At 41.4% G+C, this 491,898-nt stretch overlaps 4 protein-coding genes and 2 long non-coding RNA genes across 71 annotated transcripts in view, besides 43 other annotated features; 3 read left to right on the forward strand and 3 right to left on the reverse strand.

Annotated features, from left to right (window-relative positions):
- Positions 1 to 13,678, reverse strand: part of CA12 (carbonic anhydrase 12) — a 60,469-nt gene extending 46,791 nt beyond the window's left edge. For all 4 annotated transcript variants that reach the window (NR_135511.2, NM_001293642.2, NM_206925.3 and 1 more), the window contains exons 1-2: positions 13,468 to 13,678; positions 7,490 to 7,510 (exon numbers count right to left, since the gene is read on the reverse strand). Coding sequence is in view for 3 of the 4 variants with exons in the window: in NM_001293642.2 (NP_001280571.1) it covers positions 7,490 to 7,510; positions 13,468 to 13,552 (106 nt within the window). In the remaining variant the exon portion in view is untranslated. The remainder of the gene's footprint in view (positions 1 to 7,489; positions 7,511 to 13,467) is intronic.
- Positions 13,362 to 13,882: an enhancer, noted in NCBI's record as "H3K4me1 hESC enhancer chr15:63673729-63674249 (GRCh37/hg19 assembly coordinates)". NCBI's record gives its function as "activates a minimal SCP1, AML or CMV promoter by ChIP-STARR-seq in naive and primed H9 embryonic stem cells {active_cell/tissue: H9 hESC(naive and primed)}" and the evidence as "EXISTENCE:reporter gene assay evidence [ECO:0000049][PMID:30033119]".
- Positions 13,883 to 14,402: an enhancer, noted in NCBI's record as "H3K4me1 hESC enhancer chr15:63674250-63674769 (GRCh37/hg19 assembly coordinates)". NCBI's record gives its function as "activates a minimal SCP1, AML or CMV promoter by ChIP-STARR-seq in naive H9 embryonic stem cells {active_cell/tissue: H9 hESC(naive)}" and the evidence as "EXISTENCE:reporter gene assay evidence [ECO:0000049][PMID:30033119]".
- Positions 22,062 to 69,368, forward strand: LINC02568 (long intergenic non-protein coding RNA 2568). Its single transcript, NR_120375.1, has 7 exons — positions 22,062 to 22,093; positions 26,683 to 26,743; positions 27,433 to 27,513; positions 30,219 to 30,299; positions 63,037 to 63,174; positions 63,984 to 64,220; positions 68,795 to 69,368. It is a non-coding gene; the product is annotated as a long intergenic non-protein coding RNA 2568 (long non-coding RNA).
- Positions 105,231 to 105,290: an enhancer, noted in NCBI's record as "active region_9529". NCBI's record gives its function as "activates an Ori minimal core promoter by ATAC-STARR-seq in GM12878 lymphoblastoid cells {active_cell/tissue: GM12878}" and the evidence as "EXISTENCE:reporter gene assay evidence [ECO:0000049][PMID:35858748]".
- Positions 106,211 to 106,520: an enhancer, noted in NCBI's record as "active region_9530". NCBI's record gives its function as "activates an Ori minimal core promoter by ATAC-STARR-seq in GM12878 lymphoblastoid cells {active_cell/tissue: GM12878}" and the evidence as "EXISTENCE:reporter gene assay evidence [ECO:0000049][PMID:35858748]".
- Positions 107,111 to 107,230: an enhancer, noted in NCBI's record as "active region_9531". NCBI's record gives its function as "activates an Ori minimal core promoter by ATAC-STARR-seq in GM12878 lymphoblastoid cells {active_cell/tissue: GM12878}" and the evidence as "EXISTENCE:reporter gene assay evidence [ECO:0000049][PMID:35858748]".
- Positions 113,251 to 113,400: an enhancer, noted in NCBI's record as "active region_9532". NCBI's record gives its function as "activates an Ori minimal core promoter by ATAC-STARR-seq in GM12878 lymphoblastoid cells {active_cell/tissue: GM12878}" and the evidence as "EXISTENCE:reporter gene assay evidence [ECO:0000049][PMID:35858748]".
- Positions 119,103 to 119,152: an enhancer, noted in NCBI's record as "active region_9533". NCBI's record gives its function as "activates an Ori minimal core promoter by ATAC-STARR-seq in GM12878 lymphoblastoid cells {active_cell/tissue: GM12878}" and the evidence as "EXISTENCE:reporter gene assay evidence [ECO:0000049][PMID:35858748]".
- Positions 119,183 to 119,252: an enhancer, noted in NCBI's record as "active region_9534". NCBI's record gives its function as "activates an Ori minimal core promoter by ATAC-STARR-seq in GM12878 lymphoblastoid cells {active_cell/tissue: GM12878}" and the evidence as "EXISTENCE:reporter gene assay evidence [ECO:0000049][PMID:35858748]".
- Positions 122,062 to 122,191: an enhancer, noted in NCBI's record as "active region_9535". NCBI's record gives its function as "activates an Ori minimal core promoter by ATAC-STARR-seq in GM12878 lymphoblastoid cells {active_cell/tissue: GM12878}" and the evidence as "EXISTENCE:reporter gene assay evidence [ECO:0000049][PMID:35858748]".
- Positions 126,495 to 126,554: a silencer, noted in NCBI's record as "silent region_6515". NCBI's record gives its function as "represses an Ori minimal core promoter by ATAC-STARR-seq in GM12878 lymphoblastoid cells {active_cell/tissue: GM12878}" and the evidence as "EXISTENCE:reporter gene assay evidence [ECO:0000049][PMID:35858748]".
- Positions 129,080 to 129,169: an enhancer, noted in NCBI's record as "active region_9536". NCBI's record gives its function as "activates an Ori minimal core promoter by ATAC-STARR-seq in GM12878 lymphoblastoid cells {active_cell/tissue: GM12878}" and the evidence as "EXISTENCE:reporter gene assay evidence [ECO:0000049][PMID:35858748]".
- Positions 129,869 to 130,048: an enhancer, noted in NCBI's record as "active region_9537". NCBI's record gives its function as "activates an Ori minimal core promoter by ATAC-STARR-seq in GM12878 lymphoblastoid cells {active_cell/tissue: GM12878}" and the evidence as "EXISTENCE:reporter gene assay evidence [ECO:0000049][PMID:35858748]".
- Positions 134,705 to 135,498: an enhancer, noted in NCBI's record as "NANOG-H3K4me1 hESC enhancer chr15:63795072-63795865 (GRCh37/hg19 assembly coordinates)". NCBI's record gives its function as "activates a minimal SCP1, AML or CMV promoter by ChIP-STARR-seq in naive H9 embryonic stem cells {active_cell/tissue: H9 hESC(naive)}" and the evidence as "EXISTENCE:reporter gene assay evidence [ECO:0000049][PMID:30033119]".
- Positions 134,977 to 135,026: an enhancer, noted in NCBI's record as "active region_9538". NCBI's record gives its function as "activates an Ori minimal core promoter by ATAC-STARR-seq in GM12878 lymphoblastoid cells {active_cell/tissue: GM12878}" and the evidence as "EXISTENCE:reporter gene assay evidence [ECO:0000049][PMID:35858748]".
- Positions 135,499 to 136,291: an enhancer, noted in NCBI's record as "NANOG-H3K4me1 hESC enhancer chr15:63795866-63796658 (GRCh37/hg19 assembly coordinates)". NCBI's record gives its function as "activates a minimal SCP1, AML or CMV promoter by ChIP-STARR-seq in naive H9 embryonic stem cells {active_cell/tissue: H9 hESC(naive)}" and the evidence as "EXISTENCE:reporter gene assay evidence [ECO:0000049][PMID:30033119]".
- Positions 135,499 to 136,356: a biological region, named in NCBI's record as "NANOG-H3K4me1 hESC enhancer GRCh37_chr15:63795866-63796658".
- Positions 136,017 to 136,356: a silencer, noted in NCBI's record as "silent region_6516". NCBI's record gives its function as "represses an Ori minimal core promoter by ATAC-STARR-seq in GM12878 lymphoblastoid cells {active_cell/tissue: GM12878}" and the evidence as "EXISTENCE:reporter gene assay evidence [ECO:0000049][PMID:35858748]".
- Positions 136,425 to 226,465, forward strand: USP3 (ubiquitin specific peptidase 3). 10 transcript variants are annotated; one of them, XM_047433393.1, is made up of 17 exons: positions 143,808 to 159,972; positions 160,461 to 160,524; positions 160,846 to 160,998; positions 164,479 to 164,539; positions 168,857 to 168,988; positions 185,547 to 185,630; positions 188,499 to 188,580; positions 189,938 to 190,020; positions 191,689 to 191,802; positions 194,727 to 194,840; positions 202,265 to 202,411; positions 205,878 to 205,984; positions 206,155 to 206,235; positions 220,137 to 220,255; positions 220,534 to 220,647; positions 220,776 to 220,843; positions 222,493 to 226,465. In XM_047433393.1, exons 3-17 carry the CDS (start codon positions 160,974 to 160,976, stop codon positions 222,656 to 222,658), a joined length of 1,497 nt encoding a protein of 498 aa, XP_047289349.1. In that variant the 5' UTR covers positions 143,808 to 159,972; positions 160,461 to 160,524; positions 160,846 to 160,973; the 3' UTR covers positions 222,659 to 226,465. The 10 variants fall into 10 exon arrangements, 8 of the variants coding, with proteins under 8 accessions (NP_006528.2, NP_001243631.1, XP_047289350.1 ...); XM_017022763.2 differs by having other exon boundaries at positions 143,808 to 158,869; XM_047433395.1 differs by lacking the exon at positions 143,808 to 159,972 and adding an exon at positions 165,635 to 165,750 and having other exon boundaries at positions 160,506 to 160,524.
- Positions 136,707 to 136,816: a silencer, noted in NCBI's record as "silent region_6517". NCBI's record gives its function as "represses an Ori minimal core promoter by ATAC-STARR-seq in GM12878 lymphoblastoid cells {active_cell/tissue: GM12878}" and the evidence as "EXISTENCE:reporter gene assay evidence [ECO:0000049][PMID:35858748]".
- Positions 136,887 to 137,086: a silencer, noted in NCBI's record as "silent region_6518". NCBI's record gives its function as "represses an Ori minimal core promoter by ATAC-STARR-seq in GM12878 lymphoblastoid cells {active_cell/tissue: GM12878}" and the evidence as "EXISTENCE:reporter gene assay evidence [ECO:0000049][PMID:35858748]".
- Positions 137,157 to 137,236: a silencer, noted in NCBI's record as "silent region_6519". NCBI's record gives its function as "represses an Ori minimal core promoter by ATAC-STARR-seq in GM12878 lymphoblastoid cells {active_cell/tissue: GM12878}" and the evidence as "EXISTENCE:reporter gene assay evidence [ECO:0000049][PMID:35858748]".
- Positions 162,767 to 162,816: an enhancer, noted in NCBI's record as "active region_9539". NCBI's record gives its function as "activates an Ori minimal core promoter by ATAC-STARR-seq in GM12878 lymphoblastoid cells {active_cell/tissue: GM12878}" and the evidence as "EXISTENCE:reporter gene assay evidence [ECO:0000049][PMID:35858748]".
- Positions 171,382 to 171,676: a silencer, noted in NCBI's record as "tiled region #15501; K562 Repressive non-DNase unmatched - State 15:Elon". NCBI's record gives its function as "represses a minimal TATA promoter and a strong SV40 promoter by Sharpr-MPRA in K562 cells {active_cell/tissue: K562}" and the evidence as "EXISTENCE:reporter gene assay evidence [ECO:0000049][PMID:27701403]".
- Positions 191,517 to 192,070: an enhancer, noted in NCBI's record as "OCT4-NANOG hESC enhancer chr15:63851884-63852437 (GRCh37/hg19 assembly coordinates)". NCBI's record gives its function as "activates a minimal SCP1, AML or CMV promoter by ChIP-STARR-seq in primed H9 embryonic stem cells {active_cell/tissue: H9 hESC(primed)}" and the evidence as "EXISTENCE:reporter gene assay evidence [ECO:0000049][PMID:30033119]".
- USP3-AS1 (USP3 antisense RNA 1) lies at positions 219,542 to 232,659 on the reverse strand. Its single transcript, NR_034080.1, has 3 exons — positions 232,421 to 232,659; positions 226,527 to 226,618; positions 219,542 to 220,932 (listed from the first exon to the last, which is right to left on the reverse strand). It is a non-coding gene; the product is annotated as a USP3 antisense RNA 1 (long non-coding RNA).
- Positions 222,297 to 223,496: an enhancer, noted in NCBI's record as "MED14-independent group 3 enhancer chr15:63882664-63883863 (GRCh37/hg19 assembly coordinates)". NCBI's record gives its function as "activates an origin of replication core promoter dependent on BRD2, BRD4, P300/CBP and CDK7 cofactors, and independent of MED14, by STARR-seq in HCT116 cells {active_cell/tissue: HCT116}" and the evidence as "EXISTENCE:reporter gene assay evidence [ECO:0000049][PMID:35650434]".
- Positions 226,538 to 226,587: an enhancer, noted in NCBI's record as "active region_9540". NCBI's record gives its function as "activates an Ori minimal core promoter by ATAC-STARR-seq in GM12878 lymphoblastoid cells {active_cell/tissue: GM12878}" and the evidence as "EXISTENCE:reporter gene assay evidence [ECO:0000049][PMID:35858748]".
- Positions 229,219 to 240,348, forward strand: FBXL22 (F-box and leucine rich repeat protein 22). 5 transcript variants are annotated; one of them, NM_001367809.1, is made up of 3 exons: positions 229,219 to 229,577; positions 230,986 to 231,028; positions 233,128 to 235,264. In NM_001367809.1, the coding sequence occupies exons 1-2, from the start codon at positions 229,225 to 229,227 to the stop codon at positions 231,023 to 231,025; spliced, it is 393 nt and encodes a 130-aa protein (NP_001354738.1). In that variant the 5' UTR covers positions 229,219 to 229,224; the 3' UTR covers positions 231,026 to 231,028; positions 233,128 to 235,264. The 5 variants fall into 5 exon arrangements, with proteins under 5 accessions (NP_001354738.1, XP_047288356.1, NP_976307.2 ...); XM_047432400.1 differs by lacking the exons at positions 230,986 to 231,028; positions 233,128 to 235,264 and adding an exon at positions 240,050 to 240,348; NM_203373.3 differs by lacking the exon at positions 230,986 to 231,028.
- Positions 231,776 to 232,493: an enhancer, noted in NCBI's record as "H3K4me1 hESC enhancer chr15:63892143-63892860 (GRCh37/hg19 assembly coordinates)". NCBI's record gives its function as "activates a minimal SCP1, AML or CMV promoter by ChIP-STARR-seq in naive H9 embryonic stem cells {active_cell/tissue: H9 hESC(naive)}" and the evidence as "EXISTENCE:reporter gene assay evidence [ECO:0000049][PMID:30033119]".
- Positions 232,561 to 232,850: a silencer, noted in NCBI's record as "silent region_6520". NCBI's record gives its function as "represses an Ori minimal core promoter by ATAC-STARR-seq in GM12878 lymphoblastoid cells {active_cell/tissue: GM12878}" and the evidence as "EXISTENCE:reporter gene assay evidence [ECO:0000049][PMID:35858748]".
- Positions 232,561 to 233,573: a biological region, named in NCBI's record as "H3K4me1 hESC enhancer GRCh37_chr15:63893123-63893940".
- Positions 232,756 to 233,573: an enhancer, noted in NCBI's record as "H3K4me1 hESC enhancer chr15:63893123-63893940 (GRCh37/hg19 assembly coordinates)". NCBI's record gives its function as "activates a minimal SCP1, AML or CMV promoter by ChIP-STARR-seq in naive H9 embryonic stem cells {active_cell/tissue: H9 hESC(naive)}" and the evidence as "EXISTENCE:reporter gene assay evidence [ECO:0000049][PMID:30033119]".
- Positions 233,271 to 233,400: a silencer, noted in NCBI's record as "silent region_6521". NCBI's record gives its function as "represses an Ori minimal core promoter by ATAC-STARR-seq in GM12878 lymphoblastoid cells {active_cell/tissue: GM12878}" and the evidence as "EXISTENCE:reporter gene assay evidence [ECO:0000049][PMID:35858748]".
- HERC1 (HECT and RLD domain containing E3 ubiquitin protein ligase family member 1) lies at positions 240,450 to 465,780 on the reverse strand. 50 transcript variants are annotated; one of them, XM_047433240.1, is made up of 79 exons: positions 465,654 to 465,780; positions 406,526 to 407,481; positions 395,928 to 396,023; positions 390,007 to 390,201; positions 388,269 to 388,580; positions 387,061 to 387,157; positions 386,337 to 386,480; positions 384,790 to 384,917; positions 381,479 to 381,623; positions 381,199 to 381,370; positions 379,556 to 379,690; positions 378,750 to 378,915; positions 366,556 to 366,681; positions 364,756 to 364,977; positions 361,329 to 361,481; positions 361,068 to 361,200; positions 359,479 to 359,670; positions 357,124 to 357,345; positions 355,014 to 355,187; positions 350,615 to 350,729; positions 350,406 to 350,526; positions 348,134 to 348,305; positions 345,185 to 345,524; positions 344,607 to 344,727; positions 338,612 to 338,663; positions 333,970 to 334,035; positions 330,560 to 330,828; positions 327,956 to 328,171; positions 326,606 to 326,726; positions 326,144 to 326,381; positions 325,796 to 325,989; positions 324,243 to 324,398; positions 322,373 to 322,479; positions 321,421 to 321,531; positions 318,191 to 318,364; positions 312,369 to 312,608; positions 311,909 to 311,992; positions 309,677 to 310,197; positions 306,174 to 306,925; positions 304,328 to 304,526; positions 301,370 to 301,530; positions 298,188 to 298,304; positions 297,751 to 297,982; positions 296,302 to 296,426; positions 294,837 to 295,036; positions 293,585 to 293,853; positions 292,805 to 292,857; positions 291,568 to 291,768; positions 290,376 to 290,550; positions 287,920 to 288,190; positions 287,574 to 287,787; positions 285,951 to 286,156; positions 284,246 to 284,373; positions 283,085 to 283,212; positions 281,557 to 281,757; positions 279,901 to 280,031; positions 277,315 to 277,514; positions 276,824 to 276,929; positions 275,236 to 275,382; positions 274,789 to 274,890; positions 273,302 to 273,475; positions 271,984 to 272,277; positions 270,543 to 270,608; positions 270,243 to 270,368; positions 269,337 to 269,475; positions 267,793 to 267,974; positions 266,565 to 266,720; positions 265,680 to 265,802; positions 264,541 to 264,643; positions 262,298 to 262,467; positions 260,509 to 260,647; positions 257,817 to 257,986; positions 255,990 to 256,159; positions 255,557 to 255,722; positions 254,647 to 254,723; positions 248,262 to 248,514; positions 247,600 to 247,752; positions 244,083 to 244,388; positions 240,450 to 241,098 (listed from the first exon to the last, which is right to left on the reverse strand). In XM_047433240.1, the coding sequence occupies exons 2-79, from the start codon at positions 407,453 to 407,455 to the stop codon at positions 240,913 to 240,915; spliced, it is 14,631 nt and encodes a 4,876-aa protein (XP_047289196.1). In that variant the 5' UTR covers positions 407,456 to 407,481; positions 465,654 to 465,780; the 3' UTR covers positions 240,450 to 240,912. The 50 variants fall into 50 exon arrangements, with proteins under 50 accessions (XP_047289196.1, XP_047289176.1, XP_047289195.1 ...); XM_047433220.1 differs by having other exon boundaries at positions 294,816 to 295,036; positions 306,174 to 306,949; XM_047433239.1 differs by having other exon boundaries at positions 318,191 to 318,367.
- Positions 297,820 to 297,990: a silencer, noted in NCBI's record as "fragment chr15:63958187-63958357 (GRCh37/hg19 assembly coordinates)". NCBI's record gives its function as "represses an EF-1alpha promoter that drives an FKBP-Casp9 reporter gene in an ReSE screen in HepG2 liver carcinoma cells {active_cell/tissue: HepG2}" and the evidence as "EXISTENCE:reporter gene assay evidence [ECO:0000049][PMID:32094911]".
- Positions 346,084 to 346,585: an enhancer, noted in NCBI's record as "H3K4me1 hESC enhancer chr15:64006451-64006952 (GRCh37/hg19 assembly coordinates)". NCBI's record gives its function as "activates a minimal SCP1, AML or CMV promoter by ChIP-STARR-seq in naive and primed H9 embryonic stem cells {active_cell/tissue: H9 hESC(naive and primed)}" and the evidence as "EXISTENCE:reporter gene assay evidence [ECO:0000049][PMID:30033119]".
- Positions 346,586 to 347,085: an enhancer, noted in NCBI's record as "H3K4me1 hESC enhancer chr15:64006953-64007452 (GRCh37/hg19 assembly coordinates)". NCBI's record gives its function as "activates a minimal SCP1, AML or CMV promoter by ChIP-STARR-seq in primed H9 embryonic stem cells {active_cell/tissue: H9 hESC(primed)}" and the evidence as "EXISTENCE:reporter gene assay evidence [ECO:0000049][PMID:30033119]".
- Positions 353,806 to 353,982: a silencer, noted in NCBI's record as "fragment chr15:64014173-64014349 (GRCh37/hg19 assembly coordinates)". NCBI's record gives its function as "represses an EF-1alpha promoter that drives an FKBP-Casp9 reporter gene in an ReSE screen in K562 erythroleukemia cells {active_cell/tissue: K562}" and the evidence as "EXISTENCE:reporter gene assay evidence [ECO:0000049][PMID:32094911]".
- Positions 396,964 to 397,721: an enhancer, noted in NCBI's record as "OCT4-NANOG-H3K27ac-H3K4me1 hESC enhancer chr15:64057331-64058088 (GRCh37/hg19 assembly coordinates)". NCBI's record gives its function as "activates a minimal SCP1, AML or CMV promoter by ChIP-STARR-seq in primed H9 embryonic stem cells {active_cell/tissue: H9 hESC(primed)}" and the evidence as "EXISTENCE:reporter gene assay evidence [ECO:0000049][PMID:30033119]".
- Positions 398,537 to 399,037: an enhancer, noted in NCBI's record as "H3K27ac hESC enhancer chr15:64058904-64059404 (GRCh37/hg19 assembly coordinates)". NCBI's record gives its function as "activates a minimal SCP1, AML or CMV promoter by ChIP-STARR-seq in primed H9 embryonic stem cells {active_cell/tissue: H9 hESC(primed)}" and the evidence as "EXISTENCE:reporter gene assay evidence [ECO:0000049][PMID:30033119]".
- Positions 433,841 to 434,030: a silencer, noted in NCBI's record as "silent region_6522". NCBI's record gives its function as "represses an Ori minimal core promoter by ATAC-STARR-seq in GM12878 lymphoblastoid cells {active_cell/tissue: GM12878}" and the evidence as "EXISTENCE:reporter gene assay evidence [ECO:0000049][PMID:35858748]".
- Positions 447,526 to 448,287: an enhancer, noted in NCBI's record as "OCT4-NANOG hESC enhancer chr15:64107893-64108654 (GRCh37/hg19 assembly coordinates)". NCBI's record gives its function as "activates a minimal SCP1, AML or CMV promoter by ChIP-STARR-seq in naive H9 embryonic stem cells {active_cell/tissue: H9 hESC(naive)}" and the evidence as "EXISTENCE:reporter gene assay evidence [ECO:0000049][PMID:30033119]".
- Positions 453,755 to 454,255: an enhancer, noted in NCBI's record as "H3K4me1 hESC enhancer chr15:64114122-64114622 (GRCh37/hg19 assembly coordinates)". NCBI's record gives its function as "activates a minimal SCP1, AML or CMV promoter by ChIP-STARR-seq in naive H9 embryonic stem cells {active_cell/tissue: H9 hESC(naive)}" and the evidence as "EXISTENCE:reporter gene assay evidence [ECO:0000049][PMID:30033119]".
- Positions 464,936 to 465,801: an enhancer, noted in NCBI's record as "NANOG-H3K27ac-H3K4me1 hESC enhancer chr15:64125303-64126168 (GRCh37/hg19 assembly coordinates)". NCBI's record gives its function as "activates a minimal SCP1, AML or CMV promoter by ChIP-STARR-seq in naive H9 embryonic stem cells {active_cell/tissue: H9 hESC(naive)}" and the evidence as "EXISTENCE:reporter gene assay evidence [ECO:0000049][PMID:30033119]".
- Positions 465,169 to 465,598: a silencer, noted in NCBI's record as "silent region_6523". NCBI's record gives its function as "represses an Ori minimal core promoter by ATAC-STARR-seq in GM12878 lymphoblastoid cells {active_cell/tissue: GM12878}" and the evidence as "EXISTENCE:reporter gene assay evidence [ECO:0000049][PMID:35858748]".
- Positions 465,802 to 466,665: an enhancer, noted in NCBI's record as "NANOG-H3K27ac-H3K4me1 hESC enhancer chr15:64126169-64127032 (GRCh37/hg19 assembly coordinates)". NCBI's record gives its function as "activates a minimal SCP1, AML or CMV promoter by ChIP-STARR-seq in naive H9 embryonic stem cells {active_cell/tissue: H9 hESC(naive)}" and the evidence as "EXISTENCE:reporter gene assay evidence [ECO:0000049][PMID:30033119]".
- Positions 465,839 to 465,968: an enhancer, noted in NCBI's record as "active region_9541". NCBI's record gives its function as "activates an Ori minimal core promoter by ATAC-STARR-seq in GM12878 lymphoblastoid cells {active_cell/tissue: GM12878}" and the evidence as "EXISTENCE:reporter gene assay evidence [ECO:0000049][PMID:35858748]".

Here is a 491,898-nt window from a genome sequence, read left to right on the forward strand (position 1 = left end):
GCAACTGATAACAAGATATATCCCAATTTCAGAGATGCTAAAATGTGGGGAAAGTGGACATCTTAGGACCAATAAAATAGGACCTTTGACTGTAGCAGGTGCTATCTCTCTTTCTTGGCCTGGTGGTGTGGCCCCTGGAAGAGACTGGCCATGGTGCCTGCGCTCCACCGTGGTGCCTGCACCCTTCGCCCAGCAGTTGCCCCTGCGAAGGAAGAGAGTAACAGGCCAGGAAGGAGGCCCCTGCTCCTTCTAAGACTGCAGGATCCCGAGGAAACATTCTCTGACCTATTCTCTTCCTCAAGGAGAACCAGGACTTCCTCCCTCCTGCCCGCAGCCACCTTCCCACTCATGCTTTGAATTCAGCCTTTTTACTTGAAAGATTTATTTTGAGCAGGTTCACAGGGCAGCACACTGGCTCCTCTTCTTAAGGGGATGCGTTGCCAAAAGCTCTGGCCAGCTCTTGCAGAAGCCATGCCCTGCCCTCACCTGAATGCCCGGGGCTCAAGACCAGCAGGTAGCAGAATGGTCAAGTCGGAGCACAGCCAGAGGCCTGAAAGGCCCTGGCAGGACAGCCCCACAGCTCGTCCTTCCTCCTCACCTGCCAGCCCGCTGCACCTGCGGTTCCAAGGCTTGATGCTGCCCCAGTGGGAAAAGGGCGCTGCATGAGGCTAGGCTGGTGTCAATCCCAAATAGCTCAGCCCCAAGTTTCTTCCTAGGCTCAGGCCTCCACTCCTGAACCCCAAACTAGGCTCAGCCCCCATGGGCTAGACAGGGAACCAGAGAATTTGCCTATTTGCCTGCTCTCTGGGAGACTTCAGGGGCTTGGCTGAGGAGGCCATGGTTATGGAACCAGATATCTGGTTCCTGGATGCCAGGAAAGCACCAGGGAGATGAGACCTGACTTCACCTTGGTCTGAAGAACCAGGCTAGAAAGGACATTCTGGCCTGTGAGGCCCTTGGGACGAGAGCTTGCAGTCCTTGTGTTTTTTAAATTCCTTTCTTACTCAAAAAGGAAATACCCTTTGTTTATTGAAAATATAAAAGGAGTATTTCCTGGCTGTAAAAACTCACAATTCAGAAAAGTGTGAAGAAGCAGAACCCTTCCTAACAAAAATAGAGCTCTCATGCGTTTGGTGCTGTAGAGTTTACAAGGCCTTTCCCTCCATATTAGTTCATTTAATCTGCACCATAGCTCTGCGAGGCAAAGAGAAAGAAACTACAGTTAGCTTTGTATGTGCTAGGCCCTGTGTGAGCCTCTCTCCATGTGTTATCTTATTTGATCCTTACCACAACCCTCTGAAGCACAGCTGGGATTCTCAAACTTGAGTGAGCAGCAGAATCACCTGGAGGACTTGTTAAAACAAATTTCTGGGCCCCGCCCCCCAGAGTTTCTGGTTAGGAGGTAGGCCTGGGATGGGCTGAGAATTTGCATTTGGCTTAGGTGATGCTAATGCTGCTGGCCCAGGGACCACACTTTGAGAACCACTGGTGTAGATGCCATGATTCTCATCTTGTAGCTAAGGAACCAAGGCTCAGAGAGGTCATTACTTTCCTAAGGCGCACCAGACAGAAAGTGGCCTAGCAGATATTTCCATGGAGGTCGCCTGGTTCTGGGGTCTGTAAAGTTTCCGCTTCTTCCTCCTGGTTTTCTGCCTCATCCTCTGTTCCACTATGCCTGTCTTTAGGAACTAATGCTAGCTTCCCTATGTTTTTACTCAGCTGATGAGGCCAGCTGTGAACACAAAAATGTAGGCATTTTGGCAGCCACAGGCCAAAAGCCTCCAGGATACGCACAAACCCCAATTCTGCAATTCAGGAAAGATGAGAAGTAACTATGAGTAGGCGGGCCACACCACATCCAGACAGACCCTAGATGTCACAACTTCAATTAGAAGTAACTGAAACTACAACACAGATTTAATTCAAGATAGGGGGTCGGATTTCTAACCCCAGCAGAAATCCATGGGATTTGGGGATAGGAATTCAGTGTGCTGGTATGAAAAACATGTCTGCCAGGCACGGTGGCTCACCCTTGTAATCCCAACACTTTGGGAGGCCGAGGCGGGAGGCTCATTTGAGGCCAGGAGTTCAAGACCAGCCTGGTAATGTAGCCTGTGTCTACTAAAAAATTTAAAAATTAGCCTGGCATGGTGGCATACGTCCTAGCTACTTGGGAGGCTGAGACAGGAGAATCCCTTGAGCCCAGGTGATGGAGGCTGCAGCGAGCAGTGATTGTGCCACTGCACTCCAGCCTGGATGACAAAGCCCTGTCTCAAAAAAAAAAAAAAAAGAAAAAAAGAAAAGATAGGAAAAGCATATCTGGGCGGGGCACGGTGGCTCATGCCTGTAATCCCACCACTTTGGGAGGCCAAGGCAGGTGGGTCACCTGAAGTCAGGAGTTCGAGACCAGCCTGGTCAACATGGTGAAACCCCGTCTCTATTAAAAATACAAAGATTAGCCGGGCGTGGTGGTGGGTGCCTGTAATCCCAGCTACTTGGGAGTCTGAGGCAGGAGAATCGCTTGAACCTGGGAGGCGGAGGTTGCAGTGAGCCAAGATTGCACCACTGCACTCCAGTCTGGGTGGCAGAGCGAGACTCCATCTCAAAAAAAAAAAGAAAAAAAAGAAAAAAGAAAAACATGTCTGGCCTTTTCCGGCTCTCCTGAGAGTACTTTGTGCCCCTTATTCATCCTCAGGATGGCAGCTGGGAGTCGCGAGAAGTGGCTGGAATGTTTTGAGATGGCCAAGCCTCCCTCCCTTTGATAGAGACAAGAGCCCTCGGTCTATTAATTGCAGGTGCTCCCTGCTGTTTTGAGTCTCCCCTGAGCTCTCACTGCAGCCTGCTTTTTATATTGCAATTCAGGTGTGAGGTCACACAGTGCCTTTATCACTGCTGAAGAATAGAAAGTCAAGAGTTTGCTTCCTGGCCTCCTTTCATGTGTTCCATTTCTAGTTCTGTGTGGGAAGAGGCTGAGAGGGTGTCTGGAGCCCCAAGAAAGTTCATTACAGAAAATAAATATTTCCGCAGATACAGGACAGAAGGCGGGTGGAGGTGTGGGCCTGGAGGACTTCAGGGACATGAAAATGAGGTTTGCCCCAGTGGAGGATCTCCCCCTGATTTCCAAAGGAAATTCTTTAAGACGGACAATGTATTATCTGGGAGAGGAACCAAGGAGTGCAGCAAAAGGAATGCACAGCACTGCCCGGCTCACACCGAGTCCTGCCAGAGCCGAGGGCCACGAGGGCTGGCCTGCCGCAACAGAGAACTGGGCAGGCTGACCTGTAAGCATGTGCGGCCACAGCCACAGCCAGCCACCTGGCACCCCCGTGCCAGGCCACCTTCTTTCCAAGGTTTCCTGAACAGGATGGAGGGGCTGGCCTCGCGGGTGCCCTGTGGGGCTGTGATAGGGGTTGGCGCACCCTCCAGGAGGAAGGCTTGTCATCCATGTTCTTCTGCCATCCCATCGCGTTTAAGACTTTGCAGATCTTGAGCAAACAGGGGTTTTCATCTATTTCTCAACCAGCTCACATCCAAGAAGCAGCAAGCCAATATCTGATATCATCAGGGATGAAACACCACGCCCATTCTCAGCTAACATGATGTGCTCTCGGGTCTAGCTCCAATACAGTCATTCTTTCTGGTTGCTCTGTTGTTTTGAACACACTAGGGTTTTTTTTGTTTTGTTTTTGGGTTTTTTGTTTTGTTTTGGTTTGGTTTGGTTTTTTCTTGGGGAAGGACTAAAAAAGCTATCAGAGTAAGGATGAATCTCCCAGCCAGCTGGAACTTTGTAACTCTTTTATTGAATATGAAATATATACCGAAAAGTGTGTAGACCATAAGCAAACAGCTGGATGAATGCTCAAAAACTGACTGCAGCACCCACACCAAGGACCTGAACGTGCCCACAACCCTTCCTGCCTCCTTCCGGTCATCTTCATCCCCCACAGGGCACATATTCTGATACCTTAGCAGGCTGGAGTTTGTCCTTAGCTCACATGACAACCTGACCTGCAGCTGTCCTCAGTTCACAGCAAGTGAAGCTGCCGGGCTCAGCGGGATTGATGCGGGACTGATTTCCGGCGGGGAAGGTCCATGTCACATCATCCCCAGCCTCTCTCTCATGATGCCACCTCAGCCATGCTAAGCCCAGCAGCCATTCAGCTGCTGTTTCAGCACCCTAGGAGGGGCTCAAAGAGGTGGCGCTGGCCCCATCTTGGCAGTCAGATGGTCCTCCTCTCTCCAGGGAGGAGCCATCCATGCAGTCAGCCTGGTGACTCAGCTATGAGGATGTAGGGGTAGAACTCCCTTTTTTGTACTTCTAAAAGTCCTACCATGTGTGCCAGACAGTGGGAGGCCCCTGGAGAATGACTCAGCAGTGTACGTGCAAAGAAGCTGAGTTCTGCACATGAGCCACCATGCCCAGCACGGAGCCTTTGGTTGGACTTGCCCCATTCAGTGCGGCCCTTATTGCTTGGAAGCCGTTTCCCTCCAGCACTTATGCTGGGCCCTCTGTCTACCTGTGCAGCCCTGAGCACAGGTGCCAGCTGCCAGCCAGGACCTAAGGAGGAGCTAGCCAAGACCTCAGGAGGAGTTTGCCTCCTTAGCTGTCTTCCATCTGTCCTCTCCTGCACGTCCCCTCTGAGGGCTGACTCCACATCACACATGCCCATGTCACTAATAAAAACCAGACTTGCCTTTGTGCTTACCCCATGCATGTCCATGCATCATTAGACTCTGCCCTCTGCTTCCTCAGCAAAGAGCTGCTCTAATTATGCAGGGTAGGAGGGACAGAGGGCTGGCCAGAGCTAGTGGTCAGGGAGAAATGCTTCTGGACAGGTCAGTGTGGCTGCACTGAGAAGCCCGCCCTTGGCGAACACCACGTCATGATGAAGAGGCAGTTAAGATTCTCTTCCCAGCCAGTCATGGTGGCTCACACCTGTAATCCCAACACTTTGAGAGGCCGAGGTGGGCAGAACACTTGAGATCAGGAGTTCGAGACCAGCCTGGCCATCATGGTGAAACCCCATCTCTAATAAAAATACAGAAATTAGCCGGGCGTGATGGCACACCCCTGTAATCCCAGCTACTTGGGAGGCTGAGGCAGGAGAATCCCTTGGACCCAGGAAGCAGAGGTTGCAGTGAGCCAAGATCACGCCACTGCACTCCACCCTGGGTGAGAATGAGACTCCAAAAAAAAAAAAAAAATTTGTCCTCCCACACCTTCACACAATGTCTCTGTTCCCTGTCGCCATCTCATTCTGCCCAGGAGGGCTGTAACAGAGAGATAGGGATAGAGGACCCCGTAGAGATGTGATCTGTGTTTCTATCATACCTGAGAGGCCAGCAGAAGAGGTGGGGCAAGCTTCCTCTCTCTGGATAGACAGGTCTTGGGAACCATGGGTCAGTGATTCTCTGATAGAGTGCAGCTAAGAATCACTTGGGGAGTGCGTTAAGAATACAGGTTTTTCAGGCTCCCTCCCTTTCCCAGGTCTAGCCCAAGGCCTAGAAATCTGCATTTTGGGGAAGTATTCCAGGTGATCCTGATGTGGGTGATCCCAAGCCGTAGTTTGAGAAACACTGGTCTAGACAACCCCTCCTCCAGGTTACAGATGGGGAAAGTGAAGTCCTGGGGCTGAAATGGCTTACTGGGGATCATATGGAATAAAGCCCAGAACCCAAGTGCCACCTTCTTTCCATGCCTGTCACCTCCTACACACGGAACCTGCCCAAGGGGCCCTGTGGCCCAGATTCTGCGATTCTTACTTTGTCAGTTCTCTTATCCTGGCCTGGCCTTCCCCCTCACTGCCACCACTGTAAACTGGATGTGAAGACACGGAACGGGGTTTCTCCACAGGCCAAACACCTTCCTGCCTCCCTCCATCCTTCCCCCTCCACCTCCTACCACCAAGTAACTCTTCCTAAAACACAGACTTACTCCCTGCCCTGCCCCTCCAGGAGCAGGACAAAGTGGGAAAGGCCTGCCCTGACCCTCCACACCTCCCCTGTTTGACCCAGCCTATCTCTCTGACCTTAGAGCCCGTGACTCCGCTATCAACCCTTCTCCACATGCTTTCCTCGAACACCACCTTGCTCTTTCTTGCTTCTGCTCAACATCACCTTAGCCAACAGCACCCACTCCCCACTCACCGAATCCTCCTTATCTTCCAAGGCCCAGGTGAAAGCCCTCCTCCTCCAGGAGGCCTTCCCTGACCATCTAGCCCTAGCACACTCGCCCTCCTTTGAGCACTCAGATCTCTGAAGCATTTGTTTATGATGTTATTATTACCTATTATGTTCTGCTTTGAATTGTGAGCTTTAAGTAATTCCCAACTATGGACCACAGCCTACCCTTCTATTACCCACCCACTTAGCAATGTGCTGTGCACATAATCAGTACATAAGGGATGTTAGCAATAACGGAGCCGTGCAGTGCTGGGGCTGAGGGGACCTTGGCCTGTGGGTAGCTGGTTGGTCAGTTCAGTGACTTTTCTATGCATCTTGGGCTGGTGAACCTCCAAAGGCTGACCTATGCAAATTGGTGTCAGATCTTTCTCTGGACGGTGCTTCCACTGTAGTAATCAACTTCCCGCCTGTCCCCGCCCACAGCCATTGCATCCTGTGGCTTTAACTTTGGCCACAACCCTGCTTGCTTAAAATGCCTCCTGTGCCAGTGAGTCAGTTCCACCCTTCTGCTACCAAAACAATCGATCTTGTGCATCTTCTGTGGCTGTGCCCCAACAAGACATTATCAACATTCCCGCACTGGCCAGGGGACTCAGGTGTCTGGCCTGCCACATCCATTCCAGCCAATGACCAATTTCTAATTCACTGCAACTCTCCAGCTAAGCTGATTTCCAGCTGCTTCTCTGGCAGGCCTGCCAGATGGGGCTAACATGCTCTTGGAGACCGTCCCACAGAAAGCCCAGGCAACAAGCACACTGGTGCTCCTCTCGCTTCATTTAAGACAAGCATCCCTCTTTCACTAAGCACTGACCAACACCTCTTCATCCATCGCTAGCTTACAATCACGGCAACAAGAAGTTAATTCTAGACATACTGACAGCTTAAGTTCTGGGACCTCAGCCAAACTTTCAGAGAGGAGCCCTTTCTTCTTTGTTTATAATAGGATATGTGTCCTGCAAGGGAGAAAGGCTCTCTCCTGCCCAGGACCCTTGCAGTCCGGAGGTGGGGCAAGTTACCTCCAAATCTTGGAGGTTTGGTAGAAATCCTTGCAGGAATCTGAAGCCTGGACACTATGACTCACAGTCCTGTGCCTGGAGCAGGCTCGCCTGCTTGGAGAAAGTGCAGTATGCAACCCAAGTTGAAGTGTTCTTAGGAGATGCCTTTGTACTCTCTTTCTACAATACAAGAACTGTGCTTCCGACCCTTCAAAATCACCTCCACAGAGCATGAAGTTTCTGTTTTTCTCATTAAATACAACCATTTCTATTTTCTTTTCAACAAAAAAGTATTTAAAATCTCTACTTACCAAAATAAGTCCACTTGGAACCTACAAAGAACAAAACACAGTAAGTAAGTACAATGGAACCAGATGAGTAATGGAAAACACTACAGATTTTGTTTTGATATGAGCGAAATTGAAAAGGAGGTCGATGCCCAGAAATTGAAACTTTTTCTTTTTCTTTTTTTTTTTTTTCAAGGTGGAGTATTGCTCTTGTTGCCCAGGCTGGAGTGCAGTGGCGCGATCTCGGCTCACTGCAACCTCTGCCTCCTGGGTTCAAGCAATTCTCCTGCCTCAGCCTCCTGAGTAGCTGGGATTACAGGCACGCACCGTCACGCCTGGTTAATTTTGTATTTTTAGTAGAGATGGGGTTTCTCCATGTTGGTCAGGCTGGTCTCAAACTCCCGACCTCAGGTGATCCGCCTGCCTTGGTCTCCCAAAGTGCTGGGATTATAGGCGTGAGCCACCATGCCCGGCCAAATTGAAACTTTTTCTGAGTCTGCATCAGAACAGCAGCTTCTCAGGGCAACTGTGCTCCAGTCAGCAGCACAGGCAGTTGGTTCATGCAGAGGCTCATGGAAGCAGGAGGGGGTTCTTGAGCAGGTGCCTTCCAGACATCTTAGAGAAGCTAAACTTTATTACCTGAATAGGCAATAATTTCATGTGGCTCAAAACCCAAAAGCCATCAAATGGTATATACAGTAGAAGCTCTTCTTCCCACTCTACCTTCCCTGCTTCCATTAGACAAGGAGGTTAGCTGATGATTGGGAGCCCTTTCATGGCATGGCTACACACACATATGCATTGATCTCCCTCTTTCTCCTCACACAAACATTGGCATACTGGAAATAGTGTTCTGTGTCTTGCTTTTTCCCACTTTACATTTTCTCTCTCTCTCTGTCTCTCCCCTCCCACTCTCTTTCTTTCCTTTCTTTCTTTCTTTCTTTCTTTCTTTCTTTCTTTCTTTCTTTCTCTCTCTCTCGCTCTCTCTCTTTCTTCTTTTTCTTTTTCTTTCTCTCTTTCTCTTTCTTTTTGTGAGACAGGGTCTCACTCTGTCACTGGAGTACAGTGGTGTGATCGCAGCTCACTGCAGCCTCAACCTCCTGGGCTCAAGCAATCCTCCCACCTCAGCCTCCCTAGTAGCTGGGATTACAGGCGCGCACCACCACACCTGGCTAATTTTTGTATTTTTCACAGAGATGGAGTTTCACCATGTTGCCCAGGCTGATCTCAAACTCCTGGGCTCAAGCGATCTGCCCACTCCAGCCTCCCAAAGGGCTGGGATTACAGGTGTGAGCCACAGCACCCAGCTGGGAAAAAGTTTCTCTTTGAGGAAGCTGCTACCCACATCTGAGTTAGAATTCCAGGGGTAGTAGGAATGTGTAGGCAAAGTTCTGCCAGAAAGAGAACAAAAGTCACCCACTACTTCGCACTCCACACTCTTCATGCATAAATGTTCTTCGTTCCTATGTCAAAAAAGGTCTTTTTCACAAGTGCAGAGCTGTGCTCTTGTGACCCTGCCTGCCGGCCTTCCTCTTCACCTCCGAGGAAGGGACCCTGAGTAGAGAAGCATCCCACTGTGTGTCTCAGGTGACTCATCCAATGAGGGGACTGTGCAACTCCTAAATCCCTGCCTCCCAACTTTTCCCAGGGTCTCCGTGGTTCTCGACCCACAAGGGTACAGATGGAAAAGCGTACCCTTGTGGGGAAGCACCTCACATCCCCTTTCTCTCGTGGGAATTAGTTTGCAGTAAAACTTAAGTGACAAGCAATCTGGTCACTTATCACTCCTGGCATTTCCTACTTAAGGAAATTGTGTTTTTTAAAAGTTAAAAAGTGAACTTGGCTTTTTTTTTAAAAAAAAGCCGGTTTAATCTCATATTTTTTGTTATTCTGTTCCATTTCTTTGCCTCAGTGTTTGTAATTAATTTTGTTTTTAATTTTCCAATGTAATTGGTAATTTTTATCAAATTACACTTGCACGTGGTTTAGAAAGTCAGATGGTTCTACAAAGCTGTGTAACAAAAACCTCAGTTCCCTGACATTCCCTAACCATGTACTGCTCCCTAGAGCAACCACTTTGGATCTTTTTAAAATGATTCTTTTGCTATTATCTCCATATCTCTATATAACATGCTAATATTGTTTTACCTTGATTGTTTTATGTTTAGGCATTATTTATTGACATCCCACCCTGGAAGAGAAGAGTTCAGATCTCTTTCTTACACTCATAGCCCATCTCCTCCTTTTGTAGGTGAGGAAATGAAAGTCCACCAAGGTGAAGTGTCCTGACCAATATCATATTCCCACTGGAAGGAGTCCCACCGCATTTACCATTAATTTAGCATTAGTGCCATGAACTTAGGGAATCTTCAAGTCTCCTCAATCTTTGGAGTAGTTAAGTGGAGGAGTCCAGACCCCCTGGAGTATCCGATGAGTATTATGGACCTCTCCCAGTAAAAATTTCCCTAAGCTGGCTGGGTACGGTGGCTCACCCCTGTAATCCCAGCACTTTGGAAGACCAAGACAGGCAGATCGCCTGAGGTCAGGAGTTCGAGACCAGCCTGGCCAACATGGTGAAACCCTGTCTCTACTAAAAATACAAAAATTAGGCAGGCGTGGTGGCGGGTGCCTGTAATCCCAGCTGCTGGGGAGGCTGAGGCAGGAGAATTGCTTGAACCCGGGAGGCGGAGGTTGCAGTGAGCTGAGATTGTGCCATTGCACTCCAGAATGGGTGACAGAGCGAGACTCTGTCTCAAAAAAAAAATTTCCCTAAGCTTAGACACATAAAGTTTTATATACAAGTCATTTCAGAAGGTCCACAGACTCCCCTGAAACCAGCTATGGGTGCATTGAGAGTTGAGGGTCCCAAGATCAACCTCCCTTGAATTAGTAATTAGACATTCAGAACCACGGGGAAACCAAACTTGTATGTGACCCCCAAGTTTACTGCTCACCCCTTTGCTGAAACAACAATGAAAAAAAATAAAGAAAGCATTGCTTTCAAACCAAGCTATAGAAGACATAAAACCTCTTCTGGACATTTTCTTCAGTCTTTTGTGTGAGAGGTTCATTATTAAGATGTAATCCCAGACCTTAGAGATATAATAAGCCAGATCATTACCTCTTAGCAGGCAGAACAGTTGGAGGCCCAGGATGTAAAATTCCACAAATAACAGAGGAGTTCACCCTTACTTTTCCCCTGAGGAGGCACAGGCCACTCCAGTGATCCTGGAGGCCACTAGAAACACATCTGCTGCCTGAGCACTGCTGCCTTGCCAGCAGTTTGCATTGTACCTGCTCACATTCAAATCATAGCCTTATACCCTACATCTTCTGCTACCCTCCCAGGGCTCGCTAATCAAGGTTTTCCCTGTTGTTGGAGTTCTCATCCTCAGATGAGGCCTCAGCATCACACTCTGGAAAGCTCAGGGCTAAAAGTCATAGAGTGGACATCTGGGACTGTGAGGTCGCGGTGGTGACATAGGACTGGGGACTTGTTGAAAGGCAGCAGCCTCCAGAGCAACATTCCCTGCCCTCCTCTCTGTGAGTGAGCTGGCTTGGGACTCCAGACTCGGCACTTTGGGTATAAATGGCAGTGTCTGGAGGGGCTCAGGAGCTGGAGGGCTGGGGAGAAGCGGCGTTGTAAGTGAGGATGGTGAGTCAAGGGGGTTCATCGGGTGAGGATCAGGGCCCCAGCTCAGCTCTGACCTCAGGAAGTCTCTCTAAAAGTGTGTGTATGTGTGCGTGTGTGTGTGTGCACGCGCACGAAAGTGTGCTTTATTCAGGAATTGCACCCCCTGGTTCCCCACTTCTAGCTGTAAGAACAGAAGGCTTAAAAGGATTAAACTGATTCCACAAGCGAGGCCAGGCCAAGGCCTCAGTGGCATCCTGAGGGAGCAGGCCCTTCCTGGAGGGGAATAGTTTCCTTCCCAAGGAAGGTTATCTGTTCCATCTGGGAAACCTGGGAGGCTCAGCCTGAAACCTGTTAGAACCTGCAGACCCAGCTGGTACTGGGCAGGGAGGTTCCCCTGGAGGGAATGCCCAGAGAAAATGGTATTTACCAAGATCCATATCAGAGGTCCTGGGCCCTGCCTGCTTCCTGTGCTGGGTGCTAGAACTTTCCCTGAGTAACCATCTCCTGGGTAGCCCAAGACTGCCTGGCTCTCCACACCAGGTTTGGGCAGGGCAAGCTCTGCAGAATTCACTGAAATGCCCCCCAAAGCCACGGCAACTAAGAATTCCAAGGGTTTCTCCAGAAGACACTTGACTTCACATTATTATGCTCCCTCCTGGGCCCCTGACATTGTTCTTGAACATTCTCCAATGCTGGAAGTTTAAATGCACCAGGCAGAGAGCAGATCACACTTTGACCCCATTACTCAGCTTAACTCCTCTCCACCTCCAACTTTGGGTTCATGCTGACATTCTACACCTCAGTGATTTTTGCTTTGACCTGTCCTCTAAGGCAGTTAAAAACCCAAGGAAACTGCATGAGAATTTACAGAATAAAAGCTGTGCTCTACCCAGGGGTAGGCAGTCTCCTTCCTCAGAGTGAGGCGAAAGTGGAGTTTTGACTACAAACTTCCCCAGTCCCAACTTGGAGAATTGGGAGAGGAGATAAGGAGGAGGGAAAGGGAGAGGGAAGAGGAAGAGCAGGGAAAGTAGGGAAGAAAGGAAGGGGAGGGAGGGAAGAGAACAGGGAAGGGCAGGAAAAGAGAGAGAAGGGAGGCAGAGCTGCCCCAGAGTGAGAGGAGCAACCAGCTATAGGAAAGAGGGCCAACTAATGGCTGTTTCTCCCTTTGGTCTTGGAGCAACTTAGGACTAAAGAGATTTCCAGGGAAACTTTGGTCTCAGTGCAGCTTTCGTAAAAGGAAACATGTAAAGTTTGTGGTTTTAAAACTTGATTTTCACTTTTACATCGCTCCTTTCTCCCAACTTCTGTTACATCGCTTCTGTTTCTCCCTGACCAGATGAGGGAGATAATATCAAGCACATCATGCCAGCTAGTTGACTGGAATTTAATTAAGAGTTATCCACAGCCTGGCTCCCCTGCCCTTCCCCATGGGCACTGTGACCTCCAAGAGAGGAGGCTCAGAGCTTTTATGCTGCTGAGCAGGACACATTTCCCACCACCACTGCCTCGCCAGGAAGAATCTAGTTTCAGCCAGTAAAATCACTTTCGGTCCAAAATCACTTTCTTATTCCAAAAGATTAATGAACCAGCCTTGGCTGTACACGTGTTAGCTCACTGGCCCGGCGTGAGCCCACAGTTCAGGTCCCCTCTGCCACCTCCTCCTGTCACTCCACGGAGCCTCCATTCAGTCCCTCAGCCTCCAGCCTTTTGGGATTTAGTGTTCTAATTACAATCAGAAATATGCTGTGTGTGTGTGTGTGTGTGTGTGTGTGGTTTGTGTGCGTGCGCGCGTGCGTGTGTGTGTGTACGTGCACACACACGTACATTCAGCATAGTAGAGCCCTCCTGGAGAAAAACAATGATTAAGAATGGGATGCATCATCCCTTTGACTTGTAGGTAAGACTTAATGGTAAAGATCCTCTCCTCCAAAGAAAAGCGCCTACCACTGTCTGCGGGTTCTGCACAGGGGCACAGCAAACCTTTCTCTGTGCTTACCCCAATCAGAATGCCACAGTCATGTCTCTACTTTCTAAACGTGGATCAGGGGAACGCTGTTTTAAATCTTGGCTTTGCATCTCCTCCCTGGTTAGCAAGTTCCCAAGCCACATCTTCAGAGCTGGCGGTGCCCGGGAGTACACGCAAACATTTTAACACCAAATCTGCGCCAAGCGCCACTAGAAAGCAACGTGCTTCCCGACCCAACCTCAGCAAAGGAAAACGGAGCATCCTTTCTTGAGAATCTACTATTTGGTACTACACCTTCCCTGCTCCCCGCAGCAATGATTTTACTTTATCATTGAAGAGCCTTCAGCCCAGGGGCGGCTGAGCGCTCAGGAGTGTTAGGAAAGAAGCAGGCGGAAACTTTACCGTTCACTGGGGCCGGGCTGGAAGGCTGTTCCTTTAAGATCACCAGCAGGAGCACGGCCGCCGCGTGCAGGCTGCGCCGGGGCATCTTCGCGGGCTCCTGCGGGGCGGGCGCGGGCTGTGCCGGGGGCTCCCGGTGGCCGCTCGCTCTCCAGCTGCACACCGGGACCGCGTGCGCGCAGCCTGGGTGCCGTGGCGAGTACGTCCGCCCTTCGCTCTCCTGGCTTCCCCGGGCAGCTTTTATGGAGCAACTCAACGCCAAACACTTGATGTCATCGTGCGGGGAGGGGGTGGGGGAGGAGAACGCCCTGCCCACCGGAGGGCTGGCGCCCCAGATCCTAGGTGAGTTGTAGCCTTGACTTCAGCAGCACTCTGCGGGTCCCCGGCGCTCCTCTGGGCCAGGGCTGACCCAGGAACACAGTTCTCCGAGGAGCTGCTGGCAGGCGTGGGTGAGATCCGCCTGTCTCACATCCAGAAGGGTGCGTCTAGGGATTCCTTCAGTGGCATGCCCTTGGTCTGTCACTGGTCCTGTAACAGCCCAACGAGTTCACCTTGCCCGCTGCTTAGACAGAGCCCATTTATCAAGACAGGGGAGTTGCAATGGAGAAAGTAATTCACGCAGAGCTTGCCGTGCCGGAGACCGGAGGTTTTCGTTCCTTTGTTTGTTTGTTTGAGACGGAGTCTCGCTCTGTTGCCCAGGCCGGAGTGCAATAGCGTGATCTCGGCTCACTGCAACCTCCGCCTCCCGGGTTCAAGCGATTCTCCTGCCTCAGCCTCCCGAGTAGCTGGGATTACAGGCACATGCCACCATGCCCAGATAATTTTTGTATTTTTAGTAGAGGCGGGGTTTCGCCAGTTTAAGGCTGGCCTTAAACTCCCGACCTCAGATAATTCACCTGCCTTGGCTTCCCAAAGTGCTGGGATTACAGGCGCCCACCACCACACCCGGCTAATTTTTCTAATTTTAGTAGAGACGGGGTTTCACCATGTTGGCCAGGCTGGTCTGGAACTCCTGACCTCAAATGATCCACCTACCTTGGCCTCCTAAAGTACTGGGATTCCAGTACTCAAATCAGTCTCCCCAAGCATTCCGGGAGTTGTTTGTTTGTTTGTTTGTTCAGACGGAGTCTCCCTCTGTCGCCCAGGCTGAAATGCAGTGGCATGGTCTTGGCTCACTGCAACCTCTGCCTCACGGGTTCAAGCGATTCTCCTGCCTCAGCCTCCTGGGTAGCTGGGATTACAGGCACGCGCCGCCACACCCAGCTAATTTTTGTATTTTTAGTAGAGACGGGGTTTCACCATGTTGGCCAGGCTGGTCTTGATCTCTTGATCTCGTGATCCACCTAAAGTGCTGGGATTACAGGCGTTGAACCACTGCACCCTGCCTCTGGGAGTTTTTAAAGATAATTTGGCAGATAGGGGCTTGGGACTTGGGGAGTGCTGATTGGTCAGGTTGCAGATGGGATCACAGGGGGGTTGAAGTAACGTTTTCTTGCAGTCTTCTGTTCCTGGGTGGGATCGCAGAACTGGTTGAGCCAGATCACACACGGTCTGAGTGGTGTCAGCTGATCCATCCAGTGCAGGGTCTGCAAAATAGGATGTTAGATTTTACAATAGCGATGTTATCCCCAGCAGCAACTTGGGAAGGTTCAGACTCTTGCAGCCTGACGCCGCAGGACCCCTAAACCATAATTTCTAATGTTGTAACTAATAGATTAATCGTACAAAGGCAGACTGGCACCCAGGCAAGAAGGGGGTCTTTTCGGGAAAGGGCTATTATTGATTTTGTTTCTGAGTCAAACCATAAACTGAATTCCTTTCTAAGGTTAGTTTGGCCTATGCCCAGGAATGAATAAGGACAGCATGAAAGTTAGAAGAAAGACTGAGTCATTTAGGTCTGATCTTTGTCACTGCCATAATTTCCTCAGTTATAATTTTTGCAAAGGCTGTTTCAGCCCTACTCAGAATCCCCCAAGTATAGTGCCATTTGGGCAAAAGCCTCCTTCATGCTTTTTTTTTTTTTTCTTCAGGTGCCTGCCTGGACTTAGCACAGGTTAAGGAACTGGACAAGATAGTTACATTCACATGAGTTTCTGCCAATTGTTCAGTGCATCCTGATTAAGTTCTTACCTTCCAAGTTGAGATGCAAAGAGATGAACTGAGAATAGGAGAACAGCACAGTGGGGTACACATGAAGAGCTTATCACAATTCCCCTTAGTAACGGGTAAGTAGATGGGACTCATGCTGGTTCAATACATCATTCCATCCTCACTAGGAAGCTGGGAGAGAGGGTCCCTCTTTTGGGGTGGCAGCAGAAGAAAGGGACTTACATTATTTACTGAGCACCCGTTGTGTGTCAGGCACTTTTTTGGGGGGCTTAGAACATGATACCCCAAAGTATGGCACCTTGGCATGCTGAGTACTTTGAACTGAAGGAAACTGAAAAGGCCTCAGAAACAAGGTCTCTCTGACCTTCTCCCATCCTCCTGTCTCCTGCCCCTTCTTCTCCCGCTAAGTGAATCATAGAAACCAGAATCCCTCTTCCCCAGGCAGGTCATAGAAAGTAGAGCCCCTCTCCTCCACAGCAAGCCATAAAATCTAGAAACATCACTCTCTCCCCTCTCCCTTCTCCTTTAAAGACCCTCATTCGAGAGGGGTCCTGCCCCATACCCAGGAGAAAGCAATGCTACACAGAGAGGTCAAGAAGAATTGGAACGGACAGGCCTTGCTGGGTTCCCCTCAGTCTATCACTATGAGATCACACCCTTCTCTCCAATCACATTTCTATACGGCCATCCATGTTCTTCATCAAACCTAAGCAGAAACACCGTTCTCCCTGAGTCTTTGGGTCTTCATTTCTGAAGTCTCTTGTGTCACTTGTTGGCCTGTCTTTTGTTATTTGAGTGTCAACTGTGACCTTTATGATGGGGGAGGAAAGGGATCACACCTTTCTGTCCCTACAGGCTGTGCTAGACCTACAGGCTGTGCTAGAGAAACAGGAGTGTTTCTCTAGTCTTGTTAACCTGCTGCCCCAATACCCCCTAAATCTTCCCACTGCTGTTGCCACCACTGTAGTCATTTGTGCTTCTGGCTTCCCTGGGCCCTCCGTGTGTCTCTGCACCGCTGCAGGGGCCAGGCTCGGTTTCCTCCCCGCTCTATGATCCTACTCACTGCTGCCTATGCACACTGCTCAGGTCACATGGGCTGCGGAAGGGTGTCCACCCCAGTTCTGGTACAGGACCCCTGGGTTTGTGACCTGGCCTGTCATGCCCTCTTCTCTTGGCCACAGCAGCCAGACAAGCCCTCTCTGATCTCACATCTGTGCTGACCCTCAGCCTGTGCACACTCTCAGGCCAGCCTTAGTGACCAATGAAGCCACTTGTCCGTGGTGGGTTTGAAGGGATGGAGTAACTTCTCCTCCAAGAGCCACCAAAAAGCAGATGCCACCCACATTTCAAGGGGTGTTACTGCTCTGTCCCTACCAGCTCAGCTACTGTGTGGGTTAATAAAGGGCTTTGAAGTCTCCTTAAGGAAGTTGTTACAAAGACAATCTTGTTACAAGCACTTCCAGACCACAGTAGGCTTAGGGATCATCTTTTCTGCCTGATAGAGGGCCTCGAGTGAGCTCTGGAGTGGTGCAGGAGTGTTTCTCTTGTTCAGATTTGTCATCAAGGGCAGTCTGTCTGTTTAGAAGATTAAATGGACTAGAGGAACACAGAGCTTGGGGAGAAACCACTGCAGGCTCAAAGACGCAGAGACCGAATCTGTGGAGGTGAAATCACTTGTTGCGCATGTCACAACCAGTTAAAGGTAAACTGGGCCATGCACACATATTTTGGTATTCCCACTCCAGGTGTTCACCCATCATGTCTGTCTAAACATTAAGTTCATTGTCTCCTGGAACATGCACCTCTAAGTATTCTCCAGAGATCCCCAGAGATGGAGAGGTTAAAATGGCAGAAACAGGTGGACTTCATAGACCAGTAAGGCTAGATTGTGAACTGGGTTTCATAGACAGAATGAACAGGGCTGAGATGTTTACTGCATGGCTGTGTCAGAAACTTGGTTAATTAGTAAATAATGGATAGCAATTAAAAGGGAATTGAGCATGTAAACTGAGACCCAGAATTATTATTATTATTATGAATGGAATGACCACAGGTATTCAAGTTGAATGTCAAGGATCCCCCCCTGACAAACAGCACAGACCCAACCAGCTTAAGTTCCCAACTCTGGGAATCCTTTGTCTGCTTCCTCAGGCTTGTGCAGATGAACATGCAAGGGCTTGCTGTGCCATCATCAGCTGGGGCTGTTGTCAGCCAATAAATAACCCATTGCTCAATGAGTTAGGGTAGAAAGTAGACCTTCTGCACTCAAAATGTGGCAATTGGCCACCAAATGACATGCCTAGACAGGGAATGGTACCCCCTAGGATGTTACCATCTGAATAGACACAAGGGTGAGGCTGGTGAGTCAAGGGGCAGAGAAGCAGGAATGAACAAGGATTTGGTGTTAGGAAGTCTGGGTTGGCTGAAGTGCCTGCCCCACCACTTCCTCAATGGCTGACCTTGACCGTGATGCAAGCTTTCATCCTCTGTAAAATGAAGGTGTAATCCATACCCCTGAGTCATCATAGAATTGATATATGGCTGGAAGGTGATAAGGCCAGTGGACATTTTCTTCATTCATTCATTCATTCATCTTCTATGTGCCAGGCACTATGCTAGGCTCTTGGAGAGTGCACAAACATAAAACAAATAATCTCATGAATAACTATATAATTACAACTCTAATGAGTGCAATAGAAGGTTGAGATATGACTGAGAGGGGCCCACTCTGTCCTGGGGTGGTGAGGAAGACATCATCAGTATAAGGATTATGTTTTGTGACTTCATAAAACCTTTGAAATGCACAGCACATACCAGGCTCTTCTTTCCCAAACCTAGTGCCATTTGGTGGCATTTGCCCTGACATAGCTAGTTGTTAGCCTTTCAGGCATAAAGGTTAGAGTATAGAGAATTTTGTTTCTTAAGGTGATAATTTTATTTCTTAAGATAAGAATGAACTCTTCAAATGGTGTCACTCAATTGGGAATGCACCTTTATATGGAGCTAAAGAAAGGACTGCTGGGAGGAAAATAGACATTTAGTGAGCACCTACTGTTTGCCTGCCACTGTGCTTGACACTTTATTCTTACAACAACATGCAGGGATAGTGTTAGGTTTGCCATTTTATAGATGAGGAATCTGAGGCTTGGAGAAGTTGAATCTTTTCTAGTTCATGAGGAACCCAGATGATTTTGTCTCCAAGGCCCAGGCAGGCTCTTTTCATGGCTGTCCTACAGATACCTCAGATGGAGATGTTTTCTTACTGGGTGCCTCTAAGAGGAGGATTCTCCAGTTTTCCTTCTTTTCTTTTCTTTTTTTTTTTTTTTTTTTTGGACAGTCTTCTCTGTCGCCCAGGCTGCAGTGCAGTGGTGTGATCTCTGCTCACTGCAACCTCCGCCTCCCAGGTTGAAGTGATTCTCCTACCTCAGCCTCCTGAGTAGCTGGGACTACAGGCGTGTGCCACCACACCTGACTAATTTTTGTATTTTTGGTAGAGATGGGGTTTTACTATGTTGGCCAGGCTGGTCTTGAACTCCTGGCCTGAAGTGATCTGCCTACCTCAGCCTCTGAAAGTGCTGGGATTACAAGCATGAGCCACCATGCCTGGCCTACGGTTCTCCAATTTTCTAGATGCTGTGATCGTTTGTTTGTTGATCAGAGGCACGTGTACCGATTGTAGCAATCAAATAATGCTCAGCATGGGATATGGCTGTGTCTGAGGGACCAAGGGACCCTGTATCATACTCTGTGATCAGTGGATAGAACATTTGCCAAAAGAAGAGCTCAGAGCTTTGAATCGACGTAGGTCTCAAGCAAAGGAAGGAGAATGTGAGCCATACCAAATAGCTCTTCTGTTACATTAACGAGGTTTGCTTTGACTTAGGAAGGCCAGACAAGACAGAGGCAGAGAGGGAAGGGGGAGGAAGGGAGAAGAGGGAGGAAGGAGGGAAGAAGGAAGGAAAAGTCCACATTGTATCCTTTGACTGGGCAGTGGCTGAGGGAACCTCTAGGCCAAGACTCACATAGACCCATTGATCTGGGTACCAATGTCTGTGTTTTAAAATATAGCCAGTTTTGTAGTTTTATTCACATCTGCGTCTTCCCTTTCACGGTGATGGCTTGGAGGCGTAACCCCTGTGTGAACCCTCGCTGCCCTGCTCAGTTTCAGGCGGGATCAGTTGGAGGACAGTGTGACCTGGAGGAAAGAATGCCAGGCTTCTGACTCTGCCAGGAGCCAGCAGTGGAATGTCAGCAAGTCCCTTGCCGTGTTTCTGCTTCTGTTTTCTAATCTGTAAGTCGAAATAAGAATGTCTAACTCCACACAGGGTTGGCAGTGGGATGAGGCCGTATATGTGAGAGCACTTTGGGAAGAAATAAATAACGACATTTGTCGTACATAAGATGTCACTCCTAAGAGTGGACTTCACAAGAAAGGAAGTGTGTTTGATCTCAGCTTTGGTTTACTAATCTAAGAAAATAAAAACTGGATTCCAACAAGGGATTGTAAATTCTCACTGCATACCTGACACCAGTTACCATGATGACTCTTGTCTGGTTACTTGATCCCTGAGTCCTTCAGCTCCTACTTCTGTTGAGTGGGGAATAACAGCTCTTCACTGAGACTTTTATAAAGCACTCTGTGTGATTAATTTAAACATCATAATAATTCAAATTTCTATGCATGGGGAAACTTAGCATTTTACGTGAAGTAAACCTTGGTGCAATAGTGTCACCTCTTTCCAGGTGCATTATTCACAATGTCATGGTTAGCTGACACTCAGACATTTAGGAGATATAGTTAGACTGTAATAGCTTAAGGTTTCTCACAGCCTTCTCATTTTTCACACCTGCTGGGGAACCCACTCTCCTCTAGCCTCAGGGATTTGGTCCATATCCTTCCTGTTCTTCTTGTTCTCAGTCTGAAGCACTGTCCTCTCCTACCCGTCTTCTAAACCATAGTGTATTCACAGGCCACATTCCAGCAAGCTCACAAGTGCCAGCCTGACGTGAGTAGTGCTAATATCAAATCTGACAACTTCCGTTCGGAGTCAGGCAGGCAGAATGGTATAGGGGGCAGAGCTTTGGCATCATACGAACCTGGGTTTTGAAACTCCACCATTCACCACCCTGTGTGACTCTGGGCCAGTCATTCAACCTCTTTGAATCTTGATTTCTTCCTGGTTAAAGGGATGAGAGTCCAGCCAGGCACGGTGGCTCATGCCTGTAATCCCAGCACTTTGGGAAGCTGAGGCGGGCGGATCACCTGAGGTCAGGAGTTCGAGACCAGCATGGCCAACATGGTGAAACCCCATCTCTACTAAAAATGCAAAAATTAGCCAGGCGTGGTGGCGCATGCCTGTAATCCCAGCTACTCAGAAAGTTGAGATGGGAGAATTGCTTAAACCCGGGAGGTGTAGGCTGCAGTGAGCTGAGATCACACCATTGCACTCCAAGCTGGGCAACAAGAGTGAAACTCCATCTCAAAAAAAAAAAAAGAAGAAGAGAAAGAGAAAAATAGAGATGAGGGTCCTAGAGTAAGTATACCCCAAAGGGAGAAAGGGAGGAATACATTTAATCAGCTAGGCATATGAAGAACTTAGCACGGCGGCACATAATGAGTACTATGTCAATGATCTTTGTCCTCTGTGGAAACATCCTTACTGGATGAAGTGGGGCTGCTTCTCCCAAAGTTCCAACCCTGGTTTGGGCAACTCCATCAACTTCCATGAACCCTCAGGGAAGAACGAGTAGAGATTTCCAGATATCCCTTTCCCCCACACATTGGCCTCTCATAGAATGTAACTTTGGTCATAACAAACCCAGTCTTATTACTGAAATAAGTTGAAGCCTTCTAAACAAGTAGGCTTAGAACCTCTTTTCCACAGGAAATGCCTGATCACTGGAATTTTGTAGCTAGAAGGTATTCCTGAGCTCAGAGATGCCACATACTATTAAAATTATTGGTAATTTCCTCTTGCTTGGGCACTCAAGCTCTCTACCATTGCAGGAATTCATGAGCTGACTCCTTTATTTCAGGTGCTTCCAAACAAAACTGACAAGCAACACCCAGTTGCCTACATTTTAGTTTGCATTCATCTCCACTGGGTGTAGGGTACTAGGAGCATGCAGCACAATTGTGCTTCTCTTCCAGCTGGAGTCTGTAGACTGAGCCAGGCCACCTTGTTTAGGCTCTAGTGCCTGACAAAGAGCTCAGTGGGCTGGAAGCCTAGTGCAGTTAACACTGATGGCTTTGTAGCTTGGACAGGTGAAAGTCAGCAAGCTTCCCAGTAGACCAATTGATCTGAGTTGCCTCTCTGGCCAGAAGCCAGCCCTGGCAGGGATCCAACTTCCTCTCAAGCACTGAGAAAGGGCTCAGGTGTATCTGGTGGCCGGCAGAGCAGGTAGTCAGCCAAGGCTTCATAGTTCTCACCCACGGCAATTCAGCTAGCAAACTAGAGACACTTCCCCAAGAAGACACAGCGTGGCAAGACTGCTGAGACGCATAAAGAAATCTTAGCTGGTGAGTTACTTCTTTATGCCTGCCCCACTTGAAATAAGAGTTTGGGGCTCCTTTTACTGTGATTAAAACTGGATTATTTATGCTAGCATCTCTGTTTTTTGACACAGCTATGCAAAACTTTTTGATCTTACATGTCTCTGTTTTCTTTACTGTCCAGGATTTTGTGGAAAGTAGAAATGATAGCAAGATATAGTTGGAGTTCTTAAAGAATGTTCAAAGAATCAGAAAGTTCAAACCCCAGAAACTTGGCTTCTCTTTAGAAATTCTGTTTCCCCTGAGGACAGTGGAGAAGGAAAAATACCTCCATAACTCCATTTTTATGATAGGGATTATGCCACTTAATCCCAGTGAATATTTGTAAAATTATTTTGAGACGTTTAGGAACGACATCATAGTCCATAATTACAAAGTGTATTGGTGCTTGTAACTGTAGAGATGTTTGTTTTTAGTGGGGGAATCAGACCTGTCTGTGATAAGAAGGCTCCCTGGGTTCATATCACCCCTGAGATATTCCAGTTCGTAGGAAAGAAGTCAATTCAGAGGCAGTGAATGAGAGAAGTCCCATCATAATAGGTCTTATATAACTAGCCGTCAGCAGAAGGGAACTGCTAAAAACTGGGGGAAAGGGCACAGAAAAGTTATGGAAGGAGCAGTGCTAACTTGCTGCAATTGTCCCAACAAGAAGGAAGGTGCAGGGAAATGAAAGATAACTCTGTGGCCTCTTCCAGGGCGATGAGCAGCATAGTGCTTTTGTGAAGATTCCACCCAGAGTCTGATGCTGGGCAAAGCATGTCTGGCCAAGACTGGAAACAGAACTTTTTTTTTTTTTTTTTTGAGTCTGAGTCTGGCTCTGTCACCCAGGCTGGAGTGTAGTGGCACGATCTCAGCTCACTGCAACCTCTGCCTCCCAGGTTCAACTGATTCTCATGCCTCAGCCTCCCAAGTAGCTAGGATTACAGGTGCTTGCCATCACGCCCAGCTAATTTTTGTATTTTTAGTAGAGATGGGGATTTTGCCATGTTGGCCTGGCTGGCCTCAAATTCTAGCCTCGAACTCCTGGCCCCCAGCGATCCACCTGCCTCGGCCTCCCAAAGTGTTGGGATTACAGGCATGAGCCACTGCACTCAGCCTGGAAACATAACTTTAAACATTGAACTGAAACAGGGAAACATCTCAGCCAAGTGATTTTTATAAAGAGTTATTAACAGGGAACTTTTAAAAGAAAAAAAAAAGTGATAATCCAACCTACCAGATAATGACTCTTCATTCTTACATGTTCCCTTCTTCTTGTCCATGTCAGCAAAGAAATATACCTGGTTACTATGGAGAAAAGATACCCTATTGTATATACTACTTTTTTAAAAACTAACATTGGATTATAAACACTTTCCAACATTTCTACATAGTCTTAATTATTTTAACATTGATAAAATCTTAAGACAAGTTCCAAGAAGTCATGAAGCCCGGAAAGATTAGTGATCTAAAACAGGGAGTCAAATTTCTTAAGTGACTTCCTCTAGAAGTTCAGGGAACTCCTAGAAGAGCAGCAAAGCTCCAACTTGAAGGATCCAGATACATATGACAATAGGTAGACTGTTGGTAAGTCAGTGGCTTGATGGCTTAACGGGGACAATAACAGGAGGCGAGTATACCCACAGGGCCAGACATGCTGGGGAAGGGAGCCCACTAGAATGGGTCCAAGCCCATAGCCAAGAGCAGAAGCTGCCATAGCGGCGGTCAAGGAGGCTTCATTCTAGATCCACATGCTGAACAGTGCTTCATCAGCAGACTCTCTGAAGAAGCTTCTGCACCTTGGAGCTCCCAAAAGAGATCAAAAGCCATGATCAAGACCAAGGGAAAGGTGGGGGAGTTGTGGGAGCTGGACACAAAGGACATTTAACTCCTTGTCCCACTTCCAGCAGCTGCCAACCATCCTCCTCCCACTCACTCCTGGCTCTCTTTTGCTCTCTTCTCTTTTTTTTTTTTTTAAGACAGGATCTCACTCTGTTACCCAGGGTAGAGTGCAGTGGCATGATCATACCTCACCGCAGCCTTGATCTCCTGAGCTCAAGAGATCTCCTACCTCAGCCTCTGAAAGTGCTGGGATTACAGGTATAAGCCACTGTGCCCAGCCTTCTCAATTTTATTTACTTCTGTCCCTTTAACTTACTCCATCCCTCAGACTGAAGAGTCAATGGGCTGTGATCTTTAGTTCCAAACTCTACATGCTGTCCTGGGGGATCTAAGGCAGAGGTCAGAGGAGGAATGAACTCAGATATCACGGAGGGATAGGCGAGAGCATTAGGAAGTTAGCAATGAAGAGAGTGTTCTGGGGAACAAGGTGACATTTTTACTTGTTCCACTTCTTTATTGTTTGGAGTTTTTTAAATGGCAGATATGTTGCAAACTAAAACAATCACATAAAATTTTTTTTTAATTGAAGGAGGTAAATGTTTTGTTTTCTAAGAGAAAGAAAAGAAACTGTCGATAGTGCCAATAAAAGCAGCAGAGAGATCACTCAGCGCATGTGCAAAGACAAGGTCTTGGATAACAAGTTCTGCAAACCACAGAGTGCACAGAATCTAGAAGCCAGGAAGAAGAACGCTGAGACGCGAGAAACTGTGACTGAATGATATGAGAAGGGCCATTTAAAGACTTTTACAGAGAGGACAAGGAGAGAGAGCAAGAAGAGAAGGAGCTCCTAAGATTTGAGAAACTTGAGGCAAATAAACAGAATAAGGGCTAGGTGCGGTGGCTTATACCAGCACTTTGGGAGGCCGAGGTGGGCAAATCACTTGAGGTCAGGAGTTTGAGACCAGCCTGGCCAACGTGGTGAAACCCCGTCTCTACTAAAAATACAAAAATCAGCCAGGTGTGGTGGTATACACCTGTAGTCCCAGCTACTTGGGAGGCTGAGGCAGGAGAATCACTTGAATCTGGAAGGAAGAGGTTGCAGTGAGCCGAGATCGCGCCACTGCACTCCAGCCTGGGTGACAGAGCGAGACTCCATCTCAAAATATAATAATAAACATAAACAAAATAAGGACAGCAGCCATTTCTGAAGCCAGGAGGAAATGTTCCAGATGGAGGGGAGCGGGCAAAAAAGAGAGACAAGAGCAGTGAGGAGAGAGCCATTAGGCGGCACTGCAGAGAAAACTGTTTGGAGTTTTGAAAATTTTTTATTGTGGAAAACTTCCCAACCCATATAAAAGTGGAGAATACATACTCAGGAGGTGGAGCAGGAGGATTGCTTGAGCCCAGGAGTTTGAATCCAGCCTGGGCAGCAGAGGGGGACCCCATCTCTTTAAAAAAAAAAAAAAAAGGAGACAGTATGGTCATAATGAATCCCTATATACCCATCATCCCTTCCCCAGATTATTTTGAAACAAATTCAAGACATCACATTATTGTGGTGGCTCTCAAACTTCAGCATGCATTTGAATCCCCTGAAGGGCTTGTCAAAACATGGATTGCTGGGCTCCACCCACTGAGTTTCTGATTCAGCAGGTCTGGCCTGAGAATCTGCATTCTAACAAGTTCCTGGGTAATACTGATGCTGCTGATCTGAGGGCCTTGCTCTGAGAACCCTTGTAGTTAGTATTTCACCTATAGATATTTCTCTTTAAAAAGGACTGCCTTATTTAGACATAATCATGATGTTATCAGCACACATAAAAATCAATAATAATTCCTTAATATCATGTTTCCCAATTATCCTCTAAGTGTTTTTGTTAACCATTTGTTTGAACTGGGATCCAAACAAGGTCTATGGATTGCAATTGGTTAATATGTTTCTTTAGACTCTTTTCCTCTATAGGTAGAGTTTGAATGGGCAGCATGAGAGACAGTTTGAGCAATAGTTGAGAGAGATATGCAGATGTGTGTTGTGAAAAGACTATAGGCCGGGCACGGTGGTTCTCACCTGTAATTCCAGCACTTTGGAAGACCGAGGCGAGCAGATCACCTGAGGTCAGGAGTTTGAGACCAGCCTGGCCAACGTGGGGAAACCCCATCTCTACTAAAAAATACAAAAAATAGCCAGGCATGGTGGTGGGTGCCTGTAATCCCAGCTACTCAGGAGGCTGAGACAGGAGAATACTCAGAGGCTTGAACCCAGGAGGCGGAGGTTGCAGTGAGCTGAGATTGTGCCACTGCACTCCAGCCTGGGCAACACAGCAAGACTCCATCTCAAAAAAAAAAAAAAAAAAGCACAAACTTTGGTTTTGATCCCACCTCTACCACTTACTAGAGATACATGAAGACAATGAAGATAATAAGTCTATTCATGGACTACTTTGACAATTATATAAAAATTACGCCTGTAGAGTGGAATCCATACATATTACGGCTAAGGAATCAGAAGCTCTGTGACCTGGGGCAAGTACTTAACTTCACTAAGATCAGTTTTCTAATCAATAAAAAGAGAGATTATAGCAATACCTATTTTATAGGGTTGTGAATGAGCTAATGAGTGTCAACATCTTAAGCACACTACCTAACCTGTAATAAGCACTCAGACTTGGTATTGTTATGAAAATAACAATTATTCTAGCCACACAATGAATGTCACTCCTCTTCCTCCTAAATAGGAATGCCTTCTCAGAATCTTGATTTTCAAAGTGATGGATTGGGAGATCCCAAGCCATGAATGTGAGTTTGTGTATTTCCCTTCTTATTTATTTCTCAGTTCAGTTAAAGCCACCATCATCCTCCTAGTTGCCCAGATTAGGACCTTTGGGATCAACCTGAACTCCACCCTACATTCACCATATCAGCGTTTCCATCTTAAGGGGGCTTCTGGGATCCATCCCCAAACGGAATGCAAGAACCTAATGGTGCCTAGCACATGATAGGTCCTTAGTCAGCATTGATTATTTGTATTTCCGCTGCCTCTGCTCTACTTCCAACCACTGTCATCTCCCACCTCCACTGCCCCATCCCCTCTTCCCTGGTCTCTCCCACCCTAGCCTCTCAGTCATTGTCCATCCTGCCAGAGTGACACACTTTCTGTTTTTCCCACCTTCTCATCCTCTCCCCTCTCTTCTCTCCCTCTCTCTGTTTCTGACTGCAACTGTAGTGAGTGGAGTATGGGGCTCACTCATTATCCATCGTGTAAGGAGTTGCTCTTGTTTTATTTATTTGATTTCCCCCCCACCTTCATTTCTGATACCCATTCTCCTTCTTCCCACACGCTGTCACTCTGATATTGTGATAATGTATTCTTGGGTATGTATGTGAACTTACAAAATGTTAGAAATGTTTGTTCCCTGGTGCCACAAAGAAATAGCACTCGAACATACATTTAATTCTCTCAGCAAAGCAATTTTTACTTTCTGCAGAAAGGGTGCTCATCACAGATGGAACAATGGCGAGAGCACACCTGGACAGGGGAGGGGCAGGAGTTCTGATTCCTGACACAGGTAGGCCCTGCTGCTGTGTTGTTCCCCTGTTGGCTAGGGTTGGACCGCACAGTCTAAGCTAATTTTGATTGGCTATTTTAAAGGGGCAGGGGTATGAGTCAGAGTGGCGGAGTGAGTAGTTTGGCAGGAAGGACAGTTAGGAACAGGTAACCAAAGGTGACTTAGGTCAGAGAAGGTGACCAAGGGTGACTCAGGTCAAAGAAGATGACCACAATGAGTCAAGATGGAGCAGGTGACCAGGGGAACAGATGTGAACTACTGATTAGGACTACGGGGAAAGTTGTTTACTTAAACTAGAAGCAAGTGGGCAAAGAGAACCAGGAAGTTAAACTTTAAAATGGAGAATCAAAGAATAAGAGAGCTGAAACTACTGACGTGCTGATTCTTTGAAGAGAAATTTGCAGTTCACTATATTTAACAAAAATATGTTATTTTGTGTGGTTTGGTTTTTAAACCTACCTACCGCATTTACTTATCCATTCCCCTAGCAAATGCCCCAGCTCCCTGCTACCAGTACTACAGTGAGGTGAGTGTTTTTGTCCGTGATCCTTTAGGACCTGTGTAAGAGTTTCTCGGAAGCATATGTCTAGGAGTGGAATTGCTGATGCATATTTATTTTCACAAAGTACGTCTAGGTTGTGACTGCGAACTGCAGAACTCTCTGCCCGTAATGACTCTGTCCAAACCCCTGCACTAAGAGACTTGACCAAACCCTAGCATGGCTTCTAGCAGCTTAAGACCATGTCCCTAGGATGATACCAGCCTCCCTTAAAATGCTTGCCTGGAAGCTCAATGCTGCCAGGAGAATTTACTGTTTATTCTGGCCAAAACCTGGTGATAGGCAGATAAGCCCCTGAGCTCCCTCTTAGAGCAGTTATTTTAGAAAGCTTGCAATTATAAATCTTTCCTTTGCCCTTTGAGATGTAAATCTCCCACCCAAAACGGTCTCCTCAAGGATCTGAGAGCCCTCTCTTTGAAATGCAGATATTCAGGGAGCTATAGCTCTTCTCCCAGGAGGATAAGGGCCTAACTGCTATGGATGCCTTACTTTAGGAGAAGTGTGTTTATCCTTCGGATAAGCACCAGTGAACAAATCCAGGTGGCGCAATCACATAGACTAACCCTCCCTTAACACCCCACAGTGCCTTTCCCTTAATCTTTAAATAGTCTCCAGTACTTTGCATCAGGTACTCTGTTCACACTCTACTCTTTTTCCTTATTGCAGTAGTCCCTGAATAAAACCTGTCCTGGCTGCTTTAACCGGTGCCTGGCTCTATCTTTGACATGCCCTAGAATACAGTGTTTGTTTCCTTTCCGTTTTGTTTCCTTACAACCTGCCAGAGTTTGGTATTATCCAGTCTCCTAATTTTCCAACCTCATGGGTAAAAAGACTTAGTCTTGCTATTGTTTTAATTTTCATTTATCTAAGAACTAGTGAGGTTCACTTTGGGAGGCTGAGGCGGGTGGATCATGAGGTCAGGAGATCAAGACCATCCTGGCCAACATGGTGAAACCCTGTCTCTACTAAAAATACAAAAATTAGTTGGGCGTGGTGGCGGGCATCTGTAGTCCCAGCTACTCGGGAGGCTGAGGCAGGAGAATCACTTTAACCCAGGAGGCGGAGGTTGCAGTGAGCCGAGATCGTGCCACTGCACTCCAGCCTGGGCAACAGAGTGAGACTCTGTCTCAAAACAAAACAAAACAAAACAAAAAAACTAGTGAGGTTGAGCAAAACCAGTGGGTTTTTTGGGGTGAGTCACATATTCATATCCTTGCCCATTTTCCTGTTGTATTCTCTTTTTCTGATTGATTTGTAGGACTTTCTTATATATTCTGTATAATAATCTCTTGCTGGTCTTGGGAGTCTCAAATATTTTTTTCTCAGTCTATCACCTGTCTGTTCATTTAGATAACTATATCTGCCATCGTCATTATTGTTAATTTTGATATAGTCATCAATTTGAGGGGCAGGGAATACAGTTACACTTTTTGAATGTTTTTTAAAAAAATTCTTCCCCACTTCTAAGGTCATAAATATATTCTGACGTATATATATGCATACACATGCATATCTATGTTTTGTAGGGTGGTGTTTCACATTTATATCTTTAATTCTTCTGAAGTTCACCTTTGCTTATGGTGTTAGGAATGCAGCTTAATTTTTTTCCATGTAGTGAGCCAATCTTCCCTACACTGTCTACTAAGCAACCCATCCTTTCCCCATTTACTTGTTTTTCATACATCAGGTGCACATACAACAAAACACATAAGCATACCTATGAATTTCTGACACTTTCTCACCCTTACTCTATTTCCATGCTTCTACACCACAGTGCCGTAATGTTTTATTATATAGCATTGGAGTATACTGGGGCAAGTCATTCCTCTTTGTTCTTTTTCTGAAATTGGCTCAACTGATGGTGGACCTTGTTTTTTTCTTCTATATAAATTTTGAATATGCTTTTTTTATTCCCTCAAAAAATTCTGTTGGGACTATACTGAAAGTGCCTTGAATTTTTAGACTAATTTTGGGAGAATTGTTATCTTTACATGTTAAGTAGTCTTGTCTACCAATGTGGCATATCTCTTTCCTTAAGTCTAATGTCCTTTGATAGTTTTATATTTTTCTCCAAAAATTTATTTTGAATATTAAGTTGATTTTTTAGTTGTGTTGCTCTTCTGAAAATTATCTTATTTTCTATTAGGTTTCCTGGTTGAATGTTCTGTTGTAGAAGAATGCAACTGAGTTTTCTAAACAGATCTTCTTCTTGACATCCTTGCTGAACGTAAGTATTAGTTCTAAAAGTTTTTCTATTAAGTCTGTGAGGTTTTCTATGTAGATAATCAGATCACCTGTACATAACGACAGTTTTGCTACTTCCTTTCAAATCCTATACCTAGTACTTCTTGTCTTATCACATTGGCCAGGACCTCCAATACTATGCTGAGGAGTGGCAGTTCTTAGAAGGAATGTGGGTGTATCTTTACCTGTTATCTCCTTCCTTTCCCCTGATGTACCCACAAGCTTCATCTCCTGCTGGTGCAGGACTAGTGATACTGTTCTGTCTTGCAGTGGAGTTGGGGAAGACTATAATCTGCCCATGGAAATACAAGGGAGGAAAATAGTCTAAGATAAAATCTTCCCCACCTACAGCACTGTCCCTTTTCCCCTGCAGTCTGCAGTCGCAAACACATACACTGGGCTCCAACCATTTGCTGTCCCTCTAGAAACTTCTCACAATTATCACATTAGATTCTCAGATCCATCAGTTGCACCATTTCTGAGACACTCCCAGAACTAGGTTGACAGAGATAGCCAGGAGCCCCTGTTGGGTCCCCATTGTGTCAGTATCCAGAAGCCAGAATGACACTTCTAAAATAGTTATAATCATGAGAATGTTTTAATCAAGGGCCTTTAAAGCCCTCATGTAAGCCCTTTAATATCACATTCAAAGGTCTTAACAAGCTGGCCTCACTTCCTTTTCTACTTCCCATAACACACCCTACACTCCAACTACCCTGGGTGATGTTTTCCCCAAAAAATGCTGTGCACTTTAACCCTCTGTTTACCATACGTTTACCTCTGTATGGAATTCTCTCTCCCCTTTCTCACATTGAGAAATGCTACTCATTCTTCAAAGCTCGGAACAAAAGTTGTCTTCAAGAAGTTTTCTCTAGTTCATGCCATTGGTGTAAATCATTCCTTCTTCAATACTCCCTGGAGCACTTATCTGTCAGATTTGCCTTATAGTTTGTTGCCAGCAGAGCAAAAACTGTGTTTTATCCATATTTCTATCTCTAGTTCAGTTTTTCACGCACAGTAGATGCCCAATAAATGTTTATTCATCAGGTTAAATAATGAAGACCACGATTTGTAGGAAAGATAAGTTTTTAGTAAGAATGAAGTAATCCTTTTCTTGGCTAATCTCAGTTCCAGTAAGATTGAGTGTGAATTTCCAGAAGTGGTGTTATCTTCAGCAATTCTCAGCACCATGCAAATAGGAATGAAAACATATACTGTAGGCCGGGTGGGGTGGCTCATGCCTGTAATCCCAGCACTTTGGGAGGCCAAGATGGGTGGATCACTTGAGGTCAGGAGTTTGAGACCAACCTGGCCAACATGGTGAAACCCCATCTCTACTAAAAATATAAAAACTAGCCGGGCATGGTAGCGGGCACCTGTAGTATCAGCTACTCAGGAGGCTGAGGCAGGAGAATTGCTTGAACCCAGCAGGCGGAGGCTGCAGTGAGCCGAGATTGCACCATTGCACTCCAGCCTGGGCAACACAGCAAGACGCCATCTCATTAAAAAAAAAAAAAAAAAAAAAAAAGAAAACATGTACTATAAACTCCTAGTCATTTTCTTTATGTGATTAAGTCCTCCGAGTGCTATAACAGGTGTTCAACTTGTACAATGCTGAGCAATTATTTAAAACAAAATGTAGGCCGGGCGCAGTGGCTCATGCCTGTAATCCCAACACTTTGGGAGGCTGAGGCGGGCGGATCATCTGAGGTCAGGGGTTCAAGACCAGCCTGGCCAACATGGTGAAATTCCATCTCTATTAAAAATACAAAAATTAGCCGGCCATGGTGGTGGGCGCCTGTAATCCCAGCTACTCGGGAGGCTGAGGCAGGAGAATCACTTGAACCCGAGAGATGGAGGTTGCAGTGAGCGGAGATCGTGCCACTGCACTCCAGCCTGGGTGACAGAACAAGTCTCCTTCTCCAAACAAATAAACAAAAAACCAAAATGTATCTGCCAAGTCTAACATATAAGGGCAATTGTGAAAGTTATCCTGTGGTTAGACATTCCTGGGTCTCTATTCTCGAAGAATCCTGCTAGTTACATCCTTAGTGGGTATCCTTACACACAACCCATAAAATGTACCAATTTGCTGGTGAAAATTATGAAAACAAACAAAATTTTCTTTTGAAATTGTTACCTTTATTTTTGATAGGAATTTTCACTAAGTGGGATTCCTAATTGCCCCATAGATAGATTAGCCGTGCTGTGGACGAGACGTGAAAAAGGTAGATGAGTAAACTGAAGTAAGATGAATAATAGTTATGTTGTCCCTTTTCTTTGAATGATATACAGTAGTTTCTTCCATGTGTTTATTTTTTTTCTTTCCTGGCAAGTAGGTCAAGAAAGTGTTATTAATATTATCATCTTGGTAAACACTGAGATAAGGAGAAATTAAATTAATTTTTTCAGTAGATTGTTACAACACTGGTCCTTAATTTGTTCATACCTCTCTCTACAACATCCTTGGATAATACCTTTCGCACTGACTCAAGGCTTAGCCATGTATCTTTCTTTGGCCAATGGGACAAGAGCAAATGTGACACAAGAAGAAATATTCAAGCACTTGCACACTGAAGCTTGCTTTCTCTTGCTGCTCTTTTATACCCTGAGACCACCATGCTGAGAACATTATGTGAAGCCTGGGCTAGCCTAGTGGAGGAGGAGAGATCACATGGAGCAGAGACAAACCATCCCAGCTAAGTCCTCCTCAACTAACCAGCCTGTCAATTTCATGTATGTGAGGGAGGCCAGCCAACCCCAGTTGAGCCACCTACACACCTCCGATCTGCATACCAGCCTAGATCAGAACGGCTCAACTGACTCACAGAATCATGAAAAATGATGAGTGTTCATTGCTTTAAGCCACTAAGCTTTGGGGTGGTTTGTTTTACCCCCAACCTAACTGGTACATTCCCCAAGAAAGCCTAGTCAGGCTAGATTCTAGGGGTCCTGATCCCCAGATTCATGTTCAATTGCTACTACTCCTCTTCTGTTCAAAGGCCAAATTTAGATATGCAAAACTTAAGGATTTTATTTTGGATCTTATTGAATTTCCCAAGGGCAAAGGCCATGACTTGATTTATCCAGCTGGAATAATACTTTGCCTTATTAATAAAATAATGCTCAGGGAGAGGTGTTACTTCTCTGAAAAGGAACTAAACTTTAGTTGTTTTTACAAGGATAGAAGGGAAAGCTAACTGTTACATGTATAACTCTGAGAATTTATATAGGGCATAGATATTTCTAGTTACAAAGAAGGTTTTAGACTAAGGAACTCTCCTAAGAAATAGAACAGAGAGGATGGAAAAAGCAGGGCCCATATCTTCCTCATGATTTTGTCCCTGATATGGTTTGGCTGTCCCCACCCAAATCTTATCTTGAATTGCAGCTCCCATAATCCCATGTGTTGTGGGAGGGACCTGGAGGGAGATAACTGAATCATAGGGGCGGTTTCCCCCATACTGTTCGTGTGGTAGGGAATAAGTCTTACGAGATCTGATGATTTTATAAAGGGTTTCACCTTTCTCTTGGCCCCCATTCTCTCTTGTCTGCCACCATGTAAGACATGCATTTCACCTTCCACCATGATTGTGAGGCCTCCCCAGCCATGTGGTACTGTGAGTCCATTAAACCTCTTTTTCTTTATAAATTACCTAGTCTTGGGTATGTCTTTATCAGCAGCATGAAAATGGACTAATACAGTTCTTATGGCCCAGACCAGAGTCTTGCAGAGCTGCTAGGCTGCACAACTTCAGGAAACACTATTTACATTGAGGTCTGTGCAAACTGTGCCCTCTGCTCCCATCCCCAGAGTTGTGCAGTGTACATGGGGCCCCTGCATAGCACACAGTAAATATTTAAGAATGAATGTTAGCCAGGCATGGTGGCTCACACCTGTAATCCCAGCACTTTGGGAAGCCGAGCACGTGTGTACACACACACATTTGTGGTATTTAGCAGAAGTTTTTTTGTTTTGTTTTGTTTTGTTTTTTTTTTTAGAAAAGGTCTAGAGCTCTGTCTGTGCAGTGGCACAATTATGGCTCACTACAGCCTCAATCTCCTGGGCTCAGGGCTCAAATGCTCCTCTCACCTCAGCCTCCCAAGTAGCTGGGACTACAGTTGCACGCCCTCATGCCTGGCTAATTTTTAAAAATTTTTTGTAGAGATGGGGGTCCCACTATGTTGCCCAGGCCAATCTGGAACTCCTGGTCTCAAGCGGTCCTCCTGCCTCATACTTCCAAAGTGTTGGGATTACAGGCATGAGCCACAACATCCGGCCTTAGTAACTGAGTTTTAACTGCAACGAAAAATAAACCAAATTAGAATGAGTATCCCTATTGGGTAGCCTCCAGGAGCGCAAGCCACTTTGCTTTGTCTGTGACAAAGTAGGAAAATACCTAAATGAATTGTAAAGATCAACAATAGACCCAGAGAAGAAACTCACCAAATTCTGCAGGTTAAAAACGATAAAAAATAAAAGCTCATTTTGGCTAATGGTGACACCTAGTGGAGTATCAAAACTGTGGGGTTTTCTTGGAGTAAACTATTTTATTTCACACAATGGAGTAGGGGAGTCCCTGGGATTGTGTACCCTTGCTCCCTTCACAATAAGATAAGGAGATGAAGACCTACAGGCCTCCCAGGGTAAGCAAGTACAGTATTGCTCTAGAAGAGACTGTTTCTGTGTGCGGTTGCAGAAGACCTCAGAATCACACCAGAAGGTCTCAGCAAGTGAGATCAGGGGCCACTCATCACTTAAGACAATTATTCCTCTCAGTCTATGCCTTTCCACTTGAATGTCACTCTTTCTCCTGCTCCTTGCCCTCCTTCTTTCCTCTTCTGCTTTTATTTACCCCATGTTTATCCTCTGCCCCCTTTCCATTCTTAGTTCTCTAAGCCCATTGATGCCTCCCAAGATGTTACAAACCCCAGAGCAACACGATCTAGTATGGTAACCACTGCCCCATGTGGCTGTTTAAATTCAAATTAAGTAAAACAAAATTAAAATAAAAATTCAATCCCTCAGTCTCGCTGGTTCCATTGCAAGTGTTCAACAGCACTAGCGGCTACCATATTGGACAGCGCAGACGCGATCATTCCCACCATTGCAGACAATCCTGTTGGAAAGCATGGGCCTGAGGCTTTGTTTACCTCGCTCGGCTCACCTCTTTTCCTTCTCAGCACCTCTTCTCTAAGTGGCAGTTCTTGAGACGGTCTTTCTGCTCCTCCCTGTCCCTCCCTGCTCACTCCAGTCTATTGGGTGGCTTCCTGTTTTCTGTATATTATTATGTAAACTTGTTAACGTGACCTTGCCAAGGTACACACACAAAATATGTAATCACATTGGACAGTTTGTTCAGGACAATGATTTCAGACCATCTTGTTTTCCATGCATTGGAACACATCAAAATATTTTTAAACTCAACACATCAACACGTCATTTAAAACAATTATACCCCAGGCCCTTTTTTTTCTTTTTTAATCTATAGGTTCCTACTTTTTTACCTTGTCTTATGCTAAAGTAGCTTTAAAATTAAACAGTACATCTTCTTAAAAAATACCTAAAAATATATATTTTATGCATAGAACGGCTCTGGAATGAGACACGGGAAACTGGTAACACAGTGCTGTTTGGCTGGGATGGACATTTATGTGGAGAACCCTTGTATAGTATTTGGATTTGTACCAGGCGTGAGTGTACGTGTGCATATCTGTGTAGATATGTGTATATGAAGCTTTTAAAATTAAATTGAATTATGAATAACTTTTGAAAAGAAAAATAATACTTGAAAATAAATCTCACAGCCTTGAAAGGATCAAACTAAAATGATTCCAGGAAGATGAGCTCTCAGACACAAGGTCATTTCTGAATGAGGCTGCATGGTTTCAGTGACGATGTGTCTAATGCGTGGAGATGTGGTACTGTGTTCACTTTATGTGCAATGACGATTTGCTAAGAATTAGAATACTCTGGTAAGTGACACCTTCTGACTGCCAGTGAAAGTTTACATTAGAAAGAGAGCCTTCTGGCCAGGTGTGGTGGCTCACACCTGTAATCCCAGCACTTTGGGAGGCCGAGGTGAGTGGATCACGAGGTCAGGAGTTCAAGATCAGCCTGGCCAAGATGGTGAAACCCCGTCTCTACTAAAAATACAAAAATCAGCTGGGCGTGGTGGCGCATGCCTGTAATCCCAGCTACTCAGGAGGCTGAGGTGGGGGAATCGCTTGAGCCCTGGAGGCGGAAGTTGCAGTGAGCCGAGATCGCGCCACTGTACTCCAGCCTGGGCGACAGAGCAAGACCCCATCTCAAAAAAAAAAAAAAGAAAGAAAGCCTTCCTTTGAGCCTGTCACTTTGGTGCCCATCTCAAAAAGGACCTTGGAAAATGCTGAAAGCTAGATGGATCCTCCCTTCCTGAGGCACACTGAGTCACCTCTCTTTCAAGGGCTTAAAGAACAAAGTGAAAGTAACCATTTCTCTTCCTTTTCCTTGGCTCCCCTGGTCTAGCCATGGCTGTGTGTTCTTCTTAGGATCTTCGGGGAAGAAAAGAGAAGGGAGCCTGAGTTCTTGCCTCACTTCAAAGCTGGTTTTAGCCCAAAGGCACTTCGAACTTGGGATTTATGTAGCATTTATAGTAAATTCTCATGTTTCTTTAAAAAGAAATTTGGGGACTAGAATACCTACAAAATAAGAACTAGTTACACCGCCAATTTGAGAAAAAGGGAAACTGAGGTAGACACAGCAAATGTGTGAGCTGGGATTCACAGCACTCTTGACTTCCTGTAAGTTTCCATGACATCGAAACCATATAATCATATGCCCAGACCACACTATAGCACCTCTGTGTGAATTCATCTAAATAAAGCGATGCCTGGACCACGCCACCCAGGGGAGTTGGTTTGTGGTTCTTTCTGACTGTGGATTTCTACAGTGCCAGCCTGGCTTTGCGGGGAATCATCATCCTTCTAAAAAAACTAAGGTTTACAACTGGGCTCCCCAGGACATGCAGGATTGAGTTTCTAATGATGGGAAGACAAATGGCAGCCCATTCCTCAATTAGGTTTTTGAAAACAAGACATCTGTCACAAAACTACCCCCCTCTCCCCGCCGCCGTACAGAAGTTTACATTTTATTTAAACCTAGTGTTTTTTGTTGTTGTTGTTGTTTTCTGTTTTTGACGCAGGGTCTGGCTCTGTCGCCTAGACTGGAGTGCGGTGGTGTGATCACAGCTCACTGCAACCTTCACCTCCAGGGCTCAAGCAATTCCCCCACCTCAGCCTCCCCAGTAGCTGGGATTACAGGCACATGCCACCATGCTCAGCTAATTTCTGTATTTTTTTGTAAAGTCAGGGTTTCACCATGTTGCCCAGGCTAGTCTCTAACTCCTGGACTATGACCTACCCGCCTCAGCCTCCCGGTTGGGATTACAGGCATGAGCCACCGCACCTGGCCAAAACCTAGTGTTTTGTTTTTTTTTTTTCAATGACTGAAAAAAGAGAAAAAAAATCTATCTTTTAGAAGGAGTAACGAAACATAGGCCTAGAAATTGAGTCCCAGGCAGGAAGCATCTGCTACCACTTAATGTTTAATGGTGTAAGCCCCAGACTGCCGAGGATGGGCAGGATTTTATAGTTTGGAACTTACCAAGCACCATCTATTTTCTAAACTAATTTTGAGTTGATGTGGAATTCTATGTTTTAGGAAGGCAATTTAAAGGGCACAGAATAAGCTAAAAAGAACATAAGTGAGCAAAAGGGGAAGCAGCTATCGCAGAACAGCAGATGGAAGGGTTTCTGCCTCGGCCTGAGTGTAGCTGCATATTAATTAGATGTTATTGTTGCTCGCATTAGAGAAACAAAAAAGTGTCAGTTTTGCACCACAGACAAAAATGTATGAAAGAAAAGAGGAGTAGAGGCCTCAGCAAGAGTAGGAGAATATCACATTTAAAAAGTGCAACTTGTAAAAAAGCGTCCAAGAAAAAAGAAAATCAGCATAATGTTGGAAGAAACTGTTCTGGAACAACTGCTGTTTTAATCCTTCTCCTAGTCTGTTTGTGTTGCCATAACAAAGTACCATAGACCGGGTAATTTATAAGAACAGAAATTATTTCTCACAGTTCTGGAGGCTGGGAAGTCCATGACCAAGGCACTGGCAGGTTTGTTGTCTGGGGAGGGTCTGGTCTCTGTTTCCAAGATGGTGCCACACGGTGGAAGGCAGAAGGGCAAGAGGGACTTACTCCCTCCATCAAGCCCTTTTATAAGGGCACCTAGTCTCAGTCCTCAGGGTGGAGCCCTCATGGTCTAATCCCCTCTTAAGGGTTTCACCTCTTTTTTTCTTTTTTTTTTTTGAGACAGAGTCTTGCTCTGTCACCCAGGCTGGAGTGCAGTTGCATGCTCTCAGCTCACTGCAACCTCTGCCTCCTGGGTTCAAGCAATTCTCCTGCCTCAGCCTCCCCAAGTAGCTGGGATTATAGGCGCCCGCCACCACACCTGGCTAATTTCTGTATTTTTAGTAGAGACAGGGTTTCACCATGTTGCTCAGGTTGGTCTCAAACTCCTGACCTCAACTTATCCGCCTGCCTCAGCCTCCCAAAGTGCTGGGATTACAGGCGTGAGCCACCGCGCCCAGCCAAGTCTTCACCTCTTAATATCACTATCACGTTGGCAACACCTGAAGTTTGGAAGGGATACATCTAAATCATAGCAATCCCCAAACCTTATCCCCAGTATGCGAGACTGTATTCAGTTAAAGAAAACATGTCCTAGAAATGATATATATGCTCAGACCTCAGGAAAGGTCACTGATACAAGGGAGTGTGTGATTTTCTTCAGGAGAAAATGACTGATGACCACAGTGGATTCAAAGAGCATGGAATAAAATCATTGGCTTGGTGACCCAGTCTGAAAACAAGAAAAATGTTAAGCCAGGTGAAAATAGGCTTTTCTGCAGCCAGGCTGCAGAAAAGGGCCAATATCTGTACATGCAAGAATAAAGGGGAAAGGAAAAGGAAGATGCCGAGGCTTCATCAACCTGGACAGAGAGACAAAATGGGCCTATTTATTGTGAGTTCCAAGGCATGCTGGGTAGGGATGCTTAAGAGCCTGTGGTTGCTTTGGGATCCTGACAGGCCCCATCGAAACAAAAGCTATTTGACCTTGGGTGAATCACATAGTCTCTCTGAACATTAAGATTTTATCTGTAAAATGGGAGCGTAAGTTGATGTGCATAAAGCGTCTGGCAGGCAATAAGGGATCAGTACCTAAAAAGAGTTCAGCATTGGATTCCTGTTATTTTCTTTGGGAAGCTTAAGCTTGAGCCATGTTATCACATTTCCTGTCTTCTAATTAGCCCTGACAGGCTCGTAAAAGAGAGACCTGGCTTAGGCACAGCAGCTCTGGGCTCCCATTAGGAGTGGTGGATCGTTTTTTCCTTCTGGCCAGGATCCAGTTGGCCCCAGGTGGTAAACCTAAGAATGACTTCAATTTTTAAACATCTTGTTGCCTTAAGGGGCAAAGGTAAATAAGTCCCAAGAGCCTCAGTTTCCCAGATTCCCAAGTGTTGCCCGCATTACTGCATCTATGTTTCATTCCAGGTATAAAATGCTAGATTTCTGAATGTGGATTTTCCTTCCCAGGAAGCCTAAAGATAATATAGATATCTATTTAGTTGAGTGCCTTTTGCCAGGAGACAGGAGAATGGAGAGAATGATCTGTTGAATTTTATTTTTAAGCACAACATAATCCTTAGCAATGGTTAATTTGCTTAATAAATAATTGTTGAATATTATTACGTTCCAGGGAGATACAAGTGCTCAGGTGAGACAAAGAAAAGTAAAACATAGTCCTTGCCCTTGAAGAGTTTATGGTCCAAACGGGGCTAAAACTAGGACACAAATTATTACACTCAAGGCACAATGCAATAAGGACCACAGACCAGATGGGAACAAAACGAATCAGGGGTTTTGAAGGAAATTTCCTCTAGGAGATTTTTATTACATCAGCAACACTCTAATAAAAATAATACCCTAATAAGTAGTGATTTTCCTTTCTCTCTGTTCCCTTATATATCCTTATCCATACATTTATGTGATTTTTATAGTGTAGTCACAATAAACTTTGTGTCTCGTGAGCATTATGTTATAAGCATTTCCTTTGGCTAAATAGTCTTCATCATCATAATTTCCATCTGTCTGAGTGTAATTTCCTTTAGAGTCCCCTGCTGTGAGATAGTTGGGCTATTTCCAGTCTTTTCACTGTTAAAAATTATGATGACTATGATGCAAGAGGTATCTTTATGCACGTAGCTTTTTTTTTCTTTAGTGTCATTTTGTTTAGCTCAACTCTGCAAAATAGGATTGATGGGCATCAAGGTACAGGAACATTTCTGTCTCTTTTGAAATATATTACTTCATTGTTTCCCCCAGAAGTTTGGGCCCATGTATTAGGCAGGGTTCTCCAGAAAAACACAACCAGTAGGATACATATAGATATATAGAAAAAGGTTTATTCTGAGGGATTGCCTACTATGGAGGCTGAGAAGTCCTGTAACTGCTGTCTGCAAGCTGGAGGCTCAGGAAAGCTGGTAGTATAATTCCAGTCCAGTCCCAATGGTCTGAGAACCACGAAGCCGAAAGCATATGTCCCAGTCCCAGTCCAAAGGCTAGAGAACCAAGAACACTGATATCCAAGGACGGGAGAAGATGGATGTCCCAGCTCAAGCAGAGAGATCAACTTCGCACCTCTTCTGCCTTTTTGTTCTATCTGGGCCCTCAACAGATTGGATGGTGCCTGCCCACATTGGTGAGGGTGATCCTCCCTCGTCAGCCTGTCAATCCAAATGCTTGTCTCTTCTGGAAACACCCTCACAGGCACACCCAGAAATTATGTTTTACCAGCTATGTGGGCATCCCTTAGCTCAGTCAAGTTGATACATAAAAGAAATATCGCAGCCCATTTACAATGTCTCCAGCAATAGATGTACCTGTTTCAGCAAAACGGTGTCCGCACTGGGTGGGCTGTTTTTGGTTTTCTTATAATTTGCTATGATTTTATAACTATGCCATGATGCCTTGTTGTTATTTTAATTCACATTTCTTTGATAACTATTTTTCCATATTCTTCCTAATCGTATCTCTTAAATGAGTTGGCATCCTTTGCCTATTCAGGATAAACGAATAAGATTTCCACTGGCAGAGAGCCAGTGAATTGACATTTTGGGGACAAAAAATGGCTTAGTCAGGCATAGAGGCAGGAAAGCACAAGGTATTAAGGAAAACACAGACTTTTTGGGCTGGGATGTAGGTTACTAAAAAAAAAAAAAAAAAACTGGTGGAGGTGAGGCTAGAAAGGAAAGTAGATGCCAGTGTATGAAAGAGTTTGTTTTTATTTTTTATTATTGTATTTTGTTTTGAGACAGAGTCTTGTTCTGTCACCCAGGCTGGAGTGCAGTGGTGTGATCTGGGCTCACCACAACTTCAACCTCCAGGGTTCAAGTGATTCTCCCACCTCATTCTCCTAAGCAGCTGGGACTATAGGCATACACCAACACACCCAGCTAATTTTTGTATTTTTAGTGGAGACGATGTTTCACCATGTTAGCCAGGCTGGTCTCAAACTACTGACCTCAAGTGATCCGCCTGCCTCTGCCTCCCAAAGCTCTGGGATTACATCTGTGAGCCACCGCGCCTTACCTGTTTTTTGTTTGTTTGTTTGTTTTTTCTGTCACCCAGGCTGGAGTGCAGTGGCATAATCTAGGCTCACTGAAACCTCTGCCTCCCGGGTTCAAGTGATTCTGCCTCAGCCTCCCGAGTAGCTGGGACTACAGGCGTGCACCACCACGCCTGGCTAATTTTTGTATTCTTAGGAGAGACAGGGTTTCGCCATGTTGATCAGGCTGGTCTTGAACTCCTGACCTCGTTATCCACCCGCCTCGGCCTCCCAAAGTGCTGGGATTACAGGCGTGAGCCACCGCACCTGGCTGCCTGACCAGTTTTTAATCCTATAGGGTTTTCTCTTTTTTTTCCTTTAATTTGTACAATATTCCTCATAGGAGTGAACAATTGGGGTGGACTGTCTCTCTCTCTTAACTCCGATGAATCTATAGGACTGCCAGTCAGGAGCAGCCTTCTCCATATGCCCCTGTCACCTCTAGCCAAATTCCTGATCCTCTTGCTTCTTTTCCACCTGGAACCTGCTGATTCCTGGGGCTCCCACCCCACCTGGCTCCTGCTCACCTGCTCCCTGCTTCCATCATCGGTTCGACACTCCTGGAACCCCTGGCCCCACCTCTCCTCAACTCCTCGTGACACTCACTCTCAGTGCAGGCCCAGTCTACTTCTGATTTAAGCTCTGTCCACCTGATCCAGCCTAGGGCCCAACATCAGTTCCGGGCATTGGACCCCAGGTTCTGCACCCGTCCTGGGCTCACCCTGGCCCCCTCAGGGATGTGTTCCCTCTGTCTTCCAAGAGGGTTAAAAGCCATGAGGACTCAGAAGGAGGCATCCAGTCTTTCCTCCTCTATCTGGAGAAAGAGGGGCGGCCTCACAGAACCATAGAGAAGAGGGGTTGTTGCTCTTTGAGAAAACACCTAGACTTGGTTCCTGGGAACTGCTAACTGCAAGGGGTTGGCTGTTCCTGCCCCACGGCACTGACAGGCCTTCTGGAGAATCATCTTAGTTCTACCATTTCCCCAGCCAGAGCAACATGTGCTGCTGAAAGAGGAAAAAGCTGACAAAGTAGCCCATTTCCCTTCCCATGATAAGGATACTGCATGCCCAGCTCCAGGCTCTCACATGCCCAAGGCTGCTTTGTCCAGCCAGATCTGCAGACCAGAGATCCCTTTCAGACATTTGGGGCTCAAACCCCAAGTCTCCTGATGCCCACCCCGGTGAGGAGCAGCCATTCCTGCAGGGCAGGCAGAGCAGAGACACAACCCACTATCCAGGCCAGGTGCAGTGGCTCACACCTGCAATCCCAGCACTTTGGGAGGCTGAGGTGAGAGGATTGCTTGAGCCTAGGAGTTCAAGACCAGCCTGGGCAACATAGGGAGTCTCTAAAAATAAAAAATTAAAAATAAAAAAGTCCTATCCATGAAGTAGAAGCTCAGCAGCCTCCCCATGAGCAGGGTCTTGATGGGAAGGGCCACAGCTGGGGGCCCAGGGGTGGGGGTGGGGTTAGCCAGACTTTGTTTCCCTGAAGGCATCTGTGGCTTGTACACTTGTTAGGAGTCTTGCAGAGGATGGCACAACTGAGTCCCAGCAGCCACTTATGCACTACTTACTGAGAACATGGTGCCCTGCCCAACCCACAAAGCCAATGTCATTCTGTCCAAACCCCCTAAAACGGGAGTTTTGGAAATGCCAAGGATTTCGTCTCCAGGTGCTCCATGTGGACAAGCTCTGCTCTCTGTGGGAGGATGGCATGAAATCATGTCTATGCCTTTTGCAAATAACAAAGAGCTCCACAAAGTGTAAGGGATGATAACTGTGTTTCCCAGCACAAGCCACATCCCTTACAACTCCGCGGGCACTGAAGGACTATCCGCAGGTCTTGTGTTTTGATATTTGGGCAGATTGCCTGGCTCATCTGCGTGGTTTTTCAGCCTGTGCTTTCTTTGCAGACAAGACTGGGATTTAATCACATCAAAGTGGAGAGAGGCCTCAGCTAGGGTCTGGCATGGGCTGTGACAATGTCATTCAGATTCTGAACTTGTTCTTACACTTACCTGGTGCACACTCCTAAGGGAATTTTGGCAGCTCCAAAAAGGAGAAAAACATGGCTTTTGATCCTGGACCACCGTTTGCTCTCATATTGTGGGAGAGCAATTATTAACTTGTCTTCACTTGACATTTAAAAATGTCTTAGTATCTGGTTTTTATTAACAATATCCCACCAGACAGAGCAAGACAAATGAAAGAAAAAGCTTTGAACATTATCTTAGGGACCAGCTGGAGGAAAATAGAAAAAGAAGAATCTTATTAACATGTAATAATAGCTCCCCTCCACGGCACACATTCTCATTTTAGCCTCACAATCACATAGGGAGCTATTATCACCCTTTTAAAAATAAATGCACCCATTATTGAAATAACTAATATTTTATCTGATTTTTAAATGAAAAATAAACTAAGCTTCGTGTCCAGATTTATCAGTGCAGTGGCTTTGGGGACGCGTCTCTCACCACCAAAACAGGAGCTCTGGTAAATGTGTTGGTTTCATGATTCTTGTTATTTTTTCTGGAGATTTTCCATCTGTTCTTCCTTTGGCAGGCTCACACCTAACATTTGCAGGGGCTGGGATGAGAATGTAAATGGGGGCTCCCTGGCCCACGGCTCATGCCACTTCTCTACTTACCCCGGTTCCGTTTCTTACCACCGAGGGCTTTGCATGCATGTATGCAAACAACTCTGTCCAAGCTCCAACCATGTGCTTTCACCAGCAAACAGCTGTCCCTTGACCACCTCTTGGGCCCCTAGGTGTGTACATCAGATGCACTTCCCACCTTTGGGAGGATGGATTTGGGAAACAGTTCAACAAGTCCCTTGAAGAGGGCTTGGGGTCACTTCAGCAGAGAATGCCAGGACCCTCAGAGACCCCCAGGGATCTGGGGAGTGTTCCTTGTCCTTGGCTTCCCTTGGCTGCTTGTTCTCACTCCACAGCGAGGGGCAAAGCCAGAGAAATGCAGAGGGTGCCGAACAAGGACCTCAGCTGCCCTGATCTGGGGTTGATGCTGCCTTTGTACTTAGCACTGCCTGCCAATGGCAGGCCACCTCTGCTGAAAGACAAGGGCAGAGGGTTTGGCCACCTTAGGCCTAGCGACATCTCTGGACCCAGTGAGAAACTCCAATGTCGAATTCAGAGGGACTGAATGTCCCCTCCCGCTAAAAATTCTTCTGATGCTAAAACCGTGTCTGAGCTGTGTTTTGTTTGATAGTTTTTTCCCTAAGGCTGAAATGCCCTAGTTCTTACTTTGTATTAACAAGGCAGCTTTCAGTTGGAAAATCTCAAAGCAACTAGGAACCGCTTCACAGACAAAGCAGGGACAAGAGAGGCTCTCCAAGTTCAGGGATTGGGCAAAGGACAAGATGTCCCTCCTGCCCCTTCCTCTGACAATGAAGCCTCGCTCCCTGGGAAAGGCAGAAGAGTCACTGCTGGGTGCAGGTGCATGGTGAGCTCTGGGTCTGGAAGCCCTAAGACCTGAATGAGCACATCAGATTTTGGGTTTATAAGGACCCAGAATTTCCAAGAGAAAATAAGCCCTTACACTTTCAGGAGAACCAATGTGCAGCCATGGCAAGGAGCTAGATTTTCCTAAAGCAAGCAGCCTCAAACTTCAGAGCCTCAAAGCAGTAAGCCAAATCTATCAGTAGGAAAATGAGGATGGAGTTTCAAAAAGAAAATGGGAACTCATTTAAACTGGCCAAAGGCATTCATGTTTGATACCAGATACGCAGTTTCTAAGAAGTCAGTGCATCCGTGCTAAATAAGATGAAAGTACTTAACTCAGGGCTTCTCAGGGTTTTCTACTGAAGCGTCTCTAATGGCAGACAGAGCCCAGTGGCTTTGCACCCAGAAACCCAGGACCATGGCTCAAAGATACTTATAGAAAATGCAAAATTTCTTCCAAGGTTTGTGTTTTGTTTTCAAAATGTATACAATTGTACATTTAGTTTCGTTTTTTAAAAATCTCCATTTGGGCCAGGCGCGGTGGCTCACGCCTGTAATCCCAGCACTTTGGGAGGCTGAGGTGGGCAGATCACCTGAGGTCAGGAGTTTAAAACAAGCCTGGCCAACCTGGTGAAACCCCGTCTCTACTAAAAATACAAAAATTAGCTGGGCGTGATGGCAGGCGCCTGTAATCCCGGCTACTCGGGAGGCTGAAGCAGGAGAATCATTTGAACCTGAGAGGTGGAGGTTGCAGTGAGCCGAGACTGCGCCACTGCACTCCAGCCTGGGTGACAGAGCGAAACTCTGTCTCAAAAAAAAAAAAAAAAAAAAAAATCCCCATTTGTTTAGCGGAAGGCGTAAAGCTGATAAGTCCATCAGATCATCAGACATGAGGCTTCTACTTCTGAAGGGAGGTCTGAAACAGGTAAACGAATTCAGGTTTTTCTAACCAGGTATTGTGACTGATGAATGATCTAAAAAAGCTGGCTTCAACCAAGACACATGTGATGTCTGATGTTGAGGTTTCTGGTTTTTAGCTATAACTCTTTTATGTTTGCTTCGAGCCTTGGCCTGGTCTAGTACCCCTGCTGGCCTTGTCTGACAAGTACCTGAAGTCAGAGGGAGGCCTCAGTCTACCTTTGTGAGAAGGTGGACCAGGTGGAGCAGCTTGGAAAAGGGGTCCCAAGGTGGCCAACAGTGACCGATAGAGAGGCAGCAAGCCAACACCTGGCAAACAAGCTCAACATCACTTGAGAAACAGAAACTGTTCCCTTCTCAGGACTTCAAGAAGTACTGCAGAGGGGGACAGACTGACTTACTGAAGTCAGGTCACGTGAGAGTGTGGAGCATGTCAAGGCTGTGACTAGCATATATGATGCTCTTATGCAAACCACACAAAAGGAGCTCATCTGAACAATGAATTACGAAATGCACCCCTTTCTTCCACACTGCACATGTTACCAGGCTGGTTCAAGCCCCCACCTGTCCCCTTGCTTAGCTGCCTTTGTGCACTGCACAGCCTGCATTTGCAGAACAGTACTGGTTGGATGTTGATATGGATCTGTGTCCCCGTCATATCTCATGTTGAATTGTAATCCCCAATGTTGGAGGTGGGGCCTGGTGGGAGATGATTGGATCATGGGCACAGCTCCCTCGTGGCTTTGTGCTGTCCTTGCAATAGTGGGTGAGTTTTCACGAGATCTGGTTGTTTAAAAGTGTGTGGCACCTCCCTGCCACTGGTTCTCTTGCTCCCGCTCCCACCATGTGAGATGCCTGCTACCCCTTCACCTTCTGCCATGATTGGAAGCTTCCTGAGGCCTCCCCAGGAGCCAAACAGATGCCAGCATCATGCTTCTTATATGGCCTGAAGAACAGTGAGCCAATTAAACCTCTTTTTTTATATATTACCCAGTCTCAGATATTTCCTTATAGCAATGCAGGAATGGCCTAACACAGATGTTAAACAGAAGGTGACGCTAGAAATTGGAGACCGTGTAAAAACTTGGGTTTCAAAAATAATGTTTATGCCAGGCTCACGCCTGTAATCCCAACACTTTGTGGGGGCTGAGGTAGGAGGACTGCTTGAGTCCAAGAGTTTGAGACTAGCCTGGGCAACATAGGGAGACCCTATCTCTACAAAAAAATTTTTAGTTAGCCAAGTATGGTGGCACACGCCTGCAGTCCCAGCTACTTGGGAGGCTGAGGTGGGAGGACGGCTTAAGCCTGGGAGGTTGAGGCTGCTGTGAGCCGAATTCACACCATTACACTCCAGCCTGGATGACAGAGCAAGACCTCATCACCAAAAAAAAAAAAAAAAAAAAATTAGAAAAAAAAATTCCCTTGAAATCTTCCAGTAACATCGGTGCTCTAGACCAGGCGTCGGCCAGCTATAACCTGCAGACTTAAGCCTGCGAGGCTTAAATCCAACTTAGCACCTGTTTTTGTAAATAATGTTTTATTGGAACAACAACGATGCCTATTCACTTGGATATTGTCATGGCTGCTTTGACGCTATGACAGCAGTTAGATAGTTGCTACAGAAACTATGTAGCCTGAAAAGCCTAAAATATTTACTACTGGTCCTTTATAGTCAAAGTTTGTTAAACCTTGCTCTAAAGAGAGACACCATGTTTTTCCTGTGGCTTTGCATCCCTGTTGACACACTGCTGAATCCTTCTAGAAAATAACTGTAGCCCGTGGCTGGGCGCAGTGGCTCATGCCTGCAATCCCTGCATTTTGGGAAGCAGAGGCGGGAGGATCACTTGAGCCTAGGAGTTTGAGACCAGCCTGGACAACATGGTGCAACTCTGTCTCTACTAAAAATACAAAAAATTTTAACCAGGTGTGGTGGCGTGTGCCTGTAGTCCCAACTACTAGGGACGCTGAAGTGGGAGGATCAGTTGAGCCCTGGAGGTCGAGGCTACAGTGAGCCATGATCGTGCCACTGCACTCCAGCCTGGGCATTGGAGTGAGACCATGTCTCAAGAAAAGAAGAAAGAAAGAAAAAGAAAGGAGAAGAAAAGAAGAAAGAAAAAGAGAGTGAGAGAGGAAGGAAGGAAGGAGGGAAGGAAGGAAGGAAAGGAGGAAGGGGAAGGAAAGGAGGGAGGGCCGGGTATGGTGGCTCATGCCTGTAATCCCAACACTTTGGGAGGCCAAGGCGGGTGGATCATCTGAGGTCAGGAGTTCAAGACCAGCCTGGCGAACATGGCAAAACCCCGTCGCTACTAAAAATACAAAATTAGCCGGGCATGGTGGTGGGCGTGTGTAATCCCAGTTACTTGGGAGGCTGAGGCAGGAGAATCACTTGAACCCTGGAGGTGGAGATTGCAGTGAGTCACGATGTGCCACTGCACTCCAGCCTGGGCAATAGAGTGAAACTCCGTCTCAAAAAAAAAAAAAAAAAGGAAGGAAGAAAGGAGAGAAAGAAAAGGAAGAAAAAAAGAAAGAAAGAAGAGGAGAGGAGGGGAGAGAAGAGAAGAGAAGAGAAGAAGGAAGGCAGGGAGAGGGAGAGAGAGAGAGAGAGATAAAGAAAAGAAAGAAAAGAAAAGAAAGGAAGAAAGCAGGCAGGCTGGGCGCCGTGGCTCACGTCTGTAATTCCAACACTTTGGGAGGCCGAGGCGGGCGGATCACGACGTAGGGAGATCCAGACCATCCTAGCTAACACAGCGAAACCCCGTCTGTACTAAAAATACAAAAAAAAAAAAAAAAAAAGAAAAGAAAAGAAAGAAAAAAATTAGCCGGGCGTGGTCGCGGGCGCCTGTAGTCCCAGCTACTCGCGAGGCTGAGGCGGGAGAATGGCTGCGTGAACCCAGGAGGCGGAGCTTGCAGTGAGCGGAGATCGCGCCACTGCACTGCAGCCTGGGCGACAGAGCAAGACTCCGTCGAAAGATAGAGACAGAGAGAGAGAGAGAATCACAAAGCCTAGACTGACTATTGATCACTGAGCCTTGCTGACAGTAAGGAAACACCAAATCCATTGCTGTAGGTTTCACTTCCCGAATAAAGAATTGATGACTGGAGAAAGTAAAGTGTTTGCTTTAGTGGGTTTTGCTGAAAACCATTGACTTATTGTCTTTCTTTCTTCACTCCCTGACCCTCGGCCCACACCCAAGTGTCACAGAGCCCTTCCAACTGCCTTCCACATGGTGTTCCCATCACCAGCCAGTTTCAGGTCTTAGCACATCTATCCCCAGTCTATTTCTGGAGCCTCCTAACTAGTTTCCCTGCCTCCAATTTTCTTCCTTTCCCCTCTCTCCCTCCTACAATTGCCAAATTAATCTTCCTAAAACAGTGCTGTCACTCCCTTCCTTCAATAACTACGCACTCACTGCCTGCATGCCTACAGCAAGAATGTCAACCCTGCTAGGTGACAGAATGACCTAAATTCAAATTCCGATGCCCAGGCCCCACTCCCCATCCCACCATAGAATCTGATTCGTAGAACTGGTCTTGGACCCCAGCCTGTGTGTTTTTAAAAGATTGGGCATAAGTGATTTTGAGGCACAACCAAGGATGAAACGATTGGCTTACAGACATGGTTCAAACTCCTTAACCCGCCCTCAACCCACTCCTCCAAACCTACTCCCAGTGCTATTCGAATTAAGAATTAACCCCCGCCCCGAAGACTTGAATGAAGGGCTAGGGTTGAAGCAGCTTCTGCAGGGGCTTCACCCAAAGCCCCCACCAAGCACACACAACCAGCAAAGTGGATGATCAGAGAAAAGACCAGCTCGAAGATACAACAGATACAAAGACAGGAAAAACAGATGCCTGGACCCTGCTTCCGTTCCTGAGTTTATTATATCTGAAGAAAGGTGTTCACAGGCCTAAGATTTAGTGGGCAATGGAATCGTGAAAGTGCAGTGAAGGGACTGTTAACATTCCACTTAAGTCACTAACAACAGTTTCCTCCATTATAAGACGAAAATAATTACAATATCTGCTCCGGAGGACGTTGCAAAGTTTACATGGGATAATAAGAATGAAAACATTTTATGCTCATAAACATTTTGAATCTCAATTAGTTTCCAATAGAAATAATGCTATATAAATCTTGGTTAAGTTCCCAGACCAACTCTCAAAAGTTTTTAACCCCAAATAGAACTGAACTAGAGTATAAATACTGCCAGCCTGAATTCTGGGTCCTAGGAGGAGGAGGCCACAGGACATACGAGGCACGAGGTGGGAATAGGGTTTCCTTTCTCCTTTCCCAAGTACGGGATGGCCCTAGGAATATCTAGGAGATGGGAGAAACTTCCCTCTGCCGCTCTCTCTAGATCCAAGTGTGATCCTCGGATTGCCTGCATTAGAATTCATTTATTCAACAGAAATGTACTGAAAGCCGCAATGGGCCAAGCATCTGTTCTTGGCCCCTGTCCCACATTGGGAATCAATCTCTGACAGTAGGCTCCGGGAAGCTATCATTTTTAACAAGCTCTCCAAGAAAGTAGGATGCACAATAAAGTCAGATTCCTGTGCTGGGCTGAGTTTCCTTGAATTTAGGATGCCCTAAGCCATCCAGACCAAGGCCGGACAAAAGTATCTATTACCTACCTCCCCTCCAACCAACAAAATTCCCTTCCCCTCAGTGCAACTCCTGTCTGCTCAGTAATAAAAGGAACATATAGCATCTTGCACTGCTCCTGAACATCTCTATGTTTTCCAGATTTTCTTGTTTGATATTTTAAAGTTAAGAAGAGAATATAAATAGCAACATAGGCAAGGCTGGATCTTATAATTCCCTGTATTTCCCCGATCAGGGCTCTATTAGAATTGCATTCAACGTTTGTTTATTGTCTCTCTCCCTCTTGAACACAAGCTCCTTTGTCTGCGATATTCCTAGTGCCTTACACAGTGGCTGCCACCTAGTAGGTGCTCAATAAAAATCAGTTGAAAGTTGTAAAAGAGAACAGTAATCTCCGGAAGTTAAGATTCCCACATGGTTGCTGATACTCGCAGGCGTAGTCAAATTTTTCAGAGTCTGCCTTTAAGCCCTTAATGGATGCCTGATAATTCTCTGCAGTTTCTGACAGATAAATTAAGAGAAAATAAGAGTCCAAGCCATGTGAAGGAAGACGATTTGGGACTCAGAGGCCATTGTAAGGCAGGCTGGCCCTGGGAACAACCCTGCAACAGGCTCTTGCTTTACCGCCCCTTCCTGGTTCTACACCTGAGCGCTGGACCTACCCCGCCCAGGCCCACTGAGGCCCAGGCACCCCCAACACTTCTGACTTGGATGAAGTGCTATGCCATGGGCCACGGGATCTGGCTTCTCTAGTGGCCGTCCATAGGAGGCAGGAACTCCATCTAAAAATATGAGTGAGTTGAAGCCCCGTGGGTGAACTTTGACCAATGAGAGATGGGGGATAAGATCCTGCAGATAAATTCGTTTCTTCCTCACATCCCAAAAAGACTGTTTTGAGGCACAGTGGCCCCATGTGCCTCTCTGGAGATCTGCCATGTGAACCCAAATGCTTTGTGTTTCTTGTGAAGCTTCAGCCAGCTTGGCAACATCATCATGAGATTACTTTCCTGCCTGTTATGGGTTGAATTGTGCCCCCACAAACATATGTTGAAGTCCTAACCCCCAGTACCTCAGAATGTGAACTTGTTTGGAAATAGGATCATTGCAGATGTAATAAAAGACGAGGTTATACTGGAGTTGGGTGGGTCCTTAAGCCAAGGTGACTGGTGTTATAAGAAGATGAGAGACACACAGACACAGACACAAGGGGAGAACGCTATGTGACAACAGAGGCCGAGATGGGCATTACACCACCACAAGCCAAAGAACATCTGGGGCTACCAGAAACTGGAAGAGACAAGGAAGGATCCTCCTCCTAGAAGCTTCCAAGGAAGCATGGCCCTGCCGGCAGCTTGCCTTCATATTTCTAGCCTCCAGAACTGTGGGAGAATACCTTTCTGTTGTTTTAAGCCATCCCGTATGTATTAGCAGTACTTTGTTATGGCAGCACTTGGAAATTAGTACACCATCTCACTTCCATTTTCCGCTGACTCATGCTGTGCTCTGAGATTGTCCCTCCATAAAGTGTTAGCACAGAAACTTTGCCTTAGGCTTTGTTTTCTAAGGCAGTTAACAAGGTTATATATATGTATGTGTGTGTGTACGAGTTAAAGTCCATAGTGAACTTAGATCAATGATAGATGATTTTTAATATATATGCATTTACAAGCATAATATATATGCATTTACAAGCATAATATATATAATACATATAATGCATTGACTATATATGCATTACAAGCATATATATATATATGCTTAAATTATTTTTGAAGGGACACATAAGAAACTGGTAAAAAGGGTTGCCCCTAGGGAGGAGAAGTAGGGGGCTGTGGGACAAGGACAGATGAGAGAATTTTGTTTTCCTTTTTGTACCCTTGTCATGGTGGATGATATGGGTTTGTTAGTTGTTTATTTAAGGTAAATTTAAAACATTTTAAAGATAATGGCCTAGGAGGGTCTCTGAGGCTCTAAGAAGGACAAAAAGAGTATAGAGGGACTTGTGCAGACCTGGTAACAGGTAAGGGAGGTGTGTGGATGTCCCAAAAGATGCCAGCAAATTCTGGACCAAAGGCTAGTCAAGATGAATTAAGTTTCAGGAAATAAACAAGGGCAGGTGTCTCTCTCCACTACGGAGCTAACACTTGAGCAACCCCAGGACAGAGGAGAACTCCCCAGAGAGAAGAAAGAGAAGGAGAAAATACTGACTTGAGCAAGCTTAAAACTAAAATGACCAAGAAACACATTTAAGTGTCTGAATTTGCTTAGAATTGACTATTTTGTTATTGTTGTTTATATTTAATCAGTAGTTAAAATGGGAGCTCAAGATATTGTTTAAATTACAGAAAAACAAAATTCGATATTTGGGGGATACTCAAGGTTATAGCTTGGGAAATATTATACCCACACCTGTTATTTGGTTTAATCCTCTCAACCACCTGTATAAGGTTAGTATCCCCATTTTACAGATGAGAAAACCAAGACCTAGAGAAGTTCAATGACTTAATCAAGATTATACAACTTTGAGGACAGGCATAGTGGCTCACACCTATAATCCCAGCACTTTGGGAGGTGGAGGAGGGCAGATCATCTGAGGTCAGATGTTCGAGACCAGCCTGGCCGACATGGTGAAACCCCATCACTACTAAAAATACAAAAATTAGCTGGGTATGGTAGCACAAGCATGTAATCCCTGCCCCTCAGGAGCCTGAGGCATGAGAATCACTTGAATGCAGGAGGTGAAGTTTGCAGTGAGCCAAGATCGTGCCATGGCACTCCAGCCTGGGCTACTGAGTGAAACTGTCTCAAAAAAAAAGATTATACAACTTCTAAGTGTTAGAGCTGGCACTTGAATCTAGGCGCATGTAGACTCCAAACCTGATCCTCTCTTCCAGACTCCAGATTTCTTTTTGAGTGGGGTTTATTCCAGCATTTCTAAGAGAGGTTCACACATCTGTCAACTAAGAGGCTGGTTGGCTCTTAAGGACCAAATCATGCTCTTGGGTTGGGGGTAGAAGAGGCAGAATCAGGGGAGGAATGGAAGACATAGAGGGAGAGACGTGAACTTCCACTCCCATCCATCTCTGTATCCCTTCTTGAAGAAGGGTCTCTTGTCTAAATGGCTCCCTCTTCCTTCAACACAATTTGATCTAAGTATGTCTCTCATTCTACCCTAATTCCTGACAACCCAGTGTTTTGGGGGCCTGATTTAAAATGGCTTGAAGCCAGACGTGGTGGCTTACACCTGTAATCCCAGCACTTTGGGAGGCCGAGGTGGGCAGATCACTTGAGGTCATGACTTCGAGACCAGCCTGGCCAACATGGTGAAACCTCGTCTTTACTAAAAATACAAAAATTAGCCGGGCATGGTGGCAGGAGCCTGCAATCCCAGCTACTCAGGAGGCTGAGGCAGGAGAATCGCTTAAACGCAGGAGGGAGGCAGAGGTTGCAGTGAACCGAGATCGCGCTACTGCACTCCAGCCTCAGCAACAGAGACTCCGTCTCAATGAAAAAATTAAAGTTAAAATTAAATTAAATGGCTTGAGTTGACAGGATAGACCATTGTTCACACAACAGGATATCTGTTATTGCCAGAGCACCGCCCAAGGTACAATCTGTGTGTGCCTTGACGGTAATTTTCCTAAAGGCAAACTAGGTATGAGGTCTCAGTTATTCCTGAATAGGACTAAGAGTCAGGAGGATACAGATGAACTTTCCTCCACCGAGGTATTAATAATTATTTCTTAAATAAGTAGATGGATGGAGGATGGATGGATGGAAGGATGGATGGATGATGGGTAGATGATGATTAGACGGATGGACTATCTACTCAGGACCTCTGTTCGTTCTTCACTATCCTTTAATTTATGGTGGCTTACATCATTTCCTTGTTTCCGCCTTCTATGCTTGCTTCACTCAGAGATGGATCTAACACTGCACTAAAATGCGTCCCCTGTCTGTCACAGACTATTCTCTCAGCTTGACTTTATACAATTCAAAGGATTCTGCTTCAGACCAGTTCTGTGTGATTAAAGGGCAACAATATTTCTGGTGCACACTTGTAGATCGTTTATACAAAAATAAAAAGGATAACTGAGACTATGGAAACTGGAAATTATTTGTCCTAATTATGGATAGTAATAGGAGAGCTTTGTGTTCACTAAACACGCCCGCCCGCTTGGCCCCCAGAGTTACTGAGTTCATCTCTGTTTTTATGTTTTGGCCTGCTATCTGGCCCTCCAGGATAGTTAACTCATTTTCCATCACTCCTTTCTTGCACTTTCCATTCCCGTTGAACTGAACCACTTGGTCTGATTTTCTTTTTCTTCTCAGTTATCAAGAGAAAGGTTCTATAATCTCAAACTATAATTGTGGATCTGACTATAACTCCTTGCAGTTCTGTGAGTTTTTGCTTCATGTATTTTGAAGCTGTTTTGAGGTATATAAATCATTAAGATTATGTCATCTTGATGAATTGACCCCTTTATCATTATGAAATTATCTTCTTTATCTCTAGTAATATTCTTTGTTCTGAAATCTATTTTGTCTGGTATTGATATAACCACATTAGTTTTGTTTTGACAAGTGTTAACATGACATATCTTTTCCCATCCTTTCACCTTTAAGCTATTTATGTATTTATTTATATTTAAACTGAGTTATTTTCCTTCTTTTTTTTTTTTTTTTTTTTCTGGAGATGGAGTTTCACTCTGCCACCCAGGCTGGAGTGCAGTGGCCTGATCTTGATTCACTGCAGCCTCCACCACCTGGGTTCAGACAGTTCTCCTGCCTTAGCCTCCTGAGTAGCTGGGACTACAGGTGTCCAACACCACACCCAGCTAGTGCTTTTTTTTTTTTTTTTTTTTTTGTACTTTTAGTAGAGACAGGGTTTCACCATGTTGGCCAGGCTGGTTTCAAACTCCTGACCTGAAGTGATCCACCCACCTCGGCCTCCCAAAGTGCTGGGATTACAGGCCTGAGCCACTGTGCCTGGCCTAAAGTGGGTTTCTTACACAGAGCACATAGCTGAGTCTTGCTTTTTCTTATCCAACATGGCAGTCCCTGCTTTAGTTTCAATATTTAGCCTGTTTACATTTATCATGATTATTCACATGGTTATTATAAACACTATAACATTTATCATGATTATAACACATGCTATGTGTTTTCTATTTCTCCCATCTATTTTTTACTCACATTTCCCTCTTGTTCTTGTTTTTTTTAAGTAATTGGGTATTTTTCATGACTCTATTTTTATCTTCTTTGTTGACTTATTAGCTATAACTGTTTGCTTGCTATTTTAGTGGTTGTGTTCGGATTTATAGTATGCACCTTTAACTTATTGCTTACCTTTAAGTTATATCATATCACTTCATATATAAGAGTCTTACAACAAGGCCTGTCACGGTGGCTCATGCCTGTAATCCCAACACTTTGGGAGGCCAAGGCGGGTGTATCGCTTGAGCTCAGGAGTTCGAGACCAGCCTGGGTAATATGTAACCCCATCTTTACAAAAAATACAAAAATTAGCTGGGCGTGGTGGCGCATGCCTCTAGTCTCAGCTACTCAGGAGGCTGAGTTAGGAGAATCACTTGAGCCTGGGAGGTTCAGGCTGCAGTGAGTGGTGATCACACCACTGCACTCCAGCCTGGGTGACAGTTAAGACCCTGTCTCAAAAAAAAGAAAGAAAGAAAAGAAACTTACTACAGTATATTTCTATCTCTCCCCTCCGGGCCTTTGTAGTATTGTTGTTATAGATGTACCTCTACATAATTATTAAATTATTTTTGCTTTAAACAGTCAATTATCTTTTTTTTTTTTTTTTTTGAGACAGAGTCTTGCTCTGTCACCCAGGCTAGAGTGCAGTGGCATGATTTCGGCTCACTGCAACCTCTGTCTCCTGGGTTCAAGTGATTCTCCTGCCTCAGCCTCCCGAGTATCTGGGATTATAGCCACCCGCCACTGCGCCTGGCTAATTTTTGTATTTTTAGTAGTGACGGGGTTTCACCATGTTGGCCAGGCTGGTCTTGACCTCCTGACCTTGTGATCCACCCGCCTCAGCCTCCCAAAGTGCTGGGATTACAGGCGTGAGCCACCGTGCCCGGCAACAGTCAATTATCTTTTAAAGAGACTTAGCTAAGAAGAAAAAAGTATTTAAATTGTCTATATAGTTGTCATTTCTGGTGCTCTTTATCCTTTAGGTAGATCCATGTTTCCATCTGGTATCATTTTTCTTCTGCTTGTGAGACTTCCGATAACATTTCTTGCAGAGTTAAGTCTGCTGCTGAGGTTATTCTTTCAGCCTTTGTAGATCTGAAAAAGTATTTCACCTCTGTTTTTGAAAGACACTTTCTTTGAGTGTGGATCTCTCATTTGACAGGGCTTTTTGTTTTGTTTTCTGTTTAGTACATTAAAGATGTCATTCCACTGTCTGCTAGCTTGCTCTGCTTTCATGAGAAATCTTCTGTCATCCTTACCTTCATTTCTCTGTATATAAATGTGTCTTTTTTCTCAGCTGCTTTTGATTAAGTGTGATGTGCCTTGGGGTTGTTTTTTTTCATGTTTCTGTGCTTGGGTCTGTTAAGTTTCTCAGTTCGGCGAGTTTACAGTTTCCCTCAAACTTAGAACATTTTTGACTAATATTATTTTTGGCATACCAGCCCCATTTCAAGGACTCCATTCTCCAATTCCACTTACATTAGGCCACTTGAAGTTATCCCACAGTTCACTGATGCTTTGTTATTCTCCTCTGCAAAGTATACTGTGTTACTAGTCCTATTGAGTGCAATTTTTCATTTCAGACATTGTAGTTTTCATCTCTAACAGCTCAATTTAGGTTTATTTGATATCGTCCATGTCTTTCTGTCATGTTCAGTCTTTCCTCTAGCTTCTTGAAATATGGAATATGTAATAATAACTTTTACAATGTGTTATATACAAATTCTATCATCCGTGTTATTTCTGGGTCAGTTTTGACTAATTGACTTTTCTCTTCATTCTAGGTTGAATTTTCCTGCTTTTTTGCATGCCTGGTGCTTTTTGCTTGAATGCCAAATATTGTCAATTTTACTTTGTTAGATATTGAATAGTATTGTATTCATACAAATATTCTTAAGCTTTGTTCTGGGATGCCATTAAGTTACTTGGAAAGAGTGTGATCATTTCAGGTCTTACTCTTAAACTTTGTTAGGCCAGGTCAGAGCTGCATTTAATTTAGGGTTAATTTTCCCCCCTCCTACCAATGCAAGATACTCCTTGGTACTCTAATAAATGCTGCCTGAATTACGAGGTTTTCCACTCTGGCTGCTGGGAAGAGGCATTTTCTGAGGCTCTCTGTGAGTACCCTCTGAGTACCATTCCCTCAAATCCTTTTGGGTGGCTCTTTATCTGGTTATTGGGGCATCAGTTTCCAATTCCTGCTGTAATAAATACCACAAACTTAGTGACTTGAAACACCACAAGTGTATTATCCCCAAATCAAGGTGTCAGCAGGGCTACATTCCTTCTGGAGGCTCTAGGGAAGAATCTGTTCCCTGCCTTTTCCAGGTTTATAGAGGCTGCCTGTACTCCTTGGCTTGTGGCCCCTTCTATTTCAAGGCCAGCAGCATAGCATCTTCAAATCAATCTCTCTCTCTCTCTTAGTCTCTCTGACCGCTGCTTCTGTCATGTCACATCTTACTCCCTCTTATGATTACACTGGGCCCACCAGGATGATCCAAGGTAACTTTCCATCTCAATCTCCTTAGCCTAATGGCATGTGCAAAGTTCTTTTTGCCCCGTAAGAGATTCCAGAGATTAGACATAGACGTCTGGGGTGGGAGGGATTATCCAGTCTGTAAAATGGTCCATTACATATGATTCTTGATAGTTACTACACCAATGTCATCTTAGTCTATGTAGCCAACATCATGACACAAACTATTAGTATTTTTTTAAGTGATTTTGTTTGTTTTCTCAAACTGACCCAGTCTCACAAGTCTGTAACAGCTTAACCTTCCAGAAAGCATGCTCAGCATGACAGAGCTGGGACCATGGAATGCCTTTCTCTGGCAAACAATAGAGATGCCCAATGATGCTAATCTTCTGTGGTAGGAACAGTCAGGGAGAAACAGTAATTCTTTTAGGCCCATGCAACTTTTGAATGTTTATATAACTCAAGTTACTTAAGACAACTAATTTGGAGGGCAACTTGACAACATCTAACAAAATTGAAGACATACATACCCTCTGACCCAAGAACTCTGCTCTAAACATTGACCTTAAAACTCCCACATGTACACGAAGAGACTTATACAAGAAAGTCCATTACAACTTAGTTAGCAGTAGCACAGAATTGGAAACATTGATAGGAGGATGGATAAACTGAGATTTAATCATTGTCTGAGTTCTCTAAAAAACAGACTCTGAGACAAAGATACAAGTAGTTTATGTGGGACGTGGTCTCAAATGTTTGACAGCAAAATATGATACTAAGGAAGAAGCCAACAAGCCACAAGTTGTGTTCTTGTGGTAGACATGGATGTGCTGCCCAGATTCCCCTTCAGGAAGCTGCAGGGGTTGGCATCGGCAGAGGGCCTCCAGCTGTCAGCTCCCCCAGGGTCTGCCTCAGCCATAGACAGCAGCCTCACCCAAGGTCATGCCCACTCCAGGACAGCCCACAGCCAGGGACTGAGCAAGGCGGAGGTATAAAGACCCAGCCATTTGGGTCCACCACGAGACACTCTAATGGGTGCTACTGTACTTGCTCCCCAGCTCCCTGCAGGTTGGCCAAGGCTTTATCAGGCCAGCGTCACAGTTCTCCTCCTCCTTCTGCCCAGTCCTGTGTTCCCCCATTTCCTTTTGGAGGTGTTGATTCCTAATAAACATCTTACATCCCAAATTCCAGCTCAGTTTCTGCTTCTGGAAAACCTGGCCTGAGATGATTATCAAGGAAGTTACCACTGTGGGCAGTGAACAGCAGCTTAATCCTGCTGGGAAATTCTAGGAGGCAGTGTAGAGTGAGGCCTCAGAGTTATCCTCCCTAAGGAGCAAGGGAGCTGGGGTATTTATCTACCAACTTCCATCAGTCATTGGTGAGGGCTATTCCTGGGGGCTGTTAAATCCCAGGCTTTTGGGCCTGCTCCATGTAGCAACAGATCATGCTCCAACAGTCAAGAAAGCCCGTGGACAATGATGTGTGGGTGCTGGCAGTGGGAGCCAGAGAAATGCTGAGTGCTCAGAGGATATAGGCAGGCAAGACACCAACAGAGATTGCTACATTCACAGAAAGGAATATTAAACAGCAGTGATGATGAATTAGCTATTTGCATCAATATGGATGAATCTGTCTGCGGCCATACCACCCTGAACATGCCCAAACTTGTCAATATGGATGAATCTCACCAAAACAATATTGAGTGAAAAAAACAAGGTTCAGAAGAATCTAAACAGTATTATATAAATTGGAGAAAAATTTAAAACATGCAAAACAAGAATATTTTTAAGAAAGATACACACACACATACATATATATAGCAAAAGTAGAAAAATACGATGAACAGTAAATTCAGGAGAGTCATAGTATCAACAAAGAGGGAGGGATGGAATGGAATCAGGAATCAGGAGGAGGCCTTGACTACATCTTAAATGTTTTAAATTTTTTGCTGGGTAGAAGTTACACATATGACCATTATATTATATTCTAATTTTTTTTGTATGTCCAAAATTTAAAAAAATAAAACATTGTAATAAACAGGCCAGACTCAGTGCCTCATACCTGTAATCCTAGCACTTTGGGAGGCCAAAGTGAGAGAATCACTTGAGCCCAGGAGTTGAAGACCAGCCTGGGCAACAGCGAGACCCCATGTCTACAAAAACTTTAAAAAATTAGCCTGGCATGGTGGCACATGCCTGTAGTCCCAGCTACTTGGGAGGCTGAGGAGGGAGGATCACTTGAGCCCAGGAGTTTGAGGCTGCAGTGAGTTATGATTGCACTACTTCACTCCAGCCTGGGCAGCAGAGTGAGAACTTAAAAATAATTATAATAAACAAAGTAAAATCTTATTTAAAAAATTCAAATGATCTGAAAGACATGAGGATTGGCCATTGTGAAAAAAAAAAGACTTGTTTTGTTTTTAACTAAAAATAGCATTAAGGATATTTTTAAATGTAAAAACTCTTTCATGACAAGGGTATAAGAAAATGTGATAGGCGCTACCACTGGAGAGCTGAAATACTTTCAACTTCACTCTTTTTTTTTTTTTTTTTACTTTTATGTTAGGTTCAGGGGTACGTGTGCATGTTTGTTACATAGGTAAACTTGTGTCATGGGGGTTTGTTGTACAGGTTGTTTTGTCACTCAGGTACTAGGCCTAGGACCCAGTAGTTATTTTTTCTGATCCTCCCTCTCCTCCCATCCTCCACCCTCTGATAGGCCCCAGTGTGTGTTGGTCCCCTCTATGTGTCCATGTGTTCTTATCATTTAGCTCCCACTTATAAATGAGAACACACGGTATTTGGTTTTCTGATTCTGTGTTCATTTGCTAAAGATAATGGTCTTCAGCTCCCTCCATGTTCTTGCAAAGGACGTAATCTCATTCTTTTTATGGCTGCATAATATTCCATGGTGTATATGCACCACATTTTCTTTATCTAATCTGCCATTGATGGGCATTTAGGTTAATTCCACGTCTTTGCTATTGTCAACAGTGCTACAGTGAACATACATGTACATGTGTCTTTATGGTAGAATGACTTATAGTCCTTTGGGTATATACCCAGTAACGGGATTGCTAGGTTGAATGGTAGTTCTGTTTTTAGCTCTTTGAGGAATCGCCACACTGCTTTCCACAATGGTTGAACTAATTTACACTCCCACCAACAGTGTATAAGCATTTCCTTTCCTCCACAACCTCACCAGCTGTTATTTAACTTTTTAATAATAGCCATTCTGACTGGTGTGAGATGGTATCTTATTGTGGTTTTGATTTGAATTTCTCTAATGATCACACCTTTTTTATTGTTTGAATTGTTTTTAACATGAACAGGTACTGCTTTATTGAAAAATGAAAAGCACCTGTAATTCTATCAACCTAACACCACTATTTTCATTTTCATTAATCCATTTTCCAGACCTTGCTCACATGCATACACTCTTTGCTAAGTTGCAATCATATCACACATGTATTTTATACCGTTTACACTTAATCATATATGATATGTACATAAACGTTTCTCCATTTCTATGTAGTCTAAATAATCATCTTTTCTTTTTTTTGAAACAGGGTCTCATTTTGTCACCCAGGCTGGAGTGCACTGGCACAATCTCTGCTCTCTGCAGCCTCAATCTCCCAGGCTCAAGTGATCCTCCCACCTCAGCCTCCCAAGTAGGTGGGGCCACAAGCATGCACTGCCATGCCTGGCTAATTTTTGTATTTTTTGTAGAGATGAGGTTTCATCATGTTGCCCAGACTGGTCTCGAACTCCTGGGCTCACATGATCCTCCCGCCTTGACCTCCCAAAGTGTTAGGATTACAGGCGTGACCCACCACACCCAGCCTAAAGAGTCATAATTTTAATGGTTACATAATGTTCTGTCTTGTCAATGCACAGTAGTTCACCAACCATTTCCTTATTTGAGATATTTATATTGCTTCTAAATTTCAGATATTGAAATAACTTTTTGATAAATATACTTGTGGAGGTTTTTATGTTAAATATAGCCTTAGCAGAAACCCCACGGGTGCAATTACTAAGTCAGAGGGTGTGTCTTTGCCCTGCAACACACAAAGCTTTCCCTTTGATGACGATTGTTTACTTAAAGCCCTGGGGACTCCCAAATGCCTGGGAATCTTCATTTTAGACTTAACCTATTTTAGGCTTGGTTTTGTTTTACTGCATTCTCAGGAGAGCAAAGGAGACAGCTGGGAGCAGATGGGCAAATCCCAGTTTGCCCAAAGAAATGTCTATTTTCCAAGGGGCATGAAGAATTTAGGAATAAAGCAGATCTGATTTCTAATTCTGACTTTGCTACTGGCAAATTGTGTGGACTCAGGAAAGTGACCGGCCCTCTTTAAGACTCAGTGTGCTTACCTCTGAAATGGAGCTGTCAATCACATCTGCCTCACAGGCTTGTTCTGAGGATGAAGTGAGAAAATGCCCACGAGGTGCTGGTTGCAGCAGCTGGTGCATAGTAAGTACTCAGTGGATATGAGCTGGTCCTAAGTAAGGTCAGCAAAAACGCTCTTCCCACAGACCCCGAGAAAGCAGAGTCCTGAATGAGGGGCTAGGGGAGTTGCCTTCCAGCTGATATTTCTCAATGGCTGTAATGCTGGTGAGAATTAAATAATTGGAGGAAGCAGGGGGAGAGAGAGAATGGAAAGAATCTTCTCTGGAACTACCAGCCTGTATTCTTTGCATTTCCATATCTAGCATGGAAATGAGAGAAAAACTGATGTGTATTGAGCAACTATAATGTCCCAGGTGCTTCACGTGCATTTTCTCCCCAGGCCTCCCTGCAGGGGTGAGGGAAGACTGCAAAGGTACAAGAATGGATGTTGAGGCTGTCCAGGCATCTCGCGTCTGAATGCGCGAGATGCTAGCCCTGCATCTCCCAGCTGGAGAACTGCACTCAGTTTGTCTCCTCATCTGTAAGTTGGCGAATGATCATTGTGCTGGGAATAAATCATTTTTATAAAGCGCCGGGCACATAGTAAGCACCGGCAGTAGCTATAATGAGCAGCTTGCCCCAGGTCACCCAGAAAGTGGCAGCACTGAGACTGGGGCTGGGTCTCCTGCCTCCGGAGCCCACATTTTTTCCACTGAATCACATTTACCTCTATACAAATGCCCATGGTCCGTGTGATACAAAATACTTGAGAAATACTTCTATGGTGATTCAAGAAAAGAATTATTCTGGGCCCTTTGTACTGTGTTTCAAGTGCTCTGTAATCAAAGAATTCATCCCTCCAGTCATTTCTGAAAGCTTCCCTTCTTTTTCAGGAGCTTAAAAAGGATGCAGTCCCAAAACATAGAAGGATTTACTCCAGATCCAAGCAATGAGTCAGGAACAGAAAGCCTGATGCCCTCACCTGGAACTCTCCCTCCTCCCTGGATGAGGACCTTCCCCAGAATTGCAGGGCACCCACACAAGACCAAGCAAGTTCAGAGAAAATTGAAACCTGACTTTAGAGCCTCTGGGATGTTCACTACACCTCATTGAACCTGTTTGGTTCACAGGTAAGGAAACCGAGGCCCAGTCAGTCACTTTGGTCACGACTGCTCCTGGCGTTAGTGTCTGAGAGAAAATTACTAACCACCCTTGTGCTTCTGGTAAACAGTGTTTGAGGTTTAGTGTCAATGTGAGCAGTCGTATATGAGAACATCTCTGGCTGTGCAGCTAATTACCACCTTTCTAAAGTAATCTCTGCCTGAAATGTACTGTGGCTGGAGCAGTTCAATTTCAGCATTGAATATGAAGTGACCATGGGCTCCGCAGGCACACAGGGATCCAAATTAGGAGAAAGTTGTTCCACTTGTCAACATGGAAGGAAGCGTTGTGTATTTCTTCTTTGTGGTGCCAGATTTAGCACAGGGAGGCTTCTGCCGGATAATTCGTCTTTGCAGTCGTCCTTATAGGAGGGTCTTAGCCCACCACACTAGGTTATTTTCAGCCTGGTGAAGCAAAGAGGGAACACTAGTAGCAGAAGACCAGGCTGAAGGAATTGTCTCTGCCCATGATAGGTAACAAATGGGTTTTGTGGTTCTGAGCCTCAATTCTAGAAAATGGGTGCATTAATATTTACTGTATCTAGACCTAAAGCTTTAAATAACATCTGTAGACTGAAGCCTCCTAACAACCTAACACCACTATTTTCATTTTCATTAATTCATTTTCCAGACCTTGCTCACACACATACACACTTTGCTAAGTTGCAATCATATCACACATGATATATGTGAATCAAGTGTGATTCATATATACGACCGGATTCTAGATTCATACATACGACTGTCTACTAGACCCTGCTCTTGAGACCCAGCTCCCATCTCACTGCTGCCGCTTTCTTGATCTGGGGCAAGTTACCAATCACAGCTACCACTGGGCTCTACTACGTGTCGGGAGCTTTATAAACATGATTTCTTCCTAGCACAATCATCATTCCTCATTTTACAATAGTCAACATGCAAAAATGAAGCTTTCCATTTCCTGCCCCCGAAACCTGCTCCTCCCCTCATCTGCCTCTTCTCTGTGACACCATTGGTTTGCATCCACCTGCTCAGGCCAAAGACCCAGGAGGCCTAACTCCGCTCCCCTCCTCTCCTGCTCCACACTTTTAATCCATCTGCAAGTCCTGCCAGCTTTACCTGCAAAACACATCCAGAACCTGACCCTTTCTCGCCACATACACTATGTCCACATAACTCCTGCCACCGCTTTATGAAAATAATATTTTTAAATGCAAAAAATAACATACAGAGAATTATAAAGGAAACCAATCATATTAACATCTATTTACCAAAATATTTTAAAGAATAGATTTATGAGATATTAATGTATGTGCTTTGTTATTACCACATTAAATAAAAAGATCTGGTGGCAAGTCTAATAACTATTATAATTCCAAAGTAGTGATAAGTATAAGCAATATTTCCAGAGAGCTGCAGGGACTGGATGTAATGTGATATAAAAACATCTGTGATTTCTAGTGGTGACAAAGTCCCAGGCACTGCTCATATTATTGTAGTTTGTTGCCTACATTTATCATTGAAAAGAGTGCTAAAACCTAGTTAGAGGCCGGGTGCAGTGGCTCGTGCCTGTAATCCCAGCACTTTGGGAAGCTCAGGCGAGCGAATCACTTGAGGCCAGGAGTTCAAGACCAGCCTGGCCAACATGGCAAAACCCTGTTTCTACTAAAAATATAAAAATTAGCCAGGCGTGGTGATGCACACCTATAATCCCAGCTACTCAGGAGGCTGAGGCATGAGAATCACTTGAACCCAGGGACGGGGCGGAGGTTACAACGAGCCAGGATCCTGCCACTGCACTCCGGCCTGGGCAACAGAGCCAAACTCACCCTAGTTAGAGGTTCATGAAAATAGTCTTACATACACACACACACACACACACACACACACACACACACACACACACACAACCCCCACTTAGAAGCACATAAACACACACACTCATACACCCACATACATATTCCTCCACTTAGAAGTACACAAACTCCCTACAGTCTGGTTGAGAACACGTGACTGAGTGCACACCGCAGGCGTCCCTGGCCTGGGTGTTTGCAGCAACCTCCCGATGCACCTCCAGGCATCCAGTCTGGCCTCCTCCAGTCCATTCTCAGCTTGGCAGTCCCAATGACTCCCTCCCTGTGGATGTCATATTATATCACTGTCCTACTTCGAACCCTCCAACAATAGCCCATCACCATATGTAAAATCCAAAGTCCTCACCACAACCAATGAGGCCCCAGGTCATCTGGAAACCGCCTTTGCAAAAATTATATCAGTGAGAAAAATTATAACAGTAAGCTAAGCTAAACCTCCCCCAATCTTGCCTTTCCTTTAATTATTCCTGGACTGTTGGGCTGAGCTAAATTTGGAAGACATTTAGGCTACAGTGTAAATAATAGGCCTTGTGCCAAACTCAACTGCTTTTGTAAAGCTAATGGGAGGCCATCAGGCTTGGGGGAGGAGAGAAGCCTGAATCCCGCTAAGGTGCGGATATAAACATTGTCAGCCATTATTCGGGAGGTTATAAGATATGCAGCTTGCCCAATTAGTCCTGCAAATAACACCACTATTGTAGATTGGCCTTTTCAGATATCTTTCCAGGCTTTATCCATGTCTGACACCCATGGCTCCATCTGGACTGCCAACTCCACTCCTGTGGCCCCACCCAGGAGTGATTCAGCCTTTCAAAGGACAGCTTTGACCCCCACTGATTTCATTTCCACCCCAACAAATCAGCAGTAAGCACCTATTACCTGGTCTTCCCCCAAACTGCCTTTGAAAAACCCCTAACTTAGAAGCTTCACACGATTTGAGTCCAGATTCCATCTCCCACATGGCGTGGTCAGGCTTGTGTCTATCATACTCTTTCTCTACTACAATGCTGTGGTCTTTGTTTATGCAGTGAGCAGGAAGAACCCCTCAAGCAGTTACAGTCTGGACCCTGGCTACCTCCCCGTCCTCATTTCCACCACCCTCCCCTCACTCATTTCACACCCTTCTGCCCAACGCTGTTTCTCTCTCCAGTACCCACCTGGCTCCTTCACTCCTTTGGGGCCTCTGTTCAAATGTCACCTGCTCAGAGAGGCCTACTCCGATCCCCCCTTCCCCATGTAAAACAGTCCCCCCTCCCAGTCACACTCTACACTCAGACCCTGCTTTCTGGTCCTACTGAGATGCATTTGTATGTTTCTGTGTCTTTGTGTTACAGTGGGCAGCTAGTCAGGCATAAACAGGAGGAGAGAGCCACCCCCGCCTCACCACCAGGAATGTCAGGCGAACATTAGGTGATGGTCGGGCGGTTGTTAACAGTTTCTCTTAAGGAATCATCCGTCACAGCCAGCTCCAGGGAAAGGCAGTCTCCCTATAGATAGGAAAAAACCTGAAACAAGTGATCAGTAGCTTCCTGATAAGATCAGGAATTGGGTGAGTGGGCTCACACATGTGAGCTCAAAGGCAAAATGGTGGAGTTTCACTGGTATATGACCTTATAGGAACACTTGACTGGAAAGGGGAGAACATCTCAAGTGAGCATGCGTACAACTCTAGGAAACACACTGCGCATGCTCACCTCCCAAGTGCTGGCAGGCCACTGTGCATGCCAACAGGCAACCCCAAGGAAAGAATGAGGGGAGAAGGGACGCAAGATCCCGGAAGTATGCCAACGTATAAAACCCCAAGTCAAAAGCTCAAAGCTCACTTGTCTTTCAAGTCACCCACTTAGCCCTCTTCCAAGTGTACTTTCCTTCCTTTCATTCCTGCTTTAAAGCTTTTTAATAAACTTTCACTCCTGCTCCAAAATTTGCCTCGGCCTCTCCTTCTGCCTTATGTCTCTCAGTCGAATTCTTCCTTCTGAGGGGGCAAGAACTGAGGTTGCTGCAGACCTGTACAGATTCGCCGCCAGTAACATTTCTTGTCTGTCTACCCCACTAGAATGTCAGGCCTTATCACTGCTACCGGGATAATGTAGAGGGACCTATCATGTAGAGGGACAGGGTACACATCTGTAGATTTAGTAAGTGGAGAAATATGAAGTCCGGACTCATTGGCCATGAGAGTTCTGGCAAGGAAGAGGCCAGTCAGGACAGCTGCTGGAGGGCTGGACCATGAACAGGACCTCTGCCAGTTGAAGCATGCCCTCTGCTTTAGTGCCTTGTTACATATACCCTGGTCTACTCATCACTCATGGTGCCATCAGACACTCCATCTCAGAGCCTGCAGTGAGTCCAGAAGAGAACAGGGCCCCAAACAGAAGGAAGTCCTGCAGTCACTCAGCCCACCATCCCAGGAGGCATTGCACAAACTCTGCTGTCATCAACATGCCCCTGGGGGTCTTACACTCCCACCCTGGACTAAGACCTCCTCCTGATGCCTCACAGTGCTCTCCGTGAGAGGAGTGTTGAGAAACACACTTCTAGGGGGTTCTGCTGTCCCCTACAGACCAGCGCTCAGTCATTCCTCCTGGATCTAGCTCTGGTATGGCTTTGCAGGCTTCACTCACAGTCTTGCCCTGAATCTGGGCTCCACTGTCTCCCTGTCTGACACATCTGATCTCTCTGTTTCAGTAGAGCTCCAACTACCGTCTACTTCCTGCAACTGGCCTGCTGCCAACTCCCCAGATCTCTTGTGGAGCTGCCGGAAGAGACAGCCTGCCACAGAAGAAAGCAGCCCTCCTCTTTCATGGCCTCCCACATCTTGAAACAAACACAAGCAAACAAAACAAAAGCTTGAGTCCCAGCCTGATTCACCAGGTTTGGTTCCCAATTGTTGAAATTCCCTTCCCAGGGCTCTCAGAACCAGGGTTGGCTGGAGGGGTGAAAGAGGCTGGCCCTGAGCCCAGTAATAGGACACCAAGGGGGAGCTAAAAGCTGGGATCTGGGGTGAAGATGGGGTCTTCCAAGCTGGGAGGCAGACACCAGGCCAGAGCAACCGGCCTGCCCCAGCTCAGGCCTCTTAACCCATGCAGGGCAAGAGTATAAACAGAGGCCACGGACCACATGCCTCAGTATTTAAACTTATAAATCAAGCTAACATAACATGAAATCAAATATGTTCTATCCTCCTAGCTTGACAAATACTTTCATAACGAGATGGAATGCCAGGTTCAGATTTAGAATTTTCACACTCCTTAAAGTTCCAAGTCAAAATACAGCATTAGGGGAGGGCCCCCAACCTCGAGGTCTCCCCTCCCCCATTTTCTTTCACTCCCAGCTCTGTCTCACACCACGAGGGATCTTGGGTGAATGCCCCTCGATACCCCAGCCCCCCACAAACAGCTGCCCTTTCCCCCCTTGGCCAAGGGTAAGCACAGCAGCAGGGCAGTCTGCCCTTGGCTGGAGAGATGGAAGGAGAGGCCACACGGGCCCTGAAAATGCATTTGGGGACTCTTGGGCAGGAAACTTGGGAGTTTCTGGAGCCTCAAGGAGGGTCTAGTGGGACAGAGCCACTTGGGCCCATGAGATCCTTGACCCATGGAGAAGGGTAGGGCTAGAGGAGGGCCAGGGCAGGCCCTATGAACAGAAGAACCTAGAGTAACTGCCCTGTCCCCAGATCCTGTCACCGAGCAGGTATACTTGGGAGGGTATTGGAGGGTGGAACCCAAGGGAGCTTGCCCAAGGCACTAGGAAAGAAAAGTGTAAACCTTGTTAGAGAATGCTAAGGATAGCTGTTAAAGCCTCAGAGATTTTACTCATTTTTGGCTGTTTCTAAAAATCTTCCCCCAAAGGAAGATCTTGCTCTCATTGAGGATCTGAGAAAGAATTCTCTCCAAGTAGTTTCAAAACATTCTGATGTAAAAACTCTGGTGTGTTAGTCAAAAATAAATTTTGTTGCTTGATGGCTTCACCATTCACAAAATATTCTATCCATCCAATTTAAAAATAAGAGCAGGGTATTTAAAACTCTTTCAATAAACACAAATTAAAACAATGAAGCTTGAATTATTGTTTTAACCTTGTTTTTTAATTGTGATCAGCTTAAGGGAGAGATATCAGGGGAAATGGGAATAAAAAGATACAGTGATTCAAAAATAAATGAAATGGGGCCAGGTGCGGTGGCTCACATCTATAATCCCAGCACTTTGGGAAACCGAGGTGGGAGGATCACTTGAGGCCAGGAGTTCAAGACCAGCCTGGCCAACATGGTGAAACCCTGTCTCTACTAAAAATACAAAAAGTAGCCAGGCGTGGTAGCATGCACTTGTAGTCACAGCTACTCAGGAGGCTGAGGCAGGAGAATCGCTTGAACCTGGGAGGCGGAGGTTGCAGTGAGCTGAGGTTGTGCTGAGTACCACTGCACTCCAGCCTGGGCAACAGAGTGAGATGCTGTCTCAAATAAATAAATAATCTCAGCAAACTAACACGGGAACAGAAAACCAAACACCGCATGTGCTTACTTGTAAGTGGGAGCTGAACAATGAGAACACACGGATGCATGGTGGGGAACAACACACACTGGGGCCTGTGGGGTGGGGGCAGGGGGAGGGAGAGCAACAGGATAAATAGCTAATGCATTCAGGGCTTAATACATAGGTGACGGGTTGATGGGTGCAGCAAACCACCATGGCACACATTTACCCATGTAACAAACCTGTACATTCTGCACATGTATCCCAGAACTTTAAATTTAAAAATTTTTTTTTGGAAAAAAAAAGAATACTACGCAGATGAATATTCTCACACTGGTGCCTTTTAAGACACAGTTGCTACAGATTTTAAGACCATGATGTATTTTTACAGCCACAGGACCAACAGCGATATCATCTCTAGCTACTTGTCCTGTGAGTTGTATGAACTTGTTCTGTCATAGACTCCCAGTCTCTCAACCCTTCCTAGCACTGTCTGGGCATGAACTTCTAGCCTGAGATCAGGGAGGGGGTCCATCTTATTTGCTGGTTTCATAAAAGCATTAAGCCAGTGGTAAGAATCAGGCATCTGAATCACCAGGACTCTTTTTGGTCGCTGTATCAATCTGTTGACCATAATAACTAATTTTCAGATAGGACTGGAACCTCTTAAAATGTGGCATCCATATTGTCTCTCATGGTCCTTTCTATAGCCCTATAGTGAAGGCCAGGTGCCCATCCCTAGGTACAGAGAAGGAAACAAGGAACAGAAAGGTGGAGCTTCTTCCCTGGGGTTTGAGAGCAAGTTCGCTGCTGGCAGAGTCAGGATAAGAACCAAGAAGAAACCAGGTCCCTGCCTCCTGGTGCTCTGTGCTTTCCACTTGGCCTCCCTCTCGTCTGCCAGCTGCATCTGTTGTCACTGGAGAAGAGCAGGGTGTCCAGGCTCCTGAGCATCTCCTGACTCAGCCCTTGATGCACACAGTGACCAAGGGGGGAGTCATTCTGGGCCCTTCTGATGAGAAGGCATGGGTGGAACCAGCTGCGTGTGGCAGGGGAGGACCCAAGAGCTGACTCTGGGAGGACCCGTTTCTGAGAAGCAGAGGAAAAACAGGGCCCAATGGTGCCTTGAAATTAAACACATGGCATCCAGGTGGGCCAAATATGGAAACAAAATAACAGCCATACTCTGGGAAATCACCATCCTGGCCACATCTGAGGACACTGGTCCAGATTAAAAGGGAGAGAGGGAGGGAAAAGGGGCAAGCCAAAGAGGCTGAGCTACTGCCAGGTTTGCCCCTGAGGAGAGACGCCAGGGCTACTGTTCTAAGCTGCGGCTGTGACTGCTGGATGAGCCACAGGAAACTGTCATGGGGATGGCTGTAAGAGGCAGAGCTGAATAAACACATGCTGGATGACAGAATGACTGCATGGACGAGCAGGTGGATGACTGGAAGGAATGGGACAAAATGAAGGGAACCAGTGCTCAGTCATCCTTGTTTCCACAGGCAGAGGGTTCTGGTTGCATTTGCCTCTGTATTTCTGGAACTGTTTTTCGATTTGGAATGTTGGATTCTGGCTTTAACCAAATTTATTATTATTTGTATTTAACTGAAGTGGGCATGTAATGACAGCAGCCAAACTCCAGTGAAGAAACTCCCTCAATACATAGCTTGTTGGAAGACACCAAAGGGGGGAATACACTTGACCCCTCATCTCCTCTCTTACCACCTTCCCACCCACCACCAGCCCAGAAAGAGCACCCATTTCTGCCCTAGAGGAACTCTGAGGTCACCTTTGCAGAAATGTTGTCACCGGCCAGGTCACACCGGACCTTGCTGCTAACATTGGAATGGAGACCCACTATCCAAAAACCACATCTAAACCTATCCTTGTTTTTATCCAGTCCCTGACAAGAATTTACAAAAATACCGACTTGTGACTTGACTGCGAGGGGCCTTTGTTGTTTAATTTTAAGAGTACTTCTGTCCATGCAGCAGAGAAAATAGAGCACTCATCTTAGGGGCAGAAAACCTGGGCTCTGTTCTCAAGTGAGACATTTTATCACTTTGGATCTGAGTTTCCTTATTTGCAAAATGATATGATCTCTACCTCTCACAGGATGTTGTAGAAATCAAGTTGCAAATTAGATGATGCGTCTGAGCATTCTTTACAAAGATAAGCCACTCGTGATAATATTCATCAAGTGTCTGCTTGGTGCCAGGTGCAGTTTTAAGAGCTTTACATGAATCGGCTCATTTGATCTTCACAACACCATGAGGTGGGCACTGGTATTACCCACACCCTCAATGAGGAGACAAAAATGCGCTCCCAGGACCACTCAGCCAGGTAGGGGAAGCCCTGAGAAACGCAGCCAGGTAGTCTGGCTGCAGAGCCTGCGCTGTGAGAATGACACATTCTTCTGGGTGTCAAAGCCATCGTTAGAGTCTGACCATAACTTCATCAAGCCTGTCCATGTTGGAGGGGATGGTTGGGTGGTATTGGCATTGACATTCCAACCAAAGGCTGATTCCAACATGTGTACAAGGACCACCATTATTGCACATATTTGTCTGAAACCATTGGTAGAAATGTTTCTGTGGATTAGTGGCCCATGAAATTGTCACAGAAAAGGAAACGGAAGCTCAAGGAGGTTAACAGCCTTAGACCAAGTTCACCAAGCCAGGAAGCAGCATGAGTGGGATTTGAACCCAAGTTCCCAGAACCCACAAATCTGCCTTATGCCAGGTCACCTCACATACATCCTGTTTAGATGCTGAGCCCAGACAGCCTGGACAATGGGACAAAGTGAGGGAGCACACTGTTCTCCTGCCAATGGGGGTTCTATATGAATAATAAACAATAGTACAAAGACACAGGCGTGGCCAGGCAAAGGGATCATTTTGGAGTATGGGATACTCTCTGGGAAAGAAGACATGAACAGGACACAACAGTGGGGCCTGGGATAGGGCTGTGCAGTGATCATAGGGCAGCTCGGGACGCCAGAGGCAAATGCACAGACTCCAGAATCTTCCCTCAGGCCATCCTGGTGATGAACATACTTTCCCCACCCATGGCCCTGCCAAGTGGCTCTTCTGCCCAGGGGACCTCATCCCTGGTACACATCGCCTATGTGGTTCCTCAGTGGGGGCCTGGTCTCTGAGCTCACCTTGGCATGTCTGGAAGTCCCATACCCTATGCTTTGGAAGGCTAGAAACATACTTCTCTTTAAATGGGCAAGCCCCTCCCCGCACCATCATGCTGTTTAAAAATAAGAGTGGACCAAAACAGCAAGTTGGACTCTCAAACCCCTGTGCTTTTCATCCTGGGCCAGAAAACCATGGGGATGATTTCCAAAGCTCTTTCATTTGCCCAAATAGGGTGCCCACCTCACACTATCCAAAGACATTCTTCAGTATAGCCCCAGACAGGAGCTCAGAGCATTTTGAGCAACTTCGGAGCTCAACTGAGTCACAGCTTTGACTTTTTTTAGGTCAAGACTACTCATCTAAATAAGGCACAAGAGAAACTGGTGTTTTAAGCCCTTGTGACAAGATGAAAATAGCTCCCCCGCCTTCCTCTTCCCCACTCTTCCACCTTCAACACCTAACTTACAGAAGTCACCAGTCTGTGGCCAAGGATCGTAATTCAGACTGTGGTTAAGGGAATACCCGCCGGGGAGGCTCCTCTGTTAGCTTTGGACCAACAAGTGAGGCCAGGCTTCTGGCCGCTGGGCTCTGGCTTGGTCCTGGAGACCCCAAGTCTCTGAGATGTGAGAGATGACATGTGCAGGGTCTGATCACCGGCCATGTGAAGGCACCAGCTGACCAAACAGAGTGGCCATAAGCTGTGGCCTTGGAGAAGCTGCACATCTGGCTGATGGGCAATCATAGCTGCCTTTCCGGAGCATGTCCCCAGTAGGGATTCACATAGAGTCACTGCTAAGGTGAGGTTCAAGAGCGAGCACCCCGCACAGAAGAACAAACTGGAGACGAGAGTGAGGACCATGGTCAAGTTCCACTAAACTGGGCCCTGGTCTTGTTCACTGTTTTCTTGTGTGTCTTGTTCACTGTTCTTCCTAACATCTAACACGGTGCCCAGCTCATAGTAGTCTTCCAGTGGAAAAAGTTTCTCTTCTGGTGGCTACAGAATCAGTATGCTGTCTTGGAAATGTCAGATGTTTCAGTCCCAGTTCTGTTGAGTAACTTTAGTCCACAGTTTCTTTATCTATAAAATGGGTATAAGTCCCCCCAACCCGCCTTCCTCCCAAAGTTACAGCAATTAATAGGGGAATACTTTGAAAACTGAAAGCCTCTGGTAAACTCAAGGAAGTCTAAGTCTTGCTGATGGGGGGTGCTCTTCCTCTCAGCTCTTACGGTGCCCCAGTTTTAAAGCAGTTAGAACCTTGCAAGTACATAGCTGCGAATTATTTCTTTTGATCATTAAAGATAGGGTTGGGCGTGGTGGCTCACACCTGTAATCCCAGCACTTTGGGAGGCTGAGGTGGGCGGACCACCTGAGGTCAGGAGTTCAAGACCACCCTGGCCAACATGGTGAAACCCTGTCTTTATTAAAAATAAAAAAAAAAAATAGCCTGGCGTGGTCGTGCACATCAGTAATCCCATCTACTCCCAGCTACTGAAGCAATTGCTTGAACCTCGGAGGCAGAGGTTGCAGTGAGCCGAGATCACACCACTGCACTCCAGCCTGGGCGACAGAGTGAGACTGCCTCAGAAAAAGAAAAAAAAAAAAAAAAACTGGCCAGATGCGGTGGCTCACGCCTGTAATCCCAGCACTTTGAGAGGCTGAGGCAGGCAGATCACGAGGTCAGGAGATCAAGACCATCCTGGCTAACACGGTGAAACCCTGTCTCTACTAAAAAATACAAAAAATTAGCCATGCATCATGGTAGGCGCCTGTAGTCCCAGCTACTCAGGAGGCTGAGACAGGAGAATGGCATGAACCCAGGAGGCAGAGCTTGCAGTGAGCCGAGATGGTGCCACTGCACTCCAGCCTGGGCAATAGAGCGAGACTCCGTCTCAAAAACAAAAAACAAAAAAAAAAAAAAGAAAGATAAGATCTTGACATTGAACAGACTTTCATATCTGTTCTTGGTTATGGCACTGAAATGTGGCCCCTCCTGTGAGGGTCCTCTTGGGCCAACATCCACTGAAGGGACATTAACTGTCATGTTTAAGTAACTAACTGTGATCTCAATATTCACATCTCAGCAGTTAACCGTGAAGAAGCAGAAATTCTTCACCTCTCCTATGCACATTAAAATAGAACTGACCGCTGTAGTATCCTTTTTAAAAATAAACTGATCTTTAAAGGAAGATTTCTTACCCTTGAAAAGATTCAAAGGAAAGTGCTTACAGACATTGAAAGTATTTCTGAAAGGAGAGTTCCCCAAAGGCTTGGAGCATTGATTTTCAACCCTCTACACATTAGGATCATCTGCTGAGATTTGAAACATCCCCATGCTTTGTCCCCACCTTTGAGTCTTTTGTACGCTAATGAAGGGCCTGGCAAATTGGTGAATACAAACATTAGCTACTATTCAGTGCATGCCTGTCCCGTGGGCAGGCACTAGGACAGGTGTTTGATCAACAGAATTTCATTTGCTCCTTTCTTAAGTGATATGAGTTAGTATTATTCCCATTTTACAGATGAAGAAACTGAAGCCCACAGACACTAGGTAACTTATCCAAGATCACCCGCAGACTCCTGGGTTTATCCAGCAGCAAGGATGAAGAGGCAAAGAGAGGTTAGGCTTGGGACCAACCAACAGAACAACAGGAAGACCATGCTTTTGTGAACTGTTGCTTTCCTCCTTCCCACCTCAGGTTGTTTAACAGGCTGGAGCCACCTATAAGGTTACCATCCAGAACTGCTGAACCATGGTGCTAGGTCTGACTGCACCTGAATCCAATCAGAGCAATGAAATGAATCCAGGTGTGCCCCACTGTGTGTGCAGGGAGAGGGTGGAAAACTAAAATGATGACAAGGCAGTTAAATGGGTAGTTTTGAGCAATCACTTGGGAACTTAGCTCAGCAAACCATGGCTGCCCTTTTCACCCTGGGAGACTCCACTGATTCCATCAGTGGGTCTGAACCTTGGCACATTGGAATCACCTGCCAAAGTACTTTAAAATACTGATATCCAGTAGACCTGCCTCCCAGAGATTCTGACTGAATTAGGCAGGTGGGGTCAGGGCTTGGGGATTTTTCAAATCTTACTAGTTGATTCTAACATGCAGAGGGTTGAAAAATCACTGCGCCAAGCCTTTGGGGGAGCTCTTCTTGTAGAAATACCTTCAATGTCTGTGGCACTTTCCTTTGAAGCTTTTCAATGGTAAGAAATCTTCCTTTAAAGATCAGTGGGATTTTTGAAGAGCAGCTAAAAGTTATTCAGAACTGAATCTGCTGATTAAAAGTGAGCCATCCTTCTTTGTCCAAAACAAAGTGAGATGCCTGAAGACGTGTGTCTGGGTTCCTTGTGGGGGTCTGAGGTGGTTTCAATGGCAATAATTCACTAAGCGTCTGCTACACACCAGAAGCTTTCTGGAGCTCACGGCTGGTTCTAGGTATCAGTGGGGACCAGGATTCAGGCCTCCTTGAATTTCCTGCCACTGGGGCTTCCTCAGGCTGGTGTCCATTTGAGAAACTTTGCCTATGTCTCTATCTCCATGTGGAGTCGTGGCCTCAGGACCTTTGCTTCTGAGGCAAAGATGCTCTGGGGCCAGCTTCTCACCAGGCTGTATTTGATCCCAAGATGCAGCCTGGGGTTGAGGGTGAGTGACTGCCCCGTTCCCTCCTCTGTGCCCACAGGTCCTGCTCAGCTTGCTTTATCTCTTGATGGAGCAGTACCAGAAGCAGGTTAGAAAAAGAATCAAGTGTGAGAGAGGAACAAAGCTCTGAGACAAAGAGAAAGGGAGCCCATGACCCAGCAGCCTTTTGTGGGAATACTGTGCCCTCACCACTAACATGATGTAGCCTTAGCAAGAGTCTGAGCAACTCTAGACCTCAGTTTCCCCAACTGTAAATAAGGGAGATTAAAATGAGGTGGGCGCAGTGGCCTGTAATCCCAGCACTTTGGGAGTCTGAGGCGGAAGGATGGCTTGAGCTCAGGAGTTCAATAACAACCTGGGCAATAGAGAGAGACCCCATCTCTACCAAAAATTTAAAAATTAGCCAAGCGTGGTGGCACATGCCTGTGGTCCCAGCTACTCAAGAGGCCGAAGTTAGAGGATCGCTTGGGCCCAGGAGGTCGAGGCTGCAGTGAGTTGCAATCACACCACTGCACTCCAGCCTGGGTAACAGAGTGAGACCCTGTCTCAGAATAAAATGGATGAGCTTCAAGGTCCTTCTCAGCTTTACGATGCTGTGATTGTGAGATGCTATAGATCTGAATTTTAAAAATCAAGACTAGATGTTAAGATACATGTATTACAACTCTGGCTTCTGCTACCCAGGGGGAACAGCAATGGGTGGGCACAAAAAGTGGCACAAAAACATTGTGTGAAAGTCAGAGATGAATCTTGATGGCCCGTGTTTTGTTCTAGATGTACCCACGTGAGACCTTCCCAGAAAAGGCTGGGGACATTCCCATGATGCCAGAGTGAAAGAAATGTCTTTCTTTGATGCCATTTATGTAATTATCGTCATGTCTGTGGTGGTGGTCGTTGTGGACGTAAGAGGAAACCATTCTGGGTGGGGAGGCCTTTTGCAGGTACCACCTAGCAGCTCGATTGTTTCAGGTGGAGACAAGACTTGCTCATTAATCCTCATGCTTCTGAGGAGGCCTCACCACCAGAGGAGGTGGTGGGGCTGATAATGTGGGCCTCATGAAACAGTGTAGCTTCATGCTGAGAGTGGAGTCCATCAGCTCTATGTTTCCGATCTTGGTCTTGCCATCTACTAGCTGTGTAACTTTGGGCAACTATTTCACCTTTCTGAGCCTTTATCACTGGAAAATAAGTGGGGATAGTATCCACCTTGCAGAATGTAGGGCAGTTTAGATACCACAATGTCCATCAAGCACTTGGCACATAATAAATGATAATGGCACAGTAGCTGAAAAAGCACTACAACCTCCAGGTGTTCTGCCACTTAGGCGATTTGAATCACCTGCACTATTTATTGCAGCATCTACCTAGCAAACCTCATGCCAGGTGAAACTAGCCATTTACCTGGGAAAGGAAAGCTCCCCAAAAAGCAAAGGCAACTGCTCATGGAAGGAGAGAGGGATCCTCAGAGCCAAGACTTCAGGGTCTAGTTCCTGCTTTTCCTGCCACCCTTTTGACAAAGCAGGACTCTGCTCCCCATCTTTGGGGGCAGAAGCACTAAATTACAGCCTTCCCCAAAACATCCTAGCAAGAACATAATATAGATGCAAAGCTTCATTGTAATTCCTAAACCCAAATTATTCAAATGCGGGCTAGAGAACAGCCCAGCATAGGAGGACCTGGCTGGAGGGTGCCCACGTGGTCTCCTGGAAGCCTCTGGCTGACAATTCTAACCCCAGGCTAAATGCATAATGTGCTTATTATACATTTAAGTATATTGCTGATGTTTTGAACAGACAGCTTCAACAACATTTCGGTATGTAGCTATCATTAAGGAGAGTTTTTAAAAATAAGATCCTTTGTACTTGGGGGGGTGGGGTGGTAAGGGAGAAAGGGTATCAACATGATGCTGTAATCTGATCTTTTTAGCTTTCAAATGATGTCACTTAATGACTTGGACCTAAATACACTCAGGAAGCTTAGGCAGCCCCAGTGCGCAGCTGCCTGTGTTGGAGAGGATCTGAAAGTCCTGCCTATCCTGGAGTGCCTTCTTCACCACTTTGCACCAGGCCTAGGGTTGCCCCCATTAGTTACTCTTTTGGGTCATGGTCCCAAAGGGAGAGAAGAGAAGGGACAGCAGAAGTTAGCTTTGTTAGCTCACTTGACATTGGAATCACCTGAGAGCTTTAACAAATACTGATGGCTGGCCTCACCCCCTGGAGAGTCTGATAATTTGTCCCAGGTGCAGCCTGGGCATTGGAATTTTTTTTAAAGTTCCCAGATAACTCCAATGTGCATCCAAGGTTGAGAATCATTGCCCCTGTGCCCTCTCACCCCAACACTCAACCCTCACCTCTCCGTCTTCTTCTACTGCAGCCCTGGTCAGTCCAGCAAGCCCTGGGGCTGAGCAAACACAAATAACTCCACTGCGAGATAGGGATCGTGATCTCCATTTTGCAGATGAAGAAACTAAGACCCCAGAGAGTCTGTTACACAACTTTGCCCAAGGTCACACAAGTAATTAATAGCAGACTAGATCTCTCTGGCTTCAAACTGGTTCCCAGTTCATCGGGCTGCCTTGATAACTTGGGAGCATTAACTCATTAAGCTGTTAATACATCAGAGGATTTCATTTATGGTAATAATGGCCCCTTACATTTTTATGGAGCTGTTAGGGTTCACAAAGCACTTTCATATACTTTGACTTTTTTTAAGCATTATTCCTCCATTTTATTATTTTTAAAATTTATTTTAGGTTCTGGGATACATGTGCAGAACGTGCAGATTTCTTACATAAGTAAACATGTGCCATGGTGGTTTGCTGCACCTATCAACCCATCACCTAGGTATTAAGCCCCACATGCATTAGCCGTTTGTCCTGATGCTCTCCCTTCCCCCGCCCTCTTCCCCCACATATTCTTCCGTTTTAAAAATGAGGAAACTGGAGCCCAGAAACATTGTCTTCCTCATGGTCACAAGATAGAGGAACCAGAATTTGAGCTCAAATCTTCTTACTCCTCATTTCAAAGAAAGAAGTACAATGAGAAACTGGGAGCCTGGTGGGTGTAAATTTTTTGGATGTAGGGAAGATTGAAAAGTTTCAGAGCAGGGCAAGATCTCAGGTTCTCCAAAGGTGGGAACTGAAGAGACATCAACACCCAGGAGGTGCAGAGAGAGAGAGACTGTGGTCCAATGTTAACAACTGGTGAATCTCATCGAAGGGTATACAGGTGCTTGTTGTATGGTCTTTGCAACTTTTCTGTATGTTTTCAAATTTTTTAAATAAAAGGAAAAGTACGAGTAGTTTTAGAAATACCCAAATAGGGCCAGGTGTGGTGGCTCACGCCTGTAATCCCAGCACTTTGGGAGGCTGAGGTGGGTGGATCACAAGGTCAAGAGATGGAGACCATCCTGGCTAACACAGCGAAACCCCGTCTCTACTAAAAATACAAAAAAGCCAGGCGTGGTGGCACGGGCCTGTAGTCCCAGCTATTCGGGAGGCTGAGGCAAGAGAATCGCTTGAACCGGGGAGGCGGAAGTTGCAGTGAGCCAAGATTGCGCCACTACATTCCAGCCTGGGTGACACAGCGAGACTCCATCTCAAAAAAAAAAAAACAAAAAAAACCCCAAAAAAACCCAACAAATAATATTCAAGGTGAGCTGTGAAGAACCAGAGAAAATACTTTTTTTTTCTGAAACTTGGCTGTTGTTTCTAAAAGCACAAAAGTTACTGAATTGTTTGCCTATGTTACTGCAGAAGTGGGAAAATATTGTGTCAAGTAAGCACTGTACATGTCAGGAGTCACTGGGTGAGGTTTAAGTTAATCTTTTAATTGAAAATGCAAATAAAAATAGTAATTTGTGTTGACCTCGGCAATATTCTTCTATAAACATAGATTTATTCAGACTTTACAATTACTTAGTACCCTTTATAATTTAATAGAAATGAAAAAGTATATATAGCAGACTACTATATTAAAATAGCTGCACAAAGAATGTATCTCCTCTTAATTGTTCTATAAAATCCCATGGAAATTTTTGTTCTGGAATGTTGCACACCCTATAATTTTAAAAACAAGCGTTAGAAATGTAAAATGTTTAAACATACAGGCCATTGTAATACCCTTTATCATAAAGAGATAATATGCAAAAAAGTTGAAACAACACACATTTTGTTATGTTACTCTCCTACCTAAAGACTCTGAGTGCCCCTTTAAGTCAACACAAGGCCATGCCCCTTACTTGGGCAGTCATAACCCTCACAAGTGTCTGCAACCCACTTTCCAGAAGCCTCTCCCTCCTCTGCCCCCAGGCACTCTACCAGCCAGCCAGGCCAGGATTCCTGACTCTTCCCTGTCCTTCCTGCCAGGATCTTTGCAAATACTCTTCCCTGGCTGGAAGGCCCCTCCCCTCTCTGAGCAAGTGCCTGGCTTCTCCAAGTCACTGTCCAACCTCAGCCACGCACCACCCCCCACCCAAGCAGAGGTGGCCCTGCCCCTGTCCTGTTGGCAAACGTCCTTGGTGTAGCACTCGCCTCCTTGTATTTTAAGGACATGATAGTGGGATTTTCCTCATTTCCAGAATTTCCCAAGAGCCAACAGCTGGAAACCTTTAACATTTTTAGAGCACCTCCAGCTGCGGGGTCAGCTACCCCTGTATAAACTTTCTGAAAGGCACAGCGCCATTTCTGCAGCGCCAGTACCTCATTTCTCCCCCAAAACCCCACCACTCCACCTCCAATCTCTGCAAGATGCATTGGGATGAGGTTGATGATTAACTTTGTAGAGAGTACAGCTGATATAAAGTGAGACCATTCTTTGCTATCTCCTCCGATGGGTGGGGGGAGGGCAGGGTGACTGGATTGATCCCTGCTGTGCCAAACCCCTATCGACTCCACTGGGGAATGGCACCAGGCTCAAAAGGCCGAAGAAGAGACCCAGAGGCAGTGAAAGACACGTGGGTTTTTTTGTTTGTGTGTCTGTTTTTGAGACAGAGTCTCGCTCTGTCACCCAGGCTGGAGTGCAGTGGCGCAATCTCGGCTCACTACAAGCTCCACCTCCCGGGTTCACGCCATTCTCCTGCCTCAGCCTCCCGAGTAGCTGGGACTACAGGCGCCCGCCACCACGCCCGGCTAATTTTTTGTATTTTTAGTAGAGACGGGGTTTCATTGTGTTAGCCAAGATGGTCTCGATCTCCTGACCTCGTGATCCGCCCGCCTCAGCCTCCCAAAGTATTGTGATTACAGGCGTGAGGCACCGTGCCCGGCCCCACATGGGGTTTTATTAAGGGCTTACATACAGGGGAAAGAGTCCAGTGGTGGCAGGCTGGACAGGAGAACCGCAACTGTTTGCAAAAGGCATGTAGTTTACATAGCATTTTCACTTAGTACCCTCCCCCTAACAACCTCCACCTGGCAACCTTCATTTAAGCCAGAACGAAGGGCCTCAAATTCCTGTACGCCTTCCACAGGAAGGGCCAGGGGCTCAGATGTTGCTCCTAAATAAGGAATGACTCGGGTTGGCCACTCCTGGATTCCTTAGCTCGGAACTGCATTCAGGTGCGTCTGCCATACAGTGTCATTCTCAGGTTATGCATCGCCGTCAGGTGCGTCCACCATACAGTCCCATATGTTAAAGCCAACAATGTGCGCACCAAGATAATTGCCCCAAGACAATCTTTCATAGAGCCACAGAGATTTCTGCCCTGACCAGAGCTGCGGGCATTAGAATGAGATAGAAGGGGCCAAGGCCACCACTCGAGTCCCATTCTTGAAAGGTACTATTGGGGCTTCAGACCTGGGAACACCCTTCCCCTTCATCTCTTCATTTCTGCCTTTCTCCCCTTTTTTTTTTTTTTTTTTTTTTTTTTGAGACAGTCTTGCTCTGTCACCCAGGCCGGAGTGCAGTGGCGTGGTCTCGGCTCACTGCAAGCTCCGCCTCCCGGGTTCACACCATTCTCATCCCTCAGCCTCCCGAGTAGCTGGGACTACAGGCGCCCACTACCACGCCCGGCTAATTTTTTGTTTTTTTAGTAGAGACGGGGTTTCACCGTATTAGCCAGGATGGTCTTGATCTCTTGACCTTGTGATCCACCCGCCTCGGCCTCCCAAAGTATTGGGATTACAAGCGAGAGCCACTGCGCCCGGCCTCTCCCTTCCTCTTTTCCTTTCTTTCTACCTTCCACAAATAGTACCAGGAACTATGCTAAGTAATTTAAAAAAAGAAATATTAAGTGCATACATGTCTCCTACTTGCTCCCAGTCTGCAGGGAAACAGTTATAATTTGTCTTACAATCCAAGCGCTATAATGTGGGAGAGAAAAAGCCCCAGAGGCACAGAGCCAACTCTTCCCAAGCAGTGATATTAGGGTAGGGTTGCCAGATAAAGCACATTTTGCTGAAATTGGAATTTTTATTTTAAAAGATCTCAAATACAAATTTGAATATAGCACAGAACATGTTTGTACTACAATAATTGCTCAATGCTTACCTAAAATTCAAATTTAACTGGGCATCTTGTATCTTGTTGTTGTGGTTGTTGTTAAATCTGGCAACTCTATGAGTAGAGGGATATAGAATAATTGAACTGAATGAAATTCAGTTGCTTTGACCAGTTAGGAAAGCTGCCAGGGCTGGGCGGGATGGGGAGTGAAGTGGAATAGAAGGATGGAATCGGGTTGTTGACGTGAGCTTACATAGGAAGAAATGCAATTTAATTTGATTGGGTGGAATAATATGTAGAGTGGGCCAGCAGATTTAGGAGATGGGTGCTGGACCCCTCTCCTGCTACCGGTCAACATTTATTTTATTTTGTCGTTGCTGTTGTTTTTAGACAGTCTCACTGCGTTGCCCAGGCTGTAGTGCAGTGGTGCAATCTCGGCTCACTGCAGGCTTGACTTCCTGGACTCAAGTGATTCTGCCACCTCGGCCTCCCAAGTATCTAGGACCATGGGCGCCACCATGCACAACTAAGTTTTGTACTTTTTGTAGAGACAGGGTTTGCCATGTTGCCCAGTCTGGTCCCAAACTCCTGGCCTCAAGAAATCCTCCTGTCTCGGCCTCCTAAAGTGCTGGGATTACAGGCATGAGTCACTGCGCCCGGCCTAGTCAACTCCTGCATCCTCTTAGAACAGTCACCAGGGTGAGGAAAGTGAGGTGTTGAGGCTGGGAAATATAAAGAGACACTCATGCTCAGGCCATGCCATTGTGCTCTCTTCCCAGCCCTGCAACCCTTCAACAACCCACAGCCCCATTTCATAGATCAGGAAACTGAGGCTTAGAAAGGCTTAGCAGTGTGTCCGGAGTCACTAAATTAGTTAGCAGTGGAGTCAGGATGCAGGCCCAGAAGGCCTGTGCCTGTAACTCCCTCCCTGTATAGCCTTGCTAATAGCAAGTGGTGAAGCCAAGAGATGAACCATCTCCTTTCCAGCCCATGCTTCACACACGTGACCTCATTTGTGAGGAGTGGAATTTATACATTTCAATTCAGAGTGAGCATAATCTCTGTGTGTGGGACAGAGTGGATAGAAGTAACCCGCCTGTAGAGCAGGGTAGGAGGTGGGGTCTATTGAAATTCTTGACCATGGTTCAGCAGTTTGCCACCCTGGCTATATGCTAGAATGCCTGGGAAGCTTTTCAAAATCCCAGATTTCTGGGGGTGGGGCACAGACTTCATTTTTAAACCTCCCCAGGTTGAAACCTACAATGCTGAAAGTCATACTCTTAGACTTATGAATATCCAACTTATTGAGTTAGCAGAGAGAAACTCCAACTCTGAAGAGAGTTTGTTTTCCCTCCACTCCCCCTGCAAAGGCCTGAGAGTTTTCTGGAGCCTGCATCAGCTAGGCTGTGGTGTACCATCTGACAGGAAGGCTGGAGACCTGCAGCCTTCCTGCTTTCCTGTAAACAGCAGGGGAAAGAAGATAGCAAGATGGGTGTTTGGATCCCAAACATGCTTGTTTTAGTGTAGGCAAGACTGTGACATTTTAAAATTCTGAATTGTGGGGTGGGGGCCAAGGAGAGGAAGGGAAGAAATATTACTAGCTCTATTATCTTGCATATCTGAGGATACCCTTTGCTAGGGGTCCTCTCTCTTGCCTATTTTTTTTTTTTAGAGATGGGGTCTCACTACGTTGCCCAGGCTGGTGTCAAACTCCTAGCCTCAAGGATCCTCCTGCCTTAGCCTCTCAAAACATTGGGATTACAGGCATGATCCACCACGCCCAGTCTCTCTTGCCTCTATCCCCAAAGTTGCCTTATTTATATACCCACGACTAGGGTAAGATCTGAAGTTGCACAGAATCCTGTGACATGTCATGATAAGGGGGGTGGGCCCAGGTCTCAGGTACAGGGAGGTGTGGTCTTCCATGCGCCCCAGCTCAGCCAGGGACAATCTAAGTGGCCTTAATAGATCACTTAACCTACCTGAACCTCAATGTTTGTCATCTACAAAATGGAGATAATCACTCATACTCTGCCTACCTCCCAGACCTGTTCTAAGTGGAATAAAGGAGATTTTAGATGCAAGTTATACTTGGAAAATGTTGACACTTCATACAAGTATACATGTTGCTATTAATTTTTGTGGTTCAAATTAGAATTTCATGTTAACTCTGTACCCTCAGAGAAGGCTGCAGAAATTTCTGTGAATATCTAAAAGGAAATAAATTTTTTTTTTTTTTGAGACAGAGTCTCCCCCTTGTTGCCCAGGCTGGAGTGCAATGGCGCGATCTCAGCTCACTACAACCTCTGCCTCCCAGGTTCAAGCGATTTTCCTGCCTTAGTCTCTGGAGTAGCTGGGATTACAGGCATGCACTATCACACCCGGCTAGTTTTTGTATTTTTAGTAGAGACAGGGTTTCTCCATGTTGGTCAGGCTGGTCTTGAACTCCTGACCTCAGGTGATCCACCTGCTTGGCCTCCCAAAGTGCTGGGATTACAGGCGTGAGCCACTGCGCCCAGCCTCTAAAAGGAATCTTTAAAAAAAATTTTGACACTATTTTGGACTATATTTTTGTGAAGTATTTTAGTTATAAAACCCAGTTAATTTTGCTACTCAAGGAAGGTTCTATAAATCATTCTAGCTTCACATTTCCGGTGACATAGAACCATACTAGTCAGGTGTTTCCAAGGACCAGCAACAACAGCATTGCCCGGGAGATTTTTAGAAATGCAGAATCTCAGACTCCATCCCAGACCTGTGAATCAGATTCTGCATTTTTAACAAGATTCCCAAGTGATTCTGTGCACATTTTTGTTTGAGAAGCCTTGTACTAGTCACTAAACCTACAGAGTTTGAGAAAAGCTAAGGGGAAAGAAAGAACTCCAATGCGTGCTACAGTTTAAGAAGCACTCAGAAAAGTTTCCAGACACTGCTTGAGAGCGAAAGTGCCCCCAACACTGCAGTCTCAGGGTGACTGCTGACACAGTACATGCCATTACCTGTAAGAGAGACTTTATTATCCCATTTAATGGATGAAGAAACTGAGGTTGATGAAGGGTAGGTAACTTGACCAAGGTCATGCAACCAGTTAGTAGAGGAACTGGGATTCTAATTCACATCTGAGTAGCTACTTTATAAGGCAGGACACATTCCACCATTCCACTCCAGTTTTTAGAGTAGAAAACCTACTTATAAATGTTCTTTTTAGGCATTTAGAAGTCTAGCTGAAGTGTATATCTTCACATTGTAACACTTTTCTCATTGTGGATTTCCTCCAATTTCATTTTTCTTGTGTTTTAATCAGAGACCATCTTTTTTAAAATGTAATTTAGATACCATAAAATTTATCCTTGTTTTTTTCTTTTCTTTTTCTTTTTTTTTGAGACAGGGTCTCACTCTTGTGGCCCAGACTGGAGTGCAGTGGCGCCATCTCAGCTCACTGCAACATCTGCCTCCCAGGCTCAAGCAATTCTCCTGCCTCAGCCTCCCAAGTAGGTGGGATTACAGGTGTGTGCCACTACCACCTGGCTAATTTTTGTATTTTTAGTAGAAACGGGGTTTCACCATATTGGCCAGGCTGGTCTTGAATTCCTGACCTCAAATGATCCACCCGCCTTGGCCTCCCAAAATGCTGGGATTACAGGTGTGAACCACCACGCCCGGCCGAAATTCATCCTTTTGAAGTGTTGGTATATATATATATATATATTTTCACAGAGTTATGCAACGATCACCACTATCTAATTTTCATCAGCCAGTAAGGAAACTCCACATCCATTAGCAGTCACTTCCCATTGCCCCACCCCCAGCCCCTAAAAACCCCTAAACCACTAATCTACTTTTTGTCTCTATGGATTTGCCTATTCTGGACATTTTATGGAAATGGAATGATATGATATGTGGTCTTTAGTGACTGCCTTCTTTCGCTTAGCATAATGTTTTCAAGGTTCATCTGTATTGTAGCGTGGATCAGTACTTCGTTCCTTTTTATTGCCACATAATATCTCGTGGTATGGACATAGCACATTTCCTTTATCCATTCATCAGTTGATGGACATTTAGATTGTTTCCACTTCTTGACTATTATGGATAATGCTGCTGAATATATGAGTGCATATTTTGTGTGAACATGTTTTCGGTTCTCTTGGGTATATGCTTAGGAGGAGAATTGCTGGGTCATATGATACCTCTATGTTTAACTTTTTGAGGAAGTGCCAGACTGTTTTCAGAGAATATTTTCACCATGTATTGATACCATATTGGATTTTAAAAGAACAGAAGTTAGTCAAAGAGACCCAGGAAGCCACAAAACTGAACAGACAAGAAATAGACATGATTCAATGAACTTTAACCCAAATCACATCTGACTGTGTAGATGCAGCAGAGTAGGCAAAAAATGAATTTGACCAGAACCCAGGAAAGCCAATTGCCTAACAGCCTGTGACTAGCACAGCACAGAACCCTGGAGAGCTGGGCTCCAGTCTCACTAACTCACTGTGTGACCATGGGCAAGTGCCTTCCTCTTTCTGGGCCTCAGGTCTCTCATCTATAAAACAAGAAGTTGTATCTGGCTGTGATCTTACTGTCTATACTTCTATGGTCACTCCATGGCACTCCCACGTCTTATGCTCATGGTAGTTATGTGCTTTTCTGGTGTAGATATTCAGTCTGAAAATTGCTGGCACACCTGAAGACCTTTCAGGAATGATGACAGCAAGTGGGGAGGGTTTTCCAGTCATCTGCTCTGTGGCAGGCAGAGTCTGAGATCCCAGGGACAGAAGGTGCTCAGCCACTGTGGACTGCATCATGTAGGCATCCAGCTCTTGGATACTGCAAAAATGAGAATGGGATTCACCTGCAAGAAAGAATAAAACAATAGCAATGGCAACCACTGTACCAAACTCCACATGTTTATACTTTACTTTTGTGGAATAACATTTATTATATATTTTCACTATAAAAGTAATGTGTTCCTTATAGAAAAAGTCAAAACATAAAAAAATTTGATGAAAAGAAACATCAATGATAGTACTACCATCCAAAAATAACCACTAATTATACATATTTCAAAGCATGTTGTAATTGATATATACAATTTTTATTTGTCTATTTAAAAAATAACCACTATTTCCAGTTAGATGTTTATTCTTTTAGTCTTGATATTTTTATATTTCTTCTTTACTAAATTGATATTATACTCTATAGTTTTCTATATTTTCACTTATTCTGTCATTAAAAGTCTTCAGAAGTTGGATTTTAATGATTACAGAGTATCCTATCATAGGAATGCACTATCATTTATTTCTATGTAATCATTTGTTTATCATTGGTTGTTATTGGGAGGAGGTGTCTCTAAGCTTTGTGAAAATAAACGACGTTCATCTCTGTTTTGGAAATCTCAAACATGCTGGCATTCAAAGTCTATCACAATTTAGTTCCAACCTTTCTTTCCATCCTCAGCCACCATAAGTCTTTAACACAGGGCAGATGTTCAGCCTACATGCACTGATGGAGCCATTCTGGTTGTTAAAACACTGAAATACTTCGGCACAGGGGAGGGAGGCAAATTGCTAGGAAGCCTCTCTGACTGTTGTCCAGCCCTCCCTCACTCCGCCCCAGTCCCTCCATGGGAACCTCTTCCCTGGCCAGCAATCAAGAGGACTCCTTAGTGCCTGCACTTAACCAGGATTAACTCTTTCCTGCCTTCTCCAGTGTGACCTTTGGTTTATGCTGCTTCCCCCACCGGCAGAATAGTTCCTATTCTGTGGCTAAACCTTGCCCATCCTTCGAAATCCAATTCGAGTCCCACCTTCTCCATAAACCCTTATCCAACTATTCTGGTCCACTCTTGGTCCTATGAACTCTTACAGTATTTTTTGGGGGGGGGGGGCGGGGAGAGGGGGAGGGACGGAGTCTTGCTCTGTCGCCCAGGCTGGAGTGCAACGGCGCAATCTCAGCTCACTGCAACCTCCGCCTCCTGGGTTCAAGCAATTCTCCCGCCTCAGCTTCCCAAGTATCTGGGATTACAGGCACCTGCTGTCATGTCTGGCTAATTTTTGTATTTTTGTAGAGACGGGATTTCACCATGTTGTCCAGGCTGGCCTCGAACTTCTGGACTCAAGAAATCCTCCCGCCTCAGCCTCCTAAAGTACTGAAATTACAGGCATGAGCCACTGTGCTGGGCCTGTTTTTTTTCACTATTATTGCTATTTTCCGAATACTGTTGACACAGCATTTGCAATCATGTGTTGTGATTCAACTTTTCCTTCGAGTTGCTCTTTCTCCCCAGCTAGATCCTGAGATCCTCTGAGACAGAAGTCATACCTTAACTTCTCTTTATTCTGTGGTAGAGACAATGCTGTGTTTTCCTATGCAGTTCCTCTTCCTAGACACAAAGGAAAACTACTTTTCCTGGACTCCTTTGCTGTTAGATTGGGTTTGAACTTGAATTCTAACAGAGAAAATGTAGGCAGAAGTGATGTGGCCCTTAAAAGCTCTCATGAGAGCCGTCAATCCTCTCTGCCCCTTTCACAGTGACTGAGATGGTATAGATGATGGTTTCAGAAGATGAAGACAGCCGGGGTCCCTGAGTCACCACATGGAGGAGAGCCACTCGGGAGAACCACTGACCTGCACTGGACAATGATGTGAGCAAAAACACCCCATCCTTCTGAAATACAATATTTTTTAGTGCATGAAACCATAGACCTCATGCCTGCTTCCTTCATCTCTGTACCCCTATTGGTATTCGATGAATGTGAATATGCCTGGTGTTAGATGTCCTGGGAAGCAGAGCTTGCATGAGCACAAGAAAAGTGACAGGTGTACCAAATGCAGTCTACTCACACCACAGATCCACTCAGCTCACCTGCCTTTCCCATCCCGCACCTGGGCCCCTCACCCTGCTCCTTGGCCAGACTGGTCCTATTGAGAGGTGACAGCGTGCTGGCAGCCCTCGCTCGCTCTTGGCACCTCCTCGGCCTCAGCGCCCACTCTAGCTACGCTTGAGGAGCCCTTCAGCCCACCTCTGCACTGAGGGAGCCCCTCTCTGGGCTGGCCGAGGCCGGAGCCAGCTCCCTCTGCTTGTGGGGAGGTGTGGAGGGAGAGGCAGGGACCGGAACTGGGCTGCTGCAGGCGGCGATCGCTGGCCAGCGGGTGTTCCGGGTGGGCGTGGGCTCGGCGGGCGGGCGTGGGCTTGGCAGGCCGTGCATTGGGAGCGGCCGGCCGGTGCTGCTGGCCCTGGGCAGTAAGGGGCTTAGCACCCGGGCCAGCAGCTGTGGAGGGTGCGCTGGGTCCCCCAGCAGTGCCGGCCTGCCGGCGCTGCGCTGGAATTCTCGCTGGGCCTCAGCTGCCTCCCGGCGGAGCAAGGCTTGGGACCTGCAGCCCGCCATGCCCGAGCCTTCCTTCCTGTCCTTCTCCCAACCCCGCAGGGCCCGAGCCTCCCTGAGGAGCACCACCTCCTGCTCCGCAGCACACGGGCGGGACTGGCGGGCAGCTGCACCTGCGGCCCCGGTGCAGGATCCACGAGGTGAAGCCAGCTGGGCTTGAGTCTAGTGGGGACTTGGAGAACCTTTATGCCTAGCTAAGGGATTGTAAATACACCAATCAGCACTCAATCAGTGTCTAGCTCAAGGTTTGTAAATGTACCAATCAGCACTCTGTATCTAGCTAATGTGGTGGCGACTTGGAGAACCTTTATGTCCAGCTAAGGGATTGTAAATACACCAATCAGCACTCTGTGTCTAGCTCAAGGTTTGTAAACACACCAATCAGCACCCTGTGGCTAGCTCAAGGTTTGTAAATGCACCAATCAGTGCTCTGTGTCTAGCTAATCTAGTGAGGACTTGGAGAACTTGTGTGTCTAGCTGAGGGATTGTAAATGCACCAATCAGCACTCTGTCAAAACGGACCAATCAGCTCTCTGTAAAATGGACCAATCAGCAGGATGTGGGTGGGGCCAGATAAGGGAATAAAAGCAGGCTGCGCCAGCCAGCAGTGGCAACTCCCTAGGATCTTCTTCCACAGTGTGGAAGCTTCCTTTTTTTTTTTTTTTTTTTGCTCTTTAGGTTCACGCTGCCTTTATGAGGTGTAACACTCACTGGGAAGGTCTGCAGTTTCATTCCTGAGGCTGGCGAGACCATGAACCCACCAGAAAGAAAAAACTCTTAACGCATCCAAACATCAGAAGGAAAAAACTCCAGACACACCACCTTTAAGAACTGTAGCACTTAACCGTGAGGGTCCGTGGCTTCATTCTTGAAGTCAGTGAGACCAAGAACCCACCAATGCCAGACACGCTATTGGTAACTCACATTGTTCCTGAGGTCATGGATTCCTAACAACCACCACCATCACTGCATCTACTAATGCCACTGGTTGCTTCGGGCTCCCCTAAGGACAAGGGTCAGGGTGTGGTGCAGTTCCCATCCTTCGCGCTGCAACACGAGCTGCAGTAGCTCAGGCACCCAGACCTGAGGCAGGTCTGGCTTTCTGAGAAGTCCTCCAGAAGGGCTCCCAGGGAAACAGCCTAGAATGCAGGGGAATCAGCCTCCCAAAAGGTGAACTTTGATTAATGAGAGATAGGAGGTGGGCAGGCACTGGCAGGTAGAGTGCTCTCCTCTCCTCCAGGGTCTCCACGCAGCCTGTCCAGAGAAACCCCGCATGGCCCCTGATCTGCTCTGGCCCCTCCACACCTCCCTGGATCTGTGGTTCCTGCCTGCCTGCCTGCCTGCCTCATTTCTCTTTGTTCTCCACTCTTGCTTCCGTGAGATGAAACCAACCAAAAAAGCATTTGTGCCTAAGCTTGGCCTCTGGCTGTGTATTTTGGGATCTCAAACTAAGACAAAGAGAAACTAATATTTGTGGGTCCCTATTATGTGCCAGGCACCGTGAACCTTACCCAAGTTATCTTACTTCATCCTTACGAAAACTGTAAGGTAGTGATTATTAACTCAGTCTTCCAGATAAGGAAACTGAAGAAAGAGGAAACCGTGGAGCCAGCTATTAACTGGTGGAGCGGGAAATGTGAGGCAAAATCAAACATTGAAACATGCGGTGCCCCCTTCGGTTTTGTACCTTTTGTGGCTCCCTAGTGTCTGATCCTTTGGGGAGCCTGCAGTTTCGTCAGTTACATCCTGCAACAGTTTGGGATAGGTTGAAACCTCAGCAGCATCTGACCCATAAAAGAATGTTACTGCGGGGCCTCCCTAAAAGACAAGGGAGGAATCAAGAGAATTCCAAGAAAGGCGTCCGAGCAGGAGGTAAGACAGTAGATTTGAAAGCAGGACTGAGGGAGCAGGAATGGGAAGAGGGGCCCAGCCCCAGCGGGTCAGGGGCCGGACTAGGCTAGCGAGGCCCAAGTGCGGTGGCCCCATGCAGAGATCCTGGCTCGGTGCAAAGGAGATGCCGCTCCCACCGTCTGCAGGAGGCAAGGGCTCCCCTTCCCCGGCCAGGAGCCGGGTGCAAGAGGAGCCTGGGGAGGGAGCTCCAGGCCTGGAGCAAAGGCTCCTCCTAGGGGCCCGCGGTCGGCAGAGAGCGCGGGACACTCACGGCCATGGAGAGCAGCCCGCCCGGTGAATGGAGCCTTTCTCTGGGCACTTGGCAGAACTCGGGGGCCCTCTGTGCAGAGAGGAGGCCCACTGGAATAGAAATAACCTCTGGCTTGCAGAAGCATTTTGTGGAAAGATTCAGGAGCTCAGTAGGCAGAGCAGTCCCAAGAAAGACATTTGGAATGTTGAAACTTTTAGAAGAAAATCCAGACCGTTTTTAGGGCCTCGGGTAAAAAATCACTCTTAAACAAGACACCAAAAGTTCAAGGAAAAGAGGAAGGGTGACTTCACTAAAATTAAGAACTTCTAGTCATAAAAAAACATGACACAGAGAAGACAATCCAGAGACTGGACTCGATCACTGTAACACCTACACCTGGCAAAGAATTCCTGTCCAGAATCTATTTTTAAAACTTCGACAAATCAATAAGAATGAACAATTTAATTTTTTCAATGGGGAAAAGACATGAACAGGCATTTCAGGGATAAGGAAATACAAAAAGACCACCAACATATGAAAAAATGGTCAGCCTCCTTAGTAATAAGGGAAATGCAAACTAAAATAAAAATTAGATACAATTCCACAGCCACGAGGCTGGCAGAAATTTAAAACACAGGCAATCAAGCAGGGGCAAGGATGTAGAACAATGAGAATTCTCATACATGGTTGGTAGGAGAGTTGATTGTTACCACCACTTGGAACAGTTTGGCCTTATCTGATAAAATTAAAGACACGCATACCTTATGACTCAGTAATTCCACTTCTAGATAAATATTAACTCTCATATATAGGCAGTAGGAGAAATAAACAAGCATGGTTTAAAATAGTCCCAAATTGGAAACAACTCAAATGTCCATTTGCTGTAGGAGGAATAAATTCTAACACAGTCCCATAGTGGAAACTATGTAGCTATGAAAATGAATAAACTACAGCTGTACCCATCAACATAGATCACAGATGTGAAAAGCAAGTTATAAAAGAATACTTACAGTATGATTCCCTTGATAAAAGTTTAGAGGCAAGAAAAACTAGGGATAATACTTATAAGGTAAAGCTCTTTCTCAAAAGTAGGAGAGGCTGAATGCAGTGGCTCATGCCTATAATCCCAGCACTTTGGGAGGCTGAGGCAGGATTGCTTGACTCCAGGAGTTTGGGACCTCCCTGGGTAACATAGTGAAACTGCATCTCTAAAAATAAAAACAAAAAAGTAAACAGGTGTGGTGGCATGTGCCTGTGGTCCCAGCCACCTGGGAGGCTGAAGTGGGAGGATCAGTTGAGCCCGGGAGATCAAGGGTGTAATGAGCTATGATCACACCACTACACTCCAGCCTAGGTGACAGAGTGAGACCCTATCTCAAAAAAATAAAAAGCAAGAGAAAGATTAATGCAAAATCGAGGATAGGAGAGTGAAGAGAATGCATCAGGGAAGAACAATAGGAGCTTTGCAGGCACTGGTAGTATTTTTTCTAAAGTTTAGTGTGCGGTTTGTTTTATTGTTATTCCTTAAACTATACTTACACGTTATATATATATTCTTGTATGAATGAAGCTTTCACCAAAAGCTTTTTTTAAGAATGAGAGTTAGGCTTTTTTCAAGGGCAGTGAGACCACTATCAGAGATTTTTCTATGTAGCTGAGATCCATCCTAGTTGGACTGAGGGTGTAAGAACATCAGGACAAAGGAGCTGGGGTGGGGAGGGGTGCTAACAGGGAGGCCTCACTCTGTGCCAGGCTTTAATGAGCAGAATCTCAATGGGCATCAGATGCTGCCTTGTCAATAAAACACAGCCAAGAACAAGCTGAGTTGCTGGAATTCTGAATAATAATGAATTAGAACTTACTGCTGTATCTAATAATCCTTCTGTGACATTTGTATAGTGTTTCACAGTTTATGAAACACTTTTATCACTTTTATATGAGTTAACTCAGTCAGTTCCCGTAATCCCACTGAGAGGCAGGCAGAGAAGATTATTTTTATGCCTATTTTTAATGAGAAAGCAACCAAGTCACAGACAGTTGATGTGACTTGTCTGAGGCTACACAGCCAGAACTGCGTCTTAAATCTCCTGGTCAAGTGCTCTGCCTAGCACAGCTGCTGCCTGCCTGTTCCAAGTGTGGTGGACAGAGATTCTGCCCAGGTGCCCCCTCCCTGTCCCAAGCCCTGCCACATCCTCCCACCCCCAGCATCCTTCCTGGGAGTAGGTCAGCCTGTCCTGGGCCCTGCCCCCTTGCACCCTCCCACCCACAAAGCCTCTCCCTTTTCTGGCCTTGAGTTATGCTCCCCTTGCCCCAGTCTTTAGGATTCTTCTATTTTTTCTTCCCGAAGGAACTTTTCCAGATGCTCTTTTCTTTGGCTTTATCACAAACCCTCTATATGGATTTCTAGCTCCTGCTATACCTCATCAGTTTGTTGACACTTGTCCAGACCAGGACGTCTGTGGGGTGGTGTCCTGGCACACGACTCCTACCTTGAGCACCATAGGGTGCAGCTGTTCTCACTGGGAAACATATGTGAGCGCCAGTTGGAAACTCTCCCTGCCCCAGGTGATTCTGATCAGCCTTTCCAGAACCAGTGGATTAGCAAATGGTTCATAGCTGTGGGAGCCGATCAAGTTCCCTAACCTCTCTGAACCTCCACTTCTACATCTCTGACTTCATAGGTGTTTTTAGGAAATTAAGGGAGGTAGTGCCTACTACATGGTAAGTGTTAATCAAATGTTCTTTTCTCCATCTAATCTTCCCAGAAAATAGTAGTGAGGTGGGTTTTTTTGTTTTTGTTTTTTTAGATGGAGTTTAGCTCTTGTTGCCCAGGCTGGAGTGCAATGGCATGATCTCAGCTCACTGCAACCTCTCCCTCCCAGGTTCAAGTGATTCTCCTGCCTCAGCCTCCCAAGTAGCTGGGATTACAGGCACGCGCCACCATGCCTGGCTAATTTTGTAATTTTAGTAGAGACAGGGTTTCACCATGCTGGTTAGGCTGGTCTCGAACTCCTCACCTCAGGTGATCTACCTGCCTTGGCCTCAGAAAGTGCTGGGATTACAGGTGTGAGCCACCATGCCCAGCGAGATTTTAAACCAAAAGGCTTCCTGACAAAGTCAAGATCTCCCACCCTCACACAGGCGCAGCTTCTAACATCCGCAGTCCTCTTTGAGGAGAAGATCTTGTGTGCTGGCAAAATATTTTAGCTACTGCACAAAACACTGCGTGGCACAGTACTTTGAATTCCCAGAGAGAAAGGCCCAGGGGTCTTGTTGGAGGGTATGTAGGAAAAGGAAACCTACTCCCAAGGCAGAAGGCACTCCCAGAGCATGCTTTGGTAATTATGCAGGCTGGGAGGAGGCAGGCCATGGGTGGAAGAAGAAGGAATGGAGAGGAGAGGAAGCCCGGAAGGAGAGAATCACAGGTTCATTTAAAATAGATGCCAGCTAGGGGTTTAGTCCTTCTCTGGCTTGCTGTGTGAGCTTCTGCAAGTCACTTCACTTCTCTGGTTTGGGCCATATCTGAAGAGGCCTTCTCCAACTGAGACACTCAAGGATGCCATGCATTTTTCCAAGTCACTAGGAAACAACGCTCCAATCGCATACCTTTCATTTGCATTATTGTAACCTAGACTGGTGTCCAACTCTTTTTCATAAACAGTGAGAAATAATGTCATTTCCATGATTGAATCAAGCACACCAAGGGTGTTATAGAATCACTTTTCTTGCTTAGCAGTTCTGGGCAGCAGAAGAGACTTGCACTCTAGATCCTGGAACAGCTGAGCTTTCTTGGGAAGATTCCAGACAGTTATTAACCCAATGAGTAACACCCTATGTGCCATTCTGACCCTCTGGGCTACAGTAATGCAATCTTCTATTGCTTTTCTCTCTTTTAAGAAAAGCCATCAAACAAGGGACTCATTCAAATTTTTAACCACAATATAAACAGACATTTACACAAGAGCAATTATAAATAGCACATGTGCAAAAAAAAAAACCTGCCTACTGGCATCCAAAGATATGCTGCAGAAAGCAAATTTGGGACTCTATTTAAAAATCTTTTCAAAAATGCCTTGAAGCAACAATATTCAATGTACCTGATGTTGCAGCAAAATTGATTTACTGATACAATATTGGTGGCATTCGAAATTAGTAATAGTTCCTTTGGGAACTAATATGGAAACACATAGGAAGAACTATATCCATGATTATTCAGAAGTAATGCAATAAAAATCTGCATAAAGAGGCCAGCACAGTGGCTCACGCCTGTAATCCCAGCACTTTGTGAAGCCAAAGCAGGAAGATCACCTGAGGTCAGGAGTTCGAGACCAGCCTGGCCAACATGGTGAAACCCCGTCTCTACTAAAAATACAAAAATTAGCCAGGGGTGATGGCGGGCTCCTGTAGTCCCAGCTACTCAGGAGGCTGATGCAGGAGAATAGCTTGAACACGGGAGTTGGAGGTTGCCGTGAGCCGAGATCACACCAACGTACTCCAGCCTGGGCGACAGAGCGAGACTCCATCTCAAAAAAAAAAAAAAGCCTCCATAAAGAAGTCAACATCAACAATATCTATTGTAGCAAAAAAAAAAAAATACTAAACTTGAGGGAATTGCTATATAGATTTTGATACAGCCACACATTTGCCTCTTATACAGCAATAAGGATAACTGTGCAGATTGATAGCAGTGTAGAGATGTTTATTATCAGTCAAATACAACAAACTTCAGGATCACATAGGCATTATGATTATAGCTCTGCTAAAAGTGTGCATACGCATCTGAAAGGGCTGGAAGGTATTGAAATAAAATTGGCTGTAGTGTTTGAGAGGCAAAATAGTATGGTTTAAATTACTTTTAATTTTCTGTTTATCTCCAACTAAATAAAAGAAAGCATATCAGTTGAAAAAGAATTAACCTTATCACCAATGTTTCCCACTAGACAATGAGAGCAGGAACCCTGCCTGTCTCTTTCAACAGCGTTTGCCAGAGCATGTGTCTGCCACATGGTAGGCGCTCTGTAAATATTTGTGGACTGATTGACCACTGCTGTCAGCCTCTCTGAACCGGTTTAGTAAATTGCTGATATAGACCTCCTGTTTTCACAAAGATCCTTCTTGCCATCACCTCCACAGTCTCAAAAAGCACCTTCATTTACAAGCAGGCTTTCAAAACCCAGCATCTTCCTCTCTCTCAGTGTCACTGGCAGAAGGAGGACATCACCTTAAAGTACCAGACTCTAGGGCCAGCCTGTGTTGGGAGAACCCCCCCGCCCCTTCTCTTGCAGCTTCCCCCGGGGGGGACAGATCTTCATGGGGACACAAGGGAGAGTAGCTTGATCCCTAAATCATCTGGACACTAACATTTTGCACCAGAAGATGGCAGTCTACACACCTCCTTATGGTGCAGAACCCACACCTTCCTTGACACTTTGACAGTTAATTGTTCAAGTCAAGTTACTCAGCCTACCCTCCACAAAGGTGGGCCAGGGTGAGGGTGTGACAAGGATGGCCAGGGCCTCAGGCCAAGATCAGGAACAGATGTAGGCAACTGATGCCTGCTGTGCCTGATGCTGGGAGAGATGGCACCTCCCACGTTTCACATTTCACAGCTGGGGAAACCAAGCTTCACAGAGGCTAAGACACTGCCAAGTCCCCCACTCCTAGTAGAGAAACACTGCCCAGACCCGAGCCCCGCTCTCCTTACCCAGCACCCACCCTCCTTCCACCATACCGTACTGCCTGCCAGCTCTCCAGCAACAGGAGTCTGTGAAAAAATGGGCAAGGATGTTTCTGAACCCATGGTTAAATGCTTTTAAAAATCACCATGTCAAATTATAAAATTGATCAAACCCTTTGACCTTGGAATACCACTTTGGGAAATATGTTCCAAGGAAACAAAATATGAAATACATATTTATAAATAAGTTTATAAAATATAAAAATGAAACAAAAGCACATATAGAGTTGTGTAGAACTGAGCTTGATACTGCAGTTAAAACCAGAGGCAGCCCAGATGCCCGACCGTGGGGAAAATTGTGCCGTGGTCATTATACTCACACTGGAAATGGCTGTCATGCAGATTAGCACCGACGTCCAGCCTGTCACGTGGGGACTGTTATACTAGTTGTTAAAATAAGTATTTTCATACCAACTGGTAAATAGTAGAGCCAGAGTGTCCTCCAAGCCTCCCTTGCCCCTCTACTGGGATCCTCCTGAACTCCCCCTGATCTAGCAACTAAATAGTAAATGCCTGGCCCAGCAGCCTCCAGGATCCCACATGAAGCAGTGGTCAATGAACATCTTAGTACTAGTTATTAGATATTTTTTAAACCTCCCCTGGCTAAGATTCTGTATACTCATGGAAAAGCGACCTTATTTTGGAATGGGACAAGATATAGGAATATATAAAGAAAGACATTATGTGACTTAACGGTAAGTAAAAAGAAGCAGAAATTAATACAAGGAATAGCAGTGAGGCAAATTTTATTTGTATAAACAAGAGTTTCTAAGAAGCCACAGAGTCTAAATATTTGGTAAACTAGGAGAGGGGAGATTTGAAAAATTTTGTCAGTAGCCTATTTAACAACCTTTCCCCTATTTCCTTCTTAAAAGAAAGTTGCACGGTGGCTCACACCTGTAATCCCTGCACTTTGGGAGGCTGAGGCGGGAGGATCACCAGGTCAGGAGATTGAGACCATCCTGGCTAACACGATGAAACCCCATCTCTACTAAAAATACAAAAAATTAGCTGGGCGTGGTGGCGGGCACCTGTAGTCCCAACTACTCAGGAAGCTGAGGCAGGAGAATGGCATGAACCCGGGAGGCGGAGCTTGCAGTGAGCCGAGATCACGCCGCTGCACTCCAGCCTGGGCGACAGAGTGAGACTCCGTCTCAAAAAAAAAAAAGTTGCAATTTTGTTCACTTGCCTACTCTTCTGATGACCAAATGCTTTGGGGAAGGTTGAGCTCAGAGGTAGTCTGGAGTGGGGTAGGGGTGTGAGTCCAGAGTGCCTAAGCCAGGCATAGTGGCTCAATCCTCTTGCCAAGTATGGATTTAGGCATGGGCTGATGATATAGTTCTGGCAATGAGGTGGAAGGGAAGTCAGCCTGGAGGATTCTAGCAAGACTTTCTTTGCTCATATAAAGGGACAATGACAGGAACATCCCCTGTGTTTCCTTTGAGGATGTCTTGCTTAAAACTAAAGCAAACACCTTGTTGACCAAAGGAGAAGACTAAAAGAGTCTCAGAGAACCCAAACCTTAGCCATGACACCTTTGAGTCACTAAATTAACCAACCTTGAAGCTACTCTAATGCTAGCCTTTTTCTTGTTGAAATGACCTTAGCTGGGTTTTCTAGTATTTAGAATGTAAGCTGTTTATTCACTATTATAGCCCTGTTATCTATAACACCATCTGGTGCATAGTAAGCCCACCATAAATATTTGTTGAAGGGATAAATGAATAAAAAGGAAGGAAAAAATGAATCCTTGCTGATATAGAAAGGTGTTAAGTTTCTTGGTCATCTTGGTGTTAGATTTTTCTGTTTCATTAAAAAAAAATATTCATTCAAAGCATTGCATGATGTTGACTAGGTGTATTAGTTCCAGGGAATTAGTGTTATGGGAAGTGGCAGACAGATCTGGATTTGAGTCTGGATCTGCTACTTACCAGTCAAGTGTTCTTAGGCAAATTATTCATCTTCACTGAGCACACCTGTAAAATGAGGATAAATTATGGGGTCGCTGTGAGTCTTAAATGAGAAGCAACCACAGAGCTGGGCACGTGGGAGGGGCTCTGTAAGTGTTCATTCCTCACCTTCCAACATTCTAAGTACTCAGGTACCATGATGCCAGGATGAATCAGGCCGAGTCTCTCTTTGACCTTGAGAAGGATTTCATGGGCCAGGGGGAGGACTCAGACATAGCAACAAATCAGCCACGTGACCCACATTAACATCACGGGAAATGGAACAAATTGACATCACATACCTCCTGATATGACACACTGAGATGAACAGAGCATTACCTCTGGGATAGTTCTGCCAAATTAGTACAACAAGAACTCATCACAAGGAAACATCAAACAAACCCAAAATGAGGTACTTTCTACAAAATAACTGGCTTAGACACTTCAGAAATGTTGTCATGAAAAACAAAAAGGAGGCTGGGTGCAGTGGCTTATGCCTGTAATCCCAGCACTTTGGGAAGCCAAGGTGGAAGGATCACAAGGTTAGGAGATCAAGACCAACCTGGCTAACACGGTGAAACCCCGTCTCTACTAAAAATACAAAAAATTAGCCAGGTGTGGTGGTGGGCGCCTGTAGTCCCAGCTACTCGGGAGGCTGAGGCAGGAGAATGGCGTGAACCCGGGAGGCAGAGCTTGCAGTGAGCTGAGATTGCACCACTGAACTCCAGCCTGGGTGACAGAACAAGACTCCGTCTCAAAAAAAAAAAAAAAAAAAAGAAAGAAGAAGAAGCTGTTCTAGATTAAAGGATACTAAAGAGACATGACAACTAAATGTGGTGTCTAATCTTGGACTTTCTTTTGCTTTAAAGAACTTTACTGGGGCCAGGCACAGTGGCCCACACCTGTACACCCAGCACTTTGGGAGGCTGAGGTGGAAGGATCACTTGAGGCCAGGAGCTTGAGGCTGCTGCGAGCTATGATTGTGCCACTGCACTCCAGCCTGGACAACAGAGCAAGACCTTGTCTCTGAAAAGAAAAAAAAAAAAACTTTATTGGGAAAAATTTGTGAAATCGGAATAAGATCTGTGGATTAGATAAAATAGTTGGTACCAAAGTTAATTTCCTAATTTTGATGATTATCTATACTTATCTAAGAGAATGTCCTTGGTTTTACAAAGCATATACACCAAAGGAGTAGAGGGGAGTAATGTCTGTAAAGTAACTCACAAACAGTTCAGAAAAAGTAAAATTATGATTCTAGATACAGTACATAGAAAGATAGGTAGGGGCAGCCAGGCGCAGTGGCTCATGCCTGTAATCCCAGCACTTTGGGAGGCCGAGGCGGGTGGATCACAAGGTCAGGAGTTCAAGACCAGCCTGGCCAAGATGGTGAAACCCTGTCGCTACTAAAAATACAAAGAAATTAGCGGGCACCTGTAATTCCAGCCACTCGGGAGGCTGAGGCAGATAACTGCTTGAACCCGGGAGGCGGAGGTTGCAGTGAGCCAAGATCACGCCACTGCACTCCAGCCTGGGTGACAGAGTGAGACTCCATCAAAAAAAAGAAAAAAAGGAAAAAAGAAAGAGAGAAAGAGAGAGAGAAGGAAAGGAAGGAAAGGAAGGAAAGGAAGGAAGGAAGGAAGGAAGGAAGGAAGGAAGGAAGGAAGCAAGCAAGCCAGCCAGCCAGCCAGCCAGGCAGGCAGGCAGGCAGGCAAGCAGCGTAGTGGCTCATGCCTGTAATCCCAGCAATTTGGGAGGCTGAGGTAGGCAGATCACCTGAGGTCAAGAGTTTGAGACCAGCCTGGCCAACATGGCAGAACCCCATCTCTACTAAAAATACAAAAATTAGCCAGGCGTGGTGGCACACGCCTGTAATCCCAGCTACTTGGGAGGCTGAGACAGGAGAATTGCTTGAACCCAGGATGCTGAGGTTGCAGTGAGCTGAGATAGTGCCACTGCACTCCAGCCTAGACAACAGAGTGAGACCCTGTCTCAAAAAAAAGAAAAAAAAAAAGATAGGTAGGTAGTTGGGTGGGTGGAAGGTTAAGGTTAATGTCACAAACAATATTTAGGGTATCGGGCTGAAAGATATACAAGAATTATTTGTACTATTCTTGTAACTTTCTTGCAAGTCTGAAATTGTGTCAAAAATAATTTTTAAACAATTTAAAGGTGACAGTAGATCCAAATGCTGAAGGAGACTGGGAATTTGTGGGTGGGAAAAGGTGGGGAATGGAATTAATTGCAGGCCGAGTAAAGACTTAAGAAAGCATTCAGCTGGCTAGCACCTGAAGATCCAGCTACTCGGGAGGCTGAGGCAGGAGGATTACTTGCAATTAGAAATTCTAGGCTTGCAGTGAGCTATGATCATGCCTGTGAATAGCCACTGTATTCCAGCCTGAGCAACATACCAAGGCCCTGTCTCTAAGCCACCAGGAGATGGTGGCCCATTTCACAGAAAGCTGCATTTGAGCATGTTCTAGAAAGAGGTGCCACAATCCTCCAGGCAGACAATAGGAGGAAGGGCCTTTTAGTCAGTGGCCAGTAGGTATGAGTGAGTAGGGCACTAACAGGCAGGAGGCAGGTGTGGCTGAGGTACTGGATATGGGCACTAAAGATGGATATGTAGGTTGTGGCAAAATTGCAAAGGACCTTGAATGCCCTGCCAAGGCGTTGGGACTTCATCCTGTAAGCAGGGGGTGGGCAGTGACATGATGAGCTAGATGTTGTAGAAAGTGAGGAGGACGAGCCAGGTGTGGTGGCTCACACCTGTAATCCCAGCACTTTGGGAGGCTGAGGCAGGCGGACTACGAGGTCAGGAGATCGAGACCAACCTGGCTAACACAGTGAAGCCCCGTGTCTACTAAAAATACAAAAAATTAGCCGGGCGTGGTGGCGGGCGTCTGTAGTCCCAGCTACTCAGGAGGCTGAGGCAGGAGAATGGTGTGAACCCGGGAGGCGGAGCTTGCAGTGAGCCGAGATCGCGCCACTGCACTCCAGCCTGGGCAACAAAGCAAGACTCCATCTCAAAAAAAAAAAAAAAAAAAGTGAGGAGGATGAGTAGAAATGAGCACGATAGGAGTCGGGGAGACCCAGGAGACTATCGAGGTATCTGGAGGTAAAAGAAGATGCTGAGGGCTTGAATTAATTAAGCCCGTTGGGCCAGAACTGGAAGGGCAATATGTACATTCACACCCCTAGGAGGCAAACTGGCAGGACATTTTTGGTGCTCTCGTTCCAGTTTGCTCTGCATTGCAGAGGCCGTGGGACCAAGTGACTGGTCAGCAAGGGTAAGCCCCTAGTTGGTTTAGAAGGTGGGGAAGTGGGCTGGGCGCAATGGCTCATGCCTGTAATCCTAGCACTTTGGGAGGCCAAGACGGGTGGATCACCTGAGGTCAGGAGTTCAAGACCAGCTGGCCAACATGGCAAAACCCCGTCTCTACTAAAAATACAAAAATTAGCCAGGCGTGGTGGCACACGTCTGTAGTCCCAGCTACTTGGGAGGCTGAGGCAGGAGAATCACTTGAACCCGGGAGGCGGAGGTTGCAGTGAGCCGAGATCACGCCACCGCACTCCAGCCTGGGTGACAGAGCGAGACTCCGTCTCAAAAAAATAATAATAATAATGATAAGAAGAAGGTAGGGTGTGTCCAGTGTCCACTTCTTTTGAACTTTATTGGAGCTAGGGCCTTTATCAGGAACTGAGAGCCATAGCCATCTCATTGTAAATTCAGACCACCACCTACATGACCTGTGCTGGCCAGCTTGGTCTCATACAGCCCCCTCAGTGTCTGATTCCCCAAGATTTTTATATGTTACCCACATGGGTGCTACGGTCAGTCCCATCATGTTTCCAGCTCAGGAGGCTAAAGGCCCAATCACGAATTTGGTTCTTTGTATTGCACAACAGCAGGGCATTTTAAAGTCAAATTGAGCCAATCCACTCATTTGACACTCAACAAATATTTGCCCATTGCTACAGTGTGCTTAAGAGATTTACCCAAAAGGAACAGAGAAAGGGGTAGGGTGAGAAAACACTGAGGTCAGATTATAATGAGAGTGGTTTTTCTCACTGAGGTTTCACTTGGTATGTCCAAATTAGATAGAGATGTGTTTCTCATTGAGTTTGAAAAGGAAATATTATCTTTAAGTCTTTAGGTTCCCAACTTCATGAAGATGGAGCCAGGTGATAAGTGGCATCAAATGCCATTCTGAGCAACATGTTAAACACTCAGAAAGCAAGATGGGTCCCATGTGGCCTGGTGATTTTCCCTAAATGCATGCAGCTCTTACTCGCCCGGAGGCTTGTCCACAGCTGTGGTGGTTATGACGGTGGTGATGGAGATCACCCACTTTGTGCCAGGCACTCTGAAAAGTGCTTCCCTTACATTCTCTCTAAACCTAACCACCTAACCACACCCTGCAAGGTAGACATCTTACACGTGAGGAAATCAGAGTGCAGGGAGGTGGGTGGATTTGTCCAAGATCGTACTGCCATGTAGGGGCAGAGCCAGGATCTGAATTCAGATCTTGTCGCTAAAGGTTATGACCATTCCATCGTCATGCCATCTCCCACTGCTTCAAAATGGGAAGGAAGTTTCCCATTTTTGAACAAAAGCATCTGGCCAATGGATCTCAAACTTTAGTGTGCATCAGAGTCTGTGTTAATAGAATGCAGATTGCGGGGTCTGAGCCCCAGAGTTTCTGATTCATTAGGTCTAAGGCAGGGCCTGCTAATCTGCATTTCTAGCAACCCCAGATTTGCTGGTGTTGCAGCTAGCCCTGGGACCTTGCTCTGAGAACCACTGCTCTTGGGGTTAACAGAAGATGATGCTACTGCCTCCTCCTCCTCCTCTTTCTGTTCATTTTGACATCTCCAAAACCGATCCATTTCACCTGCCTGAAGAAGAGGGCCGGGGCGAATGCTGCCCTCACTTCTGCCCATCTGTTTCCTGGGAGTCTGTGTGGGAGGCTATAGGCTCCTCACTGACCCAGCGCAGAGGATTCCTGGCTAAGCCATTGGCTCCCAGTTGTTTACAGACACATCTACTCTCAGGTCACTGCTCTCTCTCTCTCTCAACCCCAGGGGGCATTCCCAGGCCTCTCTGGGCTTTCTGTTCTCTCACAGCTTCTCTGCAGACTGAACCTGCTTTCATCTGCTTAGTCAAGTGTGGTTTATGAACTCTGATTGCCTACAACACCCTCTCTTCATTAGTCAGACTTTGGACTGGGAATGAGAGATCTTTTCCAGGGTAATATGGGACACACAGGCTGCTTCTGTCACCTGGGATCCTTGCTGCTCTGGGAAAGATAAACTTTCTAGCATCTTGTTGACCTTCCCAAGTTATAGTTTGACAAGGGAACATATGTTTCAAAGGCTTGTGGACTTTTAGACTTGGAAGAGATCTTGGTGGAAAAAAAGGAAGGGAAGAGAACAAACACTTATTGAGAATCTGCCAAGTGTCAGGCACAAGGCCAGAGACTTAATATGTGCCACAGTATTTACTCTTCACAGTAACCCTATGAGATAGGGTTTGGGTTTTTTCATTTTAATCCCCATATATAGATGAGAAACTGAGATTCTAAGTTTAGCAACTGGTAAGGGTCACACAGCTAGCTAGTGGCAGAACCAGGATTTGAACCCAGGTCTACCCATATTCTCTCTTCTACTGCTCGCCCAGCAGTCCATAGCATTGATGGTCTCCATAATGTGATATCCATTGATTGTCCTGGCTTGCTAAGACACCGTGTGTCAGTCATACAGTGGTCAGTGCTGGGGAAGCAAGGACTAGTCCAGTTAGAGAAGCCGGTAGTGGGTGGTAGGAGGAACTGAGAAAACGGGTCATGGTTGAGTGCTGCATGAGCAGGTGGGAGGTGCCAGGAGTCTGTAGAGTTAGTAACAAGAGCTGCTGGGAGCAGGTCAAAGCAAGCAAGATGACAGTCATCTCCAAGGAAAGATGAGCAGCCAGCCAGGGGCCTCGACTCCGGCAAAGCTAGCCAGGGCTGCTCTAAAGAGCCAGGTGCCAGCCCTCCCGCCCAGGTGTGGGTCTGCTTGAAGACAGTCCCCCTGCCCTCCACGTCCATCAGTGTGTGCTTTGTGCCCAGCATTGTGCCCAGCATTGTGCTAGGTGTTGACGCTCCTTTTTTTTTTTTTTTTTTTTTTTGAGACAGAGTTTTGCTTTTGTCACCCAGGCTAGAGTGCAGTGGCACGATCTGGGCTCACTGCAACCTCCGCTTCCCGGGTTCAAGTGATTCTGCTGCCTCAGCCTCCTGAGTAGCACACACCACCACTCCCAGCTAATTTTTGTATTTTTAGTAGAGACGGGGTTTCACCGTGTTGGCCAGGATGGTCTGGATCTCTTGACCTCGTGATCCGCCCGCCTTGGCCTCCCAAAATGCTGGGATTACAGGCGTGAGCCACTGTGCCCAGCCTCCTTTTTAAAAATAAAATTAAATAAATAAAATATTCTTGTTTTCAAAGAGCTCACAGCTCAGGTATAGGTACAAGCAACTGACTACACAGCCAGATAAGTATTATTTTTAACACGGTGTTTCGTAGCTTAGACTGTCAATTCACATACCCACATGATGTCCAGCGACCCTCATGGGAAGCATTCCCGCAGGGGAGAGAGGAAGGGCCCTGTGCGAAGCATTCTGCTCTTCCACGCCTGACATCGCATGGAGCCTTGGCACAACCCCTTGAGGAGCACAAAGGAGGGAGTCCTAACATCTCCTTGTGGGGGATGGGCAAAGCTTCCCAGAAGTATGGGTAGAAGCTCTTCATGCAGAAACCAGGAAGGCAAGGTCACTGCCATTTCTTCCGCTGTGTCATTTCAGCGTGATAGGCACTTTTAGCTTTAGCTAGAAGGAGGGCAGGGGGCTTGAGACTGGCCTCTTGGCCTTTCCTTTTCCACTGCCATCTGAAAAGCCCTAACTTTTTTACATCTATCTTCCTGCAACAGCTCCCTCCAGAAAATCCAGATGTCTAAAGTGCTAGCAAGCAAAGGGCTAGTGGGTGTGCTTTTAGCCGACATAGTCTGGCTTGTGAACAAATGTTAAGAAGGTCTCTTTTTCCTCGCTCTCTGCCATCCATTTTTCCTCAATGACTATTTTCCTAGAGTTCATCATGTGATAACCATGACAGACCAGGGATAGATGAGGGAGGAGCCATCAATGAGAGACGTCATCTGTCCTCACTGAGTCAGTGAAAGAAAATGTTAGGCTGGAATCAATGACTTATTGAGCATGAGGTCAGAGGGGAGGAGATTTACATTTGTCTCTTAAATAGTGGTGAGTGAGAAAGCAAGTTCTGGATTGGAATTCAGCAGAATGGCTTCTCCCTAAGCAGCTGGAAGACCAGGAGCAGGGAGGACATGGGAAGGGACCCTCAAAAGGAAGCAGAGACATTAGCTAGGTGCTGGGGGTCTGGAAAGGCAAGAACCTTCAGGCAGCCTGGGTGGTCACTCGGCTGAGCCAGCACTGAAGGAGCTCTGGAAGGAGGGATAGCTAGTCCTCCCGCCCACACCAACACCAGCACCGATGTGGCTGCCCCCTCTGGTGTCCTCCATGGTGGGAGCCAGGTTGAATGCTGCTCTAGGACACTTTGTAGAGCACCCATGGGGATACTGTCTCTTCAGTGGACTTCTGACTGAAGCAGGTGGAGACCCTCCCTCTCCTCACCAGCACTGGGATCAGGCTGTGGCCAGGAGCCGGATGGAAAGGCAGTTTCATGTTTGCTCACATAAGGGTGACTATTCGGGGCCAGGGGCGGTGGCTCACGCCTGTAATCCCAGCACTTTGGGAGGCTGAGGTGAGCGAATCATGAGGTCAGGAGTTCGAGACCAGCCTGGCCAACATGGTGAAAACCTGTCTCTAGTAGAAATACAAAAAATCAGCTGGGCATAGTGGCGCATGCCTGTAATCCCAGCTACTCGGGAGGCTGAGGCAGGAAAATTGCTTGAACCCGGGAGGTGGAGATTGCAGTGAGCCAAGAAGCTGCCACTGCATTCCAGCCCAGGCGACAGAGTGAGACTCTGTCTAAAAAAAAAGAGTGATTATCCAGGCTGGTTGCAGTGGCTCATGCCTACAATCCCAGCACTTTGGGAGGCCAAGGTGGACTGATCACTTGAGGTCAGGAATTAGAGACCAACCTGGCCAACAACGTGAAACCCCATCTCTACTAAAAATACAAAAATTAGCTGGGCATGGTGGTGTGCATCTGTAATCCCAGCTATTTGGGAGGCTGAGGCAGGAGAATCACTAGAACCCAGGAGGCGGAGGTTGCAGTGAGCCTAGATCGCACCACTGCGCGCTCCAGCCTGGGCAACACAGCGAGACCTTGTCTCAAAAAAAAAAAAAAAAAAAAAAAAAGGCCAGTCGTGGTGGCTCACACCTATGATCCCAGCACTTTGGGAGTCCGAGGCTGGTGGATCACTTCAGGTTAGGAGTTCAAGACCAGCCTAGTCAACAAGGTGATATCCTGTCTCTACTAAAAATACAAAATTAGCCAGGTGTGGTGGCAGGCACCTGTAATCCCAGCTACGTGGGAGGCTGAGGCAGGAGAAGCGCTTGAACCAGGGAGACGGAGGTTGCAGTGAGCCGAGATTGTGCCACTGCACTCCAGGCTGAGCAATAAGAGTGAAACTCCGTCACAAAAAAAAAGAAAAGAAAAGAAAAGAAAAAGAGTGACTATTCAGACAAACCCACCAGATTTGCTTAATCCTCACAACAACCCTAGGGACTATTCTGTTTTTTAAGTGAGGAGAAATTCACATAACATAGAATTAACCATTTTAAAGTATAAAATCCAGTAGCATTTAGTACATTCAGAATATTGTACAACCACCACTTCTATCAAGTTGTGAAACATTTTCATACGTCGTTGAGGTTGTTTTTATGCCCATGTTACTGGTGAGCTATTAAGGCTCAGGAAAGTGAAGTGACTGATTCAAGTTCATCAGTGGGAGAGGTCGGATTTGAGCCCAGATTCTGTAACTCCTGTAGAAGGAGGAAATGTCTCTCTTCAGACTTTGATAACAGCCTCTGAACTGATTTCCTGGTCTCCTGTCTCCCTTCTTCCAGGTGTCTTACACACAATGAGATTCATCTCCTACCACCAGGCTCTAAGAGAACTATCTCCCTCCTTAGCCTCCCAATGGGCGCTCATTAGTATCCAAATAAAGTGCAAGCTCCGTTCTGCTGTAACCTTTATGTTGATCACCAAGCAGCCTGTTTCTCTGGGCCTGTGGTCCTTGGGAAATGCTTGTGAATCCTGGACTCTGACAATCCTGGGAGTGGTGGCTGATCCTGGCACAGCTTCTGCCCTTTATCCTATCCATCAGCTACCAGCCAGACTGCATGCCCTTGAGATTTCTCAAGCGGGGTCTGACACCAGCGTGGGCTCTGTGCACCTCAGTGTGTGTTGCCATTGGAACCCCGTCACTCGACTTGAGGGAAAGGACAGCAACCTCCCATCTCTCCACCTTGGTTGGCTAAGTTATTTTAAGGTCAAATAATGGAAGCAGTGCAGATATTAAATATGTCGGTGCCAGTTGTATATATGTGCTCCCTGAAAATATACTCATGGTGTATTTTTAGGTGCCAAAGGGCAAAATCCTATATGTAATATAATCTTGTTTCAGAAAAAATATGTTTATATAGACAGAACAAATATATATTTTAACATGTTCATCTATTTGCATAAGAAAACATTCGAAAAGATACACCTTTAATGGTAATGTTAACATGTTAATGGTGGTTCTCTCTGGCTGATGTGATTTGGAGTGATTTTAATTTTTTCCTTTGGCTTATTTTCATCCTTGCTAAGTTTCTTTCCATAAAAACATGACCTCTATATGAGAAAAAGAAGGCCGGGTGTGACGGCTGTCTGTAAGCCCAACACTTTGTGGGGCGGAGGTGGGCAGATCACTTGACGTCAGGAGTTCAAGACCAGCCTGGCCAACATGGTGAAACCAGGTCTCTACTAAAAATACAAAAATTAGCTGGATGTGGTAATGCACGCCTGCAATCCCAGCTACTCGGGAGGCTGAGGCAGTAGAATCATTTGAACATAGGAGGCAGAGGTTGTAGTGAGCCAAGATCGCGCCATTGCACTCCAGCCTGGGCGACAGAGTGAGACTCTGTCTTGAAAAAAAAAAGAAAAAGAATAATGAAGAAGAAAAGAGTTTCTGTAGGACTCTGTTTGCCCTCTCAACTTGGCCTTCTCTCACAACTAATTGTGTATTTGCACCTCTACTTTCTCTGCCCCTCAAGAACAGGGATCTCATCTTACTCATTTTGCCTTCTCTGCGACGTCTCCAAGACATGCTCAAGAATTAATTAGCTAGCCAGGGAGCGGACCCCAAGTTCTACTGTCTCTGACCCCTCCTGAGTGCAGGTCTCTGAGGCCAAGCCCCTCGAGCAGGCCTCCAGGAGGTGAAGCTCCTGAGACCTCCCAGGCCTAGGTTCCTGGGGTTTCCCACTAGGCACCTTGTCAGTGAGTAAAGCAGTGGTGGCTGCAGGCAGATGCAACATCAACAGCAAGTCTGCAGGCAAAGACGCTCTCTTGCGCTTGTGGGTTTCTTCTCAATATGATTTCATTACTGTAAGGCAGATGTTTCATTGCCAGGGCAACCAGGGGGTGGAATATGCACAGAGCAGCCTCCACTTTGAACTTTATTTTGTTAAACTCCCACTGGGCCCTGAGCTCACTTCCCATTTGTGGTTGCAAGAATGTAAACATTCTTCAAATCTGCTGGGGTTTTTTGTCTTGATCTTGTTTTGTCTCTTTAGAGGTCTGGCTGACATGTACAGTGTCTTCTGCAATTTACTAATTAGTGTAACTTGTTTCATTCTCACCCGCTCACCTTGATACCTCTCCCTACTGTCTTGTGATCAGACTTGCTCCCTCAAAATAGATGGATATATTTTTCAATGTATTTAAAATGAACTGGAGGCCGGGCGAGGTGGCTCACATCTATAATGCCAGCACTTTGGGAAGCCGAGGAGGGTGGATCACCTGAGGTCAGGAGTTCGAGACCAGCCTGACCAACATGGTGAGCCCTCATCTCTACTAAAAATACAAAAATTAGCCGGGCGTGGTGGCGCATGCCTGTAACCCAGCTACTTGGGAGGCTGAGGCAGGAAAGTCACTTGAACTGGAGAGGCAGAGGTTACAGTGAGCCGAGATCGCGCCATTGTACACTCTAGCCTGGGCAACAAGAGCGAAACTCTGTCTCAAAAAAAAGAACTGGAACGTCAGAATTGGAATTTTCCAATAGGGAGGATATCAAAGGGGACAGCTTTAACTGTTTCTCCTCTCATGATGTGCTCTTTTTCCCCTTGGTTTTCCTGCTCCTGCTCCGCAGCACACACAGGTTTCTAAACTACACTGAGGGGTGACTAGCCCTCTGTGGCCTTGGCCTGTTTGATGTGAATACCCTATCTCCCTGGTGAGGCTTGGAGGCCTCAGTGGGAGGAGCAGTCATGATCGATTCCTCAATCATGACAAAACCCATATAGCCTGCAGTTCCCTCTCCTTCCATTCCTTGTCCCAGTTAAAATACCTTTCAACTAGACTCCACTTTTGGAATTGTCACTGACAAAGTTGTTTTCTGGGGAGGTGAGCCTCAGAGGTTTAAACACACTGGTCTTGCCCAGCACCTGATACTTCATTGTTGGAAGGAATTAAATCTAATTGAATAGAATCAAATCCAAATTGAACGGGCAGGTTCTAAACCAGGCTTGCAGATCAGGGCCATCAGCCTCTTAAATGCAGCCCAGATGAGCCCACCGTTGTCTGGTGTCTGAGAGGAGGAGGGCACAGTGCGAGGGCCCATTCTGGTTGTTTGGGGATGTTTCTCTTAGCTCGTTGCTTGGAGGGTCTACCTGGTTTCTCATAGCTGCTGCCTGGGGTAAATGACTGGCTTTGAATCAAGTCCCAGAGTGCAAGTGTCTGAGGGGAGCCTGGGAGTAAATGGAGGAAGGAAGGAGAGGGAGGGAGGGAGGGGGGTTCCCCTACAGTTTCCCAATGAGGAGATAAAATGTAAGCCCTAGAAACATGGGAGAATTAATGATGTGGAATGAGCTGTGTCACTTGTGACATGAGTCATAGTATTGCCCTCTCAGGATAGATCTCTGCCCTGAAAGTGGCTGAGAACAGCCAAACCCAGAGAGGTGGGTACAGTCATCCTAGGGGTGTAGCCTGACCTTGCACTTGAAGGGAAGGAGGAAAGCCAACCCCTGTGCTAGGATACACGATTAGTGCTCATGACACATCTGTAAGATGTTACTCCCTTTTTACGGAAGGGAAACTGAGGCCCAGAAGGGTCAGCAAAAGCCATCACCCTTGGAGGAGGATAGATCTGGGTTTTGATATCACAGGCGCCATCCCCTAATGCCTGCATAACTTTGGGTCTCCTCCTCCACCAGACAGATCCTGCCACCTGTGGAGAGGTCAGCAGGGGACTCCCTGGTTTGCACAGGACCATCTGGATCAGGTAGGAAGGAGGAGAAAACCACTGGCCTCCACATTCTTTAATCCAGCTTTGCAGATAATAGAGCCTGGACTTTCAGCTGATCTGATTCCTGATCAGTTTCTCAATGAGCTGAAACTCAGAGGGAAGAGGAATGTGATTTCCACTCACAATCACCAGACAGGGAGCCTCTTGTGGGCAGAAACTGTTTCTTTCTTATTTTTAGTAAATAAGAAAGTATGTCATATTTAACACATATGAAAGAAAAAGGCAGCATATCTGTGAGTTATAAGGCATAGTACTAAACACTGTACCTCAGACCAGTCCAATCTGTCCCTTTTCCCTCCATCCCCCTGCCTCTCCGTGAAAGGTAACCACTATCCTACAATTTTTTTTTTTTTTTTGAGACGGAGTCTTGCTCTGTCGCCCAGGCTGGAGTGCAGTGGTATGATCCCAGCCCACTGCAAGCTCCACCTCCCGGGTTCACACCATTCTGCCTCAGCCTCCCGAGTAGCTGGGACTACAGGGGACCACCACCACGCCCGGCTAATTTTTTGTATTTTTAGTAGAGACGGGGTTTCACTGTGTTAGCTAGGATGGTCTCGATCTCCTGACCTTGTGATCCACCCGCCTCAGCCTCCCAAAGTGCTGGGATTACAGGCGTGAGCCACCGCACCTGGCCAACTATCCTACATTTTGAGCTTAACCTTGCCTATTTTTTTTTTTCAATTTTAGCAATCTGCATGCATTTCTGAGCTGTATAAAGTTTAGTTGTACTGCTTTGGGGGGCTCTATACAAATGATATCAAATTGAACTTAATCATCAGTGGTTATTAGAGTTACCATTTAAAGATGAATATGCACCTACGTCACAACTCCTGGGTATATATACCCTAGGGCACTACTTCTCATATTTTTTTGGTTTTAGGACTCTTATGTCCTTAGAAATTATCAGGATGTGCACAGTGGCTCATGCCTGCAATCCCAGCACTTTGGGAGGATTGCTTGACTCCAGGAGGTTGAGACTGCAGTGAGCTGTGATCATGCCACTGCACTGATAATAATTATCAAGGACCCCAAAAAGCTTTTGTTCACGTGGGCTGTATTTATTTATATTTACAGTATTAGAAATTAAAACTGAAAAAAGTTAAAAAGTTTAAAAAAGTTAAAATCAGCTTTAAAATAAAAAATAAACTCAATGGATATTAACACATTTTATGAAAAAAATTCTATTTATGTTAAAATTTAGGGAGATGAGAGGCATTGTTTCATATTTTACGATCTCTTTATTGTCTGGCTTACTAGAAGACAGCTAGAATTTCTATTTGTATTCAAGTGTTGCAATATGTTGTTTTGGTTGAAGTATATGAGAAAATTCCAGCCTCACCCAGATATGTAATTAGAAGAGGTAGGAGTATTTTAATAGCCTTTTCAGATAATTGTGGATGTGTCATGCAGCCTCCAGAAAACTCCACAGCATACCCCTGACAGGATGAGAGTGAAAACTATTATGAAAATAGTTTTGCGGCTGGGAGCGGTAGCTCACGCCTGTGATCCTAGCACTTTGGGAGGCCACAGTGGGTGGATCACCTGAGGTCAGTAGCTGGAGACCAGCCTGGGGTGAAACCCTGTCTCTACTAAAAGTACAAAACTTAACCGGGCATAGTGGCGCACGCCTATAATCCCAGCTACTCAGGAGGCTGAGGCAGAAGAATCGCTTGAACCCAGGAGGCAGAGGTTGCAGTGGGTCCAGATTGTGACACTGCACTCCAGCCTGGGTGACAGTAAGACTATGTCTCAAAAAAAAAAAAAAAAAGAAAAGAAAAAATAAAAAGAAAATAGTTTTGCTCGTGTGGACCCTCTGAAAGGGCCTTGGGGACCCCTGTGGGTCCCTGGATCACACTTTGAGGACTGCTGCCTTAGTGAAACTCTTGTACATGTGCACGACGGGGTTGTGCAAGATTGTTCGTTGCAGCATTGTCTGCAATAGAAAAGAACTGGAAACAACCCAAAATGTTGTCTATCATCAGGAGAATGAATACATGAATCATGGTTCATTCACACATCAGAATATTTGTATAGCAGTGAAAATAATGCCTCTTTTCCCCACCTTTGTACATGAGAAGCCTGTGTATTAACAGAGTCCTTGCAGTTTGACTGAGTAGCTCTTTGACTGGTGTACACTAGAGTGTTAAATGAGGCTGAGCATAAAGTAGGTATTTAAGAGATGGACAAAATGAATGAACATGCCCAAAAGCTGTGAATGGAGAGGCCAAGCCAGAGTCACCTAATTTCCTGTTGTGACTTTTGTCATGTTAAAGTCTCCTCTGGCTGAAGCCTTTTCATTTCTTCTGAAACACTTGATTTCAGACTAATGACTAAAAGCTAACTTCCTGTTTTAAAATGATGTTTATGCCACCACAAAATACTTTGCAAATGGTGGGAGTTAATAAACACAAACCCACAGAGAATCCAGCAAATTTATAAAAGATCTTCCCTTTGGAAGTTTGGGAGCACAGAGCTAAAACAAGTACATTTTGTGTTTAAAATTGAGCCTTCTTGCTGGAATAAAAACATCTCAAGGCAAAAGCATTCCACACTTCTGACCCCGGGTTAGAAAGAACAATGGAGAGCTTTGGCCGGGCATGGTGGCCCATGCCTGTAATTCCAGCACTTTGGGAGGCCAAGGCGGATCACCTGAGGTCAGGAGTTCAAGACCAGCCTGACCAACATGGAGAAATCCCATCTCTACTAAAAATACAAAATTAGCCGGGTGTGGTGGTGCATGCCTGTAATCCCAGCTACTCAGGAGGCTGAGGTAGGAGAATTGCATGAACCTAGGAGGCGGAGGTTGCCCTGAGCCAAGACCGCACCATTGCACTGCAGCCTGGGCAACGAGAGCGAAACTCCATCTCAAAAAAAAAAGAGGGAAATATACTCAAGTTTCTATCGAGGTCATCACTGATAAGACTGAAAGCCCTGAGCATTAGTATCCTAGCAGCTGCTAACCTTGTGTGAGGAAGACACTGCATACCTAGAGAGAGTCCCTCAGGGTTGCAAGTTCCTGCTTTTGATAGTTTTGTAAATATATGACCTGTGAGAAATATAAGAAAATAAATAAGTTGAACATAAAGTCATAGTTTCAAACTTTGATGTTTTCATTCAGCCAAAAATCAACAGAACTAATGGTTAAAATCAGACATTTAATGTGTATTTGCCTTATCAACAAAAAATATTATTCAGGAAGCCTTGGTTTAAAAAATCAATTTTTTGATATTTCCTCCTGAATCAACATCTAGTGTCTCAGACATGAAGGGACTCCACCCTTCCTTTCCTGTGTTCTAACTTCCAAGAGTTACCTATGTCAAATTTAGTAGTATTTATATTGATGACCCCATAAAATTGAATGCCGACTTCTGGTTAACAAAGCATTGTAGACTGAGAAATAGACAGATAAACCAACAGGAAAAAAATTCAGAAATAGACCCAAAATATATGAATTAATACTTTAAAGCTGGCATTTCAAATCAAAGGAGAAAAAAAGGGCTGTTCATTAAATAGTATTGAGACAACAGGCTACACATCATTTTCCATTTGGGAAAACCATTTAAATTATATTGCTACCTCACTCCTTATCCCAAAATCAATCCCAGACGAATAGAAACCTAAATGTCAAACATGAAACCATAAAAGTAAAGGGGATGGCACAGTGGCTCACACCTGTAATCCCAATACTTTGGGAGGCCAAGGGGGGAGAATAGCCTGAACCCAGGAGTTCAAGACCAACCCAGGCAACTTAGTGAGACCTCTTCTCCACTAAAAAAATAAATTAATTAACCGGGTGTGGTGCTGTGTCCTGTAGTCCCAGCTACTTAGGAGGCTAAGGCGGGAGAATCTTGGCCCCAGGAGAGGCTGCAGTGAGCTATGGCCACACCACTGCACTCTAGCCTGTGCAACAGACCAAGACCCTGTCTCAAAAAAATAAAAAATAAAAAAGGTACAAGAAGAAAATATAGTTGAATATGTTTATAATCGTGGAATGAAGAAGCTCTGTCTAAGCATGCCATGTAATACAGAAACCATAAAGGCAAACACTGATAAATTTGAGTGTATGAAACTTTAGCCAGGCGTGGTGGCTCATGCCTGTAATCCCAGCACTTTGGGAGGCCGAGGCGGGTGGATTACCTGAGGTCAGGAGTTTGAGACAAGCCTGGCTAACATGGCAGAACCCCATCTCTACTAAAAATACAAAAACCTAGCCGGGTGTGGTGGCAGGTGCCTATAATCCTAGCCCCTTGGGAGGCTGAGTCAGGAGAATTGCTTGAACCCAGGATAGGGAGGTTGCAGTGAACTGAGATCGTGCCATTGCACTCTAGCCTGGGTGACAAGAGCAAAGCTCTGTCTCAAAAAACAACAACAACAACAACAACAACAAAACTTTAAAATTTTCTGAAGAATAAACCTATAAACAAACAAAGACAAAAAACAAACTAATAAAACTCATTACAGTCCAGGTGCGTGGCTGACACCTATAATCCCAGCACTTTGGGAGGCCGAGGCGGGTGGATCACCTGAGGTCGGGAGTTTGAGACCAGCCTGACCAACATGGAGAAACCCCGTCTCTACTAAAAATACAAAATTAGCCGGGCATGGTGGTGCACGCCTGTAATCCCAGCTACTCCGGAGGCTGAGGCAGGAGAATCGCTTGAACCCGGGAGGCAGAGGTTGTGGTGAGCTGAGATCACGCCATTGCACTCCAGCCTGGGCAACAAGAGCAAAACTCCATCTCAAAATAATAATAATCATCATCATTTCTGGAAAGATAGAGTACTATTTGTTTTACTGTGGTAAAATACACATAACATAAAATGTATTATTTTAACTATTTTAAGGTGTATGATACAGTACATTCATAATGTCATGCAACCACCACCAGCATCCAGTTTCAGAACATTTCATCACCCAAAAGGAGACTCAATGCTCATTAGTACTTCCTATTCCTTCCTACCTCTGGCCCAGCAACTACTCATGTGCTTTCTGTCTCTTCGGATTTGCCTATTCAAGATATTTCATACAAATGAAATGATATAATATGTGGCCTTTTATGTCTGACTTTTTTCAGTTAGCATAATGCTTTCAAGGTCCATCCATATTGTAGAACGTATCAGTACTTCTTTCCCTTTTATGGCTGAATAATATTCCATTGTATAGAGAAACCACATTTTGTTTATTTGTCAGTTGATGACATTTGGTTTGTTTCTGCCTTTTGGGTATCATGCAAAGTGCTGCTGTGAACATTTGTATACAAGTTTTTGTTTGAACACCTGTTTTTCAGTTCTTTTGGGTATATCCCCAGGAGTGCAACTGCTGGGTCATATGATAATTACTGAAAACCTCTTAGTGATTTTTGGATATTGTGCCACATGTATATATTACCTAATAAAAATTGATTATTTTAATAAAAATAACCAAGTAGAGACAAATATATTGTTTTATAATCACAGTTTGGCATCCCTGCAAAATCAGCATTGGATCAATCAGTAGTCTCACAGGACCTAAAAGAAACTGAGGTGTAGGAAGTAAACATGTAATCCCATTTTTAAATATGACTCACAGAAACAGTAGGTCTTCGGGCTACAAATACTCCCCGTCATTAAATGTTTCAGCAGCATTGCCCTGGTGAATGTGGGAAGAGCTGAATATTTTCTAGATCCATGTTTTTTTAAAAGGTAAAGCAGCAATTGAAGTTGAATTCAAACCGGTGATTATGTTGACTTGGTCTGACAATTGCATGGACTCTCACTGGGAGCCCGGACTCACGCAGCACCACCTGTGTCCCCTAGGGGGCGAGCTGGGGAGAGACCGGAGTCCCTGGGAGAGCTCTGCGCGGAAGGCCCGAGAGAATTGGTCCCGCAGAGCTTTTACAAAGGCAAGAAGAGGATCACCGAAAAGGGATCACAGTGGGGAAAAAGGCAAGAAGAGGAAACACTGTGACAAAGAACCCAGCGCTGGGACACTTGGGAAACGTATTTTCTCAAGCACTTTATTTTATTATTTTATTATTATTTTTTTTGAGATGGAGTCTCGATCTGTCGCCCAGGCTGGAGTGCAGTGGTGCGATCTCGGCTCACTGCCACCTCTGCCTCCCAGGTTCAAGCGATTTTCCTGCCTCGGCCTCCCAAGTAGCTGGGATTACAGGTGCCCGCCACCGCGCCTGGCTAATTTTTCTATTTTTAGTAGAGGTGGGGTTTGCCATGTTGGCCAGGCTGGTCTCAAACTCCTGACCTCAAGTGATCCGACTGCCTTGGCCTCCCAAAGTGCTGGGATTGCAGGTGTGAGCCATTCAAGCACTTTATTTTTATAAACAAGGAGACCGAGACCCAGAGTAGCTGCTGATGGTCACAAAGGCTGTAAGCATGAAGTCTGGAAACCTCTGCTGTTGTGCAATGCGCAATGTGGGAAGAGAGGCTCTCCACCTCTGATGGGGCTGTGTTTGAGTCCCTCCTCCCTCCCTTTCCACCTCCCTCCCCACTACCACCACTTACTTAAATGTGTGACTCAGTGTCACTAACTTAACATTTCCCAGCCTGTTTCATTATCTGTATAGTGGGGTCTAATAGCATCTTCATCAGGCTGATGCAAGGAAATGACACCATGTATGCACAGGACCTCCCTTATGCTTGGCATATAGTAGATTCTCAATAAACATTTGTTGTGTGAATGAATATTCTCTCCTCTAGCCCTCTCAAAGGCAATCGTTCTGCTGCCCAACACATTTTTATTGATGACATTTCAGGCAGTATCCTTATGAACTCTCCATATCTAGAAGGCTGGGAAGGGAAGGAAAGCAGAGTTTGGGGTGTTCGTGCCGTTCCTGTTGTGGTAAAAAGCTCCTTTGTGAAGCCTGTGCAGCACCAGCCCCACTTGGAGGCTGCAAATCTGTCAGCCGGAGGTCCTCGGAGCTCCCAGGTCCTGGCCTTCTCTGCCAGCAAAGTGGCATACCTGGGTTATGGATCCAGGGGTCTTCTGAGGCCAACAGAGCCACACACACCCCATCCAGTTCCCGCCTCCCTTCCCCAAGCATCTGACAGAGGCCAGTTTGGCTGTTTCAAGTAATACCAATCACAGTGTTTTATGAGAATTGTTGGTCATGCCCAGCTACACAATCCTCATGCATATTGTCAGACACGTCAGAGTGTGGTAAACTTTATTTCATTGCATTATAAAGTTCAGGTCATGGTTTCTCAGTCTTCGTCATTTACACTTTACATGGCACAAGACTTTTAAAATATTAGGTTGTAAATTGTAATTCTCACAATTCCTTTTTTGGGAGGAAGGAAGGTGTGGATGGGACTAAAATATACTTTATTCATTATTAAAAATGTTGCTATAGTACACAAAATGGGAAAAATACAGAAAAGAAAGAAAAAGGCCAGGTACAGTGGCTCATGCCTGTAATCCCAGCACTTTGGGAGGCCGAGGCAGGTGGATCACTTGAGGTCAGGAGTTCAAGACCAGCCTGGCCAACATGGCAAAATCCCATCTCTACTAAAAATAGAAAAATTAGATGGGCGTGGTGGCATGCGCCTGGAATCCCAGCTACTAGGGAGGTTGAGGTGTGCTTGAGCCCAGGAGGCAGAGGTTGCAGCGAGCCAAGATTGCACTACTGCACTCCAGCCTGGGCGACAGCAAGACACTGTCAAAAAAAAAAAAAAAGGAAAGAAAGAAAGAGAAAGGAAGGAAGGAAGGAAGGAAGAGAAAAGAAAAGGAAATAACGAAAGATTTCCCAGAACTCCACCATTCAACTGCTGTTGGTATTTCTTTTTACAACTTTTTTTAAAGACGGGGTCTTGCTCTGTTGGCCAGGCTGGGGTGCAGTGGCACAATCACAGCTCACTGCAGCCTTAAACTCCTAAGCTGAAGTGATCCTCCTCGCCTCAGCTTCCTGAGTAGTTGGGATTACGGACACACTACCATGTCCGGCTTACTGTTGGTATTTATTAGTGGATTTTAGAAACATTTTAAAATGCACTTTTTACAAAGTTGTGATAATAACATTTACTATTTTAAAAATAGGTTTCCTCAGTGCTTAAAAATGATATTCATTCATTCAACATTTCCTCAATGCTTACTATGTGCCTAGCACTGGGGTACAATGATGAATGAGATAAACTGGACTTGGTGGCTCACACCTGTAATCCCAGCACTTTGGGAGGCTAAGGCAGGAGGATCACTTGAGGCTAGGAGTTCAAGGCCAGCCTGGGCAACATGGAGAGACCACATCTCTAAAAAATAATCTTAATAAAAATAAAAAATAAAAACAAAGAAAAATGAGACAGGGTCCTTTCCAGGGTGATGTGCCTTCTCTTGTCACCACAATTGCAGCTTGTTTACGCATTTGCTAAATGGTTGCTAGGGCTTGGATATTTGTCCCCTCCAAAACTTATGTTGAAGTTCAACCCCCAATGTAGCAATATTCAGAGTTGGGGCCTTTAAGAGGTGATTGGGTCATGAGAGCTCTGCCCTCATAAATGGATAAATCCATTCATGGATTCATGGGTTGATGGACTAATGGGTTGCTACAGGAATGGGACTAGCAGCTTCATAAGATGAGGATGAGAGAACTGAGCTAACACACTCAGTCCCCTCACCTTGTGGTGCTCTGCACCACCTGGGGACTCTTCAGAGAGTTCCCACCAGCAAAAAGGCCCTCACCAGATGTGGACTTTACAGCCTCCAGAACTGTAAGAAATAAATTTCTTTATAAATTACCCAATCTGTGGTATATGTTACAGCAACAGAAAATGACCTAAGACAATGGTGCTACTGAGTAGGGGGAAGCCCTCAAAAAAAAGGGGAACTCTGGATGGGTGTGGTGGCTCACATTTGTAATACTAGCACTTTGGGAGGCCAAGGCGGGAGGATGGCTTGAGCCCAGGAGATAGTGACCTCCTGGGCAACATAGTGAGACCCCACCTATACCAAAATAGAAAAAAAAATAGCCTGGCATGGTGGTGCAGGCCTGTAGTCCCATCTATTGGGGAGGCTGAAATGGGAGAATCGCTTGAGCCCAGGAGTTCAAGGTTACAATGAGCTATGATAATCCCCCTGCAGATTAAAGGCAGAGTAGGGAAGCATGCCTGGTGAGGACAAGGAACAGCAGGGAGACTAGTGTGGCCAGAGAAACACAGGTGCTCAAACAGTGCTTGCTGAGTGATTGAATTACCCCAGCATGTGGTGCAAACACTTTAGTTTGGTCCCCAGAGTGCCACAGTAGCTCTCAAATTGTGTCTCCCACTGACTCCTTTCTCCCAGGTTTTTAAAAAATATCATCTGTGCACATGTTATCGTCCCGAAATTGCTGATGGATTTTTCAAGATCTCATTCTTCCCGCTGTCCTCCTTTAACTCTGCTTTCCATTTAACTGGGTGTCTGCCCATGACTGAGTTTTCCTCTTCCCAAGTCACTTGCAATGGGTCTCTGCACCCTTCTTGGTGTGATTTCTCCAGTGCCGACAACTGAACCTGGTACAGAGTAAGTGTTCCGTTAAAGAGCTCTTGACTGAGTGAATGAATTTCCCCTGAGAGTTTCATCAATCCTTTCTACATCCCCATTATTTGAGCCTTTCCATTGGTCATACCCATGCCAGCTTTACTTACTTCTGCTTTTTTTTTTTTTTTAACTCATGTGAGTTACCATCATCAGTTTTTCACTCTGTCTGTTCCTTTTCCTGGATGGGTGCTGGGTGCCACCTCTCAGTGGCATTCTCATTGCACACCAGCGTCCTTTGATCCTAAAGAGGCTACAGATCTTTTAGGGAAGGAGGAAGAGAATGCCTGCCTACCTGCCTAGCACTCAAAAGAGCAGATCCTTCAAGTCAAAACTCTCACACCTCACCTTGGACCTTTCCAACTCCACCCCAGGAGTCTATCAGAGAGGAAATCTAAACACTGTTTGCACCAGTCCTCCCTCTGCCCACCCCTCCCCACACCACAGGACGAGAAGCTACTCTCAGGCAAGGAGTAAGTTGTGGCTTCAATGTGAGATTGAGCAAGTAGGACTCACACTTTCTAATCAAATCCAGATTTGTCCTTTTCAGCCTTGTTGTGACACCTGCATCATATCACAGCAAAATTTCTTTACGGGACTGTCATAGAGAAACAGGACAAAAACCCTGGACTGGGGTGAGATTTGGGTTTTCATCTTGGCTTGGGCTCTTTACGTCTCAGTTTCCTCATCTGTAAAAGGGTGGATTGGACTAGATGGTCTCCAAGAGTCATTCACGTGCCAAGAGCCTAGCCCAGGATCTTGTCTCCAAGGGAAAGGCTGCCACACAGGACTCAAATCGTCCACAGCAACTGCTCCGTCCCCGGCATCAATCCCCCCACCCCTCCCCCAATCCCACACCACCACCCCATCACAGGAACCTAGACGGTGGACAGGCCAGTGGGGATGGTATGCAGAAGTACATCGACTTATTCAAGGGAGCTTGGCCCTGAGAAAAGCTGGTGGTCTGCCAACATTCTCAGAGGCTGAAATATATCAAAACACCCATTTAAGAATGTACGCTGAGAACCACAGTGGCCAGAGAGAGGGAGGATACTGCTCTGCTCCCACCCACCCTTCCCTCCCCACTATACCTCACCCTCCATGGCCCCTGTCCAGGACTGCTGCTCCTGGAATCCAAGGAAAAGGATTCAATGTGTGTCTCAATGACAGGAGGGGCTCCCTGGCTTTCTAGAGTCCTGCCCTCCTGGCCTCTGTTCCCCTCAACCTCAGTGCCAGAGACACAATGGCCAAGTTCCTTTGAAAATTCCCTTTCTCCATGCTCCAGATTGCCTTTCCTGTCCTCCAGTTATTCAGGCTCACATTAAAAAGTATGAAGATGGCTTTGGGGAGGGACTCTGGTAGGTGTTAATCTTTAGTGTAAGGAGATTAAAGGAGCTGGTTTCCTAGGCAGTGTCTGATTTCTTTAGTTGGGAAGAGAGAGGCCCCGCCTTTTATAAGGGCCTGGGGCTGCCAGCGTTGTGCCCTTGATTTCTTTAGAATCCATTCAGACTTAACCATCCTTTCTGTAGCCAGGCCCAGACTGCATCGAGGTCATCTTTGTCTTTCAACATGAATATTCTAGTAACTTTCTCCCCAGTACCCACTCCAGAGGATCCAGGGCAAAAGTAAATCTCCGAAAGTGTTTGTAGGATGAAGCTGGTGACTCATGCCTAGTTTATGAGTGGTAAGTGTTACATTACATGTTCTGCACATTATCTCATTTATCCCTCACCACTCTATGGGGTAGGCACTATTTTAACCCCCGTTTTATAGGTTTTGGACCTAAGAGGTTTGGAGCGGGTAAGTCACTTGTCCAAGGTCACACATTAGGAGGTGTGCTATCCATTGCTAAAGCCAAGGCTCGCTCTGTCCATCGAGCCACTGTACCAAGTGCCAAACATTTATTAGGAACCTATTCCAGGTGCAAAACCCTGGGTGTGGCCAGCAGATGATCAATATGCACATGAATGAAGAATGGGTAGCTCTTCAATTCCAGGAGCACAATTTCTAACCTGGGAGGTGGTATGAACATGAAGAACTCTACTCCAAAGCAGCCTGAAATAAGTGCTATCTCAGAGGTAAAAGGGGAGTCCCATAGGAACGTGGCTGAGGAGGGAGATCAATACACACTCAGAGAGAGACAGAGAGAGAGAAACAGAGAGAGAGAGAAGCAGAGAGAGAGCGACAGAGAGAAAGAAGGGAGGAAGAGGGTAGGGAAGGAGGGAAGGAAAGGAGAGAGAACATGAATGAGATAAGTGCTGGGAAGAAGTTTTCAAGAAATGGGCTTTGTGCTAGGCCCTGGTAGATGGGTCAACTTCCCCAGGCTGGAGAGAAACAGGCAGAGGAAACAGCTCGAGCCAGGAGCCAGGGTGACAGCATTCAGGATCTGCTCCACAGTCAGGCCTGGGTTGGGCTATGGAGAGAGGCAAGCCTCGCAGGTCAGTCAGGATCAAATGCAGGAGAGTCCAGATGCCAGGGAAAGGTCTGGGCTTGCTTCTGGGGGCAGTAAGGAGCTGCTGAAAGCTGCTTATAGATAAAGCATGACAGGCAGGAAGAGATGATGTGAGCTTGCAGAGAAAACTGGTGATGGGAGGCAGAGATGAGGTCTTCACATGGTTCATCTCTTCTTTGGCCAAGGTCCACTGCCAGGCTGGACACTTCAGGGGGCAGGAAGAGGAGGGATGGTCCCAGCGTTGGGAGTGCTCTGAGCATAGGCCGAGCCTAAGGCCCCTCCAAGGCCTGTGGAGGGGCTCAGAAGGGCAAGTGGCCTAATTCTGAGGCGCAAGGAAAGACCTAAAGGAAACACTGAGGGTCTTAGAGTAGGAGGGGTAGTGAGCACGCACAGGGGAAATTGGAAGGAAATGAACCATTCTGGGACATGGGGAGGAAGAACCTTCAATTCAGCCAAAGGAAAATAAGTGTCCTTACCCCTTGCCCATTCAGGCTCATTACTTACTTTGAAACTCTTTTAAAGAAATGCAGAAAAAAACCTTTTTTTCCAAGTGCAGTAAAAACTCAATGAACTTGAGAAACCAACTGCCTGGAACATTCAAGTCACTGGGATTTTTTTTTTTTTTTTTTTTTTTTTGAGACGACATCTTGCTGTTGCCCAGGCTGGAGTGCCTCAAAATCCTGGGCTCCAGAGATTCTCGTGCTTCAGCCTCCCAAGTAACTGGGACTACATACATGCATCACCACGCCCAGCTAATTTTTAAAAATTTTTTGTAGAGACAGGAACTCACTATGTTGCCCAGGCTCATCTCAAATTCTTGGGCTCAAGTAATCCTCCTGCCCTGACCTCCCAAAATGCTGGGGTTACAGACGTAAGCCACAGCGCCTGGCCCTGCGATTGTTTTTTGATTCAATCTTCGAAGTAGAATAGGTAAATGACCACAGACAAGTTAGTATCAGGATGTTAATCACAGAAAGACCTACTATGGGTGACCACAGAGTCAGCAACATAAGCAGAAGGTGACTCAACCCAGGACCCATTTGAGGGGGATGGAGGAGGCAACCCTGACTAAAAGTTTGCTCCACCCTTTTAATGTTTTTGTAGGCCCTAAGTCCTGAAGACCTTATGGAATCCTCCTCTAATATATAATTAAACATTTTAAAATAAAAATAGGCTGGTGCAGTGGCTCACACCTGTAATCCCAGCACTTTGGGAAGCCAGGGCAGGGGGATCACTTGAGTCCAGGAGTTTGTGACCATCCTGGGTAAAATAGCAAAAAAAAGTATTTTTGTTTAAAAAACTGGGCAGGTGTAGTAGCATACATCTGTAGTCCCAGCTACTCGGGAGGTTGAGGCAGGAGTACTGCTTGAGCCCAGGAGTTGAAGGTTACAGCGAGCTATGATTGTGCTATGCTACAATTAAATCACATCCTCTGATTGCAAAATTCTTAACTTCAATAGAGTTCTTTCTCTTTCTCTCTCTCTCACCTGCTTTGCTAATTCCCTAACCAGCACTGCCCTCACTAGCCTGTGACCATATCCAACAGCCCATTATGAGAAAGACATTTCTTTGGATGTTGAAAATGTCTGCATTTCTAAGAATTCCTGATTGAAAGGAAGAGGATGCTAACAGTTCAAGGCAGCAGAGTAGAGGTAGGAAGAGCTGGGCTTGGGAGGTAAACAGCCTGCCTAAAGAACTAAAGAACTAAAGCAAGTTCTTCAGTCTCTCTATGGCTCAGTTTCCTCATATGTAAAATGGGGAGGAATAAAAGAATAATATCCCTCTTGCAGTGTTGTCCTGAGGATGAGTCCACACACAGCCAGAAAGCATTCAGAAGAGTGCCTGGCACATAGTGAATCTCCTAAGTGTTGCTGTTATCACTTTCACCTACATCACAATGCAGCGGATGCTCATTCTCCCCAACATAGTTAAGTAGTATGAGGCTCTGAAAAGCTAAGTAACTTGTTTTCAGACACACAGCTAGGAAGTAGTAGGATTAGCTGGAGTGAAAACTCAAGTTAGTTTGACTCTAAAGACCCACTTTCTCCCTCCCATTATCCTGCAAATTTCCCTGATTGGGGAATAACATTAGGCTTTAAATTTTTAAAAATATTACTTACCTTGTGATAACCAATGGTACAAAATTCAAAAAGAATAATATGGTGTATAGTGAAAAAGTAATTTTCCCCCTCTCTCTCTTCTCCCAGCCTCCCCACCCCCAGGCCAACAGCTGTTCCCAGTTCCTTGCAGAGCCAGCTTTAGAGTAAGCTTTTCACTGCTAATGCACATTTATTTTCCAGATTAATGTAATTCCCTGAGTGCCTCATCTGTACCAGGCACTCTATCCTGGTGCTACCGCTGCCTTCAGAGGGCTCCTGGGCGTGAGTCTGGAGGTTACTGATGGAGGGAACTACTGTATTGACTGCTGCATTTGGTGCTTTTCCCTCTGCAGCCATCTTTTCCCCTAGTAAAATCAGCTTGCATGGTTTGCACACTGGAAAAAGGCCAGTTCAGTGCCCCAAAACCTCTTCTGTAGCTTGCTTTGCACAGAACCTGGCAAGCAAGGAGCATTATGGTGTCAGGAGCTGACCAGAGGACTCTGTGATGCTGGATCTGGGATCAGCTTCCTCCTCTACGAAACTCCCGACCCTTCCAGTTCTGTAATTGCTCTGCCCCAGGGGCTCTTAGGAAGCATAATTTTCCATGAAGCCTTGCTGCTTCTGGGCTCCATTTCTAGCCAGAAGACCCCAGCTGTCCCACAGGTAACTGAGAAAGGCCAAAGAGCTCTAAGCCCCTTTCCTTACTTTCTCACCGTTGTTCTTTGGACAGTAGTAATGTTAAATATAAATATATTTTCCCCTGCTATTGCTGCCAGAAAATATTTATAATGGGGTCAGCACAGAGCTTTCTCAATGACTTAATTATAAAATATGCTTATAACCTGTGGTGTGATTACATAAATGCACAAAAGCAACTTCAGAACGTGGTGCTGATCATAACATAGAAATCCTTGCTCTCTCTTTCCAAACATTAAGTATCTGGCTGAGGGATATAAAGTAGGGATGTCACCATTTTGGAAGCAGCTAATGTTATTCCCATTTCAGAGATGGAGGCTCAGAAGAGGTCAGGCTGCTGGCCCAAGATCAGTGGTAGAAGCAGGACTCCAGCCTGCTTGATATTTGACTCAAAGCCCCACTTTTTTCCAATGCATCAAGCACCTCATGGAAAGGTCTGGGACTATGAAAATCTATGTTCTGGATGTTTGGGAAATTCATTTTCTGGTCAGCTGAATATTCTGGATAGAAGAATGGACACTGCAGATTAGGGTTAGGAAGGAAGAGGGGAAGACAGAGGTGGAGGTTCCCTAAGCCTTGGATTCTTCTTCCCATCACAATTCACTTCTTAAAGTCTATGAGTCTCTCCTTCTCAGTGGGTTGTAAACTCCTCTGGGACATAGTCTGGGAGAGATCTGGTAACGATAAGGTATGCGTGAGGCTGAGAGTCACATCTCCATTCTAACCCCTGTCTATTTGTTTCTAGCTAGGTAGGCACTGTGGTTTTTATTTGCATTTCTCAGATGACTAATACAGTAAAATTTTTTTTTTTTTTAAGACAGAGCCTTGCTCTGTCGCCCAGGCTGGAGTGCAGCAGTACGATCACAGCTCACTGCAGCCTCAACCTCCTGGGCTCAAGCGATCCTCCCACCTCAGCCTCCCAAGTAGCTGGGACTACAGGCGTGCACCACCACACCTGACGAATTTTTGTATTTTTTGTAGAGATGGGTTTTGCCATGTTGCCCAGGCTATGAACATCTTATAGATTTTTAGTAATTGTTAGTTTGTTTCTTTACTCTGTCTCCCCTTTCTTTCTGTATCTTTGCCCCCTTATCCCCTCTCCCAGGACCTGAAAAAATGCAACCCTGAAAGATGCCAGGGTCCTGGGATCCAGAATCCTCTACTCACAGTTCTCTGTGACAACCCTTTAGCAGCCCTTCATCATCTTACCTTGCCAGCCTCATCTCTCAGCCTTCCATCCCCTTGTACATGACTCTCCAGCCAGACTATCAGTTTCAATCCTCTCTGAGCCCCTTTGAGCTTTTGTAGATACTGTTCCGTGTGCCTGGGACACTATGCACCCTTCCCCACTCCTTCCCCATACTTTACCTTCCTAATGCCTAGGTCTCCGTCAAGTCTCAGGTCATATGCTACTTCCTCCAGGAAGCCTTGCTTGATGCTTCCCCCACCCCCACTCACCAGCCTGGGTTAGTTGCCCCTTGTTTGTGGCTAAGAAACATCCTGTACTTCCCCTTCTAGCACTTATCACACTGTGTTGCAATTGCCTGTTTGCTAGTCTGTTTCTCTTATACCTTGCCTCATCCCTTTGAGGCTTAATCTGTGCGTTGCACACTCTTCTATCTCAAAGCCTAGTGCAACAGTGATATTTGTTGAATGAATGATCTAGCTCAGATCTCTCTAAAATGACAAAAATCTAACCTTCTGCGCCACCTCCCACATCAATCCTCCTCTTTGCCAAGGTCTCAAAAAAACAGACATTTATGGACGGTCTACTGTGTGCCAAGCACCAGGCCAGGCCCTTTACTGGTGATGTCATTTTCACAATTAAAAGGCTTAAAGCTCCGAGTCTAGACAGCCCTTTGACTGAAACTCAGAGGTTCTGATGTCTAATCAGGCAACTAATGAGCAAGGGGAAATAAGTGATACCACAACATTTTCCATCTTGGTAGTGGCAAAGAGATGTCAACAGAATGGAAGACCCGTGTAGCCCTGAGCTGCTGAATCTTCAGTGCCTGGCACGTGGTAGGGCACAGACAAGATGTGCCGAATAAATGAATGTTCGAAGACAGAACACAAGAAGGGCAGACTACAAGCCTAGAAGACCTGTTTCATTCTAGGCCTGGCCTAATGTATTTCTCCTATTTCCTTCATGTGTTATTGATAAACAAAACTGGACACTGAAGTATTTTTGTCATGGGCAGCTGTTCACAGCCCTAGCCAAGGCTTTCCTTTTTTTTTTTTTTTTTTTTTAGATGGAGTCTCACTCTGTCACCCAGGCTGGAGTGCAGTGGCGCAATCTCGGCTCACTGCAACCTCCACCTCTTGGGTTCATGTTGTTCTGCTGCCTTAGCCTCCCGAGTAGCTAGGATTACAGGCGCACGCCACCACACTCAGCTAATTTTTGTATTTTTATTAGAGATGGGGTTTCACCATGTTGGCCAGGATGGTCTCCATCTCCTGACTTTGTGATCTGCCCGTCTCGGCCTCCCAAAGTGCTGAGATTACAGGCGTGAGCCACTGCGCCCAGCCCCAGCCAAGGCTTTCTTGTGATTTCTGCTCAGACAGCGTTGGCTAAAATGGCCACACCTAGCTACAAGGGAAGCCGAGAAATTTCGAGTTGTGAAACCAAGAGGAAAAGAAAGCACATTTGGTGTAAACAGCAGTCTCTTCCACAGCACACAAAGCAGTGTTGCCTCTGCTGGTGTCACTGGATGACTGTGAACTATCACCGGATTGCTGGATTCTCTCTCTGGAAAGGCCCTCAATGGTCATTTAGTTCAACCCCCGATTTTACAGATGGAAAGAAAGATTGGGGCCCAGAGAGAAGTGACTTATCTACTATCAAAGAGTTGTTTGGGGCCGGGCAAGGTGGCTCACGCTTGTAATCCCAGCAACTCAGGAGGCTGAGGCTGGAGCCACTGGAGACCTGGGCAACATAGTGAGACCCTCTCTCTACAAATTTTTTTTTTTAATTAGCCAGGTGTGGTGGCACATGTCTGTGGTTCCAGCTTCTTGGGAGGCTGAGGCAGGAGGATAGCTTGAGCCCAGGAGTTCAAGGCTGCAGTGAGCTGCGATCCTGCTCCAGCCAGGACGAAAGAGACCGTGTCTCAAAATAAATAAATAAATAAATAAATAAAAGTTGTTTGGTGCTAGAGCCACACTGTTTTGCTTAATCTGTCAGTGCTTTATCTGCAAAGTGGGTCTTTAAACAAGAAAACCCCCTCATCTCCTTCATAAAAGGAGATTTCAATGATAAAGAGGAAAGCGTTAAAAGCAGTATAAGTCAATATGTTGATGATGCGGTAATTACAACAATGGCACCGAACATAAATCTTTCTTCAGTTACTCAGAGGCTTGTCTGTGTCCTGTGGTCACTAAATGACTCCATTATTCGGAACTTTGGCTTCTCCTGTGTAATACTGCAAAATCATTGACATGACCATGTGCATGAGGGGTGAAACCTTACCTCTTTTGATAAAAGACCAGTTACTGATTGTGTAAATTTGTGCAATTATTTAACATTCTTTGAACTTTAGTTCTCTCACCAGTAAAATGGAGATGATAATATCCACCTCCAAGGTTTTGTTTTTGTTTTTGTTTTTTTGTTTTTGCATTGGTAGGGGGGAAGGATTAAAGAAGAAATAAAAACCATAGTATTTATTGGGTCCCAACAAGTTGCCACAGTATCAGACACCTAGTTGGGACCCAATAACATGTAAGTTTCCGTTCTCAAATAGTTGAGGTCCTTTCTCTGAATACTTAGGGGACCATATCATATAATTATTGCTGTAATCACTTTAAAAAGGAGCACTTCCAACAACATTCAGTGGACAAATTTTTTAAGATCTGCTATTGCTGAACTAGGTGCTGAAAATCCTCAGATGAAAAAAAAAAAACAAAACACCTATTCCCAAGACAGACTGAAATGTGAACAGAAAATAACAGCACCATGTGAGAAGTGTGCTTGGGTGAGTGACGGAGGGCTTCCCGGAAGAGGCTATGTGCTTCATGGGGAAGGAGTAGGAGCAGACCAAGTAGAAGGGGACCAGACAGGGGAGGACACGGAGGTATGAGGAAGCACAATTTCTATGAGGGGACTATTTGAAATACTTCTGTAACAGTTAAAAAAAAAAAAGTTATAATAAAAGGGAGGGGCCAGGTACCTGTGAGAGCAGTGGGTTTTGGATTTTTTCCAAAAGGTGGGGAACCACTGAAGAATTCCAGCAGGGAGATGATGTGAAAGGGGTAAATGGGAAGTAGTGGGGAGAATGACACCACCAGTATTCCTGAGTGGGGAAGTGAGAGCTGGGTGGTTGGAGCCCACACCCACCCCTCTCCATTTATTTAGTCATTCAACAAATAGTTACTGAGGGCCTGCCACCTACCAGGCTGTATTCCAGGGGCTGGAAATCAGGCAACCAACAGCACTGGCAAGATCTTTGTTCTCATGGAGACTGACAATAGATAAGCAAGTAAACATGCAAGGAAATATTAGATAGGTGCCACTAGGAAAATTAAACCAGGCAACAGAAGAGTCTCTGAGCGGCAGCGGCCCATTCCCTGCCCCCAACACTTACCAAGCCTCCTCTTGATATAACTTTGGTTTCCCAAGGAGGCGTTGCTCCTAGAACAATCTCTATGGTAAATATTAATAATTAAGCCATCTCTCGGAGTGTTTCCAATGAGCCTTCCCTGGGTGAGGATAGTCAGAGCTAGTTTTCCCCAGGGCCTGGTCTGCCTTGTAATTGTTGGTTAAGGACCATCAATTCTGCCAAAAGTCCTAAGTTTAAGGTTTTAGGAAAATCGCGGCAACCTTGAGACCTTTCCTGAAGTGGTTCCCCTGCAATATATGACCTTGCCCTCCCCTCACTACCGACCCCACTTCCATGTATATACACAATTATCCTTTAGGAGAGAAACATTTGATAGTACGGTTGCAATTTTGCATTCCTCCCCTTTGAAAAATGCAAACTTTTAGAACAGGCCCGCCGCTTCGGGCAGGTTTTGCCGCGGAAACCACCCTCCCTCCCCGCCCCCGGATGTCCAGAGGGCTGGGTGGGGAATCCCGGGAGCAGCGCACTCAAGAGCACGGGAGCTGGAGGCTGGAGGCTGGCTCGTCACCATCAGGGCTCCCTGGGATGTAAGTCAGAGCTCCTCAGTGCCAGAGGGATGCGGGCCAAGAATAAAAACGCGAATGTTGTATTAAATGCAGCTGAAGAAACGAGGGACTGAAAAGGCAGATTTCCCAGTGTGCCTCATGGTCTTCCCCCATTTGACTCATTTACTCACTGCGGGTTTCTTTTTCTCCACTCTTTTCTTATTATGGAAACTTTCAAAGACACAGGAAAGTTCACTATTTTAGGGAAATCTAGCAAACGCCCCAGGAGGGCCTCTCTGATTTTGCCCAACTTCTCTGGACTGCCTGATAGAGCTTGCCCTCTGGGGACTATCACAATCGGGACTAAATTAGGGCCCCTGCTCCCAAGGGTTTTTATTCTAGCTGGGGAGAGAAGTCACTAATGGAAACTTTTTTTTCCCTTAAAATAGCTTACACCTTACAAAGCACTTTCACATTCCTGATTCCGTTAAAATCATAAAGCTAGAACTGAAAGGAAATTTAGAGATCATCTCTAGGGGTCAAATATTGGCAAATATTGGGCCACCTGCTAGGCTCTTGCCCATGGTAGACATGGCTAACATACCGCACACTCACCCGTTCATGTCATGTATTCACTTACTTATCAGACATCCTCCATGTTCTACATTGCATGTTAGAAATAAAGCAGAAAACCAGACAGACTTGTTTGCTACCTTATGGACAAACAAGAGGAAGAGAGACATTAAACAAATAATTACACGCATGAAGAGTGTTTTTAGGCCGGGCGCGGTGACTCATGCCCGTAATCCTAGCACTTTGGGAGGCCTAGGCGGGAGGATCTCTTGAGCCCAGGATTTCGAGACCAGCCTGGGCAATATAGGAGACACTGTTTTTTTTTTTGTTTTGTTTTTTGTTTTAAGTGTTTTTAAAAGCCGGTGTTGGGGCAGACAAGGACATCACACACTGGGAGGTACCCTGCGGGTGGGAAAGGGTCGGGAAAGACTCCCTCAGGAAGTGATGTTTAAACTGAAGTCTAGGGGATTAGGAAACGGAGTCTCTGAGAGGGTGAAGAAATATTACATACCAGTATGAAGCATGGCCTGAGTGAGGTCATGCTCCAGGGCCGAACAAGGGGTTATGGATGCTAAGTGGGGGTGGGTGTCCGGAGGAAACAGAAGGTTGGTGGAGCAAGGCCTTAAAGACAAATAGGTTGACATGGAGAGATGGGTGGAAGAACTTGAGCCAAGGGCAGATATTATTGTTTCTCCTCCTCCCGCTTCCCAGGGAAGCAGCTCTCATCTAGTGTCAGTAAAAACAAATACAAAGTTATAATTTATTGGCCACCTAGTATGTGGTGGCAATTTTCATGAATTCTCACATGTTCCTTGCGAGACAAGTATTCTTCTTCCAGTTTTACAGATCTAGAAAAGGCTTGGAACGGCTAGAGACGCTTGCTAAGCCTGGCCGTCAAGTAGGCAGCAGAGCTAAGATTTGAAAGCATGCCGGCCTGCCTTCCTAGGCAGACGCACTTTCCACAACGCATCACTGCCATAAAAATCCCAGGCCGAGGCTTGCTCTAACAGCAAATACCACTTGGAAAAGGACAGATCTTTGAGGACCCAGAAATACTTCTGGGGAAAGGATGAGCAGAGGTGCCCCCGGTGGGTGGATACCATTAGGCAGAGGTCTATGCGGAAGAGGCCGACTTGTGGCGTGGGAGGTAGGGAGGAGTAAGAAGTGATTGACGGGGCGTCCCTGGCTGCTCTAGGACTGCATTGCGGGGAGGTGCCCGGCTCTAACCACTGCCCGGCCCGGTTAATCATTTCCTGACCTTCCTTCCTCCTCTCGCTCTGGCCGCAGGATTGCCACATCAGTCTTCCCCCTCCTCCTGCTCGCCTTCTGGCCCCGAGGCTCCTTCGCCGGGTTTTACAAGGAGCCCCAACTTGGAAGCAATATTTGTAATAGCCCCGGACGTCCTCAAGTGCCCCAGTGAGATCGCAGGCTCGATCCAGGGTATGCCGGCCCAAGCGGCCCCTTGAGGCTTGCCCTCTTCTCTAATCCCTCACTAAAAAGAGGTCAGAGGGTCAGGGATCCAATCTCCATACAGATCAACAAGTTACAGACTCGGTTTCCCCCTGCGGTAAAAAGGGGATGGTAACAGCTGGTAGGGTGTTGCGAGGCTTAAATGCGGTATGGGAAGTGCCTGGCTGGGAGACCTTAGGTATCTAACAAATGCTAGATCCCTTCCCTTCTTATCGCCTGGTAATGGGGAGTTTAGCTTGCCCAGCAATCCCAGGCTACGTTTATCTCACTTGAACTTCCTGGCTTGAAAGTCCTACGATGTGCTGGAGGTAACGCAGATGGTGAGTCACAGTGACAGGATTTGAACGTGGGTTCATGGGCGCCCCTGCGGGCCCACCCACGCAGCATCTAGGTGGCTGGCTAACGCCACGTGTTCAGAACCTAGAAAGGGCTACGGATCGCACCTGCCGCAAGGAGCCTAACGCTAAGTCGGGCGGGACTGCCCTGGCACCCATGAAACCCGCTGCCCGCCTCCCCCGGGGCCAGGCCCTTGGCCTCCCCAGCTTGTTTCTTCGTGTATAAAATGAGGGCCACGGTGCCTGTCTGCCCGAGAGGTTTTAAAGTTCTTCTTTACACTTTGCGGAGCGGCCGGATTTTTACCACGAAGCCACCGAGTAGTCCGCACCACATAGGTTCAGTATCCTCCGCCCACCGCAGGAAACGCCGCGGACGGCCCGGGGTGCCCTGCTCGGCGCCCCACCCTTCCCGGGGCCGGGGAAGCGGCGTGACTAGGAAAGTCACTTCGGAACACAGCCGGACTCTGCGCCACCAGCTGGAGCTCGCCGGGACCCCACCCCGCGGGCTGGGCGGGGGCGGACCCGGGGGCGGGGCGGGGAGGGGCCGGCCTGGAAAGGCGGAAGCCTCCAGTCTAGGGGTGGCTGCAGAACCCGGATCTCGGAGTTACACGTTCTACGGAGCGGGGCGCCGGGAGACGGCGGGCGAGAAAACCCGGCGTCCGGAAGCCCGTGCTTTCTTTGACGCAAGGGCTCGAGACGCAGCCGCCGTCGGCCGAGCGCCCGGCTAGAAGCGACACCAGACGGAGCCTCCGGAGTTCCTCCGCCCCCACCTCGCCGGGTCCTGGAGCCGCAGTCCTCCCAGCTGCCCTCCTCGTGGCCATGGAGTGTCCACACCTGAGCTCCAGCGTCTGCATTGCTCCGGACTCAGCCAAGTTCCCCAACGGCTCCCCGTCGTCCTGGTGCTGCAGCGGTGAGTGCGGCCACGGGCCGGCCCCGCAGCGCACCCGAGGCCGCGGCTCTGCCGGGCCTGCCGTCTAGGGGCCGCAGGCGGCCGGCGCGCGGACTCGGGGAGGGGCGAGGGCGAGCCGGGCCCGGCGGGCTGGGGAGGGTACGCGATGAGGCGGGCGCGTGCGGGAGCGGCGGCGGCTCCTTTGTTTCCCGAGGCCCGACGGCCGGGCCAGCGAAGGAGAGGGCCGCGAGGGGCGGGAGTCCGCGGAGGCCTCGAGCGCGTGGGGGCAGCGGCAGGCGGGGACCCTGGCCAGCTGCGTGCGCCCTTGCCCCGCCCTGCCGTGGCCGGGGGCTGTGCCCGTCCGTGTTGCGGGGTCGCCTGTGGGGCGGGTGTCCGGCCCCCGAGGGGCGGCCGCACGTGTGGCGGGGCCCGCGCCGCGCTTCTCCGCAGACAGGGCGGGAAGAGCGCCGCTCTCCGGGCGCAGCTTTGTCTGGGCTGCGGGGCGCGCGGGGCTCCTCTCCTCCGCCGAACCCGGCCCGGGTTTCCTTTCCCTTCTCCGCAGGCTCGGGCACCTCGAAACCCCGAGAGGCGCTGGGAGCTCGGGCGGCGGAGGTCGGGGTCTTTCATCCGTCAGGGATGGTGAAGTTTGAAAACAGGCTGCGGGCTGAGAAGCTCGGAGGCTGAGCCAACAGCTGCTTTGGAGGGGACTGCTCGAGTTTGTTTTTCAGACCTTTTGGGTTGTCCGAAAATGCGTTGGGATTCCCAGTTCCTGTGTTGTGAAACACTTATTAGATTTATATAAGGCTTTTGAGTAGCTTAAGCGTTTTAACTCCTGCTGGCCCCCTTGGAAGCCCCAGTGCCCTCTCATTGTCTGCTCTAAGCGACTTCTTAGGATCGCACCGGCCACACGGCTTTGCTTACTTCCTGGTAGGGCCCTGGTGCCACCGCTAGTCTTTGTTTATTAGCTTTGAGATGGTCACTGGTATCTTGGGTTATATTAATAGCGTACAATTCGAATTGTGCACTTCAGAAATCTGAAGTTCATTTGAAGAAATATAGAAAAACGGCAATGGTATGATTTAGCTGTGACATGTCTCATTGTGGGCCGGAGCTGGGAAGATAGTTTAGAGAATGCCTTAGCACTTTTGACAGCTTACTACTTAAATAGTGATTATGTTCTTGGAAACAACATCGGTAGGTCCACAAAGAAAAATGTACTCTGGGATAAGGAATAGAAATAACTGCGGTTTCCTGGCGCGCTCAGACGTCTGATGCTTTGCTTGCCTTTGTAAAGTCAGGTATCTTTTTCTGCATGAAGCCTTTGAAAATTAACGGTTAATTGGTTTCACAGAGCAGTATTGCAGTTCTTTTGTGAGGATGCAGAAACTTGTGTAAATTAGCTTTTACCTGTAAATCTGTCGGGATGTTGAGTATAGAACAACAAATAAGGTGTATGGCACTGCTTTACAAATTGGTTGGTGGTGGTACATTAGCTATAACTGTAGCCATTGCTGTGGTGCTATAATTGTAACTTAATTTTTTTCCCAAAAGAAATTTGAAGAAAAAAAAAAAGACCAAAGTAAACACTAGGAGAAGCCTACCTCACAGGGAATGGTGGGATTGCTCTTGCTCATCTGTAGTAAACTACAGAAAGACAACATGGACAATTAGCACACTTCTGGCATTTTTTAGGTAAAATCACATCAAACTTAAAAATGGCTTCACTGGGCACATACATCTAAAAAATGGAAAAGAACTGTGCAAGTGGCAGATGCCCTCTTGTGAGTCAGTCTTGCCTCTGTCAGTCAGGGAGTCCACTTGACTGTGAAAAAGAGATGCAGGAAATTGAGCATCTCTTGAGGAACTTAATAAGTTAAAATGGAGCATAACGAGATGTGCTGATAACAAGAATAAACTAGTATGTGGGGTGATTTCTGTTCAAGGGGTAGGATGACATCTTTGCATCTTGCAACAAAGTGTGTCTGACATATAGCTTTGCAAGCCTGGGTCTAGTCACTTACTTGGATTTGTAGAACCAATAAAGCGAGTTTCGCAACTTTGTGTGAGTCCACACTCTGAATTGAACCCATTTTATGTAGGCCTCCCGTCTTAACCCGTTGGCATCCATTTGTTGATATAATCTAGCGTTATTGTATTAAGCTTGATCTTGTTCTTGCGTGCCTGTCGTTTCAGTGATTAAATGATGAATCTGTGAGTCCTTAACTAACTCATTATCTTGGAGTGTTATATAGTCGTATTTTTTTTCTCCCACACTCTTGATTTTATTTTATTTTTGTTTTTTTCATAGGGGACCAAAAGGGTAGCCGATGTGTTGACTAATACTGTGACTGGGTATTGAATCTGATTATGTTCTTATTAAGGAGGGGAAAATCCCTGTTTTGGCACTGGGACAATAAAAGTAATGCCCTTGCCTTATTTTCTTTGCGAGTTTGCAATTATACCACGGTAAGACAGCCAAGCAAATTGCAAAATGCCACAACATTCTAGGTTCTACCAGTTAGCAGTACCTAATTGGACAAATAGTTCTATTTTCTTTGAGTATCAGTTTCCTTATATAATCTGCAAAGAAAAGGGTAATACTTTGCATTTACTTCACAGGTTGCTGTTAGGATGAACAAGGTAATTTTTTGTGAAAACTTTGAGAAACTTGTATACACTGTTCTAGTAATAGGTGGTATTAGAGGTCAGAACATCTTTGTAAAGAGGACTCTGAATAATTAAATATCCAAAGCCCATTAAATGGGGACTAGAACAGACTGGCTTTATGCTGAATGATGCTTTACAGGGAGATACAGAACTCAACAAGATTACAAGAAGTAAGAAGTAATTATACTTCAGAATTAGCATGAGCTTCTTATCCATGGAAGGCACTGTGTGTTGGGTTATATAATTGTGTATGACAGTGGTTCTTACACTTTTTGATCTTAGGACCCCTTTACACTCTTAAAAATTGTTGAGCACCTGAAGAGCCTTCGTGTAGCTTATATCTGTTGATGATGTTTATTAGAAATTAAAACTGAGAAAAACTTAAAATATGTATTTATTAATATGCTTACAAATAATAATAGACCCACACCCATAACATAAATTGACAGTTTATGTAAAATGTTTTTCAAAACAAAAATTTAGTGGGAAGAATGGCATTATTTTGCCTTTTTGTAACTCTTTGTTCAGCTTTATAGAAGACAGCTGGATTCTTACATTGCTTCTGCATTCAGTCTCTTGAGATGTCACATCATGCAGCCTCAGGAACACCCCACTGCATGCTTGTGAGAGAATGACTGTAAACAAAAGTAACATCTTAAATATTATGTATGAAAATTGTTTTGACCTTCTGGATCCCCTGAATGGGTCCTGGAAACTTTCAGGGGTCCAGGACCACACTTTGAGAACCCACTTGTGTAAGCTATAGTTAACAGTTAAGGATACCTGCTCATATCAAAATAACTTTAAAAAATTAGAGAAATCCTTAAGGCTACCAACGTTTATGTTTCTGTAGAGACCTGAGGTTTTTGAAATGTATTAGCTGGGAAATAGAGCATGGGCTCTAGTAGTCCTTTGCTGCCAAAAAAGTTAACAGTCTAATCTAGCTGGGGGAGAGACAGGAAGCTAACTAGTTAGAAGATACATCCATGTGGTTTAAGGTAAATGTTGAAAATAGCTATCTCCTAATAACGTAAAGGCTGATTTATGTCTAATTGTTGCTTAAGGGATTCTAGTTTAAAATGAAAAAGTTTTAAATAAAAGGGCATTCTCTCAAGCTTTTTGTTATGTGCACATACCAGATGTTATTTTCAGAAGTTGGAGGCTTGGGCATTCCTTATTTTTGTGGGTAAAAGAGTTTAACCAGTGGGAAAAAACAAAAATTGTTTAAAAAGATGCCCTGAATGCAAGTGTTTTGATAACTAAGGAAAGCCAAGGACCAAGCATTTGAACTTGAGGGTTTGGGTTAAACAGCCAGTTAAATTAGAGATATTTAGTAGGATAGGCATGCTAATTTTTCCCTGATTAATTCTTCAATGAGTTGAGAGTGCCTCTTTAAGTTTTCAGTACACACTTGCCTTCATATTACTCTACCCAAGAAAAGTAAGTGTAGATCAAGTAAATGTTCTGCAATTTTGCACCAAAAACTGCAGATAATTCCACCCAAAATACTGGAGATAAACCCTTTTTTAAGAGATCCATTCAGTAGGATGAGGTGTTGATTATTGGTTGTCAGTGGTAATAAATTTGTAATGGACTGATCAGGTTGTGATAAAGAGAAGAAATCAACCTTGATGGAGTGATGGGTTATTTTGTATCGTATTTCTCCACAACCTACATTTAACACTCGTTTGCCCAGTGGACTAAATTTTCTAAATACAATCAGTCATTTCCTTGTCATTAGGTCAAATGCTTTTACTGCTTTTTAGTAACATTCTATGATGTCTTTATTAAGTGCCTAATACTTAATAGAGCAATTAGTAAATATTTGCCTGATAAATAAAGGAACTATCACTTAGATGTGTCTGGCAGGGTCTTTATGTTGAAAATAAACGCAGAGTGAACTTTCCCCAGAATGCTTTCACTAGCCCGCACTCCCAGTATTTTAGTCAGTAAACGTTGGCTGGATTGTGAGCAAATGACCATCTGCAGTGTTGTTATCACAATGAATTTGTGTTCTTTTGGCAGTCTGTATTTATAGATGGGCAGGTGGACAATTTAGTTGTAAATGTGGATGGGGTAGTTAAAAATCAGTGGACAGGTGATACTTTTTTCACATTAATTCTAAAAAGTAGTATTTGAGTTTTATATATCCTTCTGAAGAATTTAAACTTTTTTGGTAATATTTATAAAGCTTAAGTCAAATGTCTTTCTAGTCTTTCTGCAGTATTCCTCCCCAACCCCGTCCCCCAGAATCTTAGAGCAATCTCAGCTTATTTCTAGAGTCTCTAAATGATTGCTCATGGATGTGAAATGTGTGAAATTTAGAATGTGCTCCATGTATGTGTTTTGTTTAAAGAAGCTTCAGTATAGAGATTGAGCCTAACATTTACTTGTTGTGAAGAAGTTTTGACACATTGATGAGAAGTTCTTTCCCTAATAATATGCTTAATAGTGTATACAGAACATCCTTCATGGTCTAAGCAGAAGAAATGATGGAGTTGGGGGAAGAATTCGAACTCTTTGGTGTGGTTTCCTGTTATTTATCCTCAAAATAATTTATTCTCATTCTTTGCTTGTACACCATTAGCCTTAGGCTCGTGTAACAGCCTCCTTTTTCCTCATTGAAATGTATGTAATTTCCTTCTCCACTGGAATATAAAAGATTGATTTTGGATCCTTCAAGCTAGATTTAGAAATACTTATGTTTTTATAGTGTTTGCAGCTCAGTGAGTAGACCAGTGAGTAATTTAGTGTGTAGCTCAGTGAGTCATTTAAATTCCTGTTTTAAAATTTGAGTCCCTCTTCCATCAGGAGCTGATTAACATGTACATTTCCCCTAACCTAACCTGCTCGTTTTTTTTCTTTTTGAGCTTTTCTCCCCTTCTTGAGCTTGTTTGTTTGTTTTTAATATTTTTCCTTCTTTGAAAACAAAATGTTAGTCTCCTTTGATTAAGCTGCAGTCTCTGACCTACATACATACAGGTTTGTGTTCAACCAAGGCATTGAAATAAATAGATTTAGTCGGTAGATTATCATTGTTTGAAGTGGAAAAGGTATGCTGTTTAACATATTTTGATATTTTATGTTTATTCATTGCCTCTTTAGACAGGAGAGCAATTGCATTCTAGGTGTGTTAATAGAGCTTTCCTGGACAGATGGCTTGGAAGGAAGTACTTTGATGGGTTCTCAGTAGGGGCTAGTACTTTTTGGAGGGTGTGTTTGTGATTAAGCTTACCTTGATTGACAGTTTAGAATGCTGAGAATAGCATTAACAACAGTAACAGCTTGTTCATCTTACCTAGAATTGTCTTGTGCCAAGACCCCTCAAGATGCTCTGAGATTTCTGTGTAGTGGTTTCTTTTGAGAATGTAGGTAAGAATAGGTGTCCTTGAGACTGAAAAGAAATTCACCTAAAATTGTTCATTGTGGTTGTATCTTAAAATCTTTGGGGTCGTTGAATGAACTTTGGCTTAGAAATTTGTAGAGATCGTCTTTTTAACTGCTGTGAGTCTGCAGATGTGATTATCTATAGTAATTCCAGATGTTTTCTCATCTATTAGTTTTACTGAGTAGGAAGATAACTGAGAACAACATAAAGTAACTTCAAAGCAGTTTGCTAGCATTTAATCCTGACTAATTTAATTAATTATTCATCCTTGTAGTTTTTCCTATTTTATTGATTATGAAACTGAGACAAAGGTTACGAGTTGCCCAAGATGCTTGGGGAGTATTAAAGATAGCCCAAAGCTTAAACTCTAACACTGTTCAGACTTTTAGCTTGCTTTTTCTTAAAAAAAAAAAAAAAAGAGTCTTTATTTTGTTATTCAGTAACTTAATGCTTGACAATTTAAAAAATACAAAATGTTTGGAACACATACTTTAAATAATTCCTTTGAAGATTTTTGATATGAAAATATATTTTAAGTTCCACATCTCAAAAATTACTTATTTTAAAATTTGGTCTTTTGTTACCCCCCTCACCCAATTTAATATTGAAAGTGCTGGCAAGTTGGAACAAGGAATTGGTGATATAGTTTGGAAGAAACAACTATTTTAAATGTCAACCTTGTTATACTCAGATCTAATATTTTTATAGGCCGAAATTCATATTGCATTAGTTCAGACATAATAAACCAGCCTCCTCACTATAGCTATGGATAAAATGCAATTAGCTTTTGGTTATTTTTAAAATGGGTTTCAGTTATTGAAGTCTCTCCACCCCCCTTATTTTTTCATTTTGTTTCTGTTAGAGAAGATTCTTCTTGGAGGTGGTTTGTTGTAGGGTGGAGGAAGGAGAGAATTCTTAAGGTATAGAATTTTGCATTTGCTTCTGGTAGCTCAGAGATTATTTGAAATCTTTGCTTTTAGTCAGTATACTTTGTTGATTCCATTTAGTTATTCTAAGATTTTCCAATTGTATTTCCTGTAAAAGTTATAGTCTTTAGACCATAAAAACTAAAACTAGTAACTGCAGATCTTTTTTTTTTTTTTTTTTTTTGAGATGGAGTCTCACCCTGTTCCCCAGGCTGGAGTGTGATGGCACGATCTTGTCTCACTGCAACCTCCGCCTCTCGGGCTCAAGTAATTCTTTGCCTCAGCCTCCTGAGTGGCTGGGATTACAGACGCACACCACCATACCCGGCTAATTTTTTGTATCTTTAGTAGAGTCAGGGTTTCACTCAAATTCCTGACCTCGTGATCCTCCTGCCTTGGCCTCCCAAAGTGCTGGGATTACATGTGTGAGCCTCCGTGCCTAGCCAGTAACTGCAGATCTTAAAACAGATTTCCCCTCTTCTTCTTCTTCCTCTTCTTCCTCTTCTTCTTCCTCCTCTTCTTCTTCTTCCTCTTCTTCCTCTTCCTCCTCTTCCTCCTCTTCCTCTTCTTCTTCTTTCTTCTTTCTTCTTTCTTTTTCTTCTTTCTTCCTTCTTCTTCTTTCTTCTTTCTTTTTCTTTCTTCTTTCTTCCTTCTTTTTCTTTCTTCTTTCTTCTTCTTCGGAATCTCACTCTTTGGCCAGGCTGGAGTGCAGTGGCACGATCTCAGCTCACCGAAACCTCCACTCCCAGGTTCAAGTGATTCTCCTGCTTCAGCCTCCCAAGTAGTTGGAATTACAGGCAGCCACCACCATGCCTGGCTAATTTTTGTGTTTTTAGTAGAGACGGGGTTTCACTGTGTTGGCCAGGCTGGTCTTGAACTCCTGACCTTGTGATCCACCTGCCTCGGCCTCCCAAAATACTGGGATTACAGGTGTGAGCCACTGCACCAGGCCTCCCCCTTTCTTAAGATACAAGGAAGTGTATCTTTTCAGTGTGTGCTCTTTATGGATGTATACAATGCAGATGAATTTAGGAAGGCAATTTCAGATTTTGAAAACTGTTGAAATTAAACTTGAACATTGAAAAATCAAATTTGCAGTTGTCTTAAGTGTTTGCATTAGTTAGATGCTTCACAATTAATAAATACTAGCTAATATAATTTTATAAGACCCTTTGAAGAGGGAATTGTGAGTTTATTTTTAAGATAAGCCAGGTTATATCAAAGATATTGTAACCAACTAGATTTTATTTGGAGACTTTGTACTCTGCTTTAGAATCCAGTAGCTCTATCAGTGTGAGCTGTTTCCATTCTTGAGTAGAAGTTTTCTCCTGTTATTTTTTCTTTGTTCTAGCTGGGTTTAAGACAGCCTTCTTTGTAGAAATTGTTGGCCTGTTTATCCTTCACCCACCCTGAAGACACTTAATTTTATGGACTGTTCTTGTACTGCCTCATCACCAGAAAAAGCAGGCTGGAAATTAACTGTCATATTCCCGCAGGTTTAATTTAACTGATTATAAGAAAGTACAGTTATTGTTCTACCTTCTTTAAATCTTTGTCCTTGATGACCAAGCTCAGGTTTTTATTTTTGCTTATTTATTTATTTTTTGGAAATGGAGTCTCACTCTGTCACCCAGTCTGGAGTGCAGTGGTGCAGTCATAGCTCGTTACAGCCTGGAACTCGCGGGCTTAAGTGATCCTTCCACTTCAGCCTCCCAAGTAGCTGGGACTCCAGGCATGTGCCACCACGCTCAGCTAATTTTTAAATTTTTTTGTAGAGATAGGGTCTCGATGTTACCCAGGTCTTGAACTTCTGACTCTGAGTGATCTTTCCACCTCAGCCTCCCAAAGTGCTGGGATTACAGATATGAGCCACCAGTCTGGGTGGGTTTTCTTTTTTAAATAATAGATTTAAATTGTTCATTACTTTGTTTTGAACATTTGTTGCACAATGCCGGAGTAATATTTTGATTAAAGTTTTTGAATATCAAGTTGAAATTTCTAGAAAACAAATTTCTGACTTGGAATGTTTCCCTGAGATAATCGATGGATGACATGTTAGAAAAATGTTCTACTATATTAGGCATTTAAAAAATAACTGTATAATATAGAGACTGTGGGAGCAACAATGGTACAAATTGCTGGTTGAGCAAATTTTAATTTTAGTTGCACACAGTAAAATGTTCTTTGGTTTCATTAAGATTAACTCTTATTTCCATGTGAATTATTTTGGATATTAATAGTGAGATGCTTTAGCATTGGAGAAATTGCTTTATAAAAACTGAAGGATCAGACTTCACCTTAAGTGTATGAAGTAGCTGCCAGACCTCAACATTCGTGCCATGAGAATTTAATTCTGAGAGCTTAAATGCGTTAGTTTCATTTTATTTGCTTTGAATGTTTTGTTTATATATAGTTTTTTTTAGAGCCTCATTTAAAAAATATATGTATTTCTAGTTTTTTTCTTCGAATATATAATACAGATTTTTGGGAAAATGTGGGTCATGTTTGAAAATTCTATCGATTGTAAAAAAAAATTCCGACTCTTGGTTTTGGTTAAATAATTAGAACAGCTATTTAGAAAAACTGAAATAGTTAATGGTTTTGGAGTTTGCAGGTGCCTGTTTTCTGAAATATTGATTATCTATCCCTCGGGCAGAGTATACGTATTTGCCAAGTTTGTATTTCTTTTTTCTATTTCTTCAAAATAAGTCCCGTTGATTTTAAAAGAATAAAGAGTTTCCCAGTAAGTACAAGTGTGGTACTTTTTCCCCCTCCACTTTGTACTTTAGTGTTAACCTTTATTACATAACCACAGAGAATGAGGAAGAGAATTGTACAATGCAGATATTAAGCCTATTGTTCTCCAAGGAAAGTCTTTGATGTTAAGAGGTCCCTAAACCTCTTAATTATTTTATTTACTTGTGAGAGGGGGTGCTTCCTTAAATATATACGAGTCTTTTCTTATATTGCATACACTTGCAACTATTATTTTGAAATAATAGTTGAGTGGTGTTTACATTTATGACCTGATTCATGTCTTTTGAAGTGCCACCACTGTTTCACCATGGACTTGCTTACTCAGGTTGTTGGCAACAGCATGGAATTGCATCAGATCTTGCTGTATTAAATAAATGAAGATATTAGATGTCAGAATTTTTAAGTAGTTCATGGCTTTTGTTTTTATTTTCTATATGATCAGCTTCATAGGGAAAGTTATTTTTGAAACAATTTGAGCTCCTAATAATTTTTTGAAGCTATTTGTGTCTGGTCTTCCAAAGGCAAAAATGGCCCATTTTGACTCTGATTTAGTAATCTCCTTTGGCTTTAGTGGTTTTTATCCTTCCTCCCACTATCCTTTCCCCTCGTTTAGAGGTAGGAGGAGCCCAGTTCCAGTATTTAAAATGAAGATCAAGAGTGGCATAATAGCTTCATTAGGTGTTTTTCACCAAAATAGGTCTGAATAAGTCTGAATTTGTGGTAGAAGGAACCATAACAAATTTGTTTAGTGCATTACAGTTTTTGAGAATATGTTGTTTCACACACATTGTTTCTATATGTTGTTTCCATTTCATGGTGAAAGCATAAGGAATCCATTTAAAAATAGAGTAAAATGCTACAGCCAGTTGGGGGTTGGGGGCAGCCCCGTGGACCAGAATTTGCCTCTGTGTGGGAAGTCAGCAGGACCAGATGCCCCTCTCTTCTTTGGCTCTGTAGGTATCTGGATCTCTTAACATATAGATGACAAGTTTTGGCCAGCTTTGAAATTACATTTGCTAGTGGAGGACACATATCATTAACTCTGCAGTGGGAATAAGGAATTCAGTAGGTGCCTGACCCCAAATGATAAACTGCTATTCTAATTTTTATGCTGTGTAATATATTTTAGACTTTTTAATAAAAAAGATAAAAATTGAGCAATTTCATGAATTGTTATGTTACATCAATTTACCATATGAAGATTAATTCATGTTTTCAGAACAGTAATACACATTTCTGAAATATACAGAGACAGGTAATAGTATCAAAGGGCTTAAAATAGAATTTTAGTCTTCCTCGCCTCCACTCTCAGTCCTGCTGTCCACAGACAATCTCTGTAGGCTCTATTTAGCATTCTCTCTCATATTTACCTGCATAATTCTAACCAATGCTCTGTTATTTCTTAATTTGTCATTTTTAGGTATTATTCCTTGATATCTTGCTGTGGTAAATGAAGACTTCAGTGTTTGCACCACTTGCCCTTCAGTCTCTCCATTTCCCAATATAATTAGATTACATATTTTGGTTACTATAGTGATTCATTTTTCTTTCTTGTCCAACATTTTATTTTTTCTTGAGTCAATAATTGCCTCTTTTAAAAATTGCTTAGTTTACCTTAGACACATTTTCTCTTAAATGTTCCTTTAAACCTGTCAAAGGTCTGTGAATATTATTTTTTAACCCATTCAACGGATTAGATAATCTCCAAGCACTAACTCTTTTCTAAAATCCTTTCCAGAGCCCTCTGACCTCTGCTGTCATTTGAAATAGTTCTCCAGGCTGGACAGTTTTTATCGTGTGATTCCCTCTGTTGTTCTCTTATAATATTAGATCCCTTATTTCTTGGATCCCATGTCTTGTTTTTCTTGGTTTATTTCATTGTTTTGCTGGAGTACATCAAGCTCCTTTCTCACAGGAGGTAATTTTTTTTTCTCTAATTGCATGGCACATTAAGGGAGGTAAATTTTTGAGCCTTTGCAAGTCTGACATTTTTATTTTACCTTTATACTTGATTGCTTGGCTGAATAGAAAATATTAGTAAGAAAATAATTTTCCTTTAGAGTTTTAAAGGCATTGTTGGTTTGTTTCTAGGCTCCCAGAGTTGCTGTTGAGAAACCTGATGCCTTCCTGATTTCCTCCTCCACATATGTCCTTTTATTCTTTTTCCTATAATTCTTTAAGGTATTCTTTTCATCCTCTGTATTCTGAAATTTCAAAATATGGCTGGGCATGGGTAGTTTTTTTTTTATTTTATTTTTAATAGGAAGTGAAGGGATTTTTTTATGTATAGGTTCACATCCTTGAGTTAAAAGACATTTTTTTGTACTATAAATTTGATAGTGTGCTCCTCCCCCCATACTTATATCCCCCAATTTATTCTTTTTTTTCTTTCTGGAACTCTTATTAGTTGGATGTTGGGTGTCCTGAGTGTAGTCTCTGATTTTCTTATTTCTTTGCCTTTTGGTTCTAGTTTCTGGTATATTTCCTTGATTTTTTTTTTTATTATATTATACTTTAAGTTTTAGGGTACATGTGCACAATGTGCAGGTAAGTTATATATGTATACATGTGCCATGTTGGTGTGCTGCACCCATTAACTCGTCATTAGGCTTATTTAACATTAGGTATATCTCCTAATGCTATCCCTCCCCACTCCCCCCAATTTCCTTGATATTTTTTCTTCCATTCCTTCTGTTGAATTTTGATCATTGTATTTAAAAATTTTAAGAGCTCTTTCTCATTTCCCAATCATTCCTTTTTCACATATCCTCTTGCTATTGTTTTGCAGTATCTTCTCTTACCACTCCAGCAGTTCAGAGTATGTTGGTTTTGAAGTTTTGCTGTGCTCCCTGTATGGTTTCTATTTCTCCTGGGTTCCTCTTTTTCTTTTTAAAATGATTCTTTCAGATTGGAGGTTTTCTATAAAGATCTGTTTTGTCTTTGTCTTTTCATATAACAGTGAACTTTTTCATGTAAAAAGCTTTGTAACTGGGTGGGGCTTGTCCACAGTGGGCTTCACTGTGAGGTGGGGAGCAAGTCACCTTCATTGGAGGAAGACACTCATATCTGTGCTGAGAATTTTTTCTGGTACCATTGAGTTTTTCGGTTTTCCCTCTGGGAGGTGGGCACCTGGCCACTGATGTTCTGAGATCAGATTGCAGAAGTTCCATGACTCAGTTGTCCTTAGAGTCCCTAGTCTCCTTGTGTTCAGTCCTGTCCTTACCTGCTGTCTGCTGTGTCCCTATACCTAGAGCTCCTCCCATCTGCATTCTTCCTGGCTGACACTCAGGCCATAGCTTCCTCTGCACTACTAAGATTGTTATTGCTCCCCTAACTTCTTTCTCACTTACAAAAAGCTGTTGAAATCTTTTGTCTGCTTTGGTTACCTCACACTGTTCTCTTTATCTTTGTGGGTTTGTATCTGTTTTTTTCCTTTATTGTCATTTAAGTGGGTCTTAGGTGGGAGAAGAGCTAAGTAGAATTTGCCACGTTTAGTTTAGTGTCCATTTTTAAATGTATATCATTTGTAATCCTGTTTTTAGGGCACAGTGTTTTGCCCTATCAGAAATGGATCTTATTAGTTACTCAGAGTTAAATCATTGAACTGAAATTTTACATTAATCTATTTGAATAAAAATTTATATTCAGATTTACCTTCTCTGATAAATAGAACAAAATATTGTTGCTGTTATCAGAGTCAGCAGAGAAAATAGGCAAGCCAGGGGGTTCGACCTTGCTTGGAAAGTCAGATCACAAGCCAGGCTTTGGATAGGTATATGCCTGTGAAAGAAAGTTGTAAGGTCATTGGGACTACTGCAGTTAATGCATTGTAATACTTTTATTGGACTAGCTCATCATTCATTAATGAAGGCAAGTTAGTGCCAGGTTTATAGGATTTTTGGCTCTGTACATTGGTAATTTAACCTTCTCCCTTGTGTTTTAGTTTTTAAAAAGTATGATCTTAATTGGAAGTAAAGGACACAGATTTTTAATCTCAGAATTTAAAAAGACTTTTGATTTTGATATAATTTTATACTCAGAGAAACACTGCTAAGAATAGTACATACAAAGAACTTCCGTATACTTAGATTTGCCAGTCGTTCACATTTTGCCTCATTTGTTTTATCATGTATATATTTACTCTCTGTTTATATATTTCCCCTTATTAATTTACAGATATAACACTCCTTTATCCATAGTTTTGTTTTTCCCCAAGAACAGGTCTCTTTTTTTTTTGGGACGGAGTCTTGCTCCGTTGCCCAGGCTGGAGTGCAGTGGCGTGATCTCGGCTCACTGCAAGCTCCGCCTCCCAGGTTCACAGCATTCTCCTGCCTCAGCCTCCTGAGTAGCTGGGACTACTGGCACTCACCACCACGCCCGGCTAATTTTTTGTATTTTTAGTAGATATGGGGTTTCACCGTGTTAACCAGGATGGTCTGGATCTCTTGACCTCATGATCTGCCCGCCTCAGCATCCCAAAGTGCTGGGATTACAAGCGTGAGCCACCGCGCCTGGCCGGGTCTTTCTTTTCAATCAGCAGAGAATATTGGTCAAATCAGGACAGTTGATACTGATAGAATGCTGTTACCTAATGCACATTCCATGTTCAGATTTCCTCAATTGTCCCAACAATGGCCTTCATAGCTATTACTCCTTTCTGTTTACCTCCCCAGCCACCCTGGATCTAATCCAGGATCATGTGTTATATTTAGTTGTCATAGCTCTTTAGTTTTCTTTCATCTCCAATAGTTCCTCAGCCTTTGTTTTTCATGTCTTGGCTTTTGGCTTTTTTTTTTTCTATTCTAACATCATAATGTCTTGTTATTTTTGAAGAGTTCATTTCAGTTATTTTATAAAATGTTCTTCAGTTTGAGTTTTCAGAGGTTTCTTCATGGTTAGATTCAGGTAATGCATTTTTGGTAGGAATACCACAAAAGTAATGTTGTGTCTTCTCAGGCATCATATCAAGAGTTGGTCTGTCTTGTTTTTGGTGATACTAACTTTGATTACTTTATTAAGGTAATATTTGGTAGGTTAATCAGCTATAAAGTTACTATTTTCTCCTTTGCTATTAAGAAGTAATTTGTGGGAAATGTTTTTAGATTATGTATATACCTCGTTTCTTACCAAAGTTTTACCCAGTAGTTTCACATCCATTGATGATTCTTGCCTGAATCAGTTATTAGTAGGATGATTGCAAGGTGATGATTTTCTGACTCGTAATTCTTTTACATGTTAGTTGGCATTCTGCTATAAGAAAGAACTTTCTCCCCTGCTTACTATTAATTTGCTTACTTATCTTAATAAGCACTCGGTTTTTTTTTATTCTAAGGTACTCATCATTATTTATTTTGAGGCTCAAATTAGCTTATATTTAGCTGGTGGGAGCACCCTTAAGCTGTGATTTGGGCACGCGCCGTCATTCTTTGAGCCCTTTTTACTTTCTCGCACAAGATGTTCCAGGCTCATCTTGTACTTAGCCTGTTGCAGCCTTGGAATTAGCCATTTCTCCAAGTAGCCCTCATTCTTTTTGGCTGGGAATAATGTTTATAAACTAAGATCTCTCAGCACAGTAGAGCTGAGAAATATAAATAAATAAGCATATCTACATCTGTTTATGTCTGTGTGTATTTGTGTGTTTATCACCATGATTTTATACTGATACCTACAATTTCATTCAACACCACAAGCCTAGTCTTGCCCCTTTCCATATTTGTAACACCTTTCTCCAACAGTAAGAACTGGTTCCCATTATCTACAATGAGTGTGTACTCATTTGCACAATTCTATAATCAGAGAAAATAGTTCCAGAATTGCTAACCCATACCATTGTAAAGAAAACCCCTTATAACTCAAGTTCAAATTTGTTTACAGTTCTTTTTGTCTGTATACTGAAAACATAAAAAGTACTATGTTAAAAAGCTATTTGGTTTAGTTTTAGTCTCCCTTTTAATACACTTATTTAACATAAAGTTTGTTCATTTGTTTGTTTGATTTCTGTTTTAGATTTTTTTTTTTTTTTTTTTTTTTTTTTGAGATGGAGTTTTGCTCTTGTCCCCAGGCCGGAGTGCAATGATGCAATCTCGGCTCACTGCAGCCTCCGCCTCCCAGGTTCAATCGATTCTCCTGCCTCAGCCTCCCGAGTGGCTGGGATTACAGGCGTGGGCCACCATGTCCGGCCAATTTTTGTATTTTTAGTAGAGACAGGGTTTCACCATGTTGGCAGGCTGGTCTTGAACTCCTGACCTCAAGTGATCTGCTCACCTTGGCCTCCCAAAGTGCTAGGATTACAGGCATGAGCCACCATGCCTGGCCCCATTTTAAGATTTTTAAAATCTCATCCTTACTGATTTTATTTTGCTTTTTGAGTATATAAAACATTATCATGGTTCCAAAAGTTAAAACTACACAAAAAGCTGTGCTAAGCAATGTCACTACCTAATGCCGGCCGCTCACTCCTACCCACCCCCTGTAGACAACCAATTTCATTAATTTCTGATTGATCTTTCCTGTGTTTCTTTTTGTAAAGAAAAGCAGGTGGGTATTTTCTTTTTTTCCCTCACAAAAGATAGCAAACTAGATACATTCTTTTGGACTTTTTTTTTTTTTCATTTAGCTGTATATCCTGGATGTCACTCCATGTTTGTAGGAATTTTCCTTATTCTCTTTTTTAAAACAGCTTCTAGTACTCCATCTGTGGATGTGCGACAGTGAATTCAACCCATCTCCTATATGTGGGCATTTAGGTTGTTTCCAATATTTGTAGTTACAAATAATGCAGCAGTTAATACCCTTGTACAAAGATATTTTTGTATTATCAGGTATCTTCAGGGAAGAACACACAAAAAAATTAACTTTTTAATTGTGTGAGCAGCAATATGTAAGATAATACTTCAAGCTATTTGTCTGCCTACTCCACACTTCCACTGTGGTCTTAGAAATGTATCCAAGGCTGTTGAAGTGAAATACTTATCTATCGTAATTATTTTTCTGTTGGGAAACCTTGAAATTAGAGAGCTGGAAGTAGCCTTGGGGACATTTTTAGTCAAGTAGTAGCCGATCATAGGCCCTGGGTCAGGGTTCATTTTAAGCAGTTAACTGTTCCTTGTACACACTCATCAGTGCTTTTCTGTCAGCTCGGCTCAGACCAGCTGTTTCGGATACTTCTCTCTTCCATTTAATTTAATTCACAAGAGGTTCCTTCATGTTGAACTGTTGAGTGGCCACTCCCTGGAGTTATAGAATGGCAGTAGGACAAGACAATTATACATGGGATAGAAATAAGGATTTCAGCATCTGTTTTCTCTGATAGGCCTCAGAGGATTGATGGTTATGAACTGTAGATCGTCAGAGGAATGGCATCTTGGATTCCCAGATGCTGCTGCTGGTCTCCTCCGGTGATTTGTTTATTTGAGACAAAATCTTGCTTTGTTGCCCAGGCTGGAGTGCAGTGGCGCTATCTTAGCTCACAGCAGCCCTTACCTTCCACGCTCAAGTTATTTTCCCGTTGTAGAGGCGAGGTCTCACTATATTGCCCAGGCTGATCTGGAACTCCTGGTCTCAGGCGATCCTCCTGCCTTGGCCTCCCAAAGTGTTGGGATTACAGGCATGAGCCACTGTGCCCAGTCCTCTCAGGCGATTAATGACTTCTAGTCTTTTGTTCCAGCTAGTGAACATTGGAGTAGAAGGGAGACGTCCTCCTGCATTGCTAGATAACCACGTAAAAGGTTGGCTAGCATAGCTTCCCATCAGAGGGGCCACAAGTGGATTACATATGTGTTGAAATAAATGATCCCCTCAGCCTAGAGGTGGCTGTGCTCCCAGACAAATCATTTCTGGCTGTGAGAAGCCTCTTCAGTTAATGTGCATGTGTCATACAGATATTTTCTATGCGTGCCCTGACATGGGAAAGGTTGGGAAAGTAGGCTAAAGCACAGTCTCAAAATTAGCCTCTAAGGATGTTGCTAAACCAAGGATATTGCTCCTTAAAGAGAACCAGGTAATAGAGTGAAGAGGAATTGAATTATTTAGGGTAGAGGTTAAAACCTACTTGTCCATAAAGATAAGCTGATAACCATATCTTAAATCTGGTGTGATATGAAATTCTTACTCACTTCTTTGCTAAAACAAAGTTAGAAATTAAAATGTATTTCTAAGTGACTTGGCTTGTAACCCCATTTTATTGGATATTGGAATATAGAACAGTTCACATTAAAGAACTTAGCATCTTTGTTCATTTGAATTTTGACATTTTATTCATTGCTATACTGATAATGTACTGGCAGTGCACTAAATGAAGTAGATACCAAGGGTATATTATGGTTGATGAGATTAGTGAACCAGGATTTAATGTCTTTTCTGAATACTTCTGAGTTTGATGTATTCTAATAAAGTTTTGACACTTGAGTTGCTTCTGTACTTAAATGTTTTACCTGAGTGGCATTCTATTATCTAAACCTTATCTGTTAAAATGTGCTTCTAAAATGCATTTTTCCTGAAGTATTTTACATTAGATACGTAAAATTTAATGATTCTGACATTTAAGGTGGTTATAACAGTTACATCAATTTTGAAATAAGCTTATTAAAATTGAGTATTTGGTGTTTTGAATATAATTTAATTTAATTCTGGTGTAGGAGGATTTTGAGGGAATGGAACTGACATTCACTGAGTGCTTTCCGTTGATTAGGCCCTGTGCTGTGTGCACTTTATGTAGTTTATCTCATGAAATCTTTACCATAGCCATGTGAGGTAGAAGGTGGGATTTGACCCATTTCACAGAGAGGAGGCAGGCTCTGGAACGAACTTAGCGTAAGGTCATAGAATAAAATAGTAGAGCTACAACTTTAAGACAGTTGGTTCTGAAGCCCGTGCTTGATACAAGTCACATGACCTGTATCATATTTATTTTGAGTCTGCAGTGGAACAAATTCCTACAAAGGCAACTCATTCTGTTTGGTACATTTTTGTATAAAAGAGGGAAGGAATTCTTCTCGAAGGGTTCAAGGGCAGGTGATAAAGGAATTTGGCTAGTTCAGCTAAAACAATGTGGAGCAGAGTTTCCTGGTCACTGTGCCCCTTCCTTTTTAGGTCAGTTGTGGAACAATTTGCTAGGAATTTTGTGAGAAAATTGTGAGTAGTTCCAGCTTACAAAGGCCTGGGATCAGGCATTGCTGGGCATGATGGGGATCAAGTCATGCTGGCTGAGGAATATGTCAGAACTCTTGGGGTAAAGAGAAATAGAAGCAGAATGAGTAATGTTCTCAAGTCTTGTAATTATTTAGAAGCATTTTTCCAAGTTCAACCTTCAGTAAAGCCTGGGGTTTCCTAGAATGCTTATTAAGTAACATAATCCAAAGAAGCAAAAGGAAGGAAGGATAAGGATTTGTGCCTTTTAATGAAGACAAAAGGAATTTCTGCCACTGTTTATGGCACTTTCTTAAGAATCTTTACCTAGAATTTGGGATTTCTATGGAAATAGTGCTTTTGAAAATTTGAAGGTTTTAAACTTACTTGTTACTGAGTTATTGTTAGGAATGATGTTTGTGCTCAAGAATTAGGTTGTCCTGAGATAGAGGTGGCACATCTAGATTTGAGTTATTAAAATATTGATGTGATACACAAAGATTTAGTCCAAAGGACAGTGGCAGCTTAGTTGAAGATAAATATCAAGTCTTTACTCTCACTACTTCTGTTGTAGAGGGAGTAGTATAGTCATTGGATAGCTTTGAATCCTACTGGGTAAAACCTTCTGAAGTTTCTTTTGCATCCTCACTTTTCCTAAACAACAGGTCAGTCATTCCAGTGAGTTGTTTGGTGGGTGTGGATGATGCTGCATCACTGATACTGCTCCCTCTGTTAAGTGGTGGTCTGGTTATCTGTTGCTGCATGACAAACAGCCATACATCCTAGAAGCCTAAAGCAACCATTTCATTTTGCTTATAATTTTGTGGGCCAAGAATTCAGGAAGAACTTGCCTGGGATTGCATCAGGTGGAGAACGTGGACTCACAGAGTTACCAGACGTGTGTTAAGAAGACACTTTGGAGGAGGATGTTCTGGAGTCTTCTTAACTCACCTGTCTGGTACCTCTGTGCTCCTTGGTGTCTCTCTGTCCCCCAGTGGTGTCATAATCTCCCCAGTCTCCCTGCACATGGTTTGGGCTTCTCTCAGCATGTTGGTCTCTGGGTAATTAGACTTCTTACATGGCGGCTGGCTCTCCCAAGAGCAAGCATTTCAAGCAATAGCAAGAGGGAGCTGTGGATTTCATAAGGCCTGGAGTTGCAGGTTGACATAGAATCACTTCTGCCATATTCAGTGCGTTGGGGCAGTCACAGAGCCTGCCCAGATTCGGAGAATGAGGACATAGACCCTGTCTCTCCATGGGAAGAATGTCAAAGAATTTGTGGCCATCTTTAATCTACCACAAGGCCATTAAGCAAAAAGGAGAGGGTTGTTACAAGAAATGCTGAACTGACTTTACCAGCAAATGTAAGCCTACTTTATATAATGATTCAGAAGAGACTGATTGTCAGGAATAAGAAAGGGATAGAGGCAAAAGAGAGCCCCCAGAAGGAGGAAAGTGGAAAAATTTTTCATGGGAAAGTGGAAAGGCAACCAAGATAAACTTTGCTTCATAATTTTATCTTTCCTGCCTTGGACCTGAATTCAGTCTTGGTTCTGTGATCTTGCCCTTGAGTCCCAGGTGGCCACTTCTGACCACTTTGGATTTGGTGCTCATGCCTGGTCTCCTCCCCAGTATCAGGACCTCTGGTTGGCTTCCCAAGCTCTATATTGGTCACCCCTTTGACCCTAAGTATCTCCTGTTGCCCTTTATGAGAACTCTCCTGTTGCCCTGTTCCCTGGGAACCTAACCATCCTCTTTCAGAATGAGCAGCATTGTTGGGGCTGGGGAGACATCAGACACTGATTTTGGCTGCCCTCGGACTGCCTGGGCACCTTGGCAGTTGCTTCATGTAGCTTGATTCCTTCTTTTCTGGATTACATTATGGCTCAGTTCTTGCTCTCTTTTTGTGACTTTACCAACTCCTCCCCCTAATAATTTCAAGGGACTCAAGTTATAGATAGAAGAGACTTCTGAAATTTCAGCATAGAATAGGCTTGTGAACATGCAGTTCAGAGAGGATTTATAGTGTACAGAAGATTTTATGTCTTGCTTTTAAGCATCTAAAAATGTTTCATTTGGAAGGTAAGTTAGGTCCGTCTGGAATATATTTTTACTTATATGTACTGGAATGTTTATAGAATTTTTATGATGATACTGCCCTATCCTCCAGTTTTAAGAGGAATAACAGTTTTACTATTGATACTTTCACGATGTATGTGTGTGTTTTAATAACTGCTGCAAAATTTCAAAATTTTCATTGATTATAATTTTACAAATCCATAGAGCTATAATCTTGGATTTTGATTTAACTTTCCACTCATGCTTGAAAATTTAGAATAAGTTCATTTTATTAGGACTTTATAATACCAGTATCTTTAAATTTAAAACACTTTAAATTTAATTTTTATTATAAAAGAAATAATGCTGTTTGAAAAACTTTTAACAGTATAGTGGCTCCTATCCCCATGTTATTCCTTTTACATAGCTGATAACAGCTACTTCCAGTCTTTAAAAAATTTATATGCCGGTATGTAGTACATACATAGACTCAGAAACACATAGCATGTTATCTTTTTAAAACAAAAGTTTTAGTTTCCTGGACGACTGCTTTGCAACAGTCAGTGCCTTGAAACACTCTATGAGTTTAATTTCCAGCCCTATCACTTAGTAATTTAGCAAGTTACAGTACTGCTCTGTGCCTCAGTTTCCTCTTCTGTAAAACAGACCAAATGATGGTCTGTACCTCATTGGATTGTAGAAGATTAATTAGCACCTGTATATAGCACACAGTATGTACTATATAAATGTTAACTAAATGAAAATGAACTTGCTTAAAAAACATATCCTAGATGTTTCCTTATGGGTTGCTAATATTTTTAGAGTGTTGCACTTTAAAAATTGTGTAGGCGGGTGGTTCTTGAGTTTCACTGTTGTAGCAGCATGTTTGTCTGTAATGATCTTGAACAGTGATTCCACATACTTCCCACACCCTTGTTGCAGTGAGTTGCTGTTACTGATGGGCAATGTGTTTGTGTCTCAGGGATGATGGGAGGCAAGAAAAAACTTGAAAACCATTGGTTTAGAAAATTATACTACATTAGCAGTTAATCTTTTTGTTAAGCCTTTTAAGAGACTTAGGCAGAAAGTAGAGTTGGAAGGATTTTATTTATGGGGGATGATGATATGATTGTTTCATCTAACTTTTGCCAGTCCTTATGTTCTTTAAATTATTTTACTTTGAGACAGGGTCTTGCTTTGTCGCCCAGACTGGAGTGCAGTGGTGTGATCTCGACTCACTGCAGCCTTGACTTCCTGGGCTCACGGGATTCTCCCGCCTCAGCCTCCGGAGCAGCAGGGACCACAGGTGTGCACCACCATGCCCGCCTAATCTTTTTTTATTTTTAGTAGATATGGGGTTTCCCTGTGTTGCCCGGGCTGGTCTTGAACTCCTGGGCTCAAGCAATCCTCCCACCTTGGCCTCCCAAAGTGCTGGGATTACAGGTGTGAGCCACTGTGCCCAGCATGTTCTTTGAATAATTTTATAATTTAGAGGGGACATGATCATCACCTACTCTTCATTTTACACTAAGGAAATAGACCCAGAATGGTAGTGATGTTCTCTCTTCTGTAGCTAGTAATGGTAGAGCCAGAACTAGAATCCCGGTCATCTGATCCTCATCTTTCTGAATTCTTGAGAAGAAAAAGAGCCTTCTCTCCCAGTTGAAACAGCTGTGAATAATGGATGCACTATAAATGGCTTACCTGTCAGTGCCATGTGCTTAAACTATTCTGTGTAGAGACAGTGATGAAGTTGTGTCATAAGCGGTCATGTATGATGTTTTGTCCAAAAATTTAGAATTCCAGACTTGTTGGTAGGCCTCGAATATCAAATATCCTCTATTATGAGATTCTCTGTATGCATACTAACAGGATATTGAAGATCAGTGGCTATGTAGAAATAACATATTCAGTGTGGATGTGCTTTTGTTTTAAGAACTCCTTTTCTTGTGAACACAACCTGAAAAGATGCATGGATTAATTAGGCCTCTATAGGCACAGAACTCCCTGGTTTCTGCTCCGGTCTCTCTTGATAAAGGGCCATCTGCCCTTCCGTATAGCACGGACTAAACCACTTTTGGCCTCTAGGTCACTTAGATGCCTTTGTGTGCCTTCGGTTCTCATCTGGTTTTCAGGAGAGTTAAATGTTTAAGTGGTTTTAGGAGGAAGACTTGAGTCTGAGACATGTTTTAGAGGCTGGGGCTCTTCCCACCCTCTCCATGGCCCAGCATATGTGATAGCTTCTACCTTCTGGAGAATGGCTCTAGCTCAGGAGAGGATAGAGCTTCTTCATCTCCTCCATGCAAAGGAGCCCTCCTGCCATCTTGAAGAGCTTGAGGCTGAGGTGAGAACAGGGACAGAGGAAGATTCTGAAGCCGTAGCTGAAGAGGAGGCAGTGAAAGGAGCCTAGTGAGTATCAGCCTCTGGACTGAGAAGTGAGACACTGCAGTCAGGGTTGGAAGAATCCAAGTAAACCGAAGAAATTTGCTGGAGGACGGGGTATCTTGGTTTGAGGAAATTTTACAATCTGAGTAAAAGATGAGTTTCACTTATGAGACTCCCAGTCACACCGCTATGGCCAAGTGTGAGAAATAAATTGCATGGCTTCCTTTTCCCTGACATCACCTTGAAGTGTAATTGGATGTATTAAAGAGCCCTTATAAATTCCCAGACTTAACTTTTTAAGCCTTCACAAGTGTCTATCCTTATCACCCTTTCTCTCATGTACCAGCATTTAAGACTAAAAAAATAAACACTTTGGTTTAACATTTTTATGTTTTGCTAAATAGATACTATATTCAGAGCCTAAAAATATTTTTATTACTGTGTGGTTTTATTGTGTGGGTATCAGTATGTGTGTGTATATGAGTATTTCAGCTATATTATGTTTCATTTAGGGCTTTACAGACGACCCTGGAAACCTTTAATACTGTTTCCATGGGAAATGTGTTTATCCTGCAGGTAAACTTTTGAATCTCATCTATCTATAAATTGAAACTACCTTTTATAATAAGATAGTCCCCCTAAAGGTGATTAAAATAAATGGTTTTAAGATTATCTGTAGTATTCTTTTATTTGTACAATTACCTGTTCTCTTCTTAACAATAATTGAGAGTTTAATTTAAAGCCAGTGTTTTTCAGTCTATTTTATATTTGTCCTGGGTACATTAAAGGTTCTTAATTTGGATGAAGCATGTATAAACAGAGTGAATATTCCCCAAAGCAATGCCATTTATTGGCTTCAGAATCCCTCATAATACCCTATCCTCTGTATCTTTCTAGCCTTCAAATGTTTATCTGGTGTGACTGTATTATGCCCTCAGAGAGTACTGTATGTTGCCCAGGCTGGCCTCGAACTCTAGGCTCAAGTGATTCTTCTGCCTCAGCCTCCCAAGTAGCTGGGACTACAGATGCAATCACCACCACACTTGGCAGGTAGTAAAGTGGTTTTTTTTTTTTTCTTTTTTTTGAGATATATTAAAAGGCACAGTCCATAGTCACTTGTTTCCAATGATTTTGGAAGTCAGTACTTTATTCCCTTTTACTTTCTCTCCTTATCATTACGTATCTGTCTGTCTAATTGATGCACAATTCACATAACATAAAGTTAACCATCTTAAAGTGAACAATTCAGTGGCGTTTAGTACATCCACAATTGTTTTACAAGTACCATCTCTATCTAGTTCCGAAACATTTTCATAACCCCAAAATAAACTCTATACCAATTAAACAGTTACTTCCCATTCTCTTGACCCCCTCAGTCTTAGAGTTTTTTGGTTTTTTAAAATGTGTTATTGAATTGAGAAATTAAAAAAAATTAAAGCCTTGTGAGATAGTTGATATTATAAGACTAGCTTTATAATACCCTGTTCTAAATGCAGGAACATGAAGAAATGTGTTCATGCACCTTGAGTGGGGAAAAGGAGATCACCAAATTGTGTGTACTGTGTGTAGGTTTACAACCCTAAAGTGAGGAAGAAAGGAACACTTGGTAGGAAACATACCCAAAGCAAAGTCACAGGGATTCTGCTCCAGATTTCTTTTTCCTCGTACAAAGGAGGGACAAAAATCCTCCATAATTAAAAAAATATCCTGGGTAGTTAAAAACTTGGGCCTAGGCCAGGTGCAGAGGCTCATACCTATAATCTGGGCACTTTGGGAGGCTGAGGCAGGGAGGATTGCTTGAGCTAAGGGATTCAAGACCAGTCTAGGCAACATAGTGAGACCCTGTCTCTACCAAAAAGAAAAACAGAAAATTAGCCAGGCGTGGTGGCAGATGCCTGTAGTCCCTGCTACTCTGGAGGCTGAGGTGGGAGGATCAATTGAGCCTGGGAGGCAGAGGTTGTAGTGAGCTGTGATCATGCCACTGCAATCCAGCCTGGGCGACAGAGTGAGACCCTTTCTCAAAACAAAACAAAAACACAACCTTGGGCCTAAACTTACTATTGTAACGTAATTATTTCAGGATAATATTAACCTATAAGAGTTTTTTTCTCCCAGATTTGAGTTACCGTCATCCTTCCTTCCCTCCCTCCCTGCCTCCCTCCCTCCCTCCTTCCCTCCCTTCCTTCCTTCCTTCATTCCTTACATCCATCTTTTTTTTTTTTTTTCCTGAGGCACAGTTTGCTCTGTCACCCAAACTAGAGTGCAGTAGTGCAGTCATATCTCACTGCAGCTTCACCTTCCTGGGCTCAATTGATCCTCCCACGTGGCTGAGACTGTAGGCACGTGCCACCACACCCGGCTAATTTTTGTATTTTTTGTAGAGATGGAGTTTCACCATTTTACCAAAGCTGGTCTCGAACTCCTGGACTCAAGCAATCTGCCTGCCTCGGCCTCCCAAAGTGTTGGGACTACAGGCACGTACCAGTGCACCTGGCCCCAAAGTTCTTAATATTTACTAAGAGAAAAAAGCTTTACTGGAGAAACAAAATATTCATAATATCTCAGTACTCCAAATCATACCTCAAACCATGAATAGCTGTTCAAGTAAGCTGTGTACTAGTTTACTTTTTATTTTGTAAGATACATTTTATTGGGCTTTCTCTTCAAACTGTAAAAACATCATATTCTCATTGCTGTAAGGCAAACACCATAGGGGAGTACAAATAAAAAGCCAGCAGTCTCCCTCACAATAAGTCTTCCCAAGTACCTGCCTAACAGAGTTGTTTTAGCAGTTTGGTAGGTATTCTTCCGCACCTTTCTGTCATGTGGTTTACGTGCACATGTAACAAAATTAGACCCAGTTGAGTAAAAAATGCCTTCAGTGCCTTCAAGGATGGCCCTCATACTGAATGTAAATATGCGAATGCACTAAGAAAAGGGAAGGCCTTTGGCAACTAGAAGGGGATTTCACCACTCAAAGCTTTCATGTTCAAAACTAAAGTTCTGTACTGGCCAAACTGTAGAGTCCCTCAGGCAGTAATCACTGTGCTCTCCTATTCTCACCTCCTGTCCCCTCCTCTCATGCAAATATAGGATGAACATAGTCAAAGATTTATTTAACTCATTAATGAGGGAACCAGTAGTAAGATGGTAAAGCTGGCTCCAAGAGTATTTGGGAACTGAGTGTGTATAGACAGTGAAGAAAAAAACATTGAAATAAAATTGGTAGGTTAGATACAAAACTGGTTAATATCCTACAGGGTAGTATAATTGTAACCTTTGGAGTCTGCTGGACAGAAATTATGTAAAAACTCCATTACCTGTAATTTCATAGAATTTGGGTCCTGGTCAAGTAAGCAGGTCAGTGGTACTATAATTAACTATCTTTGGGAGGAGCTATTAAACAGTGTTTCAGTGTACGCTGAAAGGGCTTACAGTTCTCCATTCACCTTATTTCCAGTTTCGGTTAATTTTTTTTTAACAGTGAGAAAGGCCTGTTGTGATACGGGATTGGGCAAGAGAAATGTAGGTAGAGATCAGATCTTGGAAGAGATGGGTATCCTAAACTAAGAAATTTAAACTTTCTCTTCCACAAATATTTATTGAGCATCTACAACGTGCTAGGTGGTTACTATGATCCTGTGTGGTTGTGCTGCAGTGCTCCTCCCATGCCTCTAGGAGGCTGACTAGTGGCTCCCAAGGGGCTGTATTAGGAAGTCACCTGGGAAGCTACTTTGCGCAAAATATACATGTTCTTTGTACTTCCTTCCCCACGCCAATGTAGATAACCTTGAGTAGAACATAGGTGTTTTCAAAAAGCTTTCCAGGTGATTTTGATATCCCTCCCTTTTAAATATCATTGTTACTTATATAGGACTTATTAAAAAATGAATGAGTAGACAGCAAGCAAAATTTTAATCAATATTTCATTTCCATACCTTCTTGCCTTCCCCACCACTATAATACATCAACTAAAATCATTAATGTCTTGATTATACCATCAGCAAGAATTATGTGCAGTTGTCATATATTTTATGCAACTAAGAATTACTTTGGGAAAACTAGGCTCAGATTTCCTAATTGTAACCTTATGTTGTGCCTCTTAGTAAATAAACTGAAAGAATTGTCATTTGTAGTGGTCTATGACCTACATGGCAATGACATGTGATTAAATGACTAGACTTAAAAAATGTTTTTTAATAGGAAAATAGACTGTCGTTAACTTGTCAGAGACTGTAGCAAAAGGGAATAAGTAATAAAGGAGACAAGTGTATATGTGTTTAACGTGGTTAAGCTATTTGGGTTGAGTCAGCAATTAAAATGAGCCGCTGTTGTGGACATGCATTTAAATTCTTTTCAGTATAACTTAATTAGGCAGCCATTTTGTGTAAATGCATTCACAAAGCACGGATTTGCAACTTCAGCATTCCTACATAGCCATGGAATTTATAACTTAATCACAGGAAAATGGGGAGAAATTGGGAAATAACATGATGCAATTGGTATATTGTGTATTTTTCTTTTTATTAGTGTGCCGGTCCAACAAAAGCCCTTGGGTCTGTTTGACTTGTTCAAGTGTCCACTGTGGAAGGTAGGTGACATACTTATTACTTCACTGACCTATTTGCTTTTTAAAATTTGTCTTTAAGCTTTATGTCAGAGTTTTATTGATTTGGATTTAGTACCATTGTTAATCATAATGCATAATTCCCTGTAGGGCTTCCTTCTCCAGTTGAATCCCTTTGTTCTGTGATACAACTGGGGAAAACATCTAGGGGAGAAAAACTCTTCGTATTGATACTCAGAAGAATTAGTTTGATGACCAAGACAATCTGCTAATAATATTTGAGTGGAAAGATGAGCTAAGGGAATTCTTGAAGTACAAATTTACCTAATGGTTGTTTTTTAAACCTTTTATTAGGGTAAAATTTAAGCACACACAAACATAGAGATGGTATAATTGAACCCCATGTCCCATTCACCCAGCAATTATCAACACATGGCAATCTTTTTTCACCTATTACCTACCCCATCCCCACCTCTACTGACTTTTGTATCAAATCCCAGGTATGATATCATTCTTCTGGGAAAGAAAAAAACCCTTAAAATATTTACAGATAAACGAATTCCTTTTGAAAATGATCTCATTGTGGAGTTCATTATTAATTCCTAAGATATACCAAATGTTTCATTGTTCCATTAAAATACTACTTTCTATGGACAACATCTTCTACCTCACCCCACCCCAGTTTAAACCTGAGCATTTCTTCCCAGTTCTTGGCCTCAAAATAATATTATTTAAATAGTAACTCTTCTAGCACAAACTCAAGTATATTGTCTGTGGTTTTTTGCCTGGTAGCAGCACATTTATTTCCACTGCTCTTCTAGCTTAGAAAATCTACTTTGAATTTACTTTAGAAGTTAATAGCTTAGCAGTAAGGAAATGAGAAATCATACTGAGTCCCATAGGCTGAAATCTATATTGTATTTATCCAGAATATTTCCCCATTGTTATTTTTAAATCCTCATTGCATGAAGAGAGCATCTTTCTTTGTTCAGTGAAGTTTTGATTTTTCACATTTTGAGTCCTGGAATTGAGTATTTTTTCCATGTGCACTTAAGAGTACCTTTGGAAAATGTTAACTGCATTTCTTAATTGTGGCTGTTGTGGTTTTGAAATCTCTAGGATTTGGGGAACCTGAAAATACTTTGTACAGATAACTTTTTTTTAAAAAAGAAGAAAAGTAGAAGCACTTAAATTCTGCAGTTGAAGAGACAGATTCCTCTCCTAGATTTTGAGAGGTGAGAATTATAATGCAATAAAATTTATGTAGTTCTGTTCTCCAGAAGTCTCGTAGTGCTCTACAACCTAAATCTTGATGGTCATGTGCCAATCAAAAGACCTGACAAACTCAAAAATTAGAGATTAATGTTCTTAAACAACAAACTAAAATAGGTTTTGGAAAAATAAATGGAAAAATTTCTAGCCTCTGCAGGTGGACTGTTGTCAATTGCAAACAAGCTTAAATTTAGAAATTTGACATAGTTTTGGAGAAATGTGATGAAGTAGATTAAACAGAAAATTCAGAATAGCCTGAATTTGGATCTCCATTTTACATAGCTGATTGGTTAATATTCTTTTATCATGTAATCCCAGGTGTTGATTGCCAAATTTATTGATTTTTTGGTAATTTTAGACTGCTTGTCTTTAGGGAAATCGTAAAGTGAATATTCTTCCCACTAGGAAACATAGTTTATCAATAGCATATATGGGTTATAAATTCTGCTGGTCTTCATGACACCATCCCATTTAAGTTATTTTTCAAATTTTTGTGATTGTTATTAGAAATTTGTGACATATGTAGTGAAATTTTTCCTCTTGTGCTGTAGACCAAAATGTCTAGTTAAAATCCAAAACTAGATGAGGGAAATATTTAATTTCCTGTTAGCTAGTTTATACAAAACTGTTAACCTCTTCGACTAATATATTTAGGTATCAGGCAAAACATTGCTAATCTTAATATCAGTATTCCTACTTCTTAGTTTATCTCTGATATGCACCGGAACTATTTAAACATCTAGTACATTTAGAAACTACAGCATTGTAGTTAAATGGACTATGTAAAGATGATGAGTTCTCAAAAATGTGCAAGTGGTAATGTGCTTATTCAGTATTATTACTGTAGCAATGAATTACTGTTGTTTTTCATGGTTTAGTATTATAAATATATATGATAAGAATAGGTGATTAAGATTAAGTATTGAACCTATATGATACCTTAGAGTTTGCCTTTTATTTGTTTATTTATTTATTTATTTATTTATTTACTTATTGGACAGAGTCTCACTCTGTCACCCAGGCTGCAGTGGAGTGGGGTGATCTCGGCTCACTGCAACCTCTGCCTCCTGGGTTCAAGTGATTCTCATGCCTCAGCCTCCCAAGTAGTGGGATTACAGGCATGTGCCACCAACCATGGCTAATTGTTGTATTTTTAGTAGAGATGGGGTTTCACCATGTTGGCCAGGCAAGTTTCAAACTCCTGACCTCAAGTGATCTGCCTGCCTTAGCCTCCCAAAGTGTTGAGATTACAGGCGTGAGCCACTGCACCCAGCCTTACATTTTATTAAATAGCGTTTCTTGACCTATACAGTTACATGTTATCTTGAAATATGTGCTAAATGTGCCCACCTTCTAAGCAATTGTTGTTTGGATTCTGAATGAGTAGTAGTTAAGCACAGAAAGAAGAATGCTAATAAAATGATTGCTAACATTCATTTGTTATGAACTATGGATTATGTAATCACCTAACAACCCATGAGACACAAAGTACTATTACGTCCATTTTACAAATGAGAAAACAAGTACAGAGAGGTTAAATAATTCATCCAAGCTCTCATGGCCAGGATGTGATAAAGCCTAATTTTGAATCCAGGCAGTCTAGTTTTTGAGCTTATCCTCTTAATCATTATTTGACTCTAAAATTCATTTTAGTACAGTTTTATGAACAGAGGACTCAGGTATATGCAAAAGTGTAAAGTACAGGGAAAAAATGGAGAAAGAACGTGATCACATTCCAAGTTGAGGTTAATAGTGCCTTGAATGTGCCCAGTTTTCCTGGGTAGAGGGGCTAGGTTTGAAGTTGATCCTTCCCAGTTACGGTAACTCTCCTACTTCCTCCAAGGTAAGTGTTTTTCCTGGTGCAGTTAAGGTGCCTCATGATGAAAATGTCATCTAACTCTCTGCATCTGTTTATTTTGGTACCATTTAACCAACATTTGTTTTGACTGAGTTTTCAAGTAGGCCTTGCCTTCCACACATTGGCTGCTTTCTAGGAACTGGGAAATGTTGCTTCTTAAGGGTCTTCACGTTGGTGGTTAGTGACAGAATTGTGCAGTCTCTAGACGAAGGTGTAGATGGATTTGGGTGTACACCATGTGCATATGGAGCCTTATTTCAGTTTCATTGTGCCTGCTGTAATACTAAATCTGAGTTGGAATGTGTTACACAATTTTTATGAACATAATCAACTTTTGATTATCTTTGTCCATGTAGAGAAATAGCAGTTTTTGTAAGCTTAAGGTGATTTGTGTTTTGTTTGGATTATTTCTAAACAAACATGTTTCCATATGAGAGGAGCTGATTATTCAGGCATTCAAATAAAAGACTGGAAGCTATATTGGTGAGAGATGGAACATTGTCCTGTTTCTCTGACTCTCACACTTTATGTTAAGCAGCAACTTGAGCAGAGTCTATGGCCCTGTGGGAAGTGGCTGAGTAATTTACTTAACAGAGCTTGTCTTTGATAATAGCCCAAGTTGGGGGTTAGTGGTCTGAGAGAAAAAAAAAAAAAGCTATAGTGAAAGCAGCAGCAAAGGAGTTTATAAATAATATCTATGGTACTGAAACCAATTTGCATAGATTATGCCTTTCCTTGCCTGAGCCTACTCTTGTATATAATTAAAAGTTGACTATAGTATTTGGTTGCAAAAAAGGAGCATAGGCGGGTGGATCATGAGGTCAGGAGATCAAGACCATCCTGGCTAACATGATGAAATCCCATCTCTATTAAAAATACAAAAAAAAAAAATTAGCTGGGTGTGATGGTGGGCGCCTGTAGTCCCAGCTACTCGGGAGGCTGAGGCAGGAGAATGGTGTGAACCTAGGAGGTGGAGCTTGCAGTGAGCCAAGATCGTGCCACTGCACTCCAGCCTGGGCAACAGAGCGAGACTCCGTCTCAAAAAAAAAAAAGAGCATATTTTAAGTATTCAGTATAATAAATCACTACATGATTGACTGCTGTTATAGGATTTCTTTATTTTGATTTGATTAATATTTAATTTCATCATTTCCTACTCCTTTAATTTCCAAAGCAATATTTAAAGTAAATTTTCATTTGGTTTTTGTAAGGTATGTGAATGGCCATGCAAAAAAACATTATGAAGATGCACAAGTACCTTTAACCAACCATAAGAAATCAGAAAAGCAAGATAAAGTTCAGCACACAGTATGTATGGATTGCAGTAGCTACAGTACATACTGGTAAGTTAACATTTTCTGGAAATGAGATTTCTTACTGTGTGCAAGTGTGCTCTCCTCCCCTCCCTTCCCTCAGTCTCTAAGCCAGTTACTACTGCTGTTACCTCCTTTTACAACTGTTAGGATTCACGGAGGACTGGAGCCATTGGGAACGCCTATCTTTATTCATTCAGATTTTACTTTGCATTGTTCCTTTCAACTTCTAGGCCTCCTTTTCTCTCCCACCTCCCGTTCCTCATCCATCCTAGCTTCAAGGAAATAGATCTATTTCTTTGTTATTATAATTTCTTTTTCTTGTGTTATTTTAAATTGAAGAACAATGTGATAACCCATGTTCAAAATAACTCAACAAACCCATGTTCCTCCTGTCCCTGGTCCAGTTAACATTTTTGTCATATAATCTTAAAAATTTTAACTGCTTTGTTTAAAAAAAAATTATTCTGACAGTCTCCCTTCTCCCAGTGCAGTTCCACGCTCCTCTTCTACTCCCCCAAAGGTGAATGTCAAGAATTTGGTACGTAGCTTTCCAGGCTATTTTTTCTTTTTTTTGAGACAGAGTTTCGCTCTTGCTGCCCAGGCTGGAGTGCAATGGCGCAATATCGGCTCACCTCAATGTCTGCCTCCCGGGTTCAAGCAACTCTCCTGCCTCAGCCTCCCAAGTAGCTGGGATTACAAGCATGTGCCGCCATGCCCAGCTAATTTTGTATTTTTAGTAGAGACGGAGTTTCACCATGTTGGTCAGGTTGGTCTCGTACTCCTGACCTCAGGTGATTTGCCTGCCTCGGCCTCCTAAAGTGCTGGGATTAACAGGCATGAGCCACCGCTTCCAGTGCTATTTTTTTTTTTTTTAGTATCCTTTAAAAAGAGGTTGGCAACAGGTTCTGTTCCCTCTTTGTAATATAATATTCATGTCTATTTCATATAAATGACAAAGTAGGTATCTATTTTTGTGACTACTTAGAACTAGGTTATTTAGGTTGTGAGTGATGCTTAATGATCCATATCCATTTGGTTATGCTCAGAAAGTATATTCTGCAGTTTTAACTTTGGTGTGAAGCAAATTTCTTTCTGTGACTAGTAAATTATGATGAACAATTCTTGTTTTAATCAGCTTTCCCTTGATTCAGAAGGTTGTTGACATTAAAGGAGGGGATATAAGCCATTTAAAGGATCACTTTGGAGATATTTTTTATTGTCAGACAGCCCTTGAATGTTACATGAAGGCATTACTGGGTAGAGATGGGGATTTAGAGAAGTCCAGATAACAATTTTAATTTACTTTCTACTGAAATGGTGTGAGAATCCTTTCCACATTGTCCTTAGTCGATAATTGTATGATAGGAAGGTGCCCATCAAAAGGAAGAAGAAAGGGTCAGTGGTTTGCCAGGTCTTTTACTTTTTTTTTTTTTTTTTGAAACAGTCTTGCTCTGTCGCCCAGGCTGGAGTGCAGTGGCCGATCTCCGCTCACTGCAAGCTCTGCCTCCTGGGTTCAAGCCATTCTCCTGCCTCAGCCTCCTGAGTAGCTGGGACTATAGGCACCTGCCACCACTCCCGGCTAATTTTTTTGTATTTTTAGTAGAGACAGGGTTTCACCGTGTTAGCCAGGATGGTCTCAATCTCTTGACCTCATGACCCGCCTGCCTCGGCCTCCCAAAGGGTCTTTTACATTTTTACAGGTTCAACACCATTAAATTTTGGCTATTGAATAGACATCTTAAGGGTTATTCATTCAGATCACTACTGTTTTTAGTGATCCTTTGTGTGGAAGATGTCCAGACCTGGAGAGAGAGAAGCTAGAGGTAGGTGAAGATTTCAGTAGAAATGAAAATCTTCCCAAGATTTTTACACAAAGGTTAGTGCTCAGTTTATTGTTATTTGCTGTTGTGAAACACACCTACCAAAGTTAAGCATTAGCCAGGCAGTTAAAGCGTTTGCATTCCCCTTTCCCTCAGGTTTTCTTTTTTTTTTTCGCCCTTTCCCTCAGGAAACTTATATACTAGAGTGATGTGGCTACGTAATTTGCAGAACTGTGTGTTTCTGTGTGTTTGTATTTCTGCTTTAGACAACAGAAATTAATATAATTCTTGAAGTATCTGTCTCACATTGTCATGGGTCACATCATCCTATAGTACCAGATACTGAGAACATTGATTTTTGATTTTCAGTTAGCAATGTGAGTGAATTGCTTAATGGAGGACTTTGGAAATACAATTAAATCGCTGTGTGCTATAACAAGTTTGCCATTGTTTTCTTGCTGTTGGTAAGATTCTGAGGAAACTAACTGTTAAAGAAAATTTTAAGAATTATCTTAATGGAATGGAATTATATTCAAGGCCCTTTAAAAATGTAGATTATATATTTTAATATCTTTATACATTGTATTTTAGGGGCATATTTTATTAACTAGAAATGGGAATTGAATTGGTTTTATTTCGCTATGGTCTGCTAAAGTATATGTCGTTTCATGGTGGAATTGGAATTAAATGGAAAATCTTGAACCTTGGGGAGTATACACTATGATGGAGTCTTCTTGGCCGATTGCCAGGCTTTTGTGTGAAGTTGTACAGAGCTGCAAGTGTGTGGACACCCAGAGCTGCTGAATTCAGGAAGGGAGCTGCAGCTGGTCACATTGTCGGCTCACTTGTGGGTTTTAGAATAAAATGCTAGGGAATCACCCCGTAGCATTACACTGATGGCCTAAAAGAAATCTGTGATAGTTGTAAATTGACGAAGATGCAGTTTAAATTAACATTCCTCCCACACCTCACTGTGATGAAGAAACAGATTTCCTATTTCTGTGTGGAGTGTGTGCATGTGTTGTTTCCTCGTGCCCGTTAGTAATTTTACTTCAATTTATTAATTTTCCTTGTACACTAATTTCTTGTGGTTAGACTGAATGATTGATTTCAGAGGTAAAACATTGGTGCATTAGGTTTAACATGTTTGATTATAAATATCTTGACTAAAGTCAAAGCCTTTTTTGCAGTGTGCTCTGTGCCCTAGAGAAGTTATAACATACTCTGAGGCTTGCAGTTCTTCTTTCCCTGCTTTCCCCTTGCCAATAGTCCCTGCCCTGTCCTATGTTTGCAATCCTTTATGAAGTTATCACTGAACTCTTCTCTTTCCCCAGCTCCAGTTGTAGCTGAATGTAATCTTTCCTGAACTCACAGCTCTTGGAATACTTATAATTTCATGCTGCATGTTAGTTATTTGTAAATGTCCTTGGAGACTGCAGATACCATATCTCAGATCTTTGTATTTTTCCCTAGTATGCAGTGTCTGGTGCAGAGTAGGTGACATACGTTTGAAAGACTGAATTTTGTTAACTGTCTTTCAGAAATGGGGAAGGTTACATCAGATCTATAATACTGTGTCCCCTGATCATCTTGAAGGACTAAAGAGCCACGTAACATTTTTCCTGCAGACAACTTAAATCATGATATAGGTGAACTACTTCATTTCCCTCCCAAGATGGACACCCTTGTAGAGCAGTGCCCCTCCACCTTGATGTAAACAGGAGCCCAGAGAGGAAGCATGCATTAACCAGGCAGAACAATATAAATCAGGTTACTGTTCATTAAGAGAGAAAGCAGTGCGAAAAGGAATGATTCTGATTTGACACAAACCCACTTCTTAAGGAGATAAGCACATTAACTTGAAAATGAAAGGTAAATTAAGATTTCGATGAAAATAAAAATCTTCCCAAGATTTCACACAAGAGCTAGTGTTTAGTTTACTGTTTGTTAGGTAATATTTCATTTGCTCCCATCCCAATTTCCCTCCCTTAACCAATACAAATGGAATTGTATGTGGTGTACATTATTGTGATTGAGAAGAAACAAAGATTAAAATTAGGAACTTTGGTTTTTTTATGGAGGTAGACCTTTGTATTTAATAGATTTAAAATACTGAACCAATAATTTTTGACATCTGACATAGTCTTGTCAACTTCGATATCCTTATCAATAATAGCTGAATTTTTGAGAATGAAGAATTATGAAAGGAATATTAAAAGTATATTCCTTCAGGGCAGGTAATGTTTTAAAGCATCCTTTCAAATGAAGAAATATTGTGAAATATGAATCAGTTGTCTAGAAAAGAGGCTTGAATTTCAGATTTTAAACACTTGTAATAAATGGCAATTTTAATTAAAATGAACATAAAGCTTTATTTGTGAGTTTAAATAGATAATGAATCATTTCCTACAGCAGTTGTGATTAAAAATTTTAAAAAAGGAAAATATTTTGTTGATGTTCTTATAAACGATTTGGACGCAAATTTTCAATGTAAAAAATTAGACAACAGGGAGAGTTTTGTTTATTTAAAAACAATATTTTGAAGTTTAAGAAGAAACTTTCTAATAGAGATAATCTTAAAACATAAAAGGCTCTTCCTTAAGATAAGCTGGTACTTGTCTGCTTTTAACAAAGGATATGGGTTTGCTCTGCAGGTATTCTTCTAATTTTCCATAATTGGCTTATTTGATGGCAATACATCAGAGTTTAGTAAGAGAATTTAAAAATGCTCTTGCTTCCTAAGCAAATTCTTTTAGATTTTAACCTTTCTCAGTTTGAAATAGGTGAAGTCACTAGAATATCAGCTTGCTTTTTCTTTTCAGTATTACTGTCATTTATAATAAAACCAGATGTCAAATTTGCCCGTAAATATCAAAATGTCTTAGAAGTGAATGAAAAGGAGCTGGTGAAACTTAATGAAGGATCTGTCATGTGTCAGGGGTGTTTGTTGCATAAGAGGTTTTATTTATTTATTTATTTTTGGTATTAGTGTTATGCATGGCTTACTGTATAAAGATAGCTTTGTTGCCAGTAAATTAAAGGACTTGTTTCTTTACTGTTGCATAAAAAATGTTTTATTTGTATGATTATTCCTCCTTGTTTCAGATGAGTGAAGAATGGTTTGCTTTGGGAATATTTTCTTAGTTCTTCAAGGACATGATGTGGAAGTCATGACTTGAGTAACTTCAATAGCACTAACAACAGGAATTGAAAAAAACTTAGAATTTTAAAGCTGAGAAAGAGGTAGAGATTTTTCTCTGTCTTGGGTATGACATATATGTTATTCAGTATGGTAGCAATTGAGCAATTGAATGTGGCTAGTGTGAAGAATTAAGTGTTTTTTATTTTAATTAATATTTAAATAGCACCATGTGACTGCTAGCTACTATTGGACAGTGCAGCCTCAAACTATTAAAATTTAACATTAAGTATATTAATGTTATAAACTTTCAAAACCTTAAGATAGAAATCTAACAGAAACTCCAAAAACAAAATAAGCCAATTTTACTAAATAAAATACTGTAGTTGGAAATAACTATAACTTAAAGCAAATCTAACCCAGTAAGCTATCAAAAAGAAAAATTATATAATTACCAAGTAGAGTTAATTTCACCTGAGTTCTATGAACATATTCATTATTAAAGGAAACCTCAAATTATTGTCCCATTGGAAGCAAAATATACATTTATAAATAGCCATTTCTCGTTTTAAAAAACTAATAACATTGAAATAAACAGAAACTTAAGCTCTTCTAGTTTGCCAAAAACCAGAAAGCAAACATCATATACTAAATGATGAAATGCCAAAGCCATTTCCATTATATCAGAAACGAGACTAATACTTCCTGTCATCATTTACATGATTGTCACTATTATTAAGCATTGTTTTGGTAGTTCTAGCCATTGCAGTAAGACAGTAGACAGAAAGTCAAATAATTGGCATAAATATTGGAAACAAAAAATTATTTCTACTTTGAAATGATACAATAGAATAGCTGGAAAGCCCAGGGGGACTCTAGTAGAAAACAGCAATGAGGATTAAATGTAAGACACTTTGGAAAGCTGATGTGTGAGAAATGTACACAAACTAATAGCTTTCTCTTTATTAGTAGTCATCAGTTGAAAATGGAAATGACCAAGCAAAAATATTCAACAGAATGACAAAACTATTGGTTACACCTAGGAATAAATGTGTTAAAGAAAGGTACAGAGTGAAGGTAATGACCCTTATGAAGAAAACTTGATATTATAAAAAGTAGTCCTTTTCTCCCTCAGTTTTTGTCTTCAAAATGTTTACTTGGGACAGATCGTGGTTTACATGATGGTCCTCAAACATATTGTGAACAACATTAAAAAAAAAAGACACATTTTACTCAATAAGTAACATTTTTTGAGAAGCTACTATGTGCTAGGGACCTAGTTTTTAGTGCAGTGGTCTCCAAAATAATGTACTGGCAGTATGGGAAGAGCGTTTAGAACACTGTACCTTTTTATTTGGGAGGAGAAAAGAAACCTTTGTCAAATATTTAACACCTGCTGCCAGAGGTCTGTAGATTTGATGATTGTGTGCCATGAGTTACACACAGACTCCTAAATCAGTTTCACCTGTGGTGTCCTCATTCTGTTTACTTTGAGCATTTTGCATTCTATATCTGCTTAGTTATATGGATTTATTCGTCCCATATAATATGTGTAGCCACATGGACACATGTTCTAAAAGGTTTTAAATTCTGCAAGATAGTGACGATGATGTAAACACAAGAAAAGGGCAAATGGATACATTTTCCTACTCTGTGCTCATCAAACATATTACAGGATAAAATTATTGGCTATCTAATAAAAACACAGACTAATAAGACCTGATAAGTTGGACAAAATGTTTAAAAATTAACATGAAGATGATAGGAAGTATGAATCTATATTCACTGTCATTAATGTCAAACCTTTACCTTATGGTATATTGTACTTTGAGAAATTATGGCCAGGCATGGTGGCTCACACCTATAATCCTAGCACTTTGGGAGGCTGAGACAGGAGGATCTCTTGAGCCCAGGAGTTCGAGACCAGCCTGGGCAACACAGGGAGACACTGTCTTTAAAAAAAAAAAAAAAGGAAATTAGTTTAATAATAGTATGAAGATATTGTGAATAGCAAGACATTTAATATAGTTTATTTCATCTCTAGCTCATTCTTTAAAAATTATTCTTTTTTGTAATATATAATTTAGATTTAATTGTATATATAATTTATTAATACAAATATATACATATATATATAGAATATATATAGAGAGGGTAGTGGATACTCAGTTTTGTGGTTTATTTTTTAACTTGATTAGGAAGCTGATGAAAATAGCTTGAAGGCTTCTTTTGTAACCAAATGCAGGTCTGGATGCTCACTGCTTGTAGAGTCCAGTTAATATGAGTGAGGTCTGGTAGAAAGAAAGTAACTTTATTAACCAAAACTAGTGAAAGGGGAAGTAGCTGGATTTCAATCCAAAGTTATTGTTTTGACTTTAGTAGACTAGTGTTTTGTCTTTTAGAATTAGAGGGGGCAAGTAGTGCAGGGCAAAAACAGGAAGGAAACGAGTGTTTCTAAAGTTAGAATTTTTTAAAGGAAGTAAACCTACATTAAATTTTAGGACAAGAAAACGATTGAGCCATGCTGTGTGTTTTCATTTTTGGAGAATGGGGGAAGAATGTAAAGATGGAGATGACCGAATGAGGAATATTGTTTTGCCATTAAATAAGTGAATAGTGCGAAATGGAAAATACCGAGGGGTAAGAGAGTTCATGGTATATGGGATGAAAGCTTAACTCTAAAACTAGAGCAGGTAACACTGAAGTGAAAGGGAAGATTGGGAGGGAAGGGGTAGGAGATAAGAATATCTAAGCAAGGCTGACATTGTGGGGACCATCAAATACTATACTTAGTTCAGTTACAGATAGCTATGGAATTGAAAGTTTCTCAGGGAAAAGGGAAAAAGATGTACCAAAGGAAATAACCAAAGTATAGAAAAGAATGTTCTTTGAAATGAAGAGAAAAAAGATGAGTTTTTGAGAGTGTATAGAAAGAAAAGTAGCAAGGTTTTAGGCAAGGTTAAATACTAGAAGTTAGAAATAAATCAAAATCTAAAAAGGCATATATAAAGTATAAGTGTAATGAGAAAATTGAGCAGTTTCATTTTTGTTGTTTATTAGTGTCAACAGAATTTGAAATAATTTTCAAGCTGATTTTATTCATTGTTTACCTCCTTAATTATATAATAGAAATAAGTAGCTTGTGTTTCTTATGAAAATTTACCTGCTACTTGATGTATCTTTTTTCAGTGCACGGTAGTAAAATCAGTTGTATATATCCTGTCTAACATCAGTATGCATATTATACTATACTGTACATTTAATTAGGAGTTTATTAGCTGTTGGCTTAAATGAGTTTAAAACTACTTTATGATCACATTTGGCTCAATGAATTTGGATTTGAGACTAATCTTTACATACCCAAGATGATAATGTTACTTGTCTGTCTTAGAAGTAAAGACACCAATATTCTTCTTACCTTCCTTTTTTATATCCTATTTCCTTATCTAACATCTCTAATATGTACCCTAGTACAATTTTCAAGTATTTTGTTTTTTTTTAATGTTCAGTGTACTTACTTTTTCGTAAATACTGCTTTCTTTCTATTAAATATAGTCCTTATCTGACAAAAAGTCCGTCAGAAGTAGAGCTTATCTTTAGGCCAGGCACGGTAGCTCACAACTGTAATCCCAGCACATTGGGAGGCTAAGGCGGGCGGATGGCTTTGAGCCCAAGAGTTCGAGACTAGCCTGAGCAACATGGCGAAAACCCATCTCTACTAAAAATACAAAAACTAGCTGGGCATGGTGGCACGTGTCTGTAGTCTCAGCTACTCGGGAGGCTGAGGTAGGAGTATGGCTTGAGCCCAGGAGACGGAGGTTACAGTGAGTTGAGATCACGCCATTGCACTCCAGCCTGGGTGACAGAGCCAGACCTTGTCTCAAAAAAAAAAAAAAAAAAAAAAAAACAGTAGAGCTCATCTTTTCTTGAAGAGTCATTTAAAATCAGTAAGTAAAAACTTGCTTAGGTATAAATTTTATAGCCTAAAACTTGGTCATATAATGTAGGTAGTTCCTGACTTCTGTTTATTACATGAAGTCCTGTGTATATGAAGATGCTGAGCCTGGACCTCCTCTCCTAGAGGCCAGTCAGATTATCTGAATCCTGCCTAGGCCTCTCCTGTCAGTTTCTCAGTGCCAGTAGTATATAAATAAGAAAGGAGAAATCGAGCTTTTTCAAATACTATGGATTTCAGCTACATTTTGGGAAACATGTATTTCTACCTAGAACGTTTAACTGTGTTTTGTAACATTTATTTCAAAGCAGGATATGCATTCTAGGCTTCAGAGGACCAATCTACACGTTTTTGAAACACAACCTATGAGTTACGTACTTTTTTGTACCACTTATTCTGGCATAATCTTCTTGAAGGGAAAATTAAGAAGAGTGACTAAATTTTTTTCCCAGTGTCTGAGGTATGCATAATTCTGACCAAAAAGCTTCAATACAACTGTAGCGAATCAAGAAAAGATTTTTAGAACTTTTAAATCCATCTGTTTGCCTTTATTTTATTTTATTTTATTTTTTGTGAGATGGAGTCTTGCTCTGTCGCCCAGGCTGGAATGCAGTGGCCTGATCTCAGCTCACTGCAAGCTCCACCTCCCGGGTTCACGCCATTCTCCTGCCTCAGCCTCCCGAGTAGCTGGGACTACAGGTGCCCGCCACCATGCCCGGCTAATTTTTTGGGTGGGGGGTATTTTTAGTAGAGACGGGGTTTCACCATGTTAGCCAGGATGGTCTCAGTCTCCTGACCTCGTGATCTGCCCACCTTGGACTCCCAAAGTGATGGGATTACAGGCGTGAGCCACCGCGTCCAGCCAATCTGTTTGCCTTTTTAAACACCAATATTAGTGGGACAATTTCCAGTTTGAAAGCTGTGTCTCATCTGAAGACTAAAGCAACCCGGTAACATTTACATTTTCATTTATTTGCCACCTTTGCTACTTATTTTCTTTTGACCTCTGACCACAGAGGAAAAAGAAATCAAACCAGGGGAATCTAGGTAGCTAGAGAGGAATGTGCTGTGAGGCTAGTTACACAGAGGAAGGAAACTAACATTTACTAATCCTCTGCCACGTTGACAGGCACTCTCACCTTAGAAGTTTTGACCTGTGGAAGCAGCTGTTTTCCTTAAAGAATAGCGGTAACAACAATCATAGTAATATATACAACTTGTATAATATGAAATTCAAACAGTAGAAAAACGAAAGTTACATTCTTGAAATAAATGTCCCTCTTAGTGACTGACTATAGGAACACCTAGAATTGGCTCTTGAGAAATAGAGATAGTTGTAAAAACCTAAAAAAAAAATTTTTAAACCAGTGAAAAACAAATCCAGCCAAAATAAAATTGAGTTATGGCCGGGCATAGTGGCTCAGTCTTGTAATCCTAGCATTTTGGAAGGCTGAGGTGGGAGGATTGCTTGAGCTCAGGAATTTGAGACCAGCCAGGGCAACATAGTGAGACCCTGCCACTACAAAAGTAAAAAAAAATAGCCAGGCATGGTCGCTCATGCGTGTAGTCACAGCTACTTGGTAGGCTGAGGCAGGAGGATCGCTTGAGTCCAGGAGGTCAAGGCTGCAGTGAGCTGTGATCTGTGATAGCATTGCTGCAGAGCAAGACCCTGTCTCAATAGAGAGAGAGAGAGAGAGAGAGGGAGGGAGGGAGGGAGGGAGAGAGAGAGAGAGAGAGAGAGAGAGAGAGAGAGAGAGGCATAGAGAGAGGCATAGAGAGAGAGAGAGAGAGAGGGAGGGAGGGAGAGAGAGAGAGAGAGGCATAGAGAGAGAGAGAGAGAGAGAGAGAGAGAGGCATAGAGAGAGGCATATAGTGGCTCATGCCTGTAAGCCCAGCACTTTGGGAAGCAGAGTTAAACAATTAGCCAAGCATGGTAGCGTGCCTGCAGTCCCAACTACTTGGGAGGCTGAGGTGGGAGGATCACTTGAGCCAGGGAGACGGAGGTTGCAGTGAGCTGAGATGGGGCCACTGCAATCCAGCCTGGGTGACAGAATGAGACCCTGTCTCAAAAAAATAAATATAGTTACAAAAAACTAAAAAAAAATCTTAGAGACAGGGTCTCTGTCACCCAGCTGGAGTGTAGTGATGTGATCACAGCTCACTGCAGCCTCCAACTCCTGAGTTCAAGTGATCTTCCCACCTCAGCCTCCCAAGGAGCTGGGAGGCATTACAGGTGCACACCATCATGCTTGGCTATTTATTTATTTATTATTTTATTTTTGCTTTGTTTTTTTTGGGGGGGGACAGAGTCTCACTCTGTTGCCCAGGCTGGAGTGCAGTAGCACGATCTCAGCTTACTGCAGCCTCCGCCTCCTAGGTTCAAGCGATTCTCCTGCCTCAGCTTCCCGAGTAGCTGGGATTACAGGCACACGCTACAACTCCTGGCTAATTTTTGTATTTTTTTAGTAGAGACAGGGTTTCACCATGTTGGTCAGGCTGATCGCGAACTCCTGACCTCAGGTGATCCACCCACCTTGGCCTCCCAAAGTGCTGGGATTATAGGCGTGAGCCACCTTGCCCAGGGAATTTTTTATTTTTTAATTTTCATAAAGATGGAGTCTTGCTATGTTGCCCAGGCTGGCCTAAAATTGAGTTCTTTTTTCTTTCTTTTTTTGAGACAAGAGTCTGACTTTATTGCCTAGTGGAGTGGCATGATCTCTGCTCACTGCAACCTCTGTCTCCCGGGTTCAGGCAATTCTCATGCCTCAACCTCCTGAGTAGCTGGGATTACAGACACATGCCACCACGCCCGACTATAAAATTGAGTTCTTATAGTTCAATAAAGTTAATTTATTATCTCTTTATGCTAGTATTATAGAATTTTGGAGCAGGTAGTATCTTAGATTCCCTACATTAGCAGTGTTATATAAAAGAGAAATAATTCAAGTCACATATGTAATTTAAAATATTTTAGTAGCCATATTAAAAAAGCAAAAAGAAACAGGTGAAATTACTTTTGATTGTACATTTTTTTAACCCAGTATATCAGAAATACTGTGTCAACATGTAATCAATGTAAAATTATTAGAGATAGTTTGCACTTTTTTATATGAAATCCTTGAAATCCATTGTGTATTTTACAATTTTAAGTACATCTCAACTCGTGAAGTTTTGATAAAAAATATTTGATCTGTATTTAGATTCATAAAAATTGCAGTTAAAAAAGTAGATTCACACTGTTTTAAACATTGTTTTCCAATAAATGGAGTACCAAACAGTTTTTCTCCAGTATTTGTATCTGTATTGAGAAAAATTACTCTTTTAAGAATAATTGATTTGACTCAGAAGAAGTGCAGCACTGTCAAAATATCCATGCAGGTTAATAAGTCCACTAACACTTGTGAAAACTTCTTATTATCAACGTCAAATTCAGAGGGGCATCATATAAATCGAAAATCAACTCTAAGTTTATCCAAATCAACAAAGCGTTTGTTGTATTTTTTTTCATAGGTTTTGCAGCCACTTTACACAGTGCTGGGCTGCTGCATGTTAATTCATGTTGAAAAATGTGTACGATCATTGATTTGTATTATAAAAATCTTCAATTTTAACGTAAATTGTTATACCTGTCTAGCTAGGTCATGAATAAGCTTTTTCTCTCCTTGGATCTTCAAATCTAGCTAATTGATATGCATTGTGATATAGGGGTAACAATGTAAATCACACTGAGATTTCTAAAAATCTATTCCTGGTTTACTCTTTGATTGTCGAATATTGGCAAGCATTTCTTTTGTTTTGAGAAAATCTGAATTAGAGTTAACAGAATTGTAAATCTTTGCAAAACTCTTCCTTGACTCAAGCAACCAACATTAGCTAATAATGTGGTCATTAAATTCACTGTCTTCTATTTCTTTTAACAGTTCCATAAACTGGTGATGATTTAGAGCATTTGTGCATATGTACTGAACAATTTTTGGGTCTTTTTGAGACGTAGTCTAGCTCTTTTGCCAGGCTGGAGTGCACTGGAGTGCAGTGGCATGATCTCAGCTCACTGCAACCTCCGCCTCCTTGGTTCAAGCGATTCTCCTGCCTCAGCCTCCTGAGTAGCTGGAACTACAGGCGTGTGCCACCACGCCAAGCTAATTTTTGTATTTTTAGAAGAGAGAGGGTTTCACCATGTTGGCCAGAATGGTCTTGATCTCTTTACCTTGTGATCCACCCAGCTCGGCCTCCCAAAGTGCTGGGATTACAGGGATAAGCCACCATGCCCGGCCTGAACAATTTTAATAGCTGCTTCCATGATACAGTCTGCCTTAGGGCACAAATATTTGCATTGTGTTTCCCACAGCAGAAAAAATAAGAGAAATAAATCCAACAAATACTGATGTTGGAACACTGTCTTGCTGGAAACTGACTTTTTTATATCTAGCTGAGAGTTACAGATGTAGAGAATTCAAAAATATCTACAACATAAGATCAGTTTTTAAATTTAAGGCTGCAAATAGATGAAGACATTTCTCTGTAAATTTGAAGGTCATTTGAGACAAATATACCCATAGTATTAATTAGGCATTATCTCTTCTAAAATTCATCTAAAGCTAAAAATACTTGTAACTTTTCAAATGCTGACTTAATTGGTCTTTAATATTGTTAGAAGGGACTTTTATTCACTGACAGTTGCTTGGTGTCTCAAAGATTTTTCACTTTCCGTAAAATATCTTTTTAACTTTTTTCCTCATAATTTAAAAATATAATTTCCTTAACTGAAATAATTTAATTTTTCATCTCATCACCTTAAAATTGTTTTCTACATTGAACAAGAATCTGAACTAGTCAGGCGCGGTGGCTCACACCTGTAATCTCAGCACTTTGGGAGGCTGAGGTGGGAGGATCGCTTGAGGCCAGGAATTTGAGACCAGGCTGGGAAACAGAATACCCTGGCTGTATTTTTAAAAAATAAAGAAAAAAATAATCCAAGCTGTTTTATAGCTGGCCACTTACAAGCTCAAGTTCTGTAAAATCTTCAGGAATGTTTTTGTTTTACATTTAATTCTGATTTCACTGATTGTGACTAATTTTATCAATTATTTTTTGACTGAAGCCAGTTCATATTAAATTGAAATGCATTTGCTGAAAATGTCTCTTAACTGTTGTTTATTATCTTAAAACTCTTTTTTTACCCAGCAGCTTTTTAACTTTGCTCTGCTGCAGCAAATCGCAATTGCCATTCTTTGTGAAATTTGTGACATACCTTGTTGAGTCTTTTTTCTTTTCATTTGATTCTTTCTCAGCAGTATACCTGCATTTGAAAGTAAAAATTTTTCTATTTTTAATTTTTAAGCTAAAAAAATTTAATTATAAAATAATTAAAATAAGTATTTTAATTTAATTGCCAATTATGATTTACATAGGTCACCATAACTCATGGTATCTGCATAAAATGTTCAAATAAACAATTACAATGCTACATTGTTGCATAGAAAAATCATAGAAAAATCACTTGAACTGACTCATTCTGTTGATACAAACTAGATTGGTGATACGCTTTTGGGTAATGCTAGAAATGACATGTTTACCCAGCTGTGCACTCCCACATATCTTGCACAATTTAATAATAAAAGCAAAAGACAATCCTACCAAACTATAACATTGTGCTTAATGGTAAAAGATTTTACACTGCTTCAGTTATTAAGAATTTATATTAATTAAAAGTTTTAAAAATAAAAATTGTATTCCTCAGTTGCAGTAGCCACATTTGCACAGCTCTGGAGTCTAGATCAACTTACTTTGGTGATAAAAGGGTAGAGAGGCAAAGCTGCTGGACCCAACTGGCCTGGAAGAACAGAGCAAGTCCGTAAATGAGTCTGTACTTTAACAAACGTAATTTTATGACCAAGGCTGACTTCATGTTATACCAGAAAGGATTACCTTAATAAGAAATAAATCAGTTATTTAATTTACTTTGAAATAATTTATTTGTTTAAACAACCACTTATTTGTGGCAGTTAGAGGTTCAGTTTTCAATTAGATATTAATGGCATCGTGTAAATATAGAAAAAGTGATCTGAGTTTGCTCTTAAGACTTCACTTTCCAGATAAATGCTAGCATTTCGAGTTTTGGACACTGAGGATTGTTTTATTCAAACTACATGCATAAATTTATGCAAACATAAAATAAAAATGTAAGCAGAAATTCGAGTAGAGTAGCAATACAATTTCATTCTTCAGTGAATGCTTAAGGTTTATAGAGGTACCAAATGCCCTAAGCCCAAATTTACAGACAAAGTAGATCTTATCCTCTTAATATTTATGCCGAGAAGGAGCAAAAAATTAAAACTTTTCACTAATTTAATTTCTTTATGTAGTTGTTATAGGACCAATGAAGAATTTTTTCTCCTGCTGGTAGTACTTTGATAATAGAAAATGGTCCAGGATATAAAAGACTGCTTTTGCTCTTTGTGGAAATGTTGGGAATTGACTTTAGACGCTCGGAGAATATGTTAGAGAAATCTTGATTGACTGCCTGGGTGATCAGTTAATGAGAGTGTGTGTTAAATAATTACATATATAACATTGTAGTGACAGTTTTGAGAAGCATTCACTTAAAATTTTCATTTCTCTGAATAAAAGACACAAGCATGCTTTTTTGTGTAATCTTCTAAAATTACTTTTCCCCACCCCTTTCTCTCTCTTTCTTTCTCCCTCTTTTTAATAAAATGGTTTTCAGATATGTTTTTGGAATCTGCTAGAGATGACCTAATTTTTACTAACTGCTGTGCTTTCAAAGTTTTGTTTGCTCAGAATGGCAGTGTTATTTTTATTATTCTTTGATAGTAATAACAAATGGTTTCATGCAAAGCATATTCAAAATAATATCTTAGTGCCAGCTTGTAAATTGTTTTTGTTAAAATTGGCCTTATCCCAGGAAAAAATTAAATGCTAATGTGAACAAGTTAAAGTTTATATTATGTGTGATTTCTTACATTATTTGCTTTTTGACTTATAAAACACACAGAGTATCGGTTTTTAAATATAGCTTAAATATTTTTCTTCAAAGCACTTATCAGTTGCCTGAATGATATAGCCACTATTTTATACTTTTGTTTTGTAGTGCCTCAGAGTGAAAGAGCATTCTTCTCAGCTCATCTGAATTCAAGCTATTTTAATTAAATTATGTTTAAAATGTGCAGCTTTAACTTTAGTTTTTCTATTCAGATATCCCTACAGGTTAATTACCTCTTCCCTGCTTTTCACTTAAATCTCTCCTTCCCCCAATTCCCCATTAATTTGGGTTGGGAAGTGTCAACTTAAAGCTTTAGGCTTAATGCTACATGAAAAGACTCGGTGCTTTTTATTTCATTTTCCATGTATTAGGCACCACTAAAAAGAATGTAACACATGTAGCAGCTTATTTCATTTTCAAAGGAGGAATTGAAGAGCTTTTGAGTAAAAAACGTGAAAAGAAGCTCATGTTCATTGCCTACGTGGCTTTTAAAAAAGACTCTTGAAAAACATTCCATTGTGAATTCCAGGTCCTCTTTAAACTTACCACCAGCAGTAACTGCCTGCAGAGCCATGTGATCATCTTGGCAACAGCCAGACCTTTTAGTGATTTCATTACTGTGGTTTCCTCAAGCTCTTTACACACATTGATTAATATTTTCCTTGCAGTTATCGCTGTGATGATTTTGTGGTTAATGACACCAAGCTGGGACTGGTACAGAAAGTCAGAGAACACTTACAGAACTTGGAAAAGTAAGTAATAGGCCTTTGGAAAAAGAAGGGCCTAAGAATGGGGTTGAGGAGTCTTTTAGAATTTTTGAGTGGGGTTTTTGTTGATGAGTTTAATAACTTCATGTTTATAATATGATTGAAATGTTAATAAAATAAACCTTGGCTTTGGATAGCTAAAACTTGGCCCATAGTTAATGGTCATAGCTGTGCATTTATTTTATTTAATATTTGTCATAAACCATATCCAAGGTCCCAAGAGCCTCTTTAAAAAATATTACCCAACAATTTATAAGCTACTCAATTTATTTTGAGGGTACAAGAAAAGGGCAGAAAAAGGTGTGAAATCATCATAGAGTTACTTTTGATAATAGAAAACCCCTGTCAAATGTATTATGAGGTCTACTAGGAAGCACTATGATTTATGCATCATTTTTAAGGGAAATTAGGTTTAATGAACATATTGTCCACTTTGCATCTATACAGTGGCACAGGATCCTAGTTTCTTCCTTGCTTGTTAGGGGCAGTTAAATATCAGTTGACATTACAAGGAGCTATGAATACTTTGTCATCATAAAGAAATGAAACTATTTATATGTGAACAGACTTTTATTGGTATAGTCAAATAGTTAGATAAAACTCACTGGACCCGAAATTGAAGCAATAAACAGAAACCCAGCTAGCCATGCCTTTGAAGCTACAGTGGATAGAAGCATGGCTCTGGAATGACTGCTGACTCAAGTGAAATCTCTGTACATCACACCAAATCATTAAGCGCCATCTAATTTATTTTGGCAGTTGATGTGTAGAAGGTATTGTGAAAACATCCACAAAGCAGGAGTCCCTTAGCAAACTTAAGTGTAAAGCCCATAGAATGTTTGAAAATTGCATACTGAAAAGAAATAACCTAACTTCTTTGAGGGCAGTACTGTGTAGTGTTTGTTAAAACCACAGACATTATGTATGTCTCATTGACTAACTAGATGATAAAGCCAATACTGGAAGAATAATGATTTCTTTAAATCTAAACCAATTAAAGTACTTCAGGTTTAAGTACTTCTTGGTTTGTCATCTTTTGGCTCTTTTTCAGAGTACTTCTCTTCTAATTTGATGAGTCCTATCTAGGATTAGAGACAGATACACACAGATCCAAAATATTTAATTTTCTCTGAAACTGTTCACAATAAACATGAAGTCTGAGATTCCTGAAGGAATGTATGTAGTATCACTCTTTGGTGTGGTGATGTCCTTCACCCTCTCAGTCTGAAATAATCAGAACTAAGTCAAAGGGAAAAGAGGGCATTTGAGAACCTGCATGCATTTATACAGTTAAAAAATCTTTTCTTTCCATTGATCACTTCATCAGATGAAAGGTGTCACAGACCACCTGTCTACATGTCTGCTTGGCTCCATGAAAAATCTACCTTACAGCCCATTTCCTATGTTGAAAAACATTACCTAGATTCATTTTTGTGTTTTGCAAACATTGGTTTAATCTGTAGTGGAATTTAGAAACTACGATCATATTTGTGTTTTACTTAACTTTCGACTATTCCGCATGCCCCGTGGAGCAGCACTGTCCAGCAGAACTTTCTGCAGTGACAGAAATGTTCTCCATCCACTCTAATATGGTAACACTAGCCATACTTGAAAAGTGGCTAGTGCAACTGAGACACTGAATTTTAAACTTCAAGTTTAATTAATTTAAATAGCCACATGGAGTGAGTGGCTACTATATTAGATAGCATGGATCTAGAAGATTCTGCATTTTGAGAGTCACTGAGGATAAAATTTAGTAACTTACATTTTTAAAAGGTGAAATGCCTTATTTATATAGGTTACAACTGAAAATGAACTCTTAGGCATTGTCATAAAGAGCATATATACTATGCTTGTGGTTTACCTTCCCCACTTCACAGAATTTGTGAAGGAATAGTTGAACACTATAGAGTATGGAATTGGTCTCTTCATCTTGTGGCTACCAGTACTGTAAGAGAGAGACACACAGTTCTGAAGAACATTTTGAGGTTTGAAGCAACTGTCACTAGTTCTGATGTTTCAAAGACATAATTCATGTGGAAATTCTGTAAGAAAAAAATAATTATTTACTTTGGATGAACTGGGTACTTTTAGAAGGTGGGAGAGAATTGGCGGCCTTAAAAGTCTGTGTTGTTTAACCATAATTTTTACTTCCTTTAGATTAATTTGCCTGAGACATAAAATTTTAAAGTGACCTTTTGAAAATAGAAATAACTTTCTGATAAATTTTAAGCAAAATATTTCTTACATCAAGAAAAATTTTGAGTGATTTTAATTCAGAATTTCCTCACTAATAAGGATGTGTTTTAGAATGTCCTTTGGAGCGTAGCTGCATCTAATGAATGTACATGTGCCTGTATTCCTGTAACTTATTTATCATTCCTCAAACTCAGATCATATCATCATCTATTAAGACAAATGAGCAAAACATGGCATCTTTATTGAAATTAAGAAAGAAATAGCATATGGAGACTTACTGTTAAATTTCAGAACAGTAGTATCAGACCAGGGTTTTCCTTTTCTTGTGAGGAATGAACCTTCTGGTCTGTGAAGCTTCGCAGTCAGTCAGACTGTGAGAGTGGTGGTGGGGAGTGTCCCACGGGCTGCATCTTCCCGGCCAGCTTTGCCAGGAGCAGTGTCCAGCCCACCTCTGCTGGAGGAGCAATGGGGATTTCCAAGGAAGTAGAGCTCCTCGGTTAACTTCAAATACGTGTGGGCCCCAGTAGGCCTGACGAAGCAGTCAGGGAGGTCTCCATGCCCTAGGTGTTGAGGGCAGCTGGAGTTTATTCTTTCACCTGTGGTGTAGCATGCATATATTAATAACTTTTTCACTATCTGTTTGTGTTTTAATAGCTCAGCTTTCACAGCTGACAGGCATAAGAAAAGAAAACTTTTGGAAAACTCAACACTAAACAGCAAGTTATTAAAAGTAAATGTAAGTAATTAAAATTTATTCAAATATAAGAGTTAGTTGAGATTTAATCACTGTTTTGTTACAACTCTAACATGTAATGTTACCTGTTACAGACTTTTATAAATGTGTGTCTTGGATTTGGAGTATTTTACACAATGTTTGCCACCTGTACTGTCGATTGTTGCCGTGACCCCAGTGAGTCCATCTGTCAGCACCTTCTTCCCATCAGCGTTACTGCTGTGCTCCTCTTCCCTAGAAAACAGTTCACTCTTAATACTTGCTCACACTCCTTCGTCATCAGAAAACCCAGCCTTTGTTTTTAAGACTAAGTCTTTAGCTTCAGGCGGCTTTTCCTTTTTTTGAGATGGAGTCCCACTCCGTAGCCCAGGCTGGAGTACAGTGGCGCAGTCTCGGCTCACTGGAACCTCTGCCTCCCAGGCTGAAGTGATTCTCCTGCCACAGCCTCCCAAGGGGGTGGGACAACAGGTGTACACCACCACGCCTGGCTAATTTTTGTACTTTTATTTTGTTTTTGTTTTTGTTTTTTTTTTTTGAGATGGAGTCTCACTCTGTCACCCAGGCTGGAGTGCAGTGGCACAATCTTGGCCCATTGCAACCTCAGCCTCCTGGGTTCAAGCAATTCTCCTGCCTCAACCTCCCAAGTAGCTGGGATTACAGGCACACGCCACCACGCCCGGCTAACTTTTTCTGTTTTAGTAGAGACGGAGTTTCACCGTGTTGCTCAGGCTGGTCTCGAACTCCTGAGCTCAGGCAATCCACCCACCTCAGCTTCCCAAAGTGCTAGGAGTACAGGCATGAGCCACCACACCCAGCCTTTTTGTATTTTTAGTAGAGACGGAGTTTCGCCATGTTGGCGGCCTGTCTTGAGGCGCCTGGCCTCAGGCAGCTTTTCAAGATTCATATCCCATTGTTAGGAAAACGTGTATTGGTCGTTTATGTATGGCTTAGAGTTAAAAGTTTGGGGACAAAAATACTTGGGGTGTATATATTTATATTTTTTCCATTTCTCTTAGTTTTTATAGAATCTTAAAAAGGCATTAAGTCTTAAATGTTATTTTAAGGATTTCCTGTTTTTTGCATTGTGTACTCCATGGTACTCATTAATGGTGATTTCCTCATAAGCTTTCAATAAGATACTTCTATTTAGAACAATCCCAGGATCAGAAACAGCCTTCTAAAAATATCCAGACATTTATACAGAGACTAGAGAGTTTGTTTGAAATATTCATTGGACAGAAAAGGACCAATTCCAAATTGGCTTGGTGCTAGATTTCAGAGGCCTTTCCTTAGCTTTGATGTTTGAAACAGTTGGCCTTCCCTTGGCATTACTGATGGCCTCTTCTTGCACCACTTACAGGGAAGCACCACTGCCATTTGTGCCACAGGCCTTCGGAATTTGGGGAACACATGTTTCATGAATGCCATCCTTCAGTCACTCAGGTAACGCTACAGTCAGAGCTTAAGTGTCTGACATTAAAGGTTAAGAGCACGGGCTCTGGCTCCCTATCTCGTCTGCCACTAACTCTAGTCATATGGTTTGGAGCAAGATACCTTAATTTCCTGTGCTTTTGTTTCCTCATCAGTAAAATTGGGGACAGTAGTTCCTACCTCATGGGGTAGTTGGGAAGATTGAATAATGTAATTTGTCTAAAGTACTTAGAGCAGTGTCCTGCAGTGAATAGTTGTTTGCGGTTATTTCCGGTTGCTTTTTGAATAGGCTAGAACTGAGGTCAGCAAACTTTTTCTGTGAAAGGCCTGATAGTAAACATTTTAGTATTTCAGGCTACAGTCTCTCTCAGATATCCCCCACCCCCCCGCTCTTTATTAAAACAACACTTTAGGGCCAGGTGCAGTGGCTCAGGCCTGTAATCCCACCAGCACTTTGGGAGGCTGAGGCGGGCAGATCACCTAAAGTCAGGAGTTTGAGACCAGCCTGGCCAACATAGTGAAACCCCATCTCTACTAAAAATACAAAAATTAGCTGGGCGTGGTGGCATGCGCCTCTAGTCCCAGCTGCTTGGGAGGCTGAGGCAGGAGAATCGCTTGAACCCAGGAGGTGGAAGTTGCAGTGAGCCAAGATGGCGCCACTACACTCCAGCCTGGGTGACAAAGCGAGACCCTGTCTCAAAAATAAATAAATTAATTAATTAATTAAATAAAACAACACTTTAAAAATTTAAAACTCGCTTTAAGAGCTGCCTGGTGGAGGGCTAGATTTGGCCTGTGGGCTACAGTTTGCAGACCCCTGGGTTACAGAGAGCCTTGTTCAGAGAGCTTATTTCAGTCATTAGTTAAGTTTTAACCCATTTATGTCAGAGGTTGCAATTTTTCTGTATGAAAAATCAGACGTTGGTGATGACCTCGATCAGTAAGATATAAATAACTCCCAGAAGCTTAGCGTTCCAATAATGGAACACTAGGCATAAATGGGTTAATCAAGGTCATAAGATGAGATGTCTTCAAAATATGAGACAAGTAGTAAAAATAAAATAGTCAACAAGGCTGACTTAAGTTTTGTAGAATAAATTATTTTGAAAGTTGCATACTTTTAGATTTTAATGAGACATCAAAGGCCAGAATAAATGATCTTCCCAAGGTTACATTGCTGATAAGAAGCAGAAGGCATATTTGATCTCTCCTGGAAGGCACTGCCTCTTAGCTTATCTCTTCTTGCTCAAAGAGGAAATTATAATTACTACTGAATTCTCCTTAGGATTCTGTATAGTGTATCAAAATAATATGGTCGGTTTCATGGTTTGTTTTTATTTGAGGAAATTATTGAATAACTGGAAACAAGCAACCGAAAAGAAAGAAATGGTGACTACCTATAGCTGGAGGGAGAATTGGGGATTTTTTTGAAAAGAGATTTTGTTTTCAGCTCTTTGTTTTTTGTTTTTGTTTTTTTACAAAGTCATCTGTCTATACTGTTTTCTTAGAGAGAAGGAAAAATCATAATGAAGAATCTGAATGCAAGAGATTGCACTGAGTACAGTTTAAATGAGACAATTGAAAAATGGCAGTTTCAAAATGTATATGTAGGCTTCATCAACTTTCTTTACAGTCCTATTCTTTTCTTTTTAAAATATTTTTCCCTTCCTTTTAAAATAGTAACATTGAGCAGTTTTGCTGTTATTTCAAAGAACTGCCCGCCGTGGAGTTAAGGAATGGGAAAACAGCAGGAAGGCGGACATACCACACCAGGAGCCAAGGGGATAACAATGTGTGAGTTATAAGAGTATGTCCTTTCTGGCTTTGAGTTACAAAACAAATTACTTTCACTGGTGGTTTCCATTGTACTAAGTGAGCTAACAGGCACATGCCTTAAAAAAAATCTTCTAAAAATTGTGTTTAAATATCTAGTTAGCAATCTTAATAATTGTTGGAATTCCGGCCGGGTGTGGTGGCTCACGCCTGTTATCCCAGCACTTTGGGATGCTGAGGCGGGTGGATCACCTGAGGTCAGTCAAGACCAGCCTGGTCAACATGGTGAAACCCCATCTCTACTAAATATACAAAAATTAGCCGGGCATGGTGGCGGGTACCTGTAATCCCAGCTACTCGGGAGGCTGAGGCAGGAGAATCGCTTGAACCCAAGAGGCAGAGGTTGCGGTGAGCCGAGATCGCGCCACTGCCCTCCAGCCTAGGTGACAGGGCGAGACTCCATCTCAAAAAAAAAAAAAAAAATTGTTGGGATTCCTTTATTTACCGTAACAGGAGGGATAAATTTAGCATTCTACTTATTGACTCTGCAGATTTGGGCATTCTAGAATTGGCATCTAGATATGAAGTGCAGTTCTAGGTGTAGATGACTATGAATCTCATTAGTCCATGTGAGTTGATTTGTCCGACAGTGTTAGGTAAACCTGTCTTGGATACTGAAATTAATTTGTAGTCAACAGATTAGTTGTGGGGGAATAAAGTCAATTTTTGGTTGATACGGAGAGGGGGGGAAGAAAACGGACAAGTGCTCATTAAGAACCAATCCTGTATCCTCATTTGGTGTAGACCTCCCTTATTTGTGGTTCAGAAGATCTTTCATTATGACAATTGTAGTGAGCACATTTTTCATAACTTTACAGCTCTTTTTCAGAAGGACTGTGACTCGTACTCCTTATATATTTAATGTTTTCTCTGTCTGCCTCCTCCACTTCCACACACTCCCATTCTCACTCATTCTGAAGGGGTGATCAGACACTTTCCTGCCTTGGTGGCTGAGGGAGAGTAGGACTGAACATGTCAGAATAATGGGCAGTAGGGCGAGAGTCACAGTGCAGGGAAACTGGAAAGCCAGGCGTGGAGCAGGGCTGGAATGACGTCACTACAAGTGGTGTTTGAAGGGAGTTTCCCTCACAGCAGCATCTAGGATGAGTTGAGCAGCATCTAGGATGAGTTGAAAGTGCCTGCATTCAAGGAGGCTTTGCACTCTACAGTAATCAGGTCAGAGGGGACAGCAGTGAAACAGTAGAAAAAATACATGTGTATGAGTTAAGAGAAGAGTTAGTAGTACTTGATGCATTCATGTCATGCAGGGTTGAGTTGCAGGCTGTAGAAATTGCCTTTGGCTGATTTAGGCAGCAAAGGAATTTACTGCAGGGCTATTGGTGAGCTAATCATACTGGGTGAGTGAAAAATCAGGTCTGGAGTCCGAGGCAGCAGCACCGCAGTCACAGTCACCCCACAGAACTGTCCTGTAAGGCCACCACTGCCTCTGGTGCCCAGCGCAGCAGCAGAGTTCCTGTTGCCAGCACTGCTGGAGATGGGTGCTGGCGGACACAGCCATGCTGCTGCCCTGCACTCCGGATGGTGCTCTTTGCCCCCCCTGCTACCAGAGAGGATTTGGTGCCATCCCTTCTTCTTTGTGTCACTAACTCCTGCTTCGGATGGGCAAAGCCCAGGCTGTGTACCTGTGCTCTGACTGCAAGGGAGCCTGAGAAGGCGAGTGTCTGGCTGTTTAGCTTCGGAAGTGGGAGGCAAACTCTTAAAAGTAGGGATTCTCCAACATAGGAAGAGGGTTCAAGTACTAGGAAGTCAAAAATATGATTTGTATTCCAGGGACCTATGTGATTGTGAGGGTTGAGAAAGAAGATATTGAGATTCTCTGAGATACCAATCAAGTATCCGAAAATATGGTGCTTATGTTGACAGCTATGGAAGTTGAAGTTGAGTTGGATCAGTTTAGCCACAGGTGTAGAAAACCAAAATTAAGTGACTTAAACATCCATGGTTTGTTTCCTCACATAAAAGTCAGAGGCTGTCTGTCTAGGGTGGTTTGACAAAGCCATCGGGCTCCTCCTGGCTTTCTTTTCCACCAACCTCCAGAGGCCCTATCCATCCACATAGTCCCCCATGGTGCTGGGGCTCCCCAACTCCGTCCTCATTCCTAGCAGGAAGAAGGAAAGGATTATTATAGGACTACTCTTTCTTTTTAAGACATTTCCCAGAATTTGGACACACTCAGTTTTTTATTGGGAGAGTTTATATGCCCAGGAAAAAAATGAGCGTTCTATTCATATGCGAGAAGAGTGTGGATATTGGGTGATAGGAGAGGTGTACAGAGAGCAGTAGATGCTGGAGCCGGTCAGTGCACATAGAGGTGAAAGTGACAAGAGGACCTCCCGCAGAAAATTCCTGCTGGAAACTGGAGAAGTTTAAATAAAAATAGTCATGAGAAAATCTGACTTTTGGAGTTGAGAGTCACTGGTGGAGAGCTGAGTGGTGAAGGTTAGTGACACAGGCTGGAGTCTGGGGGTGCTAGTGAGTGGCAAGAAGGACAAGGCAGGAGGGGGAGAAAGAAAGCCGAATGCTTGTTTTGCATTTTGAAAATGTACATTCTTAAGTCATTTGGCCTATAACTCACCCAGTGCTGTATGGTTTGCTTGCGTGTTTTAACTCAAAGTGTACAAACATGGCGGTGCATGGGCACACTCAGAGTTAACCATATGGTTACAAATTAGCTTTGTCAGAATTACTGCTACTTTTATGGGTTTTTGAGATGCTCTTATGTATCTTTCAGACTTTCTTCAGAAAAGACCAAATCCTTTTTAAGTGTTCATTTCCTATATATTAGGCATTTTAGATGGGTGGACGCTGTGTTGAAATTGTAGCCTCTCACTAATCTGAGGGCACTGTCCTTTCCTCTTTTGCAGGTCTTTGGTAGAAGAGTTTAGAAAGACACTCTGTGCTTTATGGCAAGGCAGCCAGACTGCATTTAGCCCAGAGTCCTTATTTTATGTTGTTTGGAAGATTATGCCAAACTTTAGGTAAGTATTATATGAAGATATTTTTAAACATTAATATTAGTGTTTATACTGTTCCTGAAATAATTCCTAATGAAGTGGTTGTATTCTAAATATTCTAAATACTTAAGACTGGTTTGGTGTTTTTTTCTTTTTAAGAAGAAGAGCTGAAATTGAATACATCTGACTAAACACATGTGTTTATTTAAATAATAGACTATAGAAATGTCTTTAACAAGAGGTGGGGTATTTTGTTGCTATAAACATAAAGCCCTTATAAATAACTTATGCGCACTAGGAAAACATACTGGACAAAATTTCCTTAATTCTTTCACAATGTAGAATAATTACCATCACACACTGTCTTGTTATTCCAGCTAAAAAAATTAATAAGATCAGTAGAAGTGCATGGTATTATATGAACTGTTCGGAGCTGAGTTCGGCAGCTCTGGGAAGGCTGTGGTCAAGCGCCTGGGATGCACTCTCCAGAAGGCAGCTGTGCCACATCCCGGTGTGGCCAGAGAGCTGCTGTGGTGCCCATGCTTTCTGTCTCACCTCGCTTGAGCAAAATACACCTCTGCTGTACACCTAGCTGTCAGAGGAATCCTGCCTTTTCTCGTAGGTCTGTCATCCCTGTAGGGATTCGGGTGATAGCAGCTTTGAGGCACTACAGGTGTTTGACAGCAGCCTTGGCCACCTTCTGCCGATTTTACCCTTCTGAAGCAAGTCATGGTTCTTACTAGTTATGATTTTGGCACCTAATATACATCCCTTCTACTTTTCTTTAAAAAAAATTCATGCTGTAGTAAACTTAGTCATCTATCTTGCCCTATTGCCTAAAAAGATGTAGTTAATATAGATAAATATTTAAAAGGTAATTAACTTCAAAGGACTTTAAATTGTTGCCTTGCTAAAAAGTCTAGTCTTGAGGATCTGACATGAGTAACTAGTGTTAACCCTAGTCTTGGTTTTGAAAGAAACTCCTTTTATGTATCATACTATTTAAATCTCCTGTCAGGAAAAACATAAGAATTTGAGAATGTCTTGACTTTAAGAAGGAAAGGCAGGAATGACAGTTAAGTTACCACTGTCCAGGTCTGGACCTAATAAAAAAATTTCTAACATAAATCACCTAGTAGACTCTTGATAGAAGTTTAGTCTTTGTGTTTTATTATTATATAATAATAGTTTACATTTATTGAATGCCTACTGTGTGCCACCCACTGGGTATTTTTTATCTGGTCTTCATTAAAAAACAAGCAAGAACAAAATTCCAGCCAAGCAGGAAATATTGCCCCCATTTTAGAGGAGACAAAACTGAGACAGAGAGGAGAAGCGACTTGTTTAAGTTTATACATCTCGTGGGGTAATGACCAAAATTAGAGTCCAGGTGTTTGTGGAGTTGGCTAATAATAGATTTGTTGACAATGATTTGCCCACATACCTTGAACAAGGCCCGTTAACTAATTTGATACTGTTTTCCTTGATCCCCATGGTGACCAAGATCCCTCATTCTTGAAAGCTTAGAAACATTATCATATTTTATACAGTAGAAATCTGCTTTTCCTGTAAATCTTTCCACATCTCTGTCCTTTCTAGCTTCTGTAGCCCAACTGTGAGCATGATGTAGTTTTTAGCTGTTTAATTTCCACATTGGAATATTCCTACTGATGAAGGAATAAGGTAACCAGGCTGACGAATGTAGCATGTGGAGTCTCTGGGGAAGATTTCAGATCATACATGAACTCTTAAATTTCTTGAATGGCTGATGAGAATAGGGTGCTTTTGTATTCTTAGCTGGGCTTGCTCTTAGTTCTGCAGTAATTGAGATTGTTCCCCATTTTTATGTAATCAAAGAACAGTTTTTCTCTTGGTCAGATCTAGATCTTGAGATTATATCATGGATAAAGCTTTAGTGCAGGTCACTGCACAATGCCCAGGTGTGAGGCAGGGAGGTGGGGCTTGCTTTTTACAGCTCTTACCCTGTGAGGTATGCAGGTAAGATTCTTATAACATGCCTGTGTGTAAGTGCATGAATCTTGATTTATGTTTATTTATAATCCCAAAGAAATTTTTTTTAGGTTTAAAAAGCCCATTTTCCTTGATTAACACATGACAGACAGTGTCTAGAGAACTTGATCCTTTGGGATGAAATATGAGGACTCTGAAATACAAACATGCGTGTAGAAGTAGAAACATCTTTCATCTATTAAATACACAAATATATATACATACACACACCCCCAAAACACACACACCCTCAATGTAATCAGCAGCTTTGGATAGAGAAATCATTAAGCCTATTCTTTCTTTTTTTTCCCCACTGAAACTAAAAGCCAGTTACCTAGCAGGGAAAATTTTCTTGAAGTTTTGACCTTTTCCAACATACATATGTACTTACCACACTTCTTATGATTTCTTAGTATGTTCAGCTCTTTCTATCCTTTTGCTTTTCATAAAAATACTTTAAAGTGTATTTTCTTAAATAGGCAAAAACATATGTGGTTCAAAATTCAAAAGGTAACAAAAGAATATGCAGTGAATGTTTTATTCTGTTCCCTAGCCATTCATTCTGTTTTCTGGAAGCAACCATAGTTACTAGAGTTTTGTGTATCCTTTCAGATATTCTGTGTGCATATACAGACAAGTGTGTGTGTGTGTTTATGTCATTTTTAATGTAATTGGTGATGTATCATCTTTTTTTCCCCACTTTGAGATGATTCATATTAGTATACAAATAGCTTCCTCAGACCATTTTACAGTTGTATCATAATTTGTGTCCAAGTCCCCTCCCAGTGGCTTTATGGACTGTTTCTAGTCTTTGCTGTTCTAAACAGTGCTGCAGTGAGTAGTATTTTACATACATGTGCAGGTATCTAAGAGAGAAAGTGCCGGGCTCAAGGAAATGTTCTTCTGTAATTTTGATAGTCTTTTCTGCTAGCCTTTGTCACTCCTTGCTTTTCTTAACACAGCTCTGTCTTGCTGCTTTGCTGTCTCTGTATGTCATGTGCTTCTGCCCACAGGATTTGCCTTGTGGTCCCTATCTCTTTGTCTAGGATCCCGGTTAAAGCTAACACTCTTCAGGAAAGTCTCTTGATGATTCAAATCAGGTCTTTCTGTACAACCTGATTTAATATATTTGTCTTGACTTCCCAAGATGGAACTTTATTTTTTTAAATCAGTTCTTGTTATAATTAATGTTTAAAATGATGGGTAAATAATCATTGGCACATAATTCTTATATTTGCTTGCTCTTCTCAGGTTTATAGACAATGTAAAGGATTTTTGTAGACAAAAAATAGATCTTTGCCTGTGATGCTTTTTTTTTTTTTAATTTTATTTTTTATTTGAGTCTCGCTTTGTAGCCGAGACTGGAGTGCAGTGGCATGATCTGGGCTCACTGCAGGATCCTCTGCTTCCTGGGTTCAAGTGATTCTCCTGCCTCAGCCTCTCAAGTAGCTGGGACTACAGGTGCGTGCCACCATACCTGGCTAATTTTTTTGTATTTTTAATAGAGACGGGATTTCACTATGTTGGCTAGGCTGGTCTCAAACTCCTGACCTCGTGATCCACCCGTCTTGGCCTCCCAAAGTGCTGGGATTACAGTTGTGACCCACCGTGCCTGGCCACGTGTGATACTTTAATTAAAGTTTTATTTAACAATAGTCTTTTTGGGATATTTGTGAAAAGATTTTAAAATACTATGCTATTGATATTTGATATTTAAACCATTTTCACTGTAGCCAAGAATTTTGCTATTGTATTTGTGTGTTTGTAAACACTAATTCATTTTTGTCAGTTTTGTTTTCTGGTGTTTTTGTTTTGAGGAAACTCAGTCATGATTGTTGCCAAATACTGAGTAGGAATACATTTAACTTATTTTCGTTTTGCAGATATTTTGGCCAAAACAACAACTTTAGAATTCTTTTTTTAATGTCAAGGATATTTTAAATATGAGCAGAACCTAAAATTCTAACATATCTTAGGTATTTTAGATTATACATATGTATATCTCTTTCTACATACAATATATACAGATTATATACTGGCACTGCCAAGACACAGAAAATAGTAATGTGCAGGCATGTCATAGTTAAGTATGTGGTGGGAACACATGAGTCCTTTTATGTGCCTATATTCTGGGATGTTAATTTCATTATTTGGAACGTCTGCTTTTCACACTCAAGCAGGTGCAAACTAACGTTTTATTTGATTTTTTTCGAGACAGTCTCGCTCTGTTGCCCAGGCTGGAGTGCAATGGCACAGTGCAACCTCCGCCTCCCAGGTTCAAGTTATTCTTCTGCCTCAGCCTCCCGAGTAGCTGGGATTACAGGTGTGTACCACCATGCCTGGCTAATTTTTTTTTTTTTTTTTTTTTTTGAGACGGAGTCTCGCTCTGTTGCCCGGGCTGGAGTGCAGTGGCACGATCTCGGCTCACTGCAAGCTCCACCTCCCAGGTTCACACCATTCTCCTGCCTCAGCCTCCCGAGTAGCTGGGACTACAGGCGCCTGCAACCACGCCCGGCTAATTTTTTGTATTTTTAGTGGAGACGGGGTTTCACCGTGTTAGCCAGGATGGTCTCGATCTCCTGACCTCATGATCTGCCTGCCTCAGCCTCCCAAAGTGCTGGGATTACAGGCGTGAGCCACCGTGCCTGGCCTAATTTTTGTATTTTTTGATAGATGGGGTTTTGCCATGTTGGCCAGGCTGGTCTCAAACTCCTGACCTCAGGTGATCCGTCTGCCTCAGCCTCCCAAAGTGCTGGGATTTGAGGCGTGAGCCACCACACCCGGCTTGATCATTTTTTATTGGAACATTTATTTGTCTTTAAGATTTGGGGAAATTTGGTTTGTAGTCATTGTGCCAAAACCTTGTGAAGAGACAGTTGCCGCGTGTTCCTGTACACTGTGCTTCAGCAGTGTTCGGAATGGATGGTTCAAGACCTTCTAGGCTTTCTGTGTTTGCAGTGTGCTCTCTCCCCCAGTGATTTGTCACAGCATCCTCATGACAGATTTAGGAGAAGGGGGTAATCTTTGTCTGACGTGACAAATGAGAGAAGGAACAGTGTTAAAATTGGAGCCATAGTTGGCTGGGTATGGTGGCTCATGCCTGTAATCCCAGCACTTTGGGAGGCCGAGGCGGGCGGATCACGAGTCAGGAGATCGAGACCATCCTGGTCAACATGGTGAAACCCCGTCTCTACCAAAAATACAAAAATTAGCTGGGCGTGGTGGCACGTGCCTGTAATCCCAGCTACTCTGGAGCTGAGTGAGGCAGGAGAATCCCTTGAACCAGGGAGTCGGAGGTTGCAGTGAGCCAAGATAGCACCGTTGCACTCCAGCCTGACGACAGAGCGAGACTCCATCTAAAAAAAAAAAAAAAAAAAATTGGAGCCAGTTATTTGCCTCTGTTTTCTTTTCTCCTGTACTTCCGGTCTGTCACAGGGACACTAGTTCTTCATAAATGCATTTCCTCACTAATTCTCAAACAGCTGTTTGGGTGACATTGCTGAAATGTGTATACAAAACATAAACACAGCACCCAAATGTGAGGACTGTTTCCTTTAACATGATTATAAAACAAGAGAAACTGAAGTTGACTACAGAGTCAATTCTGAAGCCCAGTCATACAACTAGAAAATGATTGAAAAGATAACTGAAATTTGTTGAATTTAATATGCTAAATAAAATATTAAGGCTTTCAGATAAGTCAATGAAGTTATACATTTAAATGTTTAGAAAGAGAATTGTAAATGTCTGTTTAGTAAGAATTAGAAAAAGTTCCAGTCTGAGCAGCAGGGAGTGTTCCCTGGTAAATTTCACAAGTTGAAATAGACTCATAACCTACCTTTATAGAATAGCTGAGTGTTCCGTGATCTCATGTAGTTTAAAGAAGATGTGTTTGTAATGGTATAGGAAACATAGAAAATAATGCATTTTGATATAAGAAAATCACGGTATGGTTGGACACATACATTAATGTACACGAGGCACATTGTTTTTTAAAATGGGATGGGCTTGTGTTGACTTGATGAAAATGCAAATTGGTATAGCTATAAGGTGCTGGTTTTCATGATACATTTTAGGAAAATGATGACTTAGATATTAGGTTATTTTGGGGAGAGAATGAAATTTTTTTGTAAGTGATAGAATTTCAGATACTAAAACTACTAATCTTACCTTTGAGTCATGAAAATAATGGATATTGTATTAAATAAGTTTAAGGTACCTCCTTAGATATACAAAGGAACTACCAACTTTGAATGCTTTTGGCTGAATTTTAACATTTTTATTGATGAGCCTTAGAAGAAATACTTGAACACATATATTGATATTTAGTTGCCAGCTAGTTTAGAAAAAGCTACAGTGAAATGCCAGAGTAACTTCTGACTTTAAGTTCCAAAGTTCCATTGGTTAGGGAGATTGTTTTCATAATTTATAATTTCCAGGAAAAGGGGAAAATATATATTGACAGAAACTCTGGTTGGAAGAAATTTTATGGAACCGTTGCCTGGAAGAGTAGTGGGAGTTTTGAATCTTAAGATGACACCAGAAAAACTTAATGATTTAGATTAATTAAAGAGACCTTCCATGCTGGCAAAATGCAGACAGAAGTTTTTTTTATTTTAGTTTTATAAAAGTACTTTATATAGCAATGCTTTCTTTATTTCATCCAAGTAACTTCCCAGACCTTCCACCTGTTCCAGTTTCATTTTGTCTGCCTTTGTTCCTGTTCACTGTCATTGATCTATATATTCGTATAAGAATTTCATATAGTTTCCTGTCTGACTATACTGTAAGAAGTAACCTAAGAATATGTTGTTATATAAATTCAAGTTTTAGGATAGAGCATAACTGTATATGAGCCAATGCATTTTTAAAAAGTATTTAACTCTTTCAGTAAAGTGTTTCTTCCTTTCAGGCAGTGTTTAAAAATTAGTATCTTTCAATCTAAGGAGTCATTAATAATTTTAAATTCCCCTTTCTTATAGTAGTGGTTCACACCTGGTTTTCTAGTGAGGGTAAGAGGTGAAGCTATGACATTGGAGCATCTTCTAGAGAGGTTATGTGGGCAGGGAGAAGAGTCAGAGTCCACCAGGAAACAAAGGTGTAGTCCCATCTCTGTTACTCTCTTGCTGTAGGACGTTGGGGAAGTCACATACCACCCCGCCACCTCCACAATTTCCTCACCTCTGAAGTGAGGAGATCATTGCAAATCCAATTAGCTCCAATATTTTTTGGTTTTCAAACCTATCTTAAACAGTAGAATTCATTCTTGAAGAGAAATTCTGTCACCTGTGGAGCTTTCGGGCATGAAGGTGAGGAAGCCTGGCTGTGCTTGTGAGCACGGGGCTGCCGTCCTTTTCCACGCCTTGGCCTCTTGCTGGTGTGGCTGGGCACAAAGAGCCCTCCACCCGGCCTTATAAGTGACTGTTTGTTTGCTTTAGGGGCTATCAACAGCAGGACGCCCATGAATTCATGCGCTACCTTTTGGACCACCTACACTTGGAACTTCAGGGCGGTTTCAACGGTGTTTCCCGCTCAGCAATTCTGCAGGAGAATTCTACTCTGTCTGCAAGTAACAAGTGTTGCATGTAAGATTTAGTTGCCTTCTGTTTTTTAGGAGGGCCTCAGACATTTCTTTTGGTGTTAATTATGTGTTAGATTTATAACGGAAGGTAGAGGGGTTTCTTGGACATTTGCTGGAACTTTTCGTGCCCTTGAACTTTGTGACCCAGTGAACTAGCACATACCTCTTGCTTCTAGACCAGAGGCATCTTGTATTTGCATCCTGATTTAGTTCTGACTGTGATTAATTGGTATAGATTATTTTAAATTTTGAAAAAATAGAAAATATTTGTACAGTTCAGCATTTAGAAGATTTCCTCCAAATATACTGAATGATAGGCAGGAGACTTAATTTTCATATACCAAAATAATATTTGTTCACTAAAAACAAAAGCTTAAAACATTTTGAATGTGAACTTTCCTAAAGCTTCATTATGGACTTGAACTTTCCTAAAGTTTATCTGTTCTTTAATGAAATCGAGGCATTTGTAAGTTCTCAGAAGTTTTTCTTGCCTCTCAATATGAATAAAACAAAGCTTTTGGATTGCTTTCCCATGTACTAGCAGCCCCCAAGTATACACTGAGATCAGGACACTTATTTTGCTTGAAGAAGGGAAGATTTAATGTTATTTTAGCCTGGATTTTGGTCAGTTGCAGCCTCCTTTGTTCAAATGTTTTGAAAAGTTTCATCAGTATTGAGCTTCATGGGAGAGATTTACAAGAAGACAAACTCCCCCCAAACAGAGAGAAAACAGTAAGTAACATATAGGTGTCATTGTATTGCCTGGCAGTCCATAAATCGGATGTGGTAGGACTACTTCTTTTTAATGGCAAAACAGGCTTATAGCTAACCAAGCAGTGTTAGAAAAGGGCAACCAATGTGAATTGCCATACTTCTCAAAATGATTGTCCCTCTAGGTCCTAGTAGCTGTGATTCCAATTAGAATCCAATATAGAAAGGGAAGGACCTGTGACCTGGGAGAATTGTTCTTCCTGCTAGCACCAAATTAAAAAGTATTAAATGAAAAATTCTGTTTTGTATTTTATCATGGCATATTCATCCACAAAGGATATTGAACTGGGCACTATCATGGATAGGCTGTGTGAGGTGAGAGAGGGTATATGTCTTTATGATTTTACATGATGCCTGGGCACCCTGTGGAATCACACTGTGTAATACTCAGAATGTTCTTTTAGTGCCTCATGAGTTTTCAGGATTAATCTATCCCTTTTCATGACATTTTAAAGATTAGGATTGCAAGTTTTATTACTGAGTTAGGGACAGAAACCAAACATTATCAAATATTAAAAATTCAGATTTCCTTCAGTGCATTGGAAAAGCCATTTCAGGATCTAAGAATATTTGCTACAACTAGAAAAAGGTATCTTGTGCAATGTCTTTGTTGACTTGTGCACACACACACCTACCCCTACTGAAGGTGAAGGTGAGGACGGTGGTATGGAAGAAATAAGTGGCAGATGTGATCTTTATAGCACATAGGAAATCATTAGTGCCAGCTAAAGGACCCTAGAATCATAAGAGCCTATCCAATAAGTATTCAATATTTAAACAGTTGTGGTTATAATAAATGAAACTCATTTTTAATATTAAGTCATGGTATATATGAAACTTAATATTAAACATGTCAGGCAGCTAAAATCTTGATGAGTATCCATTTCCCAGAGGAAGTGATTACAAGGAAGAACTACATTGAGTCTAAATGTAATTCTTAATGAAGCAGTTTCCATTTTAATTAAAGGCAAACTTGTATGTGAACATCAGCATGAAAGGGTCAGTTAGAGTCCCTTCATTTTCAGCAGGGTTTTGTTTTTTTTTTTGCTATGTCCTTTTTTAGTGACACAGATATTAAACCTAAAGCTGAAATGGCCACTAGGTCCTACAGCTCCCAATCCTTCTTCCCCAATGCCATCTTTTAAAAAAAAATTTAAGACAATATGTCTTACAAACAGTACTTTAAAAAGTAATAATAAAGTTACAGCCTATTTATTTTGTCAGTAAAGGAAGGAAGCCTTTTCCTAGAAAAGGAATCAAACTTTTCAAATAGAATTGCTCGAGTAGGTTTTGTCATCATTGCAGTAGGTTTAACTTAAAGTGGCCTAGAAAATACACTTCAGTGTTTAGGAGTAATTGATTCAAGTGACAGAAACTACCTTATATTGCTATTAGCAAAAAAGAGCGTGTATTGGCTCAAGTAACTCCGTAAGTGCACGAAGGCTAATAGACAAGTGTTCATGTAGTACTATTAATGATAGCAAACAATTGAAAGAGCTGTGTTAAGAACAGATATTCAGGCCAGACCAGCAGTATGACCTTGGACTAACTTAACCTCAGCGTCCTCATCTACAACATGGGGCTAACAGTAGCTACTTTACAGGTGTGTTGTGAAGATTAATTGATTGACTAGATGGAAAGAATGTGCTTGGAATGGAGCCTGCGTGTAGTAAGTGCTATTATAAGTGCCTACTACTCCTGGTCTCACTGGTACGCTTTCTCAGTAGTTCTTGCTTCCATTGTATGTCCATACTCTGACACACAGTGGGGCTGTCAGGAAGAATGAGGTACCTGTTTAAGATACACACTTAGGGAAAAACATAAAAGTAAGAAGCAGGTGTAATCTGACTTCATACTAATAAAATAGTGGCAAACACTTTAAGTGCTTTATTTTTGGTAAGTGCTCTTCTAAAAGCACTTCACATACACAACTCTCTCATCTACACACTGAGCCTCTGTGGTGGGTACTCTTCCTGTATTCCTGTTTTATATCTGATGGAGCAGAGGCATAAAAAGGTTAAATAACATTAGGGCAGGTGGTTTTGAAAATCGTTCTTAAAACAGTATATTCTTCATCTCCACAAGGAAATTATTTGCAATATTAAGTGAGCTTTTTAAAAAGTGTTCTCCGCAGTAATATCCAGAATTTTCAATTGTGAAGTCTTACTTCCAGCAGTAATTACTAAATCTGTATTAAATTCCTTTACTTCCTTTTCCCCAAATCTGACAGATGGCTGTATAAAAACTCTAAAACTATCTCAGATCAAGGATGTTCAAAGTCAAGTAATTGTGAGAGTTCCCTGTAATGTAAGAGGCCTTGCAAAGATTCCAATACAAGGCAGTTTCATCCTTTTGAGGCCTAACTTGGGGAGGAAATGGAAGGAGTCATGTTGCCCTGTGCAGAGTCATGCATGTGATCTGTGTTATGATAGCAAATGGCCAGTGTTAGTTACTCTTGGGGAAAGTAGTGGGATTGGATGAGGGCATTGGGGGAGGCCAGTGTAGCTTAAACCTTTTATTTAGTATGTGTCTGTATGGTTTTGAAATTTTTATATTATTTTTTAACTTAGAAATAAATGACTTAAATATTCCCTCAAAGGCAGTCATCTGTAGGGGCTTTAACAAATATTTGTAGTTTTTTAAATGTCAAAGAGATGGCTTCTTACTGAGATATTTTCCTGTGTGGTGATTTTGTTTAGAAATGGAGCATCTACTGTTGTCACGGCTATATTCGGAGGCATTCTCCAAAATGAGGTTAACTGCCTCATATGTGGGACAGAATCTAGAAAGTTTGATCCATTCCTAGGTAAGATATATGTGGCATGTGGATATATAATATTTTATTAAAATAAATTTAATGTTTCCTTCAAAAAATAAGTGTAAAGAGAAATCTAGAAATACATCAGTTTGTGAAATTATTTTGAATGGACATATATGCCTTTAACAGCTCTCTGTTTACCTCTCTCTCCTTTTAAGACCTTTCATTAGATATTCCAAGTCAGTTCAGAAGTAAGCGCTCTAAGAATCAAGAAAATGGACCAGTTTGTTCGTTACGAGGTAAAGATACTTGAATGTTCTAAAAATTTTTTTCTTTAAATAATTGAATAGATTGATAAGCTTCATCTATATGTGGTATCTTTAATTAATATCTTTAATGAATCTGTGTTGTAACTTAACAAAAGTCAAACTTGAATGTCTTTTCCTACTCCCCAAAATGTTATTGAATAAGAATGTGTGCCATAAGATATTGTGTGAAGCATAAAATATTTCTCACCTTTTTCTTCTTTGAAATACTGACTTTAAAATAGAAGGTCTGTAGCAAAAGTTTTTCTGACCAAATGAAACAGAAGTTATTCTGTGGTTATCCCACTAGCATCTATAGGAAGAAAGAATACTCAGCAGAGTTTTATAAATTATAGTATTACGTATTCTGTTGCCTAATAGTTTGAGAAATCTATGGATGATACAACTGCTGCTTAAGCCTGAGGCCCTGCTTTTAAGACTGTTAAAATTCACATGTATTTAGGGAGATTTGAACATATTTTTTGCTTGATGAGTACTAGCTACTGTAATCAAGGCAGAAGACCTTATTTAAAATTTTATCCTAGACCATAAGTGTACAGACAGGTCACAATTAAAATGACTAATTGTTCTTGCTAGTTATATAAAGAAGCTAGGATAGACCAAAGAGGCCGAGTCTGTATTTTATCAGAAACTCTACACTGAAGCTAACAGTTTCTACTCTGATTTGTATGTTCACTAAAAGTAATGCTCTTTTCTCTTCTCTATTTTAGGGAGTATTGTCATGATGGTTTTTTTTTTTTTTTTTTTTTACAAAACAAACTGCACTGTCCAATATGATAACCACGAGTCATGTAGCTATTAAAATTAAATTAATTAAAATTTAAAATTCTGTTGCTTAATCACACTTGAACCACATGTGCTCAGGAACCACATGTGGCTAGTAGGGGGCTCCTGCATTAGACAGCACTACCCTAGGATCAGATTATCCTAGTAGAAATAAAACTTTTGTTGGAGAAGGGCTAGGCTTCTCTGTGCTACTGGCATTCTATGTAATGTGAGGCATTTGGCTTATTAGAAGCAGCAGAGGTCTCAGACACTTGTAGCACTGTTGCTCAGGTCGTTTCTAGAAATCTGTCAGATGATATGTGGGATGACTAGACTACACTCCAGTAAGGAACCAGAGCAACTCTGTATATGAAACATTTTGTAGATGCTCTTAGTTTGTTCCTTACCTACACAACCAGTGTTGATTGTCTCCTTAACAGGAATACAGAAGAAAAAGCCCCACTCCACTTCTCTGCAAAATATATGGCTCTAGTATGTGTCTCCAAAACTGTTTTTGGCCTGTTTGAGATTAAGAAAATATCACAGTATGCTTGATATTGTCAAATGTCACACATTTTCTCTTTATATCTAGGGCATGTGAGTACATGCTAACTTAACCATAAATATCTGAATATCTGGTTATTTACAGTGGAAGTCAGTGAGAATTAAATTAAAGGAATTAGCCTCAAACTGTATCATTTTATAAACTCTTCAATAAGAACAGTAATAATCACATTAGTTTAAAAACTGTTCCTCGCTATAAATACATGGATATATATCTGAACAATACTTTTTTTTTTTTTTTTTTTGAGACCGAGTCTTGCTCTGTCGCCCAGGCTGGAGTGCAGTGGCGCGATCTTGGCTCACTGTAACCTCCGCCTCCCAGGTTCAAGTGATTCTCCTGGCTCAGCCTCCTGAGTAGCTGGGACTACAGGCGTATGCCACCACACCTGGCTAATTTTTGTATTTTTAGTAGAGACGAGGTTTTGCCATGTTGGCTAGGCTGGTCTTAAACGCCTAACCTCAAGTGATCCACACCCCTTGGCTTCCTAAAGTGCTGGGATTACAGGCATGAGCCACCGCACCCAGCCTGAACAGTACTTTCTGATGTTTAACAAAACTTAGTAAATCCAGATGATCTTTGGCTAGAAGACTCAGAGACACTAGTTTGTTTAGGCTTCTTTCCTTGCTTCCTTCCTTTTTTCTATGTTGTTTCCCTCATTCTGAGTTGGTTCTATATGTAGTTCTTATTGACTTTCATAACATTTCAGTTACGACTTATCCCAGAATAGTTTAATATCAAGCAGAGTCTCACTTCTCGAGCCCATCCAGGAGGAGAGTGCATGACACAGCTTATAGATGGCTGATTTTTCCCCAAACAAGAAAAGTGGCAAGTGGCATCTGCCTTGCATCCCACGGAGTATTTTTCTTGGCACAGAATCCTTGAAATCTGATGTGACTGGTATTAGCTTCAGGGGGCCCAGACCATCCCAAGTAGTTTAGGGTTTGGCTGGAAACATGTTTCCTGTATTCTCAGCTGGCTTTCGTTTGAATCCTCAGGCTTGATTTTTATTTAAGAGCTTATTGTCGGCTTTAAAAAGTCGATGACAGGGTCTGGTACCTCCTCACTGTGTTTTTGTTGACCACCCTTATCATTAAGGGCACTTCTCTTCTTGGACATCCAGAATGTCATGGACTTCAGTTGACTGATACACCTTTCTTTATTTACTGGAGATGGAGACTTGTGATTACCTAGTATGTCTTCTACGTGCTTTGAGTCCACCTGGCAAGAACTACTTGTGTACTTTTTGGATTTGTAATTGTTAAGCTTAGTTTTCCTTTAGAAAGGAAAAGTGATGGTGAGAAAGACCCATCTTAAATAACTTAAGTAACTTTTGAAATTAACTAAAAATACGCATATTGCAAAAGGCATTAAATAACCCCAGTTCTAAAACCTGACAGATACCATGAAAAAGAAAATGTAGTTTGATCTCACTTATATTATAGATCGAAGAATCCTAAATAAAGTATTAGCAAATACAACTCAGCAGTGTACTAAAACAATAATATTCAGAGATCAAATAGGACTGATTTAATACTAGAAATATAATTAGGTGAAAACAAATCAAAATGCCCTAATAGGCCAAATGCCTAGGCACAGTGGCTTATGCCTGTAGTCCCAGCACTTTGGAAGGCTAAGGTGGGAGCATTGCTTGACCCCAGGAGTTTGAGACCAGCCTGGGCAACATAGTGAGACCCTGTCTGTACAAAGAAAAGAAGGCCGGGCGTGGTGGCTCACGCCTGTAATCCCAGCACTGTGGGAGGCCAAGGCAGGCGGATCATGAGGTCAGATCGAGACCATCCTGGCCAACATGGTGAAACCCCGTCTCTACTAAAAATACAAAAATTAGCTGGGCATGGTGGGGAGTACCTGTAACCCCAGCTATTTGGGAGGCTGACCCAGGAGAATAGCTTGAACCAGGGAGTCAGAGGTTGCAGTGAGCTGAAATCGTGCAACCGCACTCCAGCCTGGTGACAGAGCGAGACTCCGTCTCAAAATAAATAAATAAAATAATAAGAAAAATTAACTGGGCATGGTGGTATATGCCTATAATCCCAGCTTCTTGGGAGGCTTAGGCAAGGAGGATCACTTGAGCCCAGGAGTTGGAGGCTGCATTGAGCCTGCACTGCTCCTGTACTCTAGGCCTGGGTGAGAGAGTGAGACCCTGCCTCAAAAAAAAAAAAAAAAAAGTCCAAATAGATACTGATAAAATCCCAAATATATTACTGATTAAAAGGAGAAGAAAGGGGTGGGTGCAGTGTAGTCCCAGCACTTTGGGAGGCCAAGACGGGCAGATCACTTGAGGCTAGGAGTTCGAGACCAGCCCTGGCCAACATGGAGAAACCCCATCTCTACTAAAAATACAAAAATTAGCCAGGTACGGTGGCATGTGCCTGTAGTCCCAGCTCCTCGGGAGGCCAAGGCAGAATAATGGCTTGAACCGGGGAGGGAGGTTGCAGTGAGCCGAGATCGTGCCACTGCACTCCAGCCTGGACAACACAGTGACACTCTGTCTCAAAAACAAAGAAAAGAAAAAACTTTTATTAGGAATAGAAATGTTAACTTGGCCAGGCGTGGTGGCTGAAGCCTGTAATCCCAGCACTTTGGGAGGCCGAGGCGGGTGGATCACGAGGTCAGGAGATAGAGACCATCCTGGCTAACACGGTGAAACCCCGTCTCTACTAAAAATACAAAAAAAAAAAAAATTAGCTGGGCATGGTGGCAGGCATCTGTAGTCCCACCTACTCAGGAGGCTGAGGCAGGAGAATGGTGTGAACCCGGGAGGCAGAGCTTGCAGTGAGCCGAGACGGCGCCACTGCACTCTAGCCTGGGCGACAGAGCAAGACTCCGTCTCAGAAAAAAAAAAAAAAAGAAGAAAAAAAAAAGAAATGTTAACTTGATGACAATTATTCATTAAAAGCTATCAGTGATCATCATAGTTAATGGTGAAGCACTGATGATTTTCCAGTAAGGCCAGGAATAAGCCAGGAGGCCTACTGAAATATTGCTCAGATGTCTTCTGGAGGAACAAGGCAATAAACTAGGAAAAGAAATAAGAATAAATTATAGAATGACCAAATTATTAACATTTGCAGGCAGATTGATTATATACCTAGAACATTTCAGGATAATCAGTTGGAAAATTACGAGAAATATTAACAACTATTGCCATGGAGAGTGAGACTAGGCAGGAGGACACCTGCTTTTCTAGAAGCCCTCAATTTTTAAAAAATCAAACACAAGTAATACTTTGATAAATATATTATAAACATGGAGCTAAAAAGTTCAGGCAAAAAGCCAGCTGGCTTTCTGTATGTAGCAAAATAATCTATTCACAGTAGCAATAAAAACTCAAAAGTACTTAATAAATTTAATAAGGAATATGCAATACTTTAATAAAACATTATAAAAGGACAGATAAAGCCTGAATAAAAAGAGCCACATCATATTCTTGGATGGGAAGACCCAATATGGTAGAAATGTCCATTTTCTCCCAAATTACTCCCTACATTTATTCTGATTTATTCAAAAATTCCTCTGTACGCAGAAATTCTCAAGAAGAGCTAAAGAAGTTTCTAAAATGAAAGTAAGGTAGAAACATAGCAGTGGGATAGGAAATGTCCTAGAACTACTAATATAGAGCAGGTGCTAATGTAAAATATTTATGCAAATTTACAATATGCCAAAGAATGTCAAATCAGTGGGACGAATAAGAAATTAGGCAATAAATGGTGTTAGTGTAAATGAAAATTAATTTGGGAAAACATTAATTTCCTCCCTGCCTCATATCCTTTCCCTGATTAATTTGAGGTTTCAATATTTAAATGTGAAACATAAAACCACAGGACACTATAGGAAAGCATCTTTATTATGATCTTGTCATAGGGGAGAGCTTTCTAAGCCAGAACCTATAATGGGAAACGTTTCATAAATTTAATTGAGCAATGGTAAAAGACCATAAACAAAGTGGAAAAGAGATGATAAACTTGAGACAAATATTTGGACATATATGAAAAAGGTGACTTGGGCAGAGTACATGAGTAAGATATAAATGATCATTATAACATCTAAAAAGTGTTAATCCTCACTTATATTCAAGAAAATGTAAGTAAAACAAGATTGGTGAAAAGGGTAAAGATGGATGTCAGTGGAAGAGGACACTCGTGTTGTTGTTATAAGTCTAAATTGGCATGGTTGTTTTTGGAGGTAGTGATCACCATTTTTAATAGGCATTTCCTTAGACATACTAATTTCACTTACAAGGGTGGACAATAGTATGTGTAAAAGATTTTAAACACTTTGTTATTGAAAAAAATCAAACAATTTAAATGTCCACCAGTAGGGCACTGGTTTAATAAATTGCATTATGTGGCAATTAAGAAAGATAAAGTTGACCAGTAACTATGCCATAGAAACATAGCTACAAAATATTGTGTAGTAAAAAACTGTCCATGGAAATATGTGTGTGGAATAATTCCATTTGTGTAAGATAAAAAACATTTATATGAGTGTTAAAATTCTTAAACAGCATACACTGTGCTGTTCACAGTGATTATCTCAGGGAAGTGGGATTCAGGAGGGAAATGGAACTATGAATTATTTTTTTCATTTGTTTTAACCGATGTGTGTCACCTTTATAATACCTATTTGGGGGATAGTAAAAAATGCATATTAACTTAATGTATACTTCCAAACTACTGCTTTGCTAAATTAAATTTATATAGTATATAAAGTTGACCTAATAACTAACTTCAACAAACCAGCTTTATTTCCTGCTTTCCATAGAGATGCTGTTTTAACAGTTTATATCATGTGGAAGACTGACGGTTGTGAAATACATGCCCTGAAATCTTTGAGAATCTTAAGAGTTTCAGAAAGTGGTGCATATATATATGAATATATAATATATATATGAATATATAATATATATGCATATATACTTATTTTAATATTTATATAAATATATATTTTTTCTTTTAGGAAATGCAGTAAAGTACAAATGAAATATTAAGCAGCTTCCTCAGATCCTTACTGAAATGTGAACACTGGATAGCTAGTAGACTCTTTTTGAGATGGAGTCTTGCTCTGTCACCCAGGCTGGAGTGCAGTGGCACAATCTTGGCTCACTGCAACCTCCACTTCCCAGGTTCAAGCGATTCTCCTGCCTCAGCCTCCCGAGTAGCTGGGATTGCAGGCACGAGCCACCATGCCCAGCTAATTTTTGTACTTAATAGAGATGGGGTTCACCATGTTGGCCAGGCTGGTCTCAGACTCCTGACCTCGAGTGATCTGCCTGCCTCGGCCTCCCAAAATGCTGGGATGACAGGCGTGAGCCACCGTGCCTGGCTGCTAATAGACTCTTTACAGGCCATATAATTCACTTCCACATGTGAGCTCTGAGGTGAAATTCACACTCATGCTGCTGCAAAATATTAAACTGAGGTACATTTCAGGGTCATTCAGGCTTTTCAAATAGTTAAAATAGCAGTTGCCAAATCTGTGAATGTTAAGGGTATGTTGTATCTAGATAGTCTTCCCCTTAAAGAAATATATTTCCATGTGTTTATATGTATGTTTGTGTTGGTTTTTGTGTGTGTGTGTGTGTGTGTGTGTGTGTGTGTGTGTGTGTGTGTGTGTGTGTGTTTAGATGGAGTCTTGCTCTGTTGCCCAGGCTAGAGTGCAGCGGTGCAATCTTGGCTCACTGCAACCTCTGCCTCCGGGTTCAAGCGATTCTTCTGCCTAAGCCTCCTGAGTAGCTGGGACTACAGGTGTGCAGCCACCACACCCGGCTAATTTTTTTTTTTTTTTTTTTTTTGGATTTTTGGTATAGACAGGGTTTCACCATATTGGTCTGGTCTCAAACTCCTGACCTCATGATCCACCTGCCTCGGCCTCCCAAAGTGCTGGGATTACAGGTGTGAGCCACTGTGCCCGGCCCATATGTTTGTTTTTTAAAAGACAGGGTCTCACTCTGTTGCCCAGGCTAGAGTGCAGTGGTGGGATCATGGCTCACTGCAGCTTCAACCTCTTAGTCTGAGGTGATCCTCCCACCTCAGTCTCCTGGGACTACAGGCACATGCTGCAATGCTTGTGTTTTTTGTATTTTTTGTAGACACAGGGTTTCACCCTTTTGCCCAGGCTGGTCTTGAATTCCTAGGCTCAAATGATCCTCCACCTCAGCCTCCCAAAGTGCTGGGATTACAGGCGTGAGCCACTATGCCTGGCCTGTATGTTTTAATAATGGTTTTCTTTATACATATGTTTATTGAAGAATTTGGAGAAAACTCAAAAAAGTAAAAAGAGGAACATATACATCCCTTATAAGCTTATCATTCAGACATACTGTAGTTCAGAAATTTTATGTTTAGAAACTGTGATTTAAAAGTTGATTTTTAGGGCCGGGTATGGTGGCTCATGTCTGTGATCCCAGCACTCTGGGAGGCTAAGGATTACAAATAGGCATTAGGTTTCTGGGGATGCTCAGGTAACTTTTTAAAACCCATGAAGAGATGACAGTGGTAGTGGAGATTGTTCTCTACTAATCCAACTAGGGTTTACTATAATAGCACTTTCTTAGGGGAACTCCCCAGGAGGCCCTACTGGGCACACCAGTCTCCTTACCTTCTGCTTTGGCTGTGATCCTGAGGATGTCCCCACCTCTTGGCAGGCAGTACCAAAAGGGAGAACAGAGAGGGGTTCTCAAGGCAGTTAGGGCCACCATTTTTTAAACTGAGGGTTTGAAAAACCAGGCTCAGCTTATATTGCCTCTTTATGAATCATCTTATGGGCCTGACCTGATCATGTCTATTCCTTTTTGGTATCTCATGTGGTCTTAGAAGAAAAGGACTAACTTTCCATTATCTTGTGCATAAATCAGCAGGGAGACCACTACATGGTCACCTTGTAAGTTTAAGCAACTCAAAAAGGCAGGGAGGAAGAAAATGTTGGAAAGCAAGAAGATGCTGGAAGATGCTGGGAGAAGGCATAAAGAGCCTCCTTTGCATTGGAGAGAAGATGAGGACAGGAAGGAAGGCTGCGAGAGGTGCTTTGGTTTCAGAAAAGGAGCAGGGTGATGGCAGGGGCTTTGCCTGGCAGGTAGAAGGAACAAGAGAGCAGTCTAGTATTTATGTGCATTTCACATAAATGCAGATGAGTTACTGTGAAATGTTGATAGATTCTTTCAGTAATCTCAGTGCTCCTCAGGGTATCAAATTCCTGAAATTAAAGCTTCTAAACAGTTACTAAAGGAGATTTAGAATACCACCTGCCAACTCAGTAGTAGCCCTCTGAATGACCCCATGCTTCCACACACGGGGAGACCCCTTCAGAAAGTGGGTCTGTACAGGTTAAATATAGGGGGGGGAAAAAGGCTTCTCTGCTGTTGAGGCATTTCTGCTTCTCAGTGTTGTGTGGCTAGGTAGCACAGGCAACAATGTCTTGCTGGTGAATCATAAACCATCTGGCTAATGGGATGGAGAGGCTGGAGTGACAGTATTTCAGAGTCATACTCTCCCTGCCTTCTTATTTGCCTGTGAAAGTTTCAAGCAGACATTGTCAATTAAAAAAAATGAGCTAGGCACAGTGTGGCTCATGCCTGTAATCTCAGCTACTGGGGAGGATTGCTTGAGCCCAGGAGTTTGAGGCTTCAGTGAGCTATTTTATACTCCAGCCTGCATGACAGAGGAAGAAGACCTTGTCTCTTAAAACAATTTTTTAAAAAATTGTGGTAAAATATACATAGAATAAAATGTAACATTTTAAGTGTCTTAAGTGTGTAATTCAGTGGCATTAAGCACACCCAAAATATTATACAACCATTACTACTTGTAAAAATTTTTGTCATCCTAAACAGAAACTCTGTACCCATTAAACAGTAACTCATTACTTTTCCTCTCTTGTTCCCAGTAACTCTTATTGTATCCTCTATGAATTTGTCTATTCTAGGCACCTCATATAAGTGGAATCATACTATATTTATCCTTTTGTGATTGGCTTAACTTAGTGTATATTCAGGGGTCATCCATGTTGTAAGCATGTCTCAGAATTTACTTCCTTTTTGAGGCTTAATATTCTCTGGTATGTATAGACTACATTCTGTTTATCCATTCATCTGTTGACGACACTTGGGTTTTTCCCACCTTTTGGCTATTATAAATAATGCTGCTATGAACACTGGTGTAGAAGTATCTGAGTTCCTGCTTCCAGTTCTTTTGGGTATATACCTAAGAGTGGAATCGCTGAATCATAATTCTGTTTAACTTTCGGAAGTACTGCCAAACTTTTCCACAGTGGCTGTACCATTTTACATTCCCACCAGCAAGGTACAACGGTTTTGTTTTTTTTTTTTTTTTTTTTTTTGAGATGGAGTCTCGCTCTGTCGCGCAGGCTGGAGTGCAGTGGCATGATCTCAGCTCGCTGCAACCTCCACCTCCCAGGTTCACGCCATTCTCCTGCCTCAGCCTCCCTAGTAGCTGGGACTACAGGCACCCGCCACCATGCCCGGCTAATTTTTTGTATTTTTAGTAGAGATGGGGTTTCACTGTGTTAGCCATGATGGTCTCGATCCTCCTGACCTCGTGATCTACCCGCCTCGGCCTCCCAAAGTGCTGGGATTACAGGTGTGAGGCACCGCACCCAGCCGGTACAAAGGTTTTAATTTCTCCACTTGCTAGCTAACACGTTATTTTCTGCTTTTGTTTTTGTCTTTTAAATAACAGCCATCCTAGTAACTGTGAAGTAGTATCTCACTATGGTTTTGATTTGCATTTCCCTAGTAATTGTGATGTTGAGCATCTTTTTATGTGTCTGTTGGTCATTTGTGCCTCTTTGGAGAAAAGTCTATTAAAGTCCTTTCCCCATTTTTGAATCAGTTTGTTGCTGAGTTTTAGGAGTTCTTCATATATTGTGGCCATTAATCCCTTATCCAGATACATAATTTGCAAATATTTTTCTCCCATTCTGTGGTTCTCTTTATAGTATCCCTCAATACACAATTTTTTAATTTTGATAAAGTTCAGCTTATCTATTTTTTCTTTTGTTGCCTGTGCTTTGGGTGTCATATCAAAATCATTGCCAAATCTAATGTCATGAAGCTTTTCCCCTACATTTTCTTCTAAGAGTTTTATAGTTTTAAGACTTATGTTTAAGACCTTTGATCTATTTAAATTTTTGTATATGGTGTAAGAGTCCAACTTAATTCTTCTGCATGTTGATACCTAGTTTCCCCAGCACCATCTTTTGAAAAGATTGTCCTTTCCCCATTGAGTAGTCTTGTCATTCTTGTCAAAAATCAGTTGACTATATAGTAAGAGTTTTTTTCATTGGTCTGTATGTCTGTCCTTATGCCAGTGCCATCCTGTTTTGATTACTATACCTTTGTAGTAAGTTTTAAAATTGAAAGTATGAGTCCTATAACTTTGTTGTTCTTTTTCAAAATTGTTTTGGCTATTCAGGATTCCTTGAGAGTCCATGTGAGTTTCAGGATGGGTTTTCTATTTCTGCAGAAATTTCTATTGGGATTTTGAGAAGAATTGCATTGGATCTGTAGATTGCTTTGGGTAGTAATAATCATGTTAACAACATCAAGTCTTCCAGTCTATGAATGCAGGATGTCTTTAAAAATTTCTTTCAGCAATGTTTTGTAGTTTTCAGGTATAAGTCTTTTGTCTCCTTAAATGTATTCCTAAGTACTTTATTCTTTTTGATGCTACTATAAATGGAATTATGTTAATTTCGTTTTTGGAAATACCTAACAATGAATACATTGTTAGTGTATAGAAATGCAGCTAATTTTTGTGTGTTGATTTTGTATCCTGTCTTTTCATTCCCTTGACAGTATCTTTTACAGAGCAAAAATTTTTAATTTTAATGAAGTCCAACTTATAAATCCTTCTTTCATGGATTGTGCCTTTGGTGTTGCATCTAAAAAGCCATTGCCAAATGCAAGGTCATCTGGATTTTTTCCTATGTTATCTTCTAAAAGTTTTATACCTTCAGTCCACTTTATTTGTTTTTGTGGAGGGTATAAAAGTCTGTGTCTAGAATTTTTTTTTTTTTTTTGGCATGTGAATGTCTTTCAATTTTGTTCTTCTTCAATGTTGTATTTGCTATTCTTGGTCTTTTGCCATTCCATAATAAACTTTAGAGTAATTTTGTCACCATCCACAAAATAATTTACTGGTTTGAGATTGCACTGAATCTATAGATGAAGTTGACATCAATATAGAATAAAACTGACATCAATAGTGAGTCTTCCTATCCATGAATACAGGATGTCTTTATGTCTTTTAAAATTTCTTTCAGCAACATTTTATAGCTTTCAGGTAGTTAACTTTTTAACTGTAGGGTTTTACATGAGATCATGTGATCTGTCAGCAGAGATAATTATACTTTTTCCTTTTCATTTTGGATGCTTTTTTCTTGCCTGATTGCTTTAGCTAAAACTTCCAATATTATGTTGAACAGAAGTGGCAAAAGTGAGCATCCTTGTCTTCCTGATCTTGGAGGCAAAGCTTTCAGTCTTTCACCATTGAGTGTGATATTCACTGTGGGTTTTCATATATGGCCTTTGTCATGTTGAAGTTCTCCTTTTTTCTAGTTTGAGTGTTCAAATGATGATTTTAAATGTGGAAAATTCTGTGTTTCCTTTCCTTATTTCTTATTCTCCCTATGACCCCCGCTGTCCCCGCCAAGGCCATAGCTTTTTACATGATGTAACAAATACTTGCTGAAGAAAGCACCCATGACTTCAGCTGCAGAGCTCACAAGCACCATAGTGATCAGTCTGAAGGGATTATTAGTGCCAGCCAGCCAGTCTGCTGTGTAGTCAGTGCTCTTTCTTTGTAGCCAGAGATGTAGGACTTGGGAGGCTCCTGAGAACAGCATCACTCTATTTGCAAGTTTGGTTGTAATGTCTGAGACTTGCTTCAGGAATTGTAATGTCAAAATATAATACATCCTTTCCCAGGAACCATCACTGACATAAAATAGCAGGTTGAGCAGGTTGGCAATGTAGTATTTGTGGGAAATTGAGGAAAGAATGGTTAACTGTCCACTGGAGGTTGAGAAAGTCTCAAAGAAGTGAGAATTGAATTGAGTTGCAGGGAGGCGAGAATTGAGTTGTAGGGAGGCAGGCATAGGAATGTGCCTTCTAGGTACTAGGATCAGGCAACAAAGGCATATTCAAGACTGTCTAGTCCTCTGCCACACCTTGCCTCCACTAACTTTCCCTGAAGGGGCGCTGTCTGCTACTGTCGCGGACACAAAGGCTGACTATGGCTTGGAAACTTGAGTACAGAGACAAGAGCGCTTTTCTGTACACAGCTAGGTTTCTGCTTGCTACCCAACTTTAATATATTATTTAAAGATACATACATGTTCTATAAAGACAAATGACATAAAAGTCAGGATAATGGCTACTTCTGGGCAGAGGAAGGGGAATTATCTTTGGTAAGAAGCACATGGCCACACAGGTTGTCCACTGCACAACTCTAGGAGAGGCCGTGCACAGAGACCCTGGCTCCTTGAGTACTCGAGAAAATCCAAGTGTGGGGTCCATAGGCATTCATATTTTTTCTACAGAATAACGTGTATTTTATATAGATTTATGAATATCTGATTGCATCAGGAATTGGCACAGGGGCCAAAGAGTAAATACAGTAAGTCTTCATTTAATGTCATCAGTAGGTTCTTGGAAACTGCAAGTTTAAAGCAAAATGACATACAGCAGGTCCTCCAATAATAGTTTCCTTTAACGTTTAGTTATAACATTGATGAGAAAAAAGTGGTTTATCGTTGCTTCACATAAGGTCACAATTTTCAAGAACCTGTCATGATATTAAGTGAAGATTTACAGTGTTTTAGGCTTTGCACCACATAAGGTCTCTGCCCCAGTGACTCAGTTTGGTGTAGTGTAAAAGCAGCCAGACAATAATGTAAACAAGTGGGCATGGCTCTGTTCCAATGAAACTTTATTTACAAAACCAGGTGGCTGGCTGGATGTTTTAGGACTGTAGTTTACTAAACCCCAGGTTACACAATTACATCTTTAAATGAAAAAAAATGTAGCTGTGATTTATCTAGGAACTGAGAGTACAGCGTCTGGACAGAGAAGGTTGATAGTGTAGCCTTCTGTGATCTATGTTTATTTTTAAATTATCTAAATTTGACTTTTTTTTATGAGTTTGGAGCTTTGTCCTGTATAATGTAACATATTGACAGAAAACTACAATTGAAACTTTAAATTCATCAGGAAACCATTTTATCAGAATTATCCAGATGAATTATCATTAATAGTAAAACCAACACAATTGATCATCACCAGATGTCAGGCATGATGCCAGGTGCTCTACACATTATTTCTCTTCCTTATAATAGTTCTTCAAAGTAGGTATTATTTTTTGTCTCCAGTTTGCAATTGAGAAAGGTTAACTTTTCTAAGGTCGTATAGCTAATAAAGCTGAGATTTTAAACCTGGGTCTTTTTTCTACAGTACATTGCCTCTACAAAAGGCATCTTGTTTTAATGCTGCCAAAATCAATTTGTTTAGATTGTCTTCGCAGTTTTACCGACTTAGAAGAACTTGATGAGACAGAGTTATATATGTGCCATAAATGCAAAAAGAAACAAAAGTCCACAAAAAAGTTTTGGATTCAAAAACTACCCAAGGTGAGTGTTGAATTTTGAGTTATGAAGCAATTTCAATGGGAAAGTGCTTGACTGCTAAGACCATGTCTATAACTTTACACTATGTGAACTGTTCTGTATTTTTCTCTAGGATTTTCAGTAAAAGCTAAACCCCTTACAGAATGAATGCATAAGGTATGCATGGAAGAATGATTGATAGGGCAGCTAAAATGTTATTTACTGAACTGATAGTAGTATCAAACTTTGACTGAAAGGTAAATTAGGTGTTCACAATCTTTGACCGCATCTCTGTCCTCCAGGTGCTATGCTTACATTTGAAAAGATTTCATTGGACAGCATATTTAAGAAATAAAGTTGATACATACGTAGAATTTCCACTGAGAGGCCTAGACATGAAATGCTACTTACTAGAGGTAAGGTGGTTACCTTTTTAGCATGGTGAAAAAATGGCTCTTCAGTAAGATTGTCATCACATGGAGAGGGTAGAGGTCATCGAGATACTGATGTCATTGACCACTGCTCCTTCTTCCTTGTTCTGTAGCCTGAGAACAGTGGCCCGGAGAGCTGCCTGTATGACCTCGCCGCTGTGGTGGTGCACCATGGTTCCGGGTGAGTACAACAGCCAGCTTCTGGTGGGTGGGAATACCTGGTGGCCAGCCCAATGACCTGCAGTTTTGTACCACTCTTGCTAGTTCTTCCTAAAAAATGGATTCAGATAAAGTAGGTGAAATTTCCTTCAGTTTTGGTGCGGAAGAGTACTCCTCAGATGATGTTGTGAAGGCTTAAGGGAAGGTAAATAAAAGTGAAATGAAGAATGGTTCATTTGAACCCAGTATTTACGACCCAGTCTTTATTTGTCCACAAACTCCAAAGTTGCTTATTCGTTTACCAACTGAAATTTAAATGGGGCAAAAGGGGAAATTACTTGGAATAACTTACTCCATATCATCTACTTTAAAGACTCATTTTAAGTCTTGTTAAAAAACATTAATTTTTTCCCCTGAAAGTTTGTATGAGGGGTCTAACCTTCTGGTTTTTGGTTTGAGAGTGGCTATTTTACCTTCAAACTTAAGACTACTATATGTGGGCAGACGACTATCCATGTTGAAAATCCTTTTCCCGCAGAGCTGTGATAAAGTAACGTCTACACTCACATAGTGTTATGAATGACAAGTCTGATTCTCACTACTTTACAGGCACCTGGCTTTTTTCTCCTTGGAGTGTATTCCTGCTTGGTAGTTGGTAGGGACACTTTTAATTTGGTGCCTTCAGCTCATGAAACTCTCTATACTGTAGGTCTGAAATCATTTGTTCTCTGTACCCCTATTATATGCATAGTGAATTTCCTGGATCTCCCTTCCACATGTCTTAAATACTCTAATGATTTCTGTCTGTGTTTCTAAAGACTGCCATGGCCTACTTTTCCAAATCACCAATTTGGGTTTCATCTGTATCCAAATAAAAGATAAGCTCCTCCATAAAATATTTATATTAAATCAGTCACATTTTTCTGACAACTTTTTCGTAACAGCCTATTCTTGTTTTATGATTGCACTATCTTTTTGAAACTATTAGCACTAATTTAAAAATGTAAAGTTCTCTTAGGTTTTCTGCATTCAATTCCTCAGGGTTGATTGCCTTGCTTGTTCTTCCCGGTATTTCTTTCCCCTCAAAAATGTGATTTTGTAGGCGTGCAAAAGGCTTGTTTTTAAAATTTGGTTTTGGTGGTTTATTTGGAATCATAGTAAATGATGAGATGGATCTTTATTATTTAAATAGGGTTTTCCTGGCACCTACAAAGGTCTGTTCTAGCTGCAGGCCTTCCGTCTGACTTGGAGGACTGACTCCAGGGTTGTGTGTGTGAGTGGGTGGGTCATGCTGATAGGGTAGAGCCCCTGATGACCACGGTGTCAGGGAAGGGTGCCCTTCTTTGTTAAGCTTAGTTTTTTCCTAAGATTCTGATGGGAAAACCTGGTACCTAGTTTTCCATGTTTCCGTAGGCTTTGACCTGTGCTTGTTAGGTTGCGAGTTCCTCATCTCTGTTTTCTCCATTAGTCCAGGGCCATCTGCTTTGTGTTCTAGCAAACCCTCGATTTCTGGTCAGTTTGGAGGAAGGTAAAAACATTAATTTAACAAGCATCTTAAATCAAAAGTCTAGGATGTATTCTTATTAAAATTTAAATCTAACATTATATAGTTGTACAGGTCTTTTTGTGATTTCTGAGGTTCTTTTTTCCTTTGGTCTTTTGCCTTTACAGGGTTGGTTCTGGACATTACACAGCATACGCAACTCACGAAGGCCGCTGGTTCCACTTCAATGACAGTACTGTAACACTGACTGACGAGGAGACTGTGGTGAAGGCGAAGGCCTACATCCTTTTCTACGTGGAACACCAGGCCAAAGCTGGATCGGATAAACTTTAATACCTCCTCCAAATCATCATTCACCAACCATACCAGAGAAACATTTCCAGTTTTCCACAAATACTTGATACAAGATTTAATTTCATTATGCACTTTTCAATTTCCTATTTTGGATTTAGTTTTGTCAATGGTAGTGACTTACTGAACATGGGCACCAACTAATTTTGTTGTTGTTCTACCAGAAAACCTCAGCAGATGTTTTGATTTGCTGCTTTAGTTGTAATAATTCAATTTTTATAGGTAGTTGTAAGAACTTAGTCTTATTTGACTTTTTTATTTTATGTTAATGTTTTCAGTTCTCACTTTGAGGCACATTTACATCAATGCTTTTGTTCCTCTCACATGCTGAAAGCAAGATGTGTTCCTTATTGTGAAGAGCGACACAACTGCCTGCTGCCTTTCCACAGCTATAATGGACATCAGGTTGACTCTAAATCAAGGATCATGTGTGCACAATACTTGTGGCCCACAAAATTTCACAATGACTGCTGAGGAATCATTCTTTTTGCCTGTAAAATATAACAAAGGGCATCATTAAGTAGACCAGGTAATTACTGCTTGTCTCTCAAGGCTGCTGTCTTTATCAGCACTAACTAAATAAATTTGTTGGTTCAGTTGTACTTGTCCTGCAAATACAAGAATTACTCTCTTTGTTGGTTTTTTTGGTTTTGGGGCATACTTGTTTGCGGGGAGGTAAGATGGGAGTAAAGACCAAATACATGTAATGTTTAAAAAAAATGCTGTGACTCACTGACATGGTATAGGTGTTACCAGTGAGGTAAAGCCATGGCGTCTGCCTCCTTTTGAATCAGTATCTCATTCCCCCTTAGTTGTACCACTGGAAGTCACGACATGTCCATTATAGACTTACTTACTGCTTGTGTTTGGCATCTGAGTCTGAGGTGTGACCCTCTGGGATTTACTTGGATCATCACCCGCACTTCAGTTTATCACTGGGGGGTGTGCTTCCACAGGAGGAAATTTAGAATCTTCGCTGCTCTGGGTTTTAACACCTCTCTCTGGCCTATCCTGATTGATAGGACAAGTTGAAAATACTGTTGGAGTAAGTAAGTGGAGTTTTCGTTTTGTTTTTTGGGGGTTTTTGGAGACAAGAGTCTCTCTCTGTTGCCCAGGCTGGAGTGCAGTGGCACGATCTCAGCTCATTGCAACCTCGGCCTCCCGAGTAGCAATTCTCCTGCCTCAACCTCCTGAGTAGCTGGGATTACAGGTGCCCACCACTACACCTGGCTAATTTTTTTTTTGTATTTTTAGTAAAGACGGGGGTTTACCATGTTGGCTAGGGTGGTCTCAACCTCCCTCCTGACCTCAGGTGATCCGCCTGCCTCAGCCTCCCAAAGTGCTGAGATTACAGGCGTGAGCCATCACGCCCAGACAGTTTTGTTTTTAAAAAACAGATTTAACTCAAAGATTCAAATTTGGAACCAGAATCCCATTTAAAGAAAGCAGTTGTGGTTTCTACAAGTGTTCTAAGACAGTCCTGTGGTGGTTTTTTTTTTTTCTTTTTTTTGGTTGGGGGCGGTGGGGGTTGGTAGACATAGCCTACCAATTCTCCACAAGGGACAAAATGTATCTTGTGTTAAGCCAACGAGACTTTCTGGCAATTTTTTTTTTTTTTTTTTAATGGAGTCTTACTCTGTCCCTCAGGCTGGAGTGCAGTGTGGCATGATCACAGCTCACTGTAGCCTCAACCTCCCAGGCTCAAGCGATCCTCCCACTTCAGCCTCGAAGTAGCTGGCACCACCACACCCAGCTAATTTTTAATATTTTTACTAGAGATGGGGTTTCACCACGTTGCCCAGGCTGGTCTTGCACTCCTGGGCTCAAGTGATCCACCCACCTTGGCTTCCCAAGGTGCTAGCATTACAGGCATGAGCCACCACGCCCAGCCTGTTCTATTAAAAACATCTTGACCTTTTTTTTTTTTTAAGTTTATGATATAAAAACAGTCTGGTGGCTTTCCCTCAGGTTGGATATCTGAAGTTGTGGGAGCAGATGTAGCTCCATTTCCATTTTAATATTAACTGGATAAATCCCACATCTTCCCAGAACACATCTGCTAAACACTTTAACATGACAAGGAGCAAATTACAATTATGTGTAAACTTATATCATCCAGTACAATGGCCCCTAGCCACATGTGACTGAAATTTAAATTAGAAACTCAGTGCCTTCAGTCACACTAGCCACATTTCAAGTGCTCAGCACCCACATACGGCGTAGGACAATGCTGGTCTAAATTTTCACTCCAAAGAATAAAACTTTGCCATCATGTTTAGGTCTTACAACTTTGAGTCCTAAAAGATAATAGGGAGATGTGTGCTTAAATTAATTTACAATGCTAAATTATATTAGGTTAAACTGTATGAAACCCTGCTATTTGATGAGTTCTGATCTACAAAAATGACAGCTCCACCTGATCTGATGTATCACACATTAACATCACATCTAATTCAACCTGAAATGTGAGTCTCCTTTGATCTTGCAAAGTATCTCCTATGAATCCGGGCTCTTTTGCTTAGAAGGTAGACAGCTGTAACCTCTAACATTGATACTTCGATCTTCAGTCTCTCTGAATGGGCAGCTGTTAAACAGTAAAGGCCTGGGCAGAGTTGATGGTGAAAAAAAGCTGTATTTTTATACCAAATGGAACTTCAGCAACACGTTGGACTACTTTGTCGGGCAGAGTGGTCTTCAGACAGGTGATGCTGTTGGCTTAAGAGATGAACACGTCTTCTCTCTGAATTTGTTTTTATTGGTTGGTTTTACTTGAACAGAAACGTTTGAATGGTGTGAAGATTCTTTAGAAAAGTGATTGGATCCATCTCAATTGTGCACTTGAACAGCAGTGATGTAAATGTGCTTATTTGTGTTTTCATTTTTAACTGTGCAGCCTTACCACACCTATTTTGAAAGCTGATCTTTTGTCCTCTTCAGGGCTTTTCCCTTGTGCCATGTTGTCTCCAGCAATATATGTGGCTTCTGGCTCAGAGCTTCTGCTGAGGCAGGGCCTCGCGCTGAGTCACATGGCTCCTTGGAACAAGAAAACTTTCTCAGAAGTCCCCACACGGGTGGGTGACAGAAACAGTTTGTGGCAACACAAATCTCTCTCCATGGTGGAGAAACCTTTGCTTATCCACTGTATTCTACTCAGTGTATAGTGATGACAGATGTACTAGAATTAAACCAGTCAAGTGTACTGGCCCGGGGTGAGTGTTAAATGTGTATCTCGCCTGTGGAACCTACTCAGCAGCTTGGTTTCTGGGGTTGGGGGCATATTTATTTCTTAAAGCCAAACCTCTCCTTCATTGGTTTAGTGTACATAAGTCTATTTAGATACACTTATCCCACTTTAATCTCCACCAGCCCCTAAACTCTCTCCTGTACCCTCTGTTGCTGAAGTGGCCTCTTCACCTGGGCCCTGGAAAAGCCGATGGAAAAAGTCTGTTCCTGCAGCCAAGGCCTGGGTCCCAGGTGACTAGGAGTAGCCATAGGAAGGTGAGGAAGGAGAAGTGGGCATGTGGTGTCATCTGTAGTCCAAGGTCTCTGCGTCTCGTCAGTGGGTGCAGTGCCTTCCCCCTCAGGTGTGAGCGTGATGGACTCTAGACTGCCTTCCATGAGTGTTGGTCATGCTATGATGTCATCATTTGCCATTAAAACCCAGTTTGTATGATGCCAAGAGGATTAATTGTGCAAGTGACTGATTCATTTAAATTGTAATCACATCCCTTTTCTGCTTCACCAACCTGAACTGTTTTTAAAAATATCATTAAAAGTCTGTTCTCTTTCCTTTTGACTTATTTCTGAACACCTTTTTTCAGTAGAGCCACATAAATGATGATGTACTTACTCAACTCGTGGGCCTCCTCAGTCAACAGGTAGCAAGCTCTTACAGAATCCCCACGATTTGGAGCTGCAGTACCTGGGCCAGGATGAAGTGACCTGTATGGGCAAAGTGATGGCCTGGAGATGAGTGCCTGCAGTCAGGTGCCTGAGGTCCCACTCGGCCTTGCCCAGTGAAATCACCCTCAGTCTCTTGTGACTATTGATCTTATAAAAATGAGGCCCCTTCCCTTCCCCTTTAGAGCTAGACTCTACCCTGAGGCACTAGTTTTGGGGCTCTGAGCAAAGGATACTGGTCATCTTTTAAGGTAAAACAGGCAAATAAGTGCTTTTAAATAAACATCCTGTTTACAGTAAGTTCCTATAGACTACTTCCCTGCCCCCATGCCTCCTGCAGACAGAACCCTGTTTCCACAGTCATCCTTTGCCTGTTCTTGTCAGTCTTCTAAAATTGAAGACACAGGTGCCTGCAGCTCAAATTGTTATGCATCCTTGTTCCGTAGGGCACATTCTTTTGGCAGCTGTGCTGGTCAGAGGCTGCGTGGTTGCTGTCACTGCTGCCAAACAGCATAGCTCTGGACAAGCCCAAAGGGGCAGAGCTTCGTCATCTCCTGGCTGTGCCTCAGACCCTCTGCAGCATGCAGGAGCACATTCCCCCTGGCCCTGGTAGTCTAGGATGCTTCCTGCAGCCTACCTGGAGGAACAGCAGAGGGGCAATGCTCTAAATGTTCTCCCTGCCAATCTTTTGCCATTCCAGCTGGGCTGCAGTAGTGCAACTTGGAAGCCATGCTGAAGCACAGTGACACTTACTCAGTGGAAGGCACAAGTACCACTCTGGCCTTGCAAGAAGTGGAAAGAACCACCTATTCCTAAGGGTCAAACCCTCTGAAAAGCATTGGTTTGAGGAGGATTGGGGAGGGAAAGTGGAGATAATGTGGCTTTCTAATAACACCACCTGTGGTTTTGCAGCATCCATTTTAAGTGGAGAAGTACACCTAGACAGAGCCTAAATTAGGGTGTCAGCTATAATTCAGAACTACATTGATGAGCTTGAAATAGCAGCAGTATCTTGCTCCCCTTCCTTGGGAAATGCTTCCTTTCGACCTCCTTGGTTTGTTTTTAAGAGAACCCCCTACTGTACTTCATCTTGGCATGGTGGAGTAATGGAGGCACAGGGGCACCAGCTGAGGCTGGCTTCTCAGGAAAGCCACTGACAATGGCTACTTCCTTCTTTGCTTGACTGCCTTCTGCTTTAAAGGCAAAGCTGCACCAGCCCTGACCAAACCTTAGTTCCAGAAGTGGGTTCAGCATAGGCTGCTTCATTTGTGTCTATGGGAAAACACAAGGATTCCCATTCCCTCTTATTCCAAATGGGAGAACAAACAGAAGTAACCACTGAGGTGGTGGTCCCTGGGCTGGCAGAGGAAAAACCATTCTCTTCTCACTATTGCCTAGGCAGAACGTGGCCTATACAGCTGCACCATATCAGCATCCCCCAAGCAAACCAAAAAACAACGACTGGGATTCAAAGCAGGAGAGTTAAGGTTGGGTCCTGGGTTTGGGAGTGAAGCAGCATGAGGAAACGGGTCTGCCATATCGTGAAGCCTCGGGTACTCAGGAAGGGGGAGCTTCACGGATAGTACCTCCAGGCACCTTGCCTAGAGTTGAGTCAGAGAGGGCAGGGGTGGCCCACTGGCTTCTCCAAGAGGGAACGGAGGGCACTCATAGAATGGATGGTGTGTGGTCAACTTAAAGGCAAAGATGGACTAAAATACTGAACTTAAAATTGTTTCAAGCAGTTTCACATTAAGAGCTACCTCATCCATCCTGACATTTTGGGAAGTACAGGTTATACATAGTACAAGGCCTTATCAGTGAGAAAATGTAAAGCCAAGTAAATTTAAATTTAAAACACAGAAAGTACTGCTTGACCAAAACTACAAAAACAACAACAACAACAACAAAGCACCAATAAAACATAAAACACAGACACACAACTTTGGAAAGCAGCTACTTCAGTAAAATTCTTTTATGAAACAACTCAGGGTAAAAATCTAGCTGTTGGGGAGGCCCAGGAAAATCCCCCTGCCTAGTGGCAGGCAGCAGGGCTTGAAGGCCAACCAGCCTAGCCTGGAGACAATTACTCTATGGCACAAAAATAACAGGAATGAGGCAGCAGCCATGGACTCTGCTCACAACTCACAACCGTCACCCTTAGCTCTCCACACGCAACAGGTTTCTTCCTAGTAAGGGTGGAGCAAAAGATTCACACTGATGTACTAGAAAATCAAAACAGTTAACATTTACAATTACACTCCTTCCCCCTAAGTACAGACTGCAAAGCCAGACAGAGCTGGCCTGGCCGCCACCACTGCCAATGAAAACGCCTTGGGAAAAGCCAAAAGTGCTCACTGCTAAACACCATTGTCAGCTAAAGGGAAAAAAAAAATCCCTTTTAAGGAAAGTAACTTCAATAGGCTCCTTTTCTGCCAGGACCTCCAATCCCTCTGAACATAAGCCGAACCACAGACTGCCGCACATGTGTCTGGGTCCTGGCTTTTCTTCCCTCACCCCTCCGCAGAGCTTCAGCACCAGTTGTTAGCCAAAAATAAACACCATTCCTCAACCATATATGTCCACCGGCCCAGAGTCGGGGAGGAGGAGAGGAGGCAGGTCAGCCGTCCCCCGGCTGCAGCTGCACTCACATGTGGCCACTGCTCACCATGCACATAACCCAGCTCAACCGGGAGTGCCTGCTGCACCTCTTCTCCTTCCTAGACAAGGACAGCAGGAAGAGCCTTGCCAGGACCTGCTCCCAGCTCCACGACGTGTTTGAGGACCCCGCACTCTGGTCCCTGCTGCACTTCCGTTCCCTCACTGAACTCCAGAAGGACAACTTCCTCCTGGGCCCGGCACTCCGCAGCCTCTCCATCTGCTGGCACTCCAGCCGCGTGCAGGTGTGCAGCATTGAGGACTGGCTCAAGAGTGCCTTCCAGAGAAGCATCTGCAGCCGGCACGAGAGCCTGGTCAATGATTTCCTCCTCCGGGTGTGCGACAGGTAGGCCACCTTGCCTCCTGAGCAGTGCTGGCCCCGCTAGCTCTGGCTTCCCTCTTGGGGGGCAGGGAAGAGCAAATTACGAGACCAAGATGGCTCCACCTTCGGGGCGCCTCAAACTAGGCCCAAGGCAGACATCCAGACCGCCCAAAGCAGGGTCCCCAGGAGACAATAAAATCATGAGGGAAACAATTGCTAATCCTCCTCTTAGCCTCACAGGTCCTGGGCTGCTTCATGCAAACACCAAGAAGTGGGGCCTCCGTACTGGTAGTCATTAAGTGCTGGGTGGGTCCAGCTGGGCCTGGATTTTCAAGGTCAGGCTCTGGGAAAAGGCTTCCAGATGCAGCAATCAGCTCACCCCTCCATTAGGCCTAGCAAGCAGCCCTCAAGGCCTGGGAAACTACGGAGGAAAGAGAGGGTGGGGAGCCAGAGGTGGAGAAGCCAGGGTGCTCAGGTCAGCTGAGCCAAACCAGACTCCAGGAGTAGATGAATTACTGATTTACACAGTATTCCTAAGGAGGGTGGCTTAGCCTAATTTTTCAAATTAGCAAACTGATGCTCCACGAGGTGGTATGATTTGCCCAGTCTAGGGTTGCCAGATTTTAGCAAATATATAGGCTGCCCAGTTAAATATGAATTTCAGATAAACAGTGAATAATATTTTAGTGTAAGTATGTCCCAAATACATCTTGTGTTTATCTGCTAACCCCCACCCCAGACACAGACATAGACACTGAACCACCAGGCCAGGCTCCCTCCATGGTCCCAGCCTCATGGGCAGAGCGGCCCAGGCAAGAACACAGAGCTATTCAACCAGCCTCTCACTGAGCTTCTGCCAGTCCCGTGCTGCCTTTGAGGAAAAACACCCCCTTGATCATATAACAAACTGGCCCTGGCTGTTCATGGAAAACTAGACTCAGCCAGTTTACTGCCACCCAAGTTCATAGCTGCTATTTGCTGGCAGCACGACAGGAGTGGAAGGAAACAGCGTAGTGACCCCACCTTTCTTTTGAGCTGGTAGGAAGAAAACAGAAGATGGACTTGGGGTTGGGCCCCGACTGGACAAGGCTATTTTGATGGGCTTAACAAGGCCCAGGAATTAGACTAGAGTGACATGGGTGGGGGTTGGGGGGAGGCGAATGGCACAACATGTCCTGAAGTTGTTCCATTCTTACTGTAAGAGAACCGAGCTTAATGCCCCAAACCTGCAAGGTGTGAAGTGGACCTCCCAGGCCACTGTACTGATCAAGCAAGGGGCCCTGCTGTCACATAAAGAGCAAAGGGCTTTGCTGTCAGCACTCTGCTGAGCCGCTCAGCTCGTCCAACCATGTGACCCCAGCTCAAATACTTCAAACTCTTGCAACCTCATTTCTTCTTCTATAAAATGTGCTAAATTTTTCTTATCCAACAGGGTAAGAGGATTAAATGACACAGTGGCACCTGGCACATAGTAGGTACTGATGAACGTCTACTGAATCTGGTTCTTCTGGCACTCAGCTCAGGTCGGGAGGAATGGCTGAGGATGGCTGGGCAGGGGGACAGTCCGCTCTTTGTTTTTTCCCTGTATCAGAATTATTCCAAAGATTCTTAGAAGAAAAGATCACCCAACACCTTTGAGGCTTAAACACCTAATCCTTATAACCACCTTGAAGGTAACAATTCCTCCCACTTGACAAATGAGGAAGTGACGCCCAGCAAGGTTCAGACATCTGTCCTGGGTCTGACAGCAAATAAGTCACCAGCCAGTCACCTGAGCTGCCGGAGCCAGTTTCTTCATGTACAAAACTGGGGGTGCAGAGGTTGACGGGGTGACTAATGAGGGCACACAAACCTGAAGGAGGCCCGGGCTCGGTGTGACACCTGGCTGCACCCAACATATTTAAGTTCCTTACTTCCCTCCCCTGGCACAAAGGAGCCGAGCTGGCACAGCCAGGGGCAGTCACGGAGCTGCGGGGGAGGCTGGCAGGGAAAGGGAAACGCTTCCCCAGCCCAGACTCTAGCTCCCTCTGGCTGCGGGGAGCCAAGGCCCCGGCCCATTAGTCGGTCCTTCTGGACTGGAAGCAGGCTGGTCCCGTTTGTTTCCAGGGAAAGCGGGTTAGGACTGCCTGTGGAAGGCCCCGTTGCAGGCTCCTCACAACCCCAGTGGTAGACATTATTCCCCCCACGCAGAGGAAATGAAGGCTCCGTGAGTGACTGACACGGCGATAAACCAAGTCTAACTTGGCTCAAGATCTTTTCTTTGCTGGGAGGGGCTGGTGAGGCTGCAGCAGAGGGTCCCCCAAGCTTTCTGGCCAAGCGACCTGGGTGGGTGTCCGTGACTGTACCTGCTCAGGGCTTGCCTCTAGCTGCCTCCGAACCCTACCCTTTTCCAGGCTGGTGGCCCAGGGGATGCAGGAACAGCTCTAGTCTACTAAGCTGAACCCGGACTCAATGCTAACGCGTGCCCCCACCGCCTTGAGGGTTGGGATGGGCCTGTCACTAGGCCACCTCCAAGGAAACAAATCCCTCTTCCCACTCACGTCCCGCCGGGACATTCAGGGGCCTCAGCTTGAAGCTAGACTGGAGCAATCGCCAAGCACCGCTCCCCTGCAAGGCAGCACATCCAGAGCGAAACAAAGAGTCAAGGGTTGTGGCTCCTGGAACCGGCATTCCCTCTGTCCACAGCCGCCCCAGGACTCTGCTGGGCCGGGGTCGGGGCTTCCCACTAGGGGCTCCCAAGGCTACGAGCCAAGAACCCACGCAGATGAAGGTACGGTGGGGTGCAGGGGCAGAAAGAGGAGGGAAAATGGGCCGGCCAGAAAGCCGACTTGGAACCCTGCAGTGTCATCGCAGCCAAGTGTCTTCACCTCGCAGGGCCCGAGTCCTCCTCGGTAAATGAGTCCACTCGGTCCCATGGGGCGGTTGGGTAGCTTTAACAAGCCAGTGAGCCCCGGGTCACCGCACTCTCCTCACAGGTGCCCCAACCTGGCGTCCGTCACGCTCTCGGGCTGCGGCCACGTTACCGACGACTGCCTGGCGCGCCTGCTGCGCTGCTGCCCACGCCTGCGCGCACTGCGCCTGGAGAACTGCGCGCGCGTCACCAACCGCACGTTGGCTGCCGTGGCGGCGGACGGGCGCGCGCTGCAGACATTGCACGTGGACTTCTGCCGCAACGTGAGCGCGGCCGGCCTGCGCCGCCTGCGCGCCGCGTGCCCGCGCCTGGCCCTGCGGGCAGAGCACAGCGCCGCCATGCTGCCCGACCAGCCCCCGCGCCCGCGCGCGCCCGCCGCGGCCCTCGGCAAGCTGCTGCAGCGCTAGACGCCGCCCCGCCGCTGCCCCCGGGGAAGGAGCGCAGCCCCAGACCGTCCTGGCTTCGAACCCAGCTCTTCCACCTTCAGACCACCACCGCATATTCTGAGCCTCATTTTCCCCGTCTGCACAGTGGGGATAAGAAAGCCTACCTCACGTTACGATTTTATACATAGGATAAACGCAAGATTAAATGGATATTTGGAAAACACTCGGCTGGTTCTCACTCAACACCACCGCCTTTCCCCTCTTGCTTCCGCCCCAGGCTTTCTGCTGTGCGCTCCCCACGGAGGCGGGAGGCGCCTGCACCGTCCTCGGGGACTCCGATCGCCGTTGGACCGAAATCACCTCGGTGGGGAGGACCTGACCACTCGGAGTTCGCCGACTTGCGCTCGGGGGTGACGGGGGCCAGGGCTGCCGCGCGCAGGGGTCTGGGGAGCCTCCGGGCGGAGCGACCCAGCGAGACCCCGCCGGCTCCCGGAGTGTCCTGGGGACCGCCACCTCCAGGAGCCCCGGTGGTGATCTCGGTGAAGCAGGAGGAGGGGAAGCAGGGGCGCACGGGCAGAAGGAGCCACCGAGCCGCTCCTCCTTGCGGTTTTGCCCGCACGCGCGTCTGCCCGCCCACCTTTCCTGGGGCGGATGCGTTCCCGCAGTGACCGCACTCGCGATTGTAGAAAATTCGCTCCCAATTGTTGAATGCTTACATAAACTGCATAGTTACCCATATTTTCTACTGTTCTCATAAGGGAAAAAGAAATGATTTGGAAGAAAAAAAAAGCCTCAAACTAAACAAAAACAAAACCAGCAGCCCTGGCTAAGCTTTTGATAATGGAACCATTATAAGCTGACAAGCTAGATTTTTCACCTGTTGGATTTGCTGGACATGAGCACAAGCCTAGGCTTCCAATTTGAATTTCAGGGCTGTAGTCACTGATGTGTCACATTTAGTGAAGGCTCTCGGCCCCCCGGCAGCCGCCTGGTCCTGGGTCACTGGGGAGAATTCTGGGTGGGTGGAAGAGGCGAGGAGCACTGTGATGGGCGCTGTTCACACTCCGGCTCCACCCAGCGCCAGCTGCGACAAAGCCCTTTACCCCTCCCAGGCCAGGTGTTTCTTCTGTGTGAAAGAGGAGCTTGATCCCTACTCACAGGTTCCTTAATTCATTGCTCAAATAGGGAAACGGCAAGGAAAAAGACAAATTCTGTTCTCATGAAGCTTACCTTCTAGTGGGGGAAGAGACAACAGGTAACTGGTATATAAGAGGGTAGAAGGGCCAGGTGCGGTGGCTCAATGCCTGTAATCCCAGCACTTTAGGAGGCCAAGATGGGCGATTCACGAGGTCAGGAGATCGAGACCATCCTGGCTAACAAGGTGAAACCCCCGTCTGTACTAAAAAAAAATACAAAAAATTAGCCGGGCGTGGTGGCGGGCACCTGTAGTCCCAGCTACTCAGGAGGCTGAGGCAGGAGAATGGCGTGAACCCGGGAGGCGGAGCTTGCAGTGAGCCAAGATCGTGCCACTGCACTCCAGCCTGGGCGACAGAGAGACTCTTGTCTCAAAAAAAAAAAAAAAAAAAAAAAAATGGTAGAAAGTATTTGGAAAAAAGTGCAGGCTGTAACAAGGGCTATTAGGGATTGCTGGCAAGAGATTGGGGGGTGAAGCCTCTGAGAAAGGGTTGACCAATGTAAGCCTCACTGAGAAGATGACATCTGAGGCATGAAGTGAGGCAGGGGGCATAGATACTCCTGGCAGAGGAACAGTCAGTGCAGAGGCCGCGGACTACAGGCATGGCTCATGTGCAAGGAGATCAGAGTGGCTGGAGCAGAGTGAATGAGGAGGGAAGCTGAGTAGCAGGTATCTGAGAAGCAATGCAGCCCGCAGCTTAACTTCAACATGCTTTTAAACTTTTTTCCCATTCTCTTGAGTTTCAAGATATAACCTTGAGGAAACTCAAAATCCTTTCTCCTTAGCCTTAAAATAGACTCCACGTCCCTCCCCTTTCTCACCAGATATGCTCCCTTTTCATTTATCTAACTGTATGCTACTATTTAATTGTGTGATGTCTTAGAAGTTTCAGTGGCTAATCTTGAGACAGACCAAGCCTGGAGACCCAGCTGCAAACCTCCAAAAATTACTTCAAAATGGCTAATTAACAACCTGACCATTGTTAAAATAATGTCAATCCGAGGTCCAGGTGGACTGAAGCCCAAGATAGCCACCAGAACAAAACACACAGACATCATACTCAGCCCATTTCTTGCATGCCTTCCTTATCAAGTCTTCCCTTTTAAAAACCCTAAAAATTGCTTTCCCCTCTAAAAATTGAAGCAGTTACTTTAAATAGCAATCTGGCTACTTCCCCCTTTACTAGTTTTGGGTAATAAATTTGCTTTTTATTACTAGACTTCGTTCTTGTTAATTCAAGCATCTGCACCTGCTTTGTTTGGTTATGGTAAGGGATGGGGGTAGCAGTGGATGGACAGATTAATGTGAGGAAGAAATGAGAGATGAAGGTTCCCCCTCAGCCCAACCTACCCCCAGAAGGAACCAGGGCGCCATGCACAGATGATAGGTGAAGTCCCAGCGGCCCTGGATTTTGTTCCAGGCAGAACATGTGGACAGGCAAGCAGCACCCTGTCCCACACCAGCCCTTCTGGGGACTGCCAAAGGGCTCCGGGCTGGGGCAGTGCTTACTCCAGAAACAGGGTAGCCACAGTAAGCCCTGGCCCAGCATAATCCCTTTGTCAGGAGAGCCAGCTCTGTCACACCACCAGCTGCAGTGGAGTGGCAGGACTCTGCTACTAGCCTGTGAGACACAGGCTGCTTTTTGGTGATTTCTCAGTTTGCCCACCATTGCTTTGCACTCTGGAGAGGCGTTGTTGGGAACGAATTTTTCTCCCATTACTCTGAACACTGTTGAAAGCAAGCTCAGGCTTCCAGGGGGTTGAATGTTTGTCTACAACAGAGCCACTTAAACCCCAGGCCTTTGTTTTCATCTTCTCCAAAAAGCCCCAATTTCTAGTATGTTCTATTTGTCCTAAATTGGTGGCTTAGCCTGGACAACAACAGGATCCTGGCTTCAGGATCTAATGGATCTGGGTTTCCATCCCATTTCCCTCACTTTCTAGCTCTGTGACCAAGGACAGATTGGCCCTCTCCAAACCTGTTTTCTTATCTGAGTACTAAGGATAACAAGGGAACCTTGCTTTTGGGGTTCTTTTAAGGACTGTGATTATGTAAAGCAGGGGTCACTATAGGTTGAGCTAGAATGGGGTAACCTGCATTCCCCGACAACCCCCCTTTCCCATGGAAGCTCTTTTGTAGTAAGGGTTAAGTTCCCAGTTAACCCTCCAATGCCAACTAACTCCCCTGCATCCCAAGACATAGTGATCACAGAACTCAAGCAGTGCTGGCAGCTGTGTCCAGTGCTGTTTCTAGGGACCCAAATTGGCCCCCACCTTAGCCAGAGGAGCTTTGGGTTCTGAAGTGAAGGGTCATTTTAGGTGCCCCCAGAAGGTGGGCACTGATGGAGACACATGGCTCTCCACTCTGCCTTCTAACAGACACTGTTCACCACCAGGCATGAGCAAAACACTTAACAGAGCGCAATACCTCACTTAATCTACAAAACCACTTTTGGAGCTTCCAGATAGCTACATGCATGGAGGTTCCTGGAGGGTGGTGTGTCCAGGGAGGGCATGGAATCTCCGTGCCCCTTCCCCACTAAATTAAAAGGTAAAAAACAGCCAGGTGCAGTGGCTCACGCCTGTAATCCTAGCACTTTGGGAGGCCAAGGCGGGCGGATCACCTGAGGTCAGGAGTTCAAGACCGGCCTGATCAACATGGTGAAAAACTCTCTTCTAAAATACAAAAATTAGCTAGGCATGATGGCGGGTGCCTGTAATCCCAGCTACTTGGGAGGCTGAGATGGGAGAATCGCTTGAACCCGGGAGACAGTGGTTGCAGTGAGCCGAGATCGGGCCACTGCACTCACTGCACAGCCTGCGCAGCTGAGCAAGACTCCGTCTCAAAAACAAAAAAAAAAGTAAAAAACAAAAGAAAAATCCTTTCAAACTTAGGTTAGCATATAACAAAGAGCCCTGCAGACTTAATTAATCCACCAACTAATTCATCTCACAAGCATTTACTGGGTATTGGCCATGGGCTGGGCCAGGCCCTACCTGGAGTGACTCAGCCCTAGTTAGAAGACATGCAGCTGAGGTTGAGGGGGTGTTCTTGAGTGATCTCCAAGCTTTGCCATTCATAGCTTTTGACGAGATATGACCTCTCTGAGCCTCCGTTTCTTTATTTGTAAAATGGGACCAATACCCTCTTGGGACTGGGGGATAGGGGGAGGTATCCTCATATCCTTGGGGGGCTAGAAAAGCTGAGTGCCTGGCACAACACACAAATCCCAGGCACTGGGAAGAAGCAAGCCAGGTCTATCTGTGGGTAAGCCAGGCACCCTTTGTGGCAGACAGAGCTTTTGAGCTGGGCCACAGGTTCCAACCGTTAAGGAGAATATTTCCATTGGCAGGCATGGCACAGCAAAGGCAAAGGTCAAGAAGCCCAAGGCATATCCAGGGAAGGGGTGAGCCAGGGCTGATGGAAGCCTGATTGTATTCCCGAGCCACCCAGAAATGGTTTGGGATTATCTATGCCCTCACAGCCTCTATTAGATCATAGACATCCCTCAACTCCTGCAATGCTAACTCTTTCTAAGGTTTGGCCAAGGCAGCGAATGGTCACTTGCAGGTGAAGGTGGTGGGAGAGAACAGAACCTCACCACTGGGGCAGGACACTGCTCCCTGGCTGAAGGCTGACCTGTCACCACGTTGCACTGGTCTGCATAGGAGCCCCAGTGCCGGCAGAGAGACCAGGGCCACAGGCTCTTAGGTCAGGGTTCCAGATCTCCCCCAGGAGGCAGCAGGCTGCTAGCAGGAGGTGGTGCTCTGAGGCTTGTCTTACAGAGACACACTGGCCTGTTTCTGCACAGGATGAGTGTTCGGAGGGGAAGTGACTGAGCCACCCCGGCTCTACCACGGCACGCTGACAGGAAGCAGAGGCTCCCAGTTCTAGTCGGGGCACACCTATGATCCAACTTTCCCTCTCCTGACCTTGGATTCTTGGTTTATAAAGGCAGAGATCATCTGACCCCTTAGAGACTTTCCCTCCAGCTCTAGGATTCAATGCCCAAGATCTGCTTTTGGCTAAAAACCAAGCTCACAAGATGTGGGCTTCATCCGGCCAGAAGTCCTGGGCAAAGGCCACAAAGCTAGGAGGCCCAGAACAAAGCCATACTTTGAAGGATGTCTGGAGAAATCTTAAATTTTAAAAACTGATGGTCAACGTTTGCTTGAGGCTGCTTAAGGGTCATAAAAACTGCAAGTATCTGTTAAGTGAATGAGGCCAGCAAACAACTGCCTAAGCCTCTCTAAGAGCTGAAAGTAAACCAAGGGAAGCACCTGCACCAGGCCCACTTCAGCTCCTCAGATCAGGGACTTGTGCTTCCCCCTTTCCAGAGTTTTCAAAAAGTCAAGAGAGGCCGGGCACAGTGGCTCATGTGTGTAATCCCAGCACTTTGGGAGATCAAGGTGGAAGGACTGCTTGAGGCCAGGAGTTCCAGACTAGCCTGGGCAACATAGTGAGACCCTGTCTCTGCAAAAATGAAAACATAGTCAAGACAATGAGGAAATAACAGTTTCTGGCAACGAAACAGTGTGTGTTATAAAATCATGGCACTGTGCAGATTCCCCTCACAGGGTCAAACCTGAGCTGCTGTCTGTTAGCCCTGAGCCCAGGACCTGCAACCATGAGTGCCAGCCTTCTGGGGGTCCTCCTGCCCCCGAGTCCAGAGCAAACTGTGGCAGCAGCACAGGGTGAGGCATTATTTTGAATTTAGAGACTGCAGAGGTATCCTTTGCTCTGCATGTCCTCAGCCCAGCTCAGCAAGAGGGACGCAGGAAGCGGCTCAGAAGACCCTAAGAGGCCTCTCCTGGATTCGTCCAGGATCTTGGCAGCACAGATGCTTTTTTTTTTTTTTTTCTCACTCTGTCGCCCAGGCTAGAGTGCAGTGGCGCGATCTTGGCTCACTGCAAGCTCTGCCTCTCGGGTTCATGCCATTCTCCTGCCTCAGCCTCCTGAGTAGCTGGGACTACAGGTGCCCACCACCATGCCCAGCTAATTTTTTTTATTTTTAGTAGAGACGGGGTTTCACCATGTTAGCTAGGATGGTCTCGATCTCCTGACCTTGTGATCCACCCGCCTCGGCCTCCCAAAGTGCTGGGATTACAGGCGTGAGCCTTTCTTTTCTTAAATTCTCTCCTGGTCCAGAGGCCCAGGCAGGGCCTTCCCACCCCGAGCAGGAGGGCTTCAAGCCCAAAGCCCTTCAACGATGCTACTGACTGCGCTCTTAGATCGGTATTAAAGCCTCATCTTTACCCAGAACTCCTGGGGTTCCCCCCAAAGCTGGAGTCTCTCCCTGAGACCCAATTCTAGTTGAAGCCTTTTTTCAATAAAACGAAGATGTCATCATTCTAAATATTATTAGGTATTCTCACTAAGAAAGATCCATTTACCACATTATCTTAGCTGGCAAAACCTTATTTTTCTTTTAATTTCTCTTTGAAGACATACACCTATCTTCCTTGTGGAAAATAACTGCCTGCAGAGGGCTGTCTGTCTGGCACCTCATTTGAGCAGGCTGTCGGCAAAGACCCTGTCCGCGAAGTACAGTGGAAGTAGCCTGTGGCATGAACTTGCTGTAGGTGAGGGAGACAAGCTGTCCACAGGCCTTCCCCTCTTCCTGCACACACTCCAAGAGGCCAAAGCCCTCCCAGCTGCTCTCAAGATGGCCCTTTCCCCCAGAAACACAGGCTCACCCTGATGCTGCTGAACACACACACAGCACTCAGGGCCCGCAGGGGCTAGCTGAGTTTGAGCACCAAGAATGTAACCCCTTCCCCAGACCTCTGCACAATTCTATCATTCAAGGATATGAAAGCCACTCATCAGTTCTCATGCTAATTCACACATTCACTCACTCATTCACTCATTGATACATGCTAAGTGCCTGCTAGCAGTTGCTGGCCTTTCTGTAACACCTTCCACTTGGCTGCCCTCCCCACTGAGACATGTTGTAAACTACCCTGTTCTTTAATTCCATCACGTGCTCATTTTGTCTTTGTAGGTTCTTCATAGGAAGGGCCAGATGGCATTACTGTGGTCCTCTTCCTCCTTGTCTGGTAGAGTCGCCCTCCACATGAGGTAGCTGGGGCTGTCCAGAGAAGGATGCGTGGTACTGAGAGGGGCGGAGCAGCTGAGGGAACAAAGTCAGAGAGACCCAGGATGACAGAAGAACAATGGAAAATAGGGGCTTCCAACCCAGAGGGATCTCCTAGAACCACACGGTTCTCTGATACGTTATTTCCAAGTGAAGCCCACCCTCAATGTAAAGAAATGTTTCTGAATGGGTCAAAAAGCCATCAGAGCAAGACCAGCCTGGAAGCTCATTCTGTTCTGGGCTAATGTCTGCCTCGATGGTAACCCCTAGTCAGAAGCTCCGCAGGAAGCAATACCAAGAGCCACGCTCCAATTCCTGAATCTGCTTTATTTCTCTGCATAAGGAACCCTGAACAGGCAATTCAAATTAAAACAAAATAAATATATGAATATTCATGTAAAACTGTCCTTTCTAATGAACAATTATACACAATGTACAATTTCATGTTCACTGGGTGGATTTACAAAAATGTACCATTCCCAACTAAAAATGCACCAAAATGGTTTCATGCAAACTTATCAAAAGTGACCAAAAATATGGAGGGAAAAACCTGACTGAGAGCACTTCGTTTTTGTTGTTTTTGTACAATCACAGAAAAATAAAAACATCTAATTTCTTTGTTACATTTAGAGTAACTAAATGTGGCCATTGTTTATAATGTTGGTTTATGTTCTTATAACATCTATGTAGTTACCATAAAAGTATATCAACATCAAATCAGAAGTGAGCATTATTGAGGGAGAGAAGGGAGGGTGAGAGCACCCGCACGGTCAGTAGTCAGTGTCGGAGCCCTCGGCGTTGTCCACGTTTCTCGAGAGCATGTAGTTGTCCATGTCGATTGAGCGGCAGTTGTTGATGGCATAGCGCAGGCGCTCGGCCATGACCAGCTGGCTGGAGTACGGGGGCAGCCTCAGCTGGAAGAAGCAGGTCTGTGAGGTAGGCAGACTGTCGTAAGGCTGTGGAGAGAGACCCAGAGCCGTGACTGGGGACATCAGAGTGCCATAAGGGGGAGTGGGGCTGCCCATGACCTCTCCCTGCCTTCAAGATGGAATTAACATGGCCACATGGTTAAGTCAAGTGGACACAGAGACTGGGCCAGATAGAATGAGCTGAGGCCCTACTGCCCCGTGGCCCTCGAGGCTCTGGGTGAAGATGTTCCTTCTTGTCCTCACCTCCTCCAGTGCCTGTGTGTGTAAAGTGAGGAGAAGCTCTGACTGGCAGGATTGCTTGAGAGAATACACTACGCACAGCGCCTGGCACAGGATGAGAGTGTAGTAAGAGGGCACCTGTCCTTCATACCCATCCACCAAGAGGGTGCAGACTGGAAGCCAGCTGCAGGGATGCCCCCACAGAGCAGGTAGAATGGAAAGAACGACTGTGAGGTGCAGCTGGCCATGGGAGCCTCTTTGCCCCCTCTCCTCTCCCTGTCCTCATGTGCATTCTGCCTCCTTTGCAGGCGCCATGGCTGCCTCGCACAGCTCACATAAGGAAGGGGCAGTCAATTAAACTCCAGTCCATCCATTCAACTGACGGTGATGCATCATTTAAAATGATAATTATGATGACTGGCAGCAAAACAGAAAGGTGTTCAGGATACATTAGGAGGTTAAAGGCAGAAAAAATTCTAGATACATCATATAAAAATTTGTACAATTGAGGCAAAGACTATGAGGAATTTCACAAAGGTAAAAATAGCTACTACTGGAGAGACAGGATTATATACGTTCCCTATCCCTCCTTGCAAACATAACTATTTTCTAAACAATTTGTAATAATAGTAATGGCATTATAGTGTTTTTATAAATTTTTAAAACGTTTGCTTAAAAAAAAAAAAAAGAACCTGTCTTCTCTCACTCAACCTCCTCTTGAAATCAGCCCTCCTCCCCAGAGCCCACACCTAGGTAAGCCACATGTCCTGCTATGGGAGGTGGATGGCCCAGCAGCCCAAATGCACCAGAGCCAGTGATGACACAGCTCAACGCAGAAAAACTGAAAGCAGCAAGGAAGGGAGGTGCCACTAGGTGGCTCTGATGACCTAAATGTGAGTACTGTAGAAATGATCTAAAAGCCACAGAGGAACCGACCACGGTAGTCAGTTACTGATGCTGACAACCCTGAGACCGGAGATTAGTGGTGGATTAACTCCTAGAACGGCAGGAGTAGCCCAGGACAGATATAAGGCAAGGGTTGTTTCCAGAGCTGAGTAGAAATGAGCCATTTCCTCCTTCCTACTTCTCTCTGAAGCAACAAAACAGATTTACAACTTACAGTTCTTGGCAAGTCATGCAGAAAATTTATGGAAAGGCTCTTTTATAATCCTTCCTGCACGTGGCTTCTCCAGCAAGCCTAGCCCAGGAGCAGAGCAGCAGCCTGCAGCCTCAGGAGGCAGCACAGGGAGGAATAGCTTTGGCTACACCAGAAAGCCAGACACTTAAACTGGCAGGAAGGGCCTGTGTGTGAAGAGGCCCCACTTCCCTTACTGTTTTCTGAACAAACATCATGGGCCCTGCTCAGAGAACTGCCCAGCTCATGTGGGAGAGAGGGCTTGTGAAGAGTGGGGATGGAGACAGAGGGAGGAGAGGCACTCCTAACTGAATGCAGTAAGTTCTGGGTTTGAGGGCTGTACCCAGTGTTCAGGAGGTGGAGAGAAGGAGTCTGGCTAGGTCTGCCTTCAGCAATGGTAGGGGCACTCCTGGAAAGCATCTAGGAGGGGTTCTTGGAGGAGATGACTGGCATTGGGCTTATAGGATGAGTAAGTGCTTGCCAGAGATAGAAGGAAAGGGGTGTGAAGAAGGACTTACTAAAGCAGAGGGAACAGGTTACATAAAAGCACAGAATTTTAAAAACAGCCTGGTCTACTGGGGAGAAAGGCAAGCAGCCCATTATGACCAGAACATGAGAAGTATCAAGACGTCACATCAGAAAGTGGGGCAGAGGCCAGACTGTGGAAGTGTTTAAGGCAGCTAAGGTCATTGGCATTTATTTCGGAGTCAACAAAGGGGGTCTCTGAAAGGTCTAAAAGGAGGAGAGTGACATGGTCAGACAGGTGCTTAAGAAAGATGACTCTGGCAGCAGTGTGCTTTTCAGACTCTAAGCCCTCTTATTCCTAAGCCATCTGTCAAAATCACAGCTGGGCTGGGGCTCTGCAGCTGGGGCCTTTCATCAGATGGCAGAGATGCAGCCCTGCCTGCTCCACAAGGCACACAACACAAGTGGGCACAGAGGTTATCGTTGCTCCCCACATCTTTGGGTTCCTTCTGGGGCACACCCACCAGTTAATGGTTAATATTTTCATGAAAACAAACAAGGCCATGCCTCAGCACAGGAAGAGGCAGTATGATGATCCTTCTGCCAAGTTCAGCTTTAACTCAGGAAGATGCTGGAAGATTTAGGGAAGGTTGTTGGTTGTAGTATGCTCTCTTCATCCACTTAGGACTCTTCCCACTGAAGCTAAATGATATTTCTAAACAAATTTTACTGCTTGATTTTTTTCATTAATCTGGAAATTCTAAGTATTAATAAGCATGAATCGGCAGGCCTACTTGAGGGTCATAGTTTGTTTTCCCCAACATAAAAGCAACAAGGCGCAGAGGGCCAGGCGTGTTGGCTCACGCCTGTAATCCCAGCACTTTGGGAGGCCAACGTGACCAGATCACCTGAGGTCAGTAGTTCAAGACCAGCCTGGCCAACATGGTGAATCCCCGTCTCTACCAAAATATACAAAAAAATTAGCCAGGCGTGGTGGCACGCACCTGTAGTCCCAGCTACTGCGGAGGCTGAGGCAGGAGAACTGCTTGAAGCTAGGAAGCGGAGGTTGCAGTAAGCTAAAATCATGCCACTGCACTCCAGCCTGGGCCACAGAGTGAGACCCTGTCTCAACAAAAACAACAATGAAGCAATAAGGCAGACATTACAAAGGAAAAAAGAATAGCTTACTTACCCTATCAACCTTCATGATTTGAAATCTCTGAGAAATGTCAGCAGTGTTGGCTGGTAGTCGAGATCTTCCTGACACAAACCTCATGAAAAGCACCCGCTCCTCATTGGAGAACTCTTCCAGCGTGTGCCAGAACCACTGCACCAGCTGATGCTGCTCATCCACCTCACGGTACCGCACCACTTTCTTCAAGACTTCCACAGAGATCTCGGGCATCCCACACACCATCTGCTCCAGTTGTTTTGCTGTGAGGAGGGACAGCAGCGGCACAGGAACAATCCAGGACATCCCTTCTCGGACTGCAGCCACCTGCTCCCGGGAGAGGTTGCTCATTCAATGAGTGTGCGTGAACCTGGCACCCACCAAGGGCCCTGTGGGGCTAGGCGCCTCCTGATGCCTGCTCGTCCGCTCCCCAGACCCTCTACTTGTTTCTCAGACCGCCAGGCACGAGAGTCAGTCAAAAAGGCCCACCCTCCCTGCCTCTCAACCCTTGTTAGAGTGCCTCCCTGCTGTGGGATTCTTACACTCCTGGTTCCAGTTCAAGTCCAATTTAGGAGCCTGCCTTCCCTCTACCACAAAATCTCAGCCCACTGGGGCCTTCCCTGATGCCAGCCCCACTCACTCATATTCCTAATCATATGTGCCCATGTGCTGTCAAACTATGCATGTGTGGACACTTCATCTCATAAAGGTAAGAAGCTTTGGGGGCACTCAACTAGCTGCCTACTGTTTTTTAAATTTATATTTGTCTTTTGAAAATAATTATATCCTTTTTGTAAAAATTATTTGTGCTCATCGTAAAAAAAATCTGAAAAGTACAAAGAAGAAAGTAAAAATGGGAAGTCCTTCTTTAGGAAGGCAATAGAAGAGGCAATGAATTTAGTGAAGAGACTTGGGTTCTAACTCCCAGCTCTGCCAATTATTAACTCTCTTAATTTTTCCGTCTGAAAAAAGCAGATATTGCTGCTCTCATGTGGCTCTGATGAGAACTGTATATGAGTAACTACATGAAATTCTGTGTGACTGGGTAATTCTACCCTGCTCTGTTCTCTTAGCATCATAGTGCTGGGCACAGGCAAGTTGGGGAGTGCCAAGTAGGGTGCAACCAGGGGCTGCCTTGACAGCTTGTTTAGAAAAATGTCTCCTCCAATATTATACAGTAGTGCATACCCTACACACAGACTCACCACTGTTCAAGGTTTGTTTCATAAATACTTCTTTGCTCTTGGCCAACTCAAAACCATCTACCACCATTTAAAAAGTCTAAGAATCTGAATAGGGACCATACCTTAAGGAAGTGAGTAACTATGTGAGGTGATGGATATGTTAATTTGCTTCACTATAATAACCTTTTTACTATCTATATGCATATCCTATATTATCGTGTTGTACACCTTAAATATACATAATAAAATTTATTATATATATAAAAAAAAACTGGGCCAAGTACAATGGTTTGCCCTGTCATCCCAGCTACTTGGAAGGCTAAGGCAGGAGATCCCTTGAGCCCAACAGTTCAAAGCTGCAGTGAGTGCCACTGCACTCCAGCCTGGGTGACAGAGCAAGACCCTCTCTTAAAAAATAAAATAATAAAAAACTGGCACTAAGGTTGTCCCATAAGGATCAGAGATTGGCAGTAAAGGCAGTCTCTTCTGATAGTAAAGGTCAATACCCCACCAAAGTCTGCCAAACGAAAACAAAAACGAACAAGCTGTTATGCTTGGTGGAACACAAAACAAAAGCTGTCTGGAAAAAAAATTAGGCTGAGGTATGGGGCTGGCTGCTTGGAGATGGCAGGGGGACAACTGAGGACAGTTATGGGATAAACACTCAGTTCTAAGAGATGAAGAGGAACCAAAGACCAATTCATATATAAAGAAAGAGGAGGAAGGGCTTGTTACTGAGAACAGAACAAAGCCAGGGCAGAGCAGAACACAGCTGTGGAAAGGGAGTGTCCATCCAACCCTCAGAAGAAGGGTCATCAGAAAAGCCTGGACACCATCTTAGAGCCTGGTTTGGGGTCTTGGCTCTGCTGTGGGCACTCAGTGCTTTCTTCTGTGAAACAGAGCTGGCAATCCTTACCTCACAGAGTAACTATGGGAAAAATGGCACCCAAGAGTGCCTGGCACCATGGCTGGCGTGCAGAAGGTTATCAATACATTTCTAGTCAGTTATTTATTCTCTGAGGATTAAAAATATTCATCAACTGGAGACAAACACTAATCCCTGGCTGTGTAAATAGCATCACTGACAAGACCCAACTTCACTAGGCTAAAGATATCATTTTTCTGATGGGACTTGGCCCAAAGTCTAAGAAGGAGCTGGGAGTGAGGGGTATGGAGTATGTATACTTCAAATCACTAAACTTCTATAGCTTCACAGCCTGAGTCCAGCTCTTGAGAAGACCCCAACATATTCTGCAAATAAAGTATTACTGAAATGCTATTAATGACTGTATTATCAAAAGAACCATTTTTGGACACCATATTTATGACCACATGAGTGGTCACTCATTCACACTCCCATTATTAAATGCTTACTTACCTGTCAGCACAGAACAAGGATAACTCAAATGAAATAGAAAATGCATTCTTCATTCAATTTCTTGCAAGTTGAGGAAACAAGACCTAAATTCTGGGGCCTACTTCCTAGACCATAACATAGAAGTATGTGATATATCTTGAGGAACTTCAAAGTAAGGAAAAAGATCACAGGTTGGTGACCTGGAGGTAAGCTTGTGTGTGCAGGAGATGCCCTCTTAGCTGAGGCTTAAAGAACAGCAGCAAGACAGGGAAAGGGAAATCCATGTGAGGTCATAAGACCAGCATTTGAAGGTTCATTTACGTGGGCCCTGACTAACCCAACTAGAGTGGAGACGCTGAGCTGGGAAGCAGTAAGACATGAGGACAAACAGGACTAAGGAGGAGTAAGGAGGAGTAAGAAGGCAAGGTCTGAATGCCAGATGAAAACAGTCTCAATCCAACCAAAGACCAATTCAGAACCGATTTAAGGCACTGGGTATGGAGAAAAAGGCCTGAGAAGTCTCTGAATAGGGTTTGGAATATAAATACAAAGGAATCACCAAGTGCGGTGGCTCACACCTGTAATCCCAACACTTTGGGAAGCTGAGGCAGGTGGATCACTTGAGGCCAGGAGTTCAAGACCAGCCTGGCTAACATGGCAAAACCCCATCTCTACCAAAAAATAAAAAGATTAGCTAGGCGTGGTGACACATGCCTGTAGTCCCAGCTACTGGGGAGGCTGAGGCCAGAGAATCACTTGAACCCAGGAGGCAGAGGCTGCAGTGAGCTGAGACTGAACCACTGCACTCCAGCCTAGGCGACAGAGTGAGGTGCTGTCTCAAAAATAAATAAGTAAATTAAAATAAATAAATTCATACATACATACAGAGGAATTAACACAGTAAATACATATTAGCAGATTTTGGCATACCCAGTCAGCTCTCATTTGGAGAGAAACCCAAGCATTCATGTGTACCTCCCGAGATGTTTCATCTCACCTGTCTGTCCATCTCATGAAGTCGATATTCAATGGCCCTCTCCACATATTCCTTCCTGTTGGAAAATGTGAGTGGGATACTATTTCCACCAGGGATTATAGGAACCATTTTGCCATCAGCACTCTGGCCAACAAAAGAATCAAGAGGAATCATCTAGGAACAGAAGAAAACAGAATTTTTATTACATGGTAGAAATGACAGCAAAAAGTATTTTACATACAAATACGGCACAGCAATAACAAACTCACAATTTTTAAGGATAAAAACAAGGAACACAAAACAGGTAGGACTGATCAGGCTACTTGATCAGCAGGAATGTGATGACTCAACCAGCTGTAGTTAAAAATGGGACAAAATCTCTCTGTTCACAAACCAAGCCTGTTGAACTCTCGTGACCTCAGGCCTCCCCTTCCACCTTGGTTCTTCACTCTAACAGGCAGAAAAAAATTAAGGGGGAAGGAGCAACTAAGTGCAGGAGCCTGCTCTATTAGAAGCTGTTTAAACTGCTGCGGTTGAGCTGCTAAGGGCAGCAATGGCATAGATATGGCATTGTTCAGCCAGACAGCAAGTGGAAGACTGTATCTCAATTTTACACAGAAAAATTCTAGTCTGTGCATATAGGACGTCAACACCAGTAGAAACATAGACTGGCCAGGATTTACCTCATGGAAACTCTCCTCGGTAATCCCACTGTCTTCAATGTGAAGAATGCTGTTGAGAGTCTGCACGTAGAGCAGATCCACCTCCTCCAGGTCCTCTAGGGTGAGTGGGACACAGCACAGCTGCTTCCACACCAGAGGGGCCAAGTGGAGGTCCAGAGGCTTCTTTGTGCGAATGGCAACCCCCATTAAAATTCCTAAAAACTTAAACTGCATTAAGTGTTCATCGAGGCAGGCAGAAGGGTTAAAAAGGAACCTGTAAAATTAAAGGGAATATTTCAAACAGCATTTTCCTTATTTCTATTAGAAATAAGTTAGCAACAACAGCTATAGCGTTAGTCTATACCTGTACTGTTCAATATGGCATCCATTAGCCACATAAGGCTAAAGTAATTAAATAAAACTAAAAATTCAGTTCTTCGGCTTCCCTAATCACACGTTGAGTTCTCAAAAGCCACATGTGGACCGTAGTTATTGTTTCACACAGCACATGGACTATATTCTGAACTATTTTTAGAAGAACTATGTAAGGATCTTAAGCTACCTGCTCCAGAATGCCTTGTTTTCTAAAATCATTATCTTTTTTTTTTTTTATTATTATACTTTAAGTTTTAGGGTACATGTGCACAACGTGCAGGTTTGTTACATATGTATACATGTGCCATGTTGGTGTGCTGCACCCATTAACTCTTCATTTAACATTAGGTATATCTCCTAATGCTATCCCTCCCCGCTCCCCTCACCCCACAACAGGCCCCAGTGTGTGATGTTCCCCTTCCTGTGTCCATGTGTTCTCATTGTTCAATTCCCACCTATGAGTGAGAACACGAAGTGTTTGGTTTTTTGTCCTTGCAATAGTTTGCTGAGAATGATGGTTTCCAGCTTCATTCATGTCCCTACATGACATGAACTCATCATTTTTTATGGCTGCATAGTATTCCATGGTGTATAAGTGCCACATTTTCTTAATCCAGTCTATCATTGTTGGACATTTGGGTTGGTTCCAAGTCTTTCCTATTATGAATAGTGCCGCAATAAACATACGTGTGCATGTGTCCTTATAGCAGAATGTTTTATAATCCTTTGGGTATATACCCAGTAATGGGATGGCTGGGTCAAATGGTATTTCTAGTTCTAGATCCATGAGGAATCACCACACTGACTTCCACAATGGTTGAACTAGTTTACAGTCCCACCAACAGTGTAAAAGTGTTCCTATTTCTCCACATTCTCTCCAGCACCTGTTGTTTCCTGACTTCTTAATGATCGCCATTCTAATTGGTGTGAGATGGTATTTCATTGTGGTTTTGATTTGCATTTCTCTGATGGCCAGTGATGATGAGCATTTTTTCATGTGTCTTTTGGCTGCATAAATGTCTTCTTTTGAGAAGTGTCTGTTCATATCTTTCGCCCACTTTTTGATGGGGTTGTTTTTTTCTTGTAAATGTGTTGGAGTTCATTGTAGATTCTGGATATTAGCCCTTTGTCAGATGAGTAGGTTGCAAAAATTTTCTCCCATTCTGTGGGTCGCCTGTTCACTCTGATGGTAGTTTCTTTTGCTGTGCAGAAGCTCTTTAGTTTAATTAGATCCCATTTGTCAATTTTGGCTTTTGTTGCCATTGCTTTTGGTGTTTTAGACATGAAGTCCTTGCCCATGCCTATGTCCTGAATGGTAATGCCTAGGCTTTCTTCTAGGGTTTTTATGGTTTTAGGTCTAACATTTAAGTCTTTAATCCATCTTGAATTCATTTTTGTATAAGGTGTAAGGAAGGGATCCAGTTTCAGCTTTCTACATATGGCTAGCCAGGTTTCCCAGCACCATTTATTAAATAGGGAATCCTTTCCCCATTTGTTTCTGTCAGGTTTGTCAAAGATCAGATAGTTGTAGATATGCGGCATTATTTCTGAGGGCTCTGTTCTGTTCCATTGGTCTATATCTCTGTTTTGGTACCAGTACCATGCTGTTTTGGTTACTGTAGCCTTGGAGTATAGTTTGAAGTCAGGTAGTGTGATGCCTCCAGCTTTGTTCTTTTGGCTTAGGATTGACTTGGCAATGCGGGCTCTTTTTTGGTTCCATATGAACTTTAAAGTAGTTTTTTCCAATTCTGTGAAGAAAGTCATTGGTAGCTTGATGGGGATGGCATTGAATCTATAAATTACCTTGGGCAGTATGGCCATTTTCACGATATTGATTCTTCCTACCCATGAGCATGGAATGTTCTTCCATTTATTTCTATCCTGTTTTATTTCCTTGAGCAGTGGTTTGTAGTTCTCCTTGAAGAGGTCCTTCACATCCCTTGTAAGTTGGATTCCTATTTTATTCTCTTTGAAGCAACTGTGAATGGAAGTTCACTCATGATTTGGCTCTCTGTCTGTTATTGGTGTATAAGAATGTTTGTGATTTTTGCACATTGATTTTGTATCCTGATACTTTGCTGAAGTTGCCTATCAGCTTAAGGAGATTTTGGGATGAGATGATGGGGTTTTCTAGATATACAATCATGTCATCTGCAAACAGGGACAATTTGACTTCCTCTTTTCCTAACTGAATGCCCTTTATTTCCTTCTCCTGCCTGATTGCCCTGGCCAGAACTTCCAACACTATGTTGAATAGGAGTGGTGAGAGAGGGCATCCCTCTCTTGTGCCAGTTTTCAAAGGGAATGCTTCCAGTTTTTGCCCATTCAGTATGATATTGGCTGTGGGTTTATCATAGATAGCTCTTACTATTTTGAGATATGTCCCATCAATACCTAATTTATTGAGAGTTTTTAGCATGAAGCGTTGTTGAATTTTGTCAAAGGCCTTTTCTGCACCTATTGAGATAATCATGTGGTCTTTATCTTTGGTTCTGTTTATATGCTGGATTATGTTTATTGATTTTCGTATGTTGAACCAGCCTTGCATCCCAGGGATGAAGCCCACTTGATCATGGTGGATAAGCTTTTTGATGTGTTGCTGGATTCGGTTTGCCAGTATTTTATTGAGGATTTTTGCATCAATGTTCATCAAGGATATTGGTCTAAAATTCTCTTTTTTTGTTGTGTCTCTGCCAGGCTTTGGTTTCAGGATGATGCTGGCCTCCTAAAATGAGTTAGGGAGGATTCCCTCTTTTTCTATTGATTGGAATAGTTTCAGAAGGAATGGTACCAGCTCCTCCTTGTACCTCTGGTAGAAGTTGGCTGTGAATCCGTCTGGTCCTGGACTTTTTTTGGTTGGTAAGCTATTAATTATTGCCTCAATTTCAGAGCCTGTTTGGTCTATTCAGAGATTCAACTTCTTCCTGGTTTAGTCTTGGGAGAGTGTATGTGTCGAGGAATTTATCCATTTCTTCTAGATTTTCTAGTTTATTTGCATAGAGGTGTTTATAGTATTCTCTGATGGTAGTTTGTATTTCTGTGGGATCGGTGGTGATATCCCCTTTGTCATTTTTTATTGCGTCTATTTGATTCTTCTCTCTTTTCTTCTTTATTAGTCTTGCTAGCAGTCTATCAATTTTGTTGATCTTTTCAAAAAACCAGCTCCTGGATTCATTGATTTTTTGAAGGTTTTTTGTGTCTCTATCTCCTTCAGTTCTGCTCTGATCTTAGTTATTTATTGCCTTCTGCTAGCTTTTGAATGTGTTTGCTCTTGCTTCTCTAGTTCTTTTTATTGTGATGTTAGGGTGTCAATTTTCGATCTTTCCTGCTTTCTCTTGTGGGCATTTAGTGCTATAAATTTCCCTCTACACACTGCTTTGAATGTGTCCCAGAGATTCTGGTATGTTGTGTCTTTGTTCTCGTTGGTTTCAAAGAACATCTTCATTTCTGCCTTCATTTCATTATGTACCCAGTAGTCATTCAGGAGCAGGTTGTTCAGTTTCCATGTAGTTGAGCGGTTTTGAGTGAGTTTCTTAATCCTGAGTTCTAGTTTGATTGCACTGTGGTCTGAGAGACAGTTTGTTATAATTTCTGTTCTTTTACATTTGCTGAGGAGTGCTTTACTTCCAACTATGTGGTCAATTTTGGAATAGGTGTGGTGTGGTGCTGAAAAGAATGTATATTCTGTTGATTTGGGGTGGAGAGTTCTGTAGATATCTATTAGGTCTGCTTGGTGCAGAGCTGAGTTCAATTCCTGGATATCCTTGTTAACTTTCTATCTCGTTGATCTGTCTAATGTTGACAGTGGGGTGTTAAAGTCTCCCATTATTATTGTGTGGGAGTCTAAGTCTCTTTGTAGGTCACTAAGGACTTGGTTTATCAATCTGGGTGCTCCTGTATTGGGTGCATATATATTTAGGATAGTTAGTTCTTCTTGTTGAATTGATCCCTTTACCATTATGTAATGGCCTTCTTTGTCTCTTTTGATCTTTGTTGGTTTAAAGTTGTTTTATCAGAGACTAGGATTGCAACCCCTGCCTTTTTTTGTTTTCCATTTGCTTGGTAGATCTTCCTCCATCCCTTTATTTTGAGCCTATATGTGTCTCTGCATGTGAGATGGGTTTCCTGAATGCAGCACACTGATGGGTCTTGACTCTTTATCCAATTTGCCAGTCTGTGCCTTTTAATTGGAGCATTTAGCCCATTTACATTTAAGGTTAGTATTGTTATGTGTGAATTTGATCCTGTCATTATGATATTAGCTGGTTATTTTGCTCGTTAGTTGATGCAGTTTCTTCCTAGCCTCGATGGTCTTTACAATTTGGCATGTTTTTGCAGTGGCTGGTACCAGTTCTTCCTTTCCATGTTTAGTGCTTCCTTCAGGAGCTCTTTTAGGGCAGGCCTGGTGGTGACAAAATCTCTCAGCATTTGCTTGTCTGTAAAGTATTTTATTTCTCCTTCACTTATGAAGCTTAGTTTGGCTGGATATGAAATTCTGGGTTGAAAATTCTTTTCTTTAAGAATGTTGAATATTGGCCCCCACTCTCTTCTGGCTTGTAGAGTTTCTGCCGAGATATCTGCTGTTAGTCTGATGTGCTTCCCTTTGTGGGTAACCCGACCTTTCTCTCTGGCTGCTCTTAACATTTTTTCCTTCATTTCAACTTTGGTGAATCTGACAATTATGTGTCTTGGAGTTGCTCTTCTCGAGGAGTATCTCTGTGGCATTCTCTGTATTTCCTGAATTTGAATACTGGCCTGCCTTGTTAGACTGGGGAAGTTCTCCTGGATACTATCCTGCAGAGTGTTTTCCAACTTGGTTCCATTCTCCCACTTTCAGGTACACCAATCAGATGTAGATTTGGTCTTTTCACATAGTCCCATATTTCTTGGAGGCTTTGTTCGTTTCTTTTTATTCTTTTTTCTCTAAACTTCTCTTCTCGCTTCATTTCATTCATTTGATCTTCCATCACTGATACCCTTTCTTCCAGTTGATCGAATCGGTTACTGAGGCTTGTGCATTCATCACGTAGTTTTCGTGCCACGGTTTTCAGCTCCATCAGGTCCTTTAAGGACTTCTCTGCATTGGTTATTCTAGTTAGCCATTCGTCTAATTTTTTTTCAAGGTTTTTAACTTCTTTGCCATGGGTTCGAACTTCCTCCTTTAGCTCAGGGTAGTTTGATCGTCTGAAGCCTTCTTCTCTCAACTCGTCAAAGTCATTCTCCGTCCAGCTTTGTTCCGTTGCTGGTGAGGAGCTGCGTAATCATTCTGTTTTTAATTTACAAGTCCATGAAACAGGATCCAAAATTCAAAATTTTGCAAATATAAAGATAGTATGTAATTGCAAATACTAAATTTTGTGACTTGCTAGCATAATAACACTTTTAAATAAATTTTGGTGCAGAAAATTCATTATGGGGAGGCCATGTGGGCCTTCAGAAACATAAATCAGGTTTCATGATTAAGTCTGAGCTTCCTCTCCCCTCTATATTATCATTGATTTGGTCTCAATAAATACCAAGTCTTGATGGAAGTGCCTGTTTCCTTTTTTTTTTTTTTTTTTTGAGATGTGGTCTCGCTCTGTTGCCCAGGCTGGAGTACAGTGGCCTGATCTCGGCTCACTGCAGCCTCTGCCTCCTGGGTTCAAATCAAGTGATTCTCCTGCCTCAGCCTCCCAAGTAGCTGGGATTACAGGCATGTGCCACCATGACCGGCTAATTTTTGCATTTTTAGTAGAGATGGGGTTTCACCATGTTGGCCAGGCTGGTCTTAAACTCCTGATATCAGGTGATCCACCCGCCTCAGCCTCCCAAAGTGCTGGAATTACAGGCGTAAGCCACCATGCCTGGCCTGTTTCCTCATCTTTGACAAGAGGATAACAACAATATTTACTCCTTAGGGTTACAATGAGGACTGAAGGGGATAATAGGTGTAAAGCACTTAAAACAGGACCTGGTACATAGTAAGCACTCAATAAATGTGAGCTATTATTATTATTTTAGACATATAATGAACACTTGCTGACTGCCATACCTGTCCCTATTGTAACCCACTTCTGCGGTGGCATTGGGAGAGGGTATAAGAAGGTCAACAATACCAGTTTCAAGTTCCTGCAGAAGAAAGAAAAAAATTTTTTGAGAAATGACAATCAAATGCATGAAGAGAACAAACCAATTACAAGATCATACTGAAAAGAGAATATTTTGAGGAATTTATAATGCCATGTGACAACCAACAATTTCATACTTTATTTTTGTGGTTTCAATTTAAAATGAAATTAGGAAATCCCCCATATGGAAAGCATTCATGTATGAAGAACCAAAAGGAATGAGAAAGTCAATCCAGGGCAGGAGTAGTGGTGGCTGTGAAAAGAGTGTAGTGATGTTCAAATCGAATCAGTAATGATAGCCAACCATTATTTTAGTCACAGGGTTTACTGGAAAAATCCTGATACTAGGTAATGCTGGAAAGGACAGAGCTGATCTGGAAGCAAAGCTGCCAATGCAGATATTAAAATTAGAACTGGTCTAATTTTAAGACCAGTTCGTAACTTTATTTTTCTAACTCCCCTGGAATCTGGCAGTTCTACTTTGTTCTAAAAGCACCAGAATAAATCAGAGCACATGGGTGCTCCTGGATTTGTCTGTTACATAAATGTACATATATGCCATTGTTATTCTGCCAATATTATAACACAACAGATGGTGAGTCATTGGTAGATGCCTAAGAACTGATATTTATGTAGTAAGGTATCTTGACAAAGCGTTTCAAAAGCTGTTGCTCTAATTTACCTACGTATCACTAACAGCATCACTTTATATGAGGCTCACAAATGCATCCTTGCTACATTTATAAAAACATGCCTGGCAGAGTGATCACTGGAAACAGCAAAATGGCCACTAGCAGACTAGATAACTCAGCAGGGGACACTGCAGGAATATACCTGGCACATCTCTGTGATGGTGTCATCAAACACTCCTCCAGCATCATCAGCCCCTTCTCCAACCAGCTTAACCTTCCACGCTCGGGAAGGCAGGCGGAGGTCTGAAGCATTCAGCTTAACTACTTGTCTCGCTATTTGGACAAAAATAGGCTTACACTTCCGTCCTCTTTAAAAGAAAGGGAGAAAGCAATGAAATACAACTCTTACCAATTTCCCCAAAATCACATGATATCTTCCCATCAGTGAATGAAAAAGCTAGTTTAACAGGCAAGCACTGTGCTAGGCCCACTGTAACCACACCAGGTACTAATGTAAGTACTATTACTATCTACCCTGCCTTAGAAGTGAGGAAACCAAGACTCACAGAAATTAGTAATAACATCCATCTGAAAAAATCACAGCTCATTAGTCAAACACACATACATATGCTAACCTGGTTGATATCCTCTTTACAGTTATCTGAGGTCCATAGTTTTTGCCTTGAACCATGGTTTTTCCTATGGAGCGCACCATTGGCAGAGTGTAGACTCTTGGGGCTAACAAAGGCCGAAGTTGTCCCTGTACAATGCCCCAAGTTCCAGCATTATAATGGGATGTGCTGTTCTGTAACAGAAGGTACGGTTATCAGAAATGGTACAATCTAGGCTTAAAAGAAATAACAATTTTCACTTATAGAACATACATTATTTTGGCTGGGCGCAGTGGCTCATGCCTGTAGTCCCAGCACTTTGGGAGGCTGTGGTGGGCGGATCGCTTGAGCCCAGGAGTTCAAGACTAGCCTGGGTAACATGGCAAAACCCATCTCTACAAAAACACAAAAATTAGCTGGGCATGGTGGCATGTGCCTGTACTCCCAGTTACTCAGGAGGCTGAGGTGGGTGGATCACCTGAGTCCAAGGAGGTTGAGGCTGCAGTGAGCTGAGATAATGCTACTGCACTCCAGCCTGGGCACAGAGTGAGACCCTGTCTCAATATTATTTGAAAAATTGAAAAAAGAACATACATTATTTTAAAAATGCACTTTAAGAGCATAAACTCAGGATTAGGAACTATTAGTAACCTTTAAATTTTTCTTCTGATAAAATATATAATTACCATTTTTAAAAACCTTAGAAAATACAGAGAAGGATACACACATGTATGCACAAATTAAGTAATTCCAAATCCTACCATATAGAGATGCCCCATTAATAATTTCATCTATTTCCTTCCAGTTCTCTTCTGTGTATGCACACATAACATTTTTCACAGTTAATATCATTCTGAGCTGCCTTTCTCAGTTAACTTTACATTATAAACATTTCTTCCACTAATTACAGTTTGCTAACACTCTGTTTAGTGCTGCACAGGACTCTGCTGCCTATCTATTTCTAGCAGTGATTTGTCAAATCTCACGCATGCACACACACACACGCACGCACACACAATAGCTAGCCACTTTGTTACTGGACTAGTCCATAAAGATAGACAAATCAGCAAAATTTACTTTATTTCCCCGACCTCCCTTTCCCCAAGACCCAGAATGCTAATTTGTAAGAAGAGAAAAAAGTATCTGAAATTTCTCAGATTAATTTATGTAACAACCCTGACTGTGGTTCCAACAGCTTTGTGTGCTTACATTTTAAAATCATATTTTAGACTTTGTAGAAATGGCTGGTAGAAGTGGCTGGCAGACTTTGTAGAAGTGGCTGGGAGCGGTGGCTCACACCTGTATTCTCAGCACTTTGGGAGGTGGAGGTGGGGGGGATCATTTGAGGTCAGGAGTTCGAGACCAGCCTGACTAACATGGTGAAACCCCATCTTTACTAAAAATACAAAAATTAGCCAGGCATGGTGGCCCAGGCCTGTAATCTCAGCTACTCAGGAGGCTGAGGCAGGAGAATTGCTTGAACCCAAGAGGCAGAGGTTGCAGTGAGCTGAGATTGCGCCACTGCACTCCAGCCTGGGCGACAGAGTGAGACTCCATCTCAAAAAAAAAAAAAAAAAGAAAGAAATGGTATGTGTAGTATGCGTAGCCATTCATACTTGATTTCTGGATAAACCAAAACACAGAAGGAAGACCACTCTGTCCAGCAGCATCATGTCCAACCTCTAGACTGTCCCTAACACAGCAATAAAATGGGAATAGAAGTGTTATCTTATTAGCCATGAAAGAATTTTCCAAAGGCAGAGGGAAAGGCCCTGGGGCCTGGCGAGCATGTCACGGGCACTGCTTACCAAGCCAGTCTGTGCCTGGCTGCTTACCACGCCAGTCTGTTACCTGGTTGTTGGGGCTAAGGTTCAGCAGTCTCCAGGATGAGTACATGAGGTCAGAGAAGTGGTAGAGCAGCCGGAGCCTGGCCCGCACCGTGTGAATGCTGACTTCTCTCAGCGCCCCATACTGGGGGGGCACTGTGTCAGGCAGGCCCAGCTGCAGAGGTACTGACACACCTGTCCAGAAAGCAAATGGGCACTTATGAAGGAAACAGCATTGCTTTCACTTTTCACATTTTGAAAAATTTCAAGCATACAGAGAAGTTGAGATAATTACACAATGGACACCCATTCAAACCTCTATCCATCGATTCATCTTAGTTTGGTGTGTGCATTTGTGTTGGTTTTTAAAATGTCTTTATCAGGGGGCGGAGAAAAAAATAAAATAAAATAAAATGTCTTCATTATTATGGAAATGAAACCTGGTATTTTCTCTTTTTGTTTCCCATTTTATTTAACAATAGAACTTAGGCAGTTCTTTCACAAAAATAAAGCCAAATTTTTCCTTTCATATTTAATAATTGTCATCTTCATAATACCACAAATGTGGGCAAGGACTAAGTAGGCAGTTCTGGAAAATGGAAATGGGAAACTTAGCAGAGCCAACTCCATATTCACTAGGGATCTGATAGCAAGTATTCATGACAGAAACATATAGGTGCATGATTCATGAGGCTTTTACTACAAGAATAAGAGTTCTGTAAGAAGCAAAGACTACAAGGCCTGCAGCCACAGCTACCCTCCTATAAAAACACATAAAAGAATAAAAACAAGATACAAACTCACTTCAGTTTCCTGTAAATAAAGACTGGTACAGTGCAATTCCTAGATTTATTATTATTGTTCGTAGTAAAAACTAACATTTACTGAGTACCTTCTATGTGCCTGGCACTATTCTAAGAGCTTTACATGAATGGGGCCACTTACTTCTACAGCTCTTTGCAGTAGGTGCTATTATTATCCTCATTTTACAGACAAAACACTGAGTCTCAAGGTCACTCAGATCATATGTGGAGGAGCTGGGATTCAGCCCCAGCAATGTGGCCCCAGAGCTTGAACCTTTACCTGTCACACTGGATAGCTTCTGCCCTAAAGTGGAAGTGAAATCCCTCTGAAGCCACTGAGTACCTGAAATTGTCAGTGCGTAGGCAGCTCTGCTCATTCTAGATTCTGTTAATAGAAACCATTTCCTGCTTGTTTGGCATCTACCTGGAATTCCCACTTTTCTCTCTTAGATATCTAAGAAACAAAATCCCTATGGGGAATCTTAGGACCCCCCCTAAGAAATAGAGGGGTTAACAAAACTGGAAGAGAATGCTGAGCTCTTAGGCACAATGTTGCTTCAGGGAAATTCTAGTGCCTTAGACACCAGAAGATGGTAGAAAGACAAGGCTTGAGGGCCTTGTCCAATAGGCTGGACACAGTGGCTCACACCTGTAATCCCAGCACTTTGGGACGCTGAGGCTTGAACTCCAGACTTGAGGTCAGGAGTTCAAGACCAGCCTGGCCAATATGGCGAAACACCATCTCTACTAAAAATATTAAAATGAGTTGGGCGTGGTGGCACATGCCTGTAATCCCAGCTACGTGGGAGGCTGAGGCAGGAGAATCGCTTGAACCCGGGAGGCAGAGGTTGCAGTAAGCCGAGATTGCGCCATTACACTCCAGCCTGGGCAACAAAGTGAGACTCTGTCTCGAAAAAAAAAAAAAAAAGGAAACTGCCCAAATATGAAGAAATGTGTAAGAATGACAAATGTCACAACATTAAGGTAACAGCTACATCTGGAAGGAATGGAAGATAGATCAAATCAGAAAGGGCCCACAGTTGGGTGTTGAGCACACAAGTATGTATTATGGTTTTCTTTAAATCTTTGTGTAGCTATACAAAAATTTCATAATAAATTAAAAATAAAACAAACAACAAAAAGCTTGAAGTAGCCCACCAGTCTTGCTAAACACAGGAATAAAATGGCAGCAAGTTGACTGCTGTGCCAATGCACAGACATCATGTTTCAAATGGTTAACTAAGGTGAGGAATTTGACAAATGGTCTCAGGGCTTTTAATCTTTATTTCTAACAGTGGGCCTTAGAAAGCTATAATTTGTCATTTCTTTTATATATTAAAAATACCGGCCAGGCGCTGTGGCTCATGCCTGTAATCCTAACACTTTGGGAGGCTGAGGCGGGCGGATCACTGGAGGTCAGGAATTTGAGACCAGCCTGGCCAACATGGCGAAACCCCGTTTCTACTAAAAACAGAAAAAATTAGCCAGGAATGGTAGTGCATGCCTGTAGTCCCAGCTACTTGGGAGGCTGAGGCAGCAGTCATTTGAACCTGGGAGGCGGAGGCTGCAGTGAGCTGAGATCACACCACTGCACTCCAGCCTAGGTGACAGAGCAAGACTCCATCTCAAAAAAAAACTTAGTTGCTGCTAAAATTATAAATTTTTGCTTGCATAAGTAATATGTATTCTGCTTTTGGGAGTGCAGAGAGGACGTGGTTCATACTGATGTCAGCAGAACAAATGCCTGCTATGAAAATACTTCCAGTGCTAGTAGCACAAAGAATGCTTTGTGTGGCAGAAGGCTTGATGGTTTCACAACGATGCTGGATACAGTTGGGAACTGGCAAGCAGACAGTGCCATGGGGTACTGCTAAAAAAGAAACGCTGCAGGAGCATGAATATTTCATTCCTCACCTGGTGCTCTTGGTGGGACAGGTGGTGCTGTCCATGCAGCACTGTGGCAGCGGCCAGCCGAGATCTGCCGAACATTTTTCCCTTGCAGACCTGTTACCAGGGTTGGTTCTCGAACATGGTTGGTATGGCCTAAGCCGAGCTGGGAATAAATCACAAATATACAGACATTCAATTAGAAAGAGGAAGAGAGGAAGTCAATATGAAATTTTTCTTAGATGGTGGCAGACATAAATAAGTTAATAACTGTACCATGCATCAGCATCAATAAAACACATTCTTTTTTTTTTTTTTTGAGATGGAGTCTTGCTCTGTTGTCCAGGCTGGAGTGCAGTGGCACAATCTCAGCTCACTGCAAGCTCTGCCTCCCTGGTTCAAGCAATTTTCTGCCTCAGCCTCCCAAGTGGCTGAGATTACAGGTGCCCGCCACCACACCTGGCTAATTTTTGTATTTTTAGTAGAGATGGGGTTTCACCATCTTGGCCAGGCTGATCTTGAACTCCTGAGCTCAGGCAATCCACCCACCTTGGCCTCCCAAAGTGCTGGGATTACAGGTGTGAGCCACCACGCCCAGCCCCCAATAATAAAATACATTCTGATTTTCTTTATCATAACAGTCCTCACAGCTCCGACTGCTAAAAACTAAGCTGCAACAAGGCCATTCCAAATCTAGCAGATGAGTCTTAATGACTAAACACATCCTTGGATTCCACTTACGGAAAGGAAATGAATTCTTGGAAAGTTAAGTAATAACAGAATGATCTATGGAGCTTTTACTTAAAACACACTGATTTCTGTGTAACAATAAATAAACATATACAAAAACATATATGGAAGCAAATTCTAATCTCCAAACCTCTATACTTAGGGTCTGACTGGGACAGCCAGTGTTTCAGCAGCTAAGCAAATCAACATCATTAGGAAGGATCACGTCACGGCACTGCCAGGAAACTCCCAAAGGTGCCTTCAACATTAACTCTCCTCTCAGTAAGAGTGCAACCACAATGACGAGCAGCTTCCTTGTCTGTTAATGCAGTGATGAGGAGACCACAGGAGTCAAACTGAGGCTAATATGAATAATGCTAGACCTTGAACTTAAGGGTCCCTGGCACTAGGGGAAGCCAGACCAAGAGAGGATTTTTGGAGGAAGGGGAAGTGGCTCTGCATGTGGAGCTAAAAGTCACCGTCATAGCATCTCAGACATCTCACACCAAGGTCTCTCCCTCCTTCATAAATAGAGGAGGGTGAATACATCAACCTCTTGAGTCTCTTATCAGTATCTCAGAGGCTCAGTTTAATCCTATAAATAATGGGAGTGACAAGACTTCCTGCAAAAACCTAAAGATACTTTGTATGCCATCATATTATAAAATATAAAAATATTATTGTTTCATTCTTTTTCCCATATCAACTGATGTTCCCAGGACCTAATCTCACATCTTGCTGTAGTAATGATGATAATGTTGACAGTAGCAAATCCTTACATACTGCAGCTTACTACATGCCAGGCACTTAACAGTGTATGAGGACACACACATAAATACTCAGCCAATCCCCTTAATCACTTTGCTGTACTACCAGAATTGTTTTAAACCATGGTATAATACTTCTTTGGCCGCAGTCGAGAGAGAAAGACATAACTAGACTTACAAAATAATCAGTCCCATAGCAAAGTGATGTGCTTGGAGTATTGCAGTAGATTATGAATTTCCTAGCTTATCTCTTTCCCCAACTGAGGAACACTGTGAGATTTCTAGAATATGAGAAAGCAGCAAGCAATATAAATATTTACCTGCCCTTCTGAATTGCTCCCCCAGGCATACACATCTCCATTTGATGCCAAAGCAAGTGTGTGTTCAGCTCCAACTGCCACATCTTCTATGATTACTCCAGCCAGGACAGGGATTTGTTGCGGTCGATTGTGATTGCGAGCACGCCCCTCTGGCAAGCCTATCAGGCGATCTGAAAAAAACAAAACAAAAACATGTGGAAATGTTATGCACCACACAACACAGTGCTTTTATATTTTCTGATCAGTCATTTAGCTTATTATGGTGGAATGGCAATGACACATATAACTCAACTGAGGCTAAAGCTGCTATTCTGGAAAGGTACACCACGTTCTGAATAAATAAAAAGTGTGAAGCTGTTTCTCTGCAAAACATCACAGGCTCTTTATTCATAAAAATTTTTTAAAAAGTTGTATCTAAACTCGGTAACTTGTTTCAAAATAAGAGGCTTCTCCAATATCCACATCTTTGAAAGGATAGGGTCTGACTGACACAGTTCAGGCCCTCAAGTTTCTTATGTTCTTTTTTGAGACAGGGTCTCGCTCTGTCGCCCAGACTGGAGTACAGTGCAGTGGTGCGACCTCGGCTCACTGCAGCCTCAACCTGTCGGGTTTAAATGATCCTCCTACCTCAGCCTCCTGAGTAGCTTGGACCACAGGCACATGCCACCATGCCTGGCTAATTTTAAGTTTCTTATATTCTAAAATGAGAGATCATTCAACTTGTCTTGTCCTCAAACTTCCAACCAACCTCTCCCCTTACCTTGCCAAACTTCTAGAGGGTGCCAGCCAGCCCCTGATGCGCAAAGTCTGCTAGGTCCATTTGGCTTGCCCACCTTCTGCAGCCTAACTTCCACTGTCTCCACTGCACTGAAATTCTACTCTCAAAAGCCATGAGTGAGCTCCTAATTGCCTACTGCAGTGGCTTCTTTTCAGGCTCCAGCCCATGGGAACATCATGCAACCTTCTAATAATGTGGCCTCAGCTTTTCCTGCCTCTCAGAGACTGCACTGCCCTGGCTCATCAGTGACCTCTCTTCCCACTCCTTTCAAAGCCAGCTCTCCCAATTCTTCTTCTTTTTAATCTTTTTTTTTGAGATGAAGTTTCGCTCTTGTCGCCCAGGCTGGAATGCAATGGCACAATCTTGGCTCACTGCAACCTCTGCCTTCCAGGTTCAAGCAATTCTCCCTGCCTCAGCGTCCCGAGTAGCTGGGATTACAGGCGCCTGCCACCACGCTCGGCTAATTTTTGTCTGTTTAGTAGAGACGGCGTTTCGCCATGTTGGCCAGGCTGGTCTCAAACTCTTGACTTTAGGTGATCCACCCGCCTCGGCCTCCCAAAATGCTGGGATTACAGGTGTGAGCCACGGCGCCCGGCCCTCCCAAGTCTTATTCCTGTGCCCACCTGCCCTTTACATCACATGCCCCAGAGCTCTATTTTCTTCTTTTCTCATTCTATACTCTCTCTCTCTGGGTTTTTTAGATGATACGAATAAGGATTTAACTACTATCATTATGCAGCTAATGTCCTAAACCTACATCTTCATAATCAATCCTTCTGGAGTTCCAGATCTAAATTCTCAATAGCCTAGTGGACATTTCCACACATTTATTTAGGGCAAATGGGTCCATTCAACATAACTAAAACTAAATTCCTTACCCTTCCCCACAAACCAGCTCATGTCCTCAGTCAGAGGCATCGATGTTCTCCCACAACTAGAAACTTCAGTCATGGTTTACTTCCTCTTCCTCACACCTGTCTCACATATCCCTAAACAACTACCCTTGCCAAGAATCTCAGTCCTACTGTGAATGCCTGGGTTACGAACCTACTCAAGATTTGAACCCAGAGTGCCTATGAATTCCTCCAGTTCCTAAGATCTGCAGCCCCAGTCCCTAGAAGGGATGAAGAATGAGGCAGGACACAGAGGAGCTCTGATGGTCAAGGCAGTATTTGTGGCAGCATGTCAAGGGCAGTAGAAAAGAAGAGGGGACGGCCCTTGGCAGGGACTCTTCTAGCAAGAGTGCTGGCTCTGGCATAAGGGGTCTTAATGGGGAGGGGAGTTTGTCTTTATAATAAAGCACATGAAAGAGAAGTGGAAAATTATCTATACTGAAAGGAGGTCATAGTGACTACTCACCACCTAGAACAAAAAAAGGACTCAATTTAGAGCACATTCTGTAACACTGGAAGGCCAATGTTTATAATGATGTGTACCCAAGCAAATAAGCTGAAAAATGTCTTACCTTGACCAAAGGTATACACATGACCATCTTTGGTCAAAGCAACAGAAAACTGAGTTCCACAAGCAACCTTTTTTATTCCAATTCCACAAAGGACGTCAATTTTCTACAAAATAAAAGTGTAAGGCACACAACTTTAAGAAGAAAAAAAATCACTCTTGAATTTGCCTAATGGCATGTATCAAGAACTACCTTCCAACAAAAATACTAATTGTCACTTACCTGTTCGACCCAAATCCAAACCTGAAATGTTATTTTCTCCTACTGTTCTGCAAACTAACTGAATTTCAGGGAGGGAGTGTGCAGGGGCAGAGGCAGTTTGACTAAAGTCCCCAGGGCCCTGTGTGAAGCAGAAGCATTCCTCTGGGTAATAGAGACCAGGGAGAATTCCAGGACCTTTTAAAGAACACTAGAAGACCATGTTAGTTTAACATTTTAGCTTTTATGGGCGACAATAACTGCTTTATATGTTCCCCAGAGTCAGTTTTCCTGCCTCTCTGCATACGTAGCTTAATATTCACTAGTCTAGCTATCAGGATGTCACAGACTATAAATGGTGGTGAATCTGAATATAAGCTGAAGCTTTGTAAATCACACTGCTTGTGAAATACGTCAGGAAAACCCACATAAAACAATCACATAGAAGGACTTCTGTAGAGTCAAGAAATCTTCTATAGTATGAATAACAGCTTCTAATTTCTTTCTTCATGGACTCAGATTTCCTTTGTATTGTTTTCTTAAAAGGAGACGTGTACCTGTGTTAATTCAGTGGTAATAATAAGCAGAAATGGCAGCTGCATGCAGAGGGTTACAAAGGATTACTCATAGTTCCTTCCATGACATCCTGGAGATATGTTTCTAACTATTTCTTCCCTACATCAGAGGTCCTACAGTGTGAAACCCATTTTTGGAGACAGAAGCTTATCCTTGCAGAATTTTAAATCCAGTTTAGCTGGATTAATAGCTTATTTAAAATCAAGACCTAGCATGTGGGCATTCAAGAATGCACAACAGAAGCTTCTAAACTTCATTATGAACTACCAAAAGTACTAAAGGTAAATTATTTCCAACTAATAATAACTACTGACATAGATGAAAACTATTTATGTTGTCTGAAAACCTAGACTCAAGGCAGTACTGACCTGAGGTGAAGATTTTGCAGTGGAATTTCCTAAGCCTAGTTTTCCATAGTCTCCATCTCCAAAAGCCCACACCATGGAACCATCTGCTGACACTGCCAAAGTGTGGTTTAATCCACAGGCCACCTAAAGAAATAACAGCATTCCGTAAGGCAAATCACAAGACCTAAAACACACTCCCCCGTTTCTGGGACCCTTTTTCTCTACTTCAGTGAAAAACTTGGCTATGTTTCCAAATATCTACAATGGTTTCAGAGCATACTACAAATGTTAACCAAAGTAAGTCAACAAGAAATAATTCTTAATGTCCATATATAACTTTTTTCTTCAAAGTGAAATCCTTCAAATGTCTGTGGCTAAACCATAATCAGTATGAAAGATAGAGGAAAAGTATACATGACCCAAAAATATTCATTCATATCAAAAAGTATCTAAGGAATGATATAGAAAAAGCCAAAAATATTTCCTTGTTAAAGGACACTCTTGATGTATACAAGACAGAGATAATTACTACTTAGGAGCAGTAGCTACCAGTGATGTTGCAATTCAGCCATACAACTCAAGGATACCAGACAGGAGCTACTAGTATCTGTATTTTTTAAGGGTTTAATAGCAAGTGGTATTAGTATGTTATGGAGGGGGCTTTAAAAATATTCACGTCCTGAAATAAGGGTTACATTTGTTGGTTTGTCACATAAACAAACTTAAATTGACTTAAAATATGAATTTCACATTGGGAAACAGTTAAAATTATCAATTAGACCATAGCAAAATGTACATGAGGTTAGGTACAACTGGTGATCCTGATCTTCCTGAGGGTGTCTAAGCGAACACAGAAGAAATGAGAAACAATGATCAGCTAGAATATCTTATTGATTTATTCCATGCCTGTCCAATCTGATATCCCTCCAGTGCAGTCACTCTCTCTGGAAGTTTTTTGTTAGAGGTATTTCCAAGACCCAGACGACCATAGTCACCATTCCCAAAGGTGAACAGTTTGCCATCTGAAGTGACCACTGCTGAGTGCTTGAAGCCACAAGACATCTAAGACAGAACCAAGGAGAAAGAAAATTTTTAAGAAGGGAAACTAAGAAAAAAGTAAATCTGCCATTTTTGGTATTAATATAGCAATAAACTTTACATAAACTTCACTGAAAACTGGATCTTCAAAGACCAATGCTTTTAAAAATTTTTTTTTTTAATTTTTTTTTAAATTTTAAAGAGACAGTGTCTTGCTCTGTCACCTAGGCTGGAGTGCAGTGGTGTGATCACAGCTCACTGCAGCCCCAAACTCCTGGGCTCAAGCAATCCTCCCACCTCAGCCTCCCAAGTAGCTGGGACTACAGGCATGTGCTACCACACCTGGCTATTTATTTCTATTTTTTGTAGAGACAGGGTCTTGCTATGTTGTCTAGGCTGGTCTCAAACTCCTGGCCTCAAGCAATCCTCTTGCCTTGGCCTCCCAAAGTGTTAGGATTACAGGCATAAGCCACTGCATCTGGCCAACTGGTACATTTATCTGCCCAAGTTGCTCTCCTGCTCTCCCAAGTCTGATCTGTCTCAACAGCCTCAGGAAGCCCAAGCTGAACAGCATACCCTGGAGTAACTACTGCTACTCTTCAGCTGTGTACACATGACCTAGACTAAATGAGATAATAAATGGGGAAATTGTTTGTAAACTATAAGGTGCTATACAATCTTACAATATGATTTTAGAACACTATTTTCCAGAAAATGCATGTTAACTTAGCTTTTGTAACATAAATGATAGGTTAAAAGCAAAGTTTTCCTTTTATCTGTGTATTAAGAACTGTGTGGCAGAAGTTAAACCACACAATATTCCTTCCAAGGGCGTGCAGCACCCTAGTCTGGGCCAACCAGCTGGCTCACGAAAAAGACCATTCTAACCAATACTAACAAGACCAATACTAACACCAAAGCCTATTCAAACTTCTGACAAGCTCAAGAATGAATCTGAACATCCAAAACCAATGGATCTCTTATAATTACTGTGTAATATATTTTTACTATATTTTCTGTTACCTAATTTTAAGAAACCTATTCAACAACTAGTATATTTACAATGAAAGGCAAACTTATCCATTTCCTGCCTGACCTGCACCACTTCTTCTCCTTGTAAGGCCTCGATCTGCCTGGGCCGCCGCTGCCTGTCGCTGTTCCCATGGCCAAGTTTACCATAGTCACCATCTCCCCAGCTAAAGACCTCACCACTTTCAGTTAGGGCCATAGAGTGCCCATCAGAACCACAGGAAGTCACCAGCTGGGTCACCACAAAGCCTGGAACAGAACAGAAACCCAACAGGAGTCACTGGATGTTAAAACTCTCCTCTTTACTTGCAGCTGCTACTGAATACCCTCAATCAAAAACCACCGAATTGGTACTATGAAAATAAGAATAATTTCATTAGTTTTTTTTTTTTTTTTAGATGGAGTCTCACTCTGTCATCCAGGCTGGAGTGCAGTGGTGTGATCTCGGCTCACTGCAACCTCCACCTCCCCGGTTCAAGTGATTCTCTTGCCTCAGCCTCCTGAGTAGCTGGGATTACAGGCATGTGCCACCATATCTGGCTAATTTTTGTATTTTTAACAGAGACAGGGTTTTACCATGCTGGCCAGGCTGGTCATGAACTCCTGACCTCAAGTGATCCGCCCACCTCGGCCTCCCAAAGCGCTGGGTTTACAGGCATGAGCCACAGTAACCGGCCTAATTTCTTTAGTTTTAAATTGAATTTGTAGCCATAACCTAGCAAAACTGCGAATAGTCACCTAAAATAATGGTGATGACAAGGAAAACGAGGATGACAGCAATAGTTACAGTCATTAATGACTGGCTATGCTCTAGCCACTCCTATAAATGCTTTACATGGATTATCTCATTTTCTACTTTCACATAGCACCTATGAAACAGATACTAACATCCCATTTTTACAAGTGGGAAAACTGAGTCACAAAGAGGTCTCGAAGCTTGTGCAATGTCCCAGAGCCAAGGACCAGTAGAACCCATAGGAACCCAGCACACATTCTCATCTTTACTGCTGTGCTCTTCACACTCAGATCACAATGAAAAGAACCTGAGCTTCTAGGAACTTGTTTTGAACTCATAGTTACTTGTATGCTTTTACCTAAAAAAACCGTCGGTGCTCTCTTTGTAGGCTTCAGAGTCATTATGAGTTCAGTTAATGAGCAAGCCGGGGGCTTGTACAGTGGTTTCTCCAAAGGTGTTCTCTCTCCAAGTCACAAAGAACTCTGATGAAGATGTCCTTTAAAGTCTTTAGCACATTTGCAGATTTCCATATAAACTGATTTTTAATTTTAATGAAATACATGCATGATTGCTACTGCTATTAACATCTGCCTACTTACACTTTTGCAATTTTTAAGCATTTGTTTACAATCTTCAGTGGGTCTCAAAAAGTGTTATTTATATTTCACTGAATTCTAGCATTGCTATAAGTAACCTGCAATATAGCTTAAAATATGGAAATTAAGGCTGCACACATGCCTAAATAAGGATTTAAATGTAAGTGAAAACCTGATATGATTTTATCTAGCAAAGGTTTGAGAAGGGCAAAGGTTTGTACGACCAAACCTACATTAGGCCTTAGGTTCTAACCATCTTTTTATTAAGGACAATTTTACCTTGTAAGGCTGAAATAACTGTCAGCACATGAAGGTCATCTGAATTTCCTTGTCCTAATCTGCCATAACTTCCTTCCCCACAAGCCAACACTGTGCCATTGGCCTGGATGACAAAGGTACAATTCTGACCACAAATGACCTAGTATAAAAACACAGAATTAAATATTTTATTCTTTATTATATTGCTTTAACATGCAAGCACTTGAAATGATTCCACGTATACATAGAATGCTTTTATAATTGTTTTATCCTTTTACTGAAAGGGAAGAGTTGATATAACTATGCAGTCCCGTAACTCCTTGATGACTATAAAACTGCTTATTTAACCAAGAGATGTATGAGATTCATCCATTTAAAATAGTTTAGAACAACAAAATGGATGAAAGAAAAAGGAAGGGGTGATGGGGAAACATTAAAGACTGGGCTAGAAAGAAGCAGAAACTCGTACATAAGAATGAGTCATGCAATCTGGACTAGCTGAGGTAAAGAAGAGCAAAAGAGAAAGCAGAGGCCTCGAGAAGGGTTTGGCGCTATATCGTACCAGGATTATTAGAAAAGGGGAGTGGTCGATAAAATCTGGCTAAAGATCCTAGGAAGTTTTTAGCCCCAAAGAGAAAATCACTAATTAGGAGTATCTAAACTGCTAGAAATACATACTGGGCAGGCCTAACACATCATGATGTTAGTTCATTAAACTTGAAAGAAAAATTTAGAAATTTGTTAACTTCTTAAGTCTGATAAAAACCACACCAAGTTTTTATTTGAAAGCTATATATCATGACTTTCTTTAATGATTCCTCATAATAGATTATGAAATGGACAAGCTTTATCCCACAATAAGACAAGCAAAAGAATTAGAATTTTCAGTTCCCATGTTTCTTTTCTATTTTTTATCCTGTTAGTTACCTGTTGGGCCTGTGAGAATGAGGGAGCTGCTGCAGGTACCATTACATTTCTTCCAGCTTCTGCCAGCTGTCCATGCCTACCAGCACCCCATAAGTAGACATCACATTTACCTCCCAGGTGCCAGTCCTAGAAAACCACAATCATCTCAAAATTAGAGTCATCCATTCACTCAAACAGCCATGTACTACGTACCAAGTGTGTGCCAGCCTGTATGGGAGACACCAGGGCACAAACACACAAGCATTTAGAATCAAAACATTGACTGAGAACCATCATACAGTTATCTTCATCTTTACTGACCTCAGGTCTGGAAGTTGCCCAAGACATAATTTGTTCATCCATGCCGTTAATCCATTTACTGTTATCCTGAAAAACAGGGGGTACATAATGATCAATTCTGCTTAGGCAAGATGCACCTGCTCTTAACCACAAAGTCCTCTTCTAATCATTAAGTCTTATTTCCAAAAAAGAATATGGTAATATTATGATAAATTAAGAGCAGTTTTATAATTATGTCAAACTTGATTTTATGCACTGTCAGTATTTCCCTTTATTATAAACACTTTCACTATCACTATCACTATGGCATTGGTGATTCAAAGCTAGCCATGTGTTTTCTGAACACCCACAGGTACAAGGTCATGTGGAGGACCCCACACCCCTGTAAACTCTTTGTGTAGCTGTGGGCAAATTACTTCATCTTTCTGGGCTTCAGCTTCCTCATCTACAAAATTACAGAGTTGGGCCAAATGGGCTTAGAAGGACATTTTCTGATTAAAATATTGTATACTTTTGTGCCACGTGACATTTCAGTCAACAACAAACTGCATGTGTGAAGATGGTCTCTTAAGATTATAAAACCTTATTTTTATTATATCTTCTATGTTTACATACACAAATACTTATCACTGTTACAAATGCCTAGAGCATTGAATACAGTCATATTCTGTACAGGTTTGTAGCCTAGGAGTAATCAGACTATACCGTATAGTCTTGTTGCAAGTAGGCTGTATCATCTAGGTTTGTGTAAGTACTATACACTCTATGATATTCCCAGCGTCAAGATTGCCTAACAATGCATTTCTCAGAACATATCCCCATCATTAAGTGATGCATAGCTACAGTTACATAATTTTACTTAATTTATATTTGTCTGTTTCATATTGTATCAATGTTTATCCAAATGTTTGTATACATAAATCTTAAGTATACAAAGAGGTTGTTAGATCATGTGCTGTCCTGTAGTCTAAACAGGTATTTTATCTATGTCACAGTTTCTAGAGTAGACACTCTCAAATACAAACAGAATGAAATGACAATTAGAATGCTCTTCTATATTTTATTTGATGCTAATTAAAGACATGATTGAAATGCCAAATAAATTAGAATCTATATGTGGCATATAACCCACAAGATGACCAGGAAAAGATGCTAAGATATATACAACTAAAGCACTAACAAAGTACCTATGGACAAAAGAAAATGAGAAAATATGGGACTATGTCATTGAGAGGTGGCAGGTTTACAAGAGTTCAACAGTGCTTACATTATCAATTCCTGTCACTATGGAGGCCTGCCATCAGATTGAAAGTGACTATCTGAAAGAAAAATATTTTCCATTTCTCTTAAGGGTATCCTTCTAGCCATGCATACCAGCAAAGACTTATTAGGGGTCTGCTACATGCCCAATACCCATGATAAAATCTCAGCTGCAAATAATAGCAGCTCACAGTACATTTACCATTAGAAATACAAGTTCATCCTCTGGAACAGGTTCTAGATCTGGAACGGTAAAAGATTCTGGAAACTGGGCTCCATTGGTCAGGGCTTCGGCAGCTTTTATAGTGGTTGAGAAACATTCTAACCAGGCCCATTCATTTGGATTCCAGGATGCAGGGTCAGGGAGACAGTTCTGGTGGTGTGGTGGCACTGGAGGGTTACACAACAGCTGATCCAGATGAAGTCCCACAGCAAGGGAAGCCAAGCATTGCATATAGGGGCTATGAACAAGTTGGTCACCACAAACCACATGAGGCTAAAACAAAATACAAGGATATAATATGTCAAAGAGTTTGTGCCAAATATTCTAAATTAACCTACCGTAGTCTGAAAGTCTGGAATCATATTTTTCAAGTTTACTGTTTAAGCTTTTTGCTAGGAAATAATTTTAGATTTAGAGTGAGTTGTACAGATAGTACCGAGGATTTCTGTATACCCTTCGCCCAACTTTATCCAATGTTAACATCTTATACAACCCTGGCACATTTATCAAAACTAACAAACTAACATTGGTACAATACTAACTAAACCACAGAACTTTATTTGGTTTTCCTCAGTTTTCCCATTAATACTCCTTTTCTGCTCCAGGATCCAATCTAAGCTATCACACTGCATATAGTACATTTTCATCATGGTTTTTCTTGATTGGAAAAAAAAGCAGGTAACTATTTAACCACAGAGATCTGCTCTTCTCACTTTCCTCCTTTATAAGAGAATCCTGGTAGCCATCAAAGGAAAAGCAAAAAGCTGGAAGACAGGCTACTTTAGGATCACTGTCTGGACAAGTTCAAACGCTGCAATTCCTCATTCCAGTATTTAATGACCCTACTCAATTCAACATAGCTCTTCCACTAAATTTTCCACAAAGATTTATCTAATAAGTGGAGACGATATTCAGTCTGATACCCGCATCCATCCCTATCCCTCAACTTTGGAATGGCCAAGCCATATAAAAATAGATATATGTGTGGGTCAGAAAAGGGAAGATATTCTGCTGCATAGGTATTTTAAGAAGCTTTGGAGTGAATAAATAATCTGAAAAGCAGTAATACAAACTTGGTGTTTGTTTCTTTATTTTACTCTGGTGAAAATAAAGCAAGAATAGGCTTAGGGTTGCTGAACAACTCTTTTAGGCATGACTTACCTTCATTTGATTCTGCCCAAATAGCCCCACTTATTATCCTCAGACCTCATGCTTTTAAGGGATAAGTTCAAGGCTATAATCACATTCCAAAGCACCAGGTATCTGTGTATCTCTAGGAGTGAGTGTAATGAGTTACCTTTTCATAGGCATACTGCTCCTGAAGCATCATGGGGAGCCGCTCCAAAAATGCTCTCATGCAGGGAGCCATGTTCAATCCCAGAACACCCTGCTGTTTCAATGCTGTCCTACAGGTTGCCAAAACATGATTGGCAGCTGCCCATTCTGCTGTACAATTCACGACCAAAACATCCTGGTTGAAAATAAATCATGCCACATAATAAATTTGTTTAAATAAAAAATAATGCTATCACCATTTAATCTGCGAAATTCCTTCTAGTAACTGGGACATCTTTGCTTTTTGGATATTTTATATCCAAAAAGGCTATGCTTTTAATGCCTATGGAACTTCAAAATATCCTAAATTTTGTCTAAGTAAAAAATAATGAGAAATAATAAAATTTGTGAACTACCTCTGATTAGCTGGTACTTTTTAAGGAAAAAATGTCAATAATTAACTATTTCTTCAGAACCTGCAGAATAAGGCATCTACTATATTTCAAAAGTCATGTCTGACATGACTACAAGGATAGCTGCAAAAGAGGTAGCACTGCTTTAACTCTGGCTCTGTGGTTTATTCTACACAGGCCACTACTGCCTAGGGTCTGATTCTACATTTTACTTGCAGTAGAACCTTTCATGAAGGTTTACAGCTTATTTTAACATCATTTAACCATATAAAATGTAAATCAAATCAGCACATCGGCTCTAATCTTTAAGGGTATGAAAAATAATACTGTAGGGAATAATGTTATATCATAGAATTACTTCACAGCAGGGGACCAGCAGTTTTACTAGAATATTAAATTTGAAAGCCAAGATATATTTTGTATACTTAGTTAAATGTCTTTGCAATGCTTCTCCTTTTCAAGGAAAAATTGTTTGAGAGAGTTTTTTTTTCCTTTGGGATGGGCTCTCACTCTGTCACCCAGGTTGGAGTACAATGGCGCAGTCTCGGCTCACTGCAACCTCTGCCTCCTGGGTTCAACCAATTCTCCCGCCTCAGCCTTCCAAGTAGCTGAGACTATAGGCATGTGCCACCACGCCTGGCTAATTTTTGTATTTTTAGTAGAGATGGGGTTTCACCATGTTGGCCAAGCTGGTCTTGAACTCAGGACCTTGAGCAATCTGCCCACCTCAGCCTCCCCAAAGTGCTGGGATTACAGGCATGAGCCACTGCACCTGGCCTTGAGATAGTTTAGTGCTACTGTCAAAAATCATGGCAGAAAGTCAAAATCTACTTTATCACTTCCAATGGAAATGAAATTGTTCAATATCTAAGCACTGTCACCAAAGTATGGGGTGTAGTAGAAAAAACACTAGACTATAAATCAGGAGACTTAGGTTCTAATTCTCCTTCTGCTACTAAATAGTTGCACTGTTTTGGACAAGTAGTAATCCCTCTGGACATCAGGTTTCTCCTCCATAAAGTGGGGTGGTTAGACTATGATTTCTAAAGTTCCTTACAAGCTTACACCCTATCATTTGATATAACTACAATATTACCTTTGATCTATTTGAGCAAGCAGCTACTCCAACTTCTGGAATCCATACTGTGGTCTGAATAGCTCCAGAGCCTATCACAACAGTTTGCAAGACAGAGCCATCCTAAAATGAGATATATTTACCAATACACACCATTGAACTGTAGGTATAATTTACATTTAAATTTCTATTTCACATTGACAAAAACATATTCTAAAGTCTACATTTTAGCTAAATTCAGCAACGTCCAATCACATACCTACTACAAAATTTTCTAGGACACAGCTGATTTTAAAAACACTTATCATCAGTAAGAAAAATGTAAGGGCAGAGGATTCTGAAAGAAGTTTCCTCAGTATTCAAGAGATTACTATATAAAATGTTTCTACAATTGGTTAATTTTTATCACATGTGTTTAAGTTAGTGTCAAAATATTCCTTAACATAAAAATAAAATCTATGCTCTTACCCTTAAAGACCAAATGTTCATGAGCCCACCTAGTCCACCAGACACCAGGGCCAACCCATCAGAACTAAAGGCAACAGTCCGAACAGGAGTGATGTGTCCCCGCAGCTGATAAACACACTTGGCTCCTGATGATTTCCTATATCCATCCTGAAATTCATTATTTTTAACATGCATTAAAATAAAGATAAATTATATAAGTTCAAGATTTATCATTCACTCTTGGAAATTTTATATTTCAGAATAAAATTGGCAAGGGGGAGAGATAATTTCTCTCATAAAGGATAGTAAGCTTGACTGAATCAGTAATAAAATATCAATCTGATTCCCTTTGTTGAAGCTTTCATCTTTTTTAAAAAATATATTTCTAAACTAGTTTTCTACTCTTCAAACTACAGAAATAACATCTCAAAGTTCTAATTATCCCTCAGAGACAGGAAAATACTGACTACTTTTTAACCAGTGTTTTGATTTTTAAATTTTCACTTCATGTAATTTTCATTTTTATCCCCTAACATTTGTGAACTGCACATGCTGACTCTATATAAATAGATTCCTCTTTTTGTTGGCTAATGGTTCTGTCTGTCACACATTTGTTCTGCAAGCTTTAGAAGTGACATAGGTAAGGCCTGTCTATAGGGCTGCCCTCCAGCACAAAGAGTAAACCAGACCTATCTGTAGTACTCCCACCTCCACTGCTGTGATATTCTCCTATTAGTGAGTTGGCTACTCCTTCCCTCCCTCTCCACCCTTTCTCCCCATCCTTAAGCTCCTTCTTCCTTTTAGTTATGACAACATAATACTATATGTATTCACTACCCAAAGATGATGTAAAGTGTATTTCTTCCAAGGGTATCATGAGCAAAAGGAAGGCAACAGAATGTACAAACTGGTAGCTCAGAGATGCGATCTGACTGGCCACTCAGTGTTTTAAACAATTTTAAGTTAGGTGCCAATGTTTAATATTGGGAGATTTTACTTAAACATTGGATTCTTAGCATCTATAGAAAAAATAAAACAATCTGGTAACAACAGGCTCTTAATTCTAGAAACTGACAATCAGCTGTGTGCCTTTATATAAAGCATGTAAGCTTCTTTGTTTTTTTTTTCTGTTTTTGCTTTTTACCCTCTCCAAACCTTCTAACCCTAGCTTCATGAATTTATGTTACTCGCCTAGAGGGCTCTCTATAAATATATACATTTGTAACTTCTGTTTAATATAAATAAATCATTCTTCATAGCAAGGATTCTGGCATCAGTTGGAGATTCTTTGGATGGATGTGCTCCCATGGAGTTTCTATTTTAATGTACTAACAACTTATGACTCGTCTATCTGTAGTATCAATTATATCCACTATCACAGTAACAGTCACCACTTAATATGTATAGAATATCTCATTTTACCAAGCAATTATGGTATCTCTGATTTATAAAAAATTAAGCTAATTCAGGATGACAATTACTTATATTTCCCAATGGATCTTGCCCTTTGGGATATAGTAATGACTTTTTTAGTAACCAAGGGAGAATGACTCTGATGTCATATACTTTCCATAGTTTCAGACAGTCTTCAAAAACACCAGAATGTTACCTGGCAATTTGATTCCTGCTCCCACCATCCTTCTGCACTAGTCACATTGGTCTGTGTAGTATCTTGAGGAATGCGCCAAACACATACTAAGCCACTCTGACAGCCACTTAAAAAAATTGATCACATAAAACCAAAACATGTCAATATGCATTAAGTAAAAATATTTCCGAATTGCAATCAATTAAGATCTGATAGAACCACTGCATTATTTTTTAAACTTATTTGTAGTACATACAATCTTTTACAAGAAATACAACCGAGGCCAATATTCTAACAACATCACACCCAGAGATAAGGAGATTACATACCAAGTTTCACACTGGACAACTACTACTCTTTCTTTTCTCTGAGGTAATCTTATAATGTTACACATTATAAGAATAGCAACTGGCAATAAACTCTTTAAGACTACTGAGAAGCCACACTTAATGCAGATAACAGTCTATACCAATATAAAAACTAAGACGTATAGATGCAAATTGACAACATACGTAGCCATCAGTAACTGCAACTTGGATCCTTTCCCTGGAAGGCGGCACCAAGCAATGCCATTTACAATAGATGGATGGCAGAGTGAATGTAGACAGCACCAGCATCCCGAAATAGAGCCCCAGAGTTTCACACTGTCTTCTTTGGCACATGTCATAAGAATATGACCTGTAGGGTCCCACTTCATGCTAATAAGAGTATCCTTAAAATGGAAGGAAGAGAAAAAAAATCAGAGTAATGTTTCCTTCACAAATACTTTAAATTCAGTAATACATAACTTATATTTCTTAGCATCTATATTTCTATAACTCATTTATTTTGAAATCAATATTTTATGCAAATCAGATACTGCCATATCATTCCCAATCACTAGACCAACTTACCCTTTAATGTAGTCTGTGTTATATATATTTGCTGCAGTTAAAGCTCAACAAATGTTAGCAGGATAAATGAATTATGAAATTCTGACTCAAAAGGGATATGTTATCTCTCATTAGCATTTGTATTTATTAAGAGTTATCCTTATTGACTAATAATCATTACAGTATAAAAAAGAAGAGACTTAAAAAAATGCACCCCTTACATCCCAATAGCAAACACTAATGAGAATCTGGGATATGTTTTGTGTTTATATGGCTGTGATCATTGTGCTCTTCTGATTTTATTTTTATTTTTCAATCCTCTTCCACATCTTCTAACTCCTGGTTTCATGCATTTACGCTACTTGCCTAGATGGTCCTGTAAATATCTGAACTGGCAACCTCTGTTTAAGGTAAAAAAATCATTCTTCATGAACGGAATTTCTGACATTACTGGGAGCATTTGAACAGGAGGTATTACCAGGGTGTTCATAATTCACTGTTTTAGCTTTACTCTTTCATGGCTTATTTATTTTTACATAGACTTATCCATGTATATCCATGGTCCAAAGATTCTGTGCAACAACAGAACATTAAGTCATAAGTGACTGATGTAAAAAAATTTTAAAAGAAACTAGTATCAAGCAATAGTAGAGGCTAAAAAAAAAAAAAACCAAGAAGGCTGGGCACCGTGGCTCACGCCCGTAATCCAAACACTTTGGGAGGCCGAGGTGGGCGGATCATGAAGTCAGGAATTCGAGACCAGCCTGGCCAGCATGGTGAAACCCCGTCTCTAGTAAAAATACAAAAAAAAAAAAATTAGCCGGGAGTGGTGGCGGGCGCCTGTAATCCCAGCTACTCAGGAGGCTGAGGCAGGAAAATTGCTTGAACCCGGGAAGCAGAGGTTGCAGTGAGCTGAGATCGTGCCACTGTACTCCAGGCTGGGTGACAGAGCATGACTCCATCTCAGGAAAAAACAAACAAACAAACAAAAACAAAAACAAAACAAAACAAGAAAAAGCAACTATCTGGTAAAGATGCTTTTACCAGAATATATACAAATAGCCAACAGGCATATGAAAAAATGCTCAACATCACTAATCATCAGAGAAAAGCAAATTCAAACCACAATGAGCCATGCACGTTGGCTCACGCCTGTAATCCCAGCACTTTGGGAGGCTGAGGCAGGTGGATCACTTGAGGTCAGGAGTTCGAGACCAGCCTGACCAACATGGTGAAACCCTGTCTCTACTAAAAATATAAAAATTAGCCAGTTTGGTGGTGGGTGCCTGTAATCCCAGCTACTCAGGAGACTGAGGCAGAAGAATTGCTTGAACCTGGGGGTTGGAAATTGCAGTGAGCCAAGATCGCGCCACTGCACTCCAGCCTGGGCGAAAAAGCTAGACTCTGTCTAAAAAAATAAAAATTTACATTAAAAGAAAAAAAAAAACACAATGAGATATCATCTCACCCCAGTCAGGATGGTTATTATTAAAAAGACAAAAAACAACAGATGTCGGCAAGAAAGTGGTGAAAAGGGAACTCTTAAACACTGTTGGTTTGAATGTAAATTAGTACAAACTCTATAGAAAACAGTATGGGGATTTCTCAATGAACAAAAACCAGAACTACCATTTGATCCAGCAATCCCACTACTGAGTATCTACCCAAAGGAAAATAATTCATTTTCTCAAAAAGATGCCTGCACTCATACATTTATCACAACACCATTCACAATAGCAAAGATATGGAATCAACCTAAGTGTCCATCAATGGATGACTGGATAACGAAAACATGGTATATATAAACAATGGAATACTATGCAGCCATAAAAAGAATGAAATCAGGTATTTTAAGCAACATGGTTGGAACTGAAGCCCATTATCTTAAGTGAAATAAGTCAGACACAGAAAGGCAAATATTACATTTTTTTCACTTTTAAGTGGTTATTATTAAAAAGACAAAAAACAACAGATGTTGGCAAGAAAGTGGTGAAAAGGGAACTCACGTGTACACACGGGCCTAGAGTGTGGAATGATAGACAAGGGAGACTTGGAAGGTGAGGGCTGGGAGGAGGATGGATTATGAGAGATTACTTGATGGGTACAATGTATGTCATTTGGGTGATGGATATCTTAAAATCTCTGACTTCTCCACTGTGTAATCTATGCATGTAACAAAATTATATTTGTATCCCATAAAATTACGTTTTTTAAAGATGCATTTACCTTATGTGCATCAATTAGAACAATGCCTCCTTTCTCAAGTGGTTCCTTTGTTCCCAGTAACAGTTTTCCATCAAAATATCCCACTGCAAATGGTCTGTCTTCACTGAACCATGCAATGCAAGTAACAGACACTAACATGATCAAAACAAAAGAGTAAGGAAAAGATAATTATTTGTCATTGTCTGACTTAAAAGACAGAGACTTTGAAACAAATAATGATAATGCAACCATTGCAAGTAAATTTCCAAATAGCTCTTTAATGCATTTAGACAAAATGTAGGCGTACAGTGGGGATTCCATGTAACATACTTTTTAAAAGTGTCGCTTATCTGTGACAAGGGCTACCTACTTTATAATCTTTCATTCTTTTTCAGGTGGTTGTTGAAAAATAGAGACAAAAATTAAATTCCTTTGCTGATTGTAAGTCACCATAGGTTCTTTCCTTTTGGACCAAAATCTACCATGAAACTGAGAAGTGAAAGAACCCAAGTCATAGAAAGAAAATTACATCTCTTTTTTTGCTTATTTAATATTCCCTATTCAGTATGTTTCCATATTCTATCAAAATGTTCTGTTCTCACAATCTATATTTCTACTTGTTTCTTCAAGTATATGTAACACTGAAAGACTACAAAAGAAGTAAAAACAGTATCTGTGAGGGTAGAATGGGAGTGTGGGAACTGAGTAGACAGGAGAAAGACTTTTCACTGTATGCTTTTTAAAACTTGAATTTTTGAACCCTATGAAAGTATTACCTATTCTTAAACAAACAAAACAAACCTCTTCTGTTAATGGAATACCATGTAAGCAGGCACTATGACTTTGAATTACCCCACTTCCCCCAGACAACCAACAAAATCTTGTGAGATGCATTCACGTTCAAAGGAACACCACAGTAAGAAGAAAGCAGACTTCCTAATCTCTCTTGTCAGACCAGGAATTCCCTGCTTCCCCTTCCTCCATTACTTCAATTTTACTCATTTTTTAAAAGACAATTTCATCTCGGCCAGGCACGGTGGCTCACGCCTGTAATCCCAGGACTTTGGGAGGCCAAGGTGGGCGGATCACAAGGTGAGGAGATCGAGACCATCCTGGCCAACATGGTGAAACCCTGTCTCTACTAAAAATACAAAAATTAGCTGGGCGTGGTGGCGAGTGCCTGTAATCCCAGCTACTTGGGAGGCTGAGGCAGGAGAATAGCTTGAACCAGGGAGTCAGAGGTTGCAGTGAGCCGAGATCGCGCCACTGCACTTCAGCCTGGTGACAGAGCGAGACTCCTTCTCAAAACAAAACAAAACAAAACACACACAAAAAAAACAATTTCATCTCTACCAATGATTATGACCTTTTTTTCTCTTGGACAGTCCTAACTTTCAAAGGAGACTTGGAATCTGCTATAAATATTAAGCCACACAAAAGATGAATTACTAATGTTATAATACTATTAAATCTCATTTTGACAGAGATGTGTGGTGGGGGCTAGGAGATAAATATCTTTCAATTCAGTAACTAATTAAAATTAAAACATGACTGGAAAATTTTGAAAACAAAGCCAAGATAATATTCACTTGGTATTTTTAAAAGCAAATGCCAAAAAGCTAAGTCTAGAAAGGAAGTTGGAGACTCCGTCAGCTAGACGTAAGTGCAGTCATTTACCATCCTTTCGATAGCAATGCTCCAATTCTCGACGGTGCATGGTGGACACATCAACAACTTCAATCAGTCCCAGAGATCCATCCATCCGTCCCACCAACAACAATTCTGGAGACTCTCCTGACCAGGCTGTAGCCGGACCCTCTTCTGGCCAAGCCAGGGCAGATACCCAATGAGGCTGAATATCTACTAATCCTTTTCCTCCTAAAAGGGAAAAAATGTTAACTAGTTTTTACTTAATTCTTAAAAAGAAAAAAAGGAACAGAAACAAATACTACTTAATTCTAATACACACTCAAAGCAGTTCCAAATTTCATAATAGCCTACTAATGAATAAGACCATGAAGGCAGGATCCTTCATTTATAATACTATATATGATCATAAAATTAAAGTTTTTCAGCCGGGCACAGTGGCTCATGCCTGTAATCCTAGCACTTTGGGAGGCCAAGACGGGCGGATCACCTGAGGTCAGGAATTCGAGACCAGCCTAGTCAACATGGTGAAACCTCTTCTCTACTAAAACTACACAAAAAATTGGCCAGGCATGGTGGCACGCGCCTGTAGTCCCAGCTACCTGGGAGATGGAGGCTGCAGTGAGCCGAGATCACGCCACTGCACTCCAGCCTGAATGACAGAGCAAGACTCCGTCTCAAAATAAATAAATAAATAAATAAAATTAATGTTTTTCTGTAACCTTTTTTTTTTTTTTGAAAGAGGGTCTTGCTGTGTTGCCCAGGTTGGAGTGAGTACAATGGCATGATCATGGCTCACTGAAGCCTCAAACTCCCAGGCCCAAGCAATCCTTGAGCCTCAGCTTCCTGAGTCCCTGAGGTTCCAGGCATATGTCACCACGCCTGGCTGTCTGTAACTATTAATAGGGCAAAATGGTAGCGTTATAGAAGAGAGTGTAAAGAAAAACACTGAATGTACAAATGTACAAATGTCAAGCACTTAAGTCCTTTCTCAACAATTACTGATAACCAAATTGGCATAAGAAACTTACTTGCAGTTAAGGCTAGCTATTCCTCAAATGTCACACAGAAGTTATTCCTCAAATATGTGACACAGAACACCTATTCCTCAAATATGTAAAAACAAATGAAAATACTAATAAGCTCGATATTACAATAATTATTTTTACTTTCCAGAGAGGTATAATAAAAACTGACAAGAATTTATACCTGCAAAATAAACATAATAGAAATATTTCAAGCAATTCAAAAGAATACATAGCTTAAAATTCAGTGACAACTACATCTCCCCAAACCCTACTCTGAATACTTAGTGGTACAAGAAAAAAAATTTAAGTTTATAACTACTAGGTTAGTTGAAAGTCCCAGAAAGAAAAGTGAATAAATGAGCACTTCCTCTCTAATTTGAAGCACACAGTGCATAGATTGAAATTTCAGAGTTGTTGGAAGGCTTGTGAATTTCAAGGTGAAGAGAAACCACTGTTTGGACTCAGAAGACTAAGAAGAAGGCTTTAAAAAACTACTTTCAGCAGTTTACTAGTGTTTACATGACTCTTACCATTAACTTGCCAGATATTCACCATCTTTTCCAAAGCGCCTGCTAGATATTTGCCACTGATACTCCAGGAAACTGGTGAGAAACTTGGATCACTGGGTGATCCCAGGCTTTCCTCAGCATCCCCTTCCCTAGAATATAACAGACAGATATGCAGTTCTAATCCCCATCATTCAAAAGTAAATTAAATCCCAAACCTTAAAATAAGGGTTTCATATAGACTAGAGTGTATAACTGATTCTTCTGTTTCAAAACCTTGGCTAGCAGTATTTAACAGTTACACACTCATTAATGTTTGTCATCATGTGAAAAATGAATTATAAAAGAGTGATATTAGACTTTTCCTCATTTAATGTAGTACACAACTTGTCAATAAAGACATTCAAATTCTGTATGTGTTGTACAGATGGTTATTATTCAGAAGACATTGATTCTTATTTGCCTAAACTCTTGGGAATACTTCAGAAAAGAAATAGCTACAGCTGGCTATAAAACTATTAAAAATGCGGCTGGGCGTAGTGGCTCACATCTGTAATCCCAGCATTTGGGAGGCTGGGGCAGGCAGATCAGAAGGTCAGGAGTTTGAGACCAGCCTGGCCAACATAGTGAAACCCTGTCTCTACTAATAATACAAAAATTAGCCGGGCATGGTGGCAGGCACCTGTAGTCCCAGCTTCTTGGGAAGAGAAGGCAGCAGAATCACTTGAACCCAGGAGGCAGAGGTTGTGGTGAGCTGAGATTGCACCACTGCACTCTAGCCTAGGCAGCAGAGCGAGACTCAGTCTCAAAAAAGAAAAAAACAAAACAAAACAAAAAAAACTGTTGAAAATGCTACATTCTGATACGGAAGCAATATAATTACTCTAATTCCTAAACAACTCTTAAAGACCTATAGCAAATTAGCCTACTGTTTTACATAGTTGAACATTTATTTACTAGTAGATCTTGATTTAATTCTAAGTCCAGATACAGATGATTTAAAATTATGTTTTCTGAATTGTTATCCTGGAAAGTTAAAAATACACACTGAAAATACAGTAATACTAATCTAAAAGAAAATTTCAAAAAATTTTAGTGACAATATGATTACATTAACACAACCAAGATGAGGCATGTTTAGGATTCTCTTATTTTAAATGGTATACACGTGATGTTAGCACTCACAATCTGTTGAACACACAGGTCTGTTGCAGTGAATATTGCTTCTTGGTAACATTCCATACGCGGATGGTGCCATCATTGCCACTTGTAGCCAAAAGACCTTTTTTATTACACCAAACACATGTCATTACCTAGAAAAGTTGAAACAGGTAGTCTAATAATTTTCTATTCAAATGATTTTATTATTTGAAAAAGTTGTATCCAATTTTTAAAAATCTACCATGAAATTAAAAGAAAAGCATCCATTCCTTTCTTTTCTTGAGATGAAGTCTTGCTCTGTTGCCCAGACTGGAGTGCAGTGGCTCAATCTCAGCTCACTGCAACCTCCATCTCCCGTGTTTAAGCAATTTTCATGCCTCAGCCTCCAAACAGCTGGATTACAGGCACGTGCCACCACAACTGGATAATTTTTGTATTTTTAGTAGAGATAGGTTTCGCCATGATGGCCAGGCTGGTCTCGAATGCCTGGCCTCAAGTGATCCGCCCACCTCAGCCTCTCAAAATTCTGGGATTACAGGCATAAGCCACCACACCCAGCCTCCATTCTTTTCTAAATGGCTTGCAAATATATTTGAAGCTATACTTATTTGAAGTATAGCTTTAAGGTACTATGCACTAATGCATTTGAATTATCTGAGACCTATTATAATCTTTACTAAATATGTTTACTTAATAAGTACTTTAACATTTTATGTTCTATAAAATAAATAACACAGACTAAGAAGTAATTTTAAAAATTGTTTAAGTAGGCCAGGTGCAGTGGCTCACACCTGTAATCCCAGCACTGTGGGAGGCCAAGGCAGGCGGATCACCTGAGGTCAGGAGTTTGAGACCAGCCTGGCCAACATGGAAAAACCCTGTCTCCACTAAAAATACAAAAAAATTAGCCGAGTGTGGTGGTGTACATCTGTAATCCCAGCTATGCGGGAGGCTGAGGCAGGAGAATCACTTGAACCCGGGAGGCGGGGACTACAGTGAGCCGAGATCTCACCACTGTACTTCAGTCTGGGTGAGACTCCGTTAAAAAAAAACTGTTTAAGTAATACAATTCAATCTTCATTTCTTGTTACAGCTCAGAGACCCCATGGGTTAGATTAAAATAGTGAGGCCAATTTCTTTTCCTTTTGCGTGTTGTCCTTCAGTATCTGTGGGTGATTGGTTCCATGATTCCCTGCCCCAAATTTGCAGATAGATTCCTTATAAAAATGGGGTAGTATCTGCATAGAACATATATATATCCTCCCATGTAATTTAAATCATCTCATGATTACTTTAAATACCTAACAGAATGTAAATACTATGTAAACAGTTATACTGTACTTTTCATTTGTATTATTTTTTATTATTGGATCATTATTTTTTACCCCAATATTTTCCATTGGTAGTTGGTTGAATCAATGGATGCAGAACCCACGGATACAGAGGATCAAATGCATAAGTCTTCATCTTTTGTGAAGCTATTCCTTTGGTTTTCTTCTCATCCCCCATCCAATTCTCCAATTCGTATACTATTATATCAAACCAGCATACAGAGAAAGTAGAGTTGGTAACTGCCAGGAACATCTTTGTAATTGTGTGCATGTGTATGTGTACGTGTGAAAGAGAGTGACACAAAGAGAGAGACCTAAACTTTGAGCTCCTTGAGAAGAGAAGAGACTATTTCATCTTACATAACGTGATTAACACACTTTCCACTCAAAATACTTACTCTGTTCTGATGAGCCTCCAATTTGATAAAGGAGCATTTTCTAAGATCTCCTCCCATATCAGCAAGTGTCTGCAGAGTAGTTTGGTTGTCACGGTCGTGTGCAGCAAGAGTGCGCACGAGTTGCTGAGCTGCCCATTGCCGATGCTGTGAGGACAGCCTGGAGGAGAGGCAGCAGGCTGCCAGGGCATTAGCCAACTCCAGAGGGCCTACAGCAGAAGGATCATAGGAAGGATGGGCATACAATTGGGCAATTAAACCTGCTTAAACAAAACATGAAATGATGCTCAGGTGAGATTTGGTGGTGGTGAACAAGCAAATGGGTTAACCCATATCTTTTAAGAATTGGCACTTTTGCAAGCAATTATTTCACTAAAATATGCACACAAGAAATAAAGCATTTATCTCACATCAAATTCTGTAAGAAATCTGATTCATTAAAAATATACATTTTAGGCCAGGCATGGTGGCTCACGCCTGTAATCCCAGTGCTTTGGGAGGCCAAGGTGGGAGGATCACCTGAGGTCAGGAGTTCGAGACCAGCCTGGCCAACATGGTGAAACCCCCATCTCTACTGAAAATACAAAAAAAAAAAAAATTAGCCACACCATGGTATGGTGGCACGTGCCTATAATCCCAGCTACTCGGGAGGCTGAGGCAGGAGAATTGCTTCAAGCTGGGAGACGGAGGTTGCGGTGAGCCGAGACTGCGCCACTGTACTCCAGCCTGGGTGACACAGCAAGACTCCATCTCAAAAAAAAAAAAAATTTATTATACAACAATCAATAGTCTTTGCTCCAAGGACTCAGTAGACTAAGAAAGCAGCAGAAATAATTTTAAAACCAGGATGGAGATGGCATGCCTTTAAGAAAACAGTTTGGCTTTTGTTGCTCAAAAGTGATGGTGTGACTGTAACCAGTCAAGGAACTGGGCTGATAGATCCAAAAGCCAGTATCGGCTGGGTGTGGTGGCTCATGCCTGTAATCTGAGGACTTTGGGAGGTCGAGGTGGGAGGATCACACGAGGCCAGGAGTTCAAGACAAGCCTGGCCAACATGGCGAAACCCCATCTCTACTAAAAATAGAAAAATTAGCCGGGCATGGTGGCATGTGCCTGTAATCCCAGCTACTTGGGAGGCTGAGGCAGGAGAATCACTTGAGCCCAGGAGGTGGAGGTTGTACTGAGCCAAGATTGTGCCACTGCACTCCAGTTTGGGTGACAGAGTGAGACTCTGTCTCAAAAAGAAACAAAAAACAAAAGCCAGTTATCTCTTGGCTAAATGGTCCTGATGAAGAGAAAGGCAGTACTGATAAGTAGTCCCTTCAAAGTGTTATAATCTTAAAACAAAGAGAAAAATAACACTGCCTTCATCTAAATTTTATTAAAGAAACCTACCAGGATTATTATCTATGGTTAACTCAAATCATAATCTATAACTAAACTAATATGGTACATTTTCTAATCTTTGTTTCCATACACAGTGAAAAAGTATCTATGCACTTCTTTTATGTTCTAAACTTAAGAAACTCACGTCATATAATTTATCATATACTAACAATGTAAAAACATTATTTAAAAATAAGAAGTCGATTAGAAGACTGTATGTTTCAGTAGTATGAAACTTACCTTTCTTTTCAACTTCTGACTTATCATAGTTAGGTCTTAGTTTGGCCCCTTTGTCTGCTAGCAATGCCACAAGGGCCTGTGTTACAACAAAGTTTGGGGAGGTCACAAGCTTGTTCTCTTCAGCAATTCCTCGGAGAAAGCTGGGTAGAAACTTTCGCTGAATTGAGTCATCAACTGTGGTTAGATTTACACCTGTTGCAGCAGAAATCAAGTTCTGAAGAAGCAATTGGAAAAACAGACTTAATTTTTACATGTAATTTTGGAACAAAAATATTTCATTTCAAAAGGCTCAAGAATCAGTCAGAAATAATCAATGTAACGGGGAAAAGTACTGAAAGTAGCTTACCTGTGTACACAACTGTACAAGCAGTTTGGCAGCACTAGGAGCATTTGATGCCAGACATCCCACTGCTGTGCTCAAATAGGCCAGGCAAGAGATAGGCTTGTTAGCCTTGCTATGCCCACCTCGTGATCGTTCTGAGGTGCTAGCCATGGCAGAAGGGCTGGTGGAGAGGCCAGCTCTCCCTGCTGCTGCCAAGCACATTAATCGAACTAGCGTTCGGATATCTGTTAGCCCCAGAGACTCAAGACCAGCAGCCAGGCTACAACTGGAACCACTGCCAGTAAAGAAAAACATCTCAGATGGATAAAGAAAATGGATTTCTTAAGGGACCATTTGCAGTCCCACATAACATTCACAGCATCAACAACCATAATAAAATGTAAGCTGCACTATCATTAGCCATACATGTCCTAAGAGTTGCCAAAGGTATCAAGCTGGAAACTGGCATCTAAACGTTCTCTCCTTTTAATAAGTATTGGCATATACTTGAAGTACAATTGAACTGACAAAGTAAAACAGGAATGTTCACAAAGCATAAATTTTCATAAGCTGAACAAACCCATGTCACCGCCCTCCAGATCAAGAAACAGAACATTGCCAGTACCTCAGAAACCTGCTTTGGGCTTTTCTCAGTCACGATGCTCTCAGAAGTAACCACTATCCTGACTTCTAAAGCTACAAGTTAGTTTTGCCTGTTTTTGAACTTTACATCAATTGAATAATTAATATATGTACTCTTTTGTGTCTGGCTTCTTCAATATTATGTTTGTAAGATTCATCCAAATCTTGTAGCATTGAGCAGTTCGTTTTCATTGACATATACATGAAATCTGCCACAGTTCATTTATCCCTACAGATGACAATCAGGCGGTTTCCAACATGGGGCTATTATGAATAGTACTACCATGAATGATTGGTCTTTAGGGGGCACATATTTAAGTATTTCTGTTGGATATATACCCAGAAGTGGATCTCTGGGTCACAGAGTATGTTCCTGTTCAGTTTTAGTTGATACTATCGAACAGTTTTCCAAAGTGGTTATACCAATTCATTTTCTCACTAACAATGTATGGGAGTTTTAGCTGTTTCAGTCACTTTTTTCTCTCTAGTGTTTTAAATGTTTGCCATTCTTGTGGGTGTGCAATGGTATCTCATTGGTGGGTTTTTTGTCTTAGGTTTTTTTTTTTTTTTTTTTGAGACAGGGTCTCACTATGTTTCCCAGGCTGGTCTCAAACTCCTGGCTCAAGGGTTCTTCCCGTCTTGGCCTCCCAATCACACTGGATTTTAATTTTCATTTCTCTGAAGACTCACTGAGGTTGAACATCTTTTCATGTTTATTGGCCATTTGGAGATCCTCTTTTGTGAAACACTTCTTAATGTGTTTTGTCCACTTTCTTCTGGGTTGTCTTTTTCTTGTTAATTTATAGGAATTCTTTACACATTCTGTTGGTTAGATGCATTACTAATATCTTCTCCCATTCTATGGCTTGCTTTTTTACTTTCTTACTTTTCAAATCACTTTTGCTAAACAGAGGTTTTCTATTTTATTGTATTCCAATTTATCAATCTTTTATGGCAGATTCCTTTTGTGACTTGCTTGAGGAATTTTTGCTTGTCCCAAGACCAAGAAGCAATTCTTCTATGTTACCTTCAATAAACTTTATTGATTTATTTTTCTTTTATATTTAGATCTAATAGCCACTTTATAACTATTTGCTTTATATAGTTTGAGGTTGGGACCAAGGCTTTTTTTTTCTATGTGGATAAACCATCAGACCCTGCTTCAGTTACTGAAAAAAACAGCCTTTCTCTATTGCTCTACAGTGTGAACCACTGTCATAAATCAAACCATAAATCAAGTGTTTATTTATATGTATGGGTCAGTTTCTTAACTCTCTTCTGTACTATCCTATTTGCCTATCCTTGAGCCAATAGCACACAGTCTTATGGAAATTTTGTTTTTCTTTCAGGATCTTTCTGCCTTCACTGATTTGCCATTAAATACTCCTGCTTAATCACTTCTTAAACAGCTGTCTTTTAGGTATTTCTGGTTCTCATCCCCTTTTTACATTACACTCCACAGTATCAACACGGCAAGGATCCCCATGATGGCATCTGCAGGCTGACTTAGCTACACAGACGGTCAATACATTTTGACCTTTAGTTTTTGATCCAGCACCATTGGGATCAACAGCCTTAGTTTCCCATTTCAAGCAACAAAATAAAATGTATGCAGTTTACTCAGTTGTGATAATGGCATTATTTTCTACCTAAAAAGAGCCAAGTATTAACTGAATGACCGATTGAGTGAATAACAATGACTACGTCTAACATCTTTCATTCAACAGTACATATTCAAGCTTCTAAAATTCTATCTCACCCTCCCAAACACCACCAGACTTCCAGCTAATGTACACTAGAAGTTAACTTAGCATCATGTGACATAAAATAACACTTACCTGACTGAGAGAAGAGACAGCGCTCTCATGACCATGGTTCTGGCCAGAAGAACCTGAGCAGCAGCAGTCACTCTCCTTAAAGCCACCACACGGTCATGAGGGTTTGCTAGGGCAGCTGCCTGCTCTCCTAACGTTATTCTCCCAGAGGAGCTCTTTTCTACGGAGCCATGGCAACCTGAAAAACATAATTCTGTTTTGTTCTCAACAAGGTAAGAAAAAAATACATCTGAACTACTAAAAACATTTCCTATTCTACAGAGGTTCCATAACAAACCAATGTCTTTTGCTCATCTGGAACTTGGTTATACAGAAAATTTCTTAGGAGAAACTCACATATTTCTAAGTTTGAACTTGGATATTTCTAACTTAGATATTTCTATGTTAACAATGTATTTACCATAGGAGTATTTATACTTAATTTACCAGTAAGTATTTTCTGTTTTGTTCATTTTGCCCATGTATCACATCTACTGATTATAAGTGCTTTGAGAATTTATAAAGGACTGAATTACCAATACTGCCCAATTCTTTATTTTGTATTCCCTATACCAAAAATTTACCACACCCTCTCACCCAAATAAAAAGAAGACTGCACAATAATTTTAAGTTGGTTACAGGATTCTCTTAACACCAAGTTTTTTTTTAAATAACAAGTTCTATAAATCTTTTTATTGCTTCGGTATCATGAAAGACAAAAAAAAATCAAAACATTTATTTTTTCCTCTTGAGACAGGGTCTGGTTCTGTCACCCAGGCTGGAGTGCAGTGGCTCAATCATCACTCACCATAACCTCAAACTCCTGGGATTAAACAATTTTTCTGCCTCAGCCTCCTGAGTAGCTGGGACTAAAGGTGCACACCACCCACCCAGCTACTTTTCTTCATTTTTTTAATAGAAATGGGTCTCACCATGTTGCCCAGCCTGGTCTTGAACTGCTGGCCTCAAGCGACCTTCTTTCTTCAGCCTTCCAAAGTGCTGGGATTACGAGCATAAGCCACCAAGCCCAGCCAAAACTTAATACCACATTATACCTTCAAAATGTTAAAACAACTGGCTAAAGAGACTTGTTGGGGTGAGATAATGTTGAACCATTAGTCTTATTTACTTTTACTTTATTATTATTATTTACCTATCTAAGAAACAAATTATAGTAGATGCTATAAAATCAATGCAAATCAGGATTTCAGTTTACCTATTTGCATCAGAGTCTCTTCCATACTGTTGGTGGCTGTGACCATTGCTACTGATGCTCCCAGTGGATCGCTGTCAGGGAACTGAACTGGTTCTGGTACAATGCGCCGGTCATTTAAACCAAGCGGTCCAGCAAGTAATTCAAATTCTTCTTCACCAGTTAGCTTTTCATCTTCATCAACATCCAACATGTCCCAGTCTTCTGGAATTTAAATAAATAAATGTATAGTATGTGAATTTAAATATTACATAAATCTGCTGGCAATGGTTGTTCTGAAAATACATCTAAAATGCAGATGAGCAGCCAGATGCGATGGCTCACGCCTGTAATCCCAACACTCTGGGAGGCCGAGGCGACTGGATCACATGAGGTCAGGAATTTGAGACCAGCCTGGCCAACATGATGAAACCCCATCCCCACCAAAAAATACAAAAATTAGCCAGGCATGGTGGTGTGTGCCTGTAATCCCAGCTACTCAGGAGGCTGAGACCGGAGAATTGCTTGAACCTGGGAGGCCGTGGCTGCAGTAAGCTGAGATCACGCCACAGCACTACAGCCTGGACAACAGAGTGAGACTCCATCTCAAAGAAATAAAAACAATAAATAAATAAATAAATACATACATACATAAAATGCAGATGGACTGAAAGTCCAGTGACCACATAATGAACTATGGCACCATCTCCTGAAAACTTAACCAAACTGCACTCCTGAAGCATAAGTGAGACTCTCAGGGAAAGGGAGTCAATGTAGTTAAATAAGTTGACAGCAATAGCAAATGCTACAGCTGGTAATAGAGGTTTAAACTAATTAAAAATATTGTCATGGGTCCAACAAAGAGTTCTTAGCTGTCTGTAATCATTAGGGAATGAGTTATTTCAAGAAAATGAGTGCTCCAGAAAAATCAATGCTCATCTCTATTTATTTTTTACTTTCCACAATTAGGGTGGAAATTCAAAATATACCACATCCTTTCCCTACTTTGAAAAAAAAATACACCTAATAGAAATTAATATTCTGTGGTAAAGTTGGTCTTTGAAACCACGTTCTTTTCCTTTGACTTTTAAACCAGCGTTGTTGCTATTAAATTCCCTTGAGTTTTTAAGGGAAAATTTAAGTTAACATGTACACAAATACAAACACACACACACACGAAGGTGAATTTTAGTAACAGATGTTAAGCAGAGAGGATATATAAAAAAACATGTAAAATAAAGAAGCTCTCAAAACAAACTACCTTCATACACACTGTCTTGCTTGCCAATTAGATCTGGAGCTTGTCCCTTGTACCTGCACCAAACATGAAGAACATTGCATTTTTATATAAAACAGTTAGTACCCCAAGATGCAAATTAAGTCATTAGAACATTTTAAGAGGTCATTAATAAAGCAGCACAAAATAAAAAAGTATGTTTCATGTTATAGGCTAACATAATAAAAACTGCTGGTATGTAGGTACACACATGCTTACAAAATCAATGATTATTTTACCAAACTACTGGGGAGATTTCTGGGTTACCTAAAACAACTCTTTTAACCAAATTCTATTCCATAAAGCCTTAAAGATTTTAATAGTTGACAATTAAGGGCAACAAACCTACTCTCTAGGGATTAAGGATGTAAAGAGATAATATTTTTATGGAACTCGTTTAATCAAAAGTCTGTTTTTTTCATCAGGAAAAAGATCTTAATTAAAATGCCAGAAATATGGTAGAAAATACAAATGAAAAGAATTGAGTAGAAGCCTCCTGAGGGTTAAGGCAAGGGTCCTGACCATTACTTGCCAACAAGTCAGAGGTTAACACAGTCAAACTCCAGGGAAGGATATGTTGCTATGCCATTATTCCTGGGAACATGAATTTCTGAAACCCCTCCATCCCTTCTGCCCAAAGTGTAAGAATCACGGGATTTCAGGGAAGGTTAAATGTAACTCCTCACGTGAAAAATCTACAGTTCCCAAGACTTAAGGTATGAGGTATCTTCAGGAGGTCTGGATATCTACACAATTTCAAGGTACCTTTCAGAACTTGTTGACTTAGATTTGGTCTTCATGGCTAAGTACTTCTCCCTGCAGGTGCCACATAACAGGTAGTACGGATTTCCACTCCCACATTCACCGCCAAACCAGCCATCCACATAGGAACCATTGCTGCGATAGCCCTGGCGGTTTGCACTGCGCCCACAGCCTGGATGGTTTCTCTTCATGTGCTGATTGAAGCTGACGACGCTGCATTCACACAGTTCACACACCACCACTTCTTCCCTGTCTTCAGACTCACAAACATGCTGCACAAAAGGATTTCATACCAAATGATTAGTCAATTTAACATAAAACCAAGAAGTACCAAGTAGATTATTTATATTAAATTACTTTATTACATATGCTAGAATATTTCCAACATGTTCATTAATGCTAAATAAAAAATTTCTTTCAAATCAGAATTCAGATAACACAATCGGAAGGTGTTCTTTGCCCTCTCTCACTCTAATAAGTTATATCAATAATACAAGTAACTGAGTATCCTACTGAGAAGAGTTAATGAACATGACAATCTGTCCTATCTCAAAATGAGGCTTTTTAAAAAAAAAACTCCACTAGTGAAAAGAACTAATTTTCATCTGGTCACAAAATGCATACCTACTTTATGAATTTTTGGGAAAAATCATTATGATTCACTTATTTATATAGCAGATTCTCTTTCCTGTAGGACTTACATCTATGAGCTTTTTGGTCTCCCTACTACAAAAATGTAATGCTAACCAATGTATATACAAATCCACCATGTACCTTGCCCCTAAATGGAGGTATTTACAAGATCTAGGTGAGCACTGGTTCCTAGAATAAGGCATTACATTGATTAAATGGAACCTATGAAGGAGAAGAACATGCATTCAGATAGCAATGTGAGCACAGCAGCCATGTTATATAACCTGTCAACGTCTACTGGAACCTGATGCTTGTTTTGTAATTTATCTTTGACATCAGAATCAAATATTACCACAGTATGACTCTATTCATCTTGTCTGGGGAGAGAAACAATAAAATCCCACAGAGAAAGCAAGAGAGACTTTTCCTTATTAGTTTGTAGGTATCAAAGTAACCTCATAACTTTAAATCCCCAAACCTCAGGATGAGATAAAAGACTTTTTAGAGTGTTTCAACTCTAGGCAAGGCTGCTGTTAGTAAGCTATATGAACAGGAGGGCAGGAAAATAAGTCAGAGCAGCCCCCGCTGCAGTCACACACACCCAGGTAGGCCAATCCAGTACCTCTGGGATCCACATTCCCAGAATATCATTGTCACTGGTCAGGTCTTGTCCAAACATAGCTTCCATCGCCTCATCATCAAGATCAATTTCCAATTCCTCATCTAAATTAAAGTCATACAACGCCCCTGGGTCTTGCTGCAAAGATATTCCTTCTCTCCGACTTTGATTCCTGTGGGCCTGCACAGAGCGGTATAATCCCGCTCAGAACAAAACAAAAAAGGCATTTTATTTGCATGCATAAAATAATTCTGAATATTTCGCCAGTTCTTAACTGCCATACATGTAGGTGAGAACCTATCTCAGTTGTCTTATTGGATCTCAGACCATAAAACATCAAATTATACCTATCACGTGTGTTTCCTCTCTTGCAAAAGGGGATAATAATAGCACTCATATCTCACTGGGTTATTGATAGGTTTAAGTAAGAGAATCCATGCGATGCTTTATAATGTTTTTGTTGCTGTTTTTAGAGACAGGATCTGGATCTGTCACTCAAGCTGGAGTGCAATGGCACAATCCCAGCTCACTGTAACCCTGAACCCCTGGGCTCAAGACATCCTCCTGTCTCAGCCTCTGAGTAGCTAGGACTACAGGCACATGCCACCATACCCAGCTAACCGTTTTTTAATTTTTTTGTAAAGACAGGGTCTTGCTATGTGGCCCAGGCTGGTCTCAAACTCCTAGCCTCAAGTGATTTCTCCTGCCTCCACCTCCCAAAGTGCTGGGATTATAGGCATGAGCCACTGATATAATGTTAATCATATAGAAAAAAACTTCAATAAATATTGGCTATTACTATTCTTTTAGGTTTTAAAAAAAATCAGTTACCTTAATTATATGAGAAATATACAGTTCTCTCACTGTTCCTGTAAATTACTGAATCATTACTCATGTTATAGTATTTCAGTGATCAAATTCTGTTTTGACAAATCACATATTCAAGTTTTTGGTTTGGAAAATATATTCCCTATAATTTATATTTTACATGCCCAGAACGTAATCCTAGAATTTACTAATGTAATGAGGGAATCTGGTCCTTATCTAGCAGTGAAGCCCTAACAACCACAGAGCAGTACATCAGAAAAGCCAGGGCCTACTTTTTTGGCACAGTGCCCTTTCCAGCTCCTTCTTACCACTGATGCTAAACATTAAACATGCATCATCACTTCTTAAATTATAATTGACTGAGAGCAGAAGGAAGAGCATTTATATAATTTCTCAAAATCTACAAGTGGCCAGTATAGACTTCTGCACCCAGGGAAACTTAAAAATAAGCCTATGAATGTATGCTACGATTTAAATAAAATTATGTAAATGCATAGAAAATGATATCCAAATAGCTGTTCTGTTAATGTGGAGGGACTGAGCACTTAGTATCATTAGTTTGAATCTTCTTTAATGTGCCTTTACATTGCTTTCAAAATAAGATCTTTCACAAAGAAAAGGATACGGAACATAAAATTACCTGCTCTTGCTAGCAGTGTGCGAGCAGCTAAGTCAAACTTGTGTCTTCTTGTTACCGCTGAGCGACCTCTAGCTGATGGTCCACTTCCAGAAGCTGCATTCTCTGTATGATCCAAATTATCAGGGCTACAAGTGCAAGTGAGAAAGCAACACAAAGTTTTTGAAACCATTATGGAAAGAAAGCATAGGTGTAAGCTTACTTGTAGTACTACTTTATTCTCATTGAGAATAAAATATGTTTATGATAAAATTTGAAACACATCTTTATCCCTTGAACAGTTCAATTATGCATATAACATTTCCTGTGACCTGAGCAATAACTTTGTCTGATTTTGAATTCTTCCAACAACAAAATGATGTTTAATGAAGCTCAAATTTAAATGAGATCAAATATGACCTTAACTAAATCCTAAAAGATTAAATACTTAAAATTTGAAATGATTGAGAATTCTTGCCTAGGAAAAACAGGTATTTTGAAATACGTTATGAAAATATTCACTGAGCTTGTTGGAAAAAGCTTGCATGCCATCTAGGACACAAGCCTTGGTTACTATATGGCTCCATAGTTAAAATGAAAAATAAAGATTTAAAGTCATAAGAAGTGATGAAGGAAAAAAGATTTTAGGGAGAATTTGTAAGATATTCTATACATCTCATTTTAGGATAGGCATTATCACAGCAATCTTTTTACACTTAAAGGGGCATCTTCTACTAGATATTAAAAACTATAGAAGAGATGAAAATATAAATATTACACAGAGAAGACTTAAAAGTTCAATTCTAGGCCAGGAACGGTGGCTCATGCCTGTAATCCCAGCACTTTGGAAGACCAAGGTGGGTGGATCACGAAGTCTGGAGTTCGAGACCGTCCTGGCCAACATGGTGAAACCCTGTCTCTACTAAAAATACAAAAAATGAGCCGGGCATGGTGGCACATGCCTATAGTCCCAGCTACTTGGGAGGCTGAGGCAGGGAACTGCTTGAACCGGGGAGGCGGAGGTTGCTGCAGTGAGCCGATATCGCGCCACTGCACTCCAGCCTGGCGACAGAGCGAGACTCCGTCTCAGAAAAAAAAAAGTTCAATTCTATCAAATACATTAAATCAATGTCCAATATTAAAATGAATACTCGATTTTATATCACTTGTACGAGATAAAATTATTTTATTAGCATGTTTACTTCAAAATAAACTTGTTTCCTTTTTCAGTACAATTTTACACAAAAATTATGAAATTTCTTCTGGCATGAAAACACCTACTCAAATCAAAACTTGTCATGTCACTTTTACCCTTCACAGAAATATAAACTTGTAACTAAAATGCCCATCTTTTCATATAACTATATTTATCAACTTTACATACAATTAGAAGCATTTATGACGGGATATATAATAAATGGGGCTTTGAAATTTATAACACATGGAACAAAAGTACAGAAACTGGAATTTCACCTTTCACTAAAACCTTCCTCCATTTCAGCAGCATCAGCTGATGGTATGTCTCCAGGTGACTGCAAATAACAGGGATCATTTGACTTCCCGCCACTGCCTAGAACGGCTGCTCCAGGCCTAGAGTCTGCTGTGCTGCCCGACTGGGGCTCCTCTTCATCCTCATGCCCAGGGTGCTCTATCATCCACATGGCAAGGACAGTGATATTCTGGGCATCAGCCTCTCCCCTAGCACCTATACAGGGGAAAAACAGTCTGATGCTGACTTTGGGCAAAGAATTAGGTCTTTATGTTATAAGAGTGTTTGCTATGATGCTCTTGTAACAAAATATAGTGTTAAAAATCTTACCAAGTTTCATAGCCTCTTAAAAGTTATGTTGTCTTTAATAAGCTAGGACTTCTCATATCTGTATACACTGATATATAAAAACTTATCCTACCTGTAGCTTCCATGGCTTTGGCAATCTGCCGAAGAGAGAACCCCATTTCCAGCAAGGGAACTGCAATTGCTGGAGGAGGAGGAGAAGTTGAAAGTCTACTGCTTGGGTCTGACAAGGCTGAGACAAAAGGAAGAGAAATAAGAACCTAAATATCACTAGATACCGTGAGTAAAAAGTGTCTTCATAGTCCTCAATTTCCTAGTATTGTCCAAGTTTAATGAAATTTTCCTCTACTCAGAATATGTGGCTGGGCACTGTGGCTCACACCTGTAATCCCAGTTTTACTAACATCCATTTATGTTATACTTTGTAAAGATTTGTGTAGAGGTACTATAAGAGTATGTAAATAACCCACTCCTCATCCAAGTTCCATATTTGTAAATCTGTATACTCAATAAAATTTATTTGTAATCTCAAAATCAATACTCATGTACTTTTGTAGTCATTTGTGACATATGCAGAGGGACTAAAAAGTTTAGTCCCTCAACATATGTGTTCACAGCTGAGGTCCAACAAGGTGATGCTCTGCCTTCATGTTTCAGCTCTCATGTGAAAAACAAGTGTCCTTTTCATAGTCTATTTAGTGCTACATTCTTCGCATTTTTATGCTTTTGGTCGGTGATTTCCCTGATTAAAATGGCCCCAAGCATAGTGCTAAAGTGCTGTCTAGTGTTTCTAAGCACAAGGATGCTGTAATGTGCCTTATGAAGAAAATACATATGTTAGATAAGCTTCATTCATGATGAGCTATAGTGTTGGTGGCCATAAGCTCAATGTTAGTGAATAAACAGTATGTATTAAATGTGGTATCTTTAAACAGAAAGATGCACAAAACAAGATTATACAGCATACTGATCAGATGATGGAAATGTAACTAGAAGTTCACAGGAACTTAACCCTGTATTTCTCCTAGGAGCAATGGTTCAGTATTTGCTAATTCAGTGTTCATAATAACCTTTTAGAACATAACTATTGCTAATAATGAGAATCAACTATTATTCCATGTATTCAGTAAGTTAGAGGAAAGATTGAGCATGTGAAATAAACACGGAAGATGAGATTAAAAAAAAACAAATCAAATGTCTACTGATGAAAACTATAGTGTCTGAATAGAAAAATACACTGGACATTAACAGAACATTAGACACTGCAGAAGAAAAGATGAATGAATTAGAAGATATAGCTATAAAAACTATCCAAAACAAATAATAATTTATTATGGAGCTTATGTGTAAAAGTGAAATGTATGAAAACAAAAGTATAAATGATGAGAAAAGGAAAATAAAATCATCCTGTTGTAAAATTATTACTTTAACTACATATGAAGTGGTACAATATCACCTTAAGGTAGACTCTGATAATTAAAGACATATACTATAAACCAGAAGGTAATCTCTAAAAATATAAAACGAAGTACAGTTGACTCTTGAACAACATGGGTTTGTACTGCTCGGGTCCACTTACATGTGGATTTTCTTCTGCCTCTGCCACTCCTGGGAGAGCAAGACTAGTCCCTCCTTTTCCTAGCCTACTCAACGGGAATATGACTATAATGAAGACTTTTATGATGATCCACTTCCACTTAATGAATAGTAAATATATCTTCTCATCTTTATGGAGTCAAAAGTTATATACAGATTTTCAACTGTTCAGGGGGTTGGTGCTGCAATCCCTGCAATGTTCAAGGGTCAACTGTATAGCTAATAAGCCAACAAAGGAGGTAAAATGGAATAATAAAACTTATTTAATTCAAAGAAAGTTAATTAATTCAAAAGAGAACAAAAAACAGGTGGAACAAAATAGAAAGAAGGTGGATTTAAAACCAACCATATCAATGATCACATTAAATGTAAAAGGCATACACACCCCAATTAAAAGGTAGAGAATATCAGATTGGATTAAAAAAAGCAAGATTCCCTTGAGGTCAGGAGTTTGAGACCAGCCTGGGCAACATGGTACGACCCTGTCTCTACAAAAAATTACAGAAATTAGCTGGGTGTGGTGGCATGCACCTGTAGTCCCAGCTACTTGGGAAGCTGAGGTGGGAGAACTGCTTGAGCCCAAGAGGTTGAGGCTACAGTGACCCAAGGTCACTCCAGCCCGGGTGACAGAGCAAGAGGCTGTCTCTAAAAACAAACAAACAAACAAACAAAGCAAGACCTAACTACTACAACATGCTGCCTTTACCCATTTTAAATATAGAGACACAAATGGATGAAAAGTAAAATGATGAGTAAAGACAAACCATCCTAACAATTTTTAAAAAGCAGGAGTGGCTATAACATCAGAGAAAGCAGATTTCAGGGCAAAAAAATATCACCAAGGATAAAGGCATTTCATAATAACAGAAGGTCTATTCATTAAAAGAACGTAAGAATCCTAAATGTTTATGAACCTAAAGACAGAGCTTTAAAATATATGAAACAGAAACTGAAAACAGGAAATAGAAAAATCCACTATTATCGTCACAGATTTCAACAACACTCTCTCAATAATAGACAGAACAAGTAGACAAAAAAACCAGAAAGGATAAAGAAGACTTGGACAACAGTATCAACCAATTTGAGCCTGCTAAACAATTTATAGAACACTCAACAACAGCACAATACACGTATTTTCCAAGTGCACTTGGAATATTTACCAAAACAGATGATATTCTAGGCTGTAAGACAAGTCTCAATAAATTTAAAGTGATTCAAATTATACAAGATATGTTCTCTGACAATAATAAAATTAGAAAGCAGTAACAAAACGATATCTAGAAAATCCCCCAAATATTTGAAAACTAAATAACATACTTCCAAATAGTCCAGAGGGCAAAGAAGACATCAAAGGCAAATTAGAAAGTACTTTAAATGAAAATGAAAACACAGCATTTCAAAATGTGTGGGTTGCAGCTAAAGCAGTACTTAAAGGGAAACTTACAACACTAAAAATGGCTATATTGGGAAAAATGAAGAGCTGATATGACTAATGTACAGCACATTATTTCTCTCCGAAATGGCCATAATTCAATCCACAGCTTCAACATGAAGATCATAGCTCAGTTTAATGGGGCAGTTCCCCTTCATTAAAATCACTGTTTTACCTTCTGTGAAGACAAAACACAATGCCCACATAATAAAGTCCCACACATCTGGAATGCCAACTTTGGATATCATAGTGCATATCAGCACACGCACCTGTGCGGTTAGCTGGCCTTGCTGACTGGGAATCAGGAGAAGTTAAACTTTGCCTCCTTCCTACTTCATCAGAAGGAGAGGTTGGTAACGAAGATATTGGAGGAGTCTGTGCCCGACGTGTGGGAAGTACAGTGGTAGTTGGGTAACTAGAGAACATTTGCCTTTAAGAAAATAACAGTGGTTAGCATAAAAATCCAATTTACGAAATAATACATACATCACAATCTTCTTATAGAAGAATATGCAACCTGGAAGACTAAACAGGTTAGTTATAGTTTAATGGAGGGTGGGGAGAAAGACTCCTTAGTTTTAAAAATGATTATCTCATGCAGCACTTTCAGTATAAATGTAATAAAACCTTATGATTCTTTCAGCAAAATGCCAGCAACAAAGCAGGTTGGGGGAATACAGCCATTAGCAAAATAGATGAAAAATGCCTGCCTTCACAGAGCTTTCCTTCAACTATAATACCAAGATAAGAGGGGTAATTTGGTATGTACAGTTACAGTGCAAAGAAGGCTTTTAAAGATAGGTAACTTGCAGTTACTTTTAAATATTAATATAAACTCACTAGCTAGTCATGAAATTATTCACATGGATTGAAAGTAATGGTTTACAGGCAAGTTATGGAAAGAAAAGGTAACTGTCTAGTCACCTAGCACAACTGCAAAACAGTACATGAATGATATGTCAGCGGCACAGTCGGGGAAAGGTACGGGGAGGCAGCCCCTTCTCCGATGAGAATGTGGAGCATGGTCAGGGAAAGGTATTGGAGGGAGAACCCCTCTTCAGTTGAGAAATGTGGACAGCAGTCAGAGTATAAAGTCCATAAAGATCCACACTGACTGCTCTTCAGATTTGTCCAAAAGAACTAGGAACTTTCTAAGTATCAAAAATGTACTGTCTACCAAGTCAGTAATACAATGGTATACACACAGGAAGGAGTAGTTCTCTGGTTTTTCCTCTACTAAATGATGTTCGCCCAGTAAGAGCCAAGTGCAACTCTAATGAAGTCCCAGCCAATAGCAGGAAAATGAAGACAGAAGAAATGAGGAGTCATAAGTCCTGGTGAATGCCTATGGGAGCAAGGGGGCATGATTCTACCACTGAATCCCATGCCCACACTAATCAGAGCTGAAAAGGTTACAAGGAGTCACAGTGCTACTGATCTTGTGTGGACGCCTTGAATTCTGTAATTGCCAGAGGGATTAAAAACCATATTAGAATGTCGTATCAGGCAAGCATCGTGGCTCACACCTGTAATACCAGCATACTTTGGGAGGCTGAGGCCACAGGATCACTTGAGGCCAAGAGTTCAAGACAAGCCTGGACAACAAAGCAAGATCCTGTCTCTACAAAAAAATTTCAAAAAATTAGCGAGGGGCCAGGTGCGGTGGCTCACATCTGTAATCTCTGCACTTTGGGAGGCTAAGGTGGGCAGATCCCCTGAGGTTGGGAGTTCGAGACCAGCCTGACCAGCATGGAGAAACCCTGTCTCTACTAAAAATACAAAAAGTTAGCCGGGAGTGGTAGCACATGCCTGTAATCCCAACTACTCAGGAGGCTGAGGCAGGAGAATCGCTTGAACTCAGGAGGCTGAGGTTACGGTGAGCCCAGATCGCACCACTGCACTCCAGCCTGGGCAACAAGAGTGAAACTTTGTCTCAAAAAAAAAAAAAAAAAAATTAGCTGGGTGTGGTGGTACACTTGTAGTCCCAGCTACTCAGGAGACTGAGGCAGGAGGATGGCTTGAATCTAGAAGACTTTGAGGCTGCAATGAACTATGACTGTGCTGCTGTAATCCAGTCTCAGTGACAGAGTAAGCAGCTGTCTCTTAAAAAAAAAAAAAAGTGAGAGAGAAAAAAAGAATAACCTATTATTCCTCTATCTTCCTTATTCTTTGAACAGACGCACCTCCTGAAACTATTATTCCAGTAAGAGAGCTAACATGTAGGAGATATGTGGGGTCTGAAAATGGTACTAGGATTGTACTCCTGCACAAGACCACAGCAGTAATTCTCAAAGTGTACGCTGAAGCCACTGTATCAGAATCACTAGAGAAACTTAATTAAAATGTAAACTATGGGCCCCACCAGACCTACTGAATCAGACTTGCTGAGGGATACAGCCCTAGAGCTTTAAAAAGTTGCCCAGGTGGCCTTGGGCACACCAAAAATTGAGAATCACTACAATAGACACTCCCCTGTTCCACTGTTTAAGATGTCAGTCTACACAGTGAAAATCGTAATGCCTTCTTAACTAAGGAAAGAGGGGAAAGAAGAAAAAGGGAGGCTAACCATTCTGCTTCCCTTATTTCACTTAAGTCATAGTTAAGAGAGCTCATAAAACAGTCTCTTCCCTGAAGGCTCTTCTCTCAAAAGTTTTCATTTGTATATACATCTGGCAAATTAAAGCAAAAAGAAATTTAAGTAAGCATCACTTGGAATTTACAAACCTATTAAAATAGAGTTGGCTAAAGAAGCATCATAAGACATGCCCTTTCGTTTGAAAAGCAGACTTGCTCGAAATTTTTTTAAGAATAAAAATACAGTTAAAGAAGTATGCTTAAAATGAAAACAACCTGAGAAGAGAAAATTATTTTCATGGAGGTGAATATTCCAAATAAAAGTATTTACTTTTTGAGGAAAAAAAAATACTCAAAAACTTAGGGGAAAAAATTATCATCATAAGAGAGAGAATGTTAGACTACTTGCTGGTCAGCACGACAGCTGATTAGACCTGGGATCACCACTAACTGGCTGTGAGTTTTGGGTAAGTTATTAAACTTCTGAGGGACATTTCCAAATTCAGTAAAATGAGCTTGACTATATAATCTCTTAGTTTCTTTCTAGCTCTAGAACACCAAGATTCAGTTGGGCATACTATTCATATGAGGACAACTGTGCCTTCAGAAACACAGGCATCAGTATGGCAGACATTAAAGGTCAACTTCTCTACCTGAGAAGACTAAGAGGCATCACTCCCGGGGACTCGGATGCAGGCACTGTTTCTGTGTCAGTGACTGGAGTGGTGGCAGTTGTGGTGTCCTCCAGAGAGCTGCTCATAAAGGAGGTCGTGCTTGAGGCTGATGGGCTAGTAGTAACTGGTGTCTGTGCCTGCTGGGCAGGGTCACTTTCTTCAGCTTGTTGATCAATCTCTAGAAACCAAAAAAAAGGTTAAGAAAGTAGTAAGGATTTGTTTTTTCAAAAATAACAGCGGGAATAAAAAACTTCTACCTGTTTAATTTAAAAGTTTCTAAATATATTTCACAAGCATCAATTTCTATGAAAGATTGACAGAAAAAAATATTCTTACTTATATACATCTTTGTATTCACTACTGTACTCATTAATTCCAGACTCTACAGACAGTATTGTAATGAGCCCTTGTAATTACACATTTCTGTTTTTAGAGAAGAGGGTTCTCTTAAAAACAAAAAAAGTCTCACTTTTGGTTGTAAGATCTGATAAGAGGTTCTCTAAGGTATCCAATCATTAAAACTGTGTTTCCTTCACACTTTCATTTTGATGCCTATCTTTAATCTACAAATAGGCAAAGATAAAAGCATGTAAATACAAGAAGAGTAAAAACCAAGACAGAAACTTCACAATTTAAAAAGGACAATTTCATTAAAAAACCCACTTAGTTAACAACTCTAAAAGTTTACAAAGTATTTATATATTTTTTTTAATTGTTAAGGAATCCTACAAATAAACATAACTAAAATATGAGTTGCTACAAAGACAAGTAATTCTATTAGGTTTGATAAAAAGCCACATTACTTCACAATCATCATGATCTTAACATTCCTACTTATATACACCATGTACCTCTCTCTCTCTCTATTTACTGTCCAAGCTAAGACAAGAAGAAAAGGAATAAGTACAAAGGAAAAGAAGAAAGAAGGGAAAGAAGGAAGAACAATATAAACTCCATGAAGGCAAGGGACTTTGTTTTGTTAACTGCTGTCTCTCCAGAACCTAAGAAAGTACCCAACACATAGTAGGTACTCAACAAACATTGACTGAACGAATCTCATTTTTATTTCTGCATTCATATTCTCCCCAAATGTGAGGATACAAGATAAAACAGAGCTTTTCTTTTTTTACATGCAATATGCAGCCTATGAAAGTAGAGACTTTAAAATTTATTTTAAAATATCTCTGAGAAGATATCAGAATACTATGTATTTTGGTTTGTTTTTTGAGACAGAGTCTCGCTCAGCCGCCCAGGCTTGAGTGCAGTGGCACAATCTCGGCTCACTGTAACCTCCGCCTCCCAGGTTCAAGATATTCTACTGCCTTAGCTTCCTGAGTAGCTGGGATTAAAGGCACACGCCATTATGCCCGGTTAATTTTTGTATTTTTAGTAGAGACAGGGTTTCACCATGTTGGCCAGGCTGGTCTAGAACTCCTGGCCTCAAGTGATCTGCCCACCTCGGCCTCCCAAAGTGCTGGGATTACAGGCATGAGCCACCATGCTTGCCAGAATACTATGTATTTTGAGTCAGATCAATAAATACTTTTTTTGGTATAAGTTAAATTTTGTTTTACAAAATGTAGTAATAATTGCTGTGTTCTAACACTGGTATAGGTTTAAAATAGCAAAATTATAGACAGAAGATTACTAATAGAAAAATAATAAAAAAGAACTGTTTTCAAGAAAAAATGATGTGAAAATTGCTTTGACCAAAAAAAAAATTTTTTTTTTTTTACAAATCACTTACAGAATGTATCACTTCTGACAATTATGAAAATAATCTCAACAGCACAAAAGCAAAAAAAAAAAAAATCAGATAACATACCTTGCTTAATTTTGCCCCCAAACTGGTCTTCCAAAAGCCCATGAACCACTAATTTATAGATCATGGCTTGCGCTCGTTCCAGATCAGCTAATCCCAATGCTCTCTTTATGGGTGACCGCATGACTGCTCGCTTCACCATGTGTCGCATCAAGAACTGCAGGGCTGCTCGCATCTCCACGTCTTCATGAACAACTGGAGAACTTGCACAGTCTGAGTTGTGGCCATTTTCAGCCAGAACTTTTGGTATCAGCAACAGCTCAGCATATTTACTACAGCCAAGAAGGGCACTAAGTGACTTCATAGCACCGAGGTAAAGATAGGACAGCTGGACTGCTCTGATTTCTGACTGGGCTACATCATGGTTTTTGGACATGTGTTCATGATTTTTTCTTTTCCCTTCTGTTATTTGATGTTGGGATTCCACACTTGGCAGTGTTGGATCTAAAGAAAATGAAGCGATTTCATTTTCTGATTTGGAGCTTGTGGTACTCTGACTTTTGACGTCATCAGATGTTAGGCCTGTTCGCATATCTAAAGCGGATTCACTCTCAGGTTTCTGCTCAACATCCCCTTTCTCCTCGGATTCATGTCGGTGTTTCTTTTCATGTCGTTTGGTGCTCTGTTTGCCCATGTCTTCATGAACGCCAGTGAGATATGTTAGGTCCAGCAGCACAGAAGCCGTCAGGCCTCGGAATCGCGCCACATCAAACGGCAATGGTTCACAGGGTTCCAGATTATACAATGGAGTATCACTAGGCGACCAAAAAGTTGGGAAGCTTTAATAAAGATCAGAATGACACAGGAAGAAGCAAGTGAGGGAAAGACGGGAGGAAGGTACGGAAAATAATGTAGACAAAATAAGGTGCATCATGTACACAATACAGAGAATAATTTACACAAACTAGAGAAATCATTACAAACACAGAGAAAAACGAGTCTATTATGAGAAAATGGGGAGATGTGATACTAAATGCAGAAGCAATGAGATGCTTTCAAATAAGAATATTCACTAATATATAATGTATGCCAGGAGTTAGCAAACTTTCTGTAAGGGGCCAGACAGGAAATATTTTAGACTCTGCAGGGCACACAGTCTCAGCTGCAACCACTCAACCCTGCCATCATAGTGCAAAAGCAGCCACTGATACAACTAAACAAATGGGTGTGGCTGTGTACCTTTACTTATAAAAACAGGAGGTTGGTCAGATGTAGTTTGATGTAAGCTATTCAGAAAATTTGTATAATAAATCTAGTTTATAAATGGTTACTTATAACTTATTTCAGTGAGGACTTCATTTCATAAAAAAGTTTACTTTGTAGTCTCAAATAATGCCTCTATAGTTTAAGCCAAAATATAATTATATATTTCCTGATATTGGCAAGAACTTCCTGAAGTTTAAGAATGATATAATTATACAAAATGTAATAAAAAGCTTTTGCTGGTATAAAGTTTTGTTGTTCTAACCTAAATCTTGGTTCTATATTACCTTTCTATTTTCCTCTAGGCTCATTTTTCTTGTTTTAATTTATTAATTCACTTATTTTGCTATACTGTATACATCTTTTTTTTTTTTTTTTTGGAGACGGAGTCTTGTTCTGTCACCCAGGCTGCAGTGCAGTGGTGCGATCTCAGCTCACTGCAACCTCTGACTACTGAGTTCAAGAGATTCTCCTGCCTTAGCTCCCTGAGTAGCTGGGATTACAGGCGCACGCCACTACGGCTGGCTTTTTTGTATTTTTAGTAGAAAGAAGGTTTTGCCATGGTGGCCAGGCCGGTCTCAAACTCCTGACCTCAGGTGATCTGCCTGCCTCTGCCTCCCAAACTGCCGGGATTACAAGTGTGAGCCACCAAGCCCAGCCTACTGTATGCATCTTAACCAGGCATCATAAATCCTTTCTGAAACAAGGCAAAGAATGAGAGGAAAGGTCGACACTTGCATGTCATTCTGTAAAGCTGTCACTGGTTTCTTAGCTTGGTAGAATGGAGGGGAAGGCAGAGTCCATTAACCCCTGAAATTGTGTGTAAAGTTTATGTGTATGTATTTTTTGGCTAAGATGATCCATAGCATTCACTAAATTCTGAAACAGTACCACTCCAAAACCACAAAGAACCACTGTTTTAGATATTGTTCCGGCCGAGCGTGGTGGCTCATGTCTGTAATCTCAGCACTTTGGGAGGCCGAGGCAGGTGGATCACTTGAGGTCAGGAGTTCAAGACCAACCTGGGTAACATGGTGAAACCCTGTCTCTACAAAAATATAAAAATTAGCCGGGCATGATGGTGGGTGCCTGTAATCCCAGCTACTCGGAAGACTGAGGTGGGAGAATTGCTTGAACCCGGGAGGCAGAAGTTGCAGTGAGCCAAGATCATGCCATTGCCCTCCAGCCTGGGCGACAGAGCGAGATTCCGTCTCAAAAAAATAAATAATAAAATCAAATAAAATTTAAAAAGATATTGTTCTATGTCATACCAACATGTAACTTTACAGGAATCACAATGGGCAGCATAATGAACAGTTACATAATATCACCAATAAATCCATATTTTCAAATGATACAATTATGTAGAGTCATTAGACAAATGAGTCTACTTATCAAGGAAGATACTTGACAGGATGAGTATCCCTTATCCAAAATGCACAGGATCAGAAGTGTTCTGGATTTCAGATTTTTTTCCCAAATTTTGGAATATTTACATTGTACTTAGCAGGTGAGCATCCCAAATCCAAAAATCCCAAATCTGAAATGCTCCAATGGGCAACTCCTTTGAGTGAAAACCTGAAACTTTTTGAGCACCAACATGATGCTCAATGGAAATATTCATTGGAGCACTTTGGATTTTGGATTTTTGGATTTGGGATGCTCAACCTGCATTTCCTTGTAAACATATGAAATTTGTAATTTGCACAAATCCTCTCTGAATTCAAACACACCTAAATGCTTTTAAATACCCAGTTTGTGTTAAATAAATGTAACTTTCACATCTAATCAAAATGTTTACATTGAGGGGATAGAAATATGTGGTTTTATAAAAAGGAAGAATACTTAAAATTACAGATAATGCAAAGCCTAATTTCAGTCCGTCAAACGTTCATATCCAATATTCAGAGCCTTGCTACCACAAAATGCAATGAACAGATTAGCTGGCTGGCTTTTTACTATGCCAGTGTGTAACAGAAATGATCAAAATGCAAAAAGCCAAATGAAAATTGGAAGAAGAATCCCAGTTAAACATATAAACTAAGGAGCTTACCATTTTTTCCCCAAAACAAAACAGAACAAAAAGACTATGTATTTTTAAAACCCACTAGTATTTCAAAGAACATGGGTTTAGGAAATTCTCCTTTAAGAAATTACAGTAGAAACATCTAGCTGCATGAGAAATATTTTTAAAAGTTAACTGGCAGCTCACCTAAAATACATAATTACTCACTGTCGACAGGCAATGGCCTATTTCACCATTAAATATTTGTTTGCTAAAAGTGTAACTCAACAGATCATACCTGATAGTAATTTCTGCTTCATCCCATTGGACCTTGGCAGACGTGCTGCCCTCTTTGACCACTCCCAGCAGCGTGGCATGGCGCCCAGTTTGCTTGTGAACACACCGACCTCCAACTCTAAGACCAGCATCAACTCCTCCTATCACAGCCAGCACGGGCCACACCTCTATGCAAAGAGTCCTCAGCTGCAGCTCTGAGAGGTCAGCGAGGCCATGCCTAGTATGTTTACCTTTCTCTTCCTCTTTGCTCTCCTTCTCCTCTCTCATTTCATTTTCCTCTCGGCTCTGAACCGAGCGGCTTTTCTTTAGCTTCTGACCTGACTCTTTAATACATATCTTAATTTTGTGAAGCCTTTCCATCATTTTTTTGTTAATGCAGTAAGTCCAACGGTCTGTTCGGTGAAGGATACGGATGAGCTGAATAGTGGCCTCAGCCAGCACTGCTGCTACTGGACTACAAATAGGGTCTCCTGGAAGTAAGTCTCGGGGTGTGCCACGCATCTGCATATCACAAATTTTCACCTATATAAAAGTAAAGAGGGTGGAAAACACATGCTATTAGTAGTTCTTCTTAGTCACTATAAATTCTAACATGTAGAATCCCATGTTGAACTAGTATTTGGGTCTCTTCATACATGTGAATTATACCAACTGGCCCCCAAAGAGTAAGGAAATGTCACAGACACACTGAAGTTAGTAGTGGTATGGTCCACTGGAATAAGCTGCCCTGTTATTTACATTTCCTGTAACTCATGAATTCCAGAGATGTTAGGAAAATTTGAAAGATGAATATAGAGACCAAGCCGTATATGACTGACTCAATTTAGTCTAAAATAAGCCTTAAGGATATACTCATTCTCATCCTCAAGGCTCCAGAATGATGAGTCCTGGACATTTTACATTGTTCAAGGGGTGCAAAAGTAAAATCATAAAGTCACAATCTGGATACACACTGCAAATAAGACACAGAAGTAAAAAGAGGAGCAAAACTTGGGTTCAAATCATAACTCTGTATAATCTTGGGAAATTATTTAATCATTCTAAGTCTTAGCTTTTCATTTAAAACCTGACACTAATAATAGCATCTGTCTCCTACAGTTATTTTAAAGATTAAATGAGATTATGCACATAAAGTGCTTATTAGTACATTGCCAGTCACACTGTAAATGTTAAAAAAGGTTAACTGCTATTAGTATTGTGTTTCTCAGAGGTTCTAAAATTTATCAAAAATGCCTTCTAGATAGAATAAATTAATTGATACATAGTCTAAGTCTGAATGAATTTCTTCAAGGTTCACAGATGGCAGAAAGCACCAGGCCATCATTCGAACCAGAACATGACAGAAACTACTTTGGGCTGCAAACCTACATAGGGCAAGGGATGGTATCAGGCACTGGGCTGCATCTTTACTTCATCTCCAGTTCAGTTTTGGTTGTCCTGGCTGTCCAAGAAACAGTTCTCAGCTAGCCTTAAATTATAATTCCTTGACATTAAAAATATGTATTTTTAAAAACATAGAATAAAAGGTAATTTTCTTGGTTAGAATATATCAGGTCCAGCAATTTCATTATGGAAATATTATACATGATAAAACCTGAAAGCTTCTACTACATAATGGCTAGAAATTCTTGAGACTTGACTTAAGCTGTACTATGCATCCGCAAGTGAAAGGATGGAGTAGGGAAAAAAAATCTACCCACCAGCACAGGGAGATCACAAAGGTTTTCTCTGCCTGGGTTTTGGATGAGGTGAAAGAGAAAGTTTACAATGGAGGGTATCCTATTAATACTGTTGTCATGAAGTTCAAATTCACACCATCTACAACACCTGAAAATTCCCCCAGCTGAATGAAAGGTAGTTTCCTCATGATGACTACAACTTCTATTATTCAGCTGATAGCATCTTATTACATTTAAAATTATTTCTAGATTTCTCTCTCATACCCATAATTGCCAGTGAATTAGATTATCCCTAAACTAGGTCTTGTAGTTCTTGTGACTGCACGTTTGAAAGTTGACTCACTGTATTCAAATTGCCAGAACATGAAATAGTGCCTTAATATTAATATATCGTAAAGTCAATTTCTGAAAGTAACCTTCTTCTAGAAGAATGGATTACCTAAGTCAAGTACTTTTAATGGCAGAAGAAATAGCTTATTATATTTATAAACTCTATCTGATGCTAAACAATAAAATAACAAATATTCTTAAATAAAGGTTTGAGACTTCATTACCTTTTCCCCTGGATTGCTACTATAGAACATCACACATGGGTACAACTCTGCTGCATCCACATCTTCAAAAGCTAATTTGGGTTCCTACAGTGTGGCAGCAGTGAGGAAAAGAAAAAGGAAATAGAAATTTTTTTAATTCACAATATCTAACCACATTAGAATTGAAAGCTTTTATGAGACAGAACAAAAGTTACTAGATCAAATTCTCAATTAACCTTGCTAACCGAGAAAATTCTACATATAATAAGTGATCATAATGTGTTCATCTGTTTCAAAAATCTTATTGGGGTTTTACTATCTTCCTGTTTGTTGTTAATAAATGTTTTAAGAACCAGAAAGTATTAGAGAGAAAGGAGAGACGAGCAGATAATCTATAAACTGAATACGTGGCACTTGAATAACCGAGTTGACTATAAATAGAAACAAGAAAAATGTAATGCTTGTGAATGGGTGTCGGTACCTCTCCATTTTTCCCAAAAGAAATGGTCCTGGCTTCCATGTCTAACACACAGGTAATGAAATCTCCTTGAGTAAAGCTGGACAATGTGAGAGTCTGTTCTCCATTGTGATAGAGGTTACCACTGTAGGCCCTATAGAGCCACATATCCGAGGTAGTGCGGTGATTAAAGTCATGTACTGGCCAGCGAGAAACTCCAACACACGTGCCTTCATTACCTCTGTTTTCCTTCACAATATAAAACTAAAATAAAAGTGGGATATTCATTAATACTCAAAAAATCTATTTATATACTATTAACTGCATTAACCAATACTGAAAATATGTTTATAAATAATACTAATGCATTTATGGAAACATGTTATTTTCAGCATAAATAAAAATAACACGAAAATAATCGCATCAATTTAGAAAGATTTTAAAACATTCTTTATCTTGCAGGGCATTTAGAATAACCTTTGAATATCTATAGTATTTAAAATAAGCAATTCTAACTTACAACTTAATAATGAAGCTGAGGAAGTATGTTTAGTCCAGAAATTAATGAAAACTTTAATTCTTTACATATAGATTTTAACTACTCTCTTGCATATACCTCTGTTTAGAAAAAGAGTTAATATATTAAGCCTGAGACTAGGTGTATTGTTTTGTTTTGTTTTGTTTTGTTTTGTTTTTAATTTTCTAAAGAGATGGGGTCTCACTCTGTTTCCCAGGCTGGAGTACAGTAGCATGATCATGGCTCACTGAAGCGTCAAATTCCTGGGCTCAAGCAATTCTCCTGCCTCAGTCTCCTGAGTAACTAGGACTACAGGTGTACACCATCATGCCTGGCTAGTTATTTTTTGTAGAGATGAGGTCTTGTTATGTTACACAGTCTGGTCTTGAACTCCTGGCCTCAAGCAATCCTCCCACCTCGGCCTCCCAAAGTGTTGGGATTATAGGCATCAGCCACTACACCTAGTGTGACTATTACTATTTTCAAAAAGGCATGCTTGCAACACTGGCCTTTGGCTAGGACCTGGGAATTTGACTGGTAAAGTTTCTTACACTGATTTAAAAAAAAAAAAACTTCCCCTACGTGATAAAGGTGGCTCACTGACCTAGAACATTTAAACACACAATGTGGTTTATGCTGAATACCTGCTCTCCTTCTGGGAGTATGAAATGTTGGTACATGTCAGGTTGAAGGTGTCTACGTGACCAGCCCCCAGTAAAAACCTTGGGTTCTGAATCTCTAATGGGGTTCTCTAGAAACATCACACACATGTTATTTTTCTTGCTGGGGAAAGCTTGTGCACTTGTGCTCATGGCAGGGAGAGAACAGAAGGAAGCCTACAGGATTCTTCTATACCTCACCTGTGTCCTTCCCTTATTAACTGGGTGTATATCCTTACCGCATCATTATAATATAAGTCTCCGTCATGAGTGTATCAACGTGTGGAGTCTGACGAGTCCTTCTAGTGAATCTCTGAATGTGAGGGTGGTCTTGGGGACTCATGACTTAGCAGTGGCAGCAATGAGATTCACTAGAACAACCCTGATGCATTAGAATATAGTTAAATATTGCTGGGGAAAAAGAAAGAGACGAAAGGAAAAGATAAAACTCTGGTACCTAGGTGGCTATGGAGTTACACATAGTATGAAACAGAAGGTGGACTGCTATCTGTTGTGAGGGGCAAAAGTTACCTATCAATTTTTAAGATAAATCCAATCACAAGAGAGTTGGTTTGCTACCCCAGACGCTCTTGGCCTTGCTAGCTAAAGTTAGGAAAAAAGAGCAGCTCAGGTAAAAACTGTGCTGTTCTTTCTTCCAGGAACAACTTCTTTCCTGAGGAGAAAGGGCCCAAATATTCCCACAAGTGGGCTTTAGATGAGCCAGAGTAGAAAAATTAGCTTGTAGTTGCTCTCTCCTCCAGTGGGAGGGGAAAGGGTTCAAAAACCCCTGACAGCTTTGAGTGTGGGTGCAGGGGCTCACACCTGTAATCTTAGCACTTTGGGAGGCTAAGGAGGGAGGACTGCTTGAAGCCAGGAGTTTGAGACTACCTTGGGCAAGAAAGCAAGAACCCCATCTCTACAAAATATACAAAAACAAACAAACAAGAATAGAAAGGAACTACTCCAGCTATTTTCTTAAGCTGAGCTTTTGCTATTGCTACAGCAGGTTCTCCCCCTGCCACAATTTACCTTGTAAATGCTAAATTTATTGCTAGAGGTTTGAGTAAACTTAAGATGTGAGAAGGGAGGAAGAAAACTTTTAAAAACAGCTTTATTTTGTGGCAACTACATCTGGATGTATGATTAAAAAAAAAAAAGATGCAAAGGCTGGGCACAATGGCTCATGCCTGTTATTTCAGCATTTTGGGAGGCCGAGGCAGGCAGATCACTTGAGGTTGGGAGTTCAAGTCCAGCCTGGCCAACATGGTGAAACCTTATATCTACTAAAAACACAAAAATTAGCCAGGCATGCTGATGCGTGCCTCCAGTCTCACCTATTCGGGAGGCTGAGGCGGGAGAATCCCTTGAAACTGGCAGGTGGAGGTTGCAGGGAGCCGAGCTTGTGCCACTGCACTCCAGCCTGGGCAACAGAGCTACACTCTGTCTCAAAAAAAAAAAAAAAAAAAGAAAGAAAAAAAATTAAGATGCAAAATGTTACAAGCTTGTAACTTCATAAATGCTAAAGTTTCATCCTGATCAGGGAAAGCTCCAAAAGAAAAACATACTAGTGGGACACAACTTACTTGCTTTTTGTCACCAGTGGGTGGATTGGAATTTAAACTCTATATTAAAAACAAAACAAGTGTCTATAACTGGTGGGTTTTTGCTATGATTTTTTCCTATTGGAGTCTCTGGGAAAACAGAGATAAAATAAAAGAGAGGCAAGCTCTAGATGGAGATATAGACATATGCTTTTAGAGTTTTAAAAAACATTCAGTGGCTAACGAGTTCTTATAAAATCATATGTCTAACACTTACAGGCTGATGACTTTCTAGCCTAAGTACATATTTCTGAGTGGGTCAATCTGGACTCCAAGATTGACAAGCAAACAGAGCTTAGAAAAGCCTTGTTTTCAAGCCTGGACTTAAAACACTATTGTCAGGTCCTACACCATCTAAGGTTTGTTTTTGTTTTTAAGAGATAGGGTCTCTTTCTGTTACCCAGGCTGGCATGCAGTAGTGTAAACAGAGCTCACTGTGGCTTCAAACTCCTGGGCTCAAGCAATCCTCCAGCCTCTGCCTTCCAAGTACTGGGACTGTATAGGCACATGCCCCCATAACTGGCCCCATCTAGATTTAACTGCTGCCCCAAAAAGCTGCTGGCTTGGAATCCTGAACTCACACATTCTAATTGCCTGGACCTGACTATAAGCTAAAACCTGACACTGTGTGCTCTAGGTTATTTCAACCCAAGTGAGTTGTGCTCAGCTAAAAGCAGGCACAAGCTGAATGAACAAAACTCAAAATCTGGGACTGTTGTGGATTTGGAACACTCCCCCTCTGTGGGGCCACAAAGTCTGAAAAACATCTTGGATGCTGGCTGGACTGTCCAGGTTTCTTGCAGGTATCCACGAAAAGAGTGTGTTTTCTGGGGGCAATATACTTCCAAACACTCTTTAAGAGATTGTATTCTCAATACCCTCTAGGTGATGTCCCAACATGTTAAGCTTTCTAGAATAGTTGCAGTTTGCAACAAGGGACTGATCAATTGACTCTACATCCCTCACCTTTCTCCTGATAAACAAGACACACCAATAAAGCAGTTTACTAAATAAAACTGTTCCCAGAAAGAAACTGATCTTTTCCAGACTGCCCACTGGATAAATGATTAGGACGAAAGATGTAGAAGGTTTTATAAACCTATTTTGAAAAAAATAAACTGTAACTGAAATTTTGTCCTGGCCAATTCCTAACCTTTCTGGTTAAGTTGTATGCAAATGTTTTTGTGTGAAAACTCTTCCTCTTGCATCCAACCCTTCTGGACAAAAAGGTCTAGATAAAAATAACAAATGATTTTTAAAAATTAAAAAATTTAAAGTTGTAATTACTAAATGGGACACTCAATTTCATACAGAGAAAAAACAAAAACTCAAGACTTGGGAAAATATGGAGGAGTCGGGAGGGCATTAATGATCTGTTTTTCAGAACTGTTCCTAAAAGTTCTCTACCTTCTAGCGGGGGAAAAAAATCTATGTTGGGCCAGGCGCGGTGGCTCACACCTGTAATCCCAGCACTTTGGGAAGCCAAGGTGGGTGGATCACCTGAGGTCAGGAGTTCCAGATCAGCCTGGCCAACATGGCAAAACCCTATCTCTACTAAAAATATAAAAAATTAGCCAGGCGTGGTGGCAGGCGCCTGTAGTCCTAGCTAATTGGGAGGCTGAGGCAGGAGAATCGCTTGAACCCAGGAGGCGGAGGTTGCAGTGAGCCAAGATCGCACCACTGCACTCCAGCCTGGGTGACAGAGCAAGACTCCGTCTCAACCAAAAACACAAAAGAAAATAAAACTATTTTGTCTTGAAAGCTGCTGTGAGCACTTTAAATTCAAACTGATTGCTGAGCTTCTCATCAAACTTGTCAAGTCTGTCAAAAGACCACAGTGGGTGGCTCCAGCTCCTGCAGTTTCCACAAAACACCTCGAGATGTCATCCACACTCTTGAGGCAGGAATAATGATGTCACAGAAAACAAAATCCTTTAAAACTGACTGCTTTCAGACAGTCCCTCTGAAACCAAGACTCAACTTAATTATTCAGACTGAACTGGGAGCACAGAGTGGAAGGCCCCATGGGGGCAGGTCACATTGGTATCATGTTAACCTGTGCTGCCTATTATATGTTCTGATTACAGGTGCCCTAATAATTATAAATTCTTTGTTTCCAAGGGCAACACATATACCCTAAGGGATTATATTTCTTGTGTGTGCACCTTATCATAATACCTCAGTCCTGGACTGGCCAGAGTTGTCCAGTGCTAAATTGATGACTAATCTACATTTTAAAAGTTAAGACAAAAGCTTAAGAATGAAGTCACATGGCTTTTTAAGATAGACCTGTTGGTTAATGAGATCTGTTGTAACTGGCTAAGTCTAGGACCCCTAAAAGGCATAACTGAAGTCAATATTACTGGCCAATCTTATCCCCCTGCATGGGGTCCTATTGATAGTTTTACTGTATATATACCATGCCCAAGAGATAAAGGAGTAGACTGTGCAAAAGAAGGAGTTAACACAACAGAGACTACTATCCTTAGAAATGCCTGCTTGCAATGTTGGCCCTTGGCTGGCATGGGGGAACTTGACTGGTAAACAGTCCCCTATACTGATATAAATTTTACCTAACTGATACAGGCTGGCTTATTGTATCTAGATTGTACAAACAATATGGTTTATGCTAAATACTAGCTTTTCTTCTGGAAATCTAAAATTTTAGTACATGCTAGGCAGAGGGTACCAATATGAACAGTTCCCTATAAAAATTGTGGGCACTGAATCTCTAATGGGCTTTCCTAGACAAAAACATCACACGCTTTGCTTCATTTTCATTGCTAGAAGAAAATGTGTTCTGTGTGACTCCTTATGGGAGGGCTATAGCATGATTTTAAACATCCATTTTTAACATTTTTGAGATAACTTTAGAATTATAAGGGTTACAAAAATAGCACAGAGTTCCTGTATATCCTTCACTTGGTTTCCATTTATATTATCTTACATAATAATAGAACATTTACATATCACGATTTTTTTTCAGTCTTTCTACACATTTATTATAAGAACCTGGAAAAAAAAGGACTAAAAGACAAAATGCTAAAAACTATTAGATTTTCTACGTACCTTCCACTGATAGCACCCAGAAGTTACTCCTGTAGATGCCAATCCATATCCTTTCCCTCCACTGCCGTGAGTTAAAATCTGTCCATTCTCCACTAGGCAACACTGAGCTTTCTCCGGGTCAAAGGATACTTCTTGGATAGGAAGATTCTCATCTTCTTCTTCCAACTCGCCCTGCTTCTACCAGAAAAGAAGCTGGGTCAGCATTTTGGAATAATCCATGTCTCAGATAAGATATATTCTGAGGCTCCTTGGTTTTATCCTACAAATATTTATTATGTATCTACTATGAATCAGTTACTGTGCAGGGCAACAGGAACACAATGATAAATAGAGCATGGTCCCTTCCCCATAAAGAGCTTAAGGTCATTAATGGACAGAAGACAAATACATACTGCTAGTATTACAGTGGGAGAATAATCAAAATTACATAATAGGTATAGTAGAAACATAAAAGTGTGTCTAACCATGCTTGAGAAGGACAAGGTAATGTTCAAAAGGAGATGACTTCTAAGTTGAGTCCTGAATGATGAGAAGGCAGTAAGCAGCTGGTCAAATGAGAGAGGCATTTTAAGGCAGTGTGTACAGCATGTGCCAAGGCAGACATGCAACAGAGTTCAGTGATTTAAAGACAAGCAGCATGTAATGACTGGAAGATGAAACTGGCAGAAAACAAGTCTAGAAAGAGAAGAAGAAATCAAATCATGGAAAACCTTGTGTGTCATATTGTTTGAATTTTACTCTACTGACATTAGGGAGACCTACACAGAATGATGTATATAGGAGATCTCTGATCACATCTGTGCTTTATAAACATCATTTTACCAAGGATATACAGGATGAAGGCAGAGAGACTGACTAATCAGGATATCCCTGCAAGTTCAGGTAAGAAATAGTGAGGGGGCCAGGTGTGGTGGCTCACACTTGTAATCCCAGCAATTTGAGAGACCGAAGCGGGCGGATCACAAGGTCAGTAGTTTGAGATCAGCCTGGCTAATATGGTGAAACCCCGTCTCTACTAAAAATACAAAAATTAGTCAGGTGTGGTGGCAGGTGCCTGTAATCCCAGCTACTTAGGAAGCTGAGACAGAAGAATCGCTTGAACCGGGGAGGCAGAGGTTGCAGTAAGCAGAAATCGCGCCACTGCACTCCAGCCTGGGTGACAGAGCGAGACTCTGTCTCAAAAAAAAAAAAGAAAGAAATAGTGAGGGCCTGAATTCATTCATTCAATGTGCATTTATTAAGCATCTCTATTCTCTGCCAGGTATCCTATCAGGTCCTCCATATTTAGCAGGGTATTAGGTCTCTGCTCTCATAGAACTTTTATTTTGGAAGAGAAAAAGAAAAAATAAGAAAATACAAGGATTAAGTGGTATGTTGAAATTAAAGCAGGTGACACGACAAAGAGTGTGTGGCAACTACTCTAGATTGATTAGGGAAGGCCTCTCTGAAGATGTGATAACTGAGACCTGAATGACAAGAAATTTCTAAGAAACATATCTAGAGGTAATAGCCAGTTTAAAGCCCTAAGGAATGAGCAGGATTACTGTGTTCAAGAACTACAAGAAGAAGGCAAGTTGCTTAGACTATAGTGAGCAAAAGGGAAAGGTCAAGGAACTCTAGATTTTATCCAAAGAATGACGAGAAACCATTGGAGTATTTTAAGCAGGGGATGAACATGCTCTGATTTACAATTTTAAAAGATCATTCTGGATCCTGTGCAGAGAATGGACTTTAGGGCATAACAATGGAAGCAGATAGAACACTTAGAAGGTTACTGCATAGTTCAGGCCAGAGATGATAATGGCTTGGAATAGGGTGATGACAGAAGAGATGAGGAGGTAGGCAAATTCAAGTCACATTTTAAAGACGAGCCAACAGAATCTAGAGATTGTATGGATAGAGAAATGGGGGTGAGGCATCAAGATGACTCCTAGGTTTTTCACTTGAGTAACTCACTAGGAGGCTGGGAAAGCCTGGGGGAAGAAACAGAACGTGATTAAGGGTGCCATTTTTGACATACTGAGTATGAGATGCCTATTAGACATTTAAGTGATAAGACTAGTAGAAGATGGGAATATAAGTCTAGAATTCAGGGGAAATGCCAGAACTTGAATTTAAAACTTGGGAATCAAGTCTTAAATGAGTCTGAATAAGGTTTCTTTGAGAAGAAATGTGGATTAATGAGTCTGAATAAGAAATGGGCATATGAGTCTGAATAAGGTTTCTTTGAGAAGGAATGGGGATTAATCCAACACTTAGATTGAATAGAAGAAGAAGAAGAACCTATAAAGGAGAATGAGAACAGGCCATTCTATCAAAGTAGGAGAACCAGGACAAGTGTGGAATCACAAAAACCAAGATAGGAATTAAGGTAAATGAAGAGATGGATTCACAAGATATAAATCAATGGAGGCTAGTGACTATATGCATGGGGACATTATGATAATCTAGCATTCCCAGGAATTTGCGTTTGGGAAACTAGGTGAATGGTGGTGCTTTCAATCAGAAATGGGACAAAAAAAGGGGCTGGGGGAAGGGTTTGAGGGGGAGACACCCAGGCTAGCATTTAAGTTTGGAAGGCACTGCAGAGTGATCTTTTAAAACCATAAATCAAAGCATGTTGGTCCCCTGCTTTAGGTATGGATGAGACTGCTGGAAAAGCCAAGGATCAAACTCTGTGGAACACCAACATTTTGAGATGAAGGCAAGGTAAAAGTGGCACCAAAAAAGAGTTGCTTTCAAAGGGAATCAGGATTGGCAGAGAATATACGGAGATCCGGGAGAAAGCGTTTTGAAAATAACAAAAGGCTAGAGTTTCCAGAGGTAAAGTAAGAAGTGGAAAAAAAAGGATACACTATATTTAGCAACAAACACTTATCTTTGTCATTTAATTTCGTACTTTGATACAAGATAAATGGTGGGGTTGAAGAGATAATGAGAAGAAAGTGGCTGAAACATGCAGATTACTCTTCTAAGAAGCTTAGTACTACAGGACAAGAGAGAAGACAGAGAAGACTTCACAGATAAAAATGTGATTTAGGAGAGAGGAAATGAGTTAAGCATGGTTATAAGCTGAGGGGAGGGAATCAGTGGAAAGGGAGACAGAATGCCAAGAGAGGAAATGGAATAAATGATAGAGCAAGGTGCCTCAGAGGAACAGGCATTCAGAGACAAGTGACAGAATATTCACTTATGCTGTTAAGAAATACCTTTTAGGAAAAACCAATTACCTGTAGTTTTATTTCTTGTTCTTTTTCCTTTATCTGAATAGCATGTTTGGCCTGAGCAATGGGTGTCTCCCACATACAATCAGAGAGAAGGGAAAATAAGCGCTCAACAATCTGTTTTATTGAAGAAAAAAGGATAAAATTTGTAAAAAGTAACTTTAAGTATTTTTAGAAAAGCTGTATCATGTTAACTGTAATATTAACTCGCATGCGAAGTTTGATTATACCAGTGTTCAACAGCTACTTTTAGTGGTTATAAGTTAAATATCAGTTTTTAGAAATATTAACCCATTAGAAGCCAGGCACGGTGGCTCATGCCTGTAATCCCAGCACTTTGGGAGGCTGAGGCGGGTGGATTGCCTGAGGTTGGGAGTTTGAGACCAGCCTGGCCAACATGGTGAAACCCCATCTCTACTAAAAATACAAAAATTAGCCAGGCATGGTAGCATGTGCCTATAGTCCCAGCTACTTGGAGGCTAAGGCAGGAGAATCACTTGAACCCAGGAGGCGGAGGCTGCAGTGAGCTGAGATCGCGCCACTGCACTCACTCCAGGCTGGGCGACAGAGCGAGACTCCATCTCAAAAAAAAAAAAAAAAAAAGAAATATTAACCTATTAGAAAGTGGGTCCCATTTTGCCTTACTATTTAGACCTCTGATTAGGACACTCCCACATGTTTCTTCCTATAGCGGTCCAAACCTAGTAAGAAATTCCAGATTTTTCTTTCCTTCTGACCTTGCAGAGTATTCTCTATCCCTCTACTTCTCACACCCCATAACTTAATTTTTTTTGCCCTCTCCTTGGGGGTGAAATAATAAAGAAAGCAGTCCTAAAAGTAAACGTTATGCTATTGAATAAAAGACACATTTACAACTGAAGAGACTGTTAAGTACAGATTTGGGTGAATCATTTTGCAAATATGGAAAACATCTTCTAATAATTTTAAAAATAAAAACCTGGGCCATTTGATCATCTTCTACACCAGATTCACAAGCTGGCAGCACAGCTTCAAGGACATGAAGTGCAAGGAGCCTTGTTCTTAAGTTACCAACCAGAGGGATACCTGGAGGGGAAAAGACCTTTTCTTATTATCAATGTGACTTAAATTCAAAGTTAAAATGAACTTCTGGGAAAAAAATTCCTGAGGCTGCTAAACATTTATGGGTGGAACAAACTTGATTTCAAACTATTATCGCAAGAATTCTGGATCCATCCTGTACCCATGAATGCGTATGAATACATTCATGCTTATGCCTCAGTTTTTATGTATACATAATGGGAAGAGCATTGTAAAAAAGTATCTGTGCCAGATACTATGCTATGCTACACATTTCACACACATACATTCTATTAATCCTCACAAACTGAATTACAGCCCCATTTTACTGTTGAGAAAAATGAGGCTCAGAGAAGTTATGTAACTTGACCAAAGCCACACAAGCTCATAGAGGTAGAGTTTTAAACAGGTCTGTTAATCTCCAAAGCTCATGCTTATTATTCCCTCTCATTGCCTCTCTCCGTCCATGCACTGACTGTCTCACAGGGATTGTTAGGGTTAACCGGGAGTAAACAGACTATACTTTTCTAAAGTAAGCCAACAGCCGGGCATGGTGACCCATGCCTGTAATCCCAGCACTTTGGGAGGCTGAGGCGGGCAGATCACTTAAGGCCAGGAGTTCAAGACCAGCCTGGCCAACATGGTGAAACCCTGCCTTTACTAAAAATACAAAAATTAGCTGGGAGTGGTGGTGCACGCCTGTGATCCCAGCTACTTGGGAGGCTGAGACGGGAGGATCACTTGAGCCTGGAAGTGAGAGGTTGCAGTGAGTTGAGATCACACCACTGCACTCCAGCCTGGGCGACACAGAGAGCCTCTGTCTCAAAATAATAAAAAATAAATAAATAAATGAAGTAATCCAAGGTAGAAAATAGGATACTGATACATAAATATGTAATTAAAAAATACATATAACTGTAATAAGATCAGTTGAAAATAAATGAATATCTGATTTTTCTTTATCCTCTTGAAACTTAATATAAGCCTTACCTTATTAAAGGAAAAAAAAAGGAGCAGTTGTAAGTTATACTAATTAAGAAAAAAAGTATATTGAGCGTGTAAACATATAAAATACCATGTGCCGTAGAGGATTACATTATGTTTTGGCATACTTAGATTAGAGATTATGAAAAAAAGTTCTGGAAATGGATGGCAGTGATTGTTGTATAATACTGTGAATAAGCTTAATGTCACTAAATTGTATATTTAAATGATTAAAATGGCAAATTTCACGTTACGTGCATTTTACCACAATTTTAGCAAAAGAGAACAGGAAAGGACTGACTGTAATCTATGTAAGCAGACATTTTAGGGTAAGGACCAGGGATTAAGCTTATTCTATAGAACTGTGATAAATATCAAACAATCAGAAGTCACAATCAAGGCAACAGAAATCACATTATGATAAGAGAGACTGTACAAATTCAGATCTGCATCCTGATAATCCAAGAAGCAAGGTCGGAATCTGTGCTAAAATATCGTATTAAACAGGATGTTCTCTGCTTACTCTTAGGTTTGTAATCTGAACAAAGAGGATGAAGTTCTCTAGATAAATTCTATGATCTTCTCCAGAGCTACATTATTTATTTTCTGCCAATTTTTACTTCTGAAATTAGAGTTTTCTTTTGATCAAATAGGTACGCAGAAAATAAGAAAGAAAAGCCTTCAAATCAAGGTTACACATGGAGTGTTGCTAAAGTCTGGCATTATCTTAATAAAATGCAAGTAATATCTATAAATACTCTAAGACAAAGGCAAAGGACATGTACCTGAAGAACATTTCTGAGATGCTATATTTAGAAGCACTTCGGTCCACTTTGGGGAAGCCATTTTTGATTGAATTGCTTTTGAAGATACAACTCTGCGAAGAAAAACTAAAAAATCCCCTAGATGGAGTTCGGCTGCATGTTGTTTCCTAAGAGCAGCTACAGTGAAGAGACAAGTTTACGTTACAACCAAGAGCCAACAAGAAATAGTCTTATATCACATAATTTACCTTGAAACTGCAGTAAGCACAAATCTAATGCAAAATCTTAGGCTGTCAGCTACTGAATTCTGAAAACTTAAAGAACAGAATGGGGAAAGGTCAGAAAACAAAGCCTAAACTTGAAACGCCTTTTACATCTCTGTACAATAAAAATGAATATGCTATAACTATGATGACTAAGTATAATAAAGAATTATTGGTGACTAGAGAACAGAACAGTCTAGGAAGAAGTCGAGCTCCTCCTAATTATAATCCAGTTCCCAAATATCAGGACAGGCGCAATGGCTCACATCTGTAATCCCAGCACTTTGGGAGGTCGAGGCGGGCGGATCACTTGAGGTCAGGAGTTCAAGATCAGCCTGGCCAACATAGCGAAACCCCGTCTCTAATAAAAACACAAAAATTAGATGGGTGTGGTGGCACACGCTTGCAACCCCAGCCACTCAGGCTGAGGCAGCACAATCGCTTGAACCTGGGAGGCAGAGGTTGCAGTGAGCCCAGATCATGCCACTGCACTCCAGCCTGGGTGACAGGGTGAGACTCTGTCTCAACAACAACAAAAAAAACCCAGAAAACAAACAGATATCAAAACCCTTGGTGCTGGGGAATTTTCTTTTTCTTTTTTTTTTTTTTGAGACAGGCTCTCGCTCTGTCATCCAGGCTAAAGTGCAGTGGTGTGATCTCAGCTCACTGCAATCTCCACCTCCCGGGTTCAAGTGATTCTTGTGCTTTAGCCTCCCAAGCAGCTGGCACTACAGGCATGCGTCACCATGCCAGGCTAATTTTCATATTTTTAGTAGAGATGGGGTTCCACCATGTTGCCCAGGCTGATCTTGAACTCCTGGGCTCAAGCAATCCACCCACCTTGGCCTCCCAAAGTGTTGGCATTACGGTTGTGAGCCACTGCGCCTGGCCTGGGGGACAATTTAGGTCAGGACTTAGGTTAGAGATGGCTTGTCAGGATCAAGGTTAGAGATGGCTTGTCAGGATCAAATGCTAAGAAAACATCTGAGCTTCCCCCTAGGCAAAATGCAACCTGGGGAAAATCAATCATCTAAAATCTAGGTCTCAGAGCCCAGACAGCCAAGGAGAGGCTGAACCTACAGAATGGGCAGTATGGTCACAACATGAGGGTTAACAGACTCTAAGCAGAGATGTTTGGTCAGAAGCTCATCTAAATCATATATACGTGAAGAGAAAAGAGGTTTGTAAATAAACAAATAAAAATCCCATCATACCTCATAAGGAAGAGGAACTCTACATCCTAATCATATGCACACAATGGGGTTTTAATAAATGCTTGTAAGTAAAGACAGAGAAAGAGGCTTACATTACCTCTGAAATCTTTCTTCTCAGTTTCTCCACTGGAGTCAACTTTTTTTTCTTCTTCTTCACCGTCTTCTTGCTCCCCTTCTCCGAAAGAGGCCATATGTAGTACACCAGTTTGGGACAATAAATTCTTCAACTGACTACAGAGTAGATCCAACAAGGATTGAACTACTTTGGGACTCAGTTTATCAGCATAGGTCCTATGTGAAATAAAAGAAAAAAATAAGTGGCAAACACACAGAAGGGCAAGCATAGTGCTTAAATACATAAAGCAGATTAGAGGGAAAGGGGGAATTCTAAAATGGAGGAAGACCAGACTTCATACAGTTCTACAAAGACATCTACCATACTTACCCAGTAGTGATGGCTAGAATCTGGAGCAACCTTGTACTGGCCACTTTCAAAGCTGTGCTAAGCTGGGAAACACCCGTCTTTGGCAACAACTGCAGGGGCTGTCCTAGCATGGTGTCTGTACCACACAACTGTGACAATACGTTTAGCAGACCAGTGGAAATTGCCAAAGAAACATCTACTGGTTGATAATGAACACTTAGGGCAAAAACTGTAACCAGAAGCAGACGTTGCTGGGCTTCTAAAAGACAAAGAGACAGTTAAGAATCTTCCTTTCAGTAAACAAAGCATTTATTAAAATGAATAATTTTCTAAAATATTAATAACATGAAACACTAAATTATTTATTCTTTACCTATAAGTTTATCTACTAATGTTAAACACAAAATATAGAACATAACTAGTACCATAACCTCGGGCTAAAATGTAACCTGCACTGTACATTTGCAGGAACCGTTTACTTACCAATGTGATGCTTGTTTGCTTGCAGGGCTCTTTCCAGGGTAGCAGACAACTGTTGATAAATTTTATGCACAGCTACCTGGATTTCAATCTGAATATTTCTCTTAGCTGCTCTGATCCCATCCTGAATTACACATAAAGAATTACTTTTTCTATTAGCAACAATAATACCTGCTTGCAAAAAGAAGTAATAACATTTTATTTCTAGTCTATGCTAGAGCCTTACGATGGTTTTTAATTATTTACTATATTTCATATATAAAGTATATAATAATTTTTTTTTGAGGCAGGGTCTTGCTGTATCACCCATGCTGGGGTGCAGTGGTGCAATCCTGGCTCACTGCAACCTCTGCCTCCCAGGCTCAAGTGAGCCTCCCATCTCAGCCTCCCAAGTAGCTGGGACTACAGGCACATACCACCACACTTGGCTAATTTTTTGTATTTTCTGTAGAGACAGGGTTTCGCCATATTGTCCAGGCGGGTTTTAAACTCCTGAGCTCAAGCAATCCAACAGCCTTGGCCTCCCAAAGTGCTGGGACTACAGATGGGTGCCACCATGCCCAGCCTCCAAATTTAATTTTAAATGCTTGATAATTGTTGAGTCTGTATAATCTTTTTTTTTTTTTTTTTTTTGAGATGGAGTCTTGCTCTGTTGCCCAGGCTGGAGTGTAGTGGGGTGATCTTCGCTCACTGCAACCTCCACCTCCCGGGTTCAAGCGATTCTCCCTGCCTCAGCCTCCTGAGTACCTGGGATTACAGGCGCCCACCACCACGCCCAGCTAATTTTTGGTATTTTTAGTAGAGACGGGGTTTCGCCATGTTGGCCAGGCTGGTCTTGAACTCCTGACCTCAGGTGATCCGACCACCTCAGCCTCCCAAAGTGCTGGGATTATAGGTGTGAGCCACCACGCCCGGCCGAGTCTGTATAATCTATTTCCTCACAAAGCAGTTTTTCCTGCCTAAATATGAAAGACATAAAGATAACATTTTTTTCTAAGTTATCAAAGGAATCACACAAACTAGGTAAACGATCAAATCTAAAACGTAAGCTCTTGAAACCCATCCTCCCAAACTCCAATCCCTATCCTTACTTGGATCTATTCCCATCCAAACTGGATAATAAAACTGGATTAATAAAACCGAGCCAGCAAATAATCTACAATAGTACAATAATACCACAGCTCACCTAATCTCTACTGCATTATTTAGGAAATGGAACCAAGGAGCTATCTTAAAAAATTTAAAGTCTTTGTATTTTTAAACTGAATCATAAACACCAAAAAGTTTCACATTATTAAAGTGGCTTTGTAAAATGACAGTTAAAATCTGTATATACTGCAAGGTGTCACCTACCTGATAGTGATGCAATCGGCCACTCTCTCCCTTGCCTCCTGTGTGTCCAACAGTGCCTAAACCAAAACACCCTGCTAGGAACTGCAGCCTCACAGACGTGAGTAGTGTGGAGGACTGGAAGCCTGAACTCAATCTGCTTCCTGCCAGTGAGATGCTACCTTTTTCTTCCATCCCAGACAATAGAACGAGGATCTGATGAAGTGCCTCTAAACGAAGCTTGAGGAAAAAAACATATTTTAGAGTTCTTCACTTAACTCAGACATGATGAAACTCTGTATGCCAAAAACAGTATTTTTAACACTTAGAAAATTCTGACATTTCATATGAATCTATTCTAAGATAAACATTTATTTTATTATTATTACTTTTTTTGAAGATTTTCTAAAAACTCTATAAGCACACATCAGAATAAAAAAGGTTAGAGTACAATAGGAAAAGTAGTAGCTTTGGATGTAGGAGACATGGTTTCAAGGACAGACTCTTTTATCTTACTGTGTGGCCTTGGGAAAGTCACTTAACTTACTGAATTTGTTTCCTCGTATATAAAATAAGACTAATAATACCTTATCTAATCTATTCACACAGCTATTGTGAAGCTCACAAGGAGATATATGTGAAGGTTTCAAAACTATAAGGTAGTACTGCTACTGCTTTCTTTATTAATAAGTTTATATAGAATGAATACTCTTTAGCCCAGGAATGAGAAATACTTCTGAACTATTTCTCTGTGGTTTTCTTGAACTTCTGCCCCTATCTTCCCTAGGAAGACACTCCCCATCACTGTAGTTGATCAGCTTATCCTTCTTCTTTAAAAAAAAAAAAAAAAAATTATTTTGAAATAATTTTAGATATACAGAAAAGTTGTAAAGATGGTACAGAGAGTTCTTGTATACTCTTCCTTGAGCTTCCCCTAATCTTAACATCTTACATAACCATGGTACATTTATGAAAACTAAGACATTAACATTGGTACAATACTATCAACTAAACCTAAAGTAAAATAGTATTAATTAAAAGACTATTTGGATTTTAGTTTTCCATAATGTTCATTTCCTTTTCCAGGATTTAATCCTAGATACCACATTGCATTTAGTTGCCATGACTTTTTAGTTTCTCCTACCCTGTGACAGATTCTGTCTTTCCTTCTTTTTCATGACGACACTTCGGAAGAGCTGTTCATATATTTTGTAGATGTCCCTAAATTTTGGGTTGTCTGATTTTTTTCTCATGACTACAGTGGAATTATGGATTTGGGGGAAGAATACCACATAAAGTGTTCTCATTACACTATATCGACATGACTTAATACAGGTGATGTTAATCTTGATTTTTTTTTTTTTTTTTTTTTGAGATGGAGTTTCACTCTTGTTGCCCAGGCTGGAGTGCAATGGCGCGATCTCGGCTCACTGCAACCTCTGCCTCCTGGGTTCAAGTGATTCTCCCGCCTCAGCCTCCCAAGTAGCTGGGATTACAGGCATCCACCACCACGCCCAGTTAATTTTTGTATTTTTAGTAGAGATGGGGTTTCACCACGCTGGTGAGGCTGGTTTCAAACTCCTGATCTCAGGTGATCCACCCACCTTGGCCTCCCAAAGTGCTGGGATTACAGGAGTGAGCCACCGCGCCCGGCCAATCTTAATCATTTAGTTAAGGCAATACCTGCCAGGTTTCTGCAATGTGAAGTTACAATTTTATCTCCTTCCTATAGCCTATTTGTTAGAAGCAAGCCACTAAGTCCAGCTCACTCTCAAGGAGAGAAGAATTAATCTCCACTTCCTGCAGGGAGAACTATGGAAGAATTGTGGACATGTTAAAACCACAATAATTAATAAATATTTGGGGGAAGATACTTTAAGGCTATGCAAACATCTTATGTCTCTTTCAAGTTTTGCTCACTCATTTTAGCATTCAACAGTGGGTCTTGATTGCAGCAATTATTTCTGTGAGGTTCTAACCTGAAGCAGGTGTCTAATTTAAACTGAGACAAATGGGTCAAAAATGAAGGCTCAGGGCCAGGAGTGGTGGTTCACACCTGTAATCTCAGCACTTTGGGAGGCCGAGGCAAGTGGATCACCTGAGGTCAGAAGCTCGAGACCAGCCTGGCCAACATGGTGAAACTTTGTCTCTCCTAATAATACAAAAAAATTAGCCAAGCATGGTGGCGCATGCCTATAATCTCTGCTACTCTGGAGGCTGAGGCAGGAGAATCACTTGAACCCAGGAGGCAGAGGTTCCAGTGAGTCAAGATCTCACCATTGCACTACAGCCTGGGCAACGAGAGCGAAACTCCGTCTCCAAAAAAAAAAAAAAAAAAGGCTCTGATGACCTATTGTCATCAACTAGTCTCACCCTAGTTTGTAGGAGACATGTGAAGACTTCTGAGTATATTGTTCTGAGAGATGACAATTTTAAAATGCACTTTTGTCTAGTTCAAACAAAATAATGTGCTGTTCTAGTGAAGAATGTTATGTTTAAAAGCTCAGGTACAGGAAAGGGGAAGGCAAGGAATAGAAGAAAAGGAAAGGTTTTCCCTAGAACTATACATTCAATGGTTCAGTTTTAAGTTTCCAGAGCTCTCATAAGGAGTAAATATCAAAGACTTACTTCTGCCCTTAACTGCTGCTGTTCCATTGCAATGATGGAGGCCTGGGGACTTGTAGACATACTTTCCTCTGGCTCTTTAAAACCTGGGGCATTCCCCACATCTCCACTCACAAAGCTTACAACATTTTCAATCAAAGTGTGAACTCCCAAAGACTTGGTAAGATCAAAATCTGACTCAAAGGAATAGGAGGAGTTGCATAACCAGTCTCTGCTATGTTTCAGGCGAGCCCAAGAGTCACTCAGGGATTCCAATTGACTGTGCATAGGACCTATATACAAACAGAATAAACATATATCAATGGCAATCAAGTAGAGCATACATTCTGAAACTAGATAAGGCTGAGTGCTGCTACCATAACCAACTGGTGAAAAATGGATACTCATGTTTGAATACGCGCATGCATTAAGTGAATCTGAGCAAAATGCTTTGGTAAAAACAACAAACAAACAAAAATTAGAGCAATGTAAGAAAATAAAGGGAAAGCCCTGTTTGATGTACCAGTGTCTCTGTAAGCGCTTTAGCAACACGCTGCCACAAGAAAAAGAAAGGCAGAAGCTGTTCTCAAAATGCTTAGCTTAAAATGCTCTGCAGTATTAAACCAGATCATCATTTATGAACAAAAAGGAACTAGGCACTTAAGACACTGCTAGTAAGACCTACTCAAAACAGAAAGATTTCATCTAATTTAACATTATCATTACAAAGGGCAAGTTAAGACTGAACAAAGTGTCTACATATCTGCAATGAAACATTACCAAAAAATGAATATAGAAGGGCAAGTAAACTTACACAAAAAGCAGACACAAACATCACCCTTTGGGTTTCATTAATATAAGGAACATTCTCACTGACTGTGTCATGTGCATATTTACTGCAGGTTGTGAAACTCCTATATAGAGGAAGCAAAGTTTCACAGACAAGAATATGAGATTTACTGTAAAATGATACCTATATAAAATTATCAAGTGGCATCAAAATAGTTGCTAAATATAATACCATTAGATTTGCCAGTGGGTATTTTTTAAGCTAAAATCTTTACATTAGACAGCAAAATGTTAACATGTTTGAACATAACAGCAACTGTCCAAGTCATTTGTCAATATTAGCTTTAAATAAATATATAAATGTCCAATTCTTACAAATCTTTAATTTAACTGGTCTCAGATACATAAATTTGATTAACTACAATCCTTTCGTCATGACATACTCTCATCATTGGTCCATGCATGGCCCAATTTTGAAATCACATATTTATAATAAATATCTGTGAACACAAGAACTAGAAAACTAACAGTAACTTCTATCTATTTGCTCCTCCTCCAGCCCATCTCTTGCTACCTAAAGTTTTATTATCCTGAGGCCTGGGTTTATTATTTCCTTGTTTTTATTGTTTTAATGTATTCCTAAGATGAATAATGGTTTTAGTTGTCGTTGACTTTTAAAAAAGAGTATCATTTTATATCACCTTTTTGGACACACTCTTTCATTCAATATAATATTGCTAATATTCATCCACATTACTAAGTGTAACCATGGTTCATTTATTTGATTGCTGTATAACATCCTATTATGTGAATATACTACATTTCTCAATTAGGGAAGTATCTTAAGGTACCCAATTAAATATGCATAAAAATTATATCAGTTATGTAACTAGATAGAAAAGTTTGGGAAGATAACTACTTAAACACTAATGCCCACAGAGAAAACAAACTAACAACAATATTCAATGTAGAATCTTATTTTTGAATTACTATACTGGTGTCAATTAAACCCTAGGATTTCAAAATTCGTAACACGGAGCTAATATTACAAAGTAACTATGAAATAATTTATATGTATCCTAGTAAAATAATGTAGAATGGCAAAGAATATATGGTTTATCTGCCTTCTGTGTTTTAGAAAGAATTATTAAGATTTAAAAAGGCTTAATTTTCACCACTGCACTCCAGCCTGGGTGACAGGGCGAGACCCTGCCTCAAAAAAAAAAAAAAAAAAAAAAGCTTAATTTTCATTCTTGCTGAACATGAAAAATAACAACCTACCTAAAAATTTCCCCAAATTGTAGACCTGAATATTCTTTCATGTGACACAGAAAAAACTGAAAATTCAAAGAATAATATCATAGATGCATAATGTATTAAGTTAAAAATATTTAAAGAATAAAGTAGAGGCTAATGTAAAAAATATATACATTCTTTTTTCATTTCCTTAAAGCACCTCAAATTCAGAATCTGTATTTAGCCTTAACTTACAAATGATAGATTCTGGCTCCTCACATTGAACTTGTTTTTTGGGGGGGTGTTTTTTTTTAAATATTAAAATTTTAGAATAAAAGGTTCTTCTAGTTACTAATACTTATAAATTACTTTTCAAAATGAATATAAAATGCGCAAGGAACTGATATTAGAACTGCAGAAGAAAAAGAGACCTTAAAGATTATTTAGTCCAATTTTCACAAATGAGGAAACAGAGGCACAAAAAAATTGGTTTGTCACATAATGACATTAATTCCTTAATTTTATGGGAGGTAGTCTTACATATTCATTATTAACCAACTCACAAATCACTGATGGAAATTTCAATTGCCTGCCTATATAAAGGTTCAATTATGAATCTACCAATACTGAACTGTCTTCATATAAACCAAAATATTCTATGGAATGGCTGACGAAGCCCAAAATTAAATCTTCTGCAATTTAAAGCAGGGGTTGGCAAACTTTTTCTGTAAAGGGCCAGACAGTAAATATTTTAGGCTTTGCAGACCATAAGGTCTCTGTGACAACTACACAACTCTGCTGTTGTAGTATGAAAGCAACCACTTAAATAAATGAGTGTGGCTGTGTTCCAATAAAACCTGATAAAAATAGATGCCAGGTCAGTCTTGGCCTCCTAGCTGTAGTCTGCTGAGCCCTAACGGATGAAATTAACCCAAATGTAACTTTGTATAAATAAAATATTAAGAACAGGAAACACACTATGTGGAAGCATCAGGATAAATAATTTCCATCAAAATATTTAGTTTGACATCAAAAAGACTTAAAACACAAAAATTTATAATATGGAAATGGGAGAGGAAAGAACTTTAATTTTTTTTTTAAGTATAACAATCTGATAACTTTGGTTTGCTCTGTACTATCTGAATACAGGAAATATTATATCTGAAAAGGGCATTAAAAGCTTCTACATAACAATTGAGACTAAGCCCAATTCTTAATACTAATTCAGAATCACCTACTATATAAAGAAAATACAAAATCCAACAAAAAATTTTTGAGATTGTTTACTTGTCCTTACAAGTTTGGTTTTTAAATGGAATTTTCAAAATGAACATGGCAGAGCTGCAATACATACTTTATAAACCATAAAATATGTAGGCAAGCTAAAAGGGGAAAAAAATTAAACATGCCATCATGTACTTGCTTGAAGCTCTTCTTTTTTCTGGGGCTCAACTGGCCAAAAAGGAGTAAATACACTACCACACGAGAATCAGAAAACAAAAGGAGAAATTTGATACAGGAGAGAAACATTTACATTCGCTTTTCTTTATATCATCTAATTTGAAATGCACAGACAAAATAGCATTTCACCCATACATGTTATACCATGAAACACACATGTTGATAAATGTTTCCAGTATTATTTTAGCAATAAAACCCTATCAAAATATTTAAAGATTAGGGGCGATAATCAAACCACACAGTATTTTAACTAATAAGATTTCTGATGCTGCTTAAGTTGCTGTTTTGATATCCCACAACTTTTCACTGTATCATCTTCAGCTTAAATATGAAAACTAAAATCAAGTATCTGCAAAAACGTATTGTCTTTCTGTAAACAATCGTACAACCATAGCAAATCTTTTAAGTTTTATCAAAGTACCAAATTACTAACATATTTTTACAGGTTTTGTCAAGAATTTTATCAGGCTGTTATGAAAATTAAATGAGTTACTATAATATTTGTGAAGGGCTTAGAACAATGCTCATATAGTAAGTAGTTTATAAATGTTTACTAAATACAAATTTCATATTGCCTCTGAGGTGCTAAGCAGAAGAAATGTTTCATCCACCTCTTTTAGAAGTAAATTTAGCTGGCCGGGCATGGTGGCTCACGCCTGTAATCCCAGTACTTTGGGAGACCAAGGTGGGGGGATCACGAGGTCAGGAGTTCAAGACCAGCCTGGCCAACATGGTGAAACTCCGTCTCTACTAAAAATACAAAAATTAGCTGGGCTTAGCAGCACATGCCTATAATCCCAGCTACTCAGGAGGCTGAGGCAGGAGAATTGCTTGAACAGGGACCCGTGAGGAGGAGGTTGCAGTAAGCCGTGATCACGCCACTGCACTCCAGCCTGGGCTACAGAGCGAGACTCTGTCTCAAAAAAAAAAAAAAAAAAAGAGTAAATTTAGCTTTGATGCCTCTGAAAAGCTGAGCAAGGTGGCTAAATGTATCTGCCCACATTTCTTTGCCCCTTCCTACATATTCACTTTCTCAGACCAAGGGCTTAGACCAATTGTGAAACATTAACTGAAGTGAGGGGAGAAAAAGGCGCAATTGTGGTTCAACAGCGTGAATCTTAGTATCCCCACTGTCAAATACTGAGATTACAGGCAATGGGCCCTCTCAAGGAGGAGCCTTTGCAGGCATGGAAAGAGCAGCTGAAAATGTGTATACACCCATTGTCATTTATACATCCATTAAACTTCAGTAAACAGGATATAATTAAACAGCATTATCTCTCTCCTATTCCTCTCATCAGGCTTTTAGTAATTCAAGACCACTGAGACTAGTAAATGCAAATGCTGTATGAGGGAAAACATTTTACATTTCCTCCTCAAAATATTGGAAGGGGTAAACAAGCACATAGAATTCTTGGCCAGGCACGGTGGCTCATTTCTGTAATTCCAGCACTTTGGGAGGCCAAGGTGGGTGGACTGCTTGAGCCCAGTTCAAGACCAGACTGAGCAACATGGCGAAACCCCGTTTCTACAAAATAAAAAAATATATAAAATAAATAAATAAAATTAGCCAGGCATAGTGGCATGTGCCTGCAGTCCCTCCCAGCTACTTGAGAGGCTCAGATGGGAGGGTCACTTGAGCCTGGGGAGGTTGAGCCTCAGTGGTGCAGTGAGCTGTGATCGCACCACTGTACTCCAGCCTGGGTGACAGAGCAAGACACTGTCTCAAAAAAAAAAAAGAAAGAAAAAAAAAGAGAATTCTCACTTGGCTGGACATTTGTTTGTCCTTCATGGCTCAAGTCAGAATCAGAATACTCAACAGTTTGAATGGCTCCCAAACAGTTCTCAGACTTGGCAGGTTCAACTGCCCAACTGAAGATTTTATGGCTTAAGGCATCTGGTCTATACTGACAAAAAAGGAAAAAAAATACAGTCATTTATTTTACTATCATTTAAAAGCAAAACAAAAAAACCCTACTGTGTCAAAGGGCAGTCACTAAATATACAATATTTTTGTAAAATCTCTTTGAAAATATAATCTCCTAAATGTGTTATATCCATGCCTAAGTAATTCACATTCAAATTACAGTTTTTTCTTAGTTGGAAAGATGAAGATTCTACTTTCTTTTATTCCAAAGATATTATTTTGTACATGCTGACCTGGTTAACACAGACTGAATCTCAAATTATATTTCCATATGCATGATAGAGATTTGAGAGAAAACAATTTTAACCAATGAACTATTACTTATAAACTTAACTAATATAGTATAAACTATAAATTGGATTTCTTATGCTACTCAGTAAGTCTGGAGCCATTTTCTCTCTAGCGCCAAATGATATACATTTATTAATATAACATACAACTTTTAGCAATTATATTCACCTGAGCTAAACAAAATTAGGAAAGTAAATCTGTTCCAAAAATTTAATTCCTAAGTCAAAATGAACTACCAATTTTCAAAGAATTACCAAATAATGAAATGCATGTTGCACATTATACTAAACATCACTTAATTTTTTTGATAATACAAATACTCTGTAATTTTTTTTTTTTTTTTTTTTTTGAGATGGAGTCTCGCTCTGTCGCCCAGGCTGGAGTGCAGTGGTGCGATCTCGGCTCACTGCAAGCTCCGCTTCCTGGGTTCACACCATTCTCCTGCCTCAGCCTCCCGAATAGCCAGGACTACAGGCGCCCACCACCACGCCCGGCTAATTTTTTGTATTTTTAGTAGAGACAGGGTTTCACCATGTTAGCCAGGATGGTGTCGATCTCCTGACCTCGTGATCCGCCCACCTCAGCCTCCCAAAGTGCTGGGATTACAGGCATGAGCCACGACACCCCACCCTCTGTAATTTTTTTTTAAGAAACTCAGCAGCTTTGGTATGTTATGGTCTCAAAAGACTTCTCGATAAAGAAAGCTCTGGTCTTTATTATTCCTAATATTTCAGAGAAATCATTCTCTGTATTCTTTTTTTTTGAGACAGGGTCTCACTGTTGTCACACAGGCTGGAGTGCAGTGGCATGATCACAGTACCCTGCAACTTCGAATTCCTGGGCTCCTGTGATTTTCTCACCTCAGCCTCCTGAGTAGCTAGAAATACAGGTGCATGCATCCACGCCTAGCTTTTTTTTTTCTTTTTGGCAGAGACAGGGGTCTCACTATGTTGCCCAGACTAGCCTTCCGAAGTGCTGGGATTACAGGTGTGAGCCACCACACCTGGCCCATTCTTTCTATTCTAATTGTAATTAAATGATGAAATATTGCCAAATTTTAAGTAACAACATTTATTCTTTTGAGCTATATACATGAAAATGAAAAAATTATGTGTGCATTGCTTTCCCTCATTTCTGTTTTTTTTCTATGGATGAGAAACCTAACATTCTGCCAAGGAAGCTATTAAGAGAAGGGTTTCATTCTGAAATACAAAAGATTTAATATCATGAAAAAAAATTTTTTCACAGGCTTTTAGAAAACTGCCACTAGTGGCAATTTTTAACACTTCACATTTTCACAACCACTTAATAAATGGTTTTAAATAAAAAATACGTTAGGGTAGGCATGGTGGCTCATGCATACAATAATCCCAGCACTTTGGGAGGCCAAGGTGGGAGGACTGCTTGAGCCCAGGAGTTCAAGACCAGCCTGGGCAAATAGGGAGACCTTATCTCTACAAAAATAATAAAAAACTAGCTGAGCATGGTGGTGCACACCTGCAGTCCCAGCTACTTGGGAGGCTGGAGTAGGAGGATCCCTTGAGCACAGGAGGCCAAGGCTGCAGTGAGCTATGATGGTGCCACTGCACTCCAGCCTGGACAACAAAGCAAGACCCTGTCTCCAAAAAAAAAAAAAAAAAAAAAAGCAGCAGTACCAGTTAATAGAGAAAAATGCTTAAGAGAGTTTTTAGTTATCATTGGATTTACACTATCTAAAACTGCTGGGTTTTTCCTCAATTTGTACACACAACCATGAGTTAACTATACTATTCATTAACAAAAGACCTTAACTCTCAATGACACTCTAATTTGTTCCTCATGAAATTTTTAAAATATTTTTTATGTAAGAGATATAATATCTCTTCATGTAAGAGATAAAGCATCTCTTACATGCTTTATCTTAATAGGCCAAGAGGGAAAAAAAATAGAAACTTTTTATTTCAACGTGTGTGTACACGTGTACGGGGTAAGAAGTTCTCCCTGTAACACCATTTAAACTGTAACAACTCTGTGAGCTAAAACATGGAAAATTTTGTAAATAACCCCTTTCCATCATAATGGAATGTACTGTTTTTAGAATTCTATAGGACTTTTAAAAAGTCAAAATACATGACAAATGAGAAAATAACTGATTATTAACTCCTAAACATTCCCAGATTTTTAAAGCGTACATATTTTAAAGAAAATAGTCTTCGTTTTAACTCTTCTGATAAAATGATTCTGAAATTTTTTGCAGTTACATTTCAAAGACAATCATATCTAAATACATCAGATATAAAAACAGCTTCTTAATTTATTTACTATGCTCTTTTTTTTTTTTTGAGACAGGGTCTCACTAAGATATTTACTATGTTCTTAATACTTACACTTACCTCTCTTTCTGTGAGATGCTGCCAAATCCAAATCAACATTTCGTCTGCCACTCTATTAAAAGTAAAAAGTAAATAAATAAAATTTAGTTGTGAAAAGTATTTTAAGATTAAGATTTAATAGAGTATTAGAATAGAAATTCATGTAATTACAGCAATGTCTTACTTATTCATCATTCAAGTCAAACTAATAACAAAATGTCCCTAAAAACCCACTGAACATAGCTATAAGGAGGCTCAAGCACATATAACTCTGAAACACTAACTAAAAAACTCACATTAATTAACATTGCAGAGTAGCAGTAGTTTTTGTTACCTTTTTCCATTGGAATCTTTGTCTTTTATCTTCCAGACACAGTATGATCTTATTAGCACCTTCCGGATGCCTAAAGCCTTGAAGTAGTGCCTTATTTTCCAAAATTACTACTCCTTCCTCTAGCTTCACTTTCTTTTCAAAACTTCCACTAGCCTTCGCTAGGTGTTTAGAAGAAGAAAATCTGATAGTCTCCGTACTAACAGAAAAATAACAGTCCTAAACCTTCTGGTAGTATTTGAAAAGATTTTTAAATGTCTTTTTAAAAAACCTATTACAATAGACAAATCTCAAAACTGGTGAACTACAGACAGTTTAATAAAGCAGTGAAGGCTTACAAGAAGAATGGAAGTATATTTCTGTGTGTTACCTGTGTATCTGGTGGGGGGATGTAGACAACTGCCTACTTGGCCTATATGTACAGGCAACCATAAACAAATCATATATGACTTAAGCTTGTGCATAGACTTGACATTATGGTATCAGCAATTTCAATTGTACTCTATCATACAATCCAAAAAGCTTGTGTCAAAGAAGGCCCGGAAGTGACAAAACAAGGCCGGGAGTGGTGGCTCACACCTGTAATCCCAGCACTTTGGAAAGCCGAGGCAGGTGGATCGCTTGAGGCCAGGAGTTCGAGACCAGCCGGGCCAACAAGGTGAAACCCCATCTCCACTAAAAATACAAAAGTTAGCTGGGTGTGGTAGCACACGCCTGTAATCCCAGCTACTTGGGAGGCTAAGGCAGGAGAATCACTTGAACCCAGGAGGCGGAGGTTGCAGTGAGCTGAGATTGTGCCACTGCACTCCAGCCCGGATGACAGAGCAAGACTCCCTCTCAAAAAAAAAAAAAAAAAAAAAAAAAGAAGAAGTGACAAAACAGATTCATTTGGAAAATGTTATATAAAATCTTTACCTGGTCATATATATAGATACATGTACCCCTGGTGCAGATAAACACACATTTTCTTATACTCACCTACCTATGTATCAACAGAAATAAGTATTATATATTCTTGGACCATTTGGTGCTGGATAAAACACCAAATAGTCATCATAAAGCTCCTCAAGGCATCACTGTGTCAGGCAATAAAACATTTTCATTACATAGTACCTTTGCCATGAGGACTCATGGAAGAAAACAATCTCAGGCCTCAGAACCAGAAAAATCTGGTTCTCTTGAACAATTTTGTTTTTTATCTTTTAGACACTGTGAATTATGTAACTCATTATGCTTTTCCTGTGTGGTGACCAACCTCTAGCAGAACACCACAGGATATGGGCCAAGATAAGAATATCTTACCCAGGGCTTTATTTTCCTCTCTCAGCCTTTTTCAGTCCTAATTCATTCATCTAAATTATCCTTTTGTAAAGTATCTGTTTTCATATGCTAAATCAAATCCTGCCAGAAACGAGGGAGCTAGGGAATAGACTAGAAGGGTGTAGCAAGAAATGTTAGTAAAAATGACACCTGTCAAACAGTTAAACTTAGGGTTGGTATTCTCTGTTTTAGCAAGCAGAGAATAACAGTAGATAACACGTCATATAATACATTTTATGAAAGAAGGTTAAAACAAAGATTTAACATTAAAGTAGTTAACTTCTAACATTTTAAAAAGCATTTCATTTACGAACAATTCAGAATAAATGAGGTATCAAAGATATGAACGGTAATCTTAAATAACCTCATATAGTATAGAAGGGTAACATATTTCAGCTGGAAAACCCAAACCATCCCAAGTGCTTGCTCCTCTTCATCCACCCCAGGCTCTCTGAAGCTGAAGGCTTAGCCCAGGTCTCCCTTCATCTGAAATGGAATCTGCTTTCTCTCTAGTTCTTGTCTTTTCCATCTTTTGACACTATCTTTGTAATATTCCATAAGGAAAGATGATCAAAAGTCAATCTGGTGTTTTTTGTTTGAGACAGTGTCTCGCTCTGTCACCCAGGCTGGAGTGCAGTGGCGCCATCTCGGCTCACTATAACCTCCGCCTCCCAGATTCAAGTGATCCTCCCACCTCAGCCTCCCGAGTAGCTGGGACAGGTGCACACCACAACACCCAGCTAATATATATATATATTTTTTATTTTTTTGTAAAGACAAGGTTTGGCATGTTCCCAGGCTGGTCTTGAACTGCTGGCTCGAACTCCTGGGCTCAAGCAATCCTCCCACCTCAGCCTCCCAAAGTGCTGGGGTTACAGGCATGAGCCACTGCGCCTGGCCCAATCTTTTTTAAAAATGGGTTTTTTTTTAGTCTTTTTAAAAATTTTCTAAAAACTAAGTGAACAACCAGAAAACCTAACAATCTTAACAATTAAATCTAAGCTCAATCCTCCTCCATTGATCTGTTGTCCCCATTTATAATTTTCCAGATATTTTAAATTGTATTACCAAATTTATTCTTCACAACACAGTTGAGGCAAGTACAACAGGCATTATTCTCCACTTCAAAGATAAAGAAACTGGAGCTCAGGAAGGTTAAATGTCTTGTACAGGTCAAAGTCCATGGTGAGTTTTAACCCTATTCTGAGTCAGATTTCATAGCTGATTTCCCAAAAGTACACCACTTTAATTTTACCCATCCTCCTTTCTATATTTTCATTTCAGTTGAAAGGAGTTATTAATCATTTACAATATGTAAAGCACTGTGTAGGAGATATCAGGGGCATTTAGGAAAAATAAAAACCAAAAAATCCTAGATTTCTAGTGGGTTTACTGGGAAGACATACTAATAATACATAAATAAGTCCAACATAAGACAAACGGTAAATTATCAGACATCCTAACAAACTGTCATGGGACAACTGGGAGAGTAAGGTAGCTGGGAAAGCTTTCTGGAAGAGGTAACATTTTAGACAGTCCTTCAGGGAAAGACAGGATATCAGCAAGGAAGCCTAGGAGAACTTTTAAGGCAAATAGTGCTTTAGCAAAGGCTCAAGAGGTATGCTTGGGGTCTGGCAGATGAACTACTATGGCAAAAATGCAGACCACTGCAGAAGAATACTGGTTCCAAAAGCAGGCAGGTGACACTTCCCAGAATCTTTGATTTCCGAGTAGGCAGTGCAGTCACTCCTAGATTTGATCAGTCTGTAATTTGGACTTGCGTGGACTAGCCATCTCTCTGCAGTAAGACAAGATGTTTGAGTAGGAAAGTAGCACAATCAGCAGGTAGGTGTTTTGTTGTTGTTATGTGTGTTTCCAAGAGTTCTAATTTGGAAAGAAGTGTCTAAGGAGCAAAACTGGAAAAAGTAGGGGGACCAGTTTGAAAATACCTACTCCAGAAACAGGTAATAGGGCACTTCAATTAAAGAAAGGAAAAAACCAAATGCATGTGGAAATTTTGCCAAAATAGATTAGACAGTTATTTATAAATTTAAAAATAATTTCCTGACTACCTACCACGTGCTATTATAGGTGCTTGGGATACAGAAGTGAATAAAACAGCAAAAAATTCCTGTCCTTAAAGAGCTTATATTCTAATGTAGACTAAGACTAACTGATCAATGAATAACTAAATTATACAGTAAGTGATCGGTGCCCCAGAAAAAACAAAGCAAGGCAAGGGGGACAGGAAGTGACTATTTGGAAAAGAAGGAAAATTGACATTTTAAATAGGGTGGTCAGCACAGGCTTCATGGAAAAAGTAACATCAGAATGAAGACTTGAAGAAAGAGAGGGAGTTAGCCATGCAGGCAATAGCATTCCAGTCCTAAGAAACAGCCAGTTAAGGCCCTAAAGGGAACTTGTGTTGCAGATTCACGCAACAGCTAAGAGTCCAGTGTGACAGAAGGAGAATCACTGAGGAGAGTAACAGAAGAGATCAGAGAGGTAGTGGGACCAGACCATGAAGAGCCTATAGACCCCTGTAAGGACTTAGACTTCTAGTCTGAGAAAAGGGAAGTCATTGCAGGACTCTGAGCAGAGAAACGACATGATCTATGTTTCAAAATTATTGCAGGGTTGGGAGCTGGGTGCAGTGGCTCACACCTGTAATCCCAACACTTTGGGAGGCTGAAGCAGGAGGATCACTTGAGGCCAGGAGTTTAAGATCAGCCTGGGCAACAGAGCAAGACATAAAAATTTAAAAAATTAGCCAGAAATGGTGGCACATGCCTGTAATCTCAGCTACTCGGGAGGCTGAGGCAGGAGGATTGCTTGAGCTCAGGAGTTCGAGGCTGCACTGAGCAGCCTGAACTCCAGCCTGAGTGACAGGGTAATATCCTGTCTCAAAAAAAAGGGAAATTATCACAGAGTTAGGAGACTAGATAATGAGTCAGATTGATCAGATTTAAAAAATTAACTGACAGAGAAATAAATGAGCACAGGAATCTCACTAGACTATAAGACTGGGAGTATGAAGTGGAAGCACAGAGATATTAATGCAGATGAAGGAGAAAAGGAGGAAGTATAAACAAAATGTCATGATACAATGAAACGTAAAGACACTGTTCAACTTTCCTTAGATGAGGAATCCTTTATGGAAGCTTTTTTAAAACAATAACTTATTCTTTATGTAGCACTTTATACTTTTTCAAAAATATTTTCCTATCCCTTCTCTCAGTTCATACAACAGAGGAATTTCAGAATTACACATGGAGCTTATAGATAAGTCCATCTCAAACGCTAGCATTTCTCTATGAGCTGTCACATGATATGACCAAGATCCCACCGCTCTTTAACAGTAGAATCGAGACCAGAAGCCAAGTCTGACACATCACCATATACACAACAGGCACTACCATCTTCGTATCACACAGTAAGACACTAAAGCCCAGGGAGGTCATAGCACATATAGAATCACACACAAGGCAGAGGAACAGCCAAATTGAAAACCTAGCTACCAATTAACTCCAAGTCCAAAGTTCCTCAAGTAGAAGCAATCTTCTAGATAGTTTTCGCTTTATATTTTACCAGTGACACTGTAGCATACCTTTACCTCACCTCCTTTTTATATAAATTAGCATCTTATTTATCTTTACCCTAAATGCCTGCAGTCCAGGTTCTGAGGCTTTTTTGATAGTTAACAGAGCTGTTAAAAGATTTTGAGTAGAGGAGGTATAAACAGATTTGTACTTTAGATATGTTAGTCTTGTGAAATGTGGAAGGTGGGCACAAGGCAAGAGGTGAGGCAACCAGTTTGAAGGCTTCTGCACACGTCCACTCAAAAGAGAAAGTTTAAAACAGAGCAGTGGCAGAAGGAAAGGGAGAGGAGAGGACATTGGAGACACACTAACGGTAAAATTTTTAAGACTTAACTGGATTGGGAAGGGGTGGAGAATAAAGGGATCAGGAGATAAGAAAAAAGAGTCAAGGATGATCCCAAGTTTCTTGCTTGGATAGTTAATGTACCACCTACTAAAATAGGGAATAAAAGAGAAACAGGTTTGGAGAGAGACGAGTTCACTTGTAGATAGGTTAAGATTGGGGTAACCCAACTCATTCGGGTGGAATGTCCATCAAAGAGTCAGATATATGAATTTAGAGTTTAAAAAGAAGTCAGAACAAGAGATTGAAACCATTAACACATATGTGGTAAACATATATGCAATATAGTTATTTCTCTTAAAGTTATTTTTGAAAAAATTTTTATATGTCTAAAACAAACATATTACTTACTCTAACCAAAGCCTTACATATCATATACCTTGAAAACAAAAATCTTTCTTTACTGAATCTGGGTATACCTACCAGTGCGTAACCCTCTTCATCTGATTCAGGCTGAGACAAATCAGATTCACTCCTCGATTTGATCAGTCTATAATTTGGGCTTGTGTGGACTAGCCGGCTCTCTGCAGTAAGACTTTCACTCCTGTCTCACATGTACAAAAAAAAAAGTTTTTTGATTTAGGACTGTTAGTGAACATAAAATTGAATGGAATTGGAGCACAGAGATAATATACACACACAGGGAGGAGTAATGTCAGTTGACAGGAAATCCTGACTCTTGTCTGAGCACAAAGACCTTCTCAAAATAATTTGCATGTCACTAAACTACAGAGCAATGCAAGTAACTTCACATGCTTTTTCACTGCTGTTGTTTATATATACGAAAAATTGTGCCTCCTCATTTAATCAGAAATTTATAGCCCATGCTGAATCAGTATCAGTATTTACTTTACTTTAAGTTCATCCTAGTCAATTTGCATTTCTTCTTTCATGTCTATGTTAACATCAGAACACTGTAACTTTGGAAACAAACCATTTCAGTGCATAAAGTAATAAAGGGAAGTGAGTAGGTCATGTTTTCAGTGTCTAGTCAGTCCCACCTGGTCATAAGTCCACCCCCTTCAGAGGCACTTGTTGAAGGTTGCTGCAACTGTCCTTCTTCTCTTCGCTTCTGAAGCTCATCTATCACAGGACTTACTCCTAATATTAACAGGGCACACCGATGGATCACGGAGTTGCATGCAGCAGTGTACACATCCTGACCCTCAGGAAGGTCTGTGCTGACCCTTCGCTCTTGCTGAGACTGAGGAGGTGGATCATCAGCTCGAGCCCCAGACCCTGCCCCACTGTTCATTCTATCTCGGTCTCGGCTACGAGCTACTTCACGGGCTGAGAGGAAACACTGAAAGATTTCTGTAACATGCAACACAAAAACAAGGTCTTAACACATGGGGAGAGAAGAGCAAAGAAAATAACAATAAAAATAGTCAAAAAGTTTGGACCAAAAACTTACTGAAAGAGGGAAAAATTATTTTTTAGACATTATATACAACATAGTTAACTTAGTTAAAATTACATTTAAAATATACTAAAATACTATATTTTCATAAAAATTACATTAGGAAATACTAATCTGCCTTTACAGAATTTTAATGTAATCACAATTCAAATGTTATTAATGAATTGGATCAGTTATTTTCAACGTACGGTCCCAGACCAGCAGTACCCACATCATCTGGGCACTTGTTAGAAATGCAAATTATCAGGCCCACCCCAGACCTTCTGAATCAGAACCTCTAGGTGGGGGACCCAGCAATCTGTGTTTTAAAGGCCCTTCAGCTGATTTTGAAGCCCATAAAAGCCTGTGAAGCACAAGGTTAGGTAAAAATAACTGCTTATTTCTGAAACGTTCACAAGCTTGGTGTGAAAAATGTGAGGTTTCAAAAGAAAAAAAAAACGGACAAAATTTAAGTTATATTAGTTACAACAAAAAATTCCCTTTCCCCTTCCAAAGTCCATATAATCCCTACCATCTACACTTTGCTGTATCTTAAACACATTAAATAAGCACTGTCACTAAAGGTCTTTGCTGAAACAGAATTTAGTTTTAATATATGGGGCAAGATTGCCTCCAGAGTGAGATGGCATCACCAGGAATACCCATCTGATGCCAGCCTTTCCATCAGTGGAGTTAACAAGGTTCTGATGCAGTGGTAGATATTTCACATTAGAAAAGAAATTTTTTGCACAAATTTGGAGCGAAGACAGTATTCTTCTTTTTTTCCTTTTTCTGTTTTTTTTTTTTTTTTTTTTTGGAGATGGAGTCTCACTCTGTCGCCCGGGCTGGAGTGCAGTGGCACGATCTCGGCTCACTGCAACCTCCACCCCCAGGTTCAAGCGATTCTCCTGCCTCAGCCTCCTGAGTAGCTGGTATTACAGATGCGCGCCACCACACCGGCTAATTTTTTGTATCTTTAGTAGAGATGGGGTTTCACCATGTTGGCCAGTCTGGTCTCGAACTCCTGACCTCGTGATCCGCCTGCCTCGGCCTCCCAAAGTGCTGGGATTACAGCCGTGAGCCACCGCACCTGGCCCAAAGACGGTATTCTTAATGGGAAACCAGGCCAAAAAAGTTGGTAAAATACTAAATTCATCAGTTAATATGGAAGTACAAACTTTAAAAATTGATCTGTATATTTTATAAAATTGTGACAATATTTTTGTTATGCTATTAAAAGTCCCTTATTTCTACAAAAATCAAAGCAATAAACCCTCTCAGAGTCCAGAGCTAGAAATCAATTAAAGTGGTTAAGAGAATGGTCATTGGTGTTTGGGGCAGACCTGCTTCTAATTCTAGCTGCTACTAACTGTAGCCTAAGTCATACAATTTTGCATCCTTAAACCTTAGTTCATTCATCTTTAGAATGAGGTAGTACTAGAACTTTAGACAGTTATGATAATGAGCTAATCTATGCAAAGAACTTGACCAGTGCCTGGCATATATAGATGCTCTAAAAGCATAGCTAGTTTAAAAAGTGTTAGTTCCCAGATGACTATCATTCTTTTATTGTAATTGAGGGTTATACTTTACTATATTTTCACCTTCAGTCTGCTTCCAGGAATTTCTAAACTAAATTTATATTCAACTGCAAAAGTTCCCTCAGCCTAGGTTTTTAAAATACAATTATTTTCCTTCCCCATCTCCAACTCCCTTTACTCCATTTGGATCTTTTTCCTTTTGTTTAAATTATGTTTAGTCTTGTTTCAAGCCCCCTCAAAAATCATTTTTAGAAGTATGCAGAACACAAATAAGTTGATAATAAAGTTAGGGCCAAGTTAATTGACAGATACAGACAATCTCAAAACCAAAGGCATTGCTGATCATGTTTTAGGGTACCGACTGAATGCACACTTTAACTGGAAATAGCCAAATCACTCAAAAGATACTAATAAATGTTTTAAAAACTTGATACTTCTCTTTAAACATATAAATAACTACCTTTAAAAACTATCTGAGCCTTGGAATATAAAGGTATGAAAAGTTTTATGCACCCAGTCAATAGCAGTCTCATGTAAATTCTTGCTCCCTATCGAAACAGCAGTGTAGTCAGTGGGTGAAATTTATAATTTTAGAAGTTCCACACGTGGAAAACATTATGGCTCTCCTAATAGGCATAGAAAGGGGCTCTCTTCCTCACCGCTCAGACGTCTTCGAGGCTGGTGGACAACTTGTTGCCCCAGAGGACATATTTTGAATGGCCCTATCTGATGACTCATGAGTTTCATTTCATGATGAGGCTCAGTGAAGCAGGTACTGACATTCCTGCTTCCAGAGCTTCTCAGCCCTGAATATGTAACCCAAAAGCATCAGAATAGTACTAGCACAGTTGTAGGAGCCCCTGTCAGCTAATACAAATTGAGATCACCAGCAGAATATAAAGTCCTTTTAGAAAAACTATGGAGAAACTTTGCCTTTCTCTTTCAAGTTAGTTCCCCTATCAAAAAGCATGCCACAGTTTGTATCTAGAAAGTAAGAAGGGTATACTCACTGCCAGCTGTCATCACTTCATGTTCCCGTTCCTCCTCTTCATCCTCTGGCTCCGGATGCCCCTCTTCCCGGTCTCTCTCAGCCTGTTCTTCCATTTCAGCTTCTTCATCAATAGTTCGAGTAAATGAATGCTCCTGAGGATCAACATCTGCAGAGTCCTGGTTTTCTGATATCTTAAAGAAATTATCAGAAACTACACTAAATACATTTTTTCCAAAATCTTTTTAAAACTTTAAAAAACCTTTAATTTTTTATCATGGAAAATATTGTTGATATCAGTAATAACACATGAACTTTACTACAAAAACCCAAAAGATACACTAGATAAATCTTATAGAAATAATGTATGTACACAAAATATATAGACACATATATGCTCTTCCTTCCTCATTATTTTGATTAAAATATCATGCTGTAAATTTATTCATATCTATATTGCTATTCAGCTATAAATTCCTACAGAGCTGCAACTTAGTAAGTTGTAATGAACATGATACCAAGCATAAAAGGTAATTAAGGCAGAGAATTTTTATTCTATTCCATTTTCTTCAAGTTGTTTATGTTACTATTACTCTGCATAAATGTTTAATAATTCTAAATTTAAAACAGTATTGGTTTTAATTTTTTTTCTTTAACTTTGCCCCTGAACAAACCAAAAATTAGAAATCTGCTAAGGACAATGTTAACTTGATTTCCCACAGTGGTTTCTACCTAGCAGTCATCTAGACAAAGAAAAGAATCCTTAAAACAGATACTCAGACAGTCATAAATACCATTCAGTATAAAGCACAAATGAAAAATTTTAATTGTTATCATCAGATCCATCATAAAAGTTACCTGTGACTCATGACCATTAAATAATTTAAGACTTTTACAGAGATGGGGATACAGAGTAGTCAGACTCACACAGTACATGTCATTTATCCCCATATATGAGTTTCAAATATGAGCCTCAACAAAATGGCAAATTAATACATTTCATGGACTTTCAAGGTCACCAACAAACAGATCCACAAATACTAAGTCAGTATATGACAAAAGTCTACAAATGGAGAGAAAGAGTTTGGTTTTTTAAATCTAAGGACTAAATAATGGAGTGCAAAGCATCTGATTAGTTAAGTTTCAAAGTCAGCACTACAAAGATAATGTTTTATTATCCAGGCTTGCATTTATAATTTTACGATCATGTTATCAAGATTACCAAGCACTTTAGAAATTATCTCCTTTTTGCTGCAAGAATTACTTCTGGACTGTTCTTAATAAGTAGTTTCGGCCAGGTGAGGTGGCTCACGCCTATAATCCTAGCATTTTGGGAGGCCGAGGTGGGTGGATCACTTGAGGTGTTCAAACTCCTCACTCCAGGAGTTCAAAACCAGCCTGGTCAACACGGTGAAACCCCATGTCTACTAAAAATACAAAAAATTAGCAGGGCGTGGTGGTGCATGCCTGTAATCCCAGCTACTCGGGAGGCTGAGGCAGGAGAATCACTTGAACCTGGGTGGTGGAGGTTGCAGTGAGCCAAGATCATGCCACTGCGCTCCAGCCTGAGCGACAGAGCGAGACTGTCTCAAAAATAAAATAAAAAACAAGTAGTTTCAATCTTCATTTCCAATGGTAGACAACTCTAATCATCAGAAAGCCTATTTTCCTAACATTCAGCTAAAATGATTCCCCATTTGATTGTTACCCTTTCGTCCTAGTTGTGTCCTCCGGAACAAGGAAAACATTTATTTCCTCTCTTACAGAGAAGCTCTTTAAGTATTTTTAAGGCAGCTATTATGTGACACACACACACACACACACACACACACACACACACACACAACCCCCTCCTTGGTTTTCACTTCTCTAAGCTGAATATTTTTGATACTTTCTAGTCCTTCTATGACATAATTTTTGGACTTTATCAATCCAAGGTATTGCTTAATGTCCCTCATAAATTATGGCACCCCAAATTAAACAGGATAATTCAAATGTGGCCCAATCAGCACAAAGAGAGGAATAATCATTCATATGATTTGAATCATTCAATTTGTTATTAATATTTATGCAGCCAACTAAAGTTTCTTAGAACCAATATCACACTTGGTAAATGTGAGGTTAAGTAAATCTCAAATCTTTTCCTTTTTTTTTTTCTGCTAGGAAAAGAACTACTCAACATGTATTGAACATATGCAATAACCAAGGCACATTTTTTTCTCACATAAACCAATTTAGAGCTAGCTCTCACAGCTTGCAGAAAAACATAGAAATTAATTGATTTCAAACTTTACCCATCTGTCCCGTGATGATGACCTTGTTTGAATAAGTTCAAGGTTCTTGCAAGCAAGTAAACGACTTCGAACTTTGTATACACAACGGTACACTTCTGATAAGTGTTTACCAGGTTGATATCTAAATGAAGAACCAAAATAGAAAAGTTACCTAATTTCTGACATCATGAGAGCAAATATTTGTCTGAGGATAGTTTTAAGTTACTTGCCGGCTTTCTCCACATGCTTGACTAAGTAAATTTGTGTGTTTCAGAAGAGCTGCAAGAACAAATCTAGACACAGTGTCCAAGAGTGACTCATTACTTAAAGTTGCACTGTCCCAATCTGAAAATAAAAATGATGCATTGACATTTAAAAGGGCTCAGAAAACAGTTCAGAGGTAATTTTTATAGCTTTAGTCATCCAACACCTGAATTTTATCATCTTTCTAAACTGTTACTTAACAAATGCACCTCATTAGATCCCACTTACTGTTCCAAGCGCTGTGGATATAGCAGTGAACAAAACTAAATCCCTGATCTAACAGAGCTTATATTATTGTTAGGAGGAGCAGGGTGGGAGATAAAATTTAAAAGAAAACATTAATATGACAGGTAAGTGCTATGAGGGAAAATAAAGCAGGGTAAGGAGAACAGGGAGTACTGTATATGTGGGATTACTATTTTATATAAGGTGGTCTGGGAAAGTTTCTGATAAGGTTACATTTGAGCAGAGATCTAAATGAAGTGGGGGAAAAAGCTTGTGAAAATGGGTCCCCTCAGAAAAAGCTAGTGCAGAGGATCTGGGATGGGTTCAAGGAGGCCAGTGTGGCTGGGGCAAACCGTGCATGCACAGAATGGGTAGAAGACATCAGAGAGCTGGCTGGGGACCAGATCCCAACGGCCTTGCAGGCCAGTACAAGTCCTCCAGGTTTTACTCGGGGAAAAATGAGAAGCAGCATTAGAAGGCTTTGAACAGAGATACAACATGATCTGAGATGTATTTTTGAAAGCTCACTCTGCTGAGTGGAGAACTGACTTATAGGGACAGCAATAGCAGAAGTAATTATTGCAGTAATTCAAGTGAGAAATGATGATGACTCAGAAAAAGGTAAGAGCAGCGAAGGTAATGACAAGTGGCTGGAGAGTCCACATGCATTTTGAAGGCAGAATTGACAGAATTTGTTGATAGATCAGATCTGTGATGTGAGAATATGAGAGAAGTCAAAGGTGATTCTAAATGTATTTAAAATGTAGTTGGCATTTACTGAGAAAGGAAGACCACATGAACAGTTTCGAGGGTAGGGAGCTGGAATCAGGAGTCTAGTTTTGAATACTCTCCATTAGACATTCTAGAGGAGATAGTGAGTAAACTAGTCAAATATACATGTATCTGGTATTTGATGCCATAAAAGTATATACTGTGAATACAAGTACATTTAAGTGGGTAAGAAATGAAACAACATTTCTTAAAACAGAAATGAAGACATGTAGTTGAAAACCGAAATCACAACATTAGATGATGAGGACTAGTCAGGTGCTTTTTCTTCCCTTTTTTTTTTTTTTTAAGAGACAGGGTCTCACTCCTGCTGTCCAGGCTGGAGTGCAGTGGTGGCTACATAGCTCACTGCAGTCTCAAACCCCTGGGCTCAAGCGATCCTCCTGCCTCAGCCTCCTAAGTAGCTAGAGTTACAGGCATGAGCTACCACACTCGGCCTCTTCCCATTCTTTAATTCTATGTTGGCACACCAGTATTGTACTTTAACAATGTAGTATATTCAGTAGATTTCAAATGGGGGTGGGAGAGTTATTGTCCACCCTGCTCCCAGAGGGACTGCTAGTCTCCGTTCATTTGACAGATTTGCTAAATATCTGGGCTACTTATAAACAAAACAAAACCAACAAAAAACACGCTTGAAAAATTTTTAGCCTCAAATTAATTTTGGTTCTTAATTCCTTCTTAAAACTCTCATCTCCAGAGATAAAAATGTTATATGCTGGTTTTCATTTCAGTATGCCTAAGTCAGAAATTTAAGTTCAGACTTATCCTGCTTTATCAGTAAAAAAAATTGACAAGGACAAATATGCCAGATTTTAAGAAATTCTTAAAGCCCACAGAGAATCTTAGAATGACAATCCTCATCAGGCTCTTAGGAAATCATCCATTCCATGGAATTGCTTGCTATTCTGAGAACTGCTATGACTAAAAAATCCAACAAGACTCCATTTCAAGGAACCTAATATTCAATTTTAAAAGCAAACTAAAGTAACACTCTTTGTTGTGTTTTAAATTTAGCAGGTATTACTCTCCTATGCCATTTTTAAAATAATGGGTTCCTTTAAAACACCTTCATTAAAATTATGTTCATTTCATACCAAACAACAAAGAATGTTTCCACTATTCAGGAATAAAGTCTATGCTTACAGTGTATAAGCAATACAACAAACAGACCCATACAACAAGTTTTTATTCACCTTATATCTAGTTTTTTTTTTAGTTCTCACTGCAAGGTAATAAGTGATAATGTGGTATAGAAAACCTAACTGCACATCCCAAGCAAATGTTACAAATATGAAATATCAGAAAATACATCTTAGAAAGTAAACTTTTTTCCTCCTCATTACTATTTCACCTCTGGTAGGAGTCACCACAACAGAATGAATGAATAAATGATTAACAAACAAAATGGGGCCAGGCGCCGTGGCTCACACCTGTAATCCCAGCACTTTGGGAAGCCGAGGCGGATGGATCACCTGAGGTCACGAGTTCGAGACCAGCCATGGCCAACATGGCATAAACCCCATCTCTACTAAAAATACAAAAATTAGCTGGGTGTGGTGGTGCAGGCCTGTAATCCCAGCTACTCAGGAGGCTGAGGCAGGAGAATCGTTTGAACTCGGAAGGCGGAGGTTGCAGTGAGCTGGGATCACGCCACTGCACTCCAGCCTGGACGATAAGAGGAGACTCTGTCTCAAAAAACAAAAAACAAAAAAAAGATGAGATTAAACATTCAAAGGTGTCATCTTATTGGCAGATCTGAATAATATGTATCTCATTTCATTTTCTTTATAAAAAATAAAGGCCAATAAAAAGTAAAAATGTATTTATTTTTGCCATTTTGATCACACAAGAAAGAAAATCCAAAAAAAATGGACAAAACTAATGACAGGATAAGAGAATGACACAGAGAAAGAAAACTAGAGATAGGTGATTCTGAACAATCCCGATCATCGTTAAAAAAACAAAGGAGCTAAAAAGAAATCAGGTACAGCCTTTGAAAATATGTACATAAAATTAATTTTCTTTGTTGTTGTTGCTTGTTTTTTGAGGCAGAGTCTCACTCTGTCACTCAGGCTGGAATGCAGTGGTGCAATCTTGACTCACTGCAACCTCCACCTCCTGGGTTCAAGTGATTGTTGTCCTTTAGCCTCCCGAGTAGCTGGGATTACAGGCACACGCCTCCATGACCAGCTAATATTTTTTTGTATTTTTAGTAGAGACAGGGTTTTGCCATGTTGGCCAGGCTGGTCTCAAACTCCTGACCTCAAGTGATACCTCCCACCTCAGCCTCCCAAAGTGCTGAGATTACAGGCGTGAGCCACTGTGCCCAGCCTATAAAATTAATTTTCTCAAATAATATTAGAAACTGAAATACCACCACAAACTTGCATAGTACTTTACCATGGTACTTAATAGTATATCTTATCTCAAACTGGAATCTTCACCAGCACTCTAGAGTAGGCAAAATGTTTTATAGATGAATACTGACCACACCTATAGCTTAGACTTCTAAGTACACATCCTTTCAGTCATTAAACCATGGCTTGCAAAGGGAAGATAATCGTTAAACAGACTCTTAAAATAGATCCATTTACATAGCACGGAATATAACAGTCTCCCTTATCCATGATCTTGCTTTTCATGGTTTCAGTTACTTGCGATCAACTGTGGTCCAAAAATATTAAATGGAAAATTCCAGAAATAAACAATTCATAACTTTTAAATTGCATGCCCTTCTGAGTAGTATGATGAAATCTCACGAAGTCACTTAGTAACCCTCTTGGTTTTATGATCTACTGCTGCGGTATCACAGTGATTGTGTTCAAGTAACCCTTATTTTACTTAATACTGGCCCCAAAATGCAAGAGTAGTGATTCAGTTAGCATATTATTGTAATTGTTCTATTTTATTACTGTTGTTGTTAATGTCTTACTATGCCTAATTTATAAATTAAACTTTACCATGGGCAAGTATGTACACACAGGAAAAAACGTAATGTATATAAGGTACGGTACTACCTGTGGTTTCAAGCAATCTACTGGGAGTCTTGGAACACATCACCCGCGGATATGGGGAGACTACTATACTTCAGTAAAATGATTACCTATAAATGTATTATATAAATCTCAATTTTCACACAGTAGGTTTAAGTGGAATACATGTATATAAAAAATAGTTACACTATTTTCCACAAAGGGAAAAACAAATTGTTTAAAAATGTTAATAAAATATCTTTTTCTATTAAAAAAAAGGGTGATCCCTATAATTTTCACTTACATATATTGCATATATATTTGCGAGCATTATGAGCTAACTACAAATTTACTCCCTTTATCTTCTTTATCTTACCTTTACTAACAGCATAGTCCTGCATGCTGATCCAAAGGCTTCGGGCAGGCTCTTTAGAACAACCCAATGCCAAGTCTACATAGACAGCAATTTCAGGCCGCAATTTATAATCAAAAGGCTTCTGTTCTTCATTTCCAGAAAGTGCTACTTCTAACAGGCAACTCATACATTTATCTAAAAAAAATACTCACGTTACCAATTTTAACATCATAAATTTTGGTGCTACAGATAAAATCTTACCACATTTATTTAATGATTATGAAATGATAAACTTCAAACCATTTTAAGTAGATGCTACCAAGGTAAAGTCCTTTAATGTTTTTCAGTTGGAGGTAGTATCAACCCTTTTACATTCTCCAAAAGGATGTGACACTCTACCAATTGTGACACTCCAAAAAAACCTCTGGTATTTTGCAGTCAAATGCTTTACCTCTGAGCTATACCCTACAACTCTGGCGTTTTGGCAGGCAGAGGCCAGAGAAACTAAATGTCCTACACGTGCAATGGTCTTGTATAACAAAAAACCAACGCGTTCAAAATGGAATGATATCCTCTTTGAGAAACAAGGAACCATTGAAAATGCGACTAGACCTTTTTTTAATAGACTTAAGTAAAAATAATCAGTTAAAAATGATCCATGTAAAAGATACCATGAACAATTTCTCAATTGATATTTATATTTGTACAGGTGGTTCCTAACTTTTCAGTGTGACATTTGACATTCAGAATTCATTTCACATTTAAAAATCAAACAAAACCATGTTCTAAGTGATGATGAGGTTCTTGGGCTAGTATCAAAAATCAATTCAACCCATAGTATAACTGAATTATTGTATTTTTATAATTTTACAAAGGCTAATACCTTTTTCTAATACATACAAGTAAACAAAATAAAATTTTAATAGTTTCATGATTTTATAACTTAAAAAGTGAAAAATAACATTAAACAGAAATTGATTTTCTTCATATTAAAGGCCAGTTTAATTGAATAAATATAACAGAAATATGAAGAGGGTAGAGATAGAGATACTTTTGTTCTCAGGAGGTCCTTTAGGACTGTCACAAGGTTAAACACTGACAGCAGTGGAATTATCTTTATCATGTTAAAGACCCCTTGAAAAACCATGATTTTACTTTCTTTAACAAAATGTTTCATAAACACCAGTCCAACATTCACCAGCCATGGCCAAAATCACTTTCTGGTTCATAAATGAAATGATGAATGTACACTCATATTTGGAAATGGAGGAAAATCCTCAACTGCTTCCCTCACTCCCACTCTCCAACCCTCCAAATCCCAAAGTATAATCTTTCTCATTTTGTTTTGTTTTTTCTTTTCTTTTCCGCTCTCCTTCTTTCCTCTCAGTCTCTCTTAGACTTTCCTTCAGGGACATGTTGAGTCTCTTTGTCTTATCAGAGAAATAATAAATTTTAGATCTAATAATATCATGTAGCCTGTCTAATCCAAATCATTATTTTATAGAATCAAAATTAGAAGCCTAGAGAGATTAAAGGACCAATTCTAGATAAAACAACTGGATTATCTGGGGTACCAGATAAGTCTTCATGTTCAGTCTAGGAACTAGCCTGCCAGCAATATATACAAATGGGAGATGCTGCAGAAGGGAAATTCTAAAGGCACTTTAAGTGGCGAAGAAAAAATTAGGACATAATATAATGTCAGCATGAAAGCAAGACAGGCTGGGAGGAAAAGAGGCTGCCACTCACATCTCAGGGGTGCTGCACTGATAAGTCATGGTTAAGTACTCTTACAGTGCTTTACATTCTGGGAAGCAGTTTCATAACCTCCAAGCCTCGGAAAATAAGTGATGAAGCATTGAGTTAGATGACTTGCTCAAAATGAGTGATAAATATGACAGAGTAGGACCAGACCTACAATTTCTATTTCCTCTGGGGGCTCTTTTCACCATATTGTGCTGCACGATTTAACCATTTTTCTTAGGGCTCCAAGTCATAGCCCCAGATTCCCTACACTGCTAATGTTGCAATTGGTGCCTGTCAGTTCTCTATTTAGCAAATCAGAATAGAGAAATCTCCAACTGAGGTACAAACAGGCATGTATTTTAAATGCTGCAGAGAAGCACATTACCCAATTGAGGAGTGTCCATTTCTACACCGTCACTGAACAGTGGCGTTTTCATCCAATATGCAGTGTCCTGTTCCTCTGGAGACACAGGGGAGCCCTGAAGCATGCCACCAAGACACCGCCCAATAAGGAGAGCAATTGTTCTTTCTAGATCCACAAGCCATACCCAGGACTGAGCTGGCTGAGGTAATGGCAGACCAGCAGGATCAATTAGTTCTGGCCCTCCTAAAGACAAAATCATTAGTTATTGTGTCTTTATCTGGTACTTTTAAGATTCAAAATATTTCTCATAGTCTCCTACCGTACTGCAATAAGATACTGATGCAAAATATTTTATGATGAAAACACAAATTATAATACTTTCTGTATTTTTTCTCTTTACCAGACTGATTTAAAATAATATCCAGAGAAGTTATGCTATCAAATAAAATTTTCCTTGGAAAAGTTACTAATTTTAAGATAAACATTAAAACAACATATGACAACATTATTCCAATCAATTATATTCCTACTTTTCATTACCCAGACCAAAATTCACTATCTTTAGGGAGTATTCTGAGTTTATTCCTCCAAAATCAACACACAAATTTATCCATTAAAATGACATTCAAGATTGTTTAATGCTTTTTAAGGCCTGAATTCAGAATTGTCTTAATACTAAGATCCAGACCCATGCTTTCTTTTTTTCTGGGGGGCGGGGGTGGAGGGGAGCAGACAGAGTCTCGTTCTGTCACTCAGGCTGGAGTGCAGTGGCATGATCTTGGGTCACTGAAACCTCTGCCTCCCAGGTTCAAACAATTCTCCTGTCTCAGCCTCCCAAGTAGCTGGGAGTATAGGTGTGCACCACGGTGCCTGGCTAATTTTTGTATTTTTAGTAGAGATGGGGTTTCACCATGTTGGCCAGGCTGGTCTTGAACTCCTGACCTCAGGTGATCCGGCGGCCTCAGCCTCCCAAAGTGCTGGGATTATAGGCATGAGCCATCATGCCGGGCCCAGATCCATGCTTTTTTATTGTACATTTGTTTTTAAAAGTTCTTGACTTCACGAAATGACAGCTATAAGGAACACATACCAATGAAATAAAAATAGAGACTGAAAAATCCAAAAAGCAGTTATTTGAAATGATAATGGATAAGTTATCTAAAAGGAAAATGGATAAATGATTAATAAAATTACTCAAGAAAAAAAGATGGCACAAATTCAAAAAATAGGAATAAACAGGATATAACCATAGATATACTAGAGATTTTTTAAAACCATGAATATTACAAATAACTTTATGCCAATAAATTTGAAAACCAACAAAATAACATTCCTGGAAATATATATATTTCCAAAATGGACTTAAGAAGAAACATAAGATGGAAGGGAATACTAATCACTAAAGAATGAGAATTGCCAGAGTCTGTCTACAAACAAAACACCAGGGCCAGATAGTTTCACAGATAAATTCTTCTAAAACCTCAGGAAGAGATAACTCGTATCTTACACAAATTATTTCAGTGAACAGGAATAAAAGAAAGTTCCGCGTTCATGTTATGAGATTAGTATAATTTTGGTAGTAAAAACTAGGAAAGGATAGCATGAAAAAATAAAATTATAGAAAAATATCAGTTATAAACATAGATGAAAAAATAAAATGACACCTTACTCACCTGATAGACTGAATCTTAGCAAGTTCTGAGACGCTTTAGAAAAGAATAAACTGGCCAGGGGCGGTGGCTCCCGTCTGTAATCCCAGCATTTTGGGAGGCTGAGGTGGGCGGATCACAAGGTCAGGAGTTCAAGAACAGCCTGGCCAACATGGTGAAACCCCGTCTCTACTAAAAATACAAAAATTAGCTGGACGTGGTGGTGCATGCCTGTAATCCCAGCTACTCAGGAGGTTGAGCCAGGAGAATCACTTGAACCCGGGAGGCAGAGGTTGCAATGAGGCAAGATTGCGCCACTGCATTCCAGCCTGGGCAACAGAGCAAGACTCCATCTCAAAAAAAGAAAAAAGGAAAGAATAAATTTGGAACAACTCCATATAAAGCCTAATCAACATCCTGATATGGTTGTAAATTTGACACTTGGACTAAGTGACACTTGATCACTGAACTGTATAATGTTAAAATAAGATAGGCCCTCAAGGTCATCTTTCCAACTCCAATGCTTTTCCTTTTATGCTCCAGCCCAGGATTCTTTCCAATAAAATAAGAGGACTTACTTAAATTTGAAAAGCTTTTAAGATTTCAGTGATGAAATTCCTTTGATAGCCTTAGGATAGATAGACTCCAATGGAAAAACACAGTGATGTGTGCAAGAGGAACAACTTTTCTCAAAGGCATTATTTGCTCTTTTATTGTCTTTACTTACCATGAAGAGGCCACTGTAACTCCTGGTCTTCTAAAAGATCAGCAGCTGGCAGGAGTCTATTAAGGCAATCAAGAGGTGGCAACAAGTCGAGGAGGTAACTCAATAAAGGCCGAGCCACTGACACAGGGAGTAACAGCAGGGAGTTAACAATCTGGCAGAGCATACTGCCAGCAGCTGAGACGTATATCACATCTATGAAGGGCAAGAAATTAAACATGGGACAATTGCTTCAAATGAACTTTAAAAAAAGGAACCTAATAAATATTATTTTAGCTTGGAACTAGAGTAGACTCATTCAACAACTCTCTGTTGAACACCTACCTGGTAGCTGATGTAGTATCAGTGTTTATTCACTTTCAGAAAGTACCACCAACAAACACTTTATAGGAAAGCATATGTATTCTCCGTACCAACAAATTCAAAGGATTAAAACTGTTTTCCTTAAAATTCATTATGAATTTCTCATTCATTAATTTATCTTCATTTTATAATTTACTCAAGAAATATTTATTTACTCAAGAAATATTTATTGACATACCAGGCACAGTTCTAGGTGAAAGGGATACAGCCTTGAAGAAAGTGGTTAAAACTTCCTGTCCCCCTGGTGCTTACCTGCTAGTGAGGGAATGCTTTCATATTTTTTAAACAAAATTTGCTTTTTTAAAAATCAAGATCACCTTAAATCATGTGTTTTTATAATCCATATTGGTTTTAAATCAATTTTATTTCACTATTTCATTGTATATCAGGGCAGAGAAGGTCATTCAGAAATGAGCTCAGTTTGAAAATATTTTAGTTGCTGTGGAACAGCCAAATGGAGGTATCTAATGAGGAAAGGTTTCAGTTTCACAGTGTTCCCTTCTTTCTTTTTTCAGTGGGGGAACTTCAGGGGCAGCTGGTTTTAGATAAACAATAAATTTTGGTTGTCTTTTGGATAACCAAGAAAAGACACCCAGTAGGCAATTAAAGAAAGGCTCTAGGACTCAGGAAAGGTGTTCTCAGCTAGATGGAAATATAGGAGTCATTAATATGTAAATGGTTGTTAAAGACACTGAGACTAGATAAGACCATTGGGGGAGCAAAGAGGATAGAAGGCAAAATTCGGAGGATCCTCAACATTAGAGGGCATGTCCAAGGAAGAGGAGCCTATAGGAACCCACTGAAAAAGAAGAGTCAGAGGAAGAGGAGAGAAAAAAGGACTGTGACTACACAGAAGCCCAAAGAAAGAATTTCAAGAAGGAAAGTGAAAAAATGGTAAATGCTGAAGAGAAAGGTAAAGAAAGAGCAGGTTTTAAAAAAAAAAAAAAAGAGCAGATTAAAAAATCTCACTTTCTGCCATTTAAAATTAATATTTTTGAGTTTATATCATCCAGTGCCTTTAAATTAGGCCTCTGTCATGCCAAGTAGACTCTTTCTAAGACCAATCACTGCTAACACTACCCCCAAACCAAGACTAAAGGAATCTTCAATAGAAGGAAATTCAAGACCATTCCTATTCCAGAGGCTTCTGGCTCTCTTAAGACTTTGGAAAGCCAAGTGTTCTTACTTCTTAATGACTGATTAAATTTGAAATGAAATACCAAACTCACCTCTTAATTTTTCTCCAACACTGCCATTCCAAGGACTTTCTTTGAGCAAATTTGCAGAACGTGAATAAATATCTGTGGCATGAGGCAACAAAAGCTGAAGATGTTTATGAAGCAATGCCACACTGCTTGAGTTCTAAGAAGAAAAAAAGTTCCTAAATTACTACTTTGAAAGATTCAAGGTGTAAAAATATCATGGCCTATCCAAATATCTGAGTTTCAAGGTCCCTGATAGATCACCATAAAAGACAAATAATCGCATACCTCACTAATGTTATTGATATGGCAAAATGCCAGCAGCTGTTTCTGTAGTGAACATAGCAGTTCATGAAGATGAGCAGGCTGACTGTTTTCTGATGATGATGTTCCAAGTAGAAATTTATCACTATTCTTTTCTAGCTCTCCAAATGCTTGATCCTAAAATGACACACAAAGGAAGTTTATATTTGAAGTGCTTGAAACTGAAAGTAACAACCTACCATAAATCTGATTTAAGCAGCATTATATGGGCTGGGTGCGGTGACTCACACCTGTAATCCCAGCACTTTGGGAGTCCGAGGCAGGTACATCACCTGAAGTCAGGAGGTTGAGACCAGCCTGGCCAACATGGTGAAACCCTGGTCTCTACTAAAAAATACAAAAATTAGCTAGGCGTGGTGGTGGGTGCCTGTAATCCCAGCTACCGGGGAGGCTGAGGCAGGAGAATTGCTTGAACCCCAGGAGGCAGAGGTTGCAGTGAGCCAAGATCACGCCATTGCACTCCAGCCTGGGCGACAAGAGTGAAACTATGTCTCAAAAAAAAAAAAAAAAAAAAAGCATTATATCCTTTCTCCCATTACCAATTTTTAAGTATTTGCTATAACCCTTATGATACTAGCTATTAGATGGTAAAATTCATCAAGCTACTTCTATTTGTTTTTTCCATTAAAAAAAAAAAAGCAGCTGGGTGCGGTAGCTCACACCTATAGTCCCAACACTTTGGGAGGCCGAGGTGGAAAGACTGCCTGAGGTCAGGAGTTCAAGACCAGCATGGGCAACACAGCAAGACTTCACCTCTAAAAAAATTTTTTTTTTTAATTAGCTGAGCATGGTGGTGCACACCTCTAGTCCCAGCTACTTGGGAGGCTGAGGTGGGAGGACCACTTGAGCCCAGGAGTTCGAAGCTGTAGTGAGCTATGATGGTGCCACTGCACTCCAGCCTGGGCAACAGAAAGCCTGTCTCTAATAAAATTAAAATTAAAATTAAAAAAGAGATATGACAACTAAATACAATGTGTGATTCTGGACAAGATCATGAAGAGGAAGGGCTGGGGTCAGAAACTGCTATAAAGGACATTATAGGGGCAACTGTAGAAATGTAAATGTAGACTATATATTAAATAACAGTTCTGTATCAATGTTAAATTTTGTGAATTCAATAATTATTCTCTTGTTACATAAGAAAATGTCCTGGTTTTTTAAAAATACATACTTAATATATGCTTAAATACTTAGCGGCAGCCAGCCATCTGCAATTTACTCTCAAATGATTTAGAGAGAGAGAACAAATTTGGCTGAAGAGCACAGGGGAATTCTTTGAATGATTCCTATAACTCCTCTGTGAGTTTTAAATTACTTCAAGTTAAAAATATTTTTTAAAAAGAGATGCTTTGTATATTTAGAAAATATCAAAACTCTATTTTAAAAAGTTAAAAGCACCATTTAAACAACTACTCAAAGAAAGTGACTGCTACTATAATATTTTTTGGTGTATTTCTTTCCTTTGTCCTTTTAAAATATTTTTCATAATATTGTACTGCATATTCTATTTTTGGTCTGCTCTTTTCCAATGGAATCATAAATGTTTTACACATTTTCATAAACCATGTGTATATAAAATATGATAAAATATTCCATTGAACACATGTACCATAAATTACTTAACCACTCCTCTATTTTTAGATGTTTCTGTTATTTCCAACTTTTTTTCCTGTAAATAATCATGTGCTGAATATCTTTAGGCAGAAAATTTGGTTTATGTGTACAATATACAAGACAATATGAGAACACTGTAGGGCCCTTGCTCTAAGTTGTTAATTAGGACCATTATTTTAAAATCTTAGAACAAATTTGGTTTAAATCACATCAGAAAGAGACAATAATTTATTATTTCTACCCAAAAGCAGTTAGTATTTTATTTCCATTTCCATATAATATATAAATCTGCCTTAGCCCTAATATTCCTTTCAACTTTGTTGTAACATTCCTTATAACTTTGGGAAAAATTTTTGGTCATTAACAAATGGCTATATACACAATATTGTTCTTATCCATTTGCAGCCATTACTCCTTAACATCAGATTAAATTTACATTTTTAAATCTGAAAGAAAAGAATTTTGTAGGAAGAATGTTCACTCTGACTTAGTGATCAGCCTTTCAATGTGGGCGGGATAGAGCACTAAGACTTGTATTGGAAGAAAAAGAGTACGTAGACCAGACCCTGAAGAGCCACAGGAAACAATATTAATTGATACACAAACAATTCAAAGTTAAGTTACACAGTACACTCTGATCCTGTAAGTGCTGATGAGTACAGAGATGTGTAGCTATATGCATCTCTGGCTAGATGGGGTTATTTGGGCAAGGTTTCCTAGAATAGTCAAGTCTTACATCACAGATTGGTAGAGAAAAACAACAGGAAATACGTGTACAATGTACAATTCTGGAAAAGGATGATTTCAGATAAGAATGGTGTGTGAGCCGATGATAAAGGGTCTGAAGGGTGGTGGTGGTGGTGGTGTTGTTTTGAGATGGGGTCTCGCTCTGTCACCCAGGCTGGAGTGCAGTGGTGCGACCTCAGCTCACTTCAGCCTCTGCTCCCTGGTTCAAGCAACTCTCCCACCTCGGCCTCCTGAGTAGCTGGGACTATAGATGCCAGCCGCCACGCCTGGCTAATTTTTGCATTTTTAGTAGAGACGGGGTTTCACCATATCGGCCAGGCTGGTCTCAAACTCCTGACCTCAGGTGATCCACCCAACTCGGCCTCCCAAAGTGCTGAGATTACAGGCATAAGACACCGCGCCTGGCCTGAAGGGGTTTTAATTTAATACAAAGAAGTTGTATTCTTTAATATAAAGAAGTTATTTAATACAAAGTTATTCCAGCAGTAAGATGCTGAGAAGAAACCAGCAATAGTGACAATAGCTATAACATTATTAGCACTGAATCATAATGATCTGGCTTAGAACTCAAAGAAATGGCAGGAAAAAAAGATGAATTTAAGAAACACTAGAGATTTAGAATTAATGGCATACTAATACAGGGAAAGCTATAGGGTCCACTGTCCTCTATCCTACTGACCAACCTATTCTCATTCAGTTCCAAGTACATTGTTTCATTATAAGATTATAACTGGCAAGGTTAATCCCTTGCTCATTATTCTTCTCTCTAAAAATGTTCCTATTTTATTCTGTTTATTATTCTACAATATCAGAAAAATCTGGTAAAATTCTAAAATAAATCCCTTTGAAATTCTCAATTACATGTTATTTTGTCCCCACAATATTTCAGAAACCCTGACATGTTTTTCCCCTTGGGGGAGAGGGGTCTAGAGTTTGATTTCTATCATAGGTGTTTAAATGTCAAAATACCTTGACTAAAGAGATCCCTACCCCTTTATTCTTTTTTTACTACAATGAAAGAACAACTTACTGTATAAAATCCTAAATTTCTTAAGAGGGTCTTCATCAAAATTTCAGCCAGGTGGGTATCTGGATGGCAGCTCTGAGTGCCGTAAGGTTGATCTGACAGATTTCCGTAGCCAGTACACACAGAAGATAGGTCAGCAGCATCAGAGGGTGAACTATAGCCAAGTAGGGAGGCTACGTGGGTATGATCTTGCAAACTTGTCAGGATGATATCCAGTTGCATTCTCTAAAGAACAATAAAATAGGAACAAGTAACTAGCGTAATATGCACTAGAAAAGAACACAAAAGGATCCCAGAAAAAAACTATACTAATCCACTTACTAGCTTAATAAATAATCATCTTCAGGAAGTACATAATTATAAAAACTACCCAATTAATCCCATTTAGGAAATGGGATTTAGGAAAATGCAACTTACAGGTTTTTATTTCAGCCTTCATTATAATGCCTAAATCTCTAAGCTAACATGGCATACTATGCATAATGATTTTAGTACTGTAAGTAGAGAGGAGTACGAAATGCCAATAGATAAATAATATGACACATGATTCTACAGTGTGACATTACCAATGACAATTACTTATTCTAATGTTCAAAATAAATCACTTGAAATCTAAACTAATGCAAAATACTCATTAAAAATCATCTGTAGGCTGGGCGCAGTGGCTCACACCTGTAATCACAGCACTTTGGGAGGCCAAGGCAGGTGGATCCGCTTGAGTCCAGGAATTCAAGACCAGCCTGGGCAACATAGCAAAACCCCCTCTACAAAAAATACAAAAATTAGCTGAGCATGGTGGTGCATGCCTGTAGTTTCAGCTACTCAGAAGGCTGAGGTGGGAGAATCACTTGAGCCCAAGAGGTTGAGGCTACAGTAAGCCATGATCGTGCCACTGCACTCCAGCCTGGATGACAGAGCAAAACCCTGTCTCAAAAAGAAAAATAAAAAAATCACCTATGGACCAGGCATAGTGGTCTCATGCCTATAATCCCAGCACTTTGGGAGGCCAGAGCAGGAGGATCATTTGAGGCCAGGAGTTCAAGAACAGCCTGGGAAATACAGCAAGACCCCACCGCTATAAAAATAAGAAAAAAAAATTAGCCGGGTGTGGTGGCACGTGCCAGCAGTCTTAGCTACTCCAGAGGCCAAGGCAGTAAGATCCCTTGAGCTTAGGAGTTCAAGGTTAGAGTGAGCTATGATTGCACCACCCTACTCCAGCGTGGATGACAGAGCAAGACTCTGTCTCCAAAAAAAGATTTAAAAAGAAAGAAAAGTATCAGTAAATATTACACTGCAAATAAGTACCAATTTTTTTTCCTCAAATCTGTATCTCTGAATCTGATAACTTCTACTTGGTTGAGCAAAATGTACTATTTTAAGGTATATAAGATAAAAATGGAAAGAAAAGTATACTCATATTATCAAATACTTTTTCCTAATAGTCATCTATACTCTTTATACAAACGATTTCAGACAAAGTTCTCAGCATGGAACCAACAGTAGCACATACACTTGATTTCAACTCAGCATACTACAAATAAACCACAGAGTGTCTGGCTTAGTACCATAAGAAACACTGGAAAAATTAGTCCTTATTTTAATAATTAGCCCCAAATAACTTAATAAATTATCACTTGCTTCACCTAAGGTTGTTAAGACAACTGGGAATTCTTCCAGCACAACACATTAACCCATCAAGTACTTATGCTCCAAGAACACATGGCAATTTATTAGTTTTATTTCCTTCTCAGTCCAAATTTTTAGGATACTACTGGTTTACTTACACAGCAAGCAAAGGCCTACCTGTCCTTTAGATAAGCTTTCCCATCTATCAGGTCCTTGAGGTAAAAGAGAATGAAGTAATTCCATCCGTTCTCGTAATGGAGGTAACAGCATGGTTGCTCCCACTGATAAAGTTTCAATTACCACCTAATATCAAAAGAGAAAAGTATACTGATTGGCCTGGTTCTTAGTTTTTAATAAAAACACACTTAAAGCGAACTCACTGACTACTAGGATCATGTAAGTCTAAAAAAGATGGCATGATAAAAAAGAAAGCATGCAAGTCCTCCTTCAGATGTCTTTAAGAAGACTATGAATACATATTTTCGATTTGCCACTAAATAGCTAATCATCACCTAACAAATATTTAGTGTTGATTCTATAGCATTCACCCTGGTAAGGCTCTGCGCAAAGTGATTTGGGTGCAGAAATGAATAAGACAGACAAAATCTCTGCTTTCATGAGCCTACAGTCTAATGGGAAAGAAAGACCCTGAGCAAGAAAGTATAAATGTGAAAGGAGTCACATAGGGAAAGTAAAAGGGTGCAGGAACTTGCTTGAGCACACAAACAGGGCAATTAACATGGCCTATGGGCTCATGGAAGATATCCCTGAGGATCAGGCATTTAAGAATTACAGAATTAGAACACATGGACACAGGAAGGTGAACATCACACACCGGGGCCTGTTGTGGGGTGGGGGGAGGGGGGAGGGATAGCATTAGGAGATATACCTAATGTTAAATGACAAGTTGATAGGTGCAGCACACCAACATGGCACATGTATACATATGTAACTAACGTGCACATTGTGCACATGTACCCTAAAATTTAAAGTATAAAAAAAAAAAAAAGAATTACAGAATTAGTAGGACCTGGCTAGACAAAGGTCCAGGTAGTGGGAACAGCATAAGGAATAGGAGCTGCATTATCTTAGGCCTCATAACTTCTCTGGGTCATGGCTTCTTTATCAGTAAAAACAGTGTTGGACTAAGATAAACTCCATAGCGCCTGTCAGTTCTAATACTCAATTTTTCTGTAAGTCAATGTTCTATTAATAATTATTTGAATTACTATAATGATTGAAAAATTCAAGTACACAAGAAGAATAACCCTTCCATCCAAAAGCATGTGTCCTCCAACACAGTTAAGAACAGGACAAATCTTTAATGACTTTCTCAGAGTACTCTACTCAAACTAAAATAAAGCTAAAATCAAAGCTAAAATCAAATTTTAGCTGTGGAAATTCAACAAAGGTGACTAAGGATTAAGAACTAAATGCACATATTCTGTTTCCAAAAGCCCATCTAAAACAATGGGCAGGGGTTGGTGGGATAAGTCAAAAAGACCCCCCTCCCCAGAATGGAAAGGAAAAAACAGCATCAAAATTTTGGAAACAGAAAGGAACAGACAAAGGGTAACTGACTTAAAAGACCTGAAATGGCTACACCCTAAGTCAAAAATGAGAAAAACCAAAAAACACTTTGATTTGTACTGTAGAATTCCTAGAGGCTCATATACTTCTGCAAGAGGGCAAAAAGGAAGAGCTCAAAACAGGAAGATTGGTTGAAAACTGGTTAAGATAATAGGCACAGTTGAAGGCAGGAATACCAAACTAAAATTGGGTGATTTCAAGACAAAGTGTTCATTCTGAATATTGAGACTTCTAAACTCTTTTTCCTCACCAGAAGACTGTCACTCAGGTTTATACCTTCTAGCAGTAGCTTAGAAGAGCCTTCCTTTGAAGAATCTCACTAGCCCAGTAGAAAAGACTTTAAGTGACAGACATGAAATATTACCTTCCCCTAAAATATAGCCCAGTCACATCAATCTACAATAAATTTGACAAACCTCATCTCTCTCTGTGTAGAGAACTTTTAGCATCCATCAGTCTTTTAGCATCACACTCTCTTTTTTTTTTTTTGAGACGGAGTCTTGCTCTTGTCACCCAGGCTGGAGCACAGTGGCACAATCTCGGCTCACGGCAACCTCCACCTCTGGGGTTCAAGCGATTTTCCTGCCTCAGCCTTAAGTAGCTGGGATTACAGGCATGCGCCACCATGCCCAGGTAATTTTTGTATTTTTAGTAGAGATGGGGTTTCACCATGTTGGGCAGGCTGGTCTCGAACTCCTGACCTCAGGTGATCTGCCCACCTCAGCCTCCTAAAGTGCTGGGATTACAGGCGTGAGCCACCACGCCCGGCCATAGCATCACACTCTTACCCATGATTGGCTTCGAAGCCAAAGGTTATTAGAAATTTGAGGAAAGCCTTTATTATGACAGAGACTAAAACTAACAGAAATTGTCTAATTTAAAAAAAAAAGTACATAGAAACAAGAACAAAAATTAGTATCTTCAAAAAGTGTAAGACAGAACGGGAGGCTACTAAAAAAGGAACACTTCCAGAATGAAGAGCTCTTATAAATTAAAAAGATGATAAAAGAAACAGAAAATCTCAATAGAAGGGCTAGAATATAGAATTAAATTTCTTATAAAGCAGAGGGGGGAAAAGATGGAAAACAGGAAGGAAAACACAAGAAAATTAAGAGGACTGGCTCAGGAGGTCAAGTATCCCAATAATAAGGAGTTCCAGAGAGAAAGAAAGAACACAGAAAACAATGAAGAAGAAATCAACAAAACACTTCCAGATATATATATATCTTTTTTCCAGATATATATATATATATCGTTTTTCCAGATATATATATATATATCTTTTTTCCAGATATATATATATATATCTTTTTTCCAGATATATATATATATATCTTTTTTCCAGATATATATATATACATATATATATCTTTTTTCCAGATATATATATATATATATATATATATATATATCTTTTTTTTTTTTAGTAGAGAAGGGGTTTTGCATATTGGCCAGCTGGTCTTCAATTCCTGGCCTCAGGTGGTCCGCCCGCCTCGGCCTCCAAAAGTGCTGGGATTACAGGCGTGAGCCACTGTGCCTGGCCAAGATAATTTTTTAATATTGAAGGTTATGACTTTCCCCACATCAGTTCATATCATTTTGAAATGTGAGAACACAAAGGACAAGAAGAACTTGCTATATAGCATCTAGAGAGAAAAACAGATTTCCATACAAAGGATCAAAAATTTGAAGCACACTGATTTTCTAAGTAACACCGCTGAAAACTAGAAGACAATGAAGCAATGACTTCACAAGTCTTACTGAAAAATGATTTCCAATTTAGAATTTTATGCCTAAACCATTCATGAAGATATTCAATTTTCAAACTGTTTAAGTGTGAGCATATTTTCATTTAATGTATTTTCTATCAGTCCTCTCTCAGAAGCTACTGATGGATGAAGAAACCCAGCAGAAACCACCTTAACCATGTGATTGAGGCCAACATTGTCAGTAATAAGATATATGGACATCATTAACCTCATGTAATAACATACCAAGGACACATTATTTCTGTGGTATTCTTGCCCAAAATACATAACTCAATCCCATCCTGAAAAAAATGACAGAGATATTCAATAAAATAATTAAATAATACTCATGAAATGTCAAGCTCGTGAAAGACAAAGAAAGACTAAGGAATTGTTGCAGGACACTAAATTGTTACAGAAGAGAAATAACAATTAAAAGCAATATGGGATCCCAAATAGGATCCTGCAACAAAACAAGGACATCAGTAGAAAACTGACAAAATTTCTAATAAGATGTTTACTTAATAGTATTAAACCAATACTAATTTATTTGTTTTGATAATTATATAATGGTTATGTAAGACATTAACATAATAGGAAGGTGGGTGAGAGACATATGAAAACTATTATTTATGCAATATTTCCTTAAGTCTACAGGTAGTTCAAATAAAAAAATTTTTTAAAGAAGAAAATTCAGAGAGGGTCAAAGGAAAATGGTGGGAAAGCATACAAGAAACAGCAGCAATGTGGTTACTGCAAATAGATAAATTACTATAAGTTTCAGAAATAAGAAAAGAGGAACACAAATAGCTGTAAACAGAAACAGCCTGTGTGTAACATCCTGGAACAATCTATCTCCAAGTATTCTTCTAAGATGCAATGGCTGTCAAAGAGACCCAAAGAATAAAAAGATAACCCAAAATATAATTTTTTAAGTTTACTTTTCCTTATTTTATTCTAGTACTTTTACCCTTTTCAAAATCTTACACTACCCCGTTTCTGATAAATATTAAATCATCACAGTTCCTACTCACCACCAGGATATTCCTCCAACCCCATTTGAGGGGATATGTCCCTCTACTTGAAAAGTCAGTTTATTTTTTTTTTTTCAAATTGACATATAATCCACATGCCACAGAATTCACCTCTTGAAAGTATAAAATTCAATGGTTTTTAGTCTATTCAGAGTTGTGCAACCATCACCACTATCCAATTTAGAATATCTTCATTACTACCAAAAGAAAAAAAGCCGTGTGCCCATTACCAGTCATTCCTTATCCTGCTCAAGACCTCCAACAACCACTAATATACTTTTTTTTTTTTTTTTTTTTTAGATGGAGACTCGTTCTGTTGCCCAGGCTGGAGTGCAGTGGCGTGATCTCAGCTCACTGCAACCTCCATCTCAAAGGTTCAGGCGATTCTCCTGCCTCAGCCTCCCAAGCGGCTAGGACTACAAGCACACGCCACAACGCCAGGCTAATTTTTGTATTTTTAGTAAAAAAGGGTTTTACCATGTTGGCCAGGCTGGTCTCGAACTATTTATCTCAAGTGATCTACCCTCCTCGGCATCCCAAAGTGCTGGGATTATAGGCGTGAGCCACTGCACCCAGCCCACTAAGGTATTGCTATGGACTTGCTTACTCTGCACATTACATACAAATGGAGTTATACAGGCCGAGCGCGGTGGCTCATGCCTCTAATCCCAGCACTTTGGGAGGTCGAGGCAGGCAGATCACCTGAGGTAAGGAGTTCAAGACCAGCCTGGCCAACATGGTGAAACCCTGTCTCTACTAAAAATACAAACACTAGCTGGGCATGGTGGTGTGCGCCTGCAGTCCCGGCTACTCGGGAGGCGAGGCAGGATAATCGCTTGAACCCAGGACGTGGAGGTTACAGTGAGCCGAGATCGAGCCACTGCACTCCAGCTTGGGCGACAGAGCAAGACTCTGTCAAACAAACAAATAGATAAATAAATAAATGGACTTACACAATAAGCCCTTTGTGTCTGGCTTCTTCACTTAGCATATTTTATTTTTTTTTTTTTCAGACAGAGTCTCACTCTGTTGCCCAGGCTAGCATGCAGTGGTATGATGTCAGCTCACCGCAACCTCTGCCTCCCGGTTTCAAGCAATTCTTGTGCCTCAGCCTCCCAAGTATCTGGGACTACAGGCATGCGCCACCAGACTCAACTAATTTTTGTATTTTTAGTAGAGACAGGGTTTCACCATTTGGCCAGGCTGGTCTCAAACTCCTGGACTCAAGTGATGTGCCCACCTTAGCCTCCCAAAGTGTGCAGATTACAGGTGTGGGCCACTGCATCCAGCCACTTAGGATAATATTTAGAAGGTTCGGTTAGGTTGTAGTATGTATCACTACTTCACTCCTTTTTATGGCTAAATAATATTACATTGTATGAATATACGAAATTTTGTTCATTTGTTTATCAGTTGACAGACACATGTTGTTTTCACCTTTTGACTATTATAAATAATGCTGTTATTAACATTCATGTACAAGTTTTTGTGTGGACATATGTTTTCAATGCTCTTGGGTACAGACCTAGTAGTGGAACTGCTGGATCATACAGTAACTCTATGTTTAACTATTTAAGGAACTGCCTGTTTTCCAAAGCACCTGCACCATTTTACATTCTCATGCAATGCATGAAGGTTCTAATTTCTCCACCTCCTCCAATGTTTGCTATTAGCCAGCCTTTTTGATTACTGTCACTTAGTGGGTGTGAAGTGGTATCTCAGTGTGGTTTTGATTTGTATTTCCCTAATAATTAATGATGTTGAACATTTTTTCATGTGTTTACTGGCTATTTTTTCTCTTCTCTAGAGATATGTCTACTCAGATTCTTTGTTCATTTTTAAAACTGGGGTATCTGTCTTTTTTATTGTTGAGCTGTAAGAATTCTTTATATATTCTAGAAACTAGAACCTCATCAGATCTATGACTTACAAGTATCTCTCCCATTCTGTGTGCTGTCTTCATTTTCTTGAAAGTATCCTTTGAAGCACAAATGTTTTTAATTTTGATGATGTCCAATTTATTTTTCCTTTGGTTGTTTGTGCTTTTGATGTCATAGCTAAGAAACCATTGCCTAATCCAAGGTGATAAAGATTTACATCTATGTTGTTTTTTTTTTTATTTTTTTGTGAGACGGACTCTTGCCCTGTCGCCCAGGCTGGAGTGCAATGGTGCGGTCTCCACTCACTGCAACCTCTGCCTCCCAGGTTCAAGCAATTCTTCTGCCCCAGCCTCCCAAGTAGCTGGGATTACAGGCGTGCACCTCCACACCTGGCTAATTTTTGTATTTTTAGTAGAGACGGGGTTTCACCATGTTGGTCAGGCTGGTCTCGAACTCCTGACCTCGTGATCCACCCGCCTCAGCCTCTCAAAGTGCTGGGATTACAGGCGTGAGCCACCGCGCCGGGCCCATCTTTTTTTTTTTGAGACAGAGTTTCATTCTTGTCTCCCAGGCTGGAGTGCAATGGTGTGATCTCAGCTCACTGCAACCTCCGCTTCCTGGGTTCAAGCAATTCTCCTGCCTCAGCTGGGATTACAGGCACACGCCACTACACCCGGCTAATTTTTTGTTATTTAGTAGATACGGGGTTTCACCATGTTAGGCTGGTCTTGAACTCGACTTCAGGTGATCCACCTGCCTCGGCATTCCAAAGTGCTGGGATTACAGGCGTGCGCCTGGCCCTATGTTTTCTTTTATGAGTTTTACAGTTATAGCTCTTATATTTAGGTCTTTAATCCACTTTAATTTTTTTGTATATGATGTAAGGGGCCAACTTCATTCTTTTGCATGTGGGTATACAGTTGTCCAAGTACCATGAGACACTATTCTCTCATGAAATAGTTTTGGCACTCTTGTAGAAAATCAGTAAGCCACAGATGTATGAGTTTATTTCTAGACTCTTAATTCTATTCCATTGATCTATATATTTATCCTTCTGACACAGCCACTCTATTTTTATTACTGTAACTCTAAAGTAGTATGTTTTGAAGTTGGAAAGTGTGAGCCTTCTAACTTTCCTCTTCTTTTTCAAGACTGTTTTGGCTACTCTGGATCCTTGAATTTCCATATGATTTTAGGATCAGCTTATCAATTTCTGCCAAACAAAGCCAGCAAGAATTTTGATAGTGATTGCACTCAATCTGTGAACCAATTTGCAAAGTATTGACATCTTCACAATATTAAGTCTTGCAATCCATAAACATGAGGTGTGTTTCCATTTATTTCGGTCTTCTTTAATTTCTTTCAATAATGTTTTGTTCCTTCAGTGTACAAGTCTTACACTTCTTTTGTTAAATGTATTCCTAAGTATCCTATTCTTTTTGATGCTTTTGTACATAAACTTGTTTCCTTAATTTCATTCTTTGATTGTACATTGTTGGTGTATAGAAACAATTTTTGTACATTTATCTTTTACCCTGAAGCTCTGCTGAACTCGTTTATTAGCCCTAATAGTTGTGTATGAGTGTGTGTGTGTTCCTTAGAATTTTCTACACACAAAATCATGTCATCCGCAAACAGAAATAGTTTTACAACTTCCTTTTCAATCTACATGAGTTTTATTTCATTATCTTATATAATTGCCCCAGCTAGAATAGAAATGGCAGGAGTGGAAGTCTTTATTTTATTCCTGATCTTAGGGGGAAGGTTTTCAGTCTTTCTCCATTGAATATGATATTAACTATAACTTTTTCATAGATGCCCTTTTCAGGTTAAGAAAGTTCCCTTCTATTCCTAGTTTGTTGAATATTTTTATCATGAAAGAATGTTGAATTTTGTCAGATGCTTTTTCAGCATCCAGATAATCACATTGTTTTTGTTCATTTTTTCTATTAATATGGTGTATTATATTGATTGATTTTCATACTTTGAAAATGGGATACATCCCATTTGGTCATGGGGTACAATCTTTTAGGTAAGTTGCTGGATTTGGTTTGTTAGTAGTTTGTTGAGAATTTTTACATCTATCTTCATAATGGATACTGAAGAATGCATCAGAGTACTTTAATAGCTGGTCTATAGTTTTTCTTTTCTTGCAATGTTTTGGTCCACAATTAGGGTAATACTGGCCTCACAAAATATAGTTGGGAAGTATTAGCTTCTCTTCTACATTCTGGAAGAGTTTGTGAAGAACTAGTCTTAATCCTTCTTTAAATATTTTGTGGAATTCACAAGTGAAGCCATTTGCTCCTGGGCTTTTCTTCATGAGATTTTTCTTTAAGGCCAACAACTCTTTGACTTGCCCTTTGAGACTATTTTCTAGATCCTGTAGGTGTGCTTCAACCTTTTTTATTCTTTTTCTTTTGTCTCCTCTGTGTATTTTCTTTTTTTTTCTTTTTTTCTTTTTCTTTTTTTTTTTTTTTTTTAAATGGAGTCTCACTCTGTCACCAGGCTGGAGTGCAGTGGCACAATCTGGGCTCACTGAAACCTCCACCTCCCAGGTTCAAGCGATTCTCCTGCCTTAGCCTCCCGAGTAGCTGGGACTACAGGCATGTGCCACCACATCCAGCTAATTTTTTTTGTATTTTTAGTAGAGAAGGGGTTTCACCATGTTGGCTAGGAATGTCTCTATCTCTTGACCTTGTGATCCACCCACCTTGGCCTCCAAAAGTGCTGGGATTACAGGCGTGAGCCACCATGCCCAGCTCACTAAGTCTTTCTTCTGCCATCAATTCTGGTATTAAAGGATTCTGAGGCATTCTTCAAAATGTCAATTGCATTTATCAGCTCCAGAATTTCTACTTGATTCTTTCAAATTATTTTAATCTCTGTTAAATTTATGTGATAGGATTCTGAATTCCTTCTCTGTGCTATCTTGAATTTCTTTGACTTTCCTCAACAAAGCTATTTTGAATTCTCTGTGTGAAAGGTCACAAATCTGTTTCCCCAGGATTGGTCCTTGGTGCCTTCTTTGGTTCATTTGGTTAGGTCATGGATGGTGTGGATGCCAGTAGATATTGAAGAGTTAGGTATTTATTGTAGTCTTCACTGTCTGGGCTTATCTGTACCCATCCTTCTTGGGCTTTCCAGATATTTTAAAGGACTTGGGTATTATGATCTAAACTGTATCTACGTTGTGGTTCTTGCAGCCTCATAGAGGTACCACCTTGATGGTCTTGGACAAGATCTGGGAGAATTCTCTGGATTATCAGGCAGAGACTCTTGTTCTCTTCCCTTACTTTCTCCCAAACAGACTGTGTGTGTGTGTGTGTGTGTGTGTGTGTGTGTGTGTGTGTGTGTGTGTGTGTGTCTCTCTCTCTCTCTCTCTCTCTCTCTCTCTCTGTCTCTCCTCAGCCACCTAAAGCTGGGGGTGGAGTGACACAAGCACCCCTGTGGCCAACACCACTATGACTGCACTGGGTCAGACCTAAAGCTAGCACAGCACCAGCACAGCACTGGGTCTCACCCAAGCTTGCCGTAACCACTCCCTGGCTATTGCCTATGTTCGCTCAAGACTCTGTGGTTCCACAATCAGCCAGTGGCAAAGCCAGCCAGGCCGTGTCCTTCCCTTCAGGGGGAGTGAGGTCCCCCAAGCCTCAGGTGGGTCTAGAGGTGCCATCTGGGAGTCAGGGACTAGAGTCAAAAACCTTAGAGGTCTACCCAATGTTCTATTGTACTATGGCTGAGCTGGCACTCAAACCACAAGACACAGTCTTTTTCACTTGTGCCTCCCCTTTCCAAAGCTAGAGGAGCCTCGCCCCATAGCTACCACCACCCCAGGCCACAAGGAGTATTGCCAGACAAGCACCACTGTTCCCTTAAGCTTAAGGCCCAGGGATTCTTAAGTTAGCTTATGGTGAATACTGCCTGGCCTAGGTCTCACCCTTCAGGGCAGTGGGTTCTCCTGTAGCCCAGGACAGGTCTAGAAATGCCATCTAACAATCAAGTCCTGGAATCAGGGATCCCAAGAGTGTATTTGGTACTCTGTCCCTCCATGGCTGTGCTGGTACCTGAAGCCAGAAAGTCTCAGAGGCTCACCCAAAGCCCTTGACATAGCAGCTGGGTATCAATGCTGGTTATTCACAGCCCATGGGCTCTTCGGTTAGCAGGTGATGAATGCTGCCAGTACTGAGTCCTTTTCTTCAAGGCAGTGGGTTCCCTTCTGGCCTGGGGCATGTCTAGAAATGTCATCTGAGAGCTGGCATCTGGAACAGGGAGACTTGCGACTCTGACTGGTCCCCTATCCTGCTGTGACCAAGATGTTATCTAAGACACAAGACAAAGTCCTGCCCACTCTTCCCTCTCAAGTGGAAGAAAGGGGTCTCTCTTGGAGCCACGAGCTGTGTAGCCTGGCATTGGGGTCGGGGAGGCGGGGGGTGAGCCAACACTCCCTTGGTTACCCCAGCTGGTGTCTCAGTATGTCACCTGCCCCTCTGTCCACTGTCTCTGGGACCAGTTCAGCACTAGGACTCGCCTAAGAGTTGCAGTCCTTTTGGCCTAGACTGCCTTTCAAGTTTACTTGGAGACACAGAGCACTATAGCCCTCAGTGGCAAGCCTTGCAGGAATTCAAATTTGGATCACTGGGATCAGCAGTTCCCCTCTGGCTAGGGTTGGTTTAAATGCTCCCTCTGTGCACAGGTGTCAGCTGAGTTTGGTCCAGTTCTCCTTTCTGCTCTAACAGGATAGCATTGAGTTCAATGCCTCACAATTGTTGTGTTCTCCCTCCCCAAGCACCCAGAGACACTCTCTGCACCATACTGCCACTGCTGCAGGGGGAGGAGTGGCACTGCCTATTCAGGACTGTTTTTTCTATCTCTTCAGTGCCTCTTTCAGTGATATGAAGTTAAAACTAGGTACTGTAAGTGCTCACCTGATTTTTGGTTCTTATGAAGGTGGTTTTTTCTGTGTAGAGTTGTTAAAGTGGTGTCCTTGGCAGGGGGAATGATCAGTGGAGCCTTCTATTCCACCATCTTGCTCTGCCTCTCAATTTCCCTTTTGATTTCTGTAGGGTCAGTAGTAATATCTTGTCTTTCATTCCTGATTTGAGTAATTTAAGTCCTCTCTCATTTTTCTTGGTCAGTCCAGCCAGAGGTTTGTTGATTTTGTCTTTTCAAAGAACAAACATTTAGTTTCCTGGATCTCCTCAATTGTTTTTCTGTTCTTTATTTTTTTAATTTCACTCTAATCTACATTAGTTCCTTTTTTCTACTTGCTTTGGGTTGAGTTGACTCTTCTTTTTCTAATTTCTTAAGGTAGAAGGTTAAATTACTGATTCGATATATATTTTTTTTAATATAGATGTTTATAAGCTATAAATTTTCCTCCAAGCACAGCTTTAGCTGCATTTCATGAGTTTTGGTATGTTAAGTTTTTGTTTTCATTAATCTTAAGTATTAAATTTATCTTGTAATTTCTTTCTTTGATCCACTGATAATTTAGGAGTGCACTGGTTTAAAAATTACTGTACTTTCTATTATTACCTACCAAAAGAGTTTATTTTCTGTATTTTGTATTACAAATATATAGATATTTTTAAGTTTCCCCCAAATTTAACATTGTATTATAATACTAAATATGTTTTTTTAAACTATACTCTCCTTATTTATAACCAGTATTCTATTCTAGGCCACTTCTTCCTCCTTAAGCTGACCTTTCTCTCCTTAGCTCTGGTTACAGTTCTAGTAGATGATCCAGTCCACTTATTCAGTTACTACTACTGACCAAGCCATGCCCTAGGTCCTTGCCCTCAGGAACTCATCTTCTGGTGAAAAAAGAGTGACATGTTTGTAAATAAGCAACTAGAATACAATGTGATGTAATGAGAACATATACAAGAAAAACCAAATCTGGTGGGAGAGCAGGAATAAAAAGTTTATCAGAGATGGCATCTGACCTTTGTCTCAAGGATGAGTTAACCAAAAATACTCTCACCAAGAAAACAGGAGTAAGGGAAACAACATCCAATTGAAATTGTCCAATGTACAGTTGAATATATTGTATAGCTAAAATCTCAGAGAAAGACGTGGTTTGAGATACAGATTCACAAGTCCTATTCTCTTACCTCTTGGATTTCATCTGGGACAGTTGAGTCCATCAGTCTGAAGAGCAAATTTCGAAGTGGACCTGCCTGCCTCCCGAGAATGCTGGTAGCTACCCCTCCCGCAAGTGCAAGAGCAAGGTGATTTGAAAGTAGCTTCAGGCACAGCTTGAGAAAACTGTGGTGTTCTCTGAAACCAAATAAACGTCTATGAATTCTCGGATCATAAAAGTGCCTGTGCTATCCAGTTTGGGTAACATTTTTATATCTTTAAAAATTTTGTTGGCTAGGTGCGGTGGCTCATGCCTGTAATCCCAGCACTTTGGGAGGCGGAGGTGGGTGGATCACCTGAAGTCAGGAGTTAGAGACTAGCCTGGCCAACATGGCAAAACCCCGCCTCTACTAAAAATACAAAAATTAGCTGGGCATGATGGCGGGTGCCTGTAATCCCAGCTACTCAGAAGGCTGAGGCAAGAGAATCACTTGAACCTGGGAGGCAGAGGCTGCAGTGAACTGAGATCATGCCACTGCACTCTAGCCTGGGCGACAGAGCAAGACACCATCTTAAAAAAAAAAAAATTTTGTCAAGTCATGAACAACAGTAATTTTTAAAACATGATTTGTGAAATTACAAGTAACTTTTTCCTAGAAGTTATTATCAACAAGTATCTAAGTTTAGCTCTTTTCTAGATTATAAAAAAGTTTCATATAATTTGGGAAACCAAACAAGAAAGAACAGTAAGTCAAAACTCAAAAGGAATAATTTATACACATGCACACACGCGCGCGCACACACACACACAAAGATACAAAACATACATATAACATACCTTGATGAAGGGAAAGGGAGTGGGGGAATCTCACTGTTTATTTTATCACAGTATCTCTCAAGAAAAGAACGCAGGTGTGAGAAGGTACTCTCTTCAAGATCTACACAATAAGGTCGGTGCCATGCAACAACTTGTCTAGAAGGACACATAAGAAAATAATAAAACAGTCTTAAAATGAAATTTTTATGCACGATCAAAAACGAAAATTAAAACATATATTGGCTGGGCACGGTGGCTCATGCCTGTAATCCTAGCACTTTGGGAGGCCAAGGAATGCAGATTACCTGAGGTGAGGAGTTCAAGACCAGCCTGGCCAACATGGTGAAAACCCATCTCTACTAAAAACATAAAAATTAGTCGGGCATGGTGGTATATGCCTGTAGTCCCAGTTACCCAGGAGGCTAAGGCAGGGGAATCGCTTGAACCTGGGAAGCAGACACTGCAGTGAGCAGAGACTGTATCACTGCACTCCAGCCTGGGCGACAGAGTGAGACTCCATCTCAAAAAATATATATATACATATATACATTAAAGCTGAATGAGTTCAACAAGATACAAAGAAGACATTACTGATTATGAAAGTGATAAAACCTTTCATTTTAGCAACTAAGGAAAACCAAGAATTTGCCATCTTTAAGAAGAAAACATACAACCACCACCTGTTTTGGAAGGTTTGGATGTCCACTCACCTGAAAGCAGAGGGCTGAGTCACATGATCTACTAAAGCCCCTCTGGTTCTAAGAGTCCAGAAAATATATATTTCATATTAAGAAAAATATCCTGACTCTATAGAGTGATATACTGAAATCTATTAAAAGACAAAATCCTGAAATTTCTTGTTAATACTTTTCAGTTCTTGGGACCCAACTATCTACATATGAAGTGGGAAGTTGGAGATGTAATGCTAATAGCAAATTATTTATATTCAACTTATTTATTTTGGCTTTTGTGTTAGAGGAATAACTATTGATAAATATTTTTAATTGGTTAGAGTATCATTTTAAAACCCTGAGTCAAAGGCATAGAATGCAAATAAAATACATTCTAAGCTATAAATTAGCCCATGTGTATCTGAAAATATCTGAAATAACCCAAACATTCTTTAAAATTCAATCTCCTAATAGTGACTGAAACTCATCTACCTGATGGACTAAACACGTACAGTTAGCACTTTCGGAAAAAGCTAAGTTTCTGCAAAAATTAACCTCCTTGATTTAAAGTATGACAATTTTTTTTCCAAAAAAAAAAAAAAATTCAAAAACCAACCAGATTGAGAGCACTGAGGTTAAACATTAAATCAATAAAGCCTAGTTCTGATTTTAATTATTTTAATTTCCTCTTGATATGCAGATATTTAATTTTTTTAAATCAGCATGTAGAGATGAGAGAGAACTCAAAATGTTTAAAAGACAATGTCTTAAATACTGGGTATGACTTCTTGCTTCGGAAACATGTCTAACCTCAACATTCAAATAAAAAGAAATCTAATGTCATTTCTATGATAGAGAAAAAGCAATACTATATATGTTCAGAAGAGTATTTTATGAACAAAGCACAATTATTTCTGTTTTTATTAGTGTTTCTACTTTTTATTGGTGTTTATGTTAAAACACACAAGAATTTTTAAACATAGGCACTCTTACCTGTCCCTAGGAAGAGCAGTCCATGCCAGACTATGTGATGTTCCAGCCGAAATCTGCTGAATAGCTATGCCATCTAAGCCACTCACTTTCTTTGGTTTAGTAATAGGACCTGTGGAATTTCCCTGACCACATTGCCCCATTGAGTTATTGCCCCAGGCATAAACTTCATTATCTAAAAACAAAATATAAAGTATTATATAAAAGAAAAGCCAAATTCAAATGTAATATATTTACACAAGACAACAGTTAATACTATTTCCTTAAAAACAAATGACTTTACCATGAGAAAGAGCCAAACAATGACTGTCTCCAATAGAAACATCAACTATTCTTGTGGCAGCCAGTTCTTCAATAAGCTTGGGTCTCAAAGCAGTAGCTTCTGAAGAACCACAACCTAGACAAGCTCCACAGCCCCAAGCATAGACCTGAAAAAAACAGAAATACGTTACACATAACTTCCTGAGATGATTAGATTGTTGGCTTTAGGGATAAATGAAATCTATGAAACTAAAGTGTGGTTTGATAGTAAATAACTTTCTGATGTTAAAATCATTTTGATCATTTTAAAGATTGTTACAGCGATTTATCATGCTGCCTTTAGGCATTCACTGTATAGGCAGAAAAACAGCTGATCTGAAAATAAAAATAACTGGTCATAGAAAAAACAGAAAGGTCTTCTGAGAGGGTCTGCTAAACCACTAATCGGCTTGCAATTTGTTATATTTGCCCCATCTCACCAGCTTTGAAAATACCATCTTAAAACTTCTCCTTTATGTGTTTCTCACTATTCCGGTGAGATTTAAGATTAGAACAAGGTATTATCATATAAAATGGATTATATAAATCACAAAACTGATGTTTATTATTTAGTTTTAGAAATACCTCACCTCATTATTGCAATAATTATCACTTACAAAGAGGGCCATGTGAAGCAGTAACAAGGTAGTTCCCCTTAAACATCTTCATTTTTGACTAATGAATACCAAAAGAATCACTAACTGATTTAAGATGCTTGGGGAAAGGGTTAGGTGGGAAAAAAAAATTTTGTCTTTGGCAAGACAAATAGGTGACTGACTGACAATTTGGCAACCCAAAATCAACAAAATCAAAACAATCAGCAATCTGAATGATTTTTTTTCTTTATCTTCAATAGATTTTGGTAAGATTATATAGATTCTTATCTTCATGCCATCAAATTTGAGAATTTGTTTTTGTCTTGCAATTATTTTAGGAAAGACTGCTGCTGAGAGATTAAACCACTTCAATTAAAAATAAAGAGCACTGTCCGGATGTAGTGGCTTAAGCCTGTAATCCCAGCACGTTGGGAGGCTATGGCAGGAGGATCACCCAAGCTCAGGAGTTCAATACCAGCCTGGACAATGTGGCAAGACCCGATCTCCACAAAAATTTAAAAAAATTGGTCAAGCATTGTGGCACAGGCCTGTGGTCCCAGCTACTCGGGAGCTGGGATGGGGAAGATCTCTTGAGCCCAGGAGGTAGGTCAAGGCTGCAGTGAGCCATGTTTGTGCCACTGTACTCCAGCCTGAGCAAAAGAGTGAGACCCTGAGTTCAAAATAAAATAAAATGAGAACATATATTTGTACTTGTTTCCAGATAACTTACTTAAGTATAGAATGCAACAAGATTCCAGTACATAAGGCATATTTTAGGAGATGTTAGGAACTAAAGATAACGACAGTGAAATAATGTATACTCAAAATCATCACAGAAGATTTCCTAAATCACTCATGAGGTATCATATACACTCATGCACCATTCGGTCAATAGCAGACCACATTATACAACAGTGGTCCCTTAAGATCTAACGGAGTTTTGATGCCAGTATTTTTACTGTAACTTTTCTATGTTTAGATATGTTTAGATACATACTTACCATTATATTACAATTTCTGAAGGTATTCAGTACAGTAACATGCAGTACAGGTTTGTAACCTAGGAGCAATAGGCTATACCATATAGTCTAGGAGCGTAGTAGGCTACACCATCTAGGTTTGTGTGGTACTCTCTACAATGTTCTCACAATAACAAAATGGCCTAATAACACATTTCTCAGAACATATCCCATTAAGTGACACATCACTGTAATACTGTCACTCAGTAAGGCCTACATAGAGTTTTCTCTTGCAGCGTTCCTTCGGTTGAGCACCAGATGAGAAATACTTGGCTTGCCTTTAGAGACTGGACCATACTATATAGTATGGTGGGAAGTCAGTACAGAAGAGGCCTGAAAGTGCTGAGACAGACTGAGGGAAAAGCAAATGTTGATCATTATTTCATGCTCAAGTTTAATGGTAAAGAAAACTATTCTTACCCATTAAAAGTATTTCTGACTTTATTTTTTTCACGCATATATATTTGATTTCATATAACTTAAGGTACTCATAATACAACTATTCTATACAGCAAACAGTTTACAAGTTCTCTTGGAATTCAATGTAATGGATTTATTATTATTATTACTATTATTACTACCACTACCAACTAATAGTTGAATAGTATTGGATAATCTATAGAAACTCTCAATTCTAATGATTATCTTATGTGATCACTTGTATGCAAAGCAGAAATTATTACTCCTTCATAAAAAAAGAAGCACATGATGCTCAAGGGGTGTCTGTTATTTGCCTGTGTGTATACATCAAATACATAAGCATCTTCTAACTTCAATTCATGGATTCTTACTACAAAAACCATAGTGAGAAACACGTAGAAGAGATATTCTTAAGGCAGCAACTAGCTAATGTAATGATGAATAGCTTGAAGATTTTTAGAACACAAGGCATTCTAGTTTCTCAGTGAATAATCAAATTATATGCTGATTTCAGCTTTTCTGCTCCTCTGCCTTGTCAATTAGTCATAAAACACTTTTATACCACTGCCTGACACAAGGTGGCCTCCTATACATGACAGAATAAGTGGCCAGCTCACTTTTTTACTGCCATAACTGATGGATACACAGGGACAAATATTGTCAGTCTATAATTATACCTGGCTCCTCCCTATCCTCAACAAACAAATAGGGTAAGAGTGAAAATACGCATGTAAAAGTTCGAAGCTTATAAGCTATAAAAGTACAAAGCTTATGAGCCTTTATAAAGGCTCATAAAATTCTGACTATCCTAAGCTTGACTTCACACTGTTTCTCAGAAACACCTAACTCTCTCAGAATATTTTCCATACCTAAGTGTTCTCTTTACCCTCCTTTTTGATCACCCTCTTGCCTTCTTAGTTCATATCACTGGCTCCATCAAGATCTAGTTCAGCTTTCCCCGACTATCCATAATGTTTTAGAAAAGGTTTAAGGGAAGCTAAATGCTAAAACATTTTAGAAAGTCAGTTTAATACAAAGAACAGAGGCTCCACTAAGATTTATCTGGGTCACATATGCCAGGTTAGAAAACCTGGTTCCTTCTCAGATACTCTACTTCAAACAGAAGAAGATATTTCATTTTAGCATGTTGCCTAAAAATGTATTTATTTGAACTTTAAAATTTAAATACAAGTATTACTTTTTAGTCACCTAATCCTCTGAAATACTCTAAGTCTTTTATACTCATCCCTTAGTCCTACCTGCCCTGTTGATGTCAAAGCAAGTGAAGACTGGCTCCCAGCACAAACTTTGCGAATGAACATTCCTTGTAAAGCTTCAATAACTTTAGGTTTATACACTCTGTTGGTATCACCATGACCAAGTTTACCTATAAAAACAAACACATTAAACAATTTACTTGTTTTAAAGAACCTCTACTCTTTTTAACACTACTAAAGTTGATAAGGAGCTCTAATGTTTCCATCACTAACCTGGCAGATATGAAAAGCTATGTTTCTGATAGCTGAGGATGTTAACAAACGAGCATTTTTATTACAAGAAAGTTAACAACCACTGATAGCCTTTTATATCTTAATTTCAAGCAATTAAAATCAAGCAATTTAAAATCACTTTAAAAGAAACATAGACAATTATTTTTCTGTCTTTCTCCCCCTTTAATGGCTATATTTCTAACTTCAAATTTGCTGACAAAATATACAGGTACTATATGCGTATAATTTTTCATAAACTTTAAAAAAGAATGTATATGCATATAATTTTTCATAAACTTTTTAAAAAATCAATAGCTCATGAAATTGAAAACTGGACAAATCATTAAAGAAGAAAAACAAATGGCCAATCATCTACAAATCCAACCACACCAGGAATAAAAAAAAGTATAAATTAAATGATACCATTTTCACTATTGAAATTATTTAATTAAATTTAATACATGCTGTTGTTGAAGACTATGGGGAAGTAAGCATTCACACTGCTAGTAGGAGTGACTAATTAAAGTAGACATAGATTTAGTCATTCATTGTGTTGTTAATACTGAAAAAAATTGAAACCATCTAGATACTCAACAATAAGAAACTGGTTTTATAAATTGTGCCACCATCAAATAAAAGAACACTTCAAGCCATTTAAAAGAATGATGTAGAGTCATGCTTGTTGATATAAAAAAGATACTCATGCCGGGCACGGAGGTTCATGCCTGTAATACAAGCACTTTGGGAGACTAAATCTGGCAGATCACTTGAGCCCAGAAGTTCGAGGCCAGCCTGGGCAATAAAGCAAAATCCTGTCTCTAAAAAAAATACAAAACTTAGTCAGGCATGGTGGTGCATGCCTGTAGTCCCAGCTACTTGGGGGGCTGAGGCAGGAGGATCGCTTGAGCCCAGGAGGTTGAGGCTGCAGTGAGCCAGGTTTGCATCACTGCACTCTAGCCTGGGTAACAAAGCAAGACCCTATCTCAAAAAAAAAAAAACTATTAGAGTAAAACATATATATGTCAAAACATATATAAACTTATATAAAACATACACATGTAGGTATACTTTGGTTTTTAAAAACACATCTAAGTAGAAATATATGTAAATATTTGTATAAATGTGTATTTATTTAGAAGTCTATTTCCAAAATGTTAACAATGGTTAAAGTAACATTTGTAAAAGCTCAGTTCATTTTTTAATTTCTGCTCATCTGTATTTGAGTCATTCTACACTAGGCATATATAACTGAAAAATAAATTTTTAAAAAACTCAAGAAAAAAGCCAAAGCTACTGATAAATAATTTTTTACATACCATTGTCTCCTCCTCCAAAAGACCATACAGTTCTCCCATCTTTAGACAGAGCAATAGTATGTGAACTGCCACAAGAAACCTCTCCTACATTGCTGATGTCTTTTACTAATGTTGGAATGTTACGACTATTGCTGTCACCATGACCTTGGATAAAACACACACAACAACAAAGAAACAACATTAACTCTTTTTCTCTAGGCCTTGACTTCACAAGTATAATAAATGTTACAACTTTAAAATAGAATTGAGATTTTTTTAATGCAATGCAATATGAAAAACACAATCATTTCTAACATCTTCTCAATCTTCCAAGGTGCTCCTAAACTGGGTCATAGAGTCACTTCGGTGAACCATTAGAATATTCTTTTCATGCTCCCCTCACAGCACTTACCTTGTGTTGTCCTGTTTCATGCTCATGTTGACTTGTTTTCATTACCCACTAGATTATAAACTTCAGGATCATGATGGTATTGCTTTTATCCCAGAAACCCTACAATGCCTGGTCATAATAGGGCACACTCAGTAAATGCTTGCTAGATTTAATTACATTTAAATATCAGCACTAAAATCTAGGTCTTATCTATATAAAATTATCTTCCTCTGAGCTTAAACTAACAAAATAAATGACAGTCTTTGGCCTAGTAAATCTGCTCTCACGGCTTCTCAGTAACTTAATCATTTCTAATTTTCTAGAAGAATAACTTACATTTTTAAAAAATCTTACCTAATCTTCCAAAGTCTCCTTCACCCCATGTGTATAATTCCCCATCCTCTGTGACAGCAGCACTATGTCTGTATCCAGCTGACACACAAACAACTACCTGCATTGCACACAAGTAAATACGATGAGTATGCACATGTTAAAACATATAGTCCGTATTTGATCCTATACACAGAGACTTCACAGATACTAATATTCACAACCCATCCAGGAATTTCCAGGTACAGTTGTGGAGGCTGTGTTCAGGCCAAGGATGACTGGCTAAGAGTTCAAGTAAGTGCTGAAATACATGCCTGTAATCCCAGCACTTTGGCAGGCCAAGGCAGGCAGATTGTTTGAGCTCAGGAGTTCGAGTTCAGCCTGGGCAACATGGCAAAACCCTGTTTCTTTTAAAAAATATGAAAATTAGCCAGGCATGGTGGCGCATGTCTATAGTCCCAGCTACTCAGAAAGCTGAGTTGGGAGGACCACCTGAGCCCCAGGAAATCAAAGATGCAGTGGGCTGAGATAGCACCACTGCACTCCGGCCTGGGTGACAAAGTAAGAACCTAACAAAAAAAGAAAGAAAGAAAAGAGAGGAAGAGAGAGGAGGGGAGATTAATAAAAAGAGAAGATATGAGCTCAGTTTCTTATGGTTCCAATTATTTGTGTGGGTCCTTGGCAATTACTTAGGTACTCTAAATGCCTCCCCATTCAGGTCTCTATTAAGATGCCACCTCTCCTAAGAGCACTCTCTGACCTACCTCATTACCTAATACCACACCTGCCCAAGGTAACCTTTATTGCTCATTTTTTTCTTTAATATTATCTGAAATTATTCTATATGCTTGTTAACTTATTATCTCTATCCTGAAGACTAAAGGATTAAAGTAGAGACCTTATCTGTCTTGTTCACTGCTACAAGTCTAATGCCTAAAATACTGCCTGACACTTCAAAAGTGCTAAATGTTTGTTAAATGAATGACTCTCAGTTTGCTTATCTGTGAAATAGGGATAATAACTACCTTACAAGAATAATTATAAGAATATAAGAATTAAAATTCAATAATGTATACAAAGGTGTTCTGTAAACTGTAAAGCAGAGATACAAAAGATTAAGCCAAAGGGTTGAAGGGGCAACTGCAGAAAGAACACATCAAAATCTGAACGACATTGTCAATTACAACTCCAATGCATCTAATTATTTTTATAACCAAAAAGAATGCACATACCTTTCCTTGTAGAGGTCCCTGAATAAGCTTGGGATATTTCTGTGTTGAACTATTTCCATGCCCCAGTTTCCCATAATCACCATCTCCCCAACTGAAGACTTCTCCTTCTGTCGTAAAGGCTAAAGTGTGACCATCAGATCCTTTAGAAGATGAAACCTTTTTAATGGATCTGTGAGGCTCGAATGTTAACTTTTTTAAAGTTGACTGATTATTGGAGTCTCCAAGGCCCAGTCTCCCATAGCTGCCTTTCCCGCAAGCTCTAACAGAGCCATCCGTAGAAATGACAAAAGTGCAGTACTGTCCAGCTTCAATCTATAAACAAAGAATCATAAATATAAAATACTTCTGTGAGTATCAAAGTATAATATTTAAGGCTGGTTTTATCAAAGAGCCTCAAAGGAAGTCTTTTAGCAGGATACGGCATGATTCTCCAGAGAGATTAAGGAATATACAGAAATCTAAGAGAACACGAATGGCCTTTTCATGCTCACAACTTTGTTGCTGAGTTCAAATTCTTCATGTATATGTTATCTTTCCAGGTTATTGTCCAGGTTATGATTGAATGAAACAACAAAGTAAAACGCTTAATATCCTCTTATAACTGAGAATGGCAAGACATAAAGTTTTCCTTCCTATAAATTCCTTAGGGTACATTATGGCAAGAACCATATAAAATGTATTCTAAACCTATTTGAAAAAAAAATACATTTTAATGAAAGTAATAATCAAATAGAAAGTTCTAGCTGGGCTACAAATGTAAAAAAAAAAGTGATCATAAGAAAATGAAATGCTAATCTAGCAAAAAGAAATTCCAGTTTTTATTTACTTTTTTTTTTTTTTTTTTTTGAGACAGAGTCTCGCTCTGTCACCTGGGCTAGAGTGCAGTGGTGCAATTTTGTTTCACTATAACCTCCACTTACCAGGTTCAAGCAATTCCTGCCTCAGCCCCCTGAGTACATGAGATTATAGGCACGCGCCATCATGCCCGGCTAATTTTTGTAAATAATTTTAGTAGAGACGGGGTTTCACCATGTTGGTCAAGCTAGTCTCGAACTCATGATCTCAAACGATCCACCCGCCTTGGCCTCCCAAAGTGCTGGGATTACAGGTGTGAGCCACCATACCAGGCCTTTATTTACTTTTACTTGCCATTTGTGGTGAACATAACGGTAAAGTCTGTTGCTATTCTTAACACTTTTTAAAAATCGAGATCCCAATTTAGTTATTTGAAAGTTGGAAATGCTGTCAGGGATACTGGGGACTAAAAATGTATTTTTTATTTATTTATTTTGAGACGGAGCCTCACTCTGTCACCCAGGCTGGAATGCAGTGGCATGTTCTCAGCTCACTGCAACCTCCGCCTCCCAGGTTCAAGCTATTCTTCTGCCTCAGCCTCCCGAGTAGCTGGGACTACAGGCATGCGCCACCATGCCTGGCTAATTTTTGTATTTTTAGTAGAGATAGGGTTTCACCATATTGGCCAGGCTGGTCGCGAACTCCTGACCTCGTGATCCACCTGCCTCAGCCTCCCAAAGTGCTGGGATTACAGGCGTGAGCCACTGCGCCCAGCAAAAATTTATTTTTCTATTAAAATGAAAAAAACTAATGCAGTATATAGACCAGAAATAACCATCGATAATTTTCACTCATTTAAAAAATACTCAGTATTATTTAATGCAAATAAGCATGAATATACACCAGATTATCTACCAGTTTGTAAGCTATTTAGAAAACTTACGGTCTGTGCATCAGAGAAACTAGGAGCCAGTTTGGGTTGCAGTATTTTCTCCTGTGTACCTTCTACCAACTGATGGCTGCTATTGCTCCCCCAAACATAAACCTCACAGGTTTCGGAGACAATGGGAGCATCACCAGTCTGAATGCTATCTGGGCTAGCACATGTTCTCGAATAATCAGAAGCCATTCTGCAAACCTATTAAAAATTTAAAATATGCAACAAATAGTCAAGACAGTTTTAGTCTGGGCATTTTTTATACATATCCTCTGAAATTACTGTTGCCTTTCCTTCCAACACTCTCAAATGCTCAAAGAACCTATTAAATAAAGATAACTAGACTATTTACTCATATGGAATAAACCACTAAAAGACGCTAATGAAGTGGCAAAAGTGGGAAACGGGAGACACACAATCCTTTAGCTAAACATTTTATTACTGCATACAAAACACTGTAGAAAAACAAAGCTTAAGAAATAAAGTAGAAAAAATCACCATGGATAATCTTAACATCTTAATACAATAAATTTTACCTTTTAAATATATGTCCTTCCAGAATTGTTCATATACAAATTATTTAACACAGTCACCACAGAGGATACATAAAAGTGACAAACTGCACAAAAGAGTCATGCAAATCCATGCCTACCTAGTCTTCATGATTGAATAGATAATATTCCATCTAGTAAAAAACATCACAATGTACTCAACCACTTCCCCACCCCCAACTTTTTTTTTAAATAGATGGGGTCTCATTATCTTACACAGACTAGACTCAAACTCCTGGGTTCAAGCAATCCTCCCACCTCAGCCCCCCAAGTAGCTGAGATTACAGGCATGCAAGTAATCATACCTGGCTCCACTTTCCTTTAATAGGGCATTTAGAGTCTATTTATTTGTTATATAGGCCATTTTTAAGGATATAGTTGTTACTATACTTTTTATTACTTCCTTAGTAGAGAATCTCAGAAATGGGACTCGGAATTCAAAAAAAGACAAGAATCCTATGATTCTTGAAACATACTATACCAAACTGCATTCCAAAATGGTGCTATTAATACATCACCAGTAAGGTATGAAAGAAGGCTGTTCTAAAAACAGCGAAGGCACAAAGCAATTAACATTCACACGTATATCTGAATATATAAAATAAAAATCATGGCTTATTTACCATTTCTGTAGAATATAATGGTAAAGTCTGTTGCCATTCAAAAGCCTTTTTAAAACACCAGGCTGCCTGCCAAAAGCATAGGACCCAGAGTGGCCATCCCAGTACCAATTTCACTGAATCCATACTCATAATAAGTATCATGCTTTTAAATTTTTTGGCAAACATAAATGAGGAAAAAGGAAGATGCCCTTATCTTAACTTCACATTTCTTTATTGTTAGCAAAACTAAAGTTTTTCCATCTATTTGTTTACTATATTTTGTGACGTGAACTTCTGTTCACTTATTTATTAGAACTTAATAGATTTTTAAATTGACTTGTATGAACTCAATACAATAAAGATATTAACTGACTACAGTGACTATCAATTTGTTTTCTGCCTTTTAGTTTTTTGGTTTTGCTGAATCAAGCAAAACGATAAAAGAAATTTAAGAAGTCAACATATTAGTTTGCTAGCACATGAAATGGGAGAGGATAGGGTCATCTTGGTCAGATACTTTAAATAGTATCCAAACAATAGAATAATATGTGTGTTAGACAAATATTTTCCAGTGAACATGAGGACAGTATCTGAGGACAGCTGCCAGTCCCTAATAAAAGGTCTGGAATTTTGCTGGAGATAAAGGAGGATAGTGGGGCCAAGGGAGTCAGAATTGCTCATCTACAGGTCTATCACAGCCAGTGTGGTGGCTCATGCCTCTTGATACTGGCCAGCCAGGATTCCTTTCCAGGACAAAGCCCCTACACTGAGAAAAACTACTGGGGGCAGAAAAAAAAATTGAACTGGATAGGGACAACAGAAAGGAAAGATGGAAAGGAAAGAGAATACCAAGACAAAAGTTGGGAAGGGGAACAAACTGGAAAACGACTTTTTTTTAACATTACACACAAAAAAAAACAGAGGGAGGGAGTCTATGGAGTTTAAAAAGCCATCTTAAATCCCAACTCATTCTAAGAGTTCAGGAAAACTAATCCTACGTAGAAATAAGCAACAGAAAAGTATTGAGGTCAAATCCCATATGAAGTTATTATAAAGTTGCAGTGAGCCAAGATCATGCCACTGTACTCCAGCCCGGGCAGCAGAGACACCATCCAAAAAAAAAAAAAAAAAAAAGACACAAAGGAAAAACAGAAATCTGAATTACAAACCCTCAAAAATGAGGTAACATAACTCAAGAATTAGAAATAAGAGAAAAAAATCATTTTGGAACTGAAGACTAAACTAGAAGAAACCCAAAAGTAAATAAATACAGTAGATAATGCCCTAAGAGTAATGAAAGACAAAAAGCATTTTTAGAAATTAAAAAATTTAAAAAGACAAAGTATTCAAGAAAAACTGACAAATATTAAAATCAGGCAAAGATCCAACATGCACATAATAGAAATCCCTAAAGAATAGAACCCAATCAAGGGAATAAAAATAAGAAACTGTAATTTAGGGACATTTTCCTGAAATAAAAAAGATTTGAAACTACATATTGAATTATCACATCTCTAAGAATATCAACCCAGAATGAATAATATCAAGACATATTCTATAGTAAAATTACTGATCTTTAAAGAGAAAAAAAAATCCTTTGGGCTTCTCAGCAAATATGCATGGCTCACATAGGAAAGAAAATCAGATTACCTTTGGACTTTGACAGTAACAGTTTATGCCAGAAGAGAATGGAGTAACATATTTAAGATAGACAAGAAGAAAAGAAAATGTGAACTAAAGAAAAGATGAACTAAAGATTATTATCAACACTGACATTCAAGAATAAAGAGCACAGCAATTATCAACATGCAAAAACTCTGAAATCTTGTTCTGATGAGTCTTTATTGAGAAATCTACTAGAGAATGACCCTCAAACTATCAAAAAGAATAGACACTGACACAGAGACTAGTATTGAGCATTAAATAAGTAATCATTTGTAGAACTAATACTAAATGAAGGTTAAAACACAGAGACAGGCTGGGCGCCATGGCTCACGTCTGTAATACCAGTACTTTGGGAGCCCGAGGTAGAAGGATCACTTGAGCTCAGGAGTTTAAGACCAGTCTGGGCAACCATAGCAATACCTCATCTCTACTAAAAATAAAAATAAAAAAATTAGCCAGGTGTGATGGCACATGCCTGTAGTCCCAGCTACTTGGGAGGCTGAGGCTGGAAGATCACTTGAGCCCAGGAGATAGAAGCTGCAGGGCACTATGATCACAGCACTGCACACTCTAGCCTGGGCAACAGAGCAAGACTGTCTCAAAAAAAAAAAAAAAAATGCAGAGAGTATGTAATAACTATATGGCCTATATAGATGTAATACAATTATTAAAAAACAGGGAAAGCATAATTTAGAAATTAATTTTTTCAGTAATCATACAGCAGTAATTATTTGTCTTATTTTAGGACTGCTGTTTATGTGTCTATGTGTGTAACATGTAATTAAAACAAATGAGTAATAATGGCATATTCTAATTCTCATCCTTGTATCTTTGGGAATTAGCAATCTTAGTTTAAAAGGAAGAAGATATAAATGTAAAGGTTAAGTAAAAATTCTATAGCTGTGAATTTGAAAGTATCAGTATGAACTCATTAGGTATCTTAGCTTTAAAAACACATGTATACACATCCTAGCTCTGTCTACCATGAATATAAAAACCTAGAAATAAGACCAACTCAGTAGCAGTAAGCATTTCTAGCACCCTGATTGTGGTCTTGAAATATCATTTTCCAATAAAAGAAACCAGGACTTTTTTCAGAAAACTAGCTAGATGATTCCAGATTGGGGGCAACAAATGTGTAAGATCAGCCAGAAACAATGAAACGTATCAGAAAGCAAGGAGGCTCTAAAAGATTATGAGGCTTATGTTAAAATAACTTAGGAACCACCCTGAAGAGACTAATAGCCAAAAATGAAACAACATGACCTTCACTGCAGATAATAATTCAATGTGCTGAAACTCAAATAGGCTTAAATCTGTGGGTTCATAATGATTATTTATTTATTTATTTATTGAGATGAAGTTTTGGTCTTATTGCTCAGGCTGGAGCACAGTGGCATGATCTCTACTGACTGTAACCTCCACCTCCCGGGTTCAAGCAATTCTCCTGCCTCAGCCTCCTGAGTAGCTGGGATTACAGACGTCTGCCGCCCCACCCAGCTAATTTTTTGTATTTTTAATAGAGACTAGGTTTCACCATATTGGCCAGGCTGGTCTCGAACTCCTGACCTCAGGTAATCCACCCACCTCGGCCTCCCAAAGTGCTGGGATTACAGGTGTGAGCCACTGCACCCAGCCCATGATATTTTTTAAATGAAGTTAATTGGCCAAGTTTGGAGGATGGTAGGAAGACAATTCATTAAATTGAAAACTGGTAAATAAAGAGCAGATAGAAAGAATCAAGCATTTATTCTGCTCTTCCCATATAAACTGTAGCAGAGTAATCAGTCAATAAGGGAATCTCTTCACAAAAATATTGCAACTAATTGTTGGGAAAAAGCTGAGTGTTGCGAGGGAAACTGAGGCAGGGCTTGCATAATGTCCTCTCGAATGTGTCTAGACTTGCTGGCTCCTTGCTTCTAGCTCTCCTAGGCTCCTATTCCCATTATCTCAAGTAGCAGAACATGTTCCATATAAATGCTAAACCATCACAGCTGTAGACCATGCGCCTGCCCTTTTGACCTCCACATTCTCACCACCTATTTCTTTGTTGGATTACCAATAAATACCGTGGGGTCCCAGAGCTCAGGGCCTTTGTGGGCTCCACAATAGCCATGGCCCCCTGGTGTCCCACCTTTCTCTCTCAAACTGTCTTTTTCTCAATCCTTTGAATCCACCGGACTTTGTCACCCCCACGACCTGGTGTTGGGTCTGATCACCCCAACACTAATAAAAAGAAACGATAGAATTAGAATATCATATTTTTGCAACAAAGCACAAAAGAATTAATATAGTCATTAAGCATCAAGGGCTAATACCACAAAGAGAGACAACCAGATAGAACCTAATGGAAGAATACATGTATACAGACATAACACCTGAGACTGATCAAGCCTCTGGATCCAGCTGCCAATTTATAGGAAATACAGAGGATAAAGAAACATAAGGAACTGCATCATGAGTAATCTATCAGTAAAACCCAGACTGTGGGAAATGCTACAGCCTAGAAAGCCTAGATTCCTGAACAAACATATTGAAGGAAAAGAAAAATGGAGGAGGGAACCTAGAGATTAAAATATTTAAAAGACTTTCCTTTTTTTTTTTTTAATGGGCAAGACTATAGTGTCTAAGGATGCACATCTGGTTGACAGAACTATAAAGAAATGCAAGGAAGTGGTCAAAGTCACAATAGTGGTTACTTTGGGGAGGAGAAAAGAGGTTATGACAAGGCTGTGAAAGGGCTTCTGCAATGACTAAGAAAATTCTTTACCTAGGTACATATTAGAAGGGTATTTATTTTATAATAATTCATTAAGCAATATATGTGTATGCTTTTCTATGTGTTTTACTTAATACAACATTTTTTCAATTAAAGTTACCAGCACATAATTCAAAAATCAAAATAAATGAAAGGGTATACATTGAAAAGAATGTCTCCTACTCACCCCACCCCCACCCTAGATACCCAGTTCCTCTCTCTAGAGGTAACAACTGGTGCCACTTCCTTTTGTAGCTTTTCCAGAGAAAATGGATTATTTTTAAGGGATAAATACATGCCATAGCATTTTAACACAAAGTTGTTAATACAAAAGCCACGATTATTACGTACCTCTTCAAAGAGACATAATGCTGCCTCGTAAAGGGAGCACAAGCCATCCGATGTTCTGGTTGGTTCTCTCCACTGACTCCGATCAGCAGATGAACCCTATAATTAAAACATTGCGGGACACAGCGTAGGAAGGGGAGAGACATATGCATTAAAATTAGTTAAACAGTCTACAAAAACAACACCTATTTGAAGACCTGTTTATATAATTATGTGCACTGAAACCAAATCCTAACATTAGGTCATGAAACTAACTTTTGCAAGGAAGTTTTATTAAACGAGCTGGCTACTGCATCACATGATAAATTAAGTGCCAATCCCTCACTGATTACCTGATTAAAAAGTGATTTATTCCAAGGGACACAGGGCTCTCGAAACAATCAAGGAAGTGGAATTCTGCCAGTTACACACTCTTTGGGTGACCAGTATCCAGAAAATGTGGTCTCAGGAAATACTCCCCATGGGTATATTGCCCACCTGCCTTCCACCTGACAGAATACAGCCAGCTTTAGTAATGACGTGACCAAAGCAGCAGAAAGTCTGTCCCTCCCTTCTTAGTTTCACCACAACCAAGGTCCCAGTGTTACAGTGTTACAACCCCCACCACCAGGTATGTCAGGTGACCATCAAGTGATGGTCAGGCAGTGGTTAACTGTCTCTCTAAAACAATAATTGACTGCAGCCAGCACCAGGGAAAGGCAGTCTCCCAACAGACAGAAAAAAACCCTGAAACTTGTGATCAGCAACTTGCTAATAAGATCTCAGGAGCTGGGTGAGTGGGATCAAGCATGCACATTAAGAGGCAAAATGGAGGAGTTTAACTGGTATATGACCTTCTAGGGTCTTGCTCTGTTGCCAAGGCTGGAATTCAGTGGCAAAGATTATTGCTGTGAAAAGGAAATAAAACCTTGAGACTCCAATTCACCCTGACAAAAGAAAAAAATTAAGCTGACGGCTGACTTATGCAAGAAGCTGCCTTTCCTTTTGTTCCGAAGCAGATAGCTACAGATGAAAGGGTGAATATCCTCATAGGTAACTACTCTCTGTTCACCTTATCTTATATAAAATGCCTATCTACTGAGCGCCAGAGAAATACATAATTCCACTATTCTGCTCCTTTTCTCTTGCAATTTGTGGATTCAGTAATGCGACCATACCCTCCTTTGTTCTCCTCCAGCCTGCTTACCCCCTTTAAATAGTGAAGCCCTCAATATCACCTTTGGAAAAAGGCACAGATCTGTGTAAACCAAAAATAAAATTCAAAGGCCCCCAGCAACCATCTGAATGGACTCCCTCCTATGGGAGGGCACTCTAAAATTTAACCTGAAGAACTGATTCAGGCCAGGACGGGAAGTGGGAGATCGGACATGCCTCATTATATCCATCCAGCGTTAACATCAATACTGATCTTAAGTCTAAAAAGAAACATTTACAGTCTATTCTCTCTAAGCCTGCTACTTGGAGGCTTCATCTGCATGATAAAACCTACCTCTCCCACAACTCCTTATTGTAACCCACACATTCCACTAACTCTTTCAACGAACGGCCAATCAGAATATGTTTAAATCTACCTATGACCTGGAAGCCCCCCACCTCGAGTTATCCCATCCTTTCAGATCAAACCAATAAGATCTTACATGTACTGATTGATATATTATGTCGCCCTAAAATGTATAAAAGCAAGCTGTACCCCAACTGCCTTGGGCACCTGCCACCAGGACTTCCTGAGGCTGTCACAGGCATGTCCTTAACCTTGGCAAAATAAACTTTATTTTATTTTTTTGAGACTGTTTCGCTCTTGTCACCCAGGCTGGAGTGCAATGGCTTTCTAAACTGATAGAGAAAGATCAATTTCTTGTCTCAGACACTTCTTGGTTTACACTCATCTCCCAGGCATTGTCCTTAACCTTGACAAAATAAACCTAAATTGATTTGCGACCTGTCTCAGATAGTTTTTGGTTTACATAACTCACTATAGCCTCAACCTCCTGGGCTCAAGTGATCCTCCCACCTCAGGATCTACTAATAAAGCTTATTATTAAGGCTTATTAACTATTAGTAAATATTAAAATGTATTTATACTATTAATATAATCATAGAGGTCAAACATTAACTTCATCAATATTAATCCGATTAATTTGATTAATACTAATTTATTTATGTTATATTATATATTAGTAATTAATTAAAATTAATATCATTAAAAGCATATTAGCCAGGCACAGTGGCTCACACCTGTAATCCCAGCATTTTGGGAGGCTGAGGTGGGCAGATCACTTGAGGTCAGGAGTTCAAGACCAGCCTGGCCAACATGGTAAAACCTTGTCTCTACTAAAAATACAAAACTTCTCAAGGTATGGTGGCATGTGCCTGTAATCCTAGATACTTGAGAGGCTGAGGCAGGAAAATCGCTTGAACCCAGGAGGCGGAGGTTGCAGATCGCACCACTGCACTCCAGCCTAGGTGACAGAATGAGACTCCGTCTCAAAATAAAAAACAGCACATTAATAAAGCTTATCAACTATTAATGAAGCTTACTTAGAATTTTTTAAGTTTCGTAATACATTAAAGGTTAGGGGTTTTTTTGTTTTGTTTTGTTTTTGAGACAGAGCTTCACTCTTGTTGCCCAGGCTGGAGTGCAATGGCACGATCTCGGCTCACTATAACCTCTACCTCCCAGTTTCAAGTAATTATCCTGCCTCAGTCTCCCGAGTAGCTGGGATTACAGGCATGAGCCACCATGCCCAGCTAATTTTGTATTTTTAGCAGAGAAGAGGTTTCTCCATGTTGGTTCAGGCTGGTCTGAAACTCCCAACCCCAGGTGATCTGCCCACCTGGGCCTCCCAAAGTGCTGGGATTACAGGCGTGAGCCACCATGCCCAGCCTACACTAAAGTTTTATAGGTTTTTCATTTGTTTTTTTTTTTTGAAATGGAGTCTTGCTCTGTTGCCCAGGCTGGAGTGCAGTAGCGCAGTCTCGGCTCACTGCAACCTCCACCTTCCGGGTTTAAGCAATTCCCCTGCCTCAGCCTCCCAAGTAGCTGGATTACAAGTGCACGCCACCATGCTTAGCTAATTTTTTTGTATTTTTAGTAGAGACAGGGTTTCACCATGTTGGCCACACTGCTCTCGAACTACTGACCTCAGGCAATCCACCCGTCTCGGCCTCCCAAAGTGCTGGGATTACAGGCGTGAGCCACCGCGCCTGGCCTATAGGTTTTAAGTTGCTCTATATATTCATCTGTCCTCTTTCTATTCCATCAGGTAAATAAAACAATGGTGAACTTTTCATCAATCTGTATCTACTGGGCAGATAAACAATAAATAATACTTTTAAATAAAAACAGCAAATATCCCCAGCACTTTGGGAGGCCAAGGCGGGTGGATCATCTGAGGTCAGGAGTTAGAGACCAGCCTGACCATGCTGAAACCCCATCTCTACTAAAAATACAAAATTTTAGCCGGGCGTGGTGGCGGGCACCTGTAGTCCCAGCCACTGGGGAGGCTGGGGCAGGAGAATCACTTGAACCCAGGAGGCGGAGGCTGCAGTCAGCCGAGATCGCCCCACCGCACTCCAGCCTGGGAAACAAGAGCGAGGCTCCGTCTCAAAAACAAAACAAAACAGCAAATATCTTGCTACCCTCAAATCAATGAAATGTCAATCACTTTGGAGAGTTCTCCGAAGAGCTGAGTATTACATGGCAGAACTTTTTTGTCATCTAACAAGTTCTCCCTCTGCCTTCAAAAGCTGCTATGATGAAGTCCATGTGAATGACTTTCACACCACTCTCCTCACCCCAGCAAAGCTGCAGAGAAGTTTAATCTTCAGTCTCTTCATATAGCTTCCTTTTCTCCAAGATCTTTATAAATTTACTATGTAAAGCTTCCTGTTGTCATAGTCTCCGTTATCGCCCCACCCCATTAATAATCATTATTCTTAATTATTCTCTTCAGCTGTTCCAAATCCCTCACTTCTCAGATAGCTTTCAATAACTATGATAGCTAATCAGAGCCTTCCAATCATAGCACATTGCTCATCGTCTTCAGATCTCTGATTCTATTCGACTGTTTCTCTTATTGCTGGGTCATCTGCTATTAACCTGCTGCTGCCAAGTCAGTTTTTCTTTTTAATTATTTAGGATGTTGCTTCTCAAATTTCAATGTTGACACGAATTACCTGGTGATCTTGTTAAAATACAGATCCTAATCAGTAAGTAGAGAAGAAGCCTAAGATTCTGCATTTCTAACAAATGTAGGTGATGCCAGTGCTATTGTCTGTGGCTCACACTTTGAGTAGTAAGGCTTCAGAGTCCAGACTCAGGTATGGAATCATATCAGAAGCTAAGTGTTTAAAAGTAACTAGTCCCTAGACATACAATGTGTTGCTACAACAACAAATACTTGGTTGCAACCTCTCCAAATTCCCTAGTTAGCTGTGAAGCATTTCTGAGAAAAATCGCAATTGTGATCTGTGGCTTCGTTATCTAAAAGCCAACTCTAGTGATCACCAAAACAAAAACAGGTAAGGAGTAGACTGATGTACCTTTCTAGGAGCTGGCACCAGGGCCATCATGATCCCTCTTTTATGCCTTTCTACAGTATGGAGAAAAATGTTGAAAACAGCATAAAGTTTTTAGTGATAAACTTGGGTTTAAATCTAGGCTCCATCCCTTACTGGCTCTTACTGAAAGGGTCTCATCCTGAGATGGGAATGATGCCCACAACATTTAGAGCTGTTACATAATTAACTGAAATTATGTGTAAAACATGCTTAGCACAGTTCCCACTACATAGTAAGATCTCAAAACTGATAGCAATAATTATTATTTTGCATTATGTATATATATATTGAGAAAGAAGAGAAAATACTGGGAGCCTTTAATAAATTACTGCCAAATTTAACAATACCAAACCAACAAAATATCCCACAAACACTGTAATGACTGTTGTTAATTTCTCAACAAAAAAGTCAGTATTTAAGGATAAGTCTACTCCAGCTTCAGTCAGTTACGATTGAAGACACACCTAAAACTCATTCTACACAGGCCGGGCACAGTGGTTCACGCCTGTAATCCCAGCACTTTGGGAGGCCTATGCAGGTGGATCACCTGAGGTCAGGAGTTCAAAACCAGCCTGGCCAACATGGCAAAACCCCGTCTCTACTAAAAAATACAAAAATCAGCCAGGTGTGGTGGCAGGCGCCTGTAATCCCAGCTACTCATGAGGCTGAGGCAGGGAGAACTGCTTGAACCTGGGAGGCGGGAGCTGCAGTGAGACGAGATCTTGCCACTGCACTCCAGAGTGGGTGACAGAGTGAGACTCTGTTTCCAAAAAAAACAGGGCTAAAGCTGGGCATTTTTAGAGAAAATAAATTTTGAAAAATATAGCCCATTAAATGTATAACTTCATTTGTTCACATTCTCAACATGATGGAAAGTTCAATGGTCCAAAAATAAAGTCGAAATTAAAATAAATTTTGGGGCCCGGTGTGGTGGCTCACGCCTGTAATCTCAGCACTTTCGGAGACTAAGGCAGGCAGATCATCTGAGGTCAGGAGTTCGAGACCAGCCTGGCCAACATGGTGAAGCCCCATCTCTACTAAAAATATAAAAAAATTAGCCAGGCATGGTGGCGGGCACCTGTAATCCCAGCTACTTGGGAAGTTGAGGCAGGAGAATCGCTTGAACCCGGGAGGTGGAAGTTGCAGTGAGCCAAGATTATGCCACTGCACTCCAGCCTGGGCATCAGAGCAAGACTCTCTGTCTTAAAAAATAAAAAAAATAAATGTTTTTGTTTCACAGGTCTTTAGTTACCTTCCTCTTATCTACCATACTAAATGACAATTTTTTTCCCCTCACATTTGTCTGCTTAAGATATTCAAAGACATAAGATTAGACGGAGTACATTTCCTTCCGTTCTGGCTGTTTTTACTCAAAATTGCTTCAATAACTTCACATTACATATGGGATCAAGTCCCCAAAGCCTATAGCATGGGATACAGGGCCCTGCCTAGCTTGCAGCCTCAATCTCATCTCATTCCATTCCATACATCCCGGGGCTTGCTCTCCCCACAACTCAATCGCTTTGTGAGCCTCTCATCTGAAAAGTTCTCCAGCTCCCCTGACACACACACCTCACAATTGCTGGCAAAACCCTCCTACTTTTCAAATAACCTCAGGGGTACTTCCTCCGTAAGACATTTTCGGTCCCTTTGCCTCCCGCCCTCTTCTTTCATCCCATCATCTCCTCCCAGTACAGACTTCTACTATAGCCCATTATCATTAATTTGAAATGTCTGTGCATCCCTCTTTCATTACACTGTGGGCTGTCTAAAGACATGGATGCTCCAAAGCTTATTCATCTTTTTAACCCAGTGCCTAGCAGTATCTGGCACAACATGTGCAGTAAACACCTAGTGGCATCAAAGGTGAATGGCGTACATATGGTTATTTTTTATAATTTGAAGATGTACACTGAGATTACTTCCCTATTCTCATATAAGTTAATGAATATATTGTGTGTTCCCACCAAATTCATTACATATGTGTGGGCAGCAGAGATTAAGAATCACACAAGTAAATACAATTTACCGATTGAACTTATTTTTGTTAGGTCTTGTACCAGATACTCAATAGATGGTTATGTGTCTCTCCCTCTAACTTATAGCTGGGAGATAAGTTCTGGCCCAGTTACTCAAGGATAGAGAAATTCAAGACGGGGAGGATCAGGTCAGGTTGGGGTCTAGTGTATCAGAAGAGGCTCTACAAACTTCCTAGTTCTCAGACAACAGTAAAGTGTAAGAAACATGGGTTCTAGGCTGGGCACGGTGGCTCACGCCTGTAATCCCAGCACTGTGGGAGGCCGAGGCAGGTAGATCACCTGAGGTTAGGAGTTCGAGACCAGCCTGGCCAACATGGTGAAACCCCGTCTCTACTAAAAATACAAAAATTAGCCAGGCATGATAGCAAGTGCCTGTAAACCCAGCTACTGGGGAGGCTGAGGCACGAGAATAGCTTGAACCCAGGAGGCAGAGGTTGCAGTGAGCCAAGTTCACACCATTGCACTCCAGCCTGGGTGGCAGAGCAAAACTCTACCTCAAAAAAAAAAAGAAAAGAAAAGAAACACGGGTTCTGGAGACCAAAAACATCAGATACTATCACTGACTGTGCAAGAAGAAATAACAAATATATAATTCAGTTTAATAAGCATTCCTTTCCCCTAAAACCAAGCTGAGATTTAATTAAAATTCAATCTAATGTAGGCCTGAGGTGGCTTTGAGACCTAAATTAAGTCAAACACATATTCTTCCCCAGAATAGATCTAGAATTCTGAGAAAAGCAATCTAGTTTTTTTTTTTTTGAGACAGTCTTGGTCTGTCACCCAGGCTGGAGTGCAATGGTGCGATCTCAGCTCACTGCAACCTCCACCTCCCAGGTTCAAGCGATTCTCCCTGCCTCAGCCTCCCAAGTAGCTGGGATTACAGGCACCTGCCACCATGCCTGGCTAATTTTTTTATTTTTAATAGAGACAGGGTTTCACCATGTTGGCCAGGCTTGTCTCAAAACTCCTGACCTCAGGTGATCTGCCCGCCTCGGCCTCCCAAAGTGCTGGGATTACAGGTGTAAGCCACCACGCCTGGCCAGCAATCTAGTTTTTTAGAGGCATCTCTGCCCCAATAAGGAGCTATATTATAGGGTATGGCTTTAGAGAGGAAGGAGGGAGGAACCTCCCTGACTAGCGAATTTGCTATTTTGTCTGGGAATGAGAGGCCAAGTAGAAAGAAAACTGGAAATCCAGCAGTTAAAAAAAAAATTATTTTAGATCTACTTTAAGGTAGGCCTTCATGGAAACCCCGTCTCTACTAAAAATACAGAAACAAAATTAGCTGGGCATGGTGGCAGGTGCCTGTAGTCCCAGTTACTTGGGAGGCTGAGGCAGGAGAATCACTTGAACCCGGGAGGTGGAGGTTGCAGTGAACCAAGATCACGCCACTACACTCCAGCCTGGGCAACAAGAGCAAAACTCCATCTCAAAAAAAAAAAGGGAAAAAGGAAAAATATTTAAACTATCCAGTCAATTATCAAATATGCATACAAGCCTAGACAATGAGGCTAAATGGACACTGAGAAAAGAAATCTATTTTCTGGGGTACCCTCTTCCCATTAAGGAGCAATATTGTAGAATAAGGCCTTAGAAGGTAAGGTCCTCGAGGAAGAGGCTTCTGCCTCAAGGTAACTAGCATTTTGTTCAAACACACCATTGGCAAACATTTAATCATATAACTATATTGTGCAATGATTAATATCTTTTTTGTAACAAAGGTAATGCAAAATAAATAGCCCGTAAAATGAGGAATTAAGTGACTTCTTACAGAAATATTAACATGTGACCATAAATACATTATTTTATTGTTTTAATATATATATATTAAATATATTATTTTAGGTCAATAAATCACTTTACAGACTTGAAAGGAGTATAACATAAGAGGATGTTACCAGAAAGTATTAAGAATCAGAAAACAAAGTTAGAAAAACATGTGCAAATGAGAGGATTTGAATATTGAATAAGAAAACACAAAGAGGCCTACACGCCTCCCACAGCTGGTCCCTAAAGCCTTTCCTAATTATTACATCATTGCATCCCTGGGCAACTCAAGTGAAGAACACAGAACCCATGTCAACATTCCATATCCCAAACAAAGCACGGCATGCTTTTCTTATTTATTTTTATGTAACAGTAAGAAATTCAAATTTTCATAGATCTTATGATCTAAAATCCCCAAGTACTTACCTATGATAAAATTGTAAAACATGACCCAATATTTACCATTTAGTTCATAAATGCAAAAAGTAGGTGAAAACTTAAATGTCCCTGGTTTGAAAATAAATTCAACATAATTGGATTTTATGAGACACTCCTGTCCAAAAGCTTTCTACTTGTTGCGGGTAGGGGGAGACTTGAAATATACATATATCATTTATAAGTGACATTTTTAGTTATTTTAACTAAATAGATTTGTTGGTTGACATCTGGTAACAAAGGATACCGAAAAGACTAATCAATGTAGGCCGGGTGTGGTGGCTCACACCTGTAATCCCAGCAGTGTGGGAGGCCAAGGTGGGCAGATCACCTGAGGTCAGGAGTTCCAGACCAGCTATGGTCAACATGGTGAAACCCCGTCTCTACTAAAAGTACAAAAATTAGCCGGGCATGCTAGTGCACACCTGTAATCCCAGCTACTCGGGAGGCTGAGGCAGGAGAATCGCTTGAACCCAGGAGGCAGAGGTTGCAGTGAGTGGAGATCACACCACTGCACTCCCGCCTGGGTGACAAGAGCTAGACTCTGTCTCAAAAAAAAAAAAAAAAAAGACTTGATCAATGTAACCTAATTAAAATTAAGTCAGCTTTTAAGTGTTTGAGTCTTAATATTTTAAATTTGTATTTTATTTTTTTTTATTTTATTTTATTTTTGAGACAGATTCTCGCTCTGTTGCCCAGGAGTGTTGTGGCATGATCTCTGCTCACTGCAACCTCCGTCTCCTGGGTTCAAGCAATTCTCCTGCCTCAGCCTCCCAAGTAGCTAGGATTACAGGTGCGCACCACCACACCCGGATAATTTTTGTATTTTTAGTAGAGATGGGGTTTCACCATGCTGGCCAGGCTGGTTTCAAACTCCTGGCCTCAAGTGATCCACCCTCCTGAGCTTCCCAAAAGTGCTGGGATTACAGGCATGAGACACCGCACCCAGCCTAAATTTGTATTTTAACATTTGAATTTTTATTCTTGGTTTTCACAAAGGTATATTTCAGTCTTACAAATTCTTGAAATTGATTATACTACGCTATTTTATTATTTATTCTTTAATGTTGTATCCAAGGTTATGATAGTCAAATAATTAATTTCCTCTGACAACACGCTCTTCACAGATCTTTCCTTAGCTCATCACTTCCCTTCATTCTGGTCTCTACTTTAATGTCACAATTCAGAGAGTCATCCCCTGACCACATTAACTAAAACAGCAACTTTTCACCTCCCAAACTCTGTCCTAAGTCTACCAGTCTCTATTCCCTTTCCCTCTTTTATTTTTCTTCTTAGAAATTTTCACTACCTGAAATTATATATTTATTATCTGACTCCTCTACTAGGCTGTTAGCTCCATGGGGGTGGAAACTGTATCCTCAAGGCTGTTGCCCCAAGGTGTAGAATAGTACTTGGCATATAGTAAATGTTTAACATAAATTGGGAAATATGAAAATAAGAGGTTTTTTTTTCTAAAGACCTGCTGATCACTAGCCAAAATCTCTAATTTTTCATAAGTTCGCTAAAACATAAAGTTAGATGAATTTCCCTAGTTCACATGAGAATCCACAAAGCTAAAACTATAAACCTGACTTCTGATGCAGTAGTCTTAACACTGTACCAACCATATATTATCAACATGCATAAAAGTTTCTTCACTCCAAGTATATGAAATATTTAATTAACTCAACAATCACCAAAAGTCTCAAATCATTCACTATTACCACCAATTCATTAAAAACTGCATTGACTTTTCCAAAAACTATTATGAACTTTAAAGTTGAGACTTATAGTACGTACCAAAGAACGCCTCATCTGCATTAATATGGTCATAAAGCAGTCAAAGCTGATCATTCCTTCCTGGCTTGAGAGTAGTTTGCCTTTCTCCATGGTGTGTACAACTGCCGAAGCCCCCAAAGCCATTTCTATCCATTCAAGAAGATATCGCAATGAGCCTCGTTGAGCTGCCAAACCAAGCAGCAACTCAGAAGCTAATCTACGACCTAAAGTGTCTGCCCCAGAATTAGGAATAGTGACTCCTTTAAGAAATGTTGTTACTTGCGATAAGCAGTCCAAGCCCATAGGAGGAATCTTGCTTTCATTTGCTAATGATAATGGTGGCAAAGAGCTCACAACTTCAATTGCAGTATGAATGACATCGTTGCAAAGACTGAGACCAGGTCCTGACACAGGCATCATCCAACTTTGTCTTAGAAGCGCAAATAATAAACTTAGACCAGTTCGAACACCCATTTCTATAAGTGCATCAGTGCTTGACCGGGGGCGTTCACTAACAGAATGGACATCTGCTGAACCAGAACTGCTCTCCGGAGAATGCTGCTGCTGCTTCACCTTGCCTTTGTCATGGTATTTATTAGAAAGTGCATAAAAGACACGCTGGAGTACAAGCAGTCGTTTTCTAAGTGCCCCGGCAAATGGGGAATCTGAACATACCATCTTTGCCAATGCTAGCTGGCTGCTAAGAAGGGCATCCAAATAGTGGTCCTGCTCATCACTTGAAAGAGACTCACGTTCAAAGTCTGGCAACTGTGGTCCTTTGAGGCATAAAACTTGTTGGGGCAAAGGTACTACTTCCTTATTGCTAACCAGTTTAGAATACAGAACAGCAACTCCCTCTCTTGTAGCAATAGATTCACTGTCCTCTGTAATCCAGGAGCTGTTCAAGTGTTCAAGCCATTTCAGCTTCACTGGTGGAATCATAGTTGCCATGTTGATTTATCCTTCAGCCATTAGTCCTGCAAAGGGAGAAGAGAAAACAGTCAAAAACATACAGAGGACTCATAAAATGTTTCCAAAATTTCATCTTACATTACAATTAATGATTTCAAACTGGTGAAATGCAGCCGGGTGCGGTGGCTCACGCCTGTAATCCCAACACTTTGGGAGGCCAAAGTGGGCAGATCACTTGAGGCCAGGAGTTCAAGACGAGCCTGGCCAACATTATGAAACCCCATCTCTACTAAAAATACAAAAATTAGCCAGGCATGGTGGCACATACCTCTAGTCCCAGCTGCTTGGGAGGCTGAGGCAGGAGAATCGCTTGAACCTGGGAGGCGGAGGTTGCAGTGAGCCGAGATCGCGCCACTGCACTCCAGCCTGGGTGACAAAGCGAGACTCCGTCTCAAAAAAAAAAAAAAAAGTTTATGTTAAAAAACAGTAATTTCTTCAGATGTACCTTTTCCATTCAGTTCTGATTCCATTATCTGTGTAACAGTGGGTTCTACAGCTGATGACTCCCAATTTTTTATCTCCAACCCAGGCCTTCTCCCTAAATCCAAATTCATATACACAAGTGCCTACTTGGCCCCTCCACATGGCTATCTAACAGTTTTGGTTATGGTTGGATATCTCAAAATTAACATATCCAAAACTGAGCTCCTATTCTACCAGTACCACCACCCCACCCAAACCTGTCCCTCCTGTAGACTTCTTTCTCTCAATAAATGGTAACTCCATCCTTCTAGTTCCCTGAGCCAAAAACTTTGGGACTCATAATTGTAGAATGGAACACCCACTTTGGAAAGGTGGCTGGCAGTTTCTCATAAAACGAAACATATATCTAACCCTATGACCCAACAATTCCTCTTCTAAAGATTTATCCAAAAGAAAACATAAGACCATAAAAATACTTCAATCAAAATAGTGGTTGCCTCTAGAGGGTGACAGCATGAACTGACTGTGAGGAGCATGAGGACACTTCTTGAGATAATATTCTATGTCTCAATACTGGTGTGGAATACACAGGTTGCGCATTTGTTAAAACCTAGTGGGCTGGGCATGGTGGCTCACACCCATAATCCTAACATTCAGGGACGCCAAGGCAGGAGGACTGCTTGAGCTCAGGAGTTTGAGACCCGCCTGGACAACACAGTGAGATCTCGTCTCTACATAAGAAAATAAAAATAAAAAAACTCAGTGAAAGTGCACTTGAGATTTTTACATTTCACTGCATGTAAATTTTGCCTCAACAAATACTGAATAATGATATGCAAGCTGAAGTATATTTGAGGGAAGTAAACAGACATCTGTAGTTTATTTTGAAATGCATCAGAAATAAGATGCATTGACATATATTTTTTATATACACACAAAATTTTTAATTACAAAATATTGCAGGGAAGGTGTCTCTCAAGCAAGTCCTCAGAATGTCACTTATAATAGCTGGTAATAGAGAGAAACCTCAATCACTGAAGGGAATTTAATTTTCATGACACAGGCAGATCTTCAAGAAAGCACTCCAATGATAAAGATCCCAGACTACAGTAATTAAAAGGAGTTTCTTATATCTCATTATGCCCTGGTAAATTCTAAATATAAAATCTGATGACACTTGCCTTCACAAGTTTATGATTACTATGCTTAATTCATCTTCCTAAGATACTTGTAAAGTATGCACTTAAGAGGGGGGAAAATCATGATCCTCCATCCCACCCTGACTTCATTTGGTATTAAACACCAGCATTGTGCAGAGGACATAAAAGTGCCTTATTTACCTCCATCCCTTCCCACATAAGCCATATGTAATTTTGCTGTTTTAAATTTGGCCAGTTTGATAGCTGTACAGGGATACGTTGTTACTCTAATTTGTATTTCTCTGATTACTAATAAATCTGAACATCTTATGTTTGTTGGTCATCTGGATATGCTCTTCTGGGAAATATTTATTCATGCATTCTCCTATTTTGTTATCTTGTCAACTTGTAAAAGTTTTTTGTATTTTATCACAGTCTGTCCTCAACATTGCAAATATTTCTTCTAAATCTATCTTTTACATACACACACATCTTTTATTTTATAGCTTCTGTTTTCCATTCTTGGTCAAAAGAGTATCCCTGCCCGACTCTCACACCCAGATTCCACATGAATTCTAGATTATATAGGTAATCACCTATACAAAACCACCTTGATATTCTTGAGAGATTTTTTTTAAAAACCTGAGTCTTTAGTCCATCTGGAATTAAAATAAATTCTACATTCATCTGGAAGTTTAATACACTCTATATAGGACAAGCTGAGTCCAATTTTATTGTTTCCAGGTAGAAGGCTAGTTATACCAACACCATTTATTAAGTAATCCAGGACTTCTACATAGTTGAAGACAATGGCAGCTGCATAGCTATCTGCCCAAAATTTAAGAAAAACAAGAAGGAAAAATTAAATTCTATACCAAACCACACCTGTAGCATAACTTGAAGATACAGAATGCCAAAATTGCAAATAATTGTAAATAAAAAAGAGAAAAAGTCAACCAATCCAGGGTACATGCTTTCACCTCCATCCAGCCATAAGGCTTTGTGGCAAGCAAAGGCAGACTAAGAAAAACTGCAGAAAAGACAGAGGAGAAAGGCTAGTGAAGGGGGCTAAAAATGATTTGGAGTGACTCCCAGAAAGATTAAATCCACACCGTATCTGAAAACACTGGAAAAGTATCTGGGCAGATCAGAGCACAGACTACAGGGAAGAGATTTTAAAGTACATTTAATTTAAAGCAGAAGGCACGGTTTAAGACAGCAGGTGCAATTTAAAAAGACAAGTGTTAAATAAGCATTTGTTGAAACGCAGAGGAAAGAAAAAGCAAAAAGGAAGAGAGAAGCATGCTTTAACAACTGAGTGGTGAAGGGTAAAAGAAGAAAAAGGGGAAATATTTAGTGTCCTGCAAGGCAAAATAGACCCATAAAATTGAAGACAGAACAACCCTTTCCTCAAGTAAAACAAACAAAATTTCTGCTATTGTATTTGGACTTTGCTATATTGACTGAAGAGAATGCAATTAAATTAAGAATATTATAAAATACTCGATACCACAAAAACGAACATGAGAAAACTCAAGTGCATACAGAGCTATTGCAGAAAACAAAACAAAATTAAATTTTACATTTATCAATTGAGGGAAATTCCCTGATGACGACAAAGCAAAGTGTAAGTTAACAATCCAAACAAAATTAAATAAACTGAAACATATGATGATATGAAAAATCCTGAATCAAAAATTCAAAAACTGAAAGCAGAAATAGACAAAAAGAAAGAAAAAGAAGAAAAGGAAAGGAAGAAAGAAAGGGAAAGAGGTAATTGAACTCAGGAAAGAAATATGAAGAAAAAGGCAAAATTATCTCAGCAATGAAGAATGAATTATAAAAGTGTTCAAGGAAGAGTAGACTCAATGACATAAAGAAAAATGAAAAGGGTGAGAGAAATAATTAGAAAAAGATAAGAAAAAAGAATAATATTCATATTATTGGATTACGTGAGGAAGAAAAATACAAAACAAACAAAAACAGAGCTGGTTTTATAGCTACAATGCAAGAAAACTTTCTAAAATAGAAAAAATATCTGAATCAATATACAAGGTACTTGAGAAAATTAACCCAGACAATCAACTCCAAGAAATAGCCTAGAAAAACTATTATATTTCAAAGACAAAGATAAAATCCTAAAGACCTCCAAGCAAAGAGATGAAATTACTTTAAAAAGCAAAAGAATTAGCCAGGCATTATTTTAAAACAAAATAGCACAGCCACAGCTTTTATAAAGCAAAAACTACAGGAGATGCAAGGAAACATAAATAGAAACACTAATAACGTGAGACATGAATATACCACTCTTAGTACAAGATGGATCAAGTGAACAAAAATAAGAAAACAGAAGATCTAAACAACAAAATAACTCACTTTTCCACTAACAGGATCTATTTCTGGATTCTCTATTCTGGTCCACTTGTCTATTCTTACAACAGTGACTTGATTACAATAGGCTTATAAATGTATAAATGTTCTGATGACTGGTAAGGCAAGTCCCAAAAGTTTAAGATGATATTATTCAGGCCAGGCACGGTGGCTCACGCCTGTAATCCCAGCACTTTTGGAGGTCGAGGTGGGAGGATCACGAGGTCAAGAGATGGAGACCATCCTTGCCAACATGGTGAAACCCCGTCTTTAATAAAAATACAAAAATTAGCCAGTAGTGGTGGTGCGCGCCTGTAGTCCCAGCTACTTGGGAGGCAGAGGCAGGAGAATCGCTCGAACCCGGGAGGTGGAGGTTGCAGTGAGCCGAGATCACAAGACTGCACTCCAGCCTGGCGACAGAGGGAGACTCCATCTCAAAAAAAAAAAAAAAAAAAAGATTATTTTATTCAATTATATGCCATCCCTTCCAACACACTATTGAGGTTCCAATCTGAATTGCATTAGATTTATGTACTTTCAGAAAATAGACATTTTTATGAAATTTGTTCATCCAAGGACAAAGTATGCATTTCTATTTGCTCCTATCCTATTTTAGATTTTCTTCATATAAATCCTGTGCTTTTCTGTTGATTCTTAAGTATTTTTGATTTTGTGATTACTATGAATGGAATTTCCTCATTTCCATTTCTGGTTAATTACTGCTGTCTAGTCATCTGGGTAAATCCATATATTTTCCAAAATTATACAAAGACAGAACAGGAAATGAATCAAAGAAACAGAGGCCATCTAACAACAGGAAATAAAGAAAGAAAACAAGCAAGTATTAAAAAGGTAAAACAGAAGGCCGGGCGCGGTGGCTCATACCTGTAATCCCAGTACTTTGGGAGGCCGAGGTGGGCGGATCACGAGGTCAGGAGATTGAGACCATCCTGGCTAACACGGTGAAACCCCATTTCTACTAAAAATACAAAAAAATTAGCTGGGCGTGGTGGTGGGCACCTGTAGTCCCAGCTACTCGGGAGGCTGAGGCAGGAGAATGGTGTGAACCCGGGAGGCGGAGGTTACGGTGAGCCAAGATCGTGCCACTGCACTCCAGCCTGGGCAACACAATGAGACTCCGTTTCAAAAAAAAAAAGGTAAAACAGAGACTAAAGGTTAGCTGTAAGACCGAGCACAGCTACTACATCAACATCTGTAAAATTCACCTATTAAAACCAAAAGATAAAGACTGATGTGAAATAATAATAACCTATATGCTAACTGAATAAAACATATATGAAAGTAGTTATGGCCCAAAATTTATAATCTCTGCTATAAATTAAATGTATATAACTATAAATCTAATAAGTAAATCATTTTTTAAATGTATATCCTAAGTGATGGATCTAAAACAAGTGATTTCAAAATGTTGAAGATAAAATGTAGGGTAATGATATAACAAACAAATGCAAACAGAAAAAGTATCATCTGTTAGGTAATAAATGGGACAAAAAGGGTTACTTGGTAATGATGAACAGTATAATCACTAATAAAACTGTCACAAACAGTTTTATTTTACTACAAGCAGAGTTATAAAACAATGAAGCGGAAACCACAGAGAATATAGGAAGAATGGCAACCACAGTAATAGAGACTTAAATACAGCCATACCTCATTTATTGCACTTGACTTTACTGTGCTGTACAGATACTGCATCTTTTTTACAAATTGAAGGTTTATGACAACCCTCATTTGAGCAAGTGTATTGGTGCCATTTTTCCAAAAGTACGTGTTCACTTCATGTATCTGTGTCACATTTTGGTAATTCTTACAATATTTCAAACTTTTCATTATTATTATAACTGTTATGGTAACCTGTAATCAGCAAGCTTTGATTGTTATTATTGTAATTGTTTGGGGGTGCCACAAAGCACACCCATATAAGATGGCAAACTTAATCGATAAATGGTACGTGTTTTGACTGCTCTACCAACCAACCATTCCCCAGTCTCCCTACCCTTGGGACTCCCTATTGCCTAAGACACAACAATATTGAAATTAGGCCAACTAATAACCCTACAATTGCCTCTAAGTGTTCAAGACAAAGGAAGACACCATGTCCCTCACTTTAAATCAAAAGCCAGAAATGATTAAGTTTAGTGAGGAAGGCAGGCCAAAAGCTAAGCCTCTTGCGCCAGTTAGCCAAGTTGCAATACAAAGGGAAAGTTCTTAAAGAAACCAAGAAAGCCACTCCAATGAATACATAAATGATAAAGAAGTGAAATCGCCTTTTTCCTGATATGGGGAAAGTCTGAGTGGTCTGGATAGAATATCAAACCAGTCACAATATTCCCTTAAACCAAAGCCTAAGCCAGACCAAGGCCCTCTCTTCAATTCTATGAAGGCTGAGAGAGGTAAGGAAAATGCAGAAGAGTTTGAAGCTAGCAGAGGTTCACTCATGAGGCTTAAGGAAAGAACCTGTCTCCACAACATAAAAGTGCAAGGTGAAGCAGCAAGTGCTGATGTAGAAGCTGCACAAAGTTATCCAGAATATCTACCTAAGGTAACTGATGAAAGTAGTTATATTAAACAACAGATTTTCAATGTGGACAAAACAGCCTTCTATTGGAAGATGCCATCTAGGACTTTCATAGCTAGAAATAATTCAATACCTGCCTTCAAAGGACAGGTTGAGTCTCTTGCTAAGGGCTAACGAAGCTGGTGGACTTAAAGTTGAAGCCAATGCTCTTTTACATTCTGAAAAACCTAGGGCACCTAAGAATTATTATAAACCTACTCTCCCTGTGCTCTACTAATCCAACAACGAAGCCTGGATGACAGCACATCTGTTTACTACACAGTTTACTAAATATTTTAAGCCCACTGTTAAGACCTACAGCTCAGAAAAAAGCTTCCTTTCAAAACATTACTGTTCACTGACAACGCACCTAGTCACTCAAGAGCTCTACTGGAGATGTACAAGGAGATTCATGTTGTGTTCATGCCTACTAAACACAACATCCATTCTGCAGCACATGGATAAAGAAGTCATTTCTACTTTCAAGTCTTAGTATTTAAGAAATACATTTTGTAAGGCTATAGCTGCCACAGATAGTGATTCCTCTGAGATCTGGGTAAAGTCAATAGAAAATGTTCTGGAAAGGATTCACCATTGTAGATGCCATTAAGAGCATCCATGGTTCATGGGGAAAAGGCCAAAGTATCAATATTAACAAGAGTTTGGAAGAAGTTGATTCTAACCCCTACGGATGACTTTGAGAGGTTCAAGACTTCAGTGGAGGAAGTAACTGCAGACGTGGTGGAAATAGCAAGAGAAGTAGAATTAGAAGTGGAGCCCGAAGATGTGACTGAATGCAGCAATCTCATGATAAAATTTTAACGGATGAGGAGTTGCTTCTTATGGATGAGCAAAGAAAGTAGTTTATTGAAATGAAAGATATTCCTGGTGAAGATGCTGTGAATATTACTGAAATGACAACAAAGGATTAGAATATTACATAAATTTAATTGATAATGCAGTAGCAGAGTTAGAGAGGACTGACTCCTTTTGAATTTTGAAAGAAGTTCTACTGTGGGTAAAATGCTATCAAACAACATTGCATGCTACAGAGAAATCATTCATGAAAGGAGGAGCCAATCAATGCAGCAAACTTCACTGTTGTCTTGTTTTAATAAATTGCCAAAGTAATCCCAACCTTTCAGCAACCCCCATCCCGATCAGTCAGCAGCCATTAACATCAAGGCAAGACCCTCCATGAGCAAAAAGATTACAACTCTTTGAAGGATCAGAGGACTCTCAGCATTTTTTAGCAAAAAAAAAAGTATTTTTTAATTAAGGTACATACATTGCTTTTCTAGACATAATGCTATTATACACTTAACAGACTACAGTATACGGTACACATAACCTTTATATACACTGAGAAACCAAAAAAACTGTGTGACTTGCTTTACTATGACATTGGCTTTATTGTGATTTATTTGCTTTACTGTACTTTTCGCTTTATTGCAGTGGTCTGGAACCAAACCACAGTATCTCTAAGGTATATGCCAGTACTTGACAAATAAGGCAAAGTACAACAGTATATAAACCACCAGTCCTTAAATCTATTGGTAGACCATGAATTCCTTTGAGAATCTGATAAAAGCAGTAGACCGTGACTCCCCAAAGAATAAAACTCATGATCGGGCCGGGTGCAGTGGCTCACACCTGTAATCCCAACACTTTGGGAGGCTGAAGCGGGCAGATCTCGAGGTCAGGAGATCAAGACCATCCTGGCCAACATGGTGAAACCCCGTCTCTAATAAAAATACAAAAATTAGCTGGGCATGGTAGTGGGCGCCTGTAATCCCAGCTACTCGGGAGGCTGAGCCAGGAGAATGGCTTGAACCCGGGAGGCAGAGGTTACAGTGAGCCAAGATTATGCCACTGCACTCCAGCCTGGTGACACAGGAAGACTCTATCTCAAAAAAAAAAAAAAAGAATAAAACTCATGCTCATACTCATAAAAATGAGCAAATTTCCAAAGGTTTCATGGATGTCCTGAAGTCATCTATGTAATCCAAGATGATAAATCTAATCTAAAATATTATCCATATCCTAAAATATGTTCTTTTTAAGTACCAGTGGAAAATATTTTCAAATTGACTATTATCTAACAAATAATTCAAAAATATACACATAATTATAGACCACAGTTCTAGCCAGAAAGTAGTGAAACCAAAAAGAATTCACAAAACAACTAAAATGGAGCAATCTCCAAGATACACTGTTAAAAAAGAAAAATATGTAAAGTATTTGTGTATACTGTAATAGTTCATATACAGTAACATAACTATATTAAAAAGGGTTTAATAATAAATGCTGAAAACATTTTTTTAAAACCTAGGAACACTAGTTGCCTCTGGGAGAAGGAGAATTGGGTTACTGGGAGCTGGGGTAGGAAAGATATTTGCTCTTCACTGCATAAATTTGAATTTCTTATATATGCATGTATTATCATGCAAATTTTTTTTTTTTTCCTTTTTGAGACAGAGTCTCACTCTGTCACCCAGGCTGGAGTGCAGTGGCGCAATCTCGGCTCACTGCAACCTCCGCCTCCCAGGTTCAAGCGACTCTCCTGCCTCAGCCTCCCAAGTAACTGGGACTATAGGTGGCTGCCACCGCATCCAGCTAATTTTTTTTGTATTTTCAGTACAGTTGGGGTTTCACTGTGTTGGCCAGGATGGGCTCGCTTTCCTGACCTCAGGTGATCAGCCCACCTCGGCCTCCCAAAGTGCTGGGATTACAGGCGTGAGCCTCTGCCCCTGGCCTATCAGTGCAAATTTTCAAAAAGCATTTTTAAAGAAATCCAAAACAAGGCAAAACCTAAATTTTTGGAAACTAAGTTTCTCAGACAAAGAGAGGAAGGGGAAAGGAGTTACAAATTATCTAGAAAGTTATATAAAAGAAACATATATCAAAATCAAGGGAATGTAGTCAAAGTTGACTCAAATAAATATATAAAGACTCAAATGCTCCATTTCTAAGTAAGAATTAACTGAAAGCCAGGTGTGGTGGCTCACTCCTATAATCCCAACATTTTAAGAGGCCAAGGTGGGAGGAAGCTTTAGGCCAGGAGTTCAAGACCAGCCTGAGCAACATAGCAAGACATTACCTTGACAAAATGTTTAAAAATTATCTGGGCATGGTGGTACACGACTGTGGTCCCAGCAACTTAGGCTTGGGTGGGAGGATCGCTTGAGCTCAGAAGTTCAAAGCTGTGAGCTATAAGTGCACCACTGCACTCCAGCCTGGGCAATAAGGTGAGACAAAGTCTCTTAAAAAAATTAAATATATTAATAATTCAATTCAAAATTAGAAAAACAAAATAAACTTTAAGAATATTAGGCTGGGCACGCTGGCTAACACCTGTAATCCCAAGGCTTTGGGAGGCCAAGGTGGGCGGATCACTTGAGCTCAGGAGTTCAAGACCAGCCTGCACAACATGGAGAAACCCCATCTCTACAAAAAATACAAAAAATTAGCCAGGAATGGTGGCGCATGATGTGGTCCCAGCTACTCAGCAGGATGAGGTGGGATGATCCCTTGCGCTCAGGAGGTCAAGGCTGCAGTGAGTCAAGATCATGCTACTACACTGCAGCCTGGTCAACAGAGACCCTGTCTCTAAATAAAGAAGGAAAGAAGGAAGGAAAAGGGGAAGGGGAAGGGAAGGGAAATTGGTAAATGAGAAAAATTCAAAAACAACAGGATTGATATCTCAGAGAGATTATTCTTCTTTTTCTTTTTTAGAGACAGAGGTCTCACCGTGTTGTCCAGGCTGGTCTCAAACTCCTGGACTCAGGCAATCTTCCCACTTGGGCCTCCCAAAGTGCTGGGATTACAGGTGTGAGCCACCATGCCCAACCCAAGAGATAATTCTTTAGTGGAAAAAAATGAAAACAATCAGCTAACAAAATTAAGAAAAAAAAGACAAAACATAAGGTACTCAATATTATAAATAAGAATGGAAAGACAAGCTAGATGCACTGCAGTGTGCCTGTAGTCCCAGCTACTTAGCAGGTTAAAGTGGGAGGACTGCTGGAGGCCAGGAGTTCGAGGCTGTAGTATGCTATGATTGTGCCTGAGAATAGCCACTACACGCCAGGCTAGACAACACAGCAAGATCATGTTTCTATTAAAAAAAAAAAAAAAAAAGAAGAAGAAGAAGAATCGAAAGACAGCTGTGAAGAGCAGTTTGCTGGTGGTATCTCAAAAAGTTAAAAACAGAGTTTCCTTATGGCCCAACAATTCGACTCCTAGATCTATACCCAAGTGAACTGAAAACACATGTTCATATGAAAACTTGTACACAAACATTCACTGGAGCATTACTCGTAATAGCCAAAAAGTGGAAACAACACAAATGACCATCAAGATATGAATGAATAAACAAAATGTCATATTATCTACACAGTGGAATATTATTCAGCCATAAATAGGAATGAAATACTGATACATGCTATAATTTGAGCCTTGTAAACATTCTGCCAATTGAAAGATGCCAGATATAAAAGGCTATATAATGTATGATTCTATTTATAAGAAATGTACAGTACAGGATGGCCAAATGCTTAGAGATAGAAAGTAGATTAGTAGTTGCCAGAGGCTGGAGAGGAAGGGAAAATGGAGAAACTGGTAAGATTTTACTTTGGAATTATGAAAATGTTTTGGAACTAGAGACGGTAGTTGCACAATACTGTGAAAGTACTAAATGCCACTAAATCGCTCACTTTAAGATGGTTAATTGTACGTGATGTGAACTTCAACTCAATAAATTATTATTTTTTTTTTTTTTATTTTTTGAGACGGAGTTTCACTCTTGTTGCCCAGTCGGTAGTGCAATGGCATGGTCTCACCATGCCCAGCTAATTTTTGCATTTTTAGTAGAGATGGAGTTTCACCATGTTGGCCAGGCTGGTCTTGAAGTCCTGACCTCAAGTGATCTGCCTGCCTCAGCCTCACAAAGTGCTGGGATTACAGGCATGAGCCACCATCCCCAGTCTCAATAAATTATTATTATCATATTATTATTTTTGAGATGGAGTCTCACTCCGTCACCAAGGATGGAGTGCAGTGGTGCAATCTCCGTTCACTGCAACCTCCGCCTCCAGGATTCAAGCAATTCTCCTGCCTCAGCCTCCCGAGTAGGTGGGACTACAGGCATGCACCACCACACCCAGCTAATTTTTGTATTTTTAGTAGAGGCAGGGTTTCACAATGTTGGCTAGGCTGGTCTCAAACGCCTGACCTCAGGTGATCCACCTGCCTCAGCCTCCCAAAGTGCTGGAATTTCAGGCATGAGCCGCCACGGCTGACCAATAAATTATTTAAATTAAAAAAATATATCTGGCAGATAATGCTTCCCCAAAATGAACTGAGGGTATGTTACTGAAAGAAGAGAGAACCAATGGTGGGCAACAAATACTCAAAAAAAGTTCGCTACATCAAGAATGACTTTGATGGGTCAAACTATTATAGAGCCAGACTCGGTGGCACACATCTACAGTCCTAGCTACTTGGGAGGCTAAGGCAGGAGGATCACTTGAGGCCAGGATTTCAAGGCTGTAGTGCACTATGATCACTCCTGGATAATACAGCAAGACTCCATCTCTTTTTAAAAAACTTACTAACCTGGACAATATGGCAAAACCCCGACTCTACAAATAATACAAAAAATTAACCGGGCGTGGTGGTGTATGCCTGTGGTCCCAGCTGGGGAGGCATACTGGGGAGGCCGCCTGAGTCCAGAAGGTCAAGGCTGCAGTGAGCCAAGATTGTGCCACTGTACTCCAGTCTTGGCGACAGGGTGAGACCCTGTCTCAAAAAAAAAAAAAAAAAAAAAAGACAAAACAAAACAAAAAACCTTACAAGCCAGTTTCATCAAATTGAACTCAAAGGAAAGAAAGTTCAAGTGCATTTAAAGAATAGGAAGTAGATCAGAATAGCTACAATACATAAAGACATTTGTATAAAATTGTAGGAAAATGAAAAGCAGTACAGAATGTGAAAAAGACAGTTAACAAACAAATGAATTTGGGTTTCTATTCTATAATCCAGTACAAGTCAGACTGATGATTTGGGGAACAAAAGTGTTATCTGCACCTAACACAGCATCTGATACCTATATGCCCTCAATGAAGGATGCATTTCAAAAAAACCAATTTAACAGTTATTTACTGTAAATTGGAGAATTGGGATAATATAGTTGGGATACTACCGAAATAAATCAGTAATGAGATTTAAAGAAACTATAATCACAACAAAATAAAGCCCTGATTGTTTTAAGGAAGAATTCTATCATGACTTCAACAGACAATTCCTAAGCTACTTTAAATGTTTTAGGGCATAGAGCAAAGAGTCTCAGTTCTTTTTAAGCAGTCAATAAAGTAACAATAGCAAAACTTAATGAAGCACAAAAAGTACAGCTGTAATACTACCACAGTTGTGGATTTCATAATCTATAATTAATAAAAATCTGCAATTAAAAATATTAGCAGCTGGGCACAGTGGCTCATGCCTGCAATCCCAGCACTTTGGGAGGCTGAGGCAGGTGGATCACCTGAGGTCAGGAGTTCGAGACCGGCCTGACCAACGTGGTGAAGCCCCGTCTCTACTAAAAATACAAAAATTAGCTGGGCGTGGTGGCAAGTGCCTGCAATCCCAGCTACTTGGAGGCTGGGGCAGGAGATCGCGCCATTGCACTCCAGCCTGGGTAACAGAGCAAGACTCCGTCTCAAAAAAAAAAAAAAAAAAATTTAGCAATGAAAATGAGAAAGTACATTAATAGGAGTTCATTCCAGGAATATAATGATGGCTCAACATAGGCAAATCTATTAACATTAACCAATTTCATGTTATGTTGAGATGTTAAAAGTAAACTTGATAAAATGCAAAATCCATTCCTAATAAAAAATCTACTAATAAAGCAGGAATAAAAGGTTTTTTTTTTTTTTTTTTTTTTTTTTTTTTGAGACGGAGTCTCGCTCTGTCGCCCAGGCTGGAGTGCAGTGGTGCAATCTCGGCTCACTGCAAGCTCCGCCTCCCGGGTTCACGCCATTCTCCTGCCTCAGCCTCCCAAGTAGCTGGGACTACAGGCGCCCGCCACTACGCCCGGCTAATTTTTTGTATTTTTAGTAGAGACGGGGTTTCACCGTTTTAGCCGGGATGGTCTCGATCTCCTGACCTCGTGATCCGCCCGCCTCGGCCTCCCAAAGTGCTGGGATTACAGGCGTGAGCCACCGCGCCCGGCCAAAAGGTTTTTTTAAATGATTTAAAATTATATATCACAAAACAAAACCATTAGCAGTATTGACTCTAGAGTCAAGTAGAATATAAGAGTGCCCACTTGTCACCACTATTATCAATAATGAAACTGAGGTCCGGCATGGTGGCTTACGCCTGTGATCCCCGCACTTCGGAAAGCCGAGGCAGGCAGATCACCCAAGGTCAGGAGTTCGAGACCAGCCTGGCCAACATGGTGAAACCCCATCTCGACTAAAAATACAAAAATTAGCTAGGCGTTGTGGCGGGCACCTGTAATCCCAGGTATTTGGAAGGCTGAGGCAGGAGAATCACCTGAACCCGGGAGGTGGAAGTTGCAGTGAGCCGAGATGATGCCACCCAGGTCTCTCCAGCCTGGGCGACCAAGCGAGCCCTGTCTCAAAATAAATAAATAAATAAATAAATAAATAAATAAATGTATTATATATTCTAGACATTTTTATTATTTACATGATACTGAATACCTCAAAAACCCATCAGAAGAATCCAGCTAAATACTAGAAAGAAGATGAAGATCACACAAACAATATTAGAGGAATCAAACTATGTAAGTTAAAAGGAAAACCCCAAAAAGTCTGTCAGAACAGCTAGGTTTGAATCTAGGCTATACCATTTACTAGCTGACTGGGGCAAGTTGCTTAATTTCCCCATGGCTCAATTTCCTTATCTGTAATATAATGGATAATAAAAGAACCTCTATCATTGCCATGAGGGCTACATGATATAACACATATAAAGTTCTTGGACTCATCTCCTGGAACTCAGTACATACTCAATAAACGTAAGCTGCTATTATGATCATTATCATTTTATTATTGCTATCTCTACCACCAATATTGGTTGTAGAAATGGAGATGTATGTAAAAGTACTTTTTAGGCTAGGCGCGGTGGCTCATGCCTGTAATCCCAGCACTTTAGGAGGCCGAGGCGGGCGGATCACGAGGTCAGGAGATCGAGACCAACCTGGCTAACACAGTGAAACCCCGTCTCTACCAAAATACAAAAAATTAGCCGGGGGTAGTGGCGGGCGCCTTGTAGTCCCAGCTACTTGGGAAGCTGAGGCAGGAGAATGGCATGAACCAGGGAGGCGGAGCTTGCAGTGAGCCGAGATCGCACCACTGCACTCCAGCCTGGGCGACACAGCAAGACTCCGTCTCAAAAAAAAATTTTTTTTTTAAAAAGTACTTTTTAAATACTAGAATAATAGACACCCAAACTCAGGATAGTGATTGCCCAGGGGGTTGGTGGGTATCAAACAGGACATCAACTTTGTGTGTTATGTTTCCCTTTCTTTAAGTTTAAAAATGACTGCATAAACACTTGTTAAATGCTGGCAGAAGAAACACAGTAGGGTTTTCTTTTTTTTTTTTTTAATTCTCTGTACTTCTCTTCAGTCTTAAATTTTTCTCAAGGAAAGGAAAAACAAAAAAAGTTTGTATGACCATATTGTTTTCAATTGTAATATAATCAAAAGTTATAATCCCTATCCTATTATTCTTTTAATTTGGGTATATAAAAACTGAAAGATATCTTTATAGAAGGCTTGTTTTTACGAACATCATTTTAACAACAAAAAATCCTAAAAAAGTTTTTCAAAGGGTTGACTGTATCTATCACGCTTCTAACTAAAACACAGAAAGTTTGGAAAATAAATAATAAAGTAGGTTTAATGGGTTTGTCCTTTCCTCGGACATACAGAAATTTGCAGTTTGGGGATAAATACCTGAGAGATGACATATCTATCAACCTTCTCCCCCAGACACTCTGAGATAGTTTTACTTAATAACTTCTCATTGTGTGTATGTACAGATTATTGGAATATTTGCATTGTTGCTGGTTGAGCATCTCTGATCTGAAAATCCAAAATCTGAAATGTTCCAATGAGCATCTCCTTGGTATATTATGCTGGGACTCAAAAATTTTCAGATTTATATGTATATATGTACGTATACATATATTACAAATACGAGCTCTGTGTATATTCTGAAGATGCCTTGTACAAACAGAAAGATGAATCATCAATGCAGCAAGATTTGCCAAACATAAGGGATGATCTTTTTCAAAACAAGATCAGCAGAGGGAAGTTCAAAGAACAAAATAGAACATCCAACTAGTAACATTTCCAATAAAACTTTTAGTTACTGGATAAATTCTGCCTAGTTCTTTCTTTAACACATTATGTTGTGGCAAATGAAAGTAAAAAACAATTCTTCGAGGGAGTTCAAATTGCAAATCCAGGTTCCTTCAGTTCTAAAACACTTAAAATCAATTCGATGTCTAAATGTTTTAAGCTGTAAGCCCATTCACACCAACTATAATCAGCAGTCCCTCTCTCAATGTGAAAATTTAGAATGAATTTTTTCCTTACTAAGAATAAAGAAGTTGATATTTCTTCAAATATTTTATAAAAGCAAGTTTTCAAACCATTTATTTCAAAGCTAAATAATTATCTGTTGGCAGTAACATCTCCTATATTGATGCCCCACACAACTGTTCAAAAACAAAATCACTGATTTAATCAACTGCTTTCCAGTGTAATTCTTGTTATCAGCAACTGTCTGAGTTGGGGGCAAAGTGTAATAATTGATAACTGATTTAATTTTTCATTTTTCCAAAAATTCCAATAAAGTACATAGTAGGTTCACTGATTGATAGCTTTATATTCAATTGACCAATATTCTCCAACCTTAATGTCTTAAACCAGTTTCTAATCTCCTACCTTAGCTACAAAGAGACCAGTGCAATTCAATAAATATTAGATGGTATCAGGAAATTAAAGTTCTAATACCCAAGAAATGATCTTGGGCAAGAACACATACCCTCTTCTCCAGGCCTCATCTAAAAAATAAGGGATTTGAATAAAATAATCTCCGAAGTCCTTTCCACTTCTAAAATAATATGAAAATGAAACCCAAATGTTCAACACACAAAATTGGTTCTTACTACATTCTATCCACCTCTGGAAGGAATACAAAAAGAATATAAATAACTTCTAGTGCAGAAGATATTACTGACTTTTCAAAACCCTTTCCAGATACAACCCTATCAGCAAAGCAGAATGAACGTGTGCTTCCAGGAGTTTGGAGTATCCCCAACTAATTCCCTTTTAAGCAAGAAATTACTTTAAACTCCTACAATTTTGGCATTTTTCTTCATAATATATGGTGTGGTTTTAATGTAAAATAATATTTAGTATTACCTTCTTGGATGATATAGAACGAAAGAACTCAGTTTCTTCCTATTAGACTCTCACAACACAGAACACTTCTGTGACCAAATGTGTGGGAGATTTTCTCCACACGCCAAGCAAGCAATCTTGCAGCAGACGCTAGCTGGGTGTCTTCTAAGTCAATTCAGTTATGACACTACTTACCAGGAGACAGCAACAGATCTCACAGGTTGAGGGCTCAGTCCTAGAAAACTGTCTCCCACTTCTGATTCCAATCGCAAGCCCCAGGTTGTTTTATCTGTGCTTCTGACCAACTAGCTATAAAGCAGGGTTCCCACACCGCACTCCTGGGGTTTGATTACTTTCTAGAGCAGTTCACAGAACTCAGGGAAACACTTATACTTACATTTATGGGTTTATAATAAAGGCTATTACAAAGGGTATCAATGAACACCAGATGAAGAGGATAGGGCAGGATATGGGGCAAGGGGCCCAGGGCTTTCACGCCCTCTCTGGGGATGCCACCCTCCAGGAACTGCCAGAGGCGTCTGAACCAGAGCAACTCCATCTTGAGTAGGGACTGTGTAAAATAAGGCTGAGACCTACCAGGCTGAATTCCCAGGAGGTTAGGCATTCTAAATCACAGGATGAGACAGGAGGTCGGCACAAGACACAGGTCGTAAAGACCACGCTGATAAAACTGGTTGCAGTAAAGAAGCTGGCCCAAACCCACCAAAACCAAGATGGCCACGAAAGTGGCCTCTGGTAGTCCATACTGCTCATTATACACTAATTATAATGCATTAGTATGCTAAAACACACTCCCAACAGTGCCATGATAGTTTACAAATGCCCTAGCAATGTCAGAAAGTTACCCTATATGGTCTAAAAGGGGGAGGAACCCTCAGTTTCGGGAATTGCCCACCCCTCTCCCAGAAAACTCATGAATAATTCACCCCTTGTTTAGTATATAATCAAGAAATAACTATAACTATCCTTAGTGGAGCAGCCCTTGCTGCTGCTCTGCCTATGGAGCAGACATTCTTTATTCCTTTACTTTCTTAATAAACTCACTTTCACTTTACTCTGTGGACTCGCCCTGAATTCTTTCTTGCGCAAGATCCAAGAACCCTCTCTTGGGGTCTGGATAGGGACCCCTTTCCAGTACAGAACCTCTATGGGTTCAGCTATCTGGAAGTTCCCTGTGTTAGAGATGTGTGAACCAAAGCAACTCCACCTTGAGTAGGAGCTGGGTAAAATGAGGCTGAGACCTACTGGGCTGCATTCCCAGACGGTTAAGGCATTCTAAGCCACAGGATGAGATAGGAGGTCAGCACAAAATACAGGTCATAAAGACCTTCTAATAAAACAGGTTACAGTAAAGGAGCTGGCTAAAACTCACCAAAACTGCGATGGCCATGAGAGTGACCTCTGGTTGTCCTCACTGCTACACTCCCATCAGCGCCATGACAGTTTACAAATCCCATGGCACTGTCAGGAAGTCACCCTATATGGTCTAAAAAGGGGAGGCATGAATAATCCACCCCTTGTTTAGCATATCATCAACATATAACCATAAAAATGAGCAACCAGCAGCCCTTGGGGCTGTTCTGTCTATGGAGTAGCCATTCTTTCATTCCTTTACTTTCTTAATAAACTTGCTTTCACTTTACTCTATAGACTCGCCCTGAATTCTTTCTTGCGTGAGATCCAAGAACCCTCTCCTGGGGTCTGGATCAGAACCCCTTTCCTGTAACACCTGAACCCAGTCTTTTTGTGGTTCTATGGAAGCTTCATTACTAGCTATTACTGGTTGAATCACTGAGTGATCAACTCAATCTTTGGCCCTTCTTTCCTCCCCTTCCCAGAGGTTGGGGATGGGGCTGAAAGTACTAACCCTCTAATCATGGCTCAGTCTTTCCAGTGACCAGCCCCAATCCTGAAGCTAACCAGAGGTGACCAGGCATCAGCAAATTCATTAGCACACAAAAAGACACAGATCACTTTGGAGATTCCAAAGATTTTAGGAGTTATATTCCAGGAGACATGAGGAAGACCAAATATATATTTTACAATATCTCACCTACCACCCATTACAACTGGGACTCTAGCAGGAGATGCCACTCTTTCATCTTAGAACAGCTAAGATCCCTACTTTCCCACTCCCCATACCCAGCAGTTTAAGAAAAACACGTAAAGGGTTCAGTGGCTCACACCTAAAATCCCAGCACTTTGGGAGGCCGAGGTGGGCGGATCACCTGAGGTCAGGAGTTCAAGTCCATCCTAGCCAAAATGGCAAAATTCTATCTCTACTAAAAATACAAAAATTAGCCAGGCGTGGTGGTGTGTACCTGTAGTCCCAGCTACTCAGGCTGCTGAGGCAGGAGAATTGTTTGAACCTGGGAGGCGGGGGTTGCAGTTAGCCAAGATTGTGCCACTGCATTCCAGCCCGGGCAACAGAGCAAGACTCTGTCTCAAAAAAAAAAAAAAAAAAAAAAGTAAAGGAATAATCATCCTTTTTCCTACTTGAACATTTAAATGACATACAAATTATATCATTTTTAAATGTATCAATACAGTTTTAAAGCACAAGTTTCTGCTTTAAAGATCTTAAAATTCTGAGGAAGGAAAAACTGGGTCAATTGTCTTAGTTACTAAAGCTTGCCTTTTTCAATGGTTTTATTAAAATATTCTGCTTGCATTTATCATTTTGGAAAAAGAAGTTCAAAGTAGATAAAGAGTAGTGATAATTTTAAAATAAAATAACCAATAAAAACAGATTTCAGAAATGTGTATGAGAGATGTTGATAGCACCTAAGATTGCAGAAGTAGAGATAAAATTGAGAGGAAAAAATATCAGTTTAATATAAGAAAATTAACATTTAATTGGAATTTTAAGTGGCTTGATTTTATTTTCAATCAAATAGAAAAGCTCTGATACAAAAGGTTCCTATTTTGAATTACTCTGAAGATATTTCATGTTTGCCCATTTGAACCAGCAGTATGTTTGAAATGCTTGTTCCCTGGTGCCACAAAGAAATAGCACTTGAACATAAATTTAATTTACTCAGCAAGGCCATTTTTATACTTTCTGCAGAAAGGGTATACTCGCCAGCAGTTCTGCCACGAGAGTACACCGAACAAAAGAGACAGGGTCATTTATAATCTCACGCGTCCACCCTACTGCTGTGTCCAGTTTCCACTGGCTGGAACGGGACCTGACATTCTGTATTTGTCCCGACTGGCTAGCAACTCAGAACTTTTTAAAAGAGGCAAAGGCAGAGGAGAATCAAGGAAGCAGGAAGTTAACTTGTGGAATGCTGAGAAAGGTAAAAATACCTTTAAATAAGGAAGAGGAACAGGCTACGACCTAATGCTTGCTTGAACCAGTATAAGCATGCCAGGGCAAATATTTAGGCTAAATTGTGGGAGCTAAGAACATAAAGTACATTGATTTCTTTATCACAGCTAGCAGATTTTTAAGAATGTTAGCACAGGTCTTTAAATAAATTTTGCTTCTAAGAGAAGTTACTATTTATTCCTAGTTAAATAGGGAGGAAAATCTTTGAAGAGGAACCTTTATTTTTTACAAGTAGAATAAATTAATTATATTTTTTAAACTAAATTTAGTCCACTACTAAAGGGTATCATCCCTTAAGTCCATATGCCAACATATTTTCCAACAGTTACATCTTCTGCAACTTTTAATAAGTTTCTATTTCATTTAATATGTGGATAAGGGTACTACTGAAATGTGACTAAATTCAGTAGTTTCTAATGTAAATTCTAAATTAAAACTTAAACTCACAAAACTGAAACCATCTTTGCAAAATTATGACAGTAAGAGAAATTTGACACAGTTAAGTCCATTTCGCTTCTAACCTCCATCATCGATCATTCCGGGGTGTAGACTGTAAACCAAAAATAGCTGAGTTAGGTCTCAATCAATTTAGAAAGTTTATTTTGCCAAGGTTAAGGACATGCCTGTGATACAGACTCAGGAGGTCCTGATGACATGTACCCAAGGTGGTCAGGGACAGCTTGATTTTATACATTTTAGGGAGACATGGGATATCAATCAATACTTGTAAAATGTCCATTGATTCAGTCCAGAAAGGCTGGACAACTTGAAGCAGAAGCTTTCAGGTCATAGATACATTGAAAGGTTTTCAGATTGGCAATTGGTTGAAAGAATTATTATCTAAAGAAAGAAATGTCTGTGTTACAATAAAGGGTTATGGAGACCAAGGTTTTATCATGCAGATGAGGCCTCCAGGTAACAGGCTTCAGAGAACAGATTGTAAATGTTTCTTATCAGACTTAAAGAGTCTTGTTCTATCAGTAATTCCAAAAGAGAGGAGGGTATTATGAGGCATATCTGGCTCCCCCTTTCCATCATGGCCGGAACTAGTTTATCAGGTTAACTTTGGAATGCTTGCTGAGAGGAGGGGGCCATTCAGATGGTTAGAGAGCTTAGAATTTTATTTTTAGTTTACAAGACCAAGCTGATTTTCAGAGAAATTTATAGTTTGACCTTAAAGCAAGGATGATAATAACCTTTCCCAAAACTAAACCACCTTCATAAAACTAATGAAAGGCCACAAGGTTAGGATTATGAGAGGGGCCTGAATTCTGCTAAGGTGTAGGCATAGTTTCTATCATCCCTTACTGCTCAGGAGTCATATGGCTAGAGGTCACAAGACAAGTATAGCTTCTTCTATCATTCCTTACTGTTCAGGAGTCATGTGGCCAAGGGTCACAATATTTGTCACTTCCTCAATTACTCTTATAGAGAAAATCATTATAATAGAATCTAAGATTGGTTTTTTTGTGTTATCTTTCAGAATGACCCCACCTGGACTCCTGCCTCAAGACTTAACATCCTGTGGCCCTATGCAGAGGCAGACTCATCACACCAGGACTGTTTTTCACACTCCAATCATTTTTTTTTCCCTGACCAATCAACATTCCCCATTCCCTAGTCCCCCACCCATCAAACTATCCTTGAAAACCCTAAACTCCAAGCCTTTGGGGAAATACATCAATTTGAATAATAACTCTGTCTCATGCATGGCATGGCCAGCCTCCTGTCAATTAAACTCTTCCTTTACTGCAATGTAGTGGTCTCTGTTAATTGATTTTGTCTGCGCAGCAGGCAGGGAAAACCTGTCAGGAGATTACAAAATGTTTACTGTATACCTATGAGATTTCAGAACTTCAACTGAATTATCACAAAAATCCGTAAGATAGTTATTAATAACATAAAACAATTTTCAAAAAATTAAACAGTACAACAAGATTACATGCAAGGTGAATGGCAGAGTCAGGATGTGAATATAAGTCCCCAGATTCTGAAGTCCAGTGCTATTTTCACTGCCCCATAATATCACTCCCTGGAAAAATTAACTCTAAATGTTGAGTGGATGTGAATGAGAATCAAGTGTTAGAACTTGTCAAAACACACATGTCCAAGTCCCCAGCCCCACCCAACCTCACTAAAGCACTTATTTTAGAGAAGTGTGACACTACCACCTGCTACTTCTCCCTTCAACCCCAGAATCAGTGCTTTAGGATAAAATTTAACTGAAAATTCTCTCCTTGCTGTAGCTTCCTTATTCAGCTCCCTGATAGCAGGTTCTCCCCAGTTCTAGTGTATCCTCCATCTTTCTACAAACCAAAATCTGATGTTACTCCCTTAGTGAAAACCCCAAATGACTACTCAGTGCTTAACCAGTTAAAGACTAATTACTTTTAACCAACAACTGCCTCTTTACAATCAGGAATTAAAGTGTTTTCCAGGTAATTTTCTTCTACCCTCTCCCACCTACGTAACAGACACTTAAGAAAATCTTACAAGTTCTTAAAACCACCAAGTCATTCCAAGCCTTCAAACCACTGCTTCTATCCTCTTCTCCTTCACTTACTAAAGTCCTTCCTCTTCATATCTTCAAACTTTACAAAAAAAAAAAAAAAACCTTACAGGGCTTTTCAGAACTTGAAAACTAGTGCTTTCTAATTCTCTAACAGGATACCTCTCACTTTGACCTACAATTATTTAGGATTGTCACTCCCCTAACAGATAATGCACTCACTCCTCACTGTGAGGAATGGATTCCACCTTATTTTAATTCTCTGCCATACAACCTAGACCATCATAGTGTTTGTTAAATTAACTAATTAATTACTACTAGTTTCTACATTTAAATATTTTTGGCTACCAAAATGGTAACTCATAGGTATATTAAGGTCAGTTTTTTATACGCCCTAAGCATTTAGTGGTTGCATACTATTTCTTACTTCAGTGGATTTATAAATAAGATATTTTACCATCAGGTTTGGGGGTGTCCCAATTCCAAACTCAAAGCAAAAAGGGCACAAATAATTTCTTTTTTAAAAAAGAAGTTGACTTTTTTAAAGCGTCATCTCTGGGCTTACTTTTTAAGATACGTTTCAGAACTAGGTCATACTTGCACATTTAATTTTCAGACAAGTTAACTTCAAATCAGTCAATGACACGGAGTTGTTCAACAAAATTATAAACTCTGTAGCTTAGCAGAGACACCCTCTTCTGCCTATCTCTTTCCTCAGTTCAGTTCTGATACTTAAGGCTTTAACAAAAAGTAGCTATTGGCCAGGCACAGTGGCTCACGTCTGTAATCACAGCATTTTGGGAAGCTGAGGTAGAAGGATCAGTTGAGCCCAGGAGTTTGAGACCAGCCTGGGAAATATGGCAAAACCCTGTCTCTCCAAAAATTAAAAAATTAGCCAGGCATGGTGGCTTGCACTTGTAGTCCCAGCTACTCAGGAGGCTAAGGTGGGAGGATCACTTGAGCCCAGGAGGTCAAGGCTGCCGTGAGCTATGATCGTGCCACTGCACTCTAGCCTGGGTGATAGAGCAAGACTCTGCCTCTAAAAAAAAAAAAATAGAAAAAGAAAAAGAAAAATATTGATCCTTTCTGCCAGTATCCAAAGGAGGCAATGATCTACAAAACCCCTGGAAGAAAATTATGATCTCCATGGGTAGTAGTGGAGATCAGTTATTAAGGGACTAGGCTTTGAAAGCAAAGAAAAATATAGAATTTGAGGAAAAGACAGAAGATGGAAAATGATAGGACAATAAAATGCCAAAAAATAATGGCAAACACTTAACAAGGATAGCTGCAAGCAAAACTAAAATTGCAGAGAACCCAGAAAGGAGTCAGAGAAATTCTCTAAGCAGGTTTCAGGAGCCATTCCTAAATCAGACTCAAGGTACTCTAAAACATGGCCAGGTGCAGTGGCTACCATCCATAATCCCAGCATTTTGGGAGGATCACTTGAGGCTAGGAGTTTGAGACCAGCCTGAGCCTGCGCAACAGTGTGAGACTCCATCTTTACAGAAAAAAATATTTTTAGTTAGCCAGATGTGGTGGTATATGCCTGTAGTCCTAGCTACTGGGGAGGCTGAGGCAGGAGGATCCCTTGAGCCACAGGAGGTCAAGGCTACAGTGAGCTGTGATCATGCCACTGCACTTCAGCCTGGGTGACAGTGAGACCTAGTCTCTTAAGAAAAAAAGAAGAAGAAAGAAACTGGGGTATGGGGAAATATTCTCTCCACTAATGCATTTGTTAATATTTTTCTGTAATAAAAAGTTAATGAAGTCTGTTTCAAAGGGGAAGAGTTTAAAATTTTTCTGAAGAATAGGTTTACTCTAAAGAACAAAATCTCTCCTCTGACAAGAAGGCCAAGAACTGACCTCTCCCCTTGCTCTCTCTTCTATAGACGCCTGAGATCCTTAACTCCTGGAAGGCACTATGCTCCTTTGTATTTCAGGAACTTTGCACAGGCAGTTCTCTTTATTTAGAGCCTGCCTTCTCCATTCCATCCTCTTTCACCCAGTTAATGTTTAGTCACAAGATATCAGTTTAAACAGTACAGTACCAGAGATATTAATTAGGTACTCAGTAACAGTATCACTAGCTGAATTAAATGTCACTTCCTCTGGGAAGGTATCCCTGACTATACCCATGTGAGATTAGGTCTCTCCCAAAATGTTCACACAGCATCCAGTACTTTACCTTCATAGCACCTTGCATGGTTTGCAATTATATATAATTTGTGCGATTTGTTTAATGTCCATTTGTGGCATAAGAAATACATACTTGGTGTTCGTAATTTCCTTTGTGATAGGGGAATAGGAGCATCTTTTGTTATTCGTAACAAGCCCCTTTCAACCATACCTGAGTTTATGCTAATGAGGTGACTCTTAGTGGGCCCTTAGATAGCTTCAGGATGAAGGCTGGTTGCCAGAGAAACCAACCAAGTGATAAAAGTGTTGGAACTTTCAGTTCCACCACCAGACCTCAAGGGAGAGGAAAAGGGGTGGAGATAGAGTTAATCACCAATGGTCAACGATTTAATCAACCAAGCCTACGTAATGCAGCTTCCATAAAAACCCCTAGACAGGGTTCAGAAAGCTTTCAGGTTGGTGAACACATCAAGATGCTGGGAGGGTGGCATGTCAGGAAAAGGCATAGAAACTCCATGCCCCTACCCCCTGTATCTTGCCCTATGCATCTCTCCCATTTGGTTATTCCTGAGTTGTATCATTTATAATAAACCAGTCATTGTAAATAGGATATTTCCCGTGTTCTGTGAGCCATTCTAGCAAATTACTCAAAGGTGAGGGGGTAGTTGTAGGAACTCCCCCGTTTGTAGGCAATTCAGAAGTGTGGGACTCAATACATGCAACTGGCATCTGAAGTATGAGTAGTCTTGTGGGACTGAGCCCTTAAACCTGTGTAGTCTGATGCTAACTCTGGATAGTGTCAGAATGGAAATGAACTGCAGGGACAGCCCGTTGGTATCTGGAAAGTTGAAGAACTGATTGGTGTACGCAAAAAACTCACACACTTGTTGTCAGAAGTGCTGTGAGTAAAAACAGCAAAGACAATCTTTCACATTAGTCTATAAAGACTATCAGAGCAGAGGCAGTATCGATTTTGCTTATATCCCTAGTGTTTATTAGCATAGGTAAAGCACATAGAGGGAGCTCAATAAATATTTCCTGAATTAAGCTAAGCAATCTGAATCCAGGTAGTCCATTATGCATATTGAATATAATTTAATCTCACATATTATCTTACTCTGAACTGACCTAATGTGAGCAAGTGCAAGTGTGGTGGTACCACAGTGGATATATCCTAGGGATTCTATCTGCAGTCCACTTCAGTCTCCTCCTCTTCATGTACATACATTTTTGGATCCCAGCAACTCCCAAGGCTTTTACCTATCTCATATGCTAATGAATCCAGTCAAAACTTCTCCTGAGCTCCAGACCTGGACATCCACTGCCAGCATGATATACCCACTCAGATGTACCAAAGGAATCTCTAACACATCATGTTTAAAACTGAACTCTCGACGTCTACCAACCCATGTCTCCCCCAATACACAGTACTTAGAGAATCATAAGAGAAAGTGTCAATAAAGACTTCTCAAGGGCATTTCTGAAAGTGCAGGAGGAAGAGCCCATTTGCAAAGTTCTATAACTGAAACTTAAATGTACACTGTGGTCCAGGTCTCCCCACTCCTGCCACATGTACTTCTAGAAGGCTTCATTCAGCTGAATGATTGATGTTGGTACTCTTATTCATTAAACCACACAAATTATCAATGGTTAGCTGTGCAAAATTGAACTCCTGCTAAAAAAGAAAAAACTTTTTCGTTGTTATTATTGCTATTTAAGAAAGTACACTTAGAAAAGGAAAAGATTTGCTGAGTTTGCTGGCAAATTGTTTTTGCTACATCAATAATGAGAACTAGTCAAATAAACCTGGAAACAGACGTGCCTATTCGGTGAGTAAAGAACTACAGACAAAATCAAATCAAACTAATGGGTTTTCACTTGCATTCTAGAACCACCAGTTCACAATCCTGATCAACCAGCTAAATATTGGCAAAGGAAAAACTGCAGTTTTGTTTTGTTTATTAATTTAAGGTAAAAATTTATAACACTAAAAGCCAATTGTTTTTTTTCCACTCCTGGTACAATGCACAAATCCAAACTGACATACATACATAAATTACCAAAGATTCACCAATGAAAAGAAAGGTTAGAAAACTACCAAGGAACTGGAAAAAAACCAATCAGCACTACAACTATCTTTCTAAAACTGAAATAAACGAGTTACTGCAAGTAAGTTTAAGTTCCTATAAGTGAGTTTATCAAATTCTGAAGCTTTTAGCATTCTCTAGGTGAACAAAGCAATAATAGCAGTTACAATTCACTGAAGCACTTTCTATGTGGCAGAAAATACATGTATTATTTACTCTTCAGAGCAACTCTATAAAATAGGGGCTGCGTGTGGTGGCTCATGCCTATAATCCCAACACTTCGGGAGGCCAAGGTGGGAGGCTCACTTGAGCCCAGGAGTTTGAGACTAGCCTGGGTGACATAATGAGACCCCATCTCTACAAAAAATAATTTGGCAGGCATAGTGGTGCACCCCTATAGTCTCAGCAACTTGGGAGGCTGAGATGGGAGGATCGCTTAAGCCTACGAGGCTGCAGTGAGCCATAATTGTGCCCCTGGGCAACAAAGTGAGCAACCCTGTCTCAAAAAATAAAATAAAATTTAAATTTAAAAAACTAATAAAAAGAAAAAAGTACTTGTATTATCCCCATTTTCCAGGAAGGGAAGTGGAGGTACAGAGAGGCTAAATAGCCCAAGGTCACAACTGCCAGTAATTGATAGAGTAAGGATTCAAACCAGACTAGTCTGCCAGGTGACCCCTTAACCACTAAATCATGCTGCTTCTTATCAACATCGTGGTGTATATCATGCTCTTTTTTTCTCTCTTTTTTTTTTGACACAGGGTCTGGTTCTGATGCCCAGGCTGGAGTGGCAGCGACACAATCATAATTCACTGAAGCCTTGAACTGCTGGGCTCAAGCTATCCTCCCACCTCTGCCTCCTAAAGTGCTAGGATTATAGGCGTGAGCCAACACGCCCAGCCCCATACTAACTTTTTAGAAATTAAAACCTCAGAAGGTTTTAATGAACCAATTGCCAATTCAGTTCCTTCTTAAAAGTCTTGTTGCTATGATAAAATACATTCCTCCTAACCACTCTTTCAAGATTATTAAATGATCTCAATTGGGTAACAAAAGAAGCAAAACACTTTTCACAGTCTCAGAAACTTGCAAGGCAGGAAGGCAATGGACTGAGAATAGCAAAACAATTCTAACTGATAGAGAAAACATTAAAGATGTACATTATCTGACTTTTAAGCTTATTATTAATATAAAACTAGTAACTAGTAATCAAGACGTGGTAGTGGCAACAAGATAGTGGTACTTTCATCAAGATAGATCAACAGAACAGAACTGAGGGTACAGAAATAGACCCACATATATATGGCCAACTGATGCTTATCTAAAGTGTCAAGGCAGTTTAATAGGAAAAGGATAATCTTTTCAACAAAAGGTGCTGGACCAACTGAATATGCAAACAGGAAAAATAAACCTTGACCCTAATTTCATACCATATACAAAAATCAACTCAAAATGATTCACAGACCGAAACGTAAGAGCTAAAACTAAAAAGTCTCTAGAAGAAAACATAGGAGAAAATCTTAGCAATCCTGGGTAAGATTTCTTAAATAGCACACAATAAATTGATAAGCTAGACCTGATCTAAATTAAAAACTTTTGTCCTTCAAAAAGTATTGCTAGCCGGGCACAGTGGCTCACGCCTGTAATCCCAGCACTTTGGGAGGCTGAGGCTGGTGGATCACCTGAGGTCAGGAGTTCAAAACCAGCCTGGCCAACATGGTGAAACCCGTCTCTACTAAAAATACAAAAAATTAGCCGGGCATGGTGGCGGGCGCCTGTCATTCCAGCTACTTGGGAGGCTGAGGCAGGAGAATCACTTGAACCCAGGAGGTGGAAGTTGCAGTGAGCCGAGATCGTACCATTGCACTCCAGCCTGGGCAACAAGAGCAAAACTGTCTCAAAAAAAAAAACAACACTGTTAAGAAAATGAAAAGACTTAGATATGATGAACACATACATAAATAAGAAAATGAAAAGGCAAGCCCCAAGATGAAAGAAACTATTTTGTAAAACATATCCAATGAGACGTGTATCAAGAATATATAAAAAGAACCCTTACAACTCAATAAGAAAACTCAATTTTTAAAATGAGCAAAATATCTGGACACTTCACCAAAGATACATAAACAGCCAAAAAAGCGCATGAAAGGATGTTCAACACCATTAGTCAGTAGGGAAATGGAAATTGAAACCACAACAAGATACTATTACAAATTCAATAAATGGCTCAATTTAAAGACACAGATAATACTAGGTATTGGTGAGGATGTCACCACCAGTGTGTAGAACTCTCATACACTGCTGGTAGAAATGTGACATGGGAAACTGCTTGGCAGTTTATCATAAACACACGCTGTACTTAGCACATATGCAACAATTCTACTCCTTAGGTATTTGCCCAGAAAAATGAGAATACATGATTACATAAAGACCTGGTCATCAGTATTTATAGCGTCTTTATTCATAATAGCCAAAAACTGGAAACTCGACTGTCCATCATCTGATGAATGAATAGGTACATCATAATATATGCATACAATGGCATACTACTCAGTAATAAAAAGGAATGAACGACTGATTCAAACAACACAATGGTTATTCATTACAAGCAAAATGAATAATAAGCATTATTATTCATTATTTGGAGATTCAACATGGATGAATCTCAAAAGCATTATGCTAAGCGAAATAAGCCAGACACAAAGACTACATAACTATGGTTCTAGCTGCATGAAATTCTAGAGTAAAAACCACGGTGATAAAAAGCACATCAGTTGTTGCTAATGGCTAAGGAACAGGTGGAGAAGATTACAGCCAAGACATAAAAGGGAACTTTCTGGGTATGATGAAAAGAGACTATATGATGATTGTGGTGGTAGTTACATAACTGTATTAACATTTATCAAACTGTTGTCTTAAAATGGTGAATTTATGGTATGTTAATTATACCTCATCAAAGCTGACCAAAAACAAACAAAAGGTCAGACACTATGGCTGAGGCCTACAATCCCAGCACTTTTGGAGGCTGAGGCAGGAGGACTGCTTGAGGTCAGCAGTTCAAGACCACCCTGGGCAATACAGGGAGACCCCATTTCTACAAAAAATAAGTTAGCCATGTATAGTGGTACGCTTCTGTGGTCCTAGCTACTTGGGAAGCTGAGGCAGGAGGATTGCCTGAGCCTGGGAGGTCAAAGCTGCAGCAAGCCATGATCATGCCACTGCACTACAGCCTGGGAAACAGAGCAAGACCCTATCTCAAAACAAAAAAAAAAAAACAAACAAAACCCAATTACTTGCAGGCCCTGCCTCTTGTCCACCCAATGCTGGTATTCCCAAAAGTTCTAGAACCTCCTTTTTCTTCTCAGTATATATTTTTTCTTAACATCAACCACTTCCTGTTCATTGCTAAAGCTTAACTCATCATCACTACAGATACCTCCCAAATCACCTCTGATGAGCATTTCTGCAGAACACAAGTGGTTTTTTTTTTTTCTCTTTGAGATAGGGTCTTGCTCTGTTGCCCAGGCTAGAGTGCAGTGGCTATTCACAGGTGCAGTCATAGCTCAGTGCACCCTCAAGCTCCTAGGCTGAAGCAATCTTCCCACCTCACCTACATAATCTTTACCTGTCAAAATCCACACTTTTCCTTCAAAGGCCTATCTCAAAGGTGACTTCTTCCATGAAGCTTTTCATGTTGTAATCACCCTACGCTCACCAACACAGATTTACTCACTTCCTCCTCTAACTCTCTTACTTTTGCTTACACACATGTACATTTATCATACTCTGCCTGGTTTGTTATTATTTGCGTACCTGTCTTCATCACTACTGCTCCATCCACCCCACAACCAGACTCATGCTTTGCAAGGCTGGTACTCTGCCCTACTCTTTTGTCCCTTTCAGCCACTGGCACCCTAGCTTTCTCACTGCAAGGGCTCAGAACATTGTAGAAGAGGAATTAATTCTGGTCTAACAAGTCTACGGAGAAATAACAAAATTAGTTACAGTGGGGGCTATAAGGATAAATCAGATAATAGATTGCATTCTGCCTTTGTTGTTGTAAGTTGGAACTCTGCCCAGAGAGAGATTGCCCCCACCCACTCCGAGACAGTCTTGCTCTGTCATCCAGGCTGGAGTGCAGTGGTGTGATCTCAGCTCACTCTTCAATTCTCCTGCCTCAGCCTCCCAAACAGCTGGGATTACAGGCATGCGCCACCGCGCCCGGCTAAGTTTTATATTTTTAGTAGAGACAGGGTTTCACCATGTTGGCCAGACTGGTCTTGAATTCCTGACCTGGTGATCCACCCACCTCGGCCTCCCAAAGTGCTGGGATTACAGGCATGAGCCACCACACCCGGCCTGAGTGATTTTTTTAAGGCTCAAAATCCACTAAACCAAATCTTCCTCCAAGAGCATTTTCATTATAACACTACCCTACTTTATAAATTTGCAATAATTTAAAATGGGTCCTGGACTAGGCATTCTCTATTTGCCCCCAACCTCCTCAAATCAAGCCTATTCTCTACCCTTCAAGCTCTGCTTTGCACCCTGTGAGGCTGTCCTCTGGCATTACACTGCCCAAGTTCTCTTCTTACTTCCAGTTGCATTGGGCCATTGAGAGGCACACATAGGAGGAAATGGGAGGATGAGAAGTAAAAGAAATTGGGGTTTTCATTTCTCTAGCTCCCTTCCCACCTCACAAAGCCATTTCCTCTAGGGCTACAGGTCCTGACCACTAGCTTGGCTTCCATTGCTCCAGCTCTCATCAGTTTCCAGTGTTCCTCTTCTTTTCCCCTCAGACTTAAAAGTGTACTAATGGCTTCCCAATAGTGTTAGGCCTTGGGAACATGACAATACTCTGCTGCTCTCCTTAACCCTTCCCAAAACTCTACAACTAGTCCATTTATTTCCTGTCAGGACCCTCACTGATGTAGATAGCTCCCCAGGCTTAAAATCACTTAGTCTGCTTAAGGTTCACAATCAACTGTCCCCACCAACCTAATAAATTTTACCACACCACACTCCCCAACTGTCTCTGCTCTAGTCAGGTAGGAATTCCTACCAATTCCTACATCACTCAGTTGAGATATGTTCAATCCTACCTTTGTGCCCCCACTCATGCTGTTGTCCTCTGTAATGCCCGCCCCTTCCTTTCCACTTATACTTCCTACAGTTACTAATTCAAATCCTACCTCCCCCGCCCCCTGCCCAAATTAAACCTGCTTGAACAACCTTAACCCTCAATTATCTTTCTTATCTTGGAATTTCTGTATCTGTCACAAGGAACTACTTTGAAAATAAATATTAGTTGTTACCCTATATGGTCTCTAATTGTTCATCATATATCCCCTAAAGGTAAGTAACATCAGCTATTTTAAGTTTCTTCTTTTGTATTCCTTTATGGAAGTTTAGCATAACATTATAGTAATTCTAGTTGACAAAAAAAAAAAAATACATCACTACAATGTCCTAGTACAAAAAGTTTGTGACAAGCAGCTATAAGCAAATTTATTATGTTTTTAATGATTTTGTTTTCAATGTAATGATTCTGAATAACGGCTGCTATCAAACTTGGGTGGTTTCTTTTTTAGAACATCAACGTACTTTTTCTTTCCTCAAAGAAACAGGGTCTTGCTCTGTTGCCTAGATTAGACTGCAGTGGCACAATCACAGCTCACTGGAGCCTTGAACTCCTGGGTCCAAGTGATCCTCCTGCCTCAGCATCCTGAGTAGCTAGGACTACAAGCACATGCTACCACTCAGCTAATTTTTTTCTTTTTTCCAGAGACAAGGTCTCACTATGTTGCCAAGGCTGGTCTCAAACTCCTGGCCTCAAGCAATCCTCCTGTCTCAGCCTCCCAAAGTGCTGGAATTACAGGCGTGAGCCACTGTACACTGCTCATCAATATACTTTTTAACGAAAGGATCTTTGGGGAAAAAAAAGAGTAAAGTAAGTTATCCACTTGTCAAGTTCAACAGTCTGTTACGGTAATAGATACAATTAATCCAGAAATGCAAACAGAAATGTCAGCACACACAAATACCTTAATTTGCAGCTGACCAGTGGCCACAAAGCAGACACTAGATGTCAACAGAAGTATACTTTCTAGAGGAATGAAGATCCTGAGGGTCCTTATCATATTGTCTGTAGAAAAAAATCACCTCCCATGTCTTTAGAACCATCAATCTGTTAGCAACTATAAAGGAAAGCCTACATCATGACAATCAACATTTTTAGTAAATTTATCCTCACAGAACTCCCAATGTTATATCCAATTGATACTTCAAGAACTCATTCTTATGGCCTCCCTAAAATAAAAAATGAAGAAATAGCAAAAATATCAGAAGTAAGTACTCTGGCTAGCTCCTCAAATAGTCACAGAATACTTACATATGAGTATGATTTTAAGGAGAAAAAAATAAAATTCAAAAGATTATCTGAAAGAGTTAATGGTATCAAAAGAAATAGGGATGGAGGGGGAAGACACAATAGTATCAACCACTGACTGGCTTCAAAGTTACCTTTAACCTCTTCATCAAAAAATAAACAAAAATAAAGGCATGAACCCCTAGTATATTCTAATGAACCAAGGGTCAGTCCTATTTGTACATTTTTCTAAATCTGTAATTATGTGTTAATTTTAATAAAGGTATTCTGACTTACCACTACAAACAACCTAACAAGAATGTGCAAGATTTATCCATAGTAAATTCCACTGCATACAAAGCAGTGCTCCTAAAAGACTCAGAACCTCAAAGCATATAAAGATACATAAGCAATTACAGTACAATATGATAATGTTCCCATAACAAGGCTACACATCAGGAGCTGTGGATAACACTAAGATAATGAAGAGAAAGAATGGCCAGGACACAACAGACCAATCCTGGGCCACTGCAAAAGTTGAGTTGAGAAATATGGGCCTAAAATAAAAGAGGAACAATATATTGAACTTGTACGGAGTTGAATTTTAAGGACATTTAGAAGGTATACTCAGCAGGACTAGGCTCAGTCAACATTTTCTTAGTGTAGTTTTAATCAAGAAACAAAGTACTGTTTAAACTAAGAAATATCCTATTCATTGCAGCCTTGTTTAGAATAGCAAAAAAAAAAAAAAAAGTAATAAAAGCAATGAAAAGGGGAAATGACGTTTTTTGTTTTCTGCTTTTTTAAAATAGAGATAAGGTCTCACTATGTTGCCCAGACTAGTCTCGAACCCCTGGGTTTAAGCAATCCTGCCTCAGCCTCCCAAAGTGCTGTGATTACAGGTGTGAGCCACTGCACCCAGCCAGGAAACAATCTAAAGTCCACAAATAATAAACTGGTTAAATAAATTATACACATATACTAGAATTCAAGGCAGTCATTAAAATGAATGAGGAAGATCTACAATTATTTGGAATGTATTAAGTTGAAAATGATTACTATGATATACTAAGTTAAAAATACATTAAGATGCAGACCAAGCACCCACATCAAAGTATACATACAAAAGAATTAAAAGCAGAGACTCAAACAGATATTTGTACACCAATGTTAATAGGAGCATTATTCATAATAATCAAAAGGCAGAAATAGACCAATTGTCCATCAACAGATGAATGGATAAACAAAATGTGGTGTATACACATACACTGAAATAGTACTCAGCCATAAAAAGAAATGAAATTTTGATATATACTATGAGGAGATCTTTAAACTATTATGTTTCATGAAATAAGCCATTTGTGTAAAAATAAAAAAAAAGAGGGGCTATATATATGAATGCATTACTAGAGTGGTTGAAAATCTCTGGAAGACACATAAGAAACCAATGACAGTTAACTCTGGGAAAAACTAGGAAAATGAAGATACAGTATGAATGAATGAAAGGGAGATATATCTTTTGCTATAACCTTTTTTATACTATGTAAGTTTCTTAACATTTGCATATATTGCTTCTTTTTTTTAATTTAAAAAAAGGGCAAAGATAGTTTTCTATGGATGCTAAAACCAATGGGAAAGCGTTGTAGGAGAGACAACTTTCACGTGATCTCAAAATACCACCACCTAATTGTTTATTAATTACAAAGGGGAAAAAAGTGTACATTTGCAAAGAAATAATCTGGTGATAGTCACCACCTTAAGCAATCAAATTTAGCATTACCTATAAAGAAGGAAAATGGCACTGAGTGCCTCCTGAGGTGATTTAAGGAGTACATAACATCACCTACATAGTGTTAATGCAGCAAATGTTTAACTTGAATATGTGATATTAAAGAACCAAGAGGCAAATTCACATTGTAGGACATTGTATAAGACAACTGGCCTAGATTATTCAATAAAGTTAATGTCATTTGGGAAAAAAAAAGGCTGGGGTTTACTCTAGATTTAAAGAAACATAAACACCAAAAGCAATATATGAATGTGATTGGATCCTGGACCCGAAAAAAACAAAAAGCAACTATAAAAGATATGTGGGAAACAAGAAAGATTTAAACACAAATGTTGCATATTAGGTGACAATGAATTAATGTTATTTTCCATCGGTGTGATAAAAGTATTGTGGTTAAGTTGGAGAATGTCCTTCTTCTTAGAAGATACATGCCAATGTACTGGGAGAGGACAGGGAGGATCATGATGACTACAAATTAGTCTCACTTAAAGCAAAATGTATGCATGTTTAGAGGGGAGGAAAAAAGCAGTTGCACCAAAATGTTGCAATTTGTGAATCTAGGTGAAAAGCGCTATTCTTCATTTTTTCTATAAATCTGAGAAATTTTCAAAATCAGAATTTGGGGAGGAGTATAGAAACAGCTGAATCAGGCACAGCTGAGCCCCGGTAACATAAAAGATGAAAGGGGCCGGGCGCGGTGGCTCACGCCTGTAATCCCAGCACTTTCGGCGGCCGAGACGGGCAGATCACGAGGTCGGGAGATCGAGACCATCCTGGCTAACATGGTGAAACCCCGTCTCTCCTAAAATTATACAAAATTAGCCGGGTGTGGTGGCAGGTGCCTGTAGTCCCAGCTACTCAGGAGGCTGAGGCAGGAGAATGGCGTGAACCCAGAAGGTGGAGCTTGCAGTGAGCCGAGATCGCGCCACTGTACTCCAGCCTGGGCGACTCAGTGAGACTCCGTCTCCAAAAAAAAAAAAAAAAAAACAGAAAGGAAAAAACAAAGGTTATCTTTGACAATGAAAGTATACATAGGAATTAAATGATAAACATGGTTTTTCTATTGTTAACCATGTTCTTCCTGATGGAGCATATGTAATAAACTCATTCATTCCCAGGAGTATCTGTATTAAACAAATCTTACTTTTAATTTCCTTACAACATAATCATTTTTAAGTAATTACAGTGAATCCATCTCTATAAATTTAGAGCCAGATTTGTAACTCTCGCTCAAAAATGAGCTGGCAGAAAAACACTGTTCCCATAAACATAGACACTAAGTTGCCTACCCTTCCTACAAGTAAGAGAAAAGCCAGACAGCAAGATGACAAGTTTACTTAGGGTTGTGTTTTTACAAATTACACAGAAGGAAGCTAAAGGGCAGCGAATAGCCTGGTTCACCAAAAATCATAGGAAGACACAACCTTCCATCTCTTAAATCTTCAACCCACATTTCCATTGTTTCAAAACAGTAGGAATTCCTATGTTAGAAAATATCTAGGCAAATCTGTATTGTAACATGACTGGAGGTAAGTTTTAGCAGGGAAAATCTAAAAGGCCAAACTGATTTGGAAATGTGTATGGGCTTACTTTTCTTTGAATACATCTATTGCCTTGAGAATTCACTTTCACACAACACACTGAAGTCACACTATAAAGATCTGATTCAAAAGGAAATGGGAAGTTTCTCCTGTTTCCTCATCTTGAACTGTATCTAACTCCCTCCTGAGAATCTCTCAGGTTGACAAAAAATAAGCAGAATATGAAAATAAATCCATCCCTGTGGAACTCATGAAGCTGCACACTAGTAAGCTTCACTTCTATGAATGTATATTATACTTTGATTAAAAAAGGTTTTTAAACATTTTTAAATAAAAGACATAGGTACAAATTTAACAAAACGAACAGGATCTACATGCTAAAAATTATAAAGAAAAAATAAAAATAATAAACGAAAAAATTATTAAGGAAAGAAATCAAAGATAATCAAAATAGATGGAAAGACATGCCACATTCCTAGATTCGAAGACTAAATATTATAAAATGTCAACTGTCCCCCAAATTGATCTATAAATTGAATGTAATACTTAACAAAATACCAGAAAGATTTTTTTGGAGTTATAAGCAACCTTATTTTAAAATTTTAAGTGGAAAGAGTAAGGAACTAGAATAGCTAAAAACACACACCTTACCATCAACTTACAATCAACGATATTGAGATACATAAATGAAACATATTGCCAATCCTCAAAAAGAAGATTTTCAAAATAAGACCTTCATAAAAATCTGCTTGGGCAGAGAGAATGATTAACAAAGCAAATTATTAGATATTGTCAATAAATCAGGAAGATTTGCTAAAGAATCTACAGGTGGTTTCTCAAGAATTGACTTCAAGTACAAAAATCCATTTTACAACACAACAGGTTCTTTTCCCTCCCACCACTACAACAGTACTGATAATCAGAGATGGACACACACACACACACACACACACACACACACACACACAAACTCGTAAGTACACACACTAAAAGAGCCCATACATAGATTACTCCAAAAGAGCCACACTTTATTCTTCTTAATGTTTACAAAATCTGAGTTACTTATCTTTTAATCTAGGATAGTGCGAAAGGGTTTTTTTTTAATATCAACCCAAAAAATAATCAATAACCCCAAAGTCTAAAGAAAAAACAATAAAATGAAGATTTACACTACTCATTGTCTCCTTAAATTAACCTAACCCCAAATAATTTTTTACCTACTCACCTAGCCTTTACTAACAGGTCAGCTATTAGTGTGGGAAGAAGAGGAGAGGAAACTATCCATCCCAGTTTGCCCAGGACATTACCATTGTATGCCTGTGTTTCTGTATGTACCATTTTACTGTGGCAGAGGCAGGAGATCAAATGCCTATCAATGTCCTCTTTCAAGAATACAGCATTTTGTCCAGGTATGGTGGCTCGCGCCTGTAATCCCAGCACTTTGGGAGGCCGAGGCAGGTGGATCACCTGAGGTCAGGAGTTTGAGACCAGCCTGGTGAAACCCCGTCTCTACAAAAAATGCAAAAATTAGCAGGGCATGGTGGCGGGTGCCAGTAATCCCAGCTACTTGGGAGGCTGAGGCAGGAGAATGGCTTGAACCCAGGAGGCAGAGGTTGCAGTGAGCTGAGATCGCACCATTGCACTCCAGCCTGGGTGACAAGCGCAAAACTCCATCTCAAAAAACAAAAAACAAACAACAACAAAAAAAGAGTACAGTATTTTAAGTTATAAAACTATATGTACAGAATTTGGAAAAGAGTATTTCTGTATATAAATAGACCTATTAAAAATCTGGACAACTATACATCATAATTTAACAATGATTATTCTGTGTGGTGGGATTACAGATGGTTTTCACCTTTCCCACTATCTAAAAATCATTTTTTACAACAAATATATTACTTTTCACACTTAGAAGGGAGTTATTTCCATTTGTTAAAATGCAACTTTTCTTTGTGACCCAAATCCTCATCTCAAGAGCACACACTACTCTTCTTTAATACATGTTATTTGCCAAGAACTAAGGCAATGTGATTTAGTATAGACAACATTAGCTTTGTGGGTGGGGGAGGGGGTTGGAGGTTTTTGTTTTTTTGAGATACAGTCTGGCTCTGCTGCCCATGCTGGAGTGCAGTGACACAATAGCTCACCACAACTTCCACCTCCCAGTTTCTAGCAATTCTCATACCTTAGCCACCCGAGTAGCTGGGATTACAGGCGTGCACCATCACATCCAGCTACTTTTTGTACTAGTTTTTGTATTTTTAGTAGAGACAGGGTTTTGCCATGTTGGCCAGGCTGGTCTTGAACTCCTGGCCTCAAGTTATCTGCCCGCCTCGGCCTCCCAAAGTGCTGGGATTACAGGCGTGAGCCACCACACACGGCCAACATTAGCTTTCAAGATGCAGAAAATTTAAATCCAAGAATCAGCTCTGCTGTGGAAAATATGAAACCTACCTGTCTACGTCTCAAAATTGTTAAGAGGATCAAATAAGAATTCATATGAAAGTATTTTAATGCAATGTACTAATGTGAGCTATGATTATTACAAGTTCATGAATAAAACTGTATAACCTCAGATCTCATGTATAAAATGAGTGGGGTCCTAAATGAGTTCCAAAGCATTTCTAAATCTGAAATTCTGTATTAACAGTGTCCTCTTAACTCAGCCTTCTACCTGCATCTAATCTACCTCCCCTAGAAGTATACCTTGTTTTATGGATAATGGTTCCCAGGTCTTCATGCTTTCTATCTTCACTAGGACGTAGCCAACTCTCCACATTCGTCTCTTATGGCTCTGATTGTCTAAAAGTTAAATATGTCCGTTCCCTCCAAAAAGACTTTAAATCCCCTCTTAATCTAATTTATATTTCACGCTCTCCACCTTCCATATCTTGCAATATAGAGTAGTGACTATACTATGCACATGAAACCTGAAGCCAGGCTACCTAGGTTTAGATCCTGGCTTTGCTATGTCACTAACTCTGCAATGTAACCTTGAACAATTTACTTAATCTTTCTGTGCCTCAGTTTCCTCATCTATAAAATAGGTATAACAAGAGTATGCCTACTGCAGAAGGTTGTGTAAAGTAATGAAAACCGTGCCTGGATGTAGTAAATGTTACATAGTGACTGATGAAGTCCTTTTCTAACCTTGCCTCTCTAAAAGTGTAATGCTTACAGGCTAAGATGAAACAATGAACCAACATTTGCCTCTGGCTTTTTCTCACTGAAAAATGTCTTATTTACCTATCAAAAGTTTCTCCATATCACTGTAGTGAAGTCAAACACACTCTTCATGGTTGGATATATTTTTTTTACTCTGTTCAAATCCTCTAACCTAACATGTTAGTCCGGTCTCATGCTGCTGTGAAGAAATACCCAAGACTGGGTAATTTATAAAGGAAAGAGGTTTAATTGCCTCACAGTTCCACAGGGCTGGAAAGGCCTCAGAAAACTTACAATCATGGCAGAAGGGGTTAGCAAACACATCCTTCTTCACATGGGGGCAAGAAGGAGAAGTGCCTAGCAAAAGGGGGGAAAGCCCCTTTTAAAACCATCAGATCTCATGAGAACTCACTATCAGGAAAACAGCATGAGGGTAACCATCCCCACGATTCATTTACCTCCCACCGGGTCCCTCCCCCCACACGTAGGGATTATGGGAACTAAAATTCAAGATAAGATTTGGGTGGGGACACAGCCAAACCATATACCTAACATTTCCCAAAACTTGTTCCTCAGATCACTAGTTCCTCAAGATGTTATAAGGAGGAAAAAAGGTTCAGAGATCAAATAAATTTGGAAAATACTAATTTAATGTTAAACAGGCTTCTTTACTGTAAGTCTTTTACATGTTAATATGTACTTGACATTCCAAGAGAGAATAAAGTACACATTGTTTCCCAAGTTTATTCGACTCCAGAGCCCTTTTGTCAAGGAGCCACATTGGGAAATGCTGCTGCTCCAGTTCTTTGACAGCTTTTAATAAAAATATGCTGTCTTATGTAAACTCAATATTTTATTAATCTGATTCACACAAAAGGTCTGTTCTCAAGTTCATGCTGAGAAATCTGGCTCAAGAAACTAGTAACTACTGCCCTGCACAAATTACTTTTGAAATTTCTGAATATCAACATTGTCCTCTTAAAAAGAACAAACATCAGTGACCAGCTCCATACTCTAAGTCACAAGCTATTTATTTCATGATGAGATTTTAACCTATTTATTTACCAACATCCTTTAAATAAAGTGTATTTATTCAACATTCCCAAATTATCAATAATGAAGACTTGCACTCTTCCTTTAAAGGAATTCCACCACAGAACCTTGCCAATCATCCCAGTACCAGTGCTGGCATACAGTGTCCTAAACATACAACTTACAGGGTTGAAGAAATACTTAAAAAAGAAAATGCCATCTAACACATGAATGAAGAAGGAATAATAGAATTTCACAATTTTGCAATCACTGATGAATTAAGAAGTCTAAGCAATTATCATCAACAGCTGCTAACATCACAAAGAGACATAAGACCTTACATATCTCCCGATGGAAACAAAAATCACTCCTATGAAGTACTCTTACTGAGAGGGAAAAAAAAATACAAACCAACCTATCAATTTACAGGAAATTCAGGAGACAGGAAGAACATGTTAACTGACATTACAGAGATGCAATGAGACTAAGGGAAACTTATCAGGGCAAACAACCTGCTTTCTTTTAAAAAATAAGAAAAAAAAGAGATGAAGAGAGTCTAAAGATTTAAAATGATGTAATAAACATGCCAAACTACTGTAAAGTATGAACCTTATTTGGATGTCACTTCAAGCAAATAAACTATAGATCTATATCTATCTATAAACCAGAGAAATATGAAGCCTGATTCATATTTGATATTAAGAACTTGCTATACATTTTTTGGTATGATAATGTTATTATGGTTATGCTATAAAAAGAGATAGACACTCTTATCTTTTAAAAATCAATATTGAAATATCTGAAAGGTAAACATTACGTATGTCAAGGATTTGATTTAAAACAATCCAGAGGCCGGGTGTGGTCGCTCACACCTGTAATCCAAACACTTTGGGTGGCCGAGGCAGGTGGATCACCTGAGGCAAGGAGTTCGAGACCAACCTGGCCAACATGACAAAACCGCATCTCTACTAAAAATACAAAAATTAGCCGGGCGGGGCAGCACATGCCTGTAATCCCAGCTACTTGGGAGGCTGAGGCACGAGAGTCGCTTGAACCCAGGAGTTGGAGGTTGCAGTCAGCCAAGTTCGCGCCACTACACTCCAGTGTGGGTGACACAGCGAGACTCTGTCTCAAATAATAATAACAACAACAATCCAAGGATTGGGGATGAGGGGTGCTAGATAGAAATATAGATGAAACAAGACTGCCTATGAGTTGATAATTCTTGAAGTTCAATATTGGGTACATGGGAGCTCTTTATACTATTCCCTCTACTTTTATGTTAATATATATTTAAAATATACTATAATAAAAAGATAAGAAAAAATGCTGTATGGGAATTGAATTATCATAGTATCTACCTATTCCCATAATAGATTAATCCAGAGTCAGGCACAAGTGAGTATTAATTTACTAACATCAAATTATATTTCTAGAATACCATAAGGAATCATTTGACATGAACTTCACAAGTAATCAACATGCTAAGCTCTCCTATATAATAATTACTCTTATTTGCAAGTCTGTTAACAATATCTAACCAATTTATAGCTCTCTGTGAAAAAAAGTGTTTAAGTATTATTTATTTTTAAATTTTTTTTATTAAATAAAGCAACAGTCACAGAAAAAAAATTGCAGACAATATTGCAGAATCATTGCTGTCTTTCTAGTCCTATGGGCCTATGGTACTTCTGGAATTTATTGTCAGCAGAGTTACTGCATAAAGCACTCCGGCTCACTGAGCTCCCAAACAGCACTAGTTTTATCTTGTGTACAAAAACCCTTTCCTGCCTGCCTACTCTGAAATAAGGAGCCAAACCGACAGATGGCAGACGAAAAGGAAGAGGGAGGTGATAAGGAGGCAGTACAAGACAGCACCAGGAAAAAATAACAGAAAGAACTGAAAGACATCTTAAATACGAATATAAAAATATAAAATATTCACCAATTTCTTAGATTTTTGCAAAACTAAGTCACATTTTGTCACTAATCAATTACTTTAAAGCTAAGTGATTCTGTGAATTCATATTGGATTTTATTCCTTTATATGGCGTAGCTTTGAGAGTTTTGAAAAATCCTTCTTAATATCTTAGACCAATTTAAATTAACCAAAGTATTTCAAACTATTCTCAAAAGAACAAGAGAAATGGGACATACTAAACTTTTATCAACATTTCACTACTGCCACATATCTGCCTTTTTAGAAGCTACCAGACTTTCTTTTTCAACTTCTAAAGAGTAAAGTGCCCCACCTCTATGCTAATCCATGATACAGTCAAAACCACTTCAGTATTACTGCAGCCTACTAGTAGGTTTTAATTAAAATATTGGTTTAAAAGATATTATAGTGCTGCCATTAGAATTATAGTTTTAATCTAAATTTATGTAAAACGCCTAGGCTTTTGGTATAACAAACATTATTTAAGAACATGCCAATTACCATAAGCCATCTTGGCCCATTCGTAATGCCAAGCACTTCTGCTTCCAGATTAAGCAGCTTTCCAATCACTTACTTTAGAGATCAAACCTGCAGTACCATATAACATAGAAGACCACTACTCATACTCTGGCAACTTTACAAAGAAATAGCAATTTCTAGGCTTTGGTTGCAGAACCAGAACCAGTTCATTTCTGGTTGCATCATTAAAAAAAGAACAACTAGAGGTTGAGATTATTCAGGGGCTCATTCCTAAGGCAGCTCCCTCTCTCTTCCATGGAAATTTGTCAAATGGAAGAATAACATCTGCCTGCCTGTCTCACAGAGGTGTTATTCACATCAATTGAGAAAATGTTTACAAAAGTATTTTATAAACTAAAAAACTATAAATAAATGTAAGTTGTTATTCTCTATTTGCACTCTAGACAGTTTGCTTAACCTTGCTCCTTAATATCATTAGGTTTCAAGGTCTACCAAGAAAAGCTTCGTATTTCAAGGCATAAAGATTCACTAATATTCACTTTTTAATAGCGAAGTCCAGTCCTTACACCAATTACTGTTCTCTTCTAACATCTATTCCTCTCCTTGGCAAAACAGAACTAGAAACATGCTTTAAGAAATCAAAGCAATAGGTAGTCTCTAAAGTTCCGTCTCATTGTCACCATGAATTCCTGAACACCCATATATCATGGTCCTGCCCACATGACAATACTTGGATGGGGTTTTCTATCAGCCAAAACTATGTCATTGAGGCTGGCCATGTCTATGCTCTGCCCCCGCTAGTCTCCACCAACATTTTTTCATTTCTGAATTCTCATCCAGTCTGCATCACTTTCTAGCTGCATGATCTTAGGCAAGTTACTTAACCTCTCTGTGCTTCAAATTCCTTATCTGCAAATAAGGTTTTACCCCATAAGTTTAAACGTGCGTTAAATAATACATGGAAAAACGCTAAGAGAGTGGATGTTAAGTGTTCTCACCACAAAAATGATGACTAAATGAAGTAATGTATATGTAAATTAGCTAGATTTAGTCATTCCACAATGTATATATACTTCAAAACTTCATGTAGCACACAAGAAATACATACAATTTTATCTGCCAATTTAAAAATAAAAAAATACATGAAACTTCTTAGAACAGTGACTGCACAGTAAATGTTCAGTGTGCTAGTGTTATTCCTTTATATGTGCATCTGTCTACTCCCCCACCACACCACCATCATTAAATTACACAAATCTTTCCATCATTCTCCATCCCTCATTCTTTCCAAAAGAATGAGCAAATTTTGAGAAGGCAGATACTATGATCATATTACTGACTAAATTTCATTATACATGACTGAATACTTGGTTATATAACAAAGTTCAATGATACTTCATAAAAAAGATAACGGCCCACGATGCTTCTAAATTTTATTAACATTGAAATATAATCTTCCTAGTTCTAAATTAGGTTAACCACTTATTTCCAATGCTATCAGTTATCAAGGCTGCTTACTTGAATTATATCAAATAAAAGTGGCCATCACCAAAGAGTTTTATGGTACAGGGACTAAGGTCTTAAAATACGGCAAAACTTTAAAAAGCCTTCCATAAATACTACTGTATTTGTTTAAAAACAACAATGTATCTCAAAAAAATCAAAAGCAACAGAGACGTTATCCTTTTTTTTTTGCTTTTGAGACAAGGTCTTGCTATGCTGCCTAGGCTAGTGTTGAACTCCTGTGCTCAAGCAGTTCTCCGGCCTTGGCCTCCCAAGTAGCTAGGACTATAGGCATGCCACCATGCCCAGCTTAACAGAGACTTTAAATCAGGAGTTTAGGGTGAGGAAAAATAACTTACCAGAAACAAGAGGAAATATTACTACTACATTAACATTACTACCATTATCATTAGGGGACAACAAATAGCTTAAACACTTGCAACCAGAACAAGAGCTAAAAATTCAAGTTTTGTTTTCACATATTACTTAGCACACTCGATGAACAATTATATGCTCTTGATAATGTTATAAATTCTAAATTCTAACATTTCACATGTAAGTACTCAATGCAAAGAATTCACAGCATTGTTTAACTGACTCAACAGTCCTCCTTTAGCTTAAGAATTACTTGAACTAGCCAGGTGCATTAGCTCATGCCTATAATCCCAGCACTTTGGGAGGCTGGGGTGAGAGGATCACTTGAACCCAGGAGTTTGAGACCAGCCTAGGCAACAGAGTGAGACCTCATCCCTAAAAAAATTAGCAGGGGGCCGGGTGCAGTGGCTCACACCTGTAATCCCAGAACTTTAGGAGGCTGAGGCGGGCGGATCACGAGGTCAGGAGATGGAGACCATCCTGACCAACATAGCAAAACCCCATCTCTACTAAAAACACACAAAAAATTAGCCAGGCATGGTGGCATGCACCTGTAGTCCCAGCTACTTGGGAAGCTAAGGCAGGGGAATCACTTGAACCAAGGAGGCAGAGGCTGCAATGAGCCGAGATCGTACCACTGCACTCCAGCCTGGTAACAGAGTGAGACTCTGTCTCAAAAAAAAAAAAAAAAAAAAATGTAGCAGGGTGTGGTTGTGCACGCCTGCAGTCACAGCTACCCTGGAGGCCAAGGTGGGAGGATCACCTGAGTCTTGGGAGGTCAAGGCTGTAATGAGCCATGATCCCACCACTGCACTCCAGCCTGGGAGACAGAGTGATACCCTGTCTCAAAAAAAAAAAAAAAAAAAAAAAATCAGATAATCTAATTTAGAGACAGTTTTACTCCACAGACAACTTCCTGGAGTTGTACTCCTAGTTTACCACATGCTAGGGACTTTTCTAGGCAGTGGAATAAACAACATATCCAAGGTTCCTGCTTTCATGGAGTTTACATTCTAGTAAGGAAGACAAATAATAACCAGGTAGGCAAGTAATTCTATTTCAGGAAGCATAAGTGCCATAAAAAAAAGTAAAGCAAGAGAGATAGGGGATGTAGGGAGTGGCCACTATTTTACACTGTATTCAGTGAAGATCTCTCTACAGGGGTGAAGTCTGAGGCACTCTCTTTAAACAGAAGCCTGAATTATGTGAGCGAGCCAGCAGTGCAAAAACTTGAGGAAAGGGACGAACAAGTTTTAAACCCTGGGAGTCTGCCTGGCCCGGTCAGGGAATACGGATAGTTCAATGTAGCAGAAGTGGAATAAACAAGGAGAGGGAGGCAGGGACTACATCATGTAGGACTTTGCAGGTCATGGCTAGGAATTTGGCTGTTCTTTTAATTTCTGTATTTTAAATTACTTTAAAATAGCCAGGTGCTGTGGCTCACGCCTGCAATCCCAGCACTTTGGGAAGCCGAGGCGGGCAGATCACTTAAGGCCAGGAGTTCGAGACCAGCCTGACCAACATGGTGAACCCCCATCTCTACTAAAAAGACAAAAATTAGCCGGGCGTGGTGGCGTGTGCCTGTAATCCCAGCAACTCGGGAGGCTGAGGCAGGATAATCGCTTGAACTCAGGAGGCAGAGGTTGCAGTGAGCCGAGATCATGCCACTGCACTCCAGCCTGGGCAACAGAGCAAGACTCTGTCTCAAAAAAAAAAAAATTTTTAAATAATAATTGTAATTTAATTTAGATGTCATCTAAAGTATTAAGGAGTGATTAACATTTGAAAAGGTCATTCTAGTTATGAAGTAGAAAACAGCCTATAAGAGGTCAAGTGAGAAAACAAGGAAACCAGATAAGAGACTATTATAATTACCCACACAGGAGATGGTGGTGGTTTAAACCAGAATAAGGCAGAGATGACAAAATGTGATCAGATTAGAAATGTATTCAGAAAATAGAGCCAAGATGATTTGCTAATAGACTGGTTAAAGGGTATAAAGAAAAAAGGAGAATCATAGATCACTTAGGATTCTAGCCTGAGCAACTAGTTGAATGGTCCTGCCATTTATTAATACTAAGAGCAGATTCAGAGGAAATAATGAGAATAAGAATCATACCTTCTGTGTTGTACAAATTTAGTTTGAGATGTCTATTAGATAGTTTGTTATATAAGTAAACTCATGTCATGGGGGTTTGTTGTACAGATTATTTCATCACCCAGGTATTAAGCCTAGTACCCATTAGTTATTTTTCCTGATCCTCTCCCTCCTCCCATTTTCCACTCTCCAATAGGCCCCAGTGACTGTTGCTCCCCTCTGTGTGTCCATGTTTTCTCATCATTTAGCTCCCACGTATAAGTGAGAACAAGCAGATGAACTATGACACTCAATCTTGGGGAGGGGGCTTAGGCTGAAGACATAAATGTGAGTCAACTGGCATATAGATAGTATTTAAAGTCATGGAACTAAATAAATACAGATGTAGAAGATTTTGTTTATTTCATCCTCACATCAGCCCTATGACGTAGCAACTATAATTATTCCCATTTTATAGATCAGAAAACTGAGACTAAGAGATTAAGACTTGCCTAACATCATTCTACCTAACTGGTAGAAGGAAGAAGGAGCTGGGGGAAAGAACAGATCTAACTGGTGACAATGCCCGTGACCTTTCTCAACTGGGGCTTGTTATCTGAACCTCAGAACATTGACAATGGTCGGAGTGGATACTTTCTCAATTCTCACAAGGATGGTACATAACTAGTGCCATCCTACATTGGAGAAAAGTTAATTATTTACATATAACAAATGTCCAAATGTCTTTGGGCATTTGGGTTTATTCTCTTATGAAACCCAGTTGAAAGAAAAAAAGAAACTATACTATACTACTATTATTCCATTATTATTATTCCATTACTACTATTGGGAATAATTTAAAATGAGAGACATTTCTGCATAGCAAAAGAACAATTAACAAAATGAAAACGTAGCCTACGGATTTGGAGAAAATATTTGCAAATTATGTATCTGTTAATATCCAAAATGCGTAAGGAACTCACACAACGCAATAGCAAAAAACAAAAATGAATAACCTGATTTTAAGACGGGCAAATGACTTGAATAGATATTTCTCCAAATAGGACATAAAAATGCCTCAACATCACTAATCATCAGGGAAACACAAATCAAAAAATCAAAACCACAATGAGGTATCACCTGACACCTGTGAGGATGGCAATTATCAAAGAGACAAGAGATAAGTGTTGATGAGGGAGTGGGGAAAAGGGAATATTTGAACACTGTTGGTGGAAATGTAAATTGGAACCGCCATTATGGAAAACAGTATGTAGGTTTCTCAAAAAATTAAAAAGGGCTGGGCGCAGTTGCTCACGCCTATAATCCCAGCACTTTGGGAGGCCGAGGTGGGCAGATCACAAGGTCAGGAGATGGAGACCATCCTGGCTAACACAGTGAAACCCCATCTCTACTAAAAATACAAAAAAATTAGCCGGGTGTGGTGGCAGGCACCTGTAGTCCCAGCTACTTAGGAGGCCAAGGCAGGAGAATCACTTGAACCCGGGAGGCAGAGGTTGCAGTGAGCTGAGATCATGCCACTGTACTCCAGCCTGGGCAACAGAGTGAGACTCCATCTCAAAAAAAAAAAAAAAATTAAAAAGAAAACCACCATATGATCCAGCAATCTCTCTTCTCGGTTTTAACCCAAAAGAAATAAAAGCAGCACCTCTGAGAGAGAGCTGCACTCCCATGTTCACTGCAGCATTATTCACACTAACTCAGATATGGAACCAACCTACACGTCTGTCAGTGGATGGCTCTATAAAGAAATTGTGATACAAACACACTCTGGAATAGTATTCAGCTTTCAAAAAGGAGATCCTGCCATTTACAACAAAACAAATGAAACTGGAGGACACTGTCTTAAGTGACACAAGTCAGACGTAGGAAAAAAAAAAAACACTAAATGATCTCTTCTATATGTGGAATCTTAAAAAAAAAAAAGTCAAATACATAGAAACAGAGACTAGAACAGTGGCTAGGAGAGTAGGGGAGATGCAGGTCAAGGGAACAAAGTTGCAGTTATGTAGGATGAATAAATCTAGAGATCTAAAATATAGCATGAGGGCTGGGCACGGTGGCTAATGCCTGTAATCAATCCCAGCACTGTGGGAGGCCGAGGCAGGGAGATCACTTGAGGCCGGGAGTTCGAGAGCAGTCTGGCCAACTTGGCAAAACCCCATCTCCTCAAAAATACAAAAAATTAGCCAGGTGTGGCAGCACACACCCAGCTACTCCAATGGCTAAGGCATGAGAATCACCTGAACCCAAGGTGGAGGTTACAGTGAACGCAGATCATGCCATTGCACCCCAGCCTAGGTGACAGAGCAAGACTCTGTCTCAAAAAATAAATAAAGTTAGCAAGAGCAATATAATTAATATTAGCATATTATATACCAGAAATTTTCTAAAAGTAGATTTTAAATGTTCCTAGCACATACAAAAAAAGTAACTATGTGAGATGATGGGTATCTTAAATTGCTTACATACAGCAATCATTTCACTATGTATATCAAAACATCATGTGTACACATTAAATTTATACAATAAATAAGTAAGTAAGCCTGAAATAAACAAATAAAATGAGAGAGAAGAGACTGGTGAACAATATGTTACCATCCTGTGACTTTTGTGGGCTTATTTTGTAATCAGTAAAATGAAGTATTATTTGAAGTTTTTATAGCAGCAAAGGTGATTGTACTTTAAGACTATCCCAGGCCTTTACTGGTTCCATTCACAATCAGCACTCAGCATCTATTTTCCTGGGAACATCAGTTCATTAGAAAACCACGAAAAAAAAGAAAAATAATAATTTTTTTTTTTTTGAGATGGAGTCTCGTTCTTGTCCCCCAGGCTGAGTATAGCGGTGGGTCTCAGCTCACTGCAACCTCCACCTCCTGGGTTCAAGTGATTCTCCTGCCTCAGCCTCCCGAGTAGCTGGGATTACAGGCACCCGCCACCATGCTCAGTTAATTTTTGTTTTTTTAGTAGAGACGGGGTTTCACCATGTTGGCCAGGCTGGTCTCAAACTCCTGACCTCAGGTGATCCACCCACCTCAGCCTCCCAAAGTGCTGGAACTAACAGGTGTGAGCCACCACGCCCGGCCAAATAATAATTTCTTAAAAAGAAAACGAATGGAATATAAACTCATCAAGTGCCAGAATCTTTGATTTTCAATTAATGTGTTCCAAGCACCTGGAGCAGCACTCTTTCTGGGAATGAACCTAAATTTCCAGTGTTGCTGGGCAGCACTTGTTACCCTAAAAGATGGGGATTTCTTCATGTTGTCTTGGTTTTTTGGCACCGCTAAAATCTAATAGGATTGCCCTAACCCAGAACTTTAAACTCGCGGTTTAATTTTCATTACGACTGCCCTTCTTCCTTATGGAACTATGACAGGTTCCAAGATACTGCCATTACTGGTCCAAATAACTACCATACCATGGGTATCAATACGTACTGTATATACCGTTCAAAATAACTATGTACAATGTGAACCAGTAACTACCATATCACATATTCTAGCCTAAGAAATATTCTTAGAATTTCAGTTATCCTCTGTTAAACCCCAAAAGTATTTTAGAGCACAGGTACTATGAATCAATGTAGCACTTCCATTAAATGCAAAATGTTAAAATGAACAATCCTGACTAGGCCAGAACTAATGGACTTTACCTGCACATAATAAGCTACATGTATGAATGCAGTATTAGTGGACAATGTATTTCATTTTCAAGCTATAAGAACCAACCATCTGCAAGCATTAAGCACTCATCCACAAGGGGTCACCCGAATGACTACTATTCTTTTAATCACTTATCTCTGGTAAAAAAAAAAAAAAAAAAAAAAAAAAAAAAATATATATATATATATATATATATATATAAAGTATGACAACGTATTCTGTTGGTGCTTTCACACATTACTGGTGAGAATGCAAATTGGTATACTTGTGGAGGAAAATCTGGAATTTGGGAATATCTAACAAAACTACATGTGCACTTAACTTTTGAACCAGCAATCACACTTACAGAAATCTACCTTGAAGATACGGTTCTAACGATACCAAAATACTACGCGCAAGGCTATTTACATAAGAAACAACCTAAATGCCCATACATAGATGAATGGTTGAAGAGGTTAAGAAACATCTACACAGTCAAGTCACAGCTGTAAAAAAGAATAGGCTGGGTGCAGTGGCTCACGCCTATAATCCCAACACTTTGGAAGGCCAGTGTGAGAGGATCACTTGAGCCCAGGAATTCGAGACCAGCCTGGGCAACATGACAAAACCCCATCTCAAAAAATCAACAAATTAGCCAGGTATAGCGGTGCACACTTGTAGTCCCAGCTACTTGGGTGGCTGATGAAGGAGGATCGCTTAAGCCCAGGGGATTAAGGCCACAGTTTGAGCCATGATTGTACCACTGCACTCCAGCCTGAGCAACAGAGTGAGACTGTGTCTTAAAAAAAAAAAAGACCGAAGAAAATGAAAGGAATATCTCTTCAAAAGAATGACCTGATTTGGAGTCATTTCCAGGATATACTATTGAGTGAAAAAAAGTGCAAAAGAGTATAGTATACTCTCCACATAAAAAAGAAGGGAACAGGAAAACAATCTGGCAGTTGCTCAAAAAGTTAAACATACAGTAATCATATGACCCAGCAATTCCACTCCTAGGTATATATACCCATGAGAATTAAAAATATATGTCCACACAAAAAATTGTACATGAATGTACAAAACAGCATTATTCATAACAGCTAAGAAGTAGAAAACCAAATGTACCTCAACTGACGCATGAACAAAATGTAGTATATTCACATAACGGAATAACATTCAGTTATCAAAAGGAATGAAGTACTGATACATGCTACAACATGGATGAACCTTGACAAAATTATGCTAAGTGAAAGAAGCCAGGCACAAAACGCCACATATTATATGATCCATTAACACAAAACATCCAGAATAGGCAAACACACACAGACAGAAAGTAGACTGGGAAGCGGACCTGGGAAGTGACTGCTAATGGATACACAGTTTCTTTTGGGGGTGATGAAAGTGTTCCGGAATTAGATAGTTGTGATGGTTGCACCATCTTGTGAATATACTAGAAACCACTGAATTGTACACTTTAAAAGGGTGAGTTGTATGGTATGTGAATTGTATGGCAATAAGTAACTGTATCAGAAGAAAAGGAATATAAGAGAACACCCACATATATTTTCATTTGTGTAACAGAAATAAAGGAAGGGACAAACCAGAAACTAAAGAGACTATGTACCCACAGGGCATGGGCAAGAGGTAGAAACAAAGATGGAGGGATGGAAATGAGATAGTAAAAACAAGGAGAGAGTGACACTTTTCAGTACAACTTTTTTCCTTTTTTTTTTTTAAGACAAAGTTTTGCTCTTGTTGCCCAGGCTGCAGTGCAATGGCGTGATCTTGGCATACCGCAACCTCCGCCTCCCAGGTTCAAGTGATTCTCCTGCCTCAGACTCTTGGGTAGCTGGGATTACAGGCAAGCGCCACCACACCAAGCTAATTTTGTATTTTTAGTAGAGATGGGGTTTCTCCATGTTGGCCAGGCTGGTCTCAAACTCCCAACCTCAGGTGATCCGCCCTCCTCGGCCTCCCAAAGTGCTGGGATTACAGGCATGAGCCACCGCACCCAGCCCAGTACACCTTTTTATACAGTAGTGTTTAGTAGAAGCAGTGTTTAGTAACTATAATGTTTCATATGCCAAAAAATAATAATAATTAAAATCAACTAGGGTTGGAGGGAACCCAAAATGGAACAGTAACAATAACAAATGAACTTAATGCATTAGGGATGAATAAGATTAAACTAAAGGGAGTGGTAAAGAAAATAACTAACCTAAGTAACTTTGGAAAACTATTTTGACTAGATACTATAAGGCTAAAGCAAAAATAACTACATACAAATACACTAATTAGTAAATACATTTTTCACTAGGGTACAGGTTAGCAATCTGTAACCACTTCATGTGTATTCTAGAAGTCAACAAATAAGTGAGTATACTTACTCTATATCATGAAAGCCAGGTTTCTGACAGAGACAGAAGGAACGGGAGAAGGTTAGAATGAACTTTGTGGTACTGGATTAGAATAGGTGTCAATATGAACCCATGGTTTTAAATATATATAGAATACAGGCAGGGTACTGTGGCTCACGCATGGAATCCCAACACTCTGAGAGGCCAAGGTGGGAGAATAACTTGAGCTCAGGAGCTCAAGGCCAACCTGGGCAAAACAGCAGGACCTCGTCTCTACTAAAAATTAAAAAAAAATCAGCGGGGCATGGTGGGTGCACATCTGTAGTCCCAGCTACTTGGGAGGCTGAGGTGGAAGGATGGCTTAAGCCCAGGAGTTCAAGGCTGCAGTAAGCTATGATCACGCCACGGCACTGCAGCCTGGGTGACAGAGTGAGGCCCTGTCTCAAAAAAGAAAGAAACGTCAGTATGTGTGTGTGTGTGTGCACATATATGTTTATATAAATATATATATATATATATATACACACACACACATATATAAATAATATGTGTGCACATATATGTATGTGTGTGTGTGTGTGTGTATATATATATATATATATATATATATATATATAATATACTGATATATTTCCTAGTTCTGCCAACTGAAGTCCTGGGAGCAATAAAACTCCAATAAACATACCGAGTATACAGATTTTGATTTTAAATACTATTCTCCAATAAAAGAAACCAGAGCTCCTTGGAGAAGTAGTCGACTCCAGGACTGGTGCAAGGAAAAATAAGATGAGCATGGAACAGCCTGTGGCCCCAGAATATAAGAAAGTGCTTGAAAAAGGGTAGAGGCCAACCTGAAAGAGCTTCCAATGGCCAAAGCTGGAACAATTTGAACAACAAAATAAATAATGATAGTATTGGATTATAATCCATAGAAAATAGAGATCCCATAAGAACACACTAATATAAACAAATAATTGAATAAATAAGTGAGGGAAAGGGGACATCTCTCCCTTAAAGAATTCCAATTAATAAATGCAGAAGGAATGAGGGAAATACAAAATCATGATTAGCCAAACACCACAGTAATAACTGTTGCAGACAAGATCTACCAATGGATGTTAAAAATCAATGGGAGAAAGTTTGAGGAGAAACTGTACATCCACAGTCTCAAAGTGTCTCCCCCAAGATATGTATGAACAATAAAGGGAAGAATAGTAACTTTACTGTGAAGAATACCGCTAAGGGTTCAAAGTTAAAATACCACTAGCAAAAAGACATGTCAACACCATGTACCCCCAATATGATGCATTGAGAAGGACACAACATCGCTTCTGTAGTTTTCTTGCAAAACATGCTTAACCTCAATCAAATCATGAGAAAAAACATCAGACAAACCCAAAATGAAAGAAGTTCTAAAAAATAACAGTACTCATCAAAAATGTCAAGGTCGTGAAAAACAAAAACTGAGGAACTGTCAGAGATTGGAGGAAATGAAGAAGACACAACAACTAAATGCAACGTGGGAACCTAGATTAGACCCTAGAACAAAAAAAAAGGCATTAATGGGGAAAAACCAGTGAAATTAAGTAAAATCTATAGTCAATAGAGTTACACCAATGCTAACTTCTGGTTTTGATCACTGTATTATGGTTATGTAAGTTGTTAACATTAGGGGGAGCTTGGTGAAGAGTATGTAAGAACTCTGTACTCTCTCTGTAACTTTTCTGTAAGTCTAACATTATTTCTAAATAAATCATTAAAAATAAATAAAATCCATCAACCAATCATCTGATACAACTGTCATATCTTCTTGCTCAAGGATCTCATCTGAAATTTAACAGTCCCATTAATTTAGAGAGCCCGGTAGGCAACATCAGAACAAACTAAAATCATGAAAATCGGATCTGGCATCTAGTAAGTAAACAACTACTTTATGCTCTTTTTCACTTTTTGTAGTTAAAGAAAATGCTAGCAGATGTGACCTTCCTGGCTTTGCAAACTTCTCTGTAAATGATTTGACCAACTTTTTATGTTTTCAACATCATGATAATCTGCAATACATGCTCACAACAATGTATTTCATGTGTATGTTAAGCCAAAGTTGTGTAGACCTTTGTTGTTGTTTGTTTTGTTTTATTTTGCTTTTGAGATAGAGTCTCACTGTGTCTCCCAGGCTGGAGTAGAGTGGTGCAATCACAGCTCACTGCAGCCTCAATCTCCCAGGCTCAATTGATCCTCCCATCTCAGCCTCCCTAATAGCAGGAATTGCAGGTATGCACCACCACGTCCAGCAAATTTTTGTATTTACCATAGAGACAAGGTTTCACCATGTTGCCCAGACTGATCTTAAACTCCTGGGCTCAAGCCATCCTCCCACCTCGGCCTCCCCAAGGGCTGAGATTACAGGCGTGAGCTACTGTAATCTGGCCAAAAGTTCTATTTACAATTTTTAAAAATAGCTTCAACAGATTATAGTAAGTTTGTTACTTGCTATTATATAGTTATCCAACTATAACATTCAAGTTTTGTTTCACAAGTTTCTTTTTATCCTAACACAACCTTCTCACTCTCCAAGCCACGATGTCATCATTATCATCATTTTAAGATCTGAAAATCTGAATTTTAAAAATTTTAAAAGGTCAGCTCCTTCAATATACCCAGCCCCCTTTTTTTTCTATTTCAAATATTAGGGAGTATTCAGTATGACTTTTTTGGGGGAAAACATGCTTGGAACGTTGGAATTGTTATTACTATTTATTATTTGCACCCTCTACTAACCCAATCCAGTCCAATCACCAACACATTCTCCAAAATTTCTTTAAATTGAGATTTTCAAGAGATGTTTATATTAATAAGCAGATTAAGTGACGCATTTACATTTGCTTTCTCTTCCATGCAACATCAGGGTGCCTGCATTGGAAATGGAATACATGACCAGCAAATGAATGGATGTGTCACATGCAAACAGCATGACTGGAAATTTAAGAAGCAAAATGATAAGAACCTTAGGGAACGCAAAATTCATAAAAGTTTAGAATTACAAGAGGCCTTAATAGGCCATTTAATCCATTCCAATAACAACAACCCCAGATGACAATCTATCCTATTTTTAAAAGGCTCCAGATTTCCAACCTCCCTAGATATCTCATTCTGCCATACAACCTTGTCATGTGATTTGGGGGAAATATTATGACTGTTCTTTGCCCTTCCTAATGCTATCTTTTCTCAAATAATATAGCAATACATCTTAACTCACTTCCAAGATATATAAATGTGTATAGGTGCAGAATACGTGTGTGTGTGTGTGTGTCTCTATACATATATACGTACATTTATGCATAAGACAGGCACCTAGGACATTCAATTTTGCTTGTATAAACGCAGGCTATGGAAACACATATATCAAAGAGACATACTCATCCCACACTAATCACAACAGGCACTATGAAACAATGTCACAGAACAATTTTGGTCTAAAAATATCCAGTAGAAATCAATTTCATAAAACCTGAGGTAAATAGGTTTCTTCCCACTATGAATAATCATAGTTTCTTTCCCTTCTACAAATACTGCCCCATTTTGAGCAACCACCACTAACAGAATTGTAAAAATATAATATATACATAGGTACTAGACCCAAACAGACAATGTTTTAACGTTTGATTTTTCAAACCACTTAGCTAACAATCATTTTGGAAAAGGGCCCAGTGAAAAAGATAGTGATGGCAGAGTTCAGCCAGTGATAATGAACTAGCAGCCAGTTTTAATCAAGCAGGCCAGAGAACTGATTCAAATAAAATAAATCATTTTTGGAACAAATATAGAATGAGGAAGTCCCAAGCAAGGATAAAAAAAAATGTGTCTGTTAGGAAATACAATAAAATGTTAACCATGAAATGCCACCTCTGGAGATGGAATTACAAAGATGGGTTAGTTTGTTCAGATTTGTTATTCCCATCATTTAATTATCTCTATATTCTAAGTATTATAGACATTTCTTAAACTAAGACAAATCTGTCCCTGTGTTTCACAGCTCTCTAAGATAACATGTCTTTTACATAACCTCCTGGGAGAGGTGGTACAAGCTCCTGTCCTCCTCGTGTCTCCCAGTAACCTGCCACCCATCACAGAACAGATTTCACCATGTTCCCCGGGGTAGCTCCTGTCATCACCATCATCATCCTCATCTCACGCTTAAGACTAAACAATGCGCCCCGCCTCGCCTCCCGGTTGCAAAGGCTTTATAATTTGTTGTTTTATTGGGGCGGGAGATTTGGAGAAAGGTTTAGCAGATGATGAGCTGCCCTCACCCAAAGGCAGAGGAGAGGAGGAAGACACGTCGTCCCAGCCTCCACCCCGCTAAAGGCGGCCGGCGCCTGGGGACACCGGGGTCGCGGCACTCCCCGGACCCTGAGAGGGAGTCGGCCGCCGCCCGCGGACCGAGCCCCAGCCGGGGCAGAGGAGCTGGTCAGCAGATAAAGGAATGAAGCAGAAAGAGACGCGACCACAGCGGGGCCGGGGCACAGACGTTGTAAGCCGCTGGAGGGGCGGGTCTCTCGGCCCTCTCCGCGGGCGCCTCGGCTTCTACGCTGCTCCGAGGCGCCCGGGCGGCAGGAGGCCTCTAGAGCCGGGGACCCGGGGGATCCGCGGCGCGCCAGGAGGGCTCCCCCAGCTCGCCTGCCGCCCACCCGGGACCCCAGCAGCCCCGCTCGGCTGCAGTCCCGAAACGGCCCCGGCCGGCCCTGCGCGGCCGGCAAAGCACACACGCGCGCGCGCACACACACACACACACACACACACACACACACACACAGGACCAGGAGGACGGTAGATGATGCGTTACCGTACGTGGCTCTGGAGCTGGCGGGGTGGGGCGCGGCTCCGGCGACCCGAGCCCGGCTCCGCAGAGGCTGCGGCGGTCGCGTCCTTTATTTTTGCTGCAGCAGCAGCGACTTGTCAAAGGGAAAGACGTAAGAGGCGGCGGCAGCAGCGGCGGCGTCAGGCGAGTCTCACGAGATTTGGGCGGAACTCTCGCGCAGCCGGGAGCCCTCGCCCCGCCCAACAGGCCCAGCGCGGGAGGTGAAAGGGGAACCGAGAGGAAGGCGGCTGAGGTGGAGTTGGGGGTTGAGCGAAAAGGGGAAAGGGATTTGGGAGCGAGGGGAGCCAAGCTAGGTGCTGGGGACACTTTGCTACCGCGCGGCCCTCACCCTTCAGCCGTCGCGGAATCCGGGCAGCCCCGACCGCCTGCGGGGACCTGACTCCACAGATGAAGCACAATTGGGGGCGTTTCACAAAGGGTGGTGAGGAGTGGGGGGCCATGCAGTGCGCCCCCTTTTCCTCGTGGTGGGCAGGGAAGACCCCGCCGCCAGGCGAAGGGACACGTGTTACGGCCGGCGGCAGGGCCAGGGCCTCACCCCTTTATCTCCGCCTCGCACCCGGCGCCCCACGCTCTTTATCTCTCATCGCAGCGGCCCCGGCCCTCCGGCCGGCTAAGTTCAATCACATAAAAGCGTTTCACTTGACCTACTCTTCCACCTTGTTCATGTCTTTGCGCCTTATGGGACTGCCAGAACCCTGCAGATGCCAGGGCCTGGCTCCTCGGTTTTCTTTTCTGCTTGGGAACACAGTAGTGTCCTTTGGGTGACTTACATCCTTGATCATGACCTCGACCTCCACGTGAAACCCCATGAGGGGAAGGACACAGACTGGCTCAGTCCTCACCATATCTCCAGCGCCTAACATAGGTCCAAGTGGACATTAAATTGTTGAGTGAATACCCCATCTCCATCTTCCTCCTTCTGTACCTGGTTTTACTCCTTTCCAGCCACCTTCATGGTGTCTTTCCTTCCAGATATTCTAACGAGCATCAATTAAACTGACCGATGACTTGGGGACAAAAAATAGAGTTGGCCTCTGCGTTCCAGAAGTTTGCAATCCAATTGGAGGCGTAGGAGAAGCACACAAACATACAAGCCATGAATGTGTCACTAATGTAAGAAATTACGGTATAGACAGACGAGGGAGTGCTTTCCCATGGTTAAATTAGATACATGTTTGTGTGTCACATGAGGCAGTTTAGTCCAAGAGTTAGGAGCCATGTGCTTCACTGTCAGACACTGGTGGGAATTCTGGAATCCCACTTACCCCAGGTGTGTGACCTTGGGCAAGTTGCTTGACCTCTCTGAACCTCAGTTCCTTATGTGTCAATTTATAATGCCAGTTCTTGTTATCACAAGGTTCCTCTGAGGAGTAAAATATATGTAAAGCTCACATACGGCACATATTAAGTACTCATTAAATGATGGGTCTTAGGTGTGTAGCTTTTAAGTTTCTATGTATAAAATGTGTATTTCTGGTAAATGATGTAAGGGAGTAGCTACATGAGGAGTGATGTCATTGTTGCTAGTGCTTTATGATCTGGGTATTGTGTGTGAAGCATACTCAAAAACAACAAGCAAAAGCTCCTCCTTTTAACTTGTTGATGTCATCTACGTCACTCACAAATATGATATTCTGTCTTTCTTGAATTTGTAAAATTGTACTGGTTTTGCCCACTTTTTCTTTTTCTTTTTTTTGAGATGGAGTTTTGCTCTTGTTGCCCAGGCTAGAGTGCAATGGCACCATCTTGGCTCACTGCAACCTCCGCCTCCCAGGTTTAAGCGATTCTCCTGCCTCAGCCTCCCAAGTAGGTGGGATTACAGGTGTGTGCCACCATGCCTGGCTAATTTTTGTATTTTTAGTAGAGATGGGGTTCCACCATATTGGCCAGGCTGGTCTCGAACTCCTGACCTTGTGATCCGACCGCCTTGGCCTCCCAAAGTGCTGGGATTACAGGGGTGAGCCACCGTGCCCAGCCTGGTTTTGCCCATTCTATTTCAAGAAAAGGACTGCTTACTTTAAAGACCAATCAAGAGACTCCCTCTTTTACCATCTCCTTAGCTTCCACCCTCAGAGCTGTGTGTAAAAGAGAATTGAATACAACTGTGTTCAGTTGCATACAATTAGCAAATACTGTTAGTGTCAGCAAGTGAGCCCTGACTACTAGCCACCCTCACCTTGACCACACCACTCTTTCCCAAAACACTGTTTTTTTCTTTCTTTCTTTTTTCTTTTTGAGGTGGAGTCTCACTCTGCTGCTTAGGCTAGAGTGCAGTGGCGTGATCTTGGCTCACTTCAACCTCTGTCTCCCGGGTTCAAGCGATCCTCCTGCCTCAGTCTTCCTAGTAGCTGGGATTACAGGTGTGCTGCACCATGCCCGGCTAATTTTTTTATATTTTAGTAGAGACAGGGTTTCACCATGTTGCCCAGGCTGCTCTCGAACTCCTGACCTCAAATGATCTGCCTGCCTCGGCCTCCCAAAGTGCTGGGATTACAGGCGTGAGCCACCGCACCATGCTTAAAACACTGTTTCATACTCAAATCAGCATATCCTGGAACCTTGTTGTCAGCATTAACCTCCCAACTCTACCAGTTCATTTTATTCAGATTTCCCTAAAGAAAAATGTTGGAGATGGGAAGAGTGGATGGAGGGATCTCAGAGCCACAGCCAAGTCCTAAGCATCACAAGCCCTTGGTCTGATAGCCCTCTGAGCAGCATACCCTGGCCATACCAGTCAGCCACATCTTCCTCCCCTCACGTATGTCACCCCCACTTCATGCCTCATACTTCACAGCACCACACCACAGCTGGGAGGTCCCAGGCAAAGGAACTGGAGAATCAACAGTAGAATATATATTTTTCATCTTTCATCTGCATTTAGGAAATGTGCAACTCCTAGATAAAAATCAGGGCTAAGTTTGAAGTGAAGAAATCCAGCAGAGCAGTAAAGTGTGGAGGCAGAGCAGCAGGGGTAAACAGACACTGGGAGTAAGTTTGTGTTGCCCTTGGCACTTGGCTCAGGAAATATATCACTCTGAAAACAGAAAAGAGCTCCAGAGCAGGAATCCATGGACATGAGTTCTGGTAGCTCCAGAAATTGCAGCCTAGTTGCCCTGCCATTACACAGTCTTTCTGAGCCTAGTCTCACATCTGTAAATAGGGGTAATAATAAAACCCACTGCCTGCCGGAGAGTATCATGGGAGTCAAATAACATAAGAAAGTACTTTGTAACCATATTTGTAGCACTATTTAAATGTGAGGTATGATTATTCATTCATTCATTTAACAGGTCTTTGTGGAATGCCTATCATAAGTCAGGCACTGTGCAAGGCACTAAATATACTATTGAACAAGCTTAAACACCTGCCCTCAAGGAGCTTATGGTCTAATGGGAGGAGAGAGGGAAGAAAATAGATCGATATAATATCACATGAGGAGAGTGCAAGTGATAAAGGTATAGTGGGAGGGAGCAAGCAAACCAGAAGAAGTGCAAAAAGAGCTGAAAGCCTTTTTGGAGGAGGTTTAGAAAACATATATAATGGGCCAGGCACGGTGGCTCACGCCTGTAATCCCAGCAATTTGAGAGGCTGAGGTGGGCAGATTACCTGAGGTCAGGAGTTCAAGACCAGTCTGGCCAACATGGCAAAACCCCGTCTCTATTTAAAAAATACAAAAATTAGCCAGGCTTGGTGGCGGGCACCTGTAATCCCAGCTACTCAGGAGTCTGAGGCAGGGAGAATTGCTTGAACCCAGGAAGCAGAGGTTGCAGTGAGCGGAAATCGCACCACTGAACTCCAGCCTGGGTGACAGAGTGAGATTCTGTCTCAAAAAAAAAAAAGCATCCATAATGAAGATTCATCACATTTCATGAAGAGCGATTCCTAAATCAACTCCAAAATAACTTCAACAAATTGTTCTGTTGTGGGCTGTGAATTCTCCTTGGTTCTAATAAAAATTGTATCTCCTAAACCATTAGAAAAGAGTCTTTGATGTGGAGTCATTATATACACCCTTAGCTTTGAATAAAGATGGAATTAATGGAGAGAAAAATTAGTGGTATCTTAATTAGAAACATTTTGTTCTTACAGCTTGTGTTTAAACACCAGAAAAAGAATTCATTCCACCTCACGTACTTGGTCCCCAATAGTTCCCTTCAGCCACTCTTTTGATCCAGATAATATTGCAGATCAGAGCCTAAGAGGCATTTCCAAAATATGACAACACATACTTTATTTTCATTTATGGTTTATTTATACAGATGGTCCCTGACTTCTCTGATTTTTCAACCTTAATGATGGTGTGAAAGCAATATGCATTCAGTAGAAACTGTACTTCAAATTTTGAATTTTTATCTTTTCCTGGGCAATATGGATATTCTCCTACAGTCTTGGGCAGTGGCAGCAAGCTGCAGCTCCCAGTCAGGCTTGCAATCACCAACACTACAGTGTCCTGTTTTGCCAGATGATTTTGTCCAGCTGTAGGCTAATGTAAGTGTTGTGAGCACTTCAAATTAGGGTGGGCTAAGCTATGATGTTCAATAGGTTAATTGTATTAAATGCATTTTTGACTTTTTTGTTGTTGTTGAGACAGACTTTTGTTGTTGTTGTTGTTGTTGCAGTCACAGTTCACTGAAGCCTCTACCACCCAGGCTCAAGCAATCCTCCCACCCCAGCCTCCCAAATAGCTGGGACTACAGGCACATGCCATCACGCCCAGCTAATTTTTTTTATTTTTTTACTTTTAGTAGAGATGAGGTCTGCTATGTTGTCCAGGATGGTCTTGAATTCTTGGACTCAAGCAATTCTCCCGCCTCAGCCTCCCAAAATGCTGGGATCGCAAGCATGAGCCACCGCACCTGGCCTGACTTGATTTATGACGGGTTTATTGGGATATAACCCCATCGTATGTGGAGGAGCATCTGTACTCTGCTTCTTTACAAAAGGCTTTGAGATAGCTATTAACACTTTATTCATAATCATATTCCCTACAAAGAAACTCCAAGAGAGTGTATCAGTTCATCATTTCTCACAATTATTGAGTTCCTTCCATGTGTAAGACATTATGCTAGAACTATAAGCTGTATGAAGCGTGTCCATGCCCTTTAGGGGTCTGAAAACTATAGATGCAGATATATATCCATGAAAATATAGCTAAATAATAAACAACTCTATCCCTTTATCCTTATAGTCTATTGTATCTCTTTGTATTTCCTATTGGTTGTATGAGCAAAATTATAAAGTTAGGTGCCCAACTTCTGAAACTTGTTCACTCTACACTGCTGCTTTTCCATAGAAGCAGGATATCAAAGAAGGGCAAGATTTTAACTTGATATTTATAGATCTATAATAGGTATTTTAGTAGGTCTTCTTGAATACCTCATCCTTTAAACAGAGCACAACCATGACAATTTTCTCTTGGTACAGGTAAAATTTGAAATTGGCTAAACCTAAAGACTAATTTAAATTAATTCTGGAAGACAAAGACTTGCACAAAAAAAATAGCCTTTGATAAAAGGCAATATGATACAAGGTAAAAGAAAGTACAGAAAAAAAAAAATATTCCCGGAACTCAGAAGAGACTCCTGGAGAGAATTTCATCCAGGTGGTAGAATTTGAGAGGGTAGCTGACAGCTAAATACAAAAAGTTACATATTCTGATAATAAGGTATTCTCAAAACACCAACCTCCAAGCCACAAAAGTTGCCTAGAATTTTTGTTAAAATGTATCTACATATGAAAACACATTCATTGCCTCCTATCTTACTAACAGATAATTGATCTGCCAAAGAGGTTTGAAGGGAAGTAGGGATACTAAAAATAGGATCATAAGATTGGCAGTTGGTTCTTTTGGAAACAGAGTTCTTTCTTGCTAAATGCAAACCTTCTAGGGTTTCTATTTGAAATCCATATCCTAAAATCAAATATTACATACACTAGGACAACCCACTATCTAAACAGTGTTAAAGACTTCCCTTTCTAGCTGTTTCTTAGACCTACAATGCGATAACCATTTTTAGATAAATTATTTTTACAACAGTTAGTGTTGTTTCATCGAAACACAATACCCTGGGGCAGACACAGACGAACATTTTCTCACTCAGCAGCAGGGAATGGAATGTTGATGCTGGAAAAAGAAAATGAAGCTACAGGGGGAAAAGCCTACTATGTAGGGAGAAGGGAAAGAAGAAGGGAACTAACAATTACAGAGTGCTATCCATGCCAGACACTGTGGTAGCACATTGAGAAGAAGATGAACTAGGCACATCTTTGTTCTGGAAAGAAAATAATAAGAAGCTTATATAAATAATTTTACCTTTTTTCCACACTCTGTCAAGCCTCAGGATATATAAATAATCATAACACAAGTTAGAAAGCTGTGAGCACAACAAGAAGTATGTATCCCTTTTTCTCCTTTCAAAAAAGGACTGGGGGGCTTAGACAAGGTATAGTTAAATTATAGCAGGTTGGATCAGGGACAGTTAATGAGAAATGGGTTTTTTTGTTTGTTTGTTTTTGGCTTTTTTTGAGACAGAGTCTCGCTCTGTTACCCAGCCTGGAGTGCAGTGGCACTATCTTGGCTCACTGCAACCTTCGCCTCCGAAGTTCAAGCGATTCTCCTGCCTCAGCCTCCCAAGTAGCTGAGATTATAATGCACCACCAGGCCCGACTAATTTTTTTTTGAATTTTTAGTAGAGACGGGGTTTCACCATGTTGGCCAGCCTGGTCTTGAGCCCCTGACCTCAAATGATCCACTTGTCTCGGCCTCCCAGAGTGCTGGGATTACAGGTGTGCACCCAGCCAGAAATGGGTTCTTAAAGGTTGAGTGGTTAAATTTGGATAGTGGGAATAGGGCACATTCTAGGCACAAGAAACAGGATAAGCAAAAGTGTTCTCAGGATCAGCAGGCAGTCCAGTTTAGTTGTAGCTCTGTGGTGCTTATGTTTTCCAAGACTCTTGGTTGCAAGTGACAGAAACCCAACCTGAACTTGCTTAGGCAAAAGTGAAGAAGAATCGGCTGAAGAGATCCAAAAAAGTGTTTAAATGTCAAGGTAGGATAGGGCAATGAGCCAAGGCTTCAGGAACTTCTGGAGTCAGGAACTCTCTTGCTTCTTTGCTCACCTTGCTGCCTGGGCTTCAATTTATCTTAACACAGACTGGCTTCCTTCATATAGCTGGATATATGGCACCCCTTAGCTTTACGTCTTACCATTTCCACCCCTAGAATGGGAATAACATTCTTAAGTTTGAAAAAAATCCTGTGGGAAGAATGCTAATTGGCCAGGCTTGGATCAGTGCCCATCCTTAGACCAATCCCGGGGGGCCCAAGGGAGGGGCAGAGCATAGTAAAAGAGAAAATGGGTGATGGGGTCTGGAAAGCAGTCTTGTGAGGCTGTGTTCGGAGAATTGATAAGGACTGAAAGATTGCAACTTTACAAGAAGCATATCAACAGGGGAGGAAACATGTTGGCCCAAAATTATGGTAACATTTGCTGCACTACCAAGTTAAAATGAGGTTGAAAATTTTATGGCATTGTTCAAATTATTAATGTTTTGTCATTTCAGTCAAGATATGAAACATAGTGGATCTTTCACACTGGCTTAATGACAATAGGACCTGGAATCCTTCAGTTATCTAGCCAGATGACTTTAGGTGAACATCTTAACCAACCTGAGCCTCAATTTCCTCATTGAAAAATAATACTAATAATTATAGCTAACATCTATTGAATCTTGGTGTTCTAAGCACTTTTCAAATATTTAATCTTCAAAACAAACCTATAAGGCTCTATAAATCTGATACAATAATCCCCATTCACAAGGTTATTATAAAGATTAAAACCCACATAAGGTGCGTGGCCTGGGCTGGGCGTGGTGGTTCACGCCTGTAATCCCAGCACTTTGGAAGGCCAAGGTGGGTGGATCACTTGAGGTCAGGAGTTCAAGACCATCCTGGCCAACATGGTGAAACCCTGTCTCTACTAAAAATACAAAAAGCCAGGCATGGTGGCAGGCCCCTGTAATCCCAGCTACTCAGGAGGCTGAGGCAGGAGAATCGCTTGAACCCAGGAGGTGGAGGTTGCAGTGAGCCGAGATCACACCATTGCACTCCAGCCTGAGCAGCAATGGTGAAACTCTATCTCAAAAAAACAAAACAAAACAAAACAGATGCATAGACCAATTGCCTGGCTTACAGCCAGCCCTGAATACATCATAATTTTTAATGATCTGTTGTCCAAAAAAGGAAACTCTCTGCATTTCCTGATTGCCTTGGGAACCAAAAGCTTTGAAAAAACAAAAACAACAAACGGAAGGAAAAGACTCTAGACTCTGTGACTCCTTATCTCTGACATAGAAGCGGGTAGATAGGGTAGGACTTAATAGGGACTAAAATAAGTCACGAGGAGAGCTACTAAAAAACAAACAGAAAGTAGAAAATTGAGAAGTGTGATAGTAGAATGTCAAGCAAATGAGAGTGGCCAACGTTTTGGTTCTTTTTTCTTGCAGGATAGAACTTTCCAAAAATGCCCATCTGTAAAGCTGAGCCATTTAAAGTTATCATGTCTTTGACCTGAATGCTGTCAAACAACTCAGATTATTCAACCAAGGACAGGAACTAACACTCATTGGCAAAATCCATTATGTTTGGGCTCTGTGCTGAGCCCTTTATACACAGCTGACCCTTGAACAATACAAGGGCTGGGGGACTAACCACACCCTACCCCTGCAGTCAAAAATTAATGTATAACTTTTGATTCCCCCAAAACTTAAGTACTAATATCCTACTGTTGACCAGAAGCCCTACTAATAACATTAAACAGTCTATTAATATGTATTTTATATGTTATGTGTATTATATACTGTATTCTTACAATGAAGCAAGCTAGAGAAAAGAAAACATGATAAAGATAATCATAAGGAGGCTGGGCACAGTGGCTCATACCTGTCATCCCAGCACTTTGTGGGGCTGGGACAGGGGATCACTTGAGGCCAAGAATTCAAGACCAGTCTAGGCAGCATAGCAAGACAATGACTTTACAAAAAAATTTAAAAATTAGCTGAGTGTGGTGGCACACACCTATAGTCCCAGCTACTCGGGAGGCTGAGGCGGGAGGATTGCTTGAGCCCAGGAGTTTGAGGCTGTAGTGAGCTATGATTGCACCACTGCACTCTAGCCTGGGTGACAGAGTCACACTCTGTCTCTAAAAAAAAGAAAGAAAAAATAAATGACTTTCTGCAGGTCACCAGCTAGTAAGTAGCAAGGCTGGGATTCAAACACAGGTCTGTCTCACTTCAAAGCCTAGAATACAAAATAAGTCCTACTTCCTTACCAGAGTGAGATATTCAAGGCATGAGTACTACCAAAATCTGAGAAAACTGATGAAAGAATAGGCCCTTCCTAACCTGTCTTTCTCCTACTCTTTCTCCTGTGTTCATCCCCCTTACACACCACCTCCTGGCTGCCCAGGTCTGGAGACTTTCCCCAAGGACTATCTTCTCATCAAAATGTATCTGTCCTGTTCTACTCTTCACCATAGTGACATTGCATTGTAAAGAATTGATGTGCCCTTCCCTCTAGTTCACACGTTTTTGCATTCTAAGTTGGACTTCCTGGGAGTATTGAACAATATTAAGAAATAATTCAAAAGATGGAAATTTCAGAACCTGGAAAAGGGACATGGATAAAATCAAAGCTGTTTACAGAGAAGTAGGCCTCTGAGAGTTCACCATTTTGTACCATGTAGATCTTCACAAACGTACACACACACACACAGCCAGCTGTGAGTTCCCTGAGAGCTGAACCTGGGGCTGTCTTGTTCAGTGCCTGGAAATCAATAAATATATAATGAATCAATGATATCTGAAATACACAACTGCACTTTATTTTCCCTGGGCCTCAGACTAACCCAGCACATGCGCCAATTGTTCCAGGTGACAGGATTTGTATTCATCTTTAGCAAAACACCGCTTCCTATCCCCTCTCTTAGTGAGCCCTGCTGACCCTCCAAAAAGGTCAGAAAGAACCAAGCCTCAGTGAATGACAATGACCCCCATCATTGGGAAATATGGAATAAAGCTTTCAAGAGCACTGAGAGAATGAAGACGAACAGGTTTGCCTGTGTGTGGTGGTGAATGTGAGTTACTGCAGACAGTTAAAGCGATCACCAAAAACCCAGCAAAACCAGCAGTTCCTTGAGAAACATTCACTAGCCTTGTGAGGATCTACAGATATGTAGATGGACTCTCTTGGTTGCAAAGGGGGAACATTACTGGTTCACATCACTGGAAATTCCATGATATATCCAGCTTCAGAAATGGCTGGATGCCGATAATCAAAGATCATCATGGACTTTATGTCTCATACTATATCTCTAGGCACTGCATTCCTTTGGAATGGCTTCATTCCCTAGCAGCTCTCTCTCTCTCTGCATAGAGAAGGATCATGGCACCTAGCAGCTCTAGGCTTATGTTGTCATTAGAATTCTTTTTTTTGCTGGGCGCAGTGGCTCACGCCTGTAATCCCAGCACTTTGGGAGGCCGAGGCGGGCGGATCACGAGGTTAGGAGATCGAGACCATCTTGGCTAACAAGGTGAAACCCCGTCTCTACTAAAAATACGAAAAATTAGCCAGGCGTGGTGGCAGGCGCCTGTAGTCCCAGGTACTTGGGAGGCTGAGGCAGGAGAATGGCATGAACCTGGGAGGCAGAGCTTGCAGTGAGCCGAGATCACGCCACTGCACTCCAGCCTGGGCGACAGAGCGAGACTCTGTCTCAAAAAAAAAAAAAAAAAGAATTCTTGGAACCAACCCAAATGTCCAACAATGATAGACTGGATTAAGAAAATGTGTCACATATACACCATGGAATACTATGCAGCCATAAAAAATGATGAGTTCACGTCCTTTGTAGGGACATGGATGAAGCTGGAAACCATCATTCTCAGCAAACTATCCCAAGGACAAAAAACCAAACACCGCATTTTCTCACTCGTAGGTGGGAATTGAACAATGAGAACACTTGGACACAGGAAGGGGAACATCACACACCAGGGCCTGTTGTGGGGTGAGGGGAGGGGGGACGGATAGCATTAGGAGATATACCGAATGTAAATGACGAGTTAATGGGTGCAGCACACCAACATGGCACATGTATACATATGTAACAAACCTGCACGTTGTACACACGTACCCTAGAACTTAAAGTATAATAAAAATATTTTTAAAAAAACTATAAAATAAAACACAATTTCAAAAAAAAAAAAAAACAAGCTGGGCACAGTGACTCATACCTGTAATCCCAGGACTTCAGGAGGTGGAGGTGGGAGGATTGCTTCAGCCCAGGAGTTCAAGACCACCCTGGGCAACATAGTGAGACCCTGTCTCTACAAAAAATAAAATATTAGCTAGACATGGTGGCATGTGCCTCCAGTGACAGCTACTTGGGAGGCTGAGGTGGAAGGATCACTTGAGCCCAGTAGGTCGAGCTGCAGTGGGCCATGATCATGCCACTGCACTCCAGCCTGGAAGACAGATCAAGCCCCTGTATCAAAAAATTAATTAACTAATTTTTTAAAAGCCCACCCAAAACAGGACCGTGGTAGCCCATGCCTATAATCCCAGCACTTTGGGAGGCCGAGGTGGGCAGATTGCCTGAAGTCAGGAGTTCGAGACCAGCCTGGCCAACATGGTGAAACCTTGTCTCTACTAAATTACCAATTTACTGTATTAGTCTGTTTTCACGCTGCTGATAAATACAAAAATTAGCCAGATGCGGTGGTGGGTGCCTGTAATCTCAGCTACTCGGGAGGCTGAGGCAGGAGAATCGCTTGAACCCAGGAGGCAGAGGTTGCAGTGAGCCAAGTTCACAGCACTGCACTCCAGCCTGCACAACAGAGTGAGACTCCGTCTCAAAAATAAATAAATGAACAAACCCGCCCAAAACAAATGCATAGCTCATCTAAAGTGAAGATTCTTGTCACCACCAGGTCAAGAAATAGAATATCTTGCAACCTACCCCAGAAGTTCCATCCATGAGCCCCTTCCCAATTGCAACCCTCCTCATATCCTGATTTTTGTATTAATCACCCAAATGTGCATTATTAAACTAGGGTTTAGTCTTTCCCATTCCTCTCCAAGCTAATATGTCCCTAAGCTTTTTTCAACCCATATCTTCCCGTCTAATATGGTTTCCCCTCTAATTGGTTCTGTGTCCCCACCCAAATATCACCTTGAATTATACTCCCATAATTCCCACTTGTTATGGGAGGGACCTGGTGGGAGATAATTTGAATTGTGGGGGTGGTTTCCCCCATAGTGTTCTCATGGTAGTGAATAAGTCTCATGAGATCTGATGGTTCTATAAGGAGTTTTTGTTTTTGCATCTTCCTCATTTTCTCTTGCCACTGCCATGTAAGAAGTGCCTTTAACCTCTCACCATGATTCTGAGGCCTCTGCAGCCATGTGGAACTGAAAGTCCAATTAAACCTCTTTTTCTTCCCAGGCTTGGGTATGTCTTTATCAGCCATGTGAAAGCAGACTAATACAGTAAGTTGGTATGAGTATAGTGGGGTGTTGCTGAAAAGATACCCAAAAATGTGGAAGTAACTTTGAAACTGGGTATCAGGCAGAGGGTAGAACAGTTTGGAGGGCTCGGAAGAAGACAGGAAAATGTGGGAAAGTTTGGAATCTCCTAGAGACTTGTTGAGTGGCTTTGACAAAAATGCTGATAGTGATATGAACAATCAGGTCCAGGCTGAGGTGGTCTCAGATGGAGATGAGAAACTTTTTGGGAACTGGAGCAAAGGTAACTCTCTTTACGTTTTTAGCAAAAAGACGGGCAGCATTTTGCCCCTGCCCTAGAGATTTGTGGAACTTTGAACTTGAGAGAGATGATTTAGGGTATCTGGTAGAAGAAATTTCTAAGCAGCAAAACATTCAAGAGGTGACTTGGGTGCTGTTAAAGGCATTCCATCTTATAAGGAAAACAGAATAAAAGTTCAGAAAATTTGCAGCCTGATGACGCAGTAGAAAAGAAAAACCCATTTTTTGAAGAGAAATTCAAGCTGGCTACAGAAATTTGCATAAGTAACAAGGAGCCGAATGTTAATCCCCAAGATAATGGGGAAATGTCTCCATGGCATCTTCACGGCAGCCCCTCCCATCACAGACTCAGAAGCCTAAGAGGAAAAAATGGTTTTGTGTGCCAGCCCCAAGATCTCCATGCTGTGTGCAGCCAAGGGACTTGGTGCCCTGAGTCCCAGCCACTCTAGCTATTGCTAAAAGGGGGCAGGATACAGCTCGGCCCATGGTTTCAGAGGGTGCAAGCCCCAAACCTTGGCAGCTTCAACATGATGTTGAGTCTGTGAGTGCCTAGAAGTCAAGAATTGAGGTTTGGAAACCTCCACCTAGATTTCAGAAGATGTATGGAAATGCCTGGATGCCCAGGTAGAGGTTTGCTGCAGGGGCGGGGCCCTCATGGAGAACCTCTGATAGGGCAGTGCACAAGGGAAGTGTGGGGTCGGAGCCCCCACACAGAGTCCCTACTGGGGCACTGCCTAGTGGAGCTGTAAGAAGAGGGCCAACATCCTTCAGACCCCAGAATGGTAGATCCACTGACAGCTTGCACCGTGTGCCTGGGAAAGCCGCAGACACTCAACACCAGCCTGTGAAAGCAGCCAGGAGGGGAGCTATACCCTGCAAAGTCACAGGGGTGGAGCTGCCCAAGACTATGGGAATCTACCTCTTGCATCAGTGTAACCTGGATGTGAGACATGGAGTCAAAGGAGATCACTTTGGAGCTTTAGAATTTGACTGCCCTGCTGGATTTTGGACTTGCATGGGCCCTGTAACCCCTTTGTTTTGGCTAATTTCTCCATTTGGAATGGCTGTGTTTACCCAATACCTGTACCCTCATTGTATCTAGGAAGTAACTAGCTTGCTTTTGATTTTACAGGCTCATAGGCAGAAGGGACTTGCCTTGTCTCAGATGGACTTGGGAATGTGGACTTTTTGGTTAATGCTGAAATGAGTTAAGACTTTAGGGGACTGTTGGGAAGGTATGATTGGTTTTGAAATGTGAAGACATGAAATTTGGAGGGGCCAGGGGTGGAATGATATGGTTTGGCTCTGTGTCCCCACCCAAATCTCATCTTGAATTGTACTCCCATGATTCCCACATGTTGTGGGAGGGAACCTGTGGGAGATAATTTGAATCATGGGGGCGGTTTCCCCCATACAGTTCTCATGGTAGTGAATAAGTCTCATGAGATCTGATGCTTTTATCAGGGGTTTCCGCTTTTGCATCTTTCTCATTCTCACTTGCTGCCACCATGTAAGCGTGTCTTTTGGCCGGGTGCGGTGGCTCACACCTGTAATCCCAGCACTTTGGGAGGCTGAGGCAGGCGGATCACAAAGTCAGGAGTTCCAGACCAGCCTGGCCAACATGGTGAAACCACGTCTCTGCAAAAATACAAAAATTAGCTGGGTGTGGTGGCACATGCCTGTAGTTCCAGCTACTCAGGAGGCTGAGGCAGGAGAATCACTTGAACCTGGGAGGTGGAGGTCGCAGTGAGCCAAGTTCGTGTCACTGCACTCCAGCCTGATGAAGAGCAAGACTCTGTCTAAAAAAAAAAAAAAAGTGTCTTTTCCTTCCTGCCATGATTCTGAGGCTTCCCCAGCCATGTGGAACTGTAAGTCCAATTAAACCTCTTTTTCTTCCTAGTCTCGGGTATGTCTTTATCAGCAGCATGAAAACAGACTAACACACCCTCTATCCCTTTTCTTTACCCAGTCTGTTAAAGAATCCTTTTGACCTGCACAGCTTCCCATGGTCTAGATTTTGCTGATTGCATATTCTTGGTGCAGTTCAACCAGTTTTTCTGTCACCCATATTTCCTGCCATCTACAGCTGTATCCAAGGACTGGATTAAACTCAGGTTTGGTCCTTTGATAACAGAGTAAGAGATATTAGGTAAGTCCATAGCAAACACACATGCCTGGTTATCTCCCTTTTTATGATGATAACATCCATGTTAACATGTTATAGTGCCTAATGCCCATATCTATTAATTCACTGAGGGTTGTTAAATGATGATATTCTCATTCAAGGGTTGGCAAACCATGGCCTGCAGGCCAAATCTGTCAAACTTCCCCTGTTTCTATAAGTAAAATGTTGTGGTCAGGAAGCAACAGTCAGGCATGGAAAGCCAAGATCTAAGGTCTAGTCTCTGGAAACACCAGGCTGCTGGTCCCCTCTGAGGTCATGCCATCTCCCTGGGATTAGTCAGGTTAGAGTACAGGACCCCAAAGTCACAGAATCTACAGACTTCTATCTCCTCTTGTCTCAAGGACTCTCTCTTTACTTTCATGGCTTGAGCCTACCCTATCTTAGAACATCTAACCTCTCCCCCTTCCCCCATCATAATCCCCTCAAAGAGCTCCAACTTTTAGAAACCTAACCCAGGAGAGCAAGCCACCTTAGGTGACCTCTTCTCTCAGCCCTACAGGTCAAACTTCCTCTGAGGCAGGAAACTTAAAAGCTTGCATACCTTTTCAGAAAACAAGGGGGAAACCCCAAGAATAACTAACTAAATAAATGGCTGTTATCCTTTCTAATTCTTTTTTTTTTTTCTTTTGAGACTGAGTCTTGCTCTGTCACCCAGGCTGGAGTGCAGTGTCGTGATCTTGATTCACTGTAACCTCCGCCTCCCGGGTTCAAGTGATTCCCATGCCTCAGCCTCCCCAGTAGCTGGGATTACAGGTGCACACCACCACACCCGGCTAATTTTTGTATTTTTAGTAAAGACGAGGCTTCACCATGTTGGCCAGGCTGGTCTCGAACTCCTGACCTCAAGTGATCTGCCTGCCTCAGCCTCCCAAAGTGCTGGGATTACAGGCATGAGCCACTGTGCCCGGCCTTTTCTAATTCTTCCACAACAGCAAAGCAAAACACAACATCTCAGTTTCCTGCCACATCTTATTGGCTATCAAATACAGAAAAAAAGGTTATTCTTGAGGGCTTTATCTTTATGAAGGCCACTTTTCTTGCACATGAAAGAAATATCATTTAAATTAGCTGAAGGAAAAACAGGACATCTATTAAAAGGACCAAAAAGGCAGGGCGCAGCGGTTCTCACCTGTAATCCCATGACTTTGGCAGGCTGACGTGGGAGGACTGCTTGAGTCCAGGAGTTCAAGACTAGGCTGGGCAATGTGGTGAGATCCTGTGTTTACTAAAAATTTAAAAATTAGCTGGGTGTGGTGGTACACGCCCGGGAGGCTGGAGTGGGAAGATTGCTTGAGCCCAGGAGGTCAAGGCTGCAGTGAGCTATGATTGTGTCATTACCTTCCAGCCTGAGCAACAGAAATTCTGTCTCAAAAAAAAATAAAATAAAATAAGGACCCAAGGACAGGACTGGAATAGCTGCTCTGAGCACTCTGGGACCTTATGGGATCCCAGCCTCTACTCTTCTGTTTTGCATGCGCTCTATTCTCCTTTCTCTGCAAAACATTTCTTCTCGTTTCTCTTTTCCCCTGGCAGAAAATAGCCATCCTGTAGCTCTCAATTCTGTCTTTCAGTTCAAGAGACAGTGGATATTCACTAGTATTTCTCAAGGCCAAAATTTCCAGATGGATAAATCTGATTGTTTCACCCCCAGAGGTTGCAGATATCCCTTGCCCTCAAGTCCTGTTGGCCAGAACTTATTCACGTGGCTATGTCTAGCTGTAAGGGAGGCTGGGTTTCATGGCCTCTAACGGGATGATCATAGGCTCTGTGGCTCTTCCTAAAAGGAAGAAAGGTAAAATGGCTACTGGAGACAGCTGCCTCTGCCACACTCCATATCAAATGCTTAGTTGTTTAAGACAAAGAATATGGCATCCCCTAGAGATAAGGCCAAAGACAAATGATAGCCTCAACCCATGCTGGGAGCTGTAAGCTATAAAGAGAGAGGAACTGACACCAACAAGAAACAGACCTGATACCTTCTTTTTGTAGGTGAAATTCACAAAAATGGGATTCCCAAGTCAAAGATCATGTGTATTTTAAATTTTAATTCATATAGCCAGATTATTTTCCCACAAGGTTGTAGTAATTTCCATTTCTATCACCTGGCATCTGTTTTACTTGGTGCAGTTCAACGAGTTTTTCTGTCCCCCATATTTCCTACAATCTGCAGCTATATCCAAGGACTGGATTAAACTCAAGTTTGGTCCTTTGACAACAGAATGAGATAGAGCCCTCCAGAATAACCTTTTTTTTTTCTGTATTTGATAGCCAGTAAGATGTGGCATCTGTTTTCTCAGTCTTACGAGCATTGTATGTTATCTATCAGTCTTTCAAGTTTTACCAATCTGAAAGATGAAAAAGGTATACATTACCTAACTACAAGTCAGTTTGCAGGATAAACATGTTTCCTGTTTGTTGCTTTACTCATGGCCTCAGGACACACCAATCTATATGTCTTCAACCCACCTCAGTTTGCAAAGCCTGACAGCACAATTCCACCTTTGCTTCGGCAGCTGCACCACTCTCTGTGCATTAATAAAGCCCTTCTGGAAAACAATTTGCCAAAATAAATCATTGTTCTCACCTTTAGTTCAGTGACCCCTCTTCTGGAAATCTATCTGACAGAAATAATCTAACTTATAGAGAAAACTATATGCACAAAGATGTTCATTACAGCATTATTTATAACAGAAGAATTTTAAAAGCAATCTAAGTAGCCAACAATATTACACAAGGGTTAGTCAAGCTATGGTATGATGTAATCCTAAATCCATTAAAATGGTAATTATGAAGACTATGGAGTAATATGCAAATTAATCATGATATAAAATATGGATAGATTAGGTATGCATATGTTAATTAATTTGATTTAGCCATATCAAAATGTATATATATTTCAAAACATCATGTTGTGCCTCAACATATCTATGACAAACCCACAGCCAACATCATGAATAGACAAAAGCTAGAAGCACCCCTTTTGAAAACAGAAACAAGGCCAGGTGCTGTGGCTCATGCCTGTAATCCCAGCACTTTGGGAGGCTGAGGCGGCCAGATCACTTAAGGCCAGGGGTTTGAGACTAGCCTGGCCAACATGGCAAAACCCCGTCCCTACTACTAACAATTAGTCAGGTGTGTTCACACATGCCCGTAATCCTAGCTACTCGGGAGGCTGAGACATTAGAATCTCTTGCATCCTGGAGGCAGAGGTTGCAGTGAGCCTACCATACCCCAGCCTGGGCAATAAAGCAAGACTCTGTCTCATTAAAAAAAAAAAAAAAAAAAAAAAAATGGCCGGGCACTGTGGCTCACGCCTGTAATCTCAGCACTTTGGGAGGCTGAGGAGGGCAGATCATCTGAGGTCAGGAGTTCGAGACCAACCTAACCAACGTGGTGAAACCCCGTCTCTACTAAAAATACAAAATTACCAGGGCATGGTGGCACATGCCTGTAATCCCAGTTACTCAGGAGGCTGAGGTAGGATAATCACTTGAACCTGGGAGGTGGAGGTTGCAGTGAGCCGAGATTGCGCCATTGCACTCCAGCCTGGGTGACAAGAGAGAAACTCCATCTCAAAAAATAAAAAAATAAAAATAAATTAAAAAATAAAAACAAGAACAAGACAAGGATGCCCAATATCATCACTCCTATTCAAAATAATACTGGAAGTCCTAGTCAGAGCAATCAGGCAAAAAAGAAATAAATGGCATCCAAATAAAAAAGAAGACAAATGACCTCTCTTTGCTGACGTCATACTGTACCTAGAAAACCTTAAAGACTCTGCCAAAAGGCTCCTAGATCTGATAAACAACTTCAGTAAAGTTACAGGATACAAAATTGATGTACAAAAATCTTATCATTTTTATACGTCAATAACATTCATGCTGAGAGCCACATCAAGAATGCAATGCCATTTACAAGAGCATTAAAAACAAAAAGTACCTAGGAATACATCTAACCAAGGAGGTGAAAGATCTCTACAAGGAGAACTACAAAACAGTTCTGAAAGAAATCAAAGATGACACAAACAAATGGAAAAACATTCCATACTCATGGACCGGAAGAGTTAATATCATTAAAATGGCCATACTGCCTAAAGCAATCTACAAATTCAACGTTATTCCTATCAAACTACCAATGTCATTTTTCACAGAATTAGGAAAAACTCTTCTAAAATTCATATGGAACCAAAAAAAGAGCCTGAATAGCCAAAGCAATCCTAAGCAAAAAGAACAAAGCCAAAGGCATCACATTACCTAACTTCAAACTATAAACTACAATAATCAAAACAGCATGATACTGGTAGAAAAACAGACACATAGGCCAAACAGAATAGAGAACCCAGAAATAAAGCCATACACTGACAGCATCTGATCTTTGACAAAGTTGACAAAAATAAGCAATGGGAAAGGGATTCCCTATTTGATAAATGATGCTGTGATAACTGGCTAGCCATATGCAGAAAAATAAAGCTGGATCCCTGCGTTTCACTGTATACAAAAATTAAATGAAGACGGATTAAATATTTAAATGTAAGATCTCAAACTATAAAAGTCCTAGAAGAAAACCTAGGAAATGCCATTCTGGACATCAGCCTGGGCAAATAATTTATGGCTAAGTCCTTAAAAGCAATAGCAACAAAAACAAAAACTGACAAAATATTTGCAAAAATAGAGAAAATATTTGCAAATTATGCATCCAACAAAGGACTAATATCCAGATTGTTCTACAGAAAATATACATGCACTCATATGTTCATTGCAGCACAATTCACAATAGCAGAGATATGGAATCAGCCTAGGTGCCCACCAACAGTGGACTGGACAAAGAAAATGTGCCAGCAGGTGCAGTGGTTCATGCCTGTACTCTAGGCTTTGGGGAGGTTGAGGTGGGAGGATTGCTTGAGCTCAGGAGTCCAAGACCAGCCTGGGCAAGGTGATGAGACACTGTCTCTAAAAAAAAAAAAAAAAAAATTAATTAGCCAGGTGTGGTGGCACACACCTGTAGTCCCAGCTACTTGAGAGGCCAAGGCCAAAGAACCCCTTGAGCCCAGGAGTTTGAGACTGCAGTGAGCTGTAATCAGGCCACAACAGTCCAACCTGGGTAACACAGCAAGACCCTGTCTCCAAAAAGGAAAGAAAATGTGGTACATATACACCATGGAATACTACACAGCCATAAAAAGAATGAAATCATGTCCTTTGCAGCAACGTGGATGAGGCTGGAGGCCATTATCCTAAAGTAATTAATGCAGGAACAGAAAACCAAATATCACATGTTCTCACTTATAAGTGGGAGCTAAACATTGGGTACATACAGACATAAAAATGGGAACATAGACACTGGGGCTACTAGAGGGGGGAAAAGGGGGAGGAATGAGGACTGAAAAACTGCCTGTTGGGTACTATGCTGGCTACCTGGGTGATGAGATCATTCATATGCCTAATCTCAGCATCATGCAATATACCCATGTAACAAATCTGCACATGTACCCTGTGAATCTAAAATAAAAGTTGTGGGCCGGGCACGGTGGCTTATGCCTGTAATCCCAGCACTTTAGGAGGCCAAGGTGGGCGGATCACTTGAGGTTAGGAGTTCGAGACCAGTCTGGCCAACATGGCAAAATCCCATCTCTGCTAAAAATACAAAAATTAGCTGGGCGTGGTGGCGTGCACCTGTAATCCCAGCTACTTGGGAGGCGGAGGTTGCAATGAGCCAAGATTGCGCCACTGCACTCCAGCCTGGGTGACAGAGCAAGACTCCGTCTCAAAAAATAAAATAAAATAGTTGAAATTATTTTTACAAAATTGTGTTTGTAAATACATATGACTTTTGTTCAATTAAAACATAATAAATGTTAAATAAAATAAAAATGGATTGAGGATAGCTTCTGCTTTTGCATGCCTTTAAGGAATTGCCCTCTTTCTGGCTGTGTGGCACTATTCCTCCTAGTCCCTGACTGCAGGAGTGGGTATGTGACACAGGCCTGGAGAATCACGATACCCTGTCATAACAAACTTAATGGCTTAAAACAACAAACATTTTTTATCTTACATTTCTGGGAAGTCAGAAGTTTGAAATAGGTCTATATGGACTAAAGTCAAGGTGTTGGCTGAGCTGTGTTCCTTCTGGAGGATCTAGGGGACACTGTTTCCTTTTCAGTTTCTAAAAGTTGCCTCCATTTCTTGGCTCATAGCCTGTTCCTCCATCTTCAAAGCCAGGAGCACAGCATTTTCAAACCGCTCTCTCACCCTGACTCTAACCTGCCTTTTATAAGGACCTTTGTGATTCTGCTCAGCCCACTGGAGAATCCAGAATACTCTCCCCATCTGAAAATCCTTAACTTAATCATATCTGCAAAGCCCTCTTTGCCATGCAAGGTAACATATTCACAGGGGCCAGGGATTAAGACAAGGCGGTCTTTCAAAGGTCATCATTCTGCCTCCCACACAAGTTATATAACTACAAAATTTAAGACTTGGAACATGTACAAAAACGTTACTCGCAATTTCTCCATCACCCTAAACACAATCACTAATGATATCTTTCTTGAGTCTTTCCAATCTTTTTTCTGTTTACAGTTGTTCACACAGTTACAATTATACCATTTTGTATTTAACTTTTTCACTTGATAAATACCACCCACCATTTCCTATGCCTTTATGATACTCATTAGCAATGGCTGCATAATATGCCACTGAGTGGATATGTTGTCACTTATTTAACCAACTCCATGTTGTTAGACCTTTAGGTTGACATGTAGGTTTCCATCTTTTCACTCTTATACATAACGAGCCAATGAACAAATATATGCATACAGCTCTTTCTAAATATGTGGATTATTTCTTTAGAATAGATTATCAGAGGTGGGATTACCAAGCCTAAAGAAATAAACAGTTTGATGTGAACAGCCAAATTACATCCCCAAAGATTGCAGTGATTTCACTCCCACCTGTGATAAAGGAGAATGCCTAATTCACTACCCCCCATCAGTTGTTGTCACTCCAGGGGAGTGAATTCAAAGCCCTTGCCAAATGTCTTTTGACTCATTCTCTATATCCTGTATGTACTCAGGCATCTTGTCCCAAGTTATGACATTTACGGTAAACCTGAAGTGTCATGATTTCTCAGGTATGTTTTCATCACTCAGAACTGAATTAGCCAGTCAACTAAGTCAACATTTCATCCAAAGATATGTAAAGTTAGAAACCAACTTTCCAGCAGTGATTTTGATTTATTAATTTATTTTTTTAATTTTGAGACAGAGTCTCACTCTGTCGCCCAGGCTGGAGTATAGTGGCATGATCTCAGCTCACTGCAACATCCACCTCCTGGGTTCAAGCGATTCTTCTTCCTCAGCCTCCCCAGGTAGCTGGGATTACAGATGCGAACCACCAGGCCTAGCCATTTTTGTGTTTTTTAGTAGAGATGGGGTTTCACCATGTTGGCCAGGCTGGTCTCGAACTCCTGACTTTGTGATCCGCCCACCTTGGCCTCCCAAAGTGCTGGGATTACAGGTGTGAACCATCACACCTGGCCTCTTTTATTTCTTTTAATTTTATTTATTTATTTATTTATTTTTTGAGACAGTTTTGCTCTTGTTGCTCAGGCTGGAGTGCAATGGTGCAATCTCAGCTCCCTGCAACCTCCGCCTCCCGGGTTCAAGTGATTCTCCTGTCTCAGCCTCCTGAGTAGCTGAAATTACAGGTGCCTGCCACTACATCTGGCTAATTTTTGTATTTTTAGTAGAGATGGGGTTTCACCATGTCGGCCAGGCTGGTTTTGAACTCCTGACCTCAGGTGATCTGCCTGCCTTGGCCTCCCAAAATGCTGGGATTACAGGCATGAGCCACTGTGCCTGGCCTCTTTTATGGTTTCGTATAATAAACAGCACCAATCCCTGCCACAACAGCTGTGGAGCACACCTGGAACATGTCAACATGTCTTCCTTGTTTGTAGAACTGTGCCCAGCTGAACCCACCTGGTGGATCCTTAAGCTGCTCACCCTCCTGAACTCTGAAAGGGAAAGGGTCCTAACTTCCCAGACCTTGCCAAGCATGCAGCCTCAGGCCACTATGACAACACAGAGAGGTAAAGCCACATTAGCATCTAGACTTGTGGCTGCCTCTGGTCCTAAGTTAAAGCTATGCTCTGAAAATGGTAACATCACGATAGCGCTAACAGCAATGACCCACATCTACTGAGTAATGGTTAAAGTACAGGCATTGTGCTCGGTATGATTATATGGATCATCTCATTTCTCCTTACAAGAACTCTAGAAGGTATCTGCTATAAAACCATTTTAAAATGAGGAAATTGAGCCTCAGAAAAGTTAAGGAATTTGCCCAAGGCCACACAGCTAACAAGTAGCAAAACCAGGATGTGAGGCCAGATGCTATCTGACTCCAGAGGAGAATTCTTAACAACATATTAGGTGGTGTTGCTGCTAAAAATATCTGCAGCATATTGTCTTAGTGTGTTACTCATCAAAACCCAGAGTCTTAGGGAAAAGCAACCTGGTGCCTTTCTGTACATTCAAAGAAAAGCAGCAGGGTAGGCCCCTAAACAACAGTGAGGCCTTGGAAAAGAAACACAGAAATAATGAAGAGGCGTTTGTATCTTGTCCACACATTCTTTTGCTGTCTGATTCGCCTTCTCAACTGGGAAATACAATGAGGACATGTATGTGTAACTGGGTTCAGGATCCTGGTTTGTCTCTAAGATCAAAAGGTCAGCACCTTGAATTCTGGGCTATGTCATGTGTCTGCATTTCCACAGCATCCCATAATTCCAGGCCTGGCCTAAGGGCACTGGGCCAGACGGAAGCACAGATGGAAGGCCTTGGTTGGTGATCCTGAGCCAGGGTCTCTTAGCCAGGAGGCTGCACCCCAGACACAGACACTCCAGCAGAAATGTTGAGTGGGTGGATGCAGATGTTAACCTCCTCAGCCTCAAGAGCCCTCAGACCAGGCTTCAGACTCAAAATTCAATCCCAACTAGCAGTGTGAAGTTGTGACCTCCAGACTTTGACCCCTTCTAAGCACATCCTCCCTTATTGTTGCTGCCGTCTCTATTCATCCTTTTTGTGACATCGCCCCTGCTCTTCAGGCATAGATTTGTTTTGTTTAGAGACAGGGTCTCCCTCTGTCGCCCAGGCTGGAGTGCAGTGGCACAATCATAGCTCACAGCAACCTCAAACTCCTGGGCTCAAGCAATCCTCCCACCTCAGCTTCTCAAGTAGCTAGGACTACAGATATGTGCTACTATGCCTGACTAATTTTTTCATTTTTATTTTTTTGTAGAGATGGGGTCTTGCTGTGTTGCCTAGGTGGGTCTCCAATTCTTGTGCTCAAGCGATCCTCCTGCCTCAGCCTCCCAAAGTTCTGAGATTACAGGAGTGATTCACTGTGTCTGGCCCCAGGCATAGATATTGTTGTGGTAAATAGCAATAGTAATATTAGCAATAGCTGCAGCAGTAATAGTAGCAGTAGCAGCAGCAACTGCAGTAGTATTGGTAGTAACAGTAGTAGCAATGATGGAGATGGTGGTAGGAGTAATAATAGCTACCACTACTATTTACTGAGACTTTCCTGTGTTCTAGGACCTATGCTGAGTGCTTTAACTGCATTATTTTATTTCATCTTCACAACCACCTTGGGCAAGGTGGCCGTAACACTCCCATTTTACAGATGAGACAATGAAGCTCTGAGCTATCACGCAACCTAGCAGAGCTTGGATTTGAATCAGGTCTGTTTGCCTGCAAGACCCATGCTTTTAACTACCATGTTTGCTTCCTTCCTATGGAAAATGTTTTTTGTTTGTTTTTTTGAGACAGAGTCTTGCTCTGTTGCCCAGGCTGGAGTGCAGTGGTACAATCTTGACTCACCGCAACCTCTGCCTCATGGGTTCAGGTGATTCTCGTGCCTCAGCCTCCTGAGTAGCTGGGACTACAGATGCCTGCCACCATGCCCGGTTGATTTTGTATTTTTAGTAGAGATGGGGTTTCACCATGTTGGCCAGGCTGGTCTTGAACTCCTGACCTCAAGTGACCCACCCTCCTGGGCCTCCCAGAGTGCTGAGATTACACGTGTGAGCCACCATGCCTGGCCTTTTTATTTGGTCAGCTACCAGGCTGTTGTGTTGGTTGTCATGGGAATGGATCGTAAGTCCTCTATATTAGTTTCCTGTTTTGAAAATGAATTATGACGAATGTAGTAGCTTAAAACAATACAAGTTTATTATCTTGCAGTTCTGGAGGTCAGAAGCCTGAAAAAAAAATGGGTCTTATGGGGCTAAAAGCAAGGTGTTAGCAGGGCTGCATTCTTTCTGGAGGCCCTAGGGGAGATCCATTCCCTTGCCTTTTCCAGCTTCTGATGTCATCTGCATTCTTTGGCTCATGGCTGCTTCCTCCATTTTTACAAAGAACATCACTCCAACCCCTGCTTCTGTCTTCTTCTCTGCCCTGCCTTTCTTTTATAAGGACTCTAGTGATTGCATTGGGCTCACCTGGCTAATCTGGGATCATCTCCCCATCCCATGATTTCTAATTTAATCACATCTGCAAGACCTCTTTTTGCCATGTAAATTAACATAGGTTCAGGAATTAAGATGTGGACATCTTTGAGGGGCTGTTATTCGATCTACTATACTCACCAAGTGCCAGTTTCCTCAACCAAAAGCCAGGCTATGAGTTGGCCATGGGAGTGAGAAGTGAGACAGGAGGGAAGGCCTACTGAGTGGCACATGCCTACCCTGCCCTCAGATGCTCTCTCACTGGGGTTATGAAACTTGCAGACATGGGGTTGGTCTGCAGAAGGATGTGTCAAGAATAGAGGGCCAGGCTGGGCATGGTAGCTCATGCCTGTAATCTCAACACTTTGGGAGGCTGAGGCGGGCAGATCACTTGAGGTCAGGAGTTCGAGACCAGCCTGGCCAACATGGTGAAACCCTGTCTCTACTAAAAATACCAAAAGAACTAGCCAGGTGTCATGGTGCATGCCTGTAATCCCAGCTACTCAGGAGGCTGAGGCAGGAGAATCACTTGAACCCAGGAAGTAGAGGTTGCAGTGAGCTAAGATGGCCCCACTGCACTCTAGCCTGGGCGACACCAGTGATACGTCTCAAAAAAAAAAAAAAAAAAAAGAAAAGAAAAAGAAAAAAGAAAGAATAGAGGGCCAGAATGAAAGGAGCTAGTTGTTCACCCACAG

This window comes from Homo sapiens, chromosome 15 (genome assembly GCF_000001405.40).
Source record: "Homo sapiens chromosome 15, GRCh38.p14 Primary Assembly".
Classification (NCBI taxonomy): Eukaryota; Metazoa; Chordata; class Mammalia; order Primates; family Hominidae; genus Homo; species Homo sapiens.

Excerpts from the sequence above, each read along its gene's own strand:
- FBXL22 (NM_203373.3), top strand. The coding sequence starts at position 229,225 with ATGTGGCCACTGCTCACCATGCACATAACCCAGCTCAACCGGGAGTGC. Across the intron at positions 229,578-233,127 it reads CTCCTCCGGGTGTGCGACAG|GCTTTCTGCTGTGCGCTCCC; the intron begins GTAGGCCACCTT and ends CTTCCGCCCCAG.
- USP3 (NM_006537.4), top strand. The coding sequence starts at position 136,572 with ATGGAGTGTCCACACCTGAGCTCCAGCGTCTGCATTGCTCCGGACTCA. Across the intron at positions 168,989-185,546 it reads AGTAGCTACAGTACATACTG|TTATCGCTGTGATGATTTTG; the intron begins GTAAGTTAACAT and ends TTTTCCTTGCAG. Across the intron at positions 185,631-188,498 it reads CACTTACAGAACTTGGAAAA|CTCAGCTTTCACAGCTGACA; the intron begins GTAAGTAATAGG and ends GTGTTTTAATAG.
- HERC1 (XM_047433210.1), bottom strand. The coding sequence starts at position 407,455 with ATGGCAACTATGATTCCACCAGTGAAGCTGAAATGGCTTGAACACTTG. Across the intron at positions 298,305-301,369 it reads AAGGCCAGCTAACCGCACAG|CCTTGTCAGACCCAAGCAGT; the intron begins GTGCGTGTGCTG and ends CTTTTGTCTCAG. Across the intron at positions 295,037-296,301 it reads CACACTGCTAGCAAGAGCAG|CGGGATTATACCGCTCTGTG; the intron begins GTAATTTTATGT and ends TTTTGTTCTGAG.